The sequence below is a fragment of the Bufo bufo genome, chromosome 1 (genome assembly GCF_905171765.1).
Source record: "Bufo bufo chromosome 1, aBufBuf1.1, whole genome shotgun sequence".
Taxonomy (NCBI): domain Eukaryota; kingdom Metazoa; phylum Chordata; class Amphibia; order Anura; family Bufonidae; genus Bufo; species Bufo bufo.
The window spans coordinates 345,717,145-346,293,860 of NC_053389.1; the positions used below are offsets into that span (position 1 = coordinate 345,717,145).

General features: G+C 44.6%; 1 protein-coding gene and 1 non-coding gene across 3 annotated transcripts; one reads left to right on the forward strand and one right to left on the reverse strand.

Annotated features, from left to right (window-relative positions):
• Window positions 1–14,367: 14,367 nt before the first annotated feature.
• On the reverse strand, window positions 14,368–449,308 carry SLC23A1 (solute carrier family 23 member 1). Of its 2 annotated transcripts, none has more exons than XM_040442715.1 (14): window positions 449,217–449,308; window positions 382,703–382,813; window positions 364,005–364,162; window positions 286,833–286,921; window positions 257,192–257,259; window positions 241,385–241,566; window positions 193,095–193,215; window positions 147,420–147,576; window positions 130,366–130,513; window positions 109,281–109,386; window positions 55,316–55,445; window positions 33,956–34,099; window positions 15,698–15,793; window positions 14,368–14,710 (listed from the first exon to the last, which is right to left on the reverse strand). In XM_040442715.1, exons 1-14 carry the CDS (start codon window positions 449,241–449,243, stop codon window positions 14,466–14,468), a joined length of 1,782 nt encoding a protein of 593 aa, XP_040298649.1. In that variant the 5' UTR covers window positions 449,244–449,308; the 3' UTR covers window positions 14,368–14,465. The 2 variants fall into 2 exon arrangements, with proteins under 2 accessions (XP_040298649.1, XP_040298658.1); XM_040442724.1 differs by lacking the exon at window positions 449,217–449,308 and adding an exon at window positions 383,825–383,829.
• Window positions 38,086–38,269, forward strand: LOC120987358. The gene has a single exon (XR_005775996.1). It is a non-coding gene; the product is annotated as a U2 spliceosomal RNA (small nuclear RNA).
• Window positions 449,309–576,716: the final 127,408 nt, after the last annotated feature.

Here is a 576,716-nt window from a genome sequence, read left to right on the forward strand (position 1 = left end):
GTAGCAGACCATAGTCAGTTAGTATCTAGCCTGGAATAGTCCATTCCAGCCTAGGCTCCCCTGTGTGAGCAGAAGTGGGCTGGCCCCATGCCCTGTCTCATGAGGAGGAGAAGGAAGTTAGATAGTGTGAACCAGCCCCCCGGCTGGGGAAGGCTGTGTTAGTAGGAGCTCCCAGAAACAGGGATCCCAACCTAGGATCCAGCATCTGTTGAGGCCCAAGATCACTCTTCCCAGCCTGAGCCATCAGCCTCAGTTGGTTGACAAGCAGGCAGCCATCTCCAGAACTAAAGATCTCCAGGAAGAAGCCATCATACCCTGCGAGCAGTCCTGTGAGTACTTATCCAAAGACCAGGAGATGCCAAATTCCTCCTTCAGCTAGTCAGGCCCATATCAAGCAGACTACAGACAGAGCAGAAGACAGATACCTGCCAGTTCTACTAGGCATATGACAAGAAGCAGAATACATATAGATTCCTGCCACATATTGCCAATACCTGCTGGGACCCAAGACTATTGCTGTATCTTGTATGGATTCAAAGCTGCATTAAGTTGGAACATATAACCTGTTTGGATCTCATTTACTGCTATCAAAGTTCCTCAATTACTCCTACTGACCACACTCAATTTATTGCAAGTGAGCCAGGATTCAGGAGTCCAGCCGTACCAAGGTAGGAGACACCGTTGACACTACCATATCTGCTATACAGAGACATTACCCCCCTCTGGCATTCCTCACCTGGTACGTGAGCTATAACATCTTAAAGGGCCCTGCTACAGTACCTGCGCAAGCTGCAATTGGCGGCACGAACTACTATACATATAACCTGACCCACTGCATAGCATCCCCACTGACCCAGTGTCCTGCTCATTGCACAAGCATGATCTCTGTCATAAGCATGGAAACGAGCAGTGCATAATGTGATTGATAAATGAATCAAGCCACCAAAGGAGGCAATGTGGACAATCACAATAATTAGTAAGTGGCTTGTAGTAACTTCCTGTACATGATCATGCTATTTGCTGGAATAAGACAAAAGTAAGTTTGCTTTAGACTGCAATAGGGGGTTCACTTATTTTAATGTGCAAAAGGTGTTCACTTATTTTAGGGTATAAAGTTGGCTTCTGTTATTTTATTTATTTATTTTATGTACTTATATAGCGCTACTATAAGCTGCAGTGCTTTACAGACATTAGCATCTTGCTGTCCCCACTCACAATCTAAGTATTTTAGAGTACAATTTTTAATTTGTCATCTAGCTAGGCTACTTTAGGGTGCCAGTTACTCTACAGTGCAATAAGGGGTTCACTCACTTTAGAGTGCAGTAAAAGGTTCACTTACTTTAGTGTGCAATGGGGTTCACTTCCTTACAAGTGCAAAGTTGGCTCACTTAATTTAGATTGCAATAGAGGTTCATTTACTTTGTGGTCAATAGAAGGTTCATTTATTTATTATGAGGCATCCACTTTACAGTACAATAACAGGTTCTCTTACTTTAGGGTGTAGTAAGGGATTCACTTACAACTACCCAGATATAGACTGGGAAACTGAAACTTGTATATCTCATAAGGGAAACAGGTTCTTGGCAATAACCAAAGACAATTACCTCTCCCAACTGGTTCCGGACCCAACTAGAGGGACGGCCATACTGGACTTAGTACTAGCCAATTGGCCTGACAGAAAAGACCAGATTGGTGGACACCTGGGACTGGGAAATAGTGACCATAAAGTAATAACCTTCCAATTATCATTCAAAAGAGCGTTTCTACAGGGAGGAACAAAAATACCAAACTTCAAAAAAGCTAAATTTAGCCAACTAAGAGAGGCCATAGGCCTAACTAACTGGGACAAAGTCCTCAAAAATAAAAATACAGCCACAAAATGGGATATCTTTAAAAACATCCTAAAATCTCATTGTGAGAGGTACATACTGTATGGGAATAAAAGGTTAAGGAACAAAATAAATCAATGTGGATAAATAGAACTGTAAAGAAAGCAATAAATGACAAAAAGAAAGCATATAAATCACTAAAACAGGTGGGTAGCACGGAAGCACTGAAAAAAATATAAGGAAAAAAATAGAACATGTAAAAACAAATAAAAGCGGCCAAACTAGAGACCGAGAGATTAATTGCCAAAGAGAGTAAAACTAACCCCAAAATGTTCTTCAATTATATAAATGTTAAAAAGTATAAATCTGAAGGTGTCGGCCCTTTAAAGAGTAATGAGGGGGAGTCGCAGAGAGCGACGAGGAGAAGGCAAAATTTTCTCCAATGTATTTACTGAGGAAAATAAACTGTCAGATGACATGCAGAATGTAAAAATAAATTCCCCATTAAAAGTGTCCTGTCTGACTCAGAAAGAAGTACATCAGCGACTTAAAAAGATTAAAATAGACAAATCGCCAGGACCGGATGGCATACACCCCCGTATCCTAAGGTAATTAAGTAATGTCATAGCCAGACACTTATTTCTGATATTTGCAGACTATACTGACAGGGAATGTCCCACAGGATTGGCGCATGGCAAATGTGGTACCAATATTCAAAAAGGGTCCAAAAACAGAGCCTGGAAACTATAGGCCAGTAAGTTTAACATCTGTTGTGGGTAAACTGTTTGAAGGTTTTCTGAGAGATGCTATCTTAGAGCATCTCAACGGAAATAAACAAATAACGCCATATCAGCATGGCTTCGTGAGGGATCGGTCATGCCAAACTAATTTAATCAGTTTCTATGAGGAGGTAAGTTCTAGACTTGACAGCGGCGAATCAATGGATGTCGTATATCTGGACTTCTCCAAAGCATTTGACACTGTACCACATAAAAGGTTAGTATATAAAATGAGAATGCTCGGACTGGGAGAAAACGTCTGTATGTGGGTAAGTAACTGGCTCAATGATAGAAAACAGAGGGTGGTTATTAATGGTACACACTCAGATTGGGTCACTGTCACTAGTGGGGTACCTCAGGGGTCAGTATTGGGCCCTATTCTCTTCAATATATTTATTAATGATCTTGTAGAAGGCTTGCATAGTAAAGTATCAATTTTCGCAGATGACACTAAACTGTGTAAAGTAATTTACACTGAAGAGGACAGTATACTACTACAGAGGGATCTGGATAGATTGGATGCTTGGGCAGATAAGTGGCAGATGAGGTTTAACACTGACAAATGTAAAGTTATGCACATGGGAAGGAATAATGCAAGTCACCCGTACATACTAAATGATAAAACACTCGGTAACACTGACATGGAAAAGGATCTAGGAATTTTAATAAACAGCAAACTAAGCTGCAAAAACCAGTGTCAGGCACCTGCTGCCAAGGCCAATAAGATAATGGGTTGCATCAGAAGGGGCACAGATGCCCGTGATAAGAACATAGTCTTACCACTTTACAAATCGCTAGTCAAACCACACATGGAGTACTGTGTACAGTTCTGGGCTCCTTTAAACAAGGCAGACATAGCAGAGCTGGAGAAGGTCCAGAGGAGGGCAACTAAAGTAATAACTGGAATGGGGCAACTACAGTACCCTGAAAGACTATCAAAATTAGGGTTATTCACTTTAGAAAAAAGACGACTGAGGGGAGATCTAATAAATATGTATAAATATATCAGGGGTCCGTACAGAGATCTATCCCATCATCTATTTATCCCCAGGACTGTGACTGTGACGAGGGGACATCCTCTGCATCTGGAGGAAAGAAGGTTTGTACACAAACATAGAAAAGGTTTCTTTACGATAAGAGCAGTGAGACTATGGAACTCTCTGCCTGAGGAGGTGGTGATGGTGAGTACAATAAAGGAATTCAAGAGGGGCTTGGATGTATTTCTGGAGTGTAATAATATTACAGGCTATAGTTACTAGAGAGTTGATCCAGGGAGTTATTCTGATTGCCTGATTGGAGTCGGGAAGGAACTTTTTATTCCCCTATAGTGGGGAAAATTGGCTTCTACCTCACATTTTTTTTTTTTTTGCCTTCCTCTGGATCAACTTGCAGGATAACAGGCCAAACTGGATGGACAAATGTCTTTTTTCGGCCTTATGTACTATGTTACTATGTTACTTACTTTAGGGTGCAATAACGGGTACATTTACTTTAAGTTGTAATAAGGGTTCACTTAGTTTAGGGTGCAATAAAGGATTCAGCTACTTTAGGATGCATTAGCAGTTCACATACTTTAGGTTGCAAAGGGGAGTGCAATACGGTGTTCATTTACTTTAGGCTGCAAATAGGAGCTCACTTTCTTTAGGGTGCAATGGGGGTTCACTTACTTTAGGGTTCACTCACATAAGGGTGAAATAGAGGGTTCACTTACATAAGGGTGCAAAGTGGGTTTACTTCTTGAGTTTTTTCTGGCTATGTGATTTTGGCAACAAATACTCATTTGATGCTGATCAGTGAGAAAATAGAAGAAAAAAAATGTTGGGTGAGAAATAAACACAGAAATTACATTGAGAAGTTGGAGTGCTGCGGTTTTATTTCTTCTATTTTGGTACTTTGGGGACCCACGGTCAGGATCCGACACCACTGGCACCGGCACTGAATGGACTGAGTGAGAACATCTCAACAGGTAGTGCTGTCCTTTTTTCTTTGACCAGTGAGAAAAGTCAGATATCAAAGTCAGGCCAGTAAACGCTTTCAACTCATATAACTGCAGAAGTGAACTGATAATATATTTTTCTTTTTGTAATGAAATAGGCCACTAAACACTTTAAGGCCGAAATAAATGCCTCATTGAAGTGCTTATATATATTTTGTTCTGTACTGAAATAGTCCAGTATATGCTTTCAACACATACTATATAACTATGTAAGTGAACTGAGGATATATTTTTCTTTTTGTACTGAAATAGGTCACTAAACGATTTTAGCAGAAATAAATGCACCAGTGAAGTGTGTATATATTTTTCTTTCTGTGTTGAAATTGGCCAGTAAATGCTTTCAACACATATAACTGCAGAAGTGAACTGAGAATATATTTTTCCTTTTGTACTGAAATAGACCACTAAACACTTTTAGCAGAAATAAATGGTTTGTACTAAAATAAGCCACTAAACACTTTTGCAACAAATAAGTGCACCACTGAAGTGCGTATTTTTTATATTTTTATAATGAAATAGGCCACTAAACATTGTTGCCACAAATAAGTGTACCAGTAAAGTGTGTTTATGTTTTTCTTTCTTTACTGAAATAGGCCAGTAAACGCTTTCAACACTTATAACTGCAGAAGTGAACTGAGAATATATTTTTCTTTTTGTACTGAAATAGGCCACTAAACACTTTTACCAGAAATAAATGCACTAGTGAAGTGCGTATATATTTTTTTTTCTGTACTAAAATAAGCCACTAAACGCTTTTGCAACAAATAAGTGCACCAAAGAAGTACGTATATTATTTTCTTTTTTGTAATGAAATAGGCCACTAAACACTTTTGCCACAAATAAGTGCACCAGTGAAGTGCGTATATGTTTTTCTTTCTGTACTGAAATAGGCCAGTAAACGCTTTTAACACGTATAACTGCAGAAATGAACTCAGAATATATTTTTCTTTTTGTATTGAAATAGTCCACTAAATGCTTTTAGCATAAATAAAATGCACCAGTCAAGTGCATATATATTTTTCTTTCTGTACTGAAATAGGCCAGTAAATGCTTTCAACACATATAACTGCAAAAGTGAACTGAGAATATATTTTTCTTTTTGTACTGAAATAGGCCAGTAAACGCTTTTATAAAAAATAACTGCACAAGTGAAGTGCGTATATTTTTTTCCTTTTTGTACTAAAATGGGACAGTGAACGTTTTCACTACATATAACTGCAGAAGTGAATTGCGTATATATTTTTCTTTTTTGAACTGAAATAGGCCAATAAACTTTTTCAACACAAATAACTGCAGAAGTGAAATGCGTATATATTTTTATTTTTCCATAGATATAAGCCACTAAAGGCTTTTCAACATAGCACTTGCACCCCAATAACAAGAACAAATTGCTAGAATGCCAGAGCTGTATAATGGATCCCCGAATAATGTTTCCCTGCACTTGTAAATCACTTTTTTTTCACAATTAGTTTTTTTTTTAACACTGTCCCAAATGATTTAAGATGTCCCTCCCTGCACTAAGATGCTGTGAAATGATTCCTCCCTATCCATTCCCTGCACTTGTAAATCGCTTTTCTAGCACTGTCCTTAGCGCCTTCTGATGTCTCTCCCTGCACTAAGATGCTGTGAAATGATTCCTCCCTATCCTTTACCTGTACTTATAAATAGTTTTTTCTGTTGTTTTTTTTCCACAATGAGGTTTTTCCAATTGCTGTCCCTAGCGCCTTCTCACGTCTGTCACTGCACTCTGAACGCTGGAAAATGTCTGACTCTATGATGGACGCCGTATTTATAGAGCTGTGACATCACAGGGCTGGCTGGCTGCTGATTGGCTGCATGCATGGTATTATGGGTCAGCCCGCCTTCCCAAAGTTCCTTGCCCCATGTCCTCACATATGTAGCCGCCATTTTAGGAAAAATTGCGAAAAAAGCGCAAGGAAATTCGCATTCATTACGAATCTAATTTTTCCTGAAATTCAGATTGAATTCCACTTCGTCAGCTTCGATTCGCTCATCTCTAGTAATAGCGTTCTGATTGCCATATTATTATTATTGCGGTAAAATTATTGAATGTTTATTTTAAAAGACTGACACACCTTCACTAAAACTCGGGTGTGACAAATTTTCTTTGGGGCCACAAATAGAACTCATTGTATCTGCTGCCCACCCATGATGCATCACTGAAAATACGCTGGCATGCGTCTGGACTGGACTGAATCTCCCCCTATACATCTGCCGTCTCACAAATGCAGCTCACATCGAACATCTGTAGTAGTTAGAAAAAACTTGGAGAGATAGTGTGTGTATTCATGTTAATAAATTTGTGTTATGTTCTCTCAGGCTATAATTTTGCACCATTCTTTTTGAATCACCCTGTATTTGAATCTCTGTCATAAAATATCTATTTCCTGCAAGGCTTGCAAAACCAGTTATTTTGTGCCTTTGCTTCTTGACAACTTATATTCGGCAGTGTCAGACTCTTGCCTGCAGTTTGATGGGGATGTCCATCTTTTCAGCTATTTTGGGTTAAAGGGCTTATCCAATACTGCCCAACCCAGGGTGGGGGTGATGCTTACCTGATGCCCACTGCTGGATCCAGTTTCATGGACTCCTGGGCCAGCGACGGGTGCACATGTGACCTCTGCCGTCAATCACAAACTGCAGTGGTGACCTTCTCCCCCGGCGTCACATATGAAGTCACGCATGATGCAAGGGGAGCAGATCACTATAGTGGCCTGTGATCTGCTCCTGCAGTCATGTGTGCCTCAGTCGACGGATGTTGTCTTTGGTTAACATTGAGCAGAACTGCCGACCCGGGAGCCAAAGAGACCGGATCCAGCAGTGGGAATCAGGTAAACATCACCCCTCCCTGGATCAGGCAGGTCTGGACCACTCTTTTAGTGTTGGATAACCCCTGTAGGTAGATACAGTAACCTAAAACTCTTTTTGTCATTATTATTGTCATTACTAGTGATCCTGCCCTCTTACTACTCTATAAGCTACCAGGTGCATTGAGATATACAAACACTAAGTAATTACCCCTGCGCTGCCGCTCTTACAAATGTCACTTGTGTCTTTACTACCCTGATTTACTCAGGGAGCCGCTGCTGGTTCTCCGTGTGAGGTCCCTGCCTGAACTCACAAGGTAGTCTAGTTACTAGAATTATTTACAAGGATAATTGGATCCCTGCACTGGACAAGACACTTAGTAACACTTTAGTTATACTCTCTGACCTGTATTGTACACATAAGTATAGTCTCATCTTAATCCTTTTCTTTTCCGTTGATCCAGTGTATTCAGTTGCCGTTTCAGGATTTAATGTAGACAATAAAGCTTATTCTTCCTGCTCCACAGCACTCTGTTCTGCTAATGGCTGTGTCTACTTGCTTCCCCTGCGCAGACACAATGATGGAGAACGGTGATCGCTGATCGCGGCATCTGAGATGAATATAGAAGCCTTTCAGGGGTTGATCAGTAAAAAAAATAATTTAACTGTACTTACCTTATCCATTTGAGCGCAAAGAGGCCACTGCGGCCATCTTGCTTGAAGATCCCACTTGAAATCTTGCGCGATGCATGATCCCATAATCACGCTGGCTGGCATGGTGACATCATATTTCACCGCGCATGAGATTTTGTGTGGGATCTTCACTTCAAGCAAGATGTTTGTTTGGCTTCTTTACACTCAAATGGACGAGGTGAGTATGATTTTTTTAATTTTTACTGCCATTTCAGGGAAAATTGATTAGATAAAATGAAGCACAAGGAATTATGGCTTCACTGCTAATTGAATTTTCCCTGAAATTCGGAAAGAAGTCCACTTCGGATACTTTGATTCGCTCAACACTAGTCACTGTGGCCTAGATAGTCATCCCTAATTTGTGAATTAATTCTCTGTTCCCTACTGTGCTTGAGTGAGTTCAAGAGGTTCCCCACATATAGGATGGAGGGACTTGTGGACCTGAGGAAATCCTAGAATTCTTATTGAGTCATATAGAGGGCTTAAATATTTTTGCTTCCCCAGGATGTACGATCTACTGTTAAAATCGCATTGGAACACATCCTACTGTTTTGTGTTCTTGAATCTCTACCATTCTCTCGGGAGACTCTTATGGGGTAGCTGGGTCATAGAAGCAATCCAGTTTGTTTGTGGGGGTATTACGTTTTCTTTCACCTGATAATTTGGAGAGTGTTTGTAATTTGTGGACTTTATATTCTGCATATTGGTTCAACTTGCCTGACTCAGAGCCATAGTCCCTGCTGTGTCTGGTGATTATCTACTTGAATGATTTACCCTAATTAGCATTCAATACTCTTTTTGTATTTATTTTTTGTTTTGTTTTCTATTTTTTTATTTTTTTTTCAAAAGCTTTATTGAAAATTAAAATCAGTTACATATGTATCTTATTCATTGAAATCGGAGGAATGAGCTCCCATTATACATAAGTTGTTTGGTTAACAAATAGTAAATATAGAACAAATACGGTAACATCAAGGATGTATGTTAACATAGCTGTATATTGTAGAATTCTTATCCGGATTCCAAGAGAAAAAAAAGGCATTAAGTATAAGTATATCTATAAGGTAAGGTGGTTTAGAAATTAAATTCAATGGAAACCTCTAAAAGATTTCCATTTTTCCCAAAGAGTCTAGAATTTGGGGTGGGATCTATTTCCCCAAGCTGCTATCTCTTCGAATCTAAAAATAGAGTCGACTTTATTGAGCCAGTGGTCTAGAGAAGGGGTATCTGTTGTCAGCCAATGTGTAGGGATCAAAAGTCGGGCAGATATAATTAGAATCTTGAAAAGAGGGGGAGACTTTATCTTTTGGTCAGGCAATAGGCCCAATAAAGCCAATAGAGGTGATGGAGTGATATTAGAGTTACAGATTTCGTTGCATTTTTTAAAGATCTTGTTCCACCATTCATAGATCAGGGGGCAAGACCACCATATGTGAAACATGGTTCCACGCCCTATCCCACATCTCCAGCAGATGTCAGAACCACTACTATTATAGCGACAGGTAATGTCTGGTGTTTTATACCACCTAGTTAATACTTTATATTCATTTTCTTGGATTCTGGTGCACCTCGAGGATATATGTGGTGTTTTAAATAGCAAGAGTTGCTCTTCAGGTGAGAAGCAGATACCTAAGTCCCTTTCCCACTGGTTTACAAAGGAAGGATTAAGAGGTAGAATAGTTGTACTGAGGAATTTGTAAAGTGAGGAAATAGGTTTCTTCAGGAGGAGAGGGTTGTGTATGAGGCTCTCAAACCAGGTGAGAGGTCTAAGAAAAGAGCTGTATGTTTATTTATATATATATATATGTGATCAGGAAAGAGAGCATAAGGGGGTGGGATTTGATCTCAGGTAGGAATGAGATGAGGATTTCTCGGTCTAGTGGGACCCCCTCACTCTTTAACAATAAAGTGAGGATAGGAACTTCTGATGAGCGTAGGCTTTTGGGTACACTTTGTTTAAGTTCCAAAGGGGATAGGCCAACCACATCTCTGATTTGGGCAAGGGGGGAGGGAGATGGGAAACCCCATTTCGAGTTATGGAACCATCTCCATGTCTCAAAGGTAGCTGAAGCTAAGAGATTATGTTTAAAGGCCAAAAGTATATTGTGGTGGGGATCTATTAATAGGACCCTTAGGGTCGTGAGATAGGCAGGTGTTTCCATACCAACCCAAGACTTGTGGTCAGGTTTCCTGAACCAGTCTAAGGCTCTGGAGAGGAGTATGGCCTTGTTATACAATAGGGCATTGGGAAGGCCAATGCCTCCCTGAGTTCTAGGTCCCTGTAAGGTGTTGATATTAATTCTTGCTTTTTTGCCGTTCCATATGAAGGAGCGAACACATTTCTCCAGGGATTGAAAAAAAAATGTTGGGTATAGGTATCGGGAGAACCTGAAGGAGGTAATTTAATCTAGGCAGGATGAGGGACATGACCATATTTTTGCGTCCAAACCAAGATAGTAAGGGAGGATTTAAGGCTTCTATTTGACATTTGATGGAGCTTAATAATGGGACATAGTTTCATTTATATATAGATGTTATATCAGAGTGGATCTTAACTCTTAAGTATGTTATATAGGGAGAATGCCAATTAAAGGGAGAGGAAAGGATTAGATTGGATCAACGTCTATGGTTGAGCCCTATACTAAGGATATGGGATTTTTTCATGTTTATTTTAAAGTTGGAAAGGAAGCTAAATTTCTCTAGGGTGGAGTATATGAGTTGGAGAGAGGTTTCAGGGTTAGAGGACATTATCAGGAGGTCATCAGCAAAAGCTGCAATTTTATGTTCCTGATCACCTAGTTTAAGGCCTTTGATAGCGTTCTCTGAACGTATGAGGATGAGAAGGGGTTCTATTAATAGGACAAAGATCAAGGGAGATAGGGGGCACCCCTGTCTAGTCCCATTACTTATGGGAAAGGGATGGGAGATGGTGTCGTTGATCAACACCGACGCCGAGGCCCTGGTGTACATGGCTTGGATAGAGCGTATAAAAGCAGTGGGAATACCAAATTGTTCCATGGTGCTGTACATGAAATTCCAATGTACTCGGTCAAATGCTTTTTCGGCGTCGGTGCTGACCATGACTAAAGTTAGATGGAATTTTGAGGCATGTAACAGGACATTTAGTACCCTAGCTGTGTTGTCTTTTCCCTCCCTTCTCTTAATAAAGCCTGTTTGGTCTCTGTGTATAAGTTGGGGAAGGATAGGGGCTAGGCGATTAGCTAGTAGTTTAGCTAATAGTTTTAGATCTAAATTTAATAGAGAGATGGGACGGTAATTGCCACAATTGGAGGGGTCTTTCCCTTCCTTGGGGATAATGGTGATGTTAGCTTTTGTCATCTCACATGAGAGGGGGTCGCCTTGTAAGGTTTGGTTGCAAACTTTAAGTATTGCGAATTTTGCATATGAAGATTTGAGCCTTCCTTTTTTTGATTCTAGACATCATAAACTTAGACACTTTGTCGCCGTGGGCAAAGTATTTATATTGTGCATGTAGGAAGTATTTAGCAGATTGGGTATTAAGGAGGTTCTTTAGATCAGCTATAAGAAGCGCTAATTTTGTTAGGTGGGAGTCTAAGAGGGATCTTTTATGTAGGGCTTCAATATCGCTAATATGTTTCAGGAGGGAGTCGATACGGGCGAGTCGTATTTTTTTTGTGTAGGAGCCTAAACTAATAAGTTGACCACAGATATAAGCTTTATGCGTGTCCCATAAGGTATAGGGATGAATACCCGGGGTGTCGTTGGAAGAAAAAAAGTCACTCAGCCATTTAAGGACCATTTCCTTGTTTTCTGGGGTTTGGATCAATTGTTCATTAAGTTTCCATCTGAATGTTCTAGAGGGCCTGTCGGGGGTAAGTATATTAATCCAAATAGGGGCATGGTCAGATAGGCTAATAGAGCCAATCTGGGCCTTAGAGCACAGCTGAATGTGCTCGGATGAAACCATAAGATAGTCCAGGCGCTGATATGAACTATGCAGACTGGAATAGAATGTGTAATCCTTAAAATTGGGGTTCAAGGTTCTCCAGATGTCAACCAGGCGTCGGTCATGGAAAGACCTCCTCAATTTGCAAAGGGCTTTGTTAGAAATAGCAGATTTTTGGGAGGAGGAATCAATTGGGGGGACCAGTGTGAGGTTAAGGTCACCTCCCACAACGGTCACTCCTTCCCTGAAGTGATCCATTGTCTGGAGAATTTTATTGAGCCAAGCAGCCTGGTTGACATTTGAAGCATACACATTAACAAACGTATATGATTAGCAATATTACCTTTTAAAAAGATAAATCTGCCCTCGGGGTCCTGGATGTGGTCACTATAGGTGAAAGGGGTATTTTCTACTAAAGCCCACACTGACTCCCCTAGAAGCGGATGAGTTAGTACCGCAGTGATACCAAGTGGGGAAGTAAGAGTAGGAGAGATTCGGGTAGTGATTGAATTTAAAATGTGTCTCCTGGAGGAGAACGACGGAGCAGTTCATTTTTTTAATTCAGAGAAAATTTGGCAGCGGTTGGAAGGGGCACTAAAACCTTTTACATTGTAAGAGGTAATTTGTATATCCGTCATATTACATGAAAGAGAAAAAAAAAGGGGGCTGTTACCTCGCACCACACCACAAGGGCCACACATCCAAAACCCACTGGACAGCACGGATAAGTAAATAGTATTGTTTCTGTCTGCGGGAAATTAAAAGGTCCGCAGAGTATTATACATCCTTAAACGAAAGTAAGAACAAAATAACTAGCAAGTAATAATACTAGCAGAACTAGTAACATGATAGGCAAGAAAGTGCCCAAGATGTAGTTGGGGGGAGAAAGGAGAGAAAAAACATGTTAGAGATCACCAGGTGGTTAATGATCTGGCAGATATAGGGGATCCTTTGAGGACCTGATCAGTTGTCCATAGGAAGTCTTCTGGACGAGGTTCTTCTGGCATTCCTGGGGCTCTTTTGGCGTTTGGGGGTGCGTTGGCGTTCCCAGATGCCTGGATGTGGTATGTCAGGGAGGTTGGATAAGTCCTGGATGGGGTCCCAGTTATCTATCTTGAGGGGTTCGATCTGGAGGTGATCAAAAATGGAGTCCAGGTCAGCATAATTGGAGACAGAGAGCCTGCGGCCTTCATACATGAATGAAAGGCCAAATGGGAAGGACCATCTGTATGGGATCCTATGCTCTCTAAGCCAGCTTGTAAGCGGTTTCAGGGATCTTCTTTTGTCCAGGGTGGACTGTGCTAAGTCCTGAAAGATTTGAATATGATGGCCATCCCAGGACACTGCCGGATTGACGGGCTTTAAGGATGACTGCCTCTTTAACAGGGAAGCTGAGGAATTTACATATAATGTCCCTTGGTGGGGCTGAGGCAGCGGGCTTAGGCCTAAGAGCTCGGTGGGCTTTCTCTAAAATAACTTCATGGGCCGATTCTGGGCCAAGAAGGGACATGCAGATTTGTACCACTGTGCTTGCAATGTCTCCTGTGTCCACAGATTCCGGGACACCGCGGAAACGTAGATTATTACGCCTACCTCTATTTTCCTGATCTTCCAGGGAGTGGCAGAGGCAGTTCATTTTATGTTGGATGGCCTGGAAACGCTGTGACACTTCTGTTTGATGCCGCATGATGGCTTCTTGTGTGTTCTCTAGTATTTCCACTCGGCCTCCCACCTGCGATATATCCTGCTTAATAGCAGCTAGGTCGGAACTTAATGGTTTCAGGGCGGACGCCAGGGAAGAAGACAGTAACTCCTTTAGAAAGGAGCGTGAGATCGGAAGGTTGTCTGAGTCTTCCTCACCACCGGTGGCTTGATCCAGCAGCTCAGTGTGTTTTGAGCGCGGAGCGTGCGTTGGAGTCAGCGCCATCTTGGGGTCTTTGGAGACATGCAGCACTGCTGCTTTCTTGATAAATCTGTCCATCTCTCCGGTGGTAGGATTCCTCCTGTACTGTGCAGCTTGGTCTCCGGGTCTGGGACCTCCGATTTTCACCCTGATCGGTGTGCCAGCTTGTGATAAAAAGGCTTCAGTGGTGATCTCAGTAACGGAGCTGCAGCCTCAAGCGTCCATGCTGCTCAGGCGCTAGCTCCGCCCCTTGTTTTCTATATTTTTTATTCAATTTTTATTTTTTTATTTTTTGTTCGTACCTTGCCTTCTATTACACTTCTATTTGTACTGTTGTTATTTTCTAAAGATTAAAAAATGAATAAAGATGTGAATAAATAAACACCTGGATTTGCTAATGAAGCCATAGAGTAACTTTAAATTGCAATCTTTATTTCAAAAGTTATGAAGACTTTTATGGGATAGTCTTTTATCTCTGGTAACATAAACGCGTTTTATATCATTTGGTATTATACTTTAGTACATAGCACATTGTTTCCTGGATCCAGATTCGTCAAATCTGTGGCAGGATCCTTTTGAAGAGCAGCTTTGAAACCTTTAAAAACTGGACATATTGGTAGCCATCTGAAGCACTTCACTTTCTTAACTAATTTCATCCCACATGGAAAATCATAACTTTTTAGATCTGTGCATGTGTCACTGCTGGCATTTGCTCCATGCTTCCATTGCACCAGTCCCCGCTCTTTTTCTGAACCTGCAAGAGATATTCACAAAGTATATGATATCTTAATAGATTCAAAGTACAGACGTGTTTCTTTAGCCTGTCATTAAAGCCTTCTTAGGAATGGAGCAGCTGCCACTCCATTCGTCTACAGAAACTGCCAGGCATATTTAAGCACTATCTTCTGCAGTTCCATAGACTTTGCATTGAGCAATAGTGCACATACTCAACATGGGATTTCCATTATCATGGTTTAGTAGGGTCCCAGCAGTTGTAACATTTCTACCATATGTAGTGTACAGGGGATAACTAGTTCTAACTTGAATACCATTTTAAAGGATAACTGTCATATTTATTTATTTTTTTGCTAGTTTATTAGAGCAAGGCATGTATACCTGAGTTAGTCTGTCAGTGATTGTCAAAAGATCTGTAATTTCCTTATAATAACAGCTTTCATTAATGTCCTCTGTCCCTTTCCACTCCTCCCTTAAAAGACCATTGCTAGGGCTCATCTGTCTCTGGCTAGGAAGACGGAGGGGCGGTCCTTCACACTGCATGCCTGCATTAGGCTTCAGAGTGAGGAGGCGTGTCTCCCAGTAATCCAATTTGATTGGCTGGCAGGAAGCTGCTGGCTACAGCAAGTTTGTATGTGACCTGCCTGAGGGAATGCAGTTTTGGCCTCAGAGAATTGGCAGAGGAGCTATCTTGAGAAGATCCTCATAATGTAGGAATCAAAACAGCCGTAACTAAGGGGAAAACTCAAGGAAAACAGTGGTAAGTGAAGAAACTAAAGATTGCTTTATGCATAATGGTGCTGCAGCAGTAACAACAGATTTTTTAATGAAAATATGACAGTTATCCTTTAAGGCTGTGTGTAGACTATAACTATGGAAATTTTCCTTCAAATAGATTCTGTTTCATTTTAAAAGTCTTCTTATGGCACCAAATTTTATGCTGTGCATGAATACAAGTCATGTACATTGTCATGCTTCACTATCTATGTTTACTAATATACTTTACCTGGTATGGTATTGTCCAGGAAAAAAGCTATGCATCCTCCAACAAACATTTCTGTAGTTAGCAGCACAGTCAATATCTGATCCAACTCTGGTAAACCTGTAAGAATCCAATAATTAGTGAAAGAGGCATACAATCTTACATCTTGAAGTATGCTGTCCTCATCTGTGTAGTATGCCACACAGTCAATTAACACCTTTGAAAACCACATGTGTTTTACAGCAAATTGCTCTGGTTTTGTGTTGTTGTTATTAACTGCACAGTAACCGATGGCCTATGCGCACTCCTCTGGTCCTGGCCACCAGAGGCCAGCACCTTTTACTGTAGTGTGCAAGCACGACCATCACTGATGGATTGCAGGGTGGTTGTAACCATGGAAACAAGCAGTGTATAATGTGATGGAAAAATGAATCCAGCCAGCAAAGGAAGCAATACAGATAATAATGCAACGTGCCCTCCCCCAGGGCCCCTATCATGTCCCAGGTGTTGTTGGAATGCTGAGTGATGTATTGTGGCCTAAATGTTTCTTTATGTGTCATGGTGCTCCTACCTGGATGCTGCTGGACCCCAGGCAAAAAAAAAGGGGGTTTGAATTGGGGTATGAAAGAAAGATTGAGTTCAGACCTTGTATGTAGTTGAACAGAAGCTTTACTTGAGTAAACGTTGATAAAAAACAAGCTTCAAGCTTTGTCTTGGTCCCAGCAGGCGTTAGCATAAACTGGCAGGCTTGTTTAATAACTCTGCTTGCTCCCTTCTTCTGCTGTACTGCGAGGCTTGCATAACAACTTTGCTTTCCTTCTTTATGCTGCACTAAATTATGTTTAAGTCTGGTTTCTGTATGTCTGATCTGCTCTGGTATCCTTGGATGGGGTGCCATCTACTGTTATTCTCCTCCTGACACTCAGTAAAACCTATTTTCAGCTGATTTATCTTATGGTGGCCGAAGAACTATTCTTTTGGCCCATATGATTTCCAGACAACTTTTTTCACGGCCAGCAGAGCTTAGGGTTCTCTGGCTGGCATAGGCACGCCTGAGTGTGCCCCTGCTCACACACCTCCTGTCTAGCTTGCACTAGAACTTGAACTCCCTGGAAACTTCTGCCCCACCCTTCGAGCAGAAAGCAGGACTCGTCCACTTCTGCCCAAATGGGGGAGAATGAAATGGTAAGTTCCATTCTCTCTGTACTATAGCTCTGCCATTTCTGCTGCCATCTGCTGGTGAACCAGGCAAATTACATGTAATAAAACAGTTGCATAACAAGATTAGGAATGCGCAGTGTAGAGAACCTGTACAGAAATACATAGATAACATTTATGTTAGACCATAAAAGATAGTAGCAGGGTGTAGGAGTGGTAACATCACTCTGGGGTGTTACAATAACAATACGTTAATAAGTAAGTACCTTGTATTTACTTTATCTACATAATAAATGCTATTTGCTGATGTGACACAACCCTTTTAAGTGTGAACCCAGCAATATGCTAACAAAACCTATGTTTGCACAATGCAGGGAGACAGGAACAAAAAAACAAAAAAAGCTGACTTTTGAGCTGAAAATCCTGATTTTATTTCAAAATCACACAAATCTTTTTTTATTTAGGCTTCCTTCATACACAGTATTTTTCAAGGTATTTTTAAGGTCTCATGCACATAACCGTTATTCCCTGACCCAAAAATGACTGTATGATAGAAAGTTATGATACAGTCAGTTCATTTCTAATCGTGTGGCTATTGCAGTGTATTTACAAGATGATTAGTGTTCAGCACGAATATTCAAAAAGCAAATTTTTATCTCGAATATCGCCACTTCGATAATTCGCGAATATTTAGAATATAGTGCTATATATTCGTTATATCAAATATTTGTAATTTTTTCCATCTGAACACATGATTCCTCCCTGCTTCTTGCTTGTGGGCCAATGAGTCATTGGCCCACAAACACCTTAAGCAGGGAGGAATCATGACTTCAGATGGGAAAAAAATGATGAATATTCGAAATAATTAATATATAGCACTATATGCAATATAAATATTATATATATTATCATTACCTTGCCGATTTTCGAGTAAAAAAAAAGAATGTAGAATATAACGAATATTCGAATTCGCGAATATTCGATGAATATTCTACAAAATATTTGTGAAATATCACAAATTTGAATATGACCCCTGCCGCTCATCACTAAGGCTCCATTCACATGTCCGCAATTTCGTTCTGCATTTTGCGGAACGGAATTGCGGACCCATTCATTCCTATGGGGCAGCATGATGTGCTGCCCGGACACGGAATTGCGGATCCACACTTCCGGGTCCGCACTTCCGTTCCGCTAAAAAATAGAACATGTCCTATTCTTGTCCTCAATTGCGGACAAGAACAGGCACATTCTATTAGTGCCGGCAATGTTCGGTCCGCAAAATGCGGAACGCACATTGCCGCTTCCGTGTTTTGCGGATCCACGGCTACGTGTATCCGCAAAACACGTTGCGGACGTGTGAATGGAGCCTAATGATGAGGTGAGTACACTGCAATAGCCCAGCGATCAGATTAAAAACTGACTGTATTATAAATTACTATGATACAGTTTGGGTTAGGGGAGCCGCATTCGGTTCGAGTGATGCAGTCGACACACAGACCATGTTTCCTGGGCCAATCACGGTTGTGTGCATGAGCCCTAACTTTTTAACAACTTTGCATATGTAAATTGTTTTCGCACTGTTTTTAAGGACAATAGAGGCTTGCTTTTAGTCAACCATTTTCATAAATTTTCTTTTTACATTTTTTATAAATAAAGAAAAATTTTGTAAATGTAGAACACACTTTTTTCTTATTTAGAATAACACATTTTTCAAATAACTAATACTTTTTAATTTATTACAATTTTATCATTTTATGCTGGTAATACTAACCCCAGATATGAAGGATATTTGTAATGCTACTAGCCTGTCTTACACAGTGCAAAGCTAATTGTGTCTATTTGGTCTGCCAGCTTGTTTTTTGGTCAGAGTTAACTTTTTTGTCACCATGTTTGCACCCACACAAAGAATGAGTGAATTGATTCGTAATGACCAAATTTGTTTGTCATGAATTTCACAAAAATTCACCCCCCAAATGAATAAAATTTCAGCGATTGGATTCGGATGCTATTTTACTGTCAGCATAGGCATGCGCACGGGGTGTGCCGGGTGTGCCTGGGCACACCCTAATCAAGCCGACTTGAGGTTTACAAAATGCGCTCAGCCGCCGATTTCATTGTTCATTAGCGCACTGAGCGCTGTGAGTGGCACTGCAGGCAGCAGAGCAATACAGCTGATGCCTGAAATCTCCAATAACAGAGCTCTGTACATTACCTACCCTATAAAAATATACCACGATCTAACCCCTCAGGTGAATGCCGCAAAAAAATTATAATTTTTGGTCACCTTGCCTCACAAAAAGTATAATGTGAGGCGATCAAAAAGTACTATGTACCCCAAAACAGTACCAATGAAAACATAATTTCATACTGCAAAAAACGAGCCCCCAAACAAGACGATTGGTAGAAAATTAAAAAGAATGACTCTCAGAAAATGGCGTTCAAAAACATGATTTTGTATAAAAAAAATGCTTTGTGTAAAAGTGGTAAGACATAAAAAAAGTATATAAAATTGGTATCTTGGTAATTGGTATTCGTGCTGACTAGCAGAATAAAGATAACGTCATTTTTTTTCCAAATGGTGCATGCTGCAATAACAAAACCCCAAAAACTATTTATTCTGCTTCCCAAAAAGCAAAATATAAAGGGTCCAAAAAGTCATATGTACCTCAAAATAGAACCAATGATGATGGCAACTCATCCCACAAAAAAAATAAGCCTTCACACAGCTCCAACGAGAGAAATATAAATTTATGTTTGTCAGAAAACGGCTGTACTCCAAAGACCGTTCAATAGCAACATGGCACCCGTAAATGAATCGATCAAAATCTGAGCTGCAAAAGCCATATGGCAGCCTTTCACTTTTGAACCCTGCAGCGTAAACAAGAGTTTACCACCACATTTATGGGATTTCAGCATCCAGTAGAACCCACCTAACAATTTAAAGGGCATGGTGTGTTTCAGATGGCACGCACTAGGCACAATATATTGGGCACTGAAACACCATATCTGTGGAAAACTTGCAATTTTAATTTTGCACAGTCCCCAGCTCATTATTTCTGCAAAACACCTGTGGGGTCAAAACGCTCACTCCACTCCTCAATAAATACATTGAGGGGTGTAGTTTCTGATATAGGGTCACTTTTGGGGGTTCCATTTATTATTTAACCCAGAGCCTCTATAGTTGTCACTAGAATGTGCCTCTATTGCACATAATACTGTTTTACTCTTGAGCCCTGAGGGAAAAGATTAGGGCCACATGTAGGGAGTTTCTACAAAAGAAAGCCTAGCATAATTAGAGGGCTTGCTTTTCACACTGACACGCAATGGGCACAACATATTGGGCACTGAAATGGCATGTCTGTGTAAAACTTGCAGTTTTCACTTTGCACCATCTGCTGTTAATTGATTTTTGATCACAACACCCCTTGGTAAATTCTCTTAGGGGTGTAGTTTCTAAAATGGGGTCACTTTTTGGGGTGTTTTTTCACCTCCTAGCCAGTTGTCAGCCAGTGCTGTATAAATCGCCAATCTAGGCCTCAAATGCACATGGTGCTCTTTCTCTTTTGATCCCTGTGGTGTGCGTATACAGCACTTTACAACCACATATGCGGTGTTGTCGTATTAAGGAGAAAATGGGTAACAAATTACGGGGTACACTACTTCCTGTTACCTCTTGTGAAAATGAAAAATTTGGGGCTAAAGAAAAATTTTCTTGTAAAATATGTAATTCCTTGGGCGTTGTAGTTTCCAAAATGGGGTCATTTCTTGGAGGCTTCCACTGTAGGGGACTTCTGGGTGTCTTCAAATGTAACATGGCAGCTGAAAATGATCACAGTTAAATCTGCCCTCCAAAAATGGTGTTCCTTCCCTTCTGATCCCTGCTGTGCTCCCATACAGCAGTTTACGACCACATATGGGGTGTTCATGAGAAAATGGCTAAATTGTGGAATGCATTTCCCTGTTCCCCCTTGTGATCATTTTTTTAAATATGTAACTTTTCATCTTAATGGCCAAGTATTTCCAAATTCTATGAAATTACTGTTGGGCCAAAATGCTCAATGCACGCTAGAAAAATTCCTTGGGTGGGTGTAAGTACCAAATGGGGGTCACATTTGGGGGGTTTCAACTTTAGGGGTACCTCAGGGTGTCTTCAAATACAAGAAAAATCACAGAAAATAATGAACTAATACAATAGATGCAAACATTATATATGGACTAAGCACTACACTTCTGTGCCCACCTACCAGCCCCAAGATGATATCTGTCTGGACCTACTCTAAACCTATCTATGCCGTTGGGCATCTACAGTTGTGTTCAAAATAATAGCAGTGTGTTTAACAAAGTGAATAAAAGCTCTAAATCCTTCTAATATCTTTTATTTCCATACACACAAATGTATTGGGAACACTACACATTCTATTCCAAATCAAAACATGAAGAAAAAATATATCAAATTTGTGTTGTTCCTCTAAACAAACTGAAGAAAATTTAATATTAGACTGTTCAAAAAAATAGCAGTGTTTGTATTCTTCTTTACAAACTAAAACATTCACTATATAAACTGAAAACTGAAGAATTTGCTTTCCTTTGAATCACTTTACTAATATTTAGTTGTATAACCACTGTTTCTGAGAACTGCTGTACATCTGTGTTGCATGGAGTCAACCAATTTCTGGCACCTGTGAACAGGTATTCCAACCCAGAATGATTGGACTACATTCCACAGTTCTTCTCTATTTCTTGGTTTTGCCTCAGAAACTGCATCTTTTATGTCACCCCACAAGTTTTCTATTGGATTAAGATCCGGGGATTGGGCTAACCACTCCATAACGTCAATCTTGTTGGTCTGGAACCAAGATGTTGCACGTTTACTGGTGTGTTTGGGGTTGTCTTGTTGGAACACCCATTTCAAGGGCATTTCCTCTTCAGCATTAGGCAGCATGACCTTTTCAAGTATTCTGATGTATTCAAACTGATCCATGATCCCTGGTATGTGATAAATAGGCCCAACACCCTAGTATGAGAAACATCCCCATATCAGGATGCTTGCGCCACCATGCTTCACTGTCTTCACAGTGTAGTGTGGCTTGAATTCAGTGTTTGGGGGTCGTCTGACAAACTGTCTCCGGCCACTAGACCCAAAAAGAACAATCTTACTTTCATCGGTCAACAAAATGTCTCTTTAGGCTAGTCAATGTGCTCTTTGGCAAATTGTAACTTCTTCAGCACGTGTTTTTTCAATAATGGAACTTTGCGGGGGGCTTCTTGCCGATAGCTTGGCTTCACATATGGGTCTTCTAATTGTAACAGTACTCACAGGTAATTTTAGACCTTCTTTGATCTTCCTGGAGCTGATTGTTGGCTGAGTTCTTGCCATTTGGGCTATTCTTCTATCAATTTGAATGGTAGTTTTTCGCTTTCTTCCACGTCTTTCAGGTTTTGGTTGCCATTTTAAAGTATTTGCGATCATTTTAGCTGAGCAGCCTATCATTTTCTGCACTTCTTTATATGTTTTCCCCTCTTCAATCAACTTTTTAATCAAGGTACGCTGTTCTTCTGGACAATGTCTGGAACAACCCATTTTCCTCAGAATTTCAGAGAGAAATGCACTGTAACCAGCATGTACAATATTTGCTGCCTCCCTTCCTTAAATAAGGACAATAATTTCCACCTGTTTTTTAACCCCTTAAGGACACATGACGTACCGGTACGGCATGTTTCCCAAGTCCTTAAGGACACATGACGTCCTTAAGGACACATGACACGATTGTGGCGCGGCGGGGGTTAATCGGAACAGGATGGCCGCTGAAATTATTCAGCGGGAATCCTGTCACAACGCCGGGGGGGGGGGGTCATGTGACCCCCCCGTATCAGCGATCGCAGCAAACCGCAGGTCAATTCAGAAACTTTTAAATGCCCAAAATAAAGATTTTTTCACCCCCCTGCACCCCTGAATGATTTTATGCCGGCGGGTGGTGCGGGGGGGAGTCGCGGTTGGTGCGGGAGGCGGGCGGTGCGGCAGGCGGGATCGCGATCCCCCGCCCGCCTCCTCTTGAATATTCATCGGTGTCCAGTGGGTATACCAGAGTGTCAGCACATTGCTGACACTCTGGTATAATCGGCTGACATCTGTGCTGTGATGTCAGCCGTTTAACCCTTTCCATACCGCGGTCCATACGGATCGCTGTATGGAAAAGGTTAACAGTCAGGGAGCTCCCACCCTCTCCCATCGGGGGGGTGCTGTGCCTTTGCAGCCCCCAGACAGGATGGTGTCACAGAGGGAGGGAGCCCCCATCCTCCCCCTTCCCTGTCTGCTCAGTTGTGGCAGACGGGGAAGGTTCCCATGGCAACAGGACGCCTTCTCAGGCATCCTGCTGTCCATGGTGCTGAACAGATCTGTGCTAAAGGCATAGATCTGTTCAGACAAAGTGTAAGTAAAATACAGTGCAATACACTATATAGCGTACTGTACTGTATTATACAGACATCAGACCCACTGGATCTTCAAGAACCAAGTGGGTCTGGGACAAAAAATAAATAAAAAAAAGTGAAAAAAGTAAAGATAAATAAAACACATTTATCACTGAATAAAAATTAAAAAAATAAAATACACTACTACAGGACTGATCTAAAAAACGGTCATGTTACTTTCCCCGAAAAGTGAACGCCATAAAAATAAAAAATTGAAGGAAATTGAAATTTTGCCCACCTTACTTCCCAAAAAAGGTAATAAAAGTGATCAAAAAAGTCGCATGTACGCCAAAATAGTACCAATCAAACCGTCACCTCATCCCACAAAAAATGAGCCCCTACATGAAACAATGGCCCAAAAAACACTATAACATGATTTTTTTTGTTTCAAAAAGGATATTATTGTGTAAAACTTACATAAATAAAAAAAAGTATACATATTAGGTATCACCGCGTCCGTATAAACCAGCTCTATAATAATATCACATGACCTAATTCCTCAGATCAACACCGCAAAAATAAAAAATAAAAACTGTGCTAAATAAACCATTTTTTGTCACCTTACATCACAAAAAGTGTAATAGCAAGCGATCAAAAAGTCATATGCACCCCAAAATAGCGCCAATCAAACCGTCATCTCATCCGGCGAAAATCATACCCTACCCAAGATAATCGCCCAAAAACTCAAAGAACTATGGCTCTCAGACTATGGAGACACTAAAACATGATTTTTTTTGTTTCAAAAATGAAATCATTGTGTAAAACTTGCATAAATAAGAAAATTGTATACATATTAGGTATCGCCGCTTCCGTGACAACCTGCTCTATAAAAATACCACAAGATCTAACCTGTCAGATGAATGTTGTAAATAACAAAAAAAAAGTGCCAAAAAAGCTATTTCTTGTTACCTTGCCTCACAAAAAGTGTAATATACAGCAACCAAAAATCATATGTACCCTAAACTAGTACCAACAAAACTTCCACCCTATCCCGTAGTTTCTAAAATGGGGTCACTTTTTGGAGTTTCTACTCTAGGGGTGCATCAGGGGGGCTTCAAAAGGGTCATGGTGTAAAAAAAAAACAGTCTGGCAAAATCTGCTTTCCAAAAACCGTATGGCATTCCTTTCCTTTTGCGCCCTGTCGTGTGCCCATACAGCAGTTTACGACCACATATGGGGTGTTTCTGTAAACTACAGAATAAGCGCCATAAATAATGAGTTTTGTTTGGCTGTTAACCCTTGCTTTGTAACTGGAAAAAAAAAAAAAAAAGGAAAATCTGCCAAAAAAGTGAAATTTTTAACCACCTCCGGACCGCCTAACGCAGGATCGCGTTCCGGAGGTGGCAGCCCTGCGCAGAGTCACGCATATATGCGTCATCTCGCGATGGCCGAGATTTCCTGTGAACGCGCGCACACAGGCGCGCGCGCTCACAGGAACGGAAGGTAAGAGAGTTGATCTCCAGCCTGCCAGCGGCGATCGTTCGCTGGCAGGCTGGAGATGTGTTTTTTTTAACCCCTAACAGGTATATTAGACGCTGTTTTGATAACAGCGTCTAATATACCTGCTACCTGGTCCTCTGGTGGTCCCATTTGTTTGGATCGACCACCAGAGGACACAGGTAGCTCAGTAAAGTCCCACCAAGCACCACTACACTACACTACACCCCCCCCGTCACTTATTAACCCCTTATTAGCCCCTGATCACCCCTGATCACCCCATATAGACTCCCTGATCACCCCCCTGTCATTGATCACCCCCCTGTCATTGATTACCCCCTGTAAAGCTCCATTCAGATGTCCGCATGATTTTTACGGATCCACTGATAGATGGATCGGATCCGCAAAACGCATCCGGACGTCTGAATGAAGCCTTACAGGGGCGTGATCAATGACTGTGGTTATCACCCCATATAGACTCCCTGATCACCCCCCCTGTCATTGATTACACCCCTGTCATTGATCAACCCCCTGTAAAGCTCCATTCAGACGTCTGCATGATTTTTACGGATCCACTGATAGATGGATCGGATCCGCAAAACGCATCCGGACGTCTGAATGAAGCCTTACAGGGGCGTGATCAATGACTGTGGTGATCACCCCATATAGACTCCCTGATCACCCCCCTGTAAAGCTCCATTCAGATGTCCGCATGATTTTTACGGATGCACTGATAGATGGATCCGATCCGCAAAACGCATCCGGACGTCTGAATGAAGCCTTACAGGGGCATGATCAATGACTGTGGTGATCACCCCATATAGACTCCCTGATCACCCCCCTGTAAAGCTCCATTCAGATGTCCGCATGATTTTTACGGATGCACTGATAGATGGATCCGATCCGCAAAACGCATCCGGACGTCTGAATGAAGCCTTACAGGGGCATGATCAATGACTGTGGTGATCACCCCATATAGACTCCCTGATCACCCCCCTGTAAAGCTCCATTCAGATGTCCGCATGATTTTTACGGATGCACTGATAGATGGATCCGATCCGCAAAACGCATCCGGACGTCTGAATGAAGCCTTACAGGGGCATGATCAATGACTGTGGTGATCACCCCATATAGACTCCCTGATCACCCCCCTGTCATTGATTACCCCCCTGTAAAGCTCCATTCAGATGTCCGCATGATTTTTACGGATGCACTGATAGATGGATCGGATCCGCAAAACGCATCCGGACGTCTGAATGAAGCCTTACAGGGGCGTGATCAATGACTGTGGTGATCACCCCATATAGACTCCCTGATCACCCCCCTGTCATTGATTACCCCCCTGTCATTGATTACCCCCCTGTAAAGCTCCATTCAGACGTCCGCATGATTTTTACGGATCCACTGATAGATGGATCGGATCCGCAAAACGCATCCGGACGTCTGAATGAAGCCTTACAGGGGCGTGATCAATGACTGTGGTGATCACCCCATATAGACTCCCTGATCACCCCCCTGTCATTGATCAACCCCCCTGTCATTGATCAACCCCCCTGTCATTGATCACCCCTCTGTAAGGCTCCATTCAGATATTTTTTTGCCCAAGTTAGCGGAATTTTATTTTTTTTTTCTTACAAAGTCTCATATTCCACTAACTTGTGTCAAAAAATAAAATCTCACATGAACTCACCATACCCCTCACGGAATCCAAATGTGTAAAATTTTTTAGACATTTATATTCCAGACTTCTTCTCACGCTTTAGGGCCCCTAGAATGCCAGGGCAGTATAAATACCCCACATGTGACCCCATTTCGGAAAGAAGACACCCCCAGGTATTCCGTGAGGGGCATATTGAGTCCATGAAAGATTGAAATTTTTGTCCCAAGTTAGCGGAACGGGAGACTTTGTGAGAAAAAAATTAAAAATATCAATTTCCGCTAACTTGTGCCAAAAAAAAAAAATTTCTATGAACTCGCCATGCCCCTCATTGAATACCTTGGGGTGTCTTCTTTCCAAAATGGGGTCACATGTGGGGTATTTATACTGCCCTGGCATTCTAGGGGCCCCAAAGCGTGAGAAGAAGTCTGGTATCCAAATGTCTTGGTCAAATGCCAACTTTGTATAAAAAAATGGGAAAAGTTGTCTTTTGCCAAGATATTTCTCTCACCCAGCATGGGTATATGTAAAATGACACCCCAAAACACATTCCCCAACTTCTCCTGAATACGGCGATACCACATGTGTGACACTTTTTTGCAGCCTAGGTGGGCAAAGGGGCCCATATTCCAAAGAGCACCTTTAGGATTTCACAGGTCATTTACCTACTTACCACACATTAGGGCCCCTGGAAAATGCCAGGGCAGTATAACTACCCCACAAGTGACCCCATTTTTGAAAGAAGACACCCCAAGGTATTCCGTGAGGGGCATGGCGAGTTCCTAGAATTTTTTATTTTTTGTCACAAGTTAGTGGAAAATGCTGATTTTTTTTTTTTCATACAAAGTCTCATATTCCACTAACTTGTGACAAAAAATAAAAAGTTCCATGAACTCACTATGCCCATCAGCGAATACCTTGGGGTCTCTTCTTTCCAAAATGGGGTCACTTGTGGGGTAGTTATACTGCCCTGGCATTCTAGGGGCCCAAATGTGTGGTAAGGAGTTTGAAATCAAATTCTGTAAAAAATGACCTGTGAAATCCGAAAGGTGCTCTTTTGAATATGGGCCCCTTTGCCCACCTAGGCTGCAAAAAAGTGTCACACATCTGGTATCTCCGTAATCGGGAGAAGTTGGGGAATGTGTTTTGGGGTGTCATTTTACATATACCCATGCTGGGTGAGAGAAATATCTTGGCAAAAGACAACTTTTCCCATTTTTTTATACAAAGTTGGCATTTGACCAAGATATTTATCTCACCCAGCATGGGTATATGTAAAAAGACACCCCAAAACACATTCCTCAACTTCTCCTGAATACAGAGATACCAGATGTGTGACACTTTTTTGCAGCCTAGGTGGGCAAAGGGGCCCACATTCCAAAGAGCACCTTTCGGATTTCACAGGTCATTTACCTACTTACCACACATTTGGGCCCCTAGAATGCCAGGGCAGTATAACTACCCCACAAGTGACCCCATTTTGGAAAGAAGAGACCCCAAGGTATTCGCTGATGGGCATAGTGAGTTCATGGAAGTTTTTATTTTTTGTCACAAGTTTGTGGAATATGAGACTTTGTATGAAAAAAAAAAAAAAAAAAAAAAAAATCATCATTTTCCACTAACTTGTGACAAAAAATAAAAAATTCTAGGAACTCGCCATGCCCCTCACGGAATACCTTGGGGTGTCTTCTTTCCAAAATGGGGTCACTTGTGGGGTAGTTATACTGCCCTGGTATTCTAGGGGCCCAAATGTGTGGTAAGGAGTTTGAAATCAAATTCAGGAAAAAATGAGGAGTGAAATCCGAAAGGTGCTCTTTGGAATATGGGCCCCTTTGCCCACCTAAGCTGCAAAAAAGTGTCACACATCTGGTATCCCCGTACTCAGGAGAAGTTGAGGAATGCGTTTTGGGGTGTCTTTTTACATATACCCATGCTGGGTGAGATAAATATCTTGGTCAAATGCCAACTTTGTATAAAAAAAATGGGAAAAGTTGTCTTTTGCCAAGATATTTCTCTCACCCAGCATGGGTATATATAAAATGACACCCCAAAACACATTCCCCACCTTCTCCTGAGTACGGAGATACCAGATGTGTGACACTTTTTTGCAGCCTAGGTGGGCAAAGGGGCCCATATTCCAAAGAGCACCTTTCGGATTTCACAGGTCATTTTTTACAGAATTTGATTTCAAACTCCTTACCACACATTTGGGCCCCTAGAATGCCAGGGCAGTATAACTACCCCACAAGTGACCCCATTTTGGAAAGAAGAGACCCCAAGGTATTCGCTGATGGGCATAGTGAGTTCATAGAACTTTTTATTTTTTGTCACAAGTTAGTGGAATATGAGACTTTGTAAGAAAAAAAAATCAAAAAAAAAAAATCATAATTTTCCGCTAACTTGTGACAAAAAATAAAAAGTTCTATGAACTCACTATGCCCATCAGCGAATACCTTAGGGTGTGTACTTTCAGAAATGGGGTCATTTGTGGGGTGTTTGTACTGTCTGGGCATTGTAGAACCTCAGGAAACATGACAGGTGCTCAGAAAGTCAGAGCTGCTTCAAAAAGCGGAAATTCACATTTTTGTACCATAGTTTGTAAACGCTATAACTTTTACCCAAACCATTTTTTTTTTACCCAAACATTTTTTTTTATCAAAGACATGTAGAACTATAAATTTAGAGCAAAATTTCTATATGGATGTCGTTTTTTTTGCAAAATTTTACAACTGAAAGTGAAAAATGTCATTTTTTGCAAAAAAATCGTTAAATTTCGATTAATAACAAAAAAAGTAAAAATTTCAGCAGCAATGAAATACCACCAAATGAAAGCTCTATTAGTGAGAAGAAAAGGAGGTAAAATTCATTTGGGTGGTAAGTTGCATGACCGAGCAATAAACGGTGAAAGTAGTGTAGGTCAGAAGTGTAAAAAGTGGCCTGGTCTTTCAGGGTGTTTAAGCACTGGGGGCTGAAGTGGTTAAATTGTATCTCTATTTTCCATTAATTCTTGTGGAACACCTAAAGGGTTAACAACGTTTGTAAAATCAGTTTTGAATACCTTGAGGGGTGTCATTTCTAGAATGGGGTCATTTTGGGTGGTTTCTATTATGTAAGCTTCACAAAGTGACTTCAGACCTGAACTGATCCTTAAAAAGTTGGTTTTTGAAACTTTCTGAGAAATTTCAAAATTTTCTTCTAAACTTCTAAGCCTTGTAACGTCCCCCAAAAATAAAATGTCATTCCCAAAATGATCCTAACATGAAGAAGACATATGGGAAATGTAATATAATAACTATTTTTGTAGGTATTAATATGTATTATAGAAGTAGAGAAATTGAAACTTGGAAATTAGCTAATTTTTCAAAATTTTTGGCAAATTTGGTATTTTTTTATAAATAAAAATGTTTTTTTTTTTACTCCATTTTACCAGTGTCATGAAGTACAATATGTGACGAAAAAACTATCTCAGAATTGCCTGGATAAGTCAAAGCGTTTTAAAGTTATCACCACATAAAGTGACACTGGTAAGATTTGCAAAAAATGGCCTGGTCCTAAAGGTGAAAATGAGCCCGGTCCTTAAGGGGTTAAAGAATGAATGACCTCACTTATTGAACTCCACACTGATATTATTTTGAACATGCCCCTTTCAATAAGTGATTGAATTACAGAGAATTAGCAGCATGCATGTCATGACTGTTGGGTCTGTAGGATTTCTATTACTCTACTACACCTGCTAGTAAATTATTTGCCATGTAGAAATATCACTTCTACCAAAAACAGTGATTGATCAGGTTAGTGATGTTTGACTGCTATTATTTTGAACACAACTGTACATTCAGGAGAGCAGACCCTGCACATATAGCGGGCTGCTTCTGGTCACCTCATTGTGCAACCAATGAGAGGAATACCATGCAAAGCTATATGTAACAACTAATCAAGGTCTCCTGTGGGATAGGCAGGGCAAAAGTGCACAAAAATGCTACTCCCAAGATAAAGTAGAAACGTATTCACACTTGAAGGTGCCACTCCTTCAAGTGTATACTACAGATTAAACAAAAATCTCAGAAAAAGATTTCCCACAGGCAATAGTCCTAAGAGACTTGAGGGGACTACATACCAATTTTCAGGGCAACTGTAGCAACTTCAATTCATGTATAGGTCACAAATCAATTTTTTTTCCAAAAAATCAGACATAAAACTAATTTCAAGAAATTCACTCATCTCCTAGACCTTAACCAATCAGATCCTTATATCAGCAGCTGCACCATAGGCTGTTCGGTATGCCATATCTAGACACCGCCTGAAGCAGTAATTGTGCAATCATCAAGTGAAGTGAAACTGTAATTATATGGCAGCTCTGAAAACTGGCATACTGCTAGCTGCTGTATATTATGTGATGTGGTTGGGGACTTAGTTCAGCATGAATCTGAAAGAAAATATTCTGCCATGCCACTATATAGAGAAGGAGAAAAATCCGGAGGTATTGGAACCACTTGTTTCGGCGCTGTGAAGCACAATGTTGTAGGCGGGACTTGTTTTTTCACGCAAAGTTTATTTTGGTCAACGCATTTCAAGGGCTTGCAGCCCCCTTCATCAGGACAATATTCACATATTGGTATGTGAATATTGTCCTGATGAAGGGGGCTGCAAGCCCTTGAAAGGCTTTGACCAAAATAAACCTTGCGTGAAAAAACAAGTCCCGCCTATAACATCGTGCTTGACAGCGCCGAAACAAGTGATTCCAATACCTCTGGATTTTTCTCCTTCTCATTTCGTCACTGCACAAAATCCAAAGGAAAGTGCAGTTGGTAACCGGGGCTGCAGTCACGCGAACCTACCGGAGGCTGGTCGGAATCCAAAAATTACCAGCAAGGCGAATTTAGCTGTTGTGACTATCACAACACCTTTCGGTATTACCTCATTTTGCCTATTTGTGAAACAATACCACACATGAGGCGCTGCCTCCTCTCTTTATCTTTTTTATTTACATGCCACTATATAGAGCTATTCTCATCTACAAGAAACCCCCTAATATTTTATGGAACATGATAGGACAGCTTAAGGAGCAAAAACTCAGCATTATTAAGTTGCTTGTACAGTGACCAAATGTCCTCTTTTCCCCAGACATGTCCTCTTTTTGGGACCTTAAAAGTAGGTGAATTTTTATTTATTTTTTACTGTGGGTGACTTTGTAGGAGGCCGGGGAGCGGTAAATGTAGCACTGCCAGGGCTGTTATTACTCATTGCTCCCTAGTTTACACTGGATTCCATGCTATGCTGTACTGAGTTATGACAGCGTTCAGCACAAGGACTTAGTGAGTACTGTGACCTTACACTGAGCGACGTCAGGTCAGTACAGAGCTGCAAAACGAGCGCACCAGATCTCCAGAGTGCCGGCACCTTCCGGAAAAGGAGAGGTAAGTTAATTTATCTATTCTGATCTGAGGTCTGATTTATGGTAGGAGGGGTGCTATGGGGGCCATTACTTTGGGGGTCTAATCTGAGGTCTGATTGTTGGGGGGAATGTGATGGGGCTATTACTTTGGGTCTGAGTTGAGGTCTGATTGACGGAGTCGGGGAGTCTTATAAGAGCCATTACTTTGGAGTCTGATGTGAGGTCTGATCAATGAAGGGAGGGAGTATTATTTGTAGTGATGAAAGAAATTTTAAAAAATTTGATTCAGCTGCTTAGACAAGAAATTCGATTGGTTAGTATCTTGTCACAAATCGGATTTAATTGCATGTAGCGGGCACAATGAAGGGTAATGGCGTTCACACCGCCCCCCCCCCCCATCATTGAACCCCTCAGATGGCACGTTCAACACTAATCATGGCATCTGAGAGTCACATTGAGGTCTTTCAGGGGTTAAAAAAAGTAAATATTCACCTCATCCATTTGATTACGGAGAGGCCGTCGCAGCCATCTTGATTGAAGAAAACGTGCCCGGCCAACCTAGTGATGTCACATAGCACGTGCGAGATTTGTGGCATTTTCTTCAAACAAGATGGCTACGAGGTATGTTTTTTTTACTGCCATTTAAGGAAAAATTTATTCTTACCACGAAGCAGGAAATTCGACTTTGTGGCTAATCAAATTTTTCCTGAAATTCAGATAGAAGTCCACTTTGTTAACATTTATTTGCTCAACACTATGCCACTATGGTGTCTGATCTGAGGTCTAATTGATGGAGGGGGGAGTATAATAAGGCCATGACTTTAGGGTCGAATCTATAATATTGATTGTACCCTGGACAAGACGGAGAACACAAGTGCCACTGCCGCATTCATCAGAACACCAGGGAGGAGACATCAGCTTTTCTCCCTAGAACGCCCATAGAGAAAAGTTGATGTCTCCTCCCTGGTGTTCTGATGTCAGCTCAGAAGAATGTAACGGGGGCCACAGCGGCGCAATGGAGCGGCGCCCAGAAATAATAGTAAGTGCAGGGACATCCCCCATGTATGCCCTACATGTCCTGCTACTTAGTAAATAAAGTATGGACGCATGAAAGGTCCTCCAGTGGCCAGTAGAGCTCAAGAGGAAGTTGCCTTGGGCCCCCCAGGAGCAACTGGGCCCGGGGCAGCTGCCCCTTTTGCCCTGCTTAAAGACAGCCCTGAGCAACATTAATTTGGGGCTAATCTGGGGTCTGTATTATTTTAGGGTCTGGCCTGGCATCTGATGTCTGCACTGGGTCCCATCATTTTCTAGTTCTGTAGCTGTGCCATTTGGCACTTTTATTTTGGCAGTACAGTATTTTTGGGGCAGAAGCGGGCACATGATTGGTGAATGTTACAGGATGGCAGTATTAAAGGGGCAGATGTATAGGATCTTTGCTATAGAGGGTGGTCCCTAATGTAAAATCTATAATAGTCCAATCTACAGTGTGCTATTTATTAATCCTGGTCTCTTTTTATATTGCAGAGGAGGTGGTACACCCCTGACCACTCTGTATGGCAATGCATACTTTAGACCCTTATTGGTACAGAAATGTTCTCTCAATAATTCATATGTATATTTTGGTCAAATATAAAGTTTTTATTTAGCATTTAGACTTGGCAATAATTGTTATGATCACACTGAAACTCTGTAATAACAGGCAGGTAAGCAGTAGAGTTCATCTGTCATGGAAAGTTATTTTTTTCCCCCCCAAAGATTGGATGTTTAAAGGCAACCAGATATATATATATATATATATATACTGTAACAGATACTCATATTTGTAGTGAATAATATTGTTATTAAAAGGATTATTCATCCCTTGGGACCATTGAGGCATACTTCCCTTCCCTAATTGGCCAGACCCGTGGAAGGAAGTATACTTACCTGCTTCCCGCAGCTGGGTTCCAGCTAATTTGCTCCCCTGCAGCAGCATCCCAGTTTCCCAGTGTGAACATTCAGTTTGACACAGGTCATGTGGCCGCTGCAGGAAATGATTGGCCACAGGGATGACACGTCCTCCTTTAGTCGTCTGACCCTGTGACATGATACTCTGCAGGTCCAGCCACGTGGAGAGGTCTCCCTGAAAGGTTGCAAGGGGTGAACAAATTTGATTCTTTCTTACCTGTTTTAATATAGTTAGGATTTGAGTCCAAAAAATTCGGGAGAACTAGTCCAAAAAACAGTGAAAACCCCAATACAAATAAATTTCTTGATGAATTCATATCAACAAATTGAAGATTAGACAGGCCAATGGCTGTAATCATGCCTGGAAATAATATACAAATTAGAATATGTATCATACAACATTGTTGCAAATCTAATGTATCTAAAATGTAAAAAGTTATAATTTTCTCTAAAATTAAACATTAATTAAAAACATTTTTTTCCATGGATATAATACATTTTATCGTATTTAATACAAGCTGTGAGTCAGATTCATTAGTATATGCAGCTGTAAAGCTACAGTTAGGGAAAGATTACATATACAGTCTTTTTTATAATTTGGCTCCTGCGGTAAATTACAAAATAAGACAATGAAGTAATGGAAATTCCAATGTGCTTTTTTTAGGGCATGCTGCAGTTTTTGTAAATCAATCAGTGGCTCCCTGGCTATAGAAACAAAGTTGTAGGGTTAAGCGTACAATTTATTGCTATACCTTGAGGAAAAATGATTTAGTATTTGAATACAGTAAGTGTCTATTGCCATTTAAACCCCCACAAATTAATTTAGATTTGTATTTTATTTACTGTCATTCCACTTCAGGGACAGAGATGTTTAGGGAATATTCACATGACATTTTTGTCCCAAATTTAGCATATACACATGACGTATACATTTATATATGCCTCAGACAGATGACATACAATGGTATCAATTACTGTAGGGTTTAAGGATGACCAAATCAATTCTAAACTAATCAGATCTGTTATGAATGTCAGATCATTATTTTTTAAACATGTAAAACAGGAAAACACATAAAACGGCACATAGCGCCATTTTACTGCCCATATTGGTGGGCAAAAACCACTAGGGAAGAAGGATAAACTCAAGACACTGGGAGGAAATGGATGGGAGTACTTGCCCTGATTCAGAGGCTGACATACATGGTGGATCAGCCAATCAGGGGAGCAGCAGGCAATGCTCGACACCTGATTAATCTTGAAGCCTCATTCACACGTCAGTGTCTGTGGTCAGTGATGCATCCGTGTTTCACTGACACTGAACAGCTGAAAAATTATTTTCAAAACATCTCTTCTTAATGATCCATGAAGCACGGATGCAACATGGATGGCATCCATGTTGCATCTGTGGTTTTCACAGACCCATAGACTATAATGGACGTCATGGATCTGTGAACACGGACAAAATAGAACATGTATCCATGCTAAAAACATGTATAAAAGAACGTGAACACCCCAGAATCAGTAGTATCAGGCCACAATTTCACCCCAATTACAGAATCAAGGATAAATGGATTTACCTATGTATAAAAGAAAGTGAACATCCCAGAAACAGTAGTATCGGGCCACAATTTCATCCAATTACAGAATCAAGGATTAACTGATTTACTTATGTATAAAAGAATGTGAACACGCCAAAATCAGAAGTATCAGGCCGCAATTTCAACCCAATTACAGAATCAAAGATTAATGGATATATTTATGTATAAAAATAAATTGTGAACAACCCAAAATCAGTAGTATCAGGCTGCAATTTCACCCCAATTACAGAATCAAGGATTAACAGATTTACTTATGTATAAAAGAACGTGAACACCCAAAAATAAGTAGTATCAAGCTAAAATTTCACCCCATAATAAAGGATGAATGGAATGACTTATGTATAAAAGAACGTGAACCTCCCAAAACAGCAGTATCAGGCCGCAACTTCACCCCAGTTACAGAATCAAAGATTAATGGAATTACTTATGTAAAATAACAATGTGAACCCTCCAAAATCAGTAGTATCAGACCCCAATTTCAACCCAATTCCAGAATCCAGGATTAACAGAATTATGGAATTAGTTATGTATAAAAAGAATGTGAACAACCTAATCAGTAGTATTAGAACAATTTTTAACCCTAATTAGTGCATCAAGGTGTAATAGAATGGCTTCTCTATTAGCTAAGTGTTACACTGTTCAATTGGCCCATACACTCTCCCAATAGTGTGGATAAAATCTCCCTATTATATCCCTACACTATCTCTAAGCTGTCTCTGAACTGTTCAAAAGTAATATTTTGTAAAGAAAGTCTTTTCTAATGACTGTCACTTCTCTCCCTGCACTAAATACACAGTAAAATGGAGGAGACTGGGCAGGATGAGGCTTTTTATAGGTATGTGACTTCACAGGGGCAGGCTATCTGTTGATTGGCTTTCTGCACAGTATTATGGGTTATTTATCATTCCCGGGATTCTTACTTTCACTTTGTAACATGTGCAGCAGCCATTTTAGAAAAAATCTGATTTATTACCACGAAGAGCAAGGAAATTCAGATTTGTGATTAAATTCCAATTCGTCAACTTTGATTTGCTCAACAGTAACCTCGCCATCTGAGGGGTTAATCGAACAGGATCAGAATAATTTCTCAACCTGGTCACTGCCAGCAAATGCCTGATGGCACTAATCACATTTGGAGCTAGCTCAGCAAGTGAGCCAACTCCATACACCCCTTAACCCTCATGACTAGAGATGAGCGAATTTCATATTTTGAAATTCGTTCACGCTTCGTTTGGTGGTAAAAGCAGAATTGCATTATGGATTCCATTACCACGGACCATAACACAATTCTATGACTGAATGCATAACGGAATGCCTTTAGAGGCATTCCGTTATTCATTCCGTCATAATAGAAGTCTATTGGGTGCAAAACGGTCCTCTCCTGCATAACTGAAAAAGAGACAAATCCGTTATGCAGGCCATAGACTTCTATTATGACAGAATGCCTCTAAATACATTCCGTTATAGAATTGCGTTATGGTCCGTGGTACCGGAATCCATAGCACAATTTTAATACAGCCTTTGTTGATATTCTGTATCATTTTAAATATTTTATAAGGTATGCACCCCTATTCGACTATTCTTTTGTGCTATCCACAAAAAGGTCTTGTGTAAAAAAAATACCAGAACACTCCTAAATGATGTTTAAATATGTATTTTTTCTATTAAAGGTACTCCATAACAGACAAAATTATAGGCCGGCTCTAGTATTTTGGTCTAACCGTGGATCTCGTTCACGGCCACGTGGTATATAGAGCAGTAAACATGGTGTCAGAACTGACAAGAATGGGGCGTCCTGTATGTAGAGATGTCGCGAACATAAAATTTTCTGTTCGCGAACGGCGAATGCAAATTTTCGCAAATGTTTGTGAATGGGCAAACCGCCATAGACTTTAATAGGCAGGCGAATTTTAAAACCCACAGGGACTCTTTCTGGCCACAATAGTGATGGAAAAGTTGTTTCAAGTGGACTAACACCTGGACTGTGGCATGCCGGAGGGGGATCCATGGCAAAACTCCCATGGAAAATTACGTAGTTGACGCAGAGTCGGGTTTTAATCCATAAAGGGCATAAATCACCTAACATTCCTAAATTGTTTGGAATAACGTGCTTTAAAACATCCAGTGTGTGTATACGATCAGGTATGATGTTGTATCGATCAGGTAGTGCAAGGGTTACGCCCGCTTCACAGTGACAGACCAAACTCTGACAGACCAAACTCCCCATTTAACGCACCGCAAACAGTCCATTTGCACAACCGCAAACTCCCCATTTGCACAAGGTTGGATACCAAGCTAGCCATGTCCCGTTCCTTGTCCTCACTGATGTCATTGAAGGTCTCTTCCTCCACCCAGCCACGTACAACACCAAGGGTCCCTGAAAGGTGACAACAAGCCCCCTGGGACGTCTGCTGTGGTTGGTCTTCCACCTCCTCAAAGCCACCTTCCTCCTCTGACTCCTCTTCTTCAGACTCCTCTCTCTGCGTTGCCGCAGGTCCAGCAATCGACGACGACAAGGCTGCTTCTGGTGGTGATGGTGACCGCAACTCTTCCTCTTCATGCTTATCTACGGCCTGATCCAGCACTCTTCGCAGGGCACGCTCCCGAAAAAACGCATATGGGATGAGGTCGATGATGTTGCCTTAACTGACCAGGTTTGTCACCTCCGCAAAAGGACGCATGAGCCTACAGCCATTGTGCATGAGCGTTCAGTAACGCGGCCAAAAAATACCCAGCTCCGCAGAGGCTGTTCTCTTTTTTTTTAATAAAAAAAAATCTGTTCTTAACAGTTTAATCCCTGTTACGTCCCCTATCAGGGGACGTGTATGGAATAGATTTTAGGAACCGGGAGATGGAAAAAGATGCTTGGTCGGTCCTCTTACTTCCAATTTGGGGCACTGCGTGTGCGCTGTGCAATGTACTGTGCAATCCCAATATGAGTGGTATGTTAAGTAGTACTATTCCTATCAGTTTAATCCCTGTTATGTCCCCTATCAGGGGACGTGTATGGAATAGATTTCAGGAACCGAGAGATGGAAAAAGATGCTTGGTTGGTCCTGCTACTTCCAATTTTGGGCACTGCGCATACGCCTTGCAATGTACTGTGCCACCAGATATGAGTGGTGTGTTTAGTAGTACTATTCCTATCAGTTTAATCCCTGTTACTTCCCCTATCAGGGGCCGGTCTATGTAATAGATTTTAGGAACCGGGAGATGGAAAAAGATGCTTGGTTGGTCCTCCTACTTCCAATTTGGGGCACTGCGCGTGCGCCGTGCAATGTACTGTGCCACCAGATATGAGTGGTGTGTTAAGTAGTACTATTCCTATCAGTTTAATCCCTGTTATGTCCCCTATCAGGGGACGTGTATGGAATAGATTTTAGACAACCGCAAAGAGTTGTCAATAGTTGACACACTCATGACATAAATTTTACTCCTCTATGCGTCAATCTTGGTGTAGTGATGACTGTGCTCGTGCGCACGTTTGGGAGATTGCAGGCGATGGGGGGTTTTCAAAGCCTATGGTCGTGCTGAGGTAGTTCAGTGACAGTTAAGTGACCCAGAAAACAATGATTCTGCAGTGTGGGCCCATTGTTGGCCTAGTAGGCTTTAATGATCACAAAGAAAATTTATGTTTTTTCTATGCAAAATTATCCAGCCGATCGATTTTGGTCTGTTCACAATGAAGCAACGACCTTATCATCTGGGGTGTGCCAACATTGCCATTGCCAACACACTCATAGAGGTGGTCGCTTCATTGTGATACGAAGCCCCTTCACCACAACAAGGTAACGATCACGAAGGGGAATTGACACATGTATGTGCCTTTTTTTTGTTTTGTTTTTGCAGCCACAGTGCAGCACCAGAGGCCAGAAAAATTAGGCATGTACAAATGCCTGAAAAATTTGGTATTGTTGCAGCCGCTGCTGTAGCAGCGGCCAGAAAAATTGATGTTTTCCGGGCAAAAAGTGCACTAAAACATTGCGGCTTGAACCCTAGTTGGTGGCGGATAAGTCACGCAAGTCTTACGGCATGCAGAGATAAAATACAGCAGCGTGTGGACCATTTTTAGCCCAAGGCAGCTCATCTCATCAGGCCTTTTTTAGTCAAATGTATCGCCCACTGTCAGTCCCTTCGTGATCCTTGCCTCATTCATCTTAATAAAGGTGAGGTAATCTAGGCTTTTTTGACCTAGGCGACTTCTCTTCTCAGTGACAATACCTCCTGCTGCACTGAAGGTCCTTTCTGACAGGACACTTGAAGCGGGGCAGGCCAGAAGTTCTATCGCAAATTGGGATAGCTCAGGCCACAGGTCAAGCCTGCCCACCCAGTAGTCAAGGGGTTCATCGCTCCTCAGAGTGTCGATATCTGCAGTTAAGGCGAGGTAGTCTGCTACCTGTCGGTCGAGTCGTTCTCTGAGGGTGGACCCCGAAGGGCTGTGGTGATGCGTAGGACTTAAAAAGCTCTGCATGTCCTCCATCAACAACACGTCTGTAAAGCGTCCTGTGCGGTACGCCAGACCTGCAGGGTAATGCGATTGTGAGGTCACGGTCAATGGCAAGCGAGGGTCACTCACAGCTATATATGGAAACCCCTGGGCAGGCATACAGCAGTGAAGGAGAGGCTGGCACAAAAGTCCTCTGGGGCACACTCTGTGTTTAGGGACCAGGCCTGGTGTTGGATGAGGTGCCCTGGATGTTGCAGGTGTTTTATGTGCCTGGGGCAAGGTCCCTTTAAAGTTCGTGACGCCAGTGCCAATTGGACGGTGGCACACCGTATAATGATAGGTGGAATAATTGAGGAATCAGTAAGTAAACCAAACGTCTTTTTAATGGAAATTCACGGTGCAAGTTTTATACATACAGTTCAATTTATAGATGGTTATAATGCAGATCCTCAGACAATTCTTTCACAAGCAGGTAGACTTCAGATGAAGGCAGGAAATAAACAGGCAAGATACTTGGAGGAACACAATGGTGATTGCTTACAGTGCAACCCTGCTTTATCCCCTTCAGCTATTCTAGCTGGCTGGATGCCAAGGCCCGGATGCCCAAATGCTGGCTTTTATCCTTGGTATATCGTTCCTTTCTCCAATATAGGTACTTGCTGTATACTATATAGCTCTGTCCATCATGGTACTTATCTGACCTGGTGTTGACTGGAATAGACGGGAGGATAACTGCTGGTTCTCCCCAGGAGGTGCCATCCTGCTACTGGGGAGTCTTCAGAGCTAACCTAGGCTCTCTTTATCCTCAGGTAGGCTAGGATCCCTCTACTAGCCCCCTGGTTACAACTAACAGCCTGGGCTGTCCAGCTGCATGTCAGGGGGAGGCTCTAGCTTGTCCTCCTCACTGGTCTCAGCAGACCCCTGACCTTGAACTCTCTGCACTCGAACTCTCTCTCTCCTGTCTGGGCCTGAATACTTATACTAAGGCAACTCTAGCTCCCTCTAGCGTCTAGGATGACTAACTACAGAGACTAGGCCTGATACCACATAATACGGGGAAAACATTACATATAAAACAATACTTTACAATTTACATAATATCTGCACAATTGGAAATGACACTCCTGTCCCTAGTGAAGAGAAGTCACGCACACCCCAATTGACCCTCGTGTAGTGCCCACGCTTAGTCCGTGAGGCCACTACACCTGTCCTTGCCGGCGTGGTCATGGTAGGAGGAGGATTACTTTCACCTCTTCCCCTGTTAGATTCCCATTGTGCTGTGACATCACCCTTATACGCTGTGTAAAGCATACTTTTTAATTTATTTTGGAACTGCTGCATCCTTTCCGACTTGCGGTAATTCGGTAACATTTGAGGCACTTTCTGCTTATACCGGGGGTCTAGTAGCGTGGCCACCCAGTACAGGTCGTCCTCCTTCAGCCTTTTTATACGAGGGTCCCTCAACAGGCACGACAGGATGAAAGACCCCATTTGCACAAGGTTGGATGCCGAGCTACTCAGGTCCCGTTCCTCGTCCTCAGTGATCTCACTGAAGGCATGTTCTTCCCCCCAGCCACGTACAACACCACGGGTACCAAATAGGTGACAACGAGCACCCTGGGATGCCTGCTGTGGTTGGTCTTTCTCCTCCTCCTCAAAGCCACATTTCTCCTCTGACTCCTCTTCCTCAGACTCCTCTTCCAGCGTTGCCGCAGGTCCAGCAATCGATGCTGATAAGGCTGTTTCTGGTGGTGATGGTGACCACAACTCTTCCTCTTCACGCTCATCTACGGCCTGATCCAGCACTCTTCGCAGGGCACGCTCCAGGAAGAAAACAAATGGGATGATGTCGCTGATGGTGCCTTCAGTGCGACTGACTAGGTTTGTCACCTCCTCAAAAGGACGCATGAGCCTACAGGCATTGCGCATGAGCGTCCAGTAACGTGGATAATAAAAAACCCCCAGCTCCGCAGAGGCTGTCCTAGCACCCCGGTCATACAAATACTCGTTGGCGGCTTTTTCTTGTTGGAGCAGGCGGTCGAACATTAGGAGTGTTGAATTTCAATATGTCGGGCTGTTGCAAATCAAGCGCCTCACTGGCATGTTGTTTCGCCGCTGGATATCTGAAAAGTGCGCCATGGTCGTGTCGGAACGCCTGAAATGGCCACATACCTTCCTGGCCTGCTTGAGGATGTCCTGTAAGCCAGGGTACTTATGCACAAAGCGTTGTACAATCAGATTCAACACATCTGCTATGCACGGCACATGTGTCAACTTGCCCAAATTCAATGCCACCAACAAATTGCTTCCGTTGTCACACACCACTTTGCCGATCTCTAGTTGGTGCGGAGTCAGCCACTGATCCACCTGTGCGTTCAGGGTGGACAGGAGTGCTGGTCCGGTGTGACTCTCTGCTTTCAGGCAAGTCAACCCCAAGACGGCGTGATACTGTCGTATCCGGGATGTGGAATAGCCCCTGGGGAGCTGGGTGGGTGCAGTTGATGTGGAGCAAGACACAGCAGCAGAAGAGGACTCAGCCGAGGAGGTTATCGAAGAGGATGGAGTAGGAGGAGTAGAGGAGGTGGCAGCAGGCCTGCCTGCAAGTCGTGGCGGTGTAACCAACTCCTATGCAGATCCACGCATGACATGCTTGGCAGCCGTCAGCAGGTTTACCCAATGCGCAGTGTAGGTGCTATACCTGCCCTGACCGTGCTTTGCAGACCAGCTATCAGTGGTCAGATGGACCCTTGCCCCAACACTGTGTGCCAGACATGCCATGACTTCCTTTTGCACAATAGAGTACAGGTTGGGGATTGCCTTTTGTGAAAAGAAATTTTGGCCGGGTACCTTCCACTGCGGTGTCCCAATAGCTACAAATTTTTTGAAGGCCTCAGCTGGCGGGCTAAGAGTTCCGACAAGCCAGCTGTCAGACGCCGGGCAAGGGGGTGACTCTGTGACATTGGCTTCTTACGCTCAAACATGTCCTTGACAGACACCTGACTGTGGGCAGATGAGCAGGAACTGCTCAAGGCGAGAGACGGAGTGGCGGATGGTTGAGAGGGGGCAAGGAGGACAGCAGTGGTTGATGTGGCTGAAGATGCTGGACCAGGAGGAGGATGGCGGCTTTGAGTTTGTGTGCTGCTTGTACTCATGTGTTGATCCCATAGGCGTTTGTGATTTGAGATCATGTGCCTTCGCAAAGCAGTTGTACCTAGGTGGGTGTTGGACTTCCCAGGACTCCGTTTTTTATTGGCACAGGTTGCAAATGACATCGCTGTTGTCAGAGGCAGACACACAAAAAAAATGCCACACTGCTGAGCTCTGCAATGACTGCATTCTGGTGGTGGCAACAGCATGCGTTGATTGGCGTGCTGTCTGGCTGACCCCGGGTACCGATGCATGCTGTCTGACTGTGCCACTAGCTCCTTGCGACGACCTCCCCCTGCTTCCAACTCGTCTCCTCCTCCTCTCTGTCTTCCCATCTGAACTTCCCCCCTGTTCTTCTTCTCTTCGAGCGGGCACCCACGTGACATCCACGGACACATCGTCATCATCAACCGCTTCACTTGTATCTGACAACTCAGCAAAGGAAGCAGCAGCAGGTACAACATCATCATCACACCGTACGTCCATGTGTGTAATGCTGCCTGACTGAGACATATCCCTGTAATCTACATCCTCTGGCAATAATGGTTGCGCATCACTCATTTCTTCCAACTGATGTGTAAATAACTCCTCTAACAGATCAAGTGAAGCGGCTGTGGTGCTAGTGTTGGTGGTGGCGGCAAGCGTGCGAGTGGTAACTTGAGAGGTGCCCGAAGCTAAGCTGGAGGAGGATGGTGCATCAAGGTTCCGAGCGGAAGCTGTAGAAGATTGGGTGTCCTGTGTTAGCCAGTCAACTATGTCCTCAGAACTTTTCGAGTTCAGGGTACGTGGCCTCTGAACACTGGGCATCATTCTAGGGCCAAAGGGAATCACAGCACCACGACCACGATGGCCCCTGCGGGGTGGCCTGCCTTTGCCTGTCATATTTTTTAGATTAGTTTAGTTGTACTATGCGTGCAAGCTACTGTGACACCAGATATGAGTGGCACTGTGCACTGGCAGAAGTTGGCAGAGTAGACGCTGTAGGCCTGACACACCGGCTTGCAGACAACTAACATTTTATTTTTTTTTTTTTTTATCTAATCTACTGTGACACCAGATATGAGTTGCACTGGTGTGACACTGTGCACTGGCAGGGCCTGAAACACACACGCTTGCAGGCAACTGACTGCTATTATACTACAGTCAAAAATTGTTGTTGTTTTTTTAAATGTAATCTACTGTGACACCAGATAAGAGTTGCGCTGGTGACACTGTGCACTGGCAGGGCCTGAAACACACACGCTTGCAAGCAACTGACTGCTATTCTATTACAGTCAAAAAAGTTTTTTTTTTTTAAATGCAAGCTACTGTGACATCAGATATGAGTGGTGGCACTGGGCAAGTGGGCACAGTACAGTATACGCTGTGAGCCTGACACACACGCTGGCAGGCAACTGCAATTAGATTACAGAGGGAAAAAAATATAAAAAAGCAGACTGATGTACTAGCCCTAAAAAGGGCTTTTTGGGGTGCTGTCAGGACGCTGTCCTTACAGCAGAGATCAGATGAGTCTTTCAGGACTGGAGTGGACACTGAATACACTGGCCTAGCTATCGATTTCACTATTAAATCAGCAGCAGCTACACTGTCCCTCCTCTCACTAACACTGCAGCTTCCGAATGAATCTAAAATGGATGCTGTCCAGGAGGTGGGAGGGTCTGGGAGGGAGGGTATGCTGCTGATTGGCTGGAATGTGGCTGCTGACTGTGAGGTACAGGGTCAAAGTTTGCTCAATGATGACGAATAGGGGGCGGACCGAACATCGCATATGTTCGCCCGCCGCGGCGAACGCGAACAAGCTATGTTCGCCGGCGAATAGTTCGGGACATCTCTACCTGTATGATGCAATGCACACAGAGGTCTTGTCCATAAATAGCTGCTCATGAAGGGTCATGTGGCAGTGAGTACCAGAGGAGCTGATGCAGAGGATGGAAGTGTTAGTGTCCCTAATGAAGTGTTGTGTCATGCAGGGGTATACTTAGAAATCACTGGGCCCCATAGCAAGAATCTGAATTGGGCCCCCTAACTCCACTCACTATCAACCTCTGGCCCATCCCACCACCTGCCCTGGCTCCTCCCTTGCCACTTCCTCGTTGGATTCCTACTGACCCAGAGAAGGAAGGGCACAGGTCAGTTTTGCCCAAAGGGAACGCCGTAGGAACAAAACCCATAAAACGGTGGAGGAATAGCATTTTTTTTTTCCAATTCCACCCCATTTGGAATTTTTTGCCCGCTTTACACTATAATACTGTATGTGATATTAAAGTACAACTTATCCAGCAAAAAACTAATGGAAATTAGCCTCCCCAGCGTTACCCGCAATGCTAGAAAGGATCATTCCCATCGTGGCCTGCTATTGACTGCCCCCCACATCGCTGGATGTTTTCATTCATGCGACTGGGGGAATGCAGTGGCGGCCGTGCAGGCATCCGCAACGCGGGTACTAGGGAGTGGGCTAATTATTACCTGTATGAGGTGCCCAGGCATTTTGGGGGGGCATTATAGGAGTTGGATAGCCCCTTTAACTCCTTGCTGCTGACGCTTAGTGTGCATAACCACCACACAACCCCCCCCCCACACACACACACACACACACACACACACTGAGGGATGCAGATAGGAACTCTCTCCCCATTAAGAATCCCCTCATGAACTTTTCTTTAACTAAGTAACTGGCACTGTTCTTACTGTGGGTGGCTCGGCTGTGGGTGGGTGTGGCACACAACAGGGGCAACAGGCAAGTAGTGTTTCTACGCCGGAGGCGGTGATGCTGGGGGGAGCTTGGCTGGCTGTGTTCAGTCAGTGATTGACCCGACCGTTCTCCAACTTCTCAAGTCTTGTGCTGCCTTTGTGCACACAATGGGGGATGGGGGAGGTTCGGAGGGGGGCCCTGACTGAAAATAGGAGAAGCAAGCAGGGCCCAGCCAGGACGGAACGGAAGTGGGTGGGCCGCCTCAATGCCCAATAAACTGAGTCTGCAGATGTATGCAGGCCCCATAGCAGCTGCATGGTCTGCCTATATTGGCGGTATGCTACTGGTGTCACTGGATACTATGTCAGGATGTTGCTCCCTGACCATAATTAAACGCAGCAAAGTCTTTTTACAAAGTGCATTATAGAACTTCAAATACATACAGAAGCAACTGATTTTAAGTGCAAATCTTCTCTGGCACCAGTAAGGATCATGGAGGCAGTTTGGATAGTGGGTAACGTTCTGGGTGGAGGGTGACTTAGCCGTAGTCCCTCACCTTTCAGCAGTGTCTTTAATGCTGATTGTAGTAATTCACTCTGAGAGAATCCTATTTGCAAACAGTGCAGCATCCCACTCAAGTAACCGTGGGCCCCGCAAACATGTTTTTATCATGTATTAATGTCATGTGATATGCCTGTATTTTGTATTTTATCTCCTGTCATATTCTCCATGTCACAATGTGATTTTACATGCAAGTATCCTTTATACAGGCCTAGCCAGGGTGCACTACACTTGTTTTTCCACTAGATGGAGCAGTGTCAGTGTGTATAAATAGCTTAGCTCAGACCTAAGTTAGGCTGTGCAAATGTGTGCAGTTGTGTGCAGTGCTGTGCACTTCAGTTCAGTTTAGTTCCTGGTTGAGGTAAATCCAAATCAGTGCAGATGAGCTCAGGTAAATCCAAGTGAGAGTTCAGTTGAATGCAGTTCTCTCATGAGCCTACAAGAAAGCAACAGCCATGTAGCTGAATATCTGGAGGGAGGCCCCTTCCTAGCCTCTCTACTCTGTCCCTGTCAGTTCCATAGCCCAGGGTTAAGGCCTGCAAGTATTCTTCCTAGAGGTGAGCAATCCACTACTATAGATCGCTCTTCCAGGGTGACCAATGTCTAAACTGTATGCAGCCGAGTATATAAGGAATTATCATGTTTATGCAAGACAAAGGATTAGCAAGATAGTCATTACCTGGGGACTTATTAAGCACCTTTGTACTAGGTGTAGGAGATAGCTTGAAGCATCTACATCTCCAGTTTAAATCCTGAGGACAGTTAGGCCAACTGTCAGAAATGCATTGGAATAGAAGTTTCAGGATTCAGAAAAGCACCTTTTTATTCAAGGATTAGAATCAGGCCAGAGTTGTTACCAGTGTAAGACTTTCATTATTAACAGCCTAGTCTGAGCAGTTGTTTTCTTACGTATTACAAGAGCCTGTACTTCATTGAGGATTTGCATTTCCCTATCCCCATATGCATGGGAGATTGTGCTTAATGATTGTATCCAGAGACTGTTTAATGCCTATGGATGTATTGTAATCAAGAATCATCATCAGTAAAGAGCCATTTGGAGTTTCACCCTGTTTGCCTCAGACTCAGTTCCTCTATTAACACTATAGTAAATGGTTGTACCTCCATACAAATGGTACTGGCGTCACGATTACAGGGGACATTGCCACTGGCACATTAATACAGACCACCAAGGGCACCTCAAACCACCATCTGGCCAGTGTCCCTTACACGAGAGTGTGCCCCAGAGAATCCTTGTGCGATTCTCCTTTTCACTTATGCGAGCCTGCCCAGGGACGACATAACTGAGTAACCAGAACTGTATTTACCTCGGCCCACCTATTGCTCACACCATGACTGTAACGGTCATGTACACACACACACACACAGGGGGGAGGATAGTGACCGCTGCGCTCCACCCTCACCCTTGGCCCTGCCTACTTGCCTCACGAGTCCTGATGACAGGGGACAACTGGATGGCAGTCCCTTACTTAGGATATGTGCGGGAAGGACAGACAAGACAAATAACGGATAGTGAACGGACCGGGTCAAAACCAAGAGGACAACGCAGTACAGAGGGATAAGCAAAGAATGGTCAGGAGAAGCCGGGGTTATAAATACCAGGAGAGTCGAGAAGTACCAAAGGAGTCCGCAAAGAATAGTCAGGTGGAAGCCGAGGTCAAAATACCAGGAGAAATGCGCAGTACAGGAGGAGCAGGCAAAGGATCGTCAGGGAACAGGATCAGGTAAGTATACAGGTATCCAACAAACGCCAGGAACCTAAATTAACAGGCAACCTGTGGCCAGCAGGCTGCCTGTATTTATAGTGGGGAGTGAGGGTCATGTGACGTGGCCAGCGTCACATGACCGACAGACCGACCAGTCGAGCCCCGAGTGATCAGCTCGGCGCTCAAGGCAAACCTAGGAGCAGGGAGCCTCCCAGCTAGCAAAAGTCACCCTGGGAACGAGGTCAAACACAGATCCTCGCTCCCGAAGCTAAGCAGCAGGTCTGCGGCTGATCGGAGATCGAGTGCGCCTTCGGCACCCGGCCGTTACAGTGACCTCACACATAATTCCCCTGCAAGGTCTGGCATACCGCAACAGGAGCTCTACATTCAGCTTCCTCTGCTTTGTTTCTGGACAGGAACTCCTCCTTCTGGCAAAAAGCAGGACCAGCCCACTCCTACCAAGAGGGGAGGAACATGGTGGTTATCCCTGTTTCCTGTCAACGTTTGCCATCAACTGGTAGCTGGTTACTGGTAACACAGTCCAAACACATAAACAACAAATAACATTATTTAATATGACACTATACAACTGTAGTACCCCAGGTTTGGAGTACTACAATGTGATCAGGCAAATCACCTCCATGTGATATCTACTCCATTCAGACACACTGCACTTGTCATCTGCACTTGCACAAATGGGAGTTTAGTGCAGGTGCAGTGTGTTTGAATAGAGGAGGCTGATTGATGGTCACATGACCCTATATCAGCTGCCATCTTATGGAAAGAACAGCATAGAAGATGTGCCCAAGGAGACATGGCTTTTAAAGTATAGCAAATGGCACACAAAATCAACAGTAGTAAGTGCCAAGTAGCCATCTTATATACACATTGGTCAATAGTAGTCAGAAAGTGGCCAACCCCTTTAAACGTCATAAAAGCAAGCACGTTGAAAAGACAGCCCTGGGGTCCTTTGTAGGTTCCTAGAGCTCACTGTAGAGAAGTCCCTCAGTCTACAGTTGGGTAAATAGAAACCCTGTGACCCAATTAAGGAAGGATTGCACTTTGATAGCACCACAATCACAGACCACAGAGAACAAAGGGTTAAAAACCCAAATTAGCACCTCATATGCCAACGGTGATACATGAGGCTGTTCTAAAGGCCCCCATACCCATTATTGTATTGTTAATCAAACCCACGGAGACTGGCAGGTTTGCCCAACAGTCTAAAGTGTATGGTTACCTTCCGACTCTCTCGACAGATGATGCATTGAGCAAAATTTATATTTTCTCCGTATCCTCTTGTTCTATCTTTCAGCAGCTTTCTCCTCTATGACCACTGCATACATGTAGCGGTCAGAGGAGGGAGAGACCGCAAAGCAGGATTCAAGTACAGTACAGTACAGACTGAAGCAAAAGCCGGCTTTATTAAGGAGCAAAATGAAACTGCCAGAAAACCTGAGTAGCAATACAGTACCACCGGACCAGAGGCACAATGGGTCAAAGACAGGAATGGTATTAACAGGTGAACATAAATCAACAACAATGGCAATGGAGTTTTGCATATACACAGAATGAGCTAAACAGCAAACAGTCAGCTTGCAGGCTACTCTCACTACCAATTTCCTATCTAGCCCTGCTACCCAGGGGACATTTCTACAGCGCACTGACTAAGTCCCTGACTCTATAACCTATCACAGGAAAGCACCGGTGCCACTCACAGTTCTGCAGATTCTCCTGGGTACAATAAGATGCAGTCTGGAGCCAGGTCCGGTCGCTTGCTTGTATGTCTTTCTCTCTCTGGTCACAACAGATGCAGATCTCCACCTAGTTCCAGCTCTGGCAGGAAGGATCCAGCTTGTACTGGTCTCTACACATGGTCCCACTCCTCTGGAACACACAGTAAAGTCCTCTGTGTGCAGCTCCACAGCTGTCAGGAAAATCTCAGCTAATATAGCCTCCTGCTGCTTCAGTCTTTTACTGTTATCTCTCAGCAGCCCATCTCTCCCTGTTATCTCAGCAAGGCCCCCAGCAACTTATAGAACAGCCCGGGAAAAACTTCTTAACTCTTTCTTAGCCTCTGGCCAGCACAACTCAGGTTCCTGTTTAGTCACAGTGGCCTCTGGTGGCCGGAGGGAAACATGACAGTCTGCATAGATATAAGCACTGGAAATGCTACTGGTTGATTCAGGGCTGCCTCTTACATACACATACATGTTTGGCCGAGCTGAACGTGTGTGTATATGAGGTAGTTGGGAGAGAGAGCTGTTGTATGTGTATGGCCACATTAAGAGCAGGAGTTGTTAGTAACAGTGTTTTTAGAGCAGCAGTGATCTGGGAGTTGTTAACCCCCTTTCTCTTCCAGCAATGCCAAAAAGACTTCACTGTATACTGAGTAATGAAGTCAGGCGGCACAGCGTACTGGTTGAGGGGTGCTCGGTTTGTGTGGAGGTAATCCCAAAATCAGAAGAATGAAAGAAAACCGGCACTCCCAAAAATCTTTGCTGGTGATAGATTTATTGGTCACTCATATGACGCGCAGCGTTTCGGCACTCACAGGTGCCTTTTTAAAACAATAAGTGAGCAGCAGTATGAGTGGAAGAACATGCAAACAAAACAGGTTTCACTGTATACTGAATCTGCACTGCCTGCCAACTAAAGACAGTGGGCAGGTGTTAAGTTGTCTAAGAACCAGATGTTACTTCAAGTGTTCTCCTGGTCAGAGTATAGAGATGTATCAATAGGGCTGGGTTCAAATCACATTTTCCCATCCACGTAATGCATACAAAAAATGTATACGTTAAACGGATCCCTCAGACTGATGCCGTACAGTGGCATCCGTTCACCATAGAGTTCCATTGTAAAAAAAAAAAATATATATATATATATATATATATATATATACTTTTTTTTACCAGACTGTACAGGATACACGTTGTGTGCTGCGTTTTTATATCCTTTTTTGTAACGTATACGTCAAACGGAGGAATAAAATGTGATGTGATCCCCCCCTAATTTAGTTTTTTTAAACATTTCTATGTAATACTCTTACTGTATAGTGCATGAGATTCTGTATCTGAATAAATCTATGGTGAATCTACATGTAGTTTCTCTGTCTTTTTTCTGTATGGAGTTAATGAATTATGCTTCATGTATGTTATGTGACTGAGCATAATATGCAGGGCCGTCTTTAACAAGGGGCAAAAGGGGCAGCTGCCCCGGGCCCAGTTGCTCCTGGGGGGCCCAAGGCAGCTGACTCTTGAGCCCTGCTAGCCATTGCCCCGGGTGTCAGGCTGTCAGCTACACAGGGGGTGCTGCCATGCCATGCCTGCCGGCACTCCATGTGAAGATTACATCAGAAAAAGGTGACAGGGGCTGTTATGCTAATATACTGTAAACTACTGTATAGTGGGGTGCTGTATAGTGTGGGGGCCTGTATACTGTGGGGGGCTGTATACTGTGGGGGCCTGTATACTGTGGGGGCCTGTATACTGTGGGGGCTGTTTACTGTGGGGGGCTGTATACTGTATACTATGGGTGCTGTATATTGTGGAGTGCTATACTGCTGTACTGTATACTGTGGGGGGCTGTATACTGTGGGGGGCTGTATACTGTATACTGTGGGGGCCTGTATACTGTGGGGGGCTGTATACTGTGGGTGCTGTATATTGTGGAGTGCTATCCTGCTGTACTGTATACTGTGGGGGCTGTATACTGTGGGGGGCTGTATACTGTGGGGGGCTGTATACTGTATACTGTGGGTGCTGTATATTGTGGAGTGCTATACTGCTGTACTGTATACTGTGGGGGGCTGTATACTGTATACTGTGGGTGCTGTATATTGTGGAGTGCTATACTGCTGTACTGTATACTGTGGGGGCTGTATACTGTATACTGTGGGTGCTGTATATTGTGGAGTGCTATACTGCTGTACTGTATAGTGTGGGGGGCTGTATAGTGTGGGGTGCTGTATCGTGTATAGTTTGGGGTGCTGTATACGGTGAGGTGCTATACTGCTCTACTGTATACTGTGAGGTGTTGTATACTGTGGGGTGCTGTATACTGTGGGCTGCTATACTGCTCTACTATATACTGTGGGGTACTGTATAGTGTGGGGTGCTATACTGCATACTGTGTGGTGCTGTATACTATAGGGTGCTATACTGCATACTGTGGGGTGCTGTATACTATAGGGTACTATACTGCATACTGTGGGGTGCTGGGGTGCACTGTAACACTAGGGTGAGTCGAGCCCTGGTCTCCTTCCTGCAGAGCGGTGCCCACTTCCAGCCTGAGCCCAGCTGCCCAGAGCACTGATCCTGAGCCGCTGGAGTCTTCAGAACTGGAAGTATTTACAGTAATTCACTGTACTCTACCAGATGTGTGGATTTTTCGTGTGTGTGTTGTGGTGGAGGGCGTGATTGCCTGCTAAGGTGTGGGAAGGCGGGATCCAGGGGGCCCAAGTAAATTTTTGCCCAGGGTCCAATCAATATTAAAGACGGCCCTGATAATATGCTTTATGGTAATAACATTTTACATATAAAGGAGTTAATTTATCATATATCAACAGACATAGATGTCTGGTAGATACAGGTTGGAATATCTTTGACCCGCAACTACTTCCAGAATAAGGGTTCCCGACTCCCATCCCGTCTTGACTGTATCCATAACTGCCACAGAAATAAAATGTAGGATTGTGTACATGTGCAGGGCTATCTCTCCATTCATTTATTAATTCCACTGTATCCATAACTGCCACAGAAATAAAATGTAGGATTGTGTACATGTGCAGGGCAATCTCTCCATTCATTTATTAATTCCACTGTATCCATAACTGCCACAGAAATAAAATGTAGGATTGTGTACATGTGCAGGGCTATCTCTCCATTCATTTATTCATTCCTGCAGGAAGGATTTGGGAGAACCTCTTTCTAGAGAAATTCTACATTTGTTTAAAAACCCTCTAAGATACGAATATCCCTTTAATTTGGACTGTATGGTCATGGAGCAGTATTTTCTAAGTGATAAATCAGCTAATTTACATTATAAATGGAGTCATTTTTCCTATGTATTCATGCCATTTGGTTTAGGCCTCATGCACATGACCGTAGTTATGGTCCGCATCCAAGCTGCAGTTTTTGTAGCTCGGATGCAGACCCATTCACTTCAATGGGGCCGCAAAAGATGCGGACAGCACTCCGTGTGCTGTCCGCATCCGTTGCTCCGTTAAGAGGCCCCGAAAAAAAATATAGCATGTCCTATTCTTGTCCGTTTTGCGGACAAGAATAGGCATGTCTACAATGGGCCGCCCGTTCCGTTCCGCAAATTGCGGAAGGCACACGGGCGGCTTCCGTTTTATGCCGCAAAAAATGGCACGGTCGTGTGCATGAGGCCTTACTGTTGATAAGACATCTTCATCAGAGGCAATCAATGGGATTCATCTAGTGCCTGCTGTGCAACAAAACTGGCAGTGTGTTGTGGCTACTGTTATATACGTATGTCATCATATCACTTTCTATTCTGTTATTATTTTTTGGGGGGAACAGGCTGAACAAAAATAGTAGTTCTGTAGCTGTTTTTTTTTAATTTTTTTATTTCTTTTGCAGTCTTGATGCAGGATAAATAACATTATCATTTTATAGTACGAGCTATTATGAATTTGGTTATGCCGTGATAAAGCATCTTGAACACGTGACTTGTCTATTAGTAGGCCTCACAAGCTTCAGTACATGGCAGACGTGGAGGCCACTGTTAGGTCTTTTTCTGTCATAGCAATCCAACATCGTAATCTCATGTGTGTGTGGGGGGAGGCATGGGGTGACAGAGGTATCCTTCCCCTTCTGTCAGCTCCTTATTGTTACAGTTACTATAGACTGCAGCACTGAAGGGGTTAATTTGCAGAGACAGGAACTAGTTCTGCCCCAGCCATTGCAGTGAGAGCCAACCTATTACAGCCTTGCCTGCTGCATATTGTGCAGACTCAGCTCCTGAGCCCGTGCCATACAAATGCCACACACATACATGGGTTTGTGTTAATGTCCTCACTGCTGCCCCATATATATATACAGCACAGGGTGGGAAGGGGTTAAAGATGTATATTCCTTTCAACCCCATAATCCAATATGATGCACATTTACATATCATATAGGGTTAAAGGGTTAAAATAAATATCTATGCAAGGTAATTGTGTATAGAGGAAGCACCAGGGACTGCAGATAAGGCTTTTAGATAATATATTAAGAAAGTTTATCAGTTCTGATAAGTGGGGGTGCCGGGAGTTGTACCACTGATCTGACATTGACAGCCTATTCTGAGAATAGAAAATCAATATCAAATTCCTGGATAACCCCTTTAAGGGTGTTTGGGTGTTTTGTGGCTTTTACTTTCCCAGTTCTCCTGGGGTGCTGAGATCAAAAGTTTAGGCTAGTGACTAGTGCATGTAAGTAGCCCACACAGAAATTGGGCCTTCTTTTGCCGCAAGCTGCTCTTCTTCTCTTTTATTTCAGTTTTGTATAGAGTTTTTTCGCCTCATTTGTCTATTTGTCACAGAAAGTTGTACAGTCTATACTGGGAGGGTCCAGGTTACCACATGTTCACAATTATAGGGCTCATTCACATGACCGTGTGTGCCCTGTGCCATTGTACGAGATCTGCAAAATATGGTAAATGAGAGGACATCTCTTATCATTTGCAGTGCTTCCATGGGCTTCTGATCTGTGCTTCTGTTCCGCACCTCGCTGTATCTTTCAGACCCATTCAAGTCAATTGCTCCACATCCGTGAAGGGGATTCACATGGCTGGTGCCCATGTATTGCGGACTCGCTGTTTGTGGTGTTCAATACGGGCATGGACCGCCTACAATAGTGTGAATTGGCCCATAGTGGGATAATGGTATGCAAGGACTTCCCATTTTAACGTTACATATTTTTTATTTCAATAAATGCTGTGCCAACCCCAGTGTCTCTTCAAATTTGGTTCATGTATTTTTGTTTTACAATAATTCATATTATGGGGTTGTAGTTATTTATAGTTATTTGGTCAATTTCTATATTTCTATTTCTACCAGGCTCATAAGTGATGTAAATGTCTGGTATCAACAGGATGCAATCGTTAAACATCATATTTTCTTGAATACTGTATGGAGGAGATTTATCAAAACAGGTGTAACATAAATCTTGCTTCATTGTCTATAATAACCAATCAGATTCCACATTGCATTTCCCAAAGGAGCTGGTGGAATCAGACTGGTTGCTATGGGCTAAGCCAGTTTTCTTTACTGTCTTAGTGTAGAATGATGTTTGCCATAATAGTGGTTTTTATGACCCTGAGATTGTTTTTCTTTTTCCTTCCTGTAAATTCACCTTCCATACAATGTAATTATTTATAATAATAATAATATATCCACTCTTACCAAACAAAGCACAGAACATTCCACCGAGTATGGGGTCTGGAACAGATGCAAATAGAGCAGTAAATTTGCCGATTGTTCCTAAGATGAACATGATCCCGGCACCATACTGCACAACTCTTCTACTGCCCACCTGATGAGAATAGAATGAACAACAAAACAAAGCATTATTTCTAGTTCTACAAAAAAGTACAATATAAATAATGCTTAATCCCTTGGCACTGTAAACAATGTTCATTTTTTCTTTCTTCTTTTTTCCCCCGTGCATTCCAAGAGTTATGACTTTTTTTACTTCTTAGTTTACATAACCATTTGATGGCTTGCTTTTTGCGAGACAAGTACTTTTAATGGCATCTTTTTTTCACTGGGGGAAACATACTCCCTGTGAGAGTGTGACTTCCCATCCTGAGCTGTGCTCTTGTAACGGAACCTCACAGCATTATAATGATTAAGGGTACAGCTACACAGCAATTTTTGACACGACACGTGTCTCGCTCCCAAGTATCGCAGTGTAGCTGGGCAGCAATAGGTATGAATGGGATTGCTGTGCGTCTCGCACATCTGTCACTGTACACGTATCTTAACCCCTTAGTGACCAAGCCTGTTTGGGCCTTACTCACCAAGCCAAATTTTGGAAATCTGACATGTGTAATTTTAGCTTAGAATAACTTTGTAACGGTTTTGCACATCAAAGTAATTCTGACATTGTTTTCTCGTCACATATTGTACTTTACTTAGGTGGTAAAATTCTACCGATAAAATATGCGTATCTTTATTAACCACCTCAGCCCCCAGTGCTTAAACACCCTGAAAGACCAGGCCACTTTTTACACTTCTGACCTACACTACTTTCACCGTTTATTGCTCGGTCATGCAACTTACCACCCAAATGAATTTTACCTCCTTTTCTTCTCACTAATAGAGCTTTCATTTGGTGGTATTTCATTGCTGCTGACATTTTTACTTTTTTTGTTATTAATCGAAATTTAACGATTTTTTTGCAAAAAAATGACATTTTTCACTTTCAGTTGTAAAATTTTGCAAAAAAAAACGAGATCCATATAGAAATTTTGCTCTAAATTTATAGTTCTACATGTCTTTGATAAAAAAAAAATGTTTGGGTAAAAAAAAAATGGTTTGGGTAAAAGTTATAGCGTTTACAAACTATGGTACAAAAATGTGAATTTCCGCTTTTTGAAGCAGCTCTGACTTTCTGAGCACCTGTCATGTTTCCTGAGGTTCTGCAATGCCCAGACAGTACAAACACCCCACAAATGACCCCATTTCGGAAAGTACACACCCTAAGGTATTCGCTGATGGGCATAGTGAGTTCATAGAACTTTTTATTTTTTGTCACAAGTTAGCGGAAAATGATGATTTTTTTTTTTTTTTTTTTTTCTTACAAAGTCTCATATTCCACTAACTTGTGACAAAAAATAAAAACTTCTATGAACTCACTATGCCCATAACGAAATACCTTGGGGTCTCTTCTTTCCAAAATGGGGTCACTTGTGGGGTAGTTATACTGCCCTGGCATTCTAGGGGCCCAAATGTGTGGTAAGGAGTTTGAAATCAAATTCTGAAAAAAATGACCTGTCAAATCCGAAAGGTGCTCTTTGGAATATGGGCCCCTTTGCCCACCTAGGCTGCAAAAAAGTGTCACACATCTGGTATCTCCGTACTCAGGAGAAGGTGGGGAATGTGTTTTGGGGTGTCATTTTATATATACCCATGCTGGGTGAGAGAAATATCTTGGCAAAAGACAACTTTTCCCATTTTTTTATACAAAGTTGGCATTTCACCAAGATATTTATCTCACCCAGCATGGGTATATATAAAATGACACCCCAAAACACATTCCCCACCTTCTCCTGAGTACGGAGATACCAGATGTGTGACACTTTTTTGCAGCCTAGGTGGGCAAAGGGGCCCATATTCCAAAGAGCACCTTTCGGATTTGACAGGTCATTTTTTTCAGAATTTGATTTCAAACTCCTTACCACACATTTGGGCCCCTAGAATGACAGGGCAGTATAACTACCCCACAAGTGACCCCATTTTGGAAAGAAGACACCCCAAGGTATTCCGTGAGGGGCATGGCGAGTTCCTAGAATTTTTTATTTTTTGTCACAAGTTAGTGAAAAATTATGATTTTTTTTTTTTTTTTCATACAAAGTCTCATATTCCACTAACTTGTGACAAAAAATAAAAACTTCCATGAACTCACTATGCCCATCAGCGAATACCTTGGGGTCTCTTCTTTCCAAAATGGGGTCACTTGTGGGGTAGTTATACTGCCCTGGCATTCTAGGGGCCCAAATGTGTGGTAAGGAGTTTGAAATCAAATTCAGTAAAAAATGACCTATGAAATCCAAAAGGTGCTCTTTGGAATGTGGGCCCCTTTGCCCACCTAGGCTGCAAAAAAGTGTCACACATCTGGTATCCCCGTACTCAGGAGAAGTTGAGGAATGTGTTTTGGGGTGTCTTTTTACATATACCCATGCTGGGTGAGATAAATATCTTGGTCAAATGCCAACTTTGTATAAAAAAATGGGAAAAGTTGTCTTTTGCCAAGATATTTCTCTCACCCAGCATGGGTATATGTAAAATGACACCCCAAAACACATTCCCCACCTTCTCCTGAGTACGGAGATACCAGATGTGTGACACTTTTTTGCAGCCTAGGTGGGCAAAGGGGCCCATATTCCAAAGAGCACCTTTCGGATTTGACAGGTCATTTTTTTCAGAATTTGATTTCAAACTCCTTACCACACATTTGGGCCCCTAGAATGCCAGGGCAGTATAACTACCCCACAAGTGACCCCATTTTGGAAAGAAGACACCCCAAGGTATTCGCTGATGGGCATAGTGAGTTCATGGAAATTTTTATTTTTTGTCACAAGTTAGTGGAATATGAGACTTTGTATGAAAAAAAAAAAAAAAAAAAAATCATCATTTTCCACTAACTTGTGACAAAAAATAAAAAATTCTAGGAACTTGCCATGCCCCTCACGGAATACCTTGGGGTGTCTTCTTTCCAAAATGGGGTCACTTGTGGGGTAGTTATACTGCCCTGGCATTCTAGGGGCCCAAATGTGTGGTAAGGAGTTTGAAATCAAATTCTGAAAAAAATGACCTGTCAAATCCGAAAGGTGCTCTTTGGAATATGGGCCCCTTTGCCCACCTAGGCTGCAAAAAAGTGTCACACATCTGGTATCTCCGTACTCAGGAGAAGGTGGGGAATGTGTTTTGGGGTGTCATTTTACATATACCCATGCTGGGTGAGAGAAATATCTTGGCAAAAGACAACTTTTCCCATTTTTTTATACAAAGTTGGCATTTGACCAAGATATTTATCTCACCCAGCATGGGTATATGTAAAAAGACACCCCAAAACACATTCCTCAACTTCTCCTGAGTACGGGGATACCAGATGTGTGACACTTTTTTGCAGCCTAGGTGGGCAAAGGGGCCCACATTCCAAAGAGCACCTTTTGGATTTCATAGGTCATTTTTTACTGAATTTGATTTCAAACTCCTTACCACACATTTGGGCCCCTAGAATGCCAGGGCAGTATAACTACCCCACAAGTGACCCCATTTTGGAAAGAAGAGACCCCAAGGTATTCGCTGATAGGCATAGTGAGTTCATGGAAATTTTTATTTTTTGTCACAAGTTAGTGGAATATGAGACTTTGTATGAAAAAAAAAAAAAAAAAAAAAAATCATCATTTTCCACTAACTTGTGACAAAAAATAAAAAATTCTAGGAACTTGCCATGCCCCTCACGGAATACCTTGGGGTGTCTTCTTTCCAAAATGGGGTCACTTGTGGGGTAGTTATACTGCCCTGGCATTTTCCAGGGGCCCTAATGTCTGGTAAGTAGGTAAATGACCTGTGAAATCCGAAAGGTGCTCTTTGGAATGTGGGCCCCTTTGCCCACCTAGGCTGCAAAAAAGTGTCACACATCTGGTATCTCCGTACTCAGGAGAAGGTGGGGAATGTGTTTTGGGGTGTCTTTTTACATATACCCATGCTGGGTGAGAGAAATATCTTGGCAAAAGACAACTTTTCCCATTTTTTTTATACAAAGTTGGCATTTGACCAAGATATTTATCTCACCCAGCATGGGTATATGTAAAATGACACCCCTAAACATATTCCCCAACTTCTGCTGAATACGGAGATACCACATGTGTGACACTTTTTTGCAGCCTAGGTGGGCAAAGGTGCCCAAATTCCTTTTAGGAGGGCATTTTTAGACATTTGGATACCAGACTTCTTCTCACGCTTTGGGGCCCCTAAAATGCCAGGGCAGTATAAATACCCCACATGTGACCCCATTTTGGAAAGAAGACACCCCAAGGTATTCAATGAGGGGCATGGCGAGTTCATTGAAAAAAAAAAAATTTGGCACAAGTTAGCGGAAATTGATTTTCTTGATTTTGTTCTCACAAAGTCTCCCTTTCCGCTAACTTGGGACAAAAATTTCAATCTTTCATGGACTCAATATGCCCCTCAGCGAATACCTTGGGGTGTCTTCTTTCCAAAATGGTGTTATTTGTGGGGTGTTTGTACTGCCCTGGCATTTGAGGGTCTCCGCAATCATTACATGTATGCCCAGCATTAGGAGTTTCTGCTATTCTCCTTATATTGAGCATACGGGTAATGAGATTTTTTTTTTCCGTTCAGCCTCTGGGCTGAAAGAAAAAAATGAACGGCACAGATTTCTTCATTCGCATCGATCAATGTGGATGAAAAAATCTCTGCCAAAAAAAGAAAAAGGAGGGGAAAGGCGTCTGCCAGGACATAGGAGCTCCGCCCAACATCCATACCCACTTCAGCTCGTATGCCCTGGCAAACCAGATTTCTCCATTCACATCAATCGATGTGGATGAATAAATCATTGCCGGGATTTTTTTTTTTATATATACAAAGTGTTTGCCAAAGTATATGAACACCGCCACCTCCTCAGCTCATATGCCTCGGCAAACGTATCTTTTACTGCAGAGGAGAAATCTCGTCTTGCAGCGCCGCATACACCGACTTGCGTGTAATCTGACAGCAGCGCAATGCTTCTGTCCGAATGCACATCAGTGCTGCAGCTAGTCGATCGGTTGGTCCACCTGAAAGGTAAAAAAAACAAAACAAAAAAGAAAAAACCAGGCCGCAAAGCAATAACTTTATTAACTGTTGAACAGAACATAGAAACTTTTTTTAAACTTTTTTAACTGAACATTTAACTTTTTTACTTACCGGTATTTTTTTTTTTGTTTAGTTTTTTTTACCTTTTATAGAACAAACCTCTCCTTCCCCATGGGACAATGTGCAAAGCGCAAATCGCCCAAAGATGTGGCGAAGTACATTATGCACTTTATCCCAGGTGAAAGGAGAGGTTTGCAGCAGCTGTGAGTGAATGGGCCCTAATAGCCCTGTGTGCCTGTCCTGGTGAGATGTGATCCCTATGCTAAGTGTACCTGTGTGTGGTACTTCCGGAAACACTCTCCATAGCATAGGGCAGGGTGGTCAGCACAGTCAGGACAGAAATAGCGGGTGTCACGCCTTATTCCACTCCTGCTACAGACACGACATCTTTTTCGGGGTGACGGTTGGGTTGAGGTACCAGGAACGACACTGGGGAAATGTCGCTCGTGTAGACGGCTAACTACACTGGTGGATGGGGCCACGGAACCTCCTGGGTAAAGGAGGTTCTCGATGATCTCTTCCTGGAATTTGAGGAAGGATCCTGTTCTCCCAGCCTTACTGTAGAGAACAAAACTATTGTAGAGCGCCAATTGAATTAAATATACAGACACCTTCTTATACCAGCGTCTGGTTCTGCGGGAAACTAAATACGGAGACAACATCTGGTCATTGAAGTCCACCCCTCCCATGAGCGCATTATAGTCGTGGACACAGAGGGGCTTTTCAATGACACGGGTTGCTCGCTCAATTTGGATTGTCGTGTCTGCGTGAATGGAGGAGAGCATGTAAACGTCACGCTTGTCTCTCCATTTCACCGCGAGCAGTTCTTCGTTACACAAGGCAGCCCTCTGCCCCCTTGCAAGACGGGTGGTTACAAGCCGTTGGGGGAAGCCCACGCGACTAGTTCGCATGGTGCCACAGGCGCAAATCCGTTCTAGAAACAAATGCCTAAAGAGGGCCACACTTGTGTAGAAATTGTCCACATAAAGATGGTACCCCTTGCCGAATAAGGGTGACACCAAGTCCCAGACTGTCTTCCCACTGCTCCCCAGGTAGTCAGGGCAACCGACCGGCTCCAGGGTCTGATCTTTTCCCTCATAGATCCGAAATTTGTGGGTATAGCCTGTGGCCCTTTCACAGAGCTTATACAATTTGACCCCATACCGGGCACGCTTGCTTGGGATGTATTGTTTGAAGCCAAGGCGCCCGGTAAAATGTATTAGGGACTCGTCTACGCAGATGTTTTGCTCAGGGGTATACAAATCTGCAAATTTCAGGTTGAAATGGTCTATGAGGGGCCGAATTTTGTGGAGCCGGTCAAAAGCAGGGTGGCCTCTGGGACGGGAGGTGGTATTGTCGCTAAAATGCAGAAAACGTAGGATGGTCTCAAATCGTGTCCTGGACATAGCAGCAGAGAACATGGGCATGTGATGAATTGGGTGCGTTGACCAATATGACCGCAATTCATGCTTTTTTGTCAGGCCCATGTTGAGGAGAAGGCCCAAAAAAATTTTAAGCTCGGAAACTTGGACTGGTTTCCACCGGAAAGGCTGGGCATAATAGCTTCCCGGGTTAGCGGTTATAAATTGTGTGGCATACTGGTTGGTCTCTGCCACGACTAAGTCCAAGAGCTCCGCAGTCAAGAACAGCTCAAAAAATCCCAGGGCCGAACCGATTTGAGCCGTCTCAACCCGAACTCCAGACTGGGCGGTGAAAGGGGGAACTACTGGTGCGGCTGAAGTTGGTGACTGCCAATCAGGATTTGCCAGCACCTCAGGGACTCTAGGGGCTCTACGGGCCCGTCTTTGCGGTGGCTGCGACGGGGTAACTATTGCACGTGCCACCGTACCAGCTTCAACTGCCCTTCTGGTGCTCGCTACTTCACCAGGTTGTACGGCAGTGCTGGTACTAGGTCCAGGAAGGGCTGCGCTGCTGGTGTATGCCTCACCACGTGATCCGGCAGCGACAGCCCCACTCTGCTGCTCTTGAAGCGGATCCTGCGTAACCTGTGGTCTAGCGACATGGGGCCGGGTACGCCTGGTGCTGCCAGGGACCTCCACCTCCTCGTCCGAACTTTGGGTCAGAGAGCCACTGCTTTCCACAGGTTCATATTCTGACCCGCTAGATTCGTCAGATGAGGGTTCCCACTCCTCATCCGACTGGGTCAGAATCCTGTAGGCCTCTTCAGAAGAATACCCCCTGTTTGACATTTTGGACTATTAAATTTAGGGGTATTCCCTGAGACTACCCAAGAAAAAAAGCAAACCTGTCTTACAAAGGGGAGGCTAGCGAAGTACCGGAGGCTGCTGCGGTTGATAAAAAATATCAAAACTGATTTTTTTATCGCCGCAGTGCGTGTAAAATGAATGTGCAGTGATCAAAAAATAATAATTTTTTGTCACTGCGGTGGGGCGGGCGTGGGTGAACGCACGTGTGGGCGACCGATCAGGCCTGATCGGGCAAACACTGCGTTTTGGGTGGAGGGCGAGCTAAGGTGACACTAATACTATTATAGATCTGACCGTGATCAGTTTTGATCACTTACAGATACTATAAAAGTACAAATGCTGATTAGCGATACGCTAAACAGCGAATAAAAGTGACTGCGGTGCGGTGGGGTGGGCGCTAACTGACGCTAACTACCTAACCAAGGGGCCTAAACTATCCCTAAAACCTAACAGCCAATACCAGTGAAAAAAAAAAAGTGACAGTTTACACTGATCACTTTTTTTCCTTTCACTAGTGATTGACAGGGGCGATCAAAGGGGTGATCAAAGGGTTAATTGGGGTGCAGGTGGGTGATCTGGGGCTAAGGTGTAGTGTTTGGTGTACTCACAGTTCAGTCTGCTCCTGTGCTGGATCCAACCGACGAAAAGGACCAGCACAGGAGCAGACAAGCCATATAACAGATCATATTTACTAATATGATCTGTTATATGACTTTGGATTGGATTTTTTGAAAATCGCCAGCCTGCCAGCCAATGATCGTTGCTGGCAGGCTGGTGACGAACTTGTTCTTTGAATTTTGCCGGCCCGCGATGCGCATGCGCGGGCCTGCTTGGAGCGAAATCTCGCGTCTCGCGAGATGACGCGTATATGCGTGACTCTGCGCAGCGCTGCCACCTCCGGAACGCAATCCTGCGTTAGGCGGTCCGGAGGTGGTTAAAAAAGTGAAAATTTATGAAAATTTGTAAAATTGGCACATTTTCCTATTTTCAACTGCAATATTTAATATACATACATAAATACTATTCAATATTTTTATCAGAAATATATTTCCACATCTTTACTTTATTTTGGCTGCACTTACAATTTTTTTTACTTTTTTATTTTTATTTAGGAGACAACATTTTAACATAAATTTTAAAATTTCTGAAGTACATATTTTTTCCTGCAACAAGCCAAGTTTGCAGAGGCTTATAAGTGTCAGAATAATAGAACCCCTCAAAAGTGAACCCATTTTAAAAACTAGGCCCCTTAACGTATTTATCTATGGGTTTAATGAGTTTTTTGACCCACTAGTTTTTTTAAATAAATTAATGCTAAGAAGGTGAAAAAAAAAAGTAATTTTAATTTTTTACACAAAAAAGTGTCAATTTAAAGACAGATTTTTTTCTACAGAGCATATGAAAATGAAGATGTACACTCCAAAATGTATCACCCCGTTTCTCCTGTCTTCAGAAATACCCCCATTGTGGCCCTAATCTTATGTCTTGACAAACGGCAGGGCCCAAACATAAAGGAACACCCAGTTGTTTTCAGAACACAAAATTTGCTTGAAAATGGTTCAGGGCCCATTGCACACTTGTAATGGCGTTGAGCTGCCAAAACAATAGAAAACCCCCATAATGGACCCCATTTTTAAAAACTAGACCCCCTAAGGTATTCATCTAGGGGTGTAGTGAGCATTTCGACCCCCTAGTTTTTTGTAGAAATTACTACAAAAGTGTCAATTTAAAGACAGATTTTTTTCTACAGAGCGCATGAAAATGAAGATGTACACTCCAAATCAGAAAAGGTAAAATTAGTTCCAATGTCTTAAAAAAAAAATTTGCTCCACGACCCATGCCAAAGGGATCCCTCCCTCCCTGGAAAGCTCACAAACTAAACAGAAAATGAGAATAAATTGAATTCCTCAAACTTTCCCCCCCCCCATCCCCCGTTCTTTTTGGTATTAAATAAAATTAATAATTCGCAACCGTATGGTACGTTTCAAAACAGGGGTAATTACAGAGGCCTGGTTGTGATGGGCAACTGGAGCAGTAAATCCGGGTGTTCCTTCTCCTTCCATGTTTGCTACACACCCGGCATCTTTTCTGTAGATACGTTTTGCTGGTAGTGGCAGGGACGGGGTGAGGGAAATGGCGTTCTGAAAGCCTTCGAACGTCCTCCGATTCGAAGGCTTGCCCAGGTGCGGGGGACTCAAACAGGAGACTCTCAACCACCTTCTCCTGGTACTCGAGGAAGTTGAGGTTTCCCTGGGACTTTTGGATGAGGTAGATTGCTACCTTTTTATACCAGGCCCTGTTTTTTCGCTTCACCAGGTAGGGATGAAGCGCCTGGTCTGAGAGGTCTACACCTCCCGTGAATTTATTGTAGTCTGACACACAGACTGGTTTGTGCTTGTCCGCCGTAGCCCCCCTCTCCCTAACTGCCACTATGGTGTCTGCATGCAAGGTGGTCAGCATGTAGACATCCATCCTGTCCTTCCACTTCACGGCAAGCAGCTGGTCACTTGCGAGGGCGAAGGATGTTCCTTTCTCCAAATGTTTGGAGACCAGCGGTTGTGGGTATCCAACTCTATTTTTGCGGACTGTCCCACATGCCCCTGTGTTTGCAGCATGGAGGGATTTATAAAGGGGTATACTGGTATAAAAATTCTCTGTGTACACATGGTACCCTTTGTGCAGGAATGGCGCCAATAAATCCCACACAATTTTGCCTGATGTTCCAATATTTTCGGGGCAGCCTGGGGGGTTAAGTTGGGAGTCTTTGCCCTCATAAATAGACAGACCACAGGTGTAGCCTGTCCTGCTCTCGCACACCTTATACAATTTTATCCCATATCTGGCACGCTTGGAGGGAATATATTGACGGAAGGAGAGGCAGCCTTTAAAACTAAAAAGGGACTCATCAACGGATAATTTTTTTTCAGGGGTATCTAATTTCAAGAATAAATCTGTAAGGAGGGAAATAAGGGGTCTCAATTTATTTAGGCGGTTGAAGGCTGGGTCAGTTATGGGGGGGACTTGGGAATTGTCAGAAAAATGCATGAACCGACTTCATAGCGGTTACGGGACATAACTGCTGCAAACACAGGGGTTGAGTGGACAGTACTCGCAGCCCAATAGGATCGGACAGAGTTTTTTTTTAGAATGCCCATGTCCAGGGTAAGCCCCAAATTTTTTTTTATTTCAGGGACACTTGTGGGGGTCCACCGTCTTACATAATTAGACGTGGGCTTTTGTACAGCAAACTGTGTGGCGTACAAATTAGTTTGCTGCACAATTAACTCAAGGACGTTATCATCCACAAATAAATCAAAAAAATCATAAGGGGTAAAATTGCCGACATCCACATTAATTTGTGGAGTGGATAAAAATTGGGGTAATTGGGGAGAAAATGAAATGGCAGGAACCCACGTAGCAGAAGGGTCGGGACCGCTGGGTGGAGAATGAGAGGAGGTGGCGACTTCTACCACCATAGGGCTATGGGGTCTGGGGATGGAATCAGAGTCCCCGCTATCTGAAAATATTTCCGCCTCTGAAGCGGTGCCAGATTCAGAGTGGTCAGAGCAGAGAAATTCGTATGCCTGCTCTGCACTAAATAATCTCTGAGCCATTTTTTTCTCTGTACAGCTCAGAAAGAAATTAAAATAACTGACCGTCCCTAATAGACTGGTAATGGACGGCAAATGACTGACACCCACTGACGGACTGACACCCACCGACTGACGGAGTGACACCCACCAACTGACTGACTGACACCCACCAACTCACTGACACCCACCGACTGACTGACACCCACTGACCGCCAGTAACAGACGGACACAGGGTCCCTAATAAAGATAATTGACTGTCACTAATAGACGTCTAATGACGGACGCCTAATCACGGACACCCACTGACCGCCAGTTACTGACGGACAGTTTATAATGTGATTTTTTTCATTTTTTTTTCACTGTATGTAATCACAGAGCCAGGACAGAAGTCTGATCTCTCTCTCCTCACAGAACAACTGCGCTGAGGGGAGAGGGAAGCACAGCCCCTATCCTGGCTCTGTTTTGTAAATATAATGGATGTGATCTCCATGATAGGTTTATCATGGAGACCACATGATCAGGGACCATTATTATCGGTCCCTGATGGTTACTGTGCTGAAGGCAGATCTTCAGCACAGTAACAAGTGCACATGTCTGCGACATTTTTTTTATTAGATGTGGGGGGGGGGGGTGCCCTAATAACTTTATTTAAACACATCTGAGGGCCATATTGCCCAGATCGGGGTGCTGGGGGACCTGATTGGGACATCATTTGAACTTCTCTCTCCACTCCTGAGGAGAGAGACCTTACTGTGAGCGGCGGCCGGGTTTCAGTCTGCGCATGCGCCTGGCCGCCGCCGCCATCTTCCTTGAGTGTAAGGGGGGATGGGGGGTGAGGATCGGGACCCAGCTTAGGACTTGAAGCACTGGGGGACCCGATCGCTGCACCGGCATTTTCTGTGATCGCCGTGATAAAGTGTATCACGGCGATCACGTGATCTGAGACCGCTTGTCACGGTCTCTGATCACTTCCCCGAGCCCTCAGCTACCTCCGGTAGCTGTGGGCACGGAGCTACAGCGATTGATTTTATCGCTAACTTGGGCTGAAGTGCCGCCATAAAAAGGTGGCGCTCCAGCCCAAGGCCCCTTAGTGACCGCCGTAAAGACACGTATGGGTGGTCAATAAGGGGTTAAAAAACACGACACTGCTGGATGTTTTGCGAATTGCATGTCACAGTCATGCAACCCCATTCACTCCTATGGCTGCCCTGCTACACTGCGATACTTGGGTGTAAGAAATGTGTCGCGCCCAAAATCGCCATGTAGCGATACCCTTGTAACGCTGTGTGTCCACGCCCAAAATCAAATGTAATAATTTGTACTGGCGGCATTATGTCAGTACGCTTCACTAGAGATGATGTTGGACAGGGACACACAGCATTATAAATCAATATAATGCCTTGAAGTGCTGTCACAGGACCAGAATTCAGGATGGGAAATCATGCTCCCAAACGTGTCTCTCACAGTGAACTCGCTCATCTGAAACTGGCCCTAATATTCCACTGGAAATTGGGAAACTGAAAAAAAAAAAAATGGATGAAATTGGAAAAAATCCAATTCTGCCATTGTTTTACGGATTTATTATTTACAGCATTCACTAGACGGTAACAATTAGTGTTGGGCGCGAATATACGAATCGTGAATATTAATCGCAAATATTGGCACTTCGAGAACTCACAAATAATTAGAATACAGTGATGTATATTCGTATTTTCAAATATTCTAGATTTTATTTCCATCTGAACCCATGATCCCTCCCTGCTTCTTGCTTATAGGCCAATGAGAAGGCTGCAATGTCTTTGTCTGAGCTTAGCAACATCCCTAGCAACCAAAAGGAAAGTTGCCTACCCCTTATTATATAAGAACCTCCCCAGCAGCCATTTTCTACAGTTTTTTTGCAGTTCTGAGAGAGACAGCAGTGTCATTGCTGTGCTCTGTACTTTCCACTCATTACATTAGATAGATAGTTAGATAGCTAATATATAGTGATGGAGGAACATCGGCCGGGACGATTCACGAACGCGTTTGCGATCAAATATTCGAGACCCGCGCATTCGCGGCGAACCCCATTGACTTTAATGGCAGGCAAACCTAAAAAAACCTTCAGGTCATATTTGCAGCCATCAAATACTTACTAGAAGTGCACAAATAGTCCCACAACATGGACAGTGACATACCAGAGGGGGATCAATGGTATAAATTCCCACAAAAAATATGTATTTTAATCAGGGGCCATTTTTATGTGTCTTAAAGGGAAACTCTCAAAAATGTGCCCTGCTGAAGCCTAAACATTTTTTATTTTAGGCCACGGGAGTACAGGCCCCAAAAATTTGGCATTCACCTGACAGAAAAGAACAAGCGATTATGTTGCTGGAGGTACATTAGGCGGTCACTGGATAACAATTTTACTGTAGGCCAGTGGAGTACAGGCCCCAAATATTAGGCATTCACCTGACAGAAAAGAACAAGTGATTATGTGGCTGAAGGTACATTAGGCGGTCACTGGATAATAATTTTACTGTAGGCCAGTACAGGCCCCAAAAATTAGGCATTCACGTGACAGAAAAGAACAAGTGATTATGTGGCTAGAGGTATATTAGACAGTAACTGGATAACAATTTTACTGTAGGCCACTGGAGTAGGCATTCACCTGACAGAAAAGGCATTTTATGCCGCTTTATATCCATAGGACAATTCTTTGTTATGGGTGGTGGCAGATATGTGTGGGCTGGCATGAGGAAATTCAATTACACGTGGTCATCACAGCTATTGAATTCTCCTGAGATCCATGCCTCATTCATTTTTAGAAATGTGAGGTAGTCCACACTGTCGTGCGCTTATCGGTCACAATCTCCCCTGCTGCGCTGAACATCCTTTCGGGGCGAGGGGCAAGCCAAGAGATCCATGGCAAATTGTGCCAGCTCTAGCCATAGGTCAAGCCTGCACGACCAGTAGCCAAGGGGTTCCTCGCTTCTCAGAGCGTCCACATCAGTCGTTAACCGGATGTAGTCGGACACCTGTCAGTCTAGGCGTTCCCTGAGGCTGGATCCGGAGGGCGGCTGTCGATGGGTTGGCTGCAAGCATGATCTCATAATCGAAGTGACCAACACATCTTCAAAACACCCTCTTCTAGCAGGCACGGTATGATTGTTACCCGCACCTATTTTGCTGTGGGTGGAAATTCCTCTGCCAGCGCATGCAACAGCAGAATGCAGCATCTCTCGGCAGAAAGGCCTGGAAATGCTGCATTCTGACAGCACTTTGTGATGCCAGTTTGTCTGCCATTTTGTGTTTGTACTGGGGGTCTATGTACGTTGCCACCCAGTACTGGTCCTTGCCTTTTATGCTTTTTATACGGTAGTCCATTTGCACTAAATTGGAAGCGGTGAAGCACCCTGGCTCCTGCTCATCGCCCAGGAGAATGTTGTCCTCACAGCCACGGACAACACCAGGGAACCCCGAAAAGTTTAAAGTCCCCCTCAAAGGCTGCTCTTCTTGCTCCTCCTCCTCCTCTTCCCCTAGCCACCATCCTCCTCTGACTCCTTTTCAGACTTCTGCTGACTTGTCTCAGATGGAGTAGCCCCCTGGGAATTCATTCAGCATTGCGACTTCCTCATCTTCCAGCTCCTGCTCCTCGATGGCTTGATCAGTGACACAATGAAATGCACGTTCCAGAAAGAAGGTGTAAGGTACGATGTCACTGATGGTGCCCTGGCTGCGACTGACCAGTTTGGTGATCTCATCAAATGATCTGCATGCAACACGCATGAGCAGCCACTGGCGCGGTGAAAAGAAACCAAGCTCCCAGAACCTGTCCTGCTGCAGAGTTCGTACAGGTAGTCATTAACGGCACGTTGCTGCTGGAGCAGCCTATCAAGCATATACAAGGTGGAGTTCCAGCGCTGTCACAAATCAGACATCTGACGAGCAGGTGGTGTCACCGCTGAACATCAGCAAGGCGAGCCATGGCCGTGTAAGATCTTCTAAAATGGCCAGAGATTTTACTGGCCTGCCACAAGACTTCCTGGACCCTGGGGTATTTGGCAACGAATCGCTGCACGACTAAGTTCAGGACGTGTGCCATGCACGGCACGTGTGTCATTTTGCCCTGTTTCAGCGCACTCAGCAGATTGGCACCGTTGTCACACACCACTTTACCAACTGTCAAATTGAGCGGGGTTAGCCACTGATCGGCCTGTGACCGCAGAGCTGAAAGGAGTGCAGGACCGGTGTGGCTATTGGCTTCCAGGCACAACAGCCGCAGCACAGCATGGCAACGAGTCACCTGGCACGTCGAATAGGTTCTAGTGAGCTGGGGGGGGGTGCAGCGGAAGAGGCGTTAGCAGTGGAAAAGGAGGAGTCAGCCGAGGAGGATACTGAGGATGGAGTAGGAGGAGGAGAAGAAGAGGCAGGTCTGCATGCAATCTGTGGCGGTAACACCAAATCCACACGGTTGCCACGTGTGGATTTGGGGTTTACCCAGTGGGCAATAAAAGTTATGTACCCTCCCTGCCTGTGTTTGCTAGACCACATGTCTGTGGTCAGATGTATCTTGGCACCGACACTGTGTGCCAGAGATACATTCACTTGCCGCTGAACATAGACATATAGCTCTGTGATGCCCTTCTGGGAGAAATATTTCCTTCCGGGGACCTTCCATTGCGGTGTGGCAATGGCCACAAATTTTCAAAAGGCCTCCGAGTCCACCAGTTTATATGGCAGTAGTTGGAGGGCTAGCAGTTCAGACAAGCCAGCAGTCAGCAGTTAGGCAAGAGGGTTATCCGGCGTAATCAACTTTTTACGTTCGAACATTTGGGCCACGGAAGCCTGCCTTTTGCCAGATGAATGCGACAACGGCACGATGAAAGGTGCAGTGGAGGACAAATGGGAGGAGAAGGAGAAGAAGCAGGACGTGGCGCGCCAGGAGGATGGCTTTGTGGGTTCTGACGGCGTTTCTCCCACTGGGCTCGGTGATAGGAGGTCAGGTGCCTTCTTAAGGCGGTCGTCCCTAGGTGAGTGTTGGGATTACCGTGACTTATGCATTGACAGCACAGGCTGCAGATGGCAACACTATTGTCAGCAGATGACACATTAGAAAAAGCCCACACTGCGGAGCCATGTGTCGGCGTGCTGGGAGCGCAAGATGTGACCGTGCATGGTGGCTTGCTCGCTCTAGAGCTTTTTGCCTCCTGTGCACTGCGAGTTCTGCCTGCTTCTCCTCCTTCTCCTCCCTAGCTGCTGCTCTGTCTCTCCCTCTGAACTCCCCTCCTCTTCATCACTTGTGGGCAGCCACGTGACGTCCATCGACACGTCATCATTGTCACCTTCACCACCACTGACATTAGATATCTCGGAGTAGGCAGCAACAGGGGGGACTACCCTCCTTGGGATGATCTGGGTACTGTCTCCAGACTGCTGGGTGACGGCCGTTGCTACCTCCTCTTCCTCATCTGATGCCAAGAATGGCTGCACATCGGTAAGGTCTGGAAATGGATGGGAAAATTATTTCTCTGACTCGAGTGGAGGGGCTATAGTGGTGGTGGTGTCTTTAGGGGTGCACACAGCAGAGAGTGAGGAGGGTGCAGATACAGATGATAAGGAGGGTTCAGAAGCGGAAGGCTGAGTGAGCCACTCAACCAACTCTGGTGCGTCTGCTGACGTAATTGCACGCACCTTCTCCAACTTCCCACTTAGGCTCCAGACTGTAGCACCTGCCCGACCCCTACCACACATGCGGAATGGCCTGCCTTTTCCTCTGCCCGTCATTTTTAAAATGACCCTGTGACAAAGTCCCTATAGAAGAGCAGTATTTGTGGCAGCAGGTATATAGAACCCCTTAATGATTATTTTCTGGAAGCAGGTATATTTAACTCCTTAATCAGTTTTTTTGGGGCAACTGGTATTTCACACCAGTTGCAATTAGCTGTTCCAATAGCGTTTGTCCCTCTGTATAGCTGAGGTATCTCAGCAGAACCGCACATAACTGCTGCACAATAGAAATGCTCTATATAGAAATTATATTATTGGCATATCACACCCCTGCCTCAATCCGTTTTTTTGGGGCGGCAACTGGTATATCACACCAGTTGCAATTAGTTGTTCCAATAGCGTTTGTCCCTCTATATAGCTGCAGTATCATTGCAGAACCGCACACAACTGCTACACAATACAAATGCACTATATAGAAATTATATTATAAGTATATCACACCCCTGCCTCAATCCGTTTTTTGGGGGGGCAACTGGTATATCACACCAGTTGCAATTAGTTATTCCAATAGCATTTTCCCCTCTGTATAGCTGCAGTATCGCAGCAGAACCGCACACAACTGCTGCACAATACAAATGCACTATAATATACTTTCTATGTTAAAAAGTATATTATAAGTATATAACATCCCTCAGTAAGTCACACCTATATATAGCCCACCTATATCAGTCCTTAAAAGCACTTTTGTGGCCCTATTAGCTAGCATTTGATGTCCCTAATAGTCTGTCCCTGCTCCACACAGCAACCTCTCCCTACACTGGCAAAAGACTGAATGTTAATTGATGGCCAGATCGGGTTTATTTATAGGGTAGGGGGTATGTCCATGTGCTGAAACATCTCAATTGGCTGTCCTGTACCACCTGATGGATGTGTCATGGTCAAAGTCCGGCGCGATGCAAAAGAATATGGTGCCGGCGGACATCGCCATATGTTCGCATGTTCGGCGAATCGCCTCGAAATGACCGCCGGGCAAACCGCAAGGCCATCTATATCTTTCAGCCCCCTCCTGGTGAAGTCTGCCTCTGGCTGTGTGACACTAACCCCCGTGTGTAGCCAAGCCTCACAGCTAAAGGCTTATTCTACTGCATGACTTGTGATCAATGATCCGGGCTGTGCACTGGAGGCAGCGGCCGAGGACCCTGCCAGCAGCCGGGGACCGTGACTGAGAGGGGAAGGGAACTGATCCCGGCAGAAGAGCCGGGGACACTTCCACACCCGGGACGAGGAAAGCTGGTTCCTGTCACGGCTGAGGATGGGGGAAATCCTCAGCCGTGTGAAGCCAGATGATGTTATAGCTGCTTGGCCAGGAAGACAGGATTAGGGAGCAGGTCACCTCCTAAACGCATCCCTAACCTGACCTTGACTCCTAGCTACATGAGCCGACCTTGATGGTAGGAGGGCTCATGCTCCGGAACCTTGAAGTCCCTGCTAGCCCTCAAGATGGCCCTAGACTAGGAGCTGAGTAAGACAACCCACTCCTCCTAGGCACGGAGGACCAGGAGTCTCAATGGCCAAGCTGCTGGAAAAGGGGAAACATAAACAGCTCTATGGATATGGCAGGTGAACAAAGAGTTCCACCTACCTGCCACAGCCTTGCTGACTGGATCCCTGTGTAAGCAGGGTGCAGATCACAAACGCATCCCCACACAGGGACCCAGATCCATAGCTGCACAAAATCACATGAAAACATCAAACAGACATCACACATAACTAGAAATAAACTTAATGTGACATTATGGTTATGACCACAGGGGTGGCTCTCACTGGCAGGTAGTAAAGACAGGAGGCTGCTTTCAGCTAAGCATGGCTGAAGCAACCTGCAGACCTGGAAAAGCAGTGAGGCTTTATAGGCCAAGAAGCCACACCCCACAGTCGGACACACCCAGTGAGACACACACACACACTGGGAAGGGAGTTAACCCTTCCAGCACCAAAAGAAGGGAAACACACACTAAAAAGGAAAAGTGTCCAAACAACACATACACTGTGGCTGTTGCCGCAGGCAACGACATGGGTGGCACTCATGTCCAGGGAGTCAGCCCGAAGGCCGGGACACTGCCACCACATGTACAACAACGACCAAACGTTGCCACGGGCAACCACAGTGAGGGGAAGATGTAAGTGCACACCACACATAACACAGAGTGTACACAGACATACATACACACACACACCTAACAGAAAGATTGCTAGGTGCAACCGCATGCACAACATAGCAAGCTGCCACAATACAGCTCAGAGAGCTATGCTGCCACATACATACCGTTGCCAGCGGCAACCACAGGTGAGGCAAATACCACAGCCCTCACCTGTGATTGACAATCAAACTAAACCGCTGACAACCGCATGCGGTTGAGGAGTCACGGTCATAGCCATGGCCGTGACAGTTCCTCATTGGCTTCAATGCTCTGACAGGCAGAGGACGGCTGGGTGCTGCCGATGACTGGAGCATGGTGTGTGTGTAGCGCTGATAATGTATGGGTCGTGACTGTTCACAGGCAAAAAGAGGATGCGAGAGCTGCTGCTAAACTTTGCCAGTCCTGCTGCCTTCCGGCTTGGAGGAATCAGCACATGGCAGGCTGCGTTACTGCAGTTTTCTTCTCCAGACTCGATGTGCCCGATATGGAAACTGAGAGCAGACCGATGTGGGCAGCGTGTGGAGCGCTGTGTGCCAATTGTTATCTGAGAGGTCTATTTTCCAGTATGGTTTATGTATGGAGGGCATTGTCCAGAGATCATACAGAGGACTAAGGGTTACACTATACTAGGGCTGAAACGATTAATCAATTTAATCGAGTTATTCGATACAAAAAGTTCCCTTGACATTTAAGATCTACTGTTCCTACTAATGTTTATGCACTACTGTTCTAGCGCCCGTTATTCTAACGGGCTTAATGTGTAATTATATATATATATATATATATATACATACATATACAGTACAGACCAAAATTTTGGACACACCTTCTCATTCAAAGAGTTTTCTTTATTTTCATGACTATGAAAATTGTAGATTCACACTGAAGGCATCAAAACTATGAATTAACACATGTGGAATTATATACATAACAAACAAGTGTGAAACAACTGAAAATATGTCATATTCTAGGTTCTTCAAAGTAGCCACCTTTTGCTTTGATTACTGCTTTGCACACTCTTGGCATTCTCTTGATGAGCTTCAAGAGGTAGTCCCCTGAAATGGTTTTCACTTCACAGCTGTGCCCTGTCAGGTTTAATAAGTGGGATTTCTTGCCTTATAAATGGGGTTGGGACCATCAGTTGCGTTGAGAAGTCAGGTGGATACACAGCTGATAGTCCTACTAAATAGACTGTTAGAATTTGTATTATGGCAAGAAAAAAGCAGCTAAGTAAAGAAAAACGAGTGGCTATCATTACTTTAAGAAATGAAGGTCAGTCAGTCAGCCGAAAAATTGGGAAAACTTTGAAAGTAAGGGCTATTTGACCATGAAGTAGAGTGATGGGGTGCTGAGCCAGATGCCCTGGCCTCCACAGTCACCGACCTGAACCCAATCGAGATGGTTTGGGGTGAGCTGGACCGCAGAGTGAAGGCAAAAGGGCCAACAAGTGCTAAGCATCTCTGGGAACTCCTTCAAGACTGTTGGAAGACCATTTCAGGGGACTACCTCTTGAAGCTCATCAAGAGAATGCCAAGAGTGTGCAATCCAAGCAAAAGGTGGCTACTTTGAAGAACCTAGAATATGACATATTTTTAGTTGTTTCACACTTGTTTGTTATGTATATAATTCCACATGTGTTAATTCATAGTTTTGATGCCTTCTTAGTCATGAAAATAAAGAAAACTCTTTGAATGAGGTGTGTCCAAACTTTTGGTCTGTACTGTGTATATATACAGTGGGATGCGAAAGTTTGGGCAACCTTGTTAATCGTCATGATTTTCCTGTATAAATCGTTGGTTGTTACGATACAAAATGTCAGTTAAATATATCATATAGGAGACACACACAGTATTTGAGAAGTGAAATTAAGTTTATTGGATTTACAGAAAGTGTGCTATAATTGTTTAAACAAAATTAGGCAGGTGCATAAATTTGGGCACCACAAAAAAGAAATGAAATCAATATTTAGTAGATCCTCCTTTTGCAGAAATTACAGCCTCTAAACGCTTCCTGCAGGTTCCAATAAGAGTCTGGATTCTGGTTGAAGGTATTTTGGACCATTCCTCTTTACAAAACATCTTTAGTTCATTCAGGTTTGATGGCTTCCGAGCATGGACAGCTCTCTTTAAGTCACACCACAGATTTTCAATTATATTCAGGTCTGGGGACTGAGATGGCCATTCCAGAACGTTGTACTTGTTCCTCTGCATAAATGCCTTAGTGGATTTTGAGCAGTGTTTAGGGTCGTTGTCTTGTTGAAAGATCCAGCCCCGGCGCAGCTTCAGCTTTGTCACTGATTCCTTGACATTGGTCTCCAGAATCTGCTGATACTGAGTGGAATCCATGCGTCCCTCAACTTTGACAAGATTCCCAGTCCCTGCACTGGCCACACAGCCCCACAGCATGATGGAACCACCACCATATTTTACTGTAGGTAGCAGGTGTTTTTCTTGGAATGCTGTGTTCTTTTTCCTCCATGCATAACGCCCCTTGTTATGGCCAAATAACTAAATTTTAGTTTCATCACTCTCGCATACAGCATCTCCTTGTGTAAAGTGCGCCGAATGGTTGAACGATGCACAGTGACTCCATCTGCAGCAAGATGATGTTGTAGGTCTTTGGTGCTGGTCTGTGGGTTGACTCTGACTGTTCTCACCATTCGTCGCTTCTGTCTATCCGAGATTTTTCTTGGTCTGCCACTTCGAGCCTTAACTTGAACTGAGCCTGTGGTCTTCCATTTCCTCAATATGTTCCTAACTGTGGAAACAGACAGCTGAAATCTCTGAGACAGCTTTCTGTATCCTTCCCCTAAACCATGATGGTGAACAATCTTTGCCTTCAGGTCATTTGAGAGTTGTTTTGAGACCCCCATGTTGCTACTCTTCAGAGAAAATTAAAAGGGGAGGGGAACTTGCAATTGACCCCCTTAAATACTCTTTCTCATAATTGGATTCACCTGTGTATGTAGGTCAGGGGTCAGGGGTGGCTGCGCGCTCTATGTAGAAAGATTGTGCTGTTTCTTTATGGTAGCTTTCTGGGTTTGCCTTGCAACCCTTTTTGGCTCACTCAGGGATCCGTAGCTCCTTCTCCTCAGCTGTTTCTTGTCCAGCACTCTCAACCTCCTTATATTCCCATCTCTCACTTCTCTGGTTGCCAGATATAGAGCTTCCTGGACTTCTATACTGACCCACTGCAGCTGTGTAACTGTGTTCCCTGGTTGTTGTTCCAGAACGTTACCCTCCGGATCCCTGTTGGGCCTTGGTGGTCTGCTGTTGTCGCCCACCTGGGATTATATGTTTGTCTGTATTGTCTGTCCTCTCCTTGGTGTTTCCCTTTAGTGTCAGTGGTGTGGACTAGTGGTCCCACCGCCCCGTTCACTACATAGCACTCATCTTAGGGAAAGCCAGGGTTTAGGCACGTGATCGGTGTACGGGTGAGGAACCCGTCTAGGGACGTCAGGGCAGTCAGGTGCCAGCCGCAAGGTGAGTCAGGGGTCACTACCTTTCCCTCTCCCTTGGACAGGGCCTTCCCATTTCCCTCCCTTTGTGTGACGCCGGTCATTACATTATATCTGGCCCTTATTTTGTGTAGGTAAAAAAAATAAAAAAAAATTCTTTCTACCTACTTAGAATCCAGTATGGATCCAATTGCTGCTTTGTCAAAGCAACTTCAAGGCCTGTCTTTGGAGGTGTCAGGATTGAAGGCGTCGGTCCTCCAGCAACAGCAGCAATTACAACAGACCGCAAGCCCAGCGGTTGCTACAGGTAACCAGGTTGTTGCGGAACCCAAGGTTGCTCTTCCTGACAGATTTTCTGGGGGAAGGGACAAATTTGTGACGTTCCGTGAGGCCTGTAAATTATATTTTAAGCTGCGCCCTTACTCCTCTGGTAATGAAGAACAACGGGTGGGGATTGTTATTTCCCTGCTTCAGGGGGACCCGCAATCCTGGGCGTTCTCTTTACCCGCTGATTCCCAGGCTCTCCGGTCAGTGGATGAATTTTTTGGGGCCTTGGGTCTCATATATGACGACCCTGACCGAGTCGCACTGGCTGAATCAAAATTACGGAGACTCCTACAGGGAGAGCGGCCAGCAGAGGAGTATTGCTCAGAGTTCCGTAGGTGGGCTACGGATACCCAGTGGAACGACCCGGCTCTCAGGAGTCAGTTCTGCTCTGGGTTATCCGAAAGGATTAAGGATGCGCTTGCGCTGTATGAGACTCCCTTTTCCCTTGATGCGGTTATGTCCCTTGCTATCAGAATAGATAGACGTCTTAGGGACAGATTGAAAAAACCGGAGCAATTGGTAACCCCTCCCAAGCAGCAGTTAGTCTGTACGGACTTAGACGAGCCTATGCAGCTAGGAGGAACTACTCGTCAGGTCCGTCCTCCTGATGCTCACCGTAGGCGTGGGGTTGGTTTTTTCTGTGTAGAGAGGGGTCATTTTATTAATGTCTGTCCTTCCTTCCTCAAAAACAAAAGACCGTCGGAAAACTACTAACCCCAGGCTGTGTGGAGGATGTCAGCCGGGGGGTATACGTTTCCTCCATACGAACATCGCAATTTGTGTTGCCAGCGGTTGTTGTTTTTGGCGTTAAGACGGAGACTATTTCTTTTTTTCTAGACAGTGGAGCAGGAGTAAATTTGATAGATGCCCATTTTGCCCACACTATGGGTTTGTCTCTCTGTACGCTACAGAGACCTATTCCCATATTCGCTATTGATTCTGCTCCTCTGTCTCAGAGAAACCTCACTCACATTGTCCATAACTTACACCTTCGGGTAGGGGACCACCATAACGAGTGGCTTTCATGTTATGTTCTGGAGGGCCTTCCCACTCCTGTGGTATTGGGTCTTCCCTGGTTGGTAGCGCACAATCCAGTGGTGGATTGGCAGGCCAGGGAGATATTGGAGTGGAGTGAGCATTGCAGAGAAAATTGCTTAAATAGCAATTGCTTAGTTGCCTCCATAGCTACCCTACCCACATTTGTTTCGGACTTTGAGGATGTTTTTTCTGAAAAGGGTTGTCAGAAGTTACCACCTCACCGTCCTTATGATTGCCCGGTTAACCTGATTCCCGGTGCAAAATTACCCAACACCAGGTTATATAATCTTTCGGGTCCGGAGAGACAAGCCATGAAAGATTATATCTCCGAGAGTCTGGCTAAGGGACACATCAGACCCTCTTCTTCACCCGTGGCTGCAGGGTTTTTCTTCGTTAAAAAGAAAGATGGGGGCCTGCGCCCTTGCCTAGATTTTCGCGAATTAAACCGGATAACCATCCGAGACCCATACCCTCTTCCTCTCATTCCTGACCTGTTTAATCAGATTGCGGGTGCTAGGTGGTTCTCCAAACTTGATCTTAGGGGGGCCTACAATCTGATTCGTATCAAGGAAGGGGATGAGTGGAAGACAGCTTTTAACACCCCTGAGGGGCATTATGAAAATCTAGTCATGCCTTTCGGTCTGACCAATGCTCCTGCTGTCTTCCAACATTTCGTTAATGACATTTTTAGTCATCTTATCGGCAGGTTTGTGGTGATATACCTAGATGATATTTTAATTTATTCGTCGGATCTGAAAACACATGAGGTGCATGTCAGACAGGTACTGCAGGTCCTACGGACGAATAAATTATATGCTAAAATTGAAAAGTGTGTCTTCGCCGTTCAGGAAATACAGTTCCTAGGGTATTTATTATCTGCTTCAGGTTTCCGTATGGATCCTAGGAAGGTCCAGGCAATTTTAGATTGGGATCTTCCTGAGAAACTTAAAGCACTGCAACGGTTCTTGGGCTTCGCAAATTTCTATAGAAAATTCATTAAAAATTATTCGGTGATTGTAAAACCCCTTACTGACATGACTAGGAAGGGGACTGATTTTTCTAAATGGTCTGACGCCGCTAAAACTGCTTTTTCCTCTCTAAAAGAGAGGTTTACCTCGGCACCTGTACTAATCCAACCTGATGTCTCCCAGCCTTTTATTGTTGAAGTAGATGCGGCAGAGGTGGGAGTGGGGGCTGTACTGTCTCAGGGTCCGTCTCCTGGCAAATGGCGTCCTTGTGCTTTCTTTTCTAAAAAACTATCTGCAGCAGAGAAGAACTATGATATTGGCAATAGGGAACAATTAGCTATTAAACTAGCGTTTGAAGAATGGCGTCACTTTTTAGAGGGGGCAATCCACCCCGTCACTGTGATTACGGACCATAAAAACCTTCTGTACCTCGAATCAGCTAAGCGTCTCACCCCTAGACAAGCTAGGTGGTCGCTATTTTTTACCAGGTTTAACTTTGTTATATTACCTATCGTCCTGGGGCAAAAAATACCAAGGCAGATGCATTATCTCGTTGTTTCCCTGGAGGGGGTAATGTGAGTGATCCGGTACCCATTCTACAAAGAGGAGTGGTTGTCTCTGCGGTACACTCTGTTCTGGAGGGGAAGGTGTTAGAGGCCCAGGGGGACGCCCCGGTCTCTTGCCCCTCAGAGAAATTGTTTGTACCGTTGAACCAGCGTCTCGAATTATTAAAGGAACATCATAATTCGGCACCTGATGGGCACCCGGGTAGTAAAGCAACCTTGGAGCTATTGTCTCGTCGTTTTTGGTGGCCAAGGTTGCGTCAGGATTCAATGGATTTTGTGTCTTCTTGTTCTACTTGTGCGCGCGCGAAGGTCTCTCATACACGTCCTGCAGGGTCTTTATTGCCACTTGTCATCCCAATAGGCCATGGACACATCTGTCAATGGATTTTATCACTGACTTACCGTTGTCTGCGGGTAAAACAGTTATCTTGGTAGTAGTGGACAGGTTTAGCAAAATGGTACACTTCATTGCGTTACCCGCACTACATAATGCCAAGGTTTCTTGCACAGGTATTCATCAGTGAAATCGTGAAGCTTCACGGGGTCCCTTCCGATGTTGTTTCGGATCGGGGAACCCAGTTTATTTCTAAATTTTGGAAAGCTTTTTGTTCCCGTTTGGGGGTACACTTGTCCTTTTCCTCAGCTTTCCATCCTCAGTCGAATGGACAGACTGAGCTTACCAACCAAAACCTTGAGACATATCTAAGATGTTTTGTGTCTGAAAACCAAGAGGTGTGGTCATCATATTTACTGTTAGCCGAGTTTGCCATAAATAATCGCCGTCAGGAATCTACTGGCAAGTCACCATTTCTTGGTGCATATGGTTTTCATCCCCAATTCTGTACTTTCAAAGAGGGGGGGTGTTCTGGGGTTCCCGAAGAGGAACGGTTTTCGTAGTCTTTCATCTGTATGGCAGAAAGTGCAAGCTAATTTGAAAAATATGGGAGGTAAATATAAATGCATGGCTGATAAAAAATGGTCGCCAGGTCCGGACCTAGGAGTGAATGACTATGTGTGGTTGTCTACTAGGAATATTAAATTGAAGGTTCCCTCTTGGAAACTGGGTCCTAGGTTTATTGGGCCTTACAAAATAGTAGCCATCATTAACCCCGTGGCTTTTCGCCTGGAGCTACCTCACACTTTTAAAATTCATAACGTCTTCCATAAGTCGTTACTCAAAAAGTATGTTCCACCTCTAGAACCATCACCGCTGCCACCCCGTCCTGTTATTGTGGATGGTAATCTAGAGTTTAAAATATCCAAAATTGTTGATTCTCGTCGGGTCCGCCGTTCTCTTTAATATCTGGTGCATTGGAGGGGTTACAGTCCCGAGGAAAGAATGTGGGTTCCAGCGTCTGAGGTAAACGCCGACAGGTTAGTTCGGGTTTTTCATGCCTCTCATCCTGAGAAACCTAGTCCTGAGTGTCCGGAGGCCCCTCGTGGAAGGGGGGGTACTGTCACGAGGGTGTCAAGAGCCACATCTGACTCCGTTATACCCGGGGTCTGGAAGTCGCAGCGGGTGGCTGCGCATTCTATGTATAAAGACAGTGCTGTTTCGTAATGGTAGCTTTCTGGGTTTGCCTTGCAACACTTTTTGGCTCACTCAGGGATCCGTAGCTTCTTCTCCTCAGCTGTTTCTTATCCAGCACTTCTAACCTCCTTATATTCCCCTCTCTTACTTCTCTGGTTGCCAGATATAGAGCTTCCTGCCTGGACTTCTATACTGATCCACTGGAGCTGTGTAGCTGTGTTCCCTGGTTGTTGTTCCAGAACGTTACCCTCCGGATCCCTGTGGGCCTTGGTGGTCTGCTGTTGTCGCCCACCTGGGATTATATGTTTGTCTGTATTGTCTGTCCTCTCCTTGGTGTTTTCCTTAGTGTCAGTGGTGCAGGCTAGTGATCCCACCACCCCATTCACTACATAGGGCTCATCTCAGGGGAAAGCCAGGGTTTAGGCACGTGATCGGTGTACGGGTGAGGAACCCGTCTAGGGACGTCAGGGCAGTCAGGTGCCAGCCGCAAGGTGAGTCAGGGGTCACCACCTTTCCCTCTCCCTTAGACAGGGCCTTCCCATTTCCCTCCCTTTGCGTGATGCCGGTCATTACACCTGGCCTCCCATCACCCAGTGGGAGTGACACCGTCAGAACCCAGAAAGCCACACTCCCGGCGCTCCACGTCCTCCCTCTTCTCCTTCTCCTCTCTTCTCCCATTTGTCCTCCACTTCACCTTCCACCGTGCCGTTGTCGCGTTCATCTGGCAAAAGGCAGGCTTCCGTGGCCCAAATGTTTGAATGTAAAAAGTTGATGACACCTGGATAACCCTCTTGCCCAACAGCTGACCGCCGGCTTGTCGGAACTGCTAGCCCGCCAACTACTGCCATATAAACTGGTGGACTCGGAGGCCTTTTGAAAATTTGTGGCCATTGGCACACCGCAATGGAATGTCCCCGGAAGGAAATATTTCTCCCAGAAGGGCATCCCAGAGCTATATGGCCATGGTCAGCGGCAAGTGAATGTATCTCTGGCGCACAGTGTCGGTGCTAAGATACATCTGACCACAGACACGTGGTCTAGCAAACACGGGCAGGGAAGGTACATAACTTTTACTGCCCACTGGGTGATCCTTTTGACGGCTGTCAAGCATGCAACCCGTGGCACTCGTGTGGATTTGGTGTTACCGCTACAGATTGCATGCAGGCCTGCCACTACTTCTCCTCCTCCTAATTCATCCTCCGTCTCCTCCTCAGCTGACTCCTCCTTTTCGACTGCTACCGCCTCTTCCGCTGCACACCCCAGCTCCCCAGAACCTATTCGACTTGCCAGGTGACACGTTGCTATGCTGTGCTGCGGCTGTTGTGTCTGGAAGCCAAGAGCCACACCGGACCTGCATTCCTTTCAGCTCTGCGGTCACAGGCCGATCAGTGGCTAACCCCGCTCAATTTGACAGTTGGTAAAGTGGTGTGCGACAACGGTGCCAATCTGCTAAGCGCACGGAAACAGGGGAAAATGACACACGTGCTGTGCATGGCACACATCCTGAACTAAGTCGTGCAGCGATTCGTTGCCAAATACCCCAGGGTCCAGGATGTCTTGCGGCAGGCCAGGAAAATCTCTGGCCATTTTAGAAGACCTTACACGGCCATGGCTCCCCTTGCTGATGTTCAGCGGCGACACCACTTGCCCGTCGGACGTTTGATTTGTGACTGCCCGACGCGCTGAAACTCCACCTTGTATATGCTTGATAGGCTGCTCCAGCAGAAACTTGCCATTAATGACTACCTGTATGAACTCTGCGGCAGGACAGGTTCTGGGGAGCTTGGTTTTCTTTCACTGCGCCAGTGGCTGCTCATGCGCGATGCATGCAGACTTCTGCAGCCATTTCTTGAGATCACCAAACTGGTCAGTCACAGCCAGGGCGCCATCAGTGACATCGTACCTTACGCCTTCTTTCTGGAGCGTGCATTGCGTCGTGTCATTGATCAAGCCGTCAAGGAGCAGGAAGATGAGGAAGTCGCAATGCTGAATGAATTCCCAGGGGGGGCTACTCCATCTGAGACAAGTCAGCAGGAGTCTGAAAAGGAGTCAGAGGAGGATGGTGCCTGATGGGAGGAGGAGGAGCAAGAAGAGCAGGCTTTAAACTTTTCGGGGATCCCTGGTGTTCGTGGATGGGGGGAGGAGACCGAGGACGGCATTCTCCTGGGCAATGAGCAGGAGCCAGGGCGCTTCACCGCTTCCAATTTAGTGCAAATGGGGGGCTTTCATGCTCCAGTGTTTGAAGAGGGATCCCCTTAGAAAAAGCGCAAAGGGCAAGGACCAGTACTGGGTGGCAATGTACTTAGACCCCCGGTACAAACACAAAATGGCGGACATGTTACCAGCATCACAGAGGGCTGTCAGAATGCAGCATTTCCAGGCCTTGCTTCGAGTGATGCTGCATTCTGTTGTTGCGGGTGCTGGCAGAGGAATTTCCACCCACAGTGATACATTTGCGGATACCAATTCTACAGCGCATGCAAGAAGAGGGCGGTTTAAAGATGTGTTGGTCATTTCGGATATGAGATCATTCTTGCAACCAACCCATTGACAGCCGCCCTCTGGGTCCATCCTCAGGGAACGCCTAGACCGACAGGTGTCCGACTACATCGGTTTAACTGTATATTTTAAACATACAGTTGCAAGAAAAAGTATGTGAACCCTTTGGAATTATATGGATTTCTGCACAAATTGGTCATAAAATGTGATCTGATCTTCATCCAAGTCACAACAATAGACAATCACAGTCTGCTTAAACTAATAACACACAAATAATTAAATGTTACCATGTTTTTATTGAACACACCATGTAAAAATTCACAGTGCAGGTGGAAAGAGTATGTGAACCCCTAGACTAATGACATCTCCAAGAGCTAATCGGAGTGAGGTGTCAGCCAACTGGAGTCCAATCAATGAGATGAGATTGGAGGTGTTTGTTACAGCTGCCCTGCCCTATAAAAACACACACCAGTTCTGGGTTTGCTTTTCACAATAAGCATTGCATGATTTGAATGATGCCTCGCACAAAAGAGCTCTCAGAAGACCTACAATTAAGAATTGTTGACTTGCATAAAGCTGGAAAGGGTTATAAAAGTATCTCCAAAAGCCTTGCTGTTCATCAGTCCACAGTAAGACAAATTATCTATAAATGGAGAAAGTACAGCACTGCTGCTACTCTCCCTAGGAGTGGCCGTCCTGTAAAGATGACTGCAAGAGCACAGCGCAGACTGCTCAATGAGGTGAAGAAGAATCCTAGAGTGTCAGCTAAAGACTTACAAAAGTCTCTGGCATATGCTAACATCCCTGTTAGTGAATCTACGATACGTAAAACACTAAACAAGAATGGATTTCATGGGAGGATACTTGTAAAAAAAAAAACATTGCTGCACATTTACAGTTTGCACAAGAGCACCTGGATGTTCCACAGCAATACTGGCAAAATATTCTGTGGACAGATGAAACCAAAGTTGGAAGAAACACACAACACTATGTGTGGAGAAAAAGAGGCACAGCACACCAACTCCAAAACCTCATCCCAACTGTGAAGTATGGTTTGGGGCTGCTTTGCTGCGTCAGGGCCTGGACGGATTGCTATCATCGAAGGAAAAATTTCTTCCCAAGTTTATCAAGACATTTTGCAGGAGAACTTAAGGCCATCTGTCCACCAGCTGAAGCTCAACAGAAGATGGGTGTTGCAACAGGACAACAACCCAAGCATAGGAGTAAATCAACAACAGAATGGCTTAAACAGAAGAAAATACGCCTTCTGGAGTGGCCCAGTCAGAGTCCTGACCTCAACCGGATTGAGATGCTGTGGCATGACCTCAAGAAAGCGATTCACACCAGACGTCCCAAGAATATTGCTGAACTGAAACAGTTCTGTAAAGAGGAATGGTCAAGAATTACTCCTGACCGTTGTGCACGTCTGATCTGCAACTAAAAGAAACGTTTGTACTTTATTTGTTTTGCAGTGAGCTGTTGCATTGCATGTTTTGTTTAAAAGAAACGTTTGGTTGAAGTTATTGATGCCGAAGGAGGTTCAACCAGTTATTAAATCCAAGGGTTCACATACTTTTTCCACCTGCACTGTAAATGTTTACATAGTGTGTTTAATAAAAACATGGTAATATTTAATTCTTTGTGTGTTATTAGTTTAAGCAGACTGTGATTGTCTATTGTTGTGACTTAGATGAAGATCAGATCACATTTTTTGACCAATTTGTGCAGAAATCCATATCATTCCAAAGGGTTCACATACTTTTTCTTGCAACTGTATGTATTTGACATGTATTTGTACTGGCCTGCAGTAAAATTGATATCCAATGACCATCTAATATACCTCTAGCCACATAATCACTTGATGTTGTCTGTCCGGTGAATGTCTAATGTTTGGGGCCCGTACTCCACTCCAGGTGCTCGACTGGTTGGTCTGTCGGTCATGTGACGCTGGCCACGTCACATGACCCTCACTCCCCACCATAAATACAGGCAGCCTGCTGGCCACAGGTTGCCTGTTAATTTAGGTTCCACCTGTGGTTTGGTTTTTCCTGGCGTACTTACCTGTCACGACCGCTATCCCAGCAGCAGTCAGAAAAATACAAAGCAAAACAGTCACTTTTTCTTTTTTTTTTAAAAAGGCCAGATATACTGTCACGACCGCTATCCCAGCAGCAGTCATGTCGCACCAGCAACAAACAAACTATAGCAGAGATAGACTTATCCAGTCACGAGCAGAGAAGGCGATCCCAATCACGACAGTCCACGCCGGACAAGAGCTCCACAGCAACACCATCAAACGATCTCCTTCAAAGGTCAGAATAGAACTGGAAGTAAGGACTATATCTGGCAATGACTGCAAGTGAAACTGAAACTAATATAGTAGCTGGGAGTGGCAGACAGGACTCACCTGAGAAGGATGCCTACAAACTCCCAGTCAGGACAAAAAGGTTCACAAGGCAAAACCCGGATGACATACCCTGAACCACGGAGCAAACTCAAAAGCTATCGCGAGTAGCAAGTCGCTGCGACCTTCTCCTCCCAGACCTGTCTGGATCAGTCACAGTCGTGACAGTACCCCCCTTTCTACGAGGGGCCCCCGGACCCTCAAGACCAGGCCTCTCCGGATGGGAGCTATGAAAAGCCCAAATGAGTCTGTCCGCTTTTATCTCTGAAGCTGGAACCCACATTCTCTCTTCGGAACCATAACCTCTCCAGTGCACCAGGTACTGAAGATAGCGACGAACATATCGTGAGTCAACAATCTTTTCTACCTGAAACTCAAGACTGCCATCAACAACCACCGGTGGAGGCGGTAGTGGCAATGGTTCAGGAGGTTCTACATATCTCTTAAGCAGAGATCTGTGGAAGACATTATGGATCCTTAGAGTCTGAGGTAGCTCCAGACGAAAAGCCACCGGGTTAATGATCTTAATTACCCTATAAGGACCAATAAATCTCGGACCTAATTTCCATGAGGGAACCTTCAACTTGATATTTCTGGTAGACAACCACACCAAGTCATTCACCCCAAGGTCCGGACCTTCAGAGCGCCTCCTATCAGCCACACGTTTGTATCTAGCACCCATTCTCTTCAAACTTTCTTGCACACTCTGCCACACTGAAGAAAGTGAAGACGCAAATCGTTCCTCCACGGGAATCCCAGACGGCCCCCCTCACTAAACGTACAAAACTGAGGATGGAAACCATACGCACCAAAAAATGGTGACTTATCGGTGGATTCTTGACGACGATTATTAATGGCAAACTCGGCGAACGGTAAATATGATGACCATTCCTCCTGATTTTCGGAAACAAAGCATCTCAAATATGTCTCTAGGTTTTGATTGGTACGTTCAGTCTGACCGTTGGACTGTGGATGGAAAGATGAAGAAAACGACAGATGAACCCCTAAACGAGAACAAAAAGCTTTCCAAAATTTAGAAACGAATTGGGTACCACGATCCGAAACAATATCGGAAGGGACCCCGTGAAGCTTCACGATGTGGTCAATAAAAACCTGAGCCAGTGTGTTAGCATTAGGCAATGCGGCAAGAGCAATAAAGTGCACCATTTTACTGAATCTGTCATCAACTACAAGAATAACAGTTTTCCCCGCTGATACTGGTAGATCCGTAATGAAATCCATTGATAGGTGCGTCCAAGGCCTGTTGGGGTAAAAGGTAAAAGACGCCCTGCCGGACGAGTATGATCTACCTTAGAATGAGCACAGGTAGCACATGCAGACACAAAATTCAACACCTCCTAGCGCCACTTAGGCCACCAGAACCGACGAGACACTAATTCAGAGGTTTCCCTAATATCTGGGTGTCCTGCCAGTGTGGAGTTATGGTGTTCTTTTAGTATCTCCAGGCGTAAATTTTCTGGCACAAACAGTTTACCCGAGGGGCAGGAGGCCGGGGCGTCCCCCTGAGCTTCCAACACCCTACCCTTTAAACCTGAGTGCAATGCAGAGACCACCACCCCCTTTTGCAAAATGGGCTCTGGTACCTCAACATCACCCCCTCCAGGAAAACTTCGAGACAATGCATCCGCCTTAGTATTTTTTGCCCCCGGGCGATAGGTTATTACAAAATTAAACCTAGTAAAAAATAACGACCACCGAGCCTGTCTAGGGGTGAGACGTTTAGCAGACTCCAGATATAATAAGTTTTTGTGATCAGTAATCACCGTGACGGGATGAACCGCCCCCTCCAAAAAATGACGCCACTCCTCAAAAGCCAACTTAATAGCCAAAAGTTCCCTGTTGCCAATATCATAGTTCCTTTCTGCAGTAGACAATTTCTTCGAAAAGAAAGCACACGGACGCCATTCACCAGGGGACGGGCCCTGAGATAGAACCGCTCCCACCCCCACCTCTGATGCGTCAACCTCTACAATAAAAGGAAGCGAGACATCTGGCTGTACGAGAATAGGGGCCGAGGTGAATCTCTCCTTCAGAGATGCAAAGGCAGTTTTGGCTGCATGTGACCATTTGGAAAAATCGGATCCCTTTCGGGTCATGTCCGTCAGTGGTTTGACCACCAAGGAATAGTTCTTTATAAATTTTCTATAAAAATTGGCAAACCCCAGGAAGCGTTGCAATGCCTTCAGGTTCTCAGGCAGATCCCAGTCTATAATCGCCCGGACTTTCTCTGGATCCATGCGGAAACCTGAATCTGACAACACATACCCCAGAAATGGCAGTTCTTTTACGGCGAACACACATTTTTCTAACTTAGCAAACAATTTGTTGGCCCTTAATATCTGCAGCACTTGTCTCACATGGATCTTATGTGTATCCAGATCCGGGGAATAGACCAGGATGTCATCAAGATATATCACAACAAATCTCCCGATAAGGTGACTAAAAATATCGTTGACAAAATGTTGGAATACCGCAGGCTCATTAGTAAGACCAAATGGCATGACCAGATTTTCATAATGCCCTTCTGGAGTATTAAAAGCCGACTTCCACTCATCCCCCTCTTTGATGCGAACCAGGTTATAGGCTCCTCTGAGATCCATTTTGGAGAACCATTTAGCACCAGCAACCTGATTAAAGAGGTCGGGAATGAGAGGAAGAGTATAGGGATCTCGGATAGTTATCCGGTTTAATTCCCGGAAATTAAGGCAAGGACGTAGGCCCCCACCTTTCTTTTTAACGAAAAAGAACCCTGCAGCCACAGGTGAAGAAGAGGGTCTGATGTGTCCCTTAGCCAAACTCTCTGAAATATTATCTTTCATAGCCTTCCTCTCCGGGCCGGAAAGATTGTATAACCGGGTTTTAGGTAGTTTTGCCCCAGGTAATAGATTAATCGGGCAATCATATGGACGATGAGGTGGTAACCCCTGACAACCCTTCTCAGAGAACACATCCATAAAATCTGACAGAAAGGCAGGTAAAGATGTTACAGAGAGTGTAGAGCACCTACTACTCAAGCAGTTGTCCTTACAAGGTTCACTCCACTCCACAATCTCCCCGGCCTGCCAATCCACCACTGGATTGTGAGTCACCAGCCAGGGAAGCCCCAATACCATAGGAGCCGGAAGACCGTCCAGGACATAACAAGAGATACGCTCTTTATGGAGGTCCCCTACCTGCAGATGGATATTATGGATGATCTGAGTTAACTCTTTCTGAGTAAGAGGGGAGGAGTCGATGGCAAAAACAGGAATAGTTCTGCGTATCGGTTCCGGAGTAAAACCCAGAGCCTGAGCAAACCGTGAATCCACCAAGTTGACCCCCGCCCCACTGTCCAAAAAGACGGAACAGATCTCAGTCTTATTGCCCGCCTCAACGGTAGCGGACAACAAAAACTGAGACATGCGTATGGAGGAAACGAATACGCCCAGACTGTTATCCTCCGCACAATCTGGGGACTCTAGTTTTCCGGCGGCTCCTTTGTTTGTGGTCTCTTGGGTTCTGAGGGACAAACCTTTACAAAATGACCCCTCTCCCCACAACGAAAACAAACCTCTGACCTACGGCGGGACTTAGGAGCATTCACCCGTCTAGTGGCGCCCCCTATTTGCATTGGTTCGACTGGATCATAACAAACCGATCCCTGCCCTATAGAGGCCTCCGTAAAATGTAATAGTCTCTCCCTGAGTCGTCTGTCGATTCTAATGGACAGAGACATAGCAGCCTCCAGAGACCCAGGGACCTCGTATACCGCCAGCGCGTCTTTTAATTTTTCAGACAACCCCTGGCAGAACTGACTCCTAAGGGCCGAGTCGTTCCATAACGTATCAGTAGCCCACCTACGGAATTCGGAACAATATAGTTCAGCAGACCGGTTCTCTTGCCGAAGTCTACGTAGCTTAGACTCAGCCAGTGAGACCCTGTCCGGGTCATCATATACGAGACCCAGGGCTTCAAAAAACTCCTCCACTGATCGTAAGGCCAGAGAGTCTGATGGTAGGGAGAAAGCCCAAGCCTGCGGATCTCCTTGCAGGAGAGAAATTACAATGCCCACCCGTTGTTCCTCACCGCCGGAGGATCTAGGGCGTAACCTGAAGAACAATTTGCAAGCTTCTCTGAAGGTTACAAATTGGTCTCTCCCTCCTGAGAACCTATCAGGTAAAGCCACTTTTGGCTCAGGAGTACCTTGGCTTCCCGTAGCAATGGTGGAACCCAAGGATGGCTGCTGCTGCTGCAGCACTGTTGCTTTTAATCCTGCCACTTCAAGGGATAATCCCTGTAATTGTTTCGCCAGAACCGTAACCGGATCCATAGTGGAACAGAAAAATACAAAGCAAAACAGTCACTTTTTTTTTTTTTTTTAAAAGGCCAGATATACTGTCACTACCGCTATCCCAGCAGCAGTCATGTCGCACCAGACGGAGGGGAAGGGGGACCCTTATCTACTGATGGGAATAGAATGGCCACCCCTGACTAACCCTAAGCTGGCACCTGTCTGCCCTGATACCCTAGACGGGGTGTGAACCCGTGCGGCGAGCAGGATGCCTAAACCCTCAGTCACCCTAACAAGCCTAGAGTGGGGAAAGGCCGATGGGAGCACTAGTCACCATCACTCATGTCTAGGAGAACAGCAGGGGAAGACAGCAAAAAACAAACTGTAGCAGAGATAGACTTATCCAGTCACGAGCAGAGAAGGCGATCCCAATCATGACAGTCCACGCCGGACAAGAGCTTCACAGCAACACCATCAAACGATCTCCTTCAAAGGTCAGAATAGAACTGGAAGTAAGGACTATATCTGGCAATGACTGCAAGTGAAACTGAAACTAATATAGTAGCTGGGAGTGGCAGACAGGACTCACCTGAGAAGGATGCCTACAAACTCCCAGTCAGGACAAAAAGGTTCACAAGGCAAAACCCGGATGACATACCCTGAACCACGGAGCAAACTCACAAGCTATCGCGAGTAGCAAGTCGCTGCGACCTTCTCCTCCCAGATCTGTCTGGATCAGTCACAGTCGTGACATTACCTCCTGCTGAATTCCTGACGATCCTCTGCCTGCTCCTTGTGTACTTTGCTGCTCTCCTGGTATTCTGACCCCGGCCTCCTCCTGACGATCCTCTGCTGACTCCTTTGGTACTTCACGTCTCTCCTGGTATTTATGACCCCGGCTCCATTTGTACTTTGTAGCTTTTCCTGGTATTGACTCAGTCCGTTCACGTCCTGTTGTTTGTCTGTCTGTCATTCCTGCACTTATTCCAAGTTAGGGATTGCCGTCCAGTTGTCCCCTGTCATTAGGACTCGCGAGGCAAGTAGGTAGGGCCAGGGGTAAGGGTGGAGCGCAGTGGTCACTTCCCTCCCCCTGTGTGTGTGTGTACGCGACCGTTACATTATCGCTTCTTTTCAGATATACTCCTACCTCATTTTCTCCCTGTTTGTAACCTAGCTTTATATAACAATCCTGCCTCAGCCGACATGACCAGAGCCACCATAACGATCATTCCTAAACATGACTGTGATTGGCCAGAGCAGCATGTGACCCAGGCTGTATATAAGCTTGAGTCACGTAGCGCTGCACGTCACTCTGCTGTTACAAGTGTAGGGAGAGGATGCTGCTGGACTTGTGATTTCAGGGAGAGAATAGGAGAGAATCTAACTCAGCGATCTGCAGAAAAATAGTTGTGTGGGTGCAGGGCACTATCGTTTTACCCTGCCCTGAGCTCATTGACCAAAAAATAGTAACTTTTAGAATTCTGTTAGTTAGGTGGGTGGCGGCGGCGGTGGCCATTTTATGCATGCTCAGTGCACCAGCACTGCATCTGAGCTTTTGGGACATTGCAAATCACCATTTTTTGGGGGCAAACTACAACATCTGTATTAGTCAGTGTGCAATTTAAGGTAGAAATACACCCATCATTTTCTGGGGTTTGAAAAACACACTTTTTTTCTCTCCAAAAAACAGTATTTTCCAGATCTGCAAGTGTTAAATTCAAGTTTAATATATACAGCTTTCATATTCTGTTAGCAAAAAAAGACTTTTTTGCAATCTACAACATCTGTATTAGTCAGTGTGCAATTTAAGGTAGAAATACACCCATCATTTTCTGGGGTTTGAAAAACACACTCTTGACAAAAAACACTATTTTCAGGCCTTGCAGCATCAGCGTGTGAAATTACAGGCTTATATACTGCTGTCAAATTCAGTTTTTAAACAAACACTCATTTGGGCACAAAATACTTAGTTGGCAGCCTTTGATGCCGATGTCATTGTGAGATACACCCTTAATACACTGCTCAAAAAAATAAAGGGAACACTTAAACAACACAATGTAACTCCAAGTCAATCACACTTCTGTGAAATCAAACTGTCCACTTAGGAAGCAACACTGAGTGACAATCAATTTCACATGCTGTTGTGCAAATGGAATAGACAACAGGTGGAAATTATAGGCAATTAGCAAGACACCCCCAATAAAGGAGTGGTTCTGCAGGTGGTGATCACAGACCACTTCTCAGTTCCTATGCTTCCTGGCTGATGTTTTGGTCACTTTTGAATGCTGGCGGTGCTTTCACTCTAGTGGTAGCATGAGACGGAGTCTACAACCCACACAAGTGGCTCAGGTAGTGCAGCTTATCCAGGATGGCACATCAATGCGAGCTGTGGCAAGAAGGTTTGCCGTGTCTGTCAGCGTAGTGTCCAGAGCATGGAGGCGCTACCAGGAGACAGGCCAGTACATCGGGAGACGTGGAGGAGGCCGTAGGAGGGCAACAACCCAGCAGCAGGACCGCTACCTCCGCCTTTGTGCAAGGAGGAACAGGAGGAGCACTGCCAGAGCCCTGCAAAATGACCTCCAGCAGGCCATAAATGTGCATGTGTCTGCTCAAACGGTCAGAAACAGACTCCATGAGGGTGATATGAGGGCCAGACGTCCACAGGTGGGGGTTGTGCTTACAGCCCAAAACCATGCAGGACGTTTGGCATTTGACAGAGAACACCAAGATTGGCAAATTCGCCACTGGCGCCCTGTGCTCTTCACAGATGAAAGCAGGTTCACACTGAGCACATGTGACAGAGTCTTGAGACGCCGTGGAGAACGTTCTGCTGCCTGCAACATCCTCCAGCATGACCGGTTTGGCATTGGGTCAGTAATATTGTGGGGTGGTATTTCTTTGGAGGGCCGCACAGCCCTCCATGTGCTCGCCAGAGGTAGCCTGACTGCCATTAGGTCCCGAGATGAGATCCTCAGACCCCTTGTGAGACCATATGCTAGTGCTGTTGGCCCTGGGTTCCTCCTAATGCAAGACAATGCTAGACCTCATGTGGCTGGAGTGTGTCAGCAGTTCCTGCAAGACGAAGGCATTGATGCTATGGACTGGCCCGCCCGTTCCCCAGACCTGAATCCAATTGAGCACATCTGGGACATCATGTCTTGCTCTATCCACCAACGTCACGTTGCACCACAGACTGTCCAGGAGTTGGCAGATGCTTTAGTCCAGGTCTGGGAGGAGATCCCTCAGGAGGCCGTCCGCCACCTCATCAGGAGCATGCACAGGTGTTGTAGGGAGGTCATACAGGCACGTGGAGGCCACACACACTACTGAGCCTCATTTTGACTGGTTTTAAGGACATTACATCAAAGTTGGATCAGCCTGTAGTGTATTTTTCCACTTTAATTTTGAGGGTGACTCCAAATCCAGACCTCCATGGGTTGAAAATTTGATTTCCATTTTTTTATTTTTGTGTGATTTTGTTGTCAGCACATTCAACTATGTAAAGAACAAAGTATTTCAGAAGAATATTTAATTAATTCAGATCTAGGATGTGTTATTTTTGTGTTCCCTTTATTTTTTTGAGCAGTGTACATTTGGGTTACATTCAGAGATTTTAAATACCGCCATTTGGTGCACCAATATTGAATTCAGGCCTACACTGGTTCAGGCCCTGTGAGATACCCCCTCTACATACAGGGGTTTGAATTAGGCATTTGAAATACAGCCATTTGAAATACAGCCATTTTGTGCAAAGATATATTTACTTCAGGCCTACACTGGTTCAGGGCATGTATGATCCCCCCTATACATATAGGGGTTTGAATTAGGCCTTTGAAATACAGCCATTTGAAATACAGCCATTTTGTGCAAAGTTATATTTACTGCAGGCCTACACAGGTTCAGACCATGTGTGATCCCCTATACATACAGGGGTTTGAATCAGGCATTTGAAATACAGCCATTTGAAATACAGCCTTTTTGAGCAAAGATATACAGTATTTACTTCAGGCCTACACTGATTCAGGGCGTGTGTGATCCCACCTATACATACAGGGGTTTGAATTAGGCATTTGAAATACACCCATTTTGGGCAAAAAAAATCTTTTATTGAGGCCTGGTCTGGTTCAGGCCGTGTGAGATACACTGTCGTTCTATTCAACTATTAATTAAACACCCATTTAGGGCAGGATCCTAAATTTAAAAAATATGAGGAGAGCGTCAAATAAGGGACATGGCCCAGGTCGTGGTGCTGCTGATGGAGCTCCTGTTGCAGGGAGAGGACGTGGTCGATCTGTGCCAGCTACACGCACAAGTCAAACCCCTTCTTCAGGTGCGAGTAGGCGACAAAACCTGCAGTGGTATTTGGTCGGGCCTAATGCTGCTCTACGAATGGTGAGGCTTGAACAAGTACAGACGATAGTAGATTGGGTTGCTGACAGTGGATCCAGTTCCTTCACATTGTCTCCTGTTCTGTCCCCACATGAAGGCGAATGAAGGTGTAACTGATAATGACTTTGTGACTGTCCTACCTTCGTATCCAAGCAGTGGAGCAGACCGGACCGGCAGATGCTCAGGTTATATGGATCCAGACGTAGACATGAGGATGCAATCAAACGTGGGTTTATTTGATCCAGAGCAGTGACATACGGTGATACAATACAGGAATGCAGTAGATGCTGTGATGTAGATGTCTTTCCTGAGGCTAACTGCTGGTCAAAAACTGATGCCTTCACAAGCCGAGGTGTGTGTCTCCAGTCACAAAGGAATGCAGCACTGAAAATGGCTACAGGAAGTGACAAGGACCAAGGCTGCTAAAACCACGCCCAGAGATAAAACTTTATAGACAAGGAACGAGGCGTGCAGCATACGAATTCCGGCCAGCAGATGGCAGCAGAGAACAATAGATGAAACAACATAGTAAGAAAAGATAATAATACAGTGCAGGAATTAAATTTGAAAGAATTGCACATCTCCCACCCAGTCTCCTGCTGAAAGACCACAGTTGGCACCTGCAGCCGATGTCCATCAGTCTTTCACCTCACTCCCTTGCAAAACAGCCAAGCAGTCTGAGCCCCAAGTCATGCAGCAGTCTCCTCTGCTTTTTGATGACTCTGTTAGCAGGGTTTCCCAGGGCCATCCACCTAACCCTGCCCCAGAAGTGGAAGAGATTGAGTGCACCAATGCCCAACCACTTATTTTTCAAGATGAGTACATGGGAGGACCATCGCAGCACGTCTCGGATGATGACAGGTGCCAACTTACGAAAACGCTCATGGCGATGATGGAAGAGGATGTGGCACAGGAGGAGAATGAGGAGGAAGAGGGATAATTTCGTAGGGTTTCCGGCCAGTCATTCCCAAGTGGCTCCGAGGGTGGGTTCCTGCACCCACAAACCCAAGGTACACAATTGTCCAGCCAGGGGGATGAGGAGGTGGAGGATGAGGAGGAGGAGATGCAGTAGGAGGAACCATGTTCACAGCAGGGTGGCACCCAGACCAGCTCATGGCCATCACTGGTGCGTGGATGGGGGGATACAGAGGACACAGATGATACACCTCCCACAGAGGACAGCTTTTCGTTGCCTCTGGGCAGCCTGGCACACATGAGCGATTACATGCTGCAGTGTCTCCGTAACGAGCGCTGATTACTGGGTGGCCACGCTGCTGGATCCCCGTTACAAGGACAACGTACCGTCCTTAATTCCGTCACTGGAGCGTGATCGTAAGATGTGCGAGTACACGCGCACGTTGGTAGACACGCTGCTGGTGGCATTCCGACCTGACAGCGGTGGCACAGTGGAAGCACAAGGCGAAGGCAGAGGACGAGGACGCCAACGCAGCTGGGGCACCGCCAGCACCTCAGAAGGCAGGGTTAGCATGGCCGAAATGTGGAAAAGCTTTGTCAGCACGCCACAACAACCAGCACCACCAGCTAATATGAAACGTCTTAGCAGGAGGCAGCATTTCACCAACATGGTGGAGCAGTATGTGTGCACACGCCTACACGTACTGAATGACGGGTCTGCCCCCTTCAACTTCTGGGTCTCCAAATTGGGCACATGGCCTGAGCTTGCCCTTTACGCCTTGGAGGTGCTGGCCTGCCCTGCAGCAAGTGTATTATCTGAACGTGTGTTTAGCACGGCAGGGTGCGTCATTACAGACAAGCGCAGCCGCCTGTCCACAGCCAACGTGGACAAGCTCACATTCATTAAAAGGAACCAGGCTTGGATCCCACAAGACTTGTCTGTACCTTGTGCAGAATAGACATTTACAGTTGCAAGAAAAAGTATGTGAACCCTTTGGAATGATACGGATTTCTGCACAAATTGGTCATAAAATGTTATCTGATCTTCATCTAAGTCACAACAATAGACAATCACAGTCTGCTTAAACTAATAACACACAAAGAATTAAATGTTACCATGTTTTTATTGAACACCACCATGTAAACTTTCACAGTGCAGGTGGAAAAAGTATGTGAACCCTTGGATTTAATAACTGGTTGAACCTCCTTTGGCAGCAATAAGTTGCAGATCAGACGTGTACAACAGTCAGGAGTAATTCTTGACCATTACTCTTTACAGAACTGTTTCAGTTCAGCAATATTCTTGGGATGTCTGGTGTGAATCGCTTTCTTGAGGTCATGCCACAGCATCTCAATTGGGTTGAGGTCAGGACTCTGACTGGGCCACTCCAGAAGGCGTATTTTCTTCTGTTTAAGCCATTCTGTTGTTGATTTACTTCTATGCTTTGGGTCGTTGTCCTGTTGCAACACCCATCTTCTGTTGAGCTTCAGCTGGGGGACAGATGGCCTTAAGTTCTCCTGCAAAATGTCTTGATAAACTTGGGAATTCATTTTTCCTTCGATGATAGCAATCTGTCCAGGCCCTGACGCAGCAAAGCAGCCCCAAGCCATGATGCCCCCACAACCATACTTCACAGTTGGGATGAGGTTTTGATGTTGGTGTGCTGTGCCTCTTTTTCTCCACACATAGTTGTGCAAACAACTCAACTTTGGTTTTATCTGTCTACAGAATATTTTGCCAGTACTGCTGTAGAACATCTAGGTGCTCTTGTGCAAGCTGTAAACGCGCAGCAATCTTTTTTTTGGACAGCAGTGGCTTCCTCTGTAGTATCCTCACAATAAATCCATTCTTGTTTAGTGTTTTACGTATCGTAGATTCGCTAACAGGGATGTTAGCATATCCCAGAGACTTTTGTAAGTCTTTAGCTGACACTCTAGGATTCTTCTTCACCTCATTGAGCAGTCTGCGCTGTGCTCTTGCAGTCATCTTTACAGGATGGCCACTCCTAGGGAGAGTAGCAGCAGTGTTGAACTTTCTCCATCTATAGACAATTTGTCTTACCGTGGACTGATGAACAGCAAGGCTTTTGGAGATACTTTTATAACCCTTTCCAGCTTTATGCAAGTCAACAATTCTTAATCGTAGGTCTTCTGAGAGCTCTTTTGTGCGAGGCATCATTCACATCAGGCAATGCTTCTTGTGAAAAGCAAACCCAGAACTTGTGTGTGTTTTTTATAGGGCAGGGCAGCTGTAACCAACACCTCCAATCTCATCTCATTGATTGGACCCCAGTTGGCTGACACCTCACTCCAATTAGCTCTTGGAGATGTCATTAGTCTAGGGGTTCACATACTTTTTCCACCTGCACTGGGAATGTTCACATGAAGTGTTCAATAAAAACATGGTAACATTTAATTCTTTGTGTGTTTTTAGTTTAAGCAGACTGTGATTGTCTATTGTTGTGACTTAGATGAAGATCAGATCACATTTTATGACCAATTTGTGCAGAAATCCATATAATTCCAAAGGGTTCACATACTTTTTCTTGCAACTTTATACCACCATCAAACATACATTCTTGTACTCAAGTCAAGTGCAATGATTCTTTTTTTATTTATTTTTTTATTTCTCCCAATATTTTGGGGGCTACCTATCCCAATAAAAAAAACATTGTTGGTTACCTCCTCCTCCTCCATTGCTGCCTCCACCTACAACACCACATTCACCGCCTCCTCAACCTCCGACTCCATATCCACCTCCTTCTCTGAGTTGCTGGTTAATAATATGTAATTTTTAGTTATTTTATTTTAAGTGATTTCCCTATCCACATTTGTTTGCAGAGCAGTTTCCATGCTCTTAAGCACATTTTACTGCCTTTTGCATCCCTCTAGCCTTTTGAAGGACTATTTTAGAGCCATTTTAATACAAAAAGTGCCAATTTTAGTGCCCTAAATTGAAAAAAATCTTATTTTCTATTGTCTGGTGACATTTTACCATTTTTGGCATATACAAACCCCTGCTGTGCCTGGGTGACAGGGGTCTAAATCTCTCAAAATCCTCTGTTCTATTGCTGGGTGACATGAACCCCCTTTTTGCCGTGAATTAACCCCTGCTGTGCCTGGGTGACAGGGGCTAAATCTCTCAAAATCCTCTGTTCTATAGCTGGGTGACATGAACCCCCTTTTGCCGTGAATGAACCCCTGCTGTGCCTGGGTGACAGGGGCCTAAATCTCTCAAAATCCTCTGTTCTATTCCTGGGTGACATGAACCGCCTTTTGCTGTGAATGAACCCCTGCTGTGCCTGGATGACAGGGCATAAATCTCTCAAAATCCTCTGTTCTATTGCTGGGTGACATGAACCTCCTTTTGCTGTGAATGAACCCCTGCTGTGCCTGGATGACAGGGCATAAATCTCTCAAAATCCTCTGTTCTATTGCTGGGTGACAAGAATCTCTTTTTGCCGTGAATGAACCCCTGCTGTGTCTGGGTGACAGTGGCCTAAATCTCTCAAAATCCTCTGTTCTATTGCTGGGTGACATGAACCACCTTTTGCCGTGAATGAACCCCTGCTGTGCCTGGGTGACAGAGGCCTAAATCTCTCAAAATCCTCTGTTGTATTGCTGGGTGACAAGAACCCCCTTTTGCCGTAAATGAACCACTGCTGTGCCTGGGTGACAGGGGCCTTAATCTCTCAAAATCCTCAATTTTATAGCTACTGTAGGTGACATGAACCCCCTTTTGCCGTGAATGAACCCCTGCTGTGTCTGGGTGACAGGGGCCAAAATATCTCAAAATCCTCTGTTCTATTGCTGGGTGACATGAACCCCCTTTTGCCGTGAATGAACCCCTGCTGTGCCTGGATGACATGGGCCTAAATCTCTAAAAATCCTTTGTTCTATTGCTGGGTGACAAGAATCCCCTTTTGCCGTGAATGAACCAATTCTGTGCCTGGGTAACAGGGGCCTAAATCTCTCAAAATCCTCTGTTCTATTTGTGGGTGACAAGAATCCCCTTTTGCCGTGAATAAACCCCTGCTGTGCCCGGGTGACATGGGCCTAAATCTCTCAAAATCCTCTGTTCTATTGCTGGGTGACATGAACCACCTTTTGCCGTGAATGAACCCCTGCTGTGCCTGGGTGACAGGGGCCTAAATCTCTTAAAATCCTCTGTTGTATTGCTGGGTGACATGAACCACCTTTTGCCGTGAATGAACTCCTGCTGTGCCTGGGTGACAGGGGCCTAAATCTCTCAAAATCCTCTGTTCTATTGCATGCTGGGTGACATGAACCCACTTTTGCCATGAATGAACCCCTGCTGTGCCTGGGTGACAGGGGGCCTAAATCTCTCAAAATACTTTGTTCTATTGCTGGGTGACATGAACCACCTTCTGCCGTGAATGAACTCCTGCTGTGCCTGGGTGACAGGGGACTAAATCTCTCAAAATCCTCTTATATTGCTGGGTGACATGAACCCCATTTGCCGTGAATGAACCCCTGCTGTGCTTGGGTGACAGGGGCCTAAATCTCTCAAAATCCTCTGTTTTATTGCTGAGTGACATGAACCTCCTTTTGCCGTGAATGAACCCCTGCTGTGCCTGGGTGACAGGGGCCTAAATCTCTCAAAATCCTCTGTTCTATTGCTGGGTGACATGAACCACCTTTTGCCGTGAATGAACCCCTGCTGTGCCTGGGTGACAGAGGCCTAAATCTCTCAAAATCCTCTGTTGTATTGCTGGGTGACAAGAACCCCCTTTTGCCGTAAATGAACCACTGCTGTGCCTGGGTGACAGGGGCCTTAATCTCTCAAAATCCTCTGTTCTATAGCTACTGTAGGTGACATGAACCCCCTTTTGCCGTGAATGAACCCCTGCTGTGTCTGGGTGACAGGGGCCAAAATATCTCAAAATCCTCTGTTCTATTGCTGGGTGACATGAACCCCCTTTTGCCGTGAATGAACCCCTGCTGTGCCTGGATGACATGGGCCTAAATCTCTAAAAATCCTTTGTTCTATTGCTGGGTGACAAGAATCCCCTTTTGCCGTGAATGAACCAATTCTGTGCCTGGGTAACAGGGGCCTAAATCTCTCAAAATCCTCTGTTCTATTTGTGGGTGACAAGAATCCCCTTTTGCCGTGAATAAACCCCTGCTGTGCCCGGGTGACATGGGCCTAAATCTCTCAAAATCCTCTGTTCTATTGCTGGGTGACATGAACCACCTTTTGCCGTGAATGAACCCCTGCTGTGCCTGGGTGACAGGGGCCTAAATCTCTTAAAATCCTCTGTTGTATTGCTGGGTGACATGAACCACCTTTTGCCGTGAATGAACTCCTGCTGTGCCTGGGTGACAGGGGCCTAAATCTCTCAAAATCCTCTGTTCTATTGCATGCTGGGTGACATGAACCCACTTTTGCCATGAATGAACCCCTGCTGTGCCTGGGTGACAGGGGGCCTAAATCTCTCAAAATACTTTGTTCTATTGCTGGGTGACATGAACCACCTTCTGCCGTGAATGAACTCCTGCTGTGCCTGGGTGACAGGGGACTCAATCTCTCAAAATCCTCTTATATTGCTGGGTGACATGAACACCATTTGCCGTGAATGAACCCCTGCTGTGCTTGGGTGACAGGGGCCTAAATCTCTCAAAATCCTCTGTTTTATTGCTGAGTGACATGAACCTCCTTTTGCCGTGAATGAACCCCTGCTGTGCCTGGGTGACAGGGGCCTAAATCTCTCAAAATCCTCTGTTCTTTTGCTGGGTGACATGAACCTCCTTTTGCCGTGAATGAACCCCTGCTGTGCCTGGATGACAGGGCATAAATCTCTCAAAATCCTCTGTTCTATTGCTGGGTGACAAGAATCTCTTTTTGCCGTGAATGAACCCCTGCTGTGCCTGGGTGACAGGGGCCTAAATCTCTCAAAATCCTCTGTTCTATTGCTGGGTGACAAGAACCCCCTTTTGCCGTGAATGAACCCCTGCTCTGCATTGCTGACAGGGAACTAAATTTAGTGAAAACCTCTGTTACTGATTGGAAGATGCGCGACTACAAGCGCACGCTGATGATGGCATTCCCACCTGACAGCAGGGGCACAGTGGAAGCACAAGGCGAAGGCAGAGGAGGAGGAAGAGGTCGCCAACGCAGCTGGGGCACCGCCAGCACCTGAGAAGGCAGGGTTAGCATGGCCAAAATGTGGAAAAGCTTTGTCAGCCTTGGAGGTGCTGACCTGCCCTGCAGCCAGTGTATAGTGTGAACGTGTGTTTAGCATGGCAGAGAGCATTATCACGGGCCGCAGCCAATGAGGACAAGCTTACGTTTATTAAAATGAATCAGGCATGGATCCCACAGGACTTGTCCGTACCTTGTGCAGAATAGACATTTATACCAGCCTCAACCATCCATTCTTGTACTCAAGTGCACTTATTCTTTGTTTTATTTTGTTATATGTCCCAATATTTTGGGGGATACCCCAATTAAAAAATTAAAAATAGCTACCTATTCCTCCTTCACCGCCCATTCCACCTACACCGCCACGTCAACCTACACCGCCACATCCACCGCCTCCTCAACCTCCTACTCCTAGATCCAGATTGTTATTTTTAATTTTTCTGTATTTTATGTTATTTTAAGTCATTTCCCTATCCACATTTGTTTGCAGAACAGTTGCCATGCTCTTAATCACATTTTGATGCCTTTTGCAGCCCTCTAGCCCTTTCCAGGACTATTTTAGAGCCATTTTAGTGCCCAAAAGTTCGGGTCCCCATTGACTTCAATGGGGTTCGGGTTCGGTGTCAAGTTCAGCTCCCGAACCCGAACTTTTTATTTTATTTCGGCCGAACTCGTCGAACCCGAACATCCAGGTGTCTGTTCAACTCTACTTGCCACTCTTACACTCTATTGTTGCCCAGATGGACTCCCTCCTGGTTCGGCAGAAAAAATATGGTATCTGCGCTGGTACTGCCCAGACTGACTGCAATCTATCCTTAAATTTATCTGGAGGGGAAGACGTTCTAGGATCTCCTTCGACACTTTGACCAAGCCTAAACGAATGGGGAGAATTGGCCTACCCGACCCAGAAATGTACATGAGAGCCATAAATCTAGCCAGAGTGGTGGATTGGATCAGATCCCCCCTCACAAGGCATGGGTCCACATGGAGAATACTTTTCTCCCTTCTGCCCCTCGTGCTCTCCATCTATATGGTAAGACCCTCCCATTATCACAGAAGGTCTCAAACCCTTTGATACAGAGCACGTTATCAGTCTGGGATTGGTTCTCCTCACGCAATAAGCAGTTGACAACTCCCTCGCCCCTTCTCACTCTAAGAGATATAATTGATTTAGCCCCTAGTGCTCTAAAGGAGAGTTGCCCTCTCTCAATTAGACTCTCATCTACGCTCTTATCAGAGTTATTAGATAACGAAGGATGTGTTAGATCTCTGTTAGATTTCAGTGACGGTTCAGGAAACTCCACAACTCTCACTTTTCTACAGGGTTTCCTTAACTCAGAAATTTCCTCCCTCCTTAAGTCCTCTCCTTTACAGCCCCTGTCCTCCTGGTTTGACAAAACACTTGGTGCAAAACACCCTCCCAAAAGAGTCATCTCAACTTTATATAGCTGCTCAAAAACTCCTGTATCCCCCATCAAACCAGCAATAATTGGAATTTGGGAGCGAGATTTGGGTCGTCTTTTGACTCCCACAGAGATTTCTATGGCTTTTTTGACTGGTGGCGCACAATAGTAAAAACCTGTAATCACATATGCCAGATGACCCTTACCTGCAACCCAGACCTACCTCTCCTTAGCCTGGGACTTAGGGGTTTGAACAAATGGCGAAGATTTCGCTTTCTTATGCTATCAGCTGACAGACTTCTGGTAGGATCTTCCTGGCTCTCCCCTGAAGTCCCAGATGTGGCAAAGTGGGTCCAAAAAGTTGACCAGATTTATAGATTGGAAGAACTCTCTCACTGGGAGCTCCGTTCCCGGTCCTCTTTTCTAGCCATTTGGTCCCCTTGGAAACAATTTAGAGGGTTCCATTGACCCATTTCTGTATTTTTGCTTATCATCATGTCTCTGACTGTCTACATAATCTATTATGTCCTATCTGTGTCAACGTGGCTCGCTTCTCCTAAATCATGCCCTTATGTTTTTGTATTGTTCTGTATTGTTTTGTTATGTTTTGTTTATTTTTCTCCCTTGTGTCCCTCAATATGCATATTTTCCCTATGCTGCCTTGTTTGTAACTCAGGCATCACCGAAGTTGATCTATCAGTGTTATCCCATTTTGCATACGCAATGTCTACATACTTGATTATATATGTGCCTTTTATCTCTTTTGTGATTGACCTCAAAAACAATAAAAATTGTTAAATTCTTTAAAAAAAACTTTAAAGAAATATCACAGCCATAACCACAGATGGAGCACCGTCTATAATAGGATCTGTGAATGGCCTTGTCGGGCTATGTAAATGTGATGACAGATTTCCAGAGTTTTGGACATTTCATTGCATCATTTATCAGGAGCAGCTGGTGTCTAAAAAGCTAAATTTAGACCATGTCATGATGCCTGTTCTGGAAATTGTCAATTTTATTTGCACTCATGCGCTTAATCACAGACAGTTCAGAAATCTCATTGCAGACCTTGATGAGAACCCCCCAGTGATTTGCCACTTCACTGCTCTGTAAGGTGGCTTTCAAGAGGTAAGGTGATATCTAATTTTTTTGAACTTTTGAGTCAGGTAAAGTTGTTTCTGGAACAAAAACACAAAGACTATCCTGTGCTTTCTGATTCCCAGTGGATTTTGGACCTGGCATTTCTGGTGGACATGCTGCACCACCTGGATAGACTCAACCTTGACCTCCAAGGGAAATTAAAGATGCTGCCCGATCTAGTGCAAACAGTTTTTGCATTTATTAACAAGCTCAAGCTTTTTAAAACTAATCTGAGAAAGGGAGAACTAACACATTTCCCCTCTGTGTCAAATGCAAGTGCCCAAGCTGCTAAGATCCTAAAAAGGAGAACTTCTTGCTACGTAGAACTTATTGAAAACCTACAGCAGACCTTTGAGGACAGATTCCACGATCTACAACTGAAGAGGCCACAAATTACATTTCTCGTTAACCCATTTTCTGCCAATTCAGGTTGTTTGAAAGCCCTGCTGGTGACAGATGAAGCAACAACTTAAATTGAGATGATTGAACTTTTGGAAGATGACCAACTCAGGTCAATTCTGAGTGAGGGAACCATGGAGTTTTGGAAAATCGTACCTATGGAGAAGTATCCCAATGTAAAACGAGCTGCACTGAAGCTTCTGTCAATGTTTGGCTCAACCTATGTTTGTGAATCTGTTTTTTCCACACTGAAACATGTGAAATCAAAGCATCATTCTGTTCTTACTGACACACATCTTAAAGAATTGCTGAATACAAGTCAGATTTGAAACACATTGTAAAAAACAAAGATTGCCAGAAGTCTCACTAAAGTTGTCTACATTACAGGTAGGAAAGGTGGTTAAAATACACTTTTAAATGTTTGAAAACTACATTGCAGTAATACCGTTGTGTGCACGCATATTTGTGTAAATGTATATAGCTTGTGGCTCCTGGCAGTCATACTTTTTTTTTGTGGCTCTTTGTGTCTGTAAGGTTGGCCATCCCTGCTATAAGGTATCAAAACAGACAAATACAGAACACCGCTAGTTCGGTCTGCGGTAATTACTGCATCTATATCTTACATTGTATTGCTAAAGGAATGTCTTTTGAAAATGTATTAAAAATATACACGAGCGATTTTAGAAAAAATGACCGTGATATACGTGCCATTGTAACAAAGAGCTTGAAACAATTATGTCTACGTTGCTGTAATTACACAGAAACGTGCCTATCATACTGTGATGTTGAAAAAATGTAACGTGGTGTATTGCAAATAAAGACATTTTGCTTAAACACTTATACCTTCGATTTTCGTATAGGGGCAGCGACAGCCGAGGTATCTCAGCTATTCATCGCTTCCTAGGAACAAGGACCTGAAGACGTCATCAACCTGTGCCGGAGAGGTATGCGATCCTCACAGTGAGTCATACCCTGCAGCCAGCTGAGAGACACGTGGGACGCGGCCAACTCCAGAGCCGGGACGCCGGCGCATATTGTGGAGTGCGAACCCACACAGCAAGCAGAGGTACGCCGGCTAAGGTAAGCCCACATAGTGGGTCAAAATTTATGAAACAATAATATCAAGACACCAGGAGAAAAAGCACTAAGAGCTGCATTCTAATACCTAATACTGTCACAATTATAACAACATCGTGGACATAAAAGGAAGTGTATCGTTTCAACAGAGAACTGTCATATATATTAAGAGCTACATTATAAAACTGAACATCGTCACAATTATAACAACATAAAAGGAAGCGTATCCTATCTACAGAGACTGTCATACATGTGGAGTTTTATTCCGGAACTTTCAATCTACCCAGCGACAAAATAGCACTCACTGTGCATTTTTTCTATATAGGACCAAAAACACAGTATTTTATTTTGCTTGGCCCAATGTTTTATGTAAATGTGTTTTATATAATAAATTGCAGAGAATCACTATCTGATTAGGCGGAGGTTGGCTATTAGTCACTCCCTTTTCCTACAACAAGGCTGCAATCTGAAACTAATGTGAATGATTGAAGTACCAGCCACGACCAAAAATCAGAACTGATTGCTCTCCATCTTTTTAGAAGAATATTTTATGTCGAAATTGAAATTGTATTTGTATTTTCAGCTTCAATAATTTTTAGTAATAAATTGTGTCCTATACCTCCTTATATGAGTGCCCATTCATACTTTACTTTACATTCAACCAATTTTTGAGGGGTGATCTCAAATTTTGTTTGGTGCACCTACCGTGAGGGTAACAGAGGTGAGCGGATCTCTTAACAAAAATTTTTTTGAACTTATCTCAGCTATTGTTAATATTTTGAATATTATTTTATTAAACACAAACGTATATAATTAAAGCAAATTTCCTAACGAAAAAAAATGATTTCAGCACTCTTAAATAACGTCTTAGGACAATTCCGAACATGTCTTGCAGATGTCCGCACATTCCCTTATGTTTTTGCTTAACCACAAAATGCATGCTGTGGGCAAAAATAAGGACATGTTTTGACTTCAGAAAGGTCATGTTGGAAGGTGATAACGCTTGACAGAATAAGGGGGCGTTGAATGGGCGGTATTTAGGTGTGGTTTGGGGCAGGTGATGGGTGTCAAAAGGGATGTGTAAACCTGTCACTTTTAGTTTGACAAGACATCCAGAGGCTATACTACTACCAGCATTTTGGCCTAGTATTTCATGTTCTCACTCAGATTTGAAACACTACCCTCTGTATTGTAAAACACACGTATATCGCTATTTACACAAACCCCCCCAAAAATTGAACTCTCTGGAGATGCATCAATACAGATTTTAGCCTAGTAGTTTACGTTTTCACTACCCTGTTTGTTGTAAAACACACGTATTTCGCTATTTTAACAAAAAAATAAAAAATACTTTCTGGAGATGCCCTGACACGGATTTTGGTCTAGTATTTCAAGTGTTTTACTAAGAATTCAAATGCTATATATCCTCTGGATGGTAACATATGTGTTGTACGGTTTTGAGCTTATTCCCCCCCCCCCCCCCAAAAAAAAAAAAATGTTTTTGCAGCAGCTGCAGCTGTGTTACTTGCAGCTGGAATACATGCAAGGCACAGCCAGCCTCTACTCCTCACTCCCTGGCTGACAGTTTTTCATATTCTACACATTTCTTCCTCTTTCTAGCCTTTCCCTTCAGTGTCCCTCACACTAAAATAGAAGCTTGGTTGTGTCTGTACACTGTCCCTAAGATTGTTTCCTGTCAGACACTCTATAGACCCATCCACCACCGTCATTAACAGCCCAACACAGAATGACATTCTGCTTGTTCTGCAAGGGTACCTCCTTGCCTGCTGAAGCACTGATTGGCTAATCTAGGCTGTCTGTCAGCCTGTGAGCTAATCAGGGCAAGCTCCCCCCCACCCACTTCCTCTCAGGGCCACGGGAGCACCCTTTGTCTTTCTCCCTAGTGCTTTTTGACGCCGACATGTGCAGTAAAATGGCACCGTGCACTCTTTTGCTGGATTCTTCCAAAACAAACCTGAAAAGCTTCAAGTTCATCTGCCAGCTGAAATTTTGGGTAGTTGGTAATGAACCTGTTTGTAGTTCTTTCAGTTACAAGGTGGGGTCTTAATGGATTGGTCCTGTTTATCCAGCTCTTTCCACAGATGCTTGAACAGATTGCAATCTGGGGAATTTATGGGTATAGATTACATCACATGATTTCACTGTGATGCGATCAAAGAGGAATCCCTTCTTTGCATTTCTCTTGAGTATATATAATATATTAAAAGAATAAAGAATTTGATAAATTGTGTGAGGCACCTACTGTACACCTAGTAAATAAACTCAAATATGCGTCACTGAAAATGCTCATTACATTCTTTCTTAGTTGAAGGGTCCTTAATTGTCCATGCAAGACAATGCAAAGCCTGGATATAGTATTGTGGTTATAAATTATTGTAAAACAAACTAAGTGATCATTATTTTGTTCTGCTGTAATTTTTAAATATGATGTATTTTAAGGATTTTACCTTTGTAATACCCAAAACACCTATATTTGGACTTGAAGAGGTAGAACCATTTCCAGTTCCAAGCAATCCAGCAATAACACAGCAAACTCCTTCAATAAATATTCCTCTGGAAAAAAATAAATGATAAATTAGATTACAATGTTAATATATTACTTTGGTGGCCTACTTCTAATATTGGTAGTTATTACCAAAATGATTACACCTACTAATAAACAAAAATACAATTCAGTTGGGTCTTGCAAATCCCAATATTTACACCCATGGTTGTAAAGCGTAGCAAACTACACTCAGCAATCTTTGTCAAACTCTGCAGAGACAATAAATGGTTGAAAGAAATTATTATGGTGGCCTGGTCCAAATAGAGAAAATGAGCAAAGAGAACATCTACATCAGAGGAGATATCACTGGATGTAAGATATATGTGGTGCTGTATTACCCTGTATGTTTTGTAGTGCTGTATGTTATGGTTTTAAAGGGATTCTGTCACCAGGTTTGACCCCTGTCAGCTAAACATATGCTGATGTTCAGGGCGTCCTCACGATTCCTAATTTGGGCTTATAAATGTCATCTGTGGGCTTATTTAGCTAAAAAAACAGCTATTACTAACCTGTCAGTCAAACAAATAAGGTGCCCAAGGGGATGTTAATGGGTGCAAGATGCCCGCCGCACCCACCGCCGTTTGTGCCCAGCGCCGCCTTTCCGGACTTCTGTGCCGCCTCCTAATCCTCTGAGCCGCCTCTCGCTCTCCCTCCCTCCCCCCTCCTCCTGCTGTAAGATCTCGCGCATACAGGGGTTGAGCGAAGTGCCGGCGCATGCGCACTTCGCTGTAAGAAGCCAAATGGAGAAGTCCGCACGGGCGCATCAGGCAGAGGCCTGTGCGCACGCGCGAGATCTTACAGCAGAAGGAGGGGGGAGGGAGGGAGGGAGAGCTAGAGGCGGCACAGAGGATTAGGAGGCGGCGCAGAAGTCCGTAAAGGCGGCGCTGGGCACGAACGCCGGTGGGTGCGGCGGGCATCTTGCACCCATTAACATCCCCTTGGGCACCTTATTTGTTTGACTGACAGGTTAGTAATAGCTGTTTTTTAGCTAAATAAGCCCACAGATGACATTTATAAGCCCCCATTAGGAATCGTGAAGACGCCCTGAACATCAGCAAATGTTTAGCTGACAGGGGTCAAACCTGGTGACAGAATCCCTTTAACAGTAGCACTAGAGGGAAGTGGTTAGGTTGAAAATTTGGCATAGGGGAGCCATTTCAATTTTTGCCTCAGGCAGCAGAAAGGCTAGGTGCACTCCTGTTTAAATGTATCTAAGTTCTTTCTTTTAACAAGCCATTCACCTGTCAGACATGATCAGGACGAATTGCCAATCTCTAGATATAAAGAAAAGTAATTCCAATTACAGAAATGATCAGTGATGGTCAGTTCGCATTGTTCGCCCGTGAACATATGCGGGCTGCCATCTTTTTTCACAAGTCCGGCGAGGCACAGGTAAGCCCTTACCTGTGAGCGAGCCGGTCTGAAAACAAGTGCGTGTAAAAGGACTCCTGTACTCCACTTTGAATTTCAGTATAAAGCTTTATTTAGTGCGGTTCCAGTCAAAAAAACGTTTTCGGCTTAATAGCCTTCTTCAGTGTAACTGGAAAGGCATACAAGGTATCACAATAAATACGTGTACAATGATTACAATACATGTGCAAAAAAACTTACAGCATTGGATTTGTTTTAAGGAAAATCGTACACTGTATATAGTGTTACAAATAGGTGCGGAATAGACATACAGCACTTAACATATCGATAGAATTGTGTACAGAAAGAGGAAGACGTGTCGATATGGCATGTCAAGAGAGCGTCGTCTGTCATCTGGGGATCCTGTGGGGTCATCTCCATCGGGGTAATCCATGGTGGGTAGGTGGCTTTGGTCGTGGGTTTATTCTATGGTGAATCATTCCGTGCTCAACCCAATTTAAAGTGGGGTGATAGGCAGTAATGGTGGAATTAAGGAATAAAAAGTAAAATCTGACAAGGCACAAGAGAGCGGATCCCTGTAATACGTGTACTGTGGAGGTAACACCTGTTCATGCAATTGGCTGGTCCAGCCCCATGCAGCATCCAATTGGTAAATGTTGCAAAGGACATAAAGACATATCGGTGCTCAATCTGATATAGCGCAAATAGATAAAGCCCTATAATATGTATGTTCTAGGGTTTAAAAGTCATGCTGTTGTATCAAGCTAGTCTAGCCAAGTGCAATTACAGGTACTTAACAGACATGTTCATGCAGGGTAGCAAAATAGCAACAAATATACAGGTAGAGAGGCAATTATGTACATGCAATATTGATGCGGTATAAGTCATTGTCTGTCCTTACCCGGATTGTTGCCGCAAGGTGTGTAAAGCTGAGTGGGGGTGGATTCCCTCAGTGGGTGGCAGAAAACGCTGCTCTTGGTTGGGCTCTATGTCCCTAAGGCACGTGGTCCGGGAGGCTGAGGCCTGTAGTCCGGGTAGCCATGCTGTATGCTGTGTCTCCGTTCCCCTTTATGAGGAGGTTCGGCTGCGCTGCATGATTGGGGGGCGGATACTGGCTGGCATACTTCCGGGTATGCCATGATGGCGTCCGGAGCTATCATAGAGGATGTGCGCATGCGCGTGTCGTGTCTGGGCGGACGTTGGAGCGGCCTGTTTCTTCTATCATTGCGCATGCGTCGGGTGTTGGATCTGCCGGCTTTTTCAATATTTGCGCATGCGCCAGGTCTCTTTGCCGTGTCAGTAGCTGTCTGTGCTGGGGAGGCGATGTGGCTGGGATTTAGGAGAGTTTCTGTTATAGTTACCTATAAATGACGCTGTGGCTGGGATTTAGGAGGGTTTGTGTTATAGTTACCTATAAATGACCACCAGAAGGATGAATCTCAAAAAGGATATGATCTAGTCATCTCTTGTTAGTGAACTTGGATGAAGTTCAATATCTGCTCTAAAATCGGAATAGAGGTGTCATTAGTATTGTATCCGTTGAAAGTAATGGTCCAAGTTTGTAAAGATCAATATATCTAAAAAAAAAATATATATATATATATAAAAATTCATAAAAAATTCAATATATACACAAAAAGGAGTGGTCTAGTTTTAGTGCTCTATGCAGATAATACATGTAGTTGATTTGCATTAGTACAGTCATGCGGTTAAATTGCATTAATACAGTCATATATATATATATCAAATGTACATGTTGCATGTTAAATTGTAGACCATTGGCACCGGTGTCACCGTCGTTTGCGATTCCAAGATACTTTCTAGCAAAATTTACAGAATTTTACATTATATTGAACATATCGTCCGCCGGTAGTGTTCATATGATTAAGATAGATAACCTGTTATTTTGTGAACATTGATGAAAGGGAGGAAAGAAGGGATTTTTGTTACTGTAGGAGCTATAAAAAGCTCCCTATTTCATAATCCCGGTTGAGTCCCTTGGGTTCCAGCGTTTGCAGACGGTGGATCCACATGGCTTCCCTGTTCATGAGGAGACGTGATAGGTCTCCGCCCCTTCTGGGGACCGTTACCTGTTCCAATACTTGGAATCGCAGTTGGGCAATAGTGTGGCGTTTGGCCGCAAAATGTGCGGGAATGGGCAGGTGATTGTTTTCACATCGGATGTTGGACTTATGCTGGCATATCCTGTCCCTAATGGTCTGGGTTGTTTCGCCTACATAAGTTAGGCCGCAGGGGCATTTAATGACGTAAATTACGTTGGTGGAGTCGCAGGTGAAAAAACCTTTTATAGGGATCCCTTTCCCTGTTAAAGGGTGGAAGATCTTGTCACCTTTCGTGACGTGCGAGCATTGTGCGCAATGAAGGCACGGAAATGTGCCTTTGCGCTGTGTTTGTAGGAGCAACTGTCTCGGCTTCTTGATATTGGAGCCCACATCTGCCCTTACAAGCATGTCTTTCAGGTTCTTGGGACGTCTATTGCATGGGAGGAAGGGAAGTGAGAATGCCTCGATGTGTGGATACGCCTGGTGAAGGAGGTGCCAGTGTCTGCGTAAAATGTGTTGAATCTTATGCGAGAAGGGGTGAAATGTGTGTTCACCCCTTCTCGCATAAGATTCAACACATTTTACGCAGACACTGGCACCTCCTTCACCAGGCGTATCCACACATCGAGGCATTCTCACTTCCCTTCCTCCCATGCAATAGACGTCCCAAGAGCCTGAAAGACATGCTTGTAAGGGCAGATGTGGGCTCCAATTTCAAGAAGCCGAGCCAGTTGCTCCTACAAACACAGCGCAAAGGCACATTTCCGTGCCTTCATTGCGCACAATGCTCGCACGTCACGAAAGGTGACAAGATCTTCCACCCTTTAACAGGGAAAGGGATCCCTATAAAAGGTTTTTTCACCTGCGACTCCACCAACGTAATTTACGTCATTAAATGCCCCTGCGGCCTAACTTATGTAGGCGAAACAACCCAGACCATTAGGGACAGGATATGCCAGCATAAGTCCAACATCCGATGTGAAAACAATCACCTGCCCATTCCCGCACATTTTGCGGCCAAACGCCACACTATTGCCCAACTGCGATTCCAAGTATTGGAACAGGTAACGGTCCCCAGAAGGGGCGGAGACCTATCACGTCTCCTCATGAACAGGGAAGCCATGTGGATCCACCGTCTGCAAACGCTGGAACCCAAGGGACTCAACCGGGATTATGAAATAGGGAGCTTTATATAGCTCCTACAGTAACAAAAATCCCTTCTTTCCTCCCTTTCATCAATGTTCACAAAATAACAGGTTATCTATCTTAATCATATGAACACTACCGGCGGACGATATGTTCAATATAATGTAAAATTCTGTAAATTTTGCTAGAAAGTATCTTGGAATCGCAAACGACGGTGACACCGGTGCCAATGGTCTACAATTTAACATGCAACATGTACATTTGATATATATATATATATGACTGTATTAATGCAATTTAACCGCATGACTGTACTAATGCAAATCAACTACATGTATTATCTGCATAGAACACTGAAACTAGACCACTCCTTTTTGTGTATATATTGAATTTTTTATGAATTTTTATATATATATATATATTTTTTTTTTTATATATATTGATCTTTACAAACTTGGACCATTACTTTCAACGGATACAATACTAATGACACCTCTATTCCGATTTTAGAGCAGATATTGAACTTCATCCAAGTTCACTAACAAGAGATGACTAGATCATATCCTTTTTGAGATTCATCCTTCTGGTGGTCATTTATAGGTAACTATAACAGAAACCCTCCTAAATCCCAGCCACAGCGTCATTTATAGGTAACTATAACAGAAACTCTCCTAAATCCCAGCCGCCCAGACACGACACGCGCATGCGCACATCCTCTATGATAGCTCCGGACGCCATCATGGCATACCCGGAAGTATGCCAGCCAGTATCCGCCCCCCAATCATGCAGCGCAGCCGAACCTCCTCATAAAGGGGAACGGAGACACAGCATACAGCATGGCTACCCGGACTACAGGCCTCAGCCTCCCGGACCACGTGCCTTAGGGACATAGAGCCCAACCAAGAGCAGCGTTTTCTGCCACCCACTGAGGGAATCCACCCCCACTCAGCTTTACACACCTTGCGGCAACAATCCGGGTAAGGACAGACAATGACTTATACCGCATCAATATTGCATGTACATAATTGCCTCTCTACCTGTATATTTGTTGCTATTTTGCTACCCTGCATGAACATGTCTGTTAAGTACCTGTAATTGCACTTGGCTAGACTAGCTTGATACAACAGCATGACTTTTAAACCCTAGAACATACATATTATAGGGCTTTATCTATTTGCGCTATATCAGATTGAGCACCGATATGTCTTTATGTCCTTTGCAACATTTACCAATTGGATGCTGCATGGGGCTGGACCAGCCAATTGCATGAACAGGTGTTACCTCCACAGTACACGTATTACAGGGATCCGCTCTCTTGTGCCTTGTCAGATTTTACTTTTTATTCCTTAATTCCACCATTACTGCCTATCACCCCACTTTAAATTGGGTTGAGCACGGAATGATTCACCATAGAATAAACCCACGACCAAAGCCACCTACCCACCATGGATTACCCCGATGGAGATGACCCCACAGGATCCCCAGATGACAGACGACGCTCTCTTGACATGCCATATCGACACGTCTTCCTCTTTCTGTACACAATTCTATCGATATGTTAAGTGCTGTATGTCTATTCCGCACCTATTTGTAACACTATATACAGTGTACGATTTTCCTTAAAACAAATCCAATGCTGTAAGTTTTTTTGCACATGTATTGTAATCATTGTACACGTATTTATTGTGATACCTTGTATGCCTTTCCAGTTACACTGAAGAAGGCTATTAAGCCGAAAACGTTTTTTTGACTGGAACCGCACTAAATAAAGCTTTATACTGAAATTCAAAGTGGAGTACAGGAGTCCTTTTACATGGCTTACAAGTGAAGCCCAAATCTTCGTGATAGAATTGTAAAAGCTGACATAGGGGGTAAAGACATTGATAGACAGACGAGACTGGCTCCATTGAGGAGTGGCAATTTCCCTTGCCTTTCATGCTGCAACTGTAGTTGCATCATGAAAGGCGACGGTTTTGCGCACCCCTACAGCGGTAAGCTGTTCAAAATTAGAGGACACTATACATGTAGATCCACTGATGTGGTCTACATGATACAGTGCCCATGCAGTTTGATATACGTGGGGGAGACCACGATGGAACTTAGAGAGAGAATCAATAAACATAAAAGTACAATAAGAAAGGGTGCATTGGATAAACCGGTTGCAAAACATTTCATTGAACATAATCACTCCATAAACCAATTAAGATTTCGTGCTATTGATAGTGTAGGGTATCTGAGACGGGGTGGCGATAGAAAGAAAATCCTAAGAAGGAAGGAACTGAAATGGATTCACACCCTAAGGTCCCTTCAACCATTTGGCCTTAATTTAGAATTGAATGTCACTTCCATTGATTGAGATAGGTAGCTAATATGTCCCCTAGGTATTTTGATATCTTGCTTTTATAATGTTATGTGTAAAATAGTCTCGGGTGCTCCATCCCTTACCTTTAATGACAGCCTGTTAAATTCACTAATGTGTTATTATCTCCATAGATAGGGGATCCATGCATTGTATCTATAATGTATATTGGATGTGTACATCATATGTGTCTGACCATATATCTTTATCCATTGTTTTATGTGATTTATTGATGGACGCACTATAGATTATATGGCCATGCTATATACACGATTTTTTGTTCATAGTAGTCGGAATTGTCCCATGTGAATACCTGTTAGATGGTTTCAAATAGGTTTGCTTCTCTTTCTTTTGCTTTTTTAAATGATAGAAACGATCCTTGTATATGTGTCCCTGTTGCCATGGTACTGATGAGGTTGCACTGCAGTGACGCCGCAAGTAATGGTCTGTGTGTTACGATCATCGGATACACAAGGGTGTGTTCTGATGACGTCGGCGGACAGGACACGTGATCACGTGCGTCATGTGACTTTCGAGACAGCCGATTGGCTACATGAATGAGTGCCGTCAGTTTCCATGGACACGGTTTGACACATCCGATCAAGCTAGTGCAAGTATGCGCGGCTGCACACTTCACATGAGACAACGCCGACATGACGAACATCGCCATATTATGTCCACGAGCATTTAGAAGGTAATGAACTATAAGGATGAACACATGATGTGAACAGTGATTACTACAGGTGATTGGAAGGGGTGTGTTTTTATGTGGGGTATATATATATGTGTTATAATGTTGATGTCATTAGGCTTGACAAAGGCTGAACTTCAGCCAAAACGTTGCTGCTGTAATTGTCTTAAGGTCGCAATAAAGATTGGATGATGTGAGATGCTGCCGGTGCCATTCTTATTTTCCAAAAATGCCTACAGGTCACCCACAGATTGAACAGCCCGATTAAGTTTTGTCCCTACACTATTCAGAGCAGAATGGCGGCGCAACATGTGATCCAGCATTTGAAGTGTGAGCGCCCCGTGTCCTGTCCCCTGGACAGCCAGAGTTATCAGCACCTGCTCCGAGACATGAGGGAGTGGAATGACATTATTCATCCCATAGTCCTGGTGTCTGACAAATAAAGGGGCCTCCTCAAAGGGCCTGAGCGAATGTCAGGTGTTACGCATAAGCTGCCCCCGGCTAACTTTAAAGTTACACAGGGGAGTACCCCTGTCCGCCTGCATCATCAAGAAATCCTTTATGGCCTTCATCTGCTCATATAGTTGGTCCAACATGTGGAAAGGGAAGTTCCAACCTGTGGAAATGTCACATATGAGGCAATGTTGGGGAACACCATTCTGCCTTTGAAGCTCAAGGAGGGTGTGTTTTGCAGGGTAAGAATAGCTGAAGTGCATGTACAGTTTCCTGGCCATTTTCAAGATGTCATGCAGTTGGGTAGAAGACTTTAGGAACCGGTTTACAACCAGATTAAAGACGTGTGCCATGCAGGGCGCATGGGTCAGCCCTCCATGAAGCAGCACCGACACAATGTTTTTCCTGTTATCGGTGACAAAGGTTTGATTTCTTGGTGGATGACTCCGAGCAGTACCTCCCCGGTGTGACTTCATTCGCCCAGGCTGGCCAAGTGCAAAACAGTGTGACACCGCCATGCTCTGCATAGGTGATATGCTGGAGGACCACTCTGAACTCTGCCTACAGTGGAGACTGAGGACAAGGTGGAGGATGAGGAGGTGGAGGAGGACACTGGCTCCGCAATCACAGCATGAGAAGTCGGAGGCGGCATAGCCATCACCTGACCAAGTTGCTGGTGTGCCTGGGCTGGAACCACATTTACCCAGTGGGCTGTAAGGGACATACAGTATATTGTCCTTGAACATAGTTATAGCTCCACATGTCGGTTGTGCCATAAACTGTACCAGACACCGACAGGCTCAAATACTGGCCCACCTTCGGCTGTACAAATGTATGCAGAGCTGGTACAGCTTTTTTAGAGAAGTAGTAACGGCTTGCGACTCTACACTTTGGCTTGGCACAAGCCATCAGTTCTCTGAAATGGGCACCACATGAAAAGGGAGAGACTGTAGTACCAGCAACTTGGCCAGGAGCAGGTGAAGCTTCTGCACTGTTGGATAAGTGCACGGATAATGTTGTCTCTTTGCAATCGCCTTGGTGTTTGATTGCTGGCTAAATGCGTGACGAGGAGGAGGAGCATCAGGACCAGTAGGCGATGGGAAGGAAACAAAGCTCCCTTCTGCTGAGGTCAACGCGTTTCAGGGGCGGAGAGCCCCCTTAATCAGGACAATATACAACAACTGATGTTGTATATTGTCCTGATGAAGGGGGCTCTCCGCCCCTGAAACGCGTTGACTGAAAAAAAAAAGTATTGTGTTATCAATACTTACCTGCCTCTGACTCCTGCTGACAGCGCCATCCAAAAGGTTCATTTTCTTTCTTCTTCTGCAACGAACTTCTCCCCGAAGAATGCTTCCAAGGCACGGGGCTGGAACCTAGGCAGCAGCGCAGGCTCCCCGCACGCTGATCGGGAAAATCAGCACAAGCTTCATATAGGTGTTGTGACTCTTCGCAACATCGTCTGGTAAGAGTTTTTACTTACCCCTTGTACCTATTATTATACTACACCACACATGAGGCGCTGCCTCCTATCTCTCTTTTATCTTCTGCTGAGGTGGTAGAGCCCTGACTGCTGGAGAAGAGGTGGGGGCTGCGGGGAGATAAGTCAGGCTTTACCACTACATAAGCACCACGGTTTTCACAGGCCACTATATGGTGACGCTCCATGAGTTGACGCTTCACCTTCTGCCCACAGATTCTACATACGCCCACTCTGACATCCTCAAGAGACTTGATGAAAAATTCCCTCAACAGCAAGTATGGCATTTTACCCTCACGACTCCGTGCTGACTACCTGCCGCAGCCTCTATCAAGCCCTGACCACTCTCAACACCTGCTACCATGCAACGACTCTCATCAGTGCTATTTGTATGCCTACAGGAGGAAGCAGCGGACTTCTCCTCCAAATCTGTGCTGGGCAGAACTGTAGCTGCTATCTATCCTCAGTAATATTTTTCATGCTGAAAAGCCGAGCAGAGACGGGCAGCATACATAACTTGCCTGACAGAATGATCAGCAAAGGAAAGAGGCAGGTTCAGGACAGGTGAGGGTACAGAACTTGTTCCTGGGCCATACCAACTAAGTGTGGTGTCAGAGGAACCCACCGACTCATGACTGTTGGTATGTGATGTCAGTTGAGATGATGTTGAAGACTGAGTCAACCATTCCAAGACAGCGGGATTGGTTTTCAAAACACGACCGCTGAATGACAGTGGCAGCTGTGGCCTGTTGCTGCGGCTGTTGCTACCACCACTCCTTCTTCTGCTCCTATTTCTACTGGCTCCAGCAACATTTTTGTCACTGCCGGTTCCTTTGAAGGGCCCTGGCACCTCTTTGTTAGACATGCTGTACGGTAACAGTAACTGAATGTGTAAAATAAATTATTATATATATATTATTATATAATTAATGTCAATGTGGACACCCCACTAACAGTTATATTACACTGTTTATTCACCCCAATGTGAGAACAAAGGTATAATAGAATTGCTTGGACAACGCTCTAATGGTTATATTTAGAGATGAGCGAATTTTTCACTATGAATTAAGTTAAAAAACTGCTATTTCCTGGCTGCAGAAAGCCTTTATAGTGGTGTAGAGCACTGTGCCTTGCAGTAACACACATAGAGAGTCTGCTTTGGTAGTGAAATAATACTGTGAACCGTATGACATGCAAGGTGACATAGTGTGGAGGTGGCAGCCGCATGAGGAGGCCACAGAATGTGGACGTGTCAACAGCATCAGGAGGCCACAGAGTGGCAAGGTGACATAGTGTGGAGGTGTCAGCAGCATTAGGAGGCCACAGAGTGTCAGAATGACATAGTGTGGAGGTGTCAGCAGCATGAGGAGGCCACAGAGTGACCCGGTGACAGAGTGGGTAGGTGGGTGGCAATAACAGTACCTGCTGATGATGGTGGGTGTAAGAAGGAGGACTTGGCATCAGATGTGTGGCATCAGTCGGGTGGCAGCATCAGAATAGTAGCTGAGGCAGGCAGCCAGAAGAAACCGGTCTCTTTTGTCAAAGTGTTGGTGTGGCACCATGGATGATCTAGTGTGATGCATCAGGCATGGGTGGGTGGAAATCCTGGCTGATCCATGCCTGATTCATCTTGACAAAGGGCAGTCTCTCCACTTTTGGGTGGACAGGCGAGTTCTTCTTGGCGTAACTATGGCCCCCGCGGCACTAAACACCCGTTCTGATGCCACACTACTGGACGGGCAGGACAGCTTTTCCAGGGCAAACTCTACAAGTTGTGGCCACAAATCCTGTTTGGCTGTCCAGTAGTCCAGCGGATCTTCAATGTGGGGAGGCAGGATGCTGTCCAAGTATGCCACCATCTGCTGGTTCATGTCCTGCTCTATGTCTAGCTGCTGGTGAGTAGTTTCTTCACTATGCAGCTGCTCATCAGCGACTATAGACTCAGGCTGCTGCTGATGGAGCTGGTACTGCTCCTGCCACCCCACCCCTCCCCAGCAGCCATGGCAGTGGAATGTGAGCGCTGAGGGCCCCCCAGTCAGACCTGCGAGAGAATGGACGATTGCACAGATAGGCAGCAGCCAACTGACTACATAGGATGTCTCTATAGTAGTTCAGTTTGTCCTCCCTCTCAGCGGGTGTAACAAAGGGCCCCATTTTGGACTAGCAGTGAGGGTCCAACTAGGTGGATAGCCAGAAGTCATCCCTCTGCCGAATGGTGACAATTCGGCTGTCACTACTCAAGCAAGTGAGCATGCATCGGGCCATTTGTGCAAGTGACTCGGAGGAACTCACTGCCTCCATCTCCACTGCATACTGCCACTGTGTGTCTGGGTTCTCTATCTCTGCCTCTTCTTCCTCATCGCCCTGTAGCTCCTCTGGCTGCTCCTGCTCCTCCTCTCCTGTCACCTGTGTAGAAAAACCACCCATTTTACTACACATTCCTTGTGCTCCAATGTCCTCCTCCAGTTCAGCCCCAGAAGGCTCATGCGGACGTGAGATCTAGGTGCCAAGTTTCCAGTCCCCTGACCAGCCAGATTTACCAGCATCTGTTCCAGGACATGAACCAGTGGAATGACATTGTTCATCCCGTAGTCCTGGCAACTGACAAATAAAGTGGCCTGCTCAAATGGCCTGAGCAAATGGCAGGTGTCACGAATGAGCTGCCACTGGCTGACATCAACGTTACATAGGGGAGTACTCCTGTTCGCTTGGATCATGAAGAAATCGTTTACGGCCTTTCTCTGTTCGTATAGTCGGTCCAACATATGGAGGGTGGAATTCCAACGGGTGGAAATGTCGCATATCAGCCTATGTTGGGGGATGCCGTTCTGCCGCTGCAGCTCAAGGAGGTTGTGCTTTGCGGTGTACGAGTGGCTGAAGTGCATGCAAAGTTTCCTGGCCATTTTCAGGATGTCTTGCAGATGGATGGAAGACTTCAGGAACAACTTGACAGCCCTCCTTGACGCAGCACCAACTCCATGTTCTTCCCGTTGTCAGTCACCATGGTTCTGCTATTGAGTTGTCGTGGAGAAAGCTAGGATTTGATTTCTTGATGAAGGACATGGAGCAGTTCCTCCCCTGTGTGACTCCGTTCGCCAAGGCAAACGAGGTGTAGAACAGCCTGACATCACCGTGCCCTGCACATGTGGTATGCTGGAGGAGCACTGTGAATTGTTCCTGCAGTGGAGGCTGAGGACATGGTGGAGGTTGAGGAGGCAGAGGCGAACATTGTCACAGGGCCAACGGCGTGAGAACGTGGAGGCGGAAGGGGCGTCACCTGGCCAAGTTGCTGGTGTTGCGGGGCAGGAATCACATTTACCCAGTGGGCCGTAAAGGACATATATTGAAATGCTGCTTCCTGCTAAGACGTTCCATATCAGCTGGTGGTGCTGGTTAGTGATGAGCGGTAGGTGCCATATTCGATTTTGCGATATTTAGCGAAGATTCGATTGAATAATGCGATTTAATTTATCGCGTATTGCGATTTTGTGTATTTTACCACTATTAGCCATATATTCTTGTTTTAGAATATGACGAATATTCTAAAAAACTAAGTTATAGCAATATAGCGAATATTCGTAAAATACACATATAGACTGCAATTCTATTTCACTAATGTAATGCTATAATCAAAAAGAGACAAAAAAATTAGACAAAAAAAAAAGATTATAGCATAGCACTACATTTGTGAAATTTCAGTCTATATGTGTAATTTACAAATGTTCGCTATGTTGATAAATATTCGTCTTACAATATGACGAATATTCAAAAAAACTAATATATAGCACTATATCACATATATTCGTTTTTTAGAATATTCATTTCCCCCCCCCCTAATTAGTACAGTTATTGCCCTTCTGCATACTCCTCCCCAACAAGTGTCCCCGTCACCATGGGAACGCCTGGTGGTTAGAATATACAATCGGATTTTCACGATCTAACTCAGATCCGATGGTATATTCTAACCACCAGGCGTTCCCATGGTGAAGTTAGAATATACCGCCAGGGCGCTGTGATCCGCACAATTAACCCCTCAGGTGCGGGTTAATTGCACGGATCACAGCGCCCTGTGCACCCTCGGCCCTAGTATTAAAATAATTGGTGGCCAGTGCGCCCTAACCCCCCTCCCCAGTATTAAAATAATTGGTGGCCAGTGCGCCCTAACCCCCCCTCCCCAGTATTAAAATAATTGGTGGCCAGTGCGCCCTAACCCCCCCTCGCCCCCCCAGTATTAAAATCATTGGTGGCAGTGGCCACAGGGTCCCCCTCTTCCCCTGGCAATGGTGGCAGCAGGCAGTTCCGATCGAGTCCCAGCGTAATTGCCGGACTTCGATCGGTTACCATGGCAGCCAGGACGCTACTGAAGTCCTGGCTGCCATGGTTAGTTAATCACTCAGCAGCATTTACTTACCTGCTGGGTTCTCCTCCTTCTGAGAACTCACAGGTCTATGTGGCGCATTGCTGAAGGCATATGCGGTGCATAGACCTGTGAGTTCTCAGAAGGAGGAGAGCCCAGCAGGTAAGTAAATGCTGCTGAGTGAAACTGCCTGCTGCCACCAATGACGGGGGGGGGGGGGGGGGGAAGAAGGGGGACCCTGTGGCCACTGCCACCAATGATTTTAATACTGGGGGGAGGGGGGGTTAGGACGCACTGGCCACCAATTATTTTAATACTGGGGGGGCACTGGCCACCAATTATTTTAATATTGGGGAGGTGGGGGGGAGGGCGCACAGGGCGCTGTGATCAGAGCAATTAACCCGCACCTGAGGGGTTAATTGCGCAGATCACAGTGCCCTGGCGGTATATTCTAACTTCAAGCGTCCCCATCACCATGGGAACGCCTGGTGGTTAGAATATACCATTGGATCTGAGTTAGATCGTGAAAACTCAGATCCGATGGTATATTCTAACCACCAGGCGTTCCCATGGTGACAGAAGACGCTTGTCGGGGAGGAGTATGCCGAAGGGCAATAATGTACTAATTGGGGGAAAAAAAAAGAATATTCTATAAAACGAATATATGTGATATAGTGCTATATATTCGTTTTTTACCATCTAAACTCTTGATTCCTCCCTGCTTCTTGCTTGTGGGCCAATGAGTCATTGGCCCACAAGCATTTTAAGCAGGAAGGAATCATGTGTTCAGATGGAGAAAATGACGAATATTCAATATAACGAATATAAAGCACTATATTCGCAATATTCGCAAATTATCGAAGTTGCGATATTCGCGATTAATATTCGCTATGCGAATATTCGCGCTCAACCCTAGTGCTGGTTGTTGTGGTGTGCTGACAAAGCTTTTCCACATTTCGGCCATGCTAACCCTGCCTTCTGAGGTGCTGGCGGTGCCCCGGCTGCGTTGGCGACCTCTTCCTCCTCCTTTGCCTTCTCCTTGTGCTTCCACTGGTCCCCCCGCTGTCAGGTAAGAATGCAATCAGCAGTGCGTCTACCAGCGTGCACTTGTACTCGCGCATCTTACGATCACGCTCCAGTGATGGAATTAAGGACGGTAGGTTGTGCTTGTAACGGGGATCCAGCAGTGTGGCCACCCAGTAATCAGCACAAGTTAGAATGTGTCCAACTCGGCGGTCATTACGGAGACACTGCAGCATGTAATCGCTCATGTGTGCCAGGCTGCCCAGAGGCAATGACAAGCTGTCCTCTGTGGGAGGTGTATCATCTGTGTCCTCTGTATCTCCCCAGCCACGCACCAGTGATGGCCATGAGCTGGTTTTGGTGCCACCCTGCTGTGAACACGGTTCCTCCTCCTCCATCTCCTGCTCCTCATCCTCCTCCTCGTCATCCTCCAGAACTGTGCCCTGGCTGGACAATTGTGTACCTGACGTATGTTGGTACAGGAACCCACCCTCGGAGCCACTTGTGAATGACTAGCCTGAAACCCTTGTAAATGATCCCTCTTCCTCCTCCTCCTGTGCAACATCCTCTTCCATCATCGCCCGAAGCGTTTTTTCAAGGAGGCATAGAAGTGGGATAGTAATGCTGAGAACGGCGTCATCGGCACTCGCCATGTTGGTGGAGTACTCAAAACAGCGCACACAGGTCTTGCATAGAGGCCCACTTATTGGTGGTGAAGTGGTGCTGTTCCGCAGAGCGACTCACCCGTGCGTGCTGCAGCTGAGACTCCACTATTGCCTGCTGCTGCTCGCACAGTCTGGCCAGCATGTGCAAGGTGGAGTTCCACCTTGTGGGCACATCGCATATGAGGCGTGAGAGGGAAGGCCGAAGTTACGCTGCAGCGCTGTCAGGCGAGCAGCAGCAGGGTGAGAACCCCCGAAAGCACGCACAGACGGCCCACACTTTCTGCAGCAGCTCTGACATATTGGGGTAATTTTTATGGAACCTCTGCACTACCAAATTCAGCACATGCGCCAGGCAAGGGATGTGCCTCAAACCGGCTAGGGGCCAGAGCTGCTATGAGATTTCCCCCATTATCGCACACCACCAGGCCGGGCTTGAGGCTCACTGGCACCAACCACTCATCGGTCTGTTGTTCCATGCCCGTCCACAGCTCCTGCGCGGTGTGGGGTTTGTCCCCCAAACAGATACGTTTTAAAACTGCCTGCTGTCGTTTACCGCTGGCTGTGCTGAAGTTGGTGGTGAAGGTGTTACGCTGATCGTATGAGGAGGCGGTAGAGGATGAGGAAGCGGAGTAGGAGGAGGAAGCAACAGGAGGCAAAAAGAAGCGCCCTGCAATCCTTGGTGGTGGAAGGACATGCGCCAAACTGCTATCCGCCTCAGGCCCAGCCGCCACTGCATTTTCCCAGTGTGCTGTTAGGGAAATATAACTTCCCTGACCGTGCTTACGGGTCCACGTGTCCGTAGTTAGTTGGACCATGCCACAGATGGCATTGCCCAGTGCACACCTGATTTGGTCCCCCACTTGGTTTTGCAGGGAAGGGATAGCCCGCCTGGAAAAGTAGTGATGGCTTGGCACCATGTACTGTGGGACAGCCACCGCCATAAGGCTTTTAAAACTCTCCGTCTCCACCAGACAGAATGACAGCATTTCAAAGGACAGTAATTTTGAAATGCTGGCATTCAGGGCCAGGGATCACGGGTGGGTAGGGGGGTACTTCGTCTTTCGCTCCAGTGTTTGGGAGATAGACAGCTTAACATTTTCAAGGGACATTGTGGATATGCTTGTTGACCCAGGTGGTGGCATTGCTGGCACATCCTCTGTTTGCAGGGTGGCAGGTGCCACTGTCACTCCAGAGGGGGATGAAGAGGCCGAGACTGCAGCAGAAGAGGAAGCAGGAGGAGCCAGAGACTTGAAGTGTTTGAGGTGTCTACTCCACTGCAGCTCGTGCTTTTCACTTAGATGCCTGGTCATGCAGGTTGTGCCTCGCTTCAGGCTCTGATTGCACAGCGTGCAAACCACTTGTTTCTTGTCGTCAGCACATTGTCTGAAGTACTGCCACTCCAGGGAACTCCTTGGAGCTGGCTTTGGTTTGCTTGGTCCCTTGGTGTTGTGGACAGTATCAGGCGTACTGTCTAGGGGACGGCCGCTCCGCTTTTACACCCTGCTCCCTCTTCTGCTGTGCTGGTGGCTCTGTGCGAGCACCGCCTCTTCCTCCAAACTAGACAGGTCACTTGAACACTTGATTCCATGTGGGGTTGAGGACTTTATCGTCCTCCACATCATCTTCCACCCAGTCTTCACCCCTGCCCTCCTTGTCGGCCTGCACACTGCAGAAAGCCACAGCAGTTGGCACCTGTTTTTCCTCATCATCTGAGACATGCTGCGGGGGTCCTCCCATGTACTCATCCTGAAGCATAAGTGGTTGGGCATTGGTGCACTCAATCTCTTCTTCTGGGGCAGGGCTATGTGGATGGCCCTGGGAAACCCTGCTAGCAGAGTCATCAAAAAGCAGAAGAGACTGCTGCATGACTTGGGACTTAGACTGCTTGGCTGATTTGCAAGGGGGTGAGGTGAAAGACCAATGGACATCGGCTGCAGGTGCCAACTCGGATCTTTCAGCAGGAGACTGGGTGGGAGATAATGTGAAGGAACTGGAGGCACTGTCAGCCACCCAATCTACTACCGCCTGTACTTGTTCTGGCCTCACCATTCTTAGAGCCGCATTCGGCCCTACCAAATAACGCTGAAGGTTCTGTCGCCTACTCGCAACATATTGCATTTTGCTATATAATTTCACAGCAATAATGTCATCTGCTGTTGCTAAACACTTCAGTGCATCATATCTGTGGCCAGGCCACATTCAGATTCAGTATGGTGTCCCTGTCATTATCATTTCTTACCGCTTCTCCAGCTCCGACTCCTCCTCCTCTGCTCCATCATCAGCCATTGATAATGGTATGCATGGCCAGAAAGGTTAATTCCCAACTGGCCAAGTTGCTGGCAGTGCAGTCTCTGCCATACCATTTAGTAGGGTTTGCTGCCACAACCTACTGGCTCAATGCTTTTTGAGGAAGCGGTGAGTCAGCATCCCAACAACAAGGCCAAGTCCTTTTAACACCTTCAGTTATGTCAGCCTGGCTCCCACACCAGGCACTTATGCATCTCTTTCTGCTACTCCTCCATAGACATCCTCTCATTTACAACAGCAGCAGGGCACAGCATCACTCCCACTCCTCCTCCCTCCTATTACATGTATCAAGTCAAGCGTTGCCATGCGATGTTGGAGCTAATCGGCCTTGGCGACAGTAGTCACACAAGTGAGCAGTTGCTAATTACATCAAGCAGCAAACATCCTGCTGGCTGTCTCCCCACCAACTGGGCAAGGTGGTCAGCAATAATGGCCATGCTAAACCTAGGGTAAATAACACATGCTTCCTGCATGTTGCATGGGATAAAGCTAGTCGTGCAACCACTAGTACACTGGCAATGTCTAGGAGATATTTCAGCCATTCTTATGTGGCGAGGAACATTCTAAAGGACCTAAAGCGATAGAACAGTCTGCCGCTACACCGCTTAATCTGCAACATTCCAACTTGCTGGAATTCAAAATTGCACATGCTGGAGCATTTGTAGGAGCAGTGGAAAGCAGTGAACTATTTTCACATGCACCAGACAGCCTCAACAGGGAGCATGTGTTGCTTCAAGATCGAGGGTGACTGCTCATTATCTGGCAGTGGCAGCTCTATTATCTTAGAACAGAAGTTGACGTTCATGTAGCAGGGGGCTAACGCATCTTGCTCTCCACCCTATAGCTGTTGGGGACCCTCAAGGAAACTCTCATGGAGGAGGATGAGGAGCTGCCACTGCTGAAGTCGGAGGTGGACAAGCTGGAGGATGATGATGACAACAATGACACTGACTACGGCAGCCAATCATCTTATTAGGGGTCAGAGCTAGAAAGAATTGGCGAGTTGTATGCTTGCTTACGCACTGACATGTGTATCATTCATAGGAAGCAGTATGATGATTAATGGATCTATTAGACCAGGGCTGGCCAACCTGCGGCTCTCCAGCTGTTGTAAAACTACAATTCCCACCATGCCATGCTGTAGGCTGATAGTTGTAGGCTGTCTGGGCATGCTGGGAGTTGTATTTTTGCAACAGCTGGAGAGCCGCAGGTTGGCCAGCCCTGTATTAGACCATAGTTATCAAAGCCAAATGACTTTATTACCAGGACCTAAAGCGATAGAACATTCTAAAGGACCTAAAGCGATAGAACAGTCTGCCGCTACACCGCTTAATCTGCAACATTCCAACTTGCTGGAATTCAAAATTGCACATGCTGGAGCATTTGTAGGAGCAGTGGAAAGCAGTGAACTATTTTGACATGCACCAGACAGCCTCAACAGGGAGCATGTGTTGCTTCAAGATCGAGGGTGACTGCTCATTATCTGGCAGTGGCAGCTCTATTATCTTAGAACAGAAGTTGACGTTCATGTAGCAGGGGGCTAACGCATCTTGCTCTCCACCCTATAGCTGTTGGGGACCCTCAAGGAAACTCTCATGGAGGAGGATGAGGAGCTGCCACTGGAGAAGTCGGAGGTGGACAAGCTGGAGGATGATGATGACAACAATGACACTGACTACGGCAGCCAATCATCTTATTAGGGGTCAGAGCTAGAAAGAATTGGCGAGTTGTATGCTTGCTTACGCACTGACATGTGTATCATTCATAGGAAGCAGTATGATGATTAATGGATCTATTAGACCAGGGCTGGCCAACCTGCGGCTCTCCAGCTGTTGTAAAACTACAATTCCCACCATGCCATGCTGTAGGCTGATAGTTGTAGGCTGTCTGGGCATGCTGGGAGTTGTATTTTTGCAACAGCTGGAGAGCCGCAGGTTGGCCAGCCCTGTATTAGACCATAGTTATCAAAGCCAAATGACTTTATTACCAGGAAACAGTGTGTACTCAGCTTGACGCAGCTTTCGCTAAGCAAACGCCTGACTCCAGTGTGTCTGAAAGGGAAGCCACTTTTTGTCCCCCCGCAGGCTCACCTGCCTTTCGCCCTCCCTGCTTCTCAAGCAGCCAGTTCAGTCTCTTCAACATGATGGAACAGTTTTTACACGTGTCTTGCCAGGGTGATGCAAATCAGCAAACAAACATACCATCTCAATGCCCAGGTTCAGGCCTACCTGGACTTTGCCTGTTTCTACTGCATACCCTGTTGCCTGACCCCATGGACTTCTGGACCGACATACTAGACCAGTGGCCTGAACTGGCCCAGTATAGTCTGTTGTCTTCTTCCTTGCCCAGCCTCCGGTGTTATCTCGGAGAGTGTTTTTAGCAAGGTAGGGGGCACGTTGATATCTAAATGAAACGGTCCAAGTTGTCAAGCTAATGTCCCAAACTGTTTTTTTGTCAAAATAAACCATGCATGGATCTGGGAAGATTTTCACATTCCTGCGGCTGAGGCAGATGAATAGATCTGGCCATGCTGACCGTGCCCCATCTTGCCACTGCTGCTGTCTGTCTGCCATCCTGTTTCGTATGGCTGTTGCTGCCGCCATTATTCCACTGCGCCTGTCTGCCAACATGTACCACATGGCTGCTGCTATCTCAACTGCCGCAGCTGCTACTCCTCACTGCTAATCCCCTACTGCCACCACTGTTAACATGACGTACAGATGTAGCCAAGCTAAAATTGACTCTGATAACTCTAATAACACATGTCACAGTGTTCTCATGTGCTCTCATACCCAAAGCTATACATGTCAGTGTCATTTTGACATTATTTGCTATTGCTGTCATTTAGCTCAACAGCTTCGGGATGGGGAAGACAAAGTGTAAAAATTTAGAAAAGATTAACGAAAAATTATAACAATCAAGTTCCAAGGCAATAGGAGCAACTTTGGTTTAGGTAGAATCGATTCAGGTTCGTACCGAACTTTTTGAAAAATACGGCAAACCTCTAATAAACAGAGTCTCAAAACGTTTAATGAAAGATAATATATCACTCCTATAATTGCTGATACATACCTATTAATAGCATGAACAGGTGGAGGGGGTGCTCCTGATAACCTTGCACAGGCATAATAATCACCCATGGATTCAATAATTCCAGCGAGTGTGGCACTGAACATTCCTAAAACACCAGCAATAGTAATTGTAGGTAGTCCCCACTGACCTAGTGTCATAAAGAGATAAATAAATATTAGATATTGTTTTAAAAACACACCTATCACACTTATTTAGCACTGTACAGTTGTATAATTTGCAATACTATGCAGTCATTTACATAACTATAAGTACAGAATAAAGAGTTGAGTACTAAGAACTATATATTACACGCACATATGTAAAAATTAAATGTGGCTGGCACACAATGCACAGAGTCAGACATTTATTCCAAACTCATATCTCATCACTTATTTAAAAACAATTAATACACTCTATTCACCATAAAATCAAAATAAAATAAAATTAATATATCAAAATACACTCTTGGTCCCTTTAAATGTCATTCAGTGGAGCTCACGCTGCTTTGACTATTTGTATCTTAACTATTTGTATCGTATATAACAAGACGACTATTTATTTTTCTTTGTCCACTTCTAGTTGTAGTCCAGTATCTTATTCTGACCACCTTTTTTATTTTTAAATTGCAGTAGTTCTGCGTTTTACATTCTGTGTCTTTTTTTTTCTGTATCCTGTATTCTGTATCCCTATATTATATAAAATTCCTATATTGCCAAAAATAAATAAAAAAATAAAATAAAATAAAAAAATAATAAAGATAAAAATGACTAATAAAAAATAAAAATAACCAAAAAAAATATAATTATCTAGATGTATGTAGTTGAAGATTCTGTTTACCAGTGCAGGACTCGTCTCTGCACTGGTAAACAGCCTGGCAGCAACGATATTGTGTCAGCTATCCCCTCATCCCTCTCTAAATAAACCCCAACATCTCCATCTCTGCATTTAGTCCACCAGGTACCAGAGATCCAAATGAATATATCATCCTTGACTCTATTCTTGACATCTTAGCTGCAAAGTCTCCTCCCCTCCAATCTTTTTTCACTGATTAAATTGCCATATAATTTATCCCCTTTAGGACACAGCCTTATTTCACCTTAAGGACCAGGCCATTTTTTGCAAATCCGACTAGTGTCACTTTAAGTGGTGATAACTTTAAAACGCTTTGACTTATCCAAGCCATTCTGAGATAGTTTTTTTTTTGTCACATATTTTACTTCATGACACTGGTAAAATGAAGTAAAAAAAAAAAATTTTATTTATAAAAAAATACCAAATTTACATTTTTTTTTTTACAATTTGCACATTTCCAAGTTTCAATTTCTCTACTTCTATAATACATAGTAATACCTCCAAAAATAGTTATTACTTTACTTTCACCATATGTCTACTTCATGGTTGGTTAATTTTGGGAATGATATTTTATTTTTTGGGATGTTACAAGGCTTAGAAGTTTAAAAGCAAATCTTGAAATTTTTCTGAAATTTTCAAAAACCCAATTTTTAGGGACCAGTTCAGGCCTGAAGTCACTTTGCGAGGCTTACATAATAGAAACCACCGAAAAATGAGCTCATTATAGAAACTACACCCCTCAAGGTATTCAAAACTGATTTTACAAACGTCAATAACCCTTTAGGTGTTCCACAAGAATTAATGGAAAATAGAAATATAATTTCAAAATTTCACATTTTTGGCAGATTTTCAATTTTTATATTTTTTTTTCCAGTTACAAAGCAAGGGTTAACAGCCAAACAAAACTCAATATTAATGGCTCTGATTCTGTAGTTTACAGAAACACCCCATATGTGGTCATCAACTGCTGTACGGGCACACGGCAGGGCGCAGAAGGAAAAGAATGCCATACGGTTTTTGGAAGGCAGATTTTGCTGGACTAGTTTTTTTGACACCATGTCCCACTTGAAGCCCCCCTGATGCACCCCTAGAGTAGAAACTCCAAATAAAGTGACCCCATTTTAGAAACTACGGGATAGGGTGGAAGTTTGGTTGGTACTAGTTTAGGGTGCATATGATTTTTGGTTGCTCTATATTACACTTTTTGTGAGGCAAGGTAACAAGAAAATAGCTGTTTTGGCACCGTTTATATTTTTTGTTATTTACAACATTCATCTGACAGGTTAGATCATGTGGTATTTTTATAGACCAGGTTGTCACCACTGACGCGGCGATACCTAATATATATAATTTTTTTTTATTTATGTAAGTTTTACACAATGATTTCTTTTTTTAAACAAAAAAAATCATGTTTTAGTGTTTCCATAGTCTGAGAGCCATAATTTTTTCAGTTTTGGGGCGATTACCTTATGTAGGGTATGATTTTTGCGGGATGAGATGACGGTTTGATTGGCACTATTTTGGGGTGCGTGTGACTTTTTGATCGCTTGCTATTACACTTTTTGTGATGTAAGGTGACAAAAAATGGCTTTTTTTACACCGTTTTTATTTTTATTTTTTTACGGTTTTCACCTGAGGGGTTAGGTCATGTGATATTTTTATAGAGCAAGTTATTACAGATGCTGTGATACCTAATATGTATACTTTTTTTTATTTATGTAAGTTTTATACAATGATTTCATTTTTGAAGCAAAAACAATCATGTTTTAGTGTTTCCATAGTCTGAGAGCCGTCATTTTTTCAGTTTTTAGGCGATTATCTTGGGTAGGGTATGATTTTTGCCGGATGAGATGACGGTTTGATTGGCACTATTTTGGGGTGCTTATGACTTTTTGATCGCTTGCTATTACACTTTTTGTGATGTAAGGTGACAAAAAATAGTTTATTTAGCACAGTTTTTATTTTTTATTTTTTAAGGTGTTCAACTGAGGGGTTAAATCATGTGATAGTTTTATAGAGCCGGTCGATTTCAGACGCGGCGATACCTAAAATGTATACTTTTTTTATATTTATGTAAGTTTTACACAATAACAGCTTTTTTAAAACAAAAAAAATGATGTTTTAGTGTCTCCATATTCTGAGCCATAGTTTTTTTATTTTTTGGGCGATTGTCTCAGGTAGGGGCTCATTTTTTGCGGGATGAGGTGACCGTTAGATTGGTACTATTTTGGTGGGCAAATGCCTTTTTGATCGATTGCTGTTGTACTTTTTGTGGTGTAAGGTGACAAAAAATGGTTTATTTAGTACAGTACAGTTTTTATTTTTTATTTTTTACAGTGTTTATCTGAGGGGTTAGGTCATGTGATATGTTTATAGAGCTGGTCGATACGGATGCGGCAATACCTAATATGTATACTTTTTTTCCCCCCTATTTTTTACCAATTTTTTTAAAATTTATTTGGGGAAAATTACGTTTTTGTTTATTTTTACTTGAAACTTTTAATTTTTTTGGGGGAAAACTTTATTTTTTCGACTTTTTTTTCACTTTATTTTTTGTCCCACTTTGGGACTTCAACTTTTGGGGGTCTAATCCCTTTACAATGCATTCCAATATTTCTGTATTGGAATGCATTGGCTGTATGAGTAATACAGTGAGTATTACTCATACAGCTTCCTGCCTGTGAGATCCAGGGGGCTGGATCTCACAGGCTCATCACCAGAAGGCAGCGCAATGCCTTCCTTAGGCATCGTGCAGCCTTCCATGCCATCGGGTCCCCCCCACAGCCGCAGGTAAAAGCCGCAAACCGCAGGTCTGAATTGATCTGCGGTTTGCAGCGATCGCTGACACGGGGGGGTCACGGGACCCCCCAGCGCATTTAGCCAAGTTGCCTGCGGTCAGCGGTGATCGGAACTATACATGACGTACCGGTACATCATGTGTCCCTAGGTACCAGGACAACATGCCGTACCGGTACGTCATATGTCCTGAAGAGGTTAAACCCTTCAGATCACAATCATGACATTCTTTGAAATGGCTTGACAATGTATGTTTATTGTACCTTTTTTTATGTTGTTTATATGTTCTGCTACTCTCACTTTCAATGTCCTTCCAGTGCAGCAGGGGCACTCTATTAGATAAATTACTGACTCACTGTTGCATGACAGTATCTCGTCAATCTCCCATTCAAATTCATTGGTAATGGATTTGATCTTTTGGGTTCTCCTAGTGAATTTAGTTCTTTGACAGTTTACACACACTCTGCATCTATAAAAATCAATGGAGTTAATATTTATAAGATTATTTATAAGCAATAAGATTTGCTTTTCTGCTCTTAAATAGTTGGTGCTGTTTTTAATCCCAGGTTAGGCGCTCTTTTATAGACTATGGGCGGTCGTTTTGGGATATTGGATCCTAATATCTTATCCTGCCTCAATAGATGCCAGTGTTTATTGATTATTATTGAAATCTGTTTGTACTGTGTGTTAAATGGTAACACAAGTTTAGCCTCCCCCTCTTTGTCGAATACCTTATGATCCTTTTCTTCAAAAAAGTATCCCTGTTTATTTGTCTTTCTTTATTTAAAGCTATATCTAATATTTCTTCAGAATATTCTTTTTCAAGAAACTGTGTCTTCATGACTATTACTTATATTTCAAATTGTTCGTGTCTGGTACAATTCCTTTTTAGTCTTCTAAATTGGCTGGTTGGAAAGCCATTCAAAAGCCATCTTGAAAGGTGACAGCTCGTGCTTAAAATAAAACTATTCTTGGCTAGTGATTTCTGATAGGTGCTACATATAAACCTGTTCCCACTCATTTCTACCTTTTAGATCTAAAAACTCAACCATGTGCTTACTAATCATAGGTGTAAATTTGAGATTAATTTCATTATGATTAATCCCCTCAATAAATTGTGAAAGTGCTTTATGTGACCTGTCCCAAATTAATAAAATGTTGTCTATATAACGACGCCAGAGCACCAGGCCGCTCCCCAGTTTAGGTGTCACCACCTGCTGTTCCCACGCTGTCATAAATAGATTTGCATAACTTGGAGCAAACATGGTGCCCATGGCAGTCCCTGTGATTTGTAAATAATAATTAGAATCAAAATAAAAGTAATTATGTGTTAGCACAAACTGTATACCCTCCAAGATGAACTGAACTTGCTCCACTTTCAAATTACCTTTTTATTTAAAATCCTAGACACTGCTGCAATTCTTTGATGATGATTAATACTGGTATATAAAGAACTAACGTCCATAGTGGCCAGTATCCAATGTGTTTGACATGGTAAATTTTCCAATAGTTTCACTACCACCATAGTGTCTTAAGTAAGAGGGACTTTCTCCAACATACGGCTGGAGGAAGCGGTCCAAATGTTGAGATAGATTAGATGTTATAGATCCTGTCCCAGAGTCAATAGGTCTGCCTGGGGGAATTATTGGGTCTTTGTATACCTTAGGGATAGAATAAAATACCGGCAATCTTTTTGGAGTGCCTAATATAAATCTGACTCTGATTTGCTTAGTATCCCTTTTTTTAAAGGCATTATCACACATAATTCTTCATAGTAGGTATCTCTTGGATCCCTATCCAACTGTTGGTAGGGGTCTCTATCTAATAACAGTCTCCTACACTCTTCCTCATATTTGTGAGTATCGAGCAACACAATTGCCCCTCCTTTGTCCGCTGGCCGAATTGTTATATGTTGATTTTGTTGGAATAATTTAATCGCTATTATCTCTTCATTGGTTAGATTTCTATTTTTATGATTTGCAATGTTTAATTTTCTTAAATTTCCTTCTACTGCCTCTCTAAATGTAGCCATTTCATTACTAATCTCCTATCTAGGATATTTCTTTGATTTTATTTTTAAATTGACATGTTGGTTCTAAGAGGAGTTTCATATGCTACAAGATTTTTTAAGAAAGAATTTTTACAGCATAATTTCCTCATATATTTCTCCACCCCTATATACCCCTATATATGTATATATGCAATGAATGTATTAAGTGGAGCACTTGGGGCAAATTTTAAACCTTTACTCATCAGATTCATTTGGTCTTGAATGAGGCTAACAGAACTTAAATTAATTACATTCTCACCTACACTTTTCCTACTTTTGATTTTGTTTCCTACCTCCTCTCTGTGTTCTCTTTTCCTTGTGGAGCCAAATTGAAATGGTGGGGGTTGGTTTTTTTGTACCATTGTGGTTATATTTAGAGTTGAGCGAACACCTGGATGTTCGGGTTCGAGAAGTTCGGCCGAACTTCACGGAAATGTTCGGGTTCGGGATCCGAACCCGAACCGAACTTCGTCCCGAACCCGATCCCCATTGAAGTCAATAGGGACCCGAACTTTTGGGCACTAAAAAGGCTGTAAAACAGCCCAGGAAAGAGCTAGAGGGCTGCAAAAGGCAGCAACATGTAGGTAAATCCCCTGCAAACAAATGTGGATAGGGAAATGAATTAAAATAAAAATAAAAAAAATAAAAATGACCCAATATCAATTGGACAGAGGTCCCATAGCAGAGAATCTGGCTTCACGTCAGCAGAGAATCAGTCTCTTCATGCCATAGCAAAGAATCTGGCTTCATGTCAGCACAGAATCAGTCTCTTCATGCCATAGCAGAGAATCTGGCTTCATGTCATTGCAGAATCAGTCTTCATGTCATAGCAGAGAATCAGGCTTCACGTCACCCACCACTGGAACAGGCCACTGTCACACATTTAGGCCCCGGCACCCAGACAGAGGAGAGCGGTCCTGTAACAGAGAATCTGGCCTTATGTCAGCACAGAATCTGTCTTCATGTCATAGCAGAGAATCAGGCATCACGTCACCCACCACTGGAACAGGCCACTGTCACACATTTAGGCCCAGGCACCCAGGCAGAGGAGAGAGGTCCTGTAACAGAGAATCTGGCCTTATGTCAGCACAGAATCAGTCTTCATGTCATAGCAGAGAATCAGGCTTCACGTCACCCACCACTGGAACAGGCCACTGTCACATATTTAGGTCCAGGCACCCAGGCAGAGGAGAGAGGTCGCGTAACAGAGAATCTGGCTTCATGTCAGCACAGAATAAGTCTTCATGTCATAGCAGAGAATCAGGCATCACGTCACCCACCACTGGAACAGGCCACTGTCACACATTTAGGCTCCGGCACCCAGACAGAGGAGAGAGGTCCTGTAACAGAGAATCTGGCCTTATGTCAGCACAGAATCTGTCTTCATGTCATAGCAGAGAATCAGGCATCACGTCACCCACCACTGGAACAGGCCACTGTCACACATTTAGGCCCAGGCACCCAGGAAGAGGAGAGAGGTCCCATAACAGAGAATCTGGCCTTATGTCAGCGCAGAATCTGTATTCATGTCATAGCAGAGAATCAGGCTTCACGTCACCCACCACTGGAACAGGCCACTGTCACATATTTAGGCCCAGGCACCCAGGCAGAGGAGAGAGGTCGCGTAACAGAGAATCTGGCTTCATGTCAGCACAGAATAAGTCTTCATGTCATAGCAGAGAATCAGGCATCACGTCACCCACCACTGGAACAGGCCACTGTCACACATTTAGGCCCCGGCACCCAGACAGAGGAGAGAGGTCCTGTAACAGAGAATCTGGCCTTATGTCAGCGCAGAATCTGTCTTCATGTCATAGCAGAGAATCAGGCATCACGTCACCCACCACTGGAACAGGCCACTGTCACACATTTAGGCCCAGGCACCCAGGCAGAGGAGAGAGGTCCCGTAACAGAGAATCTGGCCTTATGTCAGCGCAGAATCTGTCTTCATGTCATAGCAGAGAATCAGGCTTCACGTCACCCACCACTGGAACAGGCCACTGTCACATATTTAGGCCCAGGCACCCAGGCAGAGAAGAGAGTTCGCGTAACAGAGAATCTGGCTTCATGTCAGCACAGAATAAGTCTTCATGTCATAGCAGATAATCAGGCATCACGTCACCCACCACTGGAACAGGCCACTGTCACACATTTAGGCCCAGGCACCCAGGCAGAGGAGAGAGGTCCCGTAACAGAGAATCTGGCCTTATGTCAGCGCAGAATCAGTCTTCATGTCATAGCAGAGAATCAGGCTTCACGTCACCCACCACTGGAACAGGCCACTGTCACACATTTAGGCCCCGACACCCAGGCAGAGGAGAGAGGTCCCGTAACAGAGAATCTGGCCTTATGTCAGCACAGAATAAGTCTTCGTGTCATAGCAGAGAATCAGGCTTCACATCACCCACCACTGGAACAGGCCACTGTCACACATTTAGGCCCCGGCACCCAGACAGAGGAGAGGTTCATTCAACTTTGGGTTGCCCCGCAATATAATGGTAAAATGAAATTAAAAATAGTATTGAATGAGGAAGTGCCCTGGAGTAGAATAATATATTGTTAAGGGGAGGTAGTTAATATCTAATCTGCACAAGGGATGGACAGGTCCTGTGGGATCCATGCCTGGTTCATTTTTATGAACGTCAGCTTGTCCACATTGGCTGTAGACAGGCGGCTGCGTTTGTCTGTAATGACGCCCCCTGCCGTGCTGAATACACGTTCAGACAAAACGCTGGCCGCCGGGCAGGCCAGCACCTCCAAGGCATAAAAGGCTAGCTCTGGCCACGTGGACAATTTGGAGACCCAGAAGTTGAATGGGGCCGAACCATCAGTCAGTACGTGGAGGGGTGTGCACAGGTACTGTTCCACCATGTTAGTGAAATGTTGCCTCCTGCTAACACGTTCCGTATCAGGTGGTGGTGCACTTAGCTGTGGCGTGTTGACAAAACTTTTCCACATCTCTGCCATGCTAACCCTGCCCTCAGAGGAGCTGGGCGTGACACAGCTGCATTGGCGACCTCTTGCTCCTCCTCTGCCTTCGCCTTGGGCTTCCACTGGTTCCCCTGTGACATTTGGGAATGCTCTCAGTAGCGCGTCTACCAACGTGCGCTTGTACTCGCGCATTTTCCTATCACGCTCCAGTGTAGGAAGTAAGGTGGGCACATTGTCTTTGTACCGGGGATCCAGCAGGGTGGCAACCCAGTAGTCCGCACACGTTAAAATGTGGGCAACTCTGCTGTCGTTGCGCAGGCACTGCAGCATGTAGTCGCTCATGTGTGCCAGGCTGCCCAGAGTTAAGGACAAGCTGTCCTCTGTGGGAGGGTATCGTCATCGTCCTGTGTTTCCCCCCAGCCATGCACCAGTGATGGGCCCGAGCTGCTTTGGGTGCCACCCCGCTGTGAACATGCTTCATCCTCATCCTCCTCCACCTCCTCCTCATCCTCGTCCTCCTTGTCCTCCAGTAGTGGGCCCTGTCTGGCCACATTTGTACCTGGCCTCTGGTGTTGCAAAAAACCTCCCTCTGAGTCACTTCGAAGAGACTGGCCTGAAAGTGCTAAAAATGACCCCTCTTCCTCCTGGGCCACCTCCTCTTCCATCATCGCCCTAAGTGTTTTCTCAAGGAGACATAGAAGTGGTATTGTAACGCTGATAACGGCGTCATCGCCACTGGCCATGTTGGTGGAGTATTCGAAACAGCGCAACAGGGCACACAGGTCTCGCATGGAGGCCCAGTCATTGGTGGTGAAGTGGGTCTGATCCGCAGTGCGACTGACCCGTGCGTGCTGCAGCTGAAACTCCACTTTGGCCTGCTGCTGCTCGCACAGTCTGTCCAGCATGTGCAAGGTGGAGTTCCACCTGGTGGGCACGTCGTATATGAGGCGGTGAGCGGGAAGGCCGAAGTTACGCTGTAGCGCAGACAGGCGAGCAGCGGCAGGGTGTGAACGCCGGAAGCGCGAACAGACGGCCCGCACTTTATGCAGCAGCTCTGACATGTCGGGGTAGTTGCGAATGAACTTCTGCACCACCAAATTCAGCACATGCGCCAGGCAAGGAATGTGCGTCAAACCGGCTAGTCCCAGAGCTGCAACGAGATTTCGCCCATTATCGCACACCACCAGGCCGGGCTTGAGGCTCACCGGCATCAACCACTCGTCGGTCTGTTGTTCTATACCCCGCCACAACTCCTGTGCGGTGTGGGGCCTGTCCCCCAAACATATGAGTCTCAGAATGGCCTGCTGACGTTTACCCCGTGCTGTGCTGAAGTTGGTGGTGAAGGTGTGTGGCTGACTGGATGAGCAGGTGGAAGAAGAGGAGGAGGAAGCTGAGTAGGAGGAGGAGGAGACAGGAGGCAAAGAATGTTGCCCTGCGATCCTTGGCGGCGGAAGGACGTGCGCCAAACAGCTCTCCGCCTGGGGCCCAGCCGCCACTACATTTACCTAGTGTGCAGTTAGGGAGATATAGCGTCCCTGGCCGTGCTTACTGGTCCACGTATCTGTGGTTAGATGGACCTTGCCACAGATGGGGTTGCGCAGTGCACACTTGATTTTATCGGACACTTGTTTGTGCAGGGAAGGCACGGCTCTCTTGGAGAAGTAGTGGCGGCTGGGAACAACATACTGTGGGACAGCAAGTGACATGAGCTGTTTGAAGCTGTGTGTGTCCACCAGCCTAAATGACAGCATTTCATAGGCCAGTAGTTTAGAAATGCTGGCATTCAGGGCCAGGGATCGAGGGTGGCTAGGTGGGAATTTACGCTTTCTCCCAAATGTTTGTGAAATGGAGAGCTGAACGCTGCCGTGTGACATGGTTGAGATGCTTGGTGACGCAGGTGGTGGTGTTGGTGGTACATCCCATGTTTGCTGGGCGGAAGGTGCCAACGTTCCTCCAGAGGCAGAGGAAGAGGCCGAGGCGGCGGCAGCAGCAGCAGAAGAGGCCGAGGCAGCGGCAGCAGCAGAAGAGGCCGAGGCGGCAGCAGCAGAAGAGGTAGCAGGGGGAGCCTGAGTGACTTCCTTGTTTTTAAGGTGTTTACTCCACTGCAGTTCATGCTTTGCATGCAGGTGCCTGGTCATGCAGGTTGTGCTAAGGTTCAGAACGTTAATGCCTCGCTTCAGGCTCTGATGGCACAGCGTGCAAACCACTCGGGTCTTGTCGTCAGCACATTGTTTGAAGAAGTGCCATGCCAGGGAACTCCTTGAAGCTGCCTTTGGGGTGCTCGGTCCCAGATGGCGGCGGTCAGTAGCAGGCGGAGTCTCTTGGCGGCGGGTGTTCTGATTTTGCCCACTGCTCTCTCTTTTGCTACGCTGTTGGCTCGGTCTCACCAATGCCTCTTCCTCCGAACTGTGAAAGTCAGTGGCACGACCTTCATTCCATGTGGGGTCTAGGACCTCATCGTCCCCTGCATCGTCTTCCACCCAGTCTTGATCCCTGACCTCCTGTTCAGTCTGCACACTGCAGAAAGACGCAGCAGTTGGCACCTGTGTTTCGTCATCATCAGAGACGTGCTGAGGTGGTATTCCCATGTCCTCATCATCAGGAAAAATAAGTGGTTGTGCGTTAGTGCATTCTATCTCTTCCACCCCTGGGGAAGGGCTAGGTGGATGCCCTTGGGAAACCCTGGCAGCAGAGTCTTCAAACAGCATAAGAGACTGCTGCATAACTTGAGGCTCAGACAGTTTCCCTGATATGCATGGGGGTGATGTGACAGACCGATGGGCTTGGTTTTCATGCGCCATCTGTGCGCTTTCTGCAGAAGACTGGGTGGGAGATAATGTGAACGTGCTGGATCCACTGTCGGCCACCCAATTGACTAATGCCTGTACCTGCTCAGGCCTTACCATCCTTAGAACGGCATTGGGCCCCACCAAATATCGCTGTAAATTCTGCTGGCTACTGGGACCTGAGGTAGTTGGTTCACTAGGACGTGTGGCTGTGGCAGAACAGCCACGTCCTCTCCCAGCACCAGAGGGTCCACTAACACCACCACGACCATGTCCACGTCCGCGTTCCTTATTAGATATTTTCCTCATTGTTCCCGTTCACCACAATTTTGAGAATGGCAAATTTGGGAATAGTTTTTCAACCCAGAACAAAAAGTGTGCTTTTACGGTGACTACAAATAACTTGACCAGCTAAAACAGTACAGATTTGGTTGAATAGAAATGTCAGGCCTGTTTTTTTTTTGCGCTATGTGACAGGTATAGGTTTAATCACAGAATTAGACTTCTATCTGCACGGTAGCGTGTGTCTTAGGTTTTTCTGAATGACACTATCAGCACCTTCAATGTAAGATATCCTTTTTGGGATAGATTTCAAGTAGGCCTCATATACCAAAAACTAGTTATTTTGTGAATGGCAAATTTGGGAATAGTTTTTCAACCCTTAACAAAAAGTGTGCTTTTACGGTCACTACAAATAACTTGACCAGCTAAAACAGTACAGATTTGGTTGAATAGAAATGTCAGGCCTGTTTTTTTTTTGCGCTGTGTGACAGGTATAGGTTTAATCACAGAATCAGACTTCTATCTGCACGGTAGCGTGTGTCTTTGGTTTTTCTGAATGACACTATCAGCACCTTCAATGTAAGATATCCTTTTTGGGATAGATTTCAAGTAGGCCTCATATACCAGAAACTAGTTATTTTGAGAATGGCAAATTTGGGAATAGTTTTTCAACCCAGAACAAAAAGTGTGCTTTTACGGTCACTACAAATAACTTGACCAGCTAAAACAGTACAGATTTGGTTGAATAGAAATGTCAGGTCTATTTTTTAGGCGCTGGGTGACAGGCTCAACTTGCCCCTGATGTAGTATATGGCCAAAAAATAACCACACTATTGATGGTTAAATGCACTTGGGTGACACAGGATCAGCCTGCAGCTGATGTAGTATATGGCCAAAAAATAACCAGACTGTTGATGGTTAAATGCACTTCGGTGACACAGGCTCAGCCTGCAGCTGATGTAGGATATAGCATAAAATAACCACACTATTGATGGTTAAATACACTTGGTGATAGCTTGTGCTGGCGCACCACAAGTCACAAAATGGCCGCCGATCACCCCAGAAAAAAGTGATCTAAAAACGCTCTGGGCAGCCTCAAAAAAGTGAGCAAGTCGATATTAGCACTTCAATGATCCACAGCTGCAGATCGATCACAGAATGAAGTCTTTTGGAGGAGTTAATCTGCCTAATCTCGCCCTAACGTCGCAGCAGCAACCTCTCCCTATGCTTGAATCAGCAGAGTGACGTGCAGCGCTACGTGACCCAAGCTTATATAGAGGCTGGGTCACATGCTGCACTGGCCAATCACAGCCATGCCAATAGTAGGCAAGGCTGTGATGGCCTCTTGGGGCAAGTAGTATGACGCTTGTTGATTGGCTGCTTTGCAGCCTTTCAAAAAGCGCCAAGAAAGCGCCGAACACCGAACCCGAACCCGGACTTTTACGAAAATGTTCGGGTTCGGGTCCGTGTCACGGACACCCCAAAATTCGGTACGAACCCGAACTATACAGTTCGGGTTCGCTCATCCCTATTGTCAACCTATTGCTTCAAAATAAAGTTTTTGGTCACTAAATAGGGCTAAATAGACAATTCTGGTACGAACTTTTCTTCTCATCCTGATGACCTGAGATTACTTCTCACTGAGCTATAATAGAGGTAATATCTGCCACAAAAAGACTTGTATGTTGGCACTGTCATAAACTATGGATCACATTTCTATTTTTTTTTTACTTTTATTAAAAAAGGTCTTTACAATAGGTCTTCTTTCACTAAGAGTACAAATACAGCTGATTGAAGTCTGAATATGTGAAATCTACATTAAAATTATTTCTGTAAACAGAGTAATGATGAGCGGCAGGGGCAATATTTGAATTCACAATATTTCACGAATATTTTGTAGAATATTCGTCATATATTTGCGAATTCGAGATTATATTCTTGATTGCGAAAATCGGCAATGTAATATTCGCGCAATGCGTGCAAAATACAGGCGTGGGTCACTTATGCTACATTTTTCAAGCTGGTATAAGTTTCCTGAGACTGGAGAAAATGGTTGGCACAGCAGAACAATACAATAGCTTTATATGCAGATAGAGTGCTCCAATATATTTCCCCTTGCAAATTTTTGGCAATTAATGATGAACATTTTTTTGGGCAAAACATGCAACTCGTGACATCACAGCACTATGTCTGTAGCATGTACACTCACCTAAAGAATTTTTAGGAACACCTGTTCTATTTCTCATTAATGCAATTATCTAGTCAACCAATCACATGGCAGTTGCTTCAATGCATTTAGGGGTGTGGTCCTGGTCAAGACAATCTCCTGAACTCCAAACTGAATGTCAGAATGGGAAAGAAAGGTGATTTAAGCAATTTTGAGCGTGGCATGGTTGTTGGTGCCAGACGGGCCGTTCTGAGTATTTCACAATCTGCTCAGTTACTGGGATTTTCACGCACAACCATTACTAGGGTTTACAAAGAATGGTGTGAGAAGGGAAAAACATCCAGTATGCGGCAGTCCTATGGGCAAAAATGCCTTGTGGATGCTAGAGGTCAGAGGAGAATGGGCCGACTGATTCAAGCTGATAGAAGAGCAACGTTGACTGAAATAACCACTCGTTACAACCGAGGTATGCAGCAAAGCATTTGTGAAGCCACAACACGCACAACCTTGAGGCGGATGGGCTACAACAGCAGAAGACCCCACCGGGTACCACTCATCTCAACTACAAATAGGAAAAAGAGGCTACAATTTGCACAAGCTCACCAAAATTGGGCTGTTGCCTGGTTTGATGAGTCTCGATTTCTGTTGAGACATTCAAATGGTAGAGTTCGAATTTGGTGTAAACAGAATGAGAACATGTATCCATCCTCTGATGGCTACTTCCAGCAGGATAATGCACCATGTCACAAAGCCCGAATCATTTCAAATTGGTTTCTTGAACATGACAATGAGTTCACTGTACTAAAATGGCCCCCAGTGTCACCAGATCTCAACCCAATAGAGCATCTTTGGGATGTGGTGGAACGGGAGCTTCATGCCCTGGATGTGCATCCCTCAAATCTCCATCAACTGCAAGATGCTATCCTATCAATATGGGCCAACATTTCTAAAGAATGCTATGAGCACCTTGTTGAATCAATGCCACATAGAATTAAGGCAGTTCTGAAGGCAAAAGGGGGTCCAACACCGTATTAGTATGGTGTTCCTAATAATTCTTTAGGTGAGTGTATGTATGGACAGCAGAACCTATCAGCTACACTATAGATCAATCTAACCTACATTGACTATCTCCCCCTAACTATATGAATTATATATATAAGTTAACTGTCTAATGTAATACAACAAAGCACAGAGCACAGCAATGACACTGCTGTCTCTTTCATAACTGCAATCAACTTTAGAAAAAAGCTGCCGGGGAGGTTCTTATATAGTAAGGGGTAGGCAACTTTTCTATTGGTTGATAGGGATGCTGCTAAGCTCAGACAAAGACATTGCAGCCTTCTCATTGGCCCAAGAAGGGAGGTCACTGATGAAAAAAAATCTAGAATATTCAAAATTACGAATATATATCACTATATTCTAAATATTCTTGAAGTGCCGATATTCGCGATGTCACCTGAACAAGTTGCTAGTGTGGCTGGACAAGAATCACATTTACTCAGTGGGCTGTAAAAGGACATGTATTGTCCCTGACCATAGTTACAGGTCCACACGTCGGCGCAGACACCAACAGGCTGAAGGACTGGCCCACTTTCTGTTCAACATAGGTGTGCATGGCTGGTACTGCCTTTTTCGCAAAGAAATGATGGCTTGGGACTCTCCACATCAGCTCGGTACAAGCCATCAGTTCTCTGAAAGGTGCAGAGTCCTCCACTTGGAAAGGTAGGGACTGCAGTACAAGCAACTTGGCCAGGAGCACGTTCAGCTTCTGCGCCGTTAGATGAGTGCACGCATACTGTTGTAGCTTGGCAATCACTTTGATGATCGATTGCTGACAAAATGACTGACGAGGAGTAGGAGGATGAGAAGCAGGAGTATCAGGACCAGTAAATGATGGGAAGGACAGACAGCTCCCTTTTGGCTGAGGTGGTGGAGCCTTGACTGCAGGAAAAGGGGTTCAGGTCACTGGGTGATGCAATGGTTCCTGTGGCAGGCTGGACCAGTACATTAGCACAACAGTTTTCCAATGCCACTTTATGGTGATGCTGCATGTGTTGACGAAGGGCCGTGATGCCAACATTGGCACCCAGGCAAGACCGCCGAGTATGGCATTTTCCCCCCAACACTCCACGCTGACTCCCTGCTACCACTGCCTCGGTGAACCCTTGCACAGCTACTTTCCAGTCAGGTAGACTCCTGCAAACCAGGCAGTCTACCTTGGGTACGTTTGGCTCCCGACCTCCCACTGCTGCCACCCTACTGACTCACAGCCACGCTACCACCATACTGGCTCAACCACTGCCTCACGCGCAAGCTGCCACCCTCTTCTACTGATGATAATGAAGCCACTTATTCACCCGGCTCCCAAGGGCGATCGCTATATCATCATCTGCTACTGTCTGCATGTCACTGATGTCCCCTCAACTGTCTGAGGCCCAGGAGTCTGACCACTCGCAACACCAGCTCCCATGTGACTCTCATCATCACTACTTGCCCGCCTACCGGAGGAAGTGGCAGATCTCTCCTCCAGATCCTGGCTAGACAGTAGCTGCTAGGCAACTTTTCTATTGGTTGATAGGGATGTTGCTAAGCTCAGATAAAGACATTGCAGCCTTCTCATTGGCCCACAAGCAAGAAGGGAGGTTACTGATGAAAAATCTAGAATATTCAAAATTACGAATATATATCACTATGTTCTAAATATTCTTGAAGTGCCGATATTTGCGATAAAAATTAGCTTTTTGCATATTCGCGCTCAACACTAAAACAGAGATGCTGAATCATCATTTATATGTACATTTAGACTGAAAAGTTCTAAACATGATTAAAAGGTACAAGTTAATTAAATCTAAAAAAAATACTTTGCACCTCTCAAGTTTTGGTAAACAATTACATTCCCCAAAATAGTAATTATGGAGCATCTTTTCTTAGAATTCTGCAATGTGATGTTCCCTTCCTATTCCTAATGAAAATGTATGAATCAATTGACAATTGGGTGCTACCATCTTCTTTGCCAGGAGGTGTATACCTCCAGAATCACTGTTCAGTGTTGCCAGCTTTAGACTGTATATGGAAACATCTTGTTGAGTAATGGTAAAGCCCAGTTGTCAATGTAGGCATACATTTTAAAGAGGAATGGGTCAGAAGATTTATAAGAAAAAGGTTTTCTAGCTTGTAATTTCATACATACATGGGTATGGAAAACGGAACCATGGCGAACTGGACATTATTTCTCCTCTTGCATCAGTTCTTGCTTTAAATCCATATGCTTTACTATCTGACGGGAACACACCAGTCTGGGTCAAAATATAGCACAACAACCATGATAACATTATAGCCATAATAATCTGAAATGAAGAAAAATGAATATGATGTTTTTTTTCCACATTTTTATATCTTAAAGCTTCTTGGTAATTGACACAGGAAGAAAAATGTTTCACATTTGAAGGAATCTGGATAACAAGAATGATTAGCCCTGAAAAAAAACACAGAAATTTAAAGATGTCCAGGTTCAGGATAAAAATGTTTTCTACCAATGCCTAAAACAATAAAATTAAAATTGTTTTTAAATCCCCCACCACTCTGTTGCCCCTGCTGGTCTGGCAAGGTGGTAGTGAAGATACAGATGCGGCAGGCAGGCTGGACTAGACTTAAAACACGGGAACCTGTCACCTCAAAAATGGATCTACACCTTCCAGCAGTACCTCATAGTAGCCCGCAGCTTGTTAATAATCATATGTTTCATCCTGTTGTCCGATGCTGCATAAGTTAAAAAAACGCCGTTTTATTCTCCATCAGCGCTATAGTGACGGCCAGCTTGAAGTCAAGGGGGCAGCGGCCTGCTTGCTTCAAGTCAAGGTAACCACACCCCCTAACCGTCCCCTCTTGCCTGAGAGTGACAGCCTGCAGCACGGCCGCGATTCCCCAAGTCTCGCGCATGCACATTATGCCACTGAAACCCGGGTAACAGCGGCACCAGGGGATGGGATAGCGCATTACTAGAGAGAGTGCATCGTGCATGCGCGAGACTTGGGGAATCTCGCCCGCGCTGCAGGCTGTCACTCTCAGGCAAGAGGGGACGGTTAGGGGGTGTGGTTACCTTGACTTGAAGCAAGGAGGCCGTTGCCCTCTTGAATTCAAGCTGGCCGGCACTATATCGCTGATGGAGAATAAAACTGTGTTTTTTTTTAACTTATGCAGCATCAGACAACAAGATGAAACATATGATTATTAACAGGCTACTATGAGGTACTGCTGGTGGGTGTAGATGCATTTTTTATGTGACAGGTTCCCTTTAAAGCTCAGGCACCCTCTGGTCTCACTGTGTCAACATCCAGTTTGCCGCTGGTCACCGGGCTTCTGCAGCCAATGACTGGAAACAGCAGTGGCGTTTCATCCATGCATCATATGACCCAGTGGCCTGATGCATGGGTTAAACGTCACTGCCTCCATATCAAACCAGATGTCGCGATAACTAATGAGATCTACATGACAAACGAAAGCACAGGGCTGGAAGACTCATGATGCATAGTAGGGCAGACAGCATGGATTGAATCAGCTGAGAGGGGCTTCGCATGACTGATCAGATCCGCATCATCCATCACCATGCCTCTAACTGCTGTGTTTGACGATGGAGATCAGCATACTTTGATCTCCCATTTCCTGACTGCAAATGCATAAACTGTGGCTGTATGCCTCTAGTTGTAGTGACCTGCAAAGTGTCTGGGTATGTTTTCCTTGTATAGCGGCAAGCTCAGCATTATAAAAAGGTTTTGTAGACTGCTAGGAGAGACAGAAAGCTGAACAACCATGGAGTTACTGAAAACCACTAGCGTTCCACTTTTATGCACTTACTTAACTAACTTATTAATCCTTTTTCTTTCTATATGCATGTATATCATGAGTAGAAAGGAATTCTCACAACATGGCATACATGAACATCAAGGAGATCACACAGGTACAGAATCCTAGCCACATAACCCGTAGATGCTGTGGTCAATGTTGACTGTGGCATTTAAGATAATAATCACATGGTACAGTCACATTGTGGTTGCGACGCAGCTGCTTCAAGTATCGTGCAGCCAAGATCTCACTGTTTATTCAATCTGCATTGTAAATGGACACACTGCATCTCAACTGAATGCAACGTTTTGCTGTCCGCTTGATGAAACTGAGCCAAACGGATCCGTCCTGGCAAACAATGTAAGTCAATAGGGATGGATCCGTTTTCTCTGACACAATCTGGCACAATAGAAAACTGATCCGTCTCCCGTTGACTTTCAATGGAGTTCATGACGGATTTGTCTTGGCTGGTAGGTTGGTGACCGCGTTTGTTCTACTGCTCTCAATAAAACATTTCACATCATACAATACATTAATTGCAAAACTACAGTGTATTGTATTACTTGTACCCTGTGCTGCCTCCAATACATTGGCTGTACTTCAAATAGTCTTAAAACCAGAATCTGCAGACACGTTTCCGATATACCACATACTTTAACCAGAAACGTCTCTGCCGCTAGTTCATACTATGCGGCAGTTCATGGAGGCTGTACAAAGGGAATGAAGGTGCATGGTTTGGAAAGAATTAACCCTCCGATCAGAGGAGGTGATCACAGGAAGAAACTGCTGAATAGAGAATCGTACTGGATTTTTCAAATGGGCTCCTGCATTGCGAATGGTTTAAATCGTAGACACGATTTAATACTACATTATTGATCCTTCTCATTCTTCTCTTCATTTTGTATACATGGTTATATGCCATATGTTTAATATATTTGTTGTGATATATATCCTGTTCATTTGCAATGTATTTGCACAGCACTGTGGAAAGGCTTAATGAACATTGAGAGTTTTATGGGACTTTCTATCTAATAATGTGAAGTTGCTAATTTAAACAGCTACCATAAGGTTTAAAGAAGAGCATGTTTTGGAAGGAAAAAGCCAGACTTGTTTACTACCTTTTGAATGTCTGGTTTAGCAATGTTGTTATGTCTGAAAACATGTTTTTTGTTTTTTTTCTGGAAAAACTGTGGTGTCATTGCCATTGAGTATCACTGAAGCTCTAATCTAAGTCTATGAGAGACAAAAAGTGTAACAATGTATCTGTTTTTGCCGAGTTTCTCCACTCCACTAGAAGGTTAAAGTTTAGGTAGAAATGGAATATAAGGAGAGCAGTCAGAGCCCCTAATGTTCTGTAGTTGGGGATCAGTGCTTACAAGAGGAGACTCTGCCAGTCTACATGAGTGACCAAAAGAAGATGTTGAGATGGGGATGCTAAGCCACAGACCATGGGTCACCAGCCCTGTGACCAAAGAGCCACCTGGACTTAATGATTTTTTTACCCAGTTTCCCATCTGGTTTGACTCTTGGCTTGGATATTGTTGATCACTCTCCTGTGATTTGGTACTGTATTGACCACCTAGCTTTTGACCCATTTCTGTACTACAATTCTCTGTGTGTTGGGTTCCAGTAGTGTGAACAGGTCTCTGCAGTTTTTACTGCGTATGCTTGGTTTGGTTCCGTACACTTATCAGTATAGGGACGGTCAACTAGTTGTGGACTATCCATTTAGGACTTGCTCTGCAAGTAGGCAAGGACAGCGGGTTTGGTGCAAGTTGGGGCTCATCGTATGAGTGTGTTTCCCTGCCTAAGGTCATGACAAACTGTGTATTGGAATAACAAGAAGTGTCTTTCACAGAGTTCTTCTTTACTTCTGATTAGAAATGAGCGAATTTCTGAAAAATTCGATACGGTCCGTTTGCAACACAGATTGACACACAGATGACAGGCGTCGCTCTTAGAATCACTGCACACTTCACTTACTTGGGCACTTATGGGGCCAAAAATGACCAAATTACAGGTAAATTTTAGCGCCAGGTATAAAGAACTGTGCAGAGGCCCAAGATCCTACTATAGCGCGAAAGAGCGCACTCCTTTTACACCATCATCAGCTGTGTGACGGACTGAACTGACGGGCCAGCCTCCTTCCTACGGACTATGGACACAGAACTATGGAGACCCCCTCAGACCTTTTGGGGTTACAAGGAACTATGAACCCTGATTTATGTGTGGAATTTATATGCCACATATTTCCTATTGCCCATTAAAGGTGCATGGTGTAGATTCAGCAACACAAAAAGGGTTAACTCTGCACTGAGACTCCCACGGATTGTGTTAGTGATGGGATTAAGATAGCTGACTATAAGAGCAGCCGACTCCTAGATGAGTAGATCACCCTATGATACACTCAGGAGATAATCCCATCACATGTGTCTCCTCCATCCCTATTCATTCATTATGGAGGGGGTGAAGATGTCGGTTTGCATGTTGTTCATGGTTGATTGCGTTATGTTGTTAGACTTCTTGAACTGTATATATACTGAGTTGATCTTCAATAAAAAGAGTTCCTGTTTTACCCTTCATCATGTTGAGGCTGGTGTTTGGGTAACTGATCGACACTGGGGATTGCTATACGCTGAAGATTTGCTATACTCCCCTGGCTCTAACTACTAGCTCTTGTAAGAGCTGTTCCTGCTCTCTGAATTTAGGAGAGGTTCACCCACTGGAGCCTGGAGTCTTGTCGTAGGTCCAGGGTGGGTAGGAGATAACGAGACCTCAACCAAGCTTCGGCGGTTTGTGGGGTCTGTGGCAGTTATGGTGTCGAGTGGAGTGCTTGGAGTCCTCGGGAAGCACTAGGAGCATCCATCAACGGAGGTACCTGGTCGGGGTGCCAGGAGATCCGTTATAAGTTGATTCCACATAGATTTCTATGGTGGCTCATAAATGGCAGTGTGGCTCATAGATGGCATGGGGGCTGATAAATGGCATGGGGGGCTGATCTGAGGCATGGGGGCTGATAAATGGCATGGGGGGCTGATCTGAGGCATGGGAGGCTGATCTGAGGTCTTATTAACATTAGGGGTCTCATCTGAGGTCTGATTAAGGGCCTTCTTAACATTGTGGGTCTGATTAACATTGGGTGTCTGATTTCTGGCCTGATCTGAGGTCTAATGAAAAATATTTTTTTCTTATTGTCCCCTTAACACCTAGGTGCGTCTTATCATCAGATGTGTCTTATAAAGCGAAAAATACGGTAATCTACTTGATGTTGAAGGTAAATTTGAGTCGATATATTTTACCTTTACTTATAAACAAAATACAAAATGCATGGAAAATTTAGAAAAATTCGCTATTTTCTAAATTTGAATTTCCCTGCTTTTAAGACAGATAGTGATACATATTAAGTAGCTATTAACATTCACCATTTAATTTATGTTTGAATAATTTGTGAATGTCATTTTTTTTTAGGACGTTAGAAGGCTTAGATTTTTTTATGCGAATGTTTACATTTTTAAGGAAATTTCCAAAATCCAATTTTTTAAAGACCAATTGAGTTTTGAAGTAACTTTGTGAGGATTACGTAGTAGAAACCAACCTATTTAAGAAATTAAACCCATCAAGTTATTCAAAACTGATTTTAAAAACATTGTTATTAGAGATGAGCGAATTTGTCAAAAATTCAATTTGGATGCTTCGCCGAATTTTCCCAAAACATTTTTGTTTCAATCCGAATGTATTCCTGACAAAGCACGTTAAAAATCAGCTATTTCCTGGCTAAAGAGAGCCCATATGTCGATGTACAAAACTACATTGCAGAAACATGCATAGATAGTCTACGGTGGTAGCGAAACAGTTACTATGTGTCAGTATGACAGACAGTTGACAGGCATTACTCTTAGAATCACTTCACATTTCACTTATTTGGTCAGTTATGGGCCAAAACTGACCAAATAACTCAAGTGTGAGCTCAGCCTTACAGGTCAATGTTAGGGTCAGGTAAAAAGAACTGTGCAGTTGCCCAAGATTGTACTATAGAGTGAAAGAACGCACTCCTTTTATACCGTCGTCAGCTGGCTCCACATAGATTTCTTCCGAACCTGTTCTGTTACACGCTGAAACAAATAGTGGCCCCATGACAGAGTGAAGAGGGTGTCAGCAGTAAGTTTGTGTTGATGTCACTGTTTATTTTTCCCTTCTTCTGATCCGTCGCAAGAAGAACCCCAAAAAAACGGATCCTGTGTTTGTGCCTCTGCCTTCACAGGGTCAGCATTTGCTCAGTAATCGATCAGTATTGCTAAGGCCAAAAAAATAAAAATAGGAGTGGATCCAAAACAGAGATGAAACGTGATTGGAATATTTGCATGTTTTCTGTGTTTTGTACCCACTCCTGCTTTTGGTTTCCAAATCATGAGCATATTCTGATGCAAAATAGGGACCATGTGATAAACGCCTTACAGATGCTCCAAATACAGGATCCATTGTGCTTCTCATTTTTCCGTCCTTATGGCAGATCAGAATATGGGTAAATAAATGGTGAGGTCAACAGTGTCACACTAATGGTCCAGTCTCAGAGTGGCGAGGGTGGCAACTGCATGAGGAGTCAACAAAATTGCCCCGTCACAGAGTGGTGAGGGTGAGGAGTCAACATAGTAGTCCAGTCACAGAGTGGCGAGGATGGTAACCACATGAGGAGTCAACCAAATGACCCAGTCACAGAGTGGAGAGAGTGGCAACCAGGGTCATAGCTAAAGACTCATGGGCCCTGGTGCAATAGTTTAGCTTGAGCCCCCCTTCCCTTTAGAGCTTTGTGGCAAGGGACAGAGGAGCAAGTACCCTTTCTGCTGCCTGAGGTAAAAATGGAAACAGCAACACCCCCCATGCCAAATTCTCAACTTAACCCCTTCCCTCCAGCCCTACTGTTAAAGACAAAGTTGGAAAACATAACATACAGTAATAAAGTGTCACAAACCTCTTACATCCAGTGATGTCTCCTCTGATGCAGATATTCTCTTTTCTCATCTTCTCTAGTCAGACCAGACCGCCATGATGATTTCTTTCAGCCATCTCTCGTCTCTGCAGAATTTGACAAACAGACATTTTAGTTTCCGTCATCCTCACATCTTCTCAACACCCCATCCTGCCACTCCCAATACTATACTGCATAAACAGTCCCCCTGAAAATACTAATACCATACAGATAGGGCCCTCTTCAATAATTATTGGCACACAGTGCCATAAAAAAATTCACTGTGCCCAGCAAATAGTGTCCCTGACACTAATAGTGTAAAGATAATGTCCCCCAAAAATAATTGTGCTAAGCTGATACTGTGCCGGTTGACCGCCCACAGTAATAATGCTCCCCAAAGTCCCACCAATAGAAATAAATATCTCCCAGAGTGCATCGTGTTAACAGTGCCCCATATAATGTGTGCCAGTTAAAAAATGCCCCCTAATATGTGCCAGTACAAAAATAACCCCTTTTAATCCCCCCCCCAATATCAGACATCAACTCAGATCCCCATTAGACCTCTATGTGAGACCCCTTTTAGACCTCCATGTCAGAACCTGGCATCAGACCTCAGATCAGAACTCCATGGCAGAACTCTGCCCCCATATCAGACCCCCATTAGACCTCAATGTCAGACCCTCAAGTATCCGACCTCAGATCAGACCTTAAAATAGATAAATTAACTTACCACTCCTGCTCTGCCACCACTCTCTAGGTCCAACATTCTCCCCTGCATTATTCGCTTCTGATCTTTTCTTCGCCATGCTTCTCCATCACCTAGCTGCCTGCAGAGGCAGGTCATAGTGCATGCAATATGTCCTGACACTGTATGAAATCAGGACAGTGCAGGGCAGCCAGGTCCAGCCTCAAGATAATTGGTGCCCTGTGCGAAATTTCATTTTGGCCCAACACAGTGACCCAGTACAGAGTGGTGATGATGGTAACTGCATAAGGAGTCAATATAGTGGCCCAGTCACAGAGTGGTGAGGGTGGCAACAGCATGAGGAGTCAACACAATGGCCCAGTCACAGAGTGGTGAGGGTGGCAACCGCATGACAAGTCAACATAGTGGCCCAGTCACAGAATGGTGAGGGTGGCAATCGCACGAGGAGTCAACATAGTGGCCCAGTCACAGAGTGGTGAGGGTGGCAACCATATAAGGAGTCAACAAAATGGCCCAGTCACAGAGTGGTGAGGATGGCATCTGACAACAGCCTGAGTAGTCAACATAGTGGCCAAGTCACAAAGTGGGAAGGTTGTAGGCAACAGCAGTGGCAGTAACAGCACAAGATCGTGGGTGGCAGTAGGAGAAGGTGGCAGCAGATGTGTAACATGAGGCGGGTGACAGCATCATAATAGTGGCTGAAGCAGGTGGCCAGAATAAATAGTTTACGGCGTTCCTCTGCTCATAAAGTCTGTCCAACATGTGTAGGGTGGAGTTTCAATGGGTGTAAATGTTGCATATTAGGTAATGTTGTGGATTCCTATTCTGCCTTTGCAGCTCAAGGAGGGCATGTTTTGCAGTGTAAGAGTGGCTGATGTGCATGCACAGTTTCCTGGCCATTTTCAAGATGTATTGCAGTTGGGTGGAAGACTTCAGGAACCGCATTACAACCAGAATAAAAGACTTGTGCCATGCAGGACGCATGGGTCAGCTCACCTTGATGCAGCACAGACACAATGTTCTTTCCATTGTCGGTGACCATGGTTCTGATTTTCAGTTAGCGAAGAGAGAGCCAGGATTCATTTTCCTCTTGAAGAACGTGGAGCAGTTCCTCCCCAATGTGACTCCATTCACCCAGGCAAACCAAGTGCAGAGCAGCATGACACCTCATGCTCTGCATAGGTGGTATGCTGGAGTCTGAGGACAAGGTTGAGGATGAGGATTCAGAGGAGGACATTGGCGCAGGACTCACAGCTTGAGAATGAGGAGGCCGCAGTGCAGTCACCTGGCCAAGTTGGTGGTGTGGCTGTGCAGTAACCACATTTACCCCCGGTCTGTAAAGGACATATATTGTCCTTGACCATAATTGCAGCTCTACACGTCAGCACTGCCATAAACTTTAGCAGACACCGTCATACTCAAGGACTGGCCCACTTTCTGTTCAACATATGTGTGCAGGGGTTTTTCAGCCTTTTTGGCACAACATTCTATGAAAGGTGGACAGTTCACCACATGGAAAAGGAGGGCTTGTAGTACCAGAAACTTGGCCAGGAGCATGTTCTGCTGAGTGCACCCATACTGTTTTTCTTTTTTCAATCGTCTCAGTGATTGATTACTGGCGAAACGGGTGACGAGGAGTAGGAGGAGCATCAGGACCAGTAGATGATGGGAAGGCTGGGAGATGCAGCAGTTGCTGCGTCTGGCTGTACCACTACATTAGCACCCAGGCCAATTTATGGTAACGCTGCATGTGTTGACGCAGGACCATGGTGTTAACACTGGCACCCTGGCCACGCTTCACCTTCTGCCAACAGATTCTGCAAACTGCCACGCTGACGTCCTCCTTTGACTTGATGAAAAATTCCCACACTGACAAGTATGGCATTTTTCACCCACCACTTTGTGCTGACAACCCCGGCCAGTGATGATGATGATGAAGCCCCCTCTTCACCTGGCTCCCACATATGATCAGCTACATCATCTTGTACTACTGTCTGCATGTCACTGATGTCACCCTCACTAGTCTCAGGGACACATGCCTGACACACCTGCTTCCACACAACTCTCATTGTCGCTACTTGCCCGCTTACCAGAGGAAGCAGTGGATCTCTTCTACACAGCTTGGCTAGGCAGTAGCGGTTGACTGTCTTCAATAAACATATCCTCACTGAAAAGCCAAGCTGATGGCCTACAATACTTCCCAAGCAGAAAGAACAGAAAATGAAAGAGGCAGGTTAAGGACAGGTGGGGGAACAGAGCTTGTTTCTGGACCATGTCAACTAAGCGTGGTGTCAGAGGAACCCACCAACTCCTGGCTGGGGGTGTCTGATGTCACTTGAGATGATGTTGAAGACCAAATTAACCATTCAAGGACATCTGGGTTGCTGGTCAAAACATGACTGCTGGATGACACTAGCAGCTCTGGCCTGTCGCTGCAACTTCTGCTACCACCTCCCACTTCTTGTGCTGCCATTTCTGCCAGCTACACAAACATTTTGGACACTGCCTGTTTCCTTAGAAGGGCCTGGCACCTGTGTGTCGGACATACTGTTCTATAACAGTAACTGTAAGTGTAAAATAGCAGTAGGATGAAAGAACGTAAACACCCAAAATTTGTAGTATCAGGCCGCAATTTCACCCTATTTACACAATTAGGGATTAAAGGATTGAGTTATGTTAAAAAGAATGTAAAGACCCTAAAATTTGTAGTATCTGCAACAGACACTGCTGTGCGCCGTTGTTCACCTGTTTACCACCGTGGTCCCACGAACCATGTTCAGCAGTGATCTGCTGCCAGTGCTTCCTATTCACCGCTGCAGTCCTGGGCTCTGTCTGTGTAGGTACTATTGTTCTGGGATCTGCTCCACAGTTTCCTCTCAGCCCTGGCTACAGCATGCTTGCTGCTTGTTCCCTGCAGCACTCCCATAAGGGCCGGCGAGTCTCTTCCTATGCTTTATGGGTGAGGTCATGTGACCTCGCTGACCAATCCTAGCCATCCTGCACATATATAAGTGGCTCAGCCCCCTTCCCAGATGCCTCAGTGTCAAGGTCCTTGTGTCCTGTTAAGGTTCCTGATATCTGATTGTGTTCCTGACTCATGCCTGTATTCCTGGACTCTGCTACCTGTTTGATCCCTGCCTGCTTGCCTTGACTCTCCTGTTGCCGATTCGGATTGCCTGACCTGTACCTATGCCGCCTGCCCTGACCTATTGCCTGTTTGACTTCGCCTCTGCCTCATCCTTCAGTACTGCACTGTTGCTCCTGGTTACGACTCGGCCTGCTGACAACGTCTGCACCTCTTGTACCTTGTAAAATTGAGTAAGATGTCGCACTAAGAACACTCAAACGACACCAGGTGCTCCTGTAAATTGAGGCCACTCACTCAATTTGGAAAAGCATATACGTATATAGGTGAACAGGGCACTCAAGGATAGCTGCGACCGTGTATTTAAGGCAAAGATGAGCTTTATTGATAATATAAATATATTTGATGCATATAACAATCAAGAATGCAGTAGAATAAATAGGTTATTAACAAATAAATATAATGAATATTCGACAGAGCAAAGGCTATTATTCGATTAATCAGCAAATATTCAATAGTCCAATATTGTAAATCTTGGATCCAATGATTGTGAACATCCAAAGACTTGTTTGCAATAAGTCTATTCGTTTTTTACTTTCATATTGAGACAACAGTCATATGCTTTGCAGTTATTCAAATAGTCGCGGCGGCGTCCCGCCAAAGCGACGTGAATGGCAGCAACTCACTGCTGAAAAGCTTGCAAGCGAATTAAGTCCATTACCTTTGTATCGACCAAGTGTTCGTCCGAAATAATCACAAGAGCCTTCAAGTGTACTTACTCCCAGGATCTGCCTTTAGATATTTGTAGCAGTATTCAATCAGGAGATTAAAGCCGGCTCTCTGTTCGGTTATGGTCGATTTAATGGTAAGGTAGGTTTTTCAGTACAAAGATGGGGTGTAGCACCAGACGCGTTTCGGGGTCCAACCCCTTCCTCAGTGGTATGCTTCACCCCATCTATAACCCCTCTTTTATACTGGATGTTACTTGTTTAACTTGGTCTCAATCCAATCTTCATTTCCTGTCTGTTGGTACTCAGGTGTTCCACATTGTATCACAATCACAAAGAGAGATGTCAGATGTGGAAACTAAAAAATACTTTTGCTGACTCTTGCAATGCATCATATTTCTGCAATTTCACCCAGTTATATACTTTAAATTTCTACATCCATTGATGCAAAAAACGCATCTGGACACCATGCGTTTTTAATACGGTTTCCATGCGTTTTTCGCATTTTCACTTAAATAAAGGTACATATTGCCCATCAACAATATATATTAATTTTAAAACATTGAGAACAATATCAAATACCATTTCTGTCTGTGATACTCTGGTATTCCACATTATATCACAATCACAAAAAGAAATGTCATATATGGAAGATAAAAAATAAAATGTCATATGTGGAACCTAAAAAATGCTTTTGCTGGCTTTTGCAATTCATCACATTTCTGCAATTTCACCCAGTTATATACTTTAAATTTCTGCATCTATTGATGCAAAAAACGCATATGGACACCATGCGTTTTTGATGCGTTTTTTGATGCGGTTTCCATGCTTTTTTTTTTTTTTTTTTTTTTTTGCATTTTCACTTAAATAAAGGCACATATTGCCCATCCACAATATATCTTAGTTTTAAAACATTAAGAACAATATCAAATACCACTAAAAGTCTCTATTACAACTTTAAAAGGGAAATATAGACAGGATGATAATCTACCAAATGACTCCTAAATAAATATGTTAAAATGCACAAATTCTATAAAACTGTCAATATAGACATAAAAGATATAAAAATGATTCATGTTAATACGAGGGATGTGTTAGGGGGGGCGCCCACGTCTAGAGGAAAAACCGACTGTAATATAAACAGTCAGTTAAACGTCGAAACGTCGGCGCCCACCAATTACTTATAAGAATCCAAAGAGTTCAAACTCTGCATTGAGTCCTCTTGGTATCAGAGTATCGAATTCAAAGATTCGCTTGGTTTCAAGTCTCGACATCCTTTCAATATGGTTGCCACCTCTCCATTCTTTCTCCACTTTATCAATGGCTAAAAACCTCAAACCTGAGGGATCCTGATTATGTGTAATTTTAAAGTGGTATGATAGCGAATGGTTCTCAAATCCCTTCCGTATATTATTTATATGCTCCGAAATACGTTTTTTTAAAGATCTTTTAGTTCTGCCTATGTATAATAATTTACACGGGCATTCCATAGCGTAAATAACATTCTCTGAATTGCACGTTAGACAATCCTTTATTAGATGACGATGATTGTTATTAATGGACACCAATTCGTTGGTTCTTTTTTGGAAAGATGTTAGTTTGCAGTTCCTACAGGTACCACACCTAAAAAAGCCCTGTAGACCTATCCAACTTGAAATGGTGGATTCCCTATTTAATTGTTTTTTCACCGTAGGGGCCACTTTTATACTTAAATTAGGTGCCTTTGTAAAGGAGATTTTTGGATTAACCGGCATTAAGGTTCCTATAATCTTGTCCTTTTGTAACAAATGCCAATGTTTGGTCACAATTTGGCGTATTTTTTTATAATCGTCACTAAAGGGCAAGATTAAACGTAATATTTCTTGGGGAGGGTCCACAGATTGTGTCTTCTCCCCAAAAAAGGATTTCCTATCCATATTGTTAACTTGCTCCAATGCTTTATCCAAAATTCCTGTGGGGTAGTTCTTCTCCAAAAATTTATCTCTCATCTCGTCAACCTCCAACTTATATTGGGTTTCCAATGTGCAATTCCTCTTAATTCTTCGGAATTGTCCTTGTGGGATATTTGATAACCAGCTAGGCAGGTGACAACTGTTAAATAAGATGTAACTGTTTTTGGCGGTAGGTTTAATGAAAGTACTGCATACTATATCTTGATTCACAATGCTAATATTCAAGTCCAGGTATTCTACTTTTTCCTGGCTTGTTACCCCTGTGAATTTGAGGTTTCTATCATTAGAATTAATATCTTTCAAAAATAATTGTAGACTCTCATCACCACTTTGCCAAACAAACAGGATGTCATCAATATAGCGTTGCCAGAGCACCAGGTCCGTCCCCAGCTTGGGCTGTATGATCTGCCGTTCCCACTCTGCCATAAACAAATTGGCATAGCTGGGGGCGAACCTGGTGCCCATGGCGGTCCCCTGTGTTTGTAAGTAAAAATTCCCCTCAAAATTAAAATAATTGTGATTTAAAATGAAGTCTATCCCTTCAATTATAAACTCAATTTGTTCCACTCCTAGTCTACCTTCCAATGTAAGTTGGGACCTAACAGCCTGTTTACCCTTATCATGCTCTATTATTGTATATAGAGATTGTATATCCAAGGATCCCATAATCCAGGTGTCCTTAAATTTCAATTTCTCCACTATTTGAATAATTTGTGTGGTGTCTTTTGTATATGACTCTATTTTTTGAACCCTGGGCTGCAACATTTGATCTATATACTGAGATAGATTTGACGTAAGGGATCCTATTCCTGACACTATAGGTCGGCCTGGAGGATTTTCTTGGTCCTTGTGTACTTTTGGTACACAATAAAACATAGGTATACGCGGAGTTTTATTCAATAAAAATTTGTGTTCCTCATCTGTTAAAGGTCCTTTCTTATAACCTCTATTACAAAATGCTAAAAGTTCTAAATAAAATTGGTTAGTAGGGTCACTTGGTAGTCTACAGTATGTATTTGTATCCTGTAACTGTCTGAGACATTCTGTGTTATATTTCTGAATGTCCTGGATCACAATGGATCCTCCCTTATCCGCTGGACGTATTACTATATTTGCCTCTTTCTGTAAAGTTTTTAGAGCTTTTATTTCATCATTTGTCAAATTATTCCGTCTATATTTGGTGCTATTCTTTATTTTCCGTATATCGCTTTCTACGCATTTTTTAAAACTTGCCATTTCGTGACTGATCTCGTTTCTTGGGTATTTCTTGGACCTATTTTTACAAGTTGTATGTACATATTGGTCACCATTATCGATATCTCTTGTAACTGGATTTTTAAGGAAATACTTTTTAAGGCACAAACGCCTTATAAACTTCTCCACCCCTATAAACGTATCAAATTTGTTAAGGGTGATTGTGGGGGCAAATTTCAGACCCTTATTCAATAGTTGTTTTTGAGATTCTGTGAGGGTTGTAGAGCTCAAATTAATAATAGAATCATTTTCTATTGGCTCTTGATTTATCTGCGGTGCCCCCTTTTTCTTCCTTCCTCCTCTCCGTATTTTGGTCTGTCTCCCTCGTACGATTTTATCCTTTTTGGGTAATAAGGTTGTTGATAGTGATTCTGCTGTGCAGTGTAGTGTTCCTGATGAGGGACGTGATGGCGTTGTGATTTGTCTACTTGTTGGTGATATGGTATATGAAATGTTTGAGGCCTGTTCCTCAAATTGTATTGATGGTCCCCCTGGTGATTGGTATTGTGTACCTGTGATTCTTCTTGTTGTGGTATGTGTCTTGTCCGTGTCCTGTGGTGTGGTGGGGTCCTGTCTAAAAAAAACTGCCTCTCTTCAAGTGCTTCAAACCGATTATGTGTTGGTATTGTGTATTTATTCAAATTATGTGGCCTTTCTCTACTCACCACATCCTGTGATTCCTCTAATATTGTCCCTATATTTACCCTATATAGGCGTTTGTGCCTTAAAAAGTATTTCCTTAAAAATCCAGTTACAAGAGATATCGATAATGGTGACCAATATGTACATACAACTTGTAAAAATAGGTCCAAGAAATACCCAAGAAACGAGATCAGTCACGAAATGGCAAGTTTTAAAAAATGCGTAGAAAGCGATATACGGAAAATAAAGAATAGCACCAAATATAGACGGAATAATTTGACAAATGATGAAATAAAAGCTCTAAAAACTTTACAGAAAGAGGCAAATATAGTAATACGTCCAGCGGATAAGGGAGGATCCATTGTGATCCAGGACATTCAGAAATATAACACAGAATGTCTCAGACAGTTACAGGATACAAATACATACTGTAGACTACCAAGTGACCCTACTAACCAATTTTATTTAGAACTTTTAGCATTTTGTAATAGAGGTTATAAGAAAGGACTTTTAACAGATGAGGAACACAAATTTTTATTGAATAAAACTCCGCGTATACCTATGTTTTATTGTGTACCAAAAGTACACAAGGACCAAGAAAATCCTCCAGGCCGACCTATAGTGTCAGGAATAGGATCCCTTACGTCAAATCTATCTCAGTATATAGATCAAATGTTGCAGCCCAGGGTTCAAAAAATAGAGTCATATACAAAAGACACCACACAAATTATTCAAATAGTGGAGAAATTGAAATTTAAGGACACCTGGATTATGGGATCCTTGGATATACAATCTCTATATACAATAATAGAGCATGATAAGGGTAAACAGGCTGTTAGGTCCCAACTTACATTGGAAGGTAGACTAGGAGTGGAACAAATTGAGTTTATAATTGAAGGGATAGACTTCATTTTAAATCACAATTATTTTAATTTTGAGGGGAATTTTTACTTACAAACACAGGGGACCGCCATGGGCACCAGGTTCGCCCCCAGCTATGCCAATTTGTTTATGGCAGAGTGGGAACGGCAGATCATACAGCCCAAGCTGGGGATGGACCTGGTGCTCTGGCAACGCTATATTGATGACATCCTGTTTGTTTGGCAAAGTGGTGATGAGAGTCTACAATTATTTTTGAAAGATATTAATTCTAATGATAGAAACCTCAAATTCACAGGGGTAACAAGCCAGGAAAAAGTAGAATACCTGGACTTGAATATTAGCATTGTGAATCAAGATATAGTATGCAGTACTTTCATTAAACCTACCGCCAAAAACAGTTACATCTTATTTAACAGTTGTCACCTGCCTAGCTGGTTATCAAATATCCCACAAGGACAATTCCGAAGAATTAAGAGGAATTGCACATTGGAAACCCAATATAAGTTGGAGGTTGACGAGATGAGAGATAAATTTTTGGAGAAGAACTACCCCACAGGAATTTTGGATAAAGCATTGGAGCAAGTTAACAATATGGATAGGAAATCCTTTTTTGGGGAGAAGACACAATCTGTGGACCCTCCCCAAGAAATATTACGTTTAATCTTGCCCTTTAGTGACGATTATAAAAAAATACGCCAAATTGTGACCAAACATTGGCATTTGTTACAAAAGGACAAGATTATAGGAACCTTAATGCCGGTTAATCCAAAAATCTCCTTTACAAAGGCACCTAATTTAAGTATAAAAGTGGCCCCTACGGTGAAAAAACAATTAAATAGGGAATCCACCATTTCAAGTTGGATAGGTCTACAGGGCTTTTTTAGGTGTGGTACCTGTAGGAACTGCAAACTAACATCTTTCCAAAAAAGAACCAACGAATTGGTGTCCATTAATAACAATCATCGTCATCTAATAAAGGATTGTCTAACGTGCAATTCAGAGAATGTTATTTACGCTATGGAATGCCCGTGTAAATTATTATACATAGGCAGAACTAAAAGATCTTTAAAAAAACGTATTTCGGAGCATATAAATAATATACGGAAGGGATTTGAGAACCATTCGCTATCATACCACTTTAAAATTACACATAATCAGGATCCCTCAGGTTTGAGGTTTTTAGCCATTGATAAAGTGGAGAAAGAATGGAGAGGTGGCAACCATATTGAAAGGATGTCGAGACTTGAAACCAAGCGAATCTTTGAATTCGATACTCTGATACCAAGAGGACTCAATGCAGAGTTTGAACTCTTTGGATTCTTATAAGTAATTGGTGGGCGCCGACGTTTCGACGTTTAACTGACTGTTTATATTACAGTCGGTTTTTCCTCTAGACGTGGGCGCCCCCCCTAACACATCCCTCGTATTAACATGAATCATTTTTATATCTTTTATGTCTATATTGACAGTTTTATAGAATTTGTGCATTTTAACATATTTATTTAGGAGTCATTTGGTAGATTATCATCCTGTCTATATTTCCCTTTTAAAGTTGTAATAGAGACTTTTAGTGGTATTTGATATTGTTCTTAATGTTTTAAAACTAAGATATATTGTGGATGGGCAATATGTGCCTTTATTTAAGTGAAAATGCAAAAAAAAAACAAACAAAAAAAAAAAACGCATGGAAACCGCATCAAAAAACGCATCAAAAACGCATGGTGTCCATATGCGTTTTTTGCATCAATAGATGCAGAAATTTAAAGTATATAACTGGGTGAAATTGCAGAAATGTGATGAATTGCAAAAGCCAGCAAAAGCATTTTTTAGGTTCCACATATGACATTTTATTTTTTATCTTCCATATATGACATTTCTTTTTGTGATTGTGATATAATGTGGAATACCAGAGTATCACAGACAGAAATGGTATTTGATATTGTTCTCAATGTTTTAAAATTAATATATATTGTTGATGGGCAATATGTACCTTTATTTAAGTGAAAATGCGAAAAACGCATGGAAACCGTATTAAAAACGCATGGTGTCCAGATGAGTTTTTTGCATCAATGGATGTAGAAATTTAAAGTATATAACTGGGTGAAATTGCAGAAATATGATGCATTGCAAGAGTCAGCAAAAGTATTTTTTAGTTTCCACATCTGACATCTCTCTTTGTGATTGTGATACAATGTGGAACACCTGAGTACCAACAGACAGGAAATGAAGATTGGATTGAGACCAAGTTAAACAAGTAACATCCAGTATAAAAGAGGGGTTATAGATGGGGTGAAGCATACCACTGAGGAAGGGGTTGGACCCCGAAACGCGTCTGGTGCTACACCCCATCTTTGTACTGAAAAACCTACCTTACCATTAAATCGACCATAACCGAACAGAGAGCCGGCTTTAATCTCCTGATTGAATACTGCTACAAATATCTAAAGGCAGATCCTGGGAGTAAGTACACTTGAAGGCTCTTGTGATTATTTCGGACGAACACTTGGTCGATACAAAGGTAATGGACTTAATTCGCTTGCAAGCTTTTCAGCAGTGAGTTGCTGCCATTCACGTCGCTTTGGCGGGACGCCGCCGCGACTATTTGAATAACTGCAAAGCATATGACTGTTGTCTCAATATGAAAGTAAAAAACGAATAGACTTATTGCAAACAAGTCTTTGGATGTTCACAATCATTGGATCCAAGATTTACAATATTGGACTATTGAATATTTGCTGATTAATCGAATAATAGCCTTTGCTCTGTCGAATATTCATTATATTTATTTGTTAATAACCTATTTATTCTACTGCATTCTTGATTGTTATATGCATCAAATATATTTATATTATCAATAAAGCTCATCTTTGCCTTAAATACACGGTCGCAGCTATCCTTGAGTGCCCTGTTCACCTATATACCTCTTGTACCTTGCTGAGGTACCTCTCGATCCGCCTGGATTAGCTGCCTCATGTGCCAATCCTCCTCAAGAGGTAGCGACCTGGTGTTCCCCTCGGGAAAGTCTATCCCCACCATCAGGGGTACTGTGAAGATCAAGGGGTTCACTTAGACAACTCCCTTAGAGGAGGTAGAACACATGGCACAGTGGGTTCACACCCGCTGGTTCGTGACAGTACACTGAGGCCATGGACCCCGCTGGTCACCCCAAGCCTGTCATTCAGGATTTGTTACATGAAGTGAGTCGTCAGAGCGAACGTCAGGATGTCATGATGCAGTTCATGCAAAATGTTGCTGATCGTCTGGTTGCCATCTCTTCTCCAGCTACTGCAGGGTCGCAAGTCACTGCTAGTCCTGCAGTTCCCACTCCAGTGAATCCGGATTTGCGTGCCACTGGTGTGCAACTCCCTCTGCCATCACTCTATGGTGGAGATACAAAAACCTGTCGTGGTTTCCTGAACCAGTGTCAGATCCACTTTGAGTTGCATGGGCAGAAGCTTCCCACTGAGCGGTCCAAGGTTGCCATGTGTCCCTGCTGTCTGATAAGGCCCTTGCTTGGGCAAATACTATTTGGGAACATTTGGGAACAAATCATTTCTACTGATGTGATATACCAGTTGGCCCCCCAAAAAACTGATTGAAGCAGGGGTGTTATATACCAATTATATACTTTCTATATAGTGCAGTTGGGTAGTGCAGCATTTGTTTGCGGTTTAGCTGCGTTACCTCAGTTACAGATAGTGACAAACACCATTGGAACAAATAATTTCTACTGGTGTGATATACCAGTTGCCCCCCAAAAAACTGATTTAAGCAGGGGTGTTATATACCAATCATATACTTTCTATATAGTGCATCTGGCTAGTGCAGCATTTGTTTGCAGTTTTGCTGCATTACTTCAGCTTACAGAGTGACAAATGCTATTGGAACAAATAATTTCTACTGGTGTGATATACCAGTTGCCCCCTAAAAAAAGTGGGAAAAAAAGTTGGCTACAGTAAAATTGTTATTCAGTGACCGCATAATGTACCTCGAGCCGCATAATCACAATTTCTTTTATGTCAGGTGAATGCCTATTTTTTAAGGCCTGTACTCCTGTGCCCTAAAATAAAAATTTTCTATGCTCCAACAGGGCACATTTCACTGAATTTCCCTGTAGGACGCATAAGAATGTCCCCTGATTAAGATACATATTTTTTGTTGGAATTTTTGTCATTGATCCCCCTCTAGTATGTCACTGTCCATGTTGTGGGACTATTTGTACACCTCTACTAAGTATTTGGTGGCTGCAAATATGAGCTGAAGGTCTTTCAGGTTCACCTGCCATTAAAGTGAATAGGGCCCGCCGCAAACTTGCGGTTCGCGAACATTCCATCGCTACCTGCTAATTCTTTTTAGAAGTGGACGCCTCCTCCATAGGAGCCGGTCCTGTTTTACTACAGAAAGGTTCCAAGGGCAAAATGTTTACATGTGGATTTTCCTCCAAGCTCTTCTACCCTGCTGAGAGGAATTACTGTATAGGAGACAGAGAGCTTCTGGCCATAAAACTTGCCTTAGAGGAGTAGTGTTATCTGTTGGAGGGGGCCCAGCATCCAGTGATAATCTTCACCGACCACAAGAACCCTACATATCTGCAGACGGCCCAGCGTCTGAACCCTCGCCAAACCAGATGGGCACTCTTCTTCTCCCGTTTTGATTTGGAGCTTCACTTTCGTCCGGGCGAGAAGAACATCAAGGCGGATATTCTGTCTCGGTCTTTTGACTTCTCCGACCAGCAGGAGGAGCCCCAGTATATTGTAGATCCTGCTCGCTTGATCACAGTGGCTCCTGTCCTGGTAAAAGACATCCCTCCCGGGAAGACATTTGTGCCATCTGCCAAGAGAAAATGTATTCTAGCTTGGGGGCACAACTCCAAACTGGCTGGTTACCCAGGGATCCACAAGACTACAGAACTTTTGTCTCGCCACTACTGGTGGCCCACATTGTCTGCACGTGATTATGTGTCTGCCTGCACCGTCTGTGTTCCAGGACCAAGTTACCTGGGCTGTTACCTCTTCCTGTTCCTGACACCCCATAGCAACACATTGCCATGGACTACAGATCGGCCCTCTTCTGCCAGATGTAAAGTTATCTGGGTGGTCGTGGACCGGTTCTCCAAGATGGCGCACTTTGTTCCTTTGGCTGGACTACCCTCGGCTGCTGAACTTGCTAAACTGTTTGTGAGACACATATTCCCGCTTGCATGGTCTACCTTGGCATATTGTTTCTGAACGCAGAGTTCAGTTTACCTCTAAGCTCCAGAGAGCTATTTGCCGGCTGCTCGAAATTGAGCTGAACTTCTCTTCTGGTTATTATCCCCAGACCAACGGGCAAGTAGAGCGGGTCAATCAAATATTAGAGAAATATCTAGGAGGGCAACTAAAGTAATAACTGGAATGGGGGGGGACCAAAGTACCCTGAAAAATTATCAACATTAGGGTTATTCACTTTAGAAAAAAGACGACTGAGGGGAGATCTAATTACTATGTATAAATATATCAGGGGTCAGTACAGAGATCTCTCCCATCATCTATTTATCCCCAGGACTGTGACTGTGACAAGGGGACATCCTCTGCGTCTGGAGGAAAGAAGGTTTGTACACAAACATAGATGAGGATTCTTTACGGTAAGAGCAGTGAGACTATGGAACTCTCTGCCTGAGGAGGTGGTGATGGTGAGTTCACTAAAGGAGTTCAAGAGAGGCCTCAATGTATTTCTGGAGTGCAATAATATTATAGGCTATAGCTACTAGAGATGGGTCATTGATCCAGGGAGTTATTCTGATTGCCTGATTGGAGTCAGGAAGGAATTTTTTCCCATTAAGTGGGGAAAATAGGCTCCTACCTCAGTTTTTTTTTTTTGCCTTCCTCTGGATCAACTTGAAGGATAACAGGCCGAACTGGATGGACAAATGTCTTTTTTTGGCCTTATATACTATGTTACTATGTATCTCCAGCATTTTGTTTCAGCCCAACACGACAACTGGGTACAATTGCTACCTTGGGCTGAATTCAACTATAACACCCACTCTAATGAGTCTGGATCCTCTCCATTCTTTGTCGTTTATGGACAACACCATCGTACTCCTCTCCCTGTTCCTACATCTTCTGGGGTACCAGCTGCGGATTCCTCTTAGGGATTTTTTGAAGATTTGGCGTGGCACCAAGGACTGCATTAACAAAGCAGTGACTCGCATGAAAACGAATGCAGACAAGAAAAGAAGATAACTGCCTCAGTTCTCGTCTGGAGATAATGTATGGCTCTCCCCTAAAAACATCTGCTAAAGGGTTCCCAGTTTCAAGTTTTCTCCTAGGTTCTTTGGACTCTTTGAAGTATTGAAGAGGATCAACGAAGTGACATATAAGTTACGTCTGCCTATCTCTGTGCGTATTCCTAATGTCTTCCACGTGTCCTTACTAAAACCAGTAGTTCTTAATCGCTTCTCGATGGCTCCTTCTACTCCAACTCCGGTATCTGAAGATTCTGACAAATATTTGAGGCCAAAGACATCCTGGACATCAAGAATCAAGGCAAGAAGACCTACTATCTTGTTGACTGGAAGGGCTTTGGTCCCAAGGAGAGGTCTTGGGAACCAGAAGAGAACATTCATGTTCCGAACTTGATATAAAGGTTTCTGTCTCATTGTGGACTCAAGAAGAGGGGGCTTAAGAGGGGGTACTGTAACAGCGGCTGCTCTGCACCGCTGTTCCCCTGTGATCTGCTGCCAGTGCTTCCTATTCACTGCTGCAGTCCTGGGCTGTGTCTGTGTAGGTAGTTTTGTTCTGGGATCCGCTCCGTCGGACACGTAGCACAGTGGGTTCACACCCGCTGGTTCCTGACAGTATCAAACGTCAATTTTATAGAATCAAGAATGAATGGATGCACTTATATATAAAATAACTTAAACACCCCAAAATTTGTAGTGTCAGGCCGCGATTTCATCCTAATTACATAAATTAAGGATTAACGGATTTAATTATGTATAAAATAACGTAAACACCCTAAAATCTGTAGTATCAAGTGGCAATTTCACCCCAAAATCAAGGATAAATGGATGCACTTATATATAAAAAGAACATATACACCCCAAAATTTCTAGTATCAGGCCGCAATTTCACTCCAATTACACAATTAAGGATTAACAGATTTACTTATGCAAAAAAGAACACAAACACCCAAAAATCTGTAGTATCAGATTGCAATTTCACCACAATTGCACAATTAGGGAAGATTGAATTATGTATTAAAGAAAGTGAACACCCTAAAATCTGTAGTATCAAGCCGCAATTTCACCCCAATTACACAATCAAGGATTGACGGATTGAATTATAACGTACAAAAGTGAGTATACCCTCACATTTTTGTGAATATTTTAATATATCTTTTCATAGGACAACACTGAAGAATGTAAAGTATTCAGTGTACAGCTTGTATAACAGTGTAAATTTGTCGTGTCCTCAAAATAACTCAGCACATAGCAATTAAAGGGTTTCTGTCATCAAAAAAATTGTTACGCAGCTGGCTGACATTAGCGATGTGCTAATGTCAGCAGAACATAACTGTATGGGCTGTTTCACACGAGTGGATGCCGTGCGTGACATCCGCTCCATGAATGACATCCGCTCCATGTGATCTCTTTACTACGAAATCACAATGACAACTTTATCTCACTGTCATTTCGTAGTAAAGAGATCACAGAGAGGCACAGAGCATTATCAATCATGTTAATGCTCCGTGCTTCTGCAGTCTGCATCGGGTCTTGGCTGTCATTCACGGAGCGGATGTCACGCACGGCATCCGCTCGTGTGAAACAGCCCTATGACTTATATCTCCCTGCCCTTCACTCACTGCGCCTGCGCCTAATACTAATGGACGGCGCAGGCGTGGGATTTGCAGTGCATGGAGGAGACCGAGGATGTCAATCACCTTTACAAGGGCATGCCAAATGGTGAGAGGACGGAGCCTCTAGGTGCCGCAGCAATGCCCCACTAGCACCTAGAGGATCATTTGCATATTATAAAAGTCATTATTTAGCGACAGGCAGGGAGATATAAGTCATACAGTTATGTTCTTCTCCCATTAGCACATCGCTAATGTCAGCCAGCTAGATAACGATTTTTCTGATGATAGAAACCCTTTAATGTCTAAACCACTGGCAACAAAAGTGAGTACACCCCTAAGTGAAAATGGCCAAATTGTGCCCAATTAGCCATTTTCCCTCCCCGGTGTCATGTGACTCGTTAGTGTTACAAGGTCTCAGGTGTGAATGGGGAGCAGGTGTGTTAAATTTGGTGTTATCGCTCTCTCATGCTGGTCACTGGAAGATTAATGTAGAGGGAAGGGTGATATTTGAATATATATATATATATATATATATATATATATATATATATATATGTGTAAATATGTCTAATATATGTATATATCAGCCTAGTTCTGGTATGACGTGGGCGTGTGTGATGCCATGGTGTGGCATCTGGGGGGATGCTCTCATTTATACCTTGGGCAGGAATTCCTTTGATTCCTTTATCTGTACATATCCTGAGCTAGCCTCAGGTGGCCAACTGGCAGTTCAAGCATTCCGTCACACGCCCACAATGATGTCATCACCCTCCTGTTGAAGAGGGGGAGGTGGGCTGCTTTTGGGCTTATATTAGCCCAAGCCAGGACAAAGGCTCTCTCTCTTGGGACTGAACAACAAACAGGGACACATTGGAGCAGCTCCATGAAATAAGATGGACCGAACAGTTCCCCATGGAGGAAGTTGAGACAAACAAGCTGGCTAAGTAGCAGTAACCCCTGCTCTGTAACCCCCTGTGTCCCACCTGATATTTAACCCCTATTGCACTGTCCTGCAGGTCTTTTACCCCTAATACCCCTGCCCTGAATTACCCCTATTCACCCCTGGCCTGCATTGGGTTAACCCTTACCCTGCAGTTAGCCCCTTTCTGGACTGATCCTGCCTAACAGAGCCCTGTCCTGCAGAGTCCCTATACCCCAGTTCTGCCCTGCAGAGCATTAGCCCCTGCAATTTCCTGCTGCCTCAGACCCCTGTAACCCCTTTAGTACTGCAGTAACCCCTGCATTGCCTGCTGCCCTGATCCCTTTAACCCCTGCATTCCCAGCAGCCCTCCCTGTGGACCCTGTAACCCCTGCAGCAGTCCCTTTAACCCCTGCATTCCCAGCAGCCCTCCCTGTGGACCCTGTAACCCCTGCAACAGTAACCCCTTCACTGCTGCACTATACCTGTTGAACCCAACACTGACCCTGTGTTCCCTGGCCTGCAAGTATTAACCCCTGCAGTGCCACAATTGTGTTTTACCCCTTGTAAACCATAGGGACAGTGAGTAGCCAGGCGGGTGGGTTGCTGATATACGTATGAATGTATGTAAGTGTATTGTATAGATAGTGTGTGTGGGATGGAATTGGGAATTGTGTAATGTGTAGTGTAGTTAGGTTTGTATTGTGCTTATTGTAGTACTGTTACTATACTGCGGTGTGTTCGTCTATACACTGCGTGCAGAATTATTAGGCAAATGAGTATTTTGACCACATCATCCTCTTTATGCATGTTGTCTTACTCCAAGCTGTATAGGCTCGAAAGCCTACTACCAATTAAGCATATTAGGTGATGTGCATCTCTGTAATGAGAAGGGGTGTGGTCTAATGACATCAACACCCTATATTAGGTGTGCATAATTATTAGGCAACTTCCTTTCCTTTGGCAAAATGGGTCAAAAGAAGGACTTGACAGGCTCAGAAAAGTCAAAAATAGTGAGATATCTTGCAGAGGGATGCAGCACTCTTAAAATTGCAAAGCTTCTGAAGCGTGATCATCGAACAATCAAGCGTTTCATTCAAAATAGTCAACAGGGTCGCAAGAAGCGTGTGGAAAAACCAAGGCGCAAAATAACTGCCCATGAACTGAGAAAAGTCAAGCGTGCAGCTGCCAAGATGCCACTTGCCACCAGTTTGGCCATATTTCAGAGCTGCAACATCACTGGAGTGCCCAAAAGCACAAGGTGTGCAATACTCAGAGACATGGCCAAGGTAAGAAAGGCTGAAAGACGACCACCACTGAACAAGACACACAAGCTGAAACGTCAAGACTGATTTTTCTAAGGTTTTATGGACTGATGAAATGAGAGTGAGTCTTGATGGGCCAGATGGATGGGCCCGTGGCTGGATTGGTAAAGGGCAGAGAGCTCCAGTCCGACTCAGACGCCAGCAAGGTGGAGGTGGAGTACTGGTTTGGGCTGGTATCATCAAAGATGAGCTTGTGGGGCCTTTTCGGGTTGAGGATGGAGTCAAGCTCAACTCTCAGTTCTACTGCCAGTTTCTGGAAGACACCTTCTTCAAGCAGTGGTACAGGAAGAAGTCTGCATCCTTCAAGAAAAACATGATTTTCATGCAGGACAATGCTCCATCACACACGTCCAAGTACTCCACAGCGTGGCTGGCAAGAAAGGGTATAAAAGTAAAAAAGAAAATCTAATGACATGGCCTCCTTGTTCACCTGATCTGAACCCCATTGAGAACCTGTGGTCCATCATCAAATGTGAGATTTACAAGGAGGGAAAACAGTACACCTCTCTGAACAGTGTCTGGGAGGCTGTGGTTGCTGCTGCACGCAATGTTGATGGTGAACAGATCAAAACACTGACAGAATCCATGGATGGCAGGCTTTTGATTGTCCTTGCAAAGAAAGGTGGCTATATTGGTCACTGATTTGTTTTTGTTTTGTTTTTGAATGTCAGAAATGTATATTTGTGAATGTTGAGATGTTATATTGGTTTCACTGGTAAAAATAAATAATTGAAATGGGTATATATTTGTTTTTTGTTAAGTTGCCTAATAATTATGCACAGTAATAGTCACCTGCACACACAGATATCCCCCTAAAATAGCTAAAACTAAAAACAAACTAAAAACTACTTCCAAAAATATTCAGCTTTGATATTAATGAGTTTTTTTGGGTTCATTGAGAACATGGTTGTTGTTCAATAATAAAATTAATCCTCAAAAATACAACTTGCCTAATAATTCTGCACTCCCTGTATGTATATATTTATATCCATTGATCTATAAATATACACTCGCCTAAAGAATTATTAGGAACACCTGTTCTATTTCTCATTAATGCAATTATCTAGTCAACCAATCCCATGGCAGTTGCTTCAATGCATTTAGGGGTGTGGTCCTGGTCAAGACAATCTCCTGAACTCCAAACTGAATGTCAGAATGGGAAAGAAATGTGATTTAAGCAATTTTGAGCGTGGCATGGTTGTTGGTGCCAGACGGGCCGGTCTGAGTATTTCACAATCTGCTCAGTTACTGGGATTTTCACGCACAATCATTTCTAGGGTTTACAAAGAATGGTGTGAAAAGGGAAAAACATCCAGTATGCGGCAGTCCTGTGGGCAAAAATGCCTTGTGGATGCTAGAGGTCAGAGGAGAATGGGCCGACTGATTCAAGCTGATAGAAGAGCAACGTTGACTGAAATAACCACTCGTTACAACTGAGGTATGCAGCAAAGCATTTGTGAAGCCACAACACGCACAACCTTGAGGCGGATGGGCTACAACAGCAGAAGACCCCACCGGGTACCACTCATCTCCACTACAAATAGGAAAAAGAGGCTACAATTTGCACGAGCTCACCAAAATTGGACTGTTGAAGACTGGAAAAATGTTGCCTGGTCTGATGAGTCTCGATTTCTGTTGAGACATTCAAATGGTAGAGTCTGAATTTGGCGTAAACAGAATGAGAACATGTATCCGTCCTCTGATGGCTACTTCCAGAAGGATAATGCACCATGTCACAAAGCTCGAATCATTTCAAATTGGTTTCTTGAACATGACAATGAGTTCACTGTACTAAAATGGCCCCCAGAGTCACCAGATCTCAACCCAATAGAGCATCTTTGGGATGTGGTGGAACGGGAGCTTCGTGCCCTGGATGTGCATCCCTCAAATCTCCATCAACTGCAAGATGCTATCCTATCAATATGGGCCAACATTTCTAAAGAATGCTATCAGCGCCTTGTTGAATCAATGCCACGTAGAATTAAGGCAGTTCTGAAGGCAAAAGGGGGTCCAACAACGTATTAGTATGGTGTTCCTAATAATTCTGTAGGTGAGTGTATATAGATATGGCGTATTCTTAGACTTGTATAATTGTATTGTGTAATAAATATTCTTTATTGTTCATAATACAGTGTATGGTGTTTTTAGTAGTCGCCGCCATAGTATGGTGGTAAGTCGCACGTAGGTTAGTTCAGTTGAGTGTATATGCAATCAGAGGTAGTTAGACAATTAGCTAGTTAACATAGTTAGTGCTTATTTTAGGCATAAATAGGCGAAGTCATCGCTAGATGACTTACACCTATTTATGAATATTAATTATTGAGATTTGCATAAATTTCAATAATTCATATTTTTTTAACAATTAACATGGCACCTCATGGCAAGAACTCTCTGCGGATCTGAAAAAAAGAATTGTTGCTCTACATAAAGATGTCTTAAGCTATAAGAAGATTGCCAACACCCTGAAACTCAGCTGTAGCACGGTGGCGAAGACCATACACTGGTTTAACAAGACAAGTTCCACTCAGAACAGACCTCGCCATGGTCGACCAAAGAAGTTGAGTGCACATACTCAGCATCATATCCAGAGGTTGGTGCTGCCAGCATTGCTGCAGATCTTAAAGTGGTGGGGGGGTCAGCCTGTCAGTGCTCAGACCATATGCTGCACACTGCATCAAATTGGTGTGCATAGCTGTCGTCCCAGACAGCAGCTTCTTCAAAAATTTGATGCACAAGAAAGCCCGCAAACAGTTTGCTGAAGACAAGCAGACTAAGGACATGGATTACTGGAACCATGTCCTGTAGTCTGTTGAGACCAAAATAAACTTATTTCGTTCAGATGGTGTTGAGCGTGAGGCGCAGCAACCAGGTGAGAAGTACAAAGACAAGTGTGTCTTGCCGCTGGTTGTTGGGAGATACAGTTCATTGTGGGAACCATGAATTGCAACATGTACTGTGCCATACTGAAGCAGAGCATGATCCCCTCCCTTCGTAAACTGGGCCGCAGGGCAGTATTCCAACATGATAACAACCCCAAACACACCTCTAAGACGACCAGTGCCTTGCTAATGAACCTGAGGGTAAAGTGGCTGGACTTGCCAAGCATGTCTCCAGACCTTAACTCTATTGAGCATCTGTGGGGCATCCTCAAACAAAATCCGGGCATCCTTAATATTTATTACCCTGATTCTGCAGTTTACAGAAACATGTGTGGTCATAAACTACTGTTTGGGCACATGGCAGGGCTCAGAAAGAAAGGAGCGCCATATGGTTTTTGGAGGGCAGATTTTGCTAGAATGGTTTTTGGGTGCCATGTTACATATGAGGCAAATTAAGGTACCTCCACAGTAGAATCCTCTAAAAAGTGACCCCATTTTGGAGACTACACCCCTCAAGGAATTTATTGAGGGGTGTACTGACCACTTTGACCCCATAGGCTTTTAATAGAATTTGGAAACACTTGGGTGTGAAAATTAAAATATTCATTTCTTCCAATAAAATAAGCTCCCCATTTTTCATTTTCACAAGGGGTAACAGGAGAAAAAGTACCACAAATATTGTTAAGCATTTTCTCTTGAACATGGCAACACCCCATATGTAGCTGTAAATTGCTGTTTGGGCACATGGCAGGGATCAGAAGAGAAGGTGTGCCTATGGATTTTGGTTGTACAATGGGTTCAATAAGATACCTAATATGTCTGTTTTTCAGAGCGCTCTACCTGTACGGCGGCTGTCAGGAAGTCAATTTCCGCTGCGCCGTACATGTAGGGTGAATGTTGAGCAGGGGTTAAAATCAATATTTGACCCAATGTGTAATAACACATTATGGAGGATGTTAATCTTAGATCACTGGCAAAACAGAGACCACGAGTAGGGTGGTTGGTAGAAATGAGGGAGGAGATCTATGGAGGTGCAGCACTGTGGAAAGCTTTGTGGGTGAGGGTGAAAAATGTGAACTTTATTCTGTGGTGGATGGGCAACCAATTAAGTGACTGGAATTGGCTAGTAGCTTCAGTATAGCAGGTGGACAGATAGATTAGCCTGGCTGCTGAATATAGGACTGAAGGGAGAGATTTTAGCGAGAGGAAGACCAATGTCACGATAGGTCGGGAAGGGAACAGCAAACTGAAAGACAAACTAAACAGCGGACTAGGCACCACAAGCTAGATAAAAACAAGGTCACCACCTAGCAATCCCTGACACACTTTCCCTAGGCTGCTAAGCCCATGTGCATACCTCAATGGTAGATATACACATGTCCCCGTGCCTAAGGCTATAACACACTAAACAGACCCTCAGCAATAGGGAAAAAGGGTAAGAGACACCCAGCGCCTTCTACCACCAAAAGCGCTATCGTCCCCACTAGAGGCCTAGACCACAGAGAAACCAAAAGAGGAAAAGAAGGGAAAAGACTTATCTGAAACGAGAAGGAGCAGACGATCCACCAAGCATCCAAAGCTCACACAAGGTAGAACTATAACCCGCAAAGGCTATAGGGAGAGGGAGTAATAAATAGCCTCCCCAATGACCAAATGAACCACACCTAACAGGAGGTGGGATTCAGTTCAAACACAAAACAAACTGTCAGATCGAGTCATGTGCAGCAACTCTGACAGATCGTCTCAGAACACCCACAGGACAGGGCGTGACAGTACCCCACCCTCTACGGGTGACCTCCGGATACCCAGGCCCAACTTTATCTGGGTGTGCCCTGTGAAAGGCATTAACAAGGCGGCTAGCGTTAACATCGGTAGCCGGAACCCACATTCTTTCCTTGGGACCATATTCCCCCCAATGCACCAGGTACTGAAGGGAACCCTGATGAACACATGAATTGAGAATTCTAGAGATCTCAAACTCCAGATTACCATCAACCAAAACAGGAGGAGGAGGCAAACGAGATGGTTCCGCAGGTTCCACATATTTCTTCAACAAGGACCTGTGAAGTTCCAGACGAAACGCCACTGGATTGACAATGGCCAAGATTTTGTAAGGGCCAATAAATCTTGGACCCAATTTCCAAGAGGGTACCTTCAGCTTAATGTTTTTAGTGGACAACCACACCAAATCACCCACACACAGGTCCGGACCAGTCATACGTCTCTTGTCAGCCATCTGTTTATATCTTTCACCCATTTTTTTCAAAATAACTTGAATCTTCCGCCAGATAGATGACAAAGAGGAAGAGAATCTCTCCTCTTCTGGTATCCCAGAAGATTCAGTCCCAGAAAAAGTACCAAACTGAGGGTGAAAACCATATGCGCCAAGAAATGTTGACTTATCAGTTGACTTCTGCCTATGGTTGTTCAAGGCAAACTCAGCTAAAGACAAGAACGAGGACCACTCATTCTGATTCTCAGCAACAAAACACCTCAAATAGGTCTCCAGGTTTTGGTTAGTGTGCTCAGTTTGACCATTCGACTGAGTATGGAAAGTCGAAGAGAAAGACAACTGAATACCCAGACGAGAACAAAACGCCCTCCAAAACCTGGAAACAAATTGCGTCCCCCTGTCAGACAACACATCAGAGGGAATGCCATGTAATTTCACGATGTTGTCAATAAAAACCTGAGCAAGAGTTTTCGCATTGGGCAAACCTGATAATGGTACACAGTGAGCCATCTTGCTGAAGCAGTCCACTACCACCAAAATCACAGTTTTCCCCTAGGAACTTGGCAAATCAGTAATGAAGTCCATGGACAAATGCGTCCAAGGACGAGATGGGATGGACAAAGGAAGAAGAGATCCTGATGGCCGAGTGTGCGCCACCTTCACGCGTGCACAGGTCTCACAAGCTGCTACATAACTCTCAACACTTTTACGCAACCCAGGCCACCAGAATCTCAGTGAAATAAGATCTACAGTGGATCTACTTCCAGAATGTCCCGCAAGGACAGTATCATGATGTTCCTTGAACACTTTGTATCGCAGTTCAGAAGGAGCAAACAACTTGCCTGGAGGACACGAATCAGGTGCCTCCTCTTGAGCCCCCAACACTTCCGTCTCCAGCTCAGAGTAAAGAGCGGAAACCACCACCCCATCAGCCAAAATCAGAGCGGGATCCTCCAAATCTCCCTCCCATCCCCCCCGGAAAGCTTCATGACAACGCATCCGCTTTGACCTTTTTAATCCCAGGGCGATAGGTGACCACAAAATTGAACCTGGTAAAAAACAATGACCATCTAGCCTGCCTAGGATTTAAACGCTTTGCATATTGCAGGTAGGCCAGATTCTTATGGTCAGTTAATTCCGTAATCGGTTGGGTAACCCCTTCTAGCCAATGGCGCCACTCTTCAAACGCCAATTTGATGGCCAACAATTCTCTATTCCCAACATCATAATTTCTCTTGGCGGCCGAGAGTTTCTTGGAGAAAAAAGCACACGGTCGCCATTTGCTAGGAGAGGGACCCTGCGACAAGACTGCTCCGACTCCCACTTCTGACATGTCAACCTTACAATGAAGGGTTGAGACACATCAGGTTGCATCAGATTGGGCGCAGAAGCAAAACATTTCTTAATAGCAGAAAAAGCCTGTAATGCCTCATCCGACCAGACAGAGAAGTCAGCGCCCTTCCTAGTCATATCTGTCAAAGGTTTGAAAATGGTGGAATAATTCAGGATGAATTTTCTGTAGTAATTAGTAAATCCTAAAAACCGCATCAGGGCTTTCTGATTCTCAGGCCGATCCCATTCCAGTACCGCACTGACCTTTTCGGGATCCATACAAAAGCCGGAGGCAGAAAGCAGGTACCCCAAAAACGGCAGCTCCTGAACACCAAACACATATTTTTCCAACTTAGCATACAATTTATTCTCCCGAAGGATCAATAACACTTGTCTCAAATGATCCTGATGAGTCTTCATATCGGGAGAGTAAATTAGTATGTCATCGAGGTGAATAACCACGAACCTCCCCACCAAATGATGAATAATGTCATTGATAAAGCGCTGAAAGACTGCTGGAGCATTAGTTAAACCAAAGGGCATGACCAGGTTCTCAAAGTGACCCTCGGGGGTATTGAAGGCCATTTTCCACTCATCTCCTTCCCTGATTCTGATCAGATTATAAGCACCTCTTAAATCCAACTTAGAAAACACCTTAGCACCAACAATCTGATCAAAAAGATTCGGAATCAAGGGAAGAGGATAAGGATCACGGACTGCAATGAGATTCAGTTCTTGGAAATCTAGGCACGGTCTAAGGGATCCGTCCTTCTTCTTTACGAAAAAGAAGCCAGCGGCCATAGGAGACTTAGATGGTCTAATATGTCCCTTTGCCAAACTCTCGGCAATGTACTCCCGCATAGCTCCACTTTTTCGGGTTGAGAAAGATTATATAACCGAGATTTTGGCAATTTTGCTCCGGGGATAAGATTGACCGGACAATCATACTCCCGGTGAGGGGGCAACTCCTGAACTCCACCCTCCGAGAATACATCCGAAAAATCGGAAAGAAACTGAGGCAACACCTTAGTGACCACCCCTGAAATAGAGGCACTAAGACAGTTGTCCATACAAAATTCACTCCAATTCCTGATTTGTCTTGTTTGCCAGTCAATGGTAGGGATATGTTTTATCAACCATGGTAAACCCAGAACCATCGGAGCAGGCAAACCTTTCATAACAAAACAAGAAATGAACTCCACATGAGAATCACCTACCCTCAAAGGAATATCCTGAACAATATGAGCTAGACATCTTTGCGAGAGGGGGGCGGAATATATAGCAAACACAGGTATCTCTTTGCTTAATGCGGTAGTTTTAAAACCATGACTCTGAACAAACTAAAAATCAATAAGATTAACCCCTGCGCCACTGTCAACAAATACCTTTAACTCAAAATTTCCAGAGTCTAGCGCCACCATGGGTGGCAGGAGGAATCGGGTACTGCAGGTAGGATACAAATATGCCTGCTCTGACTCCCCATTCACACTACCAAGAGTAAGGGAGTTTTTCTTTCCTTTGAAGGGATCCCCTATTTGTTTTTCATTACCACTTCGAGGTTTAATAAAAGGGCACACATTAACGAAATGACCTTCTTTACCACAGAAGTAACACAGTCTATTAAGCCTCCTAAAATTCCTATTACCAGAGCAAGAAGTAACCTGACCCAATTGCATAAGCTCCTCTCCAGCCCCGAATTCAGGTGTCAGAGTACCCGGAGGGACTGATTCCCCACCAGACAGCACCCCCTGCCCGAAGGGAACCTTGCATCTCTCCCTAAGACGTCTATCAATCCGTACTGCCAAAAACATGGCCGCCTCCAAGGAATCAGGTTTTTCATTAAATGCAAGGGCATCTTTTAATCTCTCAGATAACCCCTGACAGAATTGACTACGGAGTACAGGATCACTCCAAATCAGTCGCCCATCCTCTAAATTCAGCACAATAAGACTCAGCAGTACGTTCTCCTTGGCACAAGCTGCGCAACATAGATTCAACCATAGAGACCCGGTCAGGGTCATCATAAATCAGGCCCAGGGCTCCAAAAAATTCATCCACCGACCGGAGGGACTGAGAACCAGTCGGCAACGAAAAAGCCCAGGACAGAGAAATAATAATCCCAACTGTCTGGTTTTCGTCTCCAGATGAAATCGGACGCAGAGGAAAATATAATTTACAGGACTCCCTGAACCGGACAAAGTTATTAGTGTTGAGCGCGAATATTCGAATATCGTTTTTTTCACGAATATCGGCACTTCGCTAATTCGCGAATATTTCGAATATAGTGATATAAATTCGATATTTCGAATATTCGTTTTTTTGTTTTTTTTTATTGTTAGATTTTTTTCATTCCCACTTCCCTAAAGTTGTTCTTACCTGTCCTTTGGATTCCTGGCTTCCTGGCTGCTCCAGTCAGTGCCCGTTGCCGCTTCTGCCGACTTCCGTGCTCATGGAGCGTCCCCATCACCATGGGAACGTCTCCATATACTAGAATATACTGTCGGATTTGAGAATTACGTGAAAAATCGCAATTCGATTATTTCAAGTTATAATAATCGAATTTCGATTTTAACCTAGCACTGCTATATTTAATTCTAGCCTAATATGGAATATAGCAGTGCTAAGTTAAAATCGAAATTCGATTATTATAACTTGAATTAATCGAATTGCGATTTCAACTTGGACCTGGTTTACTATGGTTGGCTTGGTAGAATTAGCGAATATGACGAATGTATTCGTCATATTCCACAAAACGAAGATAACGAAGTATTCTGCATCTTCGTTTTAGCTACCTATTCATCAACTTCGCTAATTCTAGCAATCATATAGGAAAGTTTACTATAGAGACAGCTAAGTTTAATTCGCTATACGATTATATTAATTAGCTTTTTTTTTTATAAATAGAATAATTATAATAATTATCAGGTATTATAATTATTCTATTTTTTTTTTTTTAAAAGCAGTCATATAATCGCATAGCGAATTAAACTTAGCTGTCTCTATAGTAAACTTTCCTATATGATTGCTAGAATTAGCGAAGTTGACGAATAGGTAGCTAAAACGAAGATGCAGAATACTTCGTTATCTTCGTTTTGTGGAATATGACGAATACATTCGTTATCTTCGTTTTGTGGAATATGACGAATACATTCGTCATATTCGCTAATTCTACCAAGCCAACCATAGTAAACCAGGTCCAAGTTGAAATCGCAATTCGATTATTTCAAGTTATAATAATCGAATTTCGATTTTAACTTAGCACTGCTATATTCCATATTAGGCTAGAATTAAATATAGCAGTGCTAAGTTAAAATCGAAATTCGATTATTATAACTTGAAATAATCGAATTGCGATTTTTCACGTAATTCTCAAATCCGACAGTACATTCTAGTATATGGAGATGTTCCCATGGTGATGGCATATACGAGGATCGCAGAGGGAGGGCGCTCCCTCTGCCTTTTCACCAGCCCCTCCCGCTGCAGTGATAGGGGGCTGATGGCTGCCATGGCAATGGACCAGAGCATGCAAAGGACTCGGGGTCTGCCATTTATGGAAGCTTAGCTCCTAGGCTGAGTCTCACAGGCACATTGTCAGTATAGTACACTGACAGTTAATGTAGTAAAATACAGTATGTATTGTACTACATTGAAACAGGGATCAGGCCCTGAAATGTTCTTGTACTGGGACAAAAATAAAAAAAATGTTAAAAATAGAGTTTTATAAAAAATAAATGTTTCCAGTAAAAACAAAAGTGCCCCTTTCTCTTCATCAAGCAATTTTTTATTATTTTTTTTTAAAAAAAACTGTAATAATAGTTGACAGATATTGCTGCAATATAACATGGTCTACCCATTCAGGTGAAAATAAAACAAAAACTGTGCCAAAACAGACATCCCAAATAAGTGTAATACTGAACGATCAAAAAAAAATCATATGTACCCAAAAATTTTACCAATAATGTCTACTGTACCCACAACAAACAAGTCCCTACACAAGATGATGGGTAGAAAAAAAAAATATATGTCTTTCAGAGAATGGAGACAAAAATTTTATTATTCAAAACAGATTTTTTTTTTTAATAGACATTTAGTATCATCGTATCCATAACAACCTGCCTTATAAAAATAACACATTACCTACTGTAGGTGAATGCCGTAATAAACTAAAAATAAATAGTTGCCAGAACAGCCATTTACCACTGTCATGAAGTACAATGTGTCACAAGAAAACATTCTCAGATTGGCTTGGATAAGTAAAAGCGTTCCAAATTGATTACCACATAAAGTGACACATGTCAGATTTGCACAATATGGCCTGGTCAGAAAGGTGAAAATTGGTCCAAAGTAGAAGGGGTTAATAGAATTTTTAGTCAGACCCAATGTTGCATTTAGGTTTACCCTAAACTTCATAGTACTTTTCCCATGAAGGCAACACATAAAGACCACTTTTTTCTCAATAAATTCATAAAGGACTTCTTATTTCATGGAGGTGTTTGTAATCAAGGGATAAGCAAAAGGGTCTGTATTTGTGTCTATAACATCCACCCTTCTCTCCTCTGTCTTCTACTACTTTGCTTTAAAAAAAATTTAACTCGTTCAGGACCCTGCCATTTTTCACCTTAAGGACAGGTCATTTTTTGCAAATCTGAAATGTGTCACTTTATGTGGTGATAATTAGTGATGGACGAACATCTGCCGGGGCGGTTCGTGAACGCGATCAAATGTTCGCGAACCGCAAGTTCGCGGCGGGTCCCATTTATTTTACTGGCAGGCGAACCTGAAAAACCTTCAGCTCATATTTGCAGCCAATAAATAATTACTAGAAGTGCACAAATAGTCCCACAACATGGACAGTGACATACCAGATGTATTATTCGAATTTGCGATCTCCATTCATTTTTGTTTTCAATGCAAAATATCGGCAATATAATTTTCGCATACGCGCATGCGCAAATGCACTATACAGTACCCAAATGCACTATTAAGAAAGTATATTGGTATATAACACCCCCCAAAGTTTTTTGGGGGAAGACTGGTATATCACACCAGTAAAAACTATTTGTTCCAATAAAGCTTGTCCTTCTATATACCTGCAGTATCGCAGCAGAACCGCACACAACTGCCGCACAATACAAATGCACTATAATATACTTTCTAACATAGAAAGTATATTATTACATTGTACAAGAAAGGCAATCCATTAGAATATACATGAAGATAAAACGTAACCTTTAATAATTTTACTATGAGGGTCCATTCAAACGTCCGTAACTGTTTTGCGGATCCGCAAAACACGGACACCGGCAATGTGCATTCCGCAATTTGTGGACCGCACATCGCCGGCACTATAATAGAAAATGCCTAATCTGGTCTGCAATTGCGGACAAGAATAGGACATGTTCTATTTTTTTGCGGAAACGGAAGCACAGATGCGGAAGTGCGGATCCGTGGATGCGGACAGCACATTCCGGCCTCATTGAAAATGAATGGGTCTGCAGCTGTTACGCAAAATTGCGGAACGGATGCAGACCCATTTTGCGGACGTGTGAATGGAAAAGATATCCCTCAAAATGAAAATAAATGAAATTATTAAAGTTAACCAAAAAGCATAGATGTGGTAGGCAATAACAAGTGCTCGGCGGCACTAAATCAGGAGCTCAGCGGCACTAAATCAGAAACCATATGTCCTACCACAATCCGGGGGGTTCCAGTGCACATCGATGAATCTAGTAGGGAAAGCAAAAAAACATCCATCCCTGGGCTAGATGATGATGTGGTATTGAAGGACAGGGTGGGCAAAGAACTGTCCCTGATATTGCCCTACAGGGGGGTGCTATTCTGGCCCTGATAGCCTAACCACAGACCACCCGCCGTGATAAGAGCGACCCCATCCAGAACCTTACCCTATATAAAAATGGCCCTATTAAGCCCCTAGCCCCTAGGCCCCTGACTTCCAGGTGATTACTATATAGATCTATGTGTTTTTGACTCATTATAAAAGTATATTATAAGTATATTACACCCCTCTGTGTATCACACATATCGATAGCACACCTATACTAGTGCTTAAAATGACTTTTGCGGCCCTATTAGCTAGCGTTTGGTGTCCCTAACAGCCTGTCCCTGCTCCACACAGCAACCTCTGCCTACACTGGCAAAATACTGAATGTAAAATGGCGGCCAGAACAGGTTTATTTATAAGGTAGGGGGTATGTCCATGTGCTGAAATGTCTCAATTGGCTGTCCTGAACCACCTGATGGATGTGTCATGGGTCAAAGTTCTTCACAATGTAAAAGAATATGGCGGGCGCGAATTTCTCCATATGTTTGCATGTTCGGCGAATCGCGAACACGCAAAGTTCGCTGCGAAACGACCGCCGGGCGAACCGCAAGGCCATCTCTAGGGATAATTTTGAAACACTTTTACTTATCCAAGCCATTCTGCGATTGTTTTCTCATCACATATTGTACTTCATGACAGTGGTAAATTTGAGTCAAAATATTTCATTTTTATTTATTTATTTTTTTGCTTAGAAGCAAATCTTAACATTTTAAAGAAAATTTCCAAAACCCAATTTTTAAGGACCAGTTCAGGTCTGAAGTCACTTTGTAGGGCTTACAAAATAGAAACCACCCATAAATGGCCCCAACTACACCCCTCAAGGTATTCAAATTAAATTTTACAAACTTTGTTAACCCTTTATTATATTTTTTTTTGCCGATTGTCTTAGGTAGGGTCTCATTTTTTGTGGGATGGTATGACGGTTTGATTGTTATGATTTTGGGGTGCGGAGGACTTTTTGATCGCTTGGTATTAAACTTTTTGTGATGTAAGGTGACAAAAATTGGCTTTTTTTACACCGTTTTTATTTTTACCTCTCATCTGAGAGGTTAGCTCATGTGATATTTTATACAGTATGTGGTGACGGACGTGGCAATACCTAATGTATACTTTTTTAATTTATTTAAGTTTTACACAATAAAAGCATTTTTGAAACAAAAAAATCATGTTTTAGTGTCGACATATTCTGAGAGCCATATTTTTTTTTTTTTTGGGCAAGTGTTTTTAGGGGCTCATTTTTGCGGGATGAGGTGATGGTTATATTGGTACTATTTTGGGGGGCATATGCCTTTTTGATCGCTTAGTGTTGCACTTTGTGTGATGTAAGGTGACAAAAAATGATTGTTTTAGCTCAGTTTTTATTTTATTTTTTCTATGGTGTTCAGTTGAGGGGGTGGATCATGTGATATTTTTGTAGAGCTGGTCATTACGGATGTGGCAATACCCAATATGTTTGGTTTTTTTCTGGGTTTTTTTTTTACAATTTCATGTGTTTTATTTTGGGAATTTCTTTTTTTTACTTGAAACTTAATTTTTTTATTATGAAAAACACTTTTTTTAAACTTTTTTTTTTTGTCCCACTCTGGGACTTAAACTTCTGGCGTCTGATCCCTTCTGCAATGTATTACAATACAGCCTTTATTGTAATGCATTGGCTGTCAGCTTTTATGCTGACAGCCTGCCTGTGAGACCCAGGGCCAGACGTGACAGGCTTCTGTAGAAGGCAAGCTCCGATGCCTATGGATTGCAATGGGCTTGCCTTCTTTGCCATCGGGTCCCCGCCACTGCAAATCGTGTTCCCGATAGGGAAGCGGAGGGCACCTGTACCCTCCGCGAACCCTCTGCATGCCGCAGTCAGCTTTGACCGTGGCATACAAGGGGTTAACCAGCAGGGGCAGCAGGGGCCTGGCTTTCAGTAACTGCCCGGTCCATGCCGCTGATCGGGCGGGCGCAGCCCCTGCACCCGCCCGATAAGCCTGGCGTACATGTACAGCGCTGGTCCTTAAGTCATGTCCACCACCGTGTACTTGTTCTCTTATCTCACAAGCATTTATCTATCTAGCTTTCCTGAGACACATGCACACATTAGCTAAGTGGGAATACAGAGATTTACAAGACTGGAGGGGGATGGGGCCATAAAAAAAAACCTTAGCTATGTTTGTCTACATCCCTTAAACAAAAAACTGTCTAAAATCATCAACCCTTGTTTAAAGGTAAAAGGGCATTAGATGAGAAAGGGCATTAAAGAGAAATGTTATAGAATAGTGTCCTTGAAGAAAACTATTCTATAACATTTCTCTTTAACCTTTTTAACTTAAACCAGAACTGTTTTAACAAAGCTATATTTTTAACATCCTTCATATTCTTAGTGCTAACCACTCATCTATTGGCACACATTAGGTACAATGCTTATTCATCATATTTTTTTTCCAAAGCAATCTCTAATGCTATGGCCATAGGTCTTTCCTACTCTGACACACACAATATTAAGACCCTTTAACACAAGAAGTGTAGTTTTGATTCTTCTAGACACATGGGTGCGTTTACTCTTGCTAGTGCCAAAGATTTATTACTATCTTGATACTGAACTGTTACAGACTTATCAGAACCCCCTCAGCATCACAAGAACTCTGTTATCTACAAGCTCAAACTATTAAAATTCTTACAGATTTCACTAAAATCCTACTCAGTTCTACAACTCAAAAGAACCTTGCTAGATTCTACAACTCAAACGACCTCTTCTAGGTTCTACAAACTGTGTACTACAGCCCCACTCACAACTTGTAGAAGATTTGCACAACCAATGCAACAAAAGTAATTATCTGCCCACCGATCACATTCGTGTGAATGCCCAGGATTCTATTTGGAGGGCATTCAGGTGCTCAGGGAGGGCATTCACTGCAGATATTATAGGTCTTAATGGAGGTGGAAAACCCTCCGTGTGCACCTTGGGGAGCGCATGAAAAATAGGAACTCTGGAAAATGGATTATATATGTATTCCACTTTTTCTGTTAATAAACCTAGAGCTAAATCATCATTCGAAACAGATTGAAGACTTAATATAGAAGTGAAGTTTTGTGAAGAGTGGTGAAGATTTTTTGTTTAGAATTTGTTTATTTCTCTGACATATTGGCTATTTACCATATGACACAAACTCTACTTGTCCTCACTTTATATTGCCCTCTGACAATGTTTTTGTCTGTCCCCTTGGTCAGCAGCCTATGAATGAAGACTACTCCAAAAGGTAGTTGCCTGGGTGGCCCCTGCAGCGAAATCCACATTCTGTTTAGGGGTAAATGGGTGAAAACTAGGGATCCACTTCAACAATGCCTCAGAAGTAGTCCCAAGCCAAATCCTTTCAGTGGTAGGGTGAGTCAACACCCACTAGTTTTCTCAAGACATGGACCCTGGTTACAGGATCTATTACTCACTGGAGTTGCCAGGAAGAATTACTCCAATGTATAAATATATATGCGGTGACGCGGTGAGTGGCTTATTACGTTTTGGCCAAAATGTACACCAATGTCTCATCCAGCATGGAGGCAGGGCAGAGTGCTGGATGTAGTGTGCGATCACATTTGCATTTTCCGTTTGTATATGTATTTCGCTATAGTGATATGCACCTACATACGGGTTGTGCTGACTCAACCCCCCACAATTTTTCTTTGTAGTTTATATTGGAGGCGTGGCGATCTCCTTTGAGTCATGCACACCTGACCAGTCAATCTGTCCTGGAGGCTGGTTTTAAAGTCAGTATAAAACTGAGTCTGCTTATATAGAACCTACCAGTAGCCATTTGGCTCCAGGAGAAGTATATGGCTGGCTCAGCATGCATGTTAGTACTTGCATCCCTGGATCCGATGAAAGCTGTAATGGCACCGGACGGGGTTAAAAGCAGAGTGTGCTTGGCTTGCATGCTGACCTGCATTCCCTGGACTTTGTGTGGCTGTCATGGCCCATAAACAGGTAGGAACTAGTGTTAGGGACCACTCAAATGAGACGACCTTGACGCGGTGAGTGGCTTATTACGTTTTGGCCAAAATGTACACCAATGTCTCATCCAGCATGGAGGCAGGGCAGAGTGCTGGATGTAGTGTGCAATCACATTTACATTTTCCGTTTGTATATGTATTTCGCCATAGTGATATGCACCTACATACGGGTTGTGCTGACTCAACCCCCCACAATTTTTCTTTGTAGTTTATATTGGAGGCGTGGCGATCTCCTTTGAGTCATGCACACCTGACCAGTCAATCTGTCTTGGAGGCTGGTTTTAAAGTCAGTATAAAACTGAGTCTGCTTATATAGAACCTACCAGTAGCCATTTGGCTCCAGGAGAAGTATATGGTGGGCTCAGCATGCATGTTGGTACTTGCATCCCTGGATCCGATGAAAGCTGTAATGGCACCGGACGGGGTTAAAAGCAGAGTGTGCTTGGCTTGCATGCTGACCTGCATTCCCTGGACTTTGTGTGGCTGTCATGGCCCATAAACAGGTAGGAACTAGTGTTAGGGACCACTCAAATGAGACGACCTTGACGCGGTGAGTGGCTTATTACGTTTTGGCCAAAATGTACACCAATGTCTCATCCAGCATGGAGGCAGGGCAGAGTGCTGGATGTAGTGTGCGATCACATTTGCATTTTCCGTTTGTATATGTATTTCGCCATAGTGATATGCACCTACATACGGGTTGTGCTGACTCAACCCCCCACAATTTTTCAATGTATAAATATAATTTCTGTATTTCTGGACTTTGTGGCTGCCTCTGTTCTAGCTCTGCCTCTTTAAGCTACTGCTCCTCTGCATCTCAGCCACATTCTGCTTCTCATTCCAGCAGTACCATATTGCTACTGCCTCTGCCATTGCATTATGAAGGAGACCCCAAGTCATGTGAAGGCTTTTTTAATCAGTGTACCATACACTTTTTGAATTCGAAGACCACTACTTCCCTTAGATCGTGCCAAAATGCACTCTCTGGAAATGTGGAGGTTCCCTGAAAATGTATTAACTTGTGCTAATTGTAGAACACACACCATAGGATCCTTAGGGGAATCTAGCAATGGTAGACCTGCCAAACTGCTGTCATACAATCCTTATATTGGGTGCTGCACATTGGTAGCCCTTCATCTCCAGATGTTGTGCTATAGCAACAGTTTATTGATTATGATCACTGGTTATGCTTTAAAATCACTTAGGTTTTAGATTAGTATTGAACATATTAGTGATAGGTGGTAAATTGAGAATTCCTAGCCCTTACACCTTGCCGTGGTGATGTAGTGCCTCTTTGAGAGCTCATAAGTTCCTTTCCTGGGTTATGTAAGCTCAGACCATGACCTACAGATGGACCCTAAAAAGCAGTTTGCATTTCTTGAGGAAAAGCTGCATTCCAAACCCTAAATAAAGTCTTCTTCTCTGTCTCCATTTTGAATTGCCCTGACATCAACAGGCAGTTCTTCTTAGAGGTAGAGTCTTCAGTAAGTGCTGGAGCAGTGCTGACCAAGAAGAGCTCCAGTAGCAAGACTCAGACATATGGATTTTTCTCCAAGGCTGACACTATTGGTGGCCTATGCTTTCCCGGGACATCCATAATTTTGTTGTTTCCTGTTCCATATGCTCACAAAACAAGTTCTGTCAGAAAAGACCCGCAGGTCTTCTCCACCTTTTGCCTGTGTCAGATTCACCATGGCAACATACTACAAATAAATTTATCACAGATATGCCTACATCCTCCAGTTGAACTAAGATCTGTGTAGTTGTGGACTGGTTCTCTTTCTGTCTACATGGTTTGCCCTAGCAAATTGCGACTGATCAGGGAGTTCAATTCATGTCATTCATGTTCTGAAGGTCCCCCTGTAGATTGCTAATTGTCAAGTTGGATTTATCTTCAGCAAATCATCCTCACTCCCATGGGAAAGTAGAAAACATTTACCAAGTATTGGAGAATTATCTAGACAATTTAATCTCTTCACCATATGACAACCGTGTACCTTTGCTTTCTTGGGCAAAATTCTCTTCTAATAAGCACTCTGGTGATTCTACTGGTAACTCTACATTCTACATTGTATATTGACCACATCAGCAGGAGACTAAATCCTTGCTAATCCAGGCAACTTCATGCATGAAGAGATCTGCTGACTGGAAAAGCAGGCTGCCATCACATTTTTGCAGCAGAAAAAGTCTGAGAATTCTCCAGAAACATCTGTTTGAGGGTGCCTCTTATAAGTTTGTTCCTCGATTCTTAGGTTATTTTGAGTTTTGAAACAGATCAACCCAGTCTGCCATAAGTTACACTTTCTATCTTGTCTGCACATTCCCAATCCTTTCCATGTTTCGCATATTAAACTGCCGATGCTCAATCGCTGCTCCAGATTTTCTGTGTCCTTGATGTCAAGAAGGTTGGGAGGAAAACATTCTATTTCATGGAATGGAAGGTATTTGGTCCTGAGGATCAAGGGTACATGCTGAGAATATCAATGCACCAGTTCTTATTACAAAATTCCATCTGCGGATTGGACCAGAGAAGAAGAGACGTAAGGATGCGGGGTATTGTGATGCTGGCGGTCTGTGGCCTTCCCTGTCTACTTTTTAGGCCATGCACTCTTCCTGGCTGTTAGGGCCAGCATGCTCATAGACTAATCTGTTTCTAGCCTATAGCTCAGGCATGCTCAACCTGCGGCCCTCCAGCTGTTACAAAACTACAACTCCAAGAATGCCTGAACAGCCTACAGCTATCAGCCTACAGCAGGGCATTGTGGGAGTAGTAGTTTTACAACAACTGGAGGGCCGCAGGTTGAGCATGTCTGCTATAGCTGCATTACCTGGGTTATATAGGGCACCTACACATATGAGAAGGTGTATGAGCAAATGTTTCTAACTTGTTTAGTCCTGCCAAGCTATGCTATAGTATTGGTTCCAACCTCTGCCTTTTTACTGTATTGACTTGTACTGCCTCTCATGACATTTGGCTGATCACCATATTGAGCCTGTGCTGTCAAAACTGACCTATTGCCTGTTTACAATATTGCACAACTTCTGCCTGTACTGACCAAAGTTTGTCCTCAAACCATGCTTTTGGCTGTCCCTGTGGTGTAACACACAGGTGTATTTGACCAGCCTCTGTCAGCCTCTGAATGGAGAATACTCCTAGAGGTAGCAGACTGTTGGCACCTGCAGCAAAGTATAGACCCATGTATAGGGGGGAAAGCGTGAAAAGCAGGGGTCCACCTTAATAATGCCCTCATGAGAAGCTCCAAGCCAAATCCATTCAGTGGCACAGTGGGACCCACTGCATTACAGTATGGTTGATATACAGGAATAATTTCATACTGGTACATGGTTCAATTAAATAGGCACAACAAAAATAAAATAAAAAAGTTGTTACTATAGAAAAACAATTCCAAAGATGTTTAATAGCATGTTTGATTGTTTTTACTTACCGGAAACATTTTGAAGATTTGCAATTTATAAGTCTTTATTCCTTTTCCAATTTTATAGCAAGGTAATATAAGAGTAATATTTCTGAGGTACTGTGCAAACAATATTATCAGTGTCAAGACCCTGAAAGAGAGTAACAATCAATAGATCATCATCAGTCTATCTAATATATAAAGCTGAGTGTATGTATTTATGTATGTATGTCCCCTAAAGGAATTCGCACAGTCGCATTTACGATCACGAAGTTTGGCACACAGGTACATCAGGTGTCCGGGAAGGTTTTAGACCGGGTCTCAGCTCTCTAGCACGTATCGTTCCTAAGATATTCCCAAACCTACATTAGCCAATAGAAGCCTGCAGGTCTTTCTCCTCATATTCCAACTGCCATACACACGGTCACATAACCCTTATCAGCCAATAGAAGCTTTCAGGCCTTTAGTCTCCACATACACACAGTTTTACACCAGGTTTCCATAACAAACCAGCCATTTTTCTTCACTGCTGTAGGTCAGCTTTAAAGGGGCAGAGCGCTGTGGATGACACTGTTAAGGGAGCGGAGTGCTGTGGAGGTCACAGTTAAAGGGAAAGGCTGCCGTGAAGGTACGAGTACGGTCTGCTATGGAGGTCACTGTTAAGGGGCATATTGCTGCAGAGGCCACTGTTAAGGGGGCGGGGTGTTGTGGAAATCACTGTTAAGGAAATGGGGTACTGTGGAGGTCACTAAAAAAGGGGCGGCCGCTGTGGAGGTCACTGTTAAGGGGGCAGGATGCTGTGGAGGTCACTGTTAAAGGGGCGGGGTGCTGTGGAGGTCTTTGTTAAGTGGTGGGTTATTGTGGAAATCACTGTTAAGGAGACTGGGTACTGTGGAGGTAACTAATAAAGGGGTGGCAGCTGTGGAGGACACTGTTAAGGGGAGGGCGCTGTGGATGTTACTGTTAAGCGGGCAGTCTGCTGTGGAGGTCACTGTTAAAGGGGTGGGCACTGTGGAGGTCACTGTTAAGGGAGGAGGGGACTGTGGAGGCCACTATTAAAGGGGAAGCGGGGTACTGTGAGGTCACTGTTAAGGGAGAAGGATACAGTAGAGGTCACTGTTAAGGGAGCGGGGTACTGTGGCAGTCACTGTTAAAGGGGCAGTCGCTGTGGAGGTCTCTGTTAAGGGGGCCAGAAATGATGGAGGTCACAGTTAAGCCGACTGTAACCTATGGTTAAGGGGCAGGTGCTGTAGATGTTACAGTTAAGGGGGTGGGTCCCTGTGGAGGTCACTGCCAAGGGGATGGGGTGCTGTGGAACTCACTTTTAAAGGGGCAGGCTGCTGTGAAGGTCAAAGTTAAGGGGGTGGGCTGCTGTGGAGGTCCTATTTTAAGGAGGCAGGGCACCATGGGGGGGTCAGTTTTAAGGGGTGGGGGGCTGTGGAGGTCACTGTTAAGGGGGCAGGGTACTCTAGATGTCACTGTTATGGGGGATACTGTCGATACCGTATCTTTTAACGACACACACAAACATTAAATTAAATAGATCAAATATACCCGTGCAAAGCCAGGTCCTTCTGCTAGTGCATAATAAAATGTTAATATTTCCATAACTTCCATCCTTGTAGCTGCCACTTCTGGTTATGGCCAGGGTTGCCCACTTCCTTTTCAGTTATTAAAGGGAGTCTGTCACAAGCATTTCACTTTTTTAACCCTTCCCACAGCTCCCTAGCATGCTTACAGTTAATAAAAACGTTACCTCTCGCATCAATCCTGGACTTATAGAACCCTCAAAAACGATCTTTAAAAGATATGCAAATGAGGGCTCGCAAGTACCGAGGGGCGGCGTTACTCTCTTAGGCGCCCTGCTTGCTCAGCCTTCTCATTGCGTCCCCCCGCCCCTTCCTACCCTCTGCCCGCCCATCCTTTCCCTCTGACCGCCTTTGTACTAACTTGTTATTCTGCCGATATCCTGCGCACTCATTCCTTTGGCCGGCGCATGCGCACTGCGATGCCCATTCCTTGTACGGCATCACAGTAACTATTGCGCATGCGCCGGCTAACGACACAGATGGACCGCCTCCTTTGTTGTGTTTTCACGTCGTTAGCTGGCGCATGCGCAATAGTTACTGTGATGCCGTACAAGGAATGGGCATCGCAGTACGCATGCGCCGGCCAAAGGAATGAGTGCGCAGGCGCGGGATATCGGCAGAATAACAAGTTAGTACAAAGGCGGTCAGAGGGAAAGGATGGGCGGGCGGAGGGTAGGAAGGGGCGGGGGGACGCAATGAAAAGGCTGAGCAAGCAGGGCACCTAAGAGAGTAACGCCGCCCCTGGGTACTTGCGAGCCCTCATTTGCATATCTTTTAAAGATCGTTTTTGAGGGTTCTATAAGTCCAGGATTGATGCCAGAGGTAACGTTTTTATTAACTGTAAGCATGCTAGGGAGCTGTGGGAAGGGTTAAAAAAGTGAAATGCTGGTGACAGACTCCCTTTAACCCCAAATTTTTACAGACCTACAGATGTAGAAGGCATTAAAGTAATTCCTACCACATTAAACACTAGCTTATCACACTGCTTTAGGATGTAGCAGGGATTAAAGTAATTCCTGGCATATTAGCACACAAGCTTATCGCGCTGGCTTAGTTTAACAATGTGCAAAGCTTGCTACACTGCATTAACCCACTGATGTTGACGCTTGCTAGATCTAAATTGTGAGGGTTAAGACTCCATGTTGTGTCCTCAGCCTCCATGTTTATATTTCATACTGCAATTTTTTTGTGTTTTGAACTGTGATCTTGTTGTGGCAAGTTACTGTAACTTCAAGGTCACTCCTTGCCCCCACCAATGCTTGTTTCAAAGGAATCTTAACAAGCATCAGGAGTACTAGCATGTGGCTAGCACCCACAGTTAAGATTAAGGAGACAGTCTAGGCCTATAGCCAAGAGATGCTCATTTCAGATTGTGTTTTTAATGAGTTAATGATGTAAATGGTTAACTACGTCTTCAGTTGGAAATGATCCAGAAATTTGCTTTATAACTCTGCTTTCTTTCAATAAAGTTTAGAAACTCTTGAAACACAGCTCTATGCCTGTGTTGGTGTTTCTCTATGGATATCCATAACTTCTAATTCGGAATCCACTCCTCATCCGGCAATGGGTTTTTTGAGGAGGCGGTGGATGTGGTGGTGTAGGTGGAAGCGACGGTGGAGGAGGAGGTAGCCTACACTGGTTTTTGGTTTAAAATTTTATTTTTAAAATTAGGGTACACCCCAAAACATTGGGAAATATAACCTGTGATAACCCCCTCCAGTCATGCTAAACCCACGTTCAGACAATACACTGGCTGCAGGACAGGCCAGCACCTCCAGGAGGTAAAGGGCAAGCTCAGGCCATGTGCCCAATTTGGAGACCCAGAAGTTGCAGGGGCTGACCCCTGTCAGTCAGTTTGTGTAGGCGTGTGAACACTTACTGCCCCACCATGTCGCACGTCCCCGTGATGTTCACGATCCAATTTGATATCTGCTCTATCAACTTTCGATGTTCTTTTATGCGCCTATCATGGTGATCACGGGTGGCGGGGAATCAGAGTTCCAGGCCAGAGAGGGAAAGTGAGAAAGAGATACCACATCCAAGGGAGGATTCATTTTTTCAAATTTAAAATTAGAGTTGAAATATGGGAGAAATTATTAAAGCATAAAAGTGTGACAACTTTTCAAAGTTTAAGCATTGAATGAAAGGATGTGGTGCGCATTAATTACTAAATAATTTATTACATTTTATTCCCTGTCACCTATGCAAAGCAGGTGTTTATTCACGTCTAAAATTGTATAATGTCAACCCAAGAATGTAACAGAAAAATTATTGAAATTTATTAAGCTGTCAACTAGGTAGAGGAGGGGTATATTACACCCAAAAATTGGTGAATTTCACCAGAATATATAACTGACAATTTTTTTAACCTGTCTACTAGGTATAGCAGTGGTACTATACACCCAAAAATTTGTTTATTTCGCCAGAAAATGTAACTGACAATTTTTTTATTTTTTTTTACCGTTCTACTACTAGGTATATCAGTGGTACTATACACCCAAAAATTGGTTAATTTAACCCAAAAAAGTAAATGACAATTATTATTTTTGTTTAACCTGTCTACTAGGTATAGCAGTGGTACTATACACCCAAAAATTTGTTAATTTTACCATAAAATGTAACTGACAAAGTAGTGAAATGATATAAAATAAAACACGTACAAAAAAAAAAAGGATTTATGAGGTGGAGTTCCATATGGAGTAGCAGTTTGAGGAGGCGGTGGACATAGCGGAGTAGGTGGAAGCGGCGGTGGAGGAAGACGAGATAGTCAACACAGGTTTTTGGTTTTAATTTAATTTAGTAAAATTAAGGTACACTCCAAAAGAGTGTGAAATATCCAAAATACAAACATGAGCAATTGCGCTGCAGTATAACAATGGCTGCTTAGTGCCGGTATACATGTCTATTCTGCACAAGGTACGGACAAGTTCTGAGGGATCCATGCCTGGTTCATTTTAATAAACGTGAGCTTGTCCACATTGGCTGTAAACAGGCGGCTGCACTTGTCTGTGATGACGCCCCCTGCCGTGCTAAACACACATTCAGATAATACACTGGCTGCAGGGCAGGCCAGTACCTCCAAGGCGTAAAGGGCAAGCTCAGGCCATGTGCCCAATTTGGAGACCCAGAAGTTGAAGGGGCAGACCCGTCATTCACTACGTGTAGACGTGTGCACACATACTGCTCCACCATGTTGGTGAAATGCTGCCTCCTGCTAAGACGTTCCATATCAGCTGGTGGAGCTGGTTGTTGTGGTATGCTGACAAAGCTTTTACACATTTCGGCCATGCTAACCCTGCCTTCTGAGGTGCTGGCGGTGCCCCAGCTGCGTTGGCGACCTCTTCCTCGTCCTCTGCCTTTGCTTTGTGCTTCCACTGTGCCCCTGCTGTCAGGTGGGAATGCCACCAGCAGCGAGTCTACCAGCGTGCGCTTGTACTCGCGCATCTTACAATCACGCTCTAGAGATGGAATTAAGGACGGTACGTTGTCCTTGTAACAGGGAACCAGCAGTGTGGCCACCCAGTAATCAGCACAATTTAGAATGTGGGCAACTCGGCGGTCATTGCGGAGACACTGCACCATGTAATCGCTCATGTGTGCCAGGCTGCCCAGAGGCAACAAAAAGCTGTCCTCTGTGGGAGGCGTATCGTCTGTGTCCTCTGTATCCCCCCATCCATGCACCAGTGATGGCCATGAGCTGGTCTGGGTGCCACCCTGCTGTGAACATGGTTCCTCCTCCTCCATCTCCTCCTCCTCATCCTCCACCTCCTCATCCTCCAGAACTGTACCCTGGCAGGACAATTGTGTACCTTGGGTTTGTGGGTGCAGGAACCCACCCTCTGAGCCACTTGAAATGACTGGCCGGAAACACTAAGAAATGATCCCTCTTCCTCCTCCTCCTCCTGTGCCACATTATCTCCCATCATCGCCAGGAGCGTTTTTTCAAGGAGGCATAGAAGTGGGATAGTAACGCTGAGAACGGCGTTATCGGCACTGGCCATGTTGGTGGAGTACTCGAAACAGCGCAACAAGGAACACAGGCCTCGCATGGAGGCCCAGTCATTGGTGGTGTAGTAGTGCTGTTCCGCCGAGCGACTCACCCATGCGTGCTACAGCTAAAACTCCACTATCGCCTGCTGCTGTTCGCACAGTCTGGCCAGCATGTGCAATGTGGAGTTCCACCTTGTGGGCACGTCGCATATGAGGCGGTGAGCGGGAAGTCCGAAGTTACGCTGCAGCGTTGACAGGCGAGCAGCAGCAGGGTGAGAACGCCGAAAGCGCGCACAGACGGCCCGCACTTTATGCAGCATCTCTGACATGTCGGGGTATTTTTTATAGAATCTCTGCACCACCAAATTCAGCACATGCGCCAGGCAAGGGATGTGCGTCAAACCGGCTAGTCCCAGAGCCGCTACGAGATTTCACCCATTATCGCACACCACCAGGCTGGGCTTGAAGGGCTGACTGGCACAAACCACTCATCGGTCTGTTGTTCAAGGCCCGTCCACAGCTCCTGCACGGTGTGGGGTATGTCCCCAAACAGATACTTTTTCAAACTGCCTGCTGTTGTGTACCCCTGGCTGTGCTGAAGTTGGTGGTGAAGGTGTTACGCTGACCAGATGAGGAGCTGGTAGAGGATGAGGAAGCAGAGTAGGAGGAGGAAGCAACAGGAGGTAAACTGAAGCGTCCTGCAATCCTCGGTGGTGGAAGGACATGCGCCAAACTGCTATCCGCCTCAGGCCCAGCCGCCACTGCATTTACCCAGTGTGCTGTTATGGAGATATAGCAGCCCTGACCGTGCTTACTGGTCCACGTATCCCTAGTCAGGTGCACCTTGCACAGATGGAGTTGCGCAGTGCACACCTGATTTTGTCCCCTACTTGGTTGGGAAGGTGCACTGTCACTCCAGAGGTGGATGAAGAGGCCGCGACTGCAGCAGAAGAGGAAGCAGGAGGAGCCAGAGACCTTTCTTGGTTTTTGAGGTGTCTACTCCACTGCAGCTTGTGCTTTGCACTTAAATGCCTGGTCATGCAGGTTGTGCTCAGGTTGAGAATGTTTATGCCTCGCTTCAGCCTCTGATTGCACAGCGTGCAAACCACTTGTGTCTTGTCGTCAGCACATTGTCTGAAGAACTGCCACGCCAGGGAACTCCTTGGAGCTGGCTTTGGTGTGCTTGGTCACTTGCTGCGGTGGGCAGTAGGAGGCGTACTGTCTAGAGGACGGCCGCTCCGCTTTTGCACCCTGCTCCCTCTTCTGCTGTGTTAGCGGCTCTGTGCGACCACCGCCTCTTCCTCCGAACTACATAGGTGTCACGACCGCTATCCCAGCAGCAGTCGTGTCGCACCAGACGGAGGGGAAGGGGGACCCTTATCTTTGGATGGGAAATAGAATGGCCACCCCTGACTAACCCTAAGCTGGCACCTGTCTGCCCTGATACCCTAGACGGGGTGTGAACCCGTGCGGCGAGCAGGATGCCTAAACCCTCAGTCGCCCTAACAAGACTGGACTGGGGAAAGGCCGATGGGAGCGCTAGTCACCATCACTCACGTCTAGGAAAACAACAGGGGAAGACAGCAACAAACAAACAACAGCAGAGATAGACTTATCCAGTCACGAGCAGAGAAGGCGATCCCAAACACGACAGTCCACGCCGGACAAGAGCTCCACAGCAACACCATCAAACGATCTCCTTCCAAGGTCAAAGTAGCACTGGAAGTAAGGACTCACCTGAGAAGGATGCCTACAAACTCCCAGTCAGGACAAAAAGGTTCACAAGGCAAAACCCAGATGACATACCCTGAACCACGGAGCAAACTCACAAGCTATCGCGAGTAGCAAGTCGCTGCGACCTTCTCCTCCCAGACCTGTCTGGATCAGTCACAGTCGTGACAGTACCCCCCTTTCTACGAGGGGCCCCTGGACCCTCAAGACCAGGCCTCTCCGGATGGGAGCTATGAAAAGCCCGAATGAGTCTGTCCGCTTTTATCTCTGATGCTGGAACCCACATTCTCTCTTCGGAACCATAACCTTTCCAGTGCACCAGGTACTGAAGAGAGCGGCGAACATATCGTGAATCAACAATCTTTTCTACCTGAAACTCAAGACTGCCATCAACAACCACCGGTGGAGGCGGTAGTGGCAATGGTTCAGGAGGTTCTACATATCTCTTAAGCAGAGATCTGTGGAAGACATTATGGATCCTTAGAGTCTGAGGTAGCTCCAGATGAAAAGCCACCGGGTTAATGATCTTAATTACCCTATAAGGACCAATAAATCTCGGACCTAATTTCCACGAGGGAACCTTCAACTTGATATTTCTGGTAGACAACCACACCAAGTCATTCACCCCAAGGTCCGGACCTTCAGAGCGCTTCCTATCAGCCACACGTTTGTATCTACCACCAATTCTCTTCAAACTTTCTTGCACACTCTGCCACACTGAAGAAAGTGAAGACGCAAATCGTTCCTCCTTGGGAATCCCAGATGGCCCCCCCTCACTAAACGTACAAAACTGAGGATGGAAACCATACGCACCAAAAAATGGTGACTTATCGGTGGATTCTTGACGACGATTATTAATGGCAAACTCGGCTAACGGTAAATAAGATGACCATTCCTCCTGATTTTCGCAAACAAAGCATCTCAAATATGTCTCTAGGTTTTGATTGGTACGTTCAGTCTGACCGTTGGACTGTGGATGGAAAGATGAAGAAAACGACAGATGAACCCCTAAACGAGAACAAAAAGCTTTCCAAAATTTAGAAACGAATTGGGTACCACGATCCGAAACAATATCGGAAGGGACCCGTGAAGCTTCACGATGTGGTCAATAAAAACCTGAGCCAGTGTGTTAGCATTAGGCAATGCGGCAAGAGCAATAAAGTGCACCATTTTACTGAATCTGTCAACAACTACAAGAATAACAGTCTTCCCCGCTGATACTGGTAGATCCGTAATGAAATCCATTGACAGGTGTGTCCAAGGCCTGTTGGGGATGGCCAGAGGTAAAAGACGCCCTGCCGGACGAGTATGATCTACCTTAGAACGAGCACATGTAGCACATGCAGACACAAAATTCAACACCTCCTGGCGCCATTTAGGCCACCAGAACCGACGAGACACTAACTCAGAGGTTGCCCTACTACCTGGGTGTCCTGCCAGTGTGGAGTTATGGTGTTCTTTTAGTATCTCCAGTCGTAAATTTTCTGGCACAAACAGTTTACCCGAGGTGCAGGAGGCCGGGGCGTCCCCCTGAGCTTCCAACACCCTCCCCTCCAAACCTGAGTGTAATGCAGAGACCACCACCCCCTTTTGCAAAATGGGCTCTGGTACCTCAACATCACCCCCTCCAGGAAAACTTCGAGACAATGCATCCGCCTTAGTATTTTTTGCCCCTGGGCGATAGGTTATTACAAAATTAAACCTAGTAAAAAAATAACGACCACCGAGCCTGTCTAGGGGTGAGACGTTTAGCAGACTCCAGATATAATTAGTTTTTGTGATCAGTAATCACCGTGACGGGATGAACCGCCCCCTCCAAAAAATGACGCCACTCCTCAAAGGCCAACTTAATAGCCAAAAGTTCCCTGTTGCCAATATCATAGTTCCTTTCTGCAGTAGACAATTTCTTCGAAAAGAAAGCACACAGACGCCATTCACCAGGGGACGGGCCCTGAGATAGTACTGCTCCCACCCCCACCTCTGATGCGTCAACCTCTACAATAAAATTAAGCGAGACATCTGGCTGTACGAGAATAGGGGCCGAGGTGAATCTCTCCTTCAGAGATGCAAAGGCAGTTTTGGCTGCATGTGACCATTTGGAAAAATCGGATCCCTTTCGGGTCATGTCCGTCAGTGGTTTGACCACCAAGGAATAGTTCTTTATAAACTTTCTATAAAAATTGGCAAACCCCAGGAAGCGTTGCAATGCCTTCAGGTTCTCAGGCAGATCCCAGTCTATAATCGCCCGGACTTTCTCTGGATCCATGCGGAAACCTGAATCTGACAACACATACCCCAGAAATGGCAGTTCTTTTACGGCGAACACACATTTTTCTAACTTAGCAAACTATTTGTTGGTCCTTAATATCTGCAGCACTTGTCTCACATGGATCTTATGTGTATCCAGATCCGGGGAATAGACCAGGATGTCATCAAGATATATCACAACAAATCTCCCGATAAGGTGACTAAAAATATCGTTGACAAAATGTTGGAATACCGCAGGCGCATTAGTAAGACCAAATGGCATGACCAGATTTTCATAATGCCCTTCCGGAGTATTAAAAGCCGTCTTCCACTCATCCCGCTCTTTGATGCGAACCAGGTTATAGGCTCCTCTGAGATGCATTTTGGAGAACCATTTAGCACCAGCAACCTGATTAAAGAGGTCGGGAATGAGAGGAAGAGGATAGGGATCTCGGATAGTTATCCGGTTTAATTCCCGGAAATCCAGGCAAGGACGTAGGCCCCCATCTTTCTTTTTAACGAAAAAGAACCCTGCAGCCACAGGTGAAGAAGAGGGTCTGATGTGTCCCTTAGCCAAACTCTCCGAAATATAATCTTTCATAGCCTTCCTCTCCGGGCCGGAAAGATTGTATAACCGGGTTTTAGGTAGTTTTGCCCCAGGTAATAGATTAATCGGGCAATCATATGGACGATGAGGTGGTAACCCCTGACAACCCTTCTCAGAGAACACATCCATAAAATCTGACAGAAAGGCAGGTAAAGATGTTACAGAGAGTGTAGAGCACCTACTACTCAAGCAGTTGTCCTTACAATGTTCACTCCACTCCACAATCTCCCCGGCCTGCCAATCCACCACTAGATTGTGAGTCACCAGCCAGGGAAGCCCCAATACCATAGGAGCCGGAAGACCGTCCAGGACATAACAAGAGATATGCTCTTTATGGAGGTCCCCTACCTGCAGATGGATATTATGGATGATCTGAGTTAACTCTCTCTGAGTAAGAGGGGAGGAGTCGATGGCAAACACAGGAATAGTTCTGCATACCGGTTCCGGAGTAAAACCCAGAGCCTGAGCAAACCGTGAATCCACCAAGTTGACCCCCGCCCCACTGTCCAAAAAGACGGAACAGATCTCAGTTTTATTGCCCGCCTCAACGGTAGCGGACAACAAAAACTGAGACATGCGTATGGAGGAAACGAATACGCCCAGACTGTTCTCCTCCGCACAATCTGGGGACTCTAGTTTTCCGGCGGCTCTTTTGTTTGTGGTCTCTTGGGTTCTGAGGGACAAACCTTTACAAAATGACCCCTCCCCCCACAACGAAAACAAACCTCTGACCTACGGTGGAACTTAGGAGGATTCACCCGTCTAGTGGCGCCCCCTATTTGCATTGGTTCGACTGGACCATAACAGACCGATCCCTGCCCTATAGAGGCCTCCGTAAAATTTAATAGTCTCTCCCTGAGTCGTCTGTCGATTGTTATGGACAGAGACATAGCAGCCTCAAGAGACCCAAGGACCTCGTATACCGCCAGCTCGTCTTTTAATTTTTCAGACAACCCCTGGCAGAACTGACTCCTAAGGGCCGAGTCGTTCCATAACGTATCAGTAGCCCACCTACGGAATTCGTAACAATATAGTTCAGCAGACCGGTTCTCTTGCCGAAGTCTACGTAGCTTAGACTCAGCCAGTGAGACCCTGTCCGGGTCATCATATACGAGACCCAGGGCTTCAAAAAACTCCTCCACTGATCGTAAGGCCGGAGAGTCTGATGGTAGGGAGAAAGACCAAGCCTGCGGATCTCCTTGCAGGAGAGAAATTACAATGCCCACCCGTTGTTCCTCACCGCTGGAGGATCTAGGGCGTAACCTGAAGAACAATTTGCAAGCTTCTCTGAAGGTTACAAATTGGTCTCTCCCTCCAGAGAACCTATCAGGTAAAGCCACTTTTGGCTCAGGAGTACCTTGGTTTCCCGTAGCAACGGTGGAACCCAAGGATTGCTGCTGCAGCACAGTTGCTTTTAATCCTGCCACTTCAAGGGATAACCCCTGTAATTGTTTCGCCAAAACCGAAACCGGATCCATAGTGGAACAGACAAAATACAAAGCAAAACAGCAAGCAAAAAAAAAAAGAAAAAAAAAAAGAAATGTCAATTTTTTTTTTTTTTAAAAAGGCCAGATATACTGTCACGACCGCTATCCCAGCAGCAGTTGTGTCGCACCAGACGGAGGGGAAGGGGGACCCTTATCTTTGGATGGGAAATAGAATGGCCAACCCTGACTAACCCTAAGCTGGCACCTGTCTGCCCTGATACCCTAGACGGGGTGTGAACCCGTGCGGCGAGCAGGATGCCTAAACCCTCAGTCGCCCTAACAAGACTGGACTGGGGAAAGGCCGATGGGAGCGCTAGTCACCATCACTCACGTCTAGGAAAACAACAGGGGAAGACAGCAACAAACAAACAACAGCAGAGATAGACTTATCCAGTCACGAGCAGAGAAGGCGATCCCAAACACGACAGTCCACGCCGGACAAGAGCTCCACAGCAACACCATCAAACGATCTCCTTCCAAGGTCAAAGTAGCACTGGAAGTAAGGACTCACCTGAGAAGGATGCCTACAAACTCCCAGTCAGGACAAAAAGGTTCACAAGGCAAAACCCAGATGACATACCCTGAACCACGGAGCAAACTCACAAGCTATCGCGAGTAGCAAGTCGCTGCGACCTTCTCCTCCCAGACCTGTCTGGATCAGTCACAGTCGTGACAATAGGTCCCTCGCATGACCTTGATTCCATGTGGGGTCGAGGACCTCATCGTCCTCCACATCATCTTCCACCTAGTCTTCACCCCTGCCTTCCTTGTCGGTCTGCACACTTTCGAAAGCCCCAGAAGTTGGCACCTGTGTTTCATCATCATCCGAGACGTGCTGCAATGGTCCTCCCATGTACTCATCTTAAAAAATAAGTGGTTGGGCATCAGTGCACTCAATCTCTTCCACTTCTGGGGCAGGGCTAGGTGGATGGCCCTGGGAAAACCTGCTAACAGAGTCATCAAAAAGCAGAAGAGACTGCTGCATGACTTGGGGCTCAGACTGCTTGGCTGATTTGCAAGGGGGTGAGGTGAAAGACTGATGGACATCGGCTGCAGGTGCCAACTGTTGTCTTTCAGCAGGAGACTGGGTGGGAGACAATGTGAAGGAACTGGATCCACTGTCAGCAACCCAATCTACTATCGCCTGTACTTGTTCAGGCCTCACCATTCGTAGAGCAGCATTAGGCCCGACCAAATACCACTGCAGGTTTTGTCGCCTACTCGCACCTGAGGAAGGGGTTTGACTTGTGCGTGTAGCTGGCACAGATCGACCACGTCCTCTGCCTGCAACAGGAGCTCCACCAGCAGCACCACGACCTGGGCCACGTCCCTTATTTGACGCTCTCCTCATATTTTTCAAATTTAGGATCTTGCCCTAAATGGGTGTTAAATTAATAGTAGAAAAGAACGACAGTATGTAAAGGGTGTATCTCTCACGGTCTGAACCAGTGTAGGCCTGAAGTAAATATTTATTTGCACAAAATGGCTGTATTTCAAATGGCTGTATTTCAAATGCCTGATTCAAACCCCTGTATGAACCAGTGTAGGCCTAAATTAAATATTTCTTTGCCCAAAATGGCTGTATTTCAAATGGTGTATTTGAAATGGCTGTATTTCAAATGCCTGATTCAAACCCCTGTATGTAGAGGGGGTATCTCACAGGGCCTGAACCAGTGTAGGCCTGAAGTAAATATATATTTGCACAAAATGGCTGTATTTCAAATGACTGTATTTCTAATGCCTGATTCAAACCCCTGTATGTAGGGGGGTATCTCACACAGTCTGAACCAGTGTAGGCCTGAAGTAAATATATCTTTGCACAAAATGGCTGTATTTCAAATGGCTGTATTTCAAATTCCTGATTCAAACCCCTGTATGTAGAGGGGGTATCTCACATGGTCTAAACCAGTGTAGGCCTGAAGTAAATATTTCTTTGCACAAAATGGCTGTATTTCAAATGGCTGTATTTCAAATCCCTGATTCAAACCCCTGTATGTAGAGGAGGTATCTCACAGGGCCTGAACCAGTGTAGGCCTAAATTAAATATTTCTTTGCCCAAAATGGCTGTATTTCTAATAGCTGTATTTCAAATCCCTGATTCAAACCCCTGTATGTAGAGGGGGTATCTCACAGGCTGTATTTCTAATGCCTGAAAAGTGTGTTTTTCAAACCACAGAAAATGATGGGTGTATTTCTAGCTTAAATTGCACACTGACTAATACAGATGTTGCAGATTGCCAAAAAAGTCTTTTTTTGGTAACAGAATATGAAAGCTGTATATAATAAACTTGAATTTAACACTTGCAGATCTGGAATATACAGTTTTTTGAAAAAAAAATAGTGTTTTTAAAACCCCAGAAAATGATGGGTGTATTTCTACCTTAAATTGCACACTGACTAATCCAGATGTTGTAGTTTGCCCAAAAAAAAATTGTGATTTGCAATGTCCCAAAAGCTCAGAGGCAGTGCTGGTGCACTGAGCTTGCATAAAATGGCCGCCGCCGCCGCCACCCACCTAACTAACAGAATTATAAAAGTAAATTCTTTTTTTTGGTCAATGGCCTCAGGGCAGGGTAAAACGATTGTGTCCTGCACCCACACAACTATTTCTAGGTAGATCGCTGAGTTAGATTCTCTCCTATTCTCTCCCTGAAATCACAAGTCCAGCAGTATCCTCTCCCTACACTTGTAATTGCAGAGTGACGTGCAGCGCTACGTGACTCAAGCTTATATAGAGCCTGGGTCACATGCTGCTCTGGCCAATCACAGCCATGCCATTAGTAGGCATGGCTGTGATGGCCTCTTGGGGCAAGTAGTATGACGCTTGTTGATTGGTTGCTGTGCAGCCTTTCAAAAAGCGCCAAGAAAGCACCGAACCCTAACTTTTACGGAAATGTTCGGGTCCGGCGTCCAAAAATCCTAAAGTTCGGTACGAACCCGAACTTTACAGTTCGGGTTCGCTCAACCCTACTCATAAAATGTTTTGTCTCACTCTCATTTCTTCTTGTTGCATGTTGAAGCTCTACTTGGAACCTTGTTAAGATCCAACAATGTAAAATATGATTTTTTGCCATTTTTCAAGTGGTCTTAAACTTTTGATCAGGATTGTACTAAATGGTAAAACACTGGGTAACACTGACATGGAGAAGGACTTAGAAATTTTAGTGGACAGCAAACTTAGGCTACTTTCACACTTGCGTTCGGAGCGGATCCGTCTGGTGTATGCACCGACGGATCCGCTCCTATAATGGAAACGATGGGATCCATTCAGGACGGATCCGTCTGCATTATATTTCAGAAAAAATTCTAAGTGTAACAGTTAGACGGATCCGTCCAGACTTTGCATTGAAAGTCAATGTGGGACGGATCCGTTTGAAATTGCACCATATTGTGTCAACTTCTAACGGTTTCGTCCCCATTGATTTACATTGTAAGTCTGGACGGATCCGTCTAACTGTTACACTTAGAATTTTTTCTGAAATATAATTCAGACGGATCCGTTCTGAACGGATCCCATCGTTTCCATTATAGGAGCGGATCCGTCGGTGCATACACCAGACGGATCCGCTCCGAACGCAAGTGTGAAAGTAGCCTAAGTTTGCTGTCCACTAAAATTTCTAAGCTGCAAGCTGCGTTCGGGTGTCCGCCTGCTGAGCGGAACGGAGGCCAAACGGTGCCAGACTGAGGCATTCTGAGCGGATCCGCATCCACTCAGAATGCATTTGGGCTGTATGGATCCGTTCGGGGCCGCTTGTGAGAGCCTTCAAACGGAACTCACAAGCGGAACCCCGAACGCAAGTGTGAAAGTAGCCTTAACTGTAGAAACCAGTGTCAGGCAGCTGCTGCCAAGGGCAATAGGATTATGGATTGCCTTGAAAGGGGCATAAATGAGAACATCGTCCCTTCACTTTACAATTCACTAGTCGGACCGTATATGGAGTATTGTGTACAATTCTGGGCTCCTGTGCACAAGACAGACAAAGCAGAGCTGGAGAGGGTTCAGGAGGGCAAGTAAATGTAATAACTGGAATGGGTGGACTACTGTACCCTAAAAGATTATCAAAAATAGAGTTATTCACTTTAGAAAAAAGACGACTAAGGGGAGATCCAATAACTATACATAAATATATCAAAGGTCAGTACAGAGATCTTTCCCATCATCTATTTATCCTGAGGACTGTGATGATGGGACATGCGTCAGGAAAGAAGGTTTCTACATAAACATAGAAGAGGATGCTTTACGGTAAGAGTAGTGAGACTATGGAACTCTCTGTCTGAGGAGGTGGTGATGGTGAATTCGCTAAAAGAGTTCAAGAGGGGCCTGGATGCATTTCTGGAGTGTAATTACAGATGATAGTTACTAGATTTCTGGAGAAGGATCATTGATCCAGGTAGTTATTCTGATTGCCTGACTGGAGTCAGAAGGAATTTTTTTCTCCTAAAATGAGGAAAATTGGATTCTACCCCACAAGGTTTTTTGCCTTCTTCTGGATCAACTTGCAGGATAACAGGCTGAACTGGATGGACAGATGTCTTTTTTCAGCCTATGCTAAATCACAAGTAGTGCACAGAATGCCTCCCAGAGCCTGTCACCAGATATTTATTGCTCTCTTGTCTGTATACACCTACATAATGATTATCTCTCTGCACACACAGGATACATTTTATGTTTCCTAAGATTTGCTTAATGTTCAATTTGGTGACTTTTTCAAAAACTTCTGTTCCGACCTCAATCGATTCATTACGAATCAAAGATATTCCAATTCCTTTATAACACCTTCTAGTTTCCCAGAACTCAGATTTTTTTTATTTTTATGAAAAGATGTTATATCTTTTTGTTCATTTTATTTATTTATTTTTACAAATTTTTGCTCTCCCCTTCCCCCCCATGAGCTCTTGAAGGCAATGTCAGGAATAGCAAATAATGTCAGAGTGACACTGACATATATAGCTATGGGTAAATGTATGGTTGGTAGTGATTAAAAAAACAGAGGAGGACATTTATAAAACTAGATTTGTCTGGTTTTTGGCGCAAAAATGTCGCTTGACAAGCCGATTGTGACATTTTGCAACACTAAGGACCCACAACACTTTTTAAAGTGTTCTATGCTTAACCCCTTCAATACTAAAACAGTTATCTGTCACGGATGTAGTAGGGGAGAACACCAAAAGACAACAAGACGGAAGGGAAAAGACACTAGGCCTCACCGCTAGGGAAGGAAAAGGGTCACCACCTATGAAACCCTGCTCCTGACCCTAACTCCTATCCGTATGGGCACCTCTTGATGGTAGAGATGCCCATACACAGGAACCTAGAAAGCCCTGGTGGCCCTCAGATGCCCTAGACTTAATGACGGGGCAGAGACAACCTGCTCCTTCCCTGGTGAAGGAACCGGCGTCTCACTGAGGCCTAGTAAACAACAGAGGGGGGGGGGAATACAAAACACAACAAGCGGAACACTTAACTTCTAAGGGTGATGGATGATCAGGACTTCAACTAGAACCACACTTCAGCTCTTCCAACACCAAATAAAGCTATCTAGAGCAAGGAGTGATGGGTGAAGTCAAACTAAATAGGGGGAGGTAAAGGTCACATGATCCACACCTGAACAGGAGGTGTGGACATACAAGCAACACACAGACAAAGTGAAACCAAAAGATGCTGTCAGATCACTAATGAGCAGATAATGTTTCAGACCTTCTCAAACCTGTCACCGGTGTGACAGTACCCCCCCTTCTACGGGTGACCTCAGGGCACCCAGGACCAACCTTATCAGGATGAGCTCTGTGGAATGCTCTCACCAGACGGCTAGCATTAACATCGGTCGCTGGAACCCACATCCTCTCCTCTGGTCCGTACCCTCTCCAATGAACGAGATACTGGAGGGATCTCCGGAGAACTCGGGAGTCCACAATCCTGCTGATCTGAAATTCCAAATTGCCATCCACCATGACAGGAGCGGGAGGCAAGGAGGACGACTCAACAGGTTCAACACATTTCTTTAACAACGATTTATGAAATACGTTATGGATTTTTAATGCCTGAGGAAGTTCAAGACGGAAGGCTACAGGGTTAACAGTGGCAGTGATCTTATATGGACCAATAAATCTTGGTCCCAACTTCCAAGAAGGTACCTTAAGTTTAATGTTTCTTGTAGACAGCCACATAGAATCACCCACTCTCAGGTCCGGACCACTCATACGTCTCCTGTCAGCCGCACGCTTATACCTGTTGCCCATCTTTTCCAGGTTATTTGGGATTTTTCGCCAAATAGAAGACAAAGAAGAGGAAAATCGTTCCTCCTCAGGAATGCCGGAATTATGAGCACCAGAAAATGTACCAAACTGTGGATGGAACCCATATGCCCCAAAAACGGCGACTTATCAGTGGATTCCTGTCTACGGTTATTTATAGCAAACTCAGCTAACGACAAAAATGAAGATCATTCTTCCTGATTCTCTGAAACAAAACATCTCAAGTAAATCTCCAGATTCTGATTAGTGCGCTCCGTCTGTCCGTTCGACTGAGGATGAAAAGCCGAAGAGAAGGACAATTGTACACCCAGACGAGTACAGAACGCTCTCCAGAATCTGGAAACAAACTGAGTCCCTCTATTGGACACCACATCAGAGGGAATGCCATGTAGTTTCACGATGTTGTCGACAAACACCTGGGTAAGAGTTTTAGCATTGGGTAGACTAGGTAATGCAATAAAGTGTGCCATTTTACTAAAAAGATCGACAACCACCAGAATCACGGTCTTTCCTGAAAAATTCGGTAAATCCGTGATAAAATCCATGGACAAATGGGTCCAAGGTCTGGACGGGATGGGCAATGTAAGCAGAGATCCGGAAGGCTGAGTATGTGTCACCTTAGCACGTGCACAGGTACCACAGGCTGACACATAGTCCTCAATACACTTACGCAACCCCAGCCACCAGAATCTGCGAGAGATGAGATTGATAGTCGATCTGCTCCCAGGGTGCCCAGCAAGCACCGTACAGTGATGTTCCTCAAACACCTTGTGACGTAATTCGGGGGAACAAACAATTTCCCCTGAGGACAAGAGTCCGGAGCATCCTCCTGTGCCTCCAACACCCTGGCCTCAAGATCAGGATAAAGAGCGGAAATAACTACCCCTTCAGATAAAATGGGACTAGGGTCATTAGACTCACCCCCCCAGGAAAGCTACGTGACAAAGCATCCGCCTTGACGTTCTTAACCCCAGGGCGGTAATCGACGATGAAGTTAAATCTGGTGAAAAACAATGACCATCTGGCCTGCCTTGGGTTCAGTCGCTTAGACGACTCCAAGTAGGCCAGATTCTTGTGATCCGTAATTACCGTAATAGGATGAATTGCTCCTTCCAACCAATGCCACCATTCCTCGAATGCCAACTTAATGGACAGCAATTCCCTATTCCCCACAGTCAAAAGTTTTTTAGAGAAAAATGCACATGCGCGCCATTTACTGGGTGAAGGATCCTGCGACAATATTGCTCCTACCCCAACCTCTGACGCGTCAACCTCAACAATAAATAGCTGAGACACGTCCGGTTGCACCAGAATAGGGGCCGAAGCAAAACACTCTTTCACAGCAGAAAATGCCTGTAATGCCGCATCAGACCAGATAGAAATATCAGCACCCTTCCTAGTCATGTCTGTTAAAGGTTTAACCACCGATGAATAGTTCAAGATAAATTTACGGTAGTAAATAAACGGTAGTGGTAAACCCCAAAAACTGCATAAGCGCTTTCAGATTTTCGTGTCGATCCCAGTCCAACACGGCACAGACCTTTCTCAGGATCCATACGAAAACCTGAGGATGATAGCAGGTAACCCAGAAATTGCACTTCCTGTACAGCAAATACACACTTTTCCATCTTAGCATACAACTTATTCTCTCTTAGGATCTGTAACACCTGTTTCACATGATCCTTATGAGTCTCCATATTAGGCGAATAAATTAGTATGTCATCAAGGTATACAACGACAAACCTCCCCACCAGATGATGAAAGATGTCACTGACAAAGTGTTGAAAAACCGCAGGAGCATTGGTTAACCCAAAGGGCATGACCAGGTTTTCAAAATGACCCTCAGGGGTGTTAAATGTGGTCTTCCACTCATCCCCCTCCTTGATCCTTACCAGATTATATGCCCCCCTAAGATCCAATTTAGAGAACACCTTGGCACCAACAATCTGACTAAACAAATCCGAAATCAAAGGAAGGGGGTAAGGATCACGGACGGTAATACGATTGAGCTCACGGAAGTCCAGACATGGTCTAAGGGTACCATCCTTTTTCTTTACAAAGAAAAATCCAGCAGCCACTGGGGACTTGGATGGTATAATATGTCCCTGTCACGGCTGAGGATGGGGAAAACCCTCAGCCGTGTGATGATAGAAGATGGTGGTCGCTGCTAGGCCAGGACAGGAATCAGGGAGCAGGTCACCTCCTATTACGTCCCTAATACTGACCCTGACTCCTAGCTGTATGAGCCGACCCTGATGGTCGGAGGGCTCATACTCCGGAACCTTGGGGTCCCTACTAGCCCTCAGGGTGGCCCTGAACTAGGAGCAGGGTAAGACGACCTGTTCCTCCTAGATACGGATGAACAGGAGTCTCACTGGCCAAGCTGCAAAGAAAGGGGAACATAAACAGCTTATGGCAATGGCAGGTAAATGCAACTAGTACAACACCTACCTGCCACAGACACACAGCCTGGAACCCATGTACAAGTGCTGCTGTCCACAACAATACAAACGGACACAGCACACACCACACATCCCACAGGAACCCAGGAAACCATAGCTGCAATAAACAGAGACCAAAGAAACATCTTCATAACATATCATACAAAAACTTAAACTTATGACCACAAGGGTGGCCCTCACTGGCAGATGGTATATAACCAGGAGGATGACTCCAGCTAACCATGGCTGAAGTACCCCTCAGAGTCTGGCATCCAGCAGGAGCTAAATAGCCCCAAGTGGCCACACCCACACACAGACACACCCAGTGTTCACACACAAGGAAGGGAGTCAACCCTTCCTACACCAGGCAAGGGAAGACTGCCACTTAAAGGGGAAGTGTACAAACAACAATCAAAGTGCAGCTGTTACCGCCGGCAATGACATGCATGGCAACCATGTCCTGGGAACCAGCCAGGAGGCCGAGACACTGCCACCACATGTATACAACACCACACGTTGCCACGGGCAGCCACAAGTGAAGGAAAGAGTCACAGTGCACACATACACAACCTCGTGCACAAACAAACCAGGAAAGTGCACACATAAAAAGAGAGGTTGCCAGGTGAAACCGCATGCACTTAACAGCAAGCTGCCTAGCAACAGCTCAGGCTGCTATGCTGCCAAATACAAACATGTTGCCAGTGGCAACCACACGTGAGGCAACATAAAAGCAGCCCTCACCATGTGGTTGGCAACAAAACCAAAACCGCAGGCAACTGCATGCGGATAAGGAGTCACGACCATAACCATGGTCGTGACAGTCCCTTTGCCAAACTCTCGGTGATATACTCTCAAATAGCCTTTCTTTCGGGTTCCGAAAGATTATACAACCGAGATTTGGGCAATTTAGCTCCGGGAATAAGATTGACGGGACAGTCATACTCCCGGTGTGGAGGCAACTCCTGATTACCACTCTCAGAAAACACATCAGAAAATTCAGAAATGAACGAGGGTACAGTTTTAGTGGTAACCATAGAGAACAATGCATTAAGACAGTTGTCCATGCAAAAATCACTCCACTCGAGAATCTGTCTCGCTTGCCAATCGATGTTAGGGTTATGTTTGCTTAACCATGGTAAGTCCAACACCAACAGAGCAGGCAGACCCTCCAACACATAACAGGAGATAGATTCCTGATGCAAATCACCTACTCTTAAATGAATGTCATTCACTACCTGCGACAGGCATTTTTGGGCGAGAGGTGCTGAGTCAATTGCAAAGACAGAAATACTATTCTCTAATGCATTAGTAGTCAACCCGTGAATGCGTACAAACTGTCCATCAATCAAGTTAACTCCTGCCCCACTGTCGATAAAAGCTTTGATTTTCACAGTTTTGGACTCTAGCGCCACCTTGGCTGACAGGAGAAAACGGGTACTACCAGTAAAAAACAAAAGTAGGTTTTCTTGCTGCCCACCCACACTACCAATAGTAATTTGGGGATTAAACTTTTTTTTCCTTTGGTTTACACCTTGATGCTGCAAGTATTCACAAAATGTCTCTTCTTGCCACAACAAAAACAGACTCCTTTCACATGACCCAAGCTTTTGCCAGTAGTTCCAGGAGTAGCTCCTCCTAACTGCATAGGCTCATCACAAGGCACAACCACCCGAGTCTCTCCACCATAAGTGTCAAAGGAAGCAGTACCCTTATTGGATAGTACGTTCTGAAGGTGAGGACCCCTAGATCTCTCCCTCAGGCGTCTATCAAGACGTACAGCAAGAGACATAGCTGCTTCCAATGACTCAGGATTTTCATGAAAAGCCAATGCGTCCTGCAGTCTCTCAGAGAGACCCTGGCAGAATTGGCTACGGAGAGCAGAATCGTTCCACTCTGTATCCGTAGCCCATCTCCTAAATTCAGAGCAAAAGGTCTCCGCAGAACGTTCTCCCTGCCGCAAACCCCGTAACTTGGTCTCGGCCTGAGAGATCCGATCCGGGTCATCATAGATAAGACCCAAGGCTCTAAAGAATTAATCTACCGACCGGCAGAGAAAAAGCCCAAGATTAGGCGTCCTCTTTAAGTAATGAAATAATCATACCCACACGTTGACACTCATCACCAGAAGAGTATGGACGAAGCCTAAAGTATAATTTACATGACTCCCTGAACCGGATGAAATTGTCACTACCCCTGGAAAACCTGTCCGGGAGAGCTACCTTCGGTTCAGGGCAGGCCTGGAACCCACCACCGGAACCAGCAGCCTGTGGGCTCTGAATCTGCAAAACCATCGCACGGAGGTCTGCTACCTCCAAAGTCCGATTCTGCATCTGTTCGACCAGTGCAGTCATAGCATCCATAGCTGCACAGATCAGAACAAAAAATGGCGGTATGGGCTCTGGATAATATCACGGATGTAGTAGGGTAGAACACCAAAAGACAACAAGACGGAAGGGAAAAGACACTAGGCCTCACCGCTAGGGAAGGAAAAGGGTCACCACCTATGAAACCCTGCTTCTGGCCCTAACTCCTATACGTATGGGCACCTCTCGATGGTAGAGATGCCCATACACAGGAACCTAGAAAACCCTGGTGGCCCTCAGATGCCCTAGACTTAATGACAGGGCAGAGACAACCTGCTCCTTCCCTGGTGAAGGAACCAGCGTCTCACTGAGGCCTAGTTACCAACAGAGGGGGGGAGGAATACAAAACACAACAAGCGGAACACTTAACTTCTAAGGATGATGGATGATGGATGATCAGGACTTCAACTAGAACCACACTCCAGCTCTTCCAAAGCCAAAGCTATCCAGAGCAAGAAATGATGGGTGAAGTCAAACTAAATAGGGGAAGGTAAAGGTCACATGATCCACACCTGAACAGGAGGTGTGGACATACAAGCAACACACAGACAAAGTGAAACCAAAAGATGCTGTCAGATCACTAATGAGCAGATAATCTTTCAGATCTTCTCAAACCTGTCACCGGTGTGACATTATCATTATAAGGACCAAGCCACATTTTGCAAATGTGACATGTTTTAATTTATGTGATAATAACTCTGGAATGCTTTTACTTATCTAAGCGATTTTGAGATAGTGTACTTCATGTTAGTGATAAATTTCAAGTCAATATGTTTTACCTTATGTTTTTTAAAAAAAATCCCAAATTTATGGACAATTTTGAAAAATTTACTATTTTCTAGATTTGAATTTCTTTGGTTTTAAGAAGCATATTGATACCTTATAAAATAGTTATTATTTAACATTCACCATATGTTTACTTTATGTTGAAAGAATTTTGTAAATGTCACTTAATTTTTTGGATGTTAGAAGGTTTTGAATTTTAGAAGCAATTTTGAAAATTTTAAAGAAAATTTCCAAACTCTTTTTTTAGGACCAGATCGGTTTTGAAGTCATGTTGTGGGGCTTATACAGGTGAAAATTAGAATATTGTGCAAAAGTCTATTTATTTCAGTAATGCAAATTAAAAGGAATTGCATTAATGCAGCTTAAAAATAAAAATTTTGTGAAAAGGTTCAATAATCTAGGCTCAAAGTGTCACACTCTACTCAGCTAATTAATCCATATCCCCTGAGCAAAGGGTACCTCAAAATTGTGACTTTGGGATTTCATAAGCTATAAGCCATAATCATCCAAATATAACAAATAAAGGCTTGAAATATCTCACTTTGCATGTAATGAGTCTCTCATACGGTATGTTAGTTTCACCTTTTAAGTTGCATTACTGAAATAAATGAACTTTGCACGATATTCAAATTTTCACCTGTAATAGGATGAAAGGTGGATTAGTCGGGCAGCAGAGTTGAGGATAGATTGGAGGGGTGCGAGAGTGCTAGATGGAAGGCCACAGAGGAGAATGTTGCAGTAGTCTAGGCGGTAGATGATGAGGGCATGTACAAGCATTTTCGCAGATTCAAAGTTAAGGAAAGCAAGGATGCGGGAGATGTTTTTAAGTTGGAGGCGGCAGGTGGTGGAAAGGGCTTGGATATACGGTCGGAAGGAAAGGACAGAATCCAAGGTCACTCCAAGGCAGCAGACTTTGTTGACCAGGGAGAGTGTGCAGCCATTGATCATTATAGATATGTCTGTTGGGGGGGTTTGAACAAGATGGGGGAAAGATTATGAATTCTGTCTTATCCATGTTAAGTTTTAGAAAGCGAGAGGCGAACAAGGATGATATAGAAGATAGACATTGTGGGATTCTAGATAGTAAGGTGGTGATGTCTGGACCAGAGAGGTAAATTTTTGTGTCGTCAGCGTAGGAGTGATACTGAAAGCCATGGCACTCTATGAGCTGTCCCAGGCCAAAAGTGTAGATGGAGAAGAGCAGGGGTCCTAGGACAGAGCCTTGCGGGACACCAACAGAGAGGAAATGAGACAAGGAGGTGGTGGGAGACGCTAAACGTCCGATCTGTGAGGCCAGCATATGTCTGGCCTGGATAGAGGTCTGGTAGATATATGAGTAAGAGTAGTGTAGTCCACGAAGGCAATTGCTGTCAGTAGGCAGCACACTGTGGAATTAACAGTGTGCACTATTTGAGTATAGACGATGCCATAATAATAAAAAAAGACAAGAGAGAAACAGCTACAAGTGTAGAGTGCCCTCTAGTGGATGTACCTAATAATCAGACCTAATGCGACTATCAATACATATAAGGCAGGCATAGCTGATAATTTTAACTTTAGAGTTCTAGATATTTTTTAAGGACAAGAATAGAGTTGAGCGAACACCTGGATGTTCGGGTTCGACGAGTTCGGCCGAACTTTCGAAAAATGTTCGGGTTCGGGATCCGAACTCGACCCGAACTTCATCCCGAACCCGAACCCCATAGAAGTCAATGGGGACCCGAACTTTTGGGCACTAAAAAGGCTGTAAAACACACCCGGAAAGGGCTAGAGGGCTGCAAAAGGCAGCAAAATGTAGTTAAATCCCCTGCAAACAAATGTAGATAGGGAAATGATGAGTTAACATAAAATAAATAAAAATTAAACAATATTAATTGGAGTGGGGTCCCATAGCACAGAATCAGGCTTCAAGTCACCCACCAATGGAGAAGGTCACTTACTATTATTTTGACCACAGCACCCAGACAAAGGAGAGAGGTCCCACAGCAGAGAACCAGGCATCATATCACCCACCACAGGAGTAGGCCACCATTTAGTTACTTTGACCCCTACACCCAGACGGAGGAGAGAGGTTACACAGCAGAGAATCAGGCATTTAGATCACCCACCACAGGAGTAGGCCACCATTGAATCAGACCCCGGCAACCATGTCAGATGGCACAAGCATAAGCTTTATATCAATCAGCACAGGAGAAGGCGACTTTGACAGACTTTGACCCCTACACCCGGACGGAGGAGAGAGGTTTCAAAGCAGAGAATCAGGCATTTAGATCACCCACCACAGGAGTAGGCCCCAATTTAATGGGACCCCGGCAACCATGTCAGATGGCACAACCATCAGCTTCATATCAATCAGCACAGGAGAAGGCGACTTTGAAAGACTTTGACCCCTACACCCAGACGGAGGAGAGAGGTTTCACAGCAGAGAATCAGGCATTTAGATCACCCACCACAGGAGTAGGCCCCCATTGAATCAGACCCTGGCAACCATGTCAGATGGCACAACCATCAGCTTTATATCAATCAGCACAGGAGAAGGCGACTTTGAAAGACTTTGACCCCTACACCCAGATGGAGGAGAGAGGTTTCACAGCAGAGAATCAGGCATCATATCAACCACCACAGGAGATGCCACCATTTAGTTACTTTGACCCCTGCACCCAGGAAGAGGAGAGAGGCACCACAGCACATATTCTGGCATCATATCAGCCACCACAGGAGAAGCCACCATTGAGTTACTTTGACCCCCGCACCCAGGAAGAGGAGAGAGGCACCACAGCACATATTCTGGCATCATATCAGCCACCACAGGAGAAGCCACCATTGAGTTACTTTGACCCCCGCACCCAGGAAGAGGAGAGAGGCACCACAGCACATATTCTGGCATCATATCAGCCACCACAGGAGAAGCCACCATTGAGTTACTTTGACCCCTGCACCCAGGAAGAGGAGAGAGGCCCCACAGCACATATTCTGGCATCATATCAGCCACCACAGGAGAAGCCACCATTTAGTTACTTTGACCCCTTCACCCAAACAGAGGAGAGAGGTTCCACATCAGAGAATCAGGCATCATATCAACCACCACAGGAGTAGGCCACAATTTAATGGGACCCCGGCAACCATGTCAGATGGCACAACCATCAGCTTCATATCAATCAGCACAGGAGAAGGCGACTTTGAAAGACTTTGACCCCTACACCCAGACGGAGGAGAGAGGTTTCACAGCAGAGAATCAGGCATTTAGATCACCCACCACAGGAGTAGGCCCCCATTGAATCAGACCCTGGCAACCATGTCAGATGGCACAACCATCAGCTTTATATCAATCAGCACAGGAGAATCCACCATTGAGTTACTTTGACCCCTGCACCCAGGAAGAGGAGAGAGGCCCCACAGCACATATTCTGGCATCATATCAGCCACCACAGGAGAAGCCACCATTGAGTTACTTTGACCCCCGCACCCAGGAAGAGGAGAGAGGCACCACAGCACATATTCTGGCATCATATCAGCCACCACAGGAGAAGCCACCATTGAGTTACTTTGACCCCTGCACCCAGGAAGAGGAGAGAGGCCCCACAGCACATATTCTGGCATCATACTAACCACCACAGGAGAAGCCACCATTGAGTTACTTTGACCCCTGCACCCAGGAAGAGGAGAGAGGCCCCACAGCACATATTCTGGCATCATATCAGCCACCACAGGAGAAGCCACCATTGAGTTACTTTGACCCCCGCACCCAGGAAGAGGAGAGAGGCACCACAGCACATATTCTGGCATCATATCAGCCACCACAGGAGAAGCCACCATTGAGTTACTTTGACCCCCGCACCCAGGAAGAGGAGAGAGGCACCACAGCACATATTCAGGCATCACATCACACACCACAGGAGAAGGCCTCTTTCAGTGATTTAGGCCTTTGGACCCAGACAGAGGAGAGAGGCACCACAGCACATATTCTGGCATCATATCAGCCACCACAGGAGAAGCCACCATTGAGTTACTTTGATCCCTGCACCCAGGAAGAGGAGAGAGGCCCCACAGCACATATTCTGGCATCATATCAGCCACCACAGGAGAAGCCACCATTGAGTTACTTTGACCCCTGCACCCAGGAAGAGGAGAGAGGCCCCACAGCACATATTCTGGCATCATACTAACCACCACAGGAGAAGCCACCATTGAGTTACTTTGACCCCTGCACCCAGGAAGAGGAGAGAGGCCCCACAGCACATATTCTGGCATCATATCAGCCACCACAGGAGAAGCCACCATTGAGTTACTTTGACCCCCGCACCCAGGAAGAGGAGAGAGGCACCACAGCACATATTCAGGCATCATATCACACACCACAGGAGAAGGCCTCTTTCAGTGATTTAGGCCTTTGGACCCAGACAGAGGAGAGAGGCACCACAGCACATATTCTGGCATCATATCAGCCACCACAGGAGAAGCCACCATTGAGTTACTTTGACCCCTGCACCCAGGAAGAGGAGAGAGGCCCCACAGCACATATTCTGGCATCATATCAGCCACCACAGGAGAAGCCACCATTTAGTTACTTTGACCCCTGCACCCAGGAAGAGGAGAGAGGCACCACAGCACATATTCTGGCATCATATCAGCCACCACAGGAGAAGCCACCATTGAGTTACTTTGACCCCTGCACCCAGGAAGAGGAGAGAGGCCCCACAGCACATATTCTGGCATCATATCAGCCACCACAGGAGAAGCCACCATTTAGTTACTTTGACCCCTTCACCCAAACAGAGGAGAGAGGTTCCACATCAGAGAATCAGGCATCATATCAACCACCACAGGAGTAGGCCACAATTTAATGGGACCCCGGCAACCATGTCAGATGGCACAACCATCAGCTTCATATCAATCAGCACAGGAGAAGGCGACTTTGAAAGACTTTGACCCCTACACCCAGACGGAAGAGAGAGGTTTCACAGCAGAGAATCAGGCATTTAGATCACCCACCACAGGAGTAGGCCCCCATTGAATCAGACCCTGGCAACCATGTCAGATGGCACAACCATCAGCTTTATATCAATCAGCACAGGAGAAGCCACCATTGAGTTACTTTGACCCCTGCACCCAGGAAGAGGAGAGAGGCCCCACAGCACATATTCTGGCATCATATCAGCCACCACAGGAGAAGCCACCATTGAGTTACTTTGACCCCCGCACCCAGGTAGAGGAGAGAGGCACCACAGCACATATTCTGGCATCATATCAGCCACCACAGGAGAAGCCACCATTGAGTTACTTTGACCCCTGCACCCAGGAAGAGGAGAGAGGCCCCACAGCACATATTCTGGCATCATACTAACCACCACAGGAGAAGCCACCATTGAGTTACTTTGACCCCTGCACCCAGGAAGAGGAGAGAGGCCCCACAGCACATATTCTGGCATCATATCAGCCACCACAGGAGAAGCCACCATTGAGTTACTTTGACCCCCGCACCCAGGAAGAGGAGAGAGGCACCACAGCACATATTCTGGCATCATATCAGCCACCACAGGAGAAGCCACCATTGAGTTACTTTGACCCCCGCACCCAGGAAGAGGAGAGAGGCACCACAGCACATATTCAGGCATCATATCACACACCACAGGAGAAGGCCTCTTTCAGTGATTTAGGCCTTTGGACCCAGACAGAGGAGAGAGGCACCACAGCACATATTCTGGCATCATATCAGCCACCACAGGAGAAGCCACCATTGAGTTACTTTGACCCCTGCACCCAGGAAGAGGAGAGAGGCCCCACAGCACATATTCTGGCATCATATCAGCCACCACAGGAGAAGCCACCATTGAGTTACTTTGACCCCTGCACCCAGGAAGAGGAGAGAGGCCCCACAGCACATATTCTGGCATCATACTAACCACCACAGGAGAAGCCACCATTGAGTTACTTTGACCCCTGCACCCAGGAAGAGGAGAGAGGCCCCACAGCACATATTCTGGCATCATATCAGCCACCACAGGAGAAGCCACCATTGAGTTACTTTGACCCCCGCACCCAGGAAGAGGAGAGAGGCACCACAGCACATATTCAGGCATCATATCACACACCACAGGAGAAGGCCTCTTTCAGTGATTTAGGCCTTTGGACCCAGACAGAGGAGAGAGGCACCACAGCACATATTCTGGCATCATATCAGCCACCACAGGAGAAGCCACCATTGAGTTACTTTGACCCCTGCACCCAGGAAGAGGAGAGAGGCCCCACAGCACATATTCTGGCATCATATCAGCCACCACAGGAGAAGCCACCATTTAGTTACTTTGACCCCTGCACCCAGGAAGAGGAGAGAGGCACCACAGCACATATTCTGGCATCATATCAGCCACCACAGGAGAAGCCACCATTTAGTTACTTTGACCCCTTCACCCAAACAGAGGAGAGAGGTTCCACATCAGAGAATCAGGCATCATATCAACCACCACAGGAGTAGGCCACAATTTAGTTTATTTGACCCCTGCACCCAGGAAGAGGAGAGAGGCCCCACAGCACATATTCTGGCATCATATCACACACCACAGGAGAAGGCCTCTTTCAGTGATTTAGGCCTTTGGACCCAGACAGAGGAGAGAGGTCAGAGATTAGCTTCATATCCCCCAGCACAGCAGAAGACCGCTTTATTTGACTTAGGCCTCAGCACCCAGACAGAAGACAGAGGTAGCATGGCAGAGGTTATGGCTTCATGTCACCCGTTAGTTTAACCGGCCACTTTCATCTGGTTAGGCCCCGGCGCCCAGACAGAGAAGAGTTTCATTCAACTGTGGGTTTCATAAAATTTGTATCAAATAAAGAAGTGGCCCGTAGCACAACAAGACATGTTTTAGGCAGTTAATAAGGACTACTCTGCACAAGGGAGGGACAGGTCCTGTGGGATCCATGCCTGGTTCATCTTTATGAAGGTCAGCTTGTCCACGTTGGCTGTGGACAGGCGGCTGCGCTTGTCAGTAATGACGCCCCCTGCCGTGCTGAATACGCGTTCAGATAAAACGCTGGCCGCCGGGCAGGAAAGCACCTCCAAGGCATAACATGCTAACTCTGGCCACGTGGACAATTTCGAAACCCAGTAGTTGAATGGGGCCGAACCATCCGTCAGGATGTGGAGGGGTGTGCAGACATACTGTTCAACCATGTTAGTGAAATGCTGCCTCCTGCTAACACGTTCCGTATCAGGTGTCGGTGCAGATAGCTGTGGCGTGGAGACAAAACTTTTCCACATTTCTGCCATGCTAACCCTGCCCTCAGATCAGCTGGCCGTGACACAGCTGCGTTGGCGACCTCTTGCCACTCCTCTGCCTTCACCTTCCACCTGTTCCCCTGTGACATGTGGGAATGCTCTCAAGAGCGCCTCTATCAGCGTGCGCTTGTACTCGCGCATCTTACGGTCGCGGTCCAGTTCAGGAATTAAAGTGGGCACATTGTCTTTATACCGGGGATCCAGCAGGGTGGCCACCCAGTAGTCTGCACACGTTAAAACGTGGGCAACTCTGCTGTCGTTGCGCAGGCATTGGAGCATATATTCGCTCATGTGGGCCAGGCTACCCATGGGTAAGGACAAGCTGTCCTCTGTGGGAGGCGTATCGTCATCGTCCACCGTATCCCCCCAGCCACGCACCAGTGATGGGCCTGGGCTGCCACCCCGCTGTGAACTTGCGTCATCCTCGTCCCCCTCCACCTCCTCCTCCTCATCCTCCTCGTCCTCCAGTACAGTGCCTTGGCTGGCGACTTGTGAACCTGTCCTCTGCTGCTTAAACAAACCTCCCTCTGAGCCACTTCGAACAGACTGGCCCGAAAGTGTTAGAAACGAGCCCTCATCCTCCTCCTCCTCCTCCACCTAGGCCACCTCCTCTAACATCATTGCCCTAAGTGTTTTCTCAAGGAGACATAGAAGTGGTATTGTAACGCTGATAACAGTGTCATCGCCACTGGCCATGTTGGTGGAGTACTCGAAACAGCGCAGCAGGGCACACAGGTCTCGCATGGAGGCCCAATCATTGGTGGTGAAGTGGTGCTGTTCGGCAGTACGACTGACGCGAGCGTGCTGCAGCTGAAACTCCACTATGGCCTGCTGCTGCTCGCACAGTCTCTCCAGCATGTGCAAGGTGGAGTTCCACCGGGTGGGCACGTCGCATATGAGGCGGTGAGCGGGAAGGCCGAAGTTCCGCTGTAGCGCAGACAGGCGAGCAGCGGCAGGATGTGAACGGCGGAAGCGCGCACAGACGGCCCGCACTTTATGCAGCAGCTCTGACATGTTGGGGTAGTGGTGAATGAACCTCTGCACCACCAAGTTCAGCACATGCGCCAGGCAAGGGATGTGCGTCAAACCGGCTAGTCCCAGAGCTGCCACGAGATTTCGCCCATTATCGCATACCACCAGTCCTGGCTTGAGGCCCACCGGCAGAAACCACTCGTCGGTCTGTTGTTCAATACCCCGCCACAACTCCTTTGCGCTGTGGGGCCTGTCCCCCAAACATATGAGTTTCAGAATGGCCTGCTGACGTTTACCCCGGGCTGTGCTGAAGTTGGTGGTGAAGGTGTGTGGCTGACCGGATGAGCTGGTGGAAGCAGTGGAGGAGGAAGCCGAGTAGGAGGAGGAGGCTACAGGAGGCAGAGAATGATGCCCTGCGATCCTAGGGGGCGGAAGGACGTGCGCCAAGGAACTGTCCGCCGGGGGCCCAGCCGCCACTACATTCATCCAGTGTGCAGTTAGTGAGATATAGCGTCCCTGGCCGTGCTTACTGGTCCACGTATCTGTGGTTAGGTGGACCTTGCCACAAATGGCGTTGCGCAGTGCACACTTGATTTTATCGGACACTTGCATGTGCAGGGAAGGCACGGCTGTCTTGGAGAAGTAGTGGCGGCTGGGAACCACATACTGCGGGACAGCCATGGCCATCAGCTGTTTGAAGCTGTCTGTGTCCACCAGCCGGAATGACAGCATTTCAAAGGCCAGCAGTTTAGAAATGCTGGCGTTCAGGCCAAGGGCTCGAGGGTGACTCGGGGGGAATTTGCGCTTCCTCTCTAAGGTTTGAGATATTGAGAGCTGAACGCTGCTGTGTGATATAGTGGAGACGCTAGTTGACGGTGGCGGTGGTGGTGGTGTCGGTGGCACATCCTCTGTTTGCTGCTCGGCAGGTGGCAACATTCCTCTCGAGGCGGAAGCCGAGGCAGCAGCGGTAGAGGGAGCAGGGGGAGCCTCAGCGAGTGCCTGGTTTTTAAGGTGTGTACCCCACTGCAGTTCATGCTTTGCATGTAGATGCCTGGTCATGCAGGTTGTGCTGAGGTTCAGAACGTTAATGCCTCGCCTCAGGCTCTGATGGCAGAGGGTGCAAGTCACTCGGGTCTTGTCGGTAGGACATTGTTTAAAGAAGTGCCATGCCAGGGAACTCTTTGAAGCTGCCTTTGTGGGGCTGGGTCCCTGTTGGCGATGTCCAGTAGCAGGCGAACTCTGGGGGCGGCGGCTCGTCTGCTTTGGCCCCCTGCTCCCTCTTTGGCTTCGCTGTTGTCTCGGTCTCACCACTACCTCTTCCTCTGAACTGTGAAAGTCATCGCCACGACCTTCAGTCCATGTGGGGTCTAAGACCTCATCGTCCTCTGCATCGTCTTCCACCCAGTCTCCCTCCCTGACCTCCTCCTGTTCAGTCTGCACACTGCAAAAAGACGCGGCAGTGGGCACCTGTGTTTCGTCATCATCAGAGAGTCGGTGACTCTGCTGTGGTGGTATTCCCATGTCCTCTTCATCTGGAGACATAAGTGGTTGTGCGTCAGTGCATGGTATGTCTTCCTCCACTGGGGAAGGGCTAGGTGGACGCCCCTGGGAAACCCTGGAAGCAGAGTCTTCAAACAGAAGAAGAGACTGCTGCATAACTTGTGGCTCAGACCGTTTCCCTGATATGCTTGGGGGTGATGTGACAGACTGATGGGCTTGGTTTTCAGGTGCCACCTGTGCGCTTTCCGCAGAAGACTGGGTGGAAGACCATGTGGTGAACGTGCTGGAAGCACTGTCGGCCACCCAATCGATTAATGCCTGTACCTGCTCAGGCCTTACCATCCTAAGAGCGGCATTGGGCCCCACGAGATATTGCGGTACATTCTGCCGGCTAGTTGAGGGAGTTCGTTCCCTACTGTGTGCGCCTGGGGCCGAACGGCCACGTCCTCTACCAGCAACAGAGGCTCCACGGACACCACCACGACCGCGTCCTCGTCCCTTAATAGTATTTTTCTTCATTGTTGCGATTCAACTCGCACCACAATGAAATATATTATTTTTTATAAGCAAAATCCCCTCACTGGAATACTTTCAGTCTTTTGACTGTATGGATTACAGATGGAATGACTGTTATATGTGAGTACCGCTTTCTTTGACAGATTCTAGTATGGGTACATATATGTTTTCCCAACCCCAGCACATTAGTTTGCTAATTCCAGATGTATGAAACGCAGGCCTAACTGTATCTAGTATATTGAACGCCAGATAAACTAACTTGGCCTTTTTTAAATAAAAAAAAAATTCCCTCACTGGAATACTTTCAGTCTTTTGACTGTATGGATTACAGATGGAATGACTGTTATATGTGAGTACCGCTTTCTTTGACAGATTCTAGTATGGGTACATATATGTTTTCCCAACCCCAGCACATTAGTTTGATAATTCCAGATGTATGAAACGCAGGCCTAACTGTATCTAGTATATTGAACGCCAGATAAACTAACTTGGCCTTTTTTAAATAAAAAAAAAATTCCCTCACTGGAATACTTTCAGTCTTTTGACTGTATGGATTACAGATGGAATGACTGTTATATGTGAGTACCGCTTTCTTTGACAGATTCTAGTATGGGTACATATATGTTTTCCCAACCCCAGCACATTAGTTTGCTAATTCCAGATGTATGAAACGCAGGCCTAACTGTATCTAGTATATTGAACGCCAGATAAACTAACTTGGCCTTTTTTAAATAAAAAAAATCCCCTCACTGGAATACTTTCAGTCTTTTGACTGTATGGATTACAGATGGAATGACTGTTATATGTGAGTACCGCTTTCTTTGACAGATTCTAGTATGGGTACATATATGTTTTCCCAACCCCAGCACATTAGTTTGCTAATTCCAGATGTATGAAACGCAGGCCTAACTGTATCTAGTATATTGAACGCCAGATAAACTAACTTGGCCTTTTTTAAATAAAAAAAATCCCCTCACTGGAATACTTTCAGTCTTTTGACTGTATGGATTACAGATGGAATGACTGTTATATGTGAGTACCGCTTTCTTTGACAGATTCTAGTATGGGTACATATATGTTTTCCCAACCCCAGCACATTAGTTTGCTAATTCCAGATGTATGAAACGCAGGCCTAACTGTATCTAGTATATTGAACGCCAGATAAACTAACTTGGCCTTTTTTAAATAAAAAAAATTCCCTCACTGGAATACTTTCAGTCTTTTGACTGTATGGATTACAGATGGAATGACTGTTATATGTGAGTACCGCTTTCTTTGACAGATTCTAGTATGGGTACATATATGTTTTCCCAACCCCAGCACATTAGTTTGCTAATTCCAGATGTATGAAACGCAGGCCTAACTGTATCTAGTATATTGAACGCCAGATAAACTAACTTGGCCTTTTTTAAATAAAAAAAATTCCCTCACTGGAATACTTTCAGTCTTTTGACTGTATGGATTACAGATGGAATGACTGTTATATGTGAGTACCGCTTTCTTTGACAGATTCTAGTATGGGTACATATATGTTTTCCCAACCCCAGCACATTAGTTTGCTAATTCCAGATGTATGAAACGCAGGCCTAACTGTATCTAGTATATTGAACGCCAGATAAACTAACTTGGCCTTTTTTAAATAAAAAAAAAATTCCCTCACTGGAATACTTTATGGCTTTTCACTGTATGGATTACAGGTGGACTGGTATTAGTAGGGGTGACACAAGCACACCCAAGTCCCTGATGTAGGATTTCTATGGCACAGACCACTATTACAAGTGATTAATGGACGTTGGGAGAGATTGTGCTGCAGCACTAGTCCCAAGATGGCCGCCGCCTATCAGCCCAGTAACATGTGCCACAAAATGGTCTGCACAACCTTTAAAAAAAATAGCCTTGGACTGTGCTGCTAAATCGCTATTGTTCTGAATCCCAGGTGTAGATGTCTGACTTGTTTGGAGCTTTGGAATGCACACTGTGGCAGCTTCTGCTGCAGCACTACAAGTCGCAAAATGGCGGCCGGCGGTCAGCCCAGGTACATGTGGATGGAAAAATCACTCTGGCCACTCTAAAAATAGCCAATCCCTATCAAAAAAGCAGCTCAGCTGCAGTTGTTCAGATGAATCACAGGTGGAGGAGAGAAATTTGCTTCCAGTTATTCAATTATCCCTGCCTATTCTCGCCCTAGCATCAGCTGCGTCTATCCCTGTTCTATTTACATCGGGAGTGAGCACGTCCCGACGTGCGCACAAGCTTATAAAGAGGCTGAGTCACATGCTGCACTTGGCCAATCACAGCCTTGCCAATAGTAGGCATGGCTACGATGGCATCTTAGGGCAAGTAGTATGATGCATGTTGATTGGCTGCTTTGCAGCCTTTCAAAATGCGCCAAAATACATGCCGAACGACGAACCCGAACCCGAACTTTTACGAAAAAGTTCGGGTTCGGGTCCGTGTCACGAACACCCCAAAATTCGGTACGGACCCGAACTATGCTCGAACTGTTCGCTCAACACTAGACAAGAAATAAATGTTATATTTTATAATTAATAACACGTATCAGCCTAGGGACATCAATGGTCCTAGTGACCAACTGTAAATAAAATTTGGTAAGGGCAGTCTCAGTTGAGTGGTGGGGTCGGAAGCCAGATTATAGGCGGTCGAAGAGGGAGCAGGAGAAGAGGTGATGTCACGGATGGTGTTGCAGAAAGCTGGAACTTATAAATAAACATCCGACTGGCTTGATCCCAAACTAAGGAGCATATGGGTGAGCCCTATAAAACCCCTAGAGCTCTCCCTGACTGCTATGCTCATGCAAAGATCTTTATGGTAGACGATTGCATGTCCACGTACCTTATACTATCTGACACCTGAAAACCCTATAATAGTGAGGGGACACGACCATCGACTCCCTGCACTTAATACGGACGGAGTCAGGGTCACCTACAATCAAGCCAGCAAGTAAACACAAATAAAGGAAACAGACTTATCTGAGGAATCAGGAGAAGGAGCCTCCAGCAGTGAACAACTCATCCAGGAAGAAGTATAAACCGCAAAGTGAGGCAGTATGGGAGGGAATATAAAGGGAGACAATCAGTGCAAATAGATGACAGCTGGGAGAAGGAAAGGAGATGACAAAGTGAAACCAAAACAAAGAACTTCATGCAAGTGGTAGCGAAGAACGTCTAACAGACCTTCTCACAGAGCTGGCGGTGACAGGTGAGAGGACAGTTCTGAATGGACGTGTTGTTCAAGTAGCTTTGAGGCATACGGAAGAAGTATATAGGTATATGCAGTATATAGGTATATACAGAGGAATGTGATACTTATTGTAAGATCAGCACATTGTAGGATAAACCATGTATTTAGATTATGGTCTCATCCTCTCTTTTCTATTTTTGTAGAGTTTGAGCATGCCTGGTATAGGAGACAGAAGCTAGAGTTGTAAAAGTAACAGGACCCTATTCTCATATGTCTTGAGTCTAGAGACATTTCTCTCTAACCATAGAAGGTCAGAGAATATAAGAATAAGAGTTTTGTATATTCTTTATACAGATAATATTGCTGGGAAAATATGATGAAATCTGTTGTATTTAATGTAAGGCTACTTTCACACTTGCGGCAGAGAGATCCGGTAAGCAGTTCCGTCGCCGGAACTGCCTGCCGGATCAGGCAAAATGTATGCTAACTGATGGCATTAGTAAGACTGATCAGGATTCTGATCAGTCTTAAAAATGCCTGATCAGTCGAAAAAATGCATTGAAATGCCGGATCCGTCTTTCCGGTGTCATCCGGCAAAAACGGATCCGGCATTTATTTTTTCACCTTTTTTTCAGTCTGCGCATGCAGGCATTCCGGTATTCTGAATGTCGGATCCGGCACTAATACATTCCTATGGGAAAAAATGCCGGATCCGGCATTCAGGCAAGTCTTCAGTTTTTTTAGCCGGAGATAAAACCGTAGTATGCTACGGTTTTCTCTTTTGCCTGATCAGTCAAAACGACTGAACTGAAGACATCCTGATGCAAACTGAACGGATTACTCTCCATTCAGAATGCATGGGGATAAAACTGATCAGTTATTTTCCGGTATAGAGCCCCTGTGATGGAACTGTATGCCGGAAAAGAACAACGCAAGTGTGAAAGTAGCCTAAGGGTACTTTCACACTTGCGTTGTTTGAACCCGGCAGGCAGTTCCGTTGCCTGAACTGCCTGCCTGATCAGGCAAACTGTATGCAAACGCATGTCATTTTCTCTGACTGATCAGGCATTTTTCAGACTGATCAGTCAGAAAAATGCATTGCAATACCGGATCCGTTTTTCCAGTGTCATCAGGCAAAACGGATCCGGTATTTATTTTTTTCCCATTTTTAAAGGTCTGCGCATGCGCAGACCGGAAGGACGGATCTGGCATTCCGGTATTTTGAATGCCGGATCCGGCACTAATACATTCCTATGGAAAAAAATTCGGCATTCAGGCAAGTCTTCAGTTTTTTTCGCCGGCGATAAAACCGTAGCATGCTACGGTTTTCTCTTTTGCCTGATCAGTCAAAATGACTGAACTGAAGACATCCTGATGCATCGTGAACGGATTACTCTCCATTCAAAATGCATGGGGCTATGCCTGATCAGTTATTTTCCGGTATAGAGCCCCTGTGATGGAACTCTATGCCGGAAAAGAAAAACGCTAATGTGAAAGTAGCCTTATTCTATTTTTATATTTTCTCCAGTAGAAAATTTCTTAAGAAGCAGCATTTGACCGAAATGAGCAAAATCTTCCTTTCATAGCAATTTTCGACACATTACTAAATAACTTTCATAATTGCATGGAATGTCTAGTAATCAAACTATTAATCTATGTAACAATGTTTGACTAACAGAATAATACTAAATGTAAGATATTAAAAAGATGTAACTTACTTTTGGAAAAGCATGAAGCATGGTATGTCTTGTTTGCAGCCATTATGATTAAAGCATGTGGTCAGTTGATTGACAGAAACACATGATGACATTTGTGTTGTCTAAGAATAGGTTAATGGTATGGAAAGACCAAAATTCTAGAAATTCAAAAAGCTTAAGTTTATGCAAAATACCAAAGGATTGTTTATTTGTGGTCCACAAAATGAAGTATTTCAGGTTTATTACAGAAAATTATTTTATAATGCGCATTACAAAATATACAGGTGAAACTTTGAATATCGTGCAAAGTTCATTTATTTCAGTAATGCAACTTAAAAGGTGAAACTAACATATGAGATAGACTCATTACATGCAAAGCGAGATATTTCAAGCCTTTATTTGTTATAATTTGGATGATTATGGCTTATAGCTTATGAAGACCCAAAGTCTCAATTTTGAGGTACCCTTTGCTCAGGGGATATGGATTAATTAGCTGACTAGAGTGTGACACTTTGAGCCTAGAATGTTGAACCTTTTCATAAAATTCTAATTTTAAGCTGCATTAATGCAATTCCTTCTAATTTGCATTACTGAAATAAATGGACTTTTCAACGATATTCAAACTTTTCAAGTTTCACCTGTACATACGTATGGGTTCTAATACATCATTTTATTAATTGAAGTTAATTGGCTATATGAGCACATTATGATGTAAGAGTGATGTGAGCAGCTGCTGTGCTATGTGAGTATGTGCCATGTGAGTACGTGTGAATGCTATTCTAAGACTGAGCATAAAATATGAGTTAGAAATGAATACATTATTAGTTGAAAGATGGTCATATTATTTTATTATTTATAATGTCTTGTCAGATATATTGTAGGATTATACAACATATTTAATTATTTGTGTTGACAATTATATATCTAACATTTATACTGGAAATTAGATAAAGGAAATTTGTCTAAATTGTGTTAAGAATATGGATAATATTGAGGCCTTATAATAGTAATGTGACACACATATGTTCAAGAAGACACTTAATCTTAGTGTTAAAGGTTCTATAACATTATAAATTATATTAAGTTAAATATTTGATGACCCAGTATATAGAATGATAAAAAAAATTCAATTTGATTTACTAATGTTTCATGGTAATATTTTTATGGAATTTACTTTCTATAAGATTGTTTGTTTATTTTAGTTTTCAAAAGTGTTTTTATTTATTTATACTGATGATTTATTATTGATACTACACACACATACACAACTATATCCTTATATACAGAACTATATCCTCATGTATAGGAAGATATGATATATTGTATGCATGATAGTAATATATTGGTCTTAAGGTGAATATATAATGTGTGTGTGTGTATATATATATATATATATATATATATATATATATATCCACAAACGGAACATTTGTAAGGTTTTCAAAATTCCTACTTTATGGTAAAGCACTCATGTTTTGTTTATCCAAGAGTGATGGTCAAAGATCATCAAGGCAGACGTGTCTCTCAAGTCTAAGAAAATAGTCAAATTTAGTTGATTTGAGTCAATAAGTATTGGTATATGGAAGAAAGTATACAAATACAAGGGTATAATGAAATATTATGTAGATATCCATTACGCAATTGTATGAATCATCTAATCAGGATATGTGAGTATGACATACATGAACTACATGGTAATCATGGAGTTATTGTAATTGTTATTTGGGATATTACAGTCTAGAGAGGTTCCAAATATAAAAGGAGTTAATCCTGGATCAGTGATAGGAATTGAAACTCATAAATGATCATTCAAATATATGGGTCAATTATATTGGAATGCATTTCAGCTATAGGGATTATGTTAATACATATTTGTTGCTTTCCTAAACAAAGGTTTATATTTACAGTTATATTTTAAAGAAGAAGAATACAATGATATTTAATAGAGTAATATATCAATATATTTTTGGATTATAGGAAGTGAATTCTTCGGATTAGAGGTCATAATCATAATATCATCAGCAAAGGCTGCAATCTTGTGGTCGTGACCTCCCAACACCACTCCCTGGATTTCCGGATCTGCTCTCAGCTTGATAAGAAGAGGTTCCAGAGCTAGGACGAATAGCAGGGGGGAAAGGGGACATCCCTGGCGGGTGCCATTCTGTTTGTGAAATGTATCAGATAGGTCCCCATTGATTAATACTGAGGCTGATGCTTGAGCGTACATTGCGAAGGTGGCCTGTACATAGGGACCAGGCAGGCCAAACCCGAATAGGATTTGCTTCAGGTATGTTCAATTGATTCTATCAAATGATTTTTCCGCATCTGTACTCAAAAGGAGCAATGGTTTAGAGCGGACGTTAGAATGGTATATTACGTTTAGGACCCTGGACGTATTGTCTCTGCCTTCTCTTCCTCTGACAAAGCCTACCTGATCCCCATGCACCAGCGAGGGGAGAAGGGCTGCAAGGCGGTTCGCTAGCATTTTTGCTAATAATTTGAGGTCTATGTTGAGGAGTGAGATGGGCCTATAACTTGCACATTGTTTGGGATTTTTCCCTTTCTTGGGAATCAGGGTTGTGTGAGCCATCGTCATATCTCTGGAAAGTTGCTTCCCCTGTAAAGTCAGGTTACAAACTGAGAGCAGATGAGGTAGGACAATTTGTTGTTAGGTTTTGTAATAGTATACTGGTAGTCCACCCGGACCTGGACTTTTGCCATGAGGGGATTTCTTTAAGGCCGTAGTCAATTCTTCTAGCGTAAATTGGGATGCCAGTTTAAGTTTTTGGCTGGGTGAGATATTTGGTAATGTAATTGAATCCAGGAAAAACGTTAGGAGAGATGAGTGGGCTTCTGGGTTCAGTGTTGGTGGAAGGTTGTATAATGATTCATAGAATGTACGGAATTGAGTACCTATTAGTTTTGAGGAATAAAGGGGGTTACCCTGGGGGGAATCTAATTAATGAATATAATTCGTTGATCTTCTGTTCCTAACCTACGCATCACAAACTTAGACGCTTTGTCTCCGTGAGCAAAGAATTTGTGTTGCGAATTCAGGAAATATTTGGCTGTAGAGTGTTGCAAAAGGGATTTCAGTTCAGCTTTAAGGTTTGATAATTCCATAAACTGTAACTCTGAAAGAGAGTGTTTATGTAAGGATTCTAAGGAGTATATCCTACTGCTTAAGGAGTCAATCTTTTTGTTCCTTTTTTTTTAAAAAAAGGCTCCGAGTTAATAGAGTAATATATCATATCTCATGCAGAATATTACTTTATTAAAAAAGGTAAAGATTTGGGTTTATTGTAGAAAAATATTTTATGTGATCAATTAAATTAATCAATATAATTTTTATTTATAAACATTTCCACAAACATACACAAAGATACATGACTGAAGGAATAAAGATAAAAAGTCTACACTTACATAAAGGATTTTGTATTAGGATAATATTTTCAATAATACATAAACATCTATATTATGTTGAGATATAATATGGTAATAAATGAATGGTATGGTACACTGTGATACTATAGGTTAGCTATAATCACCAACTTTGGTGTAGTAATAAGAAAGAAATTTTTAATCAAGACTAAAGTCAACAAGAAATGTGCACAGAGTCCCAGGAAAAGACTTGGAGGTAAACAAATCTGTATTATATTCTGGGAAAGGTGTGAAGATAAGGGGCACTGGAGAGTGACCCAAGACAAGGGTGAAGAGCACTTGGAGCACAACTGTCCTTAGATATCTCCAGAGGTAAAGTTCATAAAAGAAAGTTCTGTCCACACAGAAAGGAGGTCTATGACAGAAAGACTGACATCCAAAATGGAGAACTGAGCTCAAGAAAAGCGAGTGCTGATGAGCCTTAGTAAGTGATTTAGAGTTATAATAGGGTTTTTAGAAGTGAGTTATTTAGCGCCTATGTATGGTTTAGGTTGTTATTTTTTTTCTGAAAAAGCTGTTCCATTGGATTGCCATAAACACCTTTGTAAAGTTCAGGAATCTGCTACTTGTCATACCAAAGTTAAAAGCTTTGATAAAGGTCTACATTAATTTTACTTGATTGTCAACAATTATGCTGAGTGCATGAAATTCTTCATATGAGGCTGAATGGACAGTTACTCTAATTTCCTTATAATGTTCTACCATGTTAAACCTGGTGAGAAAGAAGGGGAATGACAAAGAAGTCACAGCTGTTCACAGACACTTCTGAAGAAGACCAGGGAATTCCTGATATGTTTGTAAGTTAAAATCTGTGTCCAAGAAAGCTGTGTCACCACACAATACATCTTGTACATGAACATCATTGGAAAATATGATAAAATTCAATTGAAGAATTGCACATCATCCACATCCAGTTCTATCAATCCTATTATAGACTTAATGTGATTTAAATTTGAGATAAATTTAGTGAAATCACAGTATCAACATCATGACAAGACCAGAGGAAGATGATGAAGAGAAAAAGATGCCTAATCAGATAGTAGATTTGTTTCTAAATTTATTTCATTGGCATTCAATCACAGTTTACCATATGTTCAGCAAATAGTATTATTTTATTGTCAAATAAATAATTGATGGACAATTAATTAATTTATAAAGAAGAATGAAGAGTCCAAGATAATTGTAAAATTTGATGTTGTGGGTTCGAATAGATTATCTCACCCACAAGAGGGGGAAATGTTAAATAATATGTGATATAATATTAATTGATATTTAATATAAAGTATGTATTACACTACACAGTGACACCATTTATAGTGATACACTTGGCAATGAGAGGTCTGTATGAGGACGTCAAGAACTATATTTGAAGTCTACCATATATGACAATGTATAAGCCCATACATTAGTAAACAGACGCCTGTATCTATGGTATAAATGACTGACAGGGACAGACAAGGGGTGGTCATCTCTTTACCCTCACTCTCACACTCTGTTTTGGGTTGTTTTACGATGGCTAGAAGAGAAGACACATGGAATCTTGAGAAGAGGATACCTGGCCTTTAACAATGATACCTCAAGGACTACCAACATTCGCTCATGGACAATTAGACTAAGACTTTTCCTAACCTATTTCTGTAAGTAATCAACTCTTATGAAGACTGAAAATAAATCACATTATTCATTTTTTATATAACTCTTGCTGAATCCTGGTGATGAGTCCTCCAGGTGTTCTTTACTCCAAATAAGCATACACTAGATTTGGATAGGATTACCAAATCAGGTTGATAAATTTTTCATGCATAAATATTTTATATTTGGAGACATATTACATATTACAATGGGACACTTTCATGATACCCCGCCAGCAACCTCACCCTAAAGCGCAGCCTAGTGGTACAAGGAGGGAAAAGTTTTGGAAGATGGTGAAGGAATACATAGCAGACCATGTCAGCATCCTCAATGATCCCTCAGTGCCTTACAACTACTAGGTGTCCAAGCTGGACACGTGGCACGAACTTGTGCTCTACGTTTTGGAGGTGCTGCCCTGCCCTGCCGCCTGCGTTTTGACTGAGCGTGTATTTAGTGCTGCTGGTGGCATTATAACAGATAAGCTTATCCGCTTGTCCACTGGCAATGCTGACAGGTTGACTCAGATAAAAATGGCCTGGATTGCCCCTGACTTCTCAACTCCACCAGAGCAGAGCTGAGCTGATGATGAACATAAAGGCAATTTCAATCTATCATTTATAATGTACTCAATCTACTGTAGTGTTTTCCCATGCACCTTTTCCACCACAAAAAAAGAGTATATGGTTGAATCTTGTTTTCTCCTGCTCCTCCTCCTCATCTAGGTTGTATATATTCCCTCCACATTTTTTTTAATAGGGTCAGCTCAACTGCAGGCCCTTAACTCAAAAATTTTTATAGGGTCAGCTCAACTGCAGGCCCTCAACTCAAAATTTTTTATAGGGTCAGCTCAACTGCAGGCCCTCAACAATTTTTTTTTTTATAGGGTCAGCTGAACAGCATGCACTCGCATATAATGTTTTAGAGCGTAATTTTTTTACAGCATGCACAGTGGTTTATGTATTTTTATATTTGCATCCACACAGTATCCCATCTTGTGTAGGATGCCTTTGTGGTGCATGTGGTCCGCTGCCAACATCCTCCATTATATGCATTTTAGCTGGGGATTTCCATTAGCAACGGATCACGTGCGGAGGAATTGCTCCTCCAGTTATAAACACAGCATAGTGTTTAGGGTTTTTGAGCATTTCATCCCACTTAGGCCACTTTATTTCAGTTATTTTTCTTGAATATTTGTTTCCAGTTATTATTCTGATATCTGATTCATGTATTCATTATCTTTATATTATCTAGGTTATTGAGTTTTTCTTAATTGCATATTATTGTTGATTACCATTTTATTGTCACTGATTTAATATTTTATTCTATTTGGACTGAAATATTATTAATAAAAATACATATTTTGTATAAATGTTTATTTTGTCTTCAACTCAGCTCAGATAAAAGAGTCATACTTAGCTCTTGTTTGGTTAATGAAAATAAGTTGGAATCTCCTTGAATATAGATTCTGACTTTTTTACATAAATAGACTGTTTTTCAGAAGCAGTATAAACATTCTGACATATTTTGGAGGCACTGCTGAGATCTGCCATACGTTGAGACAAAGATTGTTGTGCAAAATATATATGTTTGATAATATCTTGATTAATTGGAGTGTATTGGTAGTGCAAAGTTGAAAATGTTTGGAGACAACAGTGAGGCTAGCCAAGCCATTCAGGCTAGTATAGAAGCTAGTACTAAAATATCATGTGATGTCATTTATTCAAGATAGATTGGATATAAAGGAGGATATAAGGGACTGGGCAATTGGTCTGGAAAGAAAAGCTGCAGAATATGCAAATGATGTTTGGTATAAGGAATCCAGGTTTGCTCAAGCTAAACATAAGAAAGATAAGGATCTATTAATACTTAAATCTTGGCCTGAATTTATGAATTTGATCTGTGAATTGGCCAAACAATTAGACAAGGCAAAACATAAGAATGGTCAACAGGCTGATAAAATTTATAAATTACAAAAAGAGATGGGATTGAAATTAAGGCCGCCATGGTTTCTGGTGAATTAGCACAATTGTATGCTAACTTATCAAAATATGATGACAGAGATAATAAACATAAAGAGATAATCAAAACTCTTGAATGGAAATTAGGTCAAGTCTCTAGTGAATTGTCAGAATGTCAAATTTCTAACGTTGATTTAGAAAAGGAATGCAAAAGAATCTATAAAGAAAATAACAAAATGCAAAAAAAGAATATCTGCAATCCAGACAGAAACAATATGTCAGTAGAGTAAAGGTTAAACCTTCGGTGTGGAGGTCAGAGGCAGAAAGTGATGATGGTAGCCCTTCTGAAGAAAAACAAATCTTTATAAAGGAACATTCTCTTCATAAATTAAAACCCATCTCTCCTCCTAAGTAGGGTTGAGCGAACCCGAACTGTAAAGTTCTGGTTCGTACCAAACTTTAGGATTTTTGGAACCCGGACCCGAACCCAAACATTTCAGTAAAAAGTCAGGTTCGGGTTCAGTGTTCGGCAATTTCTTGGCGCTTTTTGAAAGGCTGCAGAGCAGCCAATCAACAAGAGTTTAACTCTGTGCCCTTAGAAGCCATCACAGCCATGCTTACTAATGGCATGGCTGTGATTGGCCAGTGTAGCGTATGACCCAGCCTCTATATAAGCTGGAGTCACGTAGCGCTGCACATCACTCTGCTGTTCTTAGTGTAGGGACAGGATGCTGCTGGTGATTTCAGGGAGAGAATAGGAGAGAATCTTTGCTCAAAACGTGAATCTAACTCAGCGATCTACATACATTGGTTTGTAGCAAAGGATGGTAGGGCACACCAATATTCGGTACCACACGGATGGTTAATATAACAATATTTTATTTATTAGTGATATAAACTGTTGAATAAACATACATAAAATGTAACACTCTTAAAAGTAATAAAATACTAAAAATAGAAAAACTATTGAATACAATAAAACCCAATATAATGATAATAATATAAATTAGCAAAATTGCGTTTTGATATCTGTATAATTTCAATAGTTCGACTGTATATGCACCAGGACTCGTTGGATGGTAAATTGTATCCTTCCAGATGGGTTCTTTCACCCAATCGATGCCCCAAGAAATGGGGATTACATCTGCTTATTTGAATAAAGTCTTTTTGAATAAAGGCTTTTTAAATAGTCACTGCAGCTGTTGCGACTCAATAGTCGCTATGTATATTATATCAGTGCACTATTGCTGCTTTTTAGTACAGGAGAGCCGAGGCAATTATACTCACAGTTTGTAGTGCAGTATTGTCGGCTTTGGTAAATCACAGGTGGCGTCCCACGTGTGGTGAACAGTAGTTGCTCCAGTTGCAGCAAATCAGAGTGATGCTGGGCTGAGCCACTACTTAGGGTTCCGACAGGGTCAGATTTCCCGCTATGTAGCCCGTATTTGCCCCTGATGCCAAGTTTATCACTGATTATCGGTATAGCAGTGCTACATTGGGATATACATTGATAGCCCTAATTGGGCTCTTTTTATATAATATATCAGGGCTGGCCAACGTGAGGCTCTCCAGCTGTTGCAAAACTACAACTCCCAGCATGCCCAGACAGCCTACAGCTATCAGTCTACAGCATGGCATGGTGGGAATTGTAGTTTTACAACAGCTGGAGAGCCGCAGGTTGGCCAGCCCTGTAATATATATTAAAAGTTATGTTTTAATTGGTTTTTGCTTTCTGTGATAATGCTTTGATTTTTGCATGACCGACATATGTGATTATCTGCACTCAAGTTTTTTTCTAATAGAGACCAAATCAGAAGAAACCTGATACAAAATACCATCTCATTAGTACAGGGTCCCAGGTCTTCATCAGTGGTACCTATTTGTCTCTGAACGCCGCTGGCATTGTGGCTCGGTTTGTATTGACATGTATACACACATGGACTACATGTGCAAATAAATACCGAGAAACCCCTCTAATAGGAGCCCATGCACGGCTCTTTCTATTCACTTCTATGGGAGTTCCACAAATACCCTGCTTAGACCCCTATAACTGTAGTAAATGTGATCAAAGTTCATTCTGATATCATTTGTGCAAAATGGTTCAAAGGGCCTAATTTTCTGTAGCAGATGTTTAAAATTAGGAAGTTGGTTCTGGGGGTACACATCACATTTTATGCCTCCGTTTGATGAATACATTAGAAAAAAAAAGAGGATACAGAAACGCAGCACAGAACTTTCTTGTATCCTGCAAAGTACAGTAAGAAAAGCATCAGTCTGAGGCATCCGTTTACCGTATACCTTTTTTAGTATACGTTAAACGGATGGGAAAAAACTTGATGTGAACCCACCCTAAAGGGAACTCTTGGAAATGTTCAAGCACTTTATATTGACTGGATGTTACAGTTCAATCCGTCAAAGGGTTTATATCGACACACTCTAACACTATCCTGTCAGTGCTAAGGGAAATGCTAATGCCTAGCTTTCAATTCATTTATTTATATATTTGCAGGAGGAATAAATAAAGGGACAGCACAAGGAGGAGTTATTAGAAAAGATCTTTGAGGTTTTTTTCACACAATTATCTTTGAAACACAAATATTAGCAAAAACAGACATGTTGGGAACTACTTACAGAATGGATATACCCCAGTGTGACCCTGCTCTTTGTCCAGCAGCTTCAAAAACAGAGAGACCAATCAAGGAAATTGTTGGTGCGACAGTTAGAGGTCCAATATAGTTGAGCAATATTCCTGGAAGGCCGACAAACCCAATAATAATTTCAAGCACACTTGAAACTATAATTGATCCTTGTATCTACAAAGTTAGAAAAAAGCATTCAATCAGCCAAACCTAGTAAGTCTGCATTAGAATTCAGAAGTACTGTACTTTTTTCAGAATAAACTTAGTCTGCACAATATTTACACAGGTTACAAGTAACATCCACATGGGCAATGAGCAAAGTTAGTTCCAGCACCAAAATGCCTTAACTGACTTTCCTTCCCCAGCTAAATGAGTGCAAAATGTAACCCTTCCTACGCCGGAGGTTTTTTTGTCTTTGCGTTTTCATTTTGCGCTCTTTTTGTAGTTGTGTGCGGAGCTGTATGAGGGCTTATTTTTTGCAGTGCAATCTGTTCTTTTTATTTATACCATTCTAGGGCGTGTGCAACTTTATAATCACTTTTTATGAAAAAATTTTGTGGGAAGAGAAGCGACCAAAAAAGGCAAGTCATCCATGTTAACGCTTTTTTTTGTTTCACCTTTTTCCATATGGAATAAATACTTTTATATTTTGATAGTACGGGTGTTTTCATACACGGCGATACGCATGATGTGTTTTTTTTGTTTTTTTACTTTTTTATTCTCATTTTGAGGAAAGGAAGGTGATTAGAATTTAAATATTTTAAAAAAAATGTATTTCTAAAAACTTTTTTTTTTTAAACTTTTTTTTTAACGTTTTTTTTATAGTTCCCATAGGGAAATATAACAAGCAATCATTAGATTGCTGGTCTAATAGACTCCAATGCACTAGCATTGGAGTCTATGAGAAAGTTACTAGTTTCCCATGGAGCCCTGCTGCAGACAGGGGTTCCATAGGAAACACTATACAGCAGCCTCCTGTCATTATCTATGACAGGGGCTGCCACATGCAAGCTTCAGCTCTTCCAATCACCACACGGGGGAGCCGTAGCATTACCGGAAGTATGTGCTTCTTGTAATACAGGCTCTCAGGTGCCGTGGTCAGGTTTGACCACGGCATCTGAGAAGTTAAATGTCTGCCATTGGCATTGCTGCCGGTCACGGAAATTAGCCGCAGGTGCTATGGAAGCCAGCTCCGTTCAGGACTATTATGTTGGGAAAGGGTTAAAGGAAATGTAATTCATCAGACAAGGCCACCATCTTTTTCCATAGTCCAGTTCTGATGATCTTGTGCACATTGTACAATAAGTTTTGGGTTATGCAGCTCCATACACTGCAAACTTCACTTCACTATTTTATCAAGGCCAATAACAACTTTCTCAGCAGTTTGTCTCACAGTACCTGTGGGAATGAAGCAGGTCATCTAGCCTTTGCTACTTTGAGCCATTTTGCTTGCTAATGATCCTGTTGTCTGACCACTCGTTCATCCCTAAACCAATTGTGTTTGGTACCAAGCACTGCATACTGGGAACATCCCCATACAACCTGCTATTTTTAGCTACTGTGACCCAGTAATCTAGAAGTTTGGCTCTTGTCAAGTTGCTCATATTCTTGAACTTGCCCATTTTTCATGCTTTCAATGTATCATCTTCAAGAATGATATATCCCACCCCTTGACAACTGCCATTGTCATAAGATAATCAATGTTATTGGTTTTATTGTTATAATTCAGGAATGCCCAACCTGCGGCCCTCCAGCTGTTGCAAAACTACAACTCCCAAGATACCCTGATAGTTGTGGGCTGTCTGGGCATGCTGGAAGTAGTAGTTTTGCAACATCTTTAGTGCCGCAGGTTGGGAATCCCTGTTATAACTGATCAGTGTATGTGTATCTTGTGATATGTGTATTCATGTGTGTAATATATGGCAGCACACTTTGAGAACTGCTTGAATTCAAAACTAAATTGAACATTGTTTTTTGCATCAATGCAAGGGGGCCTTCAGAATCAATTCCCCTGCTGGGCCCAATGCACATTAGTCCAACAATGCCAATAGAAAGCCTCTAAATGTAAACAATAATTCTCCCTTCAAAGAAATATGCATGCATTGCAAATTCATAAGTAGCATAAATTATCATTATATCATTATTAATATTTACATAGAACTGGAAGACACCTTTAACCCCTTCAAGTGACAGCCAGCTTGGACCATATGCGGGAGCCCTATTTTTCAAATCTGACCTGTGTCACTTAATCTGGTAATAATTTTGGAACACTTTTACTTAACCAAGCGATTCTGAGATGGTTTTCTCGAGACACATTATGTTAGTGGTGAATTTGAGTTGACATGTTTTACCTTTATGTTTAAACAAACCCAAAATTTGTAGAAAATTTTAAAAAATTCACTACAATTTTCAAAATTTGAATTTCTCTGCTTTTAAGACAGATAGTGACACCTCATGAAATACTTACTACTTTACATTTACCATAAGTCAACTTTATGTTGGCATCATTTTGTAAATGTCATTTTTTTGTTTGTTTTTTGTTAGAAGGCTTAGAATTTTAGAAGCAAATTTTACATTTTTTAAGAAAATTTCCAAAACCGACTTTTTTAAGAACCAGTTCAGTTATGGAGTCACTTTGTGGGGCTTACATAATAGAAACCACCCATAAATGACCCAATTTTAGAAAGTAAAACTATAAAATTCTTAAAAAATTATTTTTAGGTTTTCCACAGCAATTTAAGCAAAATGGAGGGGAAATTTTAAAATCTCACTTTTTTTGTGTGCAGATTTTCCAATTTAACCAATTTTTCCTGTAACACAGCAAGGGTTAACAGCAAAACAAACCTCAATATTCATTACCCTGATTCTGCAGTTTACAGAAACACTCCATATGTGGTCGTAAATCTCTTTATAGGAACACGATAGGGGTCAGAATGAAAGGCGCGCCATGTGGTTTTTGGAGGGCAGAATTTGCTGGAATGCTTTTAGGACACCATGTAGCATTTGCAGAGACCCAGGGGTAACTGTACAGTGAAAGAACTCCAAAAGTGACCCCATTTTGGAAACCTAAACCCCTCAAGGAATTTATCTAGAGGTGTATTGACTGTTTTGGCCCCACAGGTGTTTCACAGAATTTATCAACACTGAGTTATAAAATTAAATTTTTTCTATGAAATGTAGCTTTAGCCCCCTATTTTGCCACTTCACAAGGAGTAAAAAGACAAAATTCATGTTGTTACGTATTTTCTCTTGAATATGACAATACCCCATATGTGGTCATTAACTGCTGTATGGCCACACAGCAAGGCTTGGAAGGGAAGGAGAGTTATTAGGAATTTGGAGGGCAGATTTTGTTGGAATGCTTTTGGGACCCCATGTCACATTTGCAGAGACCCAGAGGTAACTCAACAGTGTAAACCCCCCCATTTTGGAAACTACACCCCTCAAGGAATTTATCTAGGGGTGCAGTGATTGTTTTGGCCCAATAGGTGTTTCACCGAATTTATCAAAACTGAGCCATAAAATTAAAATATAAAACAAATTTCCAATGAAATATAGCTTTAGCCCCATATTTTGCCATTTCACAGGGAATTCATAGACAACCCCGTGGTTTGTTACGCATTTTCTCCTGAATAAGGCAATACCCCATATGTAGTCATAAACTGCTGTATGGGAGCACAACTAAGCCTGGAAGGGAAGGAGAACTATTTGGATTTTGGAGGGCAGATTTTGCTGGACAAATGCAGAATCTTTGAGGTAAGCCCAAAGAAAGAAACCAGCTTGAAGTGACCCCATTTTGGAGACTACACCCTCAAGGAATTCATCTAGGGGTATAGCAAGAACTTTTAGTTTGTGGAAAGTGACACCCCTCATGGTATTTAAGGGGCATTGTGAGAATTTATAGTGAGGTGACTAAGGAAAAGCTGGAAATCCCATACTGGGGGGAGGAGGAATGGCAGTTCCCACTACCAACCTACCCACCATTCCATAAAATATAGGCCCAAAAAAGCTTAGCAAAAAAATGGCAAATCATATCTCCTATATTCATTCCTCTCACCCAGCTGTGCAAACAAGGTCAAAGAGACTCTTCTTCTAGTACTTTTCCAGTTGCCAACAGTATACAGAGTATTTTTGTTACTGTTTTGTGCATGGTGTTGTACACTGCGTGCAGAATTATTAGGCAAATGAGTATTTTGACCACATCATCCTCTTTATGCATGTTGTCTTACTCCAAGCTGTATAGGCTCGAAAGCCTACTACCAATTAAGCATATTAGGTGATGTGCATCTCTGTAATGAGAAGGGGTGTGGTCTAATGACATCAACACCCTATATCAGGTGTGCATAATTATTAGGCAACTTCCTTTCCTTTGGCAAAATGGGTCAAAAGAAGGACTTGAAAGGCTCAGAAAAGTCAAAAATAGTGAGATATCTTGCAGAGGGATGCAGCACTCTTAAAATTGCAAAGCTTCTGAAGCGTGATCATCGAACAATCAAGCGTTTCATTCAAAATAGTCAACAGGGTCGCAAGAAGCGTGTGGAAAAACCAAGGCGCAAAATAACTGCCCATGAACTGAGAAAAGTCAAACGTGAAGCTGCCAAGATGCCACTTGCCACCAGTTTGGCCATATTTCAGAGCTGCAACATCACTGGAGTGCCAAAAAGCACAAGGTGTGCAATACTCAGAGACATGGCCACGGTAAGAAAGGCTGAAAGACGACCACCACTGAACAAGACACACAAGCTGAAACGTCAAGACTGGGCCAAGAAATATCTCAAGACTGATTTTTCTAAGGTTTTATGGACTGATGAAATGAGAGTGAGTCTTGATGGGCCAGATGGATGGTCCCGTGGCTGGATTGGTAAAGGGCAGAGAGCTCCAGTCCGACTCAGACGCCAGCAAGGTGGAGGTGGAGTACTGGTTTGGGCTGGTATCATCAAAGATGAGCTTGTGGGGCCTTTTCGGGTTGAGGATGGAGTCAAGCTCAACTCCCAATCCTACTGCCAGTTTCTGGAAGACACCATCTTCAAGCAGTGGTACAGGAAGAAGTCTGCATCCTTCAAGAAAAACATGATTTTCATGCAGGACAATGCTCCATCACACACGTCCAAGTACTCCACAGTGTGGCTGGCAAAAAAGGGTATAAAAGAAGAAAATCTAATGACATGGCCTCCTTGTTCACCTGATCTGAACCCCATTGAGAACCTGTGGTCCATCATCAAATGTGAGATTTACAAGGAGGGAAAACAGTACACCTCTCTGAACAGTGTCTGGGAGGCTGTGGTTGCTGCTGCACGCAATTTTGATGGTGAACAGATCAAAACACTGATAGAATCCATGGATGGCAGGCTTTTGAGTGTCCTTGCAAAGAAAGGTGGCTATATTGGTCACTGATTTGTTTTTGTTTTGTTTTTGAATGTCAGAAATGTATATTTGTGAATGTTGAGATGTTATATTGGTTTCACTGGTAAAAATAAATAATTGAAATGGGTATATATTTGTTTTTTGTTAAGTTGCCTAATAATTATGCACAGTAATAGTCACCTGCACACACAGATATCCCCCTAAAATAGCTAAAACTAAAAACAAACTAAAAACTACTTCCAAAAATATTCAGCTTTAATATTAATGAGTTTTTTTGGGTTCATTGAGAACATGGTTGTTGTTCAATAATAAAATTAATCCTCAAAAATACAACTTGCCTAATAATTCTGCACTCCCTGTATGGCTTGATGAACTGATCTGAAAGGTCCACGCAACCCATGAATTTTTTATACTCCCGTATTCAAACAGGTTTGTTGGCTTCCCACGTACAGGGATAAGGGTGATGCTGCCATCATGGATTGTGGTTAAAATCAGGACATCTCACTTAGGCCTCTTTCACACGACCGTTGTGTGCACCCGTGGCCGTTGTGCCGTTTTCCGTTTTTTTTCGCGGACCCCATGACTTCCAATGGGTCCGTGGAAAAAACGGAAAATGCACCGTTTTGCAGCCGCATCCGAGATCCGTGTTTCCTGGCGGTGAAAAAAATAGGACCTGTCCTATTTTTTTCACGGCCAACGGTTCACGGACCCATTCAAGTCAATGGGTCCGTGAAAGAACACGGATGCACACAAGATTGGCATCCGTGTCCGTGATCCGTGGCCGTAGGTTACTTTTTATACAGACGGATCCGAAGATCCGTCTGCATAAAAGCTTTTTCATAGCTGAGTTTTCACTTCGTGAAAACTCAGAACCGACAGTATATTCTAACACAGAAGCGTTCCCATGGTGATGGGGACGCTTCTAGTTAGAATACACTACAAACTGTGTACAAGACTGCCCCCTGCTGCCTGGCAGCACCCGATCTCTTACAGGGGGCCGTGATCAGCACAATTAACCCCTTCAGGTGCGGCACCTGAATGGGTTAATTGTACTATCATATCCCCCTGTAAGAGATCAGGGCTGCCAGGCAGCAGGGGGCAGACCCTCCCCCCCTCCCCAGTTTGAATATCATTGGTGGCCAGTGCGGCCATCCCCCCCTCTATTGTAATAATAGGTTGGTGGCCAGTGCGGCCCCCCCTCCCTCTATTGTAATTATTCGTTGGTGGCACAGTGTGCGCCCCCCCCCCTCCCTCCCTCTATTGTAATAATTCGTTGGTGGCACAGTGTGCGCCCCCATCGGCCCCCCCTCCCTCTATAGCATTAACAACATTGGTGGCCAGTGTGCGGCCTCCCATCTCCCCCCCCCCCATCATTGGTGGCAGCGGAGTTCCGATCGGAGTCCCAGTTTAATCGCTGGGGCTCCGATCGGTAACCATGGCAACCAGGACGCTACTACAGTCCTGGTTGCCATGGTTACTTAGCAATAGTACAATAGTAGAAGATTCATACTTACCTGCTGGTGGCTGCTGCGATGTTCGTATCCGGCCGGGAGCTCCACCTACTGGTAAGTGACAGGGTCTGTGCGGCGCATTGCTAAATGAACTGTCACTTACCAGTAGGAGGAGCTCCCGGCCGGACACGAACATCGCAGCTCCCAGGTAAGTATGAATCTTTTACTATTGTACTATTGCTAGTAACCCGCTGCCACCAATGATCGGGGGGGGAGATGGGAGGCCGCACACTGGCCACCAATGTTGTTAATGCTATAGAGGGAGGGGGGGCCGATGGGGGGCGCACACTGTGCCACCAACGATTTATTACAATAGAGGGAGGAAGGGGGGGGCGCACACTGTGCCACCAACGATTTATTACAATAGAGGGAGGAAGGGGGGGGGGCGCACACTGTGCCACCAACGATTTATTACAATAGAGGGAGGAAGGGGGGGGGGCGCACACTGTGCCACCAACGAATTATTACAATAGAGGGAGGAAGGGGGGGGGGCCGCACTGGCCACCAATGATATTCAAACTGGGGAGGGGGGGGGGTCTGCCCCCTGCTGCCTGGCAGCCCTGATCTCTTACAGGGGGATATGATAGTACAATTAACCCCTTCAGGTGCGGCACCTGAGGGGTTAATTGTGCTGATCACGGCCCCCTGTAAGAGATCGGATACTGCTAGGCAGCAGGGGGCAGTCATGTACACAGTTTGTAGTATATTCTAACTAGAAGCGTCCCCATCACCATGGGAACGCCTCTGTGTTAGAATATACTGTCGGAAATGAGGTTTCACGATCTAACTCATATCCGACAGTATATTCTAACATAGAGGCGTTCCCATGGTGATGGGGACGCTTCAAGTTAAAATATACCATCGGATTGGAGAAAACTCCGATCCGATGGTATAAAAGGGACTCCTGACTTTACATTGAAAGTCAATGGGGATCCGTTTGAAATGGCACCATATTGTGTCAACGTCAAACGGATCCGTCCCCATTGACTTGCATTGTAATTCAGGACGGATCCGTTTGGCTCCGCACAGCCAGGCGGACACCAAAACGACTTTTTTTTCATGTCCGTGGATCCTCCAAAAATCAAGGAAGACCCACGGACGAAAAAACGGTCACGGATCACGGAAAAACGGGACCCCGTTTTGCGGACCGTGAAAATATACTGTCGTGTGCAATAAGCCTTATCCCTATATTTCACAAGCAGCAGATGTTCGCTGCAGACAGCCCTGCACACTAATTGATAGTCCCAGGAAAGTTTTGAGGAGGCCCCTCTGATTCTTACGAATTGTGCCACAGGCTGCAGTGGCTCTAGACAAAATGGCTTTCAGCAAAGGGAAACTATTATAGAATTTATCTACCGTATATATAAGTGATACCCTTTGTCTAGTAGAGGATGTGTAAGATCCCATACAATCTTTCCACTAATCTCTAGCACTAAGGGGCATTCTGGTGGCTTAATTTTACTGTCCTTTCCCCTCAGATTTGGAAACAGTAGGTATACCCGATGGCACTCTCATAGATCTTATAGACTTTAAAGGGGTTGCGTCACTTCAGTAAGTTGCATTTATCATGTACAGAAAGTTAATGCAAGCCACCTACTTACATATTGTTATTATCCATATTGCTTCTTTGCTGGCAGGATTCATTTTACATCACATTATATACTGCTCGTTTCCATGGTTACAGACCACCCTGCAATCCATCAGTGGTGGCCGTGCTTGCACAGTATAGGAAAAAGCATCAGCCTTTCTGGTGGCAAGGACCATGGGACCGCATATAGGCTAGTGCTTTTTCCTATATTGTGCAAGCACAACCACCACTGGTGGTCTGTAACCATGGAAACGAGCAGTGTATAATGTGATAGAAAACTTAATCCAGCCAGCAAAGGAAAAAATATGGATAATAACAATACATTGGTAATCGTCTTGTATTAACTTTCTCTACATGATAAATGCAACTTACTGAAGTGAGACAAACCCTTTAATACCATACTGGGCCCTTTTATTTGGGACATATTGCCTAAATTTTATCCTCCCTTTAAAATGAACAAGGGATTCATCTACTGCAATATTTTGCTCTGGCATACTAAATTGGGAAAAGGTGCTAGAATAATGATTAATTAGTGGCCTTATTTGATAGAATTCATCAAAATTTGGGTCTTCGGGTGATGGACAGAGACTATTATACGTGAAGTGAAGGAATTTGAGGATAGCCTGAAAACTTGTTCGGCTCATAAGTGTGCGGTAGAGGGGGGTACTGTATAATATATCTGGGGACCAATAACTACTAGTACTCAGCTTTTTTATGATGCCAAAGATAAGAAATATGCCCCAAAATTTGCGTAGTTCTGCTGCATTTGTGGGTGTCCAATGTTGGCCTTTGGCATAGAAAGAGCTGAGATTCTGGGTAATGAACTGAGCAGCATAAATGTTAGTCTGCTCAACCATTACATTTATAAAGGAATCTGAGAAAAAAAAAATGAGGGCCTTGAATTCTGGGGTGTTAAATTTAAGGCCTGGGATGGAAGTAAAATCAGGCAGTTGGGGGTTGTAATTTTATATCAAGACACGGAGGCTCATATTGCATTAACCCTTTCTTTACTGAACCACATAGCAGCAAAGAAAAAGAATGAAAAACAACATTAACCATGACAACAGCTCCTCCCACAGTCCCAGTATATAAGGACCCTCTCCAACTGGGATCCTCCTCTTTGTTTGCTGCTACCACAGATAAGTATACTTTCTCATCTTTGGTACAGTTTATTGGTTAGTTCCCCCCAGTAAGGGGGGTTTGTCCCTATGTCCCTGTCTCGATAGTTATATTATTGATTTATGGATTTATTACTCCCATAGGTTCTTGTCACCTCTAACCCCAGATTTTTTTCAGGGTTCTGACTCCTCATCGCCCCTTCCTTCCGGGGGGTTTTGTGTTGTGTCCGGCGCCTTGGTAACATACTTGTTTACCTGCGGTCTGGTTGGGCCAGGCGCCATCTTTCCTTCCTTCCTTCTTCTCCCCTTCGCGCGCTTGTATCTCGGCCACGAACGGTGTTCTCGTGGGATCTTGCCTCCATTCTCTCTGCGCTGGGTCGGCTACGCTGGGTGCTCCGTATTCTGGCGATATCGCGCAAGAATATCGGGCGCCATTTTGGGTCCTTCGGCTGGCCTGTTCTCGCCCGTTATATTGCACGGTTTTTGCGAATCTTGCTCCATCCTGCCCTGCGGACTGACGGAAACGGTTGTCTGGCGCACTCAGGTCTTGTGCAGAATAATTTTCGTTTGGGGGGCTCTCTCCTTAGCTATCCTTGCTTGTACTGGCTTGGGGTGACCTACTTCCGTCAGCAAATTCAGTATGTCAAACCAGCCCACAATTGGGGCATCTTCCCCTGCTTCAGCCCTGCAGGATTATCCTTCTAAGGATCATGCCCCCCCCCCCCCCCCCCATGAGGGGAAGGGGTCCATCTACATCAGAGGCTCAGACCTTGGCCCTGCAACAATCCATATCAAATGCTATAATGACGGCCATGGGCTCTATGTCCTCCGCCCTCACCCACTCTATCTCACAAGATTTGATAGCCCAGCCTCAGACGGCTCACCGAGGGTTAAATTTGCCTACATTACCACCTCCTTCTGCCTCCAGAACTTATTTGACTGATGGTTGTAACCCATCCCATAATAACGCCCTTGGATCGCGTAAGAGAGCCTGTTCGCGCCAGGCAGAAAGACCACGGTTATGGAAATCGGCCCGAACACGGCTTGAGTCAGATTCTGAGTCCGATAGGGAGTCTGAGGAGGAGGCACGTTTGGAGTCTTTGCACGACTCAGAGGAGGAATTGGTGGATTTAGTGGTGGATCCTTCCACACAGGGAGACCCCTCACCTGCAGTGCAGTCTACTGGCGCACATTCTGATGTAGCCTTAGGTTCCACCGTTACCCTTACGGACCCGGCGGGCGAACCGTTGTTCGACCCTGACACACTGCACCACCCTCGGTCCTCAGAGTGGCTCCCGGCCACGTATGTGGCGCAATATTTAGAGGCTATGATTCGTAAACCTCTCACTAAGGAAGCTCGCAGTAAACTGCGGGCTGAGTGTCCACGGCCACTAATTCCCAACAAAATTTGTGAAACCCATACGGTTGATCCTAAGAAGGTGCAATTTTTAGCTAAGACGGGTTTCAACCCTCGCAAAGGCTTAGACTCTGCACTGAGGGCATGTCAGGACAAGTTACTGGATATAACTGGTCCTCTGGCAAAAATATTTGATTTAACAGAATCCGCTAAAGCGGACAACAAACAGGTGGATCCTGAGGAGCTCAGGGGATGGGTTCAGAGGGCCATCTGTATTGTAGGGAACATCAATACATCCCTCGCCATAGAGAGGCACAAGGCTATAATGGGCCAATTTGGCTCTGACTGAGTCGGACAAAGATGCCCAGGGTCTCTTATTTGGTGACTCCTTTATAAAGGAACTGGGCAAATATGTGGGGGCCTTTACGGCCTTAGACAAGGCGCAGACATCCATGCGCAAGGTGTTTCAGAACCGTTTTTCCACCAGGGCCGGCAGTTCGAGGGGCCACCTGTCCGGCCGGTCCTCTCTTCAGACTTGAGGCTCGGGTAGAGGCTCCTTTACATACAGGCCATCTCTACAAGACCCAAGATATCAGCCTTCGTTCTTCCTATCCTGCGGTTCCAGACGCCCGTATGGTAAGTTCTCATCCTCTGAATTCTTCTGCTGTTTGCGTCGGGGGCAGACTCCAGCTTTTTTCACATGCTTGGTCAAAGGTCACCTCCGACCCTTGGGTCCTGTCCACGGTCAGGGGTTTCAAGGTAGATCTTGTAGCTACCCCGGCAAGCCTACCTCCTGCACACCCACTGTGGTTGTCCGATCAGGCACGCGCTCTCGTCCACGCGGAGCTAGCGGCTCTTTACCAAAAAGGGGCGATAAAACGGGCTCCCGAGAGCCATTCGGGGGTCGTCAGCAACATTTTCCTGGTACAAAAAAAGGGGGGCCTGATGCGCCCCGTTATCAATCTCAATAGGACGTTTTTGTTGGAACGATCAGATATGGCGCTTCACGTGCCTGCCATTCAGCCTCTCGTCCGCTCCCTGGTGTTTCACCAATCTGATGCGCCCAGTGGTAGCTTGGCTCCGCGGCCAGGGAGTCCGATTAATCATTTATCTGGACGATAGCCTCCTCATGGCCCAGAGTCCTTCTGTCCTCCAGTAGCACTTGAACATGTCCATGGCACTCATCTCCAGTCTCGGTTTTATCGTTAACCGAGAAAAATCTTGTCTGAGTCCCTCCACGTCCATGGAATTTTTGGGCTTTACCATAAATTACATCCAGGAAGACTCTCAGTCTTCCTCAGACGAAGGTCCAGGCTATTCGCAAGGAGATACGGCATTCCCTTGCGCTTCCCCAGTTGTTCCTTCGCCATCTGGCGTGAATAATTGGCCTTTTGGTGTCGTCCATTCAGGCAATTTTCCCAGCTCCTCTACACTATCGAGCCTTGCAACACCTCCAGATTGTGCATCTTCGGACGGGAGCATCGTATGCCGATACTCTCACCTTGGACACGAAAACGAGGCACAAGTTAATGTGGTGGATCCACAATCTCTCGGTGTGGAATGGCAGGGCGATCTTCGGACCCCAACCGGATTTGGTAAGAGAGTCGGATGCCAGCCTTCATGGTTGGGGGGCTCATTGCAACGGTGTTTCCAGACGAGGCACGAATCCACATCAATGCCCTGGAGCTCCTTGCGGGATCCTTTGTGATACGCAGTTTCGTCAATGGCACAGTCAGGTCCTGTATCAGGCGCCGCATGGACAACGTGTCGGCGGTCCGATACGTCAACTACATGGGAGGCACTCGTTCATCCGTTTTAACGCACTTAGCGAAAGATTTCTGGGATTTCTGTTTGGCCAGACACATCACTGTGGTGGCGGTGTATCTCCCAGGCCTCCACAATACTCTCGCTGACTAGAGTTCACGTTACATCTCCAATTCCAGCGACTGGAAGTTAGATGTGACAATTTTCTCCACCATTTCATCTTGTTGGGGCCCTTTCTCTACAGACCTATTCACGTCACGGTTGAACACACAATTACCCAGGTATTACAGTTGGTGACCAGATCCGGAGGCAGAGGCGGTGGATGCTTTCCTCCAGCAGTGGACGGGGACCCTCTTGTACGCATTTCCGCCTTTCGCTCTAATCCCTCGGGTATTAGTCCAGATTCGTCGCCAGTCAGCCGAACTGGTGCTGATCCTGCCCTTTTGGAGGACCCAATCTTGGTTCCCCCAACTTTTAGAGTTGCTCATAGAAGAGCCCCTCCCCCTACAATTTTTCCCGGAACTTCTCAAAGGGCCATCCGATCTCCCTAATCCTCTACTCCAGGAGGGATCCCTGCGACTCCTTGCTTGCAGGGTGTCAGGGGTCCCTGGGACATCACGGGCGTTTCGGAGACAACTAGACTCCTACTGGAGAGTGCATGGGCCCCCAGTACTAGACGGGCCTATCGAGCAACCTGGGCTACTTGGGCACGCTGGTGCGTCATTCGGGATCTGGATCCTGTTGAGGCAACTGTAACTTCGTTGTTGCTTTTCCTTCCGTCCCTGTTTGAAGAAGGTAAGGCTTATCGCACTATTATTTTATACAGGTCCGCTATTTCTTCCAGACATTATGGTTTTGATGGATGCCTAGCGGGTCAACACCCTCTTGTGTGTAGGCTACTCCGTGGTTCTCGCCTTGCCCGACCACCGAGACCGCGTTTTTCCGCGACTTGGGATGTTTCGTTTGTCCAAAATTTTTGGGTCGCTTGGCCTTCTAACGGACAGTTGTCGCTTCGCCAGTTGTCAGCTAAACTCGTCACCTTGTTCTGCTTGATTTCTTGGAAGCGGGTGTCGGATGTGCGTGCGTTGGATCATGATGCCCGTTTGTTCACTCCGGAGGGCGTTACGTTTTACATTAAAAGGCGAACAAAAACTAACATCCATTCTGTTTCTTATCCCGCTTTTCCCTCTTCTCCGCAGCGGTGTCCTGTCGCCTGCTTGCGTGAATACGAATCGCGCACGTCGGATGTACGATCTACGGTTTCCCCTCAGCTATTTATTTCTTTCACCCCTGTTACCAGCGTTACGCTCTCCCGGTGGGTTAAGTGGATCCTTTCTCTCTCAGGGATCGATACATCCATTTTCACCGCACATTCAGTCCGCGGGGCGGCGGCTACGTCCATGGCTGTGGCTGTGGCTCGTTTAGAAGATGTAATGAAATTGGCAGACTGGTCTCGAGTCTCCACCTTTCGGGAATTCTATTTTCGACCAGCGCCTCATGTTTTCTCTTCGGTGGTGGCCCAACTTTAAACTTGCAATATGAGCCTCCGTGTCTTGATATAAAATTACATGATTTTCCTATTTTATGACGTAAAGTCATGATTTTATGAAAGACACGGAGGGAATTATTGCTCCACCCTTGATTGCCCCCCCTTTCACTGTGATTTGTGTTTTCTGTTAGACCTGTTGTGATTAGATTGCTGATTGCCTGTGATTATGATTTCCTGTCAGTTATTGCAGTCTCAGACGCTTTATTTACCAACTCTTTATCAAACATTTCTTTTCTATAGGTTGAAGAAGCTAGACCATCGGGAACATTCGTCATTGTTTTCTCTGCTCAGAGGCCCTGTTTTCTTTGCAGTCGGTGTTGTGGCTGCAGTTAGCAAGTTCAAGTGTAAGGTTGCTTCGTTCATTGTGTTCTTGGATGTTCGTTGATCAGCAAGTTGTATCTGATGGCAGTACACAAAGAAAGAGGAGGATCCCAGTTGGAGAGGGTCCTTATATACTGGGACTGTGGGAGGAGCTGTTGTCATGGTTACTGTTGTTTTTCATTCTTTTTTCTTTGCTGCTATGTGGTTCAGTAAAGAAAGGGTTAATGCAATACTCGCCTCCGTGTCTTTCATAAAATCATGACATTAAGTCATAAAATAGGAAAATCATGTAATTGTCTGCTGCTACCCATGTCAGCTCAGGCAGAGCAGGACCTACAACTCTACGGCGCAGACAGGGGGGGAGGCGGGGGGAGTAATCGGAATAGACTCGGATGAAGATGTGTCCGTATCATAGCATAGTATTGTGTATGCCTCCTCAGATGTAAAATGCCTTCTGGCCATAATAGTGTCAGACTGTGGCGTCACAGAACTTAGTGGGTGGGTGACTAGCGGAGTGGTGTGTGGGCAGATAAGAGGGTTTATATCAGAGATCCCAGTGGATGATCAGTATGGATTTTTCAACTTTTATCCTCACACAGAGCCTCTTCACAGGTTTTGCAGCTGCAATCTCCTAGGGTTTTTAGATAACTTTTTAACTTCTTCACAATCTCTGCAGCTGAGATTTCCTTCTCTGACAAGCTCCCTGACAAATACAGCATTCAGCGCTATGATTGGTTAGTCTGCACTGACTGGCCAATCACAGCGATCGCTGGCCCAGGAGTGAACATAGATACCGGCCTCGTGAATTTTGCGGAATGCACAGGTGCAGCCCTATATAGATATACTCTATTTTTGCGGGGCCGGGAAATGGAACTTTGTGCTGTCTGCATATTTTGCGGCCCCATTAAAATGAATGGGTCTGTAAGGACCCAGAAATACAGTCGTCTGAATGCACCCTTATTCAGCTTTGATGTATTTGCAATTATAGGATGTCTGGTAGGGGACAAGTATGTTTATCCAGCACTATGTTATTGAATAGAAGATATGAAGTAAAGTTTTTTGTTCAACATTCACAAAGAATTTGTTACCATGTAAATTATAATTGTGAACTCCTTTATTTTTTTCTTTGCCACCAAGTGTTTAAATCAGAATGTACCATGTAATAACATACAGTACAAAAAAAATCTTAATAATTTCAGTAAATGTTAGATTGGTAGCTCTACTTACCTCTCTTATTCTGGGTTGCCAGATGTGTGATGTATCAACTGGTAGAGTTCCGTTTCCATAAATTTCAGCTAAAGAAAAAAAATATTGCATTAATATCATTAGCAGTAGGAAATGAGCTGAAGTATAATACATCCATGATTATATGTAAGTGCTTCACTAACAAAGAAAGGGCAGCAGCCGCAGCACTTCCTCCGGTAAAATCCAGTACTTTATTGGTGGATACAGAGCATGGCAACACAGGTACGGGTCACACTATGCAGCATCAACCGCCAACGATTGTTTCGCGTCCTAGGACATTGTCTCAAAGCTGAGATGCTCTACGAACAGGATCTGAATTTTCTCTCTGCTCCGTCAGGCAAGGAGCTCACGAGTTCCTTATCTTTTCTCCCAGACCTTATAAATACTTATTAAAGCTCAATCCTTATCTTACTGATAAGAAGGTGGCTTAAAAAATTGCCCCGCAAAGGTGTAAATTAGAGTTGAGCGAATCGAAGTTGATGAAGTGGAATTTGGTCCGAATGTCAGGAAAAATCTGGTAACAAATCAGATTTTTTTTTCTAAAATGGCTGCTGTACATGTTAAAAAGAGGAAGTAAGAAGCCTATGAATGAGGAATCACACATAATGCTGTGAAGTCAGCCAATCAGCAGATAACCAGCCCCTATTATGTCACAGCCCTATAAAAAAAAGTCTCCTCCTGCCCGATCTCTGCCATTTTCCAGTGAACTTAGTGCAGGGAGAGACGTACAGGCACTAGGGACAGTGATTAGGACAGATTTTAGTCACAAAATATTACTATTGAGCAGTTTAGGGACAGCTTAGTGATAGTGTAGGGATATAATAGGGAGGCATTATCCACACTATAGAGAAGAGAGCAGGGGCCAATTGAACAGTGTAAAGCTTGTCTAATAAGAGCTAATATATTACACATTTCTGCACTAATTGGGGTTAAAAAGTGTTCTAATACTACTGATTTTAGGTTGTTTGCATTCTTTTATACATAAGTAATTGCATTAATCCTGGAGTCTGTTATTGGGGTGAAATTGTGGTCTGATAATACAGATTTTAGGGTATTCACAATCTTTTATACATAGGTCAATCTGTTAATCCTTGATTGTGTAATTGGAGTGAAATTGTAGCTTGATACTGCAGATTTTAGGGTGTACACATTCTTTTATACATAATTCAATCCTCCTTAGACTATTTTCACACTTGCGTTCGGGGTTCCGCTTGTGAGTTCCGTTTGAAGGCTCTCACAAGCGGCCCCAAACGAATCCGTACAGCCCCAATGCATTCTGAGTGGATAAGGATCCGCTCAGAATGCTTCAGTTTGGCTCCGTTCCGCCTCCATTCCGCTCAGCAGGCGGACACCCAAACGCAGCTTGCAGCGTTTTGGTGTCCGCCTGGCCGTGCGGAGCCAAACGCATCCGTCCAGACTTACAATGTAAGTCAATGGGGACGGATCCGTTTGACGTTGACACAATATGGTGCCATTTCAAACGAATCTGTCCCCCATTGACTTTCAATGCAAAGTCAGGACGGATCCGTCTGACTAACAATTAGACTTAGATTTTTTTCAGAAATATAATGCAGACGAATCCGTTATGAACGGATACCATCGTTTGCATTATAGGTGTGGATCCATCTGTGCAGATACCAGACGGATCCGCTCTGAACGCAAGTGTGAAAGTAGCCTTAATTGTGTAATTGGGATGAAATTGCAGCCTGATACTACAAATTTTGGGGGTTTTATGATTTTTTAGCTATAAGCACATCCATTCATCCTTGATTCTGCTGTTAAATTTTGCCCTGACACTACTGCTATTTTACACTTACAGTTACTGTTACAGTACAGTATGTCAGACAGACAGGTGCCAGGCCCTTCTAAGGGAACGGGCTGTGGCCAAAATGTTTCTGTAGCTGGCAGAAGTAGCAGCAGTAGGGGGATGGTATCAGTTTTGACCAGCAATCCAGCTATTCCTAAATAATTCACTCAGTCTTCAACATCATCTCAAGTGACATCAGACACCCCCATCCAGGAATCGGTGGGTTCCTCTGACACCACGTTTAGCTGGCATGGCCCAGGTCAAGCTCTGCTCCCCTACCTGCCTCTTTCATTTTCTGTTCGGAAAGTATTGTATGCCGTCGACTCTGCTTTTCAGCAAGGACAAGCTTATTGAGGAAAGTCAGCAGCTACTGCCCAGCCAAGATGTTGAAGATAGATCCGCTGCCTCCTCCGGTAGGTGGGCAAGTAGCAATGATGAGTCGCATGGGAGCTGGTCTTGCGAGCAGTCAGGCACGCTGCCCTGACACTGGTGAGGGTAACATCAATGATGTGCAGACAGTAGTGGATGATGATGTAGCTGATCACACGTGGGATTCGGATGAAGAGGGGGCTTCATCATAATCATCAGGAGATAAGAGTGACAGCTTGTGTGTTAGGCAGAAGCTGAGCTAGCAGGGTGGTAGCGTGACCGTGAGTGAGCAGGGTGGCAGCAGTGTGAGGTCTGGAGCCAAACGTGCCCGGGGTAGACCATCTGCTACTCAAGAGCTTATCTGTCTGGAAAGAACTAGCGGTGCACAGGTTCACTGAGGCAGCAAAAGCAAGCAGTCAGCATGGAGTGATGAGGGGAAAATGCCATACTGGCCGGTGTGGCAATTTTTCACCAAGATGCTGGAGGACGTTGGCTTGGCTGTTTGTAGAATCTGTGGGCAGAACGGCGAAGGGTGGCCAGGGTTCCAATGTTGGCATCACATCTCTGCATCAACATATAAAGTGGCCTGGGAAAACTGTGGCACTAATGTAGTGGTACGGTCTGACGCAGCAACCACTGCATCTCCCAGAGGCCCACACCCCTTCTCCGGCAGTCAACATTCCACCAACTCAGCAGAAGGACGCTGGTTTTTCTCCATCATATACTAGTCCTCCTCGTCACTCATTTCATTAGCAATTGATCACCAAGGCGATTGCAAAAAGACAACAGTATGTGTACACTCATCCAACAGCGCAGAAGCTGAAAGTGCTCGGACTGGTACTACAGTCCCTCCCTTTCCATGTGGTGAACTCTGCACCTTTCAGAGAACTGATTGCTTGTGCCGAGCCAAGGTGGAAAGTCCTAAGCCATCATTACTTCTCCAAAATTGCTGTACCAGCCCTGCACACGTATGTTGAACAGAGGGTGGGCCAGTCCTTGAGCCTGTTGGTGTCTGCTAAAGTTCATGGCAGCACTGACGTGTGGAGCTGTAACTAGGTCAAGGACAATATATGTTACAGCCCACTAGGTAAATGTGGTTCCTGCCCAGCAACATCAGAAACTTGGCCAGGTGACGACACTGCCGTCTCCATGTTCTCAAGCTGTGATTCCTGTGCCAATGTCCTCCTCTGCCTCCTCATCCTTCACCTTGTCCTCAGGCTCCACTGCAGGCACAATTCAGAGTGCTACTCCAGCATAACATCTGTGCAGAGCACGGTGGTGCTATTCTGTTCTGCACCTGGTTTGCCTGACCGAATGCAGTCATATCGGGGAGGAACTGCTCCGCATCCTTCAAGAGGAAATCGAATCCTGGCTCTCTCCTCACTAACTGAAAATCGAAACGATGGTCACCGATTACAGGAAGAACATCATGTTGGTGCTGCGTCAAGGAGGGCTGACCCATGCGCCCTGCATGGAGCACGTCTTTAATCTGGTTGTAAAGCAGTTCCTGAAGTCTTCCATCCAACTGCAAAACATCCTGAAAATGGCCAGGAAACTGTGCATGAACTTCAGCCACTCTTACACTGCAAAACACGATCTCCTTGAGCTGCAAAGGCCGAATAGCATTCAACAACATCGCCTGATAAGCAATGTTTCTACCCATTGGAATGCCACCCTCCACATGTTCGACCAACTATACGAGCAGAGGAAGGCCGTAAATGATTCCTTGATGATGCAGGCGGACAGGAACTCTCCCCTGTGTAACTTTGCTTTAGTCAGTGGCAGCTCATGCGTGACACCTGCCGTTTGCTCAGGCCCTTTAAGACCACTTTATTTGTCAATTGACAGGACTACGGGATGAAAGACGTAATTCCACTCCTTCATGTCCTGGAGCAGACGCTGATAAATCTGGCTGGCCAGGAGGCAGGAAATGTGGTGCCTAAATCTCATGACCACCTGAGCCCTATGGGGACATTCACGCACATGCAATGTATACAGAAATGGGTGGTTTTTCTGCACAAGTGACAGGAGATAAGCAGGAGGCGCTAGAGGGCGATGAGGAAGACTAGGCAGATGACCCTGACATACTGTGGCAGTATACAGTGGAGATGGAGACAGGGAGTCCGTCTGAGTCTCTTGCGCAAATGGCCAGATGCATGCCGAGTTGCTTGCGTAGTGACAGCCATATTATCAGCATTAGACAGAGGGATGGCTACTGGCTCTCCACTATGTTAGACCCTCATTTCCACTCCAAAATTCGGGCCTTTTTTCCCACCTGCTGAGAGGGAGGATAAACTAAACTAATATTGAGACACACTGTGTAGTCAGTTGGCCGTTACATATGTGGGCCATCGCCCATCCTCACAAAGGTCTGACCGGGGGGCCCTTTGTACTCACGTTCCACTGCCATGATGCTGGAGCGGGGTTGGGTGGCAGGAGCAGCACGAGCTCCATCAGCAGCAACTTAAAGTTTATGTACACCTTTAGGGGCAATTTTTTTATATTATTGCTAGAGATGAGCGAATTTATGAAAAGTTCGATTCGGCTAGAGTCGCTGAATTTTACAAAATAATTCGCTTGATCGCGGCATCTAAGTGTAAAAACAGTGTGAAATGAACCTTAAAAAAATTTAATCAAACTTACCGCCTCCATTTGCTCGTGACAGGCCGGATGCCGCCATCTTGCTTGAAGATCTGAAGCGAAATCTCACGTGCAAGCATGGGATTTCGGCCGAGATCTTCAATCAAGATGGCGGCTGGCGGCCCGTCGCAAGCAAATGGAGGAGGTAAGTATGTATTTTGTTTGCTTTTTACACTATTTCAGGTTAAATTGATTTGCTAACAAAGCACAAGGAATTTTGGCATCGAAGAAAATCAAATTTATCCTGAAATTCTGATCGAATTCCATTTTGTGGGATTTGATTCGCTCATCTCTAATTATTGCATTATGTACTTAGTTTAAGCTAAAAATCATTTTTTCAATTGGTCTTATTAAAAATATGGAATCCTTTTTGTGTTTATAGCTTAGATGCTGTAGTACCAGCCTGTGGATTTTCTGTCTTTTCAGTCATCTGGGGAGAAGACAGATTTCTTATCTCTGCTCTCTGACATTAGAAACATTCATCAAAGCTCAATCCTTATCTTACTGATAAGAATGAGGCTTATGTAAGTGTTTATGACCTCTTAGTTTAGAGATAAGGGTTATTAGATGACCACAAAGTGAAAGTACCAGTCACACAGTTAGAAAAACAATTAACACTTTGTGACAGCACAGCTAGAGTTGAGCGAACACCTGGATGTTCGGGTTCGAGAAGTTCGGCCGAACTTCCCGGAAATGTTCGGGTTCGGGATCCGAACCCGATCCGAACTTCGTCCCGAACCCGAACCCCATTGAAGTCAATAGGGACCCGAACTTTTGGGCACTAAAAAGGCTGTAAAACAGCCCAGGAAAGAGCTAGAGGGCTGCAAAAGGCAGCAACATGTAGGTAAACAAATATGGATAGGGAAATGAATTAAAATTAAAATTAAAAAAATAAAAATGAACCAATATCAATTGGACAGAGGTCCCACAGCAGAGAATCTGGCTTCACGTCAGCAGAGAATCAGTCTCTTCATGCCATAGCAAAGAATCTGGCTTCATGTCAGCAGAGAATCAGTCTCTTCATGCCATAGCAGAGAATCTGGCTTCATGTCAGCGCAGAATCAGTCTTCATGTCATAGCAGAGAATCAGGCTTCACGTCACCCACCACTGGAACAGGCCACTGTCACACATTTAGGCCCCGGCCCACAGACAGAGGAGAGAGGTCCCGTAACAGAGAATCTGGCCTTATGTCAGCGCAGAATCTGTATTCATGTCATAGCAGAGAATCAGGCTTCACGTCACCCACCACTGGAACAGGCCACTGTCACACATTTAGGCCCCGGCACCCAGACAGAGGAGAGCGGTCCCGTAACAGAGAATCTGGCCTTATGTCAGCGCAGAATCTGTCTTCATGTCAAAGCAGAGAATCAGGCTTCACGTCACCCACCACTGGAACAGGCCACTGTCACACATTTAGGCCCAGGCACCCAGGCAGAGGAGAGAGGTCCCGTAACAGAGAATCTGGCCTTATGTCAGCGCAGAATCTGTCTTCATGTCATAGCAGAGAATCAGGCATCACGTCACCCACCACTGGAACAGGCCACTGTCACACATTTAGGCCCAGGCACCCAGGCAGAGGAGAGAGGTCCCGTAACAGAGAATCTTGCCTTATGTCAGCGCAGAATCTGTATTCATGTCATAGCAGAGAATCAGGCTTCACGTCACCCACCACTGGAACAGGCCACTGTCACACATTTAGGCCCCGGCACCCAGACAGAGGAGAGCGGTCCCGTAACAGAGAATCTGGCCTTATGTCAGCGCAGAATCTGTCTTCATGTCATAGCAGAGAATCAGGCATCACGTCACCCACCAACTGGAACAGGCCACTGTCACACATTTAGGCCCAGGCACCCAGGCAGAGGAGAGAGGTCCCGTAACAGAGAATCTGGCCTTATGTCAGCGCAGAATCTGTCTTCATGTCATAGCAGAGAATCAGGCATCACGTCACCCACCACTGGAACAGGCCACTGTCACACATTTAGGCCCAGGCAGAGGAGAGAGGTCCCGTAACAGAGAATCTGGCCTTATGTCAGCGCAGAATCTGTCTTCATGTCATAGCAGAGAATCAGGCTTCACGTCACCCACCACTGGAACAGGCCACTGTCACACATTTAGGCCCCGGCACCCAGACAGAGGAGAGCGGTCCCGTAACAGAGAATCTGGCCTTATGTCAGCGCAGAATCTGTATTCATGTCATAGCAGAGAATCAGGCTTCACGTCAGCCACCACTGGAACAGGCCACTGTCACACATTTAGGCCCAGGCACCCAGGCAGAGGAAAGCGGTCCCGTAACAGAGAATCTGGCCTTATGTCAGCGCAGAATCTGTCTTCATGTCATAGCAGAGAATCAGGCATCACGTCACCCACCACTGGAACAGGCCACTGTCACACATTTAGGCCCAGGCACCCAGGCAGAGGAGAGAGGTCCCGTAACAGAGAATCTGGCCTTATGTCAGCGCAGAATCTGTATTCATGTCATAGCAGAGAATCAGGCTTCACGTCACCCACCACTGGAACAGGCCACTGTCACACATTTAGGCCCCGGCACCCAGACAGAGGAGAGCGGTCCCGTAACAGAGAATCTGGCCTTATGTCAGCGCAGAATCTGTCTTCATGTCATAGCAGAGAATCAGGCATCACGTCACCCACCACTGGAACAGGCCACTGTCACACATTTAGGCCCAGGCACCCAGGCAGAGGAGAGAGGTCCCGTAACAGAGAATCTGGCCTTATGTCAGCGCAGAATCTGTCTTCATGTCATAGCAGAGAATCAGGCATCACGTCACCCACCACTGGAACAGGCCACTGTCACACATTTAGGCCCAGGCACCCAGGCAGAGGAGAGAGGTCCCGTAACAGAGAATCTGGCGTTATGTCAGCGCAGAATCTGTATTCATGTCATAGCAGAGAATCAGGCATCACGTCACCCACCACTGGAACAGGCCACTGTCACACATTTAGGCCCAGGCACCTAGGCAGAGGAGAGAGGTCCCGTAACAGAGAATCTGGCCTTATGTCAGCGCAGAATCTGTATTCATGTCATAGCAGAGAATCAGGCTTCACGTCACCCACCACTGGAACAGGCCACTGTCACACATTTAGGCCCCGGCACCCAGACAGAGGAGAGCGGTCCCGTAACAGAGAATCTGGCCTTATGTCAGCGCAGAATCTGTCTTCATGTCATAGCAGAGAATCAGGCATCACGTCACCCACCAACTGGAACAGGCCACTGTCACACATTTAGGCCCAGGCACCCAGGCAGAGGAAAGCGGTCCCGTAACAGAGAATCTGGCCTTATGTCAGCGCAGAATCTGTCTTCATGTCATAGCAGAGAATCAGGCATCACGTCACCCACCAACTGGAACAGGCCACTGTCACACATTTAGGCCCCGGCACCCAGACAGAGGAGAGGTTCATTTAACTTTGGGTTGCCCCGCAATATAATGGTAAAATGAAATTAAAAATATTATTGAATGAGGAAGTGCCCTGGAGTAGAATAATATATTGTTAAGGGGAGGTAGTTAATATCTAATCTGCACAAGGGATGGACAGGTCCTGTGGGATCCATGCCTGGTTCATTTTTATGAACGTCAGCTTGTCCACATTGGCTGTAGACAGGCGGCTGCGTTTGTCTGTAATGACGCCCCCTGCCGTGCTGAATACACGTTCAGACAAAACGCTGGCCGTCGGGCAGGCCAGCACCTCCAAGGCATAAAAGGCTAGCTCTGGCCACGTGGACAATTTGGAGACCCAGAAGTTGAATGGGGCCGAACCATCAGTCAGTACGTGGAGGGGTGTGCACAGGTACTGTTCTACCATGTTAGTGAAATGTTGCCTCCTGCTAACACGTTCCGTATCAGGTGGTGGTGCACCTAGCTGTGGCGTGTTGACAAAACTTTTCCACATCTCTGCCATGCTAACCCTGCCCTCAGAGGAGCTGGGCATGACACAGCTGCGTTGGCGACCTCTTGCTCCTCCTCTGCCTTCGCCTTGGGCTTCCACTGGTTCCCCTGTGACATTTGGGAATGCTCTCAGTAGCGCGTCTACCAACGTGCGCTTGTACTCGCGCATCTTCCTATCACGCTCCAGTGTAGGAAGTAAGGTGGGCACATTGTCTTTGTACCGGGGATCCAGCAGGGTGGCAACCCAGTAGTCCGCACACGTTAAAATGTGGGCAACTCTGCTGTCGTTGCGCAGGCACTGCAGCATGTAGTCGCTCATGTGTGCCAGGCTGCCCAGAGGTAAGGACAAGCTGTCCTCTGTGGGAGGCGTATCGTCATCGTCCTGAGTTTCCCCCCAGCCACGCACCAGTGATGGGCCCGAGCTGCTTTGGGTGCCACCCCGCTGTGAACATGCTTCATCCTCATCCTCCTCCACCTCCTCCTCATCCTCGTCCTCCTCGTCCTCCAGTAGTGGGCCCTGTCTGGCCACATTTGTACCTGGCCTCTGGTGTTGCAAAAAACCTCCCTCTGAGTTACATCGAAGAGACTGGCCTGAAAGTGCTAAAAATGACCCCTCTTCCTCCTCTTCCTCCTGGGCCACCTCCTCTTCCATCATCGCCCTAAGAGTTTTCTCAAGGAGACATACAAGTGGTATTGTAACGCTGATAACGGCGTCATCGCCACTGGCCATGTTGGTGGAGTACTCGAAACAACGCAACAGGGCACACAGGTCTCGCATGGAGGCCCAGTCATTGGTGGTGAAGTGTGTCTGATCCGCAGTGCGACTGACCCGTGCGTGCTGCAGCTGAAACTCCACTATGGCCTGCTGCTGCTCGCACAGTCTGTCCAGCATATGCAAGGTGGAGTTCCACCTGGTGGGTACGTCGCATATGAGGCGGTGAGCGGGAAGGCCGAAGTTACGCTGTAGCGCAGACAGGCAAGCAGCGGCAGGGTGTGAACGCCGGAAGCGCAAACAGACGGCCCGCACTTTATGCAGCAGCTCTCACATGTCGGGGTAGTTGCGCCAGGCAAGGGATGTGCGTCAATCCAGGTAGGCCAAGAGCTGCAACGAGATTTCGCCCATTATCGCACACCACCAGGCCGGGCTTGAGGCTCACCGGCAGCAACCACTCGTCGGTCTGTTGTTCTATACCCCGCCACAACTCCTGTGCGGTGTGGGGCCTGTCCCCCAAACATATGAGTTTCAGAATGGCCTGCTGACGTTTACCCCGTGCTGTGCTGAAGTTGGTGGTGAAGGTGTGTGGCTGACTGGATGAGCAGGTGGAAGAAGAGGAGGAGGAAGCTGAGTAGGAGGAGGAGGAGACAGGAGGCAAAGAATGTTGCCCTGCGATCCTTGGCGGCGGAAGGACGTGCGCCAAACAGCTCTCCGCCTGGGGCCCAGCCGCCACTACATTTACCCAGTGTGCAGTTAGGGAGATATAGTGTCCCTGGCCGTGCTTACTGGTCCACGTATCTGTGGTTAGGTGGACCTTGCCACAGATGGCGTTGAGCAGTGCACACTTGATTTTATCGGACACTTGTTTGTGCAGGGAAGACATGGCTCTCTTGGAGAAGTAGTGGCGGCTGGGAACAACATACTGTGGGACAGCAAGTGACATGAGCTGTTTGAAGCTGTGTGTGTCCACCAGCCTAAATGACAGCATTTCATAGGCCAGTAGTTTAGAAATGCTGGCATTCAGGGCCAGGGATCGAGGGTGGCTAGGTGGGAATTTACGCTTTCTCTCAAATGTTTGTGAGATGGAGAGCTGAACGCTGCCGTGTGACATGGTTGAGATGCTTGGTGACGCAGGTGGTGGTGTTGGGGGTACATCCCATGTTTGCTGGGCGGCAGGTGCCAACGTTCCTCCAGAGGCAGAGGAAGAGGCCGAGGCGGCGGCAGCAGCAGCAAAAGAGGCCGAGGCGGCGGCAGCAGCAGAAGAGGCCGAGGCGGCAGCAGCAGAAGAGGTAGCAGGGGGAGCCTGAGTGACTTCCTTGTTTTTAAGGTGTTTACTCCACTGCAGTTCATGCTTTGCATGCAGGTGCCTGGTCATGCAGGTTGTGCTAAGGTTCAGAACGTTAATGCCTCGCTTCAGGCTCTGATGGCACAGCGTGCAAACCACTCGGGTCTTGTCGTCAGCACATTGTTTGAAGAAGTGCCATGCCAGGGAACTCCTTGAAGCTGCCTTTGGGGTGCTCGGTCCCAGATGGCGGCGGTCAGTAGCAGGCGGATTCTCTTGGCGGCGGGTGTTCTGATTTTGCCCACTGCTCCCTCTTTTGCTACGCTGTTGGCTTGGTCTCACCACTGCCTCTTCCTCCGAACTGTGAAAGTCAGTGGCACGACCTTCATTCCATGTGGGGTCTAGGACCTCATCGTCCCCTGCATCGTCTTCCACCCAGTCTTGATCCCTGACCTCCTGTTCAGTCTGCACACTGCAGAAAGACGCAGCAGTTGGCACCTGTGTTTCGTCATCATCAGAGACGTGCTGAGGTGGTATTCCCATGTCCTCATCATCAGGAAAAATAAGTGGTTGTGCGTTAGTGCATTCTATCTCTTCCACCCCTGGGGAAGGGCTAGGTGGATGCCCTTGGGAAACCCTGGCAGCAGAGTCTTCAAACAGCATAAGAGACTGCTGCATAACTTGAGGCTCAGACAGTTTTTCTGATATGCATGGGGGTGATGTGACAGACCGATGGGCTTGGTTTGCATGCGCCATCTGTGCGCTTTCTGCAGAAGACTGGGTGGGAGATAATGTGAACGTGCTGGATCCACTGTCGGCCACCCAATTGACTAATGCCTGTACCTGCTCAGGCCTTACCATCCTTAGAACGGCATTGGGCCCCACCAAATATCGCTGTAAATTCTGCTGGCTACTGGGACCTGAGGTAGTTGGTTCACTAGGACGTGTGGCTGTGGCAGAACGGCCACGTCCTCTCCCAGCACCAGAGGGTCCACTAACACCACCACGACCATGTCCACGTCCGCGTCCGCGTCCCTTATTAGATGTTTTCCTCATTGTTCCCGTTCACCACAATTTTGAGAATGGCAAATTTTGGAATGCTTTTTCAACCCAGAACAAAAAGTCTGCTTTTACGGTCACTACAAATAACTTGACCAGCTAAAACTGTGCAGATTTGGTTGAATAGAGATGTGAGACCTGTTTTTTTTTGCGCTGTGTGACAGTTATAGGTTTAATCACAGAATGACACTTCTATCAGCACGCTAGCGTGTGTCTTAGGTTTTTCTGAATGACACTATCAATAACTTCAATGTAAGATTTTCTTTTTGGGATAGATTTCAAGTAGGCCTCAAATACCACAAAATAGTTATTTTCAGAATGGCAAATTTGGGAATGCTTTTTCAACCCAGAACAAAAAGTCTGCTTTGACGGTCACTACAAATAACTTGACCAGCTAAAACTGTGCAGATTTGGTTGAATAGAGATGTGAGACGTGTTTTTTTTTGCGCTGTGTGACAGTTATAGGTTTAATCACAGAATGACACTTCTATCAGCACGCTAGCGTGTGTCTTAGGTTTTTCTGAATGACACTATCAATAACTTCAATGTAAGATTTTCTTTTTGGGATAGATTTCAAGTAGGCCTGAAATACCACAAACTAGTTATTTTCAGAATGGCAAATTTGGGAATGCTTTTTCAACCCAGAACAAAAAGTCTGCTTTGACGGTCACTACAAATAACTTGACCAGCTAAAACTGTGCAGATTTGGTTGAATAGAGATGTGAGACCTGTTTTTTTTTGCGCTGTGTGACAGTTATAGGTTTAATCACAGAATGACACTTCTATCAGCACGCTAGCGTGTGTCTTAGGTTTTTCTGAATGACACTATCAATAACTTCAATGTAAGATTTTCTTTTTGGGATAGATTTCAAGTAGGCCTCAAATACCACAAAATAGTTATTTTCAGAATGGCAAATTTGGGAATGCTTTTTCAACCCAGAACAAAAAGTCTGCTTTGACGGTCACTACAAATAACTTGACCAGCTAAAACTGTGCAGATTTGGTTGAATAGAGATGTGAGACCTGTTTTTTTTTGTGCTGTGTGACAGTTATAGGTTTAATCACAGAATGACACTTCTATCAGCACGCTAGCGTGTGTGTTAGGTTTTTCTGAATGACACTATCAATAACTTCAATGTAAGATTTTCTTTTTGGGATAGATTTCAAGTAGGCCTCAAATACCACAAACTAGTTATTTTCAGAATGGCAAATTTGGGAATGCTTTTTCAACCCAGAACAAAAAGTCTGCTTTGACGGTCACTACAAATAACTTGACCAGCTAAAACTGTGCAGATTTGGTTGAATAGAGATGTAAGACCTGTTTTTTTTTGCGCTGTGTGACAGTTATAGGTTTAATCACAGAATGACACTTCTATCAGCACGCTAGCGTGTGTCTTAGGTTTTTCTGAATGACACTATCAATAACTTCAATGTAAGATTTTCTTTTTGGGATAGATTTCAAGTAGGCCTGAAATACCACAAACTAGTTATTTTCAGAATGGCAAATTTGGGAATGCTTTTTCAACCCATAACAAAAAGTCTGCTTTGACGGTCACTACAAATAACTTGACCAGCTAAAACTGTGCAGATTTGGTTGAATAGAAATGTCAGGTCTATTTTTTAGGCGCTGGGTGACAGGCTCAACTTGCCCCTGATGTAATATATGGCCAAAAAATAACCACACTGTTGATGGTTAAATGCACTTGGGTGACACAGGCTCAGCCTGCAGCTGATGTAGTATATGGCCAAAAAATAATCAGACTGTTGATGGTTAAATGCACTTGGGTGAAACAGGCTCAGCCTGCAGCTGATGTAGTATATGGCCAAAAAATAACCAGACTGTTGATGGTTAAATGCACTTCGATGACACAGGCTCAGCCTGCAGCTGATGTAGGATATAGCACAAAATAACCACACTATCGATGGTTAAATACACTTGGTGATAGCTCGTGCTGGCGCACCACAAGTCACAAAATGGCCGCCGATCACCCCAGAAAAAAAGTGATCTAAAAACGCTCTGGGCAGCCTCAAAAAAGTGAGCAAGTCAATAATAGCACTTCAATGATCCACAGCTGCAGATCGATCACAGAATGAAGTCTTTTGGAGGAGTTAATCTGCCTAATCTCGCCCTAACGTCGCAGCTGCAACCTCTCCCTATGCTTGAATCAGCAGAGTGACGTGCAGCGCTACGTGACCCAAGCTTATATAGAGGCTGGGTCACATGCTGCACTGGCCAATCACAGCCATGCCAATAGTAGGCAAGGCTGTGATGGCCTCTTGGGGCAAGTAGTATGACGCTTGTTGATTGGCTGCTTTGCAGCCTTTCAAAAAGCGCCAAGAAAGCGCCGAACACCGAACCCGAACCCGGACTTTTACGAAAATGTTCGGGTTCGGGTCCGTGTCACGGACACCCCAAAATTCGGTACGAACCCCAACTATACAGTTCGGGTTCGCTCATCCCTAAGCACAGCTCAATATTTTTAATAAAGGCCAATTGAAAATATGATTTTTAGCCAAAAATGCAATTATACAGAAAAACTGCCTCCAAAAGTGTACATAGCCTTTAAGTCTGGAGTCTCTAATGAGCACTTTTCTTTACCCGCCTGAAGAAACCGTCCACCAGCAGCAGGACATGGAGCAGAACCTGAACCAGCAGGTGGTGATATACTTGGACTGCACCCTGCCACTCCACATCCATGATCCCCTGGACTACTGGGCAGCCAAACTTGATTTGTGTCTGCAACTGGCCGGTTTTCCTTGTACAAGCTTTCCTGCCCGGCCAGCAGGGTGGCATCAGAGCGGGTGTTTAATGGGGCTGGAGTCATAATTACCCCAAGGATTACTTACCTTTCCACCCAAAATTTTGAGCGACTAACCTTTATAAAGATGAATCAGGTGTGGATCAGCCAGGATTTTTACACCCAAGTGCCTGATGCATCAGGCTAGATCATTATGGGTGCAACACCAATACCTTGTGAAAAAAAAGACCCATTTGTTCTGGCCACCTTCTTCAGCCACTATTCTGATGCTGCCATCCGCCTAATGCCACACACCTGTTGCCTCTGCTGCCATATTCTCCTACTGCCACCCAACATCTTGTGCAGTTACTGCCAATGCTGTTGCCCCCCACCTATCTACTCTGTGACTGGGCCATTATGCTAACTTTTCCTGTGGTTGATACTCTCACTACTCTGTAATTGGGCCACTGTTTTGACTCCTCATGCAGTTGCCACCTTCACCACTCTGTGACTGGGCCACTATGTTGATTACTCATGCGGTTGCAACCCTCACCACTCTATGACTTGGCCACTATGTTGATTCCTCATAGTACAATCTTGGGCCACTGCACAGTTCTTTTTACCTGACCTTAACATTGACCTGTAAGGCTAAGTTTGCACTTTAGTTATTTGGTCACTTTTGCCTGTAAATGACCAAATAAGTGATGTTTGAAGTGATTCAAAGAGTGACTCTTGTCATATTGATGCACAGTAACTGTTTCACTACCAGAGCGGACTAGATATGCATGTGTCTTCAATGCACAGTGTTGTACACCGATATACAGGCCCTCTATAGCCGGGAAAAAGCTGATTTTTAACATGCTTTGTGATTAATAAATTTGGATCAAATCAAATTTGTTTTGCAAAATTCGGTGAAGCATCAGATTTGAATTTTTTAAAACTTCGCTCATCTCAAACAGTGACCACTACTACTAGTACCACCACACCTAAACAGTTGCACACACATCTACTGCCTTGTCTGGTCCATGCTGCGCAGCAAATACTGTTGCTACTATTGAGGCCACATCTTACTATTACCCAATCGTTTCCACATCGACACTGTACTGTTGCTACCCAAATTAAAAGGGATAATTTTTCCAGGCTTGTTCAGAACAAGTCACTCTTTATTCTTATAGCTAAGACTTATGTGTGTATAAATATGGGCAGGCAATATGCTACTATTAAGGCAGACATTTTGGATGCTTGTGCAGAAGAAGCCAGTCTTTCTTCTGAAATCAACGTGTGTGTGTGTGTGTGTGTGTGTGTGTGTGTGTATAAACAGGGGCAGAAATCTGCCCCCATTGAGGTATAATTTATGGCTGCTTAGTCCAAACAAGTTACTGTTTTCTCCCATATTGTGTGTGTGTTTAAACACCATAATACCCCTGTTAAGGGATGATTTTTCGGAAGCTTTGTAATATGAAAAAGCTTAACGTGATGGCACAGTGTTAACACATTGTTAACACAGTCAAACATCCATTTACCTATAGCTATATATGTCAGTGTTACTCTGTTATTATTTGCCATTGCTGTCATTGCGTTCAAGAGCTTATGGAGAGGGGGGAGAGCAAACAATCGTAAAAATTTAACAAAGAGATGTAACATCTTCTCATAAAAACATAAGTCCTAGGAGACTAGAGGGTATTACATTCCAGTTTTCAGGACAATTGGAACAGCATTGATTCTTGTAAATCGATTTGGACACAAATCTAAACTTTTTAAAAAATTTGATGAATCTGACATGAAACTAATTTCAAGAAATTTTCTTCTACATAAAATAAATTTTAATTTGCACACATTAAATAAATAAAAAAAAACTTGTTAGCTGTCCACACAATTATAAGAACCTGCATAATTAATTGATCAGGTTATTTAGAGTGAAACATAAATGGCATGACAAATAAACAATATATTGTCAAAATTGCTTTTTTTTCTATATTTCCAAAGCTAAAAAAAATCATGTTAAATACACCATAATTTATATATACCCCCAAACAACCCCAACAAATACGTTTCTGCTGTATAAAACCATGACCTGAGACAGGCACGTCAGTGAAAAAAGAAAGTTATTGCTGGAGAGAGGCAAATATGAGAAAAAATAAATTGCTCCTAGCTAAGGCTTTTTGGATCTGGTCATAAAGGGGTGTAAGGGATTGCTCTCAGGGGGTTGCAATCACAGACTTCGCAGACAACCGGATTTAATGCCCAAACTGGTGCTTTATTGTAGCACTTTAGCACCGTATAACCATCAAAATAAACACCTGCCTGTGTGAGCTCTAACTAATTCACAGTTCATTTCCCTTTGTAGGCCTCTGTTTCCAAGCCTTCTCTCCCCAGACTGACACACAGAGTGTTGGTTTTATCTTTCCTTGATTACAGCAGGCCTCACTTGCGATGACCTCAGGTAAAAGATAATACACGTACTGGAAGGGTGTGGACTGGCAGATCCCACTATCAAACCTATCCCCCAGTCCAAATAAAATACAGCCCAGAACAAAATGTAAACAAATCTGTCTCAGCAAACTACGCTTTGCTGAAACCGCTGCAGCTTTCTGGATTTGATTTATCTCACCTAGCACTTACACTATACACATCACCACAGGAGTTAAACATATTATTTAAATTATTTTTTTTTCCTTAAAAATTTTATGGAGGCTTTGAAAAGTTCGAAGAGGGCCTGCCATCCCTTCTCCATCTAATGCATATTTTTCCTCTCTCAGCTCAGGTGAAAGTTCTGAGTAGAAAACACATGGTAAAAGTACTGGGAATTAGGCGACAGTAGATAATAGTAATTAAAGAGAGTCTATTGGCATTTTGGACCTTGATAAACTGTGGGTACTGAAGAGAACATTAAAAACATACCTTTTATGGGGTAGTGTGAATATGAAAATAATTTTTTGATCTAGAGGGTTTAGTGGACCAAGGCACTTTTTTGTGAAACTGACAAAAGACAGCATCTATCATCAGGCTCGGACTGGCCCACAGGGGAACAGGGGAATCCCCCGGTCGGCCCCTGAGGAAGGTGGGCTCCTAGCTGGGGCGTAACGATCGTGGTCGCAGAGGGTGCGACCATGACCGGGCCCGGTGGGGGTAGGGGGCCCGCTGCACTCTCATGTAATGTGAGCGCTTTGGCGGGTCCCGGCATGAAGTACAGTAAAAATGCTGGGCCCCATCAGAGCGCTCTTCAAACATGAGGGGGCGCGGGAGGCAGGGGGAGCGCAGAGGCAAGGAAGGGGGGCTCACTCACTCGGTAGTTCTTGTCACTGCCAGGCTGTTCGTTTTCAGAGTGAAGCAGGGCGACCTCTCTGTTCTCATGAGCTCCGGCGTGCCCCCTGCTGGCCGCACATGGCGCTGCTGGCTTTGGGAGAAGCGCTGAAAGCCCAGGAATCGGCCTTCAGCACAGCCAGCAGTGCAATGTGAGTGTGGGAGCGCATCATCAGGGAAGAGTGTAAGTATGTGTTTTTTTTTTCCATAAAGCTGCAGACTGGAGGCAAAAGGGGGGCAACAAATAGAGTGAGGGGGCATAAAAGTGGGCATCTTTACTGAGGAGGAGGCCTAATCTGGAATAACTACTGTGAGGGGGCATATATGTGGGCATAACTACTGTGAGGGGGCATATATGTGGGCATAACTACTGTTAGGGGGCACATATGTGGGCATAACTACTGTGAGGGGGCACATACGGTATCTGGCATGCTGTGAGGGGGCACATATCTGGCATAACTAATGTGAGGGTGCACATATCTGGCATAACTACTGTGAGGGAGGCACATATCTGGCCACAACCACTGTAAGTGGGGCACATATCTGGCATAATAACTGTGAGGGGCACATATCTGGCATAACCACTGTGAGGGGGCACATATCTGGCTATAACTTCTGTGAGGGGCACATAATGTGGCATAACTACTGTGAGGAGGCATATATCTGGGCATAACTACAGTGAGGGGGCACAAAAGTAGGCATAACTACTGTGACAGGAACAAAGTTGGGCATAACTGCTGTGAGGGGCCACAAGGAGGACATAACTATTTTGAAGGGACCACAAGGTGGGCTTAATTACTGTGAGGGGCCACAAGGTGGGCATTAGTACTGTGAGGGGCCACAAAGTGGGCATTAGTACTGTGTGGTAGCACTTAGGGGAAATGTCCTAAATTACCGTGCTATACATTGGCATGGCTCAGTCTTACAAGCCAGCACAGCGCCCCCTGCTGGTGATTTCACAGGGGCAGTCACCATCCCTTCCTTATGCGATTATTCTTTTTTTCTCTGACCACAGGGACCTTGTTCTGGATCCAGTGGACATCACGCCAATGCCAGCGACACCCTGGATGAAGTAGGGCTAGATTTTATTAGGACTCGGTGAGTGTAGCCATGCATTGGGCTTAGGGCTCTTTAACAGAAGCAGATCCTGTGAGGGTATTCCGCTGTGTGAAAGAGTGCCAAGCCCTGTTCCGGACAGCAGAGACACAGAGCATTAACATGATTCATAATACTCTTTGCCTTTCTGTGATCTATTTACTGCAAAATCACGGTGACAACTTTATCTCACTGTGATTTAGTAGTAAAAAGATCACAGAGAGGCACGGAGCATTATCAGTCATGTTAATGCTCCGTGTCTCTGCTGTCCGGAATGGGGCTTGGCTTTCTGTCACGCAGCAGATTACCCGCACGGCATCCGCTCGTGTGAAAGAGCCCTAAGTGTAAAGAAAATCTGCCGCCTCTTTGTTAAAATGGGGGTGGGGGACGATCCAAAGTTTGCACTGCGGCCCATAACACTCTAGTTACGCCACTGGCTCCTAGTTCCCCACCCCCTGCACAGGTGGCACATGGCACCGTAGACTGACATATAGATAGATTGGCTATACAGCGTATTGCCTATGTTCATATAAAAAACTGTGTAGTGTGGACAGGTAATATATGCATGTAGCTATACAGTGGGCTTCCAAATTGAGTTTTACTGGTGGGCCCTTGGCATCCCAGTCTGACACTATCATATTGGATTACAGTGAATGCCACTGAGAGAACAATTATTCTGACTGTTTTTAGAATTGAGGTGATGCTTTATATACTGTACAGTATTTGTCACATTGTGCTTGTCTGGGGGAATAATTAGTAAATAGAGTCCACCTATGTGTAATGTATTTTCAGTATAACTACAGCTATTCTGTGAAGGCCTCAGAGGTTTGTTAGAGAATATTAGTAGGGATGAGTGAACCTCAACTGGAATGTTTGCCGCGGTAGTCTGTGTTTGGGTTCGGTGTTCAAATGCTAAATAAAGCTTGTTAAAAGACTACAGCACAGCTAATCAATAGAGATGTCCCGAACTATTCGCCGGCGAACAGTTCCCGGCGAACATAGCTTGTTCGCGTTCACCGCGGCGGGCGAACATATGCGATGTTCGGTCCGCCCCCTATACATCATCATTGAGCAAACTTTGACCCTGTACCTCACAGTCAGCAGACACATTCCAGCCAATCAGCATACCCTCCCTCCCAGACCCTCCCACCTCCTATCAAAAAGCAAGGACAGCATCCATCTTAGATTTATTCTGAAACTGCAGTGTCACAAATTTGACTAAGTTGTAATCGCAATGCGATTAATACAGGTTACATTAATCGCATTGCGAATTCAACTTAGAGCTGGGTTCCTAATGGTTGTATTGCTAGAATATAACGAAGATTGAGAATATAGTGCTATATTCGTTATATTCGTCAATTCTAGCAATACAACCATTAGGAACTCATATCTAAGTTGTAATCGCAATGCGATTAATACAGGTTATATTAATCGCATTGCGAATTCAACTTAGAGCTGGGTTCCTAATGGTTGTATTGCTAGGATATAACGAAGATTGAGAATATAGTGCTATATTCGTTATATTCGTCAATTCTAGCAATACAACCAACCATTAGGAACGCAGATCTAAGTTGTAATCGCAATGCGATTAATACAGGTTATATTAATCGCATTGCGAATTCAACTTAGAGCTGGGTTCCTAATGGTTGTATTGCTAGGATATAACAAAGATTGAGAATATAGTGCTATATTCGTTATATATTTGTCAATTCTAGCAATACGACCATTAGGAACTCAGATCTAAGTTGTAATCGCAATGCGATTAAGGCTGAGTTCACACGGGCGAGATTTCCGCGCGGGTGCAATGCGTGAGGTGAACGCATTGCACCCACACTGAATCCGGACCCATTCACTTCTATGGGGCTGTGCACATGAGCTGTGATTTTCACGCTCTATATTGTGCGTTCTTCACACAACGCAGGCCCCATAGAAGTGAATGGGGCTGAGTGAAAATCGCAAGCATCCGCAATCAAGTGCGGATGCAGTGCGATTTTCACGCACGGTTGCTAGGTGACAGTCTATTCACTGTATTATTTTCCCTTATAACATGGTTATAAGGGAAAATAATAGCATTCTTTAAGGCCCCTTTCACACAGGCGTTGCGGGAAAATGTGCGGGTGCGTTGCGGGAACACCCGCGATTTTTCCGCGCGAGTGCAAAACATTGTAATGCGTTTTGCACGCGAGTGAGAAAAATCGCGCATGTTTGGTACCCAAACCCGAACTTCTTCACAGAAGTTCGGGCTTGGGATCGGTGTTCTGTAAATAGTATTATTTTCCCTTATAACATGGTTATAAAGGAAAATAATAGCATTCTGAATACAGAATGCAAAGTAAAATAGCGCTGGAGGGGTTAAAAAAAAATAAAAAAATGTTTAACTCACCTTAGTCCACTTGATAGCGCAGCCGGCATCTGCTTCTGTATTCTTTCTTTAGGACCTGGGTAAAGGACCTTTGATGATGTCACCATGGTAAAAGATCATGTGACGTACCATGTGATGACCGGAGTGACGTCATCAAAGGTCCTGTAACTGTATTTAATGCTCACCATAGGTCCTTCAACAAAGGAGACACAAGCAGATGCCGGGCTACGCGAGCAAGTGGATTAAGGTGAGTTAAATTATTATTATTATTTTTTAACCCCTCCAGCGCTATTTTACTTTGCATTCTGTATTCAGAATGCTATTATTTTCCCTTATAACCATGTTATAAGGGAAAATAATAATGATCGGGTCTCCATCCCAATCGTCTCCTAGCAACCGTGCGTGAAAATCGCACTGCATCCGCACTTGTTTGCGGATGCTTGCGATTTTCACGCAACCCCATTCACTTCTATGGGGCCTGCGTTGCGTGAAAAACGCAGAATATAGAACATGCTGCGATTTTCACGCAAAGCATAATCACCGCTCATCTGAACAGCCCCATAGAAATGAATGGGTCGGTATTCAGTGCGGGTGCAATGCGTTCAACTCACGCATCGCATCCGCGCGGAATACTCGCCCGTGTGAAAGGGGCCTAATACATGGTGATGGACCATGTGATTGGACCATGTGATCTGACGTCACCACAGGTCCTTTAGCCGGCAGATCATGATTAAAGAAGTAAGAAGAGACCGGCAGCTACGCGATAAAGAGGAGAAGGTGAGTTCATTATTTTTTAACCCTCAATTGACCACCTACTAAGCATTCTCTATTAAAGAATGCTATTATTTCCCCTTATAACCATGTTATAAGGGAAAATAATAACATCTACACAACACCGAACCCAAACCTGAACTTCTGTGAAGAAGTTCGGGTCTGGGTACCACAGTCCGTTTTTCACCACGCGCGTGCAAAACGCATTGCGCCCGAGCGATAAAAACTGAACAACGGAGCACAATCGCAGTCAAAACTGACTGCAATTTGGTACCTACTCGCGTGGGTTTGCCACAACGCATCCGGACCTTATCCGGACACGCTCGTGTGAACTCAGCCTAATACAGGTTATATTAATCGCATTGCAAATTCAACTTAGAGCTGGGTTCCTAATGGTTGTATTGCTAGAATATAACGAAGATTGAGAATATAGTGCTACATTCGTTATATTCGTCAATTCTAGCAATACAACCATTAGGAACTCAGATCTAAGTTGAATTCGCAAGGCGATTAATGCAGGTTATATTAATCGCATTGCGAATTCAACTTACCACACTCTGCATCAACTACGTAATTTTCCATGGGAGTTTTGCCATGGATCCCCCTCCGCCATGCCACAGTCCAGGTGTTAGTCCCCTTGAAACAACTTTTCCATCACATTTGTGGCCAGAAAGAGTCCCTGTGGGGTTTAAAATTTGCCTGCCTATTGAAGTCTATGGCGGTTCACCCAGTTTGCCCGTTCGCAAACATTTGCGGAAATTCGCGTTCGCCGTTCGCGAGCGGAAAATTTTATGTTCGCGACATCTCTACTAATCAACAAGCTTTTAAGCTGTGGGCACTTGGAAGCCATCACAGTCATGCCTAGTATTGGCCGGGGCATCACTAAATTCCGGATCACGTGTTGCACCGCCATTCTGCTCTAAATAGCGTAGGGACAGGACGCAGCTTCAGTGAGGGAGCGTGTTAGGCTATTTACCTGACTGTTAGATCTGTAGTAACCTATAGTAATTTTTTGTGGGTGCCATACACCTCCTATGCACCAATGACACAGAAATAAAATACTTAATCTGGCTGTTAATTATGTCAGTAAAACCATTTTTTTGGGTGCAAAACACCTCCTTTGCATCCGTGACACTGAAATAGAATAGTTAATTAGTCTGTTAATTTTGTGGGTGACAAACCCATTTTTTGGGGTACAAAACAACTCCTTTGCATCCGTGACACAGGTATAGAATAGTTAATCAGTCTGTTAATTCTGTGGGTGACATAAACCCATTTTTGGGGGGTGCAAAAAACCTCTTTTGCATCCATGACAGAAATAGAATAGTTATTCTGTATATCAATTTGGTGGGTGCCATCAAACAATTAGGGGAGCATCAAATAAGGGATGTGGCTGTTGTCATGGTGCTGTTGGTGAAGCTCCTCCTGCAGGGAGAAGATGTTGACAATCTGCGCCAGCTACGCTCCCAAATGAAACACCTTCCTCTGGTGTACACAGGTGACAGGACGTTCTGCGTCATTTAGTAGGTCCAAATGCCGATGTACGAATGGTGAGACCAGAACAAGTAGAGGCGGTATTATATTGGATGGCTGACAGTGCATCCAGTTCCTTCACATTGTCTTTCGCCCGGTCCTCTGCTAAAAGCGCAGAGTTGGCACTGGCAGCCCATGGACATTTGTCTTCCACCTCAACTCCTTGCACATCAGACAAGCAGTCTGAGCACCAAGTGATGCAGCAATCACTTATGCTTTTTGATGACTCTGCTGGTGGGGGTTTTGTGGACCATCCAACTTGTCCTGGAAGTGCACTGATGCCCAACCACTGTATGTTTGAGGTTGAAGGTGTGGGAGGACTACCGCAGCACGTCTCTAATCATGATGATGAAATACAGGTGTCAACTGCTGCGGCTTTCTGCAGTGTGCAGACTGGCCAGGAGGGCAGGGGTGAGGAGTTGGTGGAAGATAATGTGGAGGATGATGAGGTCCTAGACCCCACATGGAATAAAGGTCATCCGTGTGACGTGTGCAGTTCGGAGGAAGAATTGGTGGTCATTCAGCACCAGCTGCACAGCAAAAGAGGGAGCAGGGTGCAAAACCACAGTGGCTGGCCCCTAGCCAGTACACCGGCTACTGCCCACCATACCGAGGGACAGAGCACACCAAAGTCAGCACAAAGGAGTTCCCTGGCGTGGCAGTTCTTCAGGAAATGTGCTGAAGACAAGACACGGATGGTTTGCACGCTGTGCAGTCAGAGCCTGAAGCGAGGCATAAATGTTCTCAACCTCAGCACCACCTGCATGACCAGGCATCTAAATGCAAAGCACAAGCTGCAGTGGAGTAGATGCCTGAAAAACCACGAAAGATCTCAGGCTCCTCCTGCTCCCTCTTCTGCTGCGGTCTCGGCCTCTTCCTCCCCCTCTGGAGCAACAGGGCCACCTGGCACCCCGCAAAGAAAGGATGTAAAAGCAACACTGCCACCACCAGCAGTGTCACCGAGCATCGCCACACTGTCCCATGAAAGTGTTCAGCTGTCCATTCCCCAAACACTGAAAAGAAAGGAAGTAACCCCCTACCCACCCGCGAGCCCTGGCCCTGAAGGCCAGCATTTTAAAATTCCTGGCCTTTGGACGGTTTCCGGGTCGATGACTGGAACGGGTCCCTCGGGCGCTGGCGACACATGGCCTTGAGGTGTCCTGGCTGTTTACAGAGGTGGCAAAGTCGGTGTTCCCCCCACCGATGTGGAAAGCGAAGCCAGGGCCGGTGCCCACTTGGGCCTAGGGGCAGCAGGGGGAGAGTGTGTCTTAACCCCTCTCCAGCCAACAGGTTTCTGGGCCTCTGAAGTCCGGTTGTTGGTGTACTCGTCGGCCAGGGCTGCTGTTGCAGAGGCCCCCTTTGGCTTCCGGTCACCGAGGTACTGCTAGAGGTCCTCCGGGCAATTCCACAAGAACTGCTCTGTGGCAATGAGCTCCTTCATCTGCTGGACGGTGGTGAGCTCCAAAACTGTGGTCCATTGGTCGACCACTCTCAGCAGGGCCCGCATGTGATCAGCCCAGCTCTGGGTAAGACCCCGCATGATTTTTTTTTCAAAAGGGGGTCACATTGTGCAATGTGTTTAGAGGGGCCTGCAACTGGCTGACATCACTGCCTCCGACGTGAATACAGCTAAGTACTCATCACTACCCAAAGGTCTCATATATCTGGTAAACTGAATTACTGTTCTGCTTAACCCTTTTGTACCCTATTACCTGTATTTGTAACCTCAGACCACTGTATATATCCTTGTATGTATAGTGTTATTTCTAGTAAGCCCTTAAGGCGATTAAATATATAATTTAATCTTGTGCTGTCTTGTATCTCGATCATGAATCCCCACGTCCGTTTTTTGGCCTAGTTATAAGCTACCGCGGGTTGGTTTCTCACCCTATATAATCCCATTAGCGCACTGGGCTTACATCTAATGAGAAGCTGGTGGCAGATTTCTTGGGCTGAGGAAGCGCTGTTTCACTGAGGCAGTGACCAGGCTCCCTCAGTTTGTTTCCTCTCTGTGCCCGTGTGGACAGGAGGAGTCGGTGTAAACTGTACCAAGCTGAACTTACCTGCTCCTCCAGGAGGGCGTAACGTCACGCCTTGGTGACCCGTGACCATACCGTATCTAATGAGCTCGACGTAGTTGACGTTGGACGTCAGTCGGGGCATGAGGGGTGGTATCCCTCACACTGCCATTCCGTCTGGTGGAGACAGACAGTTTTAAAAACCTTATGGTGGTGGCTGTCCCACAGTACGTGGTTCCCAGCAGCCACTACTTTACTAGGTGGGTCATCTCTTCCCTGCACAAACAAGTGGTGGACAAAATCAGATGTGTGCTGCGCAACTCCAGTGACAAGGTTCACATAACCACCGATATGTGGACCACTAAGCATGGACAGGGATGTTATATCTCCCCAACTGCCCACTGGATAAATGTAGTGGTGACTGGGCTTCAGGCGGAAAGCGGTTTGGCACATGTCCTACTGCCACCGAGGACGGCTGGACATTTCTCGGTGCCTCCTGTTGCCTCCTCTTCAGCGTCCTCCTCTACCGCCTCCTGGTCAGTGTAACACCTGCACCACCAACTTCAGCACAGCCAGGGGGAAATGACAGCAGGATGTTCTAAAATGTAAATGTTTGGGGGAAAGACCCCACACCACACATGAGCTGTGGGCGATCATGGAAGAACAGAACGATGAGTGGTTGGTACAATTGAGCCTCAAACCCAGCCTTGTGGTGTGCTATAACAGGCAAAATCTTGTAGCAGCTCTGGGTCTAGCCAGTTTGACGCACATTCCTTGCCTGGAGCATGTACTGAATTTGGTGGTGCAGAAGTTTCTGAAAAAATCCCCGAGATCTCAGATCTACTTCAGAAAGTGCGGGCTGTCTGTGCGCGCTTTCGGAGTCCTCACCCTGCTGCTGCTCGTCTGTCTGCGCTGCGGCGTAACTTCTGCCTTCCCACTCACCGCCTCATAAGCGGAGTACCCACAAGGTGGAACTCCACCTTCGACATGCTGAAGTGACTATGCAAGCATCAGCAGGTGATAGTGGAGTTTCATTTGCAGGAAGCACAGGTGAGTCGCTCTGTGGAACAGCACCACTCCACCAACAACGAGGTGGCTTCCATGTGAGATGTGTGTGCCCTTTTGTACTATTTCGAGTACTCCACCAACATGGTCACCGCTGTTGACACCTTTATCAGCGTTACTACCCCTCTTCTATTCCTCCTTTAAAAAACACTTCAGACGATGATGGATGCAGGAGGAACAGAGGTCATTCACACGGTTATCAGACCAGTTGTCCACACATGGCTCAGAGGGTGGGTTCCTGCACCAACAGCGGCCAGGTACACAACTATTCAGCCAGGGCACAGTTTTGGAGTATGAGGAGGATGATGAATATGATAAAGAGGAGGAACCTTTTTTTGACAGCAAGGTGTTAGCCAAATCAGCTTTTGGGCTTCAATGCAGCATGGATACAGAGGACACAGACAATACACTTCCCACTGAGGACAGCTTGTTGTTGCCTCTGGGCAGCCTGGCACTCATGAGCGAGTACATGCAGCAGTGCCTGCGCAGCTTGTCATTGCCTCTGGGCAGCCTGGCACACATGAACGAGTACATGCAGCAGTGCCTGCACAACGACCACTGATTTGCCCTGATTGTTACTAGTGCTGATTTCTTGGTGGCCACCCATCTGGATCCCCGCTACAAGGACTCGTGCTGTCCTTACGTCCGTCACTGGAGCGTGATCGGAAGATGCGTGAATACAATCGTACGCTGGTAGACACACTACTGACGGCGTTCTCACCTGATAGCAGGGGCTCAGTGGAAAAATGAGGAGGTAGTCGCCAACACAGCTGAGGCACTGGCACCACCTCAGAAGGGAGGGTTAGTATGGCCGAAAATGTGGAAAACCGTTGTCAGCATGCCACAACATCAAGCACCACCATCTGATACGGACCGTCTTAGCAGGAGGCAGCGTTTCAGCAATATGGTGGAACAGTACGTATGTACATGTCTGCGCATACTGACTGATGGGTCTGCCCCATTTAACTTCTGTGTCTCCAAATTGGACACAGGGCCTGAGCTTGCCTTTTACGCCTTGGAGGTGCTGGCCTGCCCTGCGGCAAGTGTATTGTCCAAACGGGTGTTTAGCATAGCAGGGGGTGTGATCACAGACAGGCAAATTCCCCTGGGCACAGCCAATGTGGACAAGCTCATGTTCATTAAAATGAACCAGGCATGATTTCTACAGGACTTGTCCGTACCCTCGGCAGAGTAGAGAAGTATACCAGCTGAACCAAGCCATTGTTATACTCGAGCGTAGTTTGTTCTGTTTGCCATTTTCCAATGTATTGGGGCCTCCCCCCCCCAAAAAAAACAAAAAAAAAAAACAAAAACAGTGTTGGCTACCTCCTTCGCCTCTTTCACCTACACTGCGATGTCCACCTCCTCCTCCACTCGGACCTTCACCTCCTGGTTCAAGATTATTATTTATTATATTGGCAGAGGGAAAAAAATGAAATAAAACAAAACTCACAAAAACAGTGTTGGCTACTGTGCCTCCTCCTTCGCCTCTTCCACCTACACCACCTCCTCAACCTCCTACTCCACTTGGACCTCGGTCTCCTGGTTCAAGATTATTATATATTTATTTTTTCTATTCTGTTATTTTAAGTCATTTCCAAGTCATTTCCCTACCCACATTTATTTGCAGGGCAATTGTCCTGCTCTTACCCCCAGTTTGGTTCCTTTTGCAGCCCTCTAGCCCTTACTACGACTATTTTACAGCCATTTTACAGCACCAAAGTTCGGATCCCCATTGACTTCCATGGGTTCGCTCATCCCTAAACATTAGTGATCAAACAGCATCTTTTTAAAAATACTTTTTTCTTAAGTTTTTTTTTTATGTCCATAATTGGAAATCATGGACACTTTCCACGGGTGCCTACTATGTAGTACAGCAGCCACCCCCTAACTGTGGCACCGGCATAGCTCCTGGACTGGTACCATATTTATGTGCTCTACAGCTGTTGGATATGTACAGCAGATGTTGGTAAAGGGTTAAATGAATAAAATACAAGTTATACTGAACCTTTTTACTACTAAACTATATATTACTCTGCTGAGATTATCCTGCTCTATAATATACTGCCTACAGATTATACATCATGTTCAATGTGACAGAACTTGTTATGTAAAGGATGTCTGAGCTGCAGGCAGCCAGTGATGGTCAGTTCGCAGTGTTCACCAGAAAACACATGCGGGCTACCATCTTTAGTAAGGTAGACTCACCCGTCCGGCGATGCACAGGTAAGCCCTTACCTGTGCTTGTGTCGGGAGCTGGTCTGAAATCAAATGCAGTCACCGGGAGCAGGCAGTTCCGAGAAAAGCCCGATGAAGGTCCCCGGCGGCTGTTCTCGGAACTGCCTGCTCCCGGTGACTGCATTTGATTTCCGACAGGCTCCCGGCACAGGCAAAAGTACCTAACTCTTCCTACAACCCCTTCCCCTTGGTAGGAAACAGGACTAGTCTACCTCTGCTCAAAAGGGGGGGGGGGGGAGAATGGAATTGTAAGTTCCATTCTATCTAAATATCTCTCTGCCAGATATACTGGCACCTACTGGTGAACCAGGTACAGTGCATGTAATACAATACATAAGCTATATAGCAATATTTATTAAGGCACAATATCAAAGGACCTGGAATCAAGTACACAGATGACATTTGTTAGCCATTAGAGACAGTAGCAGGGTGTAGGAATAGTACCCTGCTCTGAGGTATTACATATATACCCTCCTGCTCAGGTCCTTTTGTTCTGTAACATGTATGTACATTGCACTGCATTTTCAATGTGACAGGTTCATCACCCTTGTTACGCTAATAGAATCATCTCCAGAGATAGTGAGAATTAGGACATTATCTCATTAATAGGAAATATTTATCTAACCCTAGATAATAAAGAAGTATGTATTTTCCTGAAAAATAAAATAATTCCCAGAAAAAAATACTTTGAGAAATCAAATGATTTTTATGAATAAGATCTTTACCTTCAGAGGGGCATTTCCACTTATCCAGGGCTAGTATGGCTCGAGCAGGCACTAAAAATGCAAATGCACTCGCTTGAAAGAGAGGTAGCCTGGAAAGGACAAAATGTGTTACATGAAAAAGTATATATTATTTATTAATCCATGTATTAAATAATTAAGTAAAAGTTTCAGTTTGCACTACCTACAGTACTGTTCAAACGTTTTAGGCATGTTTGGGGGAAAAAATCTGCAAAGAATGATGAATAAATCAAATCAATAAAGAAATCTAAATCAAATCAATATTTCGATGACCGCATTTTGACTTCAAAACAACATCATTTCTTCTAGGTACACTTGCATATAGTACTTGCAGGATCTCGACAGGGAGTTTGTTCCAAACACCTTTGATAACTAACCACAGATCTGTGGATGTAGGTCTGTCCAAATCTCTTCATGTAATCCCAAACAGACTTCATGATGATGCTCAGTGGGGACGATATCATCACTATCAGGACTTCTTGTTCTTCTTTTGCTGAATAAAGTTCTTAAAGGGAACCTGTCACCATGGACATGCAATGCAATCTGAAAGCAGCATGTTTTAGATAAGGAGGAGCTTAGCAGAATGATATATAGTTTTCTGGGAAAAGATTTAACTGACGGCTCTCTGTATGCACAGTCATAGAGGGAAGCCTGACAATCACTGATAGTACAGTCCCATTGTCTTCAAATCCCAGAATGAGGTGGAATTTAAATGAATGAAATACAAGTTATTCTAAACCTTTCCCACAAAACTACATATTAATCTGTTCAGCTCCTCCTGCTCTATAACATGCTGCCTATAGATTGCACTCCATTTTCAATGTGACATATTCTCTTTAACCCCTTCAGGACCAGGCCAGTTTTCACCTTCCTGCCCAGGCCACATTTTGCAAATCTGTTTCATTTTATGTGTTACTAACTCTGGAATGCTTTTACTTATCTAAGCGATTCTGAGATTGTTTTCTTGTGACACATTCTACATCATGTTAGTGGTAAATTTGAGTCAATATGTTTTACCTTTATTCATAAAAAAAATGTTGAAAAATTCACTATTTTCTAAATTTTAATTTCTTTGCTTTTAAGACGGATAGTGAATACCTCATAAAATAGTTAGTACGCAATATTCTCCATATGTCTACTTTATGTTGGCATCATTTTGTAAATGTAATTTTATTTTTTAGGACGTTAGAAGGCTTGCAATTTTGCCATTTAAAAAATAAATAAAAAAACTCTCTTTTGTAAGCACTAATTAAGTTATGAAGTCACTTTGTGGGGCTTACATAGAATAAGTCCCAAACCACCACAAATTGAACAGGGGACACTTCCCTACACCTAGTATGGACGTTTTGCCACTGATAGTCCATACAGTGAATACGACGGGGAACCTACCTTCAGTCGATTCTATATTCCCTGAAAGTTCATTGAAGGCCCCTGATGAGTTCGGGTAATTCGGGATGAAACATGGCATGTAGGGCTTTATAAATATGGTACGAGTAGGCATTAGGCCCCAATACAGGGAAAGGTTCCGTATGGGGTCGCCCCTGTCGGGGCGGGTGCTCTGTGTCTGTTAGGCAGGATACCTGTTTAGCCCCCTACCCTTTACATAGGTAGGGCCTTGTTCTAGGGTACAACAGGAGAACAAACAAACGCCTTGACCACAAGAGTGCCGGTGTCCTTCTGCCACTCTACAAAAGGACTATCACGCCACCTGGTGTAGATATCTCTACTGGATGTGGTAAGATCCACCCTTTTTTCTTTTTCCATTTATCCTGTGGAATAAGTAAGTGGCGCTTTTATCTAAATTGTGTTTTTGTCTCACAACAATGTGGTGTATTCTATACCTATTTTAAACAATACATAGTAAAAGTTATGTTTTAAGATACCCAGTTCACATAATTTTCTGACTATTATGACAAAAAGAAAGCATTTAAATCGCTAAAACAGGAGGGTAATGAAGAAGCATTGAAAAACTATAAGGAAAAAAATAGAATATGTAAAAGACAAATACAAGCAGCCAAACTAGAGACAGAGAGATTAATTGCCAAAGAGAGCAAAACTAACCCTATAATGTTCTTCAATTAAATAAAAGGTAAAAACTATAAATCTGAAGATGTCGGCCATTTACAGAGTGATGAGGGGGGAGTTGCAGAGAGAGATGAGGAGAAAACAAACTGTCAGTAAAAATTCATAATTTAAAGGTAAATTCCCCATTAAAAGTGCCCTGTCTGACCCAGGAGGAAGTACAGCAGCGTCTTAAAAAAATTTGAATAGACAAATCGCCAGGACCAGATGGCATACAACCTGTATCCTAAGAGAATTAAGTAATGTCATAGCCAGACTCTTATTTATGATATTTAAGGACTCTATACTGACAGGGAGTGTTCTACAGGATTTTTTCATAGCAAATGTGGCGCCAATATTCAAAAAGGGTCCAAAAACTGAGCTGGAGTGATGTGCAAACATGGCACCCGCTTGCGCATGCAGCGGTCGTCATGGTCGTCAGGTCTCTGCTGTTTCAAACAATAATGCCGATCGCGGTAATTAAAGGCTTTAGATGCCGTGATCAAGTGAAATCACGGCATCTTAATGCGCAAAAACCCAGAAGCCCACGCTTCCAGGCTTCCTACCAACACCCCCTGCGGCCAATGGGGATGTCAGTAGTTGCTCTGAATACTATCAGCCTCACTGACGAGGCTGATAGTATTCATGCTGCAATTCTTATTTTGGCCACCAGATGGCAGGCCAACATAAGAAATGAGCAATTCACAGTAATAAAGTCATTTTAAAAATCCCTGATTGTACAAGTGAGAAATTAAAACAGAATTTATAGGCTCATATATGAGCTTCAAAATCATTATAAAAAATGATAAAAAAAAGATTAAAAAAAAAAAAAAAAAAAAAGTTTAACCCCTTAAACTTTTTTTTTATTTATGTAAGTTTTACACAATGATTTCATTTTTGAAACAAAAAAAATCATGTTTTAGTGTTTCCATAGTCTAAGAGCCATAGTTTTTTCAGCTTTTGGGCGATTATCTTGAGTAGGGTCTCATTTTTTGCGGGATGAGATGCCGGTTTGATTGGTACTATTTTGGCGTACATGCGACTTTTTTGATCACTTTTATTACCTTTTTTGGGAAGTAAGGTGGGCAAAATTTCAATTTTCTCATAGTTTTTATTTTTTTATTTTTATGGCGTTCACCGTGCGGGGAAAGTAACATGACCATTTTATAGATCAGGTTGTTACGGACGCGGTGATACCTAATATGTGTAGTTTATTTTATTTTTTTAATTTTTATTCAGTGATAAATGTTTTTTTTTTTTATCTTAACTTTTTTCACTTTTTTTTTACATTTTTTTGACCCAGGCCCGCTTGGTTCTTGAAGATCCAGTGGGTCTGGTGTCTGTATAATACAGTACAGAACAATATATATTGTTCTGTACTGTATTTTACTTACACTGAACAGATCTATGCTTTCAGCATAGATCTGTTCAGCACCATGGACAGCAGGACGCCTGAGCAGGCGTCCTGTTGCCATGGGAACCCTCCCCGTCTGCTCAGAACTTCGCAGACGGGGAAGGGTAAGCACGAGGCTGAGGGGGGCTCTCTGGGGGCTCTCTCCCTCTCCATCGGGGGGCTGCAAAGGCACAGCAGCCCCCCTATGGAGAGGGAGTGAGCTCCCTGACCGATGACAGTTAACTTTTTCCATACAGCGGTCCGTACGGACCGCGGTATGGAAAGGGTTAAACGGCTGACATCTGCACAGATGTCAGCCGTTTATACCAGGGTGCCAGCAATGTGCTGGCACCCTGGTATAACCACTAGAAGCCAACGATCATTCATGGGGAGGCGGGCGGGGGATCGCGATCCCGCCTGCCGCACCGCCCGCGTCCCGCAACACCCCCACCGCCTGCGACACCCCCCCCCCGCACCACCCGCCGACATCAAATCATGCAGGGGTGCAGGGGGGGTGAAAAATATATATTTTAGCCACTCTAAAGTTTCTGATCCCCGCGGTCAAGGACCGCGGGCATCAGAAACTGCAAAAAGCGCAGCAAACTGCAGGTCTGAATTGACCTGCGGTTTGCTGCGATCGCCGACACGGGGGGGTCACATCACCCCCCCTGGCGTTGTCACAGGATGCCGGCTGAAGGATTTCAGCCGAAATCCCGTTCCGTTTAACCCCTCGGGCGCCGGAATCCCGATTTAAAAGTTAGGACGTACCGGTACGTCCTTGGTCCTTAAGGACTCGGGAAATAGGGCGTACCGGTACGTCCTATGTCCTTAAGGGGTTAAGGACTCAGCCCTATTTCACCTTAAGGACTTGGCCATTTTTTGCAAATCTGACCAGTGTCACTTTAAGTGCTGATAACTTTAAAACGCTTTGACTTATCCAGGCCGTTCTGAGATTGTTTTTTCGTCACATATTGTACTTCATGACACTGCTAAAATTGGGTCAAAAAAGTTAATTTTTTTGCATAAAAAAATACCATATTTACCAAAAATTTTGAAAAATTTGCAAATTTCAAAGTTTCAGTTTCTCTACTTCTGTAATACATAGTAATACCCCCAAAAATTTTGATGACTTTACATTCCCCATATGTCTACTTCATGTTTGTAGCATTTTGGGATTGATATTTTATTTTTTGGGGATGTTATAAGGCTTAGAAGTTTAGAAGCAAATCTTGAAATTTTTCAGAAATTTACAAAAACCAAATTTTTAGGGACCACTACAGGTCTGAAGTCACTTTGCGAGGCTTACATAATAGAAACCGCCCAAAAATGACCCCATTCTATAAACTACACCCCTCAAGGTATTCAAAACTGATTTTACAAGCTTCGTTAACCCTTTAGGTATTGCACAAGAGTTATTGGCAAATGGGGATGAAATTTGAGAATTTCATTTTTTTGCCTAGTTTTCCATTTTAACCCATTTTTTCCACTAACAAAGCAAGGGTTAACAGCCAAACAAGACTGTATCTTTATTGCCCTGACTCTGCCGTTTACAGAAACACCCCATATGTGGCCGTAAACTACTGTACGGGCACACAGTAGGGCGTAGAGTGAAAGGTGCGCCGTTTGGTTTTTGGAGGGCTGATTTTGCTGGACTGTTTTTTTGACACCATGTCCCATTTGAAGCCCCCTGATGCACCCCTAGAGTAGAAACTCCATAAAAGTGACCCCATCTAAGAAACTACACCCCTCAAGGTATTCAAAACTGATTTTACAAACTTTGTTAACCCTTTAGGTGTTGCACAAGAGTTATTGGCAAATGGGGATGAAATTTGAGAATTTCATTTTTTTGCCTAATTTTCCATTTTAACCCATTTTTTCCACTAACAAAGCAAGGGTTAACAGCCAAACAAGACTGTATCTTTATTGCCCTGACTCTGCCGTTTACAGAAACACCCCATATGTGGCCGTAAACTACTGTACGGCCACACAGCGGGGCGAAGAGTGAATGGTGCGCCGTATGGTTTTTGGAAGCCAGATTTTGCTGGACTGTTTTTTTGACACCATGTCCCATTTGAAGCCCCCCTGATGCACCCCTAGAGTAGAAACTCCATAAAAGTGACCCCATCTAAGAAACGACACCCCTCAAGGTATTCAAAACTGATTTTACAAACTTTGTTAACCCTTTAGGTGTTGCACAAGATTTAATGGAAAATAGAGATACAATTTCAAAATTTCACTTTTTTGGCAGATTTTCCATTTTAATATTTTTTTTCCAGTAACAAAGCAAGGGTTAACAGCCAAACAAAACTCATTATTTATGGCCCTTATTCTGTAGTTTACAGAAACACCCCATATGTGGTCGTAAACCGCTGTACGGGCACACGGCAGGGCGCAGAAGGAAAGGAATGCCATACAGTTTTTGGAAGGCAGGTTTTGCTGGACTGGTTTTTTTGACACCATGTCCCATTTGAAGCCCCCCTGATGCACCCCTAGAGTAGAAACTCCAAAAAAGTGACCCCATTTTAGAAAGTACGGAATAAGGTGGCAGCTTTGTTGGTACTAGTTTAGGGTACATATGATTTTTGGTTGCTCTATATTACACTTTTTGTGCGGCAAGGTAACAAGAAATAGCTTTTTTGGCACGTTTTTTTTTTTTTTGTTATTTACAACATTCATCTGACAGGTTAGATCATATGGTAATTTTATAGAGCAGGTTGTCACGGACGCGGTGATACCTAATATGTATACCTTTTTTTTATTTATGTAAGTTTTATACAATAACTTCATTTTTAAAACCAAAAAAAGTTTTAGTGTCTCCATAGTCTAAGAGCCATAGTTTTTTCAGTTTTTGGGCGATTATCTTGAGTAGGGTCTCATTTTTTGCGGGATGAGATGACGGTTTAATTGGCACTATTTTGGGGTGCATATGGTTTTTTGATCGCTTGTTATTACACTTTTTGTGACGTAAGATGACAAAAAATGGCTTTTTTTACACCGTTTTTATTTTTTATTTTTTACGGTGGTCACCTGAGGGGTTAGATCATGTGATATTCTTATAGAGCCGGTCGATACGGATGCGGCGATACCTAATATGTATACTTTATTTTTATTTATGTAAGTTTTACACAATGATTTCATTTTTGAAACAAAAAAAATCATGTTTTAGTGTTTCTTTAGTCTGAGAGCCATAGTTTTTTCAGTTTTTGGGCGATTATCTTGGGTAAGGTATGATTTTTGCGGGATGAGATGACGGTTTGATTGGTACTATTTTGGCGTACATGTGACTTTTTTGATCACTTTTATTACCTTTTTTGGGAAGTAAGGTGGGCAAAATTTCAATTTTCTCATAGTTTTTATTTTTTTATTTTTATGGTGTTCACCGTGCGGGGAAAGTAACATGACCATTTTATAGATCAGGTCGTTACGGACGCGGCGATACATAATATGTGTAGTGTATTTTATTTTTTTAATTTTTATTCAGTGATGAATGTTTTTTTTTTTATCTTAACTTTTTTCACTTTTTTTAACTTTTTTTTTGACCCAGACCCACTTGGTTCTGGAAGATCCAGTGGGTCTGATGTCTGTATAATACAGTACAGTACAATATATATTGTTCTATACTGTATTTTACTTACACTGAACAGATCTATGCTTTTAGCACAGATCTGTTCAGCACCATGGACAGCAGGACGCCTGAGCAGGCGTCCTGTTGCCATGGGAACCCTCCCCGTCTGCTCAGAACTTCGCAGACGGGGAAGGGTAAGCACAGGGCTGAGGGGGGCTCTCTGGGGGCTCTCTCCCTCTCCATCGGGGGGCTGCAAAGGCACAGCAGCCCCCCGATGGAGAGGGAGGGAGCTCCCTGACCGACGACAGTTAACTTTTTCCATACAGCGGTCCGTACGGACCGCGGTATGGAAAGGGTTAAACGGCTGACATCTGCACAGATGTCAGCCGTTTATACCAGGTATAAGCACTAGAAGCCAACGATAATTCATGGGGAGGCGGGCGGGGGATCGCGATCCCGCCTGCCGCACCGCCCGCCTCCCGCACTGCCCCCACCGCATGCGACACCCCCCCCCGCACCACCCGCCGGCATAAAATCGTGCAGGGGTGCAGGGGGGGGTGAAAAATATTGATTATAGGCACTGAAAAGTTTATGATCCCCGCGGTCAAGGACCGCGGGCATCAGAAACTGCAAAAAGCGCAGCAAACCGCAGGTCTGAATTGACCTGCGGTTTGCTGCGATCGCTGACACGGGGGGGTCACATGACCCCCCCTGGCGTTGTCACAGGATGCCGGCTGAAGGATTTCAGCCGAAATCCCGTTCCGTTTAACCCCTCGGGCGCCGGAATACTGAGTTCAAGTTAGGACGTACCGGTACGCCCTGAGTCCTTAAGGACTCGGGAAATAGGGCGTACCGATACGCCCTGCGTCCTTAAGGGGTTAAGGACCGGGCTCATTTTCACCTTAAGGACCAGGCCATTTTTTGCTAATCTGACCAGTGTCACTTTAAGTGCTCATAACTTTAAAACGCTTTGACTTACCCAGGCCGTTCTGAGATTGTTTTTTCGTCACATATTGTACTTCATGACACTGCTAAAATTGGGTCAAAAAAGTTAATTTTTTTGCATAAAAAAATACAATTTTTACCGTAAATTTAGAAAAATTAGCAAATTTCAAATTTTCAGTTTCTCTACCTCTGTAATACATAGTAATACCCCCAAAAATTGTGATGACTTTACATTCCCCATATGTCTACTTCATGTTTGTAGCATTTTGGGAATGATATTTTATTTTTTGGGGATGTTACAAGGCTTAGAAGTTTAGAAGCAAATTTTGAAATTTTCAGAAATCTTCAAAATCCCAAAAAAATCCTTTTTATGGACCAGTTCAGGTTTGAAGTCATATTGTGAGGCTTAGATAATAGAAACCTCCCAAAAATGACCCGATTCTAGAAACTACACCCCTCAAGGTATTCAAAACTGTTTTTTCAAACTTTATTAACCCTTTAGGTCTTCCACAAGAGTTAATGGCAGATGGAGAAACAATTTTGAAATGTATATTTTTTGGAAAATTTTTCAATATAATCAATTTTTTCCAGGAGCAAAACAAAGGTTAACTGCCAAACAACACTCAAAATGGGTTGCCCTGATTCTGTAGTTTGCAAAAACACCCCATATGTGGTCGTAAACTACTGTTTGGCCGAACGGTAGCACATAGAAGGAGGGGAACACCATATGGGTTTTGAAAGGTAGATTTGGCAGGACTGGTTTTGTTTATACCATGTCCCATTTGAAGCCCCCTGTTGCACCCCTAGAATAGAAATTTCAAAAAAGTGACTCCATCTAAGAAAGTACACCCCTCAAGGTATTCAAAACTGGGTTTACAAACTTTGTTAACCCTTTAGGTGTTCCACAAGAGTTAATGGCAGATGGAGAAACAATTTTGAAATTTCTATTTTTTGGAAAATTTTCCAATATAATCAATTTTTTCCAGGAGTAAAACAAGGGTTAACTGCCAAACAACACTCAAAATGGGTTTCCCTGATTCTGTAGTTTGCAGAAACACCCCATATGTGGTCGTAAACTACTGTTTGGCCGAACGGTAGCACATAGAAGGAGGGGAACACCATATGGGTTTTGGAAGGCAGATTTGGCAGGACTGGTTTTATTTATACCATGTCCCATTTGAAGCCCCCTGTTGCACCCCTAGAATAGAAATTTCAAAAAAGTGACTCCATCTAAGAAAGTACACCCCTCAAGGTATTCAAAACTGGGTTTACAAACTTTGTTAACCCTTTAGGTGTTCCACAAGAGTTAATGGCAGATGGAGAAACAATTTTGAAATTTATATTTTTTGGAAAATTTTTCAATATAATCAATTTTTTCCAGGAGCAAAACAAAGGTTAACTGCCAAACAACACTCAAAATGGGTTGCCCTGATTCTGTAGTTTGCAAAAACACCCCATATGTGGTCGTAAACTACTGTTTGGCCGAACGGTAGCACATAGAAGGAGGGGAACACCATATGGGTTTTGGAAGGTAGATTTGGCAGGACTGGTTTTGTTTATACCATGTCCCATTTGAAGCCCCCTGTTGCACCCCTAGAATAGAAATTTCAAAAAAGTGACTCCATCTAAGAAAGTACACCCCTCAAGGTATTCAAAACTGGGTTTACAAACTTTGTTAACCCTTTAGGTGTTGCACAAGAGTTATTGGCAAATGGGGATGAAATTTGAGAATTTCATTTTTTTGCCTAATTTTCCATTTTAACCCATTTTTTCCACTAACAAAGCAAGGGTTAACAGCCAAACAAGACTGTATCTTTATTGCCCTGACTCTGCCGTTTACAGAAACACCCCATATGTGGCCGTAAACTACTGTACGGCCACACAGCGGGGCGAAGAGTGAATGGTGCGCCGTATGGTTTTTGGAAGCCAGATTTTGCTGGACTGTTTTTTTGACACCATGTCCCATTTGAAGCCCCCCTGATGCACCCCTAGAGTAGAAACTCCATAAAAGTGACCCCATCTAAGAAACGACACCCCTCAAGGTATTCAAAACTGATTTTACAAACTTTGTTAACCCTTTAGGTGTTGCACAAGATTTAATGGAAAATAGAGATACAATTTCAAAATTTCACTTTTTTGGCAGATTTTCCATTTTAATATTTTTTTTCCAGTAACAAAGCAAGGGTTAACAGCCAAACAAAACTCATTATTTATGGCCCTTATTCTGTAGTTTACAGAAACACCCCATATGTGGTCGTAAACCGCTGTACGGGCACACGGCAGGGCGCAGAAGGAAAGGAATGCCATACAGTTTTTGGAAGGCAGGTTTTGCTGGACTGGTTTTTTTGACACCATGTCCCATTTGAAGCCCCCCTGATGCACCCCTAGAGTAGAAACTCCAAAAAAGTGACCCCATTTTAGAAAGTACGGAATAAGGTGGCAGCTTTGTTGGTACTAGTTTAGGGTACATATGATTTTTGGTTGCTCTATATTACACTTTTTGTGCGGCAAGGTAACAAGAAATAGCTTTTTTGGCACGTTTTTTTTTTTTTTGTTATTTACAACATTCATCTGATAGGTTAGATCATATGGTAATTTTATAGAGCAGGTTGTCACGGACGCGGTGATACCTAATATGTATACCTTTTTTTTATTTATGTAAGTTTTATACAATAACTTCATTTTTAAAACCAAAAAAAGTTTTAGTGTCTCCATAGTCTAAGAGCCATAGTTTTTTCAGTTTTTGGGCGATTATCTTGAGTAGGGTCTCATTTTTTGCGGGATGAGATGACGTTTAATTGGCACTATTTTGGGGTGCATATGGTTTTTTGATCGCTTGTTATTACACTTTTTGTGACGTAAGATGACAAAAAATGGCTTTTTTTACACCGTTTTTATTTTTTACGGTGGTCACCTGAGGGGTTAGATCATGTGATATTCTTATAGAGCCGGTCGATACGGATGCGGCGATGCCTAATATGTATACTTTATTTTTATTTATGTAAGTTTTACACAATGATTTCATTTTTGAAACAAAAAAAATCATGTTTTAGTGTTTCTTTAGTCTGAGAGCCATAGTTTTTTCAGTTTTTGGGCGATTATCTTGGGTAAGGTATGATTTTTGCGGGATGAGATGACGGTTTGATTGGTACTATTTTGGCGTACATGTGACTTTTTTGATCACTTTTATTACCTTTTTTGGGAAGTAAGGTGGGCAAAATTTCAATTTTCTCATAGTTTTTATTTTTTTATTTTTATGGTGTTCACCGTGCGGGGAAAGTAACATGACCGTTTTATAGATCAGGTCGTTACGGACGCGGCGATACATAATATGTGTAGTGTATTTTATTTTTTTAATTTTTATTCAGTGATGAATGTTTTTTTTTTTATCTTAACTTTTTTCACTTTTTTTAACTTTTTTTTTGACCCAGACCCACTTGGTTCTGGAAGATCCAGTGGGTCTGATGTCTGTATAATACAGTACAGTACAATATATATTGTTCTATACTGTATTTTACTTACACTGAACAGATCTATGCTTTTAGCACAGATCTGTTCAGCACCATGGACAGCAGGACGCCTGAGCAGGCGTCCTGTTGCCATGGGAACCCTCCCCGTCTGCTCAGAACTTCGCAGACGGGGAAGGGTAAGCACAGGGCTGAGGGGGGCTCTCTGGGGGCTCTCTCCCTCTCCATCGGGGGGCTGCAAAGGCACAGCAGCCCCCCGATGGAGAGGGAGGGAGCTCCCTGACCGACGACAGTTAACTTTTTCCATACAGCGGTCCGTACGGACCGCGGTATGGAAAGGGTTAAACGGCTGACATCTGCACAGATGTCAGCCGTTTATACCAGGTATAACCACTAGAAGCCAACGATAATTCATGGGGAGGCGGGCGGGGGATCGCGATCCCGCCTGCCGCACCGCCCGCCTCCCGCACTGCCCCCACCGCATGCGACACCCCCCCCCCGCACCACCCGCCGGCATAAAATCGTGCAGGGGTGCAGGGGGGGGGTGAAAAATATTGATTATAGGCACTCAAAAGTTTCTGATCCCCGCGGTCAAGGACCGCGGGCATCAGAAACTGCAAAAAGCGCAGCAAACCGCAGGTCTGAATTGACCTGCGGTTTGCTGCGATCGCCGACACGGGGGGGTCACATGACCCCCCCTGGCGTTGTCACAGGATGCCGGCTGAAGGATTTCAGCCGAAATCCCGTTCCGTTTAACCCCTCGGGCGCCGGAATACTGAGTTCAAGTTAGGACGTACCGGTACGCCCTGAGTCCTTAAGGACTCGGGAAATAGGGCGTACCGATACGCCCTGCGTCCTTAAGGGGTTAAGGACCGGGCTCATTTTCACCTTAAGGACCAGGCCATTTTTTGCTAATCTGACCAGTGTCACTTTAAGTGCTCATAACTTTAAAACGCTTTGACTTACCCAGGCCGTTCTGAGATTGTTTTTTCGTCACATATTGTACTTCATGACACTGCTAAAATTGGGTCAAAAAAGTTAATTTTTTTGCATAAAAAAATACAATTTTTACCGTAAATTTAGAAAAATTAGCAAATTTCAAATTTTCAGTTTCTCTACCTCTGTAATACATAGTAATACCCCCAAAAATTGTGATGACTTTACATTCCCCATATGTCTACTTCATGTTTGTAGCATTTTGGGAATGATATTTTATTTTTTGGGGATGTTACAAAGCTTAGAAGTTTAGAAGCAAATTTTGAAATTTTCAGAAATCTTCAAAATCCCACTTTTTATGGACCAGTTCAGGTTTGAAGTCATATTGTGAGGCTTAGATAATAGAAACCTCCCAAAAATGACCCGATTCTAGAAACTACACCCCTCAAGGTATTCAAAACTGTTTTTTCACACTTTATTAACCCTTTAGGTCTTCCACAAGAGTTAATGGCAGATGGAGAAACAATTTTGAAATGTATATTTTTTGGAAAATTTTTCAATATAATCAATTTTTTCCAGGAGCAAAACAAAGGTTAACTGCCAAACAACACTCAAAATGGGTTGCCCTGATTCTGTAGTTTGCAAAAACACCCCATATGTGGTCGTAAACTACTGTTTGGCCGAACGGTAGCACATAGAAGGAGGGGAACACCATATGGGTTTTGGAAGGTAGATTTGGCAGGACTGGTTTTGTTTATACCATGTCCCATTTGAAGCCCCCTGTTGCACCCCTAGAATAGAAATTTCAAAAAAGTGACTCCATCTAAGAAAGTACACCCCTCAAGGTATTCAAAACTGGGTTTACAAACTTTGTTAACCCTTTAGGTGTTCCACAAGAGTTAATGGCAGATGGAGAAACAATTTTGAAATTTCTATTTTTTGGAAAATTTTCCAATATAATCAATTTTTTCCAGGAGTAAAACAAGGGTTAACTGCCAAACAACACTCAAAATGGGTTTCCCTGATTCTGTAGTTTGCAGAAACACCCCATATGTGGTCGTAAACTACTGTTTGGCCGAACGGTAGCACATAGAAGGAGGGGAACACCATATGGGTTTTGGAAGGCAGATTTGGCAGGACTGGTTTTATTTATACCATGTCCCATTTGAAGCCCCCTGTTGCACCCCTAGAATAGAAATTTCAAAAAAGTGACTCCATCTAAGAAAGTACACCCCTCAAGGTATTCAAAACTGGGTTTACAAACTTTGTTAACCCTTTAGGTGTTCCACAAGAGTTAATGGCAGATGGAGAAACAATTTTGAAATTTCTATTTTTTGGAAAATTTTTCAATATAATCAATTTTTTCCAGGAGCAAAACAAAGGTTAACTGCCAAACAACACTCAAAATGGGTTGCCCTGATTCTGTAGTTTGCAAAAACACCCCATATGTGGTCGTAAACTACTGTTTGGCCGAACGGTAGCACATAGAAGGAGGGGAACACCATATGGGTTTTGGAAGGTAGATTTGGCAGGACTGGTTTTGTTTATACCATGTCCCATTTGAAGCCCCCTGTTGCACCCCTAGAATAGAAATTTCAAAAAAGTGACTCCATCTAAGAAAGTACACCCCTCAAGGTATTCAAAACTGGGTTTACAAACTTTGTTAACCCTTTAGGTGTTCCACAAGAGTTAATGGCAGATGGAGAAACAATTTTGAAATTTCTATTTTTTGGAAAATTTTCCAATATAATCAATTTTTTCCAGGAGTAAAACAAGGGTTAACTGCCAAACAACACTCAAAATGGGTTTCCCTGATTCTGTAGTTTGCAGAAACACCCCATATGTGGTCGTAAACTACTGTTTGGCCGAACGGTAGCACATAGAAGGAGGGGAACACCATATGGGTTTTGGAAGGCAGATTTGGCAGGACTGGTTTTATTTATACCATGTCCCATTTGAAGCCCCCTGTTGCACCCCTAGAATAGAAATTTCAAAAAAGTGACTCCATCTAAGAAAGTACACCCCTCAAGGTATTCAAAACTGGGTTTACAAACTTTGTTAACCCTTTAGGTGTTCCACAAGAGTTAATGGCAGATGGAGAAACAATTTTGAAATTTCTATTTTTTGGAAAATTTTTCAATATAATCAATTTTTTCCAGGAGCAAAACAAAGGTTAACTGCCAAACAACACTCAAAATGGGTTGCCCTGATTCTGTAGTTTGCAAAAACACCCCATATGTGGTCGTAAACTACTGTTTGGCCGAACGGTAGCACATAGAAGGAGGGGAACACCATATGGGTTTTGGAAGGTAGATTTGGCAGGACTGGTTTTGTTTATACCATGTCCCATTTGAAGCCCCCTGTTGCACCCCTAGAATAGAAATTTCAAAAAAGTGACTCCATCTAAGAAAGTACACCCCTCAAGGTATTCAAAACTGGGTTTACAAACTTTGTTAACCCTTTAGGTGTTCCACAAGAGTTAATGGCAGATGGAGAAACAATTTTGAAATTTCTATTTTTTGGAAAATTTTCCAATATAATCAATTTTTTTCAGGAGTAAAACAAGGGTTAACTGCCAAACAACACTCAAAATGGGTTTCCCTGATTCTGTAGTTTGCAGAAACACCCCATATGTGGTCGTAAACTACTGTTTGGCCGAACGGTAGCACATAGAAGGAGGGGAACACCATATGGGTTTTGGAAGGCAGATTTGGCAGGACTGGTTTTATTTATACCATGTCCCATTTGAAGCCCCCTGTTGCACCCCTAGAATAGAAATTTCAAAAAAGTGACTCCATCTAAGAAAGTACACCCCTCAAGGTATTCAAAACTGGGTTTACAAACTTTGTTAACCCTTTAGGTGTTCCACAAGAGTTAATGGCAGATGGAGAAACAATTTTGAAATTTCTATTTTTTGGAAAATTTTCCAATATAATCAATTTTTTCCAGGAGTAAAACAAGGGTTAACTGGCAAACAACACCTCAAAATGGGTTGCCCTGATTCTGTAGTTTGCAAAAACACCCCATATGTGGTCGTAAACTACTGTTTGGCCGAACGGTAGCACATAGAAGGAGGGGAACACCATATGGGTTTTGGAAGGCAGATTTGGCAGGACTGGTTTTGTTTATACCATGTCCCATTTGAAGCCCCCTGTTGCACCCCTAGAATAGAAATTTCAAAAAAGTGACTCCATCTAAGAAAGTACACCCCTCAAGGTATTCAAAACTGGGTTTACAAACTTTTTTAACCCTTTAGGTGTTCCACAAGAGTTAATGGCAGATGGAGAAACAATTTTGAAATTTCTATTTTTTGGAAAATTTTCCAATATAATCAATTTTTTCCAGGAGTAAAACAAGGGTTAACTGCCAAACAACACTCAAAATGGGTTGCCCTGATTCTGTAGTTTGCAAAAACACCCCATATGTGGTCGTAAACTACTATTTGGCTAAACGGCAGGACATAGAAGAAGGGGAACGTCATATGGTTTTTGGAAGGCAGATTTTGCTGGACTGGTTTATTGACACCATGTACCCTTTCAAGCCCCCGGATGCACCCCTAGAGTAGAAACTCCATAAAAGTGACCCCATCTAGGAAACTACGGGATAAGGTGGTTGTTGTTTTGGGACTATTTTTGGGGTAAATTTGATTTTTGGTTGCTCTATATTACTCTTTTTTGAGGCAATGTAACAAAAAAAATTAATTCTAAAATTGTTTCTACATTCACTATTTGGTTTTGTGGAACACCTAAAGGGTTAACATAGTTTGTAAAGTAACTTTTGAATACCTTGAGGGGTGTAGTTTCTTAGATGGGGTCACTTTTTTGGAGTTTCTAGTCTAGGCTACATCAGGGGGGGCTTCTAATGGGACATGGTGTAAAAAAAAAAAACTGTCCATCAAAATCTGCCTTCCAGAAACCATATGGAGTTCCCTTCATTCTATGCCCTGCCGTGCGGCTATATAACCATTTACGACCACATATGGGGTGTTTCTGCAAACTACAGAATCGGGGCAATAAATATTTAGTTTTGTTTGGCTGTTAACCCTTGCTTTATTACCGGCAAAATGGATTCAAATAGAAATTTTGCCCAAAAATGGGTGTTTTGGCACAGTTTTTATTTTATATTTTTAACACCGTTCATCCGAGGCGTTTGGTCAAAAGTTATTTTTATAGCGACGACTTTTACGCACGCGACGATGCCCAATATGTATGGCTCTCAGTCTTTGGAGACACTAAGCAGGCATCCTAAAACTGCGGCCCTCCAGATATTGTAAAACTACAATTCCCACCATGCCCTGCTGATGGCTGTAGGTTGTCTGGGCATGCTGGGAGTTATAGTTTTACAACATCTGGAGGGCCGCAGTTTGAGGATGCCTGCTCTAAAACTAATATTTTTTGGGGAAAGAAAAATTGTTTCCGTGTCTCCAAAGTCTGAGAGCCATAGTGTTTTATGTTCTCTAGTGGACTGTTGAGGATTATAAAAATTTAGTACTCCATGGAAGTGTGATACTCCCTGAAGCAATTGATAATGCAGAGGCCCGGATGATCGGGGCAAGTGTCACATTGAGTAGTGGTGTCCTTCCGTATCCCCCTCTTGTGACACACTCTGCACTTTTTTGGGTTTCTTCCCTTCTTTCCAGTATGGGGGACCACACCTGGAAAGTGTTGGCCAGGGACGATCCGGGCGCCTCCAATTCCCGAGGTACTCCGGCCTGCTCTTTCCCGGTCCGAAAATATCAGGTCCTTGAGGACTGCCTCATAGAACTGGAGGAATGTCCCTGTGCTGCCAGCGCTTCGGGATAGTACAAAAGAGTTGTACATGGCAACCTGTACCAAGTAGACCGCAACTTTTTTGTACCATGCCCGGGTTTTGCGCATGGCATTATATGGCGTAAGGACTTGATCAGAGAGATCAACTCCTCCCATATACCGATTGTAGTCGACGATACAATCGGGCTTGAGGACCGTTGCCGCGGTACCTCGCACAGGAACAGGGGTGGTGCCGTTACCTTATACCTGACCAGCAACAGGTTTCCACTGGTAAGTGCACGGGTCTCACCCCTGGGGATAGGTACCTGGAGGGGGTAGGCAGGGAGGCCGCGTTGATTTTTCCGCACCGTGGATCTGGCGGCAAGGGACCTGAACAAGGGAATGCTGGTATAAAAGTTATCCACGTACAAGTGGTAACCATTATCCAGCAGTGGGTACATAAGGTCCCACACGAGTTTCCCGCTAACACCCAGAGTGGGGGGACATTCTGGGGGTTCAATACGGTAATCTCGCCCCTCGTACACACAAAATTTGTAAGTGTACCCTGAGGCACTCTCACAAATTTTGTATAGCTTCACGCCATACCTCGCCCGCTTTGTGGGAATATATTGGCGGAAACTGAGTCTCCCCTTGAACGCAACGAGAGACTCATCAACCGCGACCTCCCTTCCAGGTACGTAGGCCTGCTGAAATGTGGCCCCAAAGTGATCGATGACCGGCCGTATCTTATACAGCCGGTCATAGGCAGGATCACCTCGGGGTGGACATGCTGCATTATCGGAATAATGCAGACATTTCCGGATGGCCTCAAACCGGTGACGTATCATGACCATACTGTACAGTGGGGTCTGGTATAGGACGTCCCTACTCCAGTATTGCCTGACACTGGGTTTTTGGACTAGACCCATATGCAGCACGAGGCCCCAAAATGTCCTCATTTCGGCTGCACTGACCGGCGTCCAGCCACCGGGTCTAGCCAAAACTGAGCCTGGGTTTTGAGCGACGAACTGTTGGGCGTACAGATTCATCTGCTCCACCATCAAATTCACCAGTGAGTTACTGAAAAAAAAACTAAAATAGTCTATTAGTGGGGAGGGGGGGCTGGTGGGGGGGGCAAGTGGCAGGGGGGGTCTGGGTTAGGGTTAGATGGAAGTTTGGAAGTTTGGAATAAAAGTACTTTTTTTTTTTTTTTTCTAACTTACTTTTCCCTTCTTTCCCTGCCTAACGGTGCCTCTCCCTCACTGACCCTAACCTATCTGGGTGGCGATGGGTGCAGGAGGGTGATGCATTCCGATTAGGGGGACACAGGAGCTGGTGCTGGACGATGCTGCACGGTCAGGGTGCTGGACAGGAAGAGGAGGGGAGAGAGGAGCGCAGGAAGTTTGAATCTCGCGCCTCTCTCCCCTGCACCAATCAGCACCCTGGACAGCGGCATTCAGCACCAGGGCCAGCACCGCCTCTCCAAATCCTCGGACTGCGATAGGTGGTGTATAATTACGCCACCGATCGCAGTCTTTTTCCGGTTAATCGGGTCACAGGACACCCGAATGGACCGGAAACGCAGAAAACCGCAGGTCTGAATTGACCTGCGGTTTTCTGCGATCGCCGATACGGGGGGGTCAAATGACCCCCCCCCCCCCTGCATTGTTACGGGATGCCAGCTGAATGATTTCAGCCGAAATCCCGTTCCGATTAACCACTGCGGCGCCGGAGTTCCGATTTTAAGTCAGGACGTACCGGTACGTCCTCGGTCCTTAAGGACTCGGGAAATAGGGCGTACCGGTACGTCCTAGGTCCTTAAGGGGTTAAATCACCCCCCTTTCTCTATAATAAAATAAATAAATACTTAAATAACAATAAATATAAACATCATGGGTATCACCACGACTGAAAACACCCGTACTACTAAAATATATAAAAAAAAAATTTAATACGGCGAATGGAGTAACGGAAAAAAGGGTCAAAATGACCGATTTGCCATTTTTTCATTGCTTCTCTTACCCAAAAAAATCGAATAAAATGTGATCAAAAAGTTACACACAGTCCAAAATGGTATCAATACCAAAAATTAAGCCCCTATACAGCTCAGTAGACATCAATATAAAAAAGGTTATATATGGTGATGTAAAAAAAAAAAAAAAATATTCCAAAGTTTACATTTATTTTTACACTATTTTGACATAAAAAAACAATAATATATGGGGTATCTTTGTAATCATACTGACACATTGAATGAAGCGCATGGGTCAGTTTTGCCACAAACGAAACGTCGTGGGAACAAAACCGGTGGAGGAATTATGTTTTTTTTTCCAATTTCACCCCATTCCACCTCTGGTAGTGAAAGAGTTAACATCTGTCGTGGGGTAAACTGTTTGAGGTTTTCTAGGAGATGTTATCTTGGAGTACCTCAATGAAAAAAAGCAAATAACGCCATATTAGCATGGCTTCATGAGGGATCGGTCATGTCAAACTAATTGAATCAGTTTCTATGAGGAGGTAAGTTCTAGACTTGACAGCGGCGAATCAATGGATGTTGTATATCTGGACTTCTCCAAAGCATTTGATGCTGTACCACATAAAAGGTTAGTATATAAAATGAGAATGCTTGGACTGGGAGAAAATGTTTGTATGTGGGTAAGTAACTGGCTCAGTGATAGAAAACCGAGGGTGGTTATTAACGGTACACACTCAGATTGGGTCACTGTCACTAGTGGGGTACCACAGGGGGCAGTATTGGGCCATATTCTCTTCAGTATATTTATTAATGATCTTGTAGAAGGCTTGCACAGTAAAAAAAAAAACTGTGTAAAGTAAATAACATGGAAGAGGACAGTATACTGTTACAGATGGATCTGGATAGATTGAAGGCTTGGGCAGAGAAGTAGCAGATGAGTTTTAACACTGACAAACGTAAGGTTGTGCACATAGGAAGGAATAATGCAAGTCACCAGTACATACTAAATGGTAAAACACTGGGTAACACTGACATGGAAAAGGCCTTTTTAGTGGAATTTTAGTGAACAGCAAACTCAGCTGTAGAAACCAGTGGCAGGCAACTGCTGCTAAGGCCAATATAATAATGAGTTACATCAAAAGGGGCATAGATGCCATGATGAGAATATAGTTCTGCCACTTTACAAATCACTAGTCAGACCACACATGAAGTACTGTGTGCAGTTCTGGGCTTCTGTGAACAAGGCAGACATAGCAGAGCTGGAGAGGGTTCAGAGGAGGGAAACTAAAGTAATAACTGGAATTAGTACCAGAAAGATTATCAAAATTAGGGTTATTCACTTTAGAATAAAGATGATTGAGGGGAGATCTAATAACTATGTATACATATATAATGGTCAGTACAGAGATCTCTCCCATCATCTATTTATCCCCAGGACTGTGACAGTGACAAGGGTACATCCTCTGCATCTGGAAAAAAGAAGGTTTGTGCACAAACATAGAAGAGTATCAAGAGGAGCCTGGATGTATTTCTGGAGTGTAATAATATTATAGGCTATAGCTACTAGAGAGGGGTCGTTGATCGAGGGAGTCATTCTAATTGCCTGGTTGGAGTCGGGAAGGAATGTTTTCCCCCTAAAGTGAGTAAAATTGGTTTCTACATCACAGTTTCTTTTGCCTTTCTCTTGATCAACTTGCAGGATAAAAGGCTGAACTAGATGGACAGATGTAATTTTTCGGCCTTATAAACTATGTTACTATGAGGGCAGATTTTGCTGCATTGGTTTTTAGGCTCCCCCTTGATGCACCCTACTTTAGAAACTCCCAAAAAGTGACCCCATTTTGGACACTATGGGATGAGGTGACAGTTTTAATGGTGCTATTTTGGGCTTCATATGATTTTTGATCACTTGATATTACGCTTTTTGTGAGGCAAGGTAACCACAAAAGTTTTGGCACTGTTTTTATTTTTTGTCTTTTTACGAAGTTCTCCTGACAGGATAGATCATATGTTGTTTTTATAGAGAAGGTTGATACGGATGCAACAATACCAAATATGTGTATTTAATTTTTTTTGTTTCAGTTTTACATCATAAAGGATTTTTTAAAACAAAAATAATTTTTTTTTTGTGTCTTCATTTTCTGAAAGAACTAACAAAAAGAGGTCCCTAGAGGGTGAAGCCCTTGGGGATTTTGTCAAAAACTGAATGAGAGGGTTGATCACCCAAAAAGTGTGATCCATTAAAACTATTGGGGTACCGCTGTCACTCTATTATGTTATGGTGTACAGATCACATCTATCATCTGATAGAAAACATCCGGTGTCGGGGGGAGCAGCCAATGGCAGGCGGGGACGGGGGAGAGCCTCCCTAGCATTGCTGGTGACGCTAGGGAGGCTAGTCTTTGTCCCCGCCTGCCATTGTACTACAGCCTTTTTTGGGGGCTATTATTTTAATTTAATTCTATTATTATACTGTATGTCAGACAGACAGGTGACAGGTAGTGTTGATCGAGCACCAAAGTGCTCGGGTGCTCGAGTAGAACACTTTGCGATGCTCAGCTGCTCTACAGAGCACCCGAGCACAATGGAAGTCCGAAAAGTTTCTGCTGGAATTTGAACTTACAACCTTCTACATTAGAGCCAAGAACCTTAACCACCACGCTATACAGCTACATGTTAACCTGCAGTGAAATATTAAATGATACTTCTGCTGTATAGGAATACTTACTGCATGACAAACTACTATGAGGTTTTTCTAACACATTTTATCATTCAGCTTTATAGCTGAGTGGTTAAAGTCTTTGCCTCTAATGTAGAAGGTTGTGAGTTTAAATCCCGGCAGAAACTTTTCAGAAATAGAGGCTAAATTGGATTTAAATACACTGACTCGAGCATCGCACACGAGGTATTGGGCCGAACACTGCGATGTGCTGAGCATCGCAATGCTCGAGCCGAACTGGTGTTCGGCTGAGCATGCTCTCTCAACACTAGTGACAGGCCCTTCAAGGGAATGGGCAGTGGCCAAAATGTTTCTGTCGCAGGCAGCAGAAGAAGGGGCGGGTGGGAGCAGGAGTTGCAGCGAGATACCTGAGCTCCCGGTGTCATGTATTGGTCATGTCTTGACCAGCAACTCAGCGGTGTTTAAATGGTTGACTCGGTCTTCCACTTCGTCGCAAGTGACATCAGACACCCCCAGCCAAGAGTCTGTGGGTTCCTCTGACATAAAGCTTAGTTGGCATGGCCAGGGAGCAGACCCTGTGCCACCACCTGTCCTCAACCTTTCTCTGTCATTTTCTGTTCCCTCAGCATGAGAAGTATTATATGCCCTAGGCTCGGCTCCACTTTTCAGCAAGGATGAGCTGCTAGAGGACAGTTAGCAGCTATTGCCCAGCCAAGATCTGGAGGAGACATCCGCCGCTTCTTCCAGTAGGTGGGAAAGTAGTGATGATGAGAGTCGCGTGGGAGAAGGTGATGCGAGCAGTCAAGCTCCTGGCCCTGAGACCATTGAGGGGAACATTAGTGATGTGCAGACAGTAGCAGATGATGATGTAGCCGATCGCACTTGGGAGCCGGGTGAAGAAGAGGCTTCATCATCATCATCAGGAAAAGAGGGTGGCAGCTTGCGCATGAGGCAGCGGCTGAGCCAGCAGGGTGGTAGCGTGGCTGTGACTCAGCAGGGTAGCAGCAGTGGGAGGTTGGGAGTCAAACGTGCCCGGGCAGAGTCAGACCACCTGCTTCGGAGGAGCCTATCGGCCTGGAAAGTAGCGGTGCAGAGGCTCACGGAGGCAGTGGTAGCAGGCAGTCAGTGCTTAATGTTGGGGGGAAAATGCCATACTCAACGGTGTGGCAATATTTTGTTAGGCCACCTGAGGAGGTGAACATGGCCATTTGCCAAATTTGTGGGCAGAAGGTGAAGAGTGGCCAGGGCACCACGGCCCTGTGTCAACACATGTAGCGTCACCATAAAGTGGCTTGGGAGAACCGTGGCTCTGATGTGGTGGTTCAGCTTGCCGCAAAACCGCTGCATCACCCAGTGGCACGCACCCAATTTCATGCAGTCAAGGCTCCACCAACTCAGCCGAAGGGAGCTGTATGTCCTTTCCATCATCTACTGGTCCTGATGTTCCTGCTCCTTGTCCTACAAATCCTCGTCAGTCTTTTCGTCAGCAATCGATCACCGAAGCGATTGCCAAGAGAAAACAGTACGTGTGCGCTCATCCAACGGAGCAGAAGTTCAACGTGCTACTGGCAAAGTTACTGGTACTGCAGTCCCTCCCTTTCAAAGTTGTGGACTCTGCACCTTTCAGAGAACTGATGGCATGTGCTGAGTCAAGGAGCAGAGTCCCTAGCCATCATTTCTTTGCGAAAAAGGCAGTACCAGCCCTGCACACATATGCAGAACAGAAGCTGGGCCAGTCTTTGAGCCTGTCAGTGTCTGCAAAAGTTCATGGTAGCGCCACCATGTGGAGCTGTAACTACGGTCAAAGAAAATATATGTCCTTTATGTCCCACTGAGTAAATGTGGTTCCTGCCCAGCCACACTAGCAACTTTGCCAAGTGACGCCACCTCCACGTTCTCACAGCGTTGGTCCTGTGACAATGTAGGCCTCTGCCTCCTCATCCTTTACCGTGTCTTCAGCCTCCACTGCAGGGAAAATTCACAGTGCTCTTCCAGCATACCACATATGCAGGGCACGGTGGTGTCACGCTGTTCTGCACCTAGTTTGCCTGGGCGAACAGAGTCACACAGGGGAGCAACTGCTCCGCGTCCTTCATCAAGAAATCGAATCCTGGCTTTCTCCTTGACAACTCAAAATCGTCACAGAGGTCAGACATCCATGTCCACTCCTCGTTTCTGAATAGTGGAAGCTGACTGGAAAGGCGACGACCATGTTGCAGCTGGTATTCCACTGCTACCACTGAGGAAAGGGCTAGGAAAAGACCCCGAAACGCGTCTGGTTTCAAAAGACCCGCACATCAGCTGATGGACGTCCTGATTCTAACGATTTGAATCGACCCCTTTTCACCCTGATGGACTCTTATGGCACATAGCGAATATTCAAACCATTTAAACCCTTGAAGTGACAGAGCTGTAATCAACCTCTTTACCAAAGAATCTCTACACGGAGGGCTACATCATTCACACTGCACCTGCTGAACTGCTACAAACAGGTGCCGCCGAATCTGACTTCATCAGCCACGTGGGATGCCACCGTGCGCTATAGTCAGACGGTATTTTGCAAGAGTCAGTGTGTATTTCGTTTTGCCATACAGGGAATATCGACTGAATATTATATAATTGATAGAATAACTACAAGTTTATATCGAATTTCAGTCTGGACATTCATTCGAAAATTTATTTTCCTATTTATTCGAATATTTATTTTCTCACAGTCGAAAATTTCAGTCTGGGTATTCATTCGAAAATTTTCATATTTATTCGAATATTTATCTTCACACAGTCGAAAATTTATTCTTATAGTGTCGAATAATCCAATATCGATTCTCTTGTTTTTTCCAATTAGGACATATCCCTTTCATTCAAGTTGCATATATTATTCTTTTGTATACCACCGCTATTTAAGTATTTATGCTTTTTATCTGAACAATTTGAACAATTTTAATATTATTCTTAATGTGTATTTTCATTGTATATTTTGTTTTATTGTTATTTTGTTTTTAGATCTATATATTGTTGTAATAAATCTAATAATTTTTGAATAGTCTTTGTGTGGTCCATTGGGAGAGTGCTCAGCCTCTCTGTATACGGTATTCCACTACTGCCCTCTGCTGCTCACAAAGCCTGGCCAACATGTGGAACGTGGAGTTCTAGCGCATGCTCACATCACACAACAGCCAGTGAGCTGGCAAGTTAAAAGCGCTGCTGCAGCATTGACAGACCGGCTGAAGCTGTCGAAGACTTGCGGAAATGGGCACTCATGCGGCGTACCTTCACCAGTAGCTCAGGCAAATTGGGGTAGGTTTTGAGAAACCGCTAAACCACTAAGTTTAAGACGTTGGCTAGGCATGGGATGTGTGTGAGCTTCCCAAACTCCAAAGCTGCCACCAAGTTAAGGCCATTATCACACACAACCATGCCTGGTTGTCGGTTGAGTGGCGAAAGCCACAGCTCAGTCTGGTCTCTTATGCTCTGCAACAGCTCTGCGGCGGTGTGCTGTTTGTCCCCTAAGCATATCAGCTTCAGCACGGCCTGTTGCCGCTGCCCCACTGCAGTGCTACACTGCTTCCAGCTACCAGGTGATGGCTGACTGGTGCTGCACGTGGATAATTCGGAGGTCGAAGTGGAGGAGTAGGAGGCGGAGGAGAAGTGGGGGTTGTAGCCACTAACGTAGATGCTGGCAGAACCCCTGATGGAATTAGGGCCCGCAATCCTCGGCGTCAGTAGCACCTGTGCCATCCCAGGGTATGACTCGCTCCCAGCCTCCACAATGTTCAGCCAGTGTGCCGTCAGGGAAATGTAGTGTCCCTGGCCAAATGCACTTGTCCATGTGTCCGTGGTTAAGTGGACCTTCCCAGTAACTGCGTTGGTCAGGGCACGTGTGACATTTCGGAACACATGTTGGTGTAAGGCGGGCACGACACACCTTGAAAAATAGTGGCGGCTGAGGACAGAGTACCGCGGGACGGCCGCTAACATCCGGCTGAGGAAGGCCTCAGTGTCCACAAGCCTAAATTGCGACTTTTCCAGGTCCAGTAATTTTGAAAGGTGCGCGTTTAGTGCTATGGCCTGTGGGTGGGTGGCTGGGTATTTGCACTTGGGTAATGACATTTGGATGCTGCGCTGGGACAGGGAAGTGGATGTGGTCGCTGATGGTGCTTGTGAAGGTCCAAGTGCAGGGAAGGAGGCATCCTTGCCTGCGCCTTCGACAGGCGATTGGCCAGCACGTAGGGGAAGAGGAGGCAGTGGTGTGACCCACAGACACAGATTGTGGACCCAGGCGTTCGTTCCACTTATTACGGTGCTTGGATGCCATGTGGCGGATCATACTGGTGGTGGTGAGGTTGCTAGTGTTCACGCCCCGGCTTATTTTGGTGTGGCACAGGTTGCAAACTACTATTCTTTTGTCGTCCACACTGCGGAACACCTACCCCTTGGCAAGGGAGATTTCCGCAAGGGGGTGCTCCGTGGAACAGTTGCGGGCCTGTTTGCTGTCGCCCGCCTTCTTCCTTTTGCAACCCACTGCCTCTTCCAGCCTGTTGCGGTGCTGTAGATACTTCCCTCTCTGTACTGCTGTCCTCGCTCAGCTTTCCACCTTCCCAGGTTGGGTCAGTGAGCTCATCGTCCACCACCTCCTCTTCCACTTCCTCACTCTAATCATCCTCTAGATTTGTTGACCTAACCACAACCTCAGTGATTGATTGACAACTGTGTCTTATCCTCTTCATCAACCTCTTGAGACAGTAATTGCGGTTGACTCATTGGCAACTGTGTCTCATCATCATCCACCTCATTAAACACTAATTGCCATTCCCCACCATCATGTTCTTGTGACTGTGGATGCTCAAGAGGTTGGGAATCAGGGTACAAGATGTCATGTCCCTCTTCAAGCGTGTTTGGTGAGAGGGCCAAATCAAGTAATGGCGATGAAAAGAGCTCCTCAGAGTGTGGGATCACTTGTTTGACTCTCCATGGTGGGAGGAGAGAGGATCAGAGAGAGGATTCTGTTGACCAGACTCTTGGCTACTGAGACTGGACTTGGTGGAAGACAGTGTGGTGCTTAACCTACTGGAAGCATTATCTGCTGCAATTCAACTGACCACCTGGTCGCACTGGTCTGACTTCAAGAGTTTTGTCATGCAACGCCATGTAAACTGGGACATGAAGCTAGGTATCGTGCATGATTGTTTTTCTTGTGCTCTGGCAGCAGGCACAGTTTCAATGCACCCAGGGCCTCTGTGTGAACCATCAGCATCACGGCCACTTCCCTGTCCCTCACTGCTCGCCTTCTTCATATTAAGTATAAGCAAGATATTGCTGCATTTGTGGGAGGGGAGGCTGATTACTAGGCTATTTATAGGCACCTGTGGGCCCAGGCTGACGCCGATTCAGCTGATTTCACTACCTCTGGGTCAGCTCTAGGATACAGCAGCATGGTATGGAGGCTCCTTACGGCTGGGCGACGGCAGAATGTCTCAGGAGCGCGCTGGTATTCATGGTAGGATCGGAGTTGTTTGTACGGGACCCACGCTGCGGTCCGCGACATGTAGAGCTCTGGGATGTAGCTAAGTTTGGGCACTAATGGTCGAACGATGGTTGTTAGTATTGTTTGTCCGGCTATTCAGAGGCCTGGTGGGGCCATTGCATACAGTTATTGGGGTAGCACGTGCTTAGAGTAGATATGGTTGTATGTTTTCTGATACCTGGGTTACATGCGGAGCGCGTGTCTGCAGTTGGCTCAAGCTATGCATGCTGTGTTTAAGTGATGGTAAATGTGGATCAATGGTCGATTAAAAAAAAACAAAAAACAGAAGCATCATACGGAGGCTCTTTCACGCCTGGGCAACGGCAGAAAGTGCCAGGCGAGTGCTGGTGTTCACGGTAGAATCAGACTCATTTACACGAGACACACATTACGGTCTGCAACTTCTCATACGCTGGGACGAAGCAGAGTTTGGCGCTAATGGTCAAACGACTGTGGTTAACATATTTTGTCCGGCTGTTCAGGGGCTTGTTGGGGGCTATTGAATATTGTTATTGGGGTAAGCATGCGCCTAGAATAGGTATGGTCGCATGTTTTCTTATACCTGTTACATACAGGACGCATGTCTCCAAGCTACGCACGCTGTGTTTAAGTGATGGTATTTTATTCATTTAGTTTTTGGAAGGATCATGTATCAATGGTCATTTAAAAGAAAATAATAAAAAATTTAAAAAACGCAGCATTGTGTGGCAGCTCGTTCACGCCTGGGTAAACAGCAAAAGGTGCCAGGCGAATGCTGGCGCTCACGGTAGGATCGAACTTGCTGCACAGGACTCACACTGCGGTCCGCGATTTGCAGTGTTCTGGGATGAAGGGAGTTGGGCTCTAATAGTCTGATGTTGGTGGTTAGGATTGTTGACCGGCCATTTCGGGGCTTGGGGGGGGGTCTACTGAAAATATAGTTATTGGCATGATAGATGCCTAAAATTAGGCAGGAACGAGCAGACTGTCACCTGTTTTACATGTGGGGCGCACGTCCGCAGTTAGCGCCGGACATGCAAGGTGTCGGTAAATGTGTATCAGTGGTCAGATTTGGTCAAGGCGTCTGTAATTGAGTTCCGATGTTCTTGTATGTAAGTGTGTTTAATCTATAAACATTATTTTATGGGCAAGCATGTGTCAGCGGTTCCGTGCTATGTTTATAGGTGCACTATATGTCTATCAATTGGCGTTGCATCAGGGTTTATGGTCAACCACGTTTATGTTTTTCTTAGGCCAATACGAGGTGGTGCTGTGTTGACCATCGTTGTTAAAAAAACAATCCTGCAGCATCATGTGGAGGTTCGTTCGTGCCTGGGCAATGGCAGAAGGTGCCAGGCGAGTGCTGGCATTCACGGTAGGATCGGACGTGGTTACACGGTACGTGACTTGTAGCGCTCTGGGGAAAAGGGGGTTGGGCACTAATGGTCGAATGATTGTGGTTAGGATTGTTACCTTCAAAGCTACGTCCACGTGTCTGCATTTACATTTTTGTCACATACGCCATTCACTACTAGAGCTGCGTTCATGCGTCCGCTGTTGCATTACATTAATACTCTGCTCACTTTCAGATTGCATTCATATGGCTGCTTTATACCATGCTCTTCATGCTCATACTCAGAGCTGTGCCCATACCATGTTTTAGGCACCACTCACATCCAGAGCTGCATTCACCCACTTGTTCTTGCATCATGTGTTATACTCTGCTTCCTATTAAAGCTGCATTTCTTTTCATTGCTAGGCCAATAGGAGTAAGTTCCTACTATGTTTTCACAAGTTGTTCATTCGTTTGTCACGACAAGGGTCTTCTCTTAGCAAACTGCAATGCCTCTGGCTCTTGTTTTTCTCCCATCTGTTTCAATTTCACGGTTCGCGGTTGGTTAATGTTTCGGTTGTGCATGTGATTCGGATCACTAATGTCTATGCATTTTCCATCAGCTCTGGCTCACGTTTAATTTCTTATCGTCACTGTAAGGTCATCCAGTTCAGTCTCTTGGCTTCAGGGGGGCCTCATGGCTTCGGGGGCCCGATGACCATTCTTCATGTTGTTCGTTAGGGGTACAATATGGTTGTAGGCTGGTTAGTGTCCCAAGTTCAATGTCGGAGAGGGTCATGTGCTGGTGCTGCATAAGTGGTTTTATAAAAATAAAAAAATAAAAAATGCCATTAGTCTCGCACGCATGGCTCCGCCATTAGTCGCTCACGCATGGCTTCTCCGTTTTAGTTTTACACACAGGGCTCCGCCATTAGTCTCTCACGCATGGCTCCGCCATAAGAGTCTCTCACGCATGGCTTCTCCGTTTTAATTTTACACATATGACTCTGCCATTAAAGTCTCTCACGCATGGCTCCGCCATTAGAGTCTCTCACGCCTGGCTTCTCCAGTTTACTTTACACATATGACTTCGCCATTAGAGTCTCTCACGCATGGCTTCTCCGTTTTAGTTTTACACATATGGCTCCGCCATTAGAGTCTCTCACGCATGGCTCCGCCATTAGAGTCTCTCACGCATGGCTCCGCCATTAGAGTCTCTCACGCATGGCTTCTCTATTAGAGTCTCTCACGCATGGCTTCTCCATTAGAGTCTCTCACGCATGGCTTCTCCGTTTTAGTTTTACACATATGACTCCGCCATTAGAGTCTCTCATGCATGGCTCCGCCATTAGAGTCTCTCACGCATGGCTTCTCCGTTTTAGTGTTACACACAACTCCGCAGTTCGAGGCCGGCTGCGTGGTCCCACAACAAGTAGGTTCCATGTCTTTTCTGCCTTCAGACCTGCTCGCATGGCTCGGTCATCTGTGGCTCGCAATACAATTTTATCGTGGTGGCTCGCACGTGTGGCTTGCGCCATTAGAGTCTCACGTTATTGTTTTCTCTGACTTTTATTTTCTAGGTTGTTGGGTCTTCATTGTTTTCTTTATAAGCAGTCATCCCAAGCCTGCCTTGGCGGACATTATCTTCTACCAGGCATGCTTACTTCATCTACAAACTTGGGCTGAGGGTGTTGGTGTCCGGCCTAAGTCCTGGGTATCGGTCCGTTTTCCAGTAGGGGGTACAGTAATAAGGCGGACTTTACGAAGTCTGTCATGCCTACAGACACGACAAGTCCTATCACGACTACAGGCGCAGCATACATAGTTTATCACGACCTTAAGCTTATTTTCTGTCACAACTGCAGGTATTATGTGTACGTTCTGTCCATATTACAGGCAACATTAGCTCGTTAATCGAAATAGCCATGTATTCCTGTGTATGGTTCCCCAGGCCTGGTGAGTTTACACATTTCACTTAATCTACTACTACAGTAAGACGGCATACACCATGTTCTAACTTTTGGGTCCTTAATAGGAAAAATAAATAAAAAAAATGTGGCCTGGGGAATACGTAGAGGTGAAGTATTTTGCCACCAGGAACAGTCGGTGCCCGATCAGGGCCCTTGGCAGATGGTTGGAGTTCATTTAGGCCCTTCCAACAGATTCACCATTGTTTGTTTCAGTCTGCAGCTCTCAGGATTCAGACCTTCTCGTTATATGGTCATATGTTGTTAGTCAACATAGGAGTAAATCGTTTCTGGTTACCGGCCACTCTTTCAATCGCATCAGCATTTACCATCTCCAAGAACGATGTGCCGGTGCACATGACAAAGAGGTAAGGTAGATGGAAGTCACTGTGATATATACTGTATATTCCGCACCTTCATCATGAAAGGTCTTTTCCGTTCAAAATTGGGTGTCGTAACGGTATGTATATATTTACTCTAAACTAAGGTCTGCTCTTTTTGGCCCCTTTAGGCTGCCCTACCACAGCAGTTATGGCATAACTCTATTGCTTGTTGTAGATAGGGTTAGATTGGTTAGGTTCACTTTTCTGATAGCCGATCTGACCACAAATGTTATATGCACGCTTGACACACAAGATGTGGCACGGATGTCACAGTTCACAGCAAGCACAGTATATGGAAAAAGTGTAAAAGTATGAAAAAGGGAAAATATTTTTCCTATCTCTGGCCCTGACACATATATTACATATTTTATTATACAGATGTCACAAGTCACTGCAGACACTCTCTATAGAAAAAGTATTGAAAATTAAGGAAAAATTGATAGCTATATTATATTGCTGCCAGCCAGCCACCACACACAATAGACCTTAAAAGGACTTTTGGGTCTTTGAAACGTTTTTCTACTAAATAGATTGCGATCACACTACCTCCACTCTCTGTCCCTTCCGAAGCGCAGCTCTCCCTGACTACAAATGAGCCGAATATGCATCATCAGGTGCTATATAGCACCCAATAACGTGTCTCGGCCAGCCAATTACTATAATGCTAGTAGCCAACATGGCAACTGGCATTACAGTGAGGGCAGTACTTACCTGCACGTTTATTGGCTGCATAGCAGCCGCAAAACGTGCGGGGAGGAGACTCGAGCATGGCGCTCAAGCACATGCGGTACTCGGCCAAGTACCGCCATGTGCCGAGCATATGGATGCTCTAGCCAAACAACAGTTCAGCCGAGCATGCTCGCTCAACACTCGTCCTTAGAAGGTCTTAAAATTTGGAAAATACAACCAAAGTTATACAACACATGACAAATTAAAATATATTATTATTTATTTAACAAACACAAAAATGGCCAAAATGGAAAAGCTATGTGTAAAAAATTAAATAAACCTTTATTCCTTCCTTGGAGGAACTTCCTTGAAGGACTTCCCCAGCTTATTTGGATGGGTTGCCAGGAGAAAATCTCTCCTTTCTAAAATAAACATGGCAGCACAGCTTAGGTTTCCAGAATTGCATCTGACCCAAACTCAAAAGGTCTTGAACAATGTTCTCTGCACAGACAAGACCAAACTGACAATGTTTGGTGATGCTGCACAGCTCTACTTTTGGAGAAAACCAAATATCAGCACAAACACCTCATATCAACTGTCAAGAATGGTGGTGGAGGGGTGCCGATTTGGGCTTGTTTTGCACCTATAGGACCCGGGCATCTTGCATTCGAGTGTAAAATAAAGGATTACATGAACTCCTTTGTATTCCAATATACTCTAGAGCTAAAGCTTGGCTGAAACTGGATCATGCCAAGTACATCAGCAAATTTGCAACAGCATGGCTAAAAAAGAAACAAATGAAGGTTTTGCAATGGTCAGTCAAAGTCCAGACTTCAATCCAATTAAAATGTTATGGTGGGGCCTTTCATGGGGTTGTCTGTGAATAAATAACTTTTACTGATGCCTGTGGCTAACCTCCGGTAGGTAAAGAATAATACATACCTGCTCCCCACTGTTTTGATTCTGCGCATTGGCTCCAACGTGTTCATCTTGCTGTCTATGGCTTGTTTTCTTTCTCCCTAGTAAGGGCATGATCACCTGCTCTTCTGAAGTCAACCACTGGCTTCAGTGGTGATATGTTCACAAGAAAACATAGTCATTAATGGAGGCAGGCTGTCCTTCTGAAGCCAGTCATTAGAGTAGCCAGATTGTGTGCATCAGTGAAAAGTTATTTATTCCTGGATGTCTGTGAAGGTTCTCATTCATCCTGGTAATGGTACCTTATATCAGTAGTAATAAATCAAAGCAACAGGATTTGTTGAATATTTTTTTTCTTTTGCTAGTCATCCGACTGGCTTTATTAGTTAGAATGGCTTGTATGAGAAATCTATGGCAGTAACCGATTAATGACCATCAATATGGGTTTCTATGGCAGTCATTACTGGGCTTTACTCTAGGCAGCCATGCTTCTATGGCGGCCTAGAATAAGCACTGTGATCCTGGCTGTTGCATGACTACCAAGCTTCTGCTCCAACAGCCAGGGGCAGACTGGGAACTGAAAGTGTCTCTGGAAAAAAAACTATAAGTGGCCATTGTTGGCAATTCCAAATTTTCATAAGGCGGGACAACAAGAGTGGGCAGTGCCAAACAAGTAGGCAAGGACAACAGAAGTAGGTGAGGCCAGAAATACCATAGTGCAGCACAAATAACTACTCCAGCACAACCAAACACCACAGTGCAGCACAAAATACTGCCACCTTGTTGCAGTATTCAACTGCATCACTCTCCTGAGGACAGCGAGGCAATTCACTTTAGGATGTACAAAAGTGCCTGATGCTCCTACATTAATTAATGCGGAGAGCATCAGATTATTGTGTACTTGGCTGTTGGCTGTGAGGAGGTCTCGGGCGGCCCCAATTTCCCTGTAGGTTTTATGGCCAGTCCGCCCCTACCAACAGTCCAGAACAATGTATTATAGAAGCAATCGGTAGAACACCTGTCAAGTTTTATTTTTCATTTTTTTAATCTCCACGTTAAAAAAAGAAAAAAAAAAGAGAAAAATATACCTTTTTCCAAACAAAAATTATTTTCAATAGAAAAAAAGAAAATACCATCCACATATTTGGTATTTCCTTGTCTGTACCAACCCCACTGCAGATTTTTCTCTTAATTTATACTGAATGGTGAACGTCAAAAAAGCAACAAAAAAAAAAAGAACGGCTGTTTATTCTCACCACCAAAAGAATTGAATAAAAAGCAAATAAAAATGTTTATATTACCGAAGAAAACTACAAGTTAGCCCGCACACAGCTCTATAGGAAAACAAATAAAAAAAGTTTTAAAACTTTTAAAAAAATGCACATAAATAAAACTTAAAAATATGTTTTTGATATTGCTGTAATTTGACTGACCCAGAGGGTAAAGTTATTATGTTATTTATGGTACAAAGGGAATATCTCAAAATTTACAACGTAAAAAATTAAGTGGATGTTTTTCCCATCCCCCTCAGAAAAAGTTAATAAAAGTTAACCAGTAAGTTAAGTTATATGTACCCCAAAATTGTGCCATCAAAAACTACAACTTTTTCTGTGAAAATCAAGCCCTCAATGGTGGAATGCAACAAAAAAATAATTGCTTGGTCACTTAAACCCAAACTACATACAGGGTAATGGGTTTAAAAGGTGACTCATAGTTCATTCATGGATGTAGGATGTTGATTACATTTGCATGACTGAATCTAATAAAGGGAAGATGTGGGGGACAACACACTGGCTTTCTTGTACTGAATAGTAACAGTGTGAGAGGGAGGAAGGCTGGAAACGGGAGTATACAGAAAACCTACTGAAATGGACTATTACCTGCAGTTTAACTCCCATTATTCTCTGAATTCAAAACTGGGGGTCATCAGAACCCTACACCAGTAAGAAAAGATCTCAACCAGCATAGAGGCTAAGACAAGGGAATATGAACACCTCAAAGGGGCCCTTAAAACTTGCGGGTATCCAGACTGGGCTTTTGTTAAAAAGAAAAGAAAAAGAATGTCACTATTGCCAGTGAAGAAGGGACACTTCACACTTTACATTTTTATCAATACTAACTATACCATTTATACTATTATTATTATTATTTTTATATGGTTTTAGTCGGGCCTTTCTCTATAGCTGTTGTATTCAGGGTCTTCTATCCGGAGTACTTAATATCTGTACTTCACGCTATTTGTTTTATGATACATTTTGTGTCATATAGTCGCCATCACTGCGAGTGGTGCTTTCTATTTCATTTCTAACTGTACTTTGAAACGGGGTTTGGCGCTCTCTTTCCCTCACTTTGTCCTTGGGGTCTATATTGCAAGTAATTGACCCTGTTCAACACTGTAGATATATCACCCCGCACACTTATATACTAGTCTGTAATCACAAACACTTTGTGGAGCTGCCTCCCCCTCCCTTCTCTTTTCCTTTTTGCACTATCCTAACCATCCCTGTCGGCACCCAGATTTTTTCATTCCTTTGGGATACGTCGTGATCCCTACGGGTCTGAATTAACTTCCTCTTTTTTTTCTCTGTTCTATATTCCAGTGAAGAAGGGAAGCAGGGAAGATGGAAAAATTTGGTTCTACCGTATAGCTGAGGTATCTAAAAAAAAATTGAACTGGATTTTTAATAAACATGGCATCCCTGTTTTAAACCTGGCAACAAACAACATCAACTTGTTCACCCAAAAGTGCCAGCACCAAAAGAGCATTTTTTTGTATGCAGTCCAGTGCAGTGAGAATTGACAAGAATTGTACATAAACAAAACAGCAGCTACACCATCATATGGCACAGCACAGAAGAGCCAAAACCTGTGTGTGTACCTACATCTTAAGGACAAAGGACACTCATTTTGTGAGGTTTACATCTTAGACACAGGACTGGTTCCAAGGAGGTGTGAAAGAAGCTATTTATTTTAAATTGGAGCAACCAAATTGAATAAAGGCGGAGGGGTGTGACATCTATTGTCTGCCACTTACATTGCTGGTCTTACGCCTCTTCCGAGGCAGTTTAATCACACATAATAGCTTTAGTCATGCAAATGCAATCAAAATCTTACCCAACTTTATTCCCTCACGCCGCCTCCACAGTCTCTCTCCCCGGCTGTCACTATTTACTTAACTAAAATGTTCAACCTCTCTCTATTTTCTGGTATCTTCCCTTCCTTTTTCAAACATTCTGTCATAATCCTGTTACTAATAAAACCGTCTCTTGACCCATCCTACACAAATGACTACAAACCTGTCTTTAATCTCCTCTTCATCGCTAAAATTCTGGAATGTTGGGTCTACTCTCTCCTCATCTACTATATCTGTTAACTCTATCAGTGACCCCTTACAACCTGGTTTCTGCACTCTACACAAACTGCCCTTACCCACATGACAAATGATCTCCTGACAGCAAAGTGCAACGGTGACTACTCTCTACTCTTTCTTCTGGATTTCTCTGCAGAGAAGGTGACTTTTCATTAGGTCTCATAATAAAATGCACTTGTAGCCTTGGTGGTGGTAGGGGAAGAGGTAGCAACAGTAGCAGTCTGGGCAAATACAGAGCAAAGAATCAGCGTGGGGGCCAAGGAGCCCACGTTAGCATATCATAGTCTGCTAAAAGTGGCAAGGCGGGCGAGGACTATGCCAATGATTGTGTGTTGAACCGTACCTGGAAGCTAGATAGGGGTGCCGAGGAGGAGGCCGGCACACAAAACTACAGCTGTCTGTCCTCCTCCTCCTGATATTCTTTGTGGCAGCCAGCCCTTATCCATATCATCAGCTTCTTCTCCTGCTCCTCCTCCTTGTCCTTCGCTCCATCGTGAGACATCCATAACAGAATGTGCAAGAAAACTATTATTCACCAGCAATTGGCTAGTCTACAGGGGCGGACTGCCCGGTTGGGCACTTCGGACGTGGTCCGAGGGCCCGGTTGGGATGGGGGCCCACCGCAGCCGTGTACATACGGTATATAAATATATGTAATAATCCGTGCCTGTAACTCCCACCAAAGCATAACTATGCACATTTAGTCCCCTTAATGCCCCCACATATTAATTATTTCACGCCCACACTGTGCCCCCTTCACAATTATTAAGGCTACATATTCGTCCCCAACACAGTAGTTATGCCCAGATGTGCCCCTTCACAGATTATGCAGAGATATGTGCTCTCTTCACAGTAGTTATGCCCAGATATGTGCTCCCTTCACAGTAGTTATGCCCAGATATGTGCTCCCTTCACAGTAGTTATGCCCAGATATGTGCCCCTTCACAGGAGCTATGCCCAGATATGTGCTCCCTTCACAGGAGTTATGCCCAGATATGTGCCCCCTTCATAGGAGTTATGCCCAGATATGTGCTCCCTTCACAGTAGTTATGCCCAGATATGTGTCCTCTCACAATAGTTATTCTCCCTCCAACCTCCAAATAACCATCATCCACTGTCCAACAGGCCCTTCTACAGTTTTTTATGACTACTTACATAGCTTCTACAATCCCTCTCTGGATTACATGCCACCAGCCAGCCCACAGACCAGCCAGCCAGGCCCACAGCCTGCCAGCCGCAGCCAGCAAGCCCACAGCCTGCCAGCCGTAGCCAGCAAGCCCACAGACTGCCAGCCAGCAACCGTAATTTAGGTAAGATGAGCCAACTTAGCCTAGGTATCATCGAGCTATGTTGTGTTGCTATATTGTGAATAGGAACCAGAGTGTTGGAGAGACTCCCCTCCAGGCCCCATTAGACTCCATTGTAGTCTCTAAAGGGAGGGGATTCTTTCTACCACACACTCTTTAAAGGACACTGAGATAGCCTTTGCTAGAAAGACCCCTCTCCATGGCCCGTTAGCCCTCAATTGTAGTCTATACTGGGGCCTGGAGGGGACTGTTTCTAACAGAGGCTCACTAATGGACGCTGAGATGGCCTCTGTTAGAAATAACCCCTTCCAAGCCTATTAGACTCCATTGTAGTCTCTAATGGGGCCTGGAGGGGATTCTTTCTAACACACTCTCTAAAGGACTCTGTTAGATATACCCCTCTCCAGGTCCCTGTAGATCAGTCTATTTCACTTCATGCTGTTTGTCCATTGTTGTGGGATCAAGGAATTTCAGGGATAAGAATCTCCTTAGGGGAGCTTCTCTGTGCTTCAGTGCATTTATACACTTAATATATTTTTCTATTACATTAGAGCAGGGCTCGAAAAATCCCAGGTCGCCATGGTGACTAGAGATCTTATCCTGGCAGTCCTTTAGCGAAGGCTGCGCGGCAGGCGCTAATGCGTTGCAAATGCTGCGCATGCATTAGATCACCCCATAGGAATCCAGGAAGCCCTCAGGTGGCTGACTTATTGCTGGAATGTAAACATTGCAGTTTCTCTAGAACAGGGATGCTCAACCTGTGGCCCTCCAGCTGTTGTAAAACTACAACTCCTACCATGCCCTGCTGCAGGCTGATAGCTGTAGACTGTCTGGGAATGCTGGGAGTTGTAGTTTTGCAACAGCTGGAGGGCCGCAGGTTGAGCATGCCTGCTCTAGAACATAGCAGCTCGATTTGCAAAAGGAACACTGTACCCAGACCACTTCAATGAGCTGAAGTGGTCTGGGTGCCTTTAGTGTCGCTTTAACTTTGAAATCTAACTTTAGTAAATAACTCTGTCAGTGTTTTATTTAATGGGATAATATCCAGAGCATTGAAACTTAAAATGGCACATTGCTGTGCACATGGTTGATGGCTTGAAGTAGGTTTCTCATGCAAAATGTGCAGTGCTATATTTCGGGTATGGTGGACATATTACCCATAATAGTGGAAATTTTTCATATAGTGTTAGTTTTCATTAACATTGTATGACCTGTTAAGATTGGACTAAATTCAGTTTTACCCCATGTGGGATGAGATTTATGCAAAAGGGACTGGTGCATGTATGGTGTCCTTAAAAGTTAAAGCACAGTACAGAATTGTGTATTTCCTATTTCCCATTTGTTTTATTCTGTACGATGGTATTGACTCAGCACCTCCATCTTGGCATCATGTCAATCAGTGTTCTAATATTGGCTCTATCCATTGTATCTGTCAATCCACTTTGTGTGAATGTGTATTGGCTGTGTCAGGATTGAAGTTTATTATCTAGTGTGTTACTTCTTTTTTTAAAGGAAGATTCACTGCTCTGTGATTTCACACATACAGGTGCATTTAGACTGGCCCTCTCTTCGTGGTATTGGTACATTTTTGCATATTTATATTTGGTTAAATTTGGATAAAACTAACATTTCTGCTCTTGCTACTTATGTAACGGGTCTTGTATAGGGTTGAGCGAACCCGAACTGTAAAGTTCGAGTTCGTACCGAACTTTAGGATTTTTGGACCCCTGACCCGAACCCGAACATTTCAGTAAAAATTCTGGTTCGGGTTCGGTGTTCGGCGCTTTCTTGGCACTTTTTGAAAGGCTGCAGAGCAGCCAATCAACAAGCATTTAACTGTGTGCCCTTAGAAGCGATCACAGCCATGCCTACTAATGGCATGGCTGTGATTGGCCAGTGTAGCGTATGACCCAGCCTCTATATAAGCTGGAGTCACGTAGCACTGCACTCTGCTGTGCTTAGTGTAGGGAGAGGATGCTGCTGGTGATTTCAGGGAGAGAATAGGAGAGAATATTTTTTCAAAATGTGAATCTAACTCAGCGATCTACATACATTGTGTTGTGCAGGGCACAATTTTTTTATCCTGCCCTGAGCCCAGTGACCGAAAAAAAATAACTTTTACAAGTCAGTTAGGTGGGTGGCAGCGGCGGCGGCCATTTTATGCAAGCTCAGTGCACCAGCACTGCATCTGAGCTTTTGGGACATTGAAATCCAAGCTTTAAAAACAGCACAAATAATCTGTAAAAAAAAAATCACCGTTTTTTTTTTTGCAATTTACAACATCTGGTGCATTTGCAGGCTTAGTCAGTGTGCAATTTAAGCTAGAAATACAGCCATAATTTTCTGTGTTTTTAAAAACACACTTTTTTGCCAAAAAACTCAATTTTTCTGGCCTTGCAGCATCAGCACGTGTGAAATTCAAGGGTTATATACTGCTGTCATATATAGTTATTAAATAAACACGAGTTTGGGGAAAAAAATTGTTTTTTTTGCAGCCATTGCTGGATATGTCATTGTGAGATAAAGCTTTACATAGTGTGGTTCTATATACTTATTTGAAATAAAGCCATTTTGGGCACAATTCTTTAATAGCAGCCTAGTGTGGGTCAGGGCGTGTGAGATACACCCTTTATATACAGGTTTTCTATTCAGTTATTTGAAATACCGCCATTTTGTGCACAAATCTTTGATTGCGGCCTAGTGTTGGTCAGGGCGTGTGAGATACACCCTGTATATACAGGGCTTCTATTCTTCTATTAATAAAACACCCTTTTGGGGGCAAAATACACAATTTTTCAGGCCTTGCAGCATCAAGGGTTATATACTGCTGTCATATTCAGTTATTAAACTAACAACCGTTTGGGCAAAAAATAAATTGTTGGCAGCCTTTGCTGCAGATGTCATTGTGAGATACACCCTTTAAATACAGGGCTTTTATTTAGGTATTTGAAATACAGCCATTTTGGGCAAACAAATTTAATTGAGGCCTAGTCTGGTTCAGGGCGTGTGAGATACACCCTGTACATACTGTCTATTCTACTATTAATTAAACACCCATTTAGGGCAAGATCCTAAATTCGAGAAATATGAGGAGAGCGTCAAATAAGGGACGTGGCCCAGGTCGTGGTGCTGCTGGTGTAGCTCTTGTTGCAGGGAGAGGACATGGTCGATCTGTGCCAGCTACACGCACAAGTGAATCCCCTTCCTCAGGTGTGAGTAGGTAACAGAACCTGCAGCGGTATTTGGTCGGGCCTAATGCGGCTCTACGAATGGTTAGGCCTGAACAAGTACAGGCGATAGCAGATTGGGTTTCTGACAGTGGCTCTAGTTCCATCACATTGTCTCCCACCCAGTCTCCTGCTGAAAGACCACAGTTGGCACCTGCAGCCGATGTCCATCAGTCTTTCACCTCACCCCCTTGCAAATCAGCCAAGCAGTCTGAGCCCCAAGTCATGCAGCAGTCTCTTCTGCTTTTTTATTTATTTATTTTTTATTTTTTATTGAAAATTAAATCATTACATATGTATAGTATAAAGAAATATATACTGAAGTCATATGAAGACATATGAATAACATTACATAACAAGTGGTGTGACAGGATTTTACATCTATTCCATAGGATGTGAAGTACCAAAAAGCATATAGACTCTTATCAGCATTTAGAGTACACATACGGGTTGTATTAGAGAGCAGTTCCACTAAATAAATTTAATCTAGAAGGACATCAGATTGAATTGTACCTGAAGTGTTTATGTCTCTATATGCAAACCATTTTTTCCATTGGGCCTTAAATAAATGTATTCTCCTGCTTTCCCAGGCAGCGATTTCTTCAAATCTACATAGCTGGTCTATCTTACCTATCCATTGCGCTATGAAAGGAACTTCCTCTGATAACCAAAATTTAGGTATCAATAAACGTGCGGCACTTAACATAGTTTGAAATAATTTAGTCAGTGTTAGTTTTGTTGTAGATGGGGGTGAGCCCAACAATGCTAGTTGAGGAGAAATGGGGATGTTTACTTCGCAAGTATAGCAGGCTGGGTTCCCAGCCTGCATTTGTGGGAGGGGCATAGGGTATTTAGCCGGCACACGCCCTCCCTCTGGTGTCGGCATCGCGCAGTGCATCTCGCATTACGGCGACGTCATTCGATTGCGACTTCCGGTTCCGGCTAGACTGACGAGGCAGAAGCTGCGGCGGTACGTTTCTCCTGGGCGGCGGTCCTTCTGGGTAAGTTACTCCGGGCTGCTTCGCCGCCGCACTCCATCTCCGGCCGCCCACCTCCGGCTCCGCTTCCCCCACCGACGCGTCTCCTCTGCTGCGCTCCTCTGACCGCGCCATCTAAACTCCGTTCGGCCGCGGCCATCGCGCCCGGTCTGGGGGAGCGCGCATCCCTGGCGTGGCCGGCGGGGGAGCGGTGCAGCAGGAGACGGGACGCTTGGTGCGGTCCGCTCAGGTAGCGCTGGGGCAAGATTTCGCTGGGGCACACCGAAACTGGCTGCATCACGTTCCCCGCGTCCAGTCTCCTCCACAGCACGCCATTTCTCCCAGCGTCGCATCGCGGGGGGTCCCGCGCGTCTCCCCCTCCCCCCGGGCTGATTGCTTCTCCTTGTCCAGGCCTTGGGGGGGCGGCAGCCGGGGACGCGGGGATGCCACTCCACGACTTCCCCGATGCGTTCCATGGTGGAACGCATCGGCATGCACAATTCCGCCCATCTCCCGGAGCTCCACCACTTCCCCGTTGCGTTCCACGGTGGAACGCATCGGCGTTCCACACATCGCTTTAGTCATGAGGAAGCCTCCCACATTCCCAACCTTCCCTGCGCTCCACCGTGGGGGCGCCCAGGGGGAACCCCATCCGCCATATCCTGGGCTCCAATATGGAAGGCATACCACGCCCACTCCTGGTTCCCTGACCATTTTTCATTCCCCACATGTGTTCAATGAAGTGTTACATGAAAAGCCCAGAAAAAGCTTGGGCAGGCATGTTGCGGGGGTGCCGTGGCCGGGCGGCTCGGTCTTGCGGTGCGGCTGGGCGTTCCGGGAGCAGCCGCGTGTGCCGGTTGCTAGGCAAGCCGCGGTTCCGCCCCGAGAAAAAAAAAAAAAAAAAGTCTGTTCAGATATGTTCCGTTTTCTCTCACCTGTTTTCTATTTTACCTGGCCGCCATGTTTTTCTTCCAAGGATGTCCAGGTGGTCTTCTCTTCCTGTCTTGTATTAATATGGTTCTCTCCGTGTCCTGTAGCCTGATACGTTCAGGTTCCTTTTCGGGGTCTCGCCCGATACGTCCAGGCTCACTGCCTGTCCAATCACCTGATACGTTCAGGTCCGGTTGCCTGATACGTCCGGGGTTTTGCTTTCATCATGTCCTCCCTCCTAATCCGTTCTAGTGTCTTTTCCGATGTGTCCAGGATTGGCTCCGTCCTCCTGCCTGATACGTTCAGGATGTTCTTTGTGCCTTCGGCCTGATACGTTCAGGTTTCTTTTTCGTGTCTGTTTGCCTGATACGTCCAGGTTTCCGTTTTCATGTCCGTCTACCTGATACGTTCAGGTTTCCATCTTCGTCACTGTCTGCCTGATACGTTCAGGTTTCCATCTTCGTCATTGTCTGCCTGATACGTTCAGGTTTCCATCTTCGTCACTGTCTGCCTGATATGTTCAGGTTTTCCGTTTTTTCGTGTCTATCTGCCTGATACGTTCGGGTTTTCTGCTTCTGGTTCTTCTGCCTGATACGTTCAGGCCCTCGTCATGTCCTCTTGCTGGTCAAACCTTCATCATGTCCTCCCTCCTGTTACGTTTGGTTCATGTCCCGTCCGGTCAGTCCTGTTTGTGACTTTTCATCTTTGTCAGGGTCATTTCTTGGGCTCGCCTTCTCACTCCACGTCTTTTTTCCCTCTTACTGTCCTGTTGCATCTTTCTCCTTCCCCAGGTGTACCTATCACGGTCAGTTCAGGCTTCTTTATCTGTCACGCTTGGGGCCTGTTGCTCGCCATTTGCCATCACGCGGGTCATGTCTCCTCACTGCCTGCCACACTGGTCAACTCCATGCTGGCAGCCAGTTGGGGCCTCGTTTCCAGACGCGTCTCGGCTCTCGGTTTGTTCAGGGCCCGGCGTATTCGTTCACTTGTTCACGTCAGGTCCTTTTCCTCACTACCTGACACGCTCAGGCTGCTCGGTTTTCGTGTTTTCTTTCAGGTTGTCCTCCCATCGCCTGATATCGTTCAGGATTTCGTGCGTTTTCGGCCTGCCACCTTCAGGGTTCGTTTTCTTCCTGTTTCATCATCACGTAAGTTTCGTCTGGTCAGCATATGTTGGGGTACATCTCCCCGCAGGTACCAGTAAAAATTTCTTCCTCACTTACCAATCCCAGATTCGCAGGGTGGGAAGTTCACTCTCTCCGCGGACATTTCCGAGTTTTTGTTCGATTCCAGGTTTCCTAACTTTTTTCCCATCCTAAACTTTCTGAGGCTCCAGGTAAGTGAAAAAAAAAAAAAAAAATCTTTTTGGGGTTGCACGAGGGGTTGTCAATCCACGTCAGATCCTTCCACAGGGTCCGGTCTTCTTCGGGCAACATGTCGCACGTCTCGGATATCGAGGACTTACTGTCCATCCCTGAGTCAGCGGTCTCGGAGGCAGCCAGCCGCGCGTCTTACAGGCATTGGACCATCCCCAGGATGCTCGCGGAACTGAAGAAGAAAGGGATCCGCCATTCGGCATCGGCACGGAAGGCAGAACTATATCATCTGCTCTTCCCTAAATCTCCCAGGGCTCCCGAACCACCCGGAGCCTCTGAAGATCTGGTCTCCATGTCGACCATTCAGCTCTCCCTGACCCAACTCCATGCGACCATCAACAACATGGCGTCTTCGATGTCACACATCGACTCTAGGCTCCAGGCCGTCGAGAGCAAGATTGCTACGCCTCCTCCTCCGCCAGAGGCCGAAGCCGTGCCTTCTACTTCCCAGGCCAACGTCCCAGGTACAGGTCTGGCCTCTCCCGACATCGCCCCAGCGTTCTTCGTATCAGAGAACATCAGGCGGGATATCCTGGCGGGAAAGGATATCAATTTGGCCGCCATCCTAATCTCCACCCATGATACGGTCGAAAACCGGACAATCGCCTGCGGTGATGTGTCGGTGGTGCTGAGGTCTAAAGACGTCCGCCTCAACAAGAAGCTGTCCATCCCCGAGTTTATGCTGACCTTCAGCCTGTACCGGGACATAGTGTGCTCCATTCATCCCCACCGCAGGGTAGAATTGGACACATACATGTACAAGGTCACCGAGCTGGGTTACAGATATGGCGGTACCGCCTTCTATGAGTACCACCGGTCTTTCTCTGCCAAAGCTGCAGCGGCTTTCCTCCAGCACCAGCATGTCACCAACTGGGCAGTGTTGGACATGGAGATTTTTTGCAGGCACTTCGCCGGGCAAAAATCCCCAGCCTGTGCCGGTTGCCAATCAGTCCTCCATTCTTCTGATTGGTGCCCCCATGTCACCAACCCATCTCCTGCCAGGCCAACGTCCAGCTCAGGGGCGCAGAAACCCAACCCCGCCACGGACAAACTCGGCCGTCCCATCACCTTCTTAGGGAAGAATCAGCTCTGTAACAACTTCAACCTGGGTTCTTGCAGTTATGATAAATGCAAGGCTTTGCACATCTGCACCATCTGTTTCAGGGCCCATCCTCAGTCCTCCTGTTCCCAACGCACGGCAAAACGCTCATGACTAGGCGGGGTCAACGTTGACCTGTTACTCTCCCTCCTCCAACAACATCATGACCCCAGTTTTGTCCAGTTTCTCACACAGGGTTTCTCGGAGGGTTTCCATACCGGGCTAGTCACCCTTCCGCAGGTCACTCATGAGTGCCCCAACCTCCTCTCTTCTCTGGCGGATCCCAGGGCGGTGGACGCTCTGCTGGAGGCGGAGTTGCAGAAGGGCTTCATGATCGGTCCTTTTGCAGAATCCCCTTTCCCTCTGTACCGGGTCAGCCCCATAGGTCTGGTGTCCAAAAAATCTTCCAATAAAAAAAGATTAATTTATGACTTGTCTGCTCCTCATGCATCCAGCACCCCCAGCCTAAATTCCCTGGTCCCGTCGGACGAGTTCTCCATGCAGTACTCGTCCCTGGACGAGGCAGTGGAGCTCATCTTACAGGTTGGGGCAGGAGCTTGGTTGTCAAAAGCGGACATTGCTGATGCCTTCAAGTTGCTGCCCATCCTGCCTCACCTGTGGAAGTTCTACGGCCTCAAATGGAGGGCAAAATATTACTTTGCCACCCGCTTGACGTTCGGGTCAAAGAGCAGTCCCTGGCTCTTTGACCAGTTCGCCCAAGCACTGCATTGGCTCTTGGTCAATCATGCCCACTGTCCGAGGGTCATCCATTACCTGGATGACTTCTTGCTCATCGAGCAGGCCGAACACGCCCCGGACAGGTTGGACAGCCTCCTCAGCCTGTTCAGCCGCCTCAATGTTCCGGTGGCTTCAGCTAAGGTCGAGGGCCCCTCCAGGGTAATCACCTTTCTGGGCATCACCCTGGACACTATCAGAATGGAGGCCAGCCTCCCCCTGGACAAATTAAACAGGTTAAAGGACTCCGTGGCCAGGCTCGTGGGCACCCGCACGGTGTCAAAGTTGGAACTCCAGTCTTTATTGGGGTCTTTCAACTTTGCCGCCAGGATCATGCCCCAGGGCAGGTCTTTCACCGCCGGCCTACTCAGACTCCTCCCAGCAGCCTCAGATCAGCATGCCCTCATCCACCTCGGGCGCGACGCGCTGGCGGATCTGGCCATGTGGTCCTTGTTTTTGTCCAGCTGGAATGGCATCTCCCTCTTCGTTCCTCAGTGGAACGAGGCCTCTCCCTTGGTATTCTCCGATGCTGCTGCTTCCCTCGGTTTCGGGGCCATCTGCGGGGATCAATGGTTTGCGGGTCCTTGGCCCGCGCAGGTCTCCTCAGACCAGGAGGCTGCCAGGTCCTCCCCCCTGCTCGAGGTATACCCCATCGTCGCAGCCGCTCTTGTCTGGGGGCAGTCATGGAGTAACAAGCCAGTGTGCTTCATGACTGACAACCAGGCGGTTGTTGACATCCTCGCCAGGGGGAGGTCCAGCTCCCCCAAGGTCATGCGTCTGGTTCGCAGGCTCACCTGGCTGTCCCTTCAAAGAAATTTCCGCATCATTTGCAGGCACATAGAGGGCAGGAAAAATACTGCAGCTGATGCTCTGTCCCGTTTAAACTTTAATTTGTTTTTCCAGGTCATGCCGGGAGCTCGGAGAGTCGGGATCAACCCTCCGGGGTTCGAAGCCCTGATCATGGACTAGATGATTACGTTTCCGCAGCCCACGGTCTCATCCGCGAGTCTCTCTCGGCTAATTCTGCCCGGAACTATTTAACAGGGTGGAACACCTTCAGGCGGTTTGCTCGCCTTCACCCCAGGGGGGACAGGGACAGAGTCTCCTTCGTCCTGGCCTTCCTGGCGTACTGCCACAAGGAACTCCATCTGTCCCACAACACCATCAGACTTTATTTAGCGGGCATCCAGCACCACTACATGATCAGTCATCCCAGTCATACCTCCTTCTTTTCCTCCCAGGCGGTCAAGGCGGTTTTGAGGGGCATTCAGAAGCTCTCTTCCCCTGCCATTCCCACCAGACAACCAGTCACAGGGGAATTATTCCAAAAAATTTCTGCCGCCCTAGATGGTAATCCCTTTGGCCCTTTCAGAAGTTTGATCCTCAAAGCCGCTCTCTACCTCAGCTTCTATGGGTTTCTCAGGCCGGGGGAATTCTGCTGCACCTCAGCCCGGAATCCAGGGCCAGTCATCAGCCAGCTCCTCCATAGTTTAGACCACTTCACCTTCTCTCTTCCTTCCTCCAAAACCTCCCAAGTCGGTCCACCGGTACAGATCGAATACTTTAAGTCGTTCAATCCTTGGTGCCCAGTGTCCGTGTTCAATCAGCTGCTCTCCACTCTCCATGACAGAACTCCCGATAGCCCCCTACTGCCATTTCCCGTGCTGTCACTGACATCCGCGCAGTATATCAGGCACATTTGTTCCATAGCTTCGGGTCTGGGGTTCCACGCTGCTTCCATTTCCGGACACTCCTTCCGAATCGGGGCCGCATCGGCAGCCTCCAAACATGGCGTCCCCGCTCACGTCATACGGAAGATGGGACGATGGCAATCTTCCTGTTTTTCCCATTACATCCCTCATCCACGGGTCGAGATTGCCAAGGCTTTCTCCAGTCTGGTTTTGTAATCTCCAAATAATAAACTGCCTAAATTCTTGTTTTGCCCCCTTTTCTTGGCTACCCGCGTCACGTGGCTAAAGGCACACCACTAGCCAAGTTAGGTCCTACCGTGTCCAGTGCACACCCTCTTCCCAAACACTCCCCCCGGAGCCTTGACCACAAGTATAGCAGGCTGGGTTCCCAGCCTGCATTTGTGGGAGGGGCATAGGGTATTTAGCCGGCACACGCCCTCCCTCTGGTGTCGGCATCGCGCAGTGCCCCACCCGACCCTCCCTCTTTTCCAGCTTCACTCAGCTCAGACTCCCTGGGTTAGCCCCCTTTTCTTGGCTACCCGCGTCACGTGGCTAAAGGCACACCACTAGCCAAGTTAGGTCCTACCGTGTCCAGTGCACACCCTCTTCCCAAACACTCCCCCCGGAGCCTTGACCACAAATAATGTTTGTTTTGGAAAAAATTTCATTCCGCCATTTTTGCCGTATTGGGCATGTCCACCATATATGGAAGAATGTTCCCTTTTCATTATTACAACGCCAGCACATACTCGTGTTATTGGGATTGTAGCGGTAAGTGACTTCTGGAGTCTTATACCATCTTGTTAATATCTTGTATCCATTTTCTTGGGTACTGATGCACCTAGATGATTTATGTGGTATTAATAATAGCTTTGAGATCTCGGCCTGGGTGAAATTACATTCTAGATCTCTTTCCCAGTAACCTATAAATGCTGGTTTGGTCATTGATACTGGTGTACTTAATTTTTTATAAATTTGGGAAATTAGTTTAGTATGTTTAGACTGGTCATAAAGAATACCTTCAAACCAAGTCAAGGGGCGTAATAAGTCGTTCAAAGTGATATTTTTAGATATAAAGGACCTTATGAAAGATAATAAGAAGGGAAATTGTTTGCATTCTGGGAAGATTATTAATATATCTTTCTTATTCAAAACTTCTCAGTTTACGTCAAAGAATGCGCCAAGAGACAAAGTGGAGTTACGGACTGAAATCGGTAGGCATTCTCTTAGTGTAGACTATATCTTTTACTTGTATCAATGGTGAAGGCAGTGGAATTGCATATTGTGATTGTTGGAACCATTTCCATGTCTCAATCGTTGATTTGATTAAAGGGTTAAGGGGTTTGTCCAGGGGTGGAAAATATTTTGCTCCCACTAGGAGACCCGAGGGAAACGAACCCAGGTCGCCCTGTTCCATGGAGACCCAGGGTTTAGAGCTTGGATATGTTATCCAATCTACTAATCTAGATAATGTCACAGCTCTCCCATACAGTTCTGGGTTAGGTAATCCTATACCCCCGTTGGCCTTAGGTCTGCAAAGAACAGAGCGAGCTAGTCACACCCTTTTCCCGGCCAAAATAAATGTGCAAATATGTCGCTTAAGTTTAGTATAGTATGTTTTGGGAACTTGGATCGGTAAGACTTGTTGCAAATAGGTTAATCTTGGTAAGACCAATGAGGTTACAATATTTTTTCTTCCAAACCATGATAACATTGGATATTTAAACCCATCTAGTTGATCAGAGATAGACTGAAGGAGAGGAGGGTAGTTAAGTCTAAAAAGAGAGGACAGATCCGGGCTAATTTTGACTCTTAGGTATGTAATATATGGAGCGTCCCAATTGAAGGGGGAGCTTGCCCTCAATGTGTCTCTAATTGAGTTTGGAAGATCTATACTGATGATGTGAGATTTGCTCATGTTGACTTTGAAGTTAGAATAAGAGCTAAATTGTTCCAATATCTTATATATCAAAGGTAAAGCTATGGTCGGGTTAGTATTCATAATTAGTAGATCGTCTGCGAAGGCAGCTACCTTATGTTCCAATTGGTTTATCTTTATGCCCTCAATCCCTTTTTCCAACCTAATGGCCTGGAGCAGTGTTTCCATTATAAGCACAAATAGCAGGGGTGAAAGAGGGCATCCCTGTCTGGTGCCATTTCTGATGTCAAAAGAAGGAGATAAAGTATCATTAATAATGATGGTTGCTGATGCATGGGTATACAGGGAGAAAATAGCATTAATATATGAGTCAGGGATTTTAATAGTTCTAAGAACTTCTCTCATATATTCCCAACTTACCCTGTCAAAAGCTTTTTCTGCATCCGTGGTAAGGAGAACCAGAGATTTTTTAGACTTTTTTGCAAAGTAGATTGCATTTAATACCTTCGCGGTATTATCTCTGCCCTCCCTACCACGGACAAAGCCCACTTGGTCATTTTTGATTAGATATGGAAGGAGAGAGGACAAACGTGTGGCTAACATTTTGGCTAATAACTTCAGGTCTAGATTCAATAGGGAAATTGGGCGATAATTAGAACAGAGGGAGCTATCTCACCCCTCCTTCGGAATCAGTGTGATATGTGCTCTAGTCATATCCAAGGATAATGGAACACCAGACAGGGAGCTATTAAATATAGGGATGAGATATGGACCTAATATGTTCTGAAAAGTGCTGTAATATAAGGCAGGATAACCATCCGGTCCAGGGCTCTTTCCATTAGGGAGTTGTTTGATTGCTGACACTAATTCCTCCATCTTGAAGGGAGCTTGTAGGATCTGAGCTTGAGAGTCCGACAAGGTCGGCAGGGCAAGGGATTCCAAAAAGGGAGTTACTGTTTCCCTCAGGGAGTTGGGAGGAGGGGGGGGGTATCAATTTCCTTATCCTCTTTTTTTATATTGTATAGAGAATGATAAAACTTCTGGAACCGTTTGGCTATCTCAATTGTGGAGGATTTATAAAAATAAATAAATAAGCCTCAAAAGTACGTTGCTTGGTGGTGTCGCAGGTCCCGACGGTGAAGTGGGTACAGTTCACACAGGTAAAAGTGTTTCTTTGGATAGGACCGCGCTACCTCTGGAATCACAGAGAATCCACAATCGAAGCCAGCAAGATATTCACAAGCATGGGGAAGCAAACAGGCCAGTCAAAACCTCTTGACTGGCCTGTTTGCTTCCCCATGCTTGTGAATATCTTGCTGGCTTCGATTGTCAATTGTGGAGGATACTACTTCCCCCTCAGAACCTCTGATCTTATGTATATAATTCTGAGATTTCCTTTGTTTAATACGTTGCATCATGAACTTAGAAGCTTTATCTCCATGCGCATAGTATTTATACTGCGCATGGAGGTAATACTTAGCTGATGCTGCATTAAGTAAGTTCTTTAGTGTATTTTTCTTATCTAGAAGCTCCTTCAAGTGTACATCTAATAAGGATCTTTTATGTGTGGCTTCTAGACTATGGATCTGATTTAAGAGATCCTCTACCTTTTTTTTCTTTTCTTTATTAATTCTAGACCCCATGTTAATAAACTGGCCTCTCATATAGGCCTTGTGTGTGTCCCATAATATATGGGCAGAAGTCTCAGGGAGGGAGTTAAAGGAGAAGATTTCTTCCATAATCTTTTGAGTGTATTTTTTATTCTCTTCTGTGGAGATCAACTGTTCATTAAGTCGCCACCTGAAGGCTTTGGGTTCCAGTGAGGGGGCTTGGATCTTAATGAAAACTGGTGCATGGTCGGATAGGATTATATCCCCTATATAGGCTTGGGAACACAGGTTAAGATGTTCTTTTGACATAAATATATAGTCGAGTCTTTGGTATGAGTTGTGGGGGTGGGAGAAAAAGGTGTAGTCCCGTCTCGAGGGGTTATGAATACGCCATATATCATAGAGGGCACCTTGATGTAATTTATTCTTCAGGTGTCTAATTGCTCTATTAGAAAGGGCTGATTTTTTAGACGATGAGTCCAATAAAGGGTCCATTGTTAAATTCAGATCACCTCCAAACACCACTACCCCCTCTTTGAATGATTCCAAGAGCGTAAGTGTCTCATTCAGCCACGAAGTCTGGTTAACATTTGGAGTGTAAACATTTGCAAATGTATACGTTTGGTTAGCAACCTTTCCCTTTAACATTAAATATCTGCCATCTACATCCTGGATATGTGATATGTATGTAAAAGGTAGGCCCCTCCGGAACCCTATGCTCACGCCTCTGGATGCTGCTGAGTTCGAGCCACAGTGGAACCAATGTGGGTATAAGGAACGGGATAGGTCTGGGTATTTATTAAATTTAAAATGTGTCTCCTGGAGCATTAATACTGAACAGCCTTCTTTTTTAGTTAAGGAGAACACTTGGCTACGTTTTGATGGGGCGTTAAAACCCTTAACGTTGAATGAAGCAATGCACATGTCAGCCATCTGGTAATAGAGTGACTGAGTATGTACCGCTAAAAATTTTAAACATAAGATGTGTATTTTTATGTGCTTTTTTTTTGTACTTAGCCATCCAGGGCGGAGATACAGGGCCGCAGAGGTGCCCCTCTTCCTTCTGATGAAATAAGGATGATTTCCTATGGTACCTGTCACGGAACCAACAAAAAAGTATAAACAACAGTGAGAACAATAAGAAAAACAGATCAGTTATTAAGATCGATAGCCTTGGAGTGTAGTTACTACACAAGTGGTAATGGGGGGTACATGTACACATTATAATGTGACAGATTTCCGATCCCTCATAGTTATTTCTATTTGGCACTTAGGATAGGTATACTTTAGCTAAAAGAAATAAAGTGTTATATTCTACTTAGGGAGAAATTTTTTTTTTTTTAGGTACTATTCAGGTGATAGACTATATCAGATAAACATAACGTATATCAAGCAAAACTCAGACTTAAGCCTTGAGTCCTTCATGCATCGTGAAATGTGAGTCTTCTTGGAGTGGAGTGTCGGCCTCTTCTGGATCTTTGAAGCTTGCCTGGATGAGGAGTTTCCCATAGGTCGGCAGATGGAAGTACTGGAAGTGGATTATTACACTGGATGTAGTCCCAGTTCTCAATGGGTAGGTTGTCAACTTGCAGTAAATCATATGCTTTAGGTAGGTCTGTGAAGGAAGATATAGAGATGCGTTGCCCCTCGTATAAAAATGACAGCCCGAAAGGAAAAAGCCACTTGTATAGGAATTTTTTGTTGCGGAGCCAATCCGTAAGCGGTTTCAATGCTCTAATTTTTTTTAAAGTGGATTGGGCCAGGTCTTGATATATGGTGATAGGACTGTCCTCCAAAATTAGCTGTTGCATATTTCTAGACTTGTTAAGGATTGCGTCTTTAACTGGGTAATGCAAAAATTTGCAGATGACATCCCTTGGAGGTTCTGCTGGTCTTGGCTTGGGTCTTAATGCCCTGTGTGCCCTCTCAATAGTGATTTTGTGAGATGAATCTGGGCCCAACAGTTGCAGACAGATATTCATTTCGGCTTCTGGGATCTCAGTTGGGCCTACTGACTCAGGTATGCCCCTGAACCTTAGATTATTCCGTCTGCTCCTATTTTCATGATCTTCCAGGAGCGTATAGAGGGAGTTCATATGTGCCTGGTGCAAGGTCAGTGTGGAAGAGACGGCACTTTGATGTGTTATAATAGCAGACTGGTTTTCTTCAAGCGTCTCAACCCTCCTCCCAATGTGACGCATGTCCTCTTTAATTGAGGTGAGATCCGATCTGAGCGGTTCCAGTGCTTCCAGGAATGCTCTAGAGATGGGTAAGGTATCGGCCTCAGGGGAGCCTTCCCTTACCTTTTCAGCTGCCGTTGTATGTTTCTGTGCGCTCCCGCCTGCTTTCGGTGTTCCGGGCGCCATCTTGCTTTCTTTAGCCACATGCATCTGAGCGGCTTTTTTAATGAATTTATCCATGGATTCTCCACTGGCTTGAGCTTTGCTGTTTCCCTGGGCTTCAGTGGGTCTGGGGCCACCTATTTTGACCATTTTTAAGCTTAAGTGCCGCTGAATTAATGCTGTAAGGGATACGATCGCAGCAGAGCCTCACTTCATGCTACCTCACAGCTCCGGTGCAGGCTCCGCCCCCCGTCTCTTCTGCTTTTTGATGACTCTGTTAGCATGTTTTCCCAGGGCCATCCACCTAGCCCTGCCCCAGAAGTGAAAGAGATTGAATGCACCGATGCCCAGCCACTTATCTTTCAAGATGAATACATTGGAGGACCATCGCAGCACGTCTCGGATGATGACGAAACACAGGTGCCAACTGCTGGGGCTTTCGAAAGTGTGCAGACCGACAAGGAGGGCAGGGGTGAAGACTGGGTGGAAGATGATGTGGAGGACGATGAGCTCCTCGACCCCACATGGAATCAAGGTCATGCGAGTGACCTATGTAGTTCAGAGAACGAGGCGGTGGTCGCACAGAGCCACCAGCACAGCAGAAGAGGGAGCAGGGTGCAAAAGCGGAGCGGACGTCCTCTAGACAGTACGCCTGCTACTGCCCACCGCAGCAAGGAACCGAGCACACCAAAGCCAGCTCCAAGGAGTTCCCTGGTGTGGCAGTTCTTTAGACAATGTGCTGACGACAAGACACGAGTGGTTTGCACGCTGTGCAATCAGAGCCTGAAGCGAGGCATAAACGTTCTCAACCTGAGTACAACCTGCATGACCAGGCATTTAAGTGCTAAGCACGAGCTGCAGTGGAATAGACACCTCAAAAACCAAGAAAGGTCTCTGGCTCCTCCTGCTTCCTCTTCTGCTGCAGTCACGGCCTCTTCATCCACCTCTGGAGTGACAGTGCCACCTGCCACCCCGCAAACAGAGGATCTTCCAGCAAGACCACCACCTGGGTCACCAAGCATCTCCACAATGTCCCACGGAAGCGTTCAGCTCTCCATCTCCCAAACGCTGGAGAGGAAGAGGAAGTACCCACTACCCACCTGCGATCACTAGCCCTGAATGCCAGCATTTCAAAATTACTGGCCTTTGAAATGCTGTCATTTCGTCTGGTGGAGACGGATAGTTTTAAAGGCCTTATGGCGGTGGCTGTCCACAGTACGTCGTGCCCAGCCGCCACTACTTTTCCAGGCGAGCCATCCCTTCCCTGCACAACCAAGTAGGGGACAAAATCAGGCGTGCACTGTGCAACGCCATCTGTGGCAAGGTGCACCTCATACGTATACGTGGACCAGTAAGCACGGTCAGGCAGGGACGTTATATCTCCATAACAGCACACTGCATAAATGCAGTGGCGGCTGGGCCTGAGGCGGATAGCAGTTTGGCGCATGTCCTTCCACCACCAAGGATTGCAGGACGCTTCAGTTTGCCTCCTGTTGCTTCCTCCTTCTACTCTGCTTCCTCATCCTCTACCAGCTCCTCATCCGGTCAGCGTAACACCTTCACCACCAACTTCAGCACACCCAGGGGTAAACGACAGCAGGCTGTTTTAAAACGTATCTGTTTGGGGGACAAACCCCACACCGCGCAGGAGCTGTGGACGGGCCTTGAACAACAGACTGATGAGTGGTTGGTGCCAGTGAGCCTCAAGCCCAGCCTGGTGGTGTGCGATAATGGGCGAAATCTCGTAGCAGCTCTGGGACTAGCCGGTATGACGCACATCCCTTGTCTGGCGCATGTGCTGAATTTGGTGGTGCAGAGGTTTCTTAAAAATTACCCCGATATGTCAGAGCTGCTGCATAAAGTGCCGGGCATTCTCACCCTGCTGCTTCTCACCTGTCAATCCGCTGCAGCATAACTTCGGCCTTCCCGCTCACCGCCTCATATGCGACGTGCCCACAAGGTGGAACTCCACCTTGCATATGCTGGCTAGACTGTGCAAGCATCAGCAGGCGATAGTGGAGTTTCAGCTGCAGCACGTACGGGTGAGTCGCTCGGCGGAACAGCACCAATTCACCACCAATGACTGGGCCTCCATGAGAGACCTGTGTTCCTTGTTGCGCTGTTTCGAGTACTCCACTAACATGGCCAGTGCCGATAACGCCGTTCTCAGCGTAACTATCCCACTTCTATTCCTCCTTGAAAAAACGCTGCTGGCGATTATGGAAGAGAATGTGGCACAGGAGGAGGAGGAAGAGGGATCATTTCGTAGGGTTTCCGGCCAGTCATTCACAAGTGACTCCGAGAGCGGGTTCCTGCACCCACAAAAGCCAGGTACACAATTGTCCAGCCAGGGCACAGTTCTGGTGGATGATGAGGTGGAGGATGAGGAGGAGGAGATGGAGGAGGAGGAACCATGTTCACAGCAGGGTGGCACCCAGACCAGCTCATGGCCATCACTGGTGTGTGGCTGGGGGGATACAGAGAACACAGACGATACACCTCCCACAGAGGACAGCTTTTCGTTGCCTCTGGGCAGCCTGGCACACATGAGCGATTACATGCTGCAGTGTCTCCGCAACGACCGCTGAGTTGCCCACATTCTAACTTGTGCTGACTACTGGGCGGCCTTGCTACTGGATCCCCGTTACAAGGACAACGTACCGTCCTTAATTTCGTCACTGGAGCGTGATCGTAAGATGCGCGAGTACATGCACACGCTGGTAGACGCGCTGCTGGTGGCATTCCCACCTGACAGCAGGGGCACAGTGAAAGCACAAGGCGAAGGCAGCGGACGAGGAAGAGGTCGCCAACGCAGCTGGGGCACTGCCAGCACCTCAGAAGGCAGGGTTAGCATGGCCGAAATGTGGAAAAGCTTTGTCAGCACGCCACAACAACCAGCACCACCAGCTGATATGGAACGTCTTAGCAGGAGGCAGCATTTCACCAACATAATGGAGCAGTATGTGTGCACACGCCTACACGTACTGAATGACGGGTCTGCCCCCTTCAACTTCTGGGTCTCCAAATTGGGCACATGGCCTGAGCTTGCCCTTTACGCCTTGGAGGTACTGGCCTGCCCTGCAGCCAGTGTATTATCTGAACGTGTGCTTAGCACGGCAGGGGGCGTCATCACAGACAAGCGCAGCCGCCTGTCCACAGCCAATGTTGACAAGCTCACGTTCATTAAAATGAACCAGGCATGGATCATACAGGACTTGTCCATACCTTGTGCAGAATAGACATGTATACCGGCACTAACCAGCCATTGCTATACTGCAGCGCAATTGCTCATTCTTGTATTTTGGATACTTCACACTCTTTTGGAGTGTACCCTAATTTTAAAAAATAAAATGAATACCTCGTCCTCCTCCACCACCGCTTCCACCTACACCGCTACGTCCACCGCCTCCTCAAACTCCTACTCCATATGGAACTCCACCTCATAAATCAATTTTTTTTATTTATTTGTACGTATTTAATTTTATGTCATTTCACGACTTTGTAAGTTACATTTTCTGGTGAAATTCACCAATTTTTGGGTGTGAAGTACCACTGCTATACCTAGTAGACAGGTTAAAAAAAAAAATTGACAGTTACATTTTCAGTTGAAATTCAACAATTTTTGGGTGTGAAGTACCACTGCTATACCTAGTAGAACGGTAAAAAATAAATTGTCAGTTACATTTTCTGGTTAAATTCACAAATTTTTAGGTGTGATGTACCACTGATATACCTAGTAGACGGGTAAAAAAAGAAATAGTTTTTTACATTTTCTGGTTAAATTCACAAATTTTTAGGTGTGAAGTACCACTGCTATACCTAGTAGACCGGTAAAAATTAAAAATAAATTGTCAATTACATTTTCAGTTGAAATTCAAAAATTTTTGGGTGTGAAGTACCACTGCTATACCTAGTAGATCGGTAAAAAAAAAATAAAAAAATTGTCATTTACATTTTCAGTTGAAAATTCACCAATTTTTGGGTGTGATGTACCACTGCTATACCTAGTAGACTGGTTAAAAAAAAAATTGTCTGTAACATTTTTGGGTGAAATTCACAAATTTCTGGGTGTAATATTCCCCTCCTCTATCTAGTTGACAGCTTAATAAATTTTAATAATTTTTATTTTACATTTTAGGGTGACAATGAACAATTTTTTTCTGTCATAGACCCCTGCTCTACCAAGTAGACAGGTTAATAAATTTCTGTAATTTTTCTATTACATTCTTGGGTTGACATTATACAATTTTAGACGTGAATAAACCCATGCTCTGCATAGGTGACAGGGAATAAAATTTCTGAAATGCTTCTTTAATTGATGCGCGCCACCTCCTTTGATTCAATGCTTAAACTTTAACAAGTTGTACCACATTTGTGCTTCAATAATTTGTCCCACAATTCCGCTTTACTCTTTTGGCCAACATTTTTGCCTCAATAACTTTTCCCATATTTCCGCTTTACTCTTTTGGCCCACATTTGGGCTTCTGTAATTTGTCCCACATTTGCGCCTCAATAGCTTTTCCCACATTTCCGCTTGATCCCAATTTTTTTAAATAAATTTATCTCCCTGCCAACCATGATCACATAAAAGAACATCGAAAGTTGATAGAGCAGATATCAAATTGGATCGTGAACATCATGGGGACGTGCGACATGGTGGGGCAGTAAGTGTGCACACGCCTACACGAACTGACTGACAGGGGTCAGCCCCTGCAACTTCTAGGTCTCAAAATTGGGCACATGGCCTGAGCTTGCCCTTTACCCCTTGGAGGTGATGGCCTGCCCTGCAGCCAGTGTATTGTCTGAATGTGCGTTTAGCACGACTAAAGGGGGTTATCACAGGTTATATTTCCCAATGTTTTGGTGTGTACCCCGATTTGAAAAATAAAAATAAATTTAAAAGCAAAAAGCAGTGTAGGCAACCTCCTCCACCGCCGCTTCCACCTACACCGCCACATCCACCGCCTCCTCAAGCTCCTACTCCATATGGACCTCGTCCTCCTAGATCAAGATTTTATTTTTATTTTTTTACGTATTTTATGTTATTTAAAGTCATTTCCCTATCCACATTTGTTTGCAGAGCACTTGCCATGCTCTTAACCACATTTTGATGCCATTTGCAGCCCTCTAGCCCTTTCCATGAAATTTTTACAGCCATTTTAGTGCTCAAAAGTTTGTGCTCAAAAGTTTGACTTCAATGGGGTTCGGGTTCGGGGTCAAGTTCGAACCCGAACATCCAGGTGTCCACTCAACTCTAGTTTTGTAAGCTCTATTTACCAGGAATGAGCACTAGTCCTTTTCTCAGTGATGAGTGGTACAGTGTACTCTGATTCTACATTGTCCACGTGTGTGTTGGGAAACTGTTCATGCACTAAGGAATACATTGTTGTAATCTAGATTAAAAAAAACACAAACTCGTGTCATTGAGTTCAACAATTAAACATTTCTTTTCAAATGTGTTTGGCTGTTCATTTTCACAAACAAATGATTGATAAGACTCATGTCTAATCCCTATGACACATTACATACGCAGGTTGTCGTAATTTACAGCACTACAATGTCTTCATCAGATGGTTATAAACACAAAAGTGGTGAAATGAAGATAAAGGAAAAGAAAGAGGAACAGAAGAAAATTAATGCCTCAACAAGCAAAATCAACTTAAAAAAAGAAAAGAAAACTGATCCAGAGCAGTATGTAGCAGGTGGAATGCCAGTGGAGACTGAAACTTCTGTTTCTGAAACATCTAATGTATGTGTTTTAGCTGAAGAGGAGACCAAATAGAGAGAATCTCCTATAAAAATGCCCAGGAAGGAGACTGCATTGTCTCCTCTATGGGAAAAATCACCGTCCCCAGATGATTTCTTTCTTCATTCTCATGATTTGAGAAAGGCTGGAATCTCCATGAAAATGTTCTGGGAATTTCATCCTAAAAAACCTACTCAGGACATCCCATTCAATGAAAACCTTGTTTTCTTCAGAAAACGTATACAAGGATCAAATATTAATAGAAAATGGGTTACTTATAATGGCAAAAAGAAGCACTGTTCAATTTGACTTATATATTGTGCAGAAAAATATCATCATACTCATTGGATTCAGGGTTGTAACGAATGGAGAAATATTACAACAAGACTCATTGAGCATGAGCAGTCCCAGTGCCATTAACTTGCTAACGAAGCCTATATGATCAATATTAAAGACAAATTGATCAAGCACAAACTTTTAGTTGACCAGCTTTCTCTGAGGCACAACCAGGTACTTCAGCACCGTACTCTTCTAAGCAAAATCATTGATGTTGTTTTTTTTTTTTATTGGAATCCAAGCATTGCCATACAGAAGCAGCCATTCAGAGTCTGTAGCTGATGTCTTTGATGATGACCATCTTGAAAATCTAGGAAATTTCTTGGAGACGGTGAACCTCCTTGCGGAATATTGCCCAGTCCTAAAAGACCATTTAGTAAAAGTAAAGAAAGTGGCCAAAAAACGTGACCCATCTCAAAAAGGGTGAGGAAAATTTGTAACTTTTCTGAGCAAGTCCTCTATAACTAAATTGTTTACAATCATTGGAGATATGATAAAAGAAGACAGTGTTAAGGAAGTTAACAATGAAGGGATGTTTTCGGTACAAAGATTCTGCTCCAGATGTCTCGTCACATGATCAATGTTCCATTGTTGTGCGATATGTTGTGGAAAATAAAGCTAAAGAGTGACTGGTACGCCTTCTTAATGTTGAGGACTCAAGCAGCAAGAGCTTACATGATTTGCTAAGAGATTCTTTGTCTGACATTGGACTGAATCTGGAGCAGTGTATTAGTGATTCCTTTGATGGAGCTGCTAACATGAGTGGCACATATACAGGATTGCAAGTGTTGATGAAAGAAGTGCGTCCTAGTCACATTCATACGTGGTGCTATGCTCATGTCCTAAATCTTGTTATATGTGATGCAAGCAGTGTATGTGTTCCAGCAGTGAGTCTGTTTGGACTTCTTGGTAACTTGTCCACTTTTTTCTCTGAGTCGTACAAAAGGATAAAAATTTGGGAAGACCAGCTGAAAGCCAAGACTGGTAGTGCTAAACTGAAAAGACTTGATAAAATTGGTACTACCAGGTGGTCAAGCAAAGCCAGAGCCCTTCGAAAACTTTGCCGAACATATGAAAACCACTCTGAGGAATTATATTCTGACCTCATCCTTGTTCTGAGGCAGGTAAGTAGTTCATCTGATTTTAGAAATTCTGTTCGTCATGAGACTCTAAAACTAAATGAAAACCTATGTAAATTGGAAACCATCCTGGCCGTTTTTACATTTATAAGAATTTTTGACATTACTACTCCCGCATCAGATTACTTGCAGTCACCAGCCCTTGACATTATACAGGCATGGCGAATGGTGGAGGATGCTACAAACCGTTTATCAAAAATTTCAAGAGACTTTTCAGGAGTCTATGGATCTGTAATGACTTTCATTTATCACCTGAATGAAAACCTACAGTAGGTGAACCCGATTTTGTGTCAATCTCGCCGTATTTCTCGGCGAGATTGAGCACATACGAGCCCCATCGCGGGAGCCAGCGCCGAGCTGGCTTGCCGCGATGGAGAGCAAGCGCGTCATAGAAGAGGCGGGAGATCCGACTTGGATTCCCGCCAATTCTACACGTGTGCGGCGTTTGTTATGAATCCTGAGGGGGAAGTCCCCGCCGGATTTTAAATAAAAATCCGGCCTGGGTCCCGCCCTCAGGAGCATACCGGGCCCTTAGGTCTGTTATGGGTTGTAAGGAGAGCCCCCCCTACGCCGAAAAAAACGGCGTAGGGGGTCCCCCTACAATCCATACCAGACCCGTATCCAAAGCACGCTACCCGGCCAGCCAGGAAGGGAGTGGGGACGAGCGAGCGCCCCCCCCCCTCCTGAGCCGTACCAGGCTGCATGCCCTCAACATGGGGGGTTGGGTGCTCTGGGGCAGGGGGCGCACTGCGGCCCCCCCACCTCAGAGCACCCTGTCCCCATGTTGATGAGGACAGGGCCCCTTCCCGACAACCCTGGCCGTTGGTTGTCGGGGTATGCGGGCGGGAGGCTTAACGGAATCTGGGAGCCCCCTTTAATAAGGGGGGCCCCCAGATACCGGCCCCCCACCCTAAGTGAATGAGTATGGGGTACATCGTACCCCTACCCATTCACCTGCAAGAAAAGTGGTAAAAACACAAATAAACCACACAGTGTATTAAAATATTTTATTTTTCTGCTCCGGAGGCCGCCCCCTGTCTTCTTTATTAGCTCTTTTACCAGGGGGGGCTCTTCTTCTTCCGATATCCCGACGGGTCTTCTCCGCTATCCGGGGGGGGTCTTCTCAACTCTCCGGGGTTCTCCTTCTGTCTTCTCCTTCTGTCTTGTTGTCTCCTTCTGTCTTCTGTTTCCGGGGGGGGCTCTTCTTCTTCCGATATCCCGACGGGTCTTCTCCGCTATCCGGGGGGGTCTTCTCAACTCTCCGGGGTTCTCCTTCTGTCTTCTCCTTCTGTCTTGTTGTCTCCTTCTGTCTTCTGTCTCTGGGGGGGGCTCTTCTTCTTCCGATATCCCGACGGGTCTTCTCCGCTATCCGGGGGGGTCTTCTCAACTCTTCGGGGTTCTCCTTCTGTCTTCTCCTTCTGTTCTTCTTCTGTCTTCTCCTTCCTTCTTGTTGTCTCGGCGCACCCCGGTTCTTCGTCTCGCGAGACTCGGCGCACCCCGATTCTTCTCTCTGTTGTTGACTCGGCGCACCCCGGTTCTCGCGAGACGAAGAATCGGGGTGCGCCGAGTCTCGCGAGACGAAGAACCGGGGTGCGCCGAGTCAACAACAGAGAGAAGAATCGGGGTGCGCCGAGTCTCGCGAGACGAAGAACCGGGGTGCGCCGAGACAACAAGAAGGAAGGAGAAGACAGAAGAAGAACAGAAGGAGAAGACAGAAGGAGAACCCCGAAGAGTTGAGAAGACCCCCCCGGATAGCGGAGAAGACCCGTCGGGATATCGGAAGAAGAAGAGCCCCCCCCAGAGACAGAAGACAGAAGGAGACAACAAGACAGAAGGAGAAGACAGAAGGAGAACCCCGGAGAGTTGAGAAGACCCCCCCGGATAGCGGAGAAGACCCGTCGGGATATCGGAAGAAGAAGAGCCCCCCCCGGAGACAGAAGACAGAAGGAGACAACAAGACAGAAGGAGAAGACAGAAGGAGAACCCCGGAGACAGAAGACAGAAGGAGACAACAAGACAGAAGGAGAAGACAGAAGGAGAACCCCGGAGAGTTGAGAAGACCCCCCCCGGATAGCGGAGAAGACCCGTCGGGATATCGGAAGAAGAAGAGCCCCCCCTGGTAAAAGAGCTAATAAAGAAGACAGGGGGCGGCCTCCGGAGCAGAAAAATAAAATATTTTAATACACTGTGTGGTTTATTTGTGTTTTTACCACTTTTCTTGCAGGTGAATGGGTAGGGGTACGATGTACCCCATACTCATTCACTTAGGGTGGGGGGCCGGTATCTGGGGGCCCCCCTTATTAAAGGGGGCTCCCAGATTCCGTTAAGCCTCCCGCCCGCATACCCCGACAACCAACGGCCAGGGTTGTCGGGAAGGGGCCCTGTCCTCATCAACATGGGGACAGGGTGCTCTGAGGTGGGGGGGCCGCAGTGCGCCCCCTGCCCCAGAGCACCCAACCCCCCATGTTGAGGGCATGCAGCCTGGTACGGCTCAGGAGGGGGGGGGGCGCTCGCTCGTCCCCACTCCCTTCCTGGCTGGCCGGGTAGCGTGCTTTGGATACGGGTCTGGTATGGATTGTAGGGGGACCCCCTACGCCGTTTTTTTCGGCGTAGGGGGGGCTCTCCTTACAACCCATAACAGACCTAAGGGCCCGGTATGCTCCTGAGGGCGGGACCCAGGCCGGATTTTTATTTAAAATCCGGCGGGGACTTCCCCCTCAGGATTCATAACAAACGCCGCACACGTGTAGAATTGGCGGGAATCCAAGTCGGATCTCCCGCCTCTTCTATGACGCGCTTGCTGGGATGTGCTGTCGCTATCCCAGTGAGTGCGAGATCTCGGCACCACGTCGCCGAGTATCAGCGCGACGCTGTCGTGCTGAAAACACAATGTCACAAACACCTACTGTAGCTGCAGAGGACATTTCCCTCAGTAAATCTTTCACAGAAAATCGATCAACAAGATGTGTAGGTCCTGAAAATCAACAACACAACTTTGAAGTTTCATGCTACAATGTCATCTGTGATACAGTTTTGGAAAGTATGAGAACCAGGTTTGACACTCATGGAAGAATTTACATGCAGATTGCATGTTTTGACCCAAACCGGTTTGAGGAAATACTTGCTTCTCCTGAAAAAATACAGATTGATGTCATTTCTACAGCTGTTCCTGAAATTGATGGCCCTGTTCTTCGTGAAGAATTGATTTAATTTGCATCAAGTTACTGAAATTTCTCCAATGTTTCTGACAGTGATGATGAAACATTGAGCTCTGCTGGAGAGGAAGAATCTGACTTCTCTAACTCTGAGCCGTCAGCTTGTAAGCCTTCTATGAAAAAAACTGCTGCAAAAATTGCACATCCTGTGCATTTAAGCTGCTTTTTCAGTATAGATTATGTTCTTTGGCCTATGAAAATCTTTATATGGCACCACGCAATGCTCCTGTGAACGGTGTTTTTAAAAGTTGAAAATTCGAAAATAAAGACTTAGATCAACGCTTACTCAGCAAAATATGAAGACATTGATGCTTATTGCAATAGAGAAAGATGTTTCTTTAACCACCTCCGGACCGCTGTACGCACAGACGCGTCCTGGAGGTGGTTGTTTCATTCCGAGTGGACGCGCCGGCGCGTCCTCTCGCGAGACGCGAGATTTCGGTCACAGCCGGCCCGCGCATGTGCATCGCGGGCCGGCAAAAGATCGAGGACAATTGCATCAGCAACCTGCCAGCCAATGATCGTCGCTGGCAGGTTGCTGATTTTTAAAAAATCGAATCACAAGTCATATAACAGATCATATTAGTAAATATGATCTGTTATATGGCTTCTCTGCTCCTCTGCTGGTCCTTTTCGACGGTTGGATCCAGCAGAGGAGCAGACTGAACTGTGAGTACACCAAACACTACACCTTAGCCCCAGATCACCCCCCTGCACCCCAATTAACCCTTTGATCACCCCTTTGATCGCCCCTGTCAATCACTAGTGAAAGACAAAAAGTGATCAGTGTAAACTGTCACTTTTTTTTTTCACTAGTATTGGCTGTTAGGTTTTAGGGATAGTTTAGGCCCCTTGGTTAGGTAGTTAGCGTCAGTTAGCGCCCACCCCACCGCAGTCACTTTTATTCGCTGATTAGCGTATCGCTAATCAGCATTTGTACTTTTATAGTATCTGTAAGTGATCAAAACTGATCACGGTCAGATCTATAATTGTATTAGTGTCACCTTAGCTCGCCCTCCACCCAAAACGCAGTGTTTGCCCGATCAGGCCTGATCGGTCGCCCACACGTGCGTTCACCCACGCCCGCCCCACCGCAGTGACAAAAAATTATTATTTTTTGATCACTGCACATTCACTTTACACGCACTGCGGCGATAAAAAAAATCAGTTTTGATATTTTTTATCAACCGCAGCGGCCTCTGGTACTTCGCTAGCCTCCCCTTTGTAAGACAGGTTTGCTTTTTTTCTTGGGTAGTCTCAGGGAATACCCCTAAATTTAGTAGTCCAAAATGTCAAACAGGGGGTATTCTTCTGAAGAGGCCTACAGGATTCTGACCCAGTCGGATGAGGAATGGGAACCCTCATCTGACGAATCTAGCGGGTCAGAATATGAACCTGTGGAAAGCAGTGGCTCTCTGACCCAAAGTTCGGACGAGGAGGTGGAGGTCCCTGATAGCACCAGGCGTACCAGGCCCCGTGTCGCTAGACCACAGGTTACGCAGGATCCGCTTCAAGAGCAGCAGAGTGGGGCTGTCGCTGCCGGATCACGTGGTGAGGCATACACCAGCAGCGCAGCCCTTCCTGGACCTAGTACTAGCACTGCCGTACAACATGGTGAAGTAGCGAGCACCAGAAGGGCAGTTGAAGCTGGTACGGTGGCACGTGCAGTAGTTACCCCGTCGCAGCCACCGCGCAGGCAGGCCCGTAGAGCCCCTAGAATCCCTGAGGTGCTGGCAAACCCTGATTGGCAGTCACCAACTTCAGCCGCACCTGTAGTTCCCCCTTTCACCGCCCAGTCTGGAGTTCGGGTTGAGACGGCTCAAATCGGTTCGGCCCTGGGATTTTTTGAGCTGTTCTTGACTGCGGAGCTCTTGGACTTAGTCGTGGCAGAGACAAACCGGTATGCCACACAATTTATAACCGCAAACCCGGGAAGCTATTATGCCCAGCCTTTCCGGTGGAAACCAGTCCAAGTTTCTGAACTTAAAATTTTTCTGGGCCTTCTCCTCAACATGGGCCTGACAAAAAAGCATGAATTGCGGTCATATTGGTCCACGAACCCAATTCATCACATGCCCATGTTCTCTGCTGCTATGTCCAGGACACGATTTAAGACCATCCTGCGTTTTCTGCATTTTAGCGACAACACCACCTCCCGTCCCAGAGGCCACCCAGCTTTTGACCGGCTCCACAAAATTCGGCCCCTCATAGACCATTTCAACCAGAAATTTGCAGATTTGTATACCCCTGAGCAAAACATCTGCGTAGACGAGTCCCTAATACATTTTACCGGGCGCCTTGGCTTCAAACAATACATCCCAAGCAAGCGTGCCCGGTATGGGGTCAAATTGTATAAGCTCTGTGAAAGGGCCACAGGCTATACCCACAAATTTCGGATCTATGAGGGAAAAGATCAGACCCTGGAGCTGGTCGGTTGCCCTGACTACCTGGGGAGCAGTGGGAAGACAGTCTGGGACTTGGTGTCACCCTTATTTGGCAAGGGGTACCATCTTTATGTGGACAATTTTTACACAAGTGTGGCCCTCTTTAGGCATTTGTTTCTAGAACAGATTTTCGCCTGTGGCACCGCGCGAACTAGTCGCGTGGGCTTCCCCCAACGGCTCGTTAACACCCGTCTTGCAAGGGGGGAGAGGGCTGCCTTGTGTAATGAAGAACTGCTCGCGGTGAAATGGAGAGACAAGCGTGACGTTTACATGCTCTCCTCCATTCACGCAGACACGACAATCCAAATTGAAAGGGCAACCCGTGTCATTGAAAAGCCCCTCTCAGTCCACGACTATAATGCGCTCATGGGAGGGGTGGACTTCAATGACCAGATGTTGGCTCCCTATTTAGTTTCCCGCAGAACCAGACGCTGGTATAAGAAGGTGTCTGTATATTTAATTCAATTGGCGCTGTATAATAGTTTTGTTCTCTACAGTAAGGCTGGGAGAACACGATCCTTCCTCAAATTCCAGGAAGAGATCATCGAGAACCTCCTGTATCCAGAAGGTTCCGTGGCCCCATCCACCAGTGTAGTTAGCCGTCTACACGAGCGACATTTCCCCAGTGTCGTTGCTGGTACCTCAACCCAACCGCCACCCCGAAAAAAATGTTGTGTCTGTAGCAGGAGTGGAATAAGGCGTGACACCCGCTATTTCTGTCCTGACTGCCCTGACCACCCTGCCCTATGCTTAGGAGAGTGTTTCCGGAAGTACCACACACAGGTACACCTAGCATAGGGATTGCATCTCACAGGACAGGCACACAGGGCTATTAGGGCCCTTTTACTCACAGCTGCTGCAAACCTCTCCTTTCACCTGGGATAAAGTGCATAACGTACTTCGCCACATCTTTGGGCGATTTGCGCTTTGCACATTGTCCCATGGGGAAGGAGAGGTTTGTTCTATAAAGGTAAAAAAAACGAAACAAAAAAAAAATTACCGGTAAGTAAAAAAGTTTAAAAAGTTAAAAAAAAGTTAATATGTTCTGTTCTGAAGTTAATAAATTTATTGCGTTGCGGCCTGGTTTTTTCTTTTTTGTTTTGTTTTTTTTACCTTCCAGGTGGACCAACCGATCGACTAGCTGCAGCACTGATGTGCATTCTGACAGAAGCATTGCGCTGCTGTCAGATTACACGCAAGTCGGTGTATGCGGCGCTGCAAGACGAGATTTCTCCTCTGCAGTAAAAGATACGTTTGCCGAGGCATATGAGCTGAGGAGGCGGCGGTGTTCATATACTTTGGCAAACACTTTGTATATATATAAAAAAAAAAATCCCGGCAATGATTTATTCATCCACATCGATTGATGTGAATGGAGAAATCGGGTTTGCCAGGGCATACGAGCTAAGTGGGTATGGATGTTGGGCGGAGCTCCTATGTCCTGGCAGACGCCTTTTCCCTCCTTTTTCTTTTTTTGGCAGAGATTTTTTCATCCACATTGATCGATGCGAATGAAAAAATCTGTGCCGTTCATTTTTTTCTTTCAGCCCAGAGGTTGAACGGAAAAAAAAAATCTCATTACCCGTATGCTCAATATAAGGAGAATAGCAGAAACTCCTAATGCTGGGCATACATGTAATGATTGCGGAGACCCTCAAATGCCAGGGCAGTACAAACACCCCACAAATGACCCCAATTTGGAAAGAAGACACCCCAAGGTATTTGCTGAGGGGCTTATTGAGTCCATGAAAGATTGAAATTTTTGTCCCAAGTTAGCGGAAAGGGAGACTTTGAGAAAAAAAAATAAAAAATCAATTTCCGCTAACTTGTGCCAAAAATTTTTTTTTTCTATGAATTCACCATGTCCCTCATTGAATACCTTGGGGTGTCTTCTTTCCAAAATGGGGTCACTTGTGGGGTATTTATACTGCCCTGGCATTTTAGGGGCCCCAAAGCGTGAGAAGAAGTCTGGTATCCAAATGTCTAAAAATGCCCTCCTAAAAGGAATTTGGGCCCCTTTGCCCACCTAGGCTGCAAAAAAGTGTCACACATGTGGTATCTCCGTATTCAGGAGAAGTTGGGGAATGTGTTTTGGGGTGTCATTTTACATATACCCATGCTGGGCGAGATAAATATCTTGGTCAAATGCCAACTTTGTATAAAAAAAATGGGAAAAGTTGTCTTTTGCCAAGATATTTCTCTCACCCAGCATGGGTATATGTAAAATGACACCCCAAAACACATTCCCCAACTTTTCTTGAATACGGAGATACCATATGTGTGACACTTTTTTGCAGCCTAGGTGGGCAAAGGGGCCCATATTCCAAAGAGCACCTTTCGGATTTCACAGGTCATTTACCTACTTACCACACATTTGGGCCCCTAGAATGCCAGGGCAGTATAACTACCCCACAAGTGACCCCATTTTGGAAAGAAGACACCTCAAGGTATTCCATGAGGGGCATGGCGAGTTCCTAGAATTTTTTATTTTTTGTCACAAGTTAGTGGAAAATGATTATTTTCTTTTTTTTTCTTACAAAGTCTCATATTCCACTAACTTGTGACAAAAAATAAAAACTTCCATGAACTCACTATGTCCATCAGCGAATACCTTGGGGTGTCTTCTTTCCAAAATGGGGTCACTTGTGGGGTAGTTATACTGCCCTGGCATTCTAGGGGCCCAAATGTGTGGTAAGGAGTTTGAAATCAAATTCTGTAAAAAATGACCAGTGAAATCCGAAAGGTGCTCTTTGGAATATGGGCCCCTTTGCCCACCTAGGCTGCAAAAAAGTGTCACACATCTGGTATCTCCGTATTCAGGAGAAGTTGGGGAATGTGGTTTGGGGTGTCATTTTACATATACCCATGCTGGGTGAGAGAAATATCTTGGCAAAAGACAACTTTTCCCATTTTTTTATACAAAGTTGGCATTTGGCCAAGATATTTCTCTCACCCAGCATGGGTATATGTAAAATGACACCCCAAAACACATTCCCCAACTTCTTCTGAATACGGAGATACCAGATGTGTGACACTTTTTTGCAGCCTAGGTGGGCAAAGGGGCCCATATTCCAAAGAGCACCTTTCGGATTTCACTGGTCATTTTTTACAGAATTTGATTTCAAACTCCTTACCACACATTTGGGCCCCTAGAATGCCAGGGCAGTATAACTACCCCACATGTGACCCCATTTTGGAAAGAAGACACCCCAAGGTATTCCATGAGGGGCATGGCGAGTTCCTAGAATTTTTTATTTTTTGTCACAAGTTAGTGGAAAATGATGATTTTTTCTTTTTTTTTTTTTTCTTTCAAAGTCTCATATTCCACTAACTCGTGACAAAAAATAAAAACTTCCATGAACTCACTATGCCCATCAGCGAATACCTTGGGGTGTCTTCTTTCCAAAATGGGGTCACTTGTGGGGTAGTTATACTGCCCTGGCATTCTAGGGGCCCAAATGTGTGGTAAGGAGTTTGAAATCAAATTCTGTAAAAAATGACCAGTGAAATCCGAAAGGTGCTCTTTGGAATATGGGCCCCTTTGCCCACCTAGGCTGCAAAAAAGTGTCACACATCTGGTATCTCCGTATTCAGGAGAAGTTGGGGAATGTGTTTTGGGGTGTCATTTTACATATACCCATGCTGGGTGAGAGAAATATCTTGGCAAAAGACAACTTTTCCCATTTTTTTATACAAAGTTGGCATTTGGCCAAGATATTTCTCTCACCCAGCATGGGTATATGTAAAATGACACCCCAAAACACATTCCCCAACTTCTTCTGAATACGGAGATACCAGATGTGTGACACTTTTTTGCAGCCTAGGTGGGCAAAGGGGCCCATATTCCAAAGAGCACCTTTCGGATTTCACTGGTCATTTTTTACAGAATTTGATTTCAAACCCCTTACCACACATTTGGGCCCCTAGAATGCCAGGGCAGTATAACTACCCCACAAGTGACCCCATTTTGGAAAGAAGACACCCCAAGGTATTCCATGAGGGGCATGGCGAGTTCCTAGAATTTTTTATTTTTTGTCACAAGTTAGTGGAAAATGATGATTTTTTCTTTTTTTTTTTTTTTCTTTCAAAGTCTCATATTCCACTAACTTGTGACAAAAAATAAAAACTTCCATGAACTCACTATGCCCATCAGCGAATACCTTGGGGTGTCTTCTTTCCAAAATGGGGTCACTTGTGGGGTAGTTATACTGCCCTGGCATTCTAGGGGCCCAAATGTGTGGTAAGCACTTTGAAATCAAATTCTGTAAAAAATGACCAGTGAAATCCGAAAGGTGCTCTTTGGAATATGGGCCCCTTTGCCCACCTAGGCTGCAAAAAAGTGTCACACATCTGGTATCTCCGTATTCAGGAGAAGTTGGGGAATGTGTTTTGGGGTGTCATTTTACATATACCCATGCTGGGTGAGAGAAATATCTTGGCAAAAGACAACTTTTCCCATTTTTTTATACAAAGTTGGCATTTGGCCAAGATATTTCTCTCACCCAGCATGGGTATATGTAAAATGACACCCCAAAACACATTCCCCAACTTCTTCTGAATACGGAGATACCAGATGTGTGACACTTTTTTGCAGCCTAGGTGGGCAAAGGGGCCCATATTCCAAAGAGCACCTTTCGGATTTCACTGGTCATTTTTTACAGAATTTGATTTCAAACCCCTTACCACACATTTGGGCCCCTAGAATGCCAGGGCAGTATAACTACCCCACAAGTGACCCCATTTTGGAAAGAAGACACCCCAAGGTATTCCATGAGGGGCATGGCGAGTTCCTAGAATTTTTATTTTTTGTCACAAGTTAGTGGAAAATGATGATTTTTTCTTTTTTTTTTTTTTCTTTCAAAGTCTCATATTCCACTAACTTGTGACAAAAAATAAAAACTTCCATGAACTCACTATGCCCATCAGCGAATACCTTGGGGTGTCTTCTTTCCAAAATGGGGTCACTTGTGGGGTAGTTATACTGCCCTGGCATTCTAGGGGCCCAAATGTGTGGTAAGCACTTTGAAATCAAATTCTGTAAAAAATGACCAGTGAAATCCGAAAGGTGCTCTTTGGAATATGGGCCCCTTTGCCCACCTAGGCTGCAAAAAAGTGTCACACATCTGGTATCTCCGTATTCAGGAGAAGTTGGGGAATGTGTTTTGGGGTGTCATTTTACATATACCCATGCTGGGCGAGATAAATATCTTGGTCAAATGCCAACTTTGTATAAAAAAATGGAAAAAGTTGTCTTTTGCCAAGATATTTCTCTCACCCAGCATGGGTATATGTAAAATGACACCCCAAAACACATTCCCCAACTTCTTCTGAATACGGAGATACCAGATGTGTGACACTTTTTTGCAGCCTAGGTGGGCAAAGGGGCAAAGGGGCCCAATTCCGAGCACCTTTCGGATTTCACTGGTTATTTTTTACAGAATTTGATTTCAAACTCCTTACCACACATTTGGGCCCCTAGAATGCCAGGGCAGTATAACTACCCCACAAGTGACCCCATTTTGGAAAGAAGACACCCCAAGGTATTCGCTGATGGGCATAGTGAGTTCATGGAAGTTTTTATTTTTTGTCACAAGTTAGTGGAATATGAGACTTTGTAAGAAAAAAAAAGAAAAAAATCATCATTTTCCGCTAACTTGTGACAAAAAATAAAAAGTTCTATGAACTCACTATGCCCATCAGTGAATACCTTAGGGTGTCTACTTTCCGAAATGGGGTCATTTGTGGGGTGTTTGTACTGTCTGGCCATTGTAGAACCTCAGGAAACATGACAGGTGCTCAGAAAGTCAGAGCTGCTTCAAAAAGCGGAAATTCACATTTCTGTACCATAGTTTGTAAACGCTATAACTTTTACCCAAACCATTTTTTTTTTTTTACCCAAACATTTTTTTTTTATCAAAGACATGTAGAACAATAAATTTAGAGCAAAATTTAGATATGGATCTCGTTTTTTTTGCAAAATTTTACAACTGAAAGTGAAAAATGTCATTTTTTTGCAAAAAAATTGTTAAATTTCGATTAATAACAAAAAAAGTAAAAATGTCAGCAGCAATGAAATACCACCAAATGAAAGCTCTATTAGTGAGAAGAAAAGGAGGTAAAATTCATTTGGGTGGTAAGTTGCATGACCGAGCAATAAACGGTGAAAGTAGTGTAGGTCAGAAGTGTAAAAAGTGGCCTGGTCTTTCAGGGTGTTTAAGCACTGGGGGCTGAGGTGGTTAAAGAGGACCTTTCATCAGAATCAAGTATGTAAACTGAATATACATACATGGAGAGCGGCGCCCAGGGACCCCCCTGCACTTACTATTATCCCCGGGCGCCGCTCCGTTCTCCGGTGATAGCCTCCGGTAAAGTCATAGTTAGGCTCCACCCATTTGAGCCTGCCGGCGTCTCTTTCTCCTATGCTATAGCGCTGGCCAATCGCAGCGCTCAGCTCTTAGCAATGCTATGAGCTGAGCGCTGCGATTGGCCAGCGCTAAAGCATAGGAGAAAGAGACGCTGGCAGGCTCAAATGGGTGGAGCCTAACTATGACTTTACTGGAGGCTATCACCGGAGAACGGAGCGGCGCCCGGGGATAATAGTAAGTGCAGGGGGGTCCCTGGGCGCCGCTCTCCATGTATGTATATTCAGTTTACATACTTGATTCTGATGAAAGGTCCTCTTTAAGGATAAAGAGAGACAAAGGGAAAATCATAGACCGTTTTGGCAAAAAAAATTGCTGAACTCCGCTCTCTGCTTCTCTTTTAAACTGCAGACTGGCCAATGCTATATATTTTTGAAGCTCAAATTGGATGGCACTTCTGTTTGTTTAATTATTTGTGTGGCTGGAGGTGGCTGGAGGCGGGACATGGAGGTGGGACAAGGGTGGGGCTTGCGGCAGCACATAGGTGGGGACTGTAAGGGGGCCCTTGATTTATTCTTTCCTGGGGGCCCTGAGGGTTCTCAGTACGCCCCTGCTTGTCTACAAGTTGAACCCCCACCTTTCCAAGTTGCAAGCAGTGTAATTGTTGCCATACCACTTAGTTGTGGTAATGGATGGCTCAGTTCTGTGCAATTATTTAAAATTGCAATTATCTCTGTGTGGTAAGATGTACTCCAGCTGAAAAGACAATTTTATAAATATTATGTAACTTCTGGCTGAACTAGAGGGTTAAGAGGCCCTGTCACCATAAAATGCAGTGAAATCTGAAGGCAGCGTGCTAAGGGCTCTTTCACACTTGCGTTCTTTTCTTCCGGCATAGAGTTCCGTCGTCGGGGCTCTATGCCGGAAGAATCCTGATCACTTTTATCCTAATGCATTCTGAATGGAGAGAAATCCGTTCAGGATGCATCAGGATGTCTTCCGCTCCGGACCGGAACGTTTTTTGGCCGGAGAAAATACCGCAGCATGCTGCGCTTTTTGCTTCAGCCAAAAATCCGGAACACTTGCCGCAAGGCCGGATCCGGAATCAATGCCCATTGAAAGGCATTAATCCGGATCCGGACTTACGCTAAACGTCATTTCGGCGCATTGCCGGATCCGACGTTTAGCTTTTTCTGAATGGTTACCATGGCTGCCAGGACGCTAAAGTCCTGGCAGCCATGGTAAAGTGTAGTGGGGAGCGGGGGAGCAGTATACTTACCGTCCGCGCGGCTCCCGGGGCGCTTCAGAGTGACGTCAGGGCGCCCCACGCTCATGGATGACGTGTCGCATGGATCACGTCATCCATGTTCATGGGGCGCTCTGACGTCATTCTGGAGCGCCCCGGGAGCCGCACGGACTGTAAGTATAATGCTCCCCCACTCCCCACTACTACTATGGCAACCAGGACTTTAATAGCGTCCTGGCTGCCATAGTAACACTGAACGCATTTTGAAGACGGATCCGTCTTCAAATGCTTTCAGTTCACTTGCGTTTTTCCGGATCCGGCGTGTAATTTCGGCAAATGGAGTACACGCCGGATCCGGACAACGCAAGTGTGAAAGAGCCCTAAAGAGCAAGAGGAACGGAACTGATTGATACATCATTTTGTGGCAAAAGATTCAGTAAAACTTGTAATATATACTTCATTTTCATTTATATTTCATTGGTTATCAGTGATTGATATCATTCTCTATGTAGGGGTACTTTCACATTAGCGTTTTTCTTTTCCGGCATAGAGTTCCGTACTAGGGGCTCTATACCGGAAAAGAACTGATCAGGTATGTCCCCATGCATTCTGAATGGAGAGTAATCCGTTCAGTTTGCATCAGGATGTCTTCAGTTCAGTCGTTTTGACTGATCAGGCAAAAGAGAAAACCGTAGCATGCTACGGTTTTATCTCCGGCTAAAAAAACTGAAGACTTGCCTGAATGCCGGATCAGGCATTTTTTCCCATAGGAATGTATTAGTGCTGGATCCGGCATTCAGAATACCGGAATGCCGGATCCGTCCTTCCGGTATGCGCATGCGCAGACTGAAAAAAAGGTGAAAAAATAAATGCCGGATCCGTTTTTGCCGGATGACACCGGAAAGACGGATCCGGCATTTCAATGCATTTTTTCGACTGATCAGGCATTTTTAAGACTGATCAGGATCCTGATCAGTCTTACTAATGCCATCAGTTAGCATACATTTTGCCTGATCCGGCAGGCAGTTCCGGCGACGGAACTGCTTGCCGGATCTCTCTGCCGCAAGTGTAAAAGTAGCCTAAAGACTTACCTGAATGCCGGATCCGGCATTTTTTTCCATAGGAATGTATTAGTGCCGGATTCAAAATACCGGAATGCCGGATCCGTCCTTCAGGTCTCCGACCTTTAAAATGAGAAAAAAATAAATACCTGATCCGTTTTGCCTGATGACACCGGAAAAACGGATCTGGTATTGCAATGCATTTTTCTGACTGATCAGGCATTTTTCAGACTGATCAGGATCCTGATCAGTCAGAAAAATGCCTGATCAGTCAGAAAAAATGACATGCGTTTGCATACAGTTTGCCTGATCAGGCAGGCAGTTCAGGCAACGGAACTGCCTGCCGGAATCAAACAACGCAAGTGTGAAAGTACCCTAAGTGTGTATACAGAGATAGCTGTCAGTCATTGATAACACCTCTCCCATGAAAAATGAAATCAGAAATAGCAGAGATTTGAATGTATAAATGACAAGGTTTTACTGAATATTTTCCAACAAAACTGCTCAGCTTATCCTGCTGTATAGCATGCTGACTGTAGATTGCATTGAATTTTGTGCTGACAAGTCCTCTTTAACCCCCTAAAGTTTGCATTTACCAGACAGGGGCGGGCCCAATTCCTTGCGCTTGGCTCCTTCCTGTGTGTAAGCAGTTGGGAGAGGGTGAGTTAGTATGAACAGCCTGCAGGAACTTGACTCTTATGTGTGTAGTTCCCCAGAACTGGGTGTTTTGAAAATTGCAAATAGATAATATTGTATTTTATATTGTTATGTATTTTGTATGTATGGCCATTGTTACCAATAAGGATATGAATGGCAAGTGTTAAGCAAACCACCCTGTTCCTCCCCTATTGGTAGGAAAGGACTGGTCCTTCTTCCTGCCAGGATGTGGGGTTCCGGTCCAGAGACAACATTTCTACTGCACCAGTCCCCACGGAGCAACAGCTTGATGAAGTACACTGTGACACATCACTTCATCAGGGCCACTACCACTCCCATCCTCTGCAGCAACTCCTCCGGGGATTACTGCATGTGTATTGTACAATCAGATTGTGGGGCCCAGAGAGGTACTCCAGGGAACTTATCAGACTGAGCAAGGAAAAGGAATATTATTTGGAAGTTTGAGCAGCCAAATTGTCTGGGTTTCAATGGCCTCCGGTCTTTAGTCATGCCAGAGAGACGGATTACGAATTTGATTTAGGATCTATACCCCGCAGTGGGAATTTTAGAGGTTTTGTGAACACCCACAGTCTGAACTAGTGCCTTGCATAACCTAAAATAAGAAAGTGCATCTGTATATGGTACATAGAGACAAAATTTCTGATTCTGAAGGAAATTTATTTAAGATTGTTTAAGAACTGTGCCTATGCTGAAAAGTAAATGTTTGTCGAAACTGCTGGTTCATCGGTAAAAGTTGGTTATGTGTTGAACTGCCCCAATTGCTTTACTTACTAAAGGCTTTACTTCCTGCCTTGCACCTCACCAACATTCAATATCAACCCCCTTCTAAAAGGCAGGATATGCTGGAACAGGGTCTTCCCTAGGGGAGACAGGTGCACCTTCTCCTCACTGCAAGACCCAGGGGAATGCTGGAGCAGGGCAACTGCCACCATGAGTAGCCTCCACTGTACCATCTATTGTCTCTCCAATGTTCTCCATCACCACACACTTTTCTCCGCTGGGTAGCTGCATGCTGCTATAACATAGGTGGGCTAGGTAAACTCATGAGTCAACATACCATATGTAGTTTGAAATCAAGGAATACATTTACCACTGCTCCTGCACATGGACCCTCAGGAGATTTAAACAGTACAAATAATTTCAAATATTATTGAAATTGTATTAAAATATAATAGTCAAATTGTTTAAAAGCTTGCTAATTTAATACAGTGGTCCTTCAAGTAACAATATTTCAGCTTGCATTGGCTTTTCCTAGGCCATAGTTAAGAAAACCTAACTCAACTTACAATGGCACAAGCAGTGATAATCAGAGCATAAATATTTAATTGGTAAAACAACTGTGATTGGCTACAGTGAAAAGCCAATTAAATTTAGAGCAAGAAGATCAAATCAGTGCATCCACTATTAGGTCTATTTTCCACCAATTAGATGTGCAGCTTGGCCGTTCACTGTGGCCAGTCACAAATTAATTCATACTTCCACCAATTCTCCGCTGCTACCATTCCACTGCCCTCTGCTGGGTTCTACTTCCTGGTCACTCTCGACAGAGTATACGCCTGCACCTTTGGTAAAGCAGGTCACCATTGTGGCCAGTGATTGGTTGAGAAGACATTTGCTATATATAGAAAGGCACCAGGAAGCATAGACCAGCAGGAACGGGAAGCAGCCGAACACAAGCGGCAGGATTATGCAAGATCCTGAAAAGCTCCTGTCCTCAACATATAGTTGATTAACCATAGAAACAAAGTGGATATGTAAAGTGGCAAAAACAGCATCATAAAAAGCATGCACTTATTGCACTATAAAAGTGTTATATCTCAAAATAAGACAAGATAGCCTACCTTACACCAAATGTTGTCTGGATAAATGTAGTGATTCCTACACATGTAAATATTGTTCCTATAAGCTGGCTTACAGTTTGCTGATCATTTCCAACACAAAGAGCATTTGCTAGAAGAAATGGTATAGCTATCGTCCCACTGAAGCATGTTAAGTAGTGCTGCAAAATAGTAAAACGGTGCACATTTTAGCTGTAACTTCTATAGTCTTCTTCACTTTATTTCACTGATAAATAGGAAAATCCATACTTATTGTGAGGACTACATTAAACGGAGGGAAAACTGGGTAATTGCCCTTAGCTCTTCAGCACCTGGTGGCCTATTTAAAATTATTCAAACAATTACAAATTATTAGTTGAAACAATATACCGGTACCTCTTCTGAGCCCTGCAGTGTGCCCAAAATGGCAGTTTATGATTACATATGGGGTTTGCCATATTCAGGAGTAAATGCCTTACAAACTGTGGGGTACTTTTTTCTTGTTCAATCTGGGGCTAAAACAACATTTTATTGGAACAAATGTAGTTTTTCATCTTCACAACCAAATGTTTCAAAAAATTATATGCCTGTGGGGTCATAGCAGTCACTACACTACTCAATAAATTCCTTAAGGGTCAGTTTTGGGGGTTTCTACTCCAGGGATACCTCAGGGTCTCTTCAGATATGACAGTGCCCAAATACCTTTCCAGAGAAATCAGCCCTCCAAAAGCCTTCACTTCTGAGCCCTGTCATGTGCCCATAGAGCAGTTTACAACCTTTTTCTCATCTTACCACTTGTGAAAACAACAAATATGGGGCTAAAGCATCATTTTATTGGAAGATAGTAAATTTTGAATTTTCACAGCCAAGTATTTCTAAATTCTGTGAAATGCCTGTGGGGTCAATGCTCTGTCACCCCTCAATAAATTCAATGAGGTGTGCAGTTTCCAAAATGAGGTCACTTTTTGGGTGTTTCCACTCCAGGGGTATCTCAGGTTCTCTTCAACTGTGACATAGCGCCCAAAAACTGTTCCAGAGAAATCTGCCCTCCAAAAGCTATATGCTGCTCCTTCTGTACTGAGCCCTGCGGTCTGTGCATAGGGCAGTTTTCAACCAGTTATGGGGTCTTGCCGTATTCAGGAGAAAATGGGTAACTCTTTGTGGGCTGCTTTTTTCCCTCTTACCACTTGTGAAAATGAACAAATTGGGGGGAAAGCAACATTTTATTGAACATTTTTCATTTTCACAGCCATGCATTTCTGTGGGGTCCAAGTGCTCAGTAAATCTATAGTAAATTCCTTGATGGGTGTATTTTCTAATATGGGGTCACTTTTTGAGGGTTTCATACCTCAGGGTCTCTTTAAATATAACATGGCACCCAAAAACCATTCCAGCAAAATTTGCTTTCTGAAAGCCATATGGCACTCCTTTCCTTGTTTTATACCCACTGTGGGGATTCACTCTGGTAGGCAGGGTAAGCGGACGCAGTGCAGAGGCACAAAACAGTTCTTAAACAGAAGTTCAGTGTTTATTCACACAAGCCGGTTAACAAAAACAAAAGACCTGATGCTCAATTTACACCATGCCGTGGGTACATCTTAAGAAGGTCCAGTCCTGGTGTTTAATTCCCACCATGTTGCGGGTACCGCGGAAGAGGGACAAGTCCAGGTGTTCGCCAACCTGTCCTCCCAGACAGGCCCCAAGCCGACATCCAGCCACAGGCCTCACACACACCACCTACTGCCATCCAGCTGGCATTTAAAAAAAAGTCAGCTGTCAACAAAGCCCACATTGGCATATGAGATCCAGTCCGGTGCTTGATCTCACCTTGGTGTCAATCAGTCCAGTAGCACATACTTGGAGGAAAATACCTTCCTCTCCACACCAGACCTTTCACTGTGTCACACCACATATAGGGTGTTTCTTTAAATTGCAGAATCAGGGTAATAAATATTGAGGGATTTTTGCTGTTAACTAGAGATGAGCGAATTTCCAGTTATGAAATTCATTTGCGATTCGTTTACTGGTAAAAGGTGAATTGCGTTATGGATTCCATTACCACGGACCATAATTTCAATTTTATGATGGAATGCATAAAGGAATGACTTTAGAGGCATTCCGTTATTCATTCCGTCATAATATAAGTTTATGGGCTGCATAACGGATCCATCCCGTTTCTGTTATGCAGGAAAGGATTCCGTTATGCATTTCGTCATAGAATTGCGTTATGGTCTGTGGTAACGGAATCCATAATGCAATTCATCTTTTACCAGTAAACAAAGAGTGAACGAATTTCAAAATATGAGATTCGCTCATCTCCACTGTTAACCTTTGCCGTGCTACACGAAAAATGTGATTAACATAGAAAATCTGTAAAAAAAAAAAAAAAAAAAATGACATTTTTAAATGTCACCTCTATTTTCCTTTAATTTTTGTAGAACACCTAAAGGGTTTACAAAGTTTGTAAAATCAGTTTTGAATAATTTGAGGGGTGTAGTTTCTAAAATGTGGTCATGTACGGGTGGTTTCTATTCTATAAGCCCTTCAAGATCACTTGACTAAATTGATACTTAAAAAAATTGGTTTTGAAAATTTTCTTTAAAATGTGAAAAATTGCTTCTAAAATTCAAAGCCTTCTAACATCCTAAAAAAGTAAAGTGACATTTATAAAATGGGACATATGGGTAATGCTGATTAATAACTATTTTAAGAGGTATTACTATCGGTCTTCAAAGTTTGAATTTTATATAAATAAAGAAAAAAATATTGACACAAATTTACTGCTAACACGAAGAACATGTCACGAGAAAACAATCTCAGAATCGGTTACATAAGTGATTACCATATAAAGTGACACGTCAGATTTGCATGGCAGGAAGGTGAAAACTGGTTCAGTCTTGAAGGGGTTAAGAGGTTTTTTTAGAAGTGTACATACATGATTCTAAATAATATGATTAGAGATGAGCAAAGTTTTGTAGAACAACTAAAGGGTTAACAAAATTTGTAAAATCAGTTTTGAATAATTTGAGGGGTGTAGTTTCTAAAATGTGGTCATGTACGGGTGGTTTCTATTCTTATGCCCTTCAAGATCACTTGACTAAATTGATACTTAAAAAAATTGGTTTTGAAAATTTTCTTTAAAATGTAAAAAATTGCTTCTAAAATTCTAAGCCTTCTAACATCTATAGGAGAGTACCTGGGTTGGTGGTAGATGGAAGGTACGTGCCACCGGGGGTCCTAGCCCCGGTGGAGTAAGAGCCGGAAAAGTGCATTTTGCAGCGGTTATGCTGTTAACACAGCGGATCCGGGCCGGCTCTTACTGGGAGCAGGCAGATATGCGGGCGGGTGCCTGTCTCCCCACGGTCCAGGCCAGGTTTTGCAGGGAAGGGTTAAAACCAGACCAGCAACAAGGGTGTGGTGTGCAATGTGGAGCTTCTGTGTTCTCTGGCTGGGAGATTGAGAAGTGGAGGTGAGCTGGGCTGTTTGCTGAGGCCTGTAAAGGAGCAGCTGAAGCCAGGAGGGATCCGTGTTCCGTGGCTAGAAGCCGGACCGAGGGACTTGGTTCACCAAGGAGAAAAAGGTGACATTACTCCTGGCTTTAAATAGACTTTGCTTTATGTGATGGAAACAGGCCTCAAGTAGCCTGCAGCAGGGACTTGCTGTGTTTGAACTATTATTTTGCTGTTGTGTGTGACCACCCTCCCTATGAACTGCACCGTCTTTCACTTGTATGCACCTTGTGAATAAACAAAGCATCGTGTTTTACACCAAGACCGGTCTGTGTTGCCTCTATACTGCACTCGCTACCACTGCCTACCAGAGCGGATCTCCACACATCCTAAAAAAATAAAGTGACATTTATAAAATGGGACATATGGGTAATGTTGATTAATAACTATTTTAAAAGGTATTACTATCGGTCTTCAAAGTTCGAATTTTATATAAATAAAGAAAAATATTGACCCAAATTTACTGCTAACACGAAGAACATGTCACGAGAAAACAATCTCAGAATCGGTTACATAAGTGATTACCATATAAAGTGACACGTCAGATTTGCATGGCAGGAAGGTGAAAACTGGTTCAGTCTTGAAGGGGTTAAGAGTTTTTTTTAGAAGTGTACATACATGATTCTAAATAATATAATTAGAGATGAGCAAAGTTTAAAAAAATTTGCTTTGTGATAAATTAGTTCGTCATGAATAGAGTTGAGCGAACACCTGGATGTTCGGGTTCGAGAAGTTCGGCCGAACTTCCCGGAAATGTTCGGGTTCGGGATCCGAACCCGACCCGAACTTCGTCCTGAACCCCATTGAAGTCAATGGGGACCCGAACTTTCCGGCACTAAAAAGGCTGTAAAACAGCCCAGGAAAGAGCTAGAGGGCTGCAAAAGGCAGCAACATGTAGTTAAATCCCCTGCAAACAAATGTGGATAGGGAAATGAATTAAAATAAAAATAAAAATAAAAAAATTAACCAATATCAATTGGACAGAGGTCCCATAGCAGAGAATCTGGCTTCACGTCAGCAGAGAATCAGTCTCTTCATGCCATAGCAGAGAATCTGGCTTCATGTCAGCAGAGAATCAGTCTCTTCATGCCATAGCAGAGAATCTGGCTTCATGTCAGCGCAGAATCAGTCTTCATGTCATAGCAGAGAATCAGGCTTCACGTCACCCACCACTGGAACAGGCCACTGTCACACATTTAGGCCCCGGCCCACAGACAGAGGAGAGCGGTCCCGTAACAGAGAATCTGGCCTTATGTCAGCGCAGAATCTGTATTCATGTCATAGCAGAGAATCAGGCTTCACGTCACCCACCACTGGAACAGGCCACTGTCACACATTTAGGCCCCGGCACCCAGACAGAGGAGAGCGGTCCCGTAACAGAGAATCTGGCCTTATGTCAGCGCAGAATCTGTCTTCATGTCATAGCAGAGAATCAGGTTTCACGTCACCCACCACTGGAAGAGGCCACTGTCACACATTTAGGCCCTGGCACCCAGACAGAGGAGAGAGGTCCCGTAACAGAGAATCTGGCTTCATGTCAGCACAGAATCAGTCTTCATGTCATAGCAGAGAATCAGGCTTCACGTCACCCACCACTGGAAGAGGCCACTGTCACACATTTAGGCCCTGGCACCCAGACAGAGGAGAGAGGTCTCGTAACAGAGAATCTGGCTTCATGTCAGCACAGAATCAGTCTTCATGTCATAGCAGAGAATCAGGCTTCACGTCACCCACCACTGGAACAGGCCACTGTCACATATTTAGGCCCCGGCACCCAGACAGAGGAGAGAGGTCCCGTAACAGAGAATCTGGCTTCATGTCAGCACAGAATCAGTTTTCATGTCATAGCAGAGAATCAGGCTTCACGTCACCCACCACTGGAACAGGCCACTGTCACATATTTAGGCCCCGGCACCCAGACAGAGGAGAGAGGTCCCGTAACAGAGAATCTGGCTTCATGTCAGCACAGAATCAGTCTTCATGTCATAGCAGAGAATCAGGCTTCACGTCACCCACCACTGGAAGAGGCCACTGTCACACATTTTGGCCCTGGCACCCAGACAGAGGAGAGGTTCTTTCAACTTTGGGTTGCCCCGCAATATAATGGTAAAATGAAAATAAAAATAGGATTGAATAAGGAAGTGCCCTGGAGTAGAATAATATATTGTTAAGGGGAGGTAGTTAATGTCTAATCTGCACAAGGGATGGACAGGTCCTGTGGGATCCATGCCTGGTTCATTTTTATGAACGTCAGCTTGTCCACATTGGCTGTAGACAGGCGGCTGCGTTTGTCTGTAATGATGCCCCCTGCCGTGCTGAATACACGTTCAGACAAAACGCTGGCCGACGGGCAGGCCAGCACCTCCAAGGCATAAAAGGCTAGCTCTGGCCACGTGGACAATTTGGAGACCCAGAAGTTGAATGGGGCCGAACCATCAGTCAGTACGTGGAGGGGTGTGCACAGGTACTGTTCCACCAGGTTAGTGAAATGTTGCCTCCTGCTAACACGTTCCGTATCAGGTGGTGGTGCAGTTAGCTGTGGCGTGGTGACAAAACTTTTCCACATCTCTGCCATGCTAACCGTGCCCTCAGAGGAGCTGGCCGTGACACAGCTGCGTTGGCGACCTCTTGCTCCTCCTCTGCCTTCGCCTTGGGCTTTCACTGGTTCCCCTGTGACATTTGGGAATGCTCTCAGTAGAGCGTCTACCAACGTGCGCTTGTACTCGCGCATCTTCCTATCACGCTCCAGTGTAGGAAGTAAGGTGGGCACATTGTCTTTGTACCGGGGATCCAGCAGGGTGGAAACCCAGTAGTCCGCACACGTTAAAATGTGGTCAACTCTGCTGTCGTTGCGCAGGCACTGCAGCATGTAGTCGCTCATGTGTGCCAGGCTGCCCAGAGGTAAGGACAAGCTGTCCTCTGTGGGAGGCGTATCGTCATCGTCCTGTGTTTCCCCCCAGCCACGCACCAGTGATGGGCCCGAGCTGCTTTGGGTGCCACACCGCTGTGAACATGCTTCATCCTCATCCTCCTCCACCTCCTCCTCATCCTCGTCCTCCTCGTCCTCCAGTAGTGGGCCCTGTCTGGCCACATTTGTACCTGCCCTCTGCTGTTGCAAAAAACCTCCCTCTGAGTCACTTCGAAGAGACTGGCCTGAAAGTGCTAAAAATGACCCCTCTTCCTCCTCTTCCTCCTGGGCCACCTCCTCTTCCATCATTGCCCTAAGTGTTTTCTCAAGGAGACATAGAAGTGGTATTGTAACGCTGATAACGGCGTCATCGCCACTGGCCATGTTGGTGGAGTACTCGAAACAGCGCAACAGGGCACACAGGTCTCGCATGGAGGCCCAGTCATTGGTGGTGAAGTGGTGCTGTTCCGCAGTGCGACTGACCCGTGCGTGCTGCAGCTGAAACTCCACTATGGCCTGCTGCTGCTCGCACAGTCTGTCCAGCATGTGCAAGGTGGAGTTCCACCTGGTGGGCACGTCGCATATGAGGCGGTGACCGGGAAGGCCGAAGTTATGCTGTAGCGCAGACAGGCGAGCAGCGGCAGGGTGTGAACGCTGGAAGCGCGAACAGACGGCCCGCACTTTATGCAGCAGCTCTGACATGTCGGGGTAGTTGCGAATGAACTTCTGCACCACCAAATTCAGCACATGCGCCAGGCAAGGGATGTGCGTCAAACCGGCTAGTCCCAGAGCTGCAACGAGATTTCGCCCATTATCGCACACCACCAGGCCGGGCTTGAGGCTCACCGGCAGCAACCACTCGTCGGTCTGTTGTTCTATACCCCGCCACAACTCCTGTGCGGTGTGGGGCCTGTCCCCCAAACATATGAGTTTCAGAACGGCCTGCTGACGTTTACTCCAGGCTGTGCTGAAGTTGGTGGTGAAGGTGTGTGGCTGACTGGATCAGGAGGTGGAAGAAGAGGAGGAGGAAGCTGAGGAGGAGGAGACAGGAGGCAAAGAATGTTGCCCTGCTATCCTTGGCGGCGGAAAGACGCGCGCCAAACAGCTCTCCGCCTGGGGCCCAGCCGCCACTACATTTACCCAGTGTGCAGTTAGGGAGATATAGCGTCCCTGGCCGTGCTTACTGGTCCACGTATCTGTGGTTAGGTGGACCTTGCCACAGATGGCGTTGCGCAGTGCACACTTGATTTTATCGGACACTTGGTTGTGCAGGGAAGGCACGGCTCTCTTGAAGAAGTAGTGGCGGCTGGGAACAACATACTGTGGGACAGCAAGCGACATGAGCTGTTTGAAGCTGTCTGTGTCCACCAGCCTAAATTACAGCATTTCATAGGCCAGTAGTTTAGAAATGCTGGCATTCAGGGCCAGGGATCGAGAGTGGCTAGGTGGGAATTTACGCTTTCTCTTAAATGTTTGTGAGATGGAGAGCTGAACGCTGCCGTGTGACATGGTTGAGATGCATGGTGACGCAGGTGGTGGTGTTGGTGGTACATCCCATGTTTGCTGGGCGGCAGGTGCCAACGTTCCTCCAGAGGCGGAGGAAGAGGTTTAGGCTGCAGCAGCAGAAGAGGCCGAGGCGGCAGCAGCAGAAGAGGTAGCAGGGGGAGCCTGAGTGACTTCCTTGTTTTTAAGGTGTTTACTCCACTGCAGTTCATGCTTTGCATGCAGGTGCCTGGTCATGTAGGTTGTGCTAAGGTTAAGAACGTTAATGCCTCGCTTCAGGCTCCGATGGCACAGCGTGCAAACCACTCGGGTCTTGTCGTCAGCACATTGTTTTAAGAAGTGCCATGCCAGGGAACTCCTTGAAGCTGCCTTTGGGGTGCTCGGTCCCAGATGGCGGCGGTCAGTAGCAGACGGAGTCTCTTGGCGGCGGGTGTTCTGATTTTGCCCACTGCTCCCTCTTTTGCTACGCTGTTGGCTCGGTCTCACCACTGCCTCTTCCTCCGAACTCTGAAAGTCAGTGGCACGACCTTCATTCCATGTGGGGTCTAGGACCTCATCGTCCCCTGCATCGTCTTCCACCCAGTCTTGATCCCTGACCTCCTGTTCAGTCTGCACACTGCAGAAAGACGCAGCAGTTGGCACCTGTGTTTCGTCATCATCAGAGACGTGCTGAGGTGGTATTCCCATGTCCTCATCATCAGGAAACATAAGTGGTTGTGCGTTAGTGCATTCTATCTCTTCCACCCCTGGGGAAGGGCTAGGTGGATGCCCTTGGGAAACCCTGGCAGCAGAGTCTTCAAACAGCATAAGAGACTGCTGCATAACTTGAGGCTCAGACAGTTTCCCTGATATGCATGGAGGTGATGTGACAGACTGATGGGCTTGGTTTTCATGCGCCATCTGTGCGCTTTCTGCAGAAGACTGGGTGGGAGATAATGTGAACGTGCTGGATGCACAGTCGGCCACCCAATTGACTAATGCCTGTACCTGCTTAGGCCTTACCATCCTTAGAATGGCATTGGGCCCCACCAAATATCCCTGTAAATTCTGCTGGCTACTGGGACCTGAGGTAGTTGGTACACTAGGACGTATGGCTGTGGCAGAACGGCCACGTCCTCTCCCAGCACCAGAGGGTCCACTAACAACACCACAACCATGTCCACGTCCGCGTCCGCGTCCCTTACTAGATGTTTTCCTCATTGTTCCCGTTCACCACAATTTTGAAAATGGCAAATTTGGGAATAGTTTTTCAACCCAGAACAAAAACTGTGCTTTTACGGTCACTACAAATAATTTGACCAGCTAAAACAGTACTGATTTGGAGGAATATAAATGTCAGGGCTATTTTTTAGGTGCTGTGTGACAGGTATACATTTAATCACAGAATTAGACTTGTATCTGCACTGTAGCGTGTGTGTTAAGTTTTTCAGAATGACACTATCAGCACCTTGAATCTAATATACCCTTTTTGGGATAGATTTAAAGTAGGCCTGATATAGCAAAACTACTAATTTTGAAAATGGCAAATTTGGGAATACTTTTTCAACCCAGAACAAAAACTGTGCTTTTACGGTCACTACAAATAACTTGACCAGCTAAAACAGTACTGATTTGGAGGAATATAAATGTCAGGCCTATTTTTTAGGCGCTGGGTGACAGGTATACCTTTAATCACAGAATTAGACTTGTATCTGCACTGTAGCGTGTGTGTTAAGTTTTTCAGAATGACACTATCAGCACCTTGAATCTAATATACCCTTTTTGGGATAGATTTAAAGTAGGCCTGATATAGCAGAAACTACTAATTTAGAAAATGGCAAATTTGGGAATAGTTTTTCAACCCAGAACAAAAACTGTGCTTTTACGGTCACTACAAATAACTTGACCAGCTAAAACAGTACTGATTTGGAGGAATATAAATGTCAGGGCTATTTTTTAGGTGCTGGGTGACAGGTATACCTTTAATCACAGAATTATACTTGTATCTGCACTGTAGCGTGTGTGTTAAGTTTTTCAGAATGACACTATCAGCACCTTGAATCTAATATACCCTTTTTGGGATAGATTTAAAGTAGGCCTGATATAGCAGAAACTACTAATTTTGAAAATGGCAAATTTGGGAATAGTTTTTCAACCCAGAACAAAAACTGTGCTTTTACGGTCACTACAAATAATTTGACCAGCTAAAACAGTACTGATTTGGAGGAATATACGTAAATGTCAGGGCTATTTTTTAGGCGCTGGGTGACAGGTATACCTTTAATCACAGAATTATACTTGTATCTGCACTGTAGCGTGTGTGTTAAGTTTTTCAGAATGACACTATCAGCACCTTGAATCTAATATACCCTTTTTGGGATAGATTTAAAGTAGGCCTGATATAGCAGAAACTACTAATTTTGAGAATGGCAAATTTGGGAATAGTTTTTCAACCCAGAACAAAAACTGTGCTTTTACGGTCACTACAAATAACTTGACCAGCTAAAACAGTACTGATTTGGAGGAATATAAATGTCAGGGCTATTTTTTAGGCGCTGGGTGACAGGCTCAACTTGCCCCTGATGTAGTATATGGCCAAAAAATAACCACACTATTAATGGTTAAATGCACTTGGGTGACACAGGCTCAGCCTGCACCTGATGTAGTATATGGCCAAAAAATAACCACACTGTTGATGGTTAAATGCACTTGGGTGACACAGGCTCAGCCTGCACCTGATGTAGTATATGGCCAAAAAATAACCACACTGTTGATGATTAAATGCACTTGGGTGACACAGGCTCAGCCTGCACCTGATGTAGGATATAGCAAAAAATAACCACACTATTGATGGTTAAATGCACTTGGTGGTAGCTTGTGCTGGTGCACCACAAGCCACAAAATGGCCGCCGATCACCCCAGAAAAAAGTGATATAAAAACGCTCTGGGCAGCCTAAAAAAAGGGAGCAATTCAATATCAGCACTTCAATGATCCACAGCTGGAGATCGATCACTGAATTAAGTCTTTTGGAGGAGTTAATCTGCCTAATCTCGCCCTAACGTCGCAGCAGCAACCTCTCCCTATGCTTGAATCAGCAGAGTGACGTGCAGCGCTACGTGACCCAAGCTTATATAGAGGCTGGGTCACATGCTGCACTGGCCAATCACAGCCATGCCAATAGTAGGCAAGGCTGTGATGGCCTCTTGGGGCAAGTAGTATGACGCTTGTTGATTGGCTGCTTTGCAGCCTTTCAAAAAGCGCCAAGAAAGCGCCGAACACCGAACCCGAACTTTTACGAAAATGTTCGGGTTCGGGTCCGTGTCACGGACACCCCAAAATTCTATACAGTTCGGGTTCGCTCATCCCTAGTCATGAAGCACATTTCTTTGTAAGTAGTCGGTGCAATGACAGGTAGTGGCAATTGCGCTGCATCCTGTCATTTAACATTGACATTCACAGTGCCCGCCCCTTTAACAGTGAACTCCACAGTACCTGCCCCTTTAACAGTGACCTCCACAGTGGCTGCCCCTTTAACATTGACCACCCTTTTAACAGTGACCTCCACAGTGCCCGCCCATCTAACATTGACCACCCCTTTAACAGTGACCTTCATAGTGCCTGCCCCTTTAACAGTGACCTTCATAATGGCTGCCCCTTTAACATTGACCACCCCTTTAACAGTGACCTTCATAGTGTAGTCGTTAAGTACCAGGACATCATGATGTGCCGGTATGTCATATGTCCCCAAGAGGTTAACAGTGACCTCCACAATGCCCGCCTCTTTAACAGTGATCTCCACAGTGCCCGCCCCCTTAAGAGTGGCCTCCACAGTTCCCACCTCTTTAACAGTGACCTCCACAGTGCCCAACCCTTTGAAAATGACCTCCACAGTGCCCGCCCCTTTAACAGTGACCGCCCCTTGAACAGTGACCTCCACAGTGTTTACCCCTTTAACAGTGACCTCGACAGTGCCCGCCTCTTTAACATTGACCAACCATTTAACTGTGACCTTCACAGTGCCTGCCCATTTAACAGTGACCTCCACAGTTCCCGCCACTTTAACAGTGCCCGCCCCTTTAACAGTGACCTTCACAGTGCCTGCCCATTTTACAGTGACCTCCACAGTGTCCGCCCCTTTAACAGTGACCTCCACAGTGCCTGCCCCTTTAACAGTAGAAAAAATGGCACCGGCAGCATCTCATATCTTCCGCCCCTTTAATATTGACCACCCTTTAACAGTGACCTTCACAGTGCCATCCCTTTTACAGTGGCCTTCACAGTGCCTGCCCCTTTAACAGTGACCTCCACAGTGCTCACCCATTTAACATTGACCTCCACAGTGCCCGCCCCTTTAACGGTGACCTTCACAGTACCTGCCCCTTTAACAGTGACCTACACAGTGGCTACCCCTTTAAGATTGACCACCCCTTTAACAGTGACCTCCACAGTGCCCGTCCCTTTAAGATTGACCATCTCTTTAACAGTGGCCTTCACAGTGCCCGTTCCTTTAACAGTGACTTCCACAGTGCCCGCGCCTTTAACAGTAACCTCCACATTGCCCGCCCCTTTAATAGTGCCCATCCCTTTAACAGTGACCTCCACAGTGCTCGCCCATTTAACATTGACCTCCACAGTGCCCCCCCTTAACAGGGACCTCCACAGTACCTGTCCCTTTAACATTGACCACCCCTTTAACAGGGACCTCCACAGTGCCTGCCCCTTTAACATTGACCACCCCCTTAACAGTGACCTCCACAGTGGCTGCCCCTTTAACATTGACCACCCTTTTAACAGTGACCTCCACAGTGCCCGCCCATCTAACATTGACCACCCCTTTAACAGTGACCTTCATAGTGCCTGCCCCTTTAACAGTGACCTTCATAATGGCTGCCCCTTTAACATTGACCACCCCTTTAACAGTGACCTTCATAGTGTAGTCGTTAAGTACCAGGGCATCATGATGTGCCGGTATGTCATATGTCCCCAGGAGGTTAACAGTGACCTCCACAATGCCCGCCTCTTTAACAGTGATCTCCACAGTGCCCGCCCCTTTAACAGTGACTTCCACAGTGCCCGCGCCTTTAACAGTAACCTCCACATTGCCCGCCCCTTTAATAGTGCCCATCCCTTTAACAGTGACCTCCACAGTGCTCGCCCATTTAACATTGACCTCCACAGTGCCCCCCCCTTAACAGGGACCTCCACAGTGCCTGCCCCTTTAACATTGACCACCCCTTTAACAGTGACCTTCATAGTGGCCGCCCCCTTTAACATTGACCACCCCTTTAACAATGACCTTCATAGTGGCCGCCCCTTTAACAGTGACCTCCACAGTGCCCGTCCGTTTAATAGTGACCTCCACAGTGTCTGCACCTTTAACAGTGACCTCCACAATTCCCGCCCCTTTAACAGTGACATCTACAGTGCCCGCCCCTTTAACAGTGCCCGCCCCTTTAACAGTGACCGCCCCTTTAACAGTGACCTCCACAGTGCCCGCCCCTTTAATAGTGACCTCCACAGTGTCCGCCCCTTTAACAGTGACCTCCACAGTGTCCGCCCCTTTAACAGTGACCTTCATAGTGGCCCCTCCTTTAACAGTGACCTTCACAGTGCCCTCTCCTTTAACATTGACCACCCCTTTAACAGTGGCCTTCATAGTGGATACCCCTTGTAAGGGATCGTCTCTTATTCGGGGGTCATTCTCACAGAATTATCTTCATAACCACTAGGTTTCCGGTCCAAACAGTGCGATTTATTTTACACTCTTCATACACAACATGGCATAAAACAAAAGCCTGCCCGTCTGGGCTCTACCTAAACATAATAAACATAGTTTTCTTAACTTGGCTATACGATCGCGTTCCCACATGGAACCAGGTGCGGCTTACCCCAGACATGCAGTCCACCAGCCCTCAGGCTGTAACAAATGCAGTACCTTTGGAGGGGGTTGTGGTCTAGCAGTCCTCCCGACTCTGACCTTTCAAAGCTTGTTCCCGGGCGTCACTGAGTCCCCCAAAGTCCAGGCTATTGCATAGCCTCATGGCCCCTCAGCCTTGCCTAGCTGAGACCACACTGACAGAGCCTCACCAGGCCTCTGTCTGCATACTCTACAGAGTGAGCCACACCCAATTCCAGAAACCAGATTAAATGGAATCCCTGGACGTGAGCATGCCCTGAATCCCGGACTGGAGCATGGAGAACAGGCACCCACCCAACACATTGCCTGTTCCCAGTAAAGCCCGCCCTGAAATAGCTGAACCAGCTACACTATCTATATGGTGTCCCCCAACTACTTTAGTGGACACCTGGACTAGGGCTTTTACTCCACCAAGTCCGGGCCCCTTGGTGATACGCTCCTGGTGCAAACAACACCTCAATGTTCACATTCCCACACCCTTTAACAGAGACCTCCACAGTGGCCGCCCCTTTAACATTGACCACCCCTTTAACAGTGACCTTCATAGTGGCCGCCCCTTTAACAGAGACCTCCACAGTGCCCGCCCCTTTAACAATGACCTCTACAGTGCCCGCCCCTTTAACAGTGACCACCCCTTTAACAGTGACCTCCACAGTGCCCGCCCCTTTAACAGAGACCTCCACAGTGTCCGCCCCTTTAACAGTGACCTCCACAGTGCCTGCCCCTTTAACAGTAGAAAAAATGGCACCGGCAGCATCTCATATCTTCCAAACTGTTTATTGCGACCCCCAGACAAGTAAAAACAGCAACGTTTCGGCTGAAACTCAGCCTTTGTCAAGCCTAATGACATCCACATTGTTCTACATATATATATACCCCACATATAAAAACACACCCCCTCAAATCGCCAATAGCAATCAATGTTCATCTCATCTACCAATCACTATTAAGTATATACATATAGAACAGGCTATTACCGTGCACCTGGTTGTAGGCATAGCAAGACGCTAGTCAATTGCATCCACATCATGGCGATGTTGGTCATGTCGGCGTTGCCCCGAGTGTAGTGCGCAGGCGCGTAAAGTTCCGCTCATCCAGTGAGAAGCGTCAACCCGCATCCATGGCAACTGACGGCGCTCATGCATGCAGCCAACCGGCTGTCTCAAGAGCCATATGACGCACATACCCATGCGTCATGTCAACGGACGTCATCAGAACGCACCCTCGTGCATCCAATGAACATATCACGGGAACACTCGCGTGCGGCGTCATTGCAGTGCGACATCATCAATGCCATGGCAACGGGAGACACATCTATGGAGATCAATACAATAAGTTTAAATCAAACTTTTTCGGCACTCACATGGGACAATACCATAACACATGAGCAAGAGGACCACATATATATCATGATCATACTGGCTATAATCCAAAAATTACAGTAGATAAAAGGGCATATAATAGAGCCATAATACAAAAATATATAGCATGCATAAGTGAAATGATGGCACATGAATATACTTAAAGGCAACAGGTTTATCCTAAGACATAAGGGGTGAATCACCTGGGACAAATCTACATATAACACACTAAAAACACGATGTCTAAGTACCTAGAGGACATACTACCTACCCATCATTAATCAATGGAAGTGACATTAAAATCTATGTTAAGGCCAAAAGGTTGGAGGGATCTAAGGGTGTGAATCTATTTAAGTTCCTTTCTTCTCAGGATTCTCTTTCTATCACCACCACGTCTCAGGTATCCTACACTGTCAATAGCATGAAATCGTAATTGGTTTATGGAATGGTTATGTTCAATGAAATGTTTAGCAACTGGTGTATCCAATGCCCCTTTTCTTATTCTACTTTTATGTTTATTGATTCTCTCTCTCAATTCCATCGTGGTCTCCCCCACGTAAATCAGACTGCAAGGGCACTGTATCATGTATACCACGTCAGTGGATCTACATGTATAGTGTCCTTTAATTTTGAACAACTTACCGCTATAGGGATGTGCAAAACCATCGACCTTCATGATGCAACTACAGTTGCAGCATGAAAGGCAAGGGAAATTGCCATTCCTCAATGGTGCCAATCTCATCTGTCTCTCCACATCTTTACCCCCTAAATCCGCTTTTACAACTTTATCCCGCAAATTGGGGCTTTTCTTGTAGGACATCATAGGGGGAACTGTAAATTCAGTGACATTGGGTAATCCCTTGTGCAAAATATGCCATTCTTGTCTCAGGATGGCAGCAATATTGCCACTATCTCCCCCATAAATTGACACAAAGGGAATACGCACAATGTCTTGTTTATGGGACCTCCTTATAAAGGTGGAGCTACGTTTAGTGGTCGTAATTTTATGTATACTGCGTTCAATTAATTTTTTGGGATATCGTCTGTCCCTAAATTTGCAGCACATTTCATCAACCCTGTGTTCAAACTGCGTATCATCAGATACAATGCGTCGTACTCTAAGCAGTTGACTCCATGGTAGGGAGTTCACCATGTTGGAAGGATGGCTACTGTCATACATCAATAAGGTATTTTTATCCGTGGGTTTTTGGAACAAATCTGTAGTAATAATTCCCACCCGCACCAGAATTCGGACGTCAAGGAACTGAAGCTCACTGACAGAGTATGTCACCGTGAACTGCAGGTCCTGGACTCCAGAATTCAGGTGCGTATGGAACTCATCAAGTTCCAATATAGTACCTGTCCAAATTAAGAAAATGTTGTCGATGTAGCGCCACCAGAACCCTCTCAAAAAATCTGGAGCGATATACGAGCCGATCCTCGACCTCCGCCATGAAGATGTTTGCGTAGGTTGGGGCCACATTGGACCCCATCGCCACACCCCGCTTTTGCTGGTAGAAGGTGTCCCTGAAGAGGAAATAATTCCTCCTCAGGATCACCTCCAGGAGGTCGAGGATCAGCCGGCGCGCCCCTGGAGAGAGATCCGTGCTGGCAAGGGCCACATCGACGACACTAAGGCCATAAGAATGGTCAATGGATGTATACAATGATACAACATCGAAACTCACAAGCACAGAATTCTCTGGTATACTGAGGGACTGTAACTTAGTCAGGAAATGACCGGTATCGCTGATGTAGGAGGGTGACAAAGGCTGAGTTTCAGCCGAAACGTTACTGTTTTTACTTGTCTGGGGGTCGCAATAAACAGTTTGGAAGATGTGAGATGCTGCCGGTGCCATTTTTTCTACATTTATTCTATGGCCTGTTGGATCAAGGGCCAGCGGTGAGGCTGCTGCATCCATTTACACATCAACGAAGGACCGAATAGTGCTGCTTCTATTTATATTTATTACTGCCCCTTTAACAGTGTCCTCCACAGTGCCCGTTCCTTTAACAGTGACCTCCACACAGTGTCTACCCCTTTAACAGTGACCTCCACAGTGCCCGCCCCTTTAACAGTAACCTCCACATTGCCCGCCCCTTTAATAGTGCCCACCCCTTTAACAGTGACCTCCACAGTGCTCGCCCATTTAACATTGACCTCCACAGTGCCCCCCCTTTAACAGTGACCTCCACAGTACCTGTCCCTTTAGCAGTGACCTCCACAGTGGCTACCCCTTTAACTTTGACCACCCCTTTAACAGTGACCTTCATAGTGCCTGCCCCTTTAACAGTGACCTTCATAGTGGCCGCCCCTTTAACATTGACCACCCCTTTGACAGTGACCTTCATAGTGGCCGCCCCTTTAACAGTGACCACCCCTTTAACAGTGACCTTCATAGTGGACACCCCTTTAACAATGACCTCCACTGCACCTGCCCCTTTAACAGTGACCTCCACTGTACCTGCCCCTTTAACAGTGACTTCCACAGTGCCTGCCCCTTTAACAGTGAAGTCCACGCATGCCCTCCATGCATGTAGCAGTGTAGTTGTGCCATCATAAGTTATATCACTGAATAGTTAAGGACCTGCAAAGTGCTAAAACCTGTGATAAGTTGTAAATGGCAGTTTGGATTAAAGTGAAAGGCTTGCTGGCTTCTATTGGCTAATGCAGTTAATTTTTGGGGAATATCTCAGGAACTGAGACCCGGTCTAAAACTTTCCCGGACAACTGATGTACCTGTGTGCTAAATTTGGCGAAAATCAGTCTAATCGTTCGGTCGCGCATAAATGTACAGTCTAGACGTCTAGACAGACAGAAACTCATTTCTATATATATATAAGAGATTATAAAATATGTAAATATATTATGGCTAAAACATCAGTAGTAGTTTCCCACATATTATGCATTCACATATATCAGAAGTATGATATTATCTATCTATATCTCTCTCTCTCTATATATATATATATATATATATATATATAAAATAGATATACCGTATATATATATATATATATATATTTTATTTTTTATTTATATATTTTTTTATTTTTATTTTTTTTAATAGTAATTACACAATTTTTACAATTACAAAAAAAAAAAAAAAAAATATATAAATTTAATTTAGCCTCTATTTCTGAAAAGTTTCTGTCGGGATTCAAACTCACAACCTTCTACATTATAGTCCAGAATGTTAACCACTACACTATAGAGCTGCATGGCCAGATACTTTAAAAAATAAATAAAAAAAGAGAGACTTCTGCTGTATAGGAATACTTACTAAACACTAAAATACCACATCCTAGATCTCAATGAATGAAATATTCCAGTTGCAAATCTTTAATTATTGCACAGTGGAATGCGTTGAGAACAATAAAAATGATCAATGTAAATTAAAATTAATATCCCATGGAGGTTTGGAATTTCAAGCAGTCATTAGCCCTCAAGCAAAATAAGCTTCTTTTGCTTATTGAAGGTACCTCTACTGTATACAGCACCAGGAATTACTACACATTACCTGTATAATAAATAATACTGTACCTGCAATCCGAGGAAAATGCAAAGATACCAAGGAGGAACATCTTCAATTTTGTATAGCATATCAAATTCTGATTTCATTTCTGTAGTTTCAAATGATGGATTGTCATCCTTCTGTGAAGTAAATGGTTTATAGAAAATACAGTCAGCAAAACATTGAATGTCCAATTCAACTGGTTTACAGTACATATATTTTTTTCTTACTAAAATGAAGATTAGCACATTAGAAGTTACAAATGAAGTACATTGTTAGGTTTGTGCATATAGCCTGAAATTAAGAAGCTATAGAAACAGATCTAAACTGACTTGGGTTGCTTGTGAATTTGAGGGTTCACTTGGTCTAAAGGACTGCAATTTGGAAAAATTCGCAATTTTTCAAATTAGAATTTCTCTGCTTTTAAGACAGATAGTAATATTTCATAAAATAGTTATTAACATTAACCATATGTCTACTTTATGTTGGCATCATTTTATTCTTTTAGGACTTTAGGCTGCTGCCACTACTACTACTGGCTGGATCGCTGATGCTGCTACTACTGGCTGGATCGCTGATGCTGCTACTACTGCTACCCACATTTTCTGAGAGGACGATGCATAGTCTATCATTTCGCTCTCCATTTTCCATATTATGAAAAGTTATGGGTTTGGTACACACAGATTATTAAATTGTCCTAGCAAAATTCCAAGTGATTTTTTGTAATTCAAAGACAGAGAAGCAATTAAAGGGAGTCTGTCACCAGATTTTGACCTAATAGACCGCTTACATAGCAGTCTATGATTCTAATGGTACCTTTGATGTTTGCTTGTGAAGTTCCCCCAAGGCAAAAACAGACTTTTATTCATATGTAAATTAGGGCTCGCAAGTGCCCAGGGCGGCGCTCACCTCGTTGGAGCCCAGGCTGTTCTGCCTCTTTTCGTCATATCCCCACCCCAGCCTCTTCCTCTGCCCGCCCTGCTCTTCCTTTGCATCCTCCTTCTCTGCAGCGAGATCCCGCGCCTGCGCTATCCATTGCTTGGCTGGGGCATGCGCACTAATTCAAAGACAGAGAAGCAATTAAAGGGAGTCTGTCACCAGATTTTGACCTAATAGACCGCTTACATAGCAGTCTATGATTCTAATGGTACCTTTGATGTTTGCTTGTGAAGTTCCCCCAAGGCAAAAACAGACTTTTATTCATATGTAAATTAGGGCTCGCAAGTGCCCAGGGCGGCGCTCACCTCGTTGGAGCCCAGGCTGTTCTGCCTCTTTTCGTCATATCCCCGCCCCATCCTCTTCCTCTGCCCGCCCTGCTCTTCCTTTGCATCCTCCTTCTCTGCAGCGAGATCTCGCGCCTGCGCTATCCATTGCTTGGCTGGGGCATGCGCACTGCGATGCCCATTGTGGGTGTCTCTGGTCCGCCTCCTCGCCGCTGTTTCTCGCCGTTGGCCAGCGCATGCGTAGTAGCTACTGCGAAGCCGTGCCCACAATGGGCATCGCAGTGCGCATGCCCTGGCCAAGCAATGGATAGTGCAGGCGCGGGATCTCGCTGCAGAGAAGGAGGACGCAAAGGAAGAGCGGGGTGGGCAGAGGAAGAGGCTGGGGCGGGGATATGATGAAAAGAGGCAGAACAGTCTGGGCTCCAACGAGGTGAACGCCGCCCTGGGCACTTGTGAGCCCTTATTTACATATGAATAAAAGTCAGTTTTTGCCTTGGGGGAACTTCACAAGCAAACATCAAAGGTACCATTAGAATCATAGACTGCTATGCTAGAGCGCTATGTAAGCAGTCTATAAGGTCACAATCTGGTGACAGACTCCCTTTAAAGCAGTAAAAAATTTTGAACACAAGCTAAAAGTTTAACTGATATTCATATAACATAAATCTATCTATCTACCTATTAGGGGGTGGGGGTAAAACTAAGATATTGCCAAGGGCCCCAACCCTAAAGGGGCCACTGACCAGGACAATGCGACACACTTTTAGTTTAACTAATGAGTACTTCCATTGTGGAAGTATTCATTAGCACAGGAGACCCAGGGAAAGTGGTGTCCATTTTGGGGCAGTTTCTATTGTAGGGGTACCTCTGGGGGTCTTCAAATGCGACATGGTGCCTGAAATCTGCCCTCCAAAAGACATATAGTTCTCCTTCTCTTCCGAGCTTTGCTGTGTGCCCATACAGCAGTTTATAACCACATATGGGGTGTTGACATATTAAGGGGAAAATGAGTAACACATTTTTGTTTTGTTTTAAAACTCTTTTTATTGTTTTGTCAACCAATAAAACAAACATATTGACTGTTTGATACAGTAGATACATAAATATATCCGTTCAGATCAAATAAGATACAAATACAAGATGAAATAACGTATATCAAGGATATCTCTATGATATTGTCAATATTTCTGTAAGCAAACATTTCGGACAGAATCAATCTTTGGGTAACGTGTTCAATCACGTGGTGTTGATCACCACATGTAGATAAACTTGTAAATAACCACATAAAAAACAGATATTAGACACAGGGGGGTAGGTGGGAGGGAGGGAAAGATAAGGGAAAAAACATAAAAAGGAAGGGGGGGTGGAAGGGGTGAAGCAGATAAGTGGTGCATAAGATATTTGCTCTTTAAAAGTATAACATCAACATGTTAAGGACAGTCGGATGCTGTGGTTTTATTATCTATAAGTCTCCTCCATATGTACACGCTCAACATCATGCAAGGGCCATTATTCAAGTATACTAAGTATATTTTTTATTTTAGCGTACTTAATCCAGAGTAAATCATCTATAAGATCTCCAGGGGTTCCAGATGGACTCAAATTTAAGCGGGGATCCAGAGTCCCAATGCACTATCTGTTCAAGCCTACATATCTGGTCACATTTAACAATCCATTTCTGGATTGAAGGTGTTTCCTGTTGTTTCCAATACGTCGCAATGAGGAGTCTAGCTGAGGCCAGCAAAGCCGCACACAAGATTCTTATATTCTTTGGACCTTTTATATCGTTATACAAACCAAACAGGCAAAGTTTCGGGGTCACAGGGATGTGTGTCCCACTCATTTTTGATAAAACAGCACCCACTGCTTGCCAAAAGGGTGTTACTTTTTCACAAGACCACCAAATGTGTGCATGAGTACCCAGGTCTTTGTTACATCTCCAGCACAAAGGGCTGGTAGTAGCAGGGAACATACGATGGAGCCTTTGAGGTGTAAAATACCATCTAGTTAGGACTTTATAACTATTTTCTTGTACCTTGACACACCTGGACACCTTAGTCGGGGAGAGCAAAGCATGACTCCTCTCCATTGGGGAAAACTCGATATGTAAATCGGCTTCCCATTGTTGTAGAAAAGTTGGATTGCTTATCTTGGATAAAGACATTAAAGTCTCATACAATTTGGAGATTTTCCTTTTTGGGTCTTTAATTTGTATAACTAGTCTTTCAAATGAGGATTGGACTACCAATGTGGGTAAACGTATCAGATATTTCCTTATATGTCGGATGCAATAGTTGATATGGAATGGAGAGCAGTCCTTCATCAATGGGTGTTTATAAAGATCTGATGCTGAGGGAATATCATTATCTGGGCAAATGGCTAATAACGGAGACATACATTGTTTAACGCTTTCCGGAAGAGTCTGCAGAAAGTCAGTGGATGCTTGAAAAAAGACATCTCTAATTTGCATTAATATCGGGTAATTAGGTGTCAAGGTAGATCTCCAATTAGACTTTGCCCACATATTCAGTGTGTATTTAGTAATTGAACTCTGGGTTCTAATATTTTTGGAGGCTTGTGAATTATCCATAAATAGGAATGCTCGTAATGGGATGATTGACATGTCTTGTTCCACAACCAGGTCTAATCGATCTGAATGTGGTCTTAGCCACTCCAAACATCTGAGGCATAATACCGCCTTGTGATAGTGATATATGTCTGGAATACCCAATCCACCCTTGATAGGATGCTGGGTAATTTGTTTAAAAGGTATACGCGCCCTTCTTCCACCCCAAAGGAATCTCAGCATAATATCCTGTATTTAAAAAAATAATAATTTGGGGATGGGTATCGGGAGAGTCTGGATGTAGTACAGGATGGTAGGCAAAAGAATAGTTTTGATTAGAGTCCTGCGACCGAACCAGGAGACATACGGGATGTCCCATGTGCTAATAATATCTTCTAGGCGCTTCGGGAGGGGTACAAAGTTTTCTTGGTATAAGCGGGAGAAATCCGGGGTGAGTTTTATCCCTAAAAAGGTAATGTGATTTGTCGTCCATTCAAAAGGTGTAGTTTTTTTAAGGATTTCTAAATCACTGGGCTTCACAGACATGTATAACACAACAGATTTGGTCAGATTTACTGAAAAATCTGACAAATCAGAAAAAGTTTTAAGCGTCACCATAATGGCTGGAAAAGCTATTATAGGGTTGGATATCAATAGCAGTACGTCATCAGCGAAAGCTGCTGTCTGATGGACTGATGATCCGACTGATAGCCCCGCTATCTCCTCATGTTGTCGGAAAGACTGCAAGAGGGTTTCAATAACTAATACAAACAATAATGGAGAGAGAGGGCAACCCTGTCTCGTACCATTGGATATTCTGAACATAGGAGATAGCATACCATTAACCAGGATCCTAGCAGTAGGTGAGTTATACATTGCAATGACAGTGGCGATAAAGGAATCCGGGATGCCATATTTTGCTAAGGCTTTACTCATAAATAACCAGTCCACCCTATCGAACGCCTTTTCCGCGTCCATACTGAGAATCGCTAAGGGGATGTTTTTTGTTTTCGCCCATTGCATAAGGTGGATAATCCTAATAATGTTATTCTTCCCTTCTCTAGTGGGTATGAAGCCTACTTGTTCGGGGGATATAAGTTCCGGCAAATACTTTTTAAGTCTGTTAGCTAGTAACTTAGCATATAATTTTAAATCATTACTGAGTAATGAGATTGGCCTATAGCTGGCACATAACGAGTGGTCTTTCCCAGGTTTGGGTATACTAGTCACCTGTGCTGATAACATATCTCTTGTAAAATCTGCCCCATCTCTTACAGCGTTGCAAACTTTCAATAGATATGGTAGCAGAGTATCATTAAAATTCATATAGTAGGCCACTGGTAAACCATCTGGTCCGGGGCTTTTATGGAGGGGAGATTCTTTTAGTGCTTTTTGTAGTTCATCTAAAGTGAAAATAGAGTTCAAGCCAGCAACTTGTTCTGTATTGAGGGATGGCAAATTAATGGTTTTTAACCAGTCATCTATCCGATGACTTCTTTCTGTAAGTTGTGCACGGGATTGTTTCTCTCTTAGATTATAAAGTTGACTATAAAACATGCAAAACTGTTCCGCAATCAGGTCTGTTTTACTAACCATCTGTGCATTCGTGGACTTGATATGGGATATAAAAGACTTCACTTTCCTTTTTTTCACCTGGGACAATAATAATTTTGACGCTTTATTTCCATGGGCGTAATATTTGCATTGCGTGGCTAGAAATAATTTAGCTGTATTGGCATTAAGTATATTTTTCAGTTCTGAGCGTAAGGTGTCCAGGTGTGCCAAGACGTCCTCTTTAAATTGTGATTTATGTTGTTTCTCTAATTTGGCAATCCCTGCTGTGAGTTCTTCAATTTTAACTTGCTTTTGTTTTTTAACATAAGAACCTAGGGCAATTAGCTGTCCCCGTATCACTGACTTGTGGGCATCCCATAGAAGTATTGGGGATATATTGTCTCTATCGTTCAATTGAAAGTATTCTTCCAACTTTTCCGCTATTTTGGGAATATTAGCGCTATTCAATAGCGTTTCATTTAATCTCCACCTAAACTCTCCTTTAGGGAGGTTCGTCATTTTGTAAGTGAGGAAAACAGGTGCGTGATCCGATAAAAGAATACTTCCAATTGTTGATGCCACACAATTCTGTAGTGATCTTATATCTAGAAATATATAATCCAAACGCTGGTAAGATTTATGAGCAGCTGAATAATATGTGTAATCTTTTTCAGCAGCGTGAATCATCCTCCAGGAATCTGTCAACCCTAGTGAGGAAATTGCTGATTTAATCTTGTTTAGAGATGACCTAGTAAGCGCAGACAGACCAGAGGAGGAGTCTAAATTAGGAGTCAATGCAACATTGAAGTTGCCTCCTAGAAAAACAGTACCATCTGCATATTTGCCAAATTTTGCAATAATCTCCACCAACCAATCCGCCTGGGCCGTGTTAGGAGCGTAAATATTCCCAAATGTAAATAACTGGGATCCAATCAGACCCTTTATAAAAATACATCTGCCATCATACAATGTATCTTGACAAACAAAAGGTATGCTTTTATGTATTGCTATGCTGACCCCCCAGACGCAGATGACATAGATGGATCATGAAACCATTGATTAAACAGCATATGTGATAATCTCGGCACATGCTGTTTACGAAAATGTGTCTCTTGCAGTAGTGCTATGTGTACTTTCAACTTGTGCAGATAGTGACATATTTGAGTTCTTTTACTAGGAGCGTTCAAGCCTCTTACATTATATGAGCACACCTGTAAATCAGTCATAATGGATAAGACTTACCATTCCAGCTAATTGAAATACCTGTCCTAACGAAGTAAGCTGCTTCTTTTGTGGAGGTGGAGGGGAAAGATCAGAAAAAAAAGGGATGGGAAGGATAGAAAACTATAGGGGAAACAAAATAGACAACAATTGAATACCATCTCAGGACGCATATCCACGAAACCACAGTGAACAGACTCCAGAGATTTAACATGTATAGACCAAAGGAGGAGGGTCTACCATATACGACCATCAACCCCTCTGAGCCTACATTTTGGGCTATAGGATCTTTTTGAAAACGTCAAAAACGTTAAAAACGTTAAAGAGGCAATCTTTTACATAAGATAGAAAAAGATATGGAAGGAAAGGGATAGTGGAGGAAGTATTTCCATATGAAACAGGAAAATGATTGTAGAGAGAGAGACCTTTATCAGGGAGGGATTTCTGTTCGATAGTACTATGCCATTCATCTTAGAGTAACTAGCACCCTATAATATAATTTACCAGATATAGTTGGAATTACAGCATTCCCTAACATATCCACTAGATGGCGCATTACAGCCACAAATCCCTTATATGTCATAAATTTATGCTGTACTTTTAATATGTAGTACTTAGGGTTGTATACTGAGACTGATTAATATAAGTTTCCCTGGAATGTATAAAATTAAAGATACGGAAAACAAGGTAAAGAAAATAAAGAGTAAAAAATCATACATTTTTTACCTCCAGGTTGCTATATCTCTTACTTTTTTGAAGAAAAATTTGAGCTAAGGAAGGAGGATAGAAAACAGGAAATGGAAATGCAATCAGAGCAGAGGACATAAGTATAAGTAATGAGCGTTATGCATATAGAAAGTGAGAATAAAACCCGCACATTACTCAGTAATAGGTTATGTAAAGTCCATGACTTTTGTGTTGTCCTTCAGGTAGGAAGTTTCCTGGACCTCTGGGGACGTTGTTTCTTTGGTATGACGGTTTGCCAGGATTCTTGCACCGGCAGTTCAGGTAAGTTCGCCATATTTTGCGCCGGGCACCAGTCAGGGATGTCCAATCCTTGTATGTCCATAGCTTCACAGACTCTTAAAAGGTCAGCATGGCTTCTTATTACTTGCTTGCGCAGCGGCGTATTTATTAGTAAGCCAAACGGGTGAAGCCACCGGTGGGACAATTTTTTCTGAATAAGTATGTCCAGAAAGGGTTTCAGGTGTCTCCTTTTTCTAAGGGTCATCGGCGACAGATCATGATATATCGACACTGTGGATCCCTCAATCTCGATGTTTCTGTTGTTGCGTGCTGCAGACAAAATGTCCTCCTTTACGGCGAACTTGTTGAGCCGACATATAACATCCCTCGGAGGGTCTTGTGGTCTCGGTGCTGGACGCAGGGCTAGCAGAGGCTTTAAACCTGCTTGGAGTATCTTTAGGTTTATCTTTGCCTGTTTTGCCCATTTTCAGCAAAAAATAACAGCTTTGAAAGGCTCAGAAGGCACGGTCAGCAGCAGAGCTCTTCACATGAGCTGCGTCCGGCTCGGCTGCTTGACTCCGCCCCCCCTGAGTAACACATTTTTGGGTGCTTTTTTTCCTGTTTCCCCTTGTGAAAATAAAAAAATATGGAGCTATAGAAACATTTTATTGGAAAAAATGTAATCTTTCATTTTCACAGCCATGTATTTCTAAATTCTATGAAAAACCTATCTGATCAAATCACTCACTACACCTTCAAAAAATTACATTAGGGGAGTAGATTACAAATTGGGGTCGTCACATTTTGGGGGTTTCCACTGTAGGGGTTTCTCACTTTCTCTTCAAATACGATATGACACTCAAAAACCATTTCAGCAAAATCTGCCCCCCAAAAAACATATGGCACTCCTTCCCTTCTGAGCCCTGGAGTGTGTTCATACAATAGCATATGACCACATATGGGGTATTTCCATAAACTGCAGAATCAGGATAATAAAAAATATTGAGGTTTGTTTGGCTGTTAAACCTTGCTGTGTTACATGAAAAATCAATTAAAATGTAAAATCTGCAAAAAAAAGTGAAATTTTCAGATTTTCCTTTAATTCTTGTGGAACACCTAAAGGATTAATAAAGTTTGTAAAATCAGTTTTGAGTAATATGAGTAATATGGGGTCACTTTTTGGCGATTTCCACTGTAAGCACACCACGTGCCATGGCAAACCTAGGGACCCCGCCACTGCAGCAAGGGGTCCTGATGGGGTAAAACAGGGACCAGGGATACCGTGCAGACCCTTTAGATGGCATTGTACAGCATTGAACACATCATTTAAAGGGTTAATCTGTCTGCTTCGGAGTTTTCACCAATGCCTGTGGATACATCAGCAACACAGTAACAGCCGGACTCTTGTCACTGATCATGCGAGCGCAGCTCCTGCACCCACCAAATCAACATGCAGAACATATATGGCACTGGCCTTTTAGACACTGCCCACAGTGCCATACATGTATGCTGCAGACTGCTTACAGGTTAAAGACAGTGGCGTACCTCCAATGGAGACAGACCACAAAGCAGCTATGGGCCCTGTGAGGGCGGGGTCCCCACCGTATAGAAAAGGAATGTCCCCTAATTACACGTAGCTAGCTAGCTGTGAAGAGGAGAAGAAACCATTTAAAGAAGGACCCATGATGATGAGGGCAGGAAGATAGAGCTCAGCAGCACAGAGGAAGAGTGAAGGATCTTTGATGATGTCATTATTATGTGAACAGAGCAAGCAGATGGAGCTCAGCAGTGGAGAGAAAAAGTGGTGAACTACCTGTGGGACGTCAGCATGTGAGGAAGAGGAGCTTCTGTGCCATGCATGATGGAGAGGTTAGGGGTCTTAGGATAGCCTAAAATATCCTAGAAATACTGGGAGTGGTAGTTCTGCCCTAATGTATCCCTGTCCATGTAGTGTTCACCGATGCCCTACAATAACAGCCCTGCATTAATGCCGTATAATAACAGTAATGCTGGGGGTTGTAGTTCTCTCCTCTTGTACCCTCTCTCAGTCATTTCAATTTGTGTCCCTTAATAACAGTCTGGACATGCTGGGAGCTGCAGTGATTGTGGCAGAGCATCTCCAGACAGTTCAAATTAGTTTTTTAGGTTTTTTTTTGCAGAAAATGGCAATACAAGTGTACAACATGTGTTTACAATTCTACAATCCAGTGGGTAACATTTTTAATCTCTTAGTGACAACACATGAAATACTAGTCCCCAATTTTTTTAAAACAAATAATAGCAATGCAAGTGTGCAACGTGTTTTTTACAATTTTACAATCCAGGCAGTGGTGTAGCTAGAAATGATTGGGCCCCACAGCAAAGTTTTTAATGGGAACCCCCCCCCCCCCAGTAATTTTTTCACAAGTCCTTCCTTTCATGCCGCCCCAATTCCTGTGGCTAGTAAAGATCGCTCTCTCAGACCAGGCCTGGCAGCTGTTCCATTCGTATATATGTCACTGTATATCATTTCATTGTGTAATACTGTTGAGGGAGCCCTGACAAAATCTTTTAGTCCTCCTCCTCCTCCTGGATAGACCCCTTCTGGGTCAGGGTTCCAAAGCAGCCGCTTCCCCTATAGCCACTCCCCTGAATCCAGGAGGTAAATCTGAGTTAAAACACCTAAAATACTAGTTATAAATCTGTGTCGGGGCATCTCCAGACAGATCAAGGTTTTGGGGGTTTTTTGCGAAAAAAGCAATACAAGTGTGCCTCATGTGTTTTACAATATTGAGGGTAGCGTTTGAAATCTTTGAGTTAAAACACATGAAATACTAGTCCAAAATCAGTTTCAGGGCATCTCCAGACAGTTCAAGTGTTTGTGTGTGTTGCAGGGGCATAATCTTATAGAGGGTTGACAACTTGTGTTTTACACAGGAGAGAGAGCTTTTTTATGAATCTGCATATTTGAACTCACATAAGACATTAGGCCCAAATCTGGCGCCAATACTGCATTATTTCCAAAGTCAATTTTCAGTAGCAGTGTCTTCAGTGTGTTTGTAGAAAGGAAAGGACAATTTATTGTGCTTCTTTGTCTTTAAGTTACAGAAAACAGACTTGCAAACCGTTCCATACTTTCTGTAAATGCGTACATTAGGCCAAAAAAGTAAGGAATGCAAAAAAATTACAAATGAAAGACCCAGGACTAGATCTTCTTCTACCATAGCCAGAATGTGTGTAGTAACAGCACCAGCTATCCGGTCAGAGGTAGTAGTAGTAGGCCGCAGTTCTCCCTGGCTTCGGAAAGGTGCAACATTATCTTTGAGGAGAAAGAGGATGACATTGGGGATCTTTTCTCAGTTACAGCAAGTTGACACTGAGGTGACTTCTGAGTCTGACACCGTGCCTTGGAGCCAGGGATCAAAGCATTTCTCGTGCCCCTTCTCCTTGCAGCCCCAGAGAAGCCTTTCAGTGCCATCCTCTCTCTTTTCTGCCCTTTCCTCGTGGGGCACTTTCATTTTTCCTAAGAAGTGACAACAAAACTCCACCACGCCCTACTGCAGATAGTCAAGAGAGTCTCCCTGTTGAAGACTTGTGAAATATTGTATCAGAGGAAGAGGGTAGTGGCTAGGGTGGCCAGAGGTCCGGTTTTAAGCTGGACAGTCTAGTTTTCAGACTCCCTATCCTCCGTCTAGCGCAGGGCCTGGATGGACGCAGGGATGTCGATTTGAACAGCTCACGCTCAGACAACAGCACTGAGCTGTCTGAACGTGAGCTTTAGGGATAAAGTCACCCTCCCTCCCACACCTGCAGCTGACCTGCGGTTGATTTTACCTTAATTTTTTAAATCCCTGTTGCTTAACAGAGCAAGGGGGCGGGGTTTTAAAGTCCGTCTTTTGAGGATCGCCAGAGTGGTCACCCTAGTTGTGGCAGTGGCAGCAATAAAGACACTGTGGGTGCATTAGGCCCAAAACATGCCAGAGATAAGCCAAACTTGGCTGCCTTTAGCTCTGCGCAAGTGTCTCCCAACTGGTAGTTTTTCTCAATGCTGCTAGAATACAACAGCATTGCCCTGTGCAAGCTCTGAAAGAATAAATATAGCTATATCGACTGGCTCTATAAAAATATCACATGACCTAACCCCTCAGGTGAAAACCGTCAACAAAATAAAATAAAAACTGTGCTAAAAAAAAACATTTTTTGTCACCTTACATCACTAAAAGTGCAACACCAAGCGATCAAAAAGACGTATGCCCCCCAAAGTAATACCAATCTAACCGTCACCTCATCCCGCAAAAGATAAGGCCCTAACTAAGAAAATGTCCCCAAAAATAAAAAAAAACTATTGCTCTCAGACTATGGAGATACTAAAACATGTTGTTTTTTTGTTTCAAAAATGTGTGTTTTATTGTGTTAAATGTATATAAAAAAAAGTAGACATTTTTTGCCTTGTCCGTAACAACCTGCTCTATAAAAATACCACATGGCCTAACCCCTGAGGTGAACACCGTAAAAAAGATAAAATAAAAATGGTGTTTTTTTTCTCTCACCTTACATCACAAAAAGTGTAATAGCATGCAATAAAAAAAGTCATATGCACCCCAAAATAATGCCAATCAAACCTCCATCTTATCCCGCAAAAATGATACCATACCTAAGATAATCGCCCAATTTCAAAAATGATATTATTAAATAAATAAAGTATACATATAAGGTATTGCCACATCCGTAACGACCTGCTCTATAAAAATATCCCATGACCTAACCCCTCAGGTGAACTCCATAAAAAAAAAATTACAATTTGTTTTGTAAATTTACATCACAAAAATTGTAATACCAAGCCATCAAAAAGTTATACGCACCCTAAAATAGTAACAATCAAACCGTAATCTCATACCAAAAAAATGAGCCCCTACATAAGACAGTCGCCCAAAAAATAAAAATAAATATAGCTTTCAGAATATGGAGACACAAAAAAAATATTTTTTTTCAAAAATGCTTTAGGCCTCTTGCACACGACTGTAGGGCTTTTTCAGTATTTTGCGGTCCGCAAAAAAGGTATGCACAAAAAATACGGATGACATCCGTGTGCATTCCGTTTTTTGCGGAACGGAACAGCTGGCCCCTGATAGAACAGTACTATCCTTGTCCGTTATGCGGACAATAATAGGACATGTTCTATCTTTGAACAGAACGGAAAAACGGAAATACAGAAATAGAAGGCATACGGAGTACCTTCCGTTTTTTTTTTGATGATCCATTGAAATGAATGGTTCATATTTGGTATTGTAGCATCCGTAACAACCTGCTCTATAAAAATACCACTTTGTAAATAACAAAAAATAAAAACAGTGCCAAAACATCTATTTTTTCTTACCCTGCCTCACATAAAGTGTAATATAGAGCAAGCAAAAATCATATGTACCCTAAAATAGTACCAACAAAACTGTGGTTTCCAAAATGGGGGTCATTTTTTTGAAGTTTCTACTCTAGGGCTGCATCAGGGGGTCTTAAAATGTGACATGGGAACTTAAAATTATCCCAGTGAAATCTGCCCTCCAAAAACCATATGGCGTTCTTTTCCTTCTGCGCCCTGCCGTGTGCCCGTACAGCAGTTTACAACCACATATGGGGTGTTTATGAAAACTACAGAATCAGAGCAATAAATATAGAGTTTTGTTTGGCTGTTAACCCTTGCTTTGCTACTGGAAAAAAATGGATTAAAATGGAAAATCTGCCCAAAAAGTTAAATTCTGAAATTTCATCTACATTTTCCTTTAATTCTTGTGGAACACCTAAAGGGTTAAGACAGTTTTGTAAAATCAGTTTTCAATACATTGAGGGGTGTAGTTTTTAAAATGGGTGGTTTCTATTATGTAAGCCTCACAAAGTGACTTCAGACCTGAACTGATCCTTAAAAAGTGGGATTTGGAAATTGTCTGAAAAATTTCAAGATTTTCTTCTAAACTTCTAAGCCTTCTAACGTCCCAAAAAAAGAAAATATAATTTACAAAATGATCCAAACATGAAGTATACATATGGGAAATGTAATAACTATTTTAGGAGGTATTACTATCTGTTTTAAAAATTTCTAATTTTTCCAAATTTTGGGTAAATTTGGTATTTTTTTGAAAATCAAAATGAAATATGGCTTGGATAAGTAAGAGTTTTAAAGTTATCACCACATCAAGTGACACATGTCAGATTTTCTAAAAATGGCCTAGTCCTTAAGGTGAAAAATGTCTGGGTCCTGAAGGGGTTAAACCACATGAAGTAACATCACTCTATCCCATGGGTAAACAGATGTGGCCATCAGTTACCACACAAGAGTTTCCTCCTTCTCCTGGTCTCTCTTGCAACAACCAGGCTGCATCAACAGGCAGTACTGTGTCTGTCACATGGTCATCACTTTCCTTCTTAGACTCCTCCCCCTCACCATCGTCAGCCATTGATATCAAAATTCATGGCCAGGGAACAACTTTACACTCAAAGCAATCTGATGGTATACAAGCTTAATTCCCACCTGTCTAAGTTGCTGGCGGTCACTGCCGTACAATTTAGTGGAGTCTGCTGCCTTTAGTGAGCTGATGGCATGCCCTCAGCCTTGCTGGAAGATACCTTGCCGGCATTATTTCTCCCAAAAAGCCATTCCTGCCTTGTACTCTCACATGGCAGAGAATATAGGTGGCTCCTTATGTTTGTCACTGTGTGGCAAGGTGCATGCCATGGTGGACACCTGAAGGAGGGACAGTACATGTCTTTCTCAGTCCACTGAGTGAATATTTTTGCAGTAGCAGTGAAGCAGCACCCCTGCAAAAAGGCCTGATCATTTTGACCCCTCCGTGATTGTGTCAGCCTTGCTCCAACACAAAGCATTTATCCATCTCCTTCACCTCCTTTTCCATTGACATCCTGTCCTGTCCCTAACAGCAGCAGGGCACAGCATTGCTCCCACTCCCTCTCTGTTCTATCACATTTGTCAAGTCTTTGAGCTGATCGGCCTGGGCGAGAGTAGCCACACAGGTTAAAAGTTGCTAAAGTATATTAAACAGCAAACATCCCACTCGCTGTCACCTTGCCAACTCCAACTGGGTAAGGTGGTCAGCAACAATGGCTGCAACATAGTGGCCACACTGAATCTGGGGGAAATAACACATGCTACCTGCATGGTGCACATCAGGGCCGTCTTTAACAAGGGGCAAAAGGGGCAGCTGCCCCGGGCCCAGTTGCTCCTGGGGGGCCCAAGGCAGCTGACTCTTGAGCCCTGTTAGCCACTGCCCCGGGTGTCAGGCTGTCAGCTACACAGGGGGTGCTGCCATGCCATGCCTGCCGGCACTCCAGGCAGCGTACTGTGAGAGCTGTGATTCTCTAGGACCTTAGATGACATCATCACCATGTGACCAGTAACCTAGCAATATTACTGGTCACATGGCTATGAGGTCATCAAGGTCCTACTAGGAGTGTTGCTTTAGAAGTTTGCCTTAACTGTGGAGCTTTTTTTGTGAAGATTACATCAGAAAAAGGTGACAGGGGCTGTTATGCTAATATACTATAAACTACTGTATAGTGGGGTGCTGTATAGTGTGGGGGCCTGTATACTGTGGGGGGCTGTATACTGTGGGGGCCTGTATACTGTGGGGGGATGTATACTGTATACTGTGGGTGCTGTATATTGTGGAGTGCTATACTGCTGTATTGTATACTGTGGGGGGCTGTATACTGTATACTGTGGGGGCCTGTATACTGTGGGGGGCTGTATACTGTGGGGGACTGTATACTGTATACTGTGGGTGCTGTATATTGTGGAGTGCTATCCTGCTGTACTGTATACTGTGGGGGCTGTATACTGTGGGGGGCTGTATACTGTATAATGTGGGGGGCTGTATACTGTGGGCTGCTATACTGCTCTACTATATATTGTGGGGTACTGTATAGTGTGGGGTGCTATACTGCATACTGTGTGGTGCTGTATACTATAGGGTGCTATACTGCATACTGTGGGGTGCTGTATACTATAGGGTGCTATACTGCATACTGTGGGGTGCTGGGGTGCACTGTAACACTAGGGTGAGCCGAGCCCTCGTCTCCTTCCTGCAGAGCGGTGCCCACTTCCAGCCTGAGCCCAGCTGCCCAGAGCACTGATCCTGAGCCGCTGGAGTCTTCAAAACTGTAAGTATTTACAGTCATTCACTGTACTCTACCAGATGTGTGGATTTTTTGTGTGTGTGTTGTGGTGGAGGGCGTGATTGCCTGCTAAGGTGTGGGAAGGCAGGATCCAGGGGGCCCAAGTAAATTTTTGCCCAGGGTCCAATCAATATTAACCCTTTCATGACCAAGGGTCATTGATGCCCCAGTGTCCAGGTCAAAATTTACAAATCTGACATGCGTCACTTTATGTTGTAATAGCTTTGGAACACTTTTATTTATCCAAGCCATTCTGAGATTGTTTTCTCGTGACATATTGTACTTCATGATAGTCAAAAATTTGAGTCAATATATTTCACCTTTATTTATGAAAAAATCCCAAATTTACCAAAAATTTTGAAAAATTCACAATTTTCTAAATTTACATTTCTCTTCTAAAACAGAAAGTCATACCTAATAAAATATTTATTACTTAACAGTACCCATATGTCTACTTTATGTTGGCATCATTTTGGAAATGTCATTTAATTTTTTTAGGGCGTTGGAAGGCTTAGAAGTTTAGAAGCAGTTCTTAAAATTTTTAAGAAAATTTACAAAACCCACTTTTTAAGGACCAGTTCTGGTCTAAAGTCACTTTGTGAGGCTTACAAAGTGGAAACCCCCCATAAATGACCCCATTGTAGAAACTACACCCCTCAAGTAACTCAAAACTGATTTTACAAACTTTGTTAACCCTTTAGGTGTTCCACAAGAATTAAAGGAAAATGGAGATGACATTTCTAAATTTCACTTTTTTGGCAGATTTTCCATTTTATTAAAATTTTTTCTTTAACACATTGAGGGTTAACAGCCAAACAATTTGAAATTACATAAGACCCACTAGCACGTGTTGAGACGCAATACACAGAATTTTTTCAATTGGTCACTGAGACCATAGGTTGTCTCTGTATTGACACGTGCTACTAAATTACCAATGTTAAAAATTAACGTTTATTATTTTTATCTATAAAACATATAGCTAGAACTCACACCTTTAAAATTGTCAGTGGTGCCTGCCCTATTGTAATTATATCTTGTATGTATATACTTATAGGCCACTAGGGGGCACTCAAACTATTTTCCTTAGTATATTCCTACTGTCACTGTTTAACAGTTGTCACAGTTAGTTTGATGCGCACTGTTATTTCCACAGTGCGCTCCTTTTAGGTATCGAGCGTCCTCCTAGTGCACTAAATACTGACAATCATGTCATATATTGTTGCTCTGCACTGCCCATACCCCTGAAGACGCCAAGTGTGTTTGGCGAAACATGTCGGGGGGCAGAGTGTGTTACATGTGATTTTAGCCAGTGAGTGCTATGCCGAGCAACAATATATGACATGATTGTCAGTATTTAGTGCACTAGGAGGACGCTCGATACCTAAAAGGAGCGCACTGTGGAAATAACATTATTTTTTTTTATCAAGTCCCTCTTGGATCTTAAAGATCCAGTGGGGCTGATGGCTGTACGATACTTTTCAATGCTCTTGCATTGCAAAGTATAATACAATCAGATGCCCTGTAGGTGGCAACAGCGGACGCTTTTCGAAAGCGTCCGGTTGCCATGGCAACCATCGGGCGCTGCAATCGCAGCGCAGCAGCCCCGATGGTGGAGAGAGGGAGCCCCCTCCCTCTATTAACCACATGGATGCCGCTGCCGCGGCATCTATGGGGTTACAGGTTACAGCAGAGTGTCAGCATAGAGCTGACACTCTCTGCTGATGGCGGCGGTTTAGGAATGGAGCCGCCGCCATCACACACAGCAGGGGGATCGGGGGCAGCGCTGGAAAGGAAGGGGAGGGGGTCGGGGGTGATTCAGCCACCAGCATGCCAGCCGGCAGGACTAATGTATGGGGCGGGGAGGGGGCAGACCGCATCAGGGCAGGAGGCAGGAGATGAGCGCAGGAGGCAGGAGAGGGGCACAGATCGGGGGGGCACAGATCGGGGGGCACAGAGGGGCACCAAGGGCTTGGAGGGGCACAGATCGGGGAGTATGAGGAACACTACCTGCTTTCAGGCTCTGATTTACAGAGCGCAGATCAGAGCCTGAAACCGGCATTTTATCACTGCCGCGATCCGATTGGTTAGTCTGCACAGACTAACCAATCGGATCGATTGTCGGCAAGTGGCCACTCTGATTGGTCCCTTGCCGGCATTACTCAACTGTATGCTGTCTGTGAAAGCAGCAGGGCAGGGGCAGAAGCTTTAATCCAAGCGATTTGCAGCGCTTGGATTAAAGAACTGTCTTGACGTTTATAGACGTGATAGCTGCACGGGGCATGTGCAGCTATCACGTATATATACAGATTGCAGCCGGGAAGGGGTTAAAGACAGTCCTGGTGCACATGAGTAACCTAGTTGTGCAACGCTTTTTAGAAAAGTACTCTGGCCTGCTCAAGGTGCTGGCAATGTTCAGGAGACTGTCCGCACATTTCAGCCATTCCTTTGTTGCAAAGAACACTCTCCTAGACTTGCAGCGACAGAACAGTCTGCTATTACACCGCCTAATCCACAACATTCCAACTCACTAAAATTCAACCATGCACACGTTAGAGCGTCTGTACAAGCAGTGGAAAGCCGTGAATGATTTTGTCATGCACCAGGCCTCAGCAGGGATCATGTGTTGTTCTGAGGTCAGGCAGTGGTAGCTCATCTGAGACAGATGCTGAAGCCACAGAAAGGGCACGAAATTTGTCAGTAGGGACAACTGCAGCATGAATGATCAAATCCCCCTCGTAGAATAGACATGCAATGGAAGAACAGATAACGTATTTTGCTGACCATCCTGTAGCTGTTGAGGACCCACAACGGGAAACTCCCATGGAAGAAGAGGAGGATGAGGAGCTGCCACTGGAGGACAAGGTGTCACAGGTGGAGGATGATGGTGGCACTGGTAACAACACCTAATCATCTTAGTGGGGTTGCTGAGCTGGAAAGAACTGACTCCTCAGGCATGCTGGTCAGAATGGTGACCTGTATGCTTTCTTTGTTACGCACTGAAGCAATGACTATTATTCACATGAAGCAGTCTGATGATTACTGGATAGCCATGCTTTTAGACCCTCGCTATCAAAGTAAAATGGGGGAATGTATTCCTTCCGCCGGAAGGGATGCCAAATTATGTTATTACCAGCAAACACTGTGTATGCAGCATGCCACAGCTATCAGGGAGCAGAAACTTGTAAAAGACAACCCTCCTCCAGTTTAGTCTCTTTAAGATGATGGAACAGTTTTTTCACTTGCCACGCCAGGCTAAGGAAAATCGGCAAGCAGATACTTCCCGCCTCAACACCCAGATTCAGCCCTACCTAGACTCTGGCCTGTCTCCAGCACATCATGTTCTCTGACCCCATGGAACAGGCAGACTAGAACAGTGGCCTGAACAGGCCCAGTAATGTTCTTTGTCTTCTTTCTCCCCAAATGGACCAATTTGTCCTCAGTCAGTGTCCAAAACATCACTTTTGTCAAAATTAACCAAGCCTGCATTCAGGAGGATTTTTATACTTCTTCGGCTGAGGCCGATGAATAGATCTGGCCTTGCTCATGGTGCCCCATCTTGCCACTGTAGCTGTCTGCCTGCCTACCATCATGTTGCCTGCCTACCATCATGGTCCATACAGCTGCTGATTTCATCATGCCACTGCTGACACCATTTCACTGCTGCTGTCTGCCAACAAGTACCATATGGCTTCTTCTGTCGTCACTGCCGCAGCTATTACTCCTTACTGCTAATCCCCTACTGCCAACACTATAAAAGCCATACATCCACCTCTACTACTATCACCACTATTACTACTATTACTAATACCCATAGATGGCCCATCTACTGTCTTGTATGGTATGTTCCATGCTATGCTGCTTCTGCTGCTGCTACTATTGGGGCCATGTGCCTTTTTTACCCTACCTTTTCCACATCCACACTGTACTGCTGCAAGCTTCTATGCTTGTTCAGAATGAGCCACTTTTTCTTCTGACGACACTTGGCATGCATTCTGCCCCTGTTAAGGAATAATTTTTGGAGACTTGGTCCCAACAAGCAACTTTTTTTTATGACAAGTAGCACTTGTGCATGCCCTATGGGCAGATATTCTGACCCCTTCAAGGTATAATTTTTGGATGCTTGGTTCCCCCAACAATCTGTGTGTGTTTTTAAATCCCATAACACTGTGTGTGTTTAAGCACCATCTGCCCCCGATAAGGAACAATATTTGGAAACTTATGAATATGAAAAAGCATAACATGTGAAGTAACTGTGTGTTTTAAACATGCTGTTGCTGTTTATTATCAGCGTCAAACATGCGTTTACCCATAGCTATGTATGTCTCTATCAATCTGACATGATCGTCTTGTGCAGGGGCTTGGTTTTTGCAGGATGAGTTGATGTTTTTATTGGTACCATTTTTGGGTACATATGAATCTTCAATCATTCATTATTACACTTTATGGGGCAAGGTGACCAAAAAATTAGTTTTGGCACAGTTTTTATTTATTTATTTTTACAGCATTTGCCTGAGGGGTTAGGTCATATGATATTTTTATACAGCAGGTCGTTACGGACATGGAAATACCTAACAGGTATACTTTTATTTATTTATTTAGGTTTTACACAATAATAGCATTTTTGAAACAAATAAATTATGTTTTAGTGTCTCCATTGTCTGAGAGCCATAGCTTTTTAATTTTTTGGCCGACTGTCTTAGGTAGGGTCTAATTTTTTGCGGGATGAGGTGACGGTTTTATTGGTACTATTTTGGAGGACGTAAACCTTTTTGATCGCTTGGTGTTGCACTTTTTGAGATGTTAGGTTACAAAAAATTGCTTTTTTGGCACAGTTTTTATTCTATTTTTCTATTTATTCTATTCTATTTTTTTATGGTGTTCATCTGAGGGATTAGGTCATGTGATATTTTTATAGAACTGGTTGTTACGGACGCGGCGATACCTAATATGTCTACTTTTTTAAATTTCTTTCTTTCACTTTAACACAATAATAGCATTTAAAAAAAAATTAAATATTTTAGTGTCTCCATAGTCTGAGAGTCATAGCTTTTTTAACGTTTTGACGATTGTCTTAGGGAGAGGCTAATTTTGTGCAGAACGATGGTTTGATTTGTACTATTTTGTGGGGCATACAGCTTTTTGATTGCTTGGTGTTGCAATTTTTGTGATGTAGGGTGACAAAAAAATTGCTTTTTTTGGTACTGTTTTTATTTTTTATTTTTTTACGGTGTTCACGTGAGGGGTTAGGTCATGTGATATTTTTTATAGAGCTGGTCGTTACCGACGTGGTGATACCTAATATGTCAACTTATTTTTATTTATTTCACTTTAACACAATAGCATTTATGAAACAAAAAAATTATGTTTTAGTGTCTCCATATACTAGTTTATTTTTATTTTTCGGGTGATTGTCTTATGTATGGGCTCATTTTTTGAGGATGAGTTGACATCTTTGTTGGTACAGTTTTAATTTTTTATAGTGTTTATCAGACGGGGTGGATCATGTGATATATTTATAGAGCCGGTCGTTATGCAAGCGGCAATGCTTAATATGTGTGTATTGTAATGCATTGCCTGTTAGTGTATAACATCGAGTAATACACTAACAGGTTGCCTATTAGACCAAGTCTGGGGCTGGATCTCCTCAGCTTCTGTAGAAGGCAGGTCCCGATGCTGTGCAAGGCATTGGGCAGCCTCTGCAAGGCATCGGGCTGCCTTTTTACCCATCGGGTCCACGTCACCACAGAGCAGGGACCTGATGAGATGCCTCACTGAACGCAAACCCCTTCTATGCCATGGGGCCTGGCTTTCAGGGACTGCTGAGCCCCTGCAGTGATCTGGTGCCCATTAGATCACCAAGACGTAATAGTACGTCAAACTGCAGCAAGTCACTTGCCGCCATGACGTACTATTACATCATGTGTCGGGAAGGGGTTAAACTTAGGTGTATCAGACACCTAGTTCATATTATTATATATGGTGCACGTCAGTAGCGTACGTCCTATAAACGCAGCTGCTATGGGGCCTCTGGGGGAAGGGGGCCCGAAGTGGAGGATAGGCCACACCCACTAATTACACATATATAGACACCTGTGAGAGGAGATAAACGAGGTGGAGAAGGACCTTTGGTGATGTCATCATCATGTGACCAGTGCATAGGACTGGTGAAAGACCTGTGGGATGTCGCTGTGAGGGGGAGGATCTTCTGTGTGGTGCTTGAAGGGGAGGTTACTGGTGTCCCGGAAAAACCTATATAACATCCTAGAAAATCTGGGAGTTGTAGTTCTGTCCTATTATATTCCACTCCATGTAATTCCAACTTATGCCTTAGCACAGTCCAGTAATTCTGGGAGTTATAGTTCTCCCTTTCCATGTAACTTCAATTTATGCCCTATACAGTCTGGTAATGCTGGGAGTTGTAGTTCTCTCCTCTTATACCCCCTCTCTGTAATGTATACTAATGCCCTATAATATGTCTGGCCATACTGGGTGTTATGGTTATTTCCTTTTAAAGCTTTCACCTAGTAAAACTGGATGATGCACTATAATAATCTGCACTTGCTGGGAGTTGTTGTAGTTCTCTCTTCTTAGGCTGGTTTCACATCACCATTTAGTTTTCCGTTTTGCATGCAGGACTTTTTTCCGTCTAATAATGCGTCTCAGATGGAAATGGCAGAAATGGATGCCAAATATGCAGAACTGATGCAGGATCTGTTTTTTTCTTTATTTTTCTGTTCTTCTGACGGATCAGAAGTACTGAAAACTAAAGAGTAATGTGAACCCGGCCTTATACTCTCTGTGTAATATCCACTTGTATCCAATAATAACAGTCTGGACATGCTGGGATTTGTAGTTCTCTCCATTTTACCTCTCATTGTGTTGCCCCCTAATTTTCAATAATAATAATAATAATAATAATAATAATAATCTGGTGATGATGATACTTATAGTTCCCTTGCCACTATTATGATGTCCTGCAGCTTCTGAGGTGTGTGTTAGGCTTTGTTCACACCTGTGCTGGTGACGTTCACTGTTCTGCCCTGTCATAGGAGCAGAACTATCATCACCGTAGTTCCGAATCTGGCACTTTGTGGACTTCGTGGATCCTGACGGATCCTGCTGACTATGATGAGATCTGACAGGTTTCCATCTGCCATGCTATAAAATTGTACCCAGCATTTATGACCTGATCTGCGAATGAGGCCCGTAACACAGATATGATCAAAGCTGTATATGTTCTCTAGCATCAGATTAGGATGTTCTGCCACAGTTCAGGTGTGTATTATGAAATTCTATAGCAGCTGTGATGCATATTATGAGGTTCTGCAGCAACTGAGGTGTGTGTTGAAAGGTTCTGCAGTAGCTGAGGAGTGTGTAAGGAGGATCTGCAGCAGCTAAGGTGTGTATTATGGGGTTCTGAAGTGGCTGAGGTGTGTATTATGAGGTTCTGCAGTGGCTGAGGTGTGTATTATGAGGTTCTATAGCAACTGAGGTGTGTATTATGAGGTTCTATAGCAGCTGAGGTTTGTATTAGGAGGTTCTGCAGAAGCTAAAGCGTCTGAACTGATGGACGAAAAGGAATCCATATTGTGAAGGCCTATACAGATTATATTGCAGATTCATGTATGGAGCGTTATGGTCACCATCTTGTCTGGTTTCTAAAAGGTCAAAGTGAGTTTATTCTTTTGGACAAAGTCTTAAAGAGAAACTCAAGAATCTTTACATAAAAATTCCTAGGTTGTAAATCGAGGGGGAAGGAAAGACACATCATAAAATGCAAGACTATTGAAAACAATGGACTGAATGTGCTAAGTTTTTTTTTCCATTCCCAATAAATAGAAGGGGATAACTTTTATATTTATTATAAGGATTATAATTGTTACCAATTAATTGTATTGTGATATTATATGCATTATCTTAGATGATTAGGTTTAAATCAAGTATAATCTTATAATCAAAATATATTCTTTGAGTGTAGAGAATTAGGTAAGTTTTACAATATAGTCCCTGAGTGTGTGAAAACATTAGGAGTTAATTAAATTACCTCCTGGCTCAGGAATGTGTAGATGAGAAATGTAAGTATTTGGGAAGAGTTTCTTTAAAACTCGTATATTTTTTAAGTAGACTGGATGTCTGACAGTAGTAAACCTAAATGTCATTCTTATCTATATTTATAACATGGTCCTAGATTTAGGTCAGAGGTTATCTTTTACAAAATTAAAAGAAAATAGAAGAGTTGATTTGCAATCACACCAACTCTTACATAGAACCCTAGTGCCCCCTTGTGGTAGAGTTGAGGTAAGAAAAAGTACATATGATAAAATACAAAATTATGTCATAGTCACGTGGAAGGCTAAATCAAGCCTACCTTCCAGGAGGGGGATAAAAGTTAGCAGGAGCCAGCAAGGAAAAAAAACATCAGCTTGATCCATAAGATCAATCCAGGAAAGCCACAAAGACACCCAAGTGAGAGGAAGGATCAAAAGGAAAATAGGATTTAATCTTACTTCACATTTGATTTCTTACAGACAGATTATCTGGTATAGTATACATTTTGTCTGTATATTAGGCAACTGATTGTCATATACACATATATTTATTTAAATAGACTATATTGTTCTTTGTAGGATCCAGATTGATTTGAGATAATTGTACCTGCAGCATCAATTGTGTCTTTTCAATCTAGGGAGATTAATCTGTACAATTGATATATTTACAATTGTGTAATCTCCATAGAACTAATTGTAGTTCTTGTCAGATGGCCTAATTGAATTGATATATATTATATAACATGGTGAAAGCCTAACATTACTTTGAATCAGGAAAATATGTTAGCTGTGAGAAATCAAGTGTCAATCTTGAGTTTTCTTTTGTGTCTGTTATTACTAAGATACCAGTTTAATTATTAATTACTATATCTATATCCTATAGGTTATCTTGTATTCTTGATTGCATATTAATGATCGCTATTTTTTTTATTGTCACCAATTTTGATATTGTCTTATATATTTTTTTTTTATTGCACTGAAATATTATTAATATATATTTTGTACACAACTGTCTTCAACTTAGCACAGATAATGAGCTCTAGTTAGCTCTTTTTTTTATTTGTGGAAATACAGGTAAGTCGAAATCTCCTCTATTTTAGATTCTAGCTTGTTTTTCCATAAATAAATAAAACAGTTTTTTAGAGCAATATAAACATTCTGACATAAATGGAGGCACTGCTGAGATTTGTCTAAGCTGATACAAAGGTAATTGCGCAAATTATATATTTTTGTTACTTTAGACGTAAGGGGTGATTGCAAAATAAGTGCAAAATTTTAAATGTCTGAGATCAAGAATGTTGCTGGCAAAACGGTGCAGTCTGAGATAGAAGCTGTGGCTGGTATGCATGATCTAGGTACTAGAGAATTAGTCAAATTTCATGTGATGTCTTTCATTCATGACAGATTAAATATAAAAGAGGATATTAACGTTTGGGTACCTGAAATGAATAGTAATATTGAGGAATATGTAAATTATATTTGGTCTGATGAGTCAAGATTTGCTGGTTATCTCTATCGCACTGCTGACACTAAAACAAAGAAGGATAAAGATCTACTGGTGCTCCAATCATGGCCAGAAATTCTTTCTCTGATTTGTGGGTTGGCAGAAAAATTAAATAAAGTGAAGCATAAAAACAGTCAAAAAGGTGGTAAAGTTGAACAATTACAAAGAGAGATAAATGGGTTTGAAATTGAGTCTGCCAAAATTTCTGCACAAATGGAGCAATTGTCTGCCAAAATGTCGGAATATTGTGACAGAGATAACCAGAATAGAGAAATGATCCAGGCTCTAAAAAGGGATTTGGATCAAGTTTCTAGTGAAGCGTTAGAATTTAAAAAGTCAAAAGCGGATCTGGAAAAAGAATGTGAAAGGCTGTGTAATGCTGACATAAGTTTGCAGAGAGAGTTAAATAGCCAGGATCCAGCATCTCTGCCATTCAGACAGGAAAAACATGCCAGCTGAGCAAAAGTTAAACCTTCCATGTGGAGGTCAGAGGAAGAAAGTGATTACAGTGGCCCCTCTAAAGAAGAAGAACGAAGCTCTATTAAAGAACGTTCTCTCAAGTTTTTAAAAGATACTGTGGGCCTACTTACTAAGAAAGCATCGCCTTCCATAATTAATCATGTAGAAACCTATGAGGAGGCTATGAGGACCCTACATTTAGAACGTGACAAGCAGAAAATTGAATTTATTTCCTGGGTGTTTGAGTCAAAGCACAGGTATTTCTTTAACCGCCTCAGCCCCCCTAGCTTAAACACCCTTAATGACCAGACCACTTTTTACAATTCTGCACTACACTACTTTAACCGTTTATTGCTCGGTCATACAACTTAACACCCAAATGAATTTTACCTCCTTTTCTTCTCACTAATAGAGCTTTCATTTGGTGGTATTTCATTGCTGCTGACATTTTTTATTTTTTTGTTATTAATTTAACAAAATTTTTGCAAAAAATGACATTTTTCACTTTCAGTTGTAATTATTTTTTTTTTAAAACTACATTTCTATATAAATTTTTCTCTAAATTTATTGTTCTACATGTCTTTGATAAAAAAAAATGTTTGGGTAAAAAAAAAATGGTTTGGGTAAAAGTTATAGCGTTTACAAACTATGGTACAAAAATGTGAATTTCCGCATTTTGAAGCAGCTCTGACTTTCTGAGCACCTGTCATGTTTCCTGAGGTTCAACAATGGCCAGACAGTACAAACACCCCACAAATGACCCCATTTCGGAAAGTAGACACCCTAAGGTATTCACTGATGGGCATAGTGAGTTCATAGAACTTTTTATTTTTTGTCACAAGTTAGCGGAATATGATGATTTTTTTTTTTCCTTACAAAGTCTCATATTCCACTAACTTGTGACAAAAAATAAAAACTTCCATGAACTCACTATGCCCATCACGAAATACCTTGGGGTGTCTTCTTTCCAAAATGGGGTCACTTGTGAGGCAATTATACAGCCCTGGCATTTTAGGGGCCCTAATGCGTGAAAAGAAGTCTGGAATCTAAATGTGTAAAAAATGCCCTGTAAAATCCTAAAAGTACTCATTGGAATTTGGGCTCCTTTGCCCAGCTAGGCTGCAAAAAAGTGTCACACATGTGGTATCGCCGTACTCAGGAGAAGTAGGGCAATGTGTTTTGGGGTGTATTTTTACATATACCCATGCTGGGTGAGAGAAATATCTCTCTACACGTCAACTTTTCCCATTTTTTATACAAAGTTGTCATTATAGAGAGATATTTCTCTCACCCAGCATGGGTATATGTAAAAAGACACCCCAAAACACATTGCCCAACTTCTCCTGAGTACGGCGATACCACATGTGTGACACTTTTTTGCAGCCTAGGTGCGCAAAGGGGCCCAAATTCCAATGAGTATCTTTTAGGAGGGCATTTGGATTCCAGACTTCTTCTCACGCTTTAGGGCCCCTAAAATGCCAGGGCAGTATAAATACCCCACATGTGACCCCATTTTGGAAAGAAGACACCCCAAGGTATTCCGTGAGGGGCATGGCGAGTTCATAGAAGTTTTTTTTTTTTGGCACAAGTTAGCGGAAATAGATTTTATTTTTTTTTCTCACAAAGTCTCCCTTTCCGCTAACTTGTGACAAAAAATTAAATTTTACATGAACTCGCCATGCCCCTCACAAAATACCTTGAGGTGTCTTCTTTCCAAAATGGGGTCACATGTGGGGTATTTACACTGCACTGGCATTTTAGGGGCCCTAAAGCGTGAGAAGAAGTCTGGAATATAAATGTCTAAAATATTTTACGCATTTGGATTCCGTGAGGGGTATGGTGAGTCCATGTGAGATTTTATTTTTTGTCACATGTTAGTGGAATATGAGACTTTGTAAGAAAAAACAAAAAAACAAAACAAAAAAAAATATCAATTTCCGCTAACTTGTGCCAAAAAAAAGTCTGTATGGAGCCTTACAGGGGGGTGATCAATGACAGGGGGGTGATCAGGGAGTCTATATGGGGTGATCACCACCCTGTCATTGATCACCCCCCTGTCATTGATCACCCCCCCTGTAAGGCTCCATTCAGAGGTCCGTATGTGTTTTGCTGATCCACGGATCCATGGATCGGATCCGCAAAACACATACGGACGTCTGAATGGAGCCTTACAGGGGGGTGATCAATGACAGGGGGGTGATCAATGACAGGGGGGTGATCAGGGAGTCTATATGGGGTGATCACCACCCTGTCATTGATCACCCCCCTGTAAGGCTCCATTCAGAGGTCCGTATGTGTTTTGCGGATCCGATCCATGGATCCGTGGATCCACAAAACACATACGGACGTCTGAATGGAGCCTTACAGGGGGGTGATAAATGACAGAGGGGTGATCAGGGAGTCTATATGGGGTGATCACCCCCCTGTAAGGCTCCATTCAGAGGTCCGTATGTGTTTTGCGGATCCATGGATCGGATCCGCAAAACACATACGGATGTCTGAATGGAGCCAGCCTTACAGGGGGGTGATCAATGACAGGGGGGTGATCAGGGAGTCTATATGGGCTATATGTCATTGATCACACCCCTGTAAGGCTCCATTCAGACGTCCGTATGTGTTTTGCGGATCCGCGGATCCATGGATCGGATCCACAAAACACATACGGACGTCTGAATGGAGCCTTACAGGGGGATGATCAATGACAGGGGGGTGATCAATGATAGGGGGGTGATCAGGGAGTCTAATATGGGGTGATCAGGGGTTAATAAGGGGTTAATAAGTGACAGGGGGGGGTGTAGTGTAGTGGTGTTTGGTGCTACTTATTACAGAGCTTCCTGTGTCCTTTGGTGGTCGATCCAAGCAAAAGGGACTACCAGAGGACCAGGTAGGAGGTATATTAGACGCTGTTATCAAAACAGCGTCTAATATACCTTTTAGGGGTTAAAAAAATTGCATCTACACCCTGCCAGCGAACGATCGCCGCTGGCAGGCTGTAGATCAGATAGTTTACCTCCGGTTCCTGTGAACGCGTGCGCCTGTGTGCGCGCGTTCACAGGAAATCTTGCGTCTCGCGAGAGGACGTGCCGGCGCATCCAGGAGGAATAACAGGGCCGCCACAAAGACGCAATCCTGCGTACGGCGGTCCTGTAGTGGTTAATTACCTCCATCATATGGGCATAGATACCTGGTCAGAGGTTGTGTCAGAAATAAAGACAGAGTGTGGTCCCTATCGGTCAGCTACTGTGGCAAGGAGAGTCATGTTTACCCTGAAATGTCGGCAAAATCAGAGTCCCAGGGAATTTCTGTCTGTTCTCAAAAATGCCTATAGCATGGCTGAGAAAGATACACATTTTGAAAGCCATGAATTCATCCTGCTGTTTTATGATACTTTGCTCAATAAAATAAAATTTATTCTGGCCCAGGATTACCATCCCAGAAAAACTCTGGATTGGCTGCTGAAAGAGAGTACCACTCTGTATGCCGCTCTACAAAATAGCGAGGAGTCTCAAGATAGGAGATTTAAAAAACCGAATGATGAAATAGCTGAGACCCACATAAAAAGGGATAAGGGACAGTTTGAGGCTCCCAGAAGGAATTATGCTGAAGTTGTTAAAAACTCCAGACCTCCCCCTCCAAATAAAGTTAAACCTAGAACAGATGATAATAAGGTGTCAAATGTTAATGAAAGTCCAGAGAAAAAGAATTATTTTGCAAATAGGCGATTCCCTCCTTTCAGAAGTTACCAGAGAGGTTATGTCAGGAGATTCCGACGTGAAAGGGTTCAAAATCGTTCTGAATCAGAAGGTTCTGGTAAGTCTCAAGCGTCTAAATTCTAAAATCAACCTCCAAAAGGTTAAGGGAAAAGTACAGCTAATATCCATGACCGAATGGATCAGATCCAGAGCCAGTTTGGAGTGTTGATGCAAAGGATGGAAGATTTATCCAAAGCTCTCACTGCTAATCCCAAAAATCCATTTTTAGGGCAGCTACTCCTGTGGAAAGCCTTTCCCAATCATACCGTATTTTTCGCCCCATAAGACGCACTTTTTGTCCCCCCAAAATGGAGGGGAAATGCCCCTGCGTCTTATGGGGTGAATGCTTGCAGTTTTACATCGCAAGCTGCGATGTACGAGCGAGCGGGGACTCGGGGAGGGACTGGGAGGAGGAGCTGGGGGTCGGGCAATAGCGGCAGGGCGATGCAGTCAGTGTAGTATAGCCCCGCCGCTCTGGTATACTAATATAAGATGTCTTATTCAATTAATAGTTATTAAACATGCCCCCTCACTCCTAATAGTACCTTACATCCTAACAGCTTCTGTAGAATGCAGGCAGGCAGGCCAGGCGGGCGGCAGCGTAACTCCCTGATGTCACGTGCCTGCGCCGCCTACTTTATGAATGAAGCAGGCGGCGCAGGCAAGTGACGTCAGTGAGGGACGCGCCGGCCGCCCGGCCTGCCTGCCTGCATTGTACAGAAGCTGTTAGGATGTAAGGTACTATTAGGAGTTGGGGGGCATGTTTAATAACTATTAATTGAATAAGACATCTTATATTAGTATACCGGAGCGGCGGGCGGGGGGGGCATTTGTGGATGACATTTTTATGGGGGACATCTGTGGATGGCACAGTTATGGGCTGGGGGGGTCTATGGATGGCACAGTTATGGGCTGGGTGGGTCTGTGGATGGCACTGTTATGGGGTGGGGGGGGTCTGTGGATGGCACATATATAACAGTGCCACCCACAGATCCCCCCTGTAACAGTGCCTTCCACAGATCCCCCCTGTAACAGTGCCATCCACAGATCCCCCTGTAACAGTGCCATCCACAGATTCCCCCCTGTAACAGTGCCATCCACAGATCCCCCTGTAACAGTGCAAGCCACAGATCCCCCCATAACAGTGTCCGTCATTCACAGATCCCCCCATAATAGTGTCCGTCATTCACAGATCCCCCCATAACAGTGTCCGTCATCCACAGATCCCCCATAACAGTGTCCATCATCCACAGATCCCCCATAACAGTGTCCGTCATCCACAGATCCCCTCATAACAGTGTCCGTCATCCACAAATCCGCCCCATAACAGTGTCTGTCATCCACAGACCTCCAGTAATAGTGCCAGCCACAGACCACCATTAGTTCCAAACCCACCAAACACACAGCACACCCTTTGGTTAAAAATATATTTTTTCTTATTTTCCTCCCCAAAAACCTAGGTGCGTCTTATGGGCCGGTGCGTCTTATAGGGCGAAAAAAACGGCAAATAGGGAGAAGCAGGTAAGGCTACTTTCACACTGGCGTTTCTGGGTCCGCTTGTGAGATTCGTTTCAGGGCTCTCACAAGCAGCCCAATATGGATCAGTTCAGCCCCAATGCATTCTGAATGGATAAGGATCCATTCAGAATGCACCAATTTGCACCGATGCAGTGCCAAACGGATCCGTCCTGACTTACAATGTAAGTCAATGGGGACGGATCTGTTTTTCACTGACACAATATGGTGCAATTGAAAACAGATCTGTCCACCATTGACTTTAACGGATCCGTTTTGACTTAGACTTTTTTTTTATGAATAATGCAAATGGATCAGTTATGAACAGATACAAGCGTTTGCATTATTGGTACGGATCCGTCTGTGCAGATACAAGACGGATCCGCACCAAACGCGAGTGTGAAAGTAGCCTCAGAGTGTCAAATCCAGCAAATGCTGATGATTTAACTGTATGCAAAAGCAAACAAAATAACACAAATGTCTGTATCCCTGCAAATAATTTAACCCTTCCAATGCCAAATGGTAAGGGGGAGGGGCGACATGCTTGTGATTTTATCTTGCAGCCTACAGAGTTTTCAGCTGTGCAGAGGATGACGGGCACTCTTGCTTGTGAAAAAAAGGAAGGGAGTAACGGGTAAGAAGGTCTGCACAGCAGGAAAGCAGTTTTACTTATCATCCAAAATATTCGTCTTCCTTACATGAAATAGAACAACAATTTTTTATTAAAGTGGAACTGTTTGAGAATTTCCCACAAATAAAATGGCTTTGATGGATACAGGTAGCCAAGCGACCTTATTAAAACAAAAGTATTTTCAGCAATTACAGGATTTATCTTCTGAGAAGTACAAGTTAAAACATTTTACTGCTAACCTGGTAAGTGTTTCAGGCACCGCCCTAAAGGTCTTAGGTAAAGCTTGGCTGCATTTCAAAGTGGGAAATAAAGTAATCTGCCATCCCACATTGATAGTGGATATGCCTTCTGATCGTTTAATTATTGGCATCGATTTCCTTAGATTAAATTCTATTGTTGATTTTATAAATAAGGTTATATTAACTATGAGCATTCCCAATCCCATCACATTCGGCGCAATTGCCATGTGATAGAGGAAAGGCCGGACTCTATTGACTCTATTGAGATCCATTTCAGGAATAGTCAAGTCCCAGATGTCTCTTTCTATCAAGACACCTGAATCTCCAATGTTGGTGGACAGGAGGATAACACCATATGTGTATTTCCTGAAAGAGAGATGTTTGCTTGGAAGGTGATGTTCTCACAATTCACCTCCATCCAGAAACTACTGACTCTACTGGGTTCAGTGGTAATGAACAATTCCTAGTAGGGATTGAAAAGGTAAATGATGAGGTGTTCTTCCCTTACAGGTTAATGACCTAGGGAGGACTAAAAGAGCTAAACTGAATTTACACCAAGAGAACAGGTACATTAGTAGGAACCTACTAAAACAATTGGCCAATCCTAAGGTAATTAGGTATCCAAACCCTCAGGATAGAGGGGTCCATGAGTTGGATGGTGACTCTGATAGTCTTAATGTATTTGCAAAATGTTATCCATTTCTATTGGGGGTAAATCAGCTAACTATTTATTCCTGGTACTCAATGAGCCACGATATCCCATTTACATAGGCAACGATATATTACGGTTTGCTATACACGTGGATATGGTGAATTCCACATTGTGGACTAAATTAAAAGGAAATCCAGATGATTTTAGGAATGAATATGAAGCCCTTAAATCATCCCAGATACTGCCATATGCAGAAAGTGTATTAGTACCACAAGATATTATTATCCCTCTGGGTACTAATAATTTCCTGTTACCCATTCAGGTGTCAAAAGGCCAGAAATTAAAGAATTCTGATGCATTAATATGCCTATCGAACAGAATGCAACAATTAGGATGGTCAGTAATTCCTAGACCCGTGGTGAATGTACAATCCTTTAAAACCCAAATCATTGTTAATAATGGTATGCCAAATGAGGTCCATTTTGTCTAAAGACACCATAATTGGTCTGGCATTAGATTTGGATTATTATACCTTTGGGTTTCAAAATTTAATTATTGGCCTAATACCTGAATCATATCTCACCGAGGAGCAATTGGTTGAACAAACATTCTATTCTTCTCCTGAAGGATTGTTCACCATAAGTTCAATTTATCCTTTTCACCCTGAAGAAGGTACATGCAAGGTGGAGGAATCCTCACTTACCTTTGATCATACACTTAATGAGCAGGAAGCTGAGGAATATAGCGAGTTTGCCAAAAAGGCTGATAAGTCAAGTCATGACCTCACTAACAGGCTTGAAGAAGCCTATGAAATAGGTCAACCTGAAGTTTTTCCAGGGTTCCTGGAGATGGTACAGCAACAAATATCCTTACCTGATGGATGCTCTAATGATCTAGAGTGCCAACAATTAAAAGAAGTTCTCTTGGAGTTCAAGGATATTTTTGATAAAGATTCCTATGATTGTGGTCTAACAGATATACACATTGCTAGAATTCAGACTGGTCCAAAGGCACCTCCTGTTTATATCAAGCAATATCGTCTTCCACTAGCATGCTATGATTCGCTAGCGGAAATAATAAGGAATCTCAAGGAAAGAGGTATTATAAAACTGATGCACAGATCTTATAATAATCCTATTCCTATCCTTAAACCGAATGGTCAATGGCGTTTAAGTGCTGATCTCAGACAGCTCAATAAACGAGTATATATGTCCGGCTGCCCCATGCCATATATCAACCAATGCTTGGTACAAATGCAAGGCGCCAAAATCTTTACCACAATGGATTGTGCTCAGGGATATTGGACCATCAAGGTAAGTCCTGAAGACTAATATAAATTAGCATTTACCTTTGGTAAGGAGCAGTTCGCATGGACTAGACTACCGTTTGGTTATATAAACTCAGGTCATGAATTCGCTGTGTTTTTACATAAGGCTATGCCTGATGCCACTGAAAGAGGAAATTGAACGTACGTGGATGATATTTTGTTGAAAAGTACTACATTTGAGAAGCATGTACATGAGATTAGGCATGTGCTTAATCAGTTGAGAGAGGCAGGTGTTAAAATCTCGTTACAGAAAGCCCAATGATGTCGTACCAAGGCCAACTTCCTGGGACATGAGGTTACTTCCAAAGTCCTAAATCCCCAAAAGAAGAAGGTGAAAGCTTTGATGAAGTCTAAAATGCCTACCAATGTCAGTGAACTGAGGTCATTTTTGGGTATGATGGACTATTCACGTAAGTTTATTGATAATTATGCAGAAATCAGTAAACCACTGTTGACGTTATTAAAGAAAGGTGTACCATGGACATGGGGAGAGGATCAGGAACAAGCCATGATTGAGCTTAAAAGAAAACTCACCCAAGCCCCATGTCTCGTATATCCAGAGGGGGTTAAACCCTTTTATCTGGAAAATGGTTGCTGTCCTGTCAAAAACAAGATACATTGAATAAAGTTATTGTTTATGCAAGTAAGTCCTTGTCACCTGTAGAGGTAAAATTTAATGACTGTGAGAAAGCTTTATTAGCCAAAGTCTGGGCCCCTGAGAAAATCATAAGTAAAATGGTACACCAACCCCTGCAATAATTTGTCAAACAGCAGAATAACTGCTTAGACGTTGTCCTTACAAGGATGGCCATTAGAAGTCCGGTACAAACAAAATAAAACTTCATAATTGTGCCGTTCATTCAAATAAAGAAGAGCTAGTAGATGATTTTTTAGAGGAACAAATTTCTTCCCCTTACAAAGCATATGATGAGGATTACAGTCCTCTACTCCCCTGTGTATACATTGATGGTTGTGCTTATCACACCACCATGGGGGATGAAAGAAAACCAGTGGCGGTATTGGAATTACTTGGACAAGTGAATACCCAAATGTCTCAGTAGGTTACAGTATTGGTGCTAAAAGTAGCAGGAAGGCGGAATTAGTTGCTGTATACAAAACAGTTTAAATTGCTCTAGAGCACAATATTAAAGAATTTGTCATAGTCACGGATTCCAATTATGTACAGAACAGTTTTGTTGAGTATAAGCCTACTTGGAAATAAAATAACATGTTGCAATCTAATCATAAACCTGTGAAACATGCAAAATAGTTTTGTGCCATAGATGATTTAGTCCAAGGTAATGGTTTAATCATTTATTGGAAGAAGAATAAAGGTCATTCTAAAACCCAGAACATGGACAAGGAAGGTAATAATCTAGCCGATAAGCTTGCCAAACAAGGTGCCATAAATGGTGATCATGTAAACATAGATCATTTACTAGAGATGATATCCATTTAAGCTGTCACTAGGCACCAAGCTAGAGAACAGTCTGTGAAAAATGTGGCTCAATGGAGTCAAGAGTCTACAAGTGAGGATCTAATTAAGAGCCAAAAGGAAGATCCTATACTTGAAATCTTTTCTAAACACATGGAAGATCCTAGTAACAATCCCATATCGGAGGATGATTATGCCCAAAAAGAAGACCTCCAATTACTAGTGAAAAATAAAATCTCAATTTAGTATTCAAGATGGTTTATTGATGAGGACCTGAAAGAATTGTATTCAACAATGTTACAACATACTCACGATGCACCTACAGCTGGTCATCGTGTGGAGAAAATGACCTATGAATCACTACATGATTATGCTTATTAGACTCATATGTTGAAAGATTTTCAAATTTACTGTCAAGGTTGTCTGGTATGTGCTCAGCTCCAACCTCAAGGTCCCACACATCATGCACCCCTTCAGAAAAAAGGTTTCTCATTGCCATGGTCTGATATATAAATTGCCTGTCACGACCGCTATCCCAGCAGCAGTCGTGTCGCACCAGACGGAGGGGAAGGGGGACCCTTATCTACGGATGGGAAATAGAATGGCCACCCCTGACTTTCCCTAAGCTGGCACCTGTCTGCCCTGATACCCTAGACGGGGTGTGAACCCGTGCGGCGAGCAGGATGCCTAAACCCTCAGTCGCCCTAACAAGACTGGACTGGGGAAAGGCCGATGGGAGCGCTAGTCACCATCACTCACGTCTAGGAAAACAACAGGGGAAGACAGCAACAAACAAACAACAGCAGAGATAGACTTATCCAGTCACGAGCAGAGAAGGCGATCCCAAACACGACAGTCCACGCCGGACAAGAGCTCCACAGCAACACCATCAAACGATCTCCTTCCAAGGTCAGAATAGCACTGGAAGTAAGGACTATATCTGGCAATGACTGCAAGTGAAACTGAAACTAATATAGTAGCTGAGAGTGGCAGACAGGACTCACCTGAGAAGGATGCCTACAAACTCCCAGTCAGGACAAAAAGGTTCACAAGGCAAAACCCAGATGACATACCCTGAACCACGGAGCAAACTCACAAGCTATCGCGAGTAGCAAGTCGCTGCGACCTTCTCCTCCCAGACCTGTCTGGATCAGTCACAGTCATGACATTGCCTTTATAGGTCTTGTCACAAGGTCATCCAGGGGAAACAAATACATGTTAATAGTCACTTGTGTGTTTACCAAGTGGGTAGAGTGTTTACCGGCTCATAATAACACAACCGAAACATGCGCCGCTTTGCTTATAAAACATGTATTTTACAGGTTTGGGTTACCATTAAGGGTCGATTCAGACTGTGGATCGCACTCCGTAAGTGAGGTAATGTCTAAGATGTGGAAGATCTTGAGGGTAAAACGGAAATTACATATTGCTTTTGACCAGCATCTAGTGGATCCGTTGAGCGCTATAACCAGTCCATTGTCAACATCCTTAAGATAGCATTTAGTAATTATAAAAAAAAAAAAACGAGGATGACAGGCAAATTTATAAGATTAGGCAGAGAGAGGCCAAACAAGTTATAAGAGCTTCTAAAGCACAGGCAGATGAGAAATTAGCTCAGTCAGTGAAAAAATGCGATAAGACATTCTTCAGATACATAAATGAAAAAAGGAAACTAAAACAAGGAATTACCAAATTAAAAACAAAAGAAGGAAGGTACCGTATATGGAAGAAGATAAAGAACTAGCTGACTGCCTCAATGAATACTTCTGTTCAGTTTTTACAAAGGAAAATGAAGGAAAAGGACCTCAGTTAGGAAGGAAGACTAATGAATCTTTTGATGCATGTGTCTTTACAGAGGAAGAGGTTCTAAGTCAGCTGTCTAAAATTAATACAAATAAGTCACAGGTGCCTGATGGGATACACCCATAGCTATTAAAAGAGCTCAGCGGTGAACTAGAAAAACCATTAACATATTTATTTAACCAATCACTGGTAACAGGAGTCGTCCCAAAAGATTGGAAATTAGCAAATGTTGTGCCCATTCACAAGAAAGGTAGTAGGGAGGAATCGGGAAACTCTAGGCCAGTAAGCCTAACATGAATAGTCGGGAAATTAATGGAAACCATACTTAAGGAAAGGATTGTGGAACATCTAAAATCCCATGGATTGAAAGATGAAAAACAGCATGGGTTTACTTCAGGGAGATCATGTCAAACTAATCTTATAGATTTTTTTGATTGGGTAACTAAAATAATAGATGGCGTAGGTGCAGTAGACATCACTTATCTCGACTTTAGTAAGGCTTTTGATACTGTCCCACATAGAAGGCTTATCAATAAATTGCAGTCTTTGGGCTTGGACTCCCATATTGTTGAATGGGTTAGGCAGTGGCTGAGGGACAGACAACAGAGAGTTGTAGTCAATGGAGTATATTCAGACCATGGTCTTGTTACCAGTGGGGTACCTCAGGGATCTGTTCTGGGACCCAAATTGTTTAATATCTTTATCAGCGAAATTGCAGAAGGCCTCGATGGTAAGGTGTGTCTTTTTGCTGATGACACAAAGATTTGTAACAGGGTTGATGTTCCTGGAGGGATACACCAAATGGAAAAGGATTCAAGAAAACTAAATTTAATAAAATGTAATGTTGTTAAGTGCAAAATAATGCACCTGGGGCATAAAAACCCAAGAGCAGAATATAAAATCAGTGATACAGTCCTAACCTCAGTATCTGAGGAAAGGGGTTTAGGGGTCATTATATCAGAAGACTTAAAGGTAGGCAGACAATGTCATAGAGCAGCAGGAAATGCTAGCAGAATGCTTGGGTGTATAGGGAGAGGCATTACCAGTAGAAAGAGGGAGGTGCTCATGCCGCTCTACAGAGCACTAGTGAGACCTCATTTGGAATATTGTGCTCAGTACTGGAGACCATATCTGCAGAAGGATATTGATACTTTGTACATGGATTGCAGGATAAAACTTACCAGGAAAGATTAAAGGACCTTAACATGTATAGCTTGGAAGAAAGACGAGACAGAGGGGATATGATAGAAACTTTTAAATACATAAAGGGAATCAACAAGGTAAAAGAGGGAAGAATATTTAAAAGAAGAAAAACTGCTACAAGAGGACATCGTTTTAAATTAGAGGGGTAAAGGTTTAAAACTAATATCAGGAAGTATTACTTTACTGAGAGAGTAGTGGATGCATGGAATAGCCTTCCTGCAGACGTGGTAGCTGAAAATACAGTGAAGGAGTTTAAGCATGCATGGGATAGTCATAAGGCCATCCTTCATATAAGATAGGGCCAAGGGCTATTCATAGTATTCATTATATTGGGCAGACTAGATGGGCCAAATGGCTCTTATCTGCCGACACATTCTATAAGTATGTTAAGGAATCAGGTAAAGACTGGGACATGAAGTTGCGTTCAGTTCTCATGGCTATGAGAGCCACTCCAAGTGCTGCTACTAAGATGTCACTCTTTGAGCTGGTGACAGGTAGGAGAATGGTACTTCCACAACATCTATTGTATCGCACATCGGATCATAATCTGATCAATGCAGCCACGATACGATCAGTATGTGAAGAACCTTCGTCAGCATCTTCAACAGGCGTTTGCTTTTGCGCAAAAGAATCTCAAGAAAGCAACAGTAAGTAATAAAACTTATTATGCTCTGAAAACCACTAAAAAGAAATATGAAATAGGTGATAAAGTACAGTAGATTCACATGTGCAGTAGCAAACCCATATAAATACCCCCAGCATGCATTGGTTTTTTGGACAGCTCCATTTCTTTGGGGAGTTTTGGTCGTTTGGCTGGTGTGTGTGTTTGGTCATTGGATCTCCCTTTACAGCTTCACCGTATCATCCACTGACCATGTGTTCTTGCACTGGCGGTCTTCCGCTGTTTTGGAGAGCGGCCATAAATTATATAGGAGGAACCGCGGAGGAAGCGGATGTGCGTGCATCCTATCATTTCGCAGCCAGCAAAGGGCAATTTGTTGGTTTGTACTCTGACCTCCTATGAAGTTCTTTAATTAATATATATAGGGAAGGCTGAATACTCAGCCTGCAATTGTGGGAGGGGCGTAAGGGCTTTATATTCTCCTCCCACCTATTCACCTGTGCACGTGCAATTCCGGCGATTGAGTTGAACCTGCGCGCTGCCTCAAGCATTCAGGAGTTTGTTTGGGTAAGTTCCCTTCCTCTTCACAGCACGGCCGACCCCCCTCCCCCCTGCACACAGCACTCCGGTAAGTATGGCTACACCGCCAGCTCATCCCACGTGGTGCGGCCCAAACAGCGTGGCCGCACTACACTGCCCTCTGTTGCTGGATGCCGCCCCTACACCGCCCCAATCCAGGACTAAGTAACGGCAGCTGCCCGCTTTCCTGCATGGCGCAGCTGTCCGCAGGGGGCAGGTTTTTCCTGGCTGCCATTCGGCCCTCTCCTCCAGTAATGCCAGGCACCCCTTCCCCTGCTGTGTCCCTGCATGCGCCCCTGCCCACTTCCCCACATTCCCGCAGCCCGGTACTGCCACTCACTGCTGCGTGCACATCCTAAGGCGGGGCCTCGTCTCTCAGCAAGCTCGGCAGAGGCTCTATCGCCACCCAGTGGATGTGCCGCAGAATGCATCTCTGTTCAAAAAATAATAATAAAAAAATTGGCAGCCGGGTCCGTTTTCTGGCTTACGTTTGTTTAAATTAATGTTGCAGTCAGGTACGTTTCCAGGCTTACGCTTGTTAAATTAATGTTGCAGCTGGGTACGTTCCAGGCTTACGTTTGTTAAATTAATGTTGCAGCCGGGTACGTTTCCAGGCTTACGTTTGTAAATGTAATGTTGCAGCCGGATACGTTTCCAGGCTTACGTTTGTTAAAATTTATGTTGCAGCCGGGTACGTTTCCAGGCTTACGTTTGTTAAATCAATGTCGCAGCCGGATCCGTTTCAAGGCATACGTTTGTTAAAATTCATGTTGCAGCCGGGTACGTTCCAGGCTTACGTTTGTTCAATTAATATTGCAGCCGGGTACGTTCCAGGCTTACGTTTGTTAAAATTCATGTTGCAGCCGGGTACGTTCCAGGCTTACGTTTGTTCCATTTATACTGCAGCCGAGTACGTTCCAGGCTTAAGTTTGTTAAATTTAAATGTCGCAGCCAGTTGAATCCTAGGCTTACGCTTGTTAAATCACGTTGCAGCCGGGTACACACCAGGCTTACGTTTTTGTCCAGTACCCACGTTTGCAATGTCAATGTCTAGCCAGTCACGTTCCAGGCCCACGTCGCTCAAACATACCCTCCTTCAGCCCGTCTTTCTTCACGCAGCCATGTTTCTCTTTTTGTAGCCTTCCGTCATTTAACTTCACTATCACATTCCATCCACCTAGTGCCCCGCCTCAGGTACATCTTTCACCAGGGTCATGCATGTCGGCTGGGTTTTGGTTCATGACGTCATGTTTTTTCTCCTGTTATGTACTTCTCAGGATTCCTGATCAGTTACCTCATCTGGCACGTCCAGACCACGTTCGTAGTCGTTCAGGCTTACGGTTATTTCCCTTACGGCATCCGTGCTTTCAGGTTTAGGCAATCCAGACCCAGGTAAAAAAAAAAAAAAAGGGTTAATACCTCTTCATACACAGAGCGTGCTCGCTGGCACGTCCTACCAAATTCATCACCTTTCCACGCTGCCGTCTCGCTGTTTTACGCTGTCAAAAAATCACATTTTCCGTTCTTCTCTTCTCGTTTCGGTGCTTTGACATTTCGGGTTCTTTCTACAATAATCGCTTGGCTATATTCCTCAGTGTAATCATGTCACAATTGTCTGACATCGAAGACGTGCTATCGGTCCCAGAAACAGCAGTTTCACAACCCACAAGCAACATGTCGTTAAGGAGCTGGACGATCCCCAAACTGGTCGCCAAATTGAACAAAAGAGGGATCTGTCATCCAGCATCCGCCCGGAAGGCAGAGTTGTACAGGCTCCTGGTTACAGACTCAGCCGTTCCAGCGGTTGAGCAGGTTCCCATGTCCACAATACAACTTTCTCTGGTGCAGTTGCATGCTGCCATTAACAAAATCTCCAGCTCGGTCACCGACATACAGAACAGACTGCTCGCAGTGGAAGCTAGGGCCCCCGCTTCCAGCTGTCCAGCCTCACCCATCCCAGGTCCCTCCGCTTCCCGCCCACTCTCCCCCTTTCTACCATGGGCCAGTTTCCACCTTCCTACCCAGGCCATTTTTTACAAATCCGACATGTGTCACTTTATGTGGTAATAACTTTGGACACTATTATTCAGGGGCTGCTAGGTCAAAACATTCGGGGTCTGGGCCCCTGATGTTTTGTCCCAGGCCCCGAATGTCCTGCCTGCCAGATAGATACAACTGTATTGCCGTCCTCAGGACGGCAATACAATTGAATCTAATGCACTGCAAGAGCTGAAGGACCTGTGATGACCTCACAGGTCATGTGATCAATTCTAAATGCAGTAGCTGAAAAGGACCTGGGATGATGTCACCATCATGTGACCAGTGCAGGAGAGGACAGCTCAGCAGTGAAGAGAAGCCCTGGGAAGAGGCTGAGGTGAAGTCTGCTACATGAGGAGAGGTAAGGGAAGATTACTCAGTGTGAGAGGCAGAGCATTGTTGGGAGTTGTGGTTATTTAACTGGGACTGTATGCTAGGGTTGAAGGGAGGGAAGTTATTTACATGGGACAATGAGGTGGAGTGATGTTAATTACATGGGACTTAAATTTGGAAGTGGCTGGGGTAGGGTGATGTTATTTACATGGGACTGTATGTTGAGGGCTAATGTTATTTATATGAGACTGCATGTTGAAGGCAGCTGTGGGAGGGAGTGATATTTACATGGGATTGAATGTTAAGGGGTAATGGTTTTCACATGGGACTGTATGTTGAAGGTGTCTGGGGGAGGAAGTGATGTTATATATATGGGACTGAATATTGAGGAGGTGATGTTATTTAAATGGGACTGTATGTTGAAGGTGGCTGGGGAGGGGGTGATGTTATTTACATGGGACTGTATGTTGGAAGGGGCAGGAGAGATGGTGTGATGTTATTTACATGGGACTGTATTTTGGAGGGGGCTGTAGATAGAGAGGGATGTTATTTACATGGGACTGTATATTGGAGGGGGCTGGAGAGATGGTGTGATGGTATTTATATGTGACTCTATGGCGGAGGGAGGGAAATAGTGTTATTTACATGGGACTGTATGGTGGAGGTGCTAAGGAATTATAATTTCTGAGGACACTAAACTGAGGAATATAACTACAGGGGGCACTGCAGGCGGGATTATAAATATTGGGGACGCTTCAGGGCGAGTATTATAACAGTAGGGGGCGATATAACTACAGGGGGAGCTGCAGGCGGCATTATAAATACTTGGAGCGCTTCAGGACGAGCATTATAACAGTAGGGGGCAGTATAAATACTGGGGGCACTGTGGGGGGATTTTAAATTCAGGGGACATTAGGCATTCTTATTACTACTGGGGGCTTCATAGGAGGGACATTATTTCTAAGAGCACTATGGGGGCCTTATTACTACTGAGGGGCCTGTAGATAGCTTTATTACCACTGGGGGAATAATAGGGGGCCTTATTTCTACTGGGGGCTCTGTGAGGGTATTATTAATACTGGAGGGCTCTTTTGGGTCCACTAGGGGCAGTATTACTAATGAGAGCATTCTAGAAGGGATTTTCTATTGGCGGGACTAGGAGGAGTACTGTTACTATGAGGGGCACTAATTCTTCTTCAGCATAGTATTTGGGGTACAGAAAAGTAAGGAAGCTAAGATGTCTGTGTGTCACACTTTGCAGAGACGAGGCGGCTGAGAGAAGTGTCCGGACCGAATGGAGAAGATGATGACAGAGAAGATCTACATCAGAGGAGAATTCACCTGGGAGGCCCTGCATGTGAGAGGTATAGCAAGTACAGTAAAATGTCTTCAGTGCTAGTGTTTGCAAGGGGGGAGGGGATGCGGTTGTTCAACTTAGAGAATTGGGCCATATGCATTGGTGCTTGGGCCCCGGATCTTTTGATACCCCAGCAACGCCCCTGCTTTTAATTATACAAGCCATTCTGAGATTGTTTTCTCGTGACACATTGTACTTCATGATAGTCATAAAATTAAGCCAATATATTTCACCTTTATTTATGAAAAAATCGCAAATTTACAAAACATTGGTAAAAATTTTCAATTTTAAAAATTTGCATTTCTCTGCTTTTAAAACAGAAAGTGATACCTCATAATATATTTATTACTTAACATTCCCCATATTCCTACTTTATGTTGGCATCATTTTGTAAATGTAATTTTATTTTTTTAAGACGTTAGAAGGCTTAGAATTTTAGAAGCAATTCTTACAATTTTTAAGAAAATTTCCAAAACCCACTTTTTAAGAACCAGTTCAAGTCTGAAGTCTCATACTGGGAACCACCCATAAATGACCCCATTGTAGAAACTACACCCCTCAAGCTACTCAAAACTGATTTTACAAACTTTATTAACCCTTTAGGTGTTCCACAAGAATTAAAGGAAAATGGAGATAAAATTTCTGAATTTCACTTTTTTATCAGATTTTCCATTTTAATCCGTTTTTTTCTTTAACACATTGGGGGTTAACAGCCAATCAAAACTCAATATTTATTACCCTGATTCTGCGGTTTACAGAAACACCCCACATGTGGTCATAAACTGATGTAAGGGCACAGAAGGAAAGGAAAACCATATATGGTTTTTGGAAGGCAGATTTTGCTGGACTGGTTTTTAGATGCCATGTCCCATTTGAAGCCCCCCTGATGCACCCCTACAAAAGAAACGCCCAAAAGTGACCCCATTTTGGAAACTAGGGGATAAGGTGACAGTTTTATGGGTATTATTTTGGGGTACATATGATTAATTGCTCTATATTACGGTTTTTGTGAGGCAGGGTAACCAGAAAATGGCTGTTTTGGCACAGTTTTTATTTTTTACAACATTCATTTGACAGGTTAGATCATGTGCTATTTTATAGAGCAGGTTGTTATGGACTCAATGATATCAAATATGTCTACTTTCTTATTTTGTTTGTTTTAGTCTTACATAATAAAGCATTTTTTTTAAATTATGTTTTTGTGTCTCCATTTTCTGAGTGCCTTATTTTTATTTTTTTCTGCCAATCGTCTTGTGCAGGGGCTTGTTTTTTGCAGAAAGAGTTGACGTTTTTATTGGTACCATTTTTGGGTACATATGATTTTTTGATCATTCATTATTATACTTTATGGGGCAAGGTGACCAAAAACGTGGTAATTTTGGAACAGTTTCTATTTATTTATTTTTACAGCGTTCACCTAAAGGGTTAGGTCATGTGATATCTTTATAGAGCAGATCGATACGGATGTGGCAATACCTAATATACTAGCATACTTTTTCTTATTTATTTAAGTTTTACACAATAATAGCATTTTTGAAACCAAAAAAATGATGTTTTAGTGTCTCCATAGTCTGAGAGCCTCAGCTTTTTTATTTTTTGACCGATTGTCTTTTACATAGGGTCTCATTTTTTGTTGTATGAGGTGACGGTTTCATTGGTACTATTTTGAGGGGCATACACCTTTTGCAATTTTTGTGATGTAAGGTGACAAAAATGGCTTTTTTTGATACTGTTTTTATTTTTTATGGTGTTCACCTGAGTGGTTAGTTCATGTGATATTTTTATAGAGCTGATTGTTACAGATGCGGCAATACCTAATATGTATACTTTTGTTTATTTATTTCACTTTAACACAATAATAGCATATTTGAAACAAAAAAAAAATATGTTTTAGTGTCTCCATGTTCTGAGAGCTATTGTTTTTTTTAGTTTTTTTTTATGTGATTTTCTTATGTAGGGTCTCTTTTTAGCGTGATGAAGTAACGGTTTTATTGGTTGTGGACATGCGCCTTTTTGATCGCTTGGTGTTGTACTTTTTGTGATGTAAGGTGACAAAAAGGTTTTTCTACACAGTTTTTATTTAATTTTTTTTATGGTATTTATCAGACGGGGTGGATCATGTGATATATTTATAGAGCTGGTCGTTACGGATACCTATTATGTGTGTTTTTTTCTTTTTTCTATTTTTTAATATAAATTCAGAGGAAGGGGTGTTTTTTTCTTTTTTTTTACTTGAAACTTTTTTTCAATTAAAAACCCTTTTTTTATTTTACTTTATTTCTGACTAACTTTTTGGGGTCTAATCCCCTCTTCAATACATTACAATTCATCTGTATTGTAATGCATTGCCTGTTAGTGTATTACACAGAGTAATAAACTAACAGGTTGCCTGGGCACCCGTAAAAGGCAGGTCCCGATGCTGTGCAAGGCATTGGGCAGCCTGTGCACGGCATCGCTCTGCCTTCTCACCAATCGGGTCCCTGCCACAGCAGCGCGGGGACCCGATGGGCTCCCTCACCCGCAGCAGACACTTTCTATGTCACAGTCAGCGCTGACCGCGGCATAGAAGGCTAACAGGAACAGCCGGTCCCCTGCAGCTGATTGGGCGGGGGCAGCTCCTGCACCCACCTGATCAGCGTGCCGTAATAGTACTGCACCGGTCGGCAAGTCACGTCCCGCTGCGCCGTACTATTACCCCGCTGGGCGGAAAGGGGTAAAGTATATATCAATATAAAGTATTCAGTCCCAATCTTGGAGTGTGGCCTAATTTTATTTCAACTTGCCAGACACATTGCCATTAAATAATGTAAAGTAATGTATGGAGTTGGGAAAGAATTTTTTTCCACTTAAGTGGGGAACATTGGCTTCTACCTCACAGTTTTTTTTTTTTTTTCTCCTTACTCTGGATCAACTTGCAGGATAACAGGTCGAACTTGATGGACAGATGTCTTTTTTCGGCCTTATATACTATGTTACTATTTATTAGATTTAAAAACATGTGATATTTAGTGAATTAATTTTTAAAAAATTTTTTTTTCATTTGAGATATCTGGTGACTGCCAATTTTTTTTTGTCTTTACATTTTGAGTTTCGAATGGGGACCTCCACAATTGCTGGAGTGGTACGGGCTACATGTGCCACCATTTGGTTGAGACTGAAAGCTTCAGTTCTGCCACATCCAACCAGGCAGCAGTGGTTTGATCTAGCCCAAGGCTTCCAGGAGAGGGCTCAATTTCCAAATTGTATTGGTGCACTTGACGGGAAGCACATACGGGTTAAGAAGCCACCAAACTCAAGGTCCCGATACTATAATTATAAACAGTTTTTCTCTGTTGTTTTGTTGGCTTTGGCTGACACAAACTACAGGTTTATAATTGTAGATATTGGGTACTATGGAAGTACTGCAGATGATCGCATCTTCAGGGCTTCCAAAATGGGTCGGTAGCTATAGTCCAACCAACTGGACATACCACAGCCATTAAACCTTCCTGGCTCCTCTGGTCCACCAGCACCCTATGTGGTTGTAGGGGATGAGGGTTTTGCCCTTTCTACCCACTTCATGCGTCCCTTTCTTAGGTGAGGTTTGAATGCAAAAGGGGGCACTTTTAATTATCGGTTAAGTAGGGCCAGAAGGTTTGTGGAGTGCGCCTTTGGGATTTTTTCTAGTAAATCGCGTTTTTTTCTTTTGGCCATACAGCTGACCCCTAAAAATGTCAATGTGGTCATCAAAGCGTGTTTAGTGCTGCACAACTAACCTGGATGGCTACTTTTTAGTCCGCTTTTTGTATTTTGTAGTTAGGGAATCGCAAGATAATGAGGACCCTTGATGTGGGTTGCGAGCTTTCATATTTTGCTTACATATATTGTTTCGAACAGGGTATGTGAAATATGTACTAATAAATCATTCATAGAAAGTTTAAAAACACCGTAAAATATGTATGTGTGTTTTCCAATCATCGTTATTAAAGTTGTAGTTGGCCTCATTCTGATGTAATAAAAACTATCATTACATGTGTCATGGCACTTAACACATTAAGGACCCAGGACGAGAATGCTCATCCTAAAAGACCGGTACTTAGTGCCCCAAGACAAGCATTCTCATCCTGCGTTCCCTTCTCATCCCCGCGTGCGGTGTCGCGATCAGCGGCAGAGATCCGGCTGTTTCCGACAGCCGGATCCCTGCTGCATCCACCAGCATCGGTGATAACGCCGATGCCGGTGGATTAACCCCTCATATGCCGCGGTCAGCGCTGAACGCAGCATATGGGAGGTTTGTGCTCCCTCACCTCATCCATCCGGTCCCCGCGCTGCTGTGGCGGGGACTCGATGGTTGGCATGGCAGGCCCAAGCTAAGTGCGGAGGCCTAAGGGCTCGTTCACACGAACGTCGGTCCGTATATGGAAGCATACATTTCAATGGGTCCGCAAAAGATTCGGACAGCACTCTGTGTGCTGTCCGCATCCGTTGCTCTGTTCCGTGGCCCAGCAAAAATTATTAATCCTAGGCATTTCTATAATAGGCCTCCTGTTCCGTTCCACAAATTGCGGAAGGCACACGGGCGGCATCCATTTTTTGAGGATCTGAAATTTGCGGACCGCAAAAAACAGCACGGTCGTGTGAACAAGCCCTAAGAGGCCCAGCCCCCAGGCTGGGTCTTCTAGGCAACTGCTAGTGTCTTACAGTGTAAGATGCTAACAGTTTAATACAGCACAATATAGATGTATTGTGCTGCATTGAAACAGGGATCAGACCCTGTAATGTTGAAGTCCCAGGGTGTGACAAATAATAAAGTGAAAAAAAAAAAAGTTTTACAAAAAAAATAAAAGTAAAAACATTTTGTAAAAAATAGGAAAAAATAAAAGTAGACATATTAGGTATCGCGGCGTCCGTATCGACCAGCTATATAAAAATATCACATGACCTAAGCCCTCAGGTGAACACCGTCAAAAAATAAAAACTGTGCTAAAAAAGCCATTTTTTGTCAACTTACATCACTAAAAGTGCAACACCAAGCGATCAAAAAGGTGTATGCCCCCCAAAATAGTACAAATCTGTCACCTCATCCCGCAAAAAATTAGCCCCTACCTAAGACAATCGCCTAAAAAATAAAAAAAACTATAGCTCTTAGAATATGGAGACATTAAAACATGATTTTTTGTTTCAAAAATGCTTTTATTGTGTTAAATGTAAAAAAAATTTAAAAAGTAGACATATTAGGTATCGCCGAATCCGTAACAACCTTCTCTATGAAAATACCACATGATCTAACTCATCAGGTGAACACTGTAAAAAAATAAATATAAAAACGGTGTCAAAAAAGCAATTTTTTGTCACATTACATCACAAAAAGTGTAATAGCAAGCGATCAAAAATTAAGGTGGGAGCCGCACAGACGCATATAACAGCAGGTTCCTGTGCTGCAACAGAGCAAGTTGGCCATCCTGGCCTCATAGAATTGACACAGTCTGCTACTTCAACACTGCTGCACCAAATATTGCACAGCACGTTAACCTGCGAATAGTGAAGCAGAATAATCCCAAAGGCACACAATTCTTCAAAAGTCCTGCAGAAGAGAGCTTCAAAAGAGAGCACCTTGCCCCACAGAAGCCCTGATCTTGTAGTATTAATAAGCTGCAGATAATAAAAAAAAAATCTGGTGCATCAATGGGGCCGCAAAAAACACAGAGCGCAGTGGAAAAACTGTGTGAATTTGCCAGACAACCAGATGATGGTTCACGGTCGCCATTACTGCAACGGAATGTCCATACCAGGGCGAGTATAGCATCAGAACCTCTGGCGCCTGCAACACCCAGTGGGGCGGATCAGAAAGAACCCACGCTGAAACAAGTTACCGCACAAGTTCTGGATGCCATAACTTCTTGTAAGACATCCCTCACGGGGAAACTAGATGAGGTAAAAATTGATCTGGGGTTACTGCGTCAAGACCTGCATAACTTACAAGAGAGGGTTCAGCACTCTGAAGAACGTATATCCCGCATAGAAAATGCTACCGCCACCATGCCACGATCCATATCAGAGCTAAACACCACAGACGACCTAGAAAACAGACTCTGTAGAAACAATATTAGAATAATTGGCCTGCATGAAAGAGCTGAAGGTCATACACCAGACGACTTCAAAGAAAAATGGATAAAATAACTATTCCCAGATGCAGAGTTCTCATCAGCATATGCCGTGGAAAGGGCTCACAGAGTACCGGCAAGACCCCCACCACCAGGGGCTTCACCTCGTCCCATGCTTGCCAGGTTTCTCAATTGCAAGGACAGAGACAAGATATTAGCCCTGGCAAGAAGACGGCAAGAAATTAAGTTTGAAGGTGCCAGCTACATTTTTACAGACTTCTCCATGGAGTAGCAAAAACACGCCACATTTATGGATGTAAAACGACGTCTGAGAGAAGCCAGCATCCCATACCCTATGGGCTATCCTGCAAGACTTAGAGTAGTGGACGGCGAAAGAGCAGCCTCGGAGTGGTTGACCCTACGTAGAAGATCCCCAAGATGCTGAGATCCGGACTCCATCTAGAGACCAACATCACGCTGCAAACTGAGAACTAGTTTGACTTGGTTTACAAGCTTAGTTCTAGATAGTCCAATAGTGTGGCACGCTCAGAATTAATACTAGTATAGCTTACATCTTAGGGCTCTTGCATTCTTAGTTGTTAAAATGGTTATAATATGGTTGTGGCTGCAGCCCGCATGCTTCTGCCTATAAACACCACAGGCGGAGGCATCCCGGACTCACTGGCCTATAGTTTGGAGTAAGACTCTACCCCACGGTCTTATTATATGTTAAGAAAACTATGTTAAGGTTCTGAACTTTCTCCAGGAGTTGCATCATAATGTTCAACTGGTTAAATTCAATTATTCATGTAGAAATGTTACCCACCTCTGATATCAATGCACTGCACCCTGCCCTGATTGACACATATCTGCCTTGGAATCCATGGCTGAGATAAAAATCTTATCATGGAATGTTAGGGGATTGTGCACACCACAAAACAGATTTATGGTGCTTGACTTTAATAGAAATTCGAATCCGCAAATTGTATGTCTTCAAGATACACATTTTATCTCTACCGCATCTAGGGTCTTGCAGAAACCTTGGGTCCAATGGGCCGCACACTCCTATCACTCCTCTTCTTCACGGGGTGTCTCCTTATTATTCACAAACAATTACGCTGGGAGGTAAAGGAACTGGTTGTTGATTTGGAAGGCAGATATATCTTTGTCCACTCTCTAATTGACAATGTACAGTACACATTATTAGGTATTTATAACCCTTCTCCCGACTCTATGCATGTACTACACTTAGCCGCCACCTTCGCTGCCACCTATCCACATTCTATAATAATTTGCATGGGAGATTTAAATATGATGCTAGACCAATCGTTGGACCGATTTGCAGATATAGCAGACCCAACAGGAACAGGGGGTCTCTCACGACTCCATAGGTTTCTAACTGAATTTGAGAGGCTTGACCTATGGCGAACTAAACATCTCAGAGATAGATCATACTCCTGTCATAACAGTAGTCACAATTCCTTAACCCGTATTCATTACATGTTAGGTAATGAGTTAGCCATGTTAAACCTCTGCTTAACATTATACTTACCCAGAGGAATATCAGACCACTCGCTGGGCACTCTGTTACGAGGCACCCGATCGGTAATGTATAGGATGAGTATTCACCCTTTCTGGCTGAACCTGCTGGGCTCGGCAGACAGGTCACCATCCCAGTTGAGAGAATTTTTGGATGCACATGCAAATAGGCCCAATATTACACTGGTATGGGACACCCTTAAAGTGTTTCTGCGGGTGTCATTACATTCGAGTATAGCTTACATTAAAAATGATACTAAACGCATAGAACTGGAGCTAGCAACCCAGTGCAGCACACTAGAACAACAATACGTCCAACACCTGACAGACTTTAATAGAAATGCTTGGCTTCAAGCAGGCAGGAAGTACATAACGATACTAAAAGACAAGGCAGACAGGAAACTATTCTTTCAGAAGCAGACAGCATTCGAACTAGGGAATCAGTCAGCCAAACTACTGGCTCAATTGGTCCGCTACAATAATTCTTCCAAAACAATCCTATCAGTCAGAAATACAGCAGGTCAAGAACTTAGTACACAAGAAAAATACTCCAGACTTTCCTGCAATTTTATCGGGAACTGTATAGATCCAGTATAACAGCATTTGAGGCGGAAATAGCTGCATATATAGAACACATATTGCTCCACAAGCTCACCGCAACACAATGCAACCAACTAGACCAATCATTTAGCCTTGAAGAGATAACGCAAGCTACAGCTGATCTCAATAATGGGAAGTCTCCTGGCCCAGATGGGCTTCCTAAGGAAATCTATGCTAAATATGCAGAGGTATTGGCTCTGCAATTACTAACCACCCTACATACAGCCATGGAAACAGGACGATTGCCTGAGTCATTTATGGAAGCCACCATTATACTATTGCTTAAACCTGATAAGGATCCCCTGGAATGCAGTTCCTACAGACCTATTGTGTTGCTAAATATAGACTACAAAATCTTAACCAGGGTTCTGGCAACTCAATTGAGTCGGGTAATTTTGTCACTGATCCACCCAGAACAGACAGGGATTTATGCCAGGGAAATCTACTACTAAAAATATCAGAAGAGTTTAAGTGGTTACACAATTGAGGCACTCCTTAAATGTGGATTGGGAACTGGTTTCATTAGATGCAGCCATGGCCTTCGATTCCATAGAATGGTCCTTCTTGCTTTAATGCCTGAAAGGCTATGGGTTTGGTCCACAATTCCTTAAATGGGTAACACTCTTATACAGCAATCCGGTAAGCAGACTATAAATCAACAGGGAACTATCAGAGACTTCACAGCTTCACAGAGGCACGAGACAGGGTTGCCCTCTTTCCCCCCTCTTGTTTGCTCTGGCAATCGAGACACTGGCAATCAGGGTGAGACACAGCTATAATATAGAGGGGGTGAAACTGGGAGAGAGAGAAGCCCGTATTGGGCTATATGCAGACAAGATGATCCTATACTTGTCAGCAGTGATGGCCAGTTCGCAGTGTTCGCCGACGAAGACATGCGATCTGCCATCTTCACTCCAAAGTCCGGCGATGCAGAGGTAAGTCCTTACCTGGGCCGCTCTGAAACACATGCGGTCACCGGGTGCAGGCAGTTCCGAGAACAGCCCGATGAAGGCTGTTCTCTGAACTGCCTGCTCCCGGTGACCGCATGTGTTTCAGACCGGCTCGCGGCGCAGGCACAGGTAAGGACTTACCTCTGCATCGCTGGACTTGGGAGTAAAGATGGCAGATCGCATGTGCTCGTCGGCAAACACTGCGAACTGGCCATCACTGCTTGTCAGCTTCCAACACATCCCTTAAGAATGCAATTAACCTGATAAACGATTTTGGAGATTTTTTGGGCCTCAGAATTAATTGGGAGAAATCAGTATACATGCCTCTAGGTAAAGCTAACTGGGCTGGGCCTACAAATGCAGAGGGGTTGAAAGTGGTAGACACGTTCAAATATCTTGGAGTCAATATAATCAAAAAACACTCCCAGTCCTTGGCGCTTAACATTTCTCCTTTAATTGGACAGATACGGAACAAATTTCAAAACTGGAGGTCTCTGCCTATCTCAGTGGCAGGACGCCTCAACCTAACTAAAATAATTATGCTACCCACAGCCCTATATGTCCTTCAGCACTCTGAAATATACAGTCAGGTCCATAAATATTGGGACATGGACACAATTGTAAAATTTTTGGCTCTATACTTCACCACAATGGATTTGAAATGAAATGAACAAGATGTGCTTTAACTACAGACTGTCAGCTTTAATTTGTGTCATGGCTGAGAATGGAGAAAACCCTCAGCCATGCGATGCCAGAAGATGTTTGGTCGCTGCTCGGCCAGGACCACAGGATCAGGGAGCAGGTCACCTCCTATCGTGTCCCTAATACTGACCCTGACTCCTAGCTGTATGAGCCGACCCTGATGGTAGGAGGGCTCATGTTCCGGAACCTTGGGGTCCATACTTGCCCTCAGGGTGGCCCTGAACTAGGAGCAGGGTAAGACGACCTGTTCCTCCTAGGCACGGACGAACAGGAGTCTCACTGGCCAAGCTGCAAGGAGATGGGGAACATAAACAGACATATGGATATGACAGGTGAACCAAGCAGTTCCACACTAACCTGCCACAGCCTTGCTGACTGGAACCCGTGCTCAAATACGCTGTCCACATAAACAAAAGGGAGACAGCACACACATATAAACACACAGGTAACCAGGACATCCATAGCTGCAATAAATATCAAGAGCATAAAAACATCAACTTAACATCAGACATTCTTTTTATGACCGCAAGTGTGGCCCTTACTGGAAAGATGGTATATGAACCAGGAGGATGACTCCAGCAAAACGCATGGCTGAAGTACCCCTCAGCAACTGCCTTCCAGCAGCAAGCAAAATAACCCAAGCGGCCACACCCATACACACACTAGGAAAGGGGTTAACCCTTGCATCAACAAACAAGGTAAGTGTCACTTAAAGGGGAAGTGTACACACCACAAACTCCCTCATACCAAACATAGAAAGTGAACACTAAAACCACACGTTGACAGAGGCAACCGCATGCCGTGACAGCGAGCGCCTAGCAACCGCTCAGGCCGCTCCACTGCCAACAACCTTATGTTGCCAACGGCAACCACACGTGAGGCAAGATACAGAGCCCACACCTGTGGTTGACAACATAAAACAAACCGCTGACAACTGCATGCGAACCAAGGAGTCACGACCACAACCATGGTCGTGACAATTTGAGGGTATTTACATCCAAATCAGGTGACTGGTGTAGGAGTTACAACAGTTTGCATATGTGCCTCCGACTTGTTAAGGGACAAAAAGTAATGGGACGATTGGCTTCTCAGTTGTTTAGTGGCCAGGTGTGTATTATTCTCTCATTATCCCAACTACAATGAGCAGATAAAAGGTCCAGAGTTCATTTCAAGTGTGCTATTTGCATTTAGAATCTGTTGCTGTCAACTCTCAAGATGAGATCCAAAGAGCTGTCACTATCAGTGAAGCAAGCCATCATTAGGCTGAAAAAACAAAACAAACCCATCAGAGAAATAGCAAACCCATCAGAGAGAAAAACATTAGGCATGGCCAAAACAACTGTTTGGAACATTCTTAAAATGAAGGAACGCACCGGTGAGCTCAGCAACACCAAAAGACCTGGAAGATCACGGAAAACAACTCTGGTGGATGACCGAATAATTATTTCCCTGGTGAAGAAAACACCCTTCACAACAGTTGGCCAGATCAAGAACACTTGAACACTCCAGGAGGTAGGTGTATGTGTGTCAAAGTCAACAATCAAGAGAAGACTTCACCAGAGTGAATACAGAGGGTTCACCACAAGATGTAAACCATTGGTGAGCCTCAAAAACAGGAAGGCCAGATTAGAGTTTGCCAAACGACATCTAAAAAAGCCTTCACAGTTCTGGAACAACATCTTATGGACAGATGAGACCAAGATCAACTTGTACCAGAGTGATGGGAAGAGAAAAGTATGGAGAAGGAAAGGAACTGCTCATGATCCTAAGCATACCACCTCATCAGTGAAGCATGGTGGTGGTAGTGTCATGGCGTTGGCATGTATGACTGCCAATGGAACTGGTTCTCTTTTATTTATTGATATATGTGACTGCTGACAAAAGCAGCAGGATGAATTCTAAAGTGTTTCGGGCAATATTATCTGCTCATATTCAGAAAAATGCTTTAGAACTCATTGGACGGCGCTTCACAGTGCAGATGGACAATGACCCAAAGCATACTGCAAAACCAACCAAAGAGTTTTTTAAGGGAAAGAAGTGGAATGTTATGCAACGGCCAAGTCAATCACCTGACCTGAATCTGAATGATGTTTATGATCAAGGGGTATTAATGACATTCAAAGCACTAGCTCAGAAATACCAGATCCCTCGAACACATTTCTTCTCTTACTTACAACTTAGATTGTCCATATGGATGGCATTCCCAAACTCTAACAGTGCAATAGCTAAATATCCTCTCATAGGAATAGTTAAAACTTAGAGCCCCAGAGGACTGGTATCAACAATCTATTCACATTTGGTACAGGCAAAGGTCGAGGCTAACCCCCTCAAGGTAATAGACAAATGGAAAAGACTAATCCCCACACTTACAGAAGAATCAATATCAGATTTATTAGAATCGCATTTACAAGTGTCACCAGCAGTCAACAACAAGATAATTCAATTATACATAATTTATCAGACATATCTCACACCAACTAGAATGTATAAAATGGGACGAGCATCTTCCACGGCATGTCCAAGGCAGAGGCAGACTTCTGGCACATGACCTGGAGGTGCAGCCCGATCGCGGCATTCTGGGCAGAGGTGACGTCCTTTCTGTCAAATCTACTGCCGACACAAGTGGCATGCAGCCCTAAGGTTTGCCTATTGGGAATTATGGGAGAGGACAATTGGGATCACTACATGACAACATTTTTAAAGGAGTCCCTGTTTATGGCACGTAAATGCATTGCTTTGTGATGGTATAATCCCAGTACACCGACCAGCAGTGCAGTGGGTAATAGACACATTTGTAAAATTCAAAAGTTTACTTGACTTGTTATAACTTCTTGTAATATAACGTATATCAAGATTGTATATGTCAATGAACGATAGCGTTGAATTGTTCTTCTGTTAATAAAAAAGTTAAAAATAAATAAATAAAAAACTATGTCTTTCAGAATATGGAGACACTAAAACATGATTTTGTTTGTTTAAAAAATGCTGTTATTGTGTAAAACTTAAATAAATAAAAAAAAGTATACATATTAGGTATTGCCGCATCCATAAGAACCTGCTGTATAAAAATATCACATGATCTAAAACCTCAGGTGGACACTGTAAAAAATAATGTTTTTAAAGTGTGTCAAAAAAGCAATTTTTTGTCACCTTACATCACAAAAAGTGTAATAACAAGCGATCAAAAAGTCATATGCACCCTAAAATAGTACCTATCAAACTGTCATCTCATACTGAAAAAAATTAGCCCCTACATAAGACAGTCGCCAAAATTTTTGAAAAGCTATGGCTTTCAGAATATGGAGACACAAATTTTTTTTTTTCAAAAATGCTTTATTATATAAAAAACAAACAAACAAAAAAGTAGTCATATTTGGTATTGTCGCATCCATAACAACCTGTTCTATAAAAATACCACATGATCTAACCTGTTAGATAAACACTGTAAATAACAAAAAATGTAAACGGTGCCAAAACAGCTATTTTTTGTTACCTTGCCTCAGAAAAAGTGTAATATAGTGCAAACAAAAATCATATGTACCCTAAAATAGTACCAACAAAACTGCCACCTTATCCCGTAGTTTAAAAAATGGGGTCTTTTTTTGGAGTTTCTACTCTAGGTGTGCATCAGGGGGTCTTCAATGTGACACGGCAGCTTAAAATTATTCCAGTGAAATCTGCCTTCCAAAAACCATATGGTGTTCCTTTCCTTCTGCACCCTGCCGTGTGGCCCTTGCTTTGTTACTCGAAAAAATGTTAACCTTTGCTTTGTTACTGGATAAAATGGATTAAAATGGAAAATTTGCCAAAAAATTGCGGTTTTGGCACCGTTTTTATTTTTTGTTATTTACAATGTTCATCTGACAGGTTAGATCATGTCCTATTTTTATAGAACAGGTTGTTATAGACACGACAATACCAAATATGACTACTACTTTTGGTTTTTTGTTTCAGTTTTACATAAAGCATTTTTGAAAAAAAAAATTTTTGTGTCTCCACATTCTCAAAGCCATAGTTTATCTTATTTTTTTGGGGCGACTGTCTTATGTAGGGGCTCATTTTTTGCAGGATGAGAAGACGGTTTGATTGGAACTACTTTGGGGTTCATATGACTTTTTGATCGCTTGCTATTCATGTGATATTTTTATAGAGCAGGTTCTTACGGACGCGGCAATACCTTATATGTCATATAATTTTTTTATGTAAGTTTAACACAATTATATCATTTTTGAAACAAAAAAAAAAGATGTTTTAGTGTCTCCATTGTCTGAGAGACATATTTTTTTCAGTTCTTGGGCGATTGTCTCAGGTAGGATATCATTTATGCGGGATGAGATGACTGTTTGATTGGAACTGTTTTAGGGTGCATATGATTTTTTTGATCGCTTGCTATTACACTTTTTCTGATGTAAAAAATTGCTTTTTTGACACCGTTTTATTTTACAGTGTTCACCTGAGGGGTTAGGTCATGTGATATTTTTATAGAGCAGGTTCTTAAGGATGCGGCAATACCTAATATGTCTAGTTTTTTTTTATTTATGTAAGTTTTACACAATGATATCATTTGTGAAACAAAAAAATGATGTTTTAGTGTCTCCATGGTCTGAGAGCCATAGTTTTTTTTATTTTTTGGGCGATTGTCTTAGGTAGTGGTTCATTTTTTGCAGGATGAGGTGACGATTATATTGGTACTATTTTGGGGGGCATATGCCTTTTTGATCGCATGGTGTTGTACTTTTAGTGATGTAAGGTGACAAAAAAAAAAAATTTTTTAGCACGGTTTTTATTTTATTTTTTTGACGGTGTTCATCTGAGGGGTTAGGTTATATGATATTTTTATATAGACGGTCATTATGGATGTGGAAATATCTAATATGTATACTTTCTTTTATTTATTCAAGTTTTACACAATAATATAATTTTTTTAACAAAAAATAATCATTTTTTAGTGTCTCCATAGTCTGAGAGCCATAGTTTTTTTAATTTTTTGGGCGATTGTCATAGGTAGGAGCTCATTTTTTGTGGAATGAGATGGCGGTTTGATTGGCACTATTTTGGGGTGCATATGACTTTTTGATTGCTTGCTATTACACTTTTTGTGATGTAAGGTGCAAAAATTGCTTTTTTGACACCGGTTTTATTTTAATTTCTTACGATGTTCACCTGAGGGGTTAGATCATGTGGTATTTTTTTAGAGCAGGTTCTTATTGACGCAGGGATACCTAATATGTAAAAAAAAAATTTTTTTTTTACATTTAATATAAAAAAACATTTTTGAAAAAAAAAATCATGTTTTAGTCTGAGAGCCATATTTTTTTTTATTTTTTGGGCAATTGTCTTAGGTAGGGACTCATTTTATGCAGGATGAGGTGACTGTTATATTAGCACTATTTTGGGGGGCATACACCTTTTTGATCACTTGGTGTTGCTCGTTTTGTGATGTAAGCTGATAAAAAAATGGTTTATTTTGCACAGTTTTTATTTTATTTTTTGGACGGTGTTCATTTGAGGGGTTAGGTCATGTGATATTTTTATAGAGCCGGTCGATACCGATCCGGCGATACCTAATATGTCTACTTTTCTTTTTTTCCCTATTCTTTTACAACAAAAAAAATTCCTTTATTTGGGTAAAATGAAGTGTTTTTTTTCTTTTTTACTTGTAACTTAATTTTTTGGGGGAAAACTTTCTTTTTTCAATTTTATTTCACTTTATTTTTTGTCCCACTTTGGGACTTCAATTTTTGGGGGTCTGATCCCCTTTACAATGCATTTCAATACTTCTGTATTGGAATGCATTGGCTGTAAGTGTAATATAGTGTGTATTACACATACAGCTTTCTGCCTGTGAGATCCAGGGGGCTGGATCTCACAGGGTCTCCCACGGAAGGCAGCCCCGATGCCTAAGGAAGGCATCGCGCTGACTTCCTTGCTATCGGGTCCCCGTCACAGCAGCACAGGGACCCGATGGCAGCTCCAATCCCCACCAGACATCGCACATCCGGGGTCAGCGCTGACCGCGGCACATCAAGAGTTAATGCGCCAGCATTGGTGATTTCAGTGACTGCCGGACCCCTTCCGCTGATCACCATGAAGTACATGTATGTCACGGGTCTTTAAGTCCTGTACAGAAATGACATACATGTACGTCATGGGTCCTTATTTTAAAAAATTTAAAAATTATGTTGAATATGTTGAAGTTTTTACATTTGTAGATATTGATTAAAACCACATTATTAATATTAATGTGTGTAAGTGATAGAGAAAACAAGTTTATACAGTAAGTGTATTTGGGTGATATTAACCCCTTCCCGAACCAGTGCCGTAATAGTACGGCACAGCAGGACGTGACTTGCCGCCCAGCGCTGTGCTATTATGGCCCACTGATCAGGCGGGTGCAGGAGCTTCGCCCGCCCAATCAGCTGCAGGGAGACCGGCTGTTCCCGTTAGCCGGACCCCTGCTGTATGCAATGGCATCAGCGAAAACACTGATGCTGGCGCATTACCCACTTCTATGCCGTGGTCAGCACCGCGACATAGAAGGGGTTTGCTGCGGGTGAGGGAGCCCATTGGGTCCCCGTGCTGCTGTGGCAGGGACTCGATGGGTGAGAAGGCAGCCTGATGCCATGCAGAGGCTGCCCAATGCCTTGCACAGCATCAGGACCTGCCTTCTATGGGTGGCCAGGAGATCCAGCCTCAGGCCGGATCTCCTAGGCAACCTGTTAGTGTATTACTCTGTGTAATAAACTAACATGCAATACATTACAATATAGATGTATTGTAATGCATTGCAGATGGGATCAGACCCCCAAAAGTTAAAGTCAGAAATCAATAAAAAAAAGTAAAAACTGTGTTTTTATTTAAAAAAATTACGTTTCAAGTAAAAAAAGAAAAAACGTCCCTTCCCCTGTTTTTATAATAAAAAATTGAAAAAAAAAGAAAAAACACACATATTAGGTATCGACGCGTCCATAACGACCGACTCTATAAATATGTCACATGATCCAACCCGCCCGATAAACACAATAAAAAAACAAACTGTGTCAAAAAAGACATTTTTGTCACCTTACATCACAAAAAGTGCAGCACCAAGCGATCAAAAAGCCTTATGTCCCACAAGATGATATCAATAAAACAGTCACCTCATCCCACAAAAATGGAGACCCTACCTAACATAATCGGTCAAAAAATAAAAAAGCTATGTCTCTCAGACTATGGAAACACTAAAACATCGTTTTTTTTGTTTTAAAAATGCTATTGTTGTGTAAAACTTAATTATATAAGAAAATCTATACATATTAGGTATTGCCACATCCATAACGATCTGCCCTATAAAAATATCACATGACCTAACCCCTCAGGTAAACGCTGTAAAAATAAATATAATAAAAACTGTGCCAAAATTACACATTTTTTGGTCACCTTGCCCCATAAAGTATAATAATGAATGATCAAAAAATCATATGTACCCAAAAATAGTACCAATAAAAATGTCAACTCTTCCTGCAAAAAACAAGCCCCTGCACAAGACGATCGGCAGAAAAATAAAAAAGTAAGGCATTCAGAATAGGGAGACACAAAAACATAATTTAGTTTTTTCAAAAATGTTTTATTATGTAAAACTGAAATAAACAAACAAAGAAAGTAGACATATTTGATAACATTGGATCTGTAACAACCTGCTCTATAAAAATAGCACACGATCTAACCTGTCAGATGAATGTTGTAAAAAAAAAACGTAATATAGAGCAATTAAAAATTATATGTACCCCAAAATAGTACCCATAAAACTGTCACCTTATCCCCTAGTTTCCAAAAAATTGGGTCACTTTTGGGCATTTCTATTGTAGGGGTGCATCAGGGGGGCTTCAAATGGGACATGGCATCTAAAAACCATATGGCGTTCCTTTCCTTCTGCGCCCTGCCGTGTGCCCTTACATCAGTTTACAACCACATGTGGGGTGTTTCTGTAAACCTCAGAATCAGGGTAATAAATATTGAGTTTTGTTTGGCTGTTAACCCTCGATGTGTTAAAGAAAAAAAAACGGATTAAAATGGAAAATCTTCCAAAAAAGGGAAATTTCATCTCCATTTCCCTTTATTTATTCTGGAACACCTAAAGGGTTAACAAGGTTTGTAAAATCAGTTTTGAGTAGCTTGAGGCTCCAGTCACACGTCCATAGTGTGTTTTGAGGATCCTTGCATCCGCAAATACGCAAAACACGGACACCAGCAATGTGCGTTCTGCATTTTGCGGTCCGCACATCGCCGGCACTAATAGAATATGCCTATTCTTGTCCGCATTTCTGGAGCCGGGCCTCACATCATGCGGCCCCATAGAAATGAATGGGTCCGCAATTCTGTTCTGCAAAATGTGGAATGAAATTGCGGACGTGTGAATGGAGCCTGAGGGGTGTAGTTTCTACAATAGGGACATTTATGGGTGGTTTCCACTATGTACGCCCCACAAAATGACTTCAGACCTGAACTGGTCCTTAAAAAATTGGTTTTGAAAATTTTGTTAAAAAGTTTAAGAATTGCTTCTAAAATTCTAAGCCTTCTAATGTCCTAAAAAATAAAATTACATCTACAAAATGATGCCAACATAAAGTAGACATATGGGGAATGTTAAGTAGTAAATATTTTATGAGGTATCACTCTCTGTTTTAAAAGCAGAGAAATTAAAATGTTTAAAATTGCCAATTTTTTGAAATTTTTGGTAAATTTGGTATTTTTTTATAAATAAAGGTGAAATATAGTGACTCAAATTTATGACTACCATGAAGTAAAATGTGTCACGAGAAAACAATCTCAGAATGGCTTGTATAAATAAAAGTGTTCCAAAGTTATTCCCACATAAAGTGACACATGTCGGATTTGCAAAAAATGGCCTGGGCAGGAAGGTGAAAACTGGCCCGGGGGAGAAAGAGTTAATGTCTAGTAAAAGTGTACTATTTTTAATGTGGTGTATGTGTTGGTGCTACATAAATATCATTATGCACTGTATATAATAAAGAGAAGTAACAATAAAAAAACTAAAACTCTGTTTATTCACAGACAAAATATTTGACTATTTTTTTGTAAAATGATCAGAAAAGAACTTTAAAAAAAGCATAAAATAAACAAATCACAAATTATAAAAAAGCCCAGATGGTGAGGGGGGACCCTGATACTGCGGTCCAGGGTAAGACTGCGATGGGCCAGCTTGTGAGGAGGTGGGGACAGGCTGCCATATGAAGATTCCCCCTGATATTGTGTAACATATGGCTGAATAGATGGCCCATAATGATCCCTTGGAGGAGGGAACTGTGGGAGACCCTGTTAGCCCTGGGAAATTGGCATTGGCCAAGGGCCAAACATGTGCCCATGGAGGCACCAATTTTCCAGGGCCACAACATCTCCGTAGGGTCGTTGGGGGGAGTGACTGCATCCAGAACAATTCCAAGAGACGATTTGGTTATCAGTAATCGTTCTGGAAGCAGCTGGTTGGCGCAAATAATGGGCCAGAATACGGGCAAATAGGTCTAAATGATCCTCCTGCTGGGCTCTAGATAAATACTCCAGAACCTGGGTATTTATCAGAGATTCGGCAGGAGGCCTGGCCCATCGTCTGGCCCTGTTGGGTAGAGCCAAGGGGGGGGAATCGCCTCCGGAAACAGCTGGAGGCCTGGATGGTGCCGTGCTGGGTCCTGGGGCACTCTCGGTCTGCGGTGGCCCAGAGGGAGTGTCCCCCTCACAGGCACTTGACTGCTGCGGAGCCGACTCATCCCCTTCCTCCTCTAGGTTGTCCTCCGTTCTTAAAAAAACAAAACATAGTACATTACTATATGAACACTTTTGTATTATAAATATTCACGTCACATAATACTATTATCAGCAAAATACATGTAGCACATAGTACAACATGAACTAACCAACATATTACATACGGGGTAATTTAGCTACATGGGGGAAATTAGAAGTGTCATAGCTGCCCATAGCAACAAATCCTAAGCCACTTGTCATGTTGTTCACCTACTTTTGCTAATGAAAGGAGGAATGGGAATGGTTGCTATCGGCAACTATGACATTTCTAATTTACCAATTGTTACCAAACCCATTACCTACATAGTCTACATACAGTGTGTATTGGTAAATAAGTAGTGTTCAGTGTCTAGAATTAACTTACGGACGCAGCTCCATGACCTCACGGAGGAACATCAGTTGTTCTTTGAACATATACAGCCTTTTCTTAGGGGTCCGGAACCGGTGCTGTATCTCTTTGCGGAACTGGTCCCTGCATCTCTGCCAATGATTCTTGACCTTATCGACTTGTAATAAAAAGACAAGAAAGGAAAATGTAGACAAATCCTACAGAGGTAACTTATCACATGTGCTATACTAGGGAAGATAACGTATCACATGTGCTATTCTAGGGAGGATTACCTATAACGTGCTATACTAGGGAGGATTACCTATAACATGTGCTATACTAGGGAGGATAACGTATCACATGTGCTATACTAGGGATGATTACCTATAACATGTGCTATACTAGGGAGGATTACCTATAACATGTGCTATACTAGGGAGGATAACGTATCACATGTGCTATACTAGGGATGATTACCTATAACATGTGCTATACTAGGGATGATTACCTATAACATGTGCTATACTAGGGAGGATTACCTATAACATGTGCTATACTAGGGAGGATTACCTATAACATGTGCTATACTAGGGAGGATTATCTATAATATGTGCTATACTAGGATACTAGGGAGGATTACCTATAATATGTGCTATACTAGGGAGGACAGCAAGGATCACACATGTATACAATGGCTACTTACCCAAATTCTGGCGACTTTGCCCTTTGGTTGTCTCCCAGATGGTGGAAAAAAGCTCCTGGGTTATCTCCACCCAGGCCGCATCTTTTTTATACCGGTGGTGATAGTCCCTCGACTGCGTATACCAAATGCAGGGCCTCTCCTGGACGAGGACAATGAGCCTCTCCACATCCATTGCCCGTGTTGTCTCTGGCATGGTGTAAAATAGTCTGCAAGGGCTGGAAACTCCTGCCTCATGTGCTGCCTGGAGCCATACGCTGAGAAACCCAACTTCCTGTATAAAATACCTTCACAGTTGCTAAGTTACTTGCATTAAAAATGCAACGCAATGCATTGCATCCGGATGCGATGCCATTTTTACACAGCCCCATTCACTTCTATGGGGCCAGCGTTGCATTAAAATTGCAGAATATAGAACATGCTGTGATTTTCACGCAACTCACAACGCTCATGTACACAGCCCCATTGAAATGAATGGGTCTGGATTCAGTGCGGGCGCAAAGCATTTGCATCACACATTGCACCCGCGCGGAAAACTCGCTCTTGAGAAAGGGGCCTTATAGTCCAAAATATGTACAACACCCAGAGCATTCATAAGAGAAAGATGCATGCAACCTGAGTCTCCAAATAGGTATAAGTCCTGGAAGTTGAACTAGATATTTGTGGCATATTCATTAGCATTGAGTGAATGTGCTATACTAGAGATGATTACCTATAGCATGTGCTATACTAGGGAGGATTACCTAGGATTATAAGTGGACTTTGAGCCGAATTTCAGGGAAAATTTGATTTGCCGCAAAGCTGGATTTTCTCATGCTTTGTGGTAACGAATCAATTTTCCCTAAAATGGCGGTAAGAAAACACATACTCTCCTCATTAATTTGCGCATGAGAGTCTGCTGCAGCCATCTTGACTGAAGATCCCGCAGGAAATCTTGTGCTCGGTGACTTATGACGTCACAACGACAGCCAGCACTGGATCTTTAATCAAGATGCTCGCGGGGGACTTTTCGCAATAAAATGGATAAGGTGAGTATTAACCCCTGACAGAGCTCAATGTTCATTTTAGATGCTGCAATCAGTGTTGAACGCGGCATCTGAGGGGTACTTTGTGATCAAGTAATTAATTACAAAGCTACCGTATTTTCCGGCGTAAAAGACGACTTTTTAACACATGAAAATCTTCTCAAAAGTCGGAGGTCGTCTTATACGCCGGCTGTTGTCTTATAAGCTGGTATACGGCATGCTGAAACTTATGGTACTTACTTCCGAGCTGGACTGGAGATTATGACAACACTATTTGATGTTGTGAGATCGTGAAAACTCAGATCCGATGGTATATTCTAACCCCAAGGCATCCCCATCATCATCCCCAACAGCGAAAGGTCTTGTCATAAGACTATGCAACCAATAGAGGGCGCTGTTCGTGAGTTATAAACAGCGTGCTCTATTGGTTGCATAGTCTTGATTATCTATTAACTGATTGTGGGAAACAGCGAATTCTCCATTCTGCACTTCCACATGTCCCTGCTGTGAAGAGACTCTGGCCGGATCCGCTCTGACTGAACCTTCTGAAGCATAAGCTGGGCAAGCGGGTGAGTGGTGCGGGTGGTTTGTGCTCGTGTGGTCTTCACGCTGCCCTGGAGTGGAAGGTGCCGGAGCCGTTACAGTGAGCGGTGAAGGATGGGTCTCGGGCAGCTGAGGCAGGCAGCGCTGCGTCCGCGCCATTATCAAAGTAAAAGTCCAGCCTGCCCTGCTTGGCTCCATCGTGGGTATGTTTACTACAGGAGCCGAGCACAATTGGCAGGGGTTTTATGGATTGGGAAAGGGGAACTGGCTTACTTGAAGTCAGATTGTGCCAGAGTTATGCGTTCATGCGGCCATCATGAACGGCTGTCTAGCCACCCCCTGGTTGCATAGTCTTATACGGCGAGTATAGCCCAAACCCTATATTTTAACTGGAAAAGTTGGGGGTTGTCTTATACGCCCAGTCGTCTTATACGCCGGAAAATACAGTAATTTCAATAAAATTTTTGAGAACTTCGATTATCACTAAATAGTCATCAATAATTAGCTGAAGTGAGTAAAATAGGAATATGTGTTACAGAAATAGTTGAACAAACCAACAATGCAGCAGCACTGGTTTATTTGATGTATACAAATTTTGTTACAAATAATGAATTGTTAGCGCTATATTTGCTATACTTCACTGCCAAAAAAATGCCCTTGCACTATCAAGGCACTGAAATCCTGTGGACTTCAGCCTACAAATATACCCAGATAAGCCTGAAAGAGGTAAGTCTCCAGTTGAACAAATATACTATAATGTTTAGTAAAGTGAGGTTGCCATGCCATAACAGGAGGGATCACAGAATGTTATCAGGATTTGTTCTGAGTATTGATTGAAATAGAGTAAATATAGTAGTAAAATATTTTACAATAATTAAAATATTTAATGTTTGCCGAAACCTGAGCTCCCACAGAGTGTGGCTACATATTATATGGATAGACCCTACATTCATTATGGCAAAATAATATGATATTGTGTATCCTATCACCAGGACGACACAAGCAACAATTCAATTTCCTTCAATCTTGATGCAAAATTGAAAATGCAATACTTAATTGTAATGTAGTAAATGTGCTATTTACCTTTGACGTTTTATCTTCTGTATCCATTTTAGCTTCAATTGAGAGACAGCAAGTTGTAAAACTGTTCAGGAAACATCAATGGGGAGTTCTGTTATTTGTTACTCTGTAACCTCCAGTGTAAATGACTAGGCGGTTTATTAACTACAGTATATCCATTAAGTTAAAGTTTTAAAGAAAACAAGGCATAAGCTAATGTTTAATTGTTGATGTGCCCTTAGTCACTTCACTCTTAGGGTTTATGCATATGGTTGTATTTTAGCTTCATAAATGCGGCATCCTCACACTTTTTGGCAGCCCTACTTTACGTCTGTATGCCTCCAATTCCATATGAAAGCACCAAAGGTTTTTCATTTCTGTTGAATTATGTAGAATCTGCCAGAAAAAAAATAAACTGTTGTGTGCTTGATTGGTTGGTGTATTTTGGAAATTTTTCTAGGGAAGAATGGCTCTGAAATACGGTGTTGCACCATATGGCAGCACATTGATTCCATGCAGCTCTGTACTAAGGAGCCATTGGTACTCAATACAGTAGACTGTATTGGTCACAATACAGTCTACTGAACACTTCCACTATGTGCATGAGATGCAAGTGTGTTTGGTCTTAACAGAGGAACCTTATTATGTCTGCATGTTTTTTTTAATGTATTATTATTTTTATTTTTAATACGGTAAACATTAATCACCAGAAACGGCTTTTAAGCATCTCTTACCCTGTTGCCAGTTCTCTGCTTTTCATTCCTTGGAACACTTTTGGAAGACCACTCTTAATAAACCCACCCCTTTAATGGTGCAATTGTCACAAGATATTGCTATTTAATTGACCTCAGTGATTTTAGACTAAGATAGATAGATGCATTTTGAGGATCCATGTCCAGGATTTAATGAGGATTAGCACCCGGAGACCCAGAGAGATGCTGTTCACTACATCTATCATAGATAGATAGATTCTACTTTAGGGTGTTAATATATTATTACCAGTAGTGTTGAGCGAATTGAATTTAAATTAATTGAATGCGATCAGAATTTCAGGAAATATTTGATTCACCACGTATCCGAACTTCCTTGCGCTTCATACATAGTAATCATTTTTTTCCCTAAAAAGGTGGCTACATCTGTTACAAAATGAAAGTAAGAAGCCCGGGAATGTGATATGACCCATATTGTCGTGCAGACAGCCAATCAGCAGATAGCCATCCCCGGTGAAAGCCTCATCCTGTCCCGACTCTGCCATTTTACTGTGAGCTGAACATAGGTACAGACATGCAGAGTGCTAGGGATAGTGGTTAACAAAGCTTTAAATTGTAGAATATTGGATAGGGACTGTGCACGGACAGTGTAGGGACATCGTGGGGAAAGTTTTTCCACACTGTAGGGAGAACATAGGGAGACTGCAGGGACAGTACCGGCTTAGCATAATCTCCCTGTGCATCTTATTCATCTACTCTGCCATTCATTCTTAATCTGTTCTGTTATACACACAGTATCTCACAAAAATGAGTACGCCCCTCTCATTTTTGTAAATATTTTATTATATCTTTTTTATGGGACAACACTGAAGATATGACACTTTGACACAATGTAAAGTAGTCAGTGTACAGCTTGTATAACAGTGTACATTTTGTGTGCCCTCAAAATAATTCAACATACAGCCATTAATGTCTAAACCGCTGGCAACAAAAGTGAGTACACCCCTAAGTGAAAATGGCCAAATTGTGCCCAATTAGCCATTTTCCGTCCCCGGTGTCATGTGACTCCTTAGTGTTACAAGATTTCAGGTGTGAATGGGGATCAGGTATGTTAAATTTGGTGTCATTGATCTCAGGCTCTCTTATACTGGTCACTAGAAGTGCAACATGGCACCTCATGGCAAATAACTCTCTGAGGATCTGAAAAAAATAATTGTTGCTTTACATAAAGATGTCCCAGGCTATAAGAAGATTGCTAACACTCTGAAACTGAGTTGCAGCATGCACTACAAGCAGGAATGCCATCAAACAGGATGGACGACGTACTTCCTGTCCCAGACCGGGGGTCATGTAACCACAGGGGCCGGGAGAGTGCAGGAGCTTTCGGGTCTTCTGCAGACCTCGATCAGCCCTGCACTGAGGCTGTACAGCATTGTATTCTGCTGTACAGCCTCTCTGGGGGCTGTATTTCCACTGCAACTGGGGCTACTCTGTTAGTCCCAGTTACAAGAGAAATCATTGGTGAAAAAATAAAAACTGAAAGTAAATGTCCCCCAGAGGTCTTGTATGACCTTAAAAAAATAAAAATAAAAAGTTTTAACATGTAAAAAAATTTAAATTCCCCAATTAAGTAATGAAAATGTTAAAAATAGAAAAAATAAAATAGTCATATTTGGTATTGCTGCGTCTGTAACGACTGGCTCTATAAATATATCACATGATCCACGCCATCTGATAAACACCATTAAAAAAAAACTGTGTCAAAAAAAGCCATTTTTGTCACCTTGCATCACAAAACGTGCAACTCCAAGTGATCAAAAAGGCATATGGCCCTCAAAATGGTACCAATAAAACCATCACCTCATCCAGAAAAAAATAAGCCCCAACATACGAAAATCGCTAAAAAAATAAAATAAACTATAGCTCTCAGAACATTAAAACATTATTTTTTTGTTTCAAAAATTGCAACACCAAGCGATCAAAAAGGTGTATGCCCCCCAAAATAATAGCAATCAAACCATCACCTCATTCTGCAAAAAATTAGACCCTAACTAAGACAATCAGTCAAAAAATAAAAAAGCTATGGCTCTCAGACTATGGAGACACTAAAACATAATTTATTTTGTTTCAAAAATGCTATTATTGTGTAAAATTTTAATACATAAGAAAACGTATACATATTTGGTATTGCCATGTCCATAATGACCTGCTCTATAAAAATGTCACATGACCTAATCCCTCAGGTGAATGCTGTAAAAATAAATAAATAAAAACTGTGCTAAAACAACCAATTTTTGGGGTCACCTTGCCCCATAAAGTGAAATAAGGAATGATCCAAAAAATAATATGTACCCAAAAAGGGTACCAATAAAAATGTTAACTCTTCCTGCAAAAAATGAGCCCCTGCACCAGACGATCGGCAGAAAAATAAAAAAAAATGACGTTCATAACATTCAGACACAAAAACATATATTTTTTTCAAAAATGCTTTATTATGTAAAACTAAAACAAGGAAAGAAAGTAGATGAATTTCATATAATTGCATCCGTCACTACTTGGTCTATAAAAATAGCACATGATCTACCCTGTCAGATGAATGTTGTAAAAAATAAAAACACTGCCAAAACAGTAATTTTTCCTTGCCTCACAAAATTTTTTATATAGAGCAATTAAAAATGATATGTACCCCAAAATAATACCAATAAAACTGCCACCTTATCCCCTAGTTTCCAAAATGGGGTAAATTTTTGTGAGTTTCTACTGTAAGGGTGCATCAGCGGGGCTTCAAATGGGACATGGCATCTAAAAACCAGTTCAGGTTAATCTGCCTTCCAAAAACCATATGGCACTCCTTTTCTTCTGCGCCCTGCCGTGTGACTTTACATCAGTTTACAACCACATGTGGGGTGTTTCTGTAAACCGCAGAATCAGGGTAATAAATATTGAGTTTTGTTTGGCTGTTAACCCTCAATGTGTTAAAGAACAAAATGGATTAAAATAGAAAATCTGCCAAAAAAAGTGAAATTTTGAAATGTCATCTCTATTTTCCTTTTATTATTGTGGAACACCTAAAGGGTTAACAAAGCTTGTAAAATCAGTTTTGAGAAGCAATGGGGTCATTTATAGGGGGTTTCCACTATGTAAGCCCCACAAAGTGACTTCAGACCTGAACTGGTCCTTAAAAAGTGGGTTTTAGAAATGTCATTAAAAATTTTAAGAATTGCTTCTAGTATTAATATTTTCTTAGACAACAAGTAAACAGATTTTTCTCAGTGGATGTGTTTCAAGATAGAAACATGGGCTAAAGAAAATATCTGTGTTCAGAGCTGTCATTGAGCTTGTTGAACTTAATATATATATATATATTTATTTTTTGTCCCCATAGTCTGCAGCACTTTATAATTCTGAGGGTGCACATACAAATCACAAGATTACTGGCTAATATACAAATGAAAACTAGAAGTGAAGGCCTGCTTTAAAGAGCTCATAATCTATGAGGAAATGGGGGTGACACAAATAGTAAAATTGATTGTTTAAAGTGGTCCAGCCATCTTCGCACTAAGTAAAGTAGTGCAGATGGAGTTACATGAGCTACTGCATTGAGTGTAGAGATTACTGATGGCATTCAAGTGTGAAGAATGAGGGTCTGGGAGTAAACAGGGAAAAGTGAGTTTTGGCAAACGTGATAACACTGCCTAAAACGATGTGTTTTTAAAGGGCTTCTGTCACCCCACTAAACTCATTTTTTTTTTTGTGTACTTATAATCCCTATCCTGCGATATATCTATACATTATGTTATTAATCATTTTCGTTCAGTAGATATGTCAAAAAATGTACTTTTATAATATGCTAATTACCTGTCTACCAGCAAGTAGGGCGTCTACTTGCTGGTAGCAGCCGCAAAAAACCGCCCCCTCCTCCAGTTGATTGACAGGGCCAGCCGCGATCTCCTCCTCCGACTGGCTATGTCTGCATTTCAAAAATCGCGTGCCTGTGTTGATTCGGCACAGGCGCTCTGAGATAAGGAGGCTCGCCTCCTCAGCACTCTCTCCGTGCGCCTGCGCCGATGACGTCTTCTCTTTCGGTGATGTCATCGGCGCAGGCGCACTGAGGTAGTGCTGAGAAGGCGAGCCCCCTTATCTCAGAGCGCCTGCGCCGAATCAACACAGGTATTCTGATTTGCTGCGCTTGCTACCCACTACCTATCTAGCTAGATGCTTGGATTCATTCTTTGGTAATGCTAGCTCGGTCTTTGCTGTGCTGCCTGCTGATGGCGGCGCAATGACTTGCTGGATTGCCGACTTGTAATTAGTAGCGTGCACTATCTATTTCAGTCCACTAAACCGTTCAGTAATAAAAACTAGTGAGCAAGTCATCTTTGATTAATTAGGTGATGATAATAACTTAAATAATTGTAACCTAGTCAATAAAGGTATATAACCATATCGATCCTGTAGCCTAAGGACCAGCCAGCGGATCGGCACCAGCCAAAGCTTTAAGTATTATGACATGCGCGAGATCTAAGCAAAGATCGCGCTATCACTGACGTCAGAGCAGGACGAACGAACAGCCTATTAACCCCTTAGGGACGCATGACGTATCGGTACGGCATGTTTCCCGAGTCCTTAAGGACCCTTAAGGACCCATGACGTACCAGTACGTCATGTGTTGTTCCGATCACTGCCGTGCGGCTGGCAGTGATCGGAACCTCGGCTAAATGCACGGGGGGTCCTGTGACCCCCCCATGTCCGCGATCGCAGCAAACCGCAGGTCAATTCAGACCTGCGGTTTGTTGCGCTTTCTGCAGTTTCTGATCGCTGCGGTCTCTGACCGCGGCGATCAGAAACTTTAGTGTTGCAAAAATATATATTTATCACCCCCCCTGCACCTCTGAATGATTTTAGCCCGGTGGGAGGTGCAGGGAAGGGGTTGCGGGCGGTGGGGGCGTTGCGGGAGGCGGGCGGTGCGGCAGGCGGGATCGCGATCCCCCGCCCGCCTCCCATTGAATAATCGTTGGTGTTCAGTGGGTATACCAGGGTGCCAGCACATTGCTGGAACCCTGGTATAAACGGCTGACATCGGTGATGCGATGTCAGCCGTTTAACCCTTTCCATACAGCGGTCCGTACGGACCGCTGTATGGAAAAGGTTAACAGCTCAGGGAGCTCCCTCCCTCTCCGATCGGGGGGCTGCAGTGCCTTTGCAGCCCCCCGATGGAGAGGGAGAGAGCCCCCAGACAGCCCCCCGAAGCCCCGTGCTCACCCTTCCCCGTATGCGAAGTTCTGAGCCTGCTCAGGCGTCCTGCTGTCCATGGTGCTGAACAGATCTGTGCTAAAAGCATAGATCTGTTCAATGTAAGTAAAATACAGTGCAGTACCCTATATAGAGTACAGTACTGTATTATACAGACATCAGACCCACTGGATCTTCAAGAACCAAGTGGGTCTGGGTAAAAAAAAAAAGTGAAAAAAAGTAAAATTCCCTACACATGTTTGGTATCGCCGCGTCCGTAACGACCTGATCTATAAAACGGTCATGTTACTTTACCCGAACGGTGAACGCCATAAAAATAAAAAATAAAAAACTATGATGAAATTGAAATTTTGCCCACCTTACTTCCCAAAAAAAGGTAATAAAAGTGAGCAAAAAAGTCGCATGTACGCCAAAATTGTAACAATCAAACCGTCATCTCATCCCGCAAAAAATGAGACCCTACTTAAGATAATCGCCCAAAAACTGAAAAAACTATGGCTCTTAGACTATGGAGACGCTAAAACATGATTTTTTTGGTTTCAAAAATGAAATCATTGTGTAGAACTTACATAAATTAAAAAAAATTATACATATTAGGTATCGCCGCGTCCGTATCGACCGCCTCTATAAAAATATCACATGACCTAACCCCTCAGATGACCACCGTAAAAAAATAAAAATAAAAACAGTGTAAAAAAAGCCATTTTTTGTCATCTTACGTCACAAAAAGTGTAATAGCAAGCGATCAAAAAGTCATATGCACCCCAAAATAGTGCAAATCAAACCATCATCTCATCCCGCAAAAAATGAGACCCTACTTAAGATAATCGCCCAAAAACTGAAAAAACTATGGCTCTTAGACTATGGAGACACTAAAACTTTTTTTTTGTTTTAAAAATGAAATCATTGGGTAAAACTTACATAAATTAAAAAAATTGTATACATATTAGGTATCGCCGCGTCCGGGAAAACCTGCTCTATGAAATTACCACATGATCTAACCTGTCAGATGAATTTTGTAAATAACAAAAAAAAAAAAACTGCCAAAAAAGCTATTTCTTGTTACCTTGCCGCACAAAAAGTGTAATATAGAGCAACCAAAAATCATATGTACCCTAAACTAGTACCAACAAAACTGCCACCCTATTCCGTAGTTTCTAAAATGGGGTCACTTTTCTGGAGTTTCTACTCTAGGGGTGCATCAGGGGGGCTTCAAATGGGACATGGTGTCAAAAAACCAGTCCAGCAAAACCTGCCTTCCAAAAACTGTATGGCATTCCTTTCCTTCTGCGCCCTGCCGTGTGCCCGTACAGCGGTTTACGACCACATATGGGGTGTTTCTGTAAACTACAGAATCAGGGCCATAAATAATGAGTTTTGTTTGGCTGTTAACCCTTGATTTGTAACTGGAAAAAAAATATTAAAATGGAAAATCTGCCAAAAAAGTGAAATTTGGAAATTGGATCTCTATTTTCCATTAAATCTTGTGCAATACCTAAAGGGTTAACAAAGTTTGTAAAATCAGTTTTGAATACCTTGAGGGGTGTAGTTTCTTAGATGGGGTTACTTTTATGGAGTTTCTACTCTAGGGGTGCATCAGGGGGGCTTCAAATGGGACATGGTGTCAAAAAACCAGTCCAGCAAAATCTGTCTTCCAAAAACCAAACGGCGCACCTTTTACTCTATGCCCCGCTGTGTGGCCGTACAGTAGTTTACGGCCACATATGGGGTGTTTCTGTAAACGGCAGAGTCAGGGCAATAAAGATACAGTCTTGTTTGGCTGTTAACCCCTTGATTTGTTAGTGGAAAAAAATGGTTAAAATGGAAAATTAGGCAAAAAAATGAAATTCTCAAATTTCATCCTCATTTGCCAATAACTCTTGTGCAACACCTAAAGGGTTAACGAAGTTTGTAAAATCAGTTTTGAATACCTTGAGGGGTGTAGTTTCTTAGATGGGGTCATTTTTGGGTGGTTTCTATTATATAAGCCTCGCAAAGTGACTTCAGACCTGAACTGGTCCCTAAAAATTGAGTTTTTGTAAGTTTCATAAAAATTTCAAGATTTGCTTCTAAACTTCTAAGCCTTATAACATCCCCAAAAAATAAAATATCATTCCCAAAACAATTCAAACTTGAAGTAGACATATGGGGAATGTAAAGTCATCACAATTTTGGGGGGTATTACTATGTATTACAGAGATATAGAAACTGAAACTTTGAAATTTGCAAATTTTTCAATTTATTTGGTAAATTAGGTATTATTTTGTGGAAAAAAAAATAATTTTGACTTCATTTTACCAGTGTCATGAAGTACAATATGTGAAGAAAAAACAATCTCAGAACGGCCTGGATAAGTCAAAGCGTTTTAAAGTTATCAGCACTTAAAGTGACACTGGTCAGATTTGCAAAAAATGGCCAAGTCCTTAAGGTGAAATAGGGCTGAGTCCTTAAGGGGTTAAAGATCACCAAATAAACAGTGGTGATCAGCTCAATAAGGAGCACAGTCATTGGTTGGCAAAGTACAGCGTCATACCAGTGGGAGGTAATAAATATATCCGGCATCGCCACTCTCTCCACAGACTGCCCGATCCCCTGAGGACGCCATATCTATGGCGAAACATGTCGGGGGGCAGCGTTAGGTTTTAGGTCACAGTGGACTGAAATAGATAGTGCACGCTACTAATTACAAGTCGGCAATCCAGCAAGTCATTGCGCCGCCCTCAGCAGGCAGCACAGCAAAGACCGAGCTAGCATTACCAAAGAATGAATCCAAGCATCTAGCTAGATAGGTAGTGGGTAGCAAGCGCAGCAAATCAGAATACAAGTTAATGAATTTCAGTACTTATATAGACAGTAGGCAGCAAGCGCAGCGAACCTATACTACCAATTGCCACTATATAGAGCCGACCGGTATTAATTACAATTAGTAAGCTGACAAAGTAGCAAGTCATCGCTACAACACAGCAGATACAAAGTATCCATATTAGCAGACAAGCAAACAGCCAGTTATATAAAGCAGAACCATCAATGCATTCAATGACTGTCAGCAGACAAATTTATTTAGTACAGCACTGTCAAAGCCCACTGATGAGAGTTTTAATTATTTAGGTAGGTTAGGTATAAGTTATCACTGTTTATTAAAAACAAACCTAATAAAAGTTAATTTAAAAAAAATAAAAATCACTAATCCAAAAAAGCGCACGTCAAGAGTAGGCAATTAGTAGTCTTATGACTAAATGTAAAAATACAATAAAAAGTGCCTCTACGTGCGCTGGGTATACACCAGTGTAATATCGAATCAACACAGGCGCGCGATGGGTGGATGTGGCGGTGTAGGTTGACGTGGCGGTGTAGGTGAAAGCGGCGGTGAAGGAGGAATAGGTAGCCAACACTGATTTGTGTTATTTTTTATTTTTAAATTGGGGTATCCCCCAAAATATTGAGACATATAACAAAATAAAACAAAGAATAAGTGCACTTGAGTACAAGAATGGATGGTTGAGGCTGGTATAAATGTCTATTCTGCACAAGGAACGGACAAGTCCTATGGGAACCATGCCTGGTTCATTTTAATAAACGTAAGCTTGTCCACATTGGCTGCGACCTGTGATAATGCTCTCTGACGTGCTAAACACACGTTCACACTATACACTGGCTGCAGGGCAGGTCAGCACCTCCAAGGCTGACAAAGCTTTTCCACATTTTGGCCATGCTAACCCTGCCTTCTCAGGTGCTGGCGGTGCCCCAGCTGCATTGGCGACCTCTTCCTCCTCCTCTGCCTTCGCCTTGTGCTTCCACTGTGCCCCCGCTGTCAGGTGGGAATGCCATCATCAGCGTGCGCTTGTAGTCGCGCATCTTCCGATCAGTAACAGATGTTTTCACTAAATTTAGTTCCCTGTCAGCAATGCAGAGCAGGGGTTCATTCACGGCAAAAGGGGGTTCATGTCACCCAGCAATAGAACAGAGGATTTTTGAGAGAACGAGGCCCATGTCACCCAGGCACAGCAGGGGTTCATTCACGGCAAAAGTGGGTTCTTGTCACCCAGCAATAGAACAGAGGATTTTGAGAGATTTAGACCCATGTCACCCAGGCACAGCAGGGGTTCATTCACGGCAAAAGTGGGTTCTTGTCACCCAGCAATAGAACAGAGGCACAGCAGGGGTTTGTATACGCAAAAATGGTAAAATGTCACCCGACAATTGAAAATAAGATTTTTTTCAATTTAGGGCACTAAAATTGGCACTTTTGTGCATTAAAATGGCTCTAAAATAGTCCTTGAAAAGGCTAGAGGGATGTAAAAGGCAGTAAAATGTGCTTAAGAGTAGAGTTGAGCGAACACCTGGATGTTCGGGTTCGAGAAGTTCGGCCGAACTTCCCGGAAATGTTCGGGTTCGGGATCCGAACCCGATCCGAACTTCGTCCCGAACCCGAACCCCATTGAAGTCAATGGGGACCCGAACTTTTGGGCACTAAAAAGGCTGTAAAACAGCCCAGGAAAGAGCTAGAGGGCTGCAAAAGGCAGCAACATGTAGGTAAATCCCCTGCAAACAAATGTGGATAGGGAAATGAATTAAAATTAAAATTAAAAAAATAAAAATGAACCAATATCAATTGGACAGAGGTCCCATAGCAGAGAATCTGGCTTCACGTCAGCAGAGAATCAGTCTCTTCATGCCATAGCAAAGAATCTGGCTTCATGTCAGCAGAGAATTAGTCTCTTCATGCCATAGCAGAGAATCTGGCTTCATGTCAGCGCAGAATCAGTCTTCATGTCATAGCAGAGAATCAGGCTTCACGTCACCCACCACTGGAACAGGCAACTGTCACACATTTAGGCCCCGGCACCCAGACAGAGGAGAGCGGTCCCGTAACAGAGAATCTGGCCTTATGTCAGCGCAGAATCTGTCTTCATGTCATAGCAGAGAATCAGGCATCACGTCACCCACCACTGGAACAGGCCACTGTCACACATTTAGGCCCAGGCACCCAGGCAGAGGAGAGAGGTCCCGTAACAGAGAATCTGGCCTTATGTCAGCGCAGAATCTGTCTTCATGTCATAGCAGAGAATCAGGCATCACGTCACCCACCACTGGAACAGGCCACTGTCACACATTTAGGCCCAGGCAGAGGAGAGAGGTCCCGTAACAGAGAATCTGGCCTTATGTCAGCGCAGAATCTGTCTTCATGTCATAGCAGAGAATCAGGCTTCACGTCACCCACCACTGGAACAGGCCACTGTCACACATTTAGGCCCAGGCACACAGGCAGAGGAGAGAGGTCCCGTAACAGAGAATCTGGCCTTATGTCAGCGCAGAATCTGTCTTCATGTCATAGCAGAGAATCAGGCTTCACGTCACCCACCACTGGAACAGGCCACTGTCACACATTTAGGCCCCGGCACCCAGACAGAGGAGAGCGGTCCCGTAACAGAGAATCTGGCCTTATGTCAGCGCAGAATCTGTATTCATGTCATAGCAGAGAATCAGGCTTCACGTCACCCACCACTGGAACAGGCCACTGTCACACATTTAGGCCCAGGCACCCAGGCAGAGGAGAGAGGTCCCGTAACAGAGAATCTGGCCTTATGTCAGCGCAGAATCTGTATTCATGTCATAGCAGAGAATCAGGCTTCACGTCACCCACCACTGGAACAGGCCACTGTCACACATTTAGGCCCCGGCACCCAGACAGAGGAGAGCGGTCCCGTAACAGAGAATCTGGCCTTATGTCAGCGCAGAATCTGTATTCATGTCATAGCAGAGAATCAGGCTTCACGTCACCCACCACTGGAACAGGCCACTGTCACACATTTAGGCCCAGGCACCCAGGCAGAGGAGAGAGGTCCCGTAACAGAGAATCTGGCCTTATGTCAGCGCAGAATCTGTATTCATGTCATAGCAGAGAATCAGGCTTCACGTCACCCACCACTGGAACAGGCCACTGTCACACATTTAGGCCCCGGCACCCAGACAGAGGAGAGCGGTCCCGTAACAGAGAATCTGGCCTTATGTCAGCGCAGAATCTGTCTTCATGTCATAGCAGAGAATCAGGCTTCACGTCAGCCACCACTGGAACAGGCCACTGTCACACATTTAGGCCCAGGCACCCAGGCAGAGGAGAGCGGTCCCGTAACAGAGAATCTGGCCTTATGTCAGCGCAGAATCTGTATTCATGTCATAGCAGAGAATCAGGCTTCATGTCACCCACCACTGGAACAGGCCACTGTCACACATTTAGGCCCCGCCACCCAGACAGAGGAGAGGTTCATTCAACTTTGGGTTGCCCCGCAATATAATGGTAAAATGAAATTAAAAATAGTATTGAATGAGGAAGTGGCCTGGAGTAGAATAATATATTGTTAAGGGGAGGTAGTTAATATCTAATCTGCACAAGGGATGGACAGGTCCTGTGGGATCCATGCCTGGTTCATTTTTATGAACGTCAGCTTGTCCACATTGGCTGTAGACAGGCGGCTGCGTTTGTCTGTAATGACGCCCCCTGCCGTGCTGAATACACGTTCAGACAAAACGCTGGCCGCCGGGCAGGCCAGAACCTCCAAGGCATAAAAGGCTAGCTCTGGCCACGTGGACAATTTGGAGACCCAGAAGTTGAATGGGGCCGAACCATCAGTCAGTACGTGGAGGGGTGTGCACAGGTACTGTTACACCATGTTAGTGAAATGTTGCATCCTGCTAACACGTTCCGTATCAGGTGGTGGTGCACTTAGCTGTGGCGTGTTGACAAAACTTTTCCACATCTCTGCCATGCTAACCCTGCCCTCAGAGGAGCTGGGCGTGACACAGCTGCGTTGGCGACCTCTTGCTCCTCCTCTGCCTTCGCCTTGGGCTTCCACTGGTTCCCCTGTGACATTTGGGAATGCTCTCAGTAGCGCGTCTACCAACGTGCGCTTGTACTCGCGCATCTTCCTATCACGCTCCAGTGTAGGAAGTAAGGTGGGCACATTGTCTTTGTAACGGGGATCCAGCAGGGTGGCAACCCAGTAGTCCGCACACGTTAAAATGTGGGCAACTCTGCTGTCGTTGCGCAGGCACTGCAGCATGTAGTCGCTCATGTGTGCCAGGCTGCCCAGAGGTAAGGACAAGCTGTCCTCTGTGGGAGGCGTATCATCATCGTCCTGTGTTTCCCCCCAGCCACGCACCAGTGATGGGCCCGAGCTGCTTTGGGTGCCACCCCGCTGTGAACATGCTTCATCCTCATCCTCCTCCACCTCCTCCTCATTCTCGTCCTCGTCGTCCTCCAGTAGTGGGCCCTGTCTGGCCACATTTGTACCTGGCCTCTGGTGTTGCAAAAAACCTCCCTCTGAGTCACTTCGAAGCGACTGGCCTGAAAGTGCTAAAAATGACCCCTCTTCCTCCTCTTCCTCCTGGGCCACCTCCTCTTCCATCATCGCCCTAAGTGTTTTCTCAAGGAGACATAGAAGTGATTTTGTAACGCTGATAACGGCGTCATCGCCACTGGCCATGTTGGTGGAGTACTCGAAACAGCGCAACAGGGCACACAGGTCTCGCATGGAGGCCCAGTCATTGGTGGTGAAGTGGGTCTGATCCGCAGTGCGACTGACCCGTGCGTGCTGCAGCTGAAACTCCACTATGGCCTGCTGCTGCTCGCACAGTCTGTCCAGCATATGCAAGGTGGAGTTCCACCTGGTGGGCACGTCGCATATGAGGCGGTGAGCGGGAAGGCCGAAGTTACGCTGTAGCGCAGACAGGCGAGCAGCGGCAGGGTGTGAACGCCGGAAGCGCGAACAGACGGCCCGCACTTTATGCAGCAGCTCTGACATGTCGGGGTAGTTGCGAATGAACTTCTGCACCACCAAATTCAGCACATGCGCCAGGCAAGGGATGTGCGTCAAACCGGCTAGTCCCAGAGCTGCAACAAAATTTCGCCCATTATCGCACACCACAAGGCCGGGCTTGAGGCTCACCGGCAGCAACCACTCGTCGGTCTGTTGTTCTATACCCCGCCACAACTCCTGTGCGGTGTGGGGCCTGTCCCCCAAACATATGAGTTTCAGAATGGCCTGCTGACGTTTACCCCGTGCTGTGCTGAAGTTGGTGGTGAAGGTGTGTGGCTGACTGGATGAGCAGGTGGAAGAAGAGGAGGAGGAAGCTGAGTAGGAGGAGGAGGAGACAGGAGGAAAAGAATGTTGCCCTGCGATCCTTGGCGGCGGAAGGACGTGCGCCAAATAGCTCTCCGCCTGGGGCCCAGCCGCCACTACATTTACCCAGTGTGCAGTTAGGGAGATACACTGCGTGCAGAATTATTAGGCAAATGAGTATTTTGACCACATCATCCTCTTTATGCATGTTGTCTTACTCCAAGCTGTATAGGCTCGAAAGCCTACTACCAATTAAGCATATTAGGTGATGTGCATCTCTGTAATGAGAAGGGGTGTGGTCTAATGACATCAACACCCTATATTAGGTGTGCATAATTATTAGGCAACTTCCTTTCCTTTGGCAAAATGGGTCAAAAGAAGGACTTGACAGGCTCAGAAAAGTCAAAAATAGTGAGATATCTTGCAGAGGGATGCAGCACTCTTAAAATTGCAAAGCTTCTGAAGCGTGATCATTGAACAATCAAGCGTTTCATTCAAAATAGTCAACAGGGTCGCAAGAAGCGTGTGGAAAAACCAAGGCGCAAAATAACTGCCCATGAACTGAGAAAAGTCAAGCGTGCAGCTGCCAAGATGCCACTTGCCACCAGTTTGGCCATATTTCAGAGCTGCAACATCACTGGAGTGCCGAAAAGCACAAGGTGTGCAATATTCAGAGACATGGCCAAGGTAAGAAAGGCTGAAAGACGACCACCACTGAACAAGACACACAAGCTGAAACGTCAAGACTGGGCCAAGAAATATCTCAAGACTGATTTTTCTAAGGTTTTATGGACTGATGAAATGAGAGTGAGTCTTGATGGGCCAGATGGATGGGCCCGTGGCTGGATTGGTAAAGGGCAGAGAGCTCCAGTCCGACTCAGACGCCAGCAAGGTGGAGGTGGAGTACTGGTTTGGGCTGGTATCATCAAAGATGACCTTCTGGGGCCTTTTCGGGTTGAGGATGGAGTCAAGCTCAACTCCCAGTCCTACTGCCAGTTTCTGGAAGACACCTTCTTCAAGCAGTGGTACAGGAAGAAGTCTGCATCCTTCAAGAAAAACATGATTTTCATGCAGGACAATGCTCCATAACACGCGTCCAAGTACTCCACTGCGTGGCTTGCAAGAAAGGGTATAAAAGAAGAAAATCTAATGACATGGCCTCCTTGTTCACCTGATCTGAACCCCATTGAGAACCTGTGGTCCATCATCAAATGTGAGATTTACAAGGAGGGAAAACAGTACACCTCTCTGAACAGTGTCTGGGAGGCTGTGGTTGCTGCTGCACGCAATGTTGATGGTGAACAGATCAAAACACTGACAGAATCCATGGAATGGCAGGCTTTTGAGTGTCCTTGCAAAGAAAGGTGGCTATATTGGTCACTGATTTGTTTTTGTTTTGTTTTTGAATGTCAGAAATGTATATTTGTGAATGTTGAGATGTTATATTGGTTTCACTGGTAAAAATAAATAATTGAAATGGGTATATATTTGTTTTTTGTTAAGTTGCCTAATAATTATGCACAGTAATAGTCACCTGCACACACAGATATCCCCCTAAAATAGCTAAAACTAAAAACAAACTAAAAACTACTTCCAAAAATATTCAGCTTTGATATTAATGAGTTTTTTGGGTTCATTGAGAACATGGTTGTTGTTCAATAATAAAATTAATCCTCAAAAATACAACTTGCCTAATAATTCTGCACTCCCTGTATAGCGTCCCTGGCCGTGCTTACTGGTCCACGTATCTGTGGTTAGGTGGACCTTGCCACAGATGGCGTTGCGCAGTGCACACTTGATTTTATCGGACACTTGTTTGTGCAGGGAAGGCACGGCTCTCTTGGAGAAGTAGTGGCGGCTAGGAACAACATACTGTGGGACAGCAAGTGACATGAGCTGTTTGAAGCTGTGTGTGTCCACCAGCCTAAATGACAGCATTTCATAGGCCAGTAGTTTAGAAATGCTGGCATTCAGGGCCAGGGATCGAGGGTGGCTAGGTGAGAATTTACGCTTTCTCTCAAATGTTTGTGAGATGGAGAGCTGAACGCTGCCGTGTGACATGGTTGAGATGCTTGGTGACGCAGGTGGTGGTGTTGGTGGTACATCCCATGTTTGCTGGGCGGCAGGTGCCAACGTTCCTCCAGAGGCGGAGGAAGAGGCCGAGGCGGCGGCAGCAGCAGCAGAAGAGGCCGAGGCGGCGGCAGCAGCAGAAGAGGCCGAGGCGGCAGCAGCAGAAGAGGTAGCAGGGGGAGCCTGAGTGACTTCCTTGTTTTTAAGGTGTTTACTCCACTGCAGTTCATGCTTTGCATGCAGGTGCCTGGTCATGCAGGTTGTGCTAAGGTTCAGAACGTTAATGCCTCGCTTCAGGCTCTGATGGCACAGCGTGCAAACCACTCAGGTCTTGTCGTCAGCACATTGTTTGAAGAAGTGCCATGCCAGGGAACTCCTTGAAGCTGCCTTTGGGGTGCTCGGTCCCAGATGGCGGCGGTCAGTAGCAGGCGGAGTCTCTTGGCGGCGGGTGTTCTGATTTTGCCCACTGCTCCCTCTTTTGCTACGCTGTTGGCTCGGTCTCACCACTGCCTCTTCCTCCGAACTGTGAAAGTCAGTGGCACGACCTTCATTCCATGTGGGGTCTAGGACCTCATCGTCCCCTGCATCGTCTTCCACCCAGTCTTGATCCCTGACCTCCTGTTCAGTCTGCACACTGCAGAAAGATGCAGCAGTTGGCACCTGTGTTTCGTCATCATCAGAGACGTGCTGAGGTGGTATTCCCATGTCCTCATCATCAGGAAAAATAAGTGGTTGTGCGTTAGTGCATTCTATCTCTTCCACCCCTGGGGAAGGGCTAGGTGGATGCCCTTGGGAAACCCTGGCAGCAGAGTCTTCAAACAGCATAAGAGACTGCTGCATAACTTGAGGCTCAGACAGTTTCCCTGATATGCCTGGGGGTGATGTGACAGACCGATGGGCTTGGTTTGCATGCGCCATCTGTGCGCTTTCTGCAGAAGACTGGGTGGGAGATAATGTGAACGTGCTGGATCCACTGTCGGCCACCCAATTGACTAATTCCTGTACCTGCTCAGGCCTTACCATCCTTAGAACGGCATTGGGCCCCACCAAATATCGCTGTAAATTCTGCTGGCTACTGGGACCTGAGGTAGTTGGTTCACTAGGACGTGTGGCTGTGGCAGAACGGCCACGTCCTCTCCCAGCACCAGAGGGTCCACTAACACCACCACGACCATGTCCACGTCCGCGTCCGCGTCCCTTATTAGATGTTTTCCTCATTGTTCCCGTTCACCACAATTTTGAGAATGGCAAATTTTGGAATGCTTTTTCAACCCAGAACAAAAAGTCTGCTTTTACGGTCACTACAAATAACTTGACCAGCTAAAACACTGCAGATTTGGTTGAATAGAGATGTGAGACCTGTTTTTTTTTGCGCTATGTGACAGGTATAGGTTTAATCACAGAATGACACTTCTATCAGCACGCTAGCGTGTGTCTTAGGTTTTTCTGAATGACACTATCAATAACTTCAATGTAAGATTTTCTTTTTGGGATAGATTTCAAGTAGGCTTGAAATACCACAAACTAGTTATTTTCAGAATGGCAAATTTGGGAATGCTTTTTCAACCCAGAACAAAAAGTCTGCTTTGACGGTCACTACAAATAACTTGACCAGCTAAAACTGTGCAGATTTGGTTGAATAGAGATGTGAGACCTGTTTTTTTTTGCGCTGTGTGACAGTTATAGGTTTAATCACAGAATGACACTTCTATCAGCACGCTAGCGTGTGTCTTAGGTTTTTCTGAATGACACTATCAATAACTTCAATGTAAGATTTTCTTTTTGGGATAGATTTCAAGTAGGCCTGAAATACCACAAACTAGTTATTTTCAGAATGGCAAATTTGGGAATGCTTTTTCAACCCAGAACAAAAAGTCTGCTTTGACGGTCACTACAAATAACTTGACCAGCTAAAACTGTGCAGATTTGGTTGAATAGAAATGTCAGGTCTATTTTTTAGGCGCTGGGTGACAGGCTCAACTTGCCCCTGATATAATATATGGCCAAAAAATAACCACACTGTTGATGGTTAAATGCACTTGGGTGACACAGGCTCAGCCTGCAGCTGATGTAGTATATGGCCAAAAAATAATCAGACTGTTGATGGTTAAATGCACTTGGGTGAAACAGGCTCAGCCTGCAGCTGATGTAGTATATGGCCAAAAAATAACCAGACTGTTGATGGTTAAATGCACTTCGGTGACACAGGCTCAGCCTGCAGCTGATGTAGGATGTAGCACACTATCGATGGTTAAATACACTTGGTGATAGCTCGTGCTGGCGCACCACAAGTCACAAAATGGCCGCCCATCACCCCAGAAAAAAAGTGATCTAAAAACGCTCTGGGCAGCCTCAAAAAAGTGAGCAAGTCAATAATAGCACTTCAATGATCCACAGCTGCAGATCGATCACAGAATGAAGTCTTTTGGAGGAGTTAATCTGCCTAATCTCGCCCTAACGTCGCAGCTGCAACCTCTCCCTATGCTTGAATCAGCAGAGTGACGTGCAGCGCTACGTGACCCAAGCTTATATAGAGGCTGGGTCACATGCTGCACTGGCCAATCACAGCCATGCCAATAGTAGGCAAGGCTGTGATGGCCTCTTGGGGCAAGTAGTATGACGCTTGTTTATTGGCTGCTTTGCAGCCTTTCAAAAAGCGCCAAGAAAGCGCCGAACACCGAACCCGAACCCGGACTTTTACGAAAATGTTCGGGTTCGGGTCCGTGTCACGAACACCCCAAAATTCGGTACGAACCCGAACTATACAGTTCGGGTTCACTCATCCCTACTTAAGAGCATGGCAACTGCTCTGCAAACAAATGTGGATAGGGAAATAACTTAAAATAACAAAAAATTACAAATTATTAACCTGCAACTCAGAGAAGGAGGTGGATATGGAGTCGGAGGTTGAGGAGGCGGTGAATGTGGTGTTGTAGGTGGAGGCAGCAATGGAGGAGGAGGAGGTAGCCAACAATGTTTTTATTTTTAATTTTTTTTATTGGGGTAGGTAGCCCCCAAAATATTGGGACAAAAAAAACAAAAAAAACAAAGACTCTTAGCTCTTGACTTGAGTACAAGAATGTATGTTTGATGGTGGTATAAATGTGTATTCTGCACAAGGTACAGACAAGTCTTGTGGGATCCAAGCTTGGTTCATTTTAATGAAACGTTGGTTGTGGACGGGCCTCTGCGCTTGTCTGTGATGACGCCCCCTGCCGTGCTAAACACACATTCAGATTATACACTGGCTGCAGGGCAGGCCAGCACCTCCAAGGCGTAAAGGGCAAGCTCAGGCCATGTGCCCAATTTGGAGACCAAGAAGTTGAAGGGGGCAGACCAGTCATTCAGTATGTGTAGGCGTGTGCACACATACTGCTCCACCATGTTGGTGAAATGCTGCCTCCTGCTAAGATGTTCCATATCAGCTGGTGTTGCTGGTTGCTGTGGCGTGCTGACAAAGCTTTTCCACATGTCGGCCATGCTAACCCTGCCTTCTGAGGTGCTGGCATTGGCGACCTCTTCCTCATCCTCTGCTTTCGCCTTGTGCTTCCACTGTGCCTCCGCTGTCAGGTGGGAATTCCACCAGCAGCGCGTCTACCAGCGTGCGCTTGTACTCGCGCATCTTACGATCACTCTCCAGTGAGGAAATTAAGGACGGTACGTTGTCCTTGTAACGGGGATCCAGCAGCGTGGCCACCCAGTAATCAGCACAAGTTAGAATGTGGGCAACTCGGCAGTCGTTGCGGAGACACTGTAGCATGTTATCGCTCATGTGTGCCAGGCTGCTTAGAGGCAACGAAAATCTGTCCTCTGTGGGAGGTGTATCGTCTGTGTCCTCTGTATCCCCCCATCCACGCACCAGTGATGGCCATGAGCTGGCCTGGGTGCCACCCTGCTGCTAACATGGTTCCTCCTCCTCCATCTCCTCATCCTCCACCTCGTCATCCTCCAGAACTGTGGCCTGGCTGGACAATTGTGTACCTTGGTTTGTGGGTGCAGGAACCCACCTTCGGAGCCACTTAGGAATGACTGGCTAGAAACCCTACGAAATGATCCCTCTTCCTCCTCCTGTGCCACATCCTCTTCCATCATCGCCAGGAGCGTTTTTTAAGGAGGCATAGAAGTGGGATAGTAACGCTGAGAACGGCGTTATCGGCACTGGCCATGTTGGTGGAGTACTCGAAACAGCGCAACAAGGAACACAGGTCTCGCATGGAGGCCCAGTCATTGGTGGTGAAGTGGTGCTGTTGCGCCGAGCGACTCACCCGTGCGTGCTGCAGCTGAAACTCCACTATTGCCTGCTGCTGCTCGCTCAGTCTGGCCAGCATGTGCAAGGTGGAGTTCCACCTTGTGAGCACGTCGCATATGAGGCGGTGAGCGGGAAGGCCGAAGTTATGCTGCAGCGCTGACAGGCGAGCAGCAGCAGGGTGAGAAGGCCGAAAGCGCGCACAGACGGCCCTCACTTTATGCAGCAGCTCTGACATGTCGGGCTAATTTTTAAGGAATCTCTGCACCACCAAATTCAGCACATGCGCCAGGCAAGGGATGCGCGTCAAACCGGCTAGTCCCAGAGCTGCTACGAGATTTCGCCCATTATCGCACACCACCAGGCCGGGCTTGAGGCTGACTGGCACAAACCACTCATCGGTCTGTTGTTCAAGGCCCGTCCACAGCTCCTGCGCAGTGTGGGGTTTGTCCCCCAAACAGATAAGTTTTAAAACTGCCTGCTGTCATTTACCCCTGGCTGTGCTGAAGTTGGTGGTGAAGGTGTTACGCTGACCGGATGAGGAGCTGGTAGAGGATGAGGAAGCAGAGTAGGAGGAGGAAGCAACAGGAGGCAAACTGAAGCGCCCTGCAATCCTCGGTGGTGGAAGGGCATGCGCCAAACTGCTATCCGCCTCAGGCCCAGCCGCCACTGCATTTACCCAGTGTGCTGTTATGGAGATATAACAGCCCTGACCGTGCTTACTGGTCAATGTATCCGTAGTCAGGTGCACCTTGCCACAGATGGCGTTGCGCAGTGCACACCTGATTTTGTCCCGTACTTGGTTGTGAAGGGAAGGGATGGCTCGCCTTGAAAAGTAGTGGCGGCTGGGCACGACGTACTGATGGGACAGCCACCGCCATAAGGCCGTTAAAACTATCCGTCTCCACCAGACGGAATGACAGCATTTCAAAGGCAAGTAATTTAGAAATGCTGGCATTCAGGGCTAGGGATCGCGGGTGGGTAGGGGGGTACTTCCTCTTCCTCTCCAGCGTTTGGGAGATGGAGAGCTGAACGCTTCCGTGGGACATTGTGGAGATGCTTCGTGACCCAGGTGTTGGTGTTGCTGGCAGACCCTCTGTTTGTGGGGTGCCAGGTGGCACTGTCACTCCAGAGGTGGATGAAGAGGCCGCGACTGCAGCAGAAGAGGAAGCAGGAGGAGCCAGAGACCTTTCTTGGTTTTTGAGGTGTCTACTCCACTGCAGCTCGTGCTTTGCACTTAAATTCCTGATTATGCAGGTTGTGCTCAGGTTGAGAACGTTTATGCCTCGCTTCAGGCTCTGATTGCACAGCGTGCAAACCACTCGTGTCTTGTCGTCAGCACATTGTCTGCAGAACTGCCACGGCAGGGAACTCCTTGGAGCTGGCTTTGGTGTGCTCGGTCCCTTGCTGCGGTGGGGAGTAGGAGGCGTACCGTCTAGAGGACGGCCGCTCGGCTTTTGCACCCTGCTCCCTTTTCTGCTGTGCTGGTGGCTCTGTGCGACCACCGCCTCTTTCTCCGAACTACATCGGTCACTCGCATGACCTTGATTCCATGTGGGGTCGAGGACCTCATCGTCCTCCACATCATCTTCCACCCAGTCTTCACCCCTGACTTCCTTGTCGGTCTGCACACTTTTGAAAGCCCCAGCAGTTGGCACCTGTGTTTTGTCATCATCCGAGATGTGCTGCGATGGTCCTCCCATGAACTGATCTTGAAAAATAAGTGGCTGGGCATCGGTGCACTCAATCTCTTCCACTTCTGGGGCAAGGCTAGGTGGATGGCCCTGGGAAACCCTGCTAACAGAGTCATCAAAAAGCAGAAGAGACTGCTGCATGACTTGGGGCTCATTCTGCTTGGCTGATTTGCAAGGGGGGGAGGTGATAGACTGATGGACATCGGCTGCAGGTGCCAACTGTGGTCTTTCAGCAGGAGACTGGGTGGGAGACAATGTGAAGGAACTGATTCCACTGTGAGCAACCCAATCTACTATCGACTGTACTTGTTCAGGCCTCACCATTCGTAGAGCCGCATTAGGCCCGACCAAATACCGCTGCAGGTTTTGTCGCCTACTCGCACCTGAGGAAGGGGTTTCACTTGTGCGTGTAGCTGGCACAAATCGACTACGTCCTCTCCCTGCAACAGGAGCTCCATCAGCAGCACCACGACCTGGGCCATGTCCCTTATTTGACTCTCTCCTCATATTTTTTGAATTTAGGATCTTGCCCTAAATGGGTGTTTAGATAATAGTAGAAAAGAACGACAGTATGTAAAGGGTGTATCTCACACGGCCTGAACCAGACTTGGCCTCAATTAAAGATTTTTTAGCACAAAATGGCTGTATTTCAAATGCCTGATTCAAACCCCTGTATGTAGGGGGGGTATCTCACACGGTCTGAACCAGTGTAGGCCTGCACTAAATATATCTTTCTGCACAAAATGGCTGCATTTCAAATAGCTGTATTTCAAATGGCTGTATTTGAAATGCCTAATTCAAAGCCCTGTATGTATAGGGGGGATCCCACACGCCCTGAATCAGTGTAGGCGTGAAGTAAATATATCTTTGCACAAAAAGGCTGTATTTCAAATGGCTGTATTTCAAATGCCTAATACAAACCCCTGTATGTAGAGGTAGTATCTAAGAGGGCCTGAACCAGTGTAGGCCTGCTGTAAATATATCTTTGCACAAAATGGCTGTATTTCAAATGCCTATTTCAAACCCCTGTATGTAGAGGTAGTATCTCAGAAGGCCTGAACCTCTGTAGGCCTGCAGTAAATATATCTTTGCACAAAATGGCTGTATTTCAAATGGCTGTATTTCAAATGCCTAATTCACACCACTGTATGTATAGCGGGGATCACACACGCCCTGAATCAGTGTAGGCCTGCAGTAAATATATGTTTGCACAAAATGGCTGTATTTCAAATGGCTGTATTTCAAATGCCTAATTCGAACCCCTGTATGTAGAGGTAGTATCTCAGAGGGCCTGAACCTCTGTAGGCCTGCAGTAAATATATCTTTGCACAAAATTGCTGTATTTCAAATGGCTGTATTTCAAATGCCTAATTCAAACCCCTGTATGTATAGGGGGGATCACACACGCCCTGAACCAGTGTAGGCCTGAAGTAAATATATCTTTGCACAAAATGGCTCTATTTCAAATGGCTATATTTCAAATGCCTGATTCAAACCCCTGTATGTAGGGGGGTATCTCACACGGTCTGAACCTCTGTAGGCCTGCAGTAAATATATCTTGGCACAAAATGGCTGTATTTCGAATGGCTGTATTTCAAATGCCTAATTCAAACCCCTGTATGTATAGGGGGGATCACACACGCCCTGAATCAGTGTAGGCCTGAAGTAAATATATCTTTGCACAAAAAGGCTGTATTTCAAATGCCTGATTCAAACCCCTGTATGTAGGGTGGTATCTCACACGGTCTGAACCTGTGTAGGCCTGAAGTAAATATATCTTTGCACAAAATGGCTGTATTTCAAATGCCTAATTCAAACCCCTGTATGTAGGGGGGTATCTCACACGGTCTGAACCTCTGTAGGCCTGCAGTAAATATATCTTGGCACAAAATGGCTGTATTTCAAATGGCTGTATTTCAAATGCCTAATTCAAACCCCTGTATGTATAGGGGGGATCACACACGCCCTGAATCAGTGTAGGCCTGAAGTAAATATATCTTTGCACAAAAAGGCTGTATTTCAAATGCCTGATTCAAACCCCTGTATGTAGGGGGGATCACACACTCCCTGAACCAGTGTAGGCCTGAAGTAAATATATTTTTGCACAAAATGGCTGTATTTCAAATGCCTAATTCAAACCCCTGTATGTAGAGGGGGTATCTCACAGGGCCTGAACCAGTGTAGGCCTGAATTCAATATTGGTACACCAAATGGCGGTATTTAAAATCTCTGAATGTAACCCAAATGTATTAAGGGTGTATCTCACAATGACATCTGCATCAAAGGCTGACAACTAAATTTTTTGTGCCCAAATGAGTGTTTGTTTAAAAACTGAATTTGACAGCAGTATATAAGCCTGTAATTTCACACGTGCTGATGCTGCAAGGCCTGATAATAGTGTTTTTTTATGGTTCAATTTGTTTTTATTGAAGACCATATATATTTGAATATATGCAATATGAGAAAGTTACAGAATTACATATCAAATCAGCTTACAGAAATGATAATAGTGTTTTTTTGTCAAAAGAGTGTGTTTTTCAAACCCCAGAAAATTATGGGTGTATTTCTACCTTAAATTGCACACTGACTAATACAGATGTTGTAGTTTGCCCAAAAAAATGGTGATTTGCAATGTCCCAAAAGCTCAGATGCAGTGCTGGTGCACTGAACTTGCATAAAATGGCCGCCGCCACACACCTAACTAACAGAATTCTAAAAGTTAGTATTTTTTGGTCAATGAACTTAGGGCAGGGTAAAACGATAGTGCCCTGCACCCACACAACTATTTGTCTGTAGATTGCTGAGTTAGATTCTCTCCTATGCTCTCCCTGAAATCACAAGTCCAGCAGCATCCTCTCCCTACACTTGTAACAGCAGAGTGACGTACAGCGCTACGTGACTCAAGCTTATATAGAGCCTGGGTCACGTGCTGCTCTGGCCAATCACAGCCATGCCATTAGTAGGCAAGGCTGTGATGGCCTCTTGGGGCAAGTAGTATAACGCTTGTTGATTGGCTGCTGTGCAGCCTTTCAAAAAGCGCCAAGAAAGCGCCGAACACCGAACCCGAACTTTTACGGAAATGTTCGGATTCGGGTCCGGGGTCCCAAAATCCTAAAGTTCGGGTTTGCTCAACCCTAGTCAGGACGGATCCGTTTGGCTCAGTTTCGTCAGATGGAGGCTGAACGGAGGAAAACTGATGCATTCTGAACGGATCCTTATCCATTCAGAATGCATTGGTGCTGAACTGATACCGTTTTGGGCCGCTTGTGAGAGCCTTGAAACGGATCTCACAGGCGGACCCAGAAACGGCAGTGTGAAAGTAGCCTTAGGCATGTTTAATGCTAAGGAAGTTGGGAATTAGCCTGATTGTCTGGGGTAGTGCATTCCAGAGAGGTGGTGCAGTTCGAGAAAAGTTTTGAAGAGTGAGAGGTTTGAATTATGGAAGATGTTATTCTTAGATCATTTACAGAACAGAGAACTTGAGTATGGTGGTAACTAGAAATGAAGGAGGATATGTAGGAAAGTGCAGCACTGTGTAGAGCTTTGTGGGTGAGGGTAAGGAGTTTGAACGGTATTCTGTGGTGGATGGGCAACAAGTGAATTGACATGCACAGGCTTGAAGTATTGGTGTAATGATCGGACATAAAATTAGCTTGGTCTAACTCTTGTAGCTAGGGACAGACACGGACAGTGAACCCTGACATGAACCGTGGGCCACTTTCCCTACCTACTTGCAGTTCAAGCCTTAGGTAGCAAAACTGGTACTGAAAACCAAATCTGCTGATGGCCTGTCCAATAAGCACTATTGTAGAGGAACCCCAATATCAATAGGATGAGGAGAAGTAGAGCCAGCAAATGACACACTGAAAGAACAGCCAAAGAGAAATGAAGAGAAACAAGGCCATTGTCCTTAAGGATAATAGAGTGGAGCATAATGAGGAGGAGTTTGGGGTCTATAGACTATCAAAAGAGAGATCCAGAAGAATCAGTAGAGAGCAGTTGCCATTAAAGTTCACTAGGGCAGTTTCTGTAGACTGTAGAGGGCGAAAACCAGATTGAAGGAGTTGAGGAGAGAGTTTTCAGAAAGGCAATTTATTAAGTGAGAGCAGATTAGATATTCCAGGAGTTTTGAGAAGGGTAGATTAGACAGGTTGGTAGCTTGCAGCACAAGTCGGGTCAAGATTATAATTTTTTTTTAGCAGTGAGGTAATAACAATGTTTAAAAAAGGACAGAAAGATTCCAGAGGAGAGAAAAAGGTTAAATATTGTAGTTAAGTACAGTATTAGAGATGAGTGAATCAAAGTTGACGAAGTGGAATTCGATCCGAATTTCAGGAAAAATTAGATTCGTCCAGAAGTTGAATTTCCCTGCGCTTCATGGTAACGAATTGTATTTTTTCTAAAATGCCTGCTGCACATGTTAGAAGTAAGAAGCCTATGAATGAGGGATCACCCATGATGCCATGCAGACAGTTAATCAGCAGATAGCCAGGTCCTGTGATTTTGCCATTTGCTATTAAATTTCACTGTCAGTAGAGCAGTTTCTGTAGACTGTAGAGGGAGAAAGCCAGATTGTAAGAAGTTGAGGAGAGTGTTTGCAGAAAGCAACTTATTAAGTGAGAGCAGACTAGATATTTATTCCATGAGTTTAGAGAAGGGTAGATTAGACAGGTTGGTAGCTTGCAGCACAAGTCGGGTCAAGAATTATTTTTTTAGCTGTGAGGTAATAACAATGTTTAAAAGAGGACAGAAAGATGCCAGATGAGAGAAAGAGGTTAAATATTGTAGTTAAGTACAATATTAGAGATGAGCGAATCAAGGTGGAAGTGGAATTCGATCCGAATTTTAAGAAAAATTTTATTCTTCCAGAACTTAAATTTCCCCACACTTCGTGGTAATGAATAGTATTTTTTTTTAAATGTTTGCTGCACATGTTAGAAAGAGTAAGTAAGAAGCCCAGGAACGAGGGATAACCCATAATGCCATGCAGACAACCAATCAGCAGATAGCCAGCTCCTGTGATGTCATAGCCCTATGAAAAGTCTCCTCCTGCCCGGTCTCCCCCTGTTTCAGTGAACTTAGACCAGTGAGAGACATTACAGGCACTAGGGACAGTGATTAGGAAAGACTTTATTAACAAAAAAAATACTATTGAATAGTTCAGGGACAGTTTATTTATAGTTAGGAATATAATAGGGAGATATTATCCACACTATAGGGAAGAGATCAGGGACTAATAGAAGACTGTAAAGCTTGGCGGCTAAAAGGAGCTATTCTATTATACCTTGCTGCACTAATTGGGGTTAAAAGTGTTCTAATACTACAGATTTTAGGTTGTTTGCATTATTTGACACATAAGTAATCCTTGATTCTGTTATTGGAGTGAAACTGCGGTCTGATACTATGGAATTTGGGGTATTCACTGTGTTTTATATATAATTCAATCCTTGATTGTCTAATTGTGAAATATATCCGCTAATCCCTAATTGTGTAATTGGGGTGAAATTGCAGCCTGATACTACAGATTTAAGGGTGCTCAAGTTCTATCATATATAAGTATATCCGTTCATCCCTAATTGTGTAATTGTGGTGAAATTGCGGACTGATACTACAGATTTTAGGGTGCTCACATTCTATTATACATAAATATATGTTTTAATCCCTAATTGTGTAATTGGGGTGACATTGCAGCTTGGTACTACAAATTTTAGGGTGTTTACATTCTTTTATACATAATTATATCCGCAAATCCCTAATTGTGTATTGGGGTGAAACTGTGGCCTTATACTACAGATTTTAGGGTGCTCATGTTCTCTTATATATAAGTACATCCATTCATCCTTGTTTTGGGGGCGAAATTGCTGTCTGACGCTACTGCTATTTAACCTTTACAGTTACAGTACAATATATCCGACGGACAAGTGACAGGCCCTTTTAAGGGAATGGGCAGTGGCTAAAATGTTTTTGGAGCTGGCGGGCGTAGCAGCAGAAGAAGGGGGGGTGGTAGCAGTAGTTGCAGTGACAGACCAGAGCTGGCAGTGTCATGCTGTGGTCGTGTTTTGACCAGCAACCCATCTGTCCTTGAATGGTCTTCAACTTCATCTCTAGTGACATCAGAAATCCACAGCTAGGAGTCGGTGGGTTCCTCTGACACCACGCTTAGTTGGCATGGCCCAAGAACAAGCTCTGTGCTCCCCCCTGTCCTGAACTTGCCTCTTTCATTTTCTGTTCCTTCTGCTCCGGAAGTATTGTAGGCCGTCGGCTCGGCTCTGCTTTTCAGCAAGGACGAGTTTATAGGAGACAGTCAGCAGCTGCTGCTTAGCCAAGCTGTGTAGGAGAGATCCGTTGCTTAGTCTGGTAGGCGGGAAAGTAGCGATGATGAGAGTCGCATGGGAGCAGGTGTTGCGAGCGGTCAGGCAAGTGGCCTTGAGACTGGTGAGGGTGACCTAATTGACATGCAGACAGTAGTAGATGATGATGTGGCCGATCACATGTGGAAGCCAGGTGAAGAGGGGGCTTCATCATCATCAGGGGAAGAGGGTGGCAGCTTGCACGTGAGGCAGCAGCTGAGACAGCAGGGTGGTAGCATGGCCGTGAGTCAGCAGGGTGGCAGCAGTGTGAGGTTTGGAGCCAAAAGTGCCTGGGGTAGACCGTCTGGTACATAGGAGTCTACCTGTCCATAAAGAACTAGCAGTACCCGTGTTCACGGAGGCAGTGGCAGCAGGCAGCCACTAGAGGACGTCAGCGTGGCCATTTGTATAATCCATGGGCAGAAGGTGAAGAGTGACCAGTGTGCCAACATGTTGGCACCATAGCCCTGTGTCAACACATGCAGCCAGGGCCGGCGCCACCTGTAAGGCATCCTAGGCAGCCGCCTAGGGCGCAATTTAGCAGGGGGCGCCGGCCCCGTGCGGTTAAAAAAAAGCGTTGCCACAAGTTTTTTTTTTAAAGTACGGCGGCGGGCCCTCCCCCGCGCCCGGCGGCTGCCGCACTGCCCAGAGAGAGGGACTGACAGGAGGGAAGCGCCTCTAATGTAGCGTGGCCGAGCTCTGTTCGGTCCGCGGTACAGGAGCTTTTGTTTCCTGTACCCGGCTGGACTGACAGGAAGTGCTCACTTAGTGTGCACTTCCTTTCAGTCCGGACGGGTACAGGAAACAAATGCTCCTGTACCGCAGACCGAACAGAGCTCGGCCACGCTACATTAGAGGTGGGAGGGAAATGGAATGAGAGTGACAAGGGAGGGGGGGGGGGGGGAGAGTGACAAGGGAGGGAGGGGAGGGAGGAAATGATGAGAGTGACAAGGGAGGGAGGGAGGAAATGATGAGAGTGACAAGGGAGGGGGGGAGGAAATTATGAGAGTGACAAGGGAGTGGGGGGAATGAGAGTGACAAGGGAGGGGGGGAATAAGAGTGACAGGGGGGGAAATGAGAGTGACAAGAGAGGGGGGGAATGAGAGTGACAAGGGAGGGGGGGAATGAGAGTGATAAGGGAGTGGGGGGGAATGAGAGTGACAAGGGAGTGGGGGGGGAATGAGAGTGACAAGGGAGTGGGGGGGAAATGAGAGTGACAAGGGAGGGAGGGGGAGAACAGAGTGACGAGGGAGGGGGGAGAAGAGAATGCCAAGGGAGGGAGGGGGGAGAAGAAAGTGACAAGGGAGGGGGGGAGAAGAGAGTGACAAGGGAGGGGGGAGAAAAGAGTGACAAGGGAGGGGGGGGAGAAGAGAGTGACAAGGGAGGGGGGAGAAGAGAGTGACAATGGAGGGAGGGGAAGAGAGTGACAAGGGAGGGAGAGGGGAGAAGAGAGTGACGAGGGAGGGGGGAAGAAGAGAGTGACGAGGGAGGGGGGAGAGAGTGACGAGGAGGGGGGGAGAAGAGAGTGACAAGGGAGGGAGGGGGGAGAAGAGATTGATGAGGGAGGGGGGAGAAGAGAGTGACAAGGGAGGGAGGGGGGAGAAGAGAGTGACGAGGGAGGGGGGAGAAGAGAGTGACAAGGGAGGGAGGGGGGAGAAGAGAGTGACGAGGGAGGGGGGAGAAGAGAGTGACAAGGGAGGGAGGGGGGAGAAGAGAGTGACAAGGGAGGGAGGGGGGAGAAGAGAGTGACAAGGGAGGGGGGAGAAGAGAGTTACAAGGGAGGGGGGAGAAGAGAGTGACAAGGGAGGGAGGGGGGTGAAGAGAGTTACAAGGGAGGGGGGAGAAGAGAGTGACAAGGGAGGGAGGGGGGTGAAGAGAGTGACAAGGGAGGGGGGAGAAGAGAGTGACAAGGGAGGGGGGAAGAGAGTGACAAGGGAGCGGGGAGAAGAGAGTGACAAGGGAGGGGGGGAAGAGAGTGACAAGGGAGGGGGGGAAAGAGTGACAAGGGAGGGGGGAGAAGAGAGTGACAAGGGAGGGGGGGAGAGAGTGACAAGGGAGGGGGGGAGAAGAGTGTGACAAGGGAGGGGGGGAGAAGAGTGTGACAAGGGAGGGGGGGGAGAAGAGAGTGACAAGGGAGTCCCAAGAGTCAGACTGCAGCCAGAGACCAGATCATCTTATTGTCCTGGTGGTAAGTAGACAATGCAATATGTTTATTATTTAATTGTTTAGTTATTAATACTACATTGGAAACTAATTTACCTCACATTAAAAGGATACTATAGTCCCAGAACCACTACAGTTTAATGTAGTGTTACTGGTGTCTATAGCCTGTTCCTGCAGAGAAAAGACACTGTGCAGTACTGGTGTTAAAGGAGCACTACAGGGAGTGCAGAATTATTAGGCAAGTTGTATTTTTGAGGATTCATTTTATTATTGAACAACAACAATGTTCTCAATGAACCCAAAAAACTCATTAATATCAAAGCTGAATATTTTTGGAAGTAGTTTTTAGTTTGTTTTTAGTTTTAGCTATTTTAGGGGGATATCTGTGTGTGCAGGTGACTATTACTGTGCATAATTATTAGGCAACTTAACAAAAAACAAATATATACCCATTTCAATTATTTATTTTTACCAGTGAAACCAATATAACATCTCAACATTCACAAATATACATTTCTGACATTCAAAAACAAAACAAAAACAAATCAGTGACCAATATAGCCACCTTTCTTTGCAAGGACACTCAAAAGCCTGCCATCCATGGATTCTGTCAGTGTTTTGATCTGTTCACCATCAACATTGCGTGCAGCAGCAACCACAGCCTCCCAGACACTGTTCAGAGAGGTGTACTGTTTTCCCTCCTTGTAAATCTCACATTTGATGATGGACCACAGGTTCTCAATGGGGTTCAGATCAGGTGAACAAGGAGGCCATGTCATTAGATTTTCTTCTTTTATACCCTTTCTTGCCAGCCACGCAGTGGAGTACTTGGACGCGTGTGATGGAGCATTGTCCTGCATGAAAATCATGTTTTTCTTGAAGGATACAGACTTCTTCCTGTACCACTGCTTGAAGAAGGTGTCTTCCAGAAACTGGCAGTAGGACTGGGAGTTGAGCTTGACTCCATCCTCAACCCGAAAAGGCCCCACAAGCTCATCTTTGATGATACCAGCCCAAACCAGTACTCCACCTCCACCTTGCTGGCGTCTGAGTCGGACTGGAGCTCTCTGCCCTTTACCAATCCAGCCACGGGCCCATCCATCTGGCCCATCAAGACTCACTCTCATTTCATCAGTCCATAAAACCTTGAGATATTTCTTGGCCCAGTCTTGACGTTTCAGCTTGTGTGTCTTGTTCAGTGGTGGTCGTCTTTCAGCCTTTCTTACCTTGGCCATGTCTCTGAGTATTGCACACCTTGTGCTTTTCGGCACTCCAGTGATGTTGCAGCTCTGAAATATGGCCAAACTGGTGGCAAGTGACATCTTGGCAGCTGCACGCTTGACTTTTCTCAGTTCATGGGCAGTTATTTTGCGCCTTGGTTTTTCCACACGCTTCTTGCGACCCTGTTGACTATTTTGAATGAAGCGCTTGATTGTTCGATGATCACGCTTCAGAAGCTTTGCAATTTTAAGAGTGCTGCATCCCTCTGCAAGATATCTCACTATTTTTGACTTTTCTGAGCCTGTCAAGTCCTTCTTTTGACCCATTTTGCCAAAGGAAAGGAAGTTGCCTAATAATTATGCACACCTGATATAGGGTGTTGATGTCATTAGACCACACCCCTTCTCATTACAGAGATGCACATCACCTAATATGCTTAATTGGTAGTAGGCTTTCGAGCCTATACAGCTTGGAGTAAGACAACATGCATAAAGAGGATGATGTGGTCAAAATACTCATTTGCCTAATAATTCTGTACGCAGTGTATAGTGCCAGGAAAACAAACTCTTCTCCCCGTTCCTCCTCTCAACTGCGAATGCGCATGCGCACGCATTCAAAACTATGTTCCGCGTCTTCCCACTGTAATTTTCACAGTGAGAATCGCAGAAGCACCTCTAGCGGCTGTCAGGGAGACAGCTACAAGAAGCTTGATTAACCTTAAGGGAAACATAGCAGTTCTTTTAATTTAAATGCTGAGAAAGGGGTGGAACATATGTGATGTCATGATATGGGCAGATCATCTGATAAAGGGGGGGGCGGCAATTTTTATCTTGCCTAGGGCTGCAAAAATCCTTGCACTGGCCCTGCATGCAGCATCACCATAAATTGGCCTAGGAAAACCGTGGCGCTAATGTAGTCGTACAGCCTGAGGCAGCAACCCGCACCCCTTCTCCAGCAGTCAAGGCTCCACCACCTCAGCAGAAAGGAGCTGCATTATCTTCCCATCATCTACTGGTCCTGATGCTTCTCCTCCTCCTACTCCTTGTCTCTCATTTCGTCAGCAATCGATCACCGAGATGATTGCAAAAAGACAACAGTATGCATGCACTCATCCAATGTCGCAAAAGCTGAACATGCTCTTGGCCAAGTTGCTGGTACTACAATCCCTCCCTTTCCATATGGTGGACTCGGCACCTTTCAGAGAACTGATGGCTTGTCCCCAGCCAAGGTGGAGGGTCCCAAGCCATAATTACTTCTCCAAAAAGGCCGTACCAGCCAGTGGCGTGCCTAGGGTGTTTGGCACCCGGGGTGGGTCTTTTCTCTGGCACCCCCCCCCCCCCACAATACTTGACCACATACCTCTTACATCCAGGGACATCTCCTGTCATGTAGACCTTCTCTTTCCTCTTCTCCTCCCTTATACCGCCATGACAAATAATTTCAGCCACATCTCGTCTCTACAAAGTTGTTGTTAAATTTTTTAGTTTTTCCATCAACCTCCCCATCCTAGTGTCCTGACAATGTCATCCTGCTGTCGCCCCCAATACTGTTCCTGTTGTGCCCCCCAATGCCCCACGTACTATACTGCTGAAAAAAATAGTGACCCCAGTAGACATAATTGGGGTCATTTATCAAACTGGTGTAAAGTAGAACTGGATTTCCAAAAGAGCTGTCAAAAATGAAAGGTGGAATCTAATTGGCTGCTATGGGCAACTAAGCCAGTTCTACTTTGCACCAGTTTGATAAATTACCCCAAATGTCCCTATAGTGTCCACAGCAGCTATAATGTCCCCTAGTGCCCCCAGTAATAATAACACCCTATATTGTGCTCCAGGTCATCCCTGTATAGTGTCCCCAGAAATAATAGAATTTCCCCTACAGTGCCTCCCTAATAGCAATGCCCCCATATAGTAATTTCCCACACACTGCCCCCCATAGTAATCTCCCGATAGTAATTTCCCCCACACTGCCCCAATACAGTAGTTTCCCCCACTTCCCCCCCCACAGTAATTTCTGCCACACTGCCCCCACACAGTAGTTTCCCCCACACTGCCCCCATACAGTAGTTCCTCCACAGCTGCCCCCCACAGTAATGTCCCCCACACTGCCCCATATAGTAATTACCCCCACACAGTAATCCCCCCCACACTGCCCCATATAGTAATTTCCCCCACACTGCCCCATACAGTAATTTCATCCACATTGCCCCCATACAGTAGTTTCCCCCACACTGCCCCATATAGCAATTTGCCCCACACAGTAATTTCCCCCACACTGCCCCATATAGTAATTTCCCCCACACTGCACTATACAGTAATTTGCCCTACACTGTCCCCACACAGTAGTTTCCCCCACACTGCCCCCTCCACACTGTAGTTTCCCCCACATTACCCCATATAGTAATTTGCCCCCACATAGTAGTCCCTCCCATAATAATTTGCCCCCACATAGTAATCCCTCCCATAATAATTTGCCCCCACACAGTATCCCACCATAATATTTTTCCCCCACATAGTAATTTGCCCCCCATACTGCAATTTCCCGCCGATGTACTGTCCTCCTGTGTGTCCACCGATGTACATGTGCTCCTGTGTGTGTCCCCCATGTACCCCAAAGTTGGCACATAAAATAAAAAACAAAAAGTTAAATACTCACCTATGTCCAGGCGTGCGATGGCAGGCGCACACACGTCACCGTGCTGCGTCCTGGCACAGGGGCGCGCAATAACATTATCACGCACGCCTGCGTCGGGTTTTCACTACCCCATAAGCCTCAGGCCTACTAGGCCTGAAGCCTATGGCGGTGATCGGCGGCGGAGCAGGGAACTATGCGCTTCCATCTATATTGATGGAAGCGCTCATTGCTTCTGGCACCCCCTGAAAGCCGGCACCCGGGGCGGACCGCACTCCCTGAGCATGCCACTGGTACCAGCCCTGCACAAGTATGTTGAACAGAAGGTGGGCTAGTCCTTGAGGCTGTTGGTGTCTGTTAAAGTTTACAGCATTGCTGACATGTGGAGCTGTAACTACGGTCAAGGACAATATACAGTATGTTGTTTACAGCCCACTGGGTAAATGTGGTTCCTGTCCAGCCACACCGGCAACTTGGCCAGGTGACGACACTGCCGCCTTCATGTTCTCAAGCTTTGAGTCCTGTGCCAATGTCCTCCTCTGCCTCCTCATCCTCCACTTTGTCCTCATCCTCCACTGCAGGCACAATTTGGAGTGCTACTCCAGCATACCACCTGTGCAGAGCACGGAAGTTGTATGCTGGAGTAGCACTCCAAATTGTGCCTGCAGTGGAGGATGAGGACAAAGTGGAGGATGAGGAGGCAGAGGAGGACATTCAAGAGGAAATTGAATCCTGGCTGTTTCCTCGCCAACTTAAAATGATAACCATGGTCACTGACAATGGGAAGAACACGGCGTTGGCGCTGAGTCAAGGAGGGCTGACCCATGTGCCCTGCATGGCGCACATCTTTAATCTGGTTGTAAAGCAGTTCCTGAAGTCTTCCACCCAACTGGAAGACATCCTGAAAATGGCTAGGAAACTGTGCATACACTTCAGCCACTCTTATACTGCAAAGCACACCCTCCTTAAGCTGCAAAGGCAGAATAGCATTCCCCAACATCACCTTATCTGCAACATTTCTACCCATTGGAACTCCACTCTACACATGTTGTACAGACTATATGAGCAGAGAAAGGCCATAAATGATTTATTGATGATGCAGGTGGACAGGAGCACTCCCCTGTGCAACTTCCATGTTAGCCAGTGGCAGCTCATGCGTGACACCTGCCATTTTCTTAGGCCCTTTGAGGAGGCCACTTTATTTGCCAGGGTTACGGGGATGAACAACGTTATTCCACTCCTTCTCAGTCCTGAAGCAGATACTGATAAATATGGCTGGCCAGGGGACATGAGACGTGGTGCCTACATCTCACATCCACCCTCTGGTGACTGAACTGGAGGAGGAGGAAATTCATGCACAAGCAATGTATACAGAAATGGGTGGTTTTTCTGCACAAGTGACAGGAGAGGAGCAGGAGGAGCTAGAGGGTAATAAAGAAGACCAGGCAGAAGACCCTGAGACACTGTGGCAGTATGCAGTGGAGATGGAGGCAGGGAGTCCCTCTGAGTTCCTTGCTCAAATGGACAGAGTTGAGTTGCCTGTTTTTTATCACCATTCGGCAGAGGGAGGACTACTGGCTCTCCACCATGTTAGACCATTGCTACCACTCCAAAATGGGGGCCTTTTTTTTTCACCCGCTAAGAGGGAGGATAAACTCAACTACTATCGAGACATCCTATGTAGTCAGTTGGCCGCTGCCTATGTGCGCCATCGTCCATCCTCATAAAGGTTTGACCGGGGGGGCCTCTGCGCTCATGTTCCACTGCCATGGCTGCTGGAGAGGGGGGGGGGGGGAAGGAGCAGCACCAGCTCCATCAGCAGCAACTTAAGTCTGGAGTCTCTAATGAGCACCTTTCTTCACCCACCTACTGAAGAATCCACCCACTAGCAGCAGCAGCAAGACATGGAGCAGAACCTGAATTAGCAGGTGGTGGCATACTTGGACTGCACCTTGCCACCCCACAACTAAGATCCCTGGACTACTGGGCAGCCAAACTTGATTAGTGGCTGCAACTGGCCGAGTATGCCCTGGACAAGCTTTCCTGCCCGGCCAGTAGTGTGGCATCAGAGCGGGTGTTTATTTTCACCCAAAATGTGGGGAGCCTTACCTTTGTGAAGATTAATCAGGCGTGGTTCAGTTAGGATTTCCACATGCCTATGCCTGATGCATCAGACTAGATCATTTTGGGTGCCACACCCAAAGTTTGTCAAAAGAGACCCATTTCTTCTGGCCACCTGCTTCTCCTGCTACTATTGTGATGCTGCCAGATGCCACACACCTGCTGCCACTGCTGCGATGTTCTTCTACTGCCACCCACCATCTTGTGCTGGTACTGCAACTACTGTTGACCCCCACCTCCCCACTCTGTGACTGGGCTACTGTGTTGACTCCTCTTTAGAGATGGCCTTGCGGTTTGCCCAGCGGTTGTTTCGCGGTGAACTTTGATTGTTCGCGATTTGCCGAACATACAAAGATATTCGCGCCCACCATATTCTTTTACATTGTGAAGAACTTTGATCCATGACACATCCATCAGGTGGAGATATAACCTCCTGGCACTCTGGAAATAATCAATCGGAGTCGGGTTCCCACCCCGTTCAATAAAAATGGAAAAACTCCAGTTGTTTTGTGAATCAAATGGTATTCTGTTTATTTTGACATGCGGCTTCAAAGTGACGTTTCGGCCTAGATGGCCTTTATCAAACTGTGACAATATCAATAGAAAAGTGACAATTACAATTTAGTGGACATATAAACCAACATATGGTTACATATTTATACATGTTATTCATAAGACAATTACTCATACGCTATTAGCATTATATATACGTATTCATTGCCATACAGTATTGGTGTTCAGCAAAACCAAACAAAATAAAATAAAAGGGAGAAATTAAAGAGGGACATAGGAAAGAAACATAGCATTATACTTAAATCATCATCGCCAGTTAGAGCAGTATATATGGAAACCTCTATGTTAAGGAGAAGCAATAGATGTTGTGGACCATGATTTAAAGGTGGTAGGTCTAAACTATGGGTGACACTTGGAGGAGAGAAGGGATCCCTTCTCTCCTCCAAGTGTCACCCATAGTTTAGACCTACCACCTTTAAATCATGGTCCACAACATCTATTGCTTCTCCTTAACATAGAGGTTTCCATATATACTGCTCTAACTGGCGATGATGATTTAAGTATAATGCTATGTTTCTTTCCTATGTCCCTCTTTAATTTCTCCCTTTTATTTTATTTTGTTTGGTTTTGCTGAACACCAATACTGTATGGCAATGAATACGTATATATAATGCTAATAGCGTATGAGTAATTGTCTTATGAATAACATGTATAAATATGTAACCATATGTTGGTTTATATGTCCACTAAATTGTAATTGTCACTTTTCTATTGATATTGTCACAGTTTGATAAAGGCCATCTAGGCCGAAACGTCACTTTGAAGCCGCATGTCAAAATAAACAGAATACCATTTGATTCACAAAACAACTGGAGTTTTTCCACATCCATCAGGTGGTACAGGACAGCCAATTGAGACATTTCAGCACATGGACAAAAACTGATTGAAGCAGGGATTTTATATACCAATAATATACGTTCTATATAGTGCATTTAGGTAGTGCAGCATTTGTCTGCGGTTTTGCTTCGTTACCGCATCTACACAGAGTGAAAAAAAACTATTGGAACCAATAATTTCTACTGGTGTGATTTACTAGTTGCCCCCCAAAAAAAACTTCTTCCACAAATACTGCTCTTCTATAGGGACTTTTGTCACAGGGTCATTTTGAAAATGACAGGCAGAGGAAGAGGCAGGCCATTCCGCAGGGGTGGTAGAGGTCGGTCAGGTGCACCAGGCCGGAGCCTAAGTGGGAAGTTGCAGAAGGTGCGTGCGTTTACGTCAAAGGACGCACCAGACTTGGTTAAGTGGCTCACTCAGCCTTCCGCTTCTGCACCCTCCTTATCCTTTCTATCTGAACCCTCTTTACTCTCTGCTGTGTCCACCCCCAAAGACACCACCACCATATCCTCTCTGCTCGAGTCAGAGGAATTATTTTCCCATACATTCCAAGACCTTACCGATGCGCAGCTATTCTTGGCATCGGATCAGGAAGAGGAGGTAACAACGGTCGCCACCCAGCAGTCTGACGACAGTACCCAGATCAGCCCAAGAAGGGTGGTCCCCGCTGTTGCTGCCTACTCCAATATCTCTAATGTCAGTCAGGGCCGTCTTTACCGCAGGGCAAAAGGGGCAGCTGCCCCGGGCCCAGTTGCTCCTGGGGGGCCCAAGCAGCAATTTACTTGGATTTTACTTGGGCCCCCTATATTTTGTTGCCGCCGCCGCCCGCCGGCCATCTAACAGCACAAAGTCACGGTCCGGTCTACAGAAATAGACTGAGTGAGGAGGGGGCGTGGGGGCTGCGGCCGCTCTGCGCTCCGCTCTGCGCTCCGCTCTGCTGCCTGGCCTCCTGTCTCTTTAACAGAGCAGACCAGTGGCTGCTGGAGCGTGACGCAGCTGAGCTGCCGCACAGGCAGAGAGAGAGGAAGGAGGCGGAGTCCGAGCCAGCAGCCCCAACACACAGCCTGAGCCAGCTAAGCAACTGACAGAACTTACAGGTATTTGGTAGCCCGGGGGGGAGGGGGGGGGGCATCCCTGTGTGTGTGTGTGTGTGTGTGTGTGTCTGTGTCTGTCCCTTTGTGTGTGTGTGTGTGTGTCTGTCCCTTTGTGTGTGTTTGTGTGTGTCTGTCCCTTTGTGTGTGTGTGTGTGTCCCTTTGTGTGTGTGTGTGTGTCTGTCCCTTTGTGTGTGTGTGTGTGTCTGTCCCCTTGTGTGTGTGTGTGTGTCTGTCCCTTTGTGTGTGTGTGTGTGTCTGTCCCTTTGTGTGTGTGTGTGTGTGTGTGTCTGTCCCTTTGTGTGTGTGTGTGTGTGTGTGTCTGTCCCTTTGTGTGTGTGTGTGTGTCTGTCCCTTTGTGTGTGTGTGTGTGTGTCTGTCCCTTTGTGTGTGTGTGTGTGTGTGTGTCTGTCCCTTTGTGTGTGTGTGTGTGTGTCTGTCCCTTTGTGTGTGTGTGTCTGTCCCTTTGTGTGTGTGTGTGTCTGTCCCTTTGTGTGTGTGTGTGTCCCTTTGTGTGTGTGTCTGTCCCTTTGTGTGTGTGTGTGTGTCTGTCCCTTTGTGTGTGTTTGTCTGTCCCTGTGTGTGTGTGTGTGTGTGTGTCTGTCCCTTTGTGTGTGTGTGTGTCCCTTTGTGTGTGTGTGTGTCTGTCCCTTTGTGTGTGTGTGTCCGTCCCTGTGTGTGTCCCTGTCCCTTTGTGTGTGTGTGTGTCCGTCCCTGTGTGTGTCACCATGCCCACAGTGTTCCTATGTCTTGACGCAGCTGCTTCAGAACGTTCTGTGCGGGGCAAGAGGAAGAAGATGGAAGAGGAGGCAGCGCCAGCATGGAGTCCATGCGATAGACACAGGGAGGCACACTAAGGACGAAGGTAACACTTCCACATGATCTACACTAGTGTTATCTGTGGTTTTACATAGGACTGCAGGTAACACTACTACATTATTTAGCACTAGTGTTATCTGTGGTTTTACATAGGACTGCAGGTAACACTACCACAAGGTTAGCTCACACAGGGCGCCTGAACACCTAAGGCCGGCCCTGGCCGCGCACCCCAGCGCCAAGGGATGACGTCACTGATGTAATATGCCTCTTATATGTGGAGAGCGGTGATGTCACTGATGTAATATATTACTTATAAGTGATCTATTACATCAGTGACATCACCACTCTCCACACATAAGTAATATATTACATCAGTGACATCACTGCTGTCCACATATACCGGTAAGTAATATATTACATCAGTGACATCACCGCCCATCACATATATGTGGACAGCGGTGATGTCACTGATGTAAAATATCACTTATATGTGGACAGCGGTGATGTCACTGATGTAATATAACATTATATGTGGAGAGTGTTCATGTCACTGATGCAATACAGCGCTCCAGATGGCGACCAAAATGGTCGCCAATGCGCCTTAAAATTTGCAGATGGCGACAAGACTTGTCATAGGCTACAGGCCTGAGGTCTATTTGGTAGTGAAATCCCAGCGCAGGCAGGCGTGATGATGTCATCACGCCCGCCTGTGCCAGGACGCGGTAAGGTGTGCGCGTCTGCGTTGCACCATCCCTCGCCGTACCAGCAGCTAGTGAGCGCCAGTGAAAGGACACAGGTGAGTATAAGATTTTCGCTTTTTTTTAAGGTGTGGGAAGGCGGGATCCAGGGGGCCCAAGTAAATTCTTGCCCAGGGTCCAATCAATATTAAAGACGGCCCTGATGTCAGTGGTGGTGAAGGTGACGAATCCGTTGATGACGTGTCGATGGACGTCAAGTGGGTGACCACAAGAGAGGAAGAGGAGGAAAGTTCAGAGGGAGAGACGGAGCAGCAGATAGGGAGAAGAAGCAGGCAGAACTTACAGTGCACAGGAGGCAAAAAGCAGACTGCTAATGTATCTGGAATGAAACATCCACCATGCACGGTCACACCTGGCGCTCCCAGGATGCCGGCACATGGCTCCGCAGTGTGGTTTTTTTTAATGTGTCCACTGCTGAAAATAGTGTTGCCATCTGCAGCCTGTGCTGTCAATGCATAAGTAGCGGTAAGCCCAACACTCACCTAGGGACGACCACCTTAAGAAGGCACCTGGCCTCCCATCACCAAGCCCAGTGGGAGCAACACCGTCAGAACCCACAAAGCCACACACCCGGCGCTCACCGTCCTGCCTCTTCTTCTTCTCTCTCCTCCCAGTTATCCTCCACTCCACCTTCCACTGTGCCATCATCGCGTTCATCTGACTGCTGGCTTGTCAGAACTGCTAGCCCGCCAACTACTGCCATATAAACTGGTGGACTCGGAGGCCGTTAGAAAATGTGTGGCCATTGGAACACCGCAATAGAAGGTCCCCAGAAGGAAATATTTCTCCCAGAAGGGCATCCCAGAGCTACGGCAAGTGAATGTATCTCTGGCACACAGTGTCGGTGCCAAGATACATCTGACCACAGACACATGGTCTAGCAAACACGGGCAGGGAAGGTAGATAACTTTTACTGCCCACTGGGTGAACCTTCTGACGGCCATCAAGCATGCAACCCGTGGCACCCGTGTAGATTTGGTGTTACCGCCACGGATTGCATGCAGGCCTGCCTCTTCTTCTCCTCCTCCTCCTACTCCATCCTCCCTCTCCTCCTAGGCTGACTCCTCCTTTTCCGCTGCTACCATCTCTTCCACTGCGCCCCCCAAGATCCCCAGAACCTATCCGACGTGCCAGGTGAGACATTGCCATGCTGTGCTGCGTCTGTTGTGCCTGGAAGCCAAGAGCCACACCAGTCCTGCACTCCTTTCAGCTTTGCGGTAACAGGCAGATCATAGGCTAACCCCGCTCAATTTGACAGTTGGTGAAGTGGTGTGCGAAAACGGTGCCAATCTGCTGAGCGTGCTGAAACAGGGCAAAATGACACACGTGCCGTACATGGCACACGTCCTGAACTTAGTTGTGCAGCGATTTGTTGCCAAATACCCCGGGGTCCAGGATGGCTTGCGGCAGGCCAGGAAAATCTCTGGCCATTTTAGAAGATCTTACATGGCCATGGCTCACCTTGCTGACATTCAGCGGCAGCACCACCGGCCCGTCAGACGTCTGATTTGTGACTGCCCGACGCGATGGAACTCCACCTTGTATATGCTTGATAGGCTGCTCCAGCAGAAACGTGCAGTTAATGACTACCTGTACGAACTCTGCGGCAGGACAGGTTCTGGGGAGCTTGTTTTTTTTTCACCACGCCAGTGGCTGCTCATGTGCGACGCATGCAGACTTCTGCGGCCATTTGATGAGATCACCAAACTGGTCAGTCGCAGCCAGTGCTCCTGGTGCCGGCTCCCTCACTGCGCCTGCACCGACTACGTCACAGTGACGAAGCAGACACCAGAAGCGCATCATTCAATCACTGTGCCTGCACCGAATACAGAAGTGGACGGCACAGGCGCAGGATTTCGGCAGCGATGCTGCGAACTCGGACGTCACTCAAAAGGAGCGGGGCGGGCTAGACGGAGGATCTGGGCGGGATAAATGGTTAGTAGACGGAGCCTCTAGGTGCTGAATCAATGCCCACATAGCACCTAGAGGCTCATTAGCATATTGTAAAAGTGTGTTTTTTAGGAGAACGGCCGCAGGGACAAATGTAAAAAGAACACTGTTATGTACTGCTGACATTAGCACATCGCTAATGTCAGTCAGCTACATAACAGAAATTCTGATGGTAGAAACCCTTTAAACATTTCTGGGATCCCTGGTGTTGTCCGTGGGTGGGGGGGAGGAGACCGAGGACGACATTATCCTGGATGATGAGCAGGAGCCAGGCCAATCCACCGCTTCCAGATTAGTGCAAATGTATAAAAAGCATAAAGGGCAAGGACCAGTACTGGGTGGCAACATACTTAGACCCCCGGTACAAACACAAAATGGCGGAAATGTTACCACCATTACAGAGGGCTGGCAGAATGCAGCACTTCCAGGCCTTTCTTCAAGAAATGCTGCATTCTGCTTTTAAGGGCGCTGGCAGAGGAATTTCCACTCACAGAGAAACAGTTGCGGGTACCAATCAAACAGCGCATGGAAGAAGAGGGCGGTTCGAAGATGTGTTGGTCACTTCGGATATGAGATCATTCTTGCAGCCAACCCATCGACAGCCGTCCTGCGGATCCAGCCTCAGGGAACGCCTAGACCGGCAGGTGTCCGACTACATCGGGTTAAAGGCCGATGTGGACGCTTTGAGAAGCGATGAACCCCTGGACTACTGGATGTGCAGGCTTAACCTGGGGCCAGAGCTGGCACAATTTGCCATGTGTCCGAAAGGACGTTCAGCGCAGCAGGGGGGATCGTGACCGATAAGCGCACTCGCCTAGCTCACGACAGTGTGGACTACCTCACATTTCTGAAAATGAATGAGGCATGGATCTCGGAGGAATTCAACACATGTGACGAGTTGACCACGATTGATTGAAATTCCTCATGACAGCCCACAAATAGTGATGGACGAACATCTGCCGGGACGGTTCGCGAACTGTGATCAAAAGTTCGCGAACTGCAAGTTCGCGGCGGGTCCAATTCATTTTAATGGCAGGCGAACCTGAAAAACCTTCAGCTTATATTTGCAGCCAAGAAATAATTACTAGAAGTGCACAAATAGTTCCACAACATGGACAGTGACATACCAGATGTATTATTCGAATTTGCTATCTCCATTCATTATTTTTTTCAATGCGAAATATCGGCAATATAATTTTTGCGTACGCGAATGCGCAAATGCACTATACAGTACCCAAATGCACTATAAAGAAAGTATATTGGTGTATATAACACCCCGCTTCAATCATTTTTTTGGGGCACGACTGGTATATCACACCAGTTATAATTATTTTTTCCAATACCGTTTGTCACTCTGTGTAGCAGAGGGAACACAGCAAAACCGCAAACAAATGCTGCAGTACCCAAATGCTCTATATAGAAAGTATATTACTGGTATATAACACCCCGCTTCAATCATTTTTTTGGGGGGGCGACTGGTATATCACACCAGTTATAATAATTTTTTCCAATACCGTTTGTCACTGTGTGCAGCAGAGGGAACGCAGCAAAACAGCAAACAAATGCTGCAGTACCCAAATGCACTATATAGAAAGTATATTATTGGTATATAACACCCCGCTTCTATCAGTTCTTTGGGGGGGCGACTGGTATATCACACCAGTTCGAATTATTTTTTCCAATACCGTTTGACACTGTGTGTAACAGAGGGAAAGCAGCAAAACCGCAAACAAATGCTGCAGTACCCAAATGCACTATATAGAAAGTATATTATTGGTATATAACATCCCGCTTCAATCAGTTTTTTGGGGGGCGACTGGTATATCACACCAGTTAGAATTATTTTTTATAATTGCGTTTGGCACTCTATGTAGCTGCAGTATCGCTGCAGAACCGCACACAACTGTTGCACAATACAAATCCACTATAATATGCTATGTTAGAAAGTATATTATAAGTGTATTACACCCCTCTGTACTGCTCACCTATCAATAGTACACCTATACCAGTCCTTAAAAGGTTTTTGTGAACCTATTTGATAGTGTTTTTGTCCCCAACAGTCTGTCCTTTCTCCACACAGCAACCTTTCCCTACACTGACAAAAGACTGAATGTAAAATGGCGGCCAGATCGGGTCTATTTATAAGGTAGGGGGTATGTCCATGGGCTGAAACATCTCAATTGGCTGTCCTGTATCACCTGATGGATGTGTCATGGGTCAAAGTTCTCCGCAATGTAAAAAAATTTGGCGGACGCGAATATATCTCCATATGTTCGCATGTTCGGCAAATCACGAACGCGCAAAGTTTGCCGCGAACCGCAAGGCCATCTCTACCCACAAATATCCACCACCACCCAGAACAAATCATGGTCCCTGTCTTAGGTAAACACAGCGGCATAAAAGGCCTTTTATGTCCGTTGAATGCCTAATTTTTGGGGCCTGTACTGGCCGACAGTTACATATTTATCCTGTGACCGCCTAATGTACCTCCAGCCACAGAATCCAAAGTTCTTTGCTGTCAGGTGAATGCCTATTGGCTAATTTTTGGGGCCTGTACTGGCCGACAGTTACATATTTATCCTGTGAACGCCTAATGTACCTACAGACACAGAATCCAAAGTTCTTTGCTGTCAAGTGAATGCCTATTGGCTAATTTTTGGGCCCTGTACTGGCCGTCAGTTACATATTCATCCTGTGACCGCCTAATGTACCTCCAGCCACAGAATCCAAAGTTCTTTGCTGTCAGGTGAATGCCTATTGGCTAATTTTTGGGGCCTGTACTGGCCGACAGTTACATATTTATCCGGTGATCACCTACTGTACCTCCAGCCACAGAATCCAAAGTTCTTTGCTGTCAGGTGAATGCCTATTGGCTAATTTTTGGGGCCTGTAATGGCCTACAGTTACATATTTATCCTGTGACAGCCTAATGTACCTCCAGCCACAGAATCCAAAGTTCTTTGCTGTCAGGTGAATGCCTATTGGCTAATTTTTGGGGCCTGTATTGGCCTACAGTTACATATTTATCCTGTGACCGCCTAATGTACCTCCAGCCACAGAAGCCAAAGTTCTTTGCTGTCAGGTGAATGCCTATTGGCTAATTTTTGGGGCCTGTACTGGCCGACAGTTACATTTTTATCCTGTGACCGCCTAATGTACCTCCAGCCACAGAATACTAGAAAGTTGTGTGCTGACTGGTGAATCCCTATTGGCTAATTTTTGGGGCCTGTACTGGCAAGTTCTCACAACAATACTTAGTGCACCAATCGCTAATATCTCATGAGAACAATGTGAAGTTGTGTGGACCGCATAAAAATAAATCGCATCATTAGGGATTTTCGCAATGGCGCTTTGTTTAAACACTCGATCTGCATATACAGTGATTGTTCTAACATGCATGTGAAATGTAAACAAATACACTGCTTTAATGTCAAATTACTTACAGTGATCAGAAATTCTTCCTCAACGTCGCAAAAATTGTTGCCAACCATCTTTTCTGACCGCATCCAACTTCGGTCTGGTGGAAACCCAGTTGCTGTAGTAGGCCGCGCATATTTTGCACATGCGCATAGGTGAAAATTACATTGCCGATATTTTGCATTGAAAAAAATAATGAATGGAGATAGCAAATTCCAATAATACATCTGGTATGTCACTGTCCATATTGTGGGACTATTTGTGCACTTCTAGTAAGTATTTGGTGGCTGCAAATATGACCTGAAGGTACAAGTTTGCCTGCCTTTAAAGTGAATGGGGCCCACTGCGAACTTGCGATTCGCGAACATTTGATCGCGATCGCGTTCGCAAACAGTCCCGGCCGATGTTCGTCCATCACTAATGTTTTACACTATTCTATACAAAGCTTGGCATTGTGCTTGGTGATGCAAGGCTTGCATACGGCTTCTTGGAAATTCATCACATGGAGCACCGCACGCAGTTTTTGTGTGGATGTTAATGCCAGTGGAAGTTTGGAACTCTGCAATAATTGAGACAGCAGAGCATTAGGGACTTTTATGTACTCGGTTATGTGGTCTTCTACTTAGCTTCTGAGTTGCTGTAGTGTCTACATGCTTCCAATTTGCAATAGTACCACTCACAGTTGATCATGGAGTATCTACAGTAGGTGGCAATAAATTGGATGAACTGATTTGATGCAACAGTAGCATCCTATTATATAGCACAGTGCTAGAATTGTGAACTATTTAGAATGACAAATTCTTTCAGAAATTGTTGTAAACTGTATGGCTAGGTGCTTGATTTTTTTATCCATCTACTGTAGATTCTTTATAATCATGGTAGAATATATTGTTATATGTGCTAATAATGAGGTAGTGAGGTCATAACAATTATATAGGTATATACACTCACCTAAAGAATTATTAGGAACACCTGTTCTATTTCTCATGAATGCAATTATCTAGTCAACCAATCACATGGCAGTTGCTTCAATGCATTTAGGGGTGTGGTCCTGGTCAAGACAATCTCCTGAACTCCAAACTGAATGTCAGAATGGGAAAGAAAGGTGATTTAAGCAATTTTGAGCTTGGCATGGTTGTTGGTGCCAGACGGGCCGGTCTGAGTATTTCACAATCTGCTCAGTTACTGGGATTTTCACGCACAACCATTTCTAGGGTTTACAAAGAATGGTGTGAAAAGGGAAAAACATCCAGTATGCGGCAGTCCTGTGGGCAAAAATGCCTTGTGGATGCTAGAGGTCAGAGGAGAATGGGCCGACTGATTCAAGCTGATAGAAGAGCAACGTTGACTGAAATAACCACTCGTTACAACCGAGGTATGCAGCAAAGCATTTGTGAAGCCACAACACGCACAACCTTGAGGCGGATGGGCTACAACAGCAGAAGACCCCACCGGGTACCACTCATCTCCACTACAAATAGAAAAAAGAGGCTACAATTTGCCCGAGCTCACCAAAATTGGACTGTTGAAGACTGGAAAAATGTTGCCTGGTCTGAGGAGTCTCGATTTCTGTTGAGACATTCAAATGGTAGAGTCCGAATTTGGCGTAAACAGAATGAGAACATGTATCCATCCTCTGATGGCTACTTCCAGCAGGATAATGCACCATGTCACAAAGCTTGAATCATTTCAAATTGGTTTCTTGAACATGACAATGAGTTCACTGTACTAAAATGGCCCCCACAGTCACCAGATCTCAACCCAATAGAGCATCTTTGGGATGTGGTGGAACGGGAGCTTCGTGCCCTGGATGTGCATCCCTCAAATCTCCATCAACTGCAAGATGCTATCCTATCAATATGGGCCAACATTTCTAAAGAATGCTATCAGCACCTTGTTGAATCAATGCCATGTAGAATTAAGGCAGTTCTGAAGGCAAAAGGGGGTCCAACACCGTATTAGTATGGTGTTCCTAATAATTCTTTAGGTGAGTGTAAGTGCTGGTATTGTCATATTAACTTTACTTTGAGAAAGGTCATGTGATAGGACTGAAACGTCACATGGATATGGGTGAATAAAGTTCCCTTTTCTTCACTTGATACTTCGGAGTGTAATGGATTTTCTTCATATACAGGGCTGCCCATAATTATTCATACCCCTGGCAAATTTTGACCTAAAGTTACTTTTATTCAACCAGCAAGTAATTTTTTTACCAAAAGAAAATAAGACGATGTACAAGAAGCATTATTGTGAAAAAAAAAATAACATTTCTCAGCTTTTATTTAGACTTGATCAAAAAGTGTCCAGTTCAAAATTATTCATACCCTTCTCAATAATCAATAGAAAAGCCTTTATTGGCTATTACAGCAATCAAACGCTTCCTTTAATTGCAGACCAGCTTTTTGCATGTCTCCACAGGTATTTTTGCCCATTCATTTTTAGCAATGAGCTCCAAATCTTTCAGGTTGGAGGGTCTTCTTGCCATCACCCTGATCTTTAGCTCCCTCCACAGATTCTCAATTGGATTCAAGTCTGGACTTTGGCAGGGCCACTCCAAAGTTGTTGTCTGCTAACCATTTCTTCACCACTTTTGCTTTTGTGTTTTGGGTCATTGTCATGCTGAAATGTCCACTGGTGCCCAAGGCCAAGTTTCTCTGCAGACTGCCCGATGTTGTCGTTGAGAATCCTCATGTATTGCTCTTTTTTCATGGGGATGTTCACTGTGATTAGGTTCCCTGGTCCATTGGCTGAAAAACACCCCCAAAGCATTAGGTTCCCACCACCCCAGTTGGGCAAGATGTTCTTTGGGTTGAAGGCTTCTCCTTTTTTACGCCAAATGAAGGAAACATCATTGTGACCAAACAATATTTTTTTTTTTTCATCTGACCATAAAACAGAAGACCAGAAGTCTTCTTCTTTGTCCAGATGAGCTTTTGCAAAGGCCAAGCGAGCTTTTGTGTGCCTGGTCTGCATCCGTGGAACCCAGCAGTGTGCAGTGTCTGTTGGATTGTTTGCCTTGAGACATTGCCACCAGCAGAGCCCACATTCAGCAGGATGGCCTTGGTGGTGATCCTTGGATTCTTTTTCACCTCTCTAACTATCCTCCTGGCCAGCACAGGTGTCACTTTTGGCTTCCGACCACGTCCTCTGAGATTTTCCACAGTGCGGAACATCTTGTATTTTTTGCTCAAATGTAAATAAAAACTGAGAAATGTTTTTTTTCCCACAATAATGCCTCTTGCACATCGTCCTACTATCTTTTGGGAGACACCTATGTCATTTCCCGTCAAAAAATTACTTGCTGGTTGAATAAAAGTAACATTAAGTCAGAATTTGCCAGGGGTATAAATAATTATGGGCAGTACTGTACTGAGGGATCTTGGATCAAAATCGTATACACTGGCACCCATTTTTTTGAACTTTTGTTGGAGTAATGCTGCTCATGTGTGTGTGTGTATATATTGTGGGGGGGTTAGCTCTTCTCCAGGGGTCATTCACACAAGTATCGTCGCCAGACACCAAGTTTCAGGTCCAAACATCGCTTTATTTGGCACCTCAGCAAACCAAACATAAATTATACAAAATAAACACCTGCCCGGCTGGGCTCTAACTAAACATATAATAACCTGACTCACCTAAAGGACCGTTCACACACAGTCATAACATGCGGCTTTCTCAGCCCAATAGTCCAGCAGCCTCCAGGCTGTAGCAAATGCAAGTCCCTTTGGGGGGTTGTGGTCCAGCATTCCTCCCGACTCTGACCTTGTGTACCTTGTGCCACAGGCGTCACTGCGGCCCCCAAATTCAAGGCTGTCACTTAGCCTCGTGGTCCCTCAGCCTAGCCCGGCTGAGACCACACACACAGAGCCTCATCAGGCCTCTGTTACAAACTCTCCTTCCCCAGACTGGGAGCCACACCCAAGTTCAGCAACAGGATTAAATACCATCCCTGGACATAAGCATATTCCAAAATCCCGGACTGGAGCAAGGGGAACAGGCACCCACCCAACACATTGGCTGTTCCCAGTAAAAACCCACCCCGGACTAGCTGGAGCCAGCTAAGCTAAGTAGCTTGGTGACCACCTATATCTAGGGCCTTTACTCCACCAAGGTCGGGACCCTTGGTGACACGCTCCTGGTGCAAACACCCCTTTTTCATGCTTCCCCTGGCCTTTACTGCACCTATCACTATTCACATTGCCACAATATATATATATATATATATATATATATATATACACTGCTCAAAAAAATAAAGGGAACACAAAAATAACACATCCTAGATCTGAATTAATTAAATATTCTTCTGAAATACTTTGTTCTTTACATAGTTGAATGTGCTGACAACAAAATCACACAAAAAAAAAAAAGGAAATCAAATTGTTTAACCCATGGAGGTCTGGATTTGGAGTCACACTCAAAATTAAAGTGGAAAAACACACTACAGGCTGATCCAACTTTGATGTAATGTCCTTAAAACAAGTCAAAATGAGGCTCAGTATTGTGTGTGGCCTCCACGTGCCTGTATGACCTCACTACAACGCCTGTGCATGCTCCTGATGAGGTGGCGGACGGTCTCCTGAGGGATCTCCTCCCAGACCTGGACTAAAGCATCTGCCAACTCCTGGACAGTCTGTGGTGCAACGTGACGTTGGTGGATAAAGCGAGACATGATGACCCAGATGTGCTCAATTGGATTCAGGTCTGGGGAACGGGCGGGCCAGTCCATAGTATCAATGCCTTTGTCTTGCATGAACTGCTGACACACTCCAGCCACATGAGGTCTAGCATTGTTTTGCATTAGGAGGAACCCAGGGCCAACCGCACCAGCATATGGTCTCACAAGGGGTCTGAGGATCTCATCTCGGTACCTAATGGCAGTCAGGCTACCTCTGGCGAGCACATGGAGGGCTGTGCGGCCCTCCAAAGAAATGCCACCCCACACCATTACTGACCCAATGCCAAACCGGTCATGCTGGAGGATGTTGCAGGCAGCAGAACGTTCTCCACGGCGTCTCAAGACTCTGTCACATCTGTCACGTGCTCAGTGTGAACCTGCTTTCATCTGTGAAGAGCACAGGGCGCCAGTGGCGAATTTGCCAATCTTGGTGTTCTCTGGCAAATGCCAAACGTCCTGCATGGTGTTGGGCTGTAAGCACAACCCCCACCTGTGGACGTCGGGCCCTCATATAACCCTCATGGAGTCTGTTTCTGACCGTTTGAGCAGACACATGCACATTTGTGGCCTGCTGGAGGTCATTTTGCAGGGCTATGGCAGTGCTCCTCCTGTTCCTCCTTGCACAAAGGCGGAGGTAGCGGTCCTGCTGCTGGGTTGTTGCCCTCCTACGGCCTCCTCCACATCTCCTGATGTACTGGCCTGTCTCCTGGTAGCGCCTCCATGCTCTGGACACTATGCTGACAGACACAGCAAACCTTCTTGCCACAGCTCGCATTGATGTGCCATCCTGGTTAAGCTGCACTACCTGAGCCACTTGTGTGGGTTGTAGACTCCATCTCATGCTACCACTAGAGTGAAAGCACCGCCAGCATTCAAAAGTGACCAAAACATCAGCCAGGAAGCATAGGAACTGAGAAGTGGTCTGTGGTTACCACCTGCAGAACCACTCCTTTATTGGGGGTGTCTTGCTAATTGCCTATAAGTTCCACCTATTGACTATTCCATTTGCACAACAGCATGTGAAATTGATTGTCACTCAGTGTTGCTTCCTAAGTGGACAGTTTGATTTCACAGAAGTGTGATTGACTTGGAGTTACATTGTGTTGTTTAAGTGTTCCCTTTATTTTTTTGAGCAGTGTACTTAATTTAAACTTCTGAGCACAACTATACATTCCTCAACAGTGAAACTACAGTAACAAGAAGGACAAGCCATAAGGCAATTCAAATTGAGGAAGTAGCATGTGTCACTAAGACCTGCAGATGATCAAACTTTCAAGCACCTAGCTCCAATCTGTGGCATCTGAGAGAAGCATAAAAGTTAGATTGCTAGCAAAGTTTTTTAGCTACCGTGTTTCCCCGAAAATAAGACATCCCCCGAAAATAAGACCTACCTCTAGTTTTGCCTATCGCTGTAATATAAGGCATCCCCCCGAAAATATGGCCTCCCCGATAATAAAGCATCCCCCGAAAATAAGGCCTCCCCGATTATAAAGCATCGGCCGAACATACCGTAATGCCTACCCGATTATAAAGCATCCGCCGAACATAATGACTCCCCGATTATAAAGCATCGGCCGGACATAATGCCTCCCCGATTATAAAGCAAGCCACCCCAGAATGTAAGGAGCTCACTGATTGGCCGCAGCCTCCGCCAGGACAAGCTGCCGCCTTCTTCCGCCCGCTGCTCGCTTTGCCCTGATGGAGTCTCACAACTTGGCTGGCACGGACACACAGGGGACGGGGTGACAGGTAGGGGGGGGGATATCTGATGGAAGGTGGGGGATGTCTGGTGAAGATGGGGGGGGGAGACTAAAAACGGTAATTAAAATGACACAGGGTGATCAGAGGGGGGAATCAAAATGACACAGGGTGATCAGGGTGGGGAGGGGGATCATTTATAATGACACAGGGGGATCAGAGGGGGGAATCAAAATGACACAGGAGGATCAGAAGGGGGTACTAAAATACTATAGTAATCCCACCCCTCTGATTCTCCTGTACCATTTTGATTCCCCCTTCTGATCCCCCTGTGTCATTTTAAGTGATCCCCCTCCCCACCCTGATACCCCTGTGTCATTTTGATTCCCTTCTCTGATCACCCTGTGCCATTTTAAGTGATCCCCCTCCCCACCCTGATTTCCTTTTTTTTTGTTCAACAATAAATGTGTACCGTATTTTCCTTCATGGAAAAATAAGACATCCCCTGAAAATAAGACCTAGCGCATCTTTTGGAGCAAAAATTAATATAAGACACTGTCTTATTTTCGGGGAAACAGGGTATATAAAACCTCAAAAATTTGATCAAGTCATGTGGGATGACTGAGTGATGCCTCCTGTTCGTTGACGTGCCATTTATAGCCACTGAGAGGGATACAATCCTTGACCTGAAAGACTTTGGTTTGTTACTCCGCCAGACAGGGGCGTAGCTTAAAGCTCATGGGCCCCGGTGCTAGAGTTCAGCTTGGGCCCCCGTCCCTCAGTGCTTGTTGGCAAGGGGCAGGGGAGCACATATCCTTCCTGCTGCCTGAGGCAAACATTGAAAGGGCACCCCCTCATGCCAAATTCTTAACCTAACCCCTTCCCTCCAGCCACAGGTGTAAATTGACCAGTATGGACTTTCTATAATGCCAGTTTCTTATGTGGCACAAGGGTCTTTGGGCCCCCTCAGGCTCCTGGGCCCGGTAGCAACTGCTACCTCTGCACCCCCTATAGCTACGCCCCTGCCGCCAGATTGCTACTCACCTAGGCACAGATGCCAGCACTCTTCAACACTGCGTGTCCCAGTAACATAGTAACATAGTTTATGGGGCCGTAAAAAGACATCTGTCTATCCAGTTTGGCCTGTTATCCTGCAAGTTGATCCAGAGGAAGGCAAAAAAAAAAAACTGTGAGGTAGAAGCCAATTTTCCCCACTTAAGGGGAAAAATATTCCATCCCTGGATCAACGACCCATCACTAGTAGCTATAGCCTATAATATTATTACACTCCAGAAATACATCCAGGCCCCTGGCAGAAAAACATCAAACTGGAATGACAGAAAAAGTTGCACAAAGGAGAACCTCTGCATGGACGGAGCATCTAATTAGAAGAATGGTACTTAGCGATCAATTTTGTACTACATCACATGCCAAGCCTAGGGCAGCAAACATTGTCTATATGTTAGGGGGTGAATATGTCATTAGTTTGTCTGTATGTGCATCTGTATATCTTTCTTGTATGCTTTCATTTTCTTCCTGACCAGCAAACCTATCTCTCTGTCCAGTATTACTTCTGCAGACAGACTAAATCATTGTTCACACTAACATCCAGCATTACAAACTGTGAAATGCATGCAGCTGATTAACCTAGGTGCGGCAGAGCTGCAGTTAAACAAAGTGTTTTAGTTTCTTTAGTATAACTTTTATTTTATGATATGTATATTAAGTAGACTGTAAGCTCCTCTGTGATGAGTTATGTTTCATTTTTAACATTTGTTTTTGGAAATGTAAAATGTGTGTGTATCCCTTTAAGGTTGTGATCCTGAGTATTGGTTACTTAAAGGCACCTGTGCAAGGTGCTAGGCATCCATCTTCAGTTCAGAGTGTTAGCTGGACACTAGGGGAGCTACTTGCTACCAAGGTAGTTGCAAATACTAATAATTTATTTTGCTGTTATTTTGCTTAGTTTTTGCTCAAAATAAAAATGAGCGTTGTTTGCCAAAAGCTGAGTTTAGACTGTTTTAACAGCATATGCACCCACATCTCAACATATGGTGTCAGAAGTGGGATTGCCATTTGTACTGGACTAAGTGCAATTGTCTACTCAGTATATGGCAGGAAGAGGACATGCCAGGAGATTTATATATGCTCCTTCTCCAAGACGATCTGAGCGTATTAAGGCGACTACACATCCCAGACGGGCAGAAAAAAAAAACTTTCACCAGTTCAAGCTATTCCTGTATCCAAGATGGAAGGTACCCAGTCTGAGGTGGGTGAACCTATAATGCCCGAGGAGGGTGCTGTAGCTGGGAATAAGACTGCTCCATCTGCAAGTGCAACTACTCCAAAAAGTATGGAGGAACTCCTTGTATGGTTGGTTCAACGCCAAGTGTTAAGTGACCAGCGTAGAGAAGAGGAGCAAAGACATTATCGTGAACAGGAGAGAAACAGAAAAGAAGAGGAAGAGGAGCAACATAAAGGTGAATTGCGACGACAAGAAGCTGAAAAAGCAAGGAGAGATGAACAGTTCTTTCAGGTACTACAAGCCATGCAAGCCATGCAATATGCCTAATGTTACCACTTTAAAGCTTACCAAGTTAACACAGACTGATGATATAGAGTCATATCTGAAAGTGTTGGAAAGAGTGGCTCAAGTTAATAAATGGCCTGAGGAACAATGGATACTTTATTTAGCACCATTTCTCACTAGCAAAGCTCAACAGGCTTAGAGCCAAATGAGAACTAAGGATGCTGAAAACTATGAAAAAGTCAAAACTACAATCCGAAGACACTATAATATACATGCAGAGTCATTTCGCCAGAGGTTTCGGACCTACAGATAGCAGGATAAGGAAGGACCTAGAGAAATATTTACCCAGCTGTCTGAATTGTGCTCTAAGTGGATTTCCCCAGAGGGCAAGACTGTTCAGTAGGTCCTGGAAAAGATTATCCCTGAACAATTCTTGGAAGTCCTTCCTGCACCAATGCAAATTTGGGTCAAGGAACATCAGCCTGACTGTGGTGAGCAAGCTGTGACACTGGCTGAAAATTACTTGCTTGCAAGAAAAGGAATGGCTTAGAAGCCAAGTGTGGTAAGACCTGTTTCTTTTACTACTCCTACTGGTAATCAAAGACCTGAGACTATAAAATACAAAAGTCATTATAAAGAACAGACTTGCTTTGCCTGCGGTAAAACTGGTCTTCTTGCCAAAGACTGTGCCAGTTCTGCTGGTAAAAAATCAAAGGCATCAGCAGCAAATTGTGTTGGTCTGGTTAAAGACTATTTGCAACCTGTGACTGTGAACTCCCAAACTGTGAATGCCCTGATTGATCCTGGGAGTTAACAGTCTCTGATAAGATCAGACTTGGTGGACTCTGCCAATATAACAGGTCATTTACTCTTGACATGTGTCCATGGTGACAAAAAGTTGTATCCTAAAACGGTGATACCTTTGCAAATAGCTGACACACAAATGTCATTAGAAATGGGAATAGTACCTAATCTGCCATGTACTGTGGTACTAGGCCAAGATTCACCTGTTTTCTTTTTGTAGTATGCTTAAAATACACAATGTGGTTTCTGAAGTTAAGACTAGATCTCAAATTAGAAAGGCATCTGATTCAGATATGCACCCACATCTCAACACTATACAAACCATCAGAAGGTGTTTGCATGTAATTAGGCTATGAGCCAGATCTCCAGCTACAAGTGTTCCATTGACTTCATGCCAATGTTCTCAAAGGCTATCATGACAAAACAGCAATGGAGACTGGAATGGAGGTCTGTCCTGTTCAACGACAAGTCCTGCTTTTGTCTCACATGTAGTAATGGCTGGAGATTGGTCTGGAGACAATGTGGACAACACCATGAAAAAGGGAACATCATGCCAGTCCTACTCCCAGGATTATGGCTTGGGTGGCATAATATACTGTAGCCAGACCTCTTTAGTCTTCATTTCAAGTTTACTAACTTAATTTTAGGTTCACTAACAACTCAGTATTACATTGATTTGGACACGGAACCAGTAGTACAGCCATTAATCAAAATTGTAACAGCAGCTGTTTTAAACAGGGCAATGCGAGCCGGAACATTCGGCGTGGCCTGAACGTGCTACCGTGTCTTGCAGCATCTTGAGTCTTGCCTCCCATCGAGCACATCTGAGACATCATTGTTGGGCAATTACACAGGGAGTTGCCAGCAGTGGATCTTGCATTTGTCGTTGCAGAATATTCCTCAGACAACAATTAATCACCTCATCGATAGGATGCCAAGGTGTGTAAATACCTGTATTCATCTCAGTGCATAGCACTCGTACTTGATACTGAATAAATCAAGTTGTTTTGATTTTTTTGTTTAGATTTCCATAACGCTAATATATATTTATATATAGAGAGAGAGAGAAAGAGGGTAAGGGATCGCTCTCTCAGGCAAGGCGGTAATGACAGACCACAGTGAATTTTTTAATCCAAAGAGTGCATTATTACGGGTCAGCAGCATATATAGATGAACCCTCCCCAGTTATATCAGCACTGGGAGAGGTGAGACTCCAGCACCAGCATAACAAAACAAAACAGACAACATAAATACCTGCCCAGCTAGGCACTGGCTAATACACAGCATTTCTAGCTCACCTTTACAGTTCACAATATAAGAGAGATATGGCTTCACACAGCCTCACCGTCTTTTATTACTCAAGCTCCAACCTTGCAGGTTAGCTCCTCCAGGCATAGCTTCTCAGACTGACAGCCTGGAATGTGCTTTATTTCCCACTAACGATCCCAGCCAGACTACACCTGGGGATCCCTCAAGCTATGGGAAAGCATGCCCTGAAAGGGGGTGGACTGGGAGGTCCCACTACCAAACCTACCTTCCCAGTCCAAATAAAATCCAGCCCTTGAACTTTAACAAAAATAGCTCCAGCAACTACGTTTGTTGAAGCCAGCCCATCTTTCTGGATTTTACTTACCTCACCCAGTTGAGGAACCTGGGTGGGACATACACCCTGGGTGGGACATACACCCCTTCCACAACTTTACATATATATATATATATATATATATATATATACTGTATATACAGTACAGACCAAAAGTTTGGACACACCTTTTCATTCAAAGAGTTTTCTTTATTTTCATGACTATGAAAATTGTAGTTTCACACTGAAGGCATCAAAACTATGAATTAACACATGTGGAATTATATACATAACAAACAAGTGTGAAACAATTGAAAATATGTAATATTCTAGGTTCTTCAAAGTAGCCACCTTTTGCTTTGATTACTGCTTTGCACACTCTTAGCATTCTCTTGATGAGCTTCAAGAGGTAGTCCCCTGAAATAGTTTGCACTTCACAGGTGTGCCCTGTCAGGTTTAATAAGTGGGATTTCTTGCCTTATAAATGGGGTTGGGACCATCAGTTGCGTTGAGGAGAAGTCCGGTGGATACACAGCTGATAGTCCTACTGAATAGACTGTTAGAATTTGTATTATGGCAAGAAAAAAGCAGCTAAGTAAAGAAAAACTAGTGGCCATCATTACTTTAAGAAATGAAGGTCAGTCAGTCAGCTGAAAAATTGGGAAAACTTTGAAAGTAAGAGCTATTTGACCATGAAGGAGAGTGATGGGGTGCTGCGCCAGATGACCTGGCCTCCACAGTCACCGGACCTGAACCCAATTGAGATGATTTGGGGTGAGTTGGACCGCAGAGTGAAGGCAAAAGGGCCAACAAGTGCTAAGCATCTCTGGGAACTCCTTCAAGACTGTTGGAAGAACATTTCAGGGGACTACCCCTTGAAGCTCATCAAGAGAATGCCAAGAGTGTGCAAAGCAGTAATCAAAGCAAAAGGTGGCTACTTTGAAGAACCTAGAATATGACATATTTTCAGTTGTTTCACACTTGTTTGTTATGTATATAATTCAACATGTGTTAATTCATAGTTTTGATGCCTTCATAGTCATGAAAATAAAGAAAACTCTTTGAATGAGAAGGTGTGTCCAAACTTTTGGTCTGTACTATATATATATATATATATATATATATATATATACACTGCTCAAAAAAATAAAGGGAACACAAAAATAACACATCCTAGATCTGAATTAATTAAATATTTTTCTGAAATACTTTCTTCTTTACATAGTTGAATGTGCTGACAACAAAATCACACAAAAATAAAAAAATGCAAATCTAATTTTATAACCCATGGAGGTCTGGATTTGGAGTCACACTCAAAATTAAAGTGGAAAAACACACTACAGGCTGATCCAACTTTGTCCTTAAAACAAGTCAAAATGAGGCTCTGTAGTGTGTGTGGCCTCCACGTGCCTGTATGACCTCCCTACAACGCCTGTGCATGCTCCTGATGAGGTGACGGACGGTCTCCTGAGGGATCTCCTCCCAGACCTGGACTAAAGCATCTGCCAACTCCTGGACAGTCTGTGGTGCAACGTGACGTTGGTGGATAGAGCGAGACATGATGTCCCAGATGTGCTCAATTGGATTCAGGTCTGGGGAACGGGTGGGCCAGTCCATAGCATCAATGCCTTCGTCTTGCAGGAACTGCTGACACACTCCAGCCACATGAGGTCTAGCATTGTCTTGCATTAGGAGGAACCCAGGGCCAACCGCACCAGCATGTGGTCTCACAAGGGGTCTGAGGATCTCATCTCGGTACCTAATGGCAGTCAGGCAACCTCTGGCGAGCACATAGAGGGCTGTGCGGCCCTCCAAAGAAATGCCACCCCACACCATTGCTGACCCAATGCCAAACCGGTCATGCTGGAGGATGTTGCAGGCAGCAGAACGTTCTCCACGGGATCTCCAGACTCTGTCACATCTGCCAATCTTGGTGTTTTCTGGCAAATGCCAAACGTCCTGCACAGTGTTGGGCTGTAAGCGCAACCCCCACCTGTGGACGTCGGTCCCTCATATCACCCTCATGGAGTCTGTTTCTGACCGTTTGAGCAGACACATGCACATTTGTGGCCTGCTGGAGGTCATTTTGCAGGGCTCTGGCAGTGCTCCTCCTGTTCCTCCTTGCACAAAGGCGGAGGTAGCTGTCCTGCTGCTGGGTTGTTGCCCTCCTACGGCCTCCTCCACGTCTCCTGATGTACTGGCCTGTCTCCTTGTAGCGCCTCCATGTTCTGGACACTACGCTGACAGACACAGCAAACCTTCTTGCCACAGCTCGCATTGATGTGCCATCCTGGATAAGCTGCACTACCTGAGCCACTTGTGTGGGTTCTAGACTCCGTCTCATGCTACCACTAGAGTGAAAGCACCGCCAGCATTCAAAAGTGACCAAAACATCAGCCAGGAAGCATAGGAACTGAGAAGTGGTCTGTGGTTACCACCTGCAGAACCACTTCTTTATTGGGGGTGTCTTGCTAATTGCCTATAATTTCCACCTGTTGTCTATCCCATTTGCACAACAGCATGTGAAATTGATTGTCACTCAGTGTTGCTTCCTAAGTGGACAGTTTGATTTCACAGAAGTGTGATTGACTTGGAGTTACATTGTGTTGTTTAAGTGTTCCCTTTATTTTTTTGAGCAGTGTATATACACACTCACCTAAAGAATTATTAGGAACACCTGTTCTATTTCTCATTAATGGAATTATCAATCACATGGCAGTTGCTTCAATGCATTTAGGGGGGTGGTCCTGGTCAAGACAATCTCCCGAACTCCAAACTGAATGTCAGAATGGGAAAGAAAGGTGATTTAAGCAATTTTGAGCGTGGCATGGTTGTTGGTGCCAGACGGGCCGGTCTGAGTATTTCACAATCTGCTCAGTTACTGGGATTTTCACGCACAACCATTTCTAGGGTTTACAAAGAATGGTGTGAAAAGGGAAAAACATCCAGTATGCGGCAGTCCTGTGGGCAAAAATGCCTTGTGGATGCTAGAGGTCAGAGGAGAATGGGCCGACTGATTCAAGCTGATAGAAGAGCAACGTTGACTGAAATAACCACTCGCTACAACCGAGGTATGCAGCAAAGCATTTGTGAAGGCACAACACGCACAACCTTGAGGCGGATGGGCTACAACATCTCCACTACAAATAGGAAAATGAGGCTACAATTTGCACGAGCTCACCAAAAATTGGACTGTTGAAGACTGGAAAAATGTTGCCTGGTCTGATGAGTCTCGATTTCTGTTGAGTCCGAATTTGGCGTAAACAGAATGAGAACATTTAACCATCCTCTGAGGATAATGCACCATGTCACAAAGCTCAAATCATTTCAAATTGGTTTCTTGAACATGACAATAAGTTCACTGTACTAAAATGGCCCCCACAGTCACCAGATCTCAACCCAATAGAGCATCTTTGGGATGTGGTGGAACGGGAGCTTCGTGCCCTGGATGTGCATCCCTCAAATCTCCATCAACTGCAAGATGCTATCCTATCAATATGGGCCAACATTTCTAAAGAATGCTATCAGCACCTTGTTGAATCAATGCCACGTAGAATTAAGGCAGTTCTGAAGGCAAAAGGGGGTCCAACACCGTATTAGTATGGTGTTCCTAATAATTCTTTAGGTGAGTGTATATATATTATAAGTTATTTGGTTGTCCATTATGAACTTATATTTAAGATATGGTGATGCAAACTCTTCTGCTTATGCCATTGAAGTGTCAACCTATGTTTAGATTGTCTTTTGGGAATATCCAAGTGTGTCTTTCGCATAGCTTTCTATCTAAATGCAAATTCTCTTCCAATCTTTTCTTGTACAGTAACATGCCGCATTCATCTAGCCAAACATTTTGCGTTATGTCCACCTACATTGTTCCCAGTAGGGATGGTTTGTTTTTCTTCATAGGCTTTTTTGTCTACTCTTCAAATATAGGGAGACATTTATCAATCCAGCTGGTTTTTATGTCACTTTTCTGACATAGTCTGGTGTTGCATTGTGTGGTTGCACCAAATTTATGAAATAGAGTACAGCTTTCATGTATTAAGTGCAACTGTATTGTGTTGTATTAGTCTTAAAAAATACACCATGTATTTTTTGTGACATTTTTACACCAAAAACTATATTTATCTGGTTTGATAAATATCCCCTATATTATTTATGGTTGGGAACATATGGGGACATTTATCAAATCAGATATGTCAGTTTTGTGGCTTAAAAAAGTCGCAAATCATGACGATTTGTACCAGTTTCTCTGACAGTCAAGTTTTAAGACATTTGGTGTTCATTGCCACTTTTCAAAGTGGTCTATATTTAAGAGCTAAAAGTGAGATTAGACCTGGTGTACTTTTATGCATACGTCAAAGTTACATGTCACTCCTGCTAAATATTTTATTAAGGTGCACTATTTAAAAAATTTGGAGCAGGCACACAAAGCAAAACATTAAAACTGACATAAAAACAACCCCAGATGATAAATGTCCTCCATAAACTCAATTTTGGCCAAAGGAATCAACATTATTTTGATTCAGAACTTTTGAGGTTTCTTTGGTGCTCTTTGGTGTATTGTTGTAAGTGTAGTGTTTTGTGGTATTTTTTCCTAGCAATTCTACCAAGCAGTCCAATTTAGTTTTATTATCTCCCTGATGTTCATTCTGCAGAAACAAATTTTCTTTCAGAGAAGCCTATATTTTTTTAATTTTACAAATTTTTTGGGTTGTGGATTTTTTTTTGCATTCAGACAATTTTCACTTGGTCTGCCTAACCATGACTTGCTATTAACAGAACTAATTATTTCTACTTCTTGACCAAAGTCCAAAGAGAACTGGCTTTCTACTCTTCCCACGGTTCAGTAATCAGTTGAGGAAACTGGAAAATACTGCATTACAGGCAGGGCCGTCTTTAATATTAATTGGACCCTGGGTAAGAGGGAGTGCTGCTGCCGCATTTATGGGTTCATACTTTATTAACTAAGTAGCAGGACATGTAGGGCATACATGGGGGATGTCCCTGCACTTACTAATATTTCTGGGTGACGCTCTGTTGTACCGCTGTGGCCCCCATTACATTTTCCCGTGCTATATGCTAAGTAACAGCATTGGAACACCAGGGAGAAGACATCAGCTTTTCTCCCTGGGCGTTGCTTCTCCCTGGCTGTAGCGCTGTCCAATCGCAGCGCAGAACGTCACAGCCAGGAAGAAGGTGGCACCCACACAGAAAAGCTGATGTCTCCTCCCTGGTGTTCCGATGCTGTTACTTAGCATACAGCGTGGGAGAATGTAACGGGGGCCACAGTGGCGCAATGGAGTTGCGCCCAGAAATAATAATAAGTGCAGGGAGATCCCCCATATTTGCCCTACATGTCCTGCTACTTAGTTAATAAAGTATGGACCCATTAAAGGTCCTCCAGTGGCCAGCAGGGCTCAAGAGGCAGTTACCTTGGGCCCCCAGGAGCAAGTGGGCCCAGGGCAGCTGCCCCTTTTGCCCCACATTAAAGACGTCCGACCCTCATTACAAGGACCCTCAGAGTCAACTGAACTTAGGGATTTTGAGTTAGAGGCTTCAAGATTAATCATAATTCATCAGGTTCTGCTATCCATAACTAGTAATCAATGTGGAAATAAGCTGAAGAGAAACTTAACGAGTAAGCTAATAGGGACTTAATAGGTAAATAATATTAGGCAGACATTTTCGCTTATGTCTTTCCAGTTGAGAATTCTGTGGTCATTTCCCATTAGGAATTTTGCAAAGGTCAAGGATATGTAATCTAATGAGCAGATTCAATTCTAGTACTCCCTAGTTCTCTCAGCTGCAAGTCTGTGCATTTCACAGCTAACACACATATCTTGTTTTGTAGATACATAGTCAGCATGTGGCTCTGGCGATCTTTCAGTTCCCAGCTTGTTTCCAACTGGGGCATGGACGGGAGGTGCTAATTGAGGAAACATGATCACTGAAGCCAGACATTGGCTGCAGCTCTACTCATGATCCCAGCCAGAGGGAAACAGGCTCGGAACCAGTAGATCGCCGAATGAAGCTTGGGTACAAGACCAGAGCAGCGATGAGTAAGTAAGTATGATTCTTTCATTAGATACCAGTAGGGGCATACGTTAAAGCAGCGGTCCCCAACTGCCGGCTACAGAGGAGCGGAGATGCCAGGCGCATGCGCGGCCAACGCGCACATTACACACAGCGTGCATGTTGTGACATTTTTACACCAAAAATTACATTTATCTGGTTTGATAAATGTCTCCTATAGTATTTATGGTTGGGAACATATGGGGACATTTATCAAATCAGATATGTCAGTTTTGTGGCTTAAAATTGTCGCAAATCATGGCGATTTGTACCAGTTTCTGTGAAATTTGGTAAATTTTTAAGACATTTGGTGTTCATTGCCAGTTTTCAAAGCTAAAAGTGAGATTAGACCTGGTGTACTTTTACGCATATAGGTCTAAGTTACATGTCACTCCTGCTAAATATTTTATTACGGTGCACTATTTCATAAATTTGGAACAGGCACACAAAGCAAAACATTAAAACTGACATGAAAACAACCCCAGATGATAAATGTCCTCCATAAAGTCAAGTTTGGGCAAAGCAATCAACATTATTTTGATTCAGAACTTTTGAGGTTTCTCTAGGTGCTGTTTGGTGTATTGTTGTAAGTGTGGTGTTTTGTGGCATTTTTTCCTAGCAATTCTACCAAGCAGCCCAATTTAGTTTTATTATCTCCCTGACGTTCATTCTGCAGAAACCAATTTTCTTTTAGAGAAGCCTATATTTTCAATTTTACAAATTTTTTGGGTTGTGGATTTTTTCTTTGCATTCAGACAATTTTCACTTGGTCTGCCTAACCATGACTTGCTATTAACAGAACTAATTATTTCTACTTCTTGATCAAAGTCCAAAGAGAACTGGCTTTTTGCCCTTCCCACGGTTCAGTAATCAGTTGAGAAAACTTAGTTAATAAAGTATGGACCCATTGAAGGTCCTCCAGTGGCCAGCAGGGCTCAAGAGGCAGTTGCCTTGGGCCCCCCAGGAGAAACTGGGCCCGGGGCAGCTGCCCCTTTTGCCCCACGTTAAAGACGTCCGACCCTCATTACAGGGACCCTCGGAGTCAACTGAACTTTCAAAGTGGCTTAGGGATTTTGAGTTAGAGGCTTCAAGATTAATCATAATTTATCAGGTTCTGCTATCCATAACTAGTAATCAATGTGGAAATAAGCTGAAGAGAAACTTAAAGAGTAAGCTAATAGGGACTTAATAGGTAAATAATATTAGGCAGACATTTTCGCCTATGTCTTTCCAGTTGAGAATTCTGTGGTCATTTCCCATTAGGAATTTTGCAAAGGTCAAGGATATGTAATCTAATGAGCAGATTCAATTCTAGTACTCCCTAGTTCTCTCAGCTGCAAGTCTGTGCATTTCACAGCTAACACACATATCTTGTTTTGTAGATACATAGTCAGCATGTGGCTCTGGCGATCTTTCAGTTCCCAGCTTGTTTCCAACTGGGGCATGGACGGGAGGTGCTAATTGAGGAAACATGATCACTGAAGCCAGACATTGGCTGCAGCTCTACTCATGATCCCAGCCAGAGGGAAACAGGCTCGGAACCAGTAAATCTCAGAATGAAGCTTGGGTACAAGACCAGAGCGGCGATGAGCAAGTGAATAAGATTCTTTCATTAGATACCAGTGGGGGCATACTTTAAAGCAGCGGTCCCCAACTGCCGGCTACAGAGGAGCGGAGATGCCAGGCGCATGGGCGGACAACGCGCATATCACACACAGTGCACGGCCGTACAGCGGGAAGGAAGGAAAGCGTTCCTTCCTTCCAACTGTGATGCTTGCCAGCCACTGACACCAATGAGGAGAGAGTGGGAGGAGGAGGGGAGGGACTGTGCCACCAATGATAGTTAACCAGAGGACCTTTCATGGGTCCAGACTTTATTAACTAAGTAGCAAGACATGGAGAGCGGCGCCCAGGGATCTCCCTGCACTTATTATTATTCCTGGGCGCCATTCCGTTCGCCCGCTGTGGCCCCAATTACATTCTCCCGTGCTGTATGCTAATTACTACTATCGGAACACCAGGGAGGAGACATCAGCTTTTCTTCCTGGGCGTTCCTTCTCCCTGGCTGCAGCGCTGTCCAATCACTGCGCAGAGCGTCACAGCCAGGGAGAAAAAAAAACTCACCTTCTCCCTGGCTGCGACGCTCTGCACTACAATTGGACAGCGCTACAGCCAGGGAGAAGGAACGCTCAGGGAGAGAAGCTAATGTCTCCTCCCTGGTGTTCCGATAGTAGTAATTAGCATAAAGCGCGGGAGATGGTAATGGGGGCCACAGCAGGCAAACGGAGCGGCGCCCAGATATAATAGTAAGTACAGGGAGATCCCTGAGTGCCGCTCTACTTGTCCTGCTACTAAGTTAATAAAGTATGGACCCATGAAAGGTCCTCTTACAGATACAGGGGGTGGGTGCGGCACCTGAGGGGTTAACTGCCACTGATCGCAGCTCCCTGTCAGAGGTATGGTGTCGGCTATGTGATTCTCCCGCACCCGCCTCCTGTATCTATATTAAAGGTTTATTATCATTGGTGGTGCAGTCCCCCCCCCCCCCCAAGTATTAAAAACATTGGTGGCGCAGTGCACCCCCCACCAGTATTAAAATTATTGGTGGCAGTGGCCACAGGGTCCCTTCCCCTCCTCCTCATTGGTGGCAGTGGCAGATTCTCATCGGAGCCCCAGCAGTGTAAGCCTGGGGCTCCGATCGGTTACCATGGCAGCCAAGACGCTACTGAACCCCTGGCTGCCATGGTATTCTCCCTGCTGCTGTGTGTATTATGCACAGGGCAGCAGGACAGCGTAAAGTCCTATTCACCCTAAAAAGAGCTCTATTAAGGTGAATAGGACAAGGGATCAAAAAGAATCCAAGTTTCTAGCCCCTAAGGGGGGAAATAGTTATTAAATAAAAAGTTAAAAAAAGTTAAAAAAAACACCAAAATATTAAGTATAAATTATCCTTTTTACATATAAAATATATAAATAATAAATAAACATATTACATATCTCCACGTCTGAAAAGTACAAACTATTAAAATATATTTTAAAAAATCCTATGTGGTGAGTGCCGTAACAGAAAAAATAAATAAAAACCCTAAGCCACGCCCACCCCATAAGCCCGATCCCTGGGAAAATTGCATGAAACTGGTCCTTGGTGCAAAAAAGGTTGGGGACCACTGCTTTAATGAGTCCAAACCCCTTTCAAATACAAGCATGTTGATTGTAAAATTATAATGCAGTAATTGGATAAAGTAAAGAAAAATTGGAGGGGTTAAATGGACTATTAGAGATTACTTTACATTGAATGTAAAATAACATTTATAATAAATTCTGTGTTAGATATGGTATCACAAGGTTTGGGATCTTTTTGTGAATGGGAATTTAAAGAGATTCAATACAATAATTAGAGAGTATAGTATCCCCTAGTATAAGATACTTGTGTATTTTTAAATACCAGAGGCACTGAGATCTATGAAAGATAAACATAAGACTTTAAGATTAAACCGAAAAATCACAAATATATGATTTCTTGTAAAAAAAACTAAAACAAAAAAAACTAACAAATTGGAAGGTTGCTCTGGCCGGGCTATATGGTAGAGATGAGTAAAGGTTTGAAAAACTTTGATTCGGCCGATTCGCCGAACTTCGACAAGAAATTTGTTTTGTTACAAATTAATTTGTCATGAATCACTATAAATACAGATATCCAGGCCTCTCGGGGTGACGGCTTGAAAGTTAACCCTTCCCAACCACTGACAGTATATTTACTTTGGTGGCCGAGCATTTAAAAATGGCAGTGGGTGACATGGCTGTTTTAAATAGCAGACACCCAGAACTAACGTCCGTGACCGGTTACCGACTTTTAACCCTTCAGATGCTGTTACCCGATACCAGAAACAGTCCCTGTTTGGTCACCATCTGATATGGCAGCTAGTTTTCTGACTCTTGTCCCTTATGGTGATAATCCAGCGGACATATTTGATCCATCCACCATGTTTGGCCCATCAGGGTTTTAACCCTTATACTTTTTAAAGCATTAGGTTCATAATATGGAGGGTTCCCAGACCTTATGGAGGGATCCACATGGGCTAAAATTTCGTTGCACTGCACAGTGAAGTAGAATTTGTTTAATATTTGTCATGGCTGTCAGAGTGACGCAGAATCAATTTTTCAGTAACAGAACGTGTTAGGAATTATGAATTTGGGTTCAGTTGGTGAAGCGATTTGTCTGGTAATACCGTCGTAGTTCTGACCATAAACGATTGCAATAATAAAGCAGATGAATTTTTTTGCTAACAGAACGTATTGGCTACGATGAATTTGGGTCGAGCTGGTTAATTCCTATAACGAAGGAGACTCCTCCATGCTAAGGCTACTTTAAGGCTACTTTCACACTTGCGGCAGAGTGATCCGGAACTGACTGCCGAATCCGGCAATCTGCATGCAAACAGACAGCATTTGTAGACGAATCCGGATGCGGATGCGTCTTACAAATGCATTGCAAGAACGGATCCGTCTCTTCGTATGTCATCCAGAGAAACGGACCTGTTATATATTTTTTTCACATTTTTACGGATCCGGCATTGCAGCATTGCAGTATTTTTAATGCCGGATCCGGCACTAATGCATTTCAATGTAAATTAATGCCAGCATTCCGGCAACTGATCCGGAATTTTGGACAGAGATAACACTGCAGCATGTTGCGGTATTTCTTCCGTCCAAAATGCCGTTCAGTGACTGGGGATAAAACTGATCAGTTCTTTTCCGGTATTGAGCCGTTATGACGCTAATGTGAAAGTACCCTAACACAAGCATTTTGGCTTTCCGTTTGAGAGATCTGTTCAGGGCTCTCAAAAGCGGTCCAAAACTGATCAGTCTTGCCCTAATGCATTCTGAATGGAAAAGGATCTGCTCAGAAGGCATCAGTTTGCCTCAGATCAGTCTCCATTCCGCTCTGGAGGCGGACACCAAAACGCTGGCTGCAGCGTTTTGCTGTCCGCCTGATGAAGCTGAGTCAAACGGATCTGTCCTGGCACACAATGTAAGTCAATGGGGACGGATCAGTTTTCTCTGACACAATCTGGCAGAATAGAAAATGGATCCGTCCCCCATTGACTTTCAATGGTCTTCAAGACGGATCCATCATGGCTATAGAAGACATAATACAACCGGATCCTTGCATGACGGATGCATGCTGTTGTATTATTGTAACCGAAGCATTTTTGCAGATCTTTGACAGATCCGCAAAAAACGCTAGTGTGAAAGTAGCCTTTAGTAGTGTTTTGACCCCAGGTAGTCCACGTCCAACATCTTTGAAGGACAAGTGGCATTCAGCCATAACACATCTGTGATGCCCTTAGATGTCTGGGGCTACTCGCTCTCTACACTAAAGGGATTGCTGTGTATCTCCCCTTCGCCAACAGGTGCGGGTAACCCGCTCAATGTCGTTCATCACAGGGATCGAGGATTGCAATACGGATGCAGAATAGTTTTTTCACTAACAGGTTGTATTAGCGATAATGAATAGGGGTCCACTGCACACTTGTACAGGGTGAAATATTTAACTAACTGTTAGCTAACTGTGTATCATTAAAATAATGGACAAACTCTAAATGTCGGTGCAGAAGAATGTGATTCACGCAGCAATATATTACATCTGCAGCCGCAGTAATTAAAGCTCCAGCATGTATTAAAGAATCATTAAGTTAAGAAGCTCGTAGTTGGATCTTTAACCGTGGCCTAATACTGATGCTATGTAACGCAACAGCTAACAGAAGGCATTTGTTATGATAAATTAGGCTCCACTGCACAGTTGAACAGGGCAAAATATTTAACCATGGCCTAATACTGACACTTTGTAACATAACAGATAACATGATGCATTCGCTATGAGCAGCTAAGCTGTTTTTCCTTTAGGCCCCTTTCATACAAGTATTCCGTGCGGGCACAATGTGTGATGCGAACGCATTGCGCCTGCACGGAATCCATTCATTTCAATGGGGCTGTGTACGTGAGCGTTGATTTTCACGCATCGCTTGTGTTTTTGTGTGAAAATCGCAGCATGCTCTACAGTCTGCGATTTTCACTCAACGCCGGCCCCATAGAAGTGAATGGGGCTGTTTGAAAATCACATTGCATCCGAAAGTAAGTGCGGATGCGATGCGCCATAAAAACTGAACAACTGAACAAAACTGAATGCCCTTGCTTGCGAAATCGCTAATTTTTCACTGAACGCATTCGCAACGCATCCAGACCTAATCCGCTCATGCTCGTCTGCAAGGGGCCTTACACTAGTTTAGATAAATCTCCCCCATTAACTGTATGAGTTAAATAACGGGTTAACTCTTAATGTGGGTGCAGTAGAATGTCATGTACACGGTGATACACTCAACCTGCAGTCTCCCTACAGTCACATAACAGTCTCCCTGCACTGTCTCTGCACTCGCCCACTCCAATATATTTTTTTAAACCAGTTTACAGCAACACTGTACCTAGTGCATGAGCGCTTGCTACGTCTCTCTCTATACTCGGCATGAGGCTTTTATAAGGCTGTGACATCACAGGGGAATGGCTTATAGAGGATTGACTGGCTGCACGGCATTATGAGTCATATTGTGTTCCTGGGCTTCTTACTTTAACTTTGTTACACATGCAGCTGCTATTTTAGGAAAAACTGATTAGTTACCATGAAGCACAAGGAAATTCAGATTTGTGGCAAATCAAATTTTTTCTAAACTTCGGATCCAATTCCACTTCGGATGCTTCGATTCACTCAACACTACTATGTGGTATAGTACAGTACTATGTGTAGGAGGGCGCAAGGGTCCGTCATTGACAGACAGTACGTGTCACCAAGGTTCCTGGCCTCAGTGAGATAAGAACCGACAATTTTGTGTGTCAGCGGCAGCTAGTGCTCGCTGACACTGTTTTACTTAGTGTGGCTGTAAAGCCAATCCAGGCCGGTTCTTATTGGGAGCAGCCAAAGAGCAGGGTGGGTGGCTGTTCCCAACGTCCAGGCCAGGTTTTGGGCTGGGGTTTAAAAACCCAGCCAGCAGGTCAGCTGGGTGTGGTATGTTCCTCCAAGTGATAGTGGAAGCTCTGTGTTTTTGGGAGCTGCATGAGAGCCGCCTGCTGGGAGTCAGGCGCCCTAAAGCCTGCTGTCGTCTGCCAGGTGATTTATCTTATTTTTGGAAGCTCTTGCTGTGTGAACTTACACCAGGACTCTGAAAAACATTGTTTTTTCTTTTCTGCGATCCCTAAGATGACACCCACAGATGATATCGAAACATACCTGGTGATGTATGACAAAGTGGCCACCAGGGAAAGGCTGCCCCCGGACCAGGGGGCTGAGGTCGTTGATCCTTTCCTGGCATCAGAGTCTCAATGCATGTATTTTGATTTGCCAGATGATCAAGCGGCCGACTACCCAAAGGTAAAGGGGGAGATTTGAGCAAGACTGGGGGTGAATGTGCTGGATCGGGCCCAGCGGGTGCATCAGTGGGAGTTCCCCACGTCCAGGCCAGGTTTTGGGCTGGGGTTTAAAAACCCAGCCAGCAGCTCAGCTGGGTGTGGTATGTTCCTCCAAGTGAGAGTGGAGCTGTTAAAGCATTAGGTTCATAATATGGAGGGTTCCCAGACCTTATGGAGGGATCCACATGGGCTAAAATTTCATTGCACTGCACAGTGAAGTAGAATTTGTTTAATATTTGTCATGGCTGTCAGAGTGACGCAGAATTAATTTTTCAGTAACCGAACGTGTTAGTTAGGAATTATGAATTTGGGTTCAGTTGGTGAAGCGATTTGTCTGGTAATACCGTTGTAGTTCTGACCATAAACGATTGCAATAACAAAGCAGATTAATTTTTTTGCTAAAAGAACGTATTGGCTACGATGAATTTGGGTCGAGCTGGTTAATTCCTATAACGAAGGAGACTCCTCCATGCTAAGGCTACTTTCACACTTGCGGCAGAGTGATCCGGAACTGCCTGCATGCAAACAGACAGCATTTGTAGACGAATCCGGATGCGGATGCATCTTACAAATGCATTGCAAGAACGGATCCATCTCTTCGTATGTCATCCGGAGAAACGGATCCGTTATATATTTTTTTTCATATTTTTACGGATCCAGCATAGCAGTATTTTTAATGCCGGATCCGGCACTAATGCATGATAATACTGCAGCATGTTGCGGTATTTCTTCCGTCCAAAATGCCGTTCAGTGACTGGGGATAAAACTGATCAGTTCTTTTCCGGTATTGAGCCCCTATGACGGAACTCGGTGCCGGAAAAGAAAAAAACGCTAGTGTGAAAGTACCCTAACACTAGCGTTTTGGCTTTCCGTTTGTGAGATCTGTTCAGGGCTCTCAAAAGCGGTCCAAAACTGATCAGTCTTGCATTCTGAATGGAAAAGGATCCGCTCAGAAGGCATCAGTTTGCCTCCGTTCAGTCACCATTCCGCTCTGGAGGCGGACACCAAAACGCTGGCTGCAGCGTTTTGCTGTCCGCCTGATGAAGCTGAGTCAAACGGATCTGTCCTGGCACACAATGTAAGTCAATGGGGACGGATCAGTTTTCTCTGACACAATCTGGCAGAATAGAAAACTGATCCGTCCCCCATTGCCTTTCAATGGTCTTCAAGACTGATCCATCATGGCTATAGAAGACCTAATACAACCGGATCCTTGCATGACGGATGCATGCTGTTGAATTATTGTAACGGAAGCGTTTTTGCAGATCTTTGACAGATCCGCAAAAAACGCTAGTGTGAAAGTTGCCTTAGTAGTGTTTTGACCCCAGGTAGTCCGCGTCCAACATCTTTGAAGGACAAGTGGCATTCAGCCATAACACATCTGTGATGCCCTTAGATGTCTGGGGCTACTCGCTCTCTACATTAAAGGGATTGCTGTGTATCTCCCCTTCGCCAACAAGTGCGGGTAACCCGCTCAATGTCGTTCATCACAGGGATCGAGGATTGCAATACTGATGCAGAATAGTTTTTTCACTAACAGATTGTATTAGCGATGATGAATAGGGGTTCACTGCACACTTGTACAGGGCGAAATATTTAACTAACTGTTAGCTAACTGTGTGTATCATTAAAATAATAGACTAACTCTGAATGTCGGTGCAGAAGAATGTGATTCACGCACCAATATATTACATCTGCAGCCGCAGTAATTAAAGCTCCAGCATGTATTAAAGAATCATTAAGTTAAAAAGCTCGTAGTTGGATCTTTAACCGTGGCCTAATACTGGCGCTATGTAACGCAACAACTAACAGAAGCCATTCGCTATGATAAATTTTGCTCTGCAAACAGCAGGAGCAACCCCAAGCGTACACGATGCCCGGAAAGCAGTTCGTGCAGCGATCCCTAAGATGACACCCACAGATGACATCGAAACATACCTGGCGATGTATGAGAAAGTGGCCACCAGGGAAAGGCTGCCCCCAGACCAGTGGGCTGAGGTCAGATCAGTGGGAGTTCAACCCGGCTGAACCTGTGAGACCCCAGTATTATAACCTGCTCAACCTGTTGCAAAAGTGGCTACAACCTGACGTGCTATGCTGGACCGGTTGCTAGCAGACAGGTTCTGGAGGGCTCTGCCACCCCCTCTCCAGCAATGGATTGGTCAGGTCTCTCCAGGTAATGCACTGGAGATGGTTGACATGGTGGAGCGCTATGAGGCTACCCGGAACTTACAGGGGGGTTCTTTTGGGAGGGGGGCACTCAAATCCCGTGTACCTCCGCCCCGGACCCGGCGACTGGTGCCCACCAAACCTGCCTGGGATGAGGCCCCTGTGGACCCCGATCTAATGGTCTGCTGGCGGTGTTGGGTGCCCGGCCATGTTTGAGTGGACTGTCCACAGCAGGAGGAACCCATGGACACGAACTATGGCTTCTGTCTATCATTGTATGCCAGGAAACTGTGTGCCGTGGGTGCTCCGGAGTCTCTGAACCACCTGTACCAGGTGGAGGTGGGAGACACTCCAGCAGAGGCTCTGTTGGACTCAGGGAGTCTGGTGACCCTGGTACGCTCCGATGAGTATACTGGCCATAAAGTAGGGGTCTTGTGTATACATAGGGACTTAAAAGACTACCCTACTGCTATGGTGTCTCTGTCCACGGTTTCCGACAGGCGGACCCACTAGGTGGCTGTCGCAACAAAACTTCACTATGAACTTATAATAGGGAGAGACTTCCTGGGTTTCCCGGCACTGTGACTGATACCCATGTGACAGGGGTAACCCTAGAAGAGTGGCCCGGCTCAGGGGGGAGACCAGAACCCTGGGAACCTGAGTCCGAAGGGCCAGCGGTAGAGGTGACTGCCACTTCGGTGGAAGAGAGGGAAACAACCCTGCTAAGTGTAATGGTGGAAGACATGGAGCACTTGCTGCCGGGGCCTGAGCTGGCGGACCTCAATGTCTCCGGAGATAATTTTTGTACTGCACAACACCGGAATCCAACCTTATCCCCGGCCTCGGAAAATGTACTAATAATAGATGGTGAACCACAACAACCAGGGGCAGAGTCTGTGTTTCCCCGTTTTGTGGTTCATCAGGATATGTTGTATCAGGTAAATCAGCTGCGAGGTGAATCCATTGAACAGTTGGTGGTGCCCCAAGCTTATCGCAAACTCATGTTAGAGTTAGCCCACCAGCATGTTCTCGGGGGTCACCTGGGAATGCAGAAAACACAGGACCGGATACTACAACAGTTTTTCTGGCCCAGTGTGTTTAAAGAGGTAGTCGAGTTCTGTAAGTCTTGCCTGACCTGTCAGGCAACTAACCCCCAGCACCTTTTTCGCAGTCCCTTGGTGCCTCTCCCGATCATTGAGGTGCCGTTTGAGTGAATCGCTATGGACCTAGTAGGCCCAGTACCGAAGTCCGCTAGGGGACATCAACACATCTTGGTTGTCCTTGATTACGCCACTCGGTACCCGGAGGCAGTGCCACTGCAACATACAACGGCGAGACTTATAGCTAAAGAGCTAATGGAAATGTTCTGCCGAGTGGGGTTACCTAAAGAGGTCCTGACTGAACAGGGGACCCCTTTTATGTCCAATGTCATGAGGGAACTCTGTGTAAGTTACTGCATATTAAACAGTTACGGACTTCCGTGTGACTGGTTGAAAGGTTTAACAAAACTCTAAAAACCATGTAAAAAAAGGGTGGTGTCCAAAGATGGAAAGGACTGGGACCTTCTTCTGCCCTATCTCATGTTCGCAGTGCGAGAGGTGCCCCAGGCCTCTGCTGGGTTCTTGCCCTTCGAATTGCTATATGGCTGACATCCTTGTGGTTTGTTGGACGTAGCCAAAGACGCATGGGAACAAAAACCCACTCCACATAAAAGCGTCCTTGAGTATGTTACCAAGATGAAACAGCGGATAGAGACCGTTTTGCCTCTTGTCAGGGAGCATATTGAGGCTGCTCAGCGAGCCCAGAGTCGGATCTATAATCAGCTGGCCTGGGTCCGGATCTTTAACCCGGGTGACCGGGTTTTAGTTTTTATGCCGATCGTGGACAATAAGTTCCTAGCCAGGTGGCAGGGGCCCTACGAGGTATGTGAAAAAATTGGAGACGTAAATTACAAGGTACACCAGCCGGGGAGGCGAAATCAGGAGCAGGTTTACCATGTTAATTTACTAAAACCTTGGAAGGATAGGGAAAACTGTACTCGGCTCGCGACCGAGTTTTATAGGAGAAGAGGTTCCAGCTCCTCTGTCTGATGCAAAGGCAGTGGTTGCCACAATAAAAATTGCTGACAGCCTCTCCTCTAAACAGGCTCAAGAGACCAGGGAGTTCGTTAGTCGGAACACGGATGTGTTCTCAGACCTCCCTGGACGCACTTTCGTAATCCAACATGACATTGTCACTCAGGCCAAAGTCCGGTTAAAGCCATATCTGGTGCCCGAGGCTCAGCGAAAAGCCATCTCGGAGGAAGTGCAGCTCATGCTGCGGCTAGACGTCATTGAGGAATCTAAAAGTGAGTGGGCCAGTCCTATAGTCTTGATTCCAAAGCCAGATGGGATGTTACGATTTTGTAACTATTTTAGAAAGTTGAACGAAATATCTACCCATGCCTCGGGTAGATGAACTAATTGAGAAGCTAGGCCAAGCCAGGTATTTTTTGGTTTTGGACCTCACCAAAGGGTACTGGCAGGTACCCTTGACAGAGGCTGCCAAAGAGAAAACTGCCTTCATTACACCAGAGGGGCTGTACCAATATAAGGTATTACCCTTTGGCCTGCATGGCGCCCCCGTCACTTTTCAGCGGCTAATGGATATTGTACTTCGTCTGCATCGGCGGTACGCCTCGGCTTAGCTGAACAATATTATCATTCACAGTACCGACTGGGAAAGTCACCTGCCCAAAGTACAGGCAGTAGTGGACTCCATTCGAAAGGCAGGACTAACATAACCCAAAGAAATGTGCGATGGGGTTAGAAGAGACTAAATACCTTGGGTATGTCATTGGGCGTGGAGTCATCAAACCCCAAGTAAACAAAATAGAGGCGATACGGAATTGGCCCCGACCTGCCACCTCTAGACAAGTAAAGTCGTTCCTAGGAATGGTGGGCTATTAGAGGTTTGTCCCCCATTTTGCCACTTTAGCAGCTCCGTTGATGGGTCTCTTAAAGGGACAGAAGTCTGTGATAGTCCGCTGGAATGACCAGGAGGAAGAGGCTTTCTCCGCTTTGAAGTCGGCCCTGTGTGGGTCCGCGGTTTTGGTGACTCCCGACTTCAAGAGGGAATTTGTGGTACAGACCGATGCCTCCAAAGTAGGTCTCGGTGCGGTACTGTCTCAGGAAGTCAATGGGGAGGAGCATCCCGTTGTCTTCCTCAGCCGTAAGCTCACTCCAGCGGAGACCCAATACAGTATAGTGGAGAGAGTACCTGGCCATCAAGTGGGAACTTGAGTCTCTTCGCTATTATCTGTTGGGGAGGAAGTTCCGTCTGGTGACCGACCATTCCCCTTTCAAGTGGATGAGCCAGGCCAAAGAGGAATGCTCGGTCACCAGGTGGTTCTTGTCTCTACAGAACTTTTTAATTCTCTGTGGAACATAGGGCAGGCAGGTTACAGGGAAATGCAGATGCCCTGTCCCAGGTACACTGTCTGGCGTGTGTTCACCCCCTCAGGGTTGAACAAAGGGGGTTGGTATGTAGGAGGGCGCAAGGGTCCGTCATTGACGGAAGGTACGTGTCACCGAGGTTCCTGGCCTCTGTGAGATAAGAACCAGTAATTTTGTGTGTCAGCGCAGCTAGTGCTCGCTGACACTGTTTTACTTAGTGTGGCTGTAAAGCCAATCTGGGCCGGTTCTTATTGGGAGCAGCCAAAGAGCAGGGTGGGTGGCTGTTCCCCACGTCCAGGCCAGGTTTTGGGCTGGGGTTTAAAAATCCAGCCAGCAGCTCAGCTGGGTGTGGTATGTTCCTCCAAGTAAGAGTGGAGCTGTGAAAGCTCTGTTTTTGGGAGCTGCATGGGAGTCAGGCGCCCTAAAGCCTGCTATGGTCTGCCAGGTGATTTATGTTATTTTTTTTTGTGCTCTTGCTGTGTGAACTAACACCAGGACTCTGTAAAGCATTGTTTTTTCTCTTCTGTGTAAATAAACACTGGACTTTTTGTTTTTTTTCAACCGTGGTCTTGCCTCTGTATTGCGTCCGCTTACCCTGCCTACCAGAGCATATCCCTTAATATGGAATTGAGTTGTTTTCCTATCGATATCCTACCATACAGTATGAGGGGTGTTCAATAAGTTATCTACCTGAATGTGAAACTAAATTTTGAGAAAATTGAACTTAATACTTTTCAATATAATCCCTCTTGACTTCAACACACCTATTCCACCTCGCCTCCAGTGATCGGATGCCCTCATAATAGAAAGAGACTTCTTGCTGCTGCAGGAACCCTGTCACCGCCTCTTTGACTGCATTATTGTAAGATCTTGCGGGCAGGGTCCTCTACCCCTCTGTACCAGTCTGTTATTAGTTTCTTGTTTACTGTGTTTTTTTTATGTCTTTGTAACCCCAGCTGGATGTACAGCGCCATGGAATTAATGGCGCTTTAAAATAAATAATAATAATCATCATCAGGAAATTGTTGCCTATGCAGACATTTCTTCAGGTTCCAAAATGTAAAGTAAATAGAAAGTAATTACTGGGAGCCAGGTTTAGACTGTAGTATGGATGGTTAAGCTCCATGAAGCTGCATTCCCTTATAGCAGTTTAGCAGACTTGCAAGCTATAGCATTGTCTTGAAGCAACAACACACCTACCGAGAACTATCCACAGCGCTTTTTTCTTTCGATTGCAGCATAACTTCGGCCTTTCCGCTCACTGCCTCATATGTGACGTGCCCACAAAGTGGAACTCCACCTTGCACATGCTGGCCAGACTGTGCGAGCAGCAGCAGGCGGGTGAGTCGCTCGGCAGAACAGCACCACTTCACCACCAATGACTGGGCCTCCATGCGAGACCTGTGTTCCTTGTTGTGCTGTTTCGAGTACTCCACCAACATGGCCAGTGCCGATTACGCCGTTCTCAGCGTTACTATCCCACTTCTATGCCTCCTTTAAAAAACGCTGCTGGCGATGATGGAAGAGGATGTGGCACAGGAGAAAGAGGGGGAAGAGGGATCATTTCGTAGGGTTTCCGGCCAGTCAATCACAAGCGTCTCCGAGGGTGGGTTCCTGCACCCACAAACTGGAGGAGGAGGAGATAGAGGAGGAGGAGGAGGAGGAACCTTGTTCACAGCAGGGTGGCACCCAGACCAGCTCATGGCCATCACTGGTGCATGGCTGGGGGGATACAGAGGACACAGACGATACACCTTCCACAGAGGATAGCTTTTCATTGCCTCTGGGCAGCCTGGCACACATGAGCGATTACATGCTGCAGTGTCTCCGCAACAACCGCCGAGTTGCCCACATTCTAACTTGTGCTGATTACTGGGTGGCCACGCTGTTGGATCCCCGTTACAAGGGCAACGTACTGTCCTTAATTCCCTCACTGGAGCATAATCGTAAGATGCGAGAGTACAAGCGCACGCTGGTAGACACACTGCTGGTGGCATTCCCACCTGGGGGCACAGTGGAAGCACAAGGCAAAGGCGGAGGACGAGGAAGAGGTCGCCAACGCAGCTGGGGCACCGCCACCACCTCAGAAGGCAGGGTTAGCATGTCCGAAATGTGGAAAACCTTTGTCAGCACGCCACAACAACCAGCACCACCAGCTGATAGGGAACGTCTTAGCAGGAGGCAGCATTTAACCAACATGGTGGAGCATTATGTGTGCACACGCCTACACGTACTGAATGACTGGTCTGCCCCGTTCAACTTCTGGGTCTCCAAATTGGGCACATGGCCTGAGCTTGCCCTTTACGCCTTGGAGGTGCTGGCCTGCCCTGCAGCAAGTGTATTATCTGAACGTGTGTTTAGCACGGCAGGGGGCGTCATCACAGACAAGAGCAGCCGCCTGTCCACAGCCAATGTGGACAAGCTCACGTTTATTAAAATGAACCAGGATCCCACAGGACTTGTCCATACCTTGTGCAGAATAGACATGTATACCTGCCTTAACCAGCCATTGTTATACTGCAGCGCAGTTGCTCATTCTTGTATTTTGTATATTTCACACTCTTTTGGAGTGTACCCTAATAAAAAAAATAAAAAAATAATTTAAACCAAAAACCAGTGTTGGCTACTTTGTCCTCCTCCCACCTACACCGCTACATCCACTGCCTCCTCAAACTCCTACTCCATATGGAACTCCACCTCATAAATATTTTTTTTTTATTTGGACGTATTTTATTTTGTTATTTCACTACTTTGTCAGTTACATTTTCTGGTGAAATTCACCAATTTTTGGGTGTGATGTACCACTGCTATACCTAGTAGACAGGTAAAAAATAAAAATAAATTTGTTACATTTTTGGGGGAAATTCACAACTTTTTGGGTGTAATATACCCTTCCTCTAGCTAGTTGACGGCTTAATAAATTTCAATAATTTTTCTTTTACATTTTTGGGTGACAATAAAAAAAAAATTCTGTCATAGACCCCTCTACCAAGTAGACAGGTTAATAAATTTCTGTCATTTTTCTGTTACATTCTTGGGTTGACATTTTACAATTTTAGACGTGAATAAACCCCTGCTCTGCATAGGTGACAGGGAATAAAAGAAATTCGTCTTTAATTGATGCGCGCCACCTCCTTTCATTCAATGCTTAAACTTTAACAAGTTGTACCACATTTGCGCTTCAATAATGTGGCCCACATTTCCGCTTTATTCTTTTGACCCACATTTTGCGCCTCAATAACTTTTTCCCATATTTCCGCTCGATTCCCCAAAAAAATTATAAATTTATCTCCTTTAAATTTGGTCTTTCTCACACTCCCTTTCCGGCGTGGAACCGTGATTCGCCGATACCCGTGATCAACATGGTAGGCTCAGAATAGAACATCGAAAGTTAATAGAGAAGATATCCAAATGGATGGTGAATGTCACTGGGGCACCTCTACATAGGTGACAGGAACATGAATTTAAAAAAATCGTTAATTACATTATTCAGGTGACATTTTTCAAATTTTGACAGATAGAAACCCCTGCTCTACATAGTTGACAGGGAATAAAATTTAAGAAATTCTTTATTAATTAATGCGCAAAACATCCTTTCATTCAATGCTTAAACTTTAAAAAGTTGTCCCACGTTTACGCTTTAATACTTTGTCCCATATTTCCACTCTATAATTTTAAATTCAAAAAAATGAATCCTCCCTTGGATGTGGTCTCTTTCTCACGCTCCCTCTCCGGCCTGGAACCCTGATTCCCCGCCACCCGTGATCACCATGGTAGGCACATAAAAGAACATCGCAAGTCGATATCAAATTGGATCGTGAACATCACGGGGACGTGCGAAATGGTGGGGCAGTAAGTATGCACACGCCTACACGAACTGACTGACAGGGGTCAGCCCCTGCAACTTCTGGGTCTCCAAACTGGGCACATGGCCTGAGCTTGCCCTTTACCCCTTGGAGGTGCTGGCCTACCCTGCAGCCACTGTATTGTCTGAAAGTGTGTTTAGCACGACTGGAGGGTGTTATCACAGGTTATATTTCCCAATGTTTTGGGGTGTACCCTAATTAAAAAAAAAATTTAAACCAAAAAGCAGTGTAGGCTACCTCCTCCTCCACCGTCGCTTCCACATCCACCGCCTCCTCAACCTCCTACTCCATATGGACCTTCTCCTAGATCAAGATTATTTATTTTTATATATTTTATGTTTTTTAAAGTAATTTCCCTATCCCTATTTTGTTTGCAGAGCACTTGCCATGCTCTTAACCACATTTTGATGCCATTTGCAGCCCTCTAGCCCTTTCCATTACATTTTTACAGGCATTTTAGTGCTCAAAAGTTCGGGTCCCCATTGACATCAATGGGGTTTGGGGTCAAGTTCGGGTCCCGAACTCGAACTTTTTTGTGAAGTTCGGCCGAACCCGTCAAACCCGAACATCCAGGTGTCCGCTCAACTCTACTAGCGACAAGTTCTTTGTTCAGGCTTTAACTTTCATGGTACCCCCTGGGAACTGACTTTTGACATCATCATAACATCATGAATGATATTGGAAACTGTGCCAACTGAAATGGCTAATTCATGAGCTATAACACTGACTCGATTTGCAGCATACTTCCTCTAAAGATGCTTCAACAGGATGCCTTGAATGGGGGTCATCTTCAATTAATTCTTTACCTATTTAAACTACTTGGCACAAACCTGTACTTGGTAGTAGGACGGTGCATCTTCACCACATACAGCAATCATCCTTTCATGGAATTCTTTATTCATGTAAGGAATTTAACCATGGAACAAAGATACAAATGCCTCACTCTTTGTAGACCCACAATGTACTGCACTTGGCATACTGTCACTTCCAGTGCTTTTATCAGACTGAACTGTTACTGTGTGTTGCATGTCCAGACATGTTTCAACCTGCACAGACAAGTTTAGCTCTCTAACACTGACGGAAAATCCTACGGTAGATAATTTATTGAACAACTCTCGTATATGATTGTAAAAGACAGGTGTATAGGGTTAGGCAGAATAAAAGAGGTTTTTCAAATTATATGAATTTTCCTGCACCTAGGAGGGTTTGTTGCTTTTGTGGTATTTTCTAATTGTAAGTTTGTTTTGTGTGTGTGTGTTTTTTTTTTTTTTTTTTTATGGGGTTAAAATAATCTTTAAATGATGATGGCTGGTAGGTTGATAGTTGATATGGTTGAAAAAAGACATAAGTTTATCAAGTTCAACCAAGGGATAGGTGGGGACGCGAATCCCAGAAGGAAATGAGGCTACACGTTTTCATAAGCATTAATGTTTACTTAAGAATTCATCTAAACCCTTTTTAAAACTGTTCACTGTTCCTGCTGTAACCACATCCTGAGGAAGTCTATTCAACAGATTCACAGTTCTTACAGTAAAGAAGCTTTGACGCTTCTCGAGACTGAACTTTTTCTTCTCCAGTCGGAGGCAGTGCCCCCTTGTCTTTTGAGGGCATTTTACATGGAACAGTTTTTCACCGTATTTTTTTGTATGGCCCGAGCACAAAGGAAGGCAATGGGAGAACCCGAGCATTAAACCAGACACCCCCTGCTCTGAAGAGTTGAGGGTGTTTGGTTCATAGGAAAAGGTCAGAAATTGATGGAAACACCACCAAAATGGTTTGGGAACAGCATGTGGAGGATTTCTGGATGCATCTTGGACTTTCAGGTCACTGCTGGGAACGATGTTGTCCAAGTAGTACGCCACTTTTACAGACTGACACTAATACGCACAAAATCAAAGATAAAATAGATTTTAGAGGAAAAATTGTTAGGATTTTTTTTTTCCTGTATATTTACTTCGATATAAAGTGCAAGTGCTGCCAAAAATTGCAAAGAGGTACTCCGATACAACCTGTATATCACATAAAGGAGGGCCTCATTCACATTGTGGTACAATTCAGGTAGTGGGACTCCTACATTCATAAAGTGAAAGGGCTGCCAAAAATTATAAGGAACCGGCACTACAATACAGTCTTTATTGCACATAAAGGAGGGCATGATACACCCTTGAAAATTATGATTAATGGCCTGCTGGTGACCCTAAAAACATTAGGAGAAAGGGCCTGCTGGTGACCCTCTAAAACATTACAGGCAAGGGACTGCTGCTGAGCTGACCATCTAAAACATTAGGGGTGAGGGTCTTCTGCAGAGCTGACTCTCTAAAACATTATGGGTGAGTGCCTGCTGCTGAGCTGACAATTGAAAAAATTTAGGGGCGAGGGCCTGCAGGTGACTTGACCCTCAAACATTATATGCGAGGGCCTGCAGGTGAGCTGACCATCTAAAAGATTGTAGGGGAGGACCTGCTGGTGAGCTGACCCTCTGACCCTCTAAATGATTGTAGGTAAGGGACTGCTGATAAGCTGATCCTCTAAATCATTATATACGAGGGCCTGCAGGTGAGCTGACCCTCAAAAATATTTTAGGTGAGTGCCTTTGGGTGATTTGACATTCTAAAATATTGTAGGTGAGGGCCTGCTGGTGATCTGACCCTCTAAAACATTATTTGCAAGGGCCTGTAGGTGAGCTGACCCTCTAAATGATTGTAGGTGAGGGCCTGCTTGTAAGCTGACCCTTTAAAAAATTATATGCGAAGGCCTGCAGGTGAGCTGACCCTCTAAAAGATTGTAGGTGAGGGACTGCTGATAAGCCGACCCTCAAACATTATATGTGAGCGCCTGCTGCTGAGCTGACCCTCTAAAACATTATTTGCGAGGGTCTGTAGGTGATCTGACCCTCTAAAAGATTGTAGGTGAGGGCCTGCTAGTGAGAAGACCCTCTAAAACATTATATGCGAAGGCCTTCAGGTGAGCTGAACATATAAAAGATTGTAGGTGAAGGCCTGCTGGTGAGCTGACCCTCTAAAACATATGCGAGGGCTGCAGGTTAGCTGGCCCTATAATAGACTGTAGGTGAGGGCCTTCTGGTGAGCTGACTCTCTAAAACATTATGTGAGGATAAGACCGTCACTCACTGGTAAGTTGCAATTTCTTTTGTCTTTATTTTATTGAGAGATGGAACAAAGGGATTTTCCGATATCTATTTTTATATTTGTATAACCAAAAAACAGCACAGCACCTCCAGAGATAAATCGCAGGTGCAAGCTACCCGGCAATAATACAGCAAACAAAGTAGCAGCACACTACTGAATGCACTAAGACTGAGTGAACAGGTGAATGTGTGAACAGGGTCAAATACATGACGCCAATACTTACTGATAAGCAGTGAAGAAGCTCTTAGCGCATATTATTGATCAAAAATATGTTGGGCCCACCTACCAGACGACAAGGTAGCTTCTTATCAGGTGGGACCTACTCTAACATGGAGGGTCCAGCTCCATTGTTACTCTGATTAAAAACACCAAGGGGTGGGGGATGGGCGGGGAGTGCTAAGTTCTAAAGAGGATGCCTAGTCCTCTATAATATACATATAACCAAAAAAAAACCTTGGTGTTTTTAATCAGAGTAACAATGAAGCTGGACCCTCCGTGTTAGAGTAGGTCCCACCTGATAAGAAGCTACCTTGTCGTCTGGTAGGTGGGCTTCTTCACTGCTTATCAGTAAGTATTGGCGTCATGTATTTGACCCTGTTCACACATTCACCTGTTCACTCAGTCTTAGTGCATTCAGTGGTGTACTGCTACTTTGTTTGCTGTATTTTTATATTTGGATATACACTGCTCAAAAAAATAAAGGGAACACAAAAATAACACATCCTAGATCTAAGTTAATTAAATATTCTTCTGAAATACTTTGTTCTTTACATAGTTGAATGTGCTGACAACTAAATCACACAAAAATAAAAAAATGGAAATCAAATTTTTCAACCCATGGAGGTCTGGATTTGGAGTCACACTCAAAATTAAAGTGGAAAAACACACTACAGGCTGATCCAACTTTGATGCAATGTCCTTTAAAACAAGTCAAAATGAGGCTCAGTAGTGTGTGTGGCCTCCACGTGCCTGTATGACCTCCCTACAACGCCTGTGCATGCTTCTGATGAGGTGGCGGACAGTCTCCTGAGGGATCTCCTCCCAGACCTGGACTAAAGCATCTGCCAACTCCTGGACAGTCTGTGGTGCAACGTGACGTTGGTGGATAGAGCGAGACATGATGTCCCAGATGTGCTCAATTGGATTCAGGTCTGGGGAACGGGAGGGCCAGTCCATAGCATCAATGCCTTTGTCTTGCAGGAACTGCTGACACACTCCAGCCACATGAGGTCTAGCATTGTCTTGCATTAGGAGGAACCCAGGGCCAACCGCACCAGCATATGGTCTCACAAGGGGTCATAGGATCTTATCTCGGTACCTAATGGCAGTCAGGCTACCTCTGGCGAGCACATGGAGGGCTGTGCGGCCCTCCAAAGAAATGCCACCCCACACCATGTCACGTCTGTCACATGTGCTCAGTGTGAACCTGCTTTCATCTGTGAAGAGCACAGAAACACCAAATTTGCCAATCTTGGAGTTCTCTGGCAAATGCCAAACTTCCTGCACGGTGTTGGGCTGTAAGCACAACCCCCACCTGTGGACGTCGGGCCCTCATGGAGTCTGTTTCTGACCATTTGAGCAGACACATGCACATTTGTGGCCTGCTGGAGGTCATTTTGCAGGGCTCTGGCAGTGCTCCTCCTGTTCCTCCTTGCACAAAGGCGGAGGTAGCGGCCCTGCTGCTGGGTTGTTGCCCTCCTACGGCCTCCTCCACGTCTCCTGATGTACTCGCCTGTCTCCTGGTAGCGCCTCCATGCTCTGGACACTACGCTGACAGACACAGCAAACTTTCTTGCCACAGCTCGCATTGATGTGCCATCCTGGATAAGCTGCACTACCTGAGCCACTTGTGTGGGTTGTAGACTCCGTCTCATGCTACCACTAGAGTGAAAGCACCGCCAGCATTCAAAAGTGACCAAAACATCAGCCAGGAAGCATAGGAACTGAGAAGTGGTCTGTGGTCCCCACCTGCAGAACCACTCCTTTATTGGGGGTGTCTTGCTAGTTGCCTATAATTTCCACCTGTTGTCTATCCCATTTGCACAACAGCATGTGAAATTGATTGTCACTCAGTGTTGCCTCCTAAGTGGACAGTTTGATTTCACCGAAGTGTGATTGACTTGGAGTTACATTGTGTTTAAGTGTTCCCTTTATTTTTTTGAGCAGTGTATTTATATTTTGTACTATTTACCACATATGTGGATTTATATATGTGACAAATTCAATGGCTTCTGTTCCCTTTTTGTTTTCCTGTTTTTTCAAACACTTCCCTTCTAGAGTTGAGCGGACACCTGGATGTTCGGGTTCGGCCGAACTTTACAAAAAAGTTTGCGTACGGGACCGAACTTGACCCCGAACCCAAACCCCATTGATGTCAATGGGGACCCGAACTTTTGAGCACTAAAATGGCTGTAAAAATTTCATTTAAAAAAAAAGGGCTAGAGGGCTGCTAATGCCAGCAAAATGTGGTTAAGAGCATGGCAAGTGCTCTGCAAACAAAAGTGGATAGGGAAATTACTTTAAATAACATAAAATACATAAAAAAAATAGAAATCTTGATCTAGGAGGACGAGGTCCATATGGAGTAGGAAGTTGAGGAGGCGGATGTGGCAGTGTAGGAGGAGGTAGCCTACACTGCTTTTTGGTTTTACATTTATTTTTATTTTTTTAAATTGGGGTACACCCCAAAACATTGGGAATTTAACCTGTGATAACCCCCTCCAGTCGTGCTAAACAAACGTTCAGACAATACACTGGCTGCAGGGCAGGCCAGCACCTCCAAGGCGTAAAGGGCAAGCTCAGGCCATGTGCCGAATTTGGAGACTGATAAGTTGCAGGGGGCAGAGCCATCAGTCAGTTCGTGTCGGCGTGTGCAAACATACTGCCCCACCATGTCGCACGTCCCCGTGATGTTCACAATCCAATTAGATATCTTCTCTATCAACTTTCGATGTTATTTTCTGCGCCTACCATGTTGATCACAGTTAGCGGCGAATCGGGGTTCCACCCTGGAGAGTGAGCGTGAGAAAGAGAGACCACATCCAAGGGAGATCAATGCATGAAATTTAATTGTGATCGAGCGGAAATGTGGGAGAAGCTATTAAAACTGAAGAATTGAAGGAAAGGAGTGGGCGCGCGGCAATAACCCACTCCGGACTCGGGAAGGTAGTAACGATAAATAACAATACAGGACTCTTAAGATGCCCTGTTATTGGAATGAATAATAAAAAATTATAGGTAATGTCACTGGGGTATTTTGGATTTGGAAAAGTTAGCCAGGAGAGGCCCTGCTGCCGCTTTGTTAACTCTAGATAACTTCTGCCTGATCGCACGTCCCTGTGACGTCCACCATCCATTTGGATATCTTCTCTATCAACTTTCGATGTTCTTTTCTGAGCCTACCATGTTGATCACGGTTATCGGCGAATCAGGGTTCCACGCCTGAGAGGGAGCGTGAGAAAGAGAGACCACATCCAAGGGAGGTTAATTGTTTCAAATTAAATATGATAGAGTGGAAATGTGGGAAAAATTATTAAAGCGCAAATGTGGGACAACTGGTTAAAGTTTAAGCATTGAATGAAAGGAAGTGGCGCGGATCAATTGAAGAATTTCAGAATTTTTATTCCCTGTCACCTATGCAGCGTAGGGGTTTTTAATCGCCAAAAATGGGTTAATGTCCCCTACCAATGGAACAGACTTTTTTTTTAAAAAAAATTGTCCTGTCACCTATGCAGAGCAGGGGTTTATTCATGTCCAAAATTTAAAAATGTCAACCCAAGAATGTAACAGAAAAATTTGTGAAATTTATTAAGCTGTCAACATTGGCTGTGGACAGGCGGCTGCACTTGTCTGTGATAACACCCCCTGCCGTGCTAAACACACGTTCAGATAATACACTGGCTGCAGGGCAGGCCAGCACCTCCAAGGCGTAAAGGGCAAGCTCAGGCCATGTGCCCAATTTGGAGACCCAGAAGTTGAAGGGGGCAGACCCGTCATTCAGTACGTGTAGGCGTGTGCACACATGCTGCCTCCTGCTAAGACGTTCCATATCAGCTGGTGGTGCTGTTTGTTGTGGCGTGCTGACAAAGCTTTTCCACATTTCGGACATGCTAACCCTGCCTTCTGAGGTGCTGGCGGTGCCCCAGCTGCGTTGGCGACCTCGTCCTCTGCCTTCGCCTTGTGCTTCCACTGTGCCCCCGCTGTCAGGTGGGAATGCCACCTGTACTCGCGCATCTTACGATCATGCTCCAGTGAGGGAATTAAGGACGGTACGTTGTCCTTGTAACGGGGATCCAGCAGCGTGTCCACCCAGTAATCAGCACAAGTTAGAATGTGGGCAACTCGGCGGTCGTTGCGGAGACACTGCAGCATGTAATCGCTCATGTGCGCCAGGCTGCCCAGAGGCAACAAAAAGCTGTCCTCTGTGTCACGGATGGTGTACAGGAAACAAGACAAAACCATATAAACAATGTCTCTCTGGATCCACAACTAAGGAACAAAGGGAGACCCCTGCAATAGACCTGCCGCTCTCCCTCACTGCTCAGCCTATGCGAACACCCCAAAGGTGGATGGGCGCATATCCACGTTCCTCGGCTATCTATTACCTGAAGACCCTACAATAGTGAGGGGACATGACCACCGGCTCCCTACACTGACACGGAGGGAGTCAGGGTCACCTGGATCCAGAAAAGAGATAATCATAAATACATAAACAGCACTTAACTTGCAGAAGACTGGGAACTGGGAACTGGGAACTGGGAACTGGGAACAGCATGCACACACACTCCAGGAAGTTGTATCAGCCGCACACTACTGCATTATGGGGAGGAATTTAAAGGGCAGCAATCAGTCCGACTGCATGACAGCTGAGATAGACTAACGAGATGAGAAACTAAACCAAAACAAAGAAATTCAAGGAGGAGGATCTGAAAAGCTCCTATGAGCGCTTCTCAGCTGTCTGGCTGTGACACTCTGTGGGAGGTGTATCGTCTGTGTCCTCTGTATCCCCCCAGCCACGCACCAGTGATGGCCATGAGCTGGTCTGGGTGCCACCCTGCTGTGAACATGGTTCCTCCTCCTCCTCCTCCTCATCCTCCACCTCGTCATTCTCCAGAACTGTGCCCTGGCTGGACAATTGTGTACCTGGCATTTGTGGGTGCAGGAACCCACCCTCGGAGCCACTTGTGAATGACTGGCCGGAAACCCTACGAAATGATCCCTCTTCCACCTCCTGGGCCACATCCTCTTCCATAATTGCCAGCAGCTTTTTTTCAAGGAGGCATAGAAGTGGGATAGTAACGCTGAGAACGGCGTTATCGGCACTGGCCATGTTGGTGGAGTACTCAAAACAGCGCAACAGGGATCACAGGTCTCGCATGGAAGCCCAGTCATTGGTGGTGAAGTGGTGCTGTTCCGCAGAGCCACTCACCCGTGCGTGCTGCAGCTGAAACTCCACTATCGCCTCCTGCTGCTCACACAGTCTGGCCAGCATGTGCAAGGTGGAGTTCCACCTCGTGGGCACGTCGCATATTAGGCTGTGAGCGGGAAGTTCGGAGTTACGCTGCAGCGCTGACAGGTGAGCAGCAGCAGGGTGAGAAGGCCGAAAGGGGTCGGGGTAATTTTTAAAGAATCTCTGCACCACCAAATTCAGCACATGTGCCAGGCATGGGATGTGCATCAAACATGCTAGTCCCAGAGCTGCTACGAGATTTCGCCCATTATCGCACACTACCAGGCCGGGCTTGAGGCTCACTGGCACCAACCACTCATCGGTCTGTTGTTCAAGGCCCGTCCACAGCTCCTGCGCGGTGTGGGGTTTGTCCCCCACACAGATACGTTTTAAAACTGCCTGCTGTCATTTACCCCTGGCTGTGCTGAAGTTGGTGGTGAAGGTGTTACGCTGACCGGATGAGGAGCCGGTAGAGGATGAGGAAGTGGAGTAGGAGGAGGAAGCAACAGGAGGTAAACTGAAGCGCCCTGCAATCCTCGGTGGTGGAAGGACATGCGCCAAACTGCTATCCGCCTCAGGCCCAGCCGTCACTGCATTTACCCAGTGTGCTGTTATGGAGATATAACGACCCTAACCGTGCTTACTGGTCAACGTATCCTTATTGAGGTGCACCTTGCCACAGATGGCGTTGCGCAGTGCACACCTGATTTTTGTCTCCCACTTGGTTGTGCAGGGAAGGGATGTCTCGGAAAAGTAGTGGCGGCTGGGCACGACGTACTGTGGGACAGCCACCGCCATAAGGCTTTTAAAACTCTCCGTCTCCACCAGACGGAATTACAGCATTTCAAAGGCCAGTAATTTAGAAATGATGGCATTCAGGGCCAGGGATCGCGGGTGGGTATGGGGGTACTTCCTCTTCCGCTCCAGTTTTTGGGAGATGGAGAGCTGAATGCTTCCGTGGGACATTGTGGAGATGCTTGGTGACCCATGTGGTGGTGTTGCTGGCAGATCCTCTGTTTGCGGGTGGCAGGTGCCATGGTCACTCCAGAGGTGGATGAAGAGGCTGAGACTGCAGCAGAAGAGGAAGCAAGAGGAGCCAGAGACCTTTCTTGGTTTTTGAGGTGTCTACTTCACTGTAGCTCGTGCTTTGCACTTAAATGCCTGGTCATGCAGGTTGTGCAAACCACTCGTGTCTTGTCGTCAGCACATTGTCTGAAGAACTGACACGCCAGGGAACTCCTTGGAGCTGGTGTTGGTGTGCTCGATCCCTTGCTGCGGTGGGCAGTAACAGGCGTACTGTCTAGGGGACGGCTGCTCTGCTTTTGCACCCTGCTCCCTCTTCTGCTGTGCTTGTGGCTCTGTGCGACCACTGCCTCTTCCTCTGAACTACAGAGGTCACTCGCATGACCTTGATTCCATGTGGGGTCGAGGACCTCATCGTCCTCCATCATCAGTTGGCACCTGTGTTTCGTCATCATCTGAGATGTGCTGCGATGGTCCTCCCCATGTACTCCTCTTGAAAAAGAAGTGGTTGGGCATCGGTGCACTCAATCTCTTCCACATCTGGGTCAGGGATAGATGGATGGCCCTGGGAAACCCTGCTAACAGTCATCAAAAAGCAGAAGAGACTACTGCATGACTTGGGGCTCAGACTGCTTGGCTGATCTGCAAGGGAATGAGGTGAAAGACTGGACATCGGCTGCAGGTGCCAACTCTGATCTTTCAGCAGGAGACTGGGTGGGAGAAAATGTGAAGGAACTGGAGGCACTGTCAGCAACCTGATCTACTATCCCCTGTACTTGTTCTGGCCTCACCATTCGTAGAGCCGCATTAGGCCCGACCAAATGCCGCTGCAGGTTCTGTCGCCTACTCGCACCTAAAGAAGGTGTTTCACTTGTGCGTGTAGCTGGCACAGATCGACCATGTCCTCTCCCTGCAACAGGAGCTCCACCACCAGCAGCACCACGACCTGGGCCACGTCCCTTATTTGACGCTCTCCTCATATCTCTCAAATTTAGGATCTTTCCCTAAATGGGTGTTTTTCAAATAACAGAATAGAACCACAGTATGTAAAGGGTGTATCTCACACGTACAGATGTAGACTAGGCCGCAATTATTTTTTGCCTAAAATGGTTGTTTCTTTAACCTCTTCCGGACATAGGGCGTACAGGTACGCCCTGATGTCCCGGTACTTAAGGACACAGGGCACAGGGCGTACCCGATAATCCAGAACAATCACCATCCTGAGAGGTGATGTGACATCACCTCTCAGGATTGCCTCTCATTGGTTGGCTGCAGGGGCGGGCAGTTCAAATTACTGCAGCGCTCCTCCCCTCCTCCTTTTCAGTCCGGAAGCCGAGGAGAGAGGAGCGCTGCCCCGGATCTTCCGCCAGCACCTCCATTTATAAAGAGCTCAGGATCCATGGAATGTCAGCCAGCACCCCCATCTGTGCACCCAGGTATTTAGGGAGAGGTTAGGTTAGGCAGGGATATTCAGGGAAAGTTAGTGGAAGAAAAAAAAAAAACTTTGTGATTGCATCACCCTAAATCGGGTGTCTTCTTTTTTTTTTTTTTTTTTTTTTTTAATTTGTTAGGTTTAGGGTAAGTTCGCAAACACCCGTGCCCCCACACACACTCACACCAAATAAAGTTTATCACACACACACACACACTCCCCTATGGCCCACCGGATGTTCTCGGCTGAGGAGGCATACGCCCAGCTTGCCTCCGACTCCGAGGGTCCCAGAGAGGACGAGGATGACCCCATTTTCCTTTTGTCATCCGCGTCCTCCTCATCTAGCAATGAAGATGAGCCCCCAAGGTGGAGAACAGGGAACGCAATGCTAGGAACCCTGTGGCCCATCATAGTACGAGCAGCTCTGGGGCGCCTACTAGCTTTCCGGCCCACCAGTTAAGTCCACCGGAGCCCCCTGCCGGTGAACTTGCATGGTATACCCCAGAGCATTTTGAGCCCGTGATTCCTGATTTTGTAGGCCAACCAGGAATCCAGATTTCCAGAGTGGGCTTCACTGAATACGACTACTTTAGTCTTTTTTTCAGTGACCACTTTGTAAATCTAATGGTGGAGCAAACAAACCTGTACGCCCAACAGTTTGTTGCTCAACACCCGGGCTCCTTTTTGGCTAGGCTCGGTGGCTGGACTCCGGTCAGTGCAGCCGAGATGAGGACATTTTGGGGCCTAGTGCTGCACATGGGCCTAGTGAAGAAACCTAGTGTCAGGCATTACTGGAGTGGGGACTTCCTCTACCAGGCCCCACTTTACAGTACGGCCATGACACGCTCCCGGTTTGAGGCCATCCGGAATGCCTGCATTATGCAGATAATGCAGCATGTCCCCCCCCCCAAGGTGATCCTGCCTATGACCGCATTTACAAAATCAGGCCGGTCTTCGATCACTTTGGGGCCAAATTTGTACAGGCCTATGTACCTGGAAGGGAGGTTGCAGTTGATGAGTCTCTCATTGCTTTCAAGGGGAGACTCATTTTCCGCCAGTATGTTCCCTCAAAGCAGGTGAGGTATGGCGTGAAGCTGTACAAACTTTGTGAGAATACCTCGGGGTACACTTGCAAGTTTCGTGTGTACGAGGGGCGAGATTCCCGTATTCAACCCCCAGAATGTCCCCCCACTCTGGGTGTTAGCGGGAAACTTGTGTGGGACCTTATGCACCCACTGCTAGATAAGGGATATTACCTGTACGTGGATAACTTTTATACTAGTATCCCCTTGTTCCAGTCCCTCGCCGCCAGATCCACGTCTGCTTGTGGGACAGTGTGAAAAAATCAACGCGGCCTCCCTACCCACCCAGGGGTGCAACCCGTGCCCTTACCAGTGGAAACCTGTTGCTGGTCAGATATAAGGACAAGAGGGATGTACTTATACTGTCCACAATTCACGGTAACGGGATCACCCCTGTCCCTGTGCAAGGTACCTCGGCAACGGTCCTCAAGCCCGATTGTATCGTCGACTACAATTGGTATATGGGAGAAGTGGATCTCTCTGATCAAGTCCTCAAGCCATATAATGCCATGCGCAAAACCCGGGCATGGTACAAAAAAGTTGCGGTCTACTTGGTACAGGTTGCCTTGTACAACTCTTTTGTGCTGTCCCGGAGAGCTGGCAACACAGGGACATTCCTTCAGTTCTGAGGCAGTCCTCAAGGCCCTGATCTTTTCTGACCGGGAAAGAGCAGGCCAGAGTACCTCGGGAACTGGAGGCGCCCGGATCGTCCCTGGCCAACACTTTCCAGGTGTGGTGCCCCATACTGGAAAGAAGGGACGGACCCAAAAAAAGTGCAGTGTGTCACAGGAGGGAGGTACGGAAGGACACCACTACTCAGTGTGACACGTGCCCCGATCATCCGGGCCTCTGCATTGACGGTTGCTTAAGGGAGTACCACACTTCCATGGAGTACTAAATTTATATCCCAATTTAGCCACTGACAATCGGATAAAAAAAAGACTATGGTTCTCAGACTTGAGACACTAAAAGAAAAAAAAAAAATTTCAAAAATATTATTTAGTAAAACTAAAATAAATAAAAAAATGTTGACATATTAGGAATCGCCACGCCCGCAAAAATCTGCTCTATAAAAATACCCCATGACTTAACCCCTCAGATAAACATGGTAAAAAAATAAAAATGGTGCAAAAAAAGGTTCTTTTTTGTCACCTTACATCACAAAAATTGTAATAGCAAGCGATCAAAAAGTCTCATGTCCCCCCAAAATAGTGCAAATAAAACTGTCTTCTCATCACGCAAAAAATTAGCCCATACCTAAGATAGGCTAAAAACCAAAAAAAATGACTCCTAGACTATGGAGATGCCCAAAAAATTTTTGGATTGTTTATAAAAAGATAATACAGTGTAAAACATAAATACATTTAAAAAAAACTAAACATATTAGGTATAGCCGCTGCTCTATAAAAATACCCCATGACATAACTTCTCAGATGAACACTGTCAAAAAAAAAAAAAAAAAAAAAACAGTGCCAAAACAGCATTTTTTTGGGCACATTTTTCATTTTAATCCGTTTTTTTTTCCAGTAACAAAGCAAGGGTTAACAGCTAAACAAAACTTAATATTTATTACCTTGATTCTGCAGTTTACAGAAACGCCCCATATCTGGTTGTAAACTGCTATATGACCAAACGGCAGGGCGCAGAAGGAAAGGAACGCCGTATGGTTTCTGGAAGGCAGATTTTGATGGCCTTTTGCACCATTTCCCATTTGAAGCCCCCCTGATGCACCCCTAGAGTAGAAACTCCATAAAAGCGACCCCATCTAAGAAACTACACCCCTCAAGGTATTCAAAACTGATTTTACAAACTTTATTAACCTTTTAGGTGTTCCTCAACAGTTTATGGCAAATGGAGATGAAATTTCAGAATTTCTATTTTTGGTTACCTTGCCTCGCATAAATGTAATATAGATAAATAGATAGATAATATAGATAAACCAAAAATCATATGTACCCTAAAAATAGTCCCAACAAAACTGCCACCTTATCCTGTAGTTTCCAAAATGCGGTCACTTTTATAGAGTTTCTACTCTAGGGGTGCATCAGGGGGGCTTCAAATGGGACATGGTGTAAATAAACCAGTCCAGCAAAACTTGCCTTCCAAAAACCACACGGCGCACCTTTCCCTCTACGCCCTACCGTGTGCCTGTACAGTAGTTTACGGCCACATATGGGGTGTTTCTGCAAACTACAGAATCGGGGCAATAAATATAGCATATCGTTTGGCTGTTAACCCTTGCTTTATTACTGGAAAAAATTTATAAAAATGGAAAATTTGCCATAAATTCTGAAATTTTATCTCCATTTGCCATTAACTCTTGTGGAACACCTAAAGGGTTAACGATGTTTGTAAAATCAGTTTTGAATACCTTGAGGTGTATAGTTTCTATAATGGGGTCATTTTTGGTGGTTTCTATTATGTAAGCCTCACAAAGTGACTTCAGACCTGAACTGGTCCCTAAAAATTGTTTTTTTAAAAAATTTTAAGATTTGCTTCTAAACTTCTAAGCCTTGTAACGTCCCCAAAAACTAAAATGATATTCCCAAAATGATCCAGACATGAAGTAGACATATGGGGAATGTAAAGTAATAACTATTTTTGGAGGTGTTACTATGTATTATAGAAGTAGAGAAATTGAAACTTGTAAATTTGCAATTTTTTAAAAAAAAATTGTAAATTTGGTATTTCTTTTATAAATAAAAATGTTTTTGTTTTTTTTTTACTTCATTTTACCAGTGTCATGAAGTACAATGTGACGAAAAAACATCTCAGAATGGCCTGGTCCTTAAGGTGAAATACGGCTGTGTCCTTAAGGAGTTAATAACAGAATAAGACAGCAGTATATAACCCTTGAATTTCACACGTGCTGATGCAGCAAGGGCTGTAAAATTGTGTATTTTGCCCAAAAAGGGTGTTTTATTAATAGAAGAATATAACCACAGTATCTAAAGTGTGTACAAGGGTGTATCTCACACGTACAGATCCAGACTAGGACGCAATTACATTTTTTTGCCCAAAATGGGTATTTGTTTAATAACAGAATATGACAGCAGGATATAACCCTTGAATTTCACATGTGCAGATGCAGCAAGGGCTGTAAAATGGTGTATTTTGCCCAAAAAGGGTGTTTTTAAAAACCAAGAAAATTATAGCTGTATTTCTAGCGTAAATTGCACACTGACTAATGCAGCAGAGGCCAAAAATGAAGGTTATTGCCAAAATTGGGTGTTTTTTTAAAGCCAGATTATTATTGCAGTATTTCATGCTTGGATTTGAATGTCACAAATGCACAGATGCAGTGCTGGTGCACGGAGATTGCATAAAATGGCCGCCGCCGCCCACCTAACAGACGGATAAATGTTCTTTTTCTCTGCCACTAGGCTCAGGCCAGGGTAAAAAGATTGTGCACTGCACCCACACAACTAAATCTATGTAGATCGCTGAGTTCAATTGGACTTCTGATAACAGAGTCTGTCCTATTCTCTCCCTCACAGCAGCAGCATCATCCTCTCCCTACACTAAGCACAGCAGAGTGACTTGCAGCGCCACGTGACTCCAGCTTATATAGAGGCTGGGTCACATGCTGCACTGGCCAATCACAGCCATGCCATTAGTAGGCATGGCTGTGATGGCTTCTAAGGTCACACAGTTAAAATCTTGTTGATTGGCTGCTCTGCAGCCTTTCAAAAAGCGCTAAGAAAATTGCTGAACACCGAACCCGAACTTTTACTGAAATGTCCGGGGTCCAAAAATCCTTTTTGGACTTTGTGAAGTGGAAGTGGTGCATGGGAATACAGTGTATTCAGTACATAAAAAAAAAACATTTAAAGTGCCTTTATGTTCAGCCGCTTTCCTCTAGTAAAGTAGAGTAGAGAAGTCAGGGGCAATCCAGGCCTTGTTTATTTTTATAAGAGTCAACCTGTCAGCATTTTCAATTGACAGGCGGATGCGCTTATCAGTTAATATGCCCCCAGCAGCACTAAATAGCCTCTCTGACACAACACTGGCGGCAGGGCAGGCCAGCGCCTCCAAGGCGTAGAGCGCCAGTTCATGCCTCGTGTCCACCTTGGACATCCAGTAGTTGTAATGCACAGACGGATCATTGAGGACGATGACACGGTCTGCTACGTACTCCTTTACCTTCTTCCAAAATCTTTCCCTCCACTAGGCCGCTCATCAGGGTTTGGGTGCTGGCGGGGTGTCATTAAACTGTCCCAGGCTTTGGAGAGTGTTGCTCTGCCTCTGATGGAACTGCTGTGTGTTCCCCTCGTCTCCCCTCCTCGGTTGCCCAAGGAACTATGTACTCTGCCGCCAATGTTGTCAGCTGGAAATTTTTGGAGCAATTTTTCAACAAGGACCTTCTGGTATAGCATCATTTTGCTCTTCCTCTCCACCACAGGAATAAGAGATGAAGTTCTCTAGGTAGTGGGAGTCGAGAAGGGTGAACAACCATTAATCGGTGTTGTCCAAAATGCGTAAAACACGTGTCATCATCCGAACTGAGGGTGGTCTTGCAATCACCCTGCGTAATGTCTTCCCCATTTTTCACCTCTTCCACATGCATAGCCTCGCCCTTAATTGTGAGCAGCGAGCATTTGAGTAGACACAGAAGTGGGATGGTGACACTAATAGCGTTATCACCACTCAACATCTGTGTTCATTCCTCAAAGTTTCTTAAAACTTCAGAGGTCAGACATCCATGCCCACTTCGTCACCTTTCCAGTCAGCTTACGCTCTTCACAAGTGAGACCATGTTGCAGCTGGTTTTCCACTACTGCGCTCTGTTGCTTACAAAGCTTGGCCAACATGTGGAATGTCTAGTTCCAGCGCGTGCTCACATCGCACAACAGTCGGTAAGCTGGCAATTGTATGTGCTGCTACAGCATTGACAGACTGGTGGTAGCCATTGATGACTTGTGGAAATGGGCACACACGCAGCGCACCTTCACCAGTAGCTCAGGCAAATTGGGGTAGGTTTTGAGAAACCGCTGAACCACTAAGTTGAACAGGTGGGCTAGGCATGGGATGTGTGTGAGCTTTCCGATCTCCAAAGCAGCCACCAAGTTATGGCCATTATCAGACACAATCATGCCTGGTTCTAGGTTGAGTGGCGAGAGCCACAGCTCAGTCTGGTCTCTTATCCCCTGCCACAGCTCTGTGGCGGTGTGCTGTTTGTCACCTAAGCAGATCAGCTAAAGCACGGCCTGTTGATGCTTCCCCTCTGTAGTGCTACACTGCTTCCAGCTACCCACTGATGGCTGACTGGTGCTTCAAGAGGATAATTCCGAGGTGGAAGTGGAAGAGGAGGCGGAGGAGGAGGAGGAGGAGGAGAAGTAGGTGGTGGCGGAAACCCTAATGGAATTAAGGCCAGCAATCCTTGGCGTCGGTAGCACCTGTGCCATCCCAGAGTAGGACTCGCTCTCAGCCTCCAACATTCCGCCAGTGTGCAGTCAGGGAAATGTAGCATCCTTCGCCGAAAACACTTGTCTATGTGTCAGTGGTTAAGTGGACCTTCCTAGTCACTGCGTTGGCCAGGGCACGTGTGATGTTACAGGACACATGCTGGTGTAAGGCGGGCATGGCACACCATGAAATATAGTGGTGGCTAGGGACTGCGTACCGAGGGACGACTGCCAACATCAGGCTGCGGAAGGCCTCAGTGTCCACGAACCTAAATGGCAACATTTCAAGGGCCAGTAATTTCAAAAGTTGAGCATTTAGTGCTATGGCCTGTGGGTATTTGCACTTGCGTTCAAATGACTCTGTTATAGACATTTAGATGCTGAGCTGGGACAAGGAAGTGGATGTTGTTGCTGATGGTTCATGCAAAGGTCCAGGTGCAGGGCGAGGGGCATCCGGGCCTGCGCCTTCAAAAGGGGATTGGCCAGCAGTGCGTAACACAGGGGAAGAGGAGGCAGTGGTGTGACTCGCAAACCCAGATTGTGGAACCAGGCATCTCTGTGCATTCAAAATGCCATCAATAAAATGCATCTTTGTCCGTTGTCCATAACATATGCCTGCCCATACCATGACCCCACCGCAACCATGGGCCACTCGATCCACAACGTTGACATCAGCAAACCGCTCACCCACACGACGCCACACACGCTGTCTGCCATCTGCCCTGAACAGTGAAAACCGGGACTCATCCGTGAACAGAATGCCTCTCCAACATGCCAGACGCCATCGACTGTGAGCATTTGCCCACTCAAATTGGTTACGACAACGAACTGAAATCACGTCCAGAGGACGATGAGCATGCAGATGAGCTTCCCTGAGACGGTTTCTGACCGTTTGTGCAGAAATTCTTTGGTTATGCAAACCGATTGTTGCTGCAGCTGTCCAGATGGCTGGTCTGACGATCATGGAGGTGAACATGCTGGATGTGGAGGTCCTGGGCTGGTGTGGTTACACGTGGTCTGCGGTTGTGAGGCCGGTTGGATGTACTGTCAAATTCTCTGAAACGACTTTGGAGATGGCTTATGGTAGAGAAATGAACATTCATTGCACGGGTAACAGCTCTGGTAGACATTTCTGCAGTCAGCATGCCAATTGCACGCTCGCTCAAACATTGCAACATCTGTGGCATTGTGCTGTGTGATCAAACTGCACATTTCAGAGTGGTCTTTTATTGTGGGATGCATATTTTAGGGCTAGAGGGCAGCGTTTTCAATTTCAGTGAAAACACCACAATAAATATTAGAGCATCTACAAAAAAGTGTTGGTGTGTGGGGGGATTAATCTCCTAGCAGGTTGACAACTTGTGTTTTTTGAAACAAAAAAGACATTAGGCCCAAATCTGTTAGTGGTGCCGATACTGAATTATTCTCAAAGTAAATCATTAGCAGTGTCTTCATTATGTATGTAGAAAGGGAAGGACACTTTATTGTGCCTGTCTATAAGCTCCAGAAAAAAGACTTGCAAACTGTTCCATACATTGTGTGACCATGTACATTAGGCCAAAAAATGTCAGGAATACTAAAGGGTTCTAAATGAAAGATCCAGTGCCAGGCCTTGCCTTCCCTGAGCCAGAATGTGAGTAGTAACATCAGCAGACGTAGTAGTAGCCAGAAGTAGTAGTGGTAGTGGGCCGCATATAGTATCTCCTAGGCTTTGGAAATGCAAAACATTATCATTGAGGAGAAAGAGGATGAGATTTTGGATTACATGGTTCACTCCTCCTCTTAGTCACAGCAGGATGACGTGGAGGTGACTTTTGAGTATGAAACCATGCTTTGGAGCAATGGTAATAGTGGCTCTCGTAGCCACAGTATTGGTGGTGGGGGCAGCGACAGTGGCACTCTGGGGAAAATAAAAAGCGGGGCATTTGGAGGGCCAAGGAGTCCACAATAATATATCACGGCCTAATAAAAGTGGAAGGGAAGGTGAGGACTTCGATGATTGTGTGTTGGACAGGACCTGGGAGCCGGATTGGGGTGCTGAGGAGGACATAACATCTGAGAAGGAGAGTGGTGGCAGTGGCAGAAATAAAGAGCATAGCCAACGTACAGCCAGGGCCATTTCTGCTTCAGGAACTGGTGATGTCACTGACACTGTGGGTACGTTACGTTGGGTCCAAAACATGCCAGAGCTAAGCCAAGAGCTGTAGCTCTGTGCAAGTATAGCCAGTCTGGCACTTTGTCACCACACTGCTGTAAGACAGAAACATTTCCCTGTGCAAGTTCTGCAAGTGTAAGATGGCAGCCAGCTACCACAACAAAAGTTTCCTCATCTCAGTCTACATTGCAGCAGCCAGGCCACTTCCACGGGCAGTACGGTTTCTTTCACATTGTCGTCATCACTTTCTGCTTTTCCTATATAGACTTCTCCTCCTCAGCTACATTGTCAGCAATCGATATTGGAATGCATAGCCAGGAATTCACATCCAGGAATCTGCTGGTGCGCAAGCTTAATTCCCACCTGGCCAAGTTGCTGGGAGTACAATCACTGCTGTAACATTTACTAGAGTCTGCTGCCTTTAGGGAGCTGATGGCACACGCTTTTTCTCCCAACAAGCCATCTTTGTCTTGTACTTTCACGTGACCGAAAACGTGGGCCACGCCTTGCAACTGTCGCTGTGTGGAAAGGTACATACCACGGTGGACTCTTGAAGCAACTGTTACAGGTAGGGACAGTACATATCTTTCATGGACCACTGGGTCAAACTTTTTTCAGCAGCAGAAAGGCAACTCCTCAGCAACATGGCTGGATCCCTTTGACCCATACAAGATTCTGTTGGTCAGGTTCCAACACCAAGCACTTATCTGCCTTCTCCACCTCCTCCTCAATTGACATCCTCCCATACCGAACAGTAGCATCACTCCCATTCCCCCTCTTTCCTATCACATGTGTCAAGTCAAACATCTCCATGCTGTGTTGCAGCTGATCAGCCTCAGCAAGAGTAGCCACACAGGTGAGCAGTTGTACATCATGCATCAAATATCCCGCTGGCTGTCACTCCATCAATTCCAATTGGGCAAGGTGGTCAGCGACAATGGCCTTAACATCCTGGCTGCACTGATTCTGGGGGAAATAACACATACTCCTTGCATGGTGCAAGTGATTGCTTTGGCTAGATTCTGGTTTCCATAGGAACCGGGCCAGTGCTTCAAGTTCAGCAGCGCCAGCCAATCAGATGCAGATGACGTCATGTAGGTCATGTGACTCATTGTGCATCATGTGACCTGCAGGGTGGGGTATTTAAACAGGTAACTGCTGGCCACAGTTGCCTGTGATTTTGGTCTGTTAAGCCTCAGATTTAAACAGAATTTCTGGACCTGCCTCTGACTGACAATTTTGCAATTGTGAATCCTGTTGCCTGACTCCTTTTGTCTATTGATTTGGCTCTGTTGTGCACTCCTGGTTTTTACCCAGTCCATCCATTTATTCCTCCTGGCTTGCGATTCTCACCTTTCATTTTAGGTGCCTGTCTGTCATTACATTTTTTTTTGCATAGTAGGACCCTGCACCTAGTCAGGAAGGGACTATTTTCCAGTTGTGGGCCATTGTTTAGGATGGATCTTAGAAGTATTTAGAGAAAGTGGCAGGCTTGGACTGGCTTAACAAGTGAATCCCCAGTGGGCCCCTAAGCAATGTGGGCCCCACCCCCTGCACAAGTAGCACATGACACAGTAGACTAATGGTAGCTGGCCAGCTAAGACCTGTCCTAGGTTGCTAATATAGCTTATATGTTTATACAGCTAGACCTGCCAATAACCTTAATACAGTTCCTATGTTTGTGTTTTAAGGACAATCAAAGTTATTTACAGTGACTTCATGTTTGGATGTCATATAACTGTTATATATTGTGCTCACAGAAGCAGAAAAGATAATATGCCTTTTAAGATTCATTATATAATGTAAGGTAAGCTCAATGACACAGCAGAAAAAGAAAGCAGAGTTAAACTGTTGTTGCTGGGCAGGAGTCTAGACCAATCCTAGCCAGCCTCACACAGCACAGGAGTTTTGATCAATTACAGCCAGCCTCAAACACAGCTTGTGTGGAAAATTCTCCTAGCAGGAGCTGCTGGAAACATTATTTACCAGAGAGAGAAGCTGAACAGACATTCACTCCATTAAGAGCTGTGTTTTATGGAAGCAGAGAGGCCAAAATAGGTATTTAAAACCATTATATAATGTAATAGTGATTAAAACTGTATACTAAACCAGTTATATGTGTATTTACTTACAGTTCCACCAAATTCAATTGCAAACTACAAATACAATACAAACAATTGCAAACTACAAAGTTCACAATCCAAATTCCATATTGCAATCCAAATTGCATACAACCATACCAGATCATACTCAACCAATCTGCAAGTATTTACTGCTAATTGTATAGAGCAAACTGCAAACCAAGTAGAGCAAGTGAACTATTGGTTAGCCTCAGATATACCTCTTAGAGAGATCATAAAGTGCTTAAATAACTTAGTGAGAGTACAGATACTCAAGAGAGAAATATATCCACCATTTTATGTTGAATGACAAGATTGAACAGTTGAAACACCATCTTATGCATACTGCCATTTTATGATACTGTATTCAACACGTGTCATGGACTATCTGCTGCGGAGGCGGCAGTGTTATACAGTTGCAAGAAAGTATGTGAACCCTTTTGGAATGATATGGATTTCTGCACAAATTGGTCATAAAATGTGATCTGATCTTCATCTAAGTCACAACAATAGACAATCACAGTCTGCTTAAACTAATAAAACACGAATTAAATGTTACCATGTTTTTATTGAACACACCACGTAAACATTCACAGTGCAGGTGTAAAAAGTATGTGTACCCCTAGACTAATGACATCTCCAAGAGCGAATTGGAGTGAGGTATCAGCCAACTGGAGTCCAATCAATGAGATGAGATTGGAGGTGTTGGTTACAGCTGCCTTGCCCTATAAAAAACACACACCAGTTCTGGGTTTGCCTTTCACAAGAAGCATTGCCTGATGTGAATGATGCCCCGCACAAAAGAGCTCTCAGAAGACCTACGATTAAGAACTGTTGACTTGCATAAAGCTGGAAAGGGTTATAAAAAGTATCTCCAAAAGGCTTGCTGTTCATCAGTCCATGGTAAGACAAATTGTCTATAGATGGAGAAAGTTCAGCACTGCTGCTACTCTCCCTAGGAGTGGCCGTACTGTAAAGATGACTGCAAGAGCACAGCACAGACTGCTCAATGAGGTGAAGAAGAATCCTAGAGTGTCAGCTAAAGACTTACAAAAGTCTCTGGCATATGCTAGCATTCCTGTTTGCAAATCTATAATACGTAAAACACTAAACAAGAATGGATTTCATGGGAGGATACCACAAAGGAAGCCACTGCTGTCCAAAAAATAATTGCTGCACGTTTACAGTTTGCACAAGAGCACCTGGATGTTCCACAGCAGTACTGGCAAAATATTCTGCGGCCAGATGAAACCAAAGTTGAGTTGTTTGGAAGAAACACAACACTATGTGTGGAGAAAAAGAGGCACAGCACACCAACATCAAAACCTCATCCCAACTGTGAAGTATGGTGGTGGGGGCATCATGGTTTGGGTCTGCTTTGCTGCATCAGGGCCTGGACGGATTGCTATCATCGAAGGAAAAAAGAACTCCCAAGTTTATCAAGACATTTTGCAGACTAACTTAACGCCATCTGTCCAACTGAAGCTCAACAGAAGATGGGTGTTGCAACAGGACAACGACCCAAAGCATAGAAGTAAATCAACAACAGAATGGCTTAAACAGAAGAAAATACGCCTTCTGGAGTGGCCCAGTCAGAGTCCTGACCTCAACCCGATTTGAGATGCTGTGGCATGACCTCAAGAAAGCGATTCACACCAGACATCCCAAGAATATTGCTGAACTGAAAGAGTTCTGTAAAGGGGAATGGTCAAGAATTACTCCTGACCGTTGTGCACGTCTGATCTGCAACTACAGGAAACGTTTGGTTGAAGTTATTGCTGCCAAAGGAGGTTCAACCAACTATTAAATCCAAGGGTTCACATACTTTTTCCACCTGCACTGTGAATGTTTACATGGTGTGTTCAATAAAAACATGGTGACATTTCATTCTTTGTGTGTTATTAGTTTAAGCAGACTGTGATTGTCTATTGTTGTGACTTAGATGAAGATCAGATCACATTTTATGACCAATTTGTGCAGAAATCCATATCATTCCAAAGGGTTCACATACTTTTTCTTGCAACTGTATATGAAGAAAAGTTGACGTTAATAAAGTTATTTCAAACATTTGGTGTGCTCTTTTTAAACATACTGCTTCCATAGAACGGCGCTAGAGGAATTACAGAGTAATAGTCTGGTTAGACTAAAAAGTCACTTATCAAAATACTTCTAATGCCACAGCGCCAGCCACACTAATTGCACTACATGTAGATGGGCAGCATACGGCACCTCAACCAGCTTTTGTATGTATAAAAAAAATGATGACTTCTAGGCACAGAGGTATGATAGTACCCTCTTTCCTCAGTGCCCTGTGTCATCTTATAGCGTTTTACAGCTGCTGCCGCTGTGTAGGCAGGTAATATTTGCATGTCGCTCTACAGTGGGCCCCCAGTTTACTAGTGGGCCCTAAGCAGCCCACTCAATTAGTTCAGGATTTAGCTGAAGGCGTTCAGCAACAAGAGAAAGTATAGCCTGTTAAACCGGTATCAGCACCCTGACAACCCCTCGAACCTCATGTGAAGCCTTCACATTGTTTCTCAGGAGATAGGAAGAAATTCATATTTCTCAAAGAGCACTGTAAATTATATATTCGCCTGAGGCCCCACTCATCAGGATCTGAACATCAGAAAGTGGGTATCATTATTTTATTGTTACAGGGAGATCTGCAGAAATTGTCCTTTTCTCTCCCCTCTGTTGCTATGGAATTGTCTTCAGTAGATCTTTTTTTTTTTTTTTTTTTTTTTTTTTCTCCCCTTGGCTGCTTGTATGATAAACCTGACAGGATGGTCTTTGCAAAATCCAAGTTATTTTCTCTCTGCCAGAGGTACAGGCCGGTAGAGAAATATTGCGCTGAATTCTGTAGATGGTGTGTGACTACTAAATGGAATGATCCAGCCCTGAGATCCAAATTTCATCAGGGTTTGTCGGACACAGTTAATTACCTTACTCCTGACTCTTTGGATCAAACTATGACCTTAGCTACCTGATTAGACCATGTTGTGAGGGAACACAATAGTGAATGTTCGTGTGCACTACCTCTTAAGCCCTGTACTTAGCAGTGGATCAGCCACAGTTATGAAGAGGCACCGGCAACAGGCGTAGAAAATGGTAAATGGGACAGGCCGGCCAAACCGTCCCCTTTCCCACCCATGCCACGTCCACCTGGCGGGAGCGGGGAGAAGTTACATATTGCAGTGCAAACTGAAGACTGCTGTGGTACTCAGCATGCCCAAACTTCAGTTGCATAATGCTGTTATTAATTGGTCCACAGGGGAATTAGATAAGTGGAGAGAAAGATGTGCTGATTGTTCTCTGAGGTCTATAGCATGTTTTGATGCAGAGTCTGAACAAATTCCTAAGTATGTAAAAGACTTTGAAGATGGTTTTTATCTAAATCTCAATCTGATGTTCCGCCTCCTCATAGCTCATACAGTTGTGCCATTGAGCTATTGCTTGGATCCAAATATCCCAAGGGATGTATTTATAAACTTTTTGGGCCAGAGCGTCAAGCTGTTTAAGGATTATATCAAGGAGAATCTGATGAAAGGACATATCTGGACTTCAGTATTCCCCATGGGAGTATGTTTGTTTCTTTTTTGTGGATAAAAAAGGATGGTGGTCTTAGACATTAGAAATTAAACAAGTAAGTAAAACAAAGTAAATAAAAAAAAACAAAAGAAAAAGTATCAGAGGGACTTATAATCTTATTTGTATTAAGGAGGGGATAAATTGAAAACGGCCTTTAATACCACTGAGGCGCATTTTGAATATCTTGTTATGCCATTTGGTTTAAGTAACGCTGCTGTGGTCTTTCAAAATTTGGTTAATGATATTTTCAGCGATTTTATGGTGGGAGATGTATGGTGGTTTATTAAGATGGCATTTTGGTGTATTCTTCAGATTGGGATTCTCCTGTGCACCATGTTAGATCTTGTACTGCAGATACTTCACAAGAACCAATTATTTGAGAAATTGGAAAAATGTGTTTTTGGGGAGTAGGAGATACCCTTTCTCGGGTATATTCTTACCCCAAGATCATTTCAGATGGATTCTGGCAAGATCCAAGCTATTAAGAATTGGGTCCAAACTTTGTCTCTTAATGCACTGCAACACTCTCTGGGTTTTTCTATTACCGCAATGTATTAAAAAATTTTCCATTATCGCCAAACTCCCTTACTGATATCACTAGAGATGAGCAAAGCATTAAAAAAATTTATTTACTTCATCACGAAGATGCCGCGTTCATAGCTGATTGTGGCATCTGACATTAATAATACAGTGTAAAAGAAAAATTAAATCCTACTTCATCTTTTTGCTTGCAATGGGCTGGCTGCCGCCATCTTGATTACAGATCAAGCATGAAATCTTGCAAGGTCTGTGATGACATCACGTCGGCCGGCGTTGTGACATCATATGTCACCACGCACTGGATTTCGTGCAAGATCTTTAATCAAGATGGATGGATTAATTTTTTATTTTTTTGCCATTCAGGGAAAATCGATTCGCTACCACGAAGCACAAGTAAATTGGTTTTGCTGCTAATCAAATTCCAATGTGAATAAAATTCTCACTGAAATTCAGATTTAGTGCATTATAAACCAGAAGCGATTTGTAGCCTTTGATACTGTAAAGAGGTGTTTCATGGAAGTATTGGTTTTGGTACAGCCATATTAAACCAAACCATTTGTGGTGGAGGTTGATGCTTCTGAGGTGGGGGCAGTGCTCTCAAGGTACATTCTCGCATACTCTCCTGAGGCCAAACACCAAGTGATGGTTCTTACTGATGATAAAAATTCAACTTTTTTGGCGTCCGCTAAGCGTATAAACCAGCGATGGCTAACCTCCAGCACTCCAGCTGTGGTGAAACTATGACTCTCAGCATGCTCCATTCATTTCTGTGGAGTTCTGAGAACAGCCAAGCAAGTGTGCATATTGGGAGTTGTAGCTTAACCACAGCTAGAGTTAAGGAGATTAGCCATCACAGATCTAAACCATAGAAAGGCTAGGCGGGCATTGTTTTATTTTTTTTACCCGTTTTAATTTTGTCTTCATCAAAGAATGTAAAGGCAGACGTCCTGTCCAGAAGCTTCTGTGACAGCTACTGGAGTCCAAACCTGAGCCTATATTTCCGGCAGGTGTTATTTCTGCATTTTCCTCAGATTTTTTTTTTTTCCTCTGAAATCAGTTCTAACTAGAGTTTATCTCCAGCAGAGTGTCCTATAGGCTCATTATTTGTTCCAGTTCAGCTTCAGTTATGCCTTCTTGATTAACCGTATCGAACTTTATGATTTTTGGTACCCGAACCCGTGTTCGGGCATTTAATAAAGCTTGTTGAAAGGCTGCAGGGCAGCCAATCAATGAGCTTTTAAGCTGTGTGCCCTTAGAAGCCATCACAGCCATGCCCACTAATGACATGGCTGTGATTAGACGGTGCATCATGTGACCCAGCCTCGATAAGCTGGATCACGTGTAGCACCGTCCATCAGCTCTCAATACTGAAAGGACATAAAGCAGGCAGCTGAAGTGAGGGACAGTGTTAGTGCGATTTTTATAAAAAAAAAAAATTATGGGTGCAATGCAACATCCCTGACACACAAATATAATAGTTAATCCGTCTGTTAGGTGCACGTCATATAACCACTTATTGTGTGAAGTACACCTGCACTGCATACATGACAGTGTTGATCGAGCACCGTAGTGCTCGGTTGCTCGGGGGGGTTCGGGCCGAACACATCGAGATGTTCCGGTGCTCTACCGAGCACCCAAGCACAATGGAAGTCAATGGGAGAACCCAAGCATTAATACCCCTTGAAGAGGTGAGGGTGCCTGGTTCATAGGAAAAGGTCAGAAATTGATGGAAACACCACCGAAATGGTTCAGGAACAGCATGGGATGTCTGGATGCATCTTGGACTCCCAGGTCGCTGCTGGGAACAATGTTGTCCAAGTAGTACGCCACTTTTACAGACTGACAATAATACACACAAAACCAAAGAAAAAAATCGATTTTTAGAGGAAAAATTTTTGGAAACATTCTTTCCTGTATATTTACTTGTATATAAAGTGCAAGTGCTGCCAAAAATTACAAGGAAGAGGCACTCCGATACAACCTGTATATCACATAAAGGAGGGCCTCATTAACATTGTGGCATAATTGTTCAGGTAGTGGGACTCCTACACTCATAAAGCCTATGCAAGTGAAAGGGCTGCCAAAAATTACAAGGAACCGGCACTACAATACAGCCTTTGTTACACATCAATGAGGGCGTCATACACAGCCGTGAAAAATTTGGATTGATGGCCTGCTGGTTACCCTCAAAAACTATTGGAGCAAGGGCCTGCTGATCTGACTATCTAAAACATTATGGGCGAGGGCCTGCTGCCGCTATGGCGACTCTAGATAACCTGGGCCCAATCGCACGTCCCCGTGACGGCGACTATCCATTCGGCTGTCTGCCCTATTAACATTTGATGTTATTTTCAGAGCGAACCATGGTGACCATGGGTAACAGGGAATCAGGGTTTGATTCCGGAGCGGCAGCCTGAGAAACGGCTACGGCTACCGCTTCCAAGCAAGGCAGCCATGCACACAAATTACCTATTAGGTATACAGTGGGGGAAATAATTATTTGACCCCTCACTGATTTTGTAAGTTTGTCCAATGACAAAGAAATGAAAAGTCTCAGAACAGTATCATTTCAATGGTAGGTTTATTGTAACAGTGGCAGATAGCACATCAAAAGGAAAATCGAAAAAATAACTTTAAATAAAAGATAGCAACTGATTTGCATTTCATTGAGTGAAATAAGTATTTGAACCCCTACCAACCATTAAGAGTTCTGGCTCCCACAGAGTGGTTAGACACTTCTACTCAATTAGTCACCCTCATTAAGGACACCTGTCTTAACTAGTCACCTGTATAAAAGACACCTGTCCACAGAATCAATCAATCAAGCAGACTCCAAACTCTCCAACATGGGAAAGACCAAAGAGCTGTCCAAGGATGTCAGAGACAAAATTGTAGACCTGCACAAGGCTGGAATGGGCTACAAAACCATTAGCAAGAAGCTGGGAGAGAAGGTGACAACTGTTGGTGCGATTGTTCGAAAATGGAAGGAGCACAAAATGACCATCAATCGACCTCGCTCTGGGGCTCCACGCAAGATCTCACCTCGTGGGGTGTCAATGGTTCTGAGAAAGGTGAAAAAGCATCCTAGAACTACACGGGAGGAGTTAGTTAATGACCTCAAATTAGCAGGGACCACAGTCACCAAGAAAACCATTGGAAACACATTACACCGCAATGGATTAAAATCCTGCAGGGCTCGCAAGGTCCCCCTGCTCAGGAAGGCACATGTGCAGGCCCGTCTGAAGTTTGCCAATGAACACCTGAATGATTCAGAGAGTGACTGGGAGAAGGTGCTGTGGTCTGATGAGACCAAAATAGAGCTCTTTGGCATTAACTCAACTCGCTGTGTTTGGAGGAAGAAAAATGCTGCCTATGACCCCCAAAACACCGTCCCCACCGTCAAGCATGGGGGTGGAAACATTTTGCTTTGGGGGTGTTTTTCTGCTAAGGGCACAGGACAACTTATTCGCATAAACGGGAAAATGGAGCCATGTATCGTGAAATCCTGAGCGACAACCTCCTTCCCTCTGCCAGGAAACTGAAAATGGGTCGTGGATGGGTGTTCCAGCACGACAATGACCCAAAACATACAGCAAAGGCAACAAAGGAGTGGCTCAAGAAGAAGCACATTAAGGTCATGGAGTGGCCTAGTCAGTCTCCGGACCTTAATCCAATCGAAAACCTATGGAGGGAGCTCAAGCTCAGAGTTGCACAGAGACAGCCTCGAAACCTTAGGGATTTAGAGATGATCTGCAAAGAGGAGTGGACCAACATTCCTCCTAAAATGTGCGCAAACTTGGTCATCAATTACAAGAAACGTTTGACCTCTGTGCTTGCAAACAAGGGTTTTTCCACCAAGTATTAAGTCTTTTTTTGTTAGAGGGTTCAAATACTTATTTCACTCAATGAAATGCAAATCAGTTGCTATCTTTTATTTAAAGTTATTTTTTCGATTTTCCTTTTGATGTGCTATCTGCCACTGTTACAATAAACCTACCATTGAAATGATACTGTTCTGAGACTTTTCATTTCTTTGTCATTGGAGAAACTTACAAAATCAGTGAGGGGTCAAATAATTATTTCCCCCACTGTAATTAGGTAAGGGCCTACAGGTGAGCTGACCCTGTAAAAGATTGTAGGTGAGGGCCTGCTGCTTAGCTGACCTTTTAAAAAAAAGAACAGTGTTCAAATCTGTCCGGGTCGCCTGAATACTTCAGCTAGGAATAATGGAATAGGACTTCGGTTCAATTTTGTTGGTTTTCGGAACTGGGGCCATATTTAAGAGGGACGACCGGGGGCATCCGTATTGCACCGCTAGAGGTGTAATTCTTGGACCGGCGCAAGACGAACCAAAGCGAAAGCATTTGCCAAGATTGTTTTCATTTATCAAAAATGAAAGCCTGCAGGTGAGCTGACCCTGTAAAACATATGCGTGGGCCTGCAGGTGCGCTGACCCTGTAAAATATTGTAGGTGAGGGCCTGCTGGTGAGCTGACCCTCTAAAAAAATTAAATGTGAGGGCCATCAGGTGAGCTGACCCTGTAAAATATGTAGGTGAAGGGCTGCTGGTGAGCTGACCCTGTAAAACATTATATGAGAGGGCCTGCTGGTGATCTGACCCTGTAAAGCACTATATGTGAGGGCCTGCTGGTGAGCTAACCCTCGAAAAAATTATATGCGAGGGCCTTCAGGTGAGCTGAGCCTGTAAAATATGTAGGTGAAGGCCTGCTGGTGAGCTGACCCTGTAAAACATTATATGAGAGGGCCTGCTGGTGATCTGACCCTGTAAAGCATTATATGTGAGGGCCTGCTGGTGAGCTAACCCTCGAAAAAATTATATGCGAGGGCCTTCAGGTGAGCTGAGCCTGTAAAAGATTGTAGGTGATGGCCTGCTAGTGAGCTGACCCTGTAAAACATTGTAGGTGAGGGCCTGCTGGTGAGCTGTTCATGTAAAACATTGTAGGTGAGGGCCTGCTGGTGAGCTGACCCTGTAAAACATTATATGCGAGGGCCTGCTGGTGAGCTGACCCTCTAAAAAATTATATGCGAGGGCCTGCTGGTGAGCTGACCCTGTAAAACACTGTAGATGAGGGCCTGCTGGTGAGCTGACCCTCTAAAAAAATTATATATACGAAGGCTTGCAGCTGAGCTCACCCTGTAAAACATATGCAAAGGGCTTATATGCGACGAATAAGCATAACGCGCGGGTTGCAGGAAAGGCAGCCTAACATGAAGTCAGCCATGTGTGCCAGTGTACCAACAGGCAAGACTTCGCAGTCGTCATCCTTAATTCCATCACTGGAGCGTGATTGGAAGGTGCGCGATCACGCTGATAGACACGCTGCTGATGGCATTCCCACCTGACACTGGGGGCTCAGTGGAAGCACAAGGCGAAGGCAGAGGAGGAGGAAGAGGTCGCCAATGCAGCTGGGGCACCTCCAGCACCTCAGAAGGGAGGGTTAGCATGGCCAAAATGTGTAAAAGCTTTGTCAGCACGCCACAACAGCCAGCACCACCAGTTGATATGGAACGTCTTAGCAGGAGGCAGCATTTCAGCAACATGGTGGAACAGTATGTGTGCACACGCCTACACATACTGATTGATGGGTCTGCCCCATTCAACTTCTGGGTCTCCAAATTGGGCACATTGCCTGAGCTTGCCCTTTATGCCTTTAGAGGTGCTGGCCTGTCCTGCGGCCAGTGTATTGTCCGAACGTGTGTTCAGCACGGTGGGGGGGGGGTGATCACAGACAAGTGCAGCCGCCTGTCCACAGCCAATGTGGACAAGCTCACATTCATTGAAATGAACTAGGCATGGATCCCACAGGTCTTGTCCGTACCTTGTGCAGAATAGACAAGTACACCGGCCGCGCCCAGCCATTGTTATACTCCAGCGCACTTTCTCTTTGTTTTCTTTTTTATATTTCCCAATGTTTTGGGGTCTTCCCAAATTTATAAAAAAAAACTACAAAAATAGTGTTGGCTACCTCCTCCTCCACCACCGCTTCCACCGCCTCCTCAACCTCCTACGCCACTTTGACCTCTGCCTCCTTGTTCAAGATCATTATTTTTTACTTTTTTTAAATTCTATGTTATTTTAATTCATTTCCCTATCCACATTAGTTTGCAGGGTAATTGCACTTCTCTTACCCCTATTTTGCTTCATTTTGCAGCCCTCTAGCCCTTTCTATGACTTTTTTAGAGCCATTTTAGTGCCCCAAAGTTCAGGTCCCCATTGACTTCAATGGGGTTTGGGTCCCGAACCCGAACTTTGCGGCGAAGTTCGGCCGAACCCAGCGAACCTGAACTTCCAGGTGTTCGCTCAACCCTATTCACCATTCTTTTATAATTATGGGTATCACCCTCGTAGGTCATTGCATTTTCGTTATCAGATAACACTGAAGTTGAAATGGTCACTGAGAAACTGTGCACTGTCTGGGCCCAGGTTCATTTAAACCTAAGGAATTCTCAGGAGGTACAAAAACATTTATGGTTGTGAATTTTGCATTTGGAGATAACGTGTGGCTCTCCAGTAAAAAGATTTCTTTGAAGGTGCCTTCGGAGCATCTGTCCCCACCCCAACTCCCGGATGTATTGGTCCATACAAGATTACAAAAATTATTAACCCAGTCTCTTTACATCTTAGACTTCCTGACTCATTGAGAATGTATGTTTGATAAATCATTGCTTAAGAAATATGTTACATCAATCCCTCCCTCCCAGAGACCTCCTTTTTCCAGTGGAGGTAGAAGGTGAGATGGAGTATGAGGTTGCTAAAATTTTTGACTCCAGAAGGGTCCAAGCAAGATATTGAGCATTATCTGGTTCACTGGAAGGGTTATGGACTGGAGGAGATGTTGTGGGTCTCTGCAAAAGATATGCATTCTGACAGATTAATCAAAAGGTTCCATCTTGAACACCCTAATAAACCTGCTCCTCTGGATAAGGGTCCAGTGGCCTCTCATAGGAGTACTGTTCGATCCTGGACTCTGGTGGCCATGACTGTCAGCTATTGGCAGTGCTGGCATCCATAGAGACCAGTTTAGAGCACCGAATTCAGGAGCGCCGGTTGATCAGATGCAGATGACATCATGCAGGTCACGTGACTCATGGTGCATCATATGACCTGCAGGGTGGGGTATTGTAAACAGGCAACTGCTGGCTGTTAAGCCTCACTAGCCTGTTTGTCTCATTAGTATTCTCTGGTTTTGGACAGCGTTTCTGGACCTGGACTGGCGATTTTGCTATTGTGATTCTTTTTGCCTGGGTCTTAATGCTTCCTTTATTTGCATTTCGACCTTGACGGGACCCTACAACTACTTCTATTACCCATAGACAGTCAATCTACCTTATACGGTCCATGCTATGCTGCTTCTGCTGCCGCTACTACTGTATTGTGGCCACGTGCCTCTAATACCCTAACCTTTCCATATCCACACTGTACTGCTGTCACGGACACTCCTGTGACAGAGAGACAGGCAACACGTGCGTTAATCTGAATGGTTCCTTGTGGATCATTTGTGTCTGTGTTGTTTTGGTAATGACTAGGGATGAGCGAACCCGAACTGTATAGTTCGGGTTCGTACCGAATTTTGGGGTGTCCGTGACACGGACCCGAACCCGAACATTTTCGTAAAAGTCCGGGTCCGGGTTCGGGTTCGGTGTTCGGCGCTTTCTTGGCGCTTTTTGAAAGGCTGCAAAGCAGCTAATCAACAAGCGTCATACTACTTGGCCCAAGAGGCCATCACAGCCATGCCTACTATTGGTGCACTGGCCAATCACAGCCATGCCATGTGACCCAGCCTCTATTTAAGCTGGAGTCACGTAGCGCCGCACGTCACTCTGCTATGATCAGTATAGGGAGAGGTTGCAGCTGCGACGTTAGGGCGAGATTAGGCAGATTAACTCCTCCAAAAGACTTCATTCTGTGATCGATCTGCAGCTGTGGATCATTGAAGTGCTATTATTGACTTGCTCACTTTTTTGAGGCTGCCCAGAGCGTTTTTAGATCACTTTTTTTCTGGGGTGATCGGCGGCCATTTTGTGACTTGTGGTGCGCCAGCACGAGCTATCACCAAGTGTATTTAACCATCGATAGTGTGGTTATTTTGTGCTATATCCTACATCAGCTGCAGGCTGAGCCTGTGTCACCCAAGTGCATTTAACCATCAACAGTCTGATTATTTTTTGGCCATATACTACATCAGCTGCAGGCTGAGCCTGTGCCACCCAAGTGCATTTAACCATCAACAGTGTGGTTATTTTTTGGCCATATATTACATCAGGGGCAAGTTGAGCCTGTCACCCAGCGCCTAAAAAATAGACCTGACATTTCTATTCAACCAAATCTGCACAGTTTTAGCTGGTCAAGTTATTTGTAGTGACCGTAAAAGCAGACTTTTTGTTCTGGGTTGAAAAAGCATTCCCAAATTTGCCATTCTGAAAATAACTAGTTTGTGGTATTTGAGGCCTACTTGAAATCTATCCCAAAAAGAAAATCTTACATTGAAGGTATTGATAGTGTCATTCAGAAAAACCTAAGACACACGCTAGCGTGCTGATAGAAGTGTCATTCTGTGATTAAACCTATAACTGTCACACAGCGCAAAAAAAAAACAGGTCTCACATCTCTATTCAACCAAATCTGCACAGTTTTAGCTGGTCAAGTTATTTGTAGTGACCGTAAAAGCAGACTTTTTGTTCTGGGTTGAAAAAGCATTCCCAAATTTGCCATTCTCAAAATTGTGGTGAACGGGAACAATGAGGAAAACATCTAATAAGGGACGCGGACGCGGACGTGGACATGGTCGTGGTGGTGTTAGTGGACCCTCTGGTGCTGGGAGAGGACGTGGCCGTTCTGCCACAGCCACACGTCCTAGTGAACCAACTACCTCAGGTCCCAGTAGCCAGCAGAATTTACAGCGATATTTGGTGGGGCCCAATGCCGTTCTAAGGATGGTAAGGCCTGAGCAGGTACAGGCATTAGTCAATTGGGTGGCCGACAGTGGATCCAGCACGTTCACATTATCTTCCACCCAGTCTTCTGCAGAAAGCGCACAGATGGCGCATGAAAACCAAGCCCATCGGTCTGTCACATCACCCCCATGCATATCAGGGAAACTGTCTGAGCCTCAAGTTATGCAGCAGTCTCTTATGCTGTTTGAAGACTCTGCTGCCAGGGTTTCCCAAGGGCATCCACCTAGCCCTTCCCCAGGGGTGGAAGAGATAGAATGCACTAACGCACAACCACTTATTTTTCCTGATGATGAGGACATGGGAATACCACCTCAGCACGTCTCTGATGATGACGAAACACAGGTGCCAACTGCTGCGTCTTTCTGCAGTGTGCAGACTGAACAGGAGGTCAGGGATCAAGACTGGGTGGAAGACGATGCAGGGGACGATGAAGTCCTAGACCCCACATGGAATGAAGGTCGTGCCACTGACTTTCACAGTTCGGAGAAAGAGGCAGTGGTGAGACCGAGCCAACAGCGTAGCAAAAGAGGGAGCAGTGGGCAAAATCAGAACACCCGCCGCCAAGAGACTCCGCCTGCTACTGACCGCCGCCATCTGGGACCGAGCACCCCAAAGGCAGCTTCAAGGAGTTCCCTGGCATGGCACTTCTTCAAACAATGTGCTGACGACAAGACCCGAGTGGTTTGCACGCTGTGCCATCAGAGCCTGAAGCGAGGCATTAACGTTCTGAACCTTAGCACAACCTGCATGACCAGGCACCTGCATGCAAAGCATGAACTGCAGTGGAGTAAACACCTTAAAAACAAGGAAGTCACTCAGGCTCCCCCTGCTACCTCTTCTGCTGCTGCCGCCTCGGCCTCTTCTGCTGCTGCTGCCGCCGCCTCGGCCTCTTCCTCCGCCTCTGGAGGAACGTTGGCACCTGCCGCCCAGCAAACATGGGATGTACCACCAACACCACCACCTGCGTCACCAAGCATCTCAACCATGTCACACGGCAGCGTTCAGCTCTCCATCTCACAAACATTTGAGAGAAAGCGTAAATTCTCACCTAGCCACCCTCGATCCCTGGCCCTGAATGCCAGCATTTCTAAACTACTGGCCTATGAAATGCTGTCATTTAGGCTGGTGGACACACACAGCTTCAAACAGCTCATGTCACTTGCTGTCCCACAGTATGTTGTTCCCAGCCGCCGCTACTTCTCCAAGAGAGCCGTGCCTTCCCTGCACAAACAAGTGTCCGATAAAATCAAGTGTGCACTGCGCAACGCCATCTGTGGCAAGGTCTACCTAACCACAGATACGTGGACCAGTAAGCACGGCCAGGGACGCTATATCTCCCTAACTGCACACTGGGTAAATGTAGTGGCGGCTGGGCCCCAGGCGGAGAGCTATTTGGCGCACGTCCTTCCGCCGCCAAGGATCGCAGGGCAACATTCTTTGCCTCCTGTCTCCTCCTCCTCCTACTCAGCTTCCTCCTCCTCTTCTTCCACCTGCTCATCCAGTCAGCCACACACCTTCACCACCAACTTCAGCACAGCACGGGGTAAACGTCAGCAGGCCATTCTGAAACTCATATGTTTGGGGGACAGGCCCCACACCGCACAGGAGTTGTGGCGGGGTATAGAACAACAGACCGACGAGTGGTTGCTGCCGGTGAGCCTCAAGCCCGGCCTGGTGGTGTGCGATAATGGGCGAAATCTCGTTGCAGCTCTGGGACTAGCCGGTTTGACGCACATCCCTTGCCTGGCGCATGTGCTGAATTTGGTGGTGCAGAAGTTCATTCGCAACTACCCCGACATGTCAGAGCTGCTGCATAAAGTGCGGGCCTTCTGTTCGCGCTTCCGGCATTCACACCCTGCCGCTGCTCGCCTGTCTGCGCTACAGCGTAACTTCGGCCTTCCCGCTCACCGCCTCATATGCGACGTGCCCACCAGGTGGAACTCCACCTTGCATATGCTGGACAGACTGTGCGAGCAGCAGCAGGCCATAGTGGAGTTTCAGCTGCAGCACGCACGGGTCAGTCGCACTGCGGATCAGACCCACTTCACCACCAATGACTGGGCCTCCATGCGAGACCTGTGTGCCCTGTTGCGCTGTTTCGAGTACTCCACCAACATGGCCAGTGGCGATGATGCCGTTATCAGCGTTACAATACCACTTCTATGTCTCCTTGAGAAAACACTTAGGGCGATGATGGAAGAGGAGGTGGCCCAGGAGGAAGAGGAGGAAGAGGGGTCATTTTTAGCACTTTCAGGCCAGTCTCTTCGAAGTGACTCAGAGGGAGGTTTTTTGCAACACCAGAGGCCAGGTACAAATGTGGCCAGACAGGGCCCACTACTGGAGGACGAGGACGAGGATGAGGAGGAGGTGGAGGAGGATGAGGATGAAGCATGTTCACAGCGGGGTGGCACCCAAAGCAGCTCGGGCCCATCACTGGTGCGTGGCTGGGGGGAAACACAGGACGATGACGATACGCCTCCCACAGAGGACATCTTGTCCTTACCTCTGGGCAGCCTGGCACACATGAGCGACTACATGCTGCAGTGCCTGCGCAACGACAGCAGAGTTGCCCACATTTTAACGTGTGCGGACTACTGGGTTGCCACCCTGCTGGATCCCCGGTACAAAGACAATGTGCCCTCCTTACTTCCTACACTGGAGCGTGATGGGAAGATGCGCGAGTACAAGCGCACTTTGGTAGACGCGCTACTGAGAGCATTCCCAAATGTCACAGGGGAACCAGTGGAAGCCCAAGGCGAAGGCAGAGGAGAAGCAAGAGGTCGCCAACGCAGCTGTGTCACGCCCAGCTCCTCTGAGGGCAGGGTTAGCATGGCAGAGATGTGGAAAAGTTTTGTCAACACGCCACAGCTAAGTGCACCACCACCTGATACGGAACGTGTTAGCAGGAGGCAACATTTCACTAACATGGTGGAACAGTACCTGTGCACACCCCTCCACGTACTGACTGATGGTTCGGCCCCATTCAACTTCTGGGTCTCCAAATTGTCCACGTGGCCAGAGCTAGCCTTTTATGCCTTGGAGGTGCTGGCCTGCCCGGCGGCCAGCGTTTTGTCTGAACGTGTATTCAGCACGGCAGGGGGCGTCATTACAGACAAACGCAGCCGCCTGTCTACAGCCAATGTGGACAAGCTGACGTTCATAAAAATGAACCAGGCATGGATCCCACAGGACCTGTCCATCCCTTGTGCAGATTAGATATTAACTACCTCCCCTTAACAATATATTATTCTACTCCAGGGCACTTCCTCATTCAATACTATTTTTAATTTCATTTTACCATTATATTGCGGGGCAACCCAAAGTTGAATGAACCTCTCCTCTGTCTGGGTGCCGGGGCCTAAATGTGTGACAGTGGCCTGTTCCAGTGGTGGGTGACGTGAAGCCTGATTCTCTGCTATGACATGAATACAGATTCTGCGCTGACATAAGGCCAGATTCTCTGTTACGGGACCGCTCTCCTCTGCCTGGGTGCCTGGGCCTAAATGTGTGACAGTGGCCTGTTCCAGTGGTGGGTGACGTGAAGCCTGATTCTCTGCTATGACATGAAGACAGATTCTGCGCTGACATAAGGCCAGATTCTCTGTTACGGGACCGCTCTCCTCTGTCTGGGTGCCGGGGCCTAAATGTGTGACAGTGGCCTGTTCCAGTGGTGGGTGACGTGAAGCCTGATTCTCTGCTATGACATGAATACAGATTCTGCGCTGACATAAGGCCAGATTCTCTGTTACGGGACCTCTCTCCTCTGCCTGGGTGCCTGGGCCTAAATGTGTGACAGTGGCCTGTTCCAGTGGTGGGTGACGTGAAGCCTGATTCTCTGCTATGACATGAAGACAGATTCTGCGCTGACATAAGGCCAGATTCTCTGTTACGAGACCGCTCTCCTCTGCCTGGGTGCCTGGGCCTAAATGTGTGACAGTGGCCTGTTCCAGTGGTGGCTGACGTGAAGCCTGATTCTCTGCTATGACATGAATACAGATTCTGCGCTGACATAAGGCCAGATTCTCTGTTACGGGACCTCTCTCCTCTGCCTGGGTGCCTGGGCCTAAATGTGTGACAGTGGCCTGTTCCAGTGGTGGGTGACGTGAAGCCTGATTCTCTGCTATGACATGAATACAGATTCTGCGCTGACATAAGGCCAGATTCTCTGTTACGGGACCTCTCTCCTCTGCCTGGGTGCCTGGGCCTAAATGTGTGACAGTGGCCTGTTCCAGTGGTGGGTGACGTGAAGCCTGATTCTCTGCTATGACATGAATACAGATTCTGCGCTGACATAAGGCCAGATTCTCTGTTACGGGACCGCTCTCCTCTGTCTGGGTGCCGGGGCCTAAATGTGTGACAGTGGCCTGTTCCAGTGGTGGGTGACGTGAAGCCTGATTCTCTGCTATGACATGAATACAGATTCTGCGCTGACATAAGGCCAGATTCTCTGTTACGGGACCTCTCTCCTCTGCCTGGGTGCCTGGGCCTAAATGTGTGACAGTGGCCTGTTCCAGTGGTGGGTGACGTGAAGCCTGATTCTCTGCTATGACATGAATACAGATTCTGCGCTCACATAAGGCCAGATTCTCTGTTACGGGACCTCTCTCCTCTGTCTGGGTGCCGGGGCCTAAATGTGTGACAGTGGCCTGTTCCAGTGGTGGGTGACGTGAAGCCTGATTCTCTGCTATGACATGAAGACAGATTCTGCGCTGACATAAGGCCAGATTCTCTGTTACGGGACCTCTCTCCTCTGCCTGGGTGTCTGGGCCTAAATGTGTGACAGTGGCCTGTTCCAGTGGTGGGTGACGTGAAGCCTGATTCTCTGCTATGACATGAAGACAGATTCTGCGCTGACATAAGGCCAGATTCTCTGTTACGGGACCTCTCTCCTCTGCCTGGGTGCCTGGGCCTAAATGTGTGACAGTGGCCTGTTCCAGTGGTGGGTGACGTGAAGCCTGATTCTCTGCTATGACATGAAGACAGATTCTGCGCTGACATAAGGCCAGATTCTCTGTTACGGGACCTCTCTCCTCTGCCTGGGTGCCTGGGCCTAAATGTGTGACAGTGGCCTGTTCCAGTGGTGGGTGACGTGAAGCCTGATTCTCTGCTATGACATGAAGACAGATTCTGCGCTGACATAAGGTCAGATTCTCTGTTACGGGACCGCTCTCCTCTGTCTGGGTGCCGGGGCCTAAATGTGTGACAGTGGCCTGTTCCAGTGGTGGGTGACGTGAAGCCTGATTCTCTGCTATGACATGAAGACAGATTCTGCGCTGACATAAGGCCAGATTCTCTGTTACGGGACCGCTCTCCTCTGTCTGGGTGCCGGGGCCTAAATGTGTGACAGTGGCCTGTTCCAGTGGTGGGTGACGTGAAGCCTGATTCTCTGCTATGACATGAAGACTGATTCTGCGCTGACATGAAGCCAGATTCTCTGCTATGGCATGAAGAGACTGATTCTCTGCTGACATGAAGCCAGATTCTTTGCTATGGCATGAAGAGACTGATTCTCTGCTGACGTGAAGCCAGATTCTCTGCTAGGGGACCTCTGTCCAATTGATATTGGTTCATTTTTTATTATTTTTTTATTTATTTTAATTCATTTCCCTATCCACATTTGTTTGCAGGGGATTTACCTACATGTTGCTGCCTTTTGCAGCCCTCTAGCTCTTTCCTGGGCTGTTTTACAGCCTTTTTAGTGCCCAAAAGTTCGGGTCCCCATTGACTTCAATGGGGTTCGGGTTCGGGACGAAGTTCGGTTCGGGTTCGGGACGAAGTTCGGTTCGGGTTCGGATCCTGAACCTAAACATTTACCGGAAGTTCGGCCGAACTTCTCGAACCCGAACATCCAGGTGTTCGCTCAACTCTAGTAATGACCACACCTCTGGCAGGTGTTGTTGGTTTGGTCATTTAACTTCCCCTATTTATTACTACTTTACCCCTCTTGTGGTTGTGGTTTATATCTTCAGTTTCTGGACTCTGGGCTAGCTGGTTGTTGGATCTTGGTTGAGCTCCTGGCGCTGCCTTTGCTCCATGTGAAGTTAAGTGTCGTCTTTCCTATTTGTATTTTATTTGTTGTATTTCCCTGTCTTTTGTGTCTAGGTCTGAGGGAGACCCCTGTTCATCCTTCTGGTGGAGGAATAGGTTGTCTCAAGTCCTGTCATTATATCAGAGCCCTACAGGATGTGTTAGGGCTCTAGGTTCCTGTGTATGAAAATTCCTACCATCGAGGTCAGTTCATACTGATAGTTAGTTAGGACTTGGATTAGGGTTGTTCTAGGAGGTGACCTTCTCCTTTACCCTAGTTTCCAGGCCTAGTTCCTATCCCCTTTCCGCCTGTGCTCGGTGAGGAATTTTCAACCCACACCGCATACGTGACATTATAAACCGCTGAATAACCGTCATTTTTGTTTGTCTGTATCAGTTCAGCCATGGATGCTATCTCTGCACTGGCCAGACATCTGCAGGGGCTGTCTCTGGAGGTAGCTGACCTCCGCACGACCTTCTCACAGATTCAGTGGTAGAAAATAGTTGTAGAGCAGCACAAAATGGACCATCTGGCCTATCTGGAATGCACCAGCCGTGGAGGAACGGCCAATCCAACGCCGTCCCATAGGTCACAGATTCAGAGACCACAGGCAACTGATCCTAGTGGTGGTTACCAGGCCTGTCCTGAACGTAAAGTTGCCCACCTGGATAGATTCTCGGGGGGAAATGATAATTTTATTTGGTTTGGGGAAGTGTGCAAATTGTACTTTAAGCGATGTCCACACTCATCTGGGGATGAAAGTCAGAGGGTGGGTGTGATTTATTTTGTTGCTTAAAGGGGACGCCCAGTCTTGGGCTTTTTCTCTGCCGACCGGATCACAGTCCCAGGGTGTGTTAGGGCTCTAGGTTCCTGTGTATGATCTTTCCTACCATCGAGGTAAGTTCATACTGATAGTCAGGACTTGGATTAGGGTTGTTCTAGGAGGTGGCCTTCTCCTTTACCCTAGGTTCCAGGCCTAGTTCCTATCCCTTTTCCTCCGGTGCTCGGTGTGGAGTTTCCCTCCCACAACACATCTGTGACAACTGCTGCTCCCAATTTAAAGAAATAATTTTTCTAGGCTTGTTCATAAAGAGCCACTTCTTCGTATTTCATATGAGTAGGCATTCTGACCCCATCAAAGCATAATTTTTGGACGCTTGGTCCCCCAACAATACACAATTTAGTTTTTGTTCTTTTTTTCCATAACACGTGTGTTTAAACACCATATGCCACCAATAAGGGACAATTTTTGGAACCTTTGGAATATGAAAAAGCATAACAAGGGCTACGGCGCTGTGTGTTTTTAAACTTGAATTACTTTTGCATGGCCATGCAGTATTAGCACGATGAACTTAGTGGAGGTCCTCAGGTATATGTCTCAGGCTCCTGAGACATATACCTGAGGACCTCCACTAAGTTCATCGTGCTAATACTGCATGGCCATGCAAAAGTAATTCAAGTTAAGATACCGGAACATCTGAACCTGGCTAAGGAGTACACGCCTCCGATAAGGTACAACACCTGACCGCGTAATCCCGCGATACGTTGATGCTGCTAGTCCGAGGTGTGCGACGCGAGACGCTCAATTGCTTTCCTGCACCGCTCGCCCCTCATGTGACAAGACCGCGAACATCTCAGCAGGAGGCAGGTAGGAACCTGAAAATTATTGCAGTTAACATTTCAACATCTAGTGACTAAGTCACCATTAAATATAGACATAAGAATACAATAACCTGTCCCAGATAACTGACTCTCTTAGTGGCTACGGCAGCTGAATAGAGGCTGCAGCTGATAAACTTTAGACGAGTTGTATATATCTATTACCGACTATTCACAACAGTCACTGGTGGAATAACTAAATGTGACCTGCCGAAGAAATATATAGAGTATTGCTTTTTGAGTATTACCTGGTACATTGAGACATTCACATACAAAGCCTGGCGAACTGAAGCACTATTGACCCATTGATACGAATCCTTTATCCCAGGGAGTAAGTTGCTCAAAGTGGCTTAAAGCGATACTTACAGCCATACCAGTGACTCTCGCCATACATTGTGGGGACAGAGTGTTCTACTACGCTTTATCAAGTGGATTTCTCGGGATCATTTGAATGTTCTTATAATTTTTAGTTATTTTTGTGTAATATATTGTATGTATTTTATGCTTTATATTTTATTCTATTTGTAACCTTCCATTAAATATTTCCATTATGGTACAAATGCTGTGAGTGCTCACTCACTCTCTATTTTTCCTCTATACTACGCTACTTTGGGGTAGGGCACCCCTGTTGTGAGTTAGTAGCACCTTACATAGTCATTAGGTGTGAGCCAACCCCTTGCATTACATTTATGTATGTCAATGTCACTCTTTCAATAGCTTTAGGTTGGAGGGGGTTAGAGAAAAAGGAAAAAAAAAAAATTTAAGATTAAGGAAAAGAGTCCTATGAGACTAGATGGTGTTGTTCACCAATTTCCAGGGCGATTCGAACCACTTTGATTTAGGCCGAATCGATTCGGGTCCAAAACTAAGTTGAGTACTTGAATAGTGTATATCACTAAAAGCCAATCTTTATTGAACACATCCTGATATCTAGTCCTTAGTAAGAGGACACCTATTACAAGAAAGATTTAGAAAAAGACATTGGGGCCTGAGGTCATTTATGTTTTATTAGCTATCTGTGACAGGCAATCATAGTGCTATAACATGAAATATGGGAATGAAAATGCTACCGTGAGTGGTAACATTGGTGTATGAGTTTAATGCACCTATAATAAGTATTGACTATTGGCAGAAATAGTGTTGAGTACTATCTGGTTTGAATGTATATTATAGGCACTCTTTGTTGATAGTAGATGTTCTATTCATATTGCAATAACTATTTATAACTACTAAAAGAAAATAACTTAGAGGAATTGGATATTTAAAATCACGTTTATTTATGGCAATTTGTTTTACAAGCTAGTGCTTTAATAAAAGTTGTGTTTTAGTAAATTGGTCAAAAACAGGGTTGTTATAGCCCTTATGCTCTGTGCCCCCCTGTACTGTTCACCCTTATTCTCTGTGCCACCATGATATGTGTCACCATGCTCTGTCCCTTATACTCTGTACCCTCAAGATCTATGTCCTCATTCTCTGTGCCCCATATGTCCTGTGACTCTTATGCTCTGTACCCCCATGTACTGTGCCATCATGCTACTTGCACATTGTGCTCCATACCCTATGCTCTGTGCCCCTTATGATCTATGCCCTAATGCTCTGTGCATCTTATGCTCTGTGCCACCATGCTTTGTGCCCTCATTCTGTGTGCCCCTATGTACACTGCCACCATGCTTTGTTCTCCTATGCCATGTGTCTCTTAAGCTCTTTGCCCCCATGTACTATTCCACCATACTCTATGCTCCTATGTACTGTGCTAACTTGCTCTGTGCTCATTATGCTCTCTGCCCCTATTCTTTGCATCCATGATCTGTGACAGAGGAGTACCACAATGTTCCCCATGTTCAACATATGCCTGTCATAGAAAAAATTGACTACATCTAACCTTATCCTTAAAGAGACCAGAGTACATCTGCCTGGACTGCTGCATTAGCCAAAACGGTGGTCATGGGTTTCTAATGTACTCCAGCTTAGCCTGTAGTAGGCTCTCCAGCTTCAACCCATTCACATTTAAAAATAAGATCATGAATGGCCTGGCACATGACACACCTCACAAATGCCTTAAGGGCATCCCAGGCAGCACTGTCCGAGAAAAAAGGTCCAATTCTAAAGTATTGTGGGGGGAAAAAAATTAGAGAGCCAAAATGGGTTCAGTTTCCCAGAGGAACATAGTTCGATATCAAGTGGGAGAGGTAATTCGACCCAGTGAAAAGAGGAAAAAAGTGTCCATCCACCAGGCAAAAGTCTATTTTAAACATAGAATCATGGGATGAGGAATAGAAAGAATAGGCTTTAGTGTCAGGGAGTAAGTGCTTGTAAACATCCTCCATGCCCAGGCCCTTACAGAAGAAGTGGAAGGTACTGCAGTGACTCAAGTACCTTCCACTTCTTTTGTAAGGCCCTGGGCATGGAGGATGTTTACAAGCAGTGCAGTGGGCAAGGAAAAGTCATAGACTTGAGAAGCAGAAGACATCCTATCCATACGTTTGTCCCAGACAACATTAAAGTCTTCCACCCCTGAGTGCCTTCACACAAAAAAATCGTCTGGAAGATAACACAATGTAAGGGTGGTGGAACATACACTCCCACCAGTATCAAGGGGTCACCATGAATGAAGGCATGTGAGATCACATATCAGTCTGCCTTGTCAGTGAGCACTTCGGGTAGTTCAAATGCTGCTGCTTTACAAATAAAGATGGAGATACCCCCCCCCCCCCCCCTCCAGGATGAGAAGTTAAAATGGAAGCTAAGATACTGAAAGTTACACCCCTCCGCTCTCTCAGGTAGGCCACAAAGTGCAGGTTACATTTGTGGAAATGAATCTCTGAATCGTCCATGCGCTAGTGAATTTTATCCAGTCGGGAACAAAGATCTGTTAGGGTAATCTGCATTGGATTTGTTTGATCTACCAAGTTGCTCTCTCTGCTCCACCTCTGTAACCCGTTCTTGAATTCACTGTGCATCCTGATGAATTAGGTAAATACCGATTTTTGATCTCCTCTATTTTAGTTGTAAGTGCTGTCTGGCATTGCTGAATGGCCACCAGGACTTTCTGGGTTGACATCCACAGGAGAAGCCGAGCATTCAGGGATTGAAGAGGCAGGAGGACCCAGTTGAGTTGGCTCACTGGTAGTGGCGTAGGCTTTAGAGCGCTGTAAGTACTTCAGTTTATTAGAGACATCCCTATTCTTACGTATAAGACCCATTATGCAATGATGTTGTATTTAAGTCACTCACATGCCGGAGGCTGCCAAGTAAAAGTACACACAGGAAGTCCACATTAGGTGTGGTGGAGTGAGGCGCCCCCCAAGCAGTCAATGGACATCAATAATTGGCCATCCAATAGGCTAGGTAAAAGGCGGCAGAGGGCATTAATACAGAGGTAGCCCAGGTAACCTGACTGGTACCCAACCAAACACATGTTAGAGAGCTGCTTGATGTAGCGGTTGCATGGGTTCATCATGATATAGGGAGGAATAAAGGCATGCAGTCTCTCCAAAACAGGAGTAACTGAATGGAAAAAGGCACTCCTGTACCCTCCAGAAAAATTAGGGCTCATATAATCCAATGAGGCTGCCAAGAGTTGGAAAATGTCTGTGAAAGTTATTATGTGTCTGCACTGCCACAGAAGTGCCACTAGATGGAGTTCTAAGCTCAAGAATAAATAGTAGTTAGAACACAGCTCCAATGGGAAAAAAGTGCAGACTAAACGGTGGTCTCAAGTTACAATATTAATTTGTCCCAGAACAACCATTGTATCTTAAACATTGTAACTTGAATCCAATACTCTATGGAAAACTAGGAATTGGTTCCAAAGTCCTAAAATGTCATCCCAAGATAAGAGAAAATGAAGATTTGAGAAAAAGCATAAACCTAAGAAGGATAAAGCAAGCCCTTGCATGTAAAATTCAGTAATAGATGCTGGAAGCTGTAAATCACTTTCTGTATTGACTAGGGATGAGCGAACCCGAACATTTTCGTAAAAGTCCGGGTTCGGGTTCGGTGTTCGGCGCTTTCTTGGCGCTTTTTGAAAGGCTGCAAAGCAGCCAATCAACAAGCGTCATACTACTTGCCCCAAGAGGCCATCACAGCCTTGCCTACTATTGGCATGGCTGTGATTGGCCAGTGCAGCATGTGACCCAGCCTCTATATAAGCTTGGGTCACGTAGCGCTGCACGTCACTCTGCTGATTCAAGCATGGGGAGAGGTTGCTGCTGCGACGTTAGGGCGAGATTAGGCAGATTAACTCCTCCAAAAGACTTCAATCTGTGATCGATCTCCAGCTGTGGATCATTGAAGTGCTAATATCAACTTGCTCACTTTTTTTAGGCTGCCCAGAGCGTTTTTATATCACTTTTTTCTGGGGTGATCGGCGGCCACTTTGTGGCTTGTGGTGCGCCAGCACAAGCTACCACCAAGTGCTTTTAACCATCAATAGTGTGGTTATTTTTTGCTATATCCTACATCAGGTGCAGGCTGAGCCTGTGTCACCCAAGTGCATTTAACCATCAACAGTGTGGTTAATTTTTGGCCATATACTACATCAGGTGCAGGCTGAGCCTGTGTCACCCAAGTGCATTTAACCATCAATAGTGTGGTT

Coding starts and splice junctions, on each gene's coding strand:
- SLC23A1 (XM_040442715.1), bottom strand. CDS start 449,243: ATGGATACAGAAGATAAAACGTCAAAG. Junction 257,260..286,832: donor GTGGAAATGCCCCTCTGAAG/GTAAAGATCTTA, acceptor TTTTTTCTTTAG/CTGAAATTTATGGAAACGGA. Junction 34,100..55,315: donor AATGTTCTGTGCTTTGTTTG/GTAAGAGTGGAT, acceptor TATTATTTCCAG/GCATGATTACAGCCATTGGC.